At 18.2% G+C, this 516,906-nt stretch overlaps 148 protein-coding genes and 1 non-coding gene across 149 annotated transcripts; 73 read left to right on the top strand and 76 right to left on the bottom strand.

Moving 5' to 3' along the window:
* Nucleotides 1-2,830: 2,830 nt before the first annotated feature.
* On the top strand, nt 2,831-11,869 carry PRELSG_0717400 (regulator of chromosome condensation, putative; the record flags this gene model as incomplete). Its single annotated transcript, XM_028675870.1, has 1 exon — nt 2,831-11,869. One exon carries the CDS (start codon nt 2,831-2,833, stop codon nt 11,867-11,869), a length of 9,039 nt encoding a protein of 3,012 aa, XP_028532416.1.
* Nucleotides 11,870-13,088: 1,219 nt separating this feature from the next.
* On the top strand, nt 13,089-16,135 carry PRELSG_0717300 (TLD domain-containing protein; the record flags this gene model as incomplete). The annotated part of the gene is made up of 2 exons (XM_028675869.1): nt 13,089-13,208; nt 13,499-16,135. 2 exons carry the CDS (start codon nt 13,089-13,091, stop codon nt 16,133-16,135), a joined length of 2,757 nt encoding a protein of 918 aa, XP_028532415.1.
* Nucleotides 16,136-16,696: 561 nt separating this feature from the next.
* PRELSG_0717200 (pyridoxal 5'-phosphate dependent enzyme class III, putative) lies at nt 16,697-17,425 on the bottom strand (the record flags this gene model as incomplete). The annotated part of the gene is made up of 1 exon (XM_028675868.1): nt 16,697-17,425. One exon carries the CDS (start codon nt 17,423-17,425, stop codon nt 16,697-16,699), a length of 729 nt encoding a protein of 242 aa, XP_028532414.1.
* A 683-nt stretch (nt 17,426-18,108) lies between these two features.
* PRELSG_0717100 (dolichyl-diphosphooligosaccharide--protein glycosyltransferase, putative) lies at nt 18,109-19,500 on the bottom strand (the record flags this gene model as incomplete). Its single annotated transcript, XM_028675866.1, has 1 exon — nt 18,109-19,500. The coding sequence occupies one exon, from the start codon at nt 19,498-19,500 to the stop codon at nt 18,109-18,111; it is 1,392 nt and encodes a 463-aa protein (XP_028532413.1).
* Nucleotides 19,501-20,340: 840 nt separating this feature from the next.
* PRELSG_0717000 (sugar transporter, putative) lies at nt 20,341-21,741 on the bottom strand (the record flags this gene model as incomplete). Its single annotated transcript, XM_028675865.1, has 1 exon — nt 20,341-21,741. The coding sequence occupies one exon, from the start codon at nt 21,739-21,741 to the stop codon at nt 20,341-20,343; it is 1,401 nt and encodes a 466-aa protein (XP_028532412.1).
* A 786-nt stretch (nt 21,742-22,527) lies between these two features.
* PDI9 (protein disulfide isomerase, putative) lies at nt 22,528-24,298 on the bottom strand (the record flags this gene model as incomplete). Its single annotated transcript, XM_028675864.1, has 3 exons — nt 22,528-22,634; nt 22,753-23,266; nt 23,393-24,298. The coding sequence occupies 3 exons, from the start codon at nt 24,296-24,298 to the stop codon at nt 22,528-22,530; spliced, it is 1,527 nt and encodes a 508-aa protein (XP_028532411.1).
* Nucleotides 24,299-25,955: 1,657 nt separating this feature from the next.
* Nucleotides 25,956-26,936, bottom strand: TrxL1 (thioredoxin-like protein 1, putative; the record flags this gene model as incomplete). The annotated part of the gene is made up of 3 exons (XM_028675863.1): nt 25,956-26,318; nt 26,582-26,727; nt 26,822-26,936. 3 exons carry the CDS (start codon nt 26,934-26,936, stop codon nt 25,956-25,958), a joined length of 624 nt encoding a protein of 207 aa, XP_028532410.1.
* A 2,450-nt stretch (nt 26,937-29,386) lies between these two features.
* On the top strand, nt 29,387-30,439 carry PRELSG_0716700 (PPPDE peptidase, putative; the record flags this gene model as incomplete). Its single annotated transcript, XM_028675862.1, has 2 exons — nt 29,387-29,453; nt 29,769-30,439. 2 exons carry the CDS (start codon nt 29,387-29,389, stop codon nt 30,437-30,439), a joined length of 738 nt encoding a protein of 245 aa, XP_028532409.1.
* A 1,177-nt stretch (nt 30,440-31,616) lies between these two features.
* Nucleotides 31,617-33,773, bottom strand: PRELSG_0716600 (DnaJ protein, putative; the record flags this gene model as incomplete). Its single annotated transcript, XM_028675861.1, has 5 exons — nt 31,617-32,279; nt 32,489-32,607; nt 32,736-32,853; nt 32,959-33,113; nt 33,683-33,773. The coding sequence occupies 5 exons, from the start codon at nt 33,771-33,773 to the stop codon at nt 31,617-31,619; spliced, it is 1,146 nt and encodes a 381-aa protein (XP_028532408.1).
* A 2,724-nt stretch (nt 33,774-36,497) lies between these two features.
* NAPS (nucleosome assembly protein, putative) lies at nt 36,498-37,976 on the top strand (the record flags this gene model as incomplete). The annotated part of the gene is made up of 3 exons (XM_028675860.1): nt 36,498-36,553; nt 36,858-36,910; nt 37,258-37,976. 3 exons carry the CDS (start codon nt 36,498-36,500, stop codon nt 37,974-37,976), a joined length of 828 nt encoding a protein of 275 aa, XP_028532407.1.
* Nucleotides 37,977-38,383: 407 nt separating this feature from the next.
* On the bottom strand, nt 38,384-41,347 carry gammaGCS (gamma-glutamylcysteine synthetase, putative; the record flags this gene model as incomplete). The annotated part of the gene is made up of 1 exon (XM_028675859.1): nt 38,384-41,347. One exon carries the CDS (start codon nt 41,345-41,347, stop codon nt 38,384-38,386), a length of 2,964 nt encoding a protein of 987 aa, XP_028532406.1.
* Nucleotides 41,348-43,634: 2,287 nt separating this feature from the next.
* PRELSG_0716300 (dihydrouridine synthase, putative) lies at nt 43,635-45,104 on the top strand (the record flags this gene model as incomplete). The annotated part of the gene is made up of 1 exon (XM_028675858.1): nt 43,635-45,104. One exon carries the CDS (start codon nt 43,635-43,637, stop codon nt 45,102-45,104), a length of 1,470 nt encoding a protein of 489 aa, XP_028532405.1.
* A 413-nt stretch (nt 45,105-45,517) lies between these two features.
* On the bottom strand, nt 45,518-47,641 carry PRELSG_0716200 (conserved Plasmodium protein, unknown function; the record flags this gene model as incomplete). Its single annotated transcript, XM_028675857.1, has 4 exons — nt 45,518-45,581; nt 45,741-45,820; nt 45,999-46,107; nt 46,464-47,641. 4 exons carry the CDS (start codon nt 47,639-47,641, stop codon nt 45,518-45,520), a joined length of 1,431 nt encoding a protein of 476 aa, XP_028532404.1.
* Nucleotides 47,642-50,455: 2,814 nt separating this feature from the next.
* On the bottom strand, nt 50,456-52,294 carry RECQ1 (ATP-dependent DNA helicase Q1, putative; the record flags this gene model as incomplete). The annotated part of the gene is made up of 1 exon (XM_028675855.1): nt 50,456-52,294. One exon carries the CDS (start codon nt 52,292-52,294, stop codon nt 50,456-50,458), a length of 1,839 nt encoding a protein of 612 aa, XP_028532403.1.
* A 2,380-nt stretch (nt 52,295-54,674) lies between these two features.
* On the bottom strand, nt 54,675-55,361 carry PRELSG_0716000. The gene has a single exon (XR_003699260.1).
* Nucleotides 55,362-57,196: 1,835 nt separating this feature from the next.
* On the bottom strand, nt 57,197-62,696 carry PRELSG_0715900 (conserved Plasmodium protein, unknown function; the record flags this gene model as incomplete). The annotated part of the gene is made up of 5 exons (XM_028675854.1): nt 57,197-57,649; nt 57,766-59,772; nt 59,912-60,010; nt 60,222-60,798; nt 61,114-62,696. The coding sequence occupies 5 exons, from the start codon at nt 62,694-62,696 to the stop codon at nt 57,197-57,199; spliced, it is 4,719 nt and encodes a 1,572-aa protein (XP_028532402.1).
* Nucleotides 62,697-64,258: 1,562 nt separating this feature from the next.
* PRELSG_0715800 (eukaryotic translation initiation factor 3 subunit 5, putative) lies at nt 64,259-65,312 on the top strand (the record flags this gene model as incomplete). The annotated part of the gene is made up of 2 exons (XM_028675853.1): nt 64,259-64,516; nt 64,608-65,312. 2 exons carry the CDS (start codon nt 64,259-64,261, stop codon nt 65,310-65,312), a joined length of 963 nt encoding a protein of 320 aa, XP_028532401.1.
* A 994-nt stretch (nt 65,313-66,306) lies between these two features.
* On the top strand, nt 66,307-68,091 carry PRELSG_0715700 (50S ribosomal protein L3, apicoplast, putative; the record flags this gene model as incomplete). Its single annotated transcript, XM_028675852.1, has 5 exons — nt 66,307-66,406; nt 66,508-66,569; nt 66,677-66,793; nt 66,900-67,270; nt 67,791-68,091. The coding sequence occupies 5 exons, from the start codon at nt 66,307-66,309 to the stop codon at nt 68,089-68,091; spliced, it is 951 nt and encodes a 316-aa protein (XP_028532400.1).
* Nucleotides 68,092-68,129: 38 nt separating this feature from the next.
* PRELSG_0715600 (cytochrome b5-like heme/steroid binding protein, putative) lies at nt 68,130-69,345 on the bottom strand (the record flags this gene model as incomplete). Its single annotated transcript, XM_028675851.1, has 6 exons — nt 68,130-68,149; nt 68,433-68,537; nt 68,695-68,785; nt 69,003-69,088; nt 69,171-69,258; nt 69,337-69,345. The coding sequence occupies 6 exons, from the start codon at nt 69,343-69,345 to the stop codon at nt 68,130-68,132; spliced, it is 399 nt and encodes a 132-aa protein (XP_028532399.1).
* A 2,594-nt stretch (nt 69,346-71,939) lies between these two features.
* GAP50 (glideosome-associated protein 50, putative) lies at nt 71,940-73,127 on the top strand (the record flags this gene model as incomplete). Its single annotated transcript, XM_028675850.1, has 1 exon — nt 71,940-73,127. One exon carries the CDS (start codon nt 71,940-71,942, stop codon nt 73,125-73,127), a length of 1,188 nt encoding a protein of 395 aa, XP_028532398.1.
* A 1,644-nt stretch (nt 73,128-74,771) lies between these two features.
* HSP70-2 (heat shock protein 70, putative) lies at nt 74,772-77,084 on the bottom strand (the record flags this gene model as incomplete). Its single annotated transcript, XM_028675849.1, has 2 exons — nt 74,772-76,654; nt 77,009-77,084. The coding sequence occupies 2 exons, from the start codon at nt 77,082-77,084 to the stop codon at nt 74,772-74,774; spliced, it is 1,959 nt and encodes a 652-aa protein (XP_028532397.1).
* Nucleotides 77,085-78,682: 1,598 nt separating this feature from the next.
* On the bottom strand, nt 78,683-79,987 carry PRELSG_0715300 (conserved Plasmodium protein, unknown function; the record flags this gene model as incomplete). The annotated part of the gene is made up of 1 exon (XM_028675848.1): nt 78,683-79,987. One exon carries the CDS (start codon nt 79,985-79,987, stop codon nt 78,683-78,685), a length of 1,305 nt encoding a protein of 434 aa, XP_028532396.1.
* Nucleotides 79,988-80,631: 644 nt separating this feature from the next.
* Nucleotides 80,632-81,642, bottom strand: PRELSG_0715200 (XPA binding protein 1, putative; the record flags this gene model as incomplete). Its single annotated transcript, XM_028675847.1, has 1 exon — nt 80,632-81,642. One exon carries the CDS (start codon nt 81,640-81,642, stop codon nt 80,632-80,634), a length of 1,011 nt encoding a protein of 336 aa, XP_028532395.1.
* Nucleotides 81,643-82,659: 1,017 nt separating this feature from the next.
* On the top strand, nt 82,660-85,215 carry PRP43 (pre-mRNA-splicing factor ATP-dependent RNA helicase PRP43, putative; the record flags this gene model as incomplete). The annotated part of the gene is made up of 1 exon (XM_028675846.1): nt 82,660-85,215. The coding sequence occupies one exon, from the start codon at nt 82,660-82,662 to the stop codon at nt 85,213-85,215; it is 2,556 nt and encodes an 851-aa protein (XP_028532394.1).
* Nucleotides 85,216-85,781: 566 nt separating this feature from the next.
* On the bottom strand, nt 85,782-87,713 carry PRELSG_0715000 (conserved Plasmodium protein, unknown function; the record flags this gene model as incomplete). The annotated part of the gene is made up of 1 exon (XM_028675844.1): nt 85,782-87,713. The coding sequence occupies one exon, from the start codon at nt 87,711-87,713 to the stop codon at nt 85,782-85,784; it is 1,932 nt and encodes a 643-aa protein (XP_028532393.1).
* Nucleotides 87,714-90,417: 2,704 nt separating this feature from the next.
* Nucleotides 90,418-95,178, bottom strand: PRELSG_0714900 (conserved Plasmodium protein, unknown function; the record flags this gene model as incomplete). The annotated part of the gene is made up of 1 exon (XM_028675843.1): nt 90,418-95,178. One exon carries the CDS (start codon nt 95,176-95,178, stop codon nt 90,418-90,420), a length of 4,761 nt encoding a protein of 1,586 aa, XP_028532392.1.
* A 1,541-nt stretch (nt 95,179-96,719) lies between these two features.
* Nucleotides 96,720-97,739, bottom strand: PRELSG_0714800 (conserved Plasmodium protein, unknown function; the record flags this gene model as incomplete). Its single annotated transcript, XM_028675842.1, has 1 exon — nt 96,720-97,739. One exon carries the CDS (start codon nt 97,737-97,739, stop codon nt 96,720-96,722), a length of 1,020 nt encoding a protein of 339 aa, XP_028532391.1.
* Nucleotides 97,740-99,175: 1,436 nt separating this feature from the next.
* On the bottom strand, nt 99,176-100,287 carry PRELSG_0714700 (conserved Plasmodium protein, unknown function; the record flags this gene model as incomplete). The annotated part of the gene is made up of 2 exons (XM_028675841.1): nt 99,176-99,594; nt 99,753-100,287. 2 exons carry the CDS (start codon nt 100,285-100,287, stop codon nt 99,176-99,178), a joined length of 954 nt encoding a protein of 317 aa, XP_028532390.1.
* Nucleotides 100,288-101,113: 826 nt separating this feature from the next.
* OGG1 (N-glycosylase/DNA lyase, putative) lies at nt 101,114-103,030 on the top strand (the record flags this gene model as incomplete). Its single annotated transcript, XM_028675840.1, has 1 exon — nt 101,114-103,030. The coding sequence occupies one exon, from the start codon at nt 101,114-101,116 to the stop codon at nt 103,028-103,030; it is 1,917 nt and encodes a 638-aa protein (XP_028532389.1).
* A 1,191-nt stretch (nt 103,031-104,221) lies between these two features.
* Nucleotides 104,222-109,264, top strand: PRELSG_0714500 (conserved Plasmodium protein, unknown function; the record flags this gene model as incomplete). Its single annotated transcript, XM_028675839.1, has 1 exon — nt 104,222-109,264. The coding sequence occupies one exon, from the start codon at nt 104,222-104,224 to the stop codon at nt 109,262-109,264; it is 5,043 nt and encodes a 1,680-aa protein (XP_028532388.1).
* A 249-nt stretch (nt 109,265-109,513) lies between these two features.
* PRELSG_0714400 (conserved Plasmodium protein, unknown function) lies at nt 109,514-110,272 on the bottom strand (the record flags this gene model as incomplete). Its single annotated transcript, XM_028675838.1, has 1 exon — nt 109,514-110,272. The coding sequence occupies one exon, from the start codon at nt 110,270-110,272 to the stop codon at nt 109,514-109,516; it is 759 nt and encodes a 252-aa protein (XP_028532387.1).
* Nucleotides 110,273-111,136: 864 nt separating this feature from the next.
* Nucleotides 111,137-111,286, bottom strand: PRELSG_0714300 (conserved Plasmodium protein, unknown function; the record flags this gene model as incomplete). Its single annotated transcript, XM_028675837.1, has 1 exon — nt 111,137-111,286. The coding sequence occupies one exon, from the start codon at nt 111,284-111,286 to the stop codon at nt 111,137-111,139; it is 150 nt and encodes a 49-aa protein (XP_028532386.1).
* Nucleotides 111,287-114,863: 3,577 nt separating this feature from the next.
* HoMu (RNA-binding protein musashi, putative) lies at nt 114,864-115,865 on the top strand (the record flags this gene model as incomplete). Its single annotated transcript, XM_028675836.1, has 1 exon — nt 114,864-115,865. One exon carries the CDS (start codon nt 114,864-114,866, stop codon nt 115,863-115,865), a length of 1,002 nt encoding a protein of 333 aa, XP_028532385.1.
* A 2,129-nt stretch (nt 115,866-117,994) lies between these two features.
* Nucleotides 117,995-118,639, top strand: PRELSG_0714100 (methyltransferase, putative; the record flags this gene model as incomplete). The annotated part of the gene is made up of 1 exon (XM_028675835.1): nt 117,995-118,639. The coding sequence occupies one exon, from the start codon at nt 117,995-117,997 to the stop codon at nt 118,637-118,639; it is 645 nt and encodes a 214-aa protein (XP_028532384.1).
* Nucleotides 118,640-122,273: 3,634 nt separating this feature from the next.
* On the top strand, nt 122,274-123,926 carry UFD1 (ubiquitin fusion degradation protein 1, putative; the record flags this gene model as incomplete). Its single annotated transcript, XM_028675833.1, has 9 exons — nt 122,274-122,322; nt 122,444-122,589; nt 122,673-122,778; nt 122,846-122,913; nt 123,040-123,169; nt 123,262-123,355; nt 123,472-123,574; nt 123,656-123,767; nt 123,844-123,926. 9 exons carry the CDS (start codon nt 122,274-122,276, stop codon nt 123,924-123,926), a joined length of 891 nt encoding a protein of 296 aa, XP_028532383.1.
* A 665-nt stretch (nt 123,927-124,591) lies between these two features.
* On the bottom strand, nt 124,592-129,931 carry PRELSG_0713900 (conserved Plasmodium protein, unknown function; the record flags this gene model as incomplete). Its single annotated transcript, XM_028675832.1, has 1 exon — nt 124,592-129,931. The coding sequence occupies one exon, from the start codon at nt 129,929-129,931 to the stop codon at nt 124,592-124,594; it is 5,340 nt and encodes a 1,779-aa protein (XP_028532382.1).
* A 1,700-nt stretch (nt 129,932-131,631) lies between these two features.
* On the top strand, nt 131,632-133,107 carry PRELSG_0713800 (conserved Plasmodium protein, unknown function; the record flags this gene model as incomplete). The annotated part of the gene is made up of 7 exons (XM_028675831.1): nt 131,632-131,730; nt 131,825-131,929; nt 132,099-132,188; nt 132,316-132,512; nt 132,582-132,671; nt 132,740-132,867; nt 132,971-133,107. The coding sequence occupies 7 exons, from the start codon at nt 131,632-131,634 to the stop codon at nt 133,105-133,107; spliced, it is 846 nt and encodes a 281-aa protein (XP_028532381.1).
* A 523-nt stretch (nt 133,108-133,630) lies between these two features.
* PRELSG_0713700 (conserved Plasmodium protein, unknown function) lies at nt 133,631-136,942 on the bottom strand (the record flags this gene model as incomplete). Its single annotated transcript, XM_028675830.1, has 2 exons — nt 133,631-136,639; nt 136,784-136,942. 2 exons carry the CDS (start codon nt 136,940-136,942, stop codon nt 133,631-133,633), a joined length of 3,168 nt encoding a protein of 1,055 aa, XP_028532380.1.
* Nucleotides 136,943-137,438: 496 nt separating this feature from the next.
* On the bottom strand, nt 137,439-138,372 carry TRX3 (thioredoxin 3, putative; the record flags this gene model as incomplete). Its single annotated transcript, XM_028675829.1, has 5 exons — nt 137,439-137,501; nt 137,616-137,759; nt 137,835-137,975; nt 138,073-138,125; nt 138,246-138,372. 5 exons carry the CDS (start codon nt 138,370-138,372, stop codon nt 137,439-137,441), a joined length of 528 nt encoding a protein of 175 aa, XP_028532379.1.
* A 2,224-nt stretch (nt 138,373-140,596) lies between these two features.
* PRELSG_0713500 (sugar transporter, putative) lies at nt 140,597-144,551 on the top strand (the record flags this gene model as incomplete). Its single annotated transcript, XM_028675828.1, has 4 exons — nt 140,597-143,933; nt 144,021-144,180; nt 144,305-144,374; nt 144,492-144,551. 4 exons carry the CDS (start codon nt 140,597-140,599, stop codon nt 144,549-144,551), a joined length of 3,627 nt encoding a protein of 1,208 aa, XP_028532378.1.
* A 603-nt stretch (nt 144,552-145,154) lies between these two features.
* PRELSG_0713400 (conserved Plasmodium protein, unknown function) lies at nt 145,155-145,604 on the bottom strand (the record flags this gene model as incomplete). Its single annotated transcript, XM_028675827.1, has 1 exon — nt 145,155-145,604. The coding sequence occupies one exon, from the start codon at nt 145,602-145,604 to the stop codon at nt 145,155-145,157; it is 450 nt and encodes a 149-aa protein (XP_028532377.1).
* Nucleotides 145,605-146,510: 906 nt separating this feature from the next.
* On the bottom strand, nt 146,511-147,164 carry PRELSG_0713300 (glycolipid transfer protein, putative; the record flags this gene model as incomplete). Its single annotated transcript, XM_028675826.1, has 1 exon — nt 146,511-147,164. One exon carries the CDS (start codon nt 147,162-147,164, stop codon nt 146,511-146,513), a length of 654 nt encoding a protein of 217 aa, XP_028532376.1.
* Nucleotides 147,165-148,635: 1,471 nt separating this feature from the next.
* On the top strand, nt 148,636-149,444 carry PRELSG_0713200 (conserved Plasmodium protein, unknown function; the record flags this gene model as incomplete). The annotated part of the gene is made up of 2 exons (XM_028675825.1): nt 148,636-148,735; nt 148,972-149,444. The coding sequence occupies 2 exons, from the start codon at nt 148,636-148,638 to the stop codon at nt 149,442-149,444; spliced, it is 573 nt and encodes a 190-aa protein (XP_028532375.1).
* A 645-nt stretch (nt 149,445-150,089) lies between these two features.
* Nucleotides 150,090-150,713, bottom strand: PRELSG_0713100 (conserved Plasmodium protein, unknown function; the record flags this gene model as incomplete). Its single annotated transcript, XM_028675824.1, has 1 exon — nt 150,090-150,713. One exon carries the CDS (start codon nt 150,711-150,713, stop codon nt 150,090-150,092), a length of 624 nt encoding a protein of 207 aa, XP_028532374.1.
* Nucleotides 150,714-151,386: 673 nt separating this feature from the next.
* PRELSG_0713000 (conserved Plasmodium protein, unknown function) lies at nt 151,387-153,288 on the bottom strand (the record flags this gene model as incomplete). The annotated part of the gene is made up of 1 exon (XM_028675822.1): nt 151,387-153,288. One exon carries the CDS (start codon nt 153,286-153,288, stop codon nt 151,387-151,389), a length of 1,902 nt encoding a protein of 633 aa, XP_028532373.1.
* Nucleotides 153,289-155,416: 2,128 nt separating this feature from the next.
* PFK9 (6-phosphofructokinase, putative) lies at nt 155,417-159,604 on the top strand (the record flags this gene model as incomplete). The annotated part of the gene is made up of 1 exon (XM_028675821.1): nt 155,417-159,604. One exon carries the CDS (start codon nt 155,417-155,419, stop codon nt 159,602-159,604), a length of 4,188 nt encoding a protein of 1,395 aa, XP_028532372.1.
* A 1,345-nt stretch (nt 159,605-160,949) lies between these two features.
* On the top strand, nt 160,950-163,004 carry PRELSG_0712800 (conserved Plasmodium protein, unknown function; the record flags this gene model as incomplete). Its single annotated transcript, XM_028675820.1, has 1 exon — nt 160,950-163,004. One exon carries the CDS (start codon nt 160,950-160,952, stop codon nt 163,002-163,004), a length of 2,055 nt encoding a protein of 684 aa, XP_028532371.1.
* Nucleotides 163,005-163,278: 274 nt separating this feature from the next.
* PRELSG_0712700 (conserved Plasmodium protein, unknown function) lies at nt 163,279-164,145 on the bottom strand (the record flags this gene model as incomplete). Its single annotated transcript, XM_028675819.1, has 1 exon — nt 163,279-164,145. The coding sequence occupies one exon, from the start codon at nt 164,143-164,145 to the stop codon at nt 163,279-163,281; it is 867 nt and encodes a 288-aa protein (XP_028532370.1).
* Nucleotides 164,146-165,631: 1,486 nt separating this feature from the next.
* Nucleotides 165,632-166,373, top strand: UBC9 (SUMO-conjugating enzyme UBC9, putative; the record flags this gene model as incomplete). The annotated part of the gene is made up of 4 exons (XM_028675818.1): nt 165,632-165,778; nt 165,871-165,991; nt 166,063-166,145; nt 166,245-166,373. The coding sequence occupies 4 exons, from the start codon at nt 165,632-165,634 to the stop codon at nt 166,371-166,373; spliced, it is 480 nt and encodes a 159-aa protein (XP_028532369.1).
* Nucleotides 166,374-167,843: 1,470 nt separating this feature from the next.
* On the top strand, nt 167,844-169,433 carry NDH2 (type II NADH:ubiquinone oxidoreductase, putative; the record flags this gene model as incomplete). Its single annotated transcript, XM_028675817.1, has 1 exon — nt 167,844-169,433. One exon carries the CDS (start codon nt 167,844-167,846, stop codon nt 169,431-169,433), a length of 1,590 nt encoding a protein of 529 aa, XP_028532368.1.
* Nucleotides 169,434-170,316: 883 nt separating this feature from the next.
* PRELSG_0712400 (BSD-domain protein, putative) lies at nt 170,317-173,076 on the bottom strand (the record flags this gene model as incomplete). Its single annotated transcript, XM_028675816.1, has 1 exon — nt 170,317-173,076. The coding sequence occupies one exon, from the start codon at nt 173,074-173,076 to the stop codon at nt 170,317-170,319; it is 2,760 nt and encodes a 919-aa protein (XP_028532367.1).
* Nucleotides 173,077-174,734: 1,658 nt separating this feature from the next.
* On the top strand, nt 174,735-175,361 carry PRELSG_0712300 (GINS complex subunit Psf3, putative; the record flags this gene model as incomplete). Its single annotated transcript, XM_028675815.1, has 1 exon — nt 174,735-175,361. The coding sequence occupies one exon, from the start codon at nt 174,735-174,737 to the stop codon at nt 175,359-175,361; it is 627 nt and encodes a 208-aa protein (XP_028532366.1).
* Nucleotides 175,362-176,615: 1,254 nt separating this feature from the next.
* Nucleotides 176,616-178,106, bottom strand: PRELSG_0712200 (transporter, putative; the record flags this gene model as incomplete). The annotated part of the gene is made up of 1 exon (XM_028675814.1): nt 176,616-178,106. One exon carries the CDS (start codon nt 178,104-178,106, stop codon nt 176,616-176,618), a length of 1,491 nt encoding a protein of 496 aa, XP_028532365.1.
* A 1,214-nt stretch (nt 178,107-179,320) lies between these two features.
* Nucleotides 179,321-179,766, bottom strand: PRELSG_0712100 (zinc binding protein, putative; the record flags this gene model as incomplete). The annotated part of the gene is made up of 2 exons (XM_028675813.1): nt 179,321-179,543; nt 179,654-179,766. The coding sequence occupies 2 exons, from the start codon at nt 179,764-179,766 to the stop codon at nt 179,321-179,323; spliced, it is 336 nt and encodes a 111-aa protein (XP_028532364.1).
* Nucleotides 179,767-180,863: 1,097 nt separating this feature from the next.
* On the top strand, nt 180,864-185,649 carry PRELSG_0712000 (conserved Plasmodium protein, unknown function; the record flags this gene model as incomplete). The annotated part of the gene is made up of 2 exons (XM_028675811.1): nt 180,864-182,858; nt 182,980-185,649. The coding sequence occupies 2 exons, from the start codon at nt 180,864-180,866 to the stop codon at nt 185,647-185,649; spliced, it is 4,665 nt and encodes a 1,554-aa protein (XP_028532363.1).
* Nucleotides 185,650-186,281: 632 nt separating this feature from the next.
* On the bottom strand, nt 186,282-188,538 carry PRELSG_0711900 (conserved Plasmodium protein, unknown function; the record flags this gene model as incomplete). Its single annotated transcript, XM_028675810.1, has 6 exons — nt 186,282-186,501; nt 186,723-186,883; nt 187,546-187,635; nt 187,930-188,043; nt 188,175-188,287; nt 188,487-188,538. The coding sequence occupies 6 exons, from the start codon at nt 188,536-188,538 to the stop codon at nt 186,282-186,284; spliced, it is 750 nt and encodes a 249-aa protein (XP_028532362.1).
* A 2,852-nt stretch (nt 188,539-191,390) lies between these two features.
* Nucleotides 191,391-193,606, top strand: PRELSG_0711800 (met-10+ like protein, putative; the record flags this gene model as incomplete). Its single annotated transcript, XM_028675809.1, has 2 exons — nt 191,391-193,427; nt 193,535-193,606. The coding sequence occupies 2 exons, from the start codon at nt 191,391-191,393 to the stop codon at nt 193,604-193,606; spliced, it is 2,109 nt and encodes a 702-aa protein (XP_028532361.1).
* Nucleotides 193,607-193,865: 259 nt separating this feature from the next.
* PRELSG_0711700 (hypothetical protein) lies at nt 193,866-194,870 on the bottom strand (the record flags this gene model as incomplete). The annotated part of the gene is made up of 1 exon (XM_028675808.1): nt 193,866-194,870. One exon carries the CDS (start codon nt 194,868-194,870, stop codon nt 193,866-193,868), a length of 1,005 nt encoding a protein of 334 aa, XP_028532360.1.
* A 1,884-nt stretch (nt 194,871-196,754) lies between these two features.
* On the top strand, nt 196,755-198,450 carry PRELSG_0711600 (phospholipid or glycerol acyltransferase, putative; the record flags this gene model as incomplete). The annotated part of the gene is made up of 4 exons (XM_028675807.1): nt 196,755-197,090; nt 197,205-197,262; nt 197,496-198,070; nt 198,160-198,450. 4 exons carry the CDS (start codon nt 196,755-196,757, stop codon nt 198,448-198,450), a joined length of 1,260 nt encoding a protein of 419 aa, XP_028532359.1.
* A 4,273-nt stretch (nt 198,451-202,723) lies between these two features.
* PRELSG_0711500 (conserved Plasmodium protein, unknown function) lies at nt 202,724-205,792 on the top strand (the record flags this gene model as incomplete). Its single annotated transcript, XM_028675806.1, has 1 exon — nt 202,724-205,792. The coding sequence occupies one exon, from the start codon at nt 202,724-202,726 to the stop codon at nt 205,790-205,792; it is 3,069 nt and encodes a 1,022-aa protein (XP_028532358.1).
* A 1,116-nt stretch (nt 205,793-206,908) lies between these two features.
* PRELSG_0711400 (pseudouridylate synthase, putative) lies at nt 206,909-209,203 on the bottom strand (the record flags this gene model as incomplete). Its single annotated transcript, XM_028675805.1, has 1 exon — nt 206,909-209,203. One exon carries the CDS (start codon nt 209,201-209,203, stop codon nt 206,909-206,911), a length of 2,295 nt encoding a protein of 764 aa, XP_028532357.1.
* A 533-nt stretch (nt 209,204-209,736) lies between these two features.
* On the top strand, nt 209,737-212,458 carry PRELSG_0711300 (arginine--tRNA ligase, putative; the record flags this gene model as incomplete). Its single annotated transcript, XM_028675804.1, has 2 exons — nt 209,737-210,981; nt 211,073-212,458. The coding sequence occupies 2 exons, from the start codon at nt 209,737-209,739 to the stop codon at nt 212,456-212,458; spliced, it is 2,631 nt and encodes an 876-aa protein (XP_028532356.1).
* Nucleotides 212,459-213,049: 591 nt separating this feature from the next.
* Nucleotides 213,050-213,576, bottom strand: PRELSG_0711200 (conserved Plasmodium protein, unknown function; the record flags this gene model as incomplete). Its single annotated transcript, XM_028675803.1, has 2 exons — nt 213,050-213,138; nt 213,456-213,576. 2 exons carry the CDS (start codon nt 213,574-213,576, stop codon nt 213,050-213,052), a joined length of 210 nt encoding a protein of 69 aa, XP_028532355.1.
* Nucleotides 213,577-215,146: 1,570 nt separating this feature from the next.
* On the bottom strand, nt 215,147-216,898 carry PRELSG_0711100 (conserved Plasmodium protein, unknown function; the record flags this gene model as incomplete). Its single annotated transcript, XM_028675802.1, has 1 exon — nt 215,147-216,898. The coding sequence occupies one exon, from the start codon at nt 216,896-216,898 to the stop codon at nt 215,147-215,149; it is 1,752 nt and encodes a 583-aa protein (XP_028532354.1).
* Nucleotides 216,899-217,436: 538 nt separating this feature from the next.
* On the bottom strand, nt 217,437-220,562 carry PRELSG_0711000 (conserved Plasmodium protein, unknown function; the record flags this gene model as incomplete). The annotated part of the gene is made up of 1 exon (XM_028675800.1): nt 217,437-220,562. One exon carries the CDS (start codon nt 220,560-220,562, stop codon nt 217,437-217,439), a length of 3,126 nt encoding a protein of 1,041 aa, XP_028532353.1.
* A 570-nt stretch (nt 220,563-221,132) lies between these two features.
* PRELSG_0710900 (protease, putative) lies at nt 221,133-222,590 on the top strand (the record flags this gene model as incomplete). The annotated part of the gene is made up of 3 exons (XM_028675799.1): nt 221,133-221,772; nt 221,861-221,949; nt 222,030-222,590. The coding sequence occupies 3 exons, from the start codon at nt 221,133-221,135 to the stop codon at nt 222,588-222,590; spliced, it is 1,290 nt and encodes a 429-aa protein (XP_028532352.1).
* A 615-nt stretch (nt 222,591-223,205) lies between these two features.
* On the top strand, nt 223,206-223,871 carry PRELSG_0710800 (conserved Plasmodium protein, unknown function; the record flags this gene model as incomplete). Its single annotated transcript, XM_028675798.1, has 2 exons — nt 223,206-223,433; nt 223,572-223,871. 2 exons carry the CDS (start codon nt 223,206-223,208, stop codon nt 223,869-223,871), a joined length of 528 nt encoding a protein of 175 aa, XP_028532351.1.
* Nucleotides 223,872-225,080: 1,209 nt separating this feature from the next.
* On the top strand, nt 225,081-227,091 carry PRELSG_0710700 (conserved Plasmodium protein, unknown function; the record flags this gene model as incomplete). The annotated part of the gene is made up of 2 exons (XM_028675797.1): nt 225,081-225,624; nt 225,890-227,091. The coding sequence occupies 2 exons, from the start codon at nt 225,081-225,083 to the stop codon at nt 227,089-227,091; spliced, it is 1,746 nt and encodes a 581-aa protein (XP_028532350.1).
* Nucleotides 227,092-227,985: 894 nt separating this feature from the next.
* EF-1beta (elongation factor 1-beta, putative) lies at nt 227,986-228,801 on the bottom strand (the record flags this gene model as incomplete). Its single annotated transcript, XM_028675796.1, has 1 exon — nt 227,986-228,801. One exon carries the CDS (start codon nt 228,799-228,801, stop codon nt 227,986-227,988), a length of 816 nt encoding a protein of 271 aa, XP_028532349.1.
* A 1,834-nt stretch (nt 228,802-230,635) lies between these two features.
* PRELSG_0710500 (hypothetical protein) lies at nt 230,636-233,482 on the top strand (the record flags this gene model as incomplete). Its single annotated transcript, XM_028675795.1, has 1 exon — nt 230,636-233,482. The coding sequence occupies one exon, from the start codon at nt 230,636-230,638 to the stop codon at nt 233,480-233,482; it is 2,847 nt and encodes a 948-aa protein (XP_028532348.1).
* Nucleotides 233,483-233,923: 441 nt separating this feature from the next.
* Nucleotides 233,924-236,332, top strand: PRELSG_0710400 (conserved Plasmodium protein, unknown function; the record flags this gene model as incomplete). Its single annotated transcript, XM_028675794.1, has 1 exon — nt 233,924-236,332. One exon carries the CDS (start codon nt 233,924-233,926, stop codon nt 236,330-236,332), a length of 2,409 nt encoding a protein of 802 aa, XP_028532347.1.
* A 532-nt stretch (nt 236,333-236,864) lies between these two features.
* Nucleotides 236,865-237,869, top strand: PRELSG_0710300 (conserved Plasmodium protein, unknown function; the record flags this gene model as incomplete). The annotated part of the gene is made up of 5 exons (XM_028675793.1): nt 236,865-236,931; nt 237,026-237,088; nt 237,182-237,232; nt 237,407-237,484; nt 237,673-237,869. The coding sequence occupies 5 exons, from the start codon at nt 236,865-236,867 to the stop codon at nt 237,867-237,869; spliced, it is 456 nt and encodes a 151-aa protein (XP_028532346.1).
* Nucleotides 237,870-238,389: 520 nt separating this feature from the next.
* On the bottom strand, nt 238,390-239,530 carry RPN8 (26S proteasome regulatory subunit RPN8, putative; the record flags this gene model as incomplete). The annotated part of the gene is made up of 2 exons (XM_028675792.1): nt 238,390-238,892; nt 239,011-239,530. 2 exons carry the CDS (start codon nt 239,528-239,530, stop codon nt 238,390-238,392), a joined length of 1,023 nt encoding a protein of 340 aa, XP_028532345.1.
* A 1,473-nt stretch (nt 239,531-241,003) lies between these two features.
* On the top strand, nt 241,004-242,776 carry GCD10 (tRNA (adenine(58)-N(1))-methyltransferase non-catalytic subunit TRM6, putative; the record flags this gene model as incomplete). Its single annotated transcript, XM_028675791.1, has 1 exon — nt 241,004-242,776. One exon carries the CDS (start codon nt 241,004-241,006, stop codon nt 242,774-242,776), a length of 1,773 nt encoding a protein of 590 aa, XP_028532344.1.
* Nucleotides 242,777-242,965: 189 nt separating this feature from the next.
* PRELSG_0710000 (conserved Plasmodium protein, unknown function) lies at nt 242,966-243,220 on the bottom strand (the record flags this gene model as incomplete). The annotated part of the gene is made up of 1 exon (XM_028675789.1): nt 242,966-243,220. One exon carries the CDS (start codon nt 243,218-243,220, stop codon nt 242,966-242,968), a length of 255 nt encoding a protein of 84 aa, XP_028532343.1.
* Nucleotides 243,221-243,854: 634 nt separating this feature from the next.
* On the bottom strand, nt 243,855-247,429 carry PRELSG_0709900 (conserved Plasmodium protein, unknown function; the record flags this gene model as incomplete). Its single annotated transcript, XM_028675788.1, has 2 exons — nt 243,855-244,913; nt 245,087-247,429. The coding sequence occupies 2 exons, from the start codon at nt 247,427-247,429 to the stop codon at nt 243,855-243,857; spliced, it is 3,402 nt and encodes a 1,133-aa protein (XP_028532342.1).
* Nucleotides 247,430-248,136: 707 nt separating this feature from the next.
* Nucleotides 248,137-249,944, bottom strand: PRELSG_0709800 (conserved Plasmodium protein, unknown function; the record flags this gene model as incomplete). Its single annotated transcript, XM_028675787.1, has 7 exons — nt 248,137-248,181; nt 248,370-248,432; nt 248,548-248,620; nt 248,753-248,795; nt 248,871-248,930; nt 249,030-249,579; nt 249,867-249,944. The coding sequence occupies 7 exons, from the start codon at nt 249,942-249,944 to the stop codon at nt 248,137-248,139; spliced, it is 912 nt and encodes a 303-aa protein (XP_028532341.1).
* Nucleotides 249,945-251,632: 1,688 nt separating this feature from the next.
* Nucleotides 251,633-253,076, top strand: PRELSG_0709700 (alkaline phosphatase, putative; the record flags this gene model as incomplete). The annotated part of the gene is made up of 2 exons (XM_028675786.1): nt 251,633-252,358; nt 252,465-253,076. The coding sequence occupies 2 exons, from the start codon at nt 251,633-251,635 to the stop codon at nt 253,074-253,076; spliced, it is 1,338 nt and encodes a 445-aa protein (XP_028532340.1).
* A 1,080-nt stretch (nt 253,077-254,156) lies between these two features.
* On the top strand, nt 254,157-255,428 carry PRELSG_0709600 (conserved Plasmodium protein, unknown function; the record flags this gene model as incomplete). Its single annotated transcript, XM_028675785.1, has 1 exon — nt 254,157-255,428. The coding sequence occupies one exon, from the start codon at nt 254,157-254,159 to the stop codon at nt 255,426-255,428; it is 1,272 nt and encodes a 423-aa protein (XP_028532339.1).
* A 1,312-nt stretch (nt 255,429-256,740) lies between these two features.
* Nucleotides 256,741-258,288, top strand: PRELSG_0709500 (conserved Plasmodium protein, unknown function; the record flags this gene model as incomplete). Its single annotated transcript, XM_028675784.1, has 1 exon — nt 256,741-258,288. The coding sequence occupies one exon, from the start codon at nt 256,741-256,743 to the stop codon at nt 258,286-258,288; it is 1,548 nt and encodes a 515-aa protein (XP_028532338.1).
* Nucleotides 258,289-259,208: 920 nt separating this feature from the next.
* PRELSG_0709400 (conserved Plasmodium protein, unknown function) lies at nt 259,209-263,414 on the top strand (the record flags this gene model as incomplete). Its single annotated transcript, XM_028675783.1, has 1 exon — nt 259,209-263,414. The coding sequence occupies one exon, from the start codon at nt 259,209-259,211 to the stop codon at nt 263,412-263,414; it is 4,206 nt and encodes a 1,401-aa protein (XP_028532337.1).
* Nucleotides 263,415-264,160: 746 nt separating this feature from the next.
* ICP (falstatin) lies at nt 264,161-266,853 on the top strand (the record flags this gene model as incomplete). The annotated part of the gene is made up of 2 exons (XM_028675782.1): nt 264,161-264,227; nt 264,755-266,853. 2 exons carry the CDS (start codon nt 264,161-264,163, stop codon nt 266,851-266,853), a joined length of 2,166 nt encoding a protein of 721 aa, XP_028532336.1.
* Nucleotides 266,854-267,965: 1,112 nt separating this feature from the next.
* Nucleotides 267,966-268,727, top strand: PRELSG_0709200 (conserved Plasmodium protein, unknown function; the record flags this gene model as incomplete). Its single annotated transcript, XM_028675781.1, has 1 exon — nt 267,966-268,727. One exon carries the CDS (start codon nt 267,966-267,968, stop codon nt 268,725-268,727), a length of 762 nt encoding a protein of 253 aa, XP_028532335.1.
* Nucleotides 268,728-269,069: 342 nt separating this feature from the next.
* PRELSG_0709100 (GTP-binding protein, putative) lies at nt 269,070-271,613 on the bottom strand (the record flags this gene model as incomplete). Its single annotated transcript, XM_028675780.1, has 1 exon — nt 269,070-271,613. The coding sequence occupies one exon, from the start codon at nt 271,611-271,613 to the stop codon at nt 269,070-269,072; it is 2,544 nt and encodes an 847-aa protein (XP_028532334.1).
* A 481-nt stretch (nt 271,614-272,094) lies between these two features.
* PRELSG_0709000 (conserved Plasmodium protein, unknown function) lies at nt 272,095-273,306 on the bottom strand (the record flags this gene model as incomplete). Its single annotated transcript, XM_028675777.1, has 1 exon — nt 272,095-273,306. The coding sequence occupies one exon, from the start codon at nt 273,304-273,306 to the stop codon at nt 272,095-272,097; it is 1,212 nt and encodes a 403-aa protein (XP_028532333.1).
* Nucleotides 273,307-274,999: 1,693 nt separating this feature from the next.
* PRELSG_0708900 (conserved Plasmodium protein, unknown function) lies at nt 275,000-276,376 on the top strand (the record flags this gene model as incomplete). Its single annotated transcript, XM_028675776.1, has 5 exons — nt 275,000-275,201; nt 275,648-275,795; nt 275,895-275,934; nt 276,058-276,153; nt 276,224-276,376. The coding sequence occupies 5 exons, from the start codon at nt 275,000-275,002 to the stop codon at nt 276,374-276,376; spliced, it is 639 nt and encodes a 212-aa protein (XP_028532332.1).
* Nucleotides 276,377-277,744: 1,368 nt separating this feature from the next.
* On the top strand, nt 277,745-281,161 carry PRELSG_0708800 (conserved Plasmodium protein, unknown function; the record flags this gene model as incomplete). Its single annotated transcript, XM_028675775.1, has 2 exons — nt 277,745-277,802; nt 277,896-281,161. The coding sequence occupies 2 exons, from the start codon at nt 277,745-277,747 to the stop codon at nt 281,159-281,161; spliced, it is 3,324 nt and encodes a 1,107-aa protein (XP_028532331.1).
* Nucleotides 281,162-283,239: 2,078 nt separating this feature from the next.
* CRMP1 (cysteine repeat modular protein 1, putative) lies at nt 283,240-292,523 on the bottom strand (the record flags this gene model as incomplete). Its single annotated transcript, XM_028675774.1, has 2 exons — nt 283,240-283,691; nt 283,916-292,523. The coding sequence occupies 2 exons, from the start codon at nt 292,521-292,523 to the stop codon at nt 283,240-283,242; spliced, it is 9,060 nt and encodes a 3,019-aa protein (XP_028532330.1).
* A 1,440-nt stretch (nt 292,524-293,963) lies between these two features.
* PRELSG_0708600 (conserved Plasmodium protein, unknown function) lies at nt 293,964-294,578 on the bottom strand (the record flags this gene model as incomplete). Its single annotated transcript, XM_028675773.1, has 1 exon — nt 293,964-294,578. One exon carries the CDS (start codon nt 294,576-294,578, stop codon nt 293,964-293,966), a length of 615 nt encoding a protein of 204 aa, XP_028532329.1.
* A 2,000-nt stretch (nt 294,579-296,578) lies between these two features.
* PRELSG_0708500 (conserved Plasmodium protein, unknown function) lies at nt 296,579-299,805 on the bottom strand (the record flags this gene model as incomplete). The annotated part of the gene is made up of 2 exons (XM_028675772.1): nt 296,579-297,141; nt 297,288-299,805. 2 exons carry the CDS (start codon nt 299,803-299,805, stop codon nt 296,579-296,581), a joined length of 3,081 nt encoding a protein of 1,026 aa, XP_028532328.1.
* A 1,981-nt stretch (nt 299,806-301,786) lies between these two features.
* On the bottom strand, nt 301,787-303,985 carry PRELSG_0708400 (phosphatidylinositol N-acetylglucosaminyltransferase, putative; the record flags this gene model as incomplete). The annotated part of the gene is made up of 13 exons (XM_028675771.1): nt 301,787-301,832; nt 301,916-301,975; nt 302,198-302,307; nt 302,383-302,422; nt 302,551-302,579; nt 302,677-302,773; nt 302,884-302,932; nt 303,024-303,093; nt 303,183-303,232; nt 303,321-303,397; nt 303,482-303,605; nt 303,696-303,789; nt 303,947-303,985. The coding sequence occupies 13 exons, from the start codon at nt 303,983-303,985 to the stop codon at nt 301,787-301,789; spliced, it is 885 nt and encodes a 294-aa protein (XP_028532327.1).
* Nucleotides 303,986-306,278: 2,293 nt separating this feature from the next.
* On the top strand, nt 306,279-308,007 carry PRELSG_0708300 (DNA primase large subunit, putative; the record flags this gene model as incomplete). Its single annotated transcript, XM_028675770.1, has 2 exons — nt 306,279-307,852; nt 307,962-308,007. 2 exons carry the CDS (start codon nt 306,279-306,281, stop codon nt 308,005-308,007), a joined length of 1,620 nt encoding a protein of 539 aa, XP_028532326.1.
* A 317-nt stretch (nt 308,008-308,324) lies between these two features.
* NBP35 (cytosolic Fe-S cluster assembly factor NBP35, putative) lies at nt 308,325-309,584 on the bottom strand (the record flags this gene model as incomplete). The annotated part of the gene is made up of 1 exon (XM_028675769.1): nt 308,325-309,584. The coding sequence occupies one exon, from the start codon at nt 309,582-309,584 to the stop codon at nt 308,325-308,327; it is 1,260 nt and encodes a 419-aa protein (XP_028532325.1).
* Nucleotides 309,585-310,564: 980 nt separating this feature from the next.
* ALP5a (actin-like protein, putative) lies at nt 310,565-312,181 on the bottom strand (the record flags this gene model as incomplete). Its single annotated transcript, XM_028675768.1, has 1 exon — nt 310,565-312,181. One exon carries the CDS (start codon nt 312,179-312,181, stop codon nt 310,565-310,567), a length of 1,617 nt encoding a protein of 538 aa, XP_028532324.1.
* Nucleotides 312,182-312,763: 582 nt separating this feature from the next.
* On the bottom strand, nt 312,764-314,109 carry YKT6.1 (SNARE protein, putative; the record flags this gene model as incomplete). Its single annotated transcript, XM_028675766.1, has 7 exons — nt 312,764-312,831; nt 312,977-313,061; nt 313,227-313,283; nt 313,384-313,513; nt 313,637-313,749; nt 313,813-313,882; nt 314,033-314,109. The coding sequence occupies 7 exons, from the start codon at nt 314,107-314,109 to the stop codon at nt 312,764-312,766; spliced, it is 600 nt and encodes a 199-aa protein (XP_028532323.1).
* Nucleotides 314,110-315,230: 1,121 nt separating this feature from the next.
* On the top strand, nt 315,231-319,586 carry PRELSG_0707900 (DNA repair protein REV1, putative; the record flags this gene model as incomplete). Its single annotated transcript, XM_028675765.1, has 1 exon — nt 315,231-319,586. The coding sequence occupies one exon, from the start codon at nt 315,231-315,233 to the stop codon at nt 319,584-319,586; it is 4,356 nt and encodes a 1,451-aa protein (XP_028532322.1).
* Nucleotides 319,587-320,605: 1,019 nt separating this feature from the next.
* PRELSG_0707800 (selenide water dikinase, putative) lies at nt 320,606-323,878 on the top strand (the record flags this gene model as incomplete). The annotated part of the gene is made up of 1 exon (XM_028675764.1): nt 320,606-323,878. The coding sequence occupies one exon, from the start codon at nt 320,606-320,608 to the stop codon at nt 323,876-323,878; it is 3,273 nt and encodes a 1,090-aa protein (XP_028532321.1).
* A 746-nt stretch (nt 323,879-324,624) lies between these two features.
* On the bottom strand, nt 324,625-325,902 carry PRELSG_0707700 (conserved Plasmodium protein, unknown function; the record flags this gene model as incomplete). The annotated part of the gene is made up of 1 exon (XM_028675763.1): nt 324,625-325,902. One exon carries the CDS (start codon nt 325,900-325,902, stop codon nt 324,625-324,627), a length of 1,278 nt encoding a protein of 425 aa, XP_028532320.1.
* Nucleotides 325,903-327,912: 2,010 nt separating this feature from the next.
* PRELSG_0707600 (conserved Plasmodium protein, unknown function) lies at nt 327,913-334,584 on the bottom strand (the record flags this gene model as incomplete). The annotated part of the gene is made up of 1 exon (XM_028675762.1): nt 327,913-334,584. One exon carries the CDS (start codon nt 334,582-334,584, stop codon nt 327,913-327,915), a length of 6,672 nt encoding a protein of 2,223 aa, XP_028532319.1.
* Nucleotides 334,585-336,441: 1,857 nt separating this feature from the next.
* Nucleotides 336,442-340,862, top strand: PRELSG_0707500 (Ran-binding protein, putative; the record flags this gene model as incomplete). The annotated part of the gene is made up of 6 exons (XM_028675761.1): nt 336,442-336,494; nt 336,930-340,119; nt 340,228-340,306; nt 340,419-340,542; nt 340,626-340,689; nt 340,803-340,862. 6 exons carry the CDS (start codon nt 336,442-336,444, stop codon nt 340,860-340,862), a joined length of 3,570 nt encoding a protein of 1,189 aa, XP_028532318.1.
* A 1,119-nt stretch (nt 340,863-341,981) lies between these two features.
* SET4 (SET domain protein, putative) lies at nt 341,982-345,188 on the top strand (the record flags this gene model as incomplete). The annotated part of the gene is made up of 1 exon (XM_028675760.1): nt 341,982-345,188. The coding sequence occupies one exon, from the start codon at nt 341,982-341,984 to the stop codon at nt 345,186-345,188; it is 3,207 nt and encodes a 1,068-aa protein (XP_028532317.1).
* A 428-nt stretch (nt 345,189-345,616) lies between these two features.
* Nucleotides 345,617-349,588, bottom strand: PRELSG_0707300 (helicase with Zn-finger motif, putative; the record flags this gene model as incomplete). Its single annotated transcript, XM_028675759.1, has 1 exon — nt 345,617-349,588. The coding sequence occupies one exon, from the start codon at nt 349,586-349,588 to the stop codon at nt 345,617-345,619; it is 3,972 nt and encodes a 1,323-aa protein (XP_028532316.1).
* An 868-nt stretch (nt 349,589-350,456) lies between these two features.
* On the bottom strand, nt 350,457-350,994 carry SNRPD3 (small nuclear ribonucleoprotein Sm D3, putative; the record flags this gene model as incomplete). The annotated part of the gene is made up of 3 exons (XM_028675758.1): nt 350,457-350,630; nt 350,749-350,829; nt 350,899-350,994. 3 exons carry the CDS (start codon nt 350,992-350,994, stop codon nt 350,457-350,459), a joined length of 351 nt encoding a protein of 116 aa, XP_028532315.1.
* A 1,926-nt stretch (nt 350,995-352,920) lies between these two features.
* PRELSG_0707100 (FHA domain protein, putative) lies at nt 352,921-356,496 on the bottom strand (the record flags this gene model as incomplete). Its single annotated transcript, XM_028675757.1, has 1 exon — nt 352,921-356,496. One exon carries the CDS (start codon nt 356,494-356,496, stop codon nt 352,921-352,923), a length of 3,576 nt encoding a protein of 1,191 aa, XP_028532314.1.
* A 3,062-nt stretch (nt 356,497-359,558) lies between these two features.
* PRELSG_0707000 (conserved Plasmodium protein, unknown function) lies at nt 359,559-361,445 on the top strand (the record flags this gene model as incomplete). The annotated part of the gene is made up of 3 exons (XM_028675755.1): nt 359,559-359,655; nt 359,748-359,894; nt 360,037-361,445. The coding sequence occupies 3 exons, from the start codon at nt 359,559-359,561 to the stop codon at nt 361,443-361,445; spliced, it is 1,653 nt and encodes a 550-aa protein (XP_028532313.1).
* Nucleotides 361,446-362,812: 1,367 nt separating this feature from the next.
* On the bottom strand, nt 362,813-364,087 carry SPM1 (subpellicular microtubule protein 1, putative; the record flags this gene model as incomplete). The annotated part of the gene is made up of 1 exon (XM_028675754.1): nt 362,813-364,087. One exon carries the CDS (start codon nt 364,085-364,087, stop codon nt 362,813-362,815), a length of 1,275 nt encoding a protein of 424 aa, XP_028532312.1.
* A 2,131-nt stretch (nt 364,088-366,218) lies between these two features.
* Nucleotides 366,219-369,905, bottom strand: PRELSG_0706800 (exoribonuclease, putative; the record flags this gene model as incomplete). Its single annotated transcript, XM_028675753.1, has 1 exon — nt 366,219-369,905. One exon carries the CDS (start codon nt 369,903-369,905, stop codon nt 366,219-366,221), a length of 3,687 nt encoding a protein of 1,228 aa, XP_028532311.1.
* A 1,626-nt stretch (nt 369,906-371,531) lies between these two features.
* Nucleotides 371,532-372,607, top strand: ARP (apoptosis-related protein, putative; the record flags this gene model as incomplete). The annotated part of the gene is made up of 7 exons (XM_028675752.1): nt 371,532-371,597; nt 371,682-371,719; nt 371,818-371,882; nt 371,972-372,033; nt 372,231-372,293; nt 372,368-372,400; nt 372,548-372,607. The coding sequence occupies 7 exons, from the start codon at nt 371,532-371,534 to the stop codon at nt 372,605-372,607; spliced, it is 387 nt and encodes a 128-aa protein (XP_028532310.1).
* Nucleotides 372,608-373,225: 618 nt separating this feature from the next.
* POFUT2 (GDP-fucose protein O-fucosyltransferase 2, putative) lies at nt 373,226-374,794 on the top strand (the record flags this gene model as incomplete). The annotated part of the gene is made up of 2 exons (XM_028675751.1): nt 373,226-373,414; nt 373,568-374,794. 2 exons carry the CDS (start codon nt 373,226-373,228, stop codon nt 374,792-374,794), a joined length of 1,416 nt encoding a protein of 471 aa, XP_028532309.1.
* An 830-nt stretch (nt 374,795-375,624) lies between these two features.
* PRELSG_0706500 (conserved Plasmodium protein, unknown function) lies at nt 375,625-377,421 on the bottom strand (the record flags this gene model as incomplete). Its single annotated transcript, XM_028675750.1, has 1 exon — nt 375,625-377,421. One exon carries the CDS (start codon nt 377,419-377,421, stop codon nt 375,625-375,627), a length of 1,797 nt encoding a protein of 598 aa, XP_028532308.1.
* A 1,763-nt stretch (nt 377,422-379,184) lies between these two features.
* On the top strand, nt 379,185-382,004 carry PRELSG_0706400 (conserved Plasmodium protein, unknown function; the record flags this gene model as incomplete). Its single annotated transcript, XM_028675749.1, has 5 exons — nt 379,185-381,112; nt 381,188-381,283; nt 381,395-381,491; nt 381,612-381,769; nt 381,872-382,004. 5 exons carry the CDS (start codon nt 379,185-379,187, stop codon nt 382,002-382,004), a joined length of 2,412 nt encoding a protein of 803 aa, XP_028532307.1.
* A 1,061-nt stretch (nt 382,005-383,065) lies between these two features.
* PRELSG_0706300 (conserved Plasmodium protein, unknown function) lies at nt 383,066-385,350 on the top strand (the record flags this gene model as incomplete). The annotated part of the gene is made up of 2 exons (XM_028675748.1): nt 383,066-383,225; nt 383,342-385,350. The coding sequence occupies 2 exons, from the start codon at nt 383,066-383,068 to the stop codon at nt 385,348-385,350; spliced, it is 2,169 nt and encodes a 722-aa protein (XP_028532306.1).
* An 86-nt stretch (nt 385,351-385,436) lies between these two features.
* Nucleotides 385,437-387,081, bottom strand: PRELSG_0706200 (transporter, putative; the record flags this gene model as incomplete). Its single annotated transcript, XM_028675747.1, has 2 exons — nt 385,437-385,528; nt 385,665-387,081. The coding sequence occupies 2 exons, from the start codon at nt 387,079-387,081 to the stop codon at nt 385,437-385,439; spliced, it is 1,509 nt and encodes a 502-aa protein (XP_028532305.1).
* Nucleotides 387,082-387,610: 529 nt separating this feature from the next.
* On the top strand, nt 387,611-389,511 carry PRELSG_0706100 (tRNA pseudouridine synthase, putative; the record flags this gene model as incomplete). Its single annotated transcript, XM_028675746.1, has 8 exons — nt 387,611-387,667; nt 388,008-388,099; nt 388,223-388,417; nt 388,514-388,601; nt 388,706-388,764; nt 388,861-388,948; nt 389,069-389,169; nt 389,307-389,511. 8 exons carry the CDS (start codon nt 387,611-387,613, stop codon nt 389,509-389,511), a joined length of 885 nt encoding a protein of 294 aa, XP_028532304.1.
* Nucleotides 389,512-390,258: 747 nt separating this feature from the next.
* Nucleotides 390,259-392,109, top strand: PRELSG_0706000 (ribosomal RNA methyltransferase, putative; the record flags this gene model as incomplete). Its single annotated transcript, XM_028675744.1, has 1 exon — nt 390,259-392,109. The coding sequence occupies one exon, from the start codon at nt 390,259-390,261 to the stop codon at nt 392,107-392,109; it is 1,851 nt and encodes a 616-aa protein (XP_028532303.1).
* Nucleotides 392,110-392,487: 378 nt separating this feature from the next.
* PRELSG_0705900 (cytochrome c2, putative) lies at nt 392,488-393,263 on the bottom strand (the record flags this gene model as incomplete). Its single annotated transcript, XM_028675743.1, has 2 exons — nt 392,488-392,769; nt 393,099-393,263. 2 exons carry the CDS (start codon nt 393,261-393,263, stop codon nt 392,488-392,490), a joined length of 447 nt encoding a protein of 148 aa, XP_028532302.1.
* Nucleotides 393,264-393,858: 595 nt separating this feature from the next.
* PRELSG_0705800 (conserved Plasmodium protein, unknown function) lies at nt 393,859-401,499 on the top strand (the record flags this gene model as incomplete). The annotated part of the gene is made up of 18 exons (XM_028675742.1): nt 393,859-393,957; nt 394,046-394,150; nt 394,232-394,439; nt 394,556-394,632; nt 394,709-394,819; nt 394,906-394,948; nt 395,014-395,142; nt 395,226-395,308; nt 395,410-395,522; nt 395,631-395,677; nt 395,766-395,866; nt 396,029-396,123; nt 396,200-396,354; nt 396,531-396,628; nt 396,711-396,905; nt 397,048-399,272; nt 399,414-400,029; nt 400,216-401,499. 18 exons carry the CDS (start codon nt 393,859-393,861, stop codon nt 401,497-401,499), a joined length of 5,784 nt encoding a protein of 1,927 aa, XP_028532301.1.
* A 4,124-nt stretch (nt 401,500-405,623) lies between these two features.
* Nucleotides 405,624-407,381, top strand: PRELSG_0705700 (conserved Plasmodium membrane protein, unknown function; the record flags this gene model as incomplete). Its single annotated transcript, XM_028675741.1, has 8 exons — nt 405,624-405,633; nt 405,785-405,949; nt 406,139-406,352; nt 406,522-406,687; nt 406,757-406,819; nt 406,920-407,045; nt 407,122-407,193; nt 407,283-407,381. 8 exons carry the CDS (start codon nt 405,624-405,626, stop codon nt 407,379-407,381), a joined length of 915 nt encoding a protein of 304 aa, XP_028532300.1.
* Nucleotides 407,382-408,101: 720 nt separating this feature from the next.
* On the bottom strand, nt 408,102-412,759 carry PRELSG_0705600 (conserved Plasmodium protein, unknown function; the record flags this gene model as incomplete). The annotated part of the gene is made up of 5 exons (XM_028675740.1): nt 408,102-408,188; nt 408,272-408,345; nt 408,435-408,588; nt 408,735-412,291; nt 412,408-412,759. The coding sequence occupies 5 exons, from the start codon at nt 412,757-412,759 to the stop codon at nt 408,102-408,104; spliced, it is 4,224 nt and encodes a 1,407-aa protein (XP_028532299.1).
* A 2,251-nt stretch (nt 412,760-415,010) lies between these two features.
* PRELSG_0705500 (conserved Plasmodium membrane protein, unknown function) lies at nt 415,011-417,013 on the top strand (the record flags this gene model as incomplete). Its single annotated transcript, XM_028675739.1, has 3 exons — nt 415,011-416,360; nt 416,506-416,580; nt 416,891-417,013. 3 exons carry the CDS (start codon nt 415,011-415,013, stop codon nt 417,011-417,013), a joined length of 1,548 nt encoding a protein of 515 aa, XP_028532298.1.
* Nucleotides 417,014-418,736: 1,723 nt separating this feature from the next.
* On the top strand, nt 418,737-420,334 carry PRELSG_0705400 (P1 nuclease, putative; the record flags this gene model as incomplete). Its single annotated transcript, XM_028675738.1, has 3 exons — nt 418,737-419,718; nt 420,071-420,162; nt 420,236-420,334. The coding sequence occupies 3 exons, from the start codon at nt 418,737-418,739 to the stop codon at nt 420,332-420,334; spliced, it is 1,173 nt and encodes a 390-aa protein (XP_028532297.1).
* A 958-nt stretch (nt 420,335-421,292) lies between these two features.
* Nucleotides 421,293-422,164, top strand: PDF (peptide deformylase, putative; the record flags this gene model as incomplete). The annotated part of the gene is made up of 2 exons (XM_028675737.1): nt 421,293-421,544; nt 421,709-422,164. The coding sequence occupies 2 exons, from the start codon at nt 421,293-421,295 to the stop codon at nt 422,162-422,164; spliced, it is 708 nt and encodes a 235-aa protein (XP_028532296.1).
* A 508-nt stretch (nt 422,165-422,672) lies between these two features.
* On the bottom strand, nt 422,673-423,146 carry PRELSG_0705200 (apicoplast ribosomal protein L35 precursor, putative; the record flags this gene model as incomplete). Its single annotated transcript, XM_028675736.1, has 1 exon — nt 422,673-423,146. One exon carries the CDS (start codon nt 423,144-423,146, stop codon nt 422,673-422,675), a length of 474 nt encoding a protein of 157 aa, XP_028532295.1.
* A 1,636-nt stretch (nt 423,147-424,782) lies between these two features.
* On the top strand, nt 424,783-425,613 carry PRELSG_0705100 (subunit of proteaseome activator complex, putative; the record flags this gene model as incomplete). The annotated part of the gene is made up of 1 exon (XM_028675735.1): nt 424,783-425,613. One exon carries the CDS (start codon nt 424,783-424,785, stop codon nt 425,611-425,613), a length of 831 nt encoding a protein of 276 aa, XP_028532294.1.
* A 1,056-nt stretch (nt 425,614-426,669) lies between these two features.
* PRELSG_0705000 (translation initiation factor SUI1, putative) lies at nt 426,670-429,477 on the bottom strand (the record flags this gene model as incomplete). The annotated part of the gene is made up of 2 exons (XM_028675733.1): nt 426,670-429,073; nt 429,416-429,477. The coding sequence occupies 2 exons, from the start codon at nt 429,475-429,477 to the stop codon at nt 426,670-426,672; spliced, it is 2,466 nt and encodes an 821-aa protein (XP_028532293.1).
* A 2,732-nt stretch (nt 429,478-432,209) lies between these two features.
* Nucleotides 432,210-433,142, top strand: PRELSG_0704900 (conserved Plasmodium protein, unknown function; the record flags this gene model as incomplete). The annotated part of the gene is made up of 6 exons (XM_028675732.1): nt 432,210-432,269; nt 432,368-432,473; nt 432,558-432,655; nt 432,742-432,837; nt 432,922-433,017; nt 433,104-433,142. The coding sequence occupies 6 exons, from the start codon at nt 432,210-432,212 to the stop codon at nt 433,140-433,142; spliced, it is 495 nt and encodes a 164-aa protein (XP_028532292.1).
* Nucleotides 433,143-434,536: 1,394 nt separating this feature from the next.
* ClpY (ATP-dependent protease ATPase subunit ClpY, putative) lies at nt 434,537-436,930 on the top strand (the record flags this gene model as incomplete). The annotated part of the gene is made up of 1 exon (XM_028675731.1): nt 434,537-436,930. The coding sequence occupies one exon, from the start codon at nt 434,537-434,539 to the stop codon at nt 436,928-436,930; it is 2,394 nt and encodes a 797-aa protein (XP_028532291.1).
* Nucleotides 436,931-438,150: 1,220 nt separating this feature from the next.
* On the top strand, nt 438,151-438,918 carry PRELSG_0704700 (conserved Plasmodium protein, unknown function; the record flags this gene model as incomplete). The annotated part of the gene is made up of 1 exon (XM_028675730.1): nt 438,151-438,918. One exon carries the CDS (start codon nt 438,151-438,153, stop codon nt 438,916-438,918), a length of 768 nt encoding a protein of 255 aa, XP_028532290.1.
* Nucleotides 438,919-439,796: 878 nt separating this feature from the next.
* On the bottom strand, nt 439,797-442,766 carry PRELSG_0704600 (GTPase-activating protein, putative; the record flags this gene model as incomplete). Its single annotated transcript, XM_028675729.1, has 1 exon — nt 439,797-442,766. The coding sequence occupies one exon, from the start codon at nt 442,764-442,766 to the stop codon at nt 439,797-439,799; it is 2,970 nt and encodes a 989-aa protein (XP_028532289.1).
* Nucleotides 442,767-445,315: 2,549 nt separating this feature from the next.
* PRELSG_0704500 (conserved Plasmodium protein, unknown function) lies at nt 445,316-449,575 on the top strand (the record flags this gene model as incomplete). The annotated part of the gene is made up of 1 exon (XM_028675728.1): nt 445,316-449,575. One exon carries the CDS (start codon nt 445,316-445,318, stop codon nt 449,573-449,575), a length of 4,260 nt encoding a protein of 1,419 aa, XP_028532288.1.
* Nucleotides 449,576-449,860: 285 nt separating this feature from the next.
* Nucleotides 449,861-450,292, bottom strand: PRELSG_0704400 (conserved Plasmodium protein, unknown function; the record flags this gene model as incomplete). The annotated part of the gene is made up of 2 exons (XM_028675727.1): nt 449,861-449,966; nt 450,162-450,292. 2 exons carry the CDS (start codon nt 450,290-450,292, stop codon nt 449,861-449,863), a joined length of 237 nt encoding a protein of 78 aa, XP_028532287.1.
* Nucleotides 450,293-451,041: 749 nt separating this feature from the next.
* Nucleotides 451,042-451,779, bottom strand: PRELSG_0704300 (tubulin-specific chaperone, putative; the record flags this gene model as incomplete). Its single annotated transcript, XM_028675726.1, has 1 exon — nt 451,042-451,779. The coding sequence occupies one exon, from the start codon at nt 451,777-451,779 to the stop codon at nt 451,042-451,044; it is 738 nt and encodes a 245-aa protein (XP_028532286.1).
* Nucleotides 451,780-452,634: 855 nt separating this feature from the next.
* PRELSG_0704200 (conserved Plasmodium protein, unknown function) lies at nt 452,635-452,946 on the bottom strand (the record flags this gene model as incomplete). Its single annotated transcript, XM_028675725.1, has 1 exon — nt 452,635-452,946. One exon carries the CDS (start codon nt 452,944-452,946, stop codon nt 452,635-452,637), a length of 312 nt encoding a protein of 103 aa, XP_028532285.1.
* A 436-nt stretch (nt 452,947-453,382) lies between these two features.
* Nucleotides 453,383-455,302, top strand: PRELSG_0704100 (hypothetical protein; the record flags this gene model as incomplete). The annotated part of the gene is made up of 1 exon (XM_028675724.1): nt 453,383-455,302. The coding sequence occupies one exon, from the start codon at nt 453,383-453,385 to the stop codon at nt 455,300-455,302; it is 1,920 nt and encodes a 639-aa protein (XP_028532284.1).
* Nucleotides 455,303-455,735: 433 nt separating this feature from the next.
* LRR9 (leucine-rich repeat protein, putative) lies at nt 455,736-456,725 on the top strand (the record flags this gene model as incomplete). Its single annotated transcript, XM_028675722.1, has 1 exon — nt 455,736-456,725. The coding sequence occupies one exon, from the start codon at nt 455,736-455,738 to the stop codon at nt 456,723-456,725; it is 990 nt and encodes a 329-aa protein (XP_028532283.1).
* Nucleotides 456,726-460,726: 4,001 nt separating this feature from the next.
* PRELSG_0703900 (zinc finger protein, putative) lies at nt 460,727-462,241 on the top strand (the record flags this gene model as incomplete). Its single annotated transcript, XM_028675721.1, has 1 exon — nt 460,727-462,241. One exon carries the CDS (start codon nt 460,727-460,729, stop codon nt 462,239-462,241), a length of 1,515 nt encoding a protein of 504 aa, XP_028532282.1.
* An 807-nt stretch (nt 462,242-463,048) lies between these two features.
* On the bottom strand, nt 463,049-464,182 carry PRELSG_0703800 (arginase, putative; the record flags this gene model as incomplete). Its single annotated transcript, XM_028675720.1, has 1 exon — nt 463,049-464,182. One exon carries the CDS (start codon nt 464,180-464,182, stop codon nt 463,049-463,051), a length of 1,134 nt encoding a protein of 377 aa, XP_028532281.1.
* A 4,209-nt stretch (nt 464,183-468,391) lies between these two features.
* Nucleotides 468,392-470,428, top strand: PRELSG_0703700 (dynein light intermediate chain 2, cytosolic, putative; the record flags this gene model as incomplete). The annotated part of the gene is made up of 1 exon (XM_028675719.1): nt 468,392-470,428. One exon carries the CDS (start codon nt 468,392-468,394, stop codon nt 470,426-470,428), a length of 2,037 nt encoding a protein of 678 aa, XP_028532280.1.
* A 752-nt stretch (nt 470,429-471,180) lies between these two features.
* On the bottom strand, nt 471,181-472,410 carry PRELSG_0703600 (Maf-like protein, putative; the record flags this gene model as incomplete). Its single annotated transcript, XM_028675718.1, has 1 exon — nt 471,181-472,410. The coding sequence occupies one exon, from the start codon at nt 472,408-472,410 to the stop codon at nt 471,181-471,183; it is 1,230 nt and encodes a 409-aa protein (XP_028532279.1).
* A 1,269-nt stretch (nt 472,411-473,679) lies between these two features.
* On the top strand, nt 473,680-475,122 carry PRELSG_0703500 (conserved Plasmodium protein, unknown function; the record flags this gene model as incomplete). The annotated part of the gene is made up of 1 exon (XM_028675717.1): nt 473,680-475,122. The coding sequence occupies one exon, from the start codon at nt 473,680-473,682 to the stop codon at nt 475,120-475,122; it is 1,443 nt and encodes a 480-aa protein (XP_028532278.1).
* Nucleotides 475,123-475,504: 382 nt separating this feature from the next.
* On the top strand, nt 475,505-477,016 carry PRELSG_0703450 (NECAP-like protein, putative; the record flags this gene model as incomplete). The annotated part of the gene is made up of 8 exons (XM_028675716.1): nt 475,505-475,584; nt 475,731-475,822; nt 475,933-475,989; nt 476,153-476,212; nt 476,349-476,436; nt 476,537-476,595; nt 476,761-476,806; nt 476,971-477,016. 8 exons carry the CDS (start codon nt 475,505-475,507, stop codon nt 477,014-477,016), a joined length of 528 nt encoding a protein of 175 aa, XP_028532277.1.
* Nucleotides 477,017-477,106: 90 nt separating this feature from the next.
* On the bottom strand, nt 477,107-478,497 carry VPS46 (vacuolar protein sorting-associated protein 46, putative; the record flags this gene model as incomplete). The annotated part of the gene is made up of 7 exons (XM_028675715.1): nt 477,107-477,157; nt 477,384-477,467; nt 477,577-477,645; nt 477,782-477,895; nt 478,018-478,132; nt 478,269-478,360; nt 478,447-478,497. 7 exons carry the CDS (start codon nt 478,495-478,497, stop codon nt 477,107-477,109), a joined length of 576 nt encoding a protein of 191 aa, XP_028532276.1.
* A 687-nt stretch (nt 478,498-479,184) lies between these two features.
* Nucleotides 479,185-484,268, top strand: RNaseII (exoribonuclease II, putative; the record flags this gene model as incomplete). The annotated part of the gene is made up of 2 exons (XM_028675714.1): nt 479,185-481,589; nt 481,697-484,268. 2 exons carry the CDS (start codon nt 479,185-479,187, stop codon nt 484,266-484,268), a joined length of 4,977 nt encoding a protein of 1,658 aa, XP_028532275.1.
* Nucleotides 484,269-485,309: 1,041 nt separating this feature from the next.
* Nucleotides 485,310-491,195, bottom strand: PRELSG_0703200 (conserved Plasmodium protein, unknown function; the record flags this gene model as incomplete). The annotated part of the gene is made up of 1 exon (XM_028675713.1): nt 485,310-491,195. One exon carries the CDS (start codon nt 491,193-491,195, stop codon nt 485,310-485,312), a length of 5,886 nt encoding a protein of 1,961 aa, XP_028532274.1.
* Nucleotides 491,196-494,570: 3,375 nt separating this feature from the next.
* On the top strand, nt 494,571-497,654 carry SEC27 (beta subunit of coatomer complex, putative; the record flags this gene model as incomplete). Its single annotated transcript, XM_028675711.1, has 1 exon — nt 494,571-497,654. The coding sequence occupies one exon, from the start codon at nt 494,571-494,573 to the stop codon at nt 497,652-497,654; it is 3,084 nt and encodes a 1,027-aa protein (XP_028532273.1).
* Nucleotides 497,655-498,577: 923 nt separating this feature from the next.
* On the bottom strand, nt 498,578-503,357 carry PRELSG_0703000 (conserved Plasmodium protein, unknown function; the record flags this gene model as incomplete). The annotated part of the gene is made up of 3 exons (XM_028675710.1): nt 498,578-498,640; nt 498,724-498,792; nt 498,906-503,357. 3 exons carry the CDS (start codon nt 503,355-503,357, stop codon nt 498,578-498,580), a joined length of 4,584 nt encoding a protein of 1,527 aa, XP_028532272.1.
* A 2,486-nt stretch (nt 503,358-505,843) lies between these two features.
* ATG3 (autophagy-related protein 3, putative) lies at nt 505,844-508,215 on the top strand (the record flags this gene model as incomplete). Its single annotated transcript, XM_028675709.1, has 12 exons — nt 505,844-505,946; nt 506,358-506,427; nt 506,499-506,619; nt 506,744-506,813; nt 506,962-507,008; nt 507,094-507,159; nt 507,258-507,318; nt 507,417-507,505; nt 507,582-507,653; nt 507,794-507,846; nt 507,956-508,015; nt 508,113-508,215. 12 exons carry the CDS (start codon nt 505,844-505,846, stop codon nt 508,213-508,215), a joined length of 915 nt encoding a protein of 304 aa, XP_028532271.1.
* Nucleotides 508,216-510,081: 1,866 nt separating this feature from the next.
* PRELSG_0702800 (conserved Plasmodium protein, unknown function) lies at nt 510,082-513,801 on the bottom strand (the record flags this gene model as incomplete). Its single annotated transcript, XM_028675708.1, has 2 exons — nt 510,082-510,575; nt 510,939-513,801. 2 exons carry the CDS (start codon nt 513,799-513,801, stop codon nt 510,082-510,084), a joined length of 3,357 nt encoding a protein of 1,118 aa, XP_028532270.1.
* Nucleotides 513,802-515,379: 1,578 nt separating this feature from the next.
* On the bottom strand, nt 515,380-516,093 carry PRELSG_0702700 (conserved Plasmodium protein, unknown function; the record flags this gene model as incomplete). The annotated part of the gene is made up of 1 exon (XM_028675707.1): nt 515,380-516,093. The coding sequence occupies one exon, from the start codon at nt 516,091-516,093 to the stop codon at nt 515,380-515,382; it is 714 nt and encodes a 237-aa protein (XP_028532269.1).
* Nucleotides 516,094-516,906: the final 813 nt, after the last annotated feature.

Here is a 516,906-nt window from a genome sequence, read left to right as displayed (position 1 = left end):
ATGTATGTAATGTAATTTTATTTTCTCTTCAATTTTTTAAGCATGCAAAAAATGTTAGCATTTATTTTATTGAAATATTACCATTCTTCTAAGTGTTATATATAAAATAAAAAACAAAATAAACTTATATTAGTATATTTTATAAAACTTTCTTTTATATTAAGAAAGTTCCCTATTTTGTTTAAATTTTATATATTTAGATTAAAAAATATTTATTTAATAATAAATTATCATTCATTTGAAAATTTTAAATAAATATAATTAAAAAAAATCTAAAAATATACATTCAAAAAATTTTCACAGATTAAGAATTAAGAAACATTAAAAAATTATTCACATTCCACATTTGGTTTCTTTGAATATGTAAAAATATATGGAAATTTTTTAAATTACCTAGTTGTTAAAAATACTTGCAATACCAATAAATTATGCTATTTATGTGGTATCGTGAATTTTACTTCTTTTGTGATTATTTCTGTTATATTTAAAAAACATTTTTTTTCAGTGTAAACCAATTTTAGAATGATATTTTAAGCAATTTTTAATATTTTTTATTAATTTTTGTTAAGGCAAAAAAAAAAAAATTTATATTAAATAGAGTCGCAATGTAATGTAATTTTATTTTTTCTTTATATACATTAATTTTGTTCTATCCTTGAAAAAATAAAAACAGAATTTGTTAGAATAAAAAAATACATAAAACAATTTTAAACTTAAAATAATTATATCAAGATAAATTATAAAGAAATTACAAAAGCATAAATCATATATTACATAATTATAAAATTTTTTTTTTTTTTTTCATTGAAAGAATATTTTTTTCTTATTAGCAACTTTGTAATTAAAATACTTAAAAGGCATATTTTACTTAAAAAATTAATGAATTTATATTTACTTTTTAAAATAAAAATAACTAGATGAATGATACTGAACGATATTTAAGTTTTGTTAAACAATATAATAAATAAAAAATTATTCTAGTATTTAAGGCATTTCTTTCTTTCTTTTTTTATATACTCAAAAATTTCATATAAAAAGATATAATTTCTAATAATGAATAATACAAAGCAATATAAAGAATTTTCATCACCATTTAAATAAAAGATTCATTGTTTTTCAATAATTTAAAGTTATTTATAAATATATCAGTATACCTCTTATAACAAATTTTTAGACAAATGAAAAAAAAAAAAAAAAATTAATTTTTCATAAATAAATATTCATTATATAATGAAGTACTAATATTTATTATTTTCCTCATATTTGTCTTTTTTTTTTTTTATTTCAAAATTAGCATTTTTGAATAAATAACTAAAAAAAAATTATATATTGTAAGTTTTATATTTTAAAAAGGATAGATCAAAGAAATAACTATTTTTTAATTATTAACATTCTAGTATTTTTTTTCTTTTTATACTTTTATTTAGTGCGCTATTTTTATTATTACAAAAACAATTTTTTTTTTTTTTAAAGATCATATTTTTTTTTAGAAGTAAACAATTTTTAAAATAATTTGTATAATTTATTAGTCGTGCATATATGTATTTAAATTTTTTTTTTATTCATGCCAAAAAAAATAAAAACTAAAATTATTAAATATTAAGGAATATATTAGTTGTACCTAAAAAAAAAAATACTAATCTATTTTTTTTTTTATTATTTTTTTTTGTTAAAATAAACTAATATTTAAAAAAAAAAAGAAAAAGGAAATAATATCATCATGTTTTTGTCTTTGTTTTGAATTTTTTATACAATAAGTTGAAAAGAAAGTAAAATTATTTCATTTAATTTCTTATTTTTTTTTGATACCGTACATTGTTATAACCTTAAGAATATACTTGAAAAAATCTTTATAATAAATTTGTTAATATATAAAATTTTCTATTCTTATAATATTGTTCTCTTTTATTAAATTCTTTCCTTTTTTTTTTTCTTTATCTTTGTTGTATTGTTTTGTTTTGTTTTGTTTTGTTTTGTATATTTCATAAACTATTTTTTTTTTTATATTTAAAAAGATAAATTTGATTTTATTTTTTTAATTTTTAAAAATATATATAAAATATTTTATATTTACAAGAATAGTTTTTTGATTTTTACATTTATTAAAAAGAATTTCAAAGGAATGAAATTAAAATACTATAAGAAAATGAAAAAATAAAAAAAAATAAAAATTTAAAGTATCTTTATTAATTTCTTAGGATATTTTTTTTTTTTTGTAGTTTTTCGCACATAATATTTCTTATATATATTTATGGATGTACTATTCTTCTTTTTTTTTTTTTTTACATATTAAATTATTATTTATTTTATCTAATTTTTTTTTAATATGAAATATTTTATTTGATTAAATATGTTTGTGTTTTTAAAGAACTAGACAAGTTTTTTTTTTTTATAAATATGTTATTAAATAGAAAAAAATAAAGGTTGTATTATATTATAATCTCTTTTTTGGTACATTTGCATTTTTTTTTTCTTTTTAATAACTATAAAATACGTGTTTGTATATATTTTCTTATATTATTTTTTTTTTAATTTAAATTATAGTATAAATTTTATGTAACATATTTAGATATATTTCAATTGAAATATATTATTATATTTTCTTTTTTTTGTATTTTTTTTTTTCTTTTCTTTTCTTTTTGGTAATTTTTTATTCATTATTGTTCTATTATCTTTTTTCAACATTTTATTTTATTTTTTTTTAGTATTATTTTTTATTTTGTTTTAATTTGAATTGATTTGTCAATTATTATATTTTTTTTTTTTTGTTGTTGATACGTAAATTTTAATTTATAGATATGAAAAAAGTATTTTAAAAAAAAGAAAAAAGATGATGTCTAATGAAAAATGTGGTAGTAAGATTCATGTATTTGTTATAAACAATGTTAATAGTATTGAAAAAGAGAAAAAAGACATAGATAAAGAAGAAAACAAAAAGGAAATAGAGAAAAATATTGAGGTAAATGATGATGAAAATAAAAGTGATGATACAATTAATTCTAATGAAAATAATTTAAATAGAAAAAAAGAGGAAATTATTACACATAAAATATATTATCCTCAAGTAAAAATAGTGAAAGTAAGTTGTGGAAAATCAATAATTGGCTTTTTATCTATTGTTGGTAAAATATATTGTTGGCATTTAAATAATTTTAATGATTTTGATAAAAATGTGCCTTATTTACTAGTAGATAACTTATTAAAAAATAAAACAATACATGATGTGAGCAGTGGATATCATCATATCGCTTTTATTTCAAAAGATGGAGAATTATTTACTTATGGAGATAATACGTATGGGCAATTAGGTAATAATATAATCAATAAAGATGATTATATAGAAGATGTTGATAAAGAAAAATGTAGCAATATAAATAACTATAAAATAAAGAATAAAAAAAAATATAAAGTATATAAAGTGGATGTACAAAATGATATTGTTAAATGTGTTTATTGTTCTGAAAAGTATACATTATATTTAACTATTGATGGTTTATTATATGGTTTTGGTTTAATAAATGAACATTTTATTAAAGGAAAAATGAATAAAAATAAAATAGGGAAAATTTTAACGAAGCCTCATCATATACATACAAACAATATAGCTTTTAAAAAAATTTCTATTGGTATAAATTTTATTCTAGCTATAAATTTTAATAATTTTATATATTCGTGGGGAGAAAATAATAATGGTGTTTTGGGGCATAGTAATTGTATTGATTCTTATGAACCTAAGAAAATTGAAAATTTGATTAATGTAATATTTATTAGTGCTGGTAAAGTAAGTTTATGTAAAACAATAGATGAAGAAATATATATTTGGGGAGGTAATTATGGTAATAAACCTAATTTAATTAAAAATAAATTTGATGATATGCATATAAATAATAATTTTATTATTGGATTATGTGGGAAAAAAAATATATGGGTAAAAAATATTGATAATTTTTCTCATGGTTATTATATTAATAATTTAAAAATAAACTTATTATGTTCATATGATAATTTAATTATAGGAGTAGAAAATTACGAAGAAGAAAATGATTTAAATGGAAAAACAAGTATTATACAACATAAAAGTAAACAAAATTGCAATAATTTAAATACTCCAGTGGGAATTACGGAAAATGGAGTAAATATAAGAAATAATCCAATAGATATTGTAAATAATTACATATCATTATCCAATGAAAATAATAATAGTAATAATATCAACAATAATATGAATAATAACAACATTAATAATAATAACAATAATAGTAATAATGGCAATGACAAAAACAACAATAATAATAATAATAACAATAATAGTAGTAATGACAACAACAACAACAGCAACAACAATAATAATAATAATAATAGTATTAATGATTTATCAGAAAATAATAAAAGAGCAATGAATGATAATTTGAATATGAATGATGGTAAACATCATGCCTATAAAGATAGTATTAATATAAATGATTTAAATTGTATAAAAAATAATATTGTTTTAAGTAATGCTAATATTAATGAATATAATGATGAGTGCAATAATACAAATGATAATAAAGGAGAAAAAATATTTAATGAAAATAATAAAGATATTTACAATATTGAAAATAATAAGAAACTTGAAAGTGAATATGATTCTGCATATAAAGGAGTATTTTGTGATACAGAAACGGATTTTTTTAATGAAAAAAAAGACTCCAAGTTACCTATAAATAATAGTGAATGGGAAAAAAAAAATATGAAAAATTTTTTATTGAATGATAATTTTAACAGAAATTCGAAAAGAATACCATTGAAAGAAGAATTAAATAGAAATGGAGAATTGAATATGCAATATCCTTCCATAATAAACAATAGTGATCTTAGTGAAGAAAAAAAAAAAATTTATATAAAAGAAATGGGAAAAGATATTACTAATATAAATTGTGTTAATAACATTCAAAGTAACAATAATAACAAAAATGATCTAAATAATTCTTCTTTAGAATGTATAGATAACAAAAAGTATAGTACGAATTATGATACAACATGTAAAGAAAGTATAGCTATGGAACGTAAAAGTAATCAAAACAATAAAATTTATGCAAATTGTTCTTATGAAATAAATGAAGATCAAAATAAAAAAGAAAATGAAAATAGTTATTTAAGAAATGTTGAGTCAAATATAAAAAATGATTATTATAATGAAATAGAAATAAATGATAAATATATGGAAAGCTTAGAAGATAATTTAAGAGATAATTATGAGAGAAAACATGAGATGGAAATGGAAGATGAATATTACGATGACGAATATGAAGATGATAATAATTTTTATGATGAAAATGATTTTAATAGTTTAAGTCATAGAAATATAATTATTATTAATAAAAAAGTAACTGAAAAAGATCAATTTAATTTAAAATCCTCTTTAAAGAAATGTTCCAGTAGTGAAGGAATAAAAAAATCTGTGTCTTTTTCAAATTATGTATATGATTTGGCAAAAAATAATTACGAATTAATAAATTTAAATTCAAACGATGAAGTTAGTTTATCAGAAGCAGAGAAAGAAAATAGAAAATTCTCTTATGATTATGATATAAATGAATTTTCTAATAATTGTCATTATAAGATTCATAACAGTAGTGATGAGGATAAGACAATTTTTAATATAAATAAAAATCAAAGTAATTTAAAGGAAAGAGTAGATGAGGGAAAAATATCATTAAATGATTTTCAAAATAATCCTATTAAGGATCCTATTTTTACTGATAAATTAAATGATGGTACTAGTTTTCAAGAAAGAACTAATGAATATATAAAAGAACATAAATTATGTAGTAAAAATATAAACATTGTTGAAAAGGATTTAATAGGCCATAAGCACGATTTATTAAATGATATATCAACAGATCCCGAGGAAAATTATCCTTCATATAAAGATAAATTGGAAGGAGAAAAAGAAAATAAAAGCACGGGGACTCATAGAAAAGTTGGCAATATTGATAATTTAGTAAGTAACAATTCAAATGAATTTCTTGATTTGTGTAACTTAAAAGATAATGATAAAGGAACTATAAATAAATTAAGTAATGAAAGATTAAAAAGTGAATGTGTTCATAATAATGATAAATCTAAATATAAAATGGCTGATCAAGAAAAAGAACACGATTTAGAGTATATAAAAGAAAATAATAATTCCTATTTAAATACAGAAGAAACACATATGGTTGATATAAATTTAGATAAAAATATAACGAAAATTGAAAAAAATGATAATATATATTCTGAAAGTTGCATAACTACTGATACAAAATCCTTATTAAAGGAATGTCAAAAAAGTAGCATATATAATTATAGGGATAGTAGTTCATATGAATGTCATAAAAATGATAATATAAATAAGAATTATACAAATAATAAGATAAGTGATACTAAGAAAAATGCAAATAATAGTTATAACGTTGATGTTTTATCTGGAGTAGAATGTCCTGATAATATTCCTTCTTATCCTATGAATAAAAAGGAGAATATACATTTTTTAAACAACAAAAAGTACTATAATTGCAAAACTGAAAATTCTCATTTAAATATAAATTCTAATAATAATATAAAAAAGGGGTTAGATGAATTTAATTTTTTTTGTAATAATAATAATTCTTTCGATAATGACTTTGCACATAACTCAATAAATTGTGTTAATATAGAAGAAAAGGAGAAAGAAAATTTAAAAAAAAATGAAAAGGAATGTGATGAAATAAATAACAAAAAAAGATCCAATGATGATACAATGAATATGAAACTTTGTAATAAAGAATTAAATAATGAAAAACAACATAATGATAGAAATAATGAAAAATATTATAATGAAGGAAATTTTGAAAATTATTTTAGTGAAGTACATAAAGAAAATGAGCATGGGAAAATGGGAATTTATGAAAATACATATTGTAAGGATACAAATGAAGAAATAAAGTATGTTGAAGAGAGAAAAAAAATAAAGAATAATGTAAAAAAAAAATCTAATAATATTTTAACAAGTAAAGTAAATGCAACAAAAATAAGTAAATTAAAGTCTAAGATAGTAAATACAGTAGATGCAAATGATAGTAATAGTTATGTATCTCATGAGAATAATAAAATGAAACTTGTTAAGAATAATAAAAAAGATGTGAATGAATATAGAGACAAAAATAAGAGCGATTACTTTGAATATATATTTCTAAGAAAATTAAAGAGAAATTTAAAAAAAAATAAAGAATGTAATTATTATGAAATGAGAAAAATAAAAAATGTTTTAGGTTTCATTAATAACGAAGTAATCAATATGAATAAGAAGTTAAAATTAAAATCAACTATAAATAAAAAAATGAAAAATAACATAAATAAAATGCAAAATTTTTGTAAAATCTTAAAAAAAAATGACAAGGATTCGAAACTAGATAAAGCAGCAATAATAGCAAAAGAAAAAAATAGGAAATATTTAAAAAAAGAAATTAGCAATTTAAGTTGTAAAAGTAGACAAATAAAGTATAATAGTGGAAAAATAAATAAATCCAAATTAACTTTTAATGAAAACAAAACTTTTATTACTACTGCTACTACAACTAATAACAATAACAGTAATATTTTACAACACCTAGAAGGAGAAATATATAATAAACAAGAGGATAATGAGAAGGAATTTAAAAATACCAATATAAATAGAAATGCATTAATTAGTAAAAAAAAGGAAACCTTAACATTAGATCATAACAAGGAAAAAAAGATTAAAGCATTACTTGCTATGGATAACAAATCAGATAATAATAATGGTATTATTAAACAAAATAATTTGAAGAGAAATTTAAGTGAAGGTAATATAACAAAATTAAGGGCTTCTAATATAGGAAAGAAAAGGAGTTTAAGTAATAAAGAACGAATTATGAATAACAAAAATATGGCAAATGATACAAAAAAATATATTTGCGTAAAAAATGATAAAAATAAATCAGAGAAAAAAAAAAATGATTATCAAAATAAACAAATGTTTATGTCATGTTTAAGTGTGAATACGTTAAATAAGAATTATGTAGATTGTAATAATAAAAATGAATGTAGTGAAAAAAAAATTGTATCGAATATAAAAAGAAATGTATCCGCATGTAATATATCAGATATTAGTAATAATAAAAATTATTTTTTGAACAATTATTCTAAATTAAAAAAAAGTGATTATTTTTCTGATTCTGATAAAATACCAAATACTTCTATTTATTCAAACAGTTATAAGTCAAATAATATTAGTAATTATGATTACAGAAATTTATATGATGCATATAGTAGTTGTAATGATATATTAGAAATGGAGAAGCAAAAATTTAGAATAAATCCTTTATCATTTCAAGAAGTTAAAAACTTAAAGAAAGACGAATTAACAATTTCATCTATTTCAAATATAGCTAGTAAAGAAGGAAAAAGTGCTTCTTCAACATATACTAGCAATAATAATATTAAAATATGTACACATGAAGATATTTCTAATGAAGAAAATGCAAATAAAAGTAATCAAAATTTTCACATGAATTATTCAGAAGATACATTTAATGTTTATGGGGGAAAGTTTAAAGCCTTTAATTCTGTTAAATTAAAAAATAAGGATAATAATGAATATAATAAAGTACAATATGATAATTATGATAAAGAATATAGTAGTGAATGCGATGATGAAAAATATGAAATGAATCATATATGTAATAGATTATTAAAAAAAAAAAGAAAAAAACTTTTAAATGAAAAAAAATTAAAACAGTTAAAGGATATTACTGAAAATAATACAACGGATCACTCCATGAAATTGGACAAAGAAAATAATTTAAAAAAAGATAATAATAATTTGTATGATAATAAATTTAAAACATATGAAGTACATAAAAATAATGAAAAATATCCAATAAATAGAAATTCTAGCATAAATAATAAGAAAAAATCTAGTGATATTAAAAAAGTAAGTAAAAAAGGAAATGAAGCATTATATATTTATGATGTAAATCGTAGTAAACAAAATATTTTTTTTAATAGGATGCCACAAAAAAAATATATATTATCTTCTAATAATAACAATAACAAGGAAAAAAATTTTGAAAATTCAATAATTCAAAGTAAGGAGTATAATAAAAATGAAAAATTTGGAAACAATGATAAGATGAAAAAAATAGAAAATAAGAAATGTAATGAAAACGAAAATAAAATTGTAGGAAAAGTTCTTTTAGATAAAAAGAAAAATAATAAAAGTATACTATTGAAAAAGTTACAAAATAAAATAAGTTGTATGAAGGATGATATAATAAATGAGAAAATTAAAGAAAAAAAAAACTTAAAGATACATGATAAAAATTCAGATTATTCAGATAACATTAATTATAATGAGACTAAAAATATAATGAATATTCCGAATAATGAAAGCGAAAATGCAAATGATGAAAGTTGTAAATATTATTTATTAAACGTAAAAGAAAAATTAAAGAATAATTTAAAAAAAAGAAGGCATAAAAAATATGTTAATAAAATTTATAAAACTATGAAATATATTTTTAATGAATATAATGCCATGAAAAAAGAAAAAGAGGATGCTAATAAAAGAAATGACTACTTAAAATTCTTATTAGAAAGTACAGTAGCAAAGACTAATGAAATGCTAAGAATAAATAAAAATTCTTTTCAGTTATATATAGATAAAATGCAGAAGGAAAATTTGATTTTAAAAAATGAATTAGATGAAGAATCTTATCAGCATCATTATGATTTGCAACAATTAGTTAATAAATTAACCAATATGGAAAAAATAAAAGATTATATTATTTGTCAGAATGAAGAATATAACAAAAAAATAGTAATATTAGCTGTAGAGTACGATAAATTAGAAAAAAAAAAAAATGAATTACATAAAATCGTTGATAAGTACAAATTAAATCTAGAAAAAGAAAAAAAAAAAAAAAAGTATATTTTAAGAAAAATAGAAGATTCTCTTAGAGTATGGGAAACAGATTACAATGAGTTAAAAGAAAAATATAATTCTATAAAAAATAATAATGATGAACTTATAAAAAATAATGAAGAATTAAAGCAAGAAACACTTAAATTAAAAGAAGAATTATACAATAAGGATGTTATCATCAACAAAAAAATTGAAAAAATTAATAATCTAAATATGAATTATGTTTCATTAAAAAATGATTATAAAAATAATGTAAGTGATAACATGTACACCAATAAGACATATGACGATCTTTTGTCTAAATATGAAATAATGGAGGAGTTCTTTAAAAAAAATACAGAAAAATTAGAGAAGGAACTATTGGAAAAAGAAAAACAAATTCAAACTTTCGAAAAAGAGAAAAAAGATATTCAAGATAAATATTTGGATATTTCAAAAAATGTAACTACATTAAAAAATAAATTAAAAAATTTGAAAAATTACAAATGTAATGGTAGTTCATTAGAAATATTTTTAGAAAGTTCAATTGATATTATTTTTAAAAACTTAGATAATGTAGAAGAGCTTAAGGTAAATGAAAATTTAAAAAATAAAATTATTAATAATATAAAAAGCTTCATGACTAATGAAAATTTTCTTAAAATGTATAATAGTCATAACAGTAATTTAAATATTAATAGTAATGTCAATAGTAATAACATAGATAATAGTACAACTAACTATATTAATAATGAAAGTGATATTGAATCAAATAATAATGTAAAAAACCTAAATGAAAAAAATTTAAATATTTTTAATATTCAGAATAAATTTATGAAAAATAAAAAAATTAAAAAAACAGTAGTAGAAGAAATGAAGCAAATTCTATATTTATTAGAAAAAAAGAAAAATTATAAATATGAAGAAAAAATAGATGAATTACAATCAGAAAAATATGTAGATGATACAGTAGAATTATTGAAAAATAATACAATTAATAATAAAAATACAATTACAAAAAAGGCACATGAAAGAACACCTAGTGAAAGTAATGGCATTATAGATGAAAAAAAAAAAAAGAAAAAAAAAAATAATATTAATCACAAAGAAAAAGTATTTAACTACGATAATGAACAAGTAACATATCTTAGAAATAAAATTAACGAGTTAACTGAGTTAAATAAAAAAAATAAAATAAAAATAATAGATGAAAAAATTCACAAAATAAAAGAAAATTTTGAAAATAACTGGCAAATAATAGGAATATGTGAAGATGAAGATACAGAGAAAAAAAAAGATGATGACAATAATAAAAGTGAAATAAATAAAGAATTAAACAAAATAAACAATAAACCCACTTTTCAAAATTCTAAAAAAAGATATATAAAAACAAAGATTAAAAACTTACAAAAGAATAATATAAATGAACTTTTAGAAAATTATTCAAAGAATAATACAATAGTAGGAAATACAATAAATGATTTATTGGATCGGAATACACAAGGTGAGAAATATAATGATTTTAAAAATAATATAATAAAAAGTACACACAAAGAAAATGAAGATAATAAAAATATATCAAAAAAAAATGCACAATTAAAGGAAATTATAAGCAATGATTTTTCTTCATTACAAAATGAAGTTTTAACAAACAAAAAAGAACATTTAGGAAGAATGGCAAAGATAAATGATATGGTTCAGGAAAAAAGTATCAATAATGATATGAAAATTCTTTTAAATGGTACAAAAAAAATAAATTCAAATAATTTAAAAGGTCAAGGTGTAAATAAAAATTCCAAAAAAAAAAAATCATTTAATGCTATTTTAGATAAGATTTTTGATACACCAATAGATCATTCATCTATTAATGAAAATATGTTAAATATTCAGAATTTAATTGAGAGTAATATTAAAAACATTTTCAACACTCAAGATTATTAAAATTATCCTATTAAAAAATTAATATATATTTATATTATATATAGAAAATAAAAATAAAATATAATACAAATATTTTTTAAAAACAATTTTTATCTTTTTTTTTTTTTTTTTTTTTCTTTTATGTGTATTCCATAATAAAAGTAAATTTTTAATAAATAAAAATTATTAATTTTGTTTTTCCTTTTTTTTTTTTACCTCTTGTTTCACAGTTTAAAATAAAAATAAAAGGTTTTGTTTTAATACTTTTTAAAAACTGCATTATGTATATTTTTATTGTAATAAACTTTTGTAATTTTTAAAAATATTACATATATATATATATATATATATATATATATATATATATATATATATATATATATATATATATATTTAAAATTTTTTTAACGGAATTTTTTTTTTTTTTTTCTTACACACAAGGTGAATCAAGATTCTTTTTAATTATATGTGTATAATATATTTTTTTTTAAATAATTAATATATTTATTTGAGCTTAAAAAATTCCATGGCCATCTTCTTTTTCCTTTTAATATAAAAAGATTATAATTTTTTTTGCATTTTTCTTTCATTCGCCAATTGCATTTTGAAACATTAAAATGCTATGGTAATTTCACATATAAAAAATTATTTGTATTTCTTAATAACTTTTAACTTTTTTTTTTTTTTTTTTTTCACTTTTCTTTTAGTCTTCAGATCATTAAAATTATATGCTGTTAATTTTTTTTTTTTTCTTTAAGTTATAAAAACAGCATAATCGATAAAAATTCATATGAAAGTATTTTTTTTTTTTTTTTTATTACAACAATTTCATTTGGATAACATAAAAAAAAAAATTTTTTTTTATAATTTTATAATTACACTTATATTTTTTCTTCTAAATATATTTGGATACATTAGTTCCAATAGAAATATTAGTTTAAAATTTTTTTAATAATTTATTTTTGAAAGCACAATTATAAATAAAATAAGACATCTTTAAAAATATACTTATATACATACAAAAATTTAAAAGAATTTTTTTTTTGTTTTAGGATTAACTCAATATTTTTCGTCTCTTTACATTTTTTTCTTTTTTTTTTTTTTTTTGTTTAAAGTGTCCTGGTATAGCGTTAAATGTTCATGTATAGTGGTTTTCTTGTGAAAACGAAGAAATCAATTTTTTATCTTTTATTAATATTAAAAGAATTTTCCAAAAAAAAAATATAGAAAAATGTAATAAATGAAAATGGAAATAATGGGTGAAAGTCAAATTAATGATAAAATAAAAGTTTTAAATGTTTTTCAGAATGAAGAGATAGTAGAAAATACGGAAAAACAACAAATTTCTAATAAATTTGAAGTATGAATAAATAATTAATTAATAATATAAATTAAATTTTTTTATCAATAAAATACCAATTTTTATTACGTATTTATGTTTTTTTTTTTTTTACTATGAAAATAATTTTGTGAAAAATCTTTTCGAAATATTCTAATAGTTATATCAATATAAAATACATTAGTTCTATTTACTATTTATTTTTAAAATAATGTTGTGTAGTTATTTAACATATATATATATATTAATATATTTTAATAATATTATCAATATTATACATAAATTTTTTATTTTTTTTTATTTTGTCATAGTTTGAAAAAGGAATAATACGTAATGCAATAGTTTCAACAAATACAAGTAAATTTTCAAAATTGAATGAAAAAGAAAGAGATAAAAAAAATTGTATTATATTTCGTGAGCAATGTGAATACTGTTTAGCGAATTACTCAATAAGTGGAAACTTAATTTTAACAAAAGAATCCTTATTATTTGAACCAGATTTAAGAGATAAAAATGTTATTATTAATGGATTTGGTACATATCAAATATTTATTGATTTGTATGATATTTACGAATGTGCTCACATTGTAGTACCGACTAAAGATACTTATTTATGTAATAATGAAGAAACATGTGGATTTATTCAAGTTTTATTAAAAAGTATATATAACAGAATATGTGATGATTCAGGGAATAAAAAAAATAGTGGTAATATTAATCCTAATAATGATAGTAACAGTAATAATACTAATAATGAAGTTAGTAAACAAAAAAGTATATCATACTATAAATATATAAGCAAAAGTTTATCTTTCGTTTATAATCTGGCCCATCCATTAGTTCAAAACGCATCATTTAAAGATTTTAAAAATGACAAAAGTAAAAAAAGTGACTCAGCAGATTCATCTACTGGCATGTCAAAAATAAGTGAAAAAAATGAAAATGAAGAAAATGCATTAACAAAAAAAAAAAAAAATAGTTTCATTAATTTTGATATATATTCAAATTGTAATATTATAGATCATTTACATGATAGTGATTTAAAAATTTATCAAAAAATTAATGAAACAAATTATAGTAATGTTTCTTCATCTCACCCAATTATAACATATAAAAACAATTTAAATTTAGTTAATTCTGATTCCTCTTGTAAAGAAGATAACTCTAGTAATAATGGAAAAAAAAAAAATAATTTATATAATTTAACAGAAGATGGGAAGTTGGAAAATGGATTTACACAAAATGAATTATTAAAAAATGATAATGAAGAAAAAATAGTACAGAGAAATGAAGACCATCTTGAACATGATATAAATGATAAATATAATTTAAACAAAAGTGAAAATAATGAAAGTATAAATAGGACTAATTTAGAAGAAAAAAAAAATTATACATTAAAAGATATATCATTGAAGAATGATAATATAATTCAAAATGATAAAAACAATTTAGATAAAATAGAAAAAGAAGAAAAACTCTCTTCGCATGAAATAAAAAACTCTATTTCTAATAATAATAATAGAAATAAAATTTCTTCTGATATACATAATAATGATTCAGATAATAATACAAATAATATTTCTAATGACTCGTTAAATGATGATAATAGTTTAAAAGAAAATTTGAAGAACAAATTGGGAACAGATATAGAAAACGAAATAAATAAGAGATCACATAAAAAATATGAAGAAAAAAGTTTTATATTATTTAGGTTTTTTAATAATAATAAAGCATATGAAACAACAACTAAAATAATTAAGGAAATTGATGAAGTTAGAAAAACTGAAAATAAAATAAAAAAGACAATAACTTCAGTACCATTTACATCTAATGAGCTATTAAGATGTATTATTGAGCAATCTTTAAAAACTAATGAATCAAAAAAAGTAGAAAAGTCTAGTTCATTAAATGATAATAAAGATCAAAAATATCAAGTAATAGTTCCAAAATTAGAGTATATTAATGGTTCAGTCAAATTATTAAATAAACAAATGACTAAACAGATAAACTATTATTTACCACCAACATTAAGTATTAAGATATGGAAATTAGCATTCTGTTCAAGTATTCACGGAGTATCATTTAAAACATTATATAGAAGTGTTTATAATAAAGGAAGTGTAATTTTATTAATATATGATATGGATAATGTATTGTTTGGATATTTTTTAGATAAATTACATTGTGATAATTGCTATTATGGTTCTGGAGAAAACTTTTTATTTACTTTCAAAAATTCTGATGATAAAAAAAAAGAAAATAATAATAACATTACAAATAATATTAATAAAGAATATATAAAGGATTCATATAATTATCCCATTGATGTTGCTTCAGAAAAGACCTTTGAAAAAATAGAAAAAAATGATTTTTCTATAGAAAAAAATAATAACACGAATAGACAAGATAATGATTCTGAAAATAAAAATTTATATGTTAAATTAACTGGTCACTTAGAAAATAATCTGAAAGAATCAATTAAACAATATCCTAATCAAGAATTTAACTCTAGTTCTAATAATTATTTAAATACATCGGATGCTCATATAACTAAAGAATCTAAAAAAATTTCCAATCATAGTACAAATTGTACTAATGAAGAAATTATTAATTCAATTAGCCAAATAAATAATTATAATTATGATAAAAATATTTCTATTACTGAAAATTATGCATTAAATGAAAATAATAGCAATACTAATTGTACTAACGATAATATTAATACTTCCATACAAGTATATACATGGACAACTAAAAATAACTATTTTGTTTATTCTGACGAAAAATCAATTATGGTTGGAGGTGGAGATAATTACGCACTAGTTATTAACGAAGATTTATGCAAAGGGCAAACAAATAGAAGTAATACATATGATAATGATTTGTTAACATATGATGAAGAGTTTGAAATTCAATTTTTGCAATTATGGATTTTTGAAGATTATTAAAATCAAATGAAAAAGAAAAAAAAGAAAAAACAATAAATAGGATTTTTTTTTTTTTATTATATATATACATATATATAATAATGTTTATTACAATTTTTGTTATAACTTACACACATTAATTATTATATGAATTCCCATTTTTAAGCGTAACTTTTATAGCATTTGTATAATTCCGAATTCTCTTATGATAATTAAAAAAAAAAAAAATTTTTTTTTTTTTTTGTTTTTTATATATATGCAACTTTTGTGACTTTCAATATTATTTATATTTATTATTATTTATTTTATTTTATTTTATTTTTTTTTAATTTTAAGTTTATACTAATGAACATAAACGATTAATTTATTAATTCTTAAATATTTATAAATTAAAAAGAAAAAAAAATGAAAGCCTACTGTAATGGAAAATTAAAAATAATTACAATGTTTAATATTATAAAACATATATATATATATATATTTTTATTTTAAAGAAAAAAATAATTTCAACTATATACGTAATAAATTTTTTATAAAACTGATATAAAAGTGAAAAAATAGAAATTAAATGAAAAAAAAAAATTATTTGAAAATGGCTCTTCCAATTCTTAATTGAGTTGTTTGGTGCTTAATAGCTAATTCTAAATCATCTGACATTCCCATACTCATATGAAACTTTTTATTCTGAAAGTAATTATTTATAATTTGATTATTTAAAAGTCTATTTTTAATATTATTTAAAATAATAAATGAATTTTCTCTTTTACTTATTTCCAATGATGATATAGTCATTAATCCTTTAAATATTAAGAAATTACAATTTTGAATTATATATAAAACAGTGTTTTCAATTTCTTCATAATTATCATACATGATTCCAGTTTTATTTTCATCATCAGTAGTTTTAATTTGTATTAAAACGCGAATTTTTTTTAAATTATCGCTAGTCTTTAAATCATCTTCATTCATAATTTTTAAATAGTTATTTAATAGAATTGCTTTCTTTTGTTTATCTATTGTTTCTATCATATATAAATTTTTAACTTTTAAAATATTTTTGCATTTATTTGATTGTAAATTACCTATGAAATGCCATTTTATTGAATTAGGTAACTGTTCAGATTTTTCTATTAATGAATCAAGATAATTTTCTCCAAAGTGATATTTTTTATCATAAGAATGAATATCATTTATTTCAGTATTCCCTATATATTTTGTTACTATTAATATTTTTGGTGTATTAATAGAACATTGCTCAGATATTTTTTTTACTTTATTTTCTATATTTTTTAAATTATTTATGTATTTCATGAGTAAATATATTTAATATAAAACACAAAAACATGAGGAATAAATACAACACTATCGTAGATATATGCGTAGTCTTTAATAATAAAAAGCAAAATTTGAAAAGTTTAACAATTTTTTAATAATAATAATCTTAATATTTCATATCTTATTTATTTTTTATGAAAGTGTAATAAATTAATGATGAATTTACACTGCAATTTTTTTATTTTTTTATTAAATCAAAAAATATATATATATATTATAATACAAAATGTGTATATATTTATTTGCGATTTTTATTATACATTTTTATTGAAATTTATAACGGAATTAATGAATTTATTAGTATTACTTAAAATATTTATATTTAGATACTATATGAAAAATTTTCAAAATTTAAATTATTATTGACTCTAAAATACCAAACTTAATTTTTATTAATTTAAATCTTTTAATATATATAATAAAAGATTCATAAATGAGAAAAATTAAAAATATATATTTAAAAAAAAAAAAAAATGGAAAAATTAAAAAAAGTAAGATCTATTAAAAATAAAAAAAATAATAAAAAAAGATAAAGAAGGGAACAATGTGTTCATTAAATAATATAACAAAGCATATAATGTAACCAATAATAAATTAAAAATAGTGAAATATATAATTATAGTTTAAGAAAAAAATAAGAATGATATTTATAATTAAAATTAATTTTTTTTTTTTTTTTCTTTATTGTGTTCAGAATTGTCAAATAACAGTATCAATGTGAATAAAAATAAGCAAACCAATGACAAATATATATAAAAATAAAACGGGTAATTTTTAAAATTTACCTTTTTATTTTTATCATAATGTAATAAATTTCTTACAGGCAAAAAGTATTCTAAGTTTAAAATGTTATATCCCTTTCTTAAGTAGTATATTTGTAATTTATAAATACCATGTTCACTAGGTAACTTAAAGTTTTTAAAATATGTAGGATTTTGTATATCTCTATAGCTATCTAAAAAATTTCTAGCTTTTACATTGATTTTAATTAGCTGATATTGAATGTCATTTCTTTTAAAAGGAGCCCAATAATTTTTTTTTAATTCGTAAAAATCTATAGACATATGAATGTAATCATTTATGAAAAAAGTAGAATTTTCTTTAAATGTTCTTTTATATAATTTAAAATTATTATAACGAATTATACCACTTTTTTTAAAATTCCACTGAATTAGATCATATGTAAAATTTTTATTTTCTTTATTTAAATCAAAATAAAAATCTGAAAATATTTCAGATGAGGAAGAAAAAATTAAGCGAAAGTTATTTTCTAGTTGAATAGAAGATATTAATAATAGTTCAACTCCTTGCTTTTTTTCTTTTATAATGCTGTTGTCTTTTCCATACAATAAACATGTTTTTGTGCAAGTTAAAACTTCCAGATAATATTTGTTTTTCAATGAAACTGAGTGAGCTGTTCCTTTAAATAAAATTTTGTATTTATTATATACTATTGGAGTGTTTTGTATTATTTCATTTGTATAAAAAGACTTTTGTAATTTTTCATTATTTGTGTTTTCTTTTAAAAAAATATTATCAAAAACGTCATTAACATACGAATAATTCCCATAAACATTTATGTTTAATTCATTTAAAAAGTGAATAGAATTTTTTCCTACAACGCTATTTAAACTAAAAAAAATGTGCTTTTTTTTTTCTATAAATAATTTTACATAATTAATTTTTAATTGTGCAACAACGTCATCATTTAAAATATCTAATATGATTATCAATCCATCGTATATAGAAGAATCTATTCTATTGAAAATTATGTTATCAGTAGTATTTCTAATAATTATAATATTTTTTATATGATTTTTCTCATTATTTAATAAATTTAAAAAATTCTTATGAGTTTCTGTAATGTTAATTATATCTGTTATTAATAATAATTTTTTTTCATGATATTTTTTTATTTTGTTTTTTATTATACCTTCAATGGATTTTTTATTATAATTAACAATTTCTAGCTTTTTCTTTTCACATAAATATCTTTTTGTTATAACAAAAAAAAATGTCAGAAAAAAAAATATTTTTATTATTTCTTTCATGGTTATTCAGTGAAAAAAAAAAAAAAATTACATTTTAACAATATGAATTAAAATTAGGAAATATGAAAAATAACACATTATTACATGAAAGACAATCACAAACCAAATTATTAAAAAAAGAAAAAAATTAATATATATTACACAACTTAATAATAGAATCAATAATTAAGTTTTATATTATAATACTTCATTTTGTTATATATCATTTTTTTTTAGATAAAAAATAATTTTCCAAAAATGTATTTTTTATCAATAAAATTTTAAATTTTTATTAAAAAATAATTACAAAAAAAAATAAAATAAAATAACATTAAAAAAATAAAAATGATAAAATAATGAACTTAAAGTTATTCTTATAATGCAGCATATAAAACATAATGAAAATTAAAAAAAAAAAAAGTGAAAAAGTATATTAAACCATAGAAAATATATTAAAAATAATTATAAAGTTAAATCAAACTTTTATATAAAAAAGAAAAAAAAAATAAGTCTATGAGGTAAAATAAAAATAAATTAAAATGTTATATTTTACAAAAGAAAAACTTTAAAACAATGAAATAATAAATTAAATAAATTCATTCAAAAAGTATTGTTTTATTGTTTAAAAGAGGTATACGTAAAATAGAAAATAAAAAAGCAAATGTCAAATTGATATTATTAAAAATTATGCTAAATATATAAATGAATTTTTTTTTTTTTTATAATAAAATTACATAATTTAATTGAAATTTTTTTTTCATTTCTTAAATTCCTTTTTGATACAAATTTTATGAAAAGTTATGATTTTCCATACTTAGAAATCCAAATTCATCATTTATATATATATATAGGTACAATTTTTTATTGTCTTTGGGAGCTTTTTCTAGCAACAAGTTCTTCATCTTCTTTATAGAAGGAATTGAAACATATAATAGATACAATAGATGATACTAAGAATATAATAAATAAATAGGCGTAATCAAGTTTGTTAGCAAATTCAAACAACACCGATATTATAAATGCACCTATAAAAAGAGAATAATATGAACAAAATGCTCCTACAACTTTACATTCTTTTGGAAACATTTCAAAAACATGAGTCCATATCATATGTCCAAATCCTAGTGATAGACCAATGAAATAAGTAGCAAAAGATGTAGTTATAATAATTTGATTAAAAAGATTATCTAAAGATGAAAAGTAAGCACCTACTATTCCAGCGCATGCTAAAGCTTGTGTTACCAATCCAGTAATTAATAAATCCTTTTTTTGAAAATGTTCTGCTAACACTGTAGATATTATTGTAGAAATTACATACAGTAGAATAAATCCTACCGATATAAATGTGTTTAACATTGTAGATGAAAATATTCTATAAAATAAGAATATTTTTGTAAAAAATAAAGAATAGCCATTAAATGAATACAAATAGCATAAAAAGCTTCCTGAAAGAGAGGCTTTTCTTAATTTTTTGTTTTTTAGAAAATCAATAACTGATATGTCATTATTTATTAATGTTATATCCTTGGTGGTAGGATGCATATGATATTCTTTTTTTTCATCAAATTCTCTCGCATTGATTTTTGTTTTTAATTTATCAAATTTATCATAATTTTTCGTTGCATATAAATGTAATGGAGTATCTAATTTAAATACAAAATGTAAAAGTATTAAAGATATTAAACTAAATATCAGTGGTAAACATAGATGTATCTTATATAATATTTTTAGAACCAAGTCTGTTGTTTGTGGATTTTCAAATTTTATATTTTCATAACAAGCACCAAATATATAACTAATCAATATTCCAATAGCAAAAAAGGTTTGAATATAGAACCCGTAAAAATTCTGATATATTTTTGGAGAATATTCCAATACATAAAAACAAACAATAACAACTGCGCATCCAATAGCTAACCCAAAGAATGCTTGGGAAAATAAAAATATAATAATATGAGGTGTAGTATAAATTGTTAATAAGCTTCCAATCATAAATAAATAATGAATTGTTATGATAAATTTTCTTCTGTCTGTATTTTTAAAAAATAAAGAAATAAAACAGCCAAAGAAGGAACTCATATATAATATAAAATAAAAAGTTGTAAAATACCATTTTTCTTTATCACATCCTCTATATCCTGCTGGACATAATTTAAAATCTTCTACTATCATTTTTCTAGCTAAATTTGTCGATGACAAACATAAGCCGCAATTTATTACGGCTAAACAAGCATTGTTAACAACTTTAGTTAAATATAGCATTTTAATGAAACAAAAAAATAAAAATAAAATAAAATAAAATAATAAAAATAAAAATAAAAATTAATAAAAGAAAATTAAAAATAAGAAATAAAGTGTGCTACAATATAATAAAATTAAAATTTAGTATGAATATATATACATTGTATGCTTTTATAAAAAGTTGAAGTATTAACTTGTTTTTGTGTAAAAATTATATTAAGGGATTTTATTGTTCTATCAATTTTTTTTCTTTTTTTTAAATTAAACACACATGCCTGTGTAAACTAAAAAAAAAAATCTACAGTTGCATTTTACATATTTATATTGTTTTTATGGTATATGGATTTTTCTTGTGTTATTTAAGCATTGAATAAAATAAAACTTAAAAAAATAATATAAAATGTTATAAACATGTTCATGCATTAAAAATTTATTAATATATGAAATAATATAAAAATAAGACAATATAAATTTCAGTATATATATAAGTTTAAGCTTTTGTAATAACATTAAAACAGCAAGTAGAACAGCAAAAACAACAAAAGGAGATCAATTGTTATTAAATTAAATTTTAATAATGCATGTATTTTGAGTGAACTATTTTTTTTTTTTTTCAAAATTTAATGTAAAAATTACAGATATAAGCATGTGCAATAAAAATCAGTTTGCAGTTATTTGTAATTAAAATTGTCTTTTTCATAATTTAAATATATATCAAATTTATTTCCTGCTTAGCACTTTGGAAACTTTAATATTCATCAAATAAAAATATATATATATCAACATGAAAAAAAATATAATAACGCTCTATAAATCTTCTTCTACATCTTCTAACATTTCATCAACCATGTCAATTAAAGTATCTAACTTGACAGGAAATAGCAAAACTTTTCTTCTTTTTAATTTATTTTCTCCTACAGAAAAAAATAAAATAAAATAATTAAATATATGAAACAATTTATGTTAATATTTATAAAAACATAAATATATAAATATGAAAAAAAAATATAATTATATATATATAAATGTAACCATTTGGATAAATGGCTAAGCTTGGGAAAAATTCAATGGATTCATCAATCATGTCATTTAATTTTGCATCCATTGTTGCAACTAAAACATTTTTATATTTGTGTTCTAAGTGAAAATAATTAGACACATTTTCCCAAAAAGATAATATTGGTTTACATTCTTTGCATCCTTGAACATGATAAAAAAGCAAAATAATTCTTTGAGGATCAAAGACAAAAGATTCAAAATTATTTGTACATATTTTTTGATAATGTTGTTGTTGTCTTCTTTTCACAGGTTTCTCAGATATTCTGTATTGAGTAATTTTGTTATTATAAAAATCCTCAATAAATTTTTCTACAATCTCGGATTTTATATCTTCATTAATCTTCTTAATGAATTTTTTTGGTCTGAGCAACTGATATACAGCATCAAATGATGCGTTCCTATAATCTAAGATACATATTAAATTTATATCGTGTTCTACTTGAAACAATTCAGATCTTTCTTCACTTTTAGGAAATACAAATTTAATCTATAAAATAGAAATTTATGTATATATATTTTTTTATTTTACAATAAAAAAAAAATAATATGTAGCATTTTTATTAAATGAATAGTGATGAATGTAATATCTATATATATGCAGAAACTTTCTTACTTCAGGATGATTTTTTATAACATTGTATAATTCTGCATATATAGAATCTGAATAATCTCCTATATGACTAAAAATATAAAAATAAATATCATTATTTATTGGTTTAATTACTTTTCTACTATAATCAATAATAATTGGAAATTGATCCATATAATCTTTAGTAAATTTATGTATTTGATCAGAAATCCAAACATTATTATCTGGTCTATATACATCCTTATATTTAATTAAATCATTAGGGATAGTAGATCCTGGTCCATTAAAAATTTCTATTTTTTCTTCTTTTTCAACATATGCTAAGCCAACAGATAAATTAGGTATTTTATGAGTTTCGCCAAAATGAAAAAATTTATGAGCATTATCAGAATTCTTAACAGCAAATGCAATAATGCTAGCATATCCTTTTTTTTTTTGTAATTCAACATATTTTTCCACATTGCTTATGTTCATAACTTCAATAGATGGTACTGGTAACAATCTAAACCATTCTAATATATTGTTTTTTGTATACTTCTTAATAAATGTATATCCTTTTTCTGGATCAAAATCTCTAAATGTTAAAATTTTAGGTACAATTTTTATTTCAAAGTTATCAGCCGTTTTTGGAAGTGCTAATGTATCAACATATACAAAAACTACTTCATCACCTGGTAACTCATTTGATGCATCAACAAATTCTTTATATACATTTTTACATTTTAATTCTTTATCGTTACAAAACAAAGCAATCACATTTTGAGAATGTTGGCTATAAATTTGCAGCTCAACATCGTGAGTTAAATGTTTTATATTTTTTCTCTCTTCTTCACTTATTTCATCCCATATTACGGATTGAATATATTGAAAATTGATATAAAAAAAATACAAAAAAAATAAATAAAAAGAATAATTTAATTTTACTATCATTTTTGTGTAATTCTAAATATTATTAAATAGTTTTATAGTTACAAATTAACAAACAATTTTAGTTATATATATATTTCAAGATGTGGGTCGGTGTTACATATATATTTTTTATAATTTAATGAATATAAAAAAAAAACATTAATTACAAAAGAATATTTCTTTATTAAATTAATATGTTTTTGAAGTGTTAATCATATATGATTACAAAAAAAAAAAAAAAAAATCAAATACATAAATTTTATATGTTACATTAGCATACTTCTCTAAGATATAACTTAAAATTAGAATTATTTTGAGGGAAAAAAAAATATAATAATAAAAAAAAAAAAAAAAATATATATATATATATATATTTTAATTTGAATATATTTTTTTATTCTTTCCTATATTTATTGGAAAAAAATGTTACGATTTTAAATGCTTCATAAAAGTGGAACATATATTTTTTATTTAAAGCTAGTTTAAAATTATTTTTCCATTTTTTTTTAACAGTTCTTAATATATTATTTCACGTAGTGTAATTTTTGATAAATATATATTTTTTTATAATTTGTAATATATATAAGTGAAATATACTAGATTCACGAAAAATTTATTCATTTTCTGTGATTTTTATCTTTTTATTATTGTGGAAAAAGGTACAATATGCTAGAATTGTGTATAATTTATTTTTATCATTTTTTTTTTATGTTTTAAAAACTTTTAGTGTTATTTTTTAGGCATTTAAATAAAAAAAGGAGATAAATTAGAAATAAATATATTCTAATAAATATATTTTCAATAATTTTTTCCATTATTATTTCTTCCTATACTATAACACATTTTAAAGGAATTTTCGTATTTTTAAAGAAATAATGATAAATATTAACAGAGTTTAAATAAATAAATGGAAGTTTTATTTTCTCTAATACATGGTTTTAACTAATATAAACATAAAGAAATTTAATTTTTAAGTGACATATTATTTATGAATTCTTTTTCATTTTATTTCATTTCTAATAATTTTGTCAGCTAAATGATTTATACTTTGTGAGAATTTTCATAGCAAAAGGCTTAAAATTATCTAAATTATAAAGGTCTAAAATAATTTTTTAATTTCCATTTCTTTATATATAAAATTTCTTTTTATTATTATTATTTTCTATTATATTTAAAAGTATTTTCATTTTAATTTCTCTATTTTCTTTTTTTTTTCTTTCATATATATATTCCGAAGTATACAACTTTCAAAATGATTTTTTTTTTCTTTACAGTATTTTAATTAATATATAGGTGTTTACTTATAGTTTAATTAGTATATTTCACAAATCAATAAAGAATAAATAAAAAAAAATAAAATTAAAAATGAATCCAAATACATAAAGATTAAAAATAATAAAAGTACAAAAAATATGTCTATGAAAAGAAAAAAAATTAGTAATAATAATAGTAATTAAAATGGCAAAAATATAATATATAAAGTTAATGCAAAGTAAAATAAAATTTAAATATAATTTATAGTTTTCCTTTTTTTCTGACTAAAATTTATCTAAAATTGACATTCATATTCCATATATCTATTATTAAATATGTATAGTATTAATTAATCTAAAGGAAGATTTATAAAATTAAAATTTTTTTTCTTTTTATTAACATTTGAGTACCTATAATTGAACGTCTAAATCGTATTTCTTTTATTTAAAGTATAAATATTATTTCTGTAATCCCATCTTAAAAGACCTTTTTCACCTTCATCTCTGCCACTGCTAATGTGTAAAAGTTGGGCTTCTCTTCCATCACTACCGATAACAATTAAGCAGGGGACATCACTTCTAGGTCCTGATCCATATAGAGGAACTTCATGATAGTTCATGACTCTAAAATGATTTTTCAATATATCTGTTAATGGGTCATCTATATCAATGTATAACCAAGGCATATGTTTTTTATGGTCTTCGAATGATTTTCTATTAGAGTCAATACTTACAAAAATAATTTCTATTTTTTGATTTGATCCTCCTTCATTTATGGTTTTATAGAACTAAAAATAATTGAAAATGAATAAAAATATTTTACAATAAATAAAGCATATATTTTTGAAAAAAATAAGATAGAATAAAGGTTAATAATAACCATTGACTTTTGTAGAATAAATTAATGAAACAATTATATATATCTATATACTGGAACACGAATATATTATTTGAAGATATTATTTTTCTTTGTATATAATTTAAAAAAATTCTAATAAAAAATAAATTATGTTTATATGAGCATGCATAAAAATAGACAAAAAGAGGTAACCTGTTGTAAGAATGGTAAAAACGATCTACATTTGGGATCATCTCCATTTGAAAAAAATAAAGCAACGGATTTTCCAATCAAGTGCTTTTCGCTTACTACGGTGTCATTGATATTTTTTAATGATCCTTCTGGAAAAAGTACAAGATCTATAAAAAGAAGAAATATAATTATAAAATTCCACTAAAATTTATATATTTAAAAATTATCAATTAGATAAAATTATTAAAAAAAAGTGTCTACCCATATCAGTATAATCAATAGGCATATTTATAGATCCAATATTATTTATATCTACATTTTCTGATGTTCTTCTTTTTTCTGCTTGATAGGGAGAGTTGAAATTAACACATGCCATTTTAAAGATATATGAACAAAATATTAAAAGGTTTAAAATACAAAAAAAATAAAAAAATTAAATTTCCGTACACAAAATGAAAAAAAAAAAAATATAGTCTTTAAAAAGTATGAATTTATGTAAAGGAGAAAAATAATATCGTATACAATATTTTTTTTTTTTGAAATAAAGTTATAAATATATATTTAAAATTTCATGTTTCAAAAATAAAATAATATTGTTTTTATTTTATTTTTACAACTATTTTTTTTTTTTTTTTCTTATGTGTATATTTAAGAATTTCAGCTTGTTAACCATTTAAAAATTAACGTTCATAAATAACTTTTTATATAATTAGGTCGCTTTATATTTTCTATATGCAATCATATGAAACTTTTTTTTTTTTTATACTAGCCATATTAATAAAATTATATAATAATAGGATCAATACATTTTATATTAATGAAATGAACAATTCATCATATATAATTCTCTAATTTTTAGAAAAGAGATGTTTTATGTAATATTAAATTTGGAGGTGTGCAAATTTAAAAATTTACTTTTATATATAAGTATTCAAAAGTGAACCATAAAAAATTATATAAAAGTTTTTAATAATTTTTTACATGATTAAATTAAAAAAAAAATATATTTTATACATATGTTTTTTCACATGGAGAGCTGCAAATTATAGGATGCTTTAAGAACAGTTTATGAAATAAAAAATTTATTGTGTTTTATCCTTGTTAAAAGAACAACATTTTGTGTTTTAATTTCAATTATAAATCTTAAAAATAAAAAGAACAAATAGCAGCATAGGAAAAATAATTCTCTATTTTTTTTTAGTGAAAATTAAAAATTATTGTAATTTTATAATGAAATATATAAGTTATCATCTGATATCACTTAATTTTTTTGCAACAAAAAATATGGATAAAAACATTATAGAATCCACTTTTTCTATCAAATTATAAAAAAAAAAAATAAATATTTTTAACAAAAATATTAAATATGTCATTTTAATAAAAAAAAAAGGAATAACATATGTGTATTCTATTTTAGTACTTTAAAATGTTGCACCACATTTTTATCAAAAAAAAATTTTGTAGTATAAATAATATAATTTTTTTTTTAAGTTTTCTTAATGAGAAATAAGTATATAAAGTACTCTCCTTGTTTTATATAATGCAAAAAAACATGATGAAGTAATTTACGAATATTTATATATGATTCCTATATCATATATTTCGTTTTTATCATTTCTCTTTTTTTTATTATTAGACTATCTTTTTTAAGGAACATGAAGGTAGTGTTTAATTATAGACTAAATATAGAACTTATAAGTTCATACAAAAATGTTTTAAGAAAATTTTTCTCTTTTAATTTTATCTTATTTTTACTGAGGCAAATAATTATTGACTCTTAATCATTAACACTCAAAATAACTTTTAGGATTATTATGTTTCAGTTAAAAAAAATTTTGATTTTAATAATACTTTTTATTTAAATCATGATTTAAATATTTTTACATATTACAATGCAATCGTTTTTTCGTAACTTAATATAAAAAAAAATGAGTTCTCAAAATTTCATAATATTTTTTTTTATAATATTAATTCTCCAATATTTTCTACAACATAATTTAAATTAATATATATAATTTATAGAAAATATATCAGAATTTAAAAAAAAATATAGTATTAAATGATTTCGTATGTTTATATATATTTACAGAAAATATTAACAAAAAAAATAATAGCAAATGAACTTAAAGAGAATTTCCTATTTTACAATTGCATGTGTGTAAAATTTTTTTTCATAATATTTACTATAAGTTAGGAAAATATATTAAAATTAATAAATAAAGACATAACATTTTTTTTCCAATATAAAAATTGCATTTAAAGAGAAAAAATTATAAAAAAAGATAATTTACTTTTTAAATAAGGTAATATTTATAAGTATATATATATATATATATATAGTATATATCATGTAATATTTTTTCATGTATATAATAAAAAATAAAAATTTAATTATATGTAATATAAAATATAGTAACAATACTTATATAACCAGTTATTATAAGTAAAAAATATAAATTTTTTTTTTTTTTTTTTAACCATTCTATTTTACTTAGAAAAAGTCTATTTAGCTAGTAAATAAATACCAGAACATAAAAAAAAAAAAAAAAATGAAAGGAGGGGAAAAAAATAATTGGATTAAGATAAATTAAAAACTCATATAATGACAAATTTTTTTTTTTAATTTGTTCTTCAAATTTGGATATTTTATTAATACTTTCAAATAGAGAGTATATAAATTTTGAGTAATAAGAACTATAATCCTTTTTAATTTTTTTTTTTTTTTTTTTAAAATTTTATTTACATTGCTAAAATAATAAATTATATTATATTATATATTTTAAAGAAATATAATATATAAAAATAATTTTATGTTTCTCATAATAAATGAATATCTTTTTACATACCTACACCTTAAACGTTCCTTTTTTTTTGAAAAATGTTCGTCACACAGGTAAATATTTAAAACTATAATTTTTTCCAACGTAAAGAAAATCCTTTTTATTTTTATATAAAAAAAAAAAAAAGAAATGCACAAATATATGATTTTATTAAAATATTATTTTTGATAAATTGTTTGAATTTTGTGTTATTTATTTATAGTAGTTGAAATAAAAATGCGTATAATAGATTAGTGTGTTTTTTTGTTCATTAATAGTATACACATATGAATATTATTGACCTGATTGTATTTTCCCAGGATTAAATATATTCTTAATATATTATATAAATACTTATATATATAAATATTTATATATATTTTTTAAAGGAATTGAGGTGTTTGGTAAAGAATACACATTTTCAATGAATGGAATAACAACATGTAAACCAAAAAAATCAACAATAGGGAAATATTCCAAAAGTTATGAATTATCTTATATGCAGTTAACTTATTCACAATTTTCAGAAATTTTAAATGCTCTTGGAAAAATATACAGACCAAATACATATAATTTTATTTACAAAAATTGTAATCATTTTTGTGATGATTTATTTGAATTAATTAGTGGAAAAAGATTATTTTATAGATTTATGTTTTATTCCAGATTGGGAAAATTAGTTGGAAATTTTAAAAATGTTGCATTATGCGGTTACATTAATACTATGGAATTTTCAAGGAATGATAAAACTCTCTATGTATATGCTTTAAGCTTATCTAAATCAATACTAAAAAGAAATAAAGAACTTAAAAATAATGAAGGAATATGGTATATTAAAGACAAAAATTATAATTATTATAATTGTGATAGTATCTTTCGTATTGTTCCACATTCAAATTATGAAAATACTTCTTGTAATAAACAAAAATCAAATTACAAAAAGGTACTTGTAAATGAAACAATAAAATGCTTAAAGGATGAAGCAACCAAATATACTGACCAACTTCAATTAAAAAGTATATATTCATTTAGCACAACTGGGGCATTTTCATCAACATGAGTATATACATAAAACTGGAAATATTTAATTATAAAATTAAATATCATAAATTTATAAAAATATTTCAAAATATAAGTAGAAGAAATATATTAAATAGATAAAAGATATACATTTATTATAAGATTAAAAAAAAAATTATTATGTTTTTTATATCTTTATAAAAAGATACATATATACACTTAAAATTTTAAATAAAATATAAAATATATTGTTAAATAAGTTCTAAAATTAATATTTAAAACAAGAATATTGCTATTTTGTTCTTGCTTCTCTTCATTATTTTATCTTTTTTTTTCTTAAAAAGAAATTAAGGAAATATTTTTTTGTGTTATTTTTTCCTTATAAAGAGTCATCTACCTTATTTAGATAGCATACACTTATGCATAATTTATTTTATATCTATTGATATATATTATAATATATATTGATTATTTCTAAATTTTAGTTATACATATAATTATATAATTTAAAATGACTCCATTTAGAGATAAAGGGCATGAAAGTTCCTATTTTTTATTTTGTAAATTTAATCACAATTTTATTTTTATTTATTATTTTTATATACTTAAATATAATATATTTTAATTCATTTTAAGGCTATAATGCTTACCTCTTTTTTTTTTTTTTTTTAATTCTAAAAATAAACTTATGCATATGCATTGGACAATTTATACAAAACAGGTAGTGACTTTAAATATTATTTAGTGTCATATATATATATATATATATATATAGGCACAATTTCTAATACAAAGTGGAAAAAAAAAAAAAATTACAATTTTTGAAAATAATTATTATAAGAATTTTATTTTATCATTAAAGTGCTGGAAAGAGTATAGTTGTAAATAAGAAAAAAAAAAAAAAAAATATAAATTTACAAATAAAGAAATTTCACTTTTTTTGTTATTTTAAATAATTATTTATTTTAAAACCATAAACAAAAAACTAAGGGAACAGTTAAATTTATATATATATTTTTAAATAAAAAATGTAAATGAAATAATAATGAAATTAAATGACATTTAATAATATTAAATATTTTTTCACTTTATATATTTTTTAAAAATATGTCTTATTTATTGTGAAATATATTTGAAATAATATTAATTATTCATAATTACTTTTAAAAATGTTCATTTATTTAAAATATATAAAAAAAGTGAAATTTTTTTTTTTTTCACTTTGATGTTAACCATATATAAACGAATATAATTCCAAATATCATTTGCAGAGAGAAAAATTCGAACCACGATTTTTTTTTATTTTTATCTTTAGAGTTTTCGTTTTTCATCAATTCAAAGCATTTTTCCAATAAATTCATTTGTTGTGAATCAAGGGTTAATGAAAATCTTTGCACATTATCCAATAATTTTGAGTTAATGTTTTCATCTTTTGAATTTTTTTTCCCTTTATTTTCTGTATCAAATTTATTTGCATTTTCTAAAGTTTCATTTTCTGTTTTTGGTTCATCTCTTAAATTTAATATATGTGATACTTCATTTTTTCTTATTTGCTGTAATTTTGAAACCACATCAGTACCATGCTTTTTTAAATAATTTGTTGATTCAATAATATCATTAGATCTTTCTACAATGATTCTATTGGTTGATAAAATAGAGCGCATTAAAAAAATCATTGTAGCATTCTTGTCAGTATAAATGTAAGCAGATGCACATATACTAATAAAAAATACGGTGGGAAATAGCATCCTAAGTAATTTTATTTTTTCATATGGTAACAGATACCCCAAAAATGGAAGCCAATCAAATGTTGTGTCGTCTTCTATAAATCGGAATTGTAACTCAAAACAAAAGCTAGCTATATTGTATACTAAGAATATCTTGAAAAATAAAAATATATAGATATATATAAATTATGGGTTTTATAATTCATATAAACTAATAAGAATAACAATATAAATGCTTGTTTTTATTAATAATAAAACTTATAAATACGTGTTTTTAATAATAAATTTTTTTTTAATAAAAAGTTGATAAAAAATATCGTTTTAAGATTTTTTTTTTAATTTATAGTTGAATGCTATTATACCTGTCTTGAGAATTCTAATTTTTTTGGATACGATAAAAAATATCCTATAATAAAAAACATAGTATGCTGAACTAATGAAAGACATATTAATAAGGTTGCAGTATTATCATCTATTTCTCCTGCATTTACAAAAGAAAGAAAAAAAAAAATTAGCGTGGCATATCTAGTAAAAGGGCTATTAATATATACAGAATGACAATATGATCTAAATATGAGTTAAATAAATTACATATATAAATTTTCGTACCATTTTTGTAATCCCCAAATCTATTATAATTACTTCTTCTGATATCATCTGCCAAAATATCATAAGCTAATTTTAATTTTATAAATGAAGAATCTGCGTATTCATCAGGATTTTTATCCTGAAAAGTAAAATTAAATAATATAAACATAAATTTATATATTTTTATAATTTAACTTATTTTTTAATATATTTTTTTTTTTTTTAAATAATTTTTTAATCTAACAGGATGATAAACTTTAGCTGCTTGTCTATATGCTGTTTGTATTTCTTGCTTTGTTGCATTTGGTGTTACACTTAAATATGTGTAATAATTTTCTCTATTCCATGGTATTCCCTTATATAATAAAAAAGACAAAATTAATATATAGATGGCATATTCTAATGAAAAAAAAAAAAATTTTAAATGTTATTTTTTTTTAATATTAATACAAATACATATGTACTAATAAAACAATATATATTTGTATAGATTAAAAATGCATATGAATAGTTATATTTTTTAAATTTGAATTATTAAAATATTAAATATTTTTATAAATACAATAATATATTCCCTTATGTAAAAAAAAAAATAAATTATTTTCAAGATCTTATAAAAATACAAAATAATAAATACATATTTTATTTTGAGAAATAAATAAAAAAATTTATATATATCCTTTCAAATAGATAATTAAAAGGTAAAGAAAATTACATTAAAAAAAAAAAAAAAATAGCGATAAAAAAAAAGGTTATCTAATATTTAATTACACATTAATACAATAGTTTAATTTGCCGATTTGTACATTCAATTTTAAAGTAATAAATGTAAAATTTATTCTCAAAAAAAATAATGATACAAAAAAGATATAAAAAGTAATATATATACAGAAATTTATTTTTAAAAATAGCATATGAAAGATATATGAAGATATAAAAAATCTACAAATATATATCGATATTCTAACTTAATTTATGAAGAAATTTTAATTTATCACTATTGACTAATGAAACGCCCAAAGCAGCTATAATAACTTGAAAAATTATATCGTTTAACATTTCTAAGAGTAAATAAATTTTCTGCAATAAGTATATTTTAGTAACTAAAACTTTTTTATATTTTTTTCAAATTCAATAGTTAATTTATTTTAATTTTTCTGTCATTATGCAAATTACATAAAGTAATTTTGTATTTTTTAAAAATATAAAAAAAATAAATTTTGTTGATTCTTTTATCTTGTATATATATATATATATATATATATATATATATATATATATATATATATAATGTATATATATGTATATATATACTTATTTTTTTTTTTTTTTTAATTTTTTTTCCTCGTAAATTTTGCATGTTCTTATATGGTTGTACAATTATTTTTATTTTTTTACTATGTAAAATAAAAGTTGAATTTTTCTGATAACATGAATATAAAAGTATATTATAAAATAAAACAAATCAATATTTACAATTATAATAATATAAATAGTAGTAGAAAAAACATTTTAAAGGAGATGAAGTAATTTTTTTATTATATTATCTATGAAGAATTACTAAGCATTTTAATATTTAAAGAGTAATAAAAAAAAACAGGAAGGAAAAAGAAGATATGAAAAAAAAAGTTGAAATAATAATATATAAAACTCCAAAGAAACATTTAAAAATAACTATTAAAGATATATAATAAAAACCAATTTTAATTTACCTATGTTCTTTGTTTGCAGTTCAAAAATTCTAGCAATAAAAATATAGCGAATCATAAAATATCACAAAAAACATAATTTTTAATTTGACCTTTTTGTATGTCATTTTCGTAACTTATATTTTTTTTTGTAATAAGTTTTTATTTCTGTAGAATTTTTTTTAGAAATTATTACATATATTATTTATCGAAGTATTATAGATGCCGATAAATGATTAAAAAGAAATATGACCAAAATATAATAATACCATGACATAAAATTTACATTATTTTTAGACTTAGTAGTAGCACTTGAACTTTATTTTACTATTAATTTTCTCTAAGATACAGCAGTATAAATGTGCTTATTTCACTTTTACTTTAAAATTAAATAAATACGAACTAATTAATGAAATATTATTTAAGAGAACTTGAAACTTTTATAATGTATTTTTTACTTATTACAGAAAAATCATTTTATTTATATTATATGTAAAGATTATTATATGGGTAAAAAAAATATATATGAAATTAAAAAAAGTTTTTGCAATCTTTATAGCAATCAAATACTTTTTAAAATGAAATGCATAATGACAATTATACTCCGTCATATGAAAATATATTGTATACAAACATTTCCATATTTAAATAATTTAATTTAATATATTTATGGTATTGGCATACAAACTTTGATATTCTTCTTTTATTTAAAATTTTTCTTTAATTTTAAAATAAGACGCCAGCTAAAGAAAAAAATAAGAAATTTTTTTTTTTTTTTTTGCTATAATACAAAAATTAGCTATTTGAAATTTCTTGATAAGTAGATGGAGAAAAAGAGAGAAATTTTTAATGCTATATAATATACATAACATAAAAAAAAAATTAATTTCCTTTTTACAAACTTATATTTTAATATTAAAATATATATTTACAAATAACAAAAATTTCATATTATAAAAGAATATATATATATATATATATATATAACTATTTAAAGTTTGAAGAGTATTTTTTAAATGAAAAATTTAATAAACCTTTTTGTAATTTATGCATCTTCATATTGTGTGTGTATTAAGAAAAAAAAAAAAGAAAAAGAAAAAGATAATTATTTGTAAATTCTTTTAGAATGCCAATAGAAAGTTTATAAAGTTAAGAATTACTATATAAAGAGATATTGAAATAAGAAAAATAATTGCATTAACCTTTGTAAAATTATTTTATAATAGATATATATATTTTTCTTTATTTTTAGCAGTTTGAATATTTATAATAATTTTATATATAAATTAAAATAATATTTCTGGTAGAAAATACATTTATTAGCAAGAATTAACTAAAATAAAAAAATTTTAAATAAAGTTTCTATTTTATTTTTAATTATAAAACAACATTTTTATTTAAATTATGCATATCATTAATACATAATAAAGAAAAAAAATAAATTAAAAATAAAATATATAAAAAAATAAAATATATTTATCAGAATTTTAGTAGAGATTTTCGTTTGGCAGATATTTTGAAGCATAAACAAATTTATCATACCAAATCGATAAATAAAAAAAAAAGATAAAAAATAATTAATTTTTGTTATTATATTAAAAAATTAAAAGAAAATATGAAATATAGATTAAAAAAATTATAAGTATTTCTATTTATAAAAAATGTATAAATAAAAAACACCGTATACATGCAAAATAAATAAAATAAAAATTAATATAATTTATACTAATGCAAAATAGTACATAAAGAACTCTATTTTTTTTTAAATTCATAAAAAATATATGCACTATAATTTTTTTTTTTAATATATTATTTTATTATGCTGCTATATATTTATGCATATAATTAATATTACTAATTTTATTTTAATTTTTATTATAGCTTTTTTTTTTTTTATAATATTTTTGAATATATAATTATATAAATTTATTTTTTATTATTTTTTGATCAATGAATCATTGCTTTTATATCTAATAAAATTAAAAAAAAAAATTTCTCTTTTTTTTTTTAAATATAATAATTTAAAGATCATTGTAATTAACGCATTTTTAAAAATTTTTCATATTTTAATCTTATAAATACAAAATAATTAAAAATGAAAAGAGATCGCTCAGAAAATTCAGCTGAAAATACAACAGATCCCAAACATACGTAAGATAGATTATCTTTAAGAATATAAAATATATGTATTTAGTTTAAAGTTTGTACATGTCAATATTTTGAAGTGAACTTAAAAGTTTATTGTTTTTATTTTGTAATATGAATTTATTTGGAATTTTAAATAAATATAAAGAATCATAAAAAAAAAGCAAATCTAAATTAGTATATACTAACATATATGTGTAATTATATTTTATATATAAATATATATACATATATATTCGTTTACATATCCATACACATATGTACAGATACAGTTATATTTAACTATATTTTTTTTACAACTTTTGTACAGTAAAATTGACAATGATGATCCATTGGTACCATTTATGAAAGATTTTGAAGATAGTAATAATTTATAAAAGAGAAAAAAAAATAATTACTGAAATAGAATTATTCGTAAAATAAACATTGCATATAGTATTTTATTATAAATTTTTATTAATATTAATTACTACTAGTATATATATATATATTTGATAAATATATGCTTATAAAATTTTATATTATTAAATGATTAATAGTAATTTATGAAACAAAATAAAAAAAGAAAAAAGAAAAAAAAACATATAAACTCATAAGAATTAAATATATTCATATTTTTAAAAAGAGAGATAATAAAAAATGAAGTATATATATATATATATATATTAAAAAAATATATTTTTTCCTTTTTCTTTTTTTTTTTTGATTAGTTCAAAAAGATATCGAACAGCTAGATATAAAATGTGCACATGAACAGATGAATATACAGAAACAATATGATGAAAAAAAAAAACCTTTGTTTGAAAAAAGAGAAGAAATTATTGAAAAAGTTCCAGGTTTTTGGGCTAACACATTAAGAAAACATCCAGCATTAAGTGATATAGTACCTGAAGATATTGAAATTTTAAAACATTTAATCAAATTAGATTTAAAAGATAATATGGATAATAATGGTTCATATAAAATAACATTTATTTTTGATGAAAAAGCAAAAGAATTTATGGAGCCATTAACGTTAGTTAAACATGTGACTTTTGATAATAACCAAGAAAAAGTCGTTGAATGTACACGCATTAAATGGAAAGAAGGAAAGAATCCTATTGCAGCAGTAACAAATAATAGATCAGACTTAGATAATGAAATACCTAAGTGGTCAATATTTGAATGGTTTACAACTGAGGAACTACAGGATAAACCTGATTTAGGAGAATTAATAAGAAGAGAAATATGGCATAACCCTTTATCATATTATTTAGGCATTGATGAATTTGAAGATTTTGAAGAAGATTTTGATGAAGAATTTGATGATGATGATGAAGATGAAGATGAGGATGATGATGATGAGGAGGAAAAAGATGATGATGACGAGGATAAAGATGATGGAGATGGTGATGAAGATGATGGGAAAGATGATGATAATGATGATTAAAAAGAATAATAATAAATAAAAATAAAAGAAAAAAAAAAAAAAGAAAGAAAATTAAAAGAAGATAATAAATTTTTTTTTTCATTTTACTTATGTTTACATATTATATATGCGTTTTATGCGCATAAAATTTTTTAGGATTTAAGAAATTCATATTTATTCCACTTAATTTTTTATTGAAAAATTAAATTTTAAAAAGAAAAAAAAATTTTTTTTATTTTCAAGAAATTACATAAAATTAAATTAAAAAAAAAAAATAATAAAATAAATATAGTGTATTTTTAATGGCTTTTTTACACAATGTTTTATTTATTATTTTAAATATTATAAATAACAAATATATTTTGCAATGAATAAAAACGCTACAATAAATTATTATTGTACAAAATAGGTGAATATAAAAAAAAAAATTATGCACTTAATTGATATAATTTTTTTCCAAACTCCAATGTAATATCTGTTGATTCTTCATAATTTGTACGTTTTGTGCACGTGTAATAATCTTGATCTTGCTTAATAGCTTCACTAAGAAGTAAATATTGCGTATAATCTTCTCCCGATATAAATTTATATGCCAGAGAGTTAACATATTGGCTTTCGTTTATTTGCCTTAAATCGCTCTTAATTCTTTCTTTGTATGGATCAACAAAAACTCCTAATAATTCTTGTGGGATTATCAATCCCTTTCCTATATCCGCTATTAATTTGCATACATCGTAATTTATTTTACTATTGATATAAGAATTTTTTTCATAAGATGGATGATTCAAAATAAAATTTCTTAAGTAAGCGGCACCTGTAGATATTTTTCCATTACATCTCAATTTTATAAATTCAATGTATTCATCTATTTTATTTTTTGCAGATTGACTTAATACTCCTTCTTTAAATTTTCTCTCAATATAATTTGAGCACAAAAAGAAAATTCCATTCTGTTCATTAAAAAAAATGTCATATATACTTTTTTCTTCAATTTCATTATCTGTTGTATAATAATTTAAATTTTTGCGAAAATAAAATTTTTCCTTTATGATGGCATCTCTGTTAGCTGATCTATACAAATTTTCTTCTAATAAGGACATAGGGATGTATAAATTTAATCTTTCTTCTAAGATAAATTTTGACAAAACCATAATTAAAGTAACAACAGAAGAATTTTCAAAATCAGTAATTTGAATATCTGGTGTTCTAAATTCTACCCTCCATCCTATAGAACTTGGTCCATTAAAATGATTATCAAGGATTGGTGGGGGTTTAAATCTAACACTATTCCAGTTAGTACTTTGAAAATTTTCAAAATGCTGATGTGAAGACAATACTTTCTCTTCATAATCTTCTAAAAAATCAAAATTATCACTTAAATAAATACTATGCATATTGCTTTCCCTATTATTATTCATAGAATTATTATTAGTATTTTTCTCTTTATTCACATATATGTTACTATTATAAAACTCTTCAATTTCTTTTTCAATGGATAGAATATCATTTTCGTTATATGAGCCTTTAAATACAACAATTGGATCTCTAACAAAAAGAGATGATATATGTCTAGCTAAATTATCATCAACATTTTCTTTTCTTAATTTTTCATAAACATTTTTATCGAGAACTACATCAATGTCATTATAAAAATAATAATTGTCTTTTAAAGGTAATTCATTGGATATATATAATGATATTCCTGAATATCTTGGTTTTGATATGTAAGACAACTCTTCCTCTGTTCTACAATCAACACTGTTTGAAATGACTCTCCATCTCGTATCAGTTTCTGTGAGAAATCCTCCTAAATATGGTGTAGAAGCAGTTAAAGCTAAAAAAAGGGGTGCAATAACAGCTAGTTGGTCATATAAATATCTTGCATCATCTATAGTTGGAAAAGACATAGTTAATTGTTGGCAACACATGCTCATTCCAAAAAACATAGCATCTAGATATACATAATCTTTAATTGGATTTTTTGATTTTTCAGAGTATTCTTCAATAAATTTTCTATCGTAAACATATATATAATCTTTTTCATCGTCCATATTACTAAATAAGCTATTTTTTATGACTGTATCAATTAAGTTTTCTTCGTTATTTTTTAAGTGTTTAGTATTATCTTCTTCTGCTGCCCTATTATATTCATGAGGCATGCTATTACTTTGATTATCTACACAAATTATATTTTTAGGCGTATTCATTTTTTGTTCATTATTATTAGCATTTTTTATATTATTCATTGACTTATTCCAAATTAAATGATCATCTAAGATATATTTTTTTTTTATTTTCTTAAAAAGTCTTTTATCACTTTTATCAAGTGATAAATCCCAATGTTTCAAATGTTCCGTATATATATCTTTATATATAGGATTAAAAGAAATAATTTTTGTTCCCCTCCTTGCTCTAATATTTTTTGTTAGAGTAATATATCTAGCATGTGGACTAATTACCATATCAGAGATTAAACAACTATTACTATATTGTCTTGTATTTTCTGGTTTAAATAATTCGCATTCAAATGGTAAATTTCCTTTTATTGTATTCATAAACATATCATGTTCGTTTTCTTTTCCTTCTTCTTTTTCATTTCTGTGTTGCTTTACTCCCCCTCCTATTTCTGCCCCATCCTCATAATAAATGTCATGCAATAAAAGTTCATCACTCTTTTGAAATGTTATATCTGAGTTTACGAAATTGATAGATTTAATTTCTTCCATTTCATTTGTAATAGTATCCACAACCGAATTTTTGTCTTCATTAAAAGAAATGACATGCTTTGTACATTCAATATAATTTTTTTCAGTCTTTTTTGAATTGAGACTTTCTACAACTGGTGCTTCTATAGATTCTACTTTATGTTTTTCACTTTTTCTTTTATTATTTTCATAATTTGTCCTTTTAGCCATAAGAAGGCTATTATCTAAAAGCACATTTGGAAAACATGGTAAAGTAATTGCTCTAACACCATTTATTGTACTTAAAACATTATTTAATTTGCTTCTTCTTATTCTCATGCAATCTTCAACAAATGATGAAGAATTAATATCAAATTTAAAAGGAACAGATGGAGTCCCCTCAACAGTAAACGAAGAATATTCAGGGGTCCAATGAGATCCATACTGGCAATCTGTAACACTTTCTAAATTCATCATTTCATCAATTAAATCTGACGCACATAAAAGTGCAGAGGATTCTTTTAAAGTTTCATCATTTTTTATAATAATATATTCTATTTCATCACCAAACATTATATTTTTATCTACTCTATCTTTGTTACATTTGTATATATGAACAAATTGCAAAAGACCGTATAATCGTATTAAAGATTTTACATGCTGAACTTCTTCCCAACTTAATGGCGTTCCAATTTTGAGGAATCCCATCTTTTTTTTTGTTTTCTTTTAAAAATATAAATCATGAATATTCCAAAATAATTTTTTTTTTTTTTGTCATTCTATGTATTTATATCTTTGTAGTTTTAAAATCTTTTTTATTTCAACGAATCTTAATTCTTTTAATATATCTTTTTATTTTGATAAATTTGATTATATTTTTTTTTTTTTTTTTAACCTTTTTTTATAAAGGTTATTTAATTTTGTTATTTTTAATATTTTTATAGATCTTATGGTTCTTTTGAATATTTTTAAATTTTTATGACTTTTTTTTTTTTTTAGTAAGAAAAAAATACAAATTTAATCTTTGCTTATTAAAATATATTTCGTAAAAATAATGTGCAAATACCTTATAAATGAAAAAATATTAGTTGTAAATAGAATTTAATATATTAATAATAATAAATAGAGAGTAATAAACTTTAATAATTTTATCATATTAATTATAAATACTATGAAAAAAATTAACTTTGATTTTGTAATGTCATTAATGAGAGAGTGTATTCATATAATTTCAAAGTACCATGGAGCTGTGTATAATTCAATTAATACTTTTTTTGATATCTTGGAAATTATACGAAAATTTAGCTGAATATATAAATAAAATGATGCACATTATTTTACATAATAAATTTAAAAAAAAATAAAATAAAATAAATGTAATTTAAAAAAATATACAAAAAATTTTATAAGAAGCATAGAATCAAAAGCATTTGTACTTATTTAACAAGCAAACAAGTTTTTTCTTTAATTAGATATCCATACATAAAAAAAGAGTATATATATATAGTACATTATATATTTTTTGGATTATATCAATTTGTACATAGAAAAAAAATATATACTTCAAGATAGCTTATTACTATAAAAAAAAAGAACATACCTATAAAGCAAAATATATTTTAAAATTAAAAAAAAAAAAAAAAAATTTATTTATAAAATATTTGAGAAAATTTTTTTTTAATGAAAATCTTTCATATTTTATATAGGGTTATAAAATCCCAATAAACATATTTTAAAAATGCCATGCATAATAAATATTTTTATTTGGATATGTAATAATTACTCAATATAAAAAAAAAAAAATTTTACATTTATATGAAAAAATTTATGTCATTTAAATTTAAGAATCACATTAAAAAACCAATAAAATAATGTATGTTACTTTCGAAAAAAAAAAAAAAGTGTATTTTTTTTTTTTTTTTATGTGATTTGCACTGTAATACTTTATGTATTTTGAGCTTTTTTTACAAGGATTTATCTTCCAATTTTTGAAATAATATTGCTTTTTGGTTTTTTTTTTTCATAATTTTTAATTTTCAATTTTCAATTTTTAATTAATTTTTTTTTATTTTATCTGGATATAAATTAAAGCAAAGAAAATATAATTTTTTTAATTAAAAAGTGATTATTAGCTAAAATTAAAAATGAAATACAAAGGATATAGTAATATATAATTAAAATTTAACTTTTTAAAAAGATTAAATGATAAAATATATTTTTTATTATATTTAAACTTCAAATGTGTTTAGATTCTATTTTAACTTTATGAATTTCAGTCTCCTTAAATTTTGATCTAAAGTTATGAACAGTAGGCATTATAATTTACTTTTTAAATCTTTTTACTTCTATAACAATGAGAACATAAATATATTGAAAAATGGTAAATATTACAAAAATGTAGTATTTAAATAGTTAAAAATGTCTTTTTATTTTAAAAAATAATGTATTTATACCTTTTATTATAAGTGTTTCCTTATTAATATAAGATTTAATGAAAAAATATTTAAAAAAACTGGAATAAATATAGGATGGAAAAGTTAAGAAAAATCATTATAATTTTTTATTTTTAATTTTGATAAAAAAAAAAAATATATGTTATTCCATAAATGTAAATAAAAAATCTTATATATAATAATACCAAAACAAAGGGGAAGTATAATACTTACAAAAAGATACAAAGAATTGAGGAAAAAAAAATTTCAATATCTTTAATTTTACAAATTAAATAAAATATATGCTATTATATTTTTCTGAAACAATTTTTTTTTAAATCTATATGAAATTCTCTTTTTAATATAAAATTACATTAGTTCTTATATTTTCTTTTTTTTTGTAATTTCTAAAATTAATTTAAAAAATCATGAATTCTTTTTTTTAAATTGTTTCGTACATTACTTCTAATGCATATCTTGAGAAAAATAAAACAAATTTAAAAAAACAAAAAAAAGATGAATATTTTATGAAATTTTATTTTTTATTTTTTTTTTAAATTTTAATGCAAATAAAACTGATAGGTTTCATCATATGTATGTATGTTTTATTATTTAAAAATCATGGTAAAACAGAATTTAAAAGAAAAACATATACTCTTGTAAGAGTATATATAGAAAAGGTTAAATTACATAAAAAAAAAAAATTATGGTTAAATAAATCAAAAAAATATTTATATTGTTTTAATAAAGGTACTAGCCACATAAAAATAAAAAATAAAATCAAAATGTCAATATTAGCAGAAAATAATGCAAGGGAAATGTTCAGTTCATGTGAAAATATATTTAAATTTGAAAGTATAAGCGCTTCTTTAAATTCTACTTATTGGGAAAATAAAAATGAAGCAACACCTTTTATACAAGTAGCTCCTATGATTAATGTAACTAATAGGCATTTTCGTGCCCTTGTAAGAACTGTTACCAAAAAAGCTCAATTGTGGACTGAAATGATAGTTGATAATACTTTATTATATAATTTAAATAATTTAGAAGAGCATTTGGGTTTCAACTGTAATGAACATCCTATCGTTTGTCAACTGGGAGGATGTGACACAACTTCTATGTCCGAAGCAGCTATTTTAGTTGAACAAGCAGGGTATGATGAAATAAATATAAATGTTGGATGCCCAAGTACAAAAGTAGCTAACAAAGGAGCATTTGGTGCTTATTTAATGAAAAAACCAGAACATGTAAGAAACATTGTTCATGAAATTAAAAAAAAAGTTCAAATTCCTGTAACAGTTAAGATAAGAACAGGTGTTGATGAATATGACACCTTTTCATTTTTAAAATCTTTTATTGAAACGGTTTCGTCAGCAGGATGTAATCATTTTATTGTCCATGCTAGAAAAGCATGGTTAAAAGGTTTAGACCCAAAAAAGAATAGAAAAATACCACCATTAGAATATAAAAAAGTATATGATTTATGTAAGCTTTATCCTAATTTAAAATTTACCTTAAATGGAGGTGTAAAGACTATAGAAGAAGCTATAGCTTTATTAAATGGGTATATGCCATATAATAATGATTTAAATCAAAATAATTACATTTTGGTTGAAAATTATGGTGTTAATCCACTAAATGGTGTTATGATAGGTAGAGCATGTATGGAAAATATTACTATTTTATCCCAAACAGATAAATTAATTTATAATGAGAAAATTCCAAATACAGCATATAGTAGAAGAACCGTATTAGATGCATATAAATCATATTTAGAAGAAAACTCCATTTTTTATAATGTCGCTAGTGCATTTGAGTTATTAAAGCCAATTTTAGGCATACTAAAAGGCATGCCTGGTCATAGACTATTTAGGAACAAATTGGACATATATATAAGAAATTATGCATCTACGCTTAATTGCTCTGAAATTTTAGAAAAGGCTATAGTCGATGTTGATCAAATTGCTCCAGGATGTTTAGATTTGCCTTTGAATGATTTAAAAATGCAACAAGAATACATAAAAAATTATTAAATAATTTATTGCACAAAAAACATGATTTGTATATATATATTTTTAATCCATTAATAATATTTTTTTTTAATTTTAAATATAAGCAATGGAGTTATTTTAAAAGTGATTTTAATTAATTATATTTTTAGACTTTACATTTCTTTTCCTTTATGAACATATATATATATTTATGCTATAATTTATACTTATTTTTCATAATAAATTCATTATTCTTTTTAGCTAAGTTATTAATTTTTTTTTAAATTATTGTTTTTATTTTTATTGTTTTAAATTTATTTATTGATTTTCCTATTTTAAAATGAAGTTAATAACATAATTGAAAATTTTTTTTTTTAAGATTTTAATTTTAATTATATAAAATAGTTATTCTCACATTTAAGTATATATTTCAGAGAATGTGATTTTAAATATTCTTAATTTTGATTGACGGACGTTAAAATTTGTTCTAATTCTGTAACTATTTCATTTTGTAGAGATCTACAAAAAATAATAATTTTTATATATTAAATTTATGGTAAAATCTTTTTTATTTTTTAATTCATACAATTATTGTAATGTCTTAACTATGCTAAATAGATTTATTTTAATTATTATAATAATACATACACATAATATATACATATAATATATTGTTACTTGTTTTTATTTAATTTTGAAGCAATGGAATTTTCTCCTTCAATTAGGGCATCTAAAACTATTTTTAACATCTCAGAACACTAAAATATTAAAAAAAAAAAAAGATTATTAGAATTAATAATATATATATATATATATATATTTGTTTTTTTTGTATTATTAATTAAAATTATTCTTAAAGAGATATTAAGAAAAAAAGATCAAGTAATTGTGATTTCTTTTTATTGTTTGTTCATTATTTTTTAAAAAAATTCTTACTTGCTTGTTATTATCTATGCATGAATTTAATAATGTTATTATTTCGTTTTTATGATTGTTCAAAATAGAGTGTACCATATCAATTTTTTCTTCAATAGGTGTCAAAGGACTGAATTTTAAAAATTATAAAACATATAATAATGCTGTTATAATGATTAGGAGATACTATAAAATATGCATGTTTAAATATAGTACAAAATTTATTTTGATATAAATCATGGAAATTACAATATCTACATAAAAAACAATCATGATCATTATATGAAAATATATATAATAATGAAATTTAACAGAGTATTATCAAATATATATAATTAAAATAAATGCCAATTACTATGTAAAGACTAAATATAAATAAACAATAACAATTATAATTATTTTTTTTTAAATCTAGTAATTAGATTTTAATAAAAATATAATTTATATTTTTAATTATTATTAGTTATATAATAAATATGTCTAAACCTTATATTGTAAGCATTTTCACAAAATAAATTAGGAGGATCTAACTTAAATGGAATTTCCATATTCATTAATTCTTTTGTATTCATACGATGTAGACTTTTTAAATTATCTGCATTTAATAACTCATCTGTTGTAATAATTTGTTTTTTTATAATTATATCTGCTCTTTTAACTAGATCATTTTTTTTCAATTTTAGATTATTTATAGAATTTGAATTTTTAATATTACTATTATCATTATATGTTTTATTTATTTTTAAGTTCCTATCTAATATATTATTTGAATACTTTTTCCTTAATTCCATACTCGTATTATTTTTATTTGATAGAAGAAAATTTTCATTTGTATTATTATTTAAATATGCTTTATTGCCATGTAACTTATTATCATTAACAGTTATTTTGGATGAAAATTTTAATTTTTCATCATCAAAATCTTCATTTTTATTTTTATTGAAATTTGTTGATTTTTTTTCATTCAAATTATTATTATTCACAAATTTTTTAGAAAAATTTTTCGGTTCTGTTTTAATAATATTTTTTATTAATGTTTTGTTTTCAGTTAAATTTATATTTTTATTAGGATCTCTATATAAAGATACTATTTTGTTTTTTTCAAAAATTTTTACCGAAGGTGCTTTAACACTTTTATTATATGAGTTGGCATGACTATAATTGCCTTTCGTTAAATATTTTGAATTTTTTTTATTATTATCTGAATGGTTTATATCTACTTTAGTATTTATGGAACTTTTAGATTTTTTTAATTCCTTAATGTCATTTTTAGAAATTTTAATTGTACTTTGTTTGCTAATGTTATCCTTACTGCATTTATCAATAGATAATTTATCATCATTTGAACTTTGTTCTTTTAATGAAAATTTTTCCATATTTTCTTTTGCACCGTTAGAAAAAATGCTAAATTCTTTTGAATTATTTGATTTTACTTTGCATATATTTTTAGATTTAGTGAAAAATTTAAATTTTCTGAAATTAAATATAGAGGTGCTCTCAGTATTAATAGGACTAGAAACGTCATGTTGAGATGCATCATTTTTATTACCCGTTTTGATTATTGATGCAACTTTCTCTTTCCAATCTTTGTTTCTTTTCTTATTTGAGTTATTTAATTTATATTTAAGTAAGGTTTCCCTTTCAGATATATCTTCATTTTTCATTTGGATATGAATTTTTTATTCTATAAATTTATTCTTATTCTTAAAAGCGTTGTCTTATTTTAAGAAATACTTCTTGTAGATAATAATGTAAAATTATCATAGAAATAATATTCAAATAAATTTCATATATATTTCTATAAAATGAATAAGAAATAAATGAATTTTCATTTTAATAAAAATCTATTTACTTAGAAAATCACAAAAAAAAAGAAAAAAAAAAAAATTAGTAAGAATATTATTAAGGAGAAAACTATAAATTGTTCAAAAAGAGACCATTATTTTATTGAAACAAAAAAAAAAAAAAAAAAAATAGAATAAATGATTATATGAAAAGAAATAAAATGTGAAACAAAAAATTAAAAGAATTAAATACAGAGAATATTACATCAAAAACACTAAAAAAAAGTAAATAAAAAAAAATGAATTCAATTGTTTAAAATTTTTATTTTAAATTAAAATATAAGAAAAAAAAAAATTTGAATTTGAAGCAAATGCTGAGTGATAACATATATAAATCCATTTAATATATTTTTTTAAAAGTTAAGAATATGACACATCTATAATAAATTTACTTATTAATCATAAATAAGAAAAGAAAAAAATGAAAAAAATAATAAAAAATGTTTTAAGAAATATCATGGAATTTTTGACTTATTTCTTTTTAATCATATTTGTATTTATAATTAAAAGAATACGTAAAGGAACAACATTTCATTATACTAACAGCTTTCTTCTTTTTTTTGTTAGATGAGATCTGTTCACAAAAATGAAATATTAACTAAATTTTTTTATATTTTTTATATGAATCGCTTGTATTTAAAGAGAATTTTTTGCTTAAAATTTTTTATTTTTATTCATTAATAAAATGTGGTATTTTTAGTTTTACGTAATATTTAACACAATAATTTAATTTTTTTTTATGAAATAAATTTATTAAATATTTTCGTTGTAAAAAGAAATGTGTGCAGAACCACCTTTCTTTGTAGCAAATTTTTTTTTTTAAAAACAGCGATAACATTTTATTTTCTGTGATCAAAATTAATAATAAGAATTATTAATATTTTTAATAACTAAAAAAAAAATATTTAAAAAGAAACTATTATTTTAATATTTTTATTTATTCATATAATATAGTATTTACTTTTTATATTTCATATATTAATATCACATTTTTTGTAGAATCATAATATTTTCATTTTAAAAAAAAAATGTGTGCAAAGTCTCCCTTTCTTGGGATAGTTACTTTTCTCTTTTTTTTTTTTAAACACATATAGCTATTTTATCAAAGTAAATAAAAATTAAAAAAAAAAATATAAAAAATTAAGTTTTAATGATAATTTTTTCAATGAATGAACAAAAATGTTCAGAGAAAAAGTAATCTTTTAATTGAATTACGTGACGTATTAAAAAAATTTATTAAATTAATGCAAAAATACATAAAAATATATAAAAAAACATTAGATATACAATATTTTATTTTATATGTTTAAAAAGAGGTACTGAATTAAAAGTTTCTCATTACATGCTTTATATCCCGTTTTTTTTTTTTTTGTAAAGTATCAAATTAATAAAGGAAAATATATTGCTGAATATATTATTTTAGCATCTATATAATTTTTAAGTGTTATAAACTGTTTTTTAATTTTATGAAATTCTAGAAGTAAAGGTTTCCAAATAAAGTTTTGTATTATGTTTTTTTATTAAAAACAAAGGGTAATAAATTACTATAATCAGAAAAGTATAAATAAATTTTTCTATTTTAAGAAAAAAATACATAAATGATGCATAATTTTTATTTATAAAAGAATTATTCTAATATTAACAAATAATTATAATAATTAAATATATTTTTCTCTTTATAAATTTATTCATATAATTTTCTCTATAATAAGACTATTCTAAATAGTATTTAACATTGTGAAAAATATATTAAAAAAAAAGTAAAATTAGTACTTTTAAATTTTTTATATAATACTACAAAATATTGCATTTTCTCTTTAGTCGAGATAAAAAAAAAAGTGAATATTTAATATTTTCTATACTATTTATTTTTTTTACAACTCTTTTGTATGTAAAAATAAAAGGATTTATATATGTGTTATGGTGAATTAAAAATTTATGTAACATTGAACTTATATATATCATATTCATTATGATAAAGAAAGTGATATAAAATTATAAGGTGTACAAAATATCTAAAAATTAAAAAGGATTGTGTATTTTAATAAACAATTTCTTTACTCATTAAAAAAAAAAAATAATTATAAAATTTTTTTTATTGAGACTTTCATTTTTGTTTTCTAATTTATAGTTTTAAAAATTAAATTAGAATTTTTTCTTAAGAATTATTACGAAACATAGATTTAGTTTTCATAATACTGATAAGATTAGAGCTTTTTTTAGGAATTAAATAGTTATTTTATTATTCCGTTATGTTTTATACCCTAGAGAACAAAAAGCATATATGCTTGTTTATTTTTTTTATGTAGACCTAAATAATTTACTGCGACAAAATATTTTTCACAGAAAAAAAAAAGGTAAAAATGCACAGACATGTATTAAGAATATTAACATTTATATTTATAAAAAAATTGTGTATTTATATGCATATAAAAAAATTTAATATATATACAATACAAAAAAATACAGAAGATATCATAATTGAAATTATTTTATTTCTATTTTTTAAGCTATCGTACAAATCTTTGATTTCAAATAAAATGCACAAATTTATTTATTAAAAAAAAAAAAAAAATCATTTTTTAATAAAGTTGATAACTATATTTAAGGAATTTATAAATGATTATACTTTTTTTATAACTTCCTAGGGACTTTAAAAGATGATAATGTATGTTTCTTTTTTATATTTACACAATGGGGATTTGCATTATTTATATTTGTTAGATTCACTCTTGTTTCTTTTTTCTGATTTTTTTCCATCAATTCTTCTCTTCTCTCTAATTCTTTCATTACTTCAACTATTCCTTTATTTCTAATTTCCTTTGGGATTATTGATGAAGCACTTTGAAACGGAACACATCCCTTAATTTTTTTGTTACTTAATTTATAATAACATAATTCTTGATCAACTTCGGAATTTGAATCATCGCTTAATTTATGCTTTTTTTCATTAATATCTGAATACTTTTTTATATTATTATAACTGTTGTAATTATTGTGTGGTTCAAAATTCCAATTTTTCTGTTCATATAACTTCATTACTTCTTGAATTTTATTTTTAGATCCTTTTGTGTCGAAACAAAAGGAACAACAATAATTTTCATCATTTTTTATATTTTTATCTATATTATTCATAGTTTTTAAATTATTAAAAGAGTTATAATTTTCTCCAAAATGGCTTAGAATTTGGGATCTTATACATTTTTCATTTATGCACAAGTTATGAACACATTCCAAATTGTATATTTCTTTTTCAAATTTTTTTTCTATATTAATATCTAACATATCTAAATCTCCATAGCTTCTTTTTATTATGTATGCTAAATTTTCTAAATCTTCTTTTGAATAATACAAATAACAAAAAGATATATTTCCGTTTCTTCCAGATCTACCTGACTCTTGATAATAATTTTCTATAGATTTAGGTAAATTAAAGTGAATAATAAAAGAAACGTCTTTTCTATCTATTCCCATACCAAATGCTATTGTCGCTACTAAAATATTAACTTTACCATTTAACCATTTCTCCTGAGTCTTTTTTCTTGCATTGTTTGTTAAACCAGCATGATAACTTAAGGCTTGTAGTCCCTTTTCTCTTAAATATTTTGAAATTTCGTCGCATGTGCTTCTTTTAAAACAATATACAATTCCAATTTTGTCAGCATTTCTTTTTTCTTTAATAATGTCACAAACACTTTTTTTTTTTTCTATTTTTAATAAATCGCTGTATACAATAACATATTTTAAATTAGGTCTGTTAAATGAAGTTCTAATAATTCTAAGACTATTATTTTCTTCCTTATTTAAATTTAAATTAAGTATAATATCCTTTTCTACATATCTTGTAGCTGTAGCTGTACAACTATAAATTCTAACAAATGGGCACATATTTAGTAATTTATTTAAATTTCTATAACATTTTCTGAAATCACATCCCCATGTGCTAATACAATGGACTTCATCTATAGAGATTAGACTAATCCTTTGATTTAAATAAAGTTCTTTTAATAAAGAAATAAAATATTCGCTTGTAGCAGTCTCAGGAGTAATATATAATATTTTTATTTCATTTATATCATGATCTTTTAAAAGAGTTATTATTCTTTCATTTTCTTTTTTATTTAGTGAACTATTAATTGTTTCTGCCACAATGTTCTTTTTTTTTAAAGATTTTATTTGATCTTGAATTAAAGATATTAAAGGGCTTATAACAATACTTATACCTTCAATAATCAGTGGCATAATTTGATATATTAGCGATTTTCCTCCTCCTGTTGGCATTATGTTTAAAACATGTTGAAAATTTTTAATTGCATTTAAGCATTCCATTTGTTTTGGTTTAAATTCTGTAATGGAAAAGTAATCTTTTAATATACTAGTTGCTTTTTCTATATCTATTCTTGAATATTTATTTTTATATACATCCAGGAGGTTATTACATGATACATAGTTTTCATTTTCGCTGATTTCCATATTTATTTCTTTTGTAATGTTTGCATTGCTATTTAGTTCTTTTTAATTTTTTTATAATAAATAAAACTTTACATTGCTATATTTTTAAAAAATTTTCAAAACTCTATTATTTTATTTTCACGTAATATTTCAAAATTTTGACTCGAAAAAAAAAAAAATATATCTTTCATTATACACACAATTAAAGTTTATTTTTAAAATTGAAATGAAAAAAAAAAAAAAACAAATTATATCATATTTAACTATATATAAAAAAATAACGCTTACAGCACATCATATCTTATTAAAGAAAAATTAATTATAAAGTAAATCAACAAAAAAGACTAGTTTTGTAGCTTTTTCTTTTTTGCAAGTCAAAAAAAAAAAAAATTAGTAAAACTTGCATGATATTTTGAACATTATAAATTAGTAAGTGTAAATGTATATTCTTTGTAAAAATTTTAAAAGAAGTTCATTAAACAAAAAATAACTGATACTAAAATAATAGCTTTTTTTTTTTTTTTTTTTAAATTAATTACATTTATTTAATATACAACTTAAGTTTTAAGTAATTAATGATATAAAATTAAAAATGACTTTTATGTTATTAGACCTTTTTTACATAATAATAGAATTAATAATTTATCTTGAGAAAAGTATAAATTGATTCTATCTCCTGTTATTTAGCAAAAAGGACTTAAATATTTTTTTTGAGAAGTACTACTTATATGAATTGTTCTTGAAGTTCTAATTATTTAAACTGTATACAAAAAACTTCGAAATACCTCCATTTTATTTTAAAGATGAAATATGTGCTGTCAATAGAACAAAAAAAAAAAATAGAAAATTTATTTTCCTATCTAGTAAAAAGAAACATCACTTAATTTTTCAAAAATTCTTTAAAAAATATATTTCAAAGTTATTTTGGTTTAATACTTAAAGTATTAAAAAAGTTAAAAAAAAAAAAAGAATGTATGCAGCAAAATAAAATGTTAAAAAATAAAAAAACAGTAATAACAACAAGACTTAAAAAAAAAAATATATAGCATGTTATAATATTAAAAAGAAATTCTCCATATAAAAATAAGTACTTCCTAGAAATTAAATCAATAATGCAACCCTAAATTAATATTATTTCCTTGGTAAATGTGTTTTTATAAAAGTTTTACTTTAAAAAAAAATTAAAAAATTACAAAAAAAAAATTTATATCTTATTTTTTTAATTAATTTTACTTCATATAAAATCTTAATCATAATAAAAATTTCTTCCTCCCTTAAGATAGTAAATCCTTATGTAGCCTATAAAAAAAATGTATCTTTGATCATTGTCTAAAATAAAAAAGTATATTCTTATTTTCTATATTAAAGAAATAAATCCATATTTATTTTCTAGTGTAAATAATAAATAAAGAAAAATATCCCTATTTATTTTACAGTATAAATAAGGAAATATATCCCCTTATTTATTTTCTAGTATAAATAAAGAAATAAATCTTTATTTACTTTCTAGTATAAATAAAAAAATAAATCTTTATTTACTTTCTAGCATAAATAAAGAAATAAATCTTTATTTACTTTCTAGTATAAATAAAGAAATAAATCTTTATTTACTTTCTAGTATAAATAAAGAAATAAATCTTTATTTACTTTCTAGTATAAATAAAGAAATAAATCTTTATTTACTTTCTAGTATAAATAAAGAAATATATCTTTATTTATTTTCTAATATAAATAAAGAAATATATCCTTATTTATTTTCTAGTATAAATAAAGAAATATATCCCTATTTATTTTCTAGTTTAAATAAAGAAATATATCCCTATTTATTTTCTAGTATAAATAAAGAAATATATCCTTATTTATTTTCTAGTATAAATAAAGAAATATATCCTTATTTATTTTCTAGTATAAATAAAGAAATATATTCCTATTTATTTTCTAGTATAAATAAAGAAATATATCCTTATTTATTTTCTAGTATAAATAAAGAAATAAATCTTTATTTATTTTCTAGTATAAATAAAGAAATAAATCTTTATTTATTTTCTAGTATAAATAAAGAAATATATCCTTATATATATTTCATAATTAGAAATACATTAACTGCTACTAGACTATCATGGTAATAATCCTTTAAGCTTCATAAGGAAAAAGAAACGTTAAAGATTTATTTATTTTTAAGAATAAATAAATATTTTAACATCTTTTTCTTTATTAACCTGAAACCCATTTTTAAATGATGTGCATTTATTCTAAAGAAAAATTTTTTTTAGAACTTTTTTTAGGCAGAACGAATCTCGATAACTTTTTGGAATGAAAAAGCATCTTAGCCTTTTGTTCTCTATCGCATTCATGTATGGAATGAAACAACCTGTTATTGTATTCACGCAGAGTTAACTGCACCATGAAACTAAAACATTTTTTATTTTTACAGTAACTTTTTAATGTAACTTTTATAAAAAATGCCGATAGATTCCAGCCATCATAAAAAGAGAACTGTATTGAATAAATTAAATACAATTTTCTTTCTTACTTCGAAAAAATACATTATATATAATAATATATTAATTCTCCGTGTGTATTCTTTTTCATTAAATTTTTCTTATGTTTTTTTTTAACTTATTTATTCATATATTATTATGCATGAATAAATAAGTTAAAAAAAAACATGAGAAACTTATGAAAAAGATACAGCTCTATCTCCTGGCTGACTTGAGAGATAAAATAGCGCAACATTGGGTAGACTGATTGAAGTATATGGATCTTTCTGTAGTATTTGTAAAAAAAAAAAATACTAAAAAAAGTTAATTTTCCAGATTTTTTTTTTACATATGCAGAAAGAAAATGAGCTTAAATTGATAGCGCTGTTGCTAACTTCCGCCCTTTTCCAATATACGACCTCATGTTCGTGTTTAATTACTACAAAAAAATTAGAAGATCAAACCATATGCTATTGTTTTCTTTCCTCTAATTTTCTTATAATCGTAATTATTCAGGTACTTATGAGAAAAAAATCAGCTACTAAATGGGTTCAGGGTGAGAATCTCTTCCCATGCTTATTTAGGATTTCCATGATCATTTTTTCTTTTTTTTTTTTTTTTGTTGTATTCTAAAAAGAATACTTTTCCAAAAAAAAACTTAAGAAAAATAGAACTACATCCTAGTATAAAAACAAAAATCCCCAAAAAAAAAAATTTTGTAAAGAAAATCAAAGTAATGAAATGTAAAAAAAGGAAAAAAATTGTTTAAAGAATAAATTACACACAAAAGTAAAATTAAAATACTCAAAAACAATGATACATAAGATAAATTTTCATAATAAAATGACTTTTTTAAAAATAAAAAAAAGGAATGTAAAAAAGATATAATATTAAAAAAAAAAAAAAAATATATTTTTTAATTTTTAATTTTAAATTATTTTAATTTAATTTTTTTTTTTTTATATTTTTTTTTTTTTGGTTTTTCATGGGGCAAAAATTCGTAAAAAATTATCACTAATTGAGTATTTTTGCATGCATATATAAAAAAATATATATATATATATACATACATAAATATTTTAATTTTAATAATTACATTATGAGAATAATTTTTATTTTACTTTATTTTATATTTTTTTTTTTTATTAAAAAGAAGAAATAATATTTTATTTACGTATATGCATTTGCATACTTTTAATTTTTACTAATGTATACACATATATGATGCATTATGCCAATGTAATACTAATTTTTTTTAACAAAAAATTAAATTTTTCCTTTGATTATTCATATTAAAATATTAAATATGAAATATAGGTTCATTCTCCAAATCCCAAAAAAGAAAAAAAAATGCATAAATACATATTTTACATAATCTTTTTATTTTTAAATAGTATTCCATGTATGGTATCTTCTATTATTATAAAGATGTTCATACATTACTTATATAAATTTCCATCTTATAAGAGAAAAACTCAGTTATGTAAAACTCTGAGTAATAGATATGTATTTTTTTTTTTTTTTTATTTTAATAAACATATTCTTTAATTAATGATTAATTATAATATTAAAGAGGTTTTTTTTATAAAAAATAATCTTAAATTTTTTCTGTTTTGTTTAAAATTTTCAGAATTAAATTTATGTTTATGAATTCCGTAAATTTATAGAATATGATTAATGGGTATTAGTCCATTTACAATTTATCTAAAAAAATATATACTTATAGAAATATAGTATTATGCTCTTTAGTAAATGAAAAAAAAAAAAATTGTATGGTGATAATTAATTATCATAGTTTTAATATATTACCGGAATATTATTTTTATTATAAAAAGATAATACATTAAAAGTAATATGAATTATACTGTTCGAAAATATATCTCTTTGTTATCAAAAAAAAAGATAAGCTAAATAAAAATTTATATAACCAAATTTTTAGTTAGGAATATTGTAAAATTCCTTTTGAAAGTAAAAATATTCATGTATAGAAATATAAGACAATATTATATTTATTTATAATATAAATATGATAAAGTTTTTATTTAAAAACTTAACCTTTTTTTTATAATTTTTTAAATTAATAATAAATAAACATAGTAAAATAATTTATTTTATAAAATTTTAAACAAAATTATGAATTAAAAAGTTATTAAAAAATGTTTTATTCTCTTTTTAATACATTTATCATAAAGTAAAATAATTTAAAAAAAATAGAATAAAATACTAATTTAAATCTAAGTCAAATTGTTATCACAAAAATTGAATGAAAAATTAACATTAAATTATTTTATTTTTTATTTTTTTTTCCAGAAAATATATTATCCTTCAAAAAATAAGATTCCAACCTTTATTCCCTTTAAAATTAATAGTTTATTTTATTTTCATACTAATTTTATTACTTTTTTTTTTTCTTCTTTCTTTTTTCCTTTTATTCTGTAATAACTTAAAATGTTTTTGTTCTTTCATTTTGGAAAAACTTTATTTTGATAAACAAATATAAAAAATATAAAAGTAATAGAAGAGTAACAACAATTAAAATTATAAAATTAAAACATGCAATAATTGATATGTCATTAAACATATCAACCTCTAAAACTTTTACAAAGAGACTTGGTATGTATTTTATTAAATTTTGATAAAGATATGAAATAGTCTCATTTTTAGAAAAGGATACTACGTATTCTATATATGTAAAGCGAGCAAAATATGAATAGAATCCATTATTTAAAGCAGAAGTAGAATCAGTTAATTGATTTAAAAAATTATTAAATACTTCAATTGGTGTTGGTTCATTAGGATCAATTCTCTGATATATTATTATAGTCACTTTTATTCCATTTTTCATCTTTTTTATAGGTTTAACATAAATTCTTGATTTTAAATCAGGTTCTATAATCTAATAAAAAAGAAAAAAAAAGAATCATAATGGAATTTTTAAATTACTTCAATTACTATATGATAATTTATTCTAAAACTATATATATGAATATTAATTTTTTCTTTTTTATTTACATAATTAACAGAGGCTTTAATATATTCAGACATAGATCCAAAAACATTAGTATAAAATTTTTCTTTTTTCGATGCATTATCTTCATCATTTGAAGATTCATTTTCAAAGTTATTAAAAACAAACAAACCTATTTCTATTCCTTTTAAAGGATGCAAGCAAGTTTTTAATACCCTAACATATGGAAAAGGACATAAACATATATATCTGTTTTTTGCAAGTACACAATACCCTGGACTCTCACAGGTATCATCGTGTAGCATACATTCATTATTTTTTTCGCATAAAGAACTCATAGGATTCCTTGAATATCCATCAATGCATACACATTTACCATCTATGCATTCTTCATTTTCATAGCAAAATTTTTTGCTTTGTTCACAATAAGGATACAGGCATTTATTATTAGTCTTCTTTGATAATATGCTACAAAAACATAAAACTCTTCCATTAATTTCAAAGGCATGGTTTTCAGTGCACTGAATTTTTTCATTATACTTTTTTGTTATGGTATTATATGTTACGTATTTTTTATCAAACTGCTTAATAAAAGCACCAGAAATAGTAATATGATAATTTTTTTTTACTTCATCATAATCTTGAAATCTATAAGAAATAATATTAATTGGAGTATATGGATTCCCTAATATAAAATACTCATTCAATATTCCTTCCTTTATGTCATATTCATTATTTTTTGAGTAGTCTAATATATCTATCCTTTTGCTTAAAGGCAAAATTAATAACAAATTTCTTTTACTAACATTAACCATCGTTCCACTTATTTTAGCAGTAACTACTAAGTTACTTATTTTGTCTCTAACTGATATAAAATGAGCAAATGCATAATTTATACATATTTTTGCACTTTTTTTATAGAAATTTCTATTTTTAAGCATATTATTTAAAATTAATGGTATATCATATTCGTCACAATGTTCATAGGGCTTTATAAAAATAAGAGGACTAACCACATAAAAAATTAAATCAGGTGAAGAAGACAATAAATATAAATATGTTAATATTATTCTGGACTTATGAAATAAACATAAATTCTCTTTTTCAAAATTTATATCCTTACAAATATTTATCATTTTTTCATGTTGAAAATGTTTTGTTTTATATGATATATCCAAAGGATCATTAAAAAAATTATAATTTAACATTTTTTCATATAATTCATGATTTCTTTTTTTCATTTTTTCCATGAAGTTATACCTTAACTGTAAATATTCACTTACAACAAAATCACTTTTAGGTTGATTTATCATATTTTTATCACACAAGCATGTATCATTTTTTACATGAAAATAATTAATTAGGTTATCATTATTATTTAAATTGCTACTCTCATTATATGTTTTTAACATGTTTAATTTATAATTTTTTAAATTATTCAAATTATAAATTTTTAAAGAATAAGTAATCATGTTGGAGAAGTAATATTTTTCATATAAATCATATTTATTAAATAAAAGTATACATTCAGGCTCATATTGTTCAAAAGCATAAAGCTTACCATTCCAGAAAGTGTAATATTTTGTTATATTATAAGCATAATTTTTTATAAATATGTTTTTAAAAATTCTGTATACATAAATTCTCTTCAGTTTTTCATCCAACTCTCCTACTATAAAAACAACTGATGCCATAAATGTAACCAGAATTATTCCTAAAGTATATTCATTGGTTGATCTTATTGTCATATGAAAATCACCAAAATATTTTTTTTCAAATTTTTTCAAAAATATAGAAGAAAAATCATTAATATTGCATTTACGTGGGCATCCATATTTTAAATAAATATTATCATCATCATAAATATCATAATTAAATTTGGTATCTATTTCTAAACTTTTATTTTGCTCTATTTCATTTTTTCTTAAACACAAAGTACCAAGTTTATCTCCAGATAGATAAGCTAATATTATGGCATGATGAACATTTAAATGACGTAATTCATAAATAAGTTGTATATAAATAGAATTTTCTTTATCTAGACAAAACATCTTAATAAAAAAAAAATAAAATAAATAAATAAATTTATTTGTATAAATATATTTTTTTTTGTAGTTATTGTAATTTATTTAATTTTTAAATGTATGTGAGTATATATATAATAATTATTAATTTTTTCTTTTTTTTTACATCATTTCCAAAATAAAGAATAATTATAAGATATTTAATCAAATTCTTGTCTTCATTGAAAGGAATCAAATTATTCATTTCATCAAGTACTAATTTAACCTATATTATGATATGTAAAGAAATATAAAATATAAAATGAAATATTTTTAATTAGTCTTTTTATTTTATAAAAACATTAAAAAGAAAAAATAACCAATAAAAATATCAAAAAAAAAATGTTTATTATAAAATTAGGAACAAAAGCAAAATATAATGAAAATTAAAAGTCTTATATATATTTTATATAATCTATAGAAATTTTTTTTTTTACTAATTCTATTAAAATTTTTTGACTTTCTTTGAATAAATCATTCAGATCTGTATACTCATAAAAATATTCATGTAAATCTAGAAAATTAATTAAAAAGCTATACAATTGAAAGTTATAACAATTAAAACTATACAACATATCATAATGTGATCTTAAAATTACAATTTTTAGCAACTTTGAAATATGCCTACCTCCGCAGTCAAATAATGCCTTGAATAATTTTGACAGAATATTTTGAAATTTTACATAATTATCAGATGGTATTATAAATACCTCATATACATCCATTCTTTGTATTTTCTTTTTATCGGTTAAATTAGTAATTTCTTTTTTTGTAATTTTTTTAAAAAAAGTTTTATGGTTTATCAATTCCTCATTTGTAAAATTACTAATCATATTTAGAAGAATTGCTTCAAAATTTATATTTTTATGTAAACTATAATTTTTTAATGGATTATATCTTGCAAATATTACATATTTAAAAATATTATGACTTAAGCATAGTAGATATATATTAGAGATCATCTTGTTTTCTATGGTTATGACATCATACTTTTTATTAGAATAAGTAATACTCCTATTTTATAAAAAGAAAAAATAGCTTTTTGAAAATAATAATTTGTATTGATAAATATATAATATATATATATATTTTAAAGGATTATGGCATATTAATAAATAAAATAAGAAATTATAATATATATATATACAAATGTAATAATTCATAACTAAAATATGTAATTTAAATAATATATATATATATATATATATATATATATATATATATATATGTTATTTAAAATGGTATCGATAATTAAAAAAATAAAATTAGAAAAAAATCTTTAAATATTGCTTTCTTTAAAATATTTTTTCTTTTTCTTTTTATTATTACTTTTTAAAGTATTTAAAAATTTTATTCATAGTTTTGACATATAATATCTTATTTCTCCTAATCCACCCGATTATATTATCCTTTAAAAAAAAATGTGTAAACTCTGAAAAGTATGAATGAGAAATTAAGAAAAAAAAAGGAACACTTAATTTCATAGGATCACCAAAACCTCTAATATCATCAATTAGAAATAGATGCATTTCGTTATTATAATATAAAGCTTTTATCAGAAATACTATGTTGTCTGCATTTGTTGACATATATTCATTTTTTATTTCTTTGTACTTTGCAATTATATTATGATTCTTTATGTATGCATTTGAAGGATCATCACTCAAAATATTAGAACAAAAATTTAATTTATTTAAAAACTTGATCTCATAGTTAGCTATTAAAATAAATACATTATTATTCTGCAAATATTCTTTGTTATTTAAATCTAAAGTAATAGATATAAAATCATTTACTTTTCTCTTTTTGTAGATTTTATCAAATGAAAAATATCTAAATTCATCATATGTTCCGCTGTAGTTATTTAGGTGAGATAGTATTTTTAAATTAGTAAATGAGCTAGCAAAGATAATATTTGACCAAATTTTTTTTTTATTTATATCTTCTTTTAAAAAATTGCAGTCCTTACTGTCTAAAATGAGATTTTTTAATTTTTCTAAATCAAAAATATTTTTATTATCGAATAATGTAAGATCTTTTTTATCATAATTACTTTCTTTTGCTTTTAAATGCATGAAAAAATCATCTACCATTTTTTCATTAAAGGAATTTCTATTTTGAAAATTTATACTTTCAATACTTGTATTATAGGGCTTACTTTTTCGTATTTCATCATAGGTATAATGTATCCTATTTTCTTTTAAAAAATTTTGCAATATTAAATTTTCATCACTATAGAGTAAATTTGTTTCTTCCAAATTAGTATTCCTTTGTGAATTTGATTCTTCATAGACCCATTTTTTTTTTTTATTTTCATTATTATTTTTTAACATTTCATTGTGTTTTGAGATTACAATATCACCGTTCTTGAACCCTTTATTATTGGATACTTCATATAATGTGCTTCTACTTTTATCTAAATTATAATTAATATCAATAATATTTTTATAATAGTTTTTATATTCAGTTTCACTGGAATTTTTATAAATAAATGTATATCCATATATGCTTAGTAAATTCATTTCATCAAGAAAAAAACAACTTATACATGATCCGATAGCTAAATTTGGTGTTATGTTTGTTTTAATAAAAGATTCTTTACTTTTTTTATAGGATAAATAAAAATCTTCATCAAATTTAAATGTAGAATTAAAAGAAAATGTAAAGGTATTTTGAGGATCACATTGACTATCATGTTCATAATATATTAAATTATTATATTCTTTTTTTACACATATTACCCTGTTATTTTTTTCAGATGTGTTAACAAGGTATTCATATTTTTTATCATATGATATAGATACACTAGAATTATTAGATTGCAATTCTATTTTATCTATAGAGTTATAATTATTATAATTATTTACTAATGTTATTTCAATTAATAAAATAATAAAAATTATAACTGTCATTCTTATGCATTTAATAAAAACTTTTCATGTTGAAGGGGTTATGTATTCTATATTTTTTTTAATAGAAAAAAAAAAAAAAATAAATAAAAACCAATAGATCACCAAAGAAAAAAACTACATGGCATTTTATTTTTATTTAAAAAAAAAAAAGTAAATAAATATATTAAAATTACTAATGTAATTAAATTTTTTTTCTATAATTATTTCCATATTTTTAATTAGTTCTATATTTAAAAAAAAAAAAAATAAAATAAAAATAACTGAATTTGTATTTTAATCATTAATTTAAATACATTATAAACTATATTTATTATATTAAATCATTATATTAAGATTTTATTTTATTTTATTTTTTTTTTTCATTTGTACGTTTTTTTTTTTTTTTTTAAGAAATAGACAGATATAATCATAAGAAGAAAGGAACAGAGAATTAGAATAAAGATTTTTTTATTATTATTTTCTAAATTAATTTTTTAAAGGAAAAACTATATTGTAAAAAATATATACTACTAAAGAAATAATAAAATGATAATAATAATAAAAACTGATGAATTAAAAACTTCATTATATGGATTTCCATATTTAAATATTTAGAAAATAAGCTTAATAATATACATAGAAAAATAGAATATATTTAAAAGAAAATACTAAAACGACTGTTTCAATTATTTTATTTTTTATTTTACATACTTAAAAATTAATTCTATAAATAAAAAGATGTTTTAATAATAAGAAAAACACTATATATATTTTTTTCTTTTGAATTATACAAATTTAAAATTGAATTTTTATTTGAACTTTTTTTAACATTTATATTTGCTTTTAAATTTATTTGTATTTATTTTTATAATTATATATATATATATATATATATATATATATATATATATATATATATATATATATTATTGATACATGTGTTTTTTTTATATATTTTATTGTTCATATATAAATATATATATTTTACATATTCATGAATAAACTTTGCAATGGAGGAGGTGAAGTTTTTTCTATACTGTAACTTTAAAAAAAAAAATTTAGTGTACCTTTAATTCAGCAATTCCTTTTTTATAATAAAAAACTAAATAAAAGAATTTTCTTTTAACATTGATATAATGTTTCAAAAAATATAATAAATTTTTTTTTAAATTATCACAAATTTTAGTTGATGCTTATTAATACATTGAAAAAATTTTATCAGATTAAATTTTTTTTTTTTTTTCTTTTAATTAGTTTTACTAAGTATATTTATATACATAAGCAAAATTGTAAATATATAATTTTTTTTTATTTTTTACAATTTTTTTATTTTTAATGATTTCTTAATTTTTTTAAAGTTATGTTTATAATAAAAATATGATTTTGTAAAATACATAATTATGTAATTTTTTTTTTTTTTTTAATATTGTAAAACATAATTTTTTTTTATATATAAATATTTATTGTATAATAATATTATTCTTTTTTTATATAATTAATTAAAAGAAAAATTGTTAGTATATAAAGTATTACTATTAAATATATATATATATATATATTTTGAACGAAAAGGAGAAAAAAAAATGAGTGTGAATCGTTATAATTTTAAAACATTAAGTGGTTTATTTAAGGATAAAGTACCACAGCATTTTGATATATTACCACATACGAGTATTAAATGTGTTATTCATCCTTCTGTTATTTTTACCATCTTAGATGCATATATAAGAAGAGATGAAGATCAAACTCATGTTATTGGAACCTTAATGGGATCAATTATTGATACTAATTTAATTGAAATTTCAGATTGTTTTGTTGATAAACATTCATTAAATGAAGGGGTATATATAAATTACATAAATATAACATATTTTTATAAAATATATAGCATATATATATATATAAATTATAATTGAATATAATTTTTTTTAGGGTTTTTTACAAATTATTAAAGATCATCATGAAACTATGTATGAATTAAAACAAAAAATTCGTCCAAGAGATCAAGTAGTTGGATGGTTTTGTTCGGGTTCTGAATTGTCAGAATTATCATGTGCTGTACATGGATGGTTCAAAGAACATAATTCAATTTCAAAATTTTATCCTCATTCACCGTTAAATGAACCAATTCACTTATTAGTTGATGCAGCATTAGAAAGTGGTTTTTTAAATATTAAAGCTTTTGTACAACTACCTATCTCCTTAGTTAAAGAATACTTTGTTCATTTCCATGAGATTCAAATAGAATTATTACCTTGTAATGTAGAAAGGGCTGAAGTTTTACAATATAAAGATAAATTAACGTTAAGCAAAGACAAAGATAATAATAATATTGCTAATAATTCTGAAAATGCTATAAGTGATATGAACGAAATTTCATTAAAAAAGTTATTAATTATGTTAAAACAATGTAAATCATATGTTCAGGATGTTGTAGACAAAAAAAAAAAAGGAAATTTAAGTGTTGGTAGATATTTACATAAAGTTTTATCAAATGATACGTTCTTATCATTAGAAAAATTTGATTCATTAAATGAAAATATTTTACAAGATAATTTAATGATTTCTTATTTATCTAATCTAGCTAATTTGCAATTTTTAATTGCTGAAAAGTTAAATGCTTCATCATTACAGTAAAAAAAAAAATTATGAATATGTTAAATCATCTATAAAAAAAACCTTTTTTTTTAAATTAAAATATAAATTATAAATTAATTTTTTTAAATTCATAATTTTTTTTTTTCTATGATTTTATTTTTTTTTAAATAAATCATTTTAATATTTCTTTTTTTTTTTTTTTTCTTTGATTTTACACAAAGATATATTTTTTTTATTTAAACATAAATTATTATTTCTTTTTATATTTTTCATTTAATAAGTTAGAAATTAATGTAACAAAAGCTTTAATTACTTTTTTTTTTATAAGCAAAAATAAACTCATTTTGACTTAATTATATATTTCTTTGTCTCATTTTTGTTTTTCTTCAAAAATCTTTTCATGCTCTTTTATATAAATATAAAATTTTAACTTATTTTATCTTATTTATTATGAAATTTTGTTAAGGGAGAGGGGGGAACAAATTAAGTATATAGGAAATTTTAACTTATTTCTCAATATTTTTTTTAATGGTAAAGTCAAATTTCAAAAAAAAAAAATATATTTCATCGAAATTATATATCTTTGTAATGAACATGTAAATAAAAGCGTTAAAAGAATTACAAAAAACAAAAATATTTTTCTTTTATAAATATTTAATTCTACTTTTTTTTTTAATAAAACTTTTCTATTTTAAACTATTTCAAAAATTATATATTTTTATTTATTATTATTTTCTTAAATTAGAAGCATTAAAATATGTATGCGCAAAATTAATGCATTGTGATATTTTGTAATATAAGTTATTATGAATCTATGAGATATTGAAATTTTTTTTTTTTTTTTTTTAAATTATACATTTAATTGTTTGTAATTTTCTAGTTTTTAATTTATTAGGTATATATTTTATCTTATTTGAATAAAAAAAAAAAAAAAAATGCTTACGCCATGAAAAAATCTATACTCATAAATTCTTTATAGATATACTATAATATATAGCTATATAATAAATTTATGTAGAAATGAAAATATATAATGCATTGGCACTTTATAAACGTAATTTTTATTTTTTCCACATTTTTTCAATGCTCATATAACTATAAAATTTTAAGTAATTTTAACTGCTCGGAAAAAAGTAATAACCTTGTTTTTACAAATAGTTTTTCTTTTTTTTTTTGTTATTTTATACTGTTTTAGTTATTTAAAGTGAATTTTTTTTTTTTTTTAAATTTATAGATTTTTTTGATAAAAATGGAAATTATCTAAGGTATTACAATGGGATAAATAAAGAAAAAAACGTAATAGAAATTATTTTTTTTTATTTAAAAAATGAAGATACCTTTTCTTCTTTTTAATTTTTTTAAAAAATATAAGATAATTATGTATATTTTCATAATAATTACAGATTAAAAGTAGAAGAAGCTTTCAATTTAATATGATAAAAAAAGTAGTTATTGCAAGAGATCCATTTGATCCTCAAGAACATTTAAAGGATATTCCATATAAGGATGAATTAGACAGAGTAAGAAAAAAAAACATATATGTTCTATTACTATTTAAATGAATTAATTAATAAATATATATTATATGAATAAATTATTGTATAAATAAAATTCATTATAACTTAGATACAAATAAGAGGGAAAAAAATAGAGATGCGTTCAATATTTTCACCTAATGGCCAATTAATGCCTGCTACTCTAATTGAAATAATGCCAAATGTTATATATAGATTTTTGGATTTTGGAAAAGCGGCTATAGCATATGGTAAACCATTGGATGAAAGTAGATGGATTTTGAAACCCGAATTAGGTCAGATCTCAAAAGTTGGTTGTAATTTTAAAAATACTTGCAGCTTAATATTAACTCCTCCTCAAAACTTTGTCCTTGGACAAATAATTGACGTTTCGTATTTATATAATTACAAATATGTAAATGTTAGAGGATTGACAAAAGGAAAAGGATTTTGTGGAGTTATTAAAAGATGGGGATTTCATAGGTAATATATATGTTACATATTAGAAAATTATTAAATTAAATTTTTATTATCATATAGTAATTAATACAATATAAAAAAATATATATATATAAAAGCATAAAAAAAATTGTTTTATCCAAAAAAAATAATATAAAAACTTAAATTTTAAATATATATATCATCTTAACAAATTATACAATATTAATATAAATTTATAATAATAATGAAATATTTAAATTGATGTAAATATTTTAATTTATGATTTATACTAATTATATAATATTTTGATGTATGTAAATTCTTTAATTTATATTAATAATGCAATATTTTAATATATACAAATGCTTTATACTAATAATGTTATATTTATCCATATATGAGTACTTTAATTAATAAAAAATAATATAAATTTTTAAATAATTAAAAAAAATTATAACTTATTTTATATTTTAATAAATAAATGCATAATTATAAATAACAATAGCGAAGTATTCTGATAAAGATAAAAATATTGTTCACTTTTATATTTTTTTTTTTTTAGAGGTCCAATGACTCATGGAAGTTCTCATCATCGTAAACCAGGATCAATTGGAGCATCTACTCATATTGGAAGAGTTTTAAAAGGTAAAAAAATGCCAGGAAAAGATGGAAATAAATTTAGGACTATGATTAATTTAAAATTATTAGGTTTGAATTTAGAGAGGAATGAAATATTAGTAAGTGGTTGTATTCCTGGTAATAGAAACTCTTATGTAACAGTAACTGCTACAAAAGACAACAAAGTTTCAAAATATAAATACATACTTGATTTATTATATGAACAAGAAAAAAATGTAAATTAATATTACCATATTTTTTATGCTTATATATATATGCTTTATTATTTATCCTTGACGTATCCTAAAAAGTTAAAATAATAATACACATTATATTGAAATTAGTGTAAATCTAAATTAAAATGTAATACAATATATTGAATAGAAGAAGTAACATGAATCATTTCTATGTTGGTTTTATTCTTTTAAAGAAGGAAAATTAATTTTTTAATGCATAAATTTATTATAATTAAGATAAATAAAAGCAATTATATTTTAATAATAAAATAATTTTTTTTAGTAATATACTATATTTTTTTTTTCCTTTTTTTTTTTTTTTTTGTTATAAATTAAACAAAATTTTATACCAATAAATGTATGTTTTAAAATTTCCTCAACATTAACCCATGGATGAAATTTTAGAACAAATTCAGTAATGTCCTTACCTGATTCATTTAGCAAAATCTTTTTTCCTATAATAAAAATTGTAAATTATTACATAAGAAAAAAAAAATGAATGAGTTATATAATTTCATTTATGTTTTTAAATTAATCTATTTTATATAAAATGAAATATATTATTAAATAAAATTTTTCTATTTTACGTGGTTTAAATGTTATATTATTTACCTCCAGGATGATGTTTCAGATATAAAGTTATATCATATACCTTATTTTTATATATTATCCATGCATCATCTTCTTTATTATGTTCTGCTACCTGTGAAGTAGGTATATAAAAATAAGAAAACAGTTGAAAAAAAGATATATTTTAAATATAATAGAAAAATTAATATATACTGCATATAAAAAAAAGTAATATTATAGAAAAAATATACATAATAAAATGAATTTATTCTAAATATTCTATAATATTTTATATTAAAAAAAAAAATTAAGTTAAACTCTTTACAATAAAATTTATATATTAAATATACCTCTTCTTTTGTTAAATATCTTATTTTTTTGTTATATTTATATTTAAGACTTTCTGATAAGGTCATATATAACATTTGATTTGCTCCTGAAATAATTATGAACATTAATCAAAATGAAACTAGAAAGAATTAAAAATTAAAAAATAGCAAAAAAAAATAATATATTACCATATGGAGTTTTTGGTTTTACATTTAATAATTTATCATTTTTTGCCACCACATTTATAGGCTTAATTTTGTTTTCCTCTTTTTTTTCCTAGTTTAAGATAGATATACATATATAGAGAAAGATAAATACTTTAAAAAATACAGTATGCATATTTTGTTTTCTTACTTCAGGCATTTTAGCTTGCTATAGAAAAAATATTTGAATAAACAATTTTCTTTTTGAATAAAATAATATTTTCAATACATTAACCTCTATATTTTGTAAGTTCTATTATTTAAAAAATTCATAACTTTTTTATGAAAAAATTTCTACTAAAGATAGATGTACAATTGTTGTTATATATCTTCAATGAATCAACATATATATATATATTTATGTATACTTGTATGTGCAATTCAGTGCCTGAATGACGTAATTGATGCATCCTTTAATTTGCATTTTTTTTTTTTTTTTTTTTTTCAGTCATTAATTATAAAATTATGTTATTTTTACATTCTTTTACCAGTTTATAATTTTTCAAACCTCTGCATACTTTTAATGTAAAAAGTATATTAAAAAAAAAAGAATATGCTATATTTTTAATATATTTTTTTCATGTATCTCACTTTAAAATATAAAATATTTAAAAGTTTTAATTATTGCAATGAATATTCCTCAATTTTAATTTTTTAATGAAGATCTATATTTTTAAAGGAAATCATTGCATTCTTTTTTCATATGAAAAGTTAGAATTCTTTTTAAAATATATATTCTTTTTTAAAATCCAATAGATGTTCAAATCAAATGTGATTTAGTACAGCATTGTATAATTGCATTTATCAAAATTATATTATTTTTATGGAGAGTAATTTACAAGTAATTTCATTTTGAAACCCCACCAGGACTATATGAATTAAATATTATTAAAAGAATTTATTAAATTTCAATAAAATGTAAACACTTGTAATTATTAAATAATTTTACTGTATTTTATATACAAAGAAATATTTAATGGTATATGAAATAATAATGAGGATAACACTTAAAAGTGAAAGGTTATAAAAGGAGACAATAAAGTTCTCTTTACATTTCATTAAACTTACTAATTTGTGTATACTTTTTGAAAAACTTTATTAAAATTTATATAAAGAAATATCCCTTAAAAGTGAAAAATAATATCTTCATTATTAATAAGAAACTTAAATAATATTAAAATTGGCGCTTTAAAATTAATTATTAAGAAATATATACAAAAGAAAATAAAATGCCGTTTAAATAGAATTTTAAGTATTGCTAGTAAAATTTTAAATTACACTTATATATATTAATATGTGGTTTCTTTTATTTTTTTTTTTTATTTTTCTTTTACTGATTTTCTATATAAATTAAAAGTATTTTTTCATTTGTAAATAACATGTATAAAAAAGAAAATGTAAAAATCATAATCGAAATTATACATTAGGATTTATATTAGTTAATAAAAAACAATTTAGAAGTCTCATTTTGAATATAAAAAAAAAAAAATATATATTTATAAATTTATATAAATATATATATATATATATGTTCAAATTTTCCTTTATTGTTCCTAATTTATACAAATTTTAAAGAAAAAATTAATATATTTTTTTTGTCTATATTTAGAAAATGTAAAATTACAAAAACACTATAAAAAATTTACATTGTTTCTTATCTTTTAGTTATTTTATCTTACAAATACAAGGAATTTTTAATTTTATTATTTATTTTTATTTTTAATTTTCTGTCGATATTTTATAGTGTTTTTTATACTAAATTTATAGTATTCATTATAGTGCACTATAATTCCCTTTAAGCGTAATTTTTTTTTTTCCTTACTATTTTATTCTTTGAAATTGTGGAGTAAAAATATTTTTTAAAATATAGTAAATGAAAAAAAAAAATCTTTTGAAAAAAAAATAAAGCAAAGCAGTAAGAATAAAAATAAAAAAATCTCTAATAGATTCTTTTTTTTTTTATTTTATATTAATTTTCTGCGAGATAATGTAAACTTTTATAATGGAATTATTCCAAAATAATTCATATCTTTATCAGCGTAAGCATTATATATAATATTTCTTATTAATCACATATATAAAATAGAAAATTTTTGTGCGTTTGGGGCATTTATGTGTGTGAAGTAAATTATTAAAAAAAATTAATAAGGAAAATTAGATTAATTGATAAATATATTCAATAAAAATATTTAAATAATATAAAAAACATATATATATTATATATATATAATTACTTGTATATATACATAATATATGTATACATATTATGTATATATTACTTGTATATATGTATATATATATATATTATATTTAAAAAAAAAAAAAAAAAAATAGTGTTGCAATTGAATTCATATTTATTAATAATATATTGTTATTTTTACTATATTTGTTATTAATTTTTTTTTTTTTCTATTTTGTGTGTACAATTTCGTTTACTTGAAATATGCATTTTTTTTTTTGAATGCTAAAAATTAGTGTGAACGGGAATTTATTGTTCCATATATTAATATTAGGTTATTTCTTGATAAATACACTATCATAAATTAAAAAAAATAATTTCCACATTTTAATTATTTTATTTTATTTTATTTTATTTTATTTATTTATTTATTTATTTATTTATTTATTTTATTTTATTTTATTTTACTTTTTTTTTTTGGTATAATTAATACATAAAATATTTCTTTATAATATCATCATATATATTTATTTTATTTTTTTTATATTTTTTTTTTTATTTTTAATTCACAAAATATGAATGTTTGTAAAACAGTGTTCAATGTTTTTTTTGTCTTGTTCTTTATAACCATTTACCAAATACAATGTCAATTACGTTTTGCATCCTTGGGTGATTGGGGAAAAGAATCAAAATCTCAATTATTAAATGCAAAATATCTAAAACAATATATTAAAAATGAACGAGTAACATTTATAGTAAGCCCAGGTTCTAATTTTTTAGATGGTGTAAAAGGATTAAATGATCCTGCATGGAAAAGTTTATATGAAGACGTATATGCAGAAGAAAATGGAAGTATGTATATGCCCTTCTTTACAGTATTAGGATCACGTGACTGGGCAGGTAATTATAACTCCGAAGTATTAAAAGGACAAGGGATATATGTAGAAAAAGACGGACAAACCACTATTGAAAAAGAAGAAGATGCAACTGAATATCCTAAATGGATTATCCCAAATTATTGGTATCACTACTTTACACATTTTACTGTTTCAACAGGCCCATCAATAGTTAAAACTGGTCATAAAGATATGGCTTCAGCTTTTATTTTTATTGATACATGGATCTTATCAGCAAATTTTCCTTATAAAAATATTCACGAAAGAGCATGGGATGATCTGAAATCTCAATTATCTGTAGCAAAAAAAATTGCTGATTTCATAATTGTAATAGGCGATCAGCCAATTTATTCTTCTGGATCATCAAGAGGAAATTCCTATTTAGCATATTACTTATTACCATTATTAAAAGATGCTCAAGTAGATTTATATATTGCTGGTCATGACAATAATATGGAAGTGATAGAGGATGATGATATTGCACACATAACATGTGGATCAGGTGCTGTGGCAAGTGGAAAACCAGCTATTAAATCATCTAATTCTGTCTTTTTTAGTAATGATATAGGTTTTTGTTTACATGAATTAACTAACAATGGCATTGTTACAAAATTTATTAGTAGTAAAAAAGGTGATGTTATTTATACACATAAAACTAATTTAAAAACAAAAAGAGGTCTTGATAAATTAAATTCTTTACAATATGTTTCCTCTTTACCAAAGGTTGAATTAATAGATATTCCTGCAAGTGGCCCTATGGGAAATAAAGATACCTTTGTTAAAATTGTTGGTACTGTTGGTTTACTTATAGGTTCATTAATTATTTTTATTGGTGCATCATCATTTCTATCAAAAAATATGAAATGATTTTAATTCTTTATTTTATTTTATTTTATTTTTTTGAAAAATTTTGTGAATGAATATATTTTATAAACATTAAAGCATTACATAATTTATAATTTTTTTTTATATTTAAATTATATATGAATTCAAGATAATTGTATATATATATATAGAGAGAGAGTTTTGAAGTAAACAGATACACAAATAAAATACATTTATATATTTAAGGTTATTAATAGTTTAAATAAAACATTTCTTCAGATTTATTAAAGTTGGTGTATATATATATATTTTTTTTATGTATTACTTGTTTTTATTTTAGTATAATTTTTATAAAAAAAAAAATTATTGTATTTATTTTATTTTTTAGTTTTTTTTTTTTTTTTTTTAAATATTTAGAACTACAATGAAAAAAATGTAAAAATTTTTATTTTTTTATTTTTTTTTTAATCATAAAATGAAAATGCCAAAAAGTATACATACATTTTTATATTTTTTATAATTATGCAATTATATAAATATACATAAATTTAAATATTCAAAATGCTGTTAAATGCTTATAATGTGTTACAACTGAAGCAAGATTAAAATGCAAAAAAAATTTCTATTTTTAAATAATAGAAATATTTTTAGAATTTTAATATATGAAGATATCTTTTTCTTCAAAAGTAAAGGGTTACATTAAAAAAAAAATAACTAATAATAACAAATTTCTTAAAAGTGTTTATAGTTCTATTAATAATAAGGTATATTTGACTTAAAGTCACAACGCATAAACAAAACATCTTATCAATGCTTCCGAATACTTAATTCTTCTATGTAAATTTTACACATTTGCATTTCTCGTTTATTTTCTATTTTAATAAGTTTATTTATTATATATAATCAGACTAAAGGTATTTAAATGAATAATATATTTTTAAACAAGCAGTTTATAATTATATAATAAAAATAATTAAAGTTAACTTTACAGTGGATCAAAAAGTACAAATACACTCTAAGTATTTTTTTTACTAAAAAGGAAAGATTAATTAAATATGAAATTTTAATTTAAAAAGAAAAATTATCAATTTAATAATTTTATTTATAAAAAGGAAAGCACTTGTTATCTATGTTTATATGAAATAAAAGTAGACACTGTGAAAGTGCTTATTAGATTTGTAATAATTTTAGAAGTATTATTATTTTTAATTTATATACATTTTACTTCTTGTATTTGAAAAGTCTACTAATATTTTGTAACTTTGATTTCTTTTCAAAGAATAATTTAATTATTTTAATTTTATGCAGTATCTATATATATATAATTTAAAAAATTGATAAATATATAAAAAAAATTAAAATGAAATATTATTATATATCCTTATTTTTGTTCTTTTCATTTACTTCTCATGTACATACATTACAATGATATTGCAACTGCAAAATTACTTAATTTTTTTTATGTATTATTTCTTTTTCTTTTTTGAAATTATCATAAAATTTTAATAGAAAATCTCTCGATAAATCAAAAAAAAAAAAAATGTTATATAGAAAAAAGAAACATATAAATTTTCATTTATTTATTCATACAAGAGAAATTTTATAATAAAATTATTTATTTACTTTAAATAATTATATTTTATATATTCCATTATATAAAAAAAAAAAAAAATAGATATATAAAAATTATAACTCATCACTTTCAATATCTTCATCTGCGTTTGGTGGGGGTGAACCTGCACCAGGTTGACCGTAAAGTTTTACAATAATTGGCTGGCAAATAGCTTCTACATCTTTCAATTTTTGTTTTAGTGACTCTGTATCTGCTTCTGAATTGTTATTTAACCAATCTTCTGCTTCCTTAACGGCATTCATAATTGTATCTTTATCTTCTTTATCAATTTTATCTGCTAGTTTATCTTTATCTTCAACTGTTGCTTTCATACTTTGAATGTAATTATCCAAATTATTTTTAGCTTCAATTCTCTCTCTTAAATTTTTATCTTCATCTGCAAATTTCTCTGCATCATTAATCATCTTTTCTATTTGTTCTTTAGATAATCTACCTTTATCATTAGTAATAGTAATACCTTTGCTTTTTCCTGTTCCTTTATCTTCTGCTTCTACATGTAATATACCATTTTTATCGACAGTAAATGTAACCTCAATTTTTGGTACACCTCTTTGAGCTGGAGGAATACCAGACAATTCAAACTTTCCTAAAAGATGGTTATCTTTTGTTAAAGCTCTTTCTCCTTCAAAAACTTGGATTAATACAGCTGGTTGATTGTCTTGGTATGTAGAAAATGTTTGAGATTTTTTAGTTGGTATAACAGTGTTTCTTTTAATAAGTTGTGTCATAACACCACCAACAGTTTCTATACCTAAGGTTAATGGAGTAACATCTAATAATACAACATCATGTAAGTCTTCACCTAAAATTATACCTGCTTGTATAGCAGCACCATATGCTACAGCTTCGTCGGGATTAATACCTCTATTTGGTTCTTTTCCATTAAAAAATTCTTTAATTATTTGCTGAATTTTTGGGATACGTGTTGAACCACCTACTAAAACTATTTCATCAATTTTACTTTTCTCATATTTAGCGTCTTCTAAAACTTTCTTAACTGGTTCCAATGTTTCTTTAAATAAGTCATCATTTAATTCTTCAAATTTTGCTCTTGTTAAAGTTTCTGAAAAATTATGCCCTTCAATAATATCTTCAATTTCAATTTGGGTTGAATGGACAACAGATAAATTTCTTTTGGCTATTTCGACTTCTTTTCTTAATTTTTGAATAGCTCTTTTATCACTTCTAAGATCAATATTATTTTTTTTTTTAAAAATTTTAATGAAGTGATCCATGACTCTTTGATCAAAATCTTCTCCTCCTAAATGAGTATTTCCTGCTGTAGCATAAACTTCAAAAACACCATTATCTATAACAAGGATTGAAACATCAAATGTACCACCACCTAAATCATATACTAAAATACTTGTTTCTTCTTTTTTATCTAATCCATATGCTAAAGCAGCAGCCGTTGGTTCGTTTATTATACGAACTATATTTAAACCAGCAATTGTGCCAGCATCTTTTGTAGCCTGTCTCTGAGCATCATTGAAATATGCAGGTACTGTGACGACTGCATTTTTTACTGGCTTACCTAAGAAAGATTGAGCAATTTCTTTCATTTTTTCTAACACCATTGCACTAATCTGTTCAGGAGCAAAAGTTGTATCCTTATCTTTAACTTTAACTTTAATATTTGGTTTTCCTTCTTTGTTCACTATTTCATAAGGTAACAAACTTCTATCTTTAACTACTTCTTTATCATCAAATTTTCTACCTATTAATCTTTTCACATCAAAGACAGTTTGTGTTGGATGTAAAGTAGCTTCTAACTTAGCAGCTTCACCAACTTTTCTTTCTCCATCAACAAATGATACATAGGATGGAGTAATTCTATTTCCTAACTCATTATTTATTATTTCCACTCTTCCATTTTTGAATACACCAACACAACTATAAGTAGTACCTAAATCAATTCCTATAACTGGCCCTTCGACTAAAAAAAAAAAAACAAAAAAAATTATAATAATAAATTAGGTGAAATACATTAAAAACTAATTAAATATACATAAAAGTTTATGAAAAGAAAAAAAAATTATGTGTAAAATAAAATAAGTAAAAAAAAAGAAAAGAAATGGGTATATGTAAACATATATAAATATAAAACTTAAAAGTCCATATATAAAAGTGCGTGCATATTTATATATATATTATTTTTAAATGTATCATATATTTTAAACTATTTTTTTTTTTTAAATAAAATAAAAATATACTTTTAAACATATATATTTTATTATCATTTTTTTTTCATTAAAAACATATGTAATAAATAAAAACATATTTTACGTACTAGCATCATCTTTGGCTTGTATAAATTTTAACAAAGAAATAGTAAATATTGTTAAATATAAGTTGAATTTTCCCATTTTTATATTATTTAGTATTTACAAACAAATAAATTAAAAAAATTAAAAAATTTTAATTAATTTAAATGAAATGAAAAATTCTAAAATCTTTTTTAAAAAAAAAATTTTAATTTTTCAATTTTTTTTTTTAAGAAATATTTAATTTTACATTAAAATATTTTTTTATTTTTATTTTTATTTTTATTTTTATATTTTTTTTTTTTTAAGGCAGTTGCTGTATTTTTTTTTAAATAAATTGTGTTTTATTTTATTTTTTATTTTTATTTTTTTTATTTTTTATTTTTACTTTTTTTACTTTTTATTTTTATTTTTTTTATACTTTATTTTTTTTTTTAATATATATTTGTCCTTTTCTTTTTTTATCATATTATTTTATAAAAACTAAAATTTTTTTTTCCGATTTCCTTACACTTGATACGAAATACATATTTTTTTGAGGTTTCAATAAAATATGCACAATACTAATTACAACCGATATTTCTGGGCATATGATACTTATCGCATTTCTTTCTTTTGCCTATTTCTTATTTTTATTTAATTTTTTGTTTTTTTTAATTTATAACCTAATTATGTAACTAAAAATGCACAAAAAAAAAAAATAATTGCATGTTAAATTATATTAAAGAAAAATAAAATATAATAAAAAGAATAAAAAATAAATAATACGTAAAACACGATGTGTATCTTCAACTAAGTATTTGGCTAAACACTATTCAAAAAAAAAAAAAAAATAAATAAAAAAATATATATACATACACAATATATAGTATTAATATAAAATAAAAGTATTATTAAAAAATAATTAAAAAAACTAGAATAATAGAATAGTTTGACTTATACATAAAAATAAAAAATCTTCCATATATAGTATGAAGAAATATATAATTTCACAAGATATTAATAATAAATTTTCAAACTTTCACATTAATACAAAAGTTATTACTAAAATAAAATAAAATAAAATTTATTTTTTTTTTGATAAATTAATATAAAAAAAGGTTTATTTTACTCTTTTTTTTTTTTTTTGCTAATTTATCTAAAGAGTTATATTAATAAATTAATAAACTTTTTTATTTAAAATTTTTTGTATATCAAAGAATTATATAAAAATATACTCTATGAATTTTTTTGCAAAAATTTTTCAATTTTCTTAAATAAGATTAACATCTTTTGAAAAAAAATATGTTGGACAATAAATAAAAGAAAAAATTATTTCAAAAAAAAAAAAATTGTCTGAAGTAAAAAATAGTAAAACTTTGTAATAAAAAAAAATATAACTAAAAAGTCATTTCACTTAAAAATTTCACTTAGTATAAATTACCAAAAAAAATGGTTTGTATAAAGTATTAGATTTTAGTTCAAATATATGTCTGCTTAACTTAAATAATACACTTTATTAGTTTTATAGGGAATTAAAAAGACTAATAATTAAAATTACTTATTTTGTAATAATAATAATAAGTATAATTTAACAATTGGAATAATAACAGTATTATATTTAGAACTAATACAAACCCATATACATATCATAAGAAAAAATGCATTTAAAATATTAATAATTTAAGCTAAAAAGAAAAAAATAAACTACTCTAAATGTTTTATTGATTTAATTCAATAATTAAATATTGATAAAAAAAATTTTTTTTTTTTTTATCTAAATCATTATTAATATTTAAATAAAAACTGTTTTGTTCATTTATTTTTTTTATATCAATTTCATTGTCACTAAAATTATAAATGGAGTTAGAAGAAATTTCTATATCTTCAATAAATGATTGAACATTCTTTCCATTTTTTATTTTGTCATTTATTTTTTCTTTATTAATTAGATAATATTCCTCTTTATCAGAAATATATCCCATATTAAATTCATTATTTTGTTCTTTTATTATATTATTCAAATTTTTTTCATTATTTATATTTTTGCATAACTTACTATAATTCATATTAATATTAAAGAAATCTAAATTTTCAAATGATTTATTATTAAATATGTAATGATATTTTTTTTCTTTTAGCAAAATTTTATAGATATAAAGGTAAAAGTTATCACTAATTAAATTTTCATCAATATAAATGATGTTATAACAGTTATAAGATAAATTAGTTTGATCTATTATATTGATAAAATATTTTACATTAGTTTTCAAAATAATAATATTGTTATATATACTTACTTCACAAGGTGATATATAAGAAGTATTTGGAATAATAAGAGAAAAATTATTATTTTTATAAAAATATTCTAATATATATAAAATATCAACACTATTATTTGTTCTACTCATTATGCACAATAAAAAGAAACTTAATAATAAATTCTTCATTTCACTCTTTAAATTTTTATTTAATAATTTAAATAATAAGTATAAGATAGTCTCAAATCCTAAACTCCCATTATATATACTCTTATTAAATGAAAATACATCTCTTGTAACATCTTTAATACACTGTTTTATATCAGGATAAAAACTTTTGTTTTTTATTTTTCGTAGAATTTTTAAAAATAAATATTTATTTTTTAGTAAATTCTGTTTATATATATGTAAGGATTTTTCTTCTGAAACATTTTCTATTGTCTCATTTTTATTTTTAAAGCTAATATTTAAGCATTCTAAAATAGTTTTTAGTATTTCGGGATCATATAATTTTTTTTTTAATTTTAGTAAAAAAATTAAATTATTTATAATACTTAATTGTATTTTTTCTAAATTAATTTCAGCTTTTTTGTATTCATTTTTTATGTTAAAAATTGAAAAATAATTCACAATATTTTCATCAGACAAAATACAACAACTATCATTTTTTTTTAGGCTTATATGCAAAAAATCTTCACTTTTATGTTCCTCATTAAACTCATTTTCTATATCATTTAAATCTGCTACCAATTTTTCAATATTCATATTGTTAAATTCTTAAAAAAAAAAAAATAAGAAAAATATTTAAAATGCTAAAAATATGTATAAAAATATTAGTTCTTGTATTATTCGTTTGTATAAAAAAAATATTTAAAAAAAAAAATTTGTACGAAAAAAAATAAAAATAAAAATTTAACTTTCATAATTGATAAAAAAATCATTCTATTTTTTTCTCTCATTATAAGTAAGAAATAAATAATTAAATTAATAACTGATATACTTTAAAAATATAAAAAAATTAAAGATAATAAAAAAAAAAAAAAAGATAAAAAGAAAATTTTTTCATATTGTTATAATTAGTGTATTTCATTATAATTTTTTTTTTTTTTTTTTTTTTTGCTTTAAAAACTATAATTATATATGTATCTTTTAAATGTTTCCTCACAATTATTATTTTTCGAATAAATTGGTTTATGTAATTTTCATACTGTACTAATTCTTAAATCTTTAGCTATTTTTTACTTTTCTCTTTTAATAAAATTTTTATTTTGATTTAAAAACAATTAAAATTTTATTCTTTTATCATTATATAAATTATTCTTTTTAATATAAATAATTGTATTCTTTTATATATTTATAACTGTTTTTTTAACTTCCTTTTATTTTATCTATTTTTTATGTAGGTTTTTTTACTCATGTTCATTTTCTCTATTTAAGGATTTAACAATTTCACTATCAGAAACATCAATTATTTTTTCTTGAATATCATCACAATCGTATTCAATTGATTCTACGTAAGTATCAAACAGACTATATTCTGAGTATATTGAACTAAACCTAAACCCATTAGCTCCGTCAATTATTTTTAATAATTTAAGAACACTATATTTGTCTTGTATATCTAATAAGGCAAAATTTATTAAGTTATAATCTTCCACCGTTTCACATATATATTCATTTAATTTTAAAAATTTCTTTGAATACTTGTTATAATTTTTTTTTGTATTCTTTATATTAGCATCATTTAAATTATTTTTTATATTAGAAACAAAATCATCATCTGAATCAGAAGAAGAGTAATTTTGGTATTTTGCATATAGCATTAGTTGATTTAGATTTTGAGCTTCTACATAATAACTTATAGGAAAATTCAAATCATTTTTAAAATATTTTAAAAGATCTATCTTAGAAAAAACATTAACATGTGGTAATTCTAAATGTATTTGACTACATAATGATAAAAGTAAAGAACTAATGTATTTATAATTATCTGAGCACAAAGTACTATCAACAATATGAACTGATGCTAATCTACAGTTTAATTTACTTAACTTATGAACAATGTTTTTTAAAGCATCATTGTGTGTATATAATTCTACTTGTCCTGGAGTATCAATAATTAAATAGCAATCCTTATTTGCTTTTAATTTTTCTTCTAGCCAATCAAAGTTAGCAAGCAAATATTCCATACAATAAATTAGGGTTCCATTGGGTCCTAATTCTAAATCTGAAAATACCTTATCTATATCAACTAACTCACTTATATTTATATCACCTTTGTATATATCATTTTCAATAAATGGATCTAAATTTATTATAAGTGTTTTTCTATTTATCTGTTTTAATATATGGTCCACTCCAGCTACATAAGTTGATTTTCCTGATCCAGGTGGTCCAATTACTAATTGACCATACCACATTCTTTTTGAAAAAAAAAAATATTAACAAGTTATAATTTTTAAGTTATTATCCCTTATTTGTAATAAATTATATACATAAATTCATTACACATATTAAAAAAAAAAATGATATAAAATAAAATAAAATAACAAAAAGGTTTTAATATTGAATATATCACAAATTAGTATTCTTAATCTTTTTTTTCTATGAGAATAATGGGATTATTAGGAAAAATAATTCCCATTTCATGTATTTTTTTATCGTTCAAACATAATTAAATAAAAAATATCTCTTTTAAAAAGAAAAAAAATAAAATAAATTAAATTAATATATTTTTTACACAAAATTTTATAAATATATATATATTTTTTTTTTTTATTTTAATATTATTATTATACAGATTCTATAGTTTACATATAAAATTTTATAAGAATGAATTTTTTATAAAATGGAAATAGTAAAAATTGAAATTAAAATATTTACAAAAAATATACATAAATTAAAACTATATATATCTAACCTGCTTTATATTTTTGTTTTTACATAAAATTTTTTTCAGTTATTAATGTGATAACATTTTTAAAAATCATAAGAATAAAATTTGCTTTTTATAAACATCTTTTCAGCACTAGGATATAATAAAAAATAAGAATTAAATTAAAATATATACATAATTATATTTTTATTAATTAACAAAAAAAAAAAATTTTCATACATACAAATATATTTAAAAAAAGTATATATTAAATTATGAGATTTTTCATTTTTAAAAATAAAAACAAATTATATGATTTTATATATATATTTTTTTTTCTTTTTAAAGGACTTTAAACAAAAATAAATTAAAATTTTTTTATTATTTTTTAGTAAAAACTTATATTTTAAATTGATTTTAAAAATTTAAAGAAAAAAAAATGACTTTATACTTATAATAAAAATACTACAATATTGACAGTTCATCAATGGATTCGTATATCTTAACATCATATTTTATATATATATAATTTAGTAAATGTTTATATATACTTAAAAAAAAAATGAGTGAAATAGAAAATAAAACTGAAAAACATTTGGAGAAAAAAAACATATCTAAAAATTCATTAAATGTAAATGAAAATTCAAAAAAAAAAAGAACAAATATCTTAAATGAGGAAAATAAAAAAAAAGTTAAAATAAATAATGGAGTTGAAGACAATGAATCAGAATTCTTTATTGAAAAACAAAGCAAAGTTAATGATTTTAATTATAGTAAGAATAATACAACAGTAAGTAATAGCATTGATGATTCAAATAAAAACATAAAAGATAAATATTTAAGTAGTGATGATAATAACAAGGATAATTATAAGAATAAAAGTAAAAATAAAAAGAATGCTAATTCTGATAATATGAATTATAATAATAATAGTACTATTAATAATGGTTGTACTCATAATAATAGTAACAATGCTAGTAGTTATAATAATTATAATAAAAATAATAAAGAATGTGACAAAAAAATAATAGATGAAATTAACATGATAAATGGAATTAAAGAAAAGGAAAGTAATACAAATGAAGATTTACTAATAAATAAATTAACAAATAAAAGATATAGTTCAAGATATTTTGAATTATTAGAAGAGAAAAAGAAGTTACCAGCATGGAACGCTAAAAAGAATTTCTTAAAATTATTTAAGAAAAATGATATTTTAATTATCGTTGGTGATACAGGAAGTGGGAAAACAACCCAAATTTCTCAATTTGTATTAGAATCTAAATTTTCAGAAAAAAAGTCAATAGCTGTGACTCAACCAAGAAGGGTAGCAGCTATGAGTGTAGCTACAAGAGTATCCGAAGAGTTAGACGTAGAACTAGGAACATATGTTGGATATACAATTAGGTTTGAAGATAGATCTAGTAGTAAAACTATAATAAAATATCTAACGGATGGAATGCTATTAAGAGAATCAATGAGTGATCCTATGCTGAAAAGATATAATACTATAATATTAGATGAAGCGCATGAAAGAACATTAGCTACAGATATTTTATTTGGTGTTATCAAAAATATTCTAGAAAAAAGAAATGATTTAAAATTAATAGTTATGTCTGCAACATTAGATGCAGAAAAATTTCAAAATTTTTTTAATGGATCCAAAATTCTGAACATACCAGGTAGATTGTTTCCTGTAGAAATATTTTATACTCTTCAAGCAGAGAAAGATTATATAAAAGTAGTGATAAGAACAGTTTATGATATTCATGTGAACGAAGAAGAAGGAGATATTTTGGTTTTTTTAACAGGTGAAGAGGAAATAGAAATGACTAAAAAAGAAATTGAAAAGGTAGTATCTAGAAATGTGAATGTAGGTCAATTGGTGGTATTACCCTTATATTCTTCCTTGCCATCGGCACAACAACAAAAAATTTTCGAACCTGCACCAAAACCTAGATTTAAAGGAGATAAAATGGGAAGAAAATGTATACTTGCAACTAACATAGCTGAAACATCCATAACTATTGATGGAATTGTTTATGTCATTGATCCAGGTTTTTCAAAGCAAAAAGTGTATAATCCAAGAGCTAGAATAGAATCTTTATTAATTGCACCAATATCAAAAGCTTCAGCTCAACAAAGAGCTGGAAGAGCAGGAAGAACAAAACCAGGAAAGTGCTTTCGATTATATACTGAAAAATGTTATGAACAAACTTTGCCTGAACAAACATATCCAGAAATATTACGATCTAATTTAGGGTCTGTTGTATTAAATCTAAAGAAATTAGGAATAGATGATTTAGTTCATTTTGATTTTATGGATCCTCCAGCACCTGAAACTTTAATGAGAGCACTAGAACAGTTGAATTATTTAGGAGCATTAGACGATGAAGGAGATTTAACTGATAAGGGGCATTTAATGTCAGAATTTCCTGTAGATCCTCAACTAGCTAAAGTATTAATTGAATCTCCTAATTATTTTTGTTCTAGTGAAATACTAAGTATTGCTGCCATGCTATCTGTTCCTAATTGCTTTTTAAGACCAAAAGTAAAGGGTAAAGAGGCAGATGAAATGAAAACAAGATTTTCTCATTTAGATGGTGATCATTTAACTTTACTTAATGTGTTTCATGCATATGTAAAACACTCTTTAGTTGATGTCAATTCATCAAAAAAATTTTGCTATGAATACTTTTTAAATCATAGAGCTATGACATCTGCCCAAAATGTTAGAAATCAATTATTAAGAATTATGGAAAGGTTAAATTTAAAAATTATATCCATTAACCCTTCTAGCCCAGAGTATTATGTAAATATTAGAAAAGCATTATTAAGTGGATTTTACCAGCAGGTGGCATATAAAACAAGTAAAGGCTATTATATAACTGTTAAAGATATTCAAATTGTTACACTACATCCTTCTACTTTTTTTCAAGTAAATCCTGAATGGGTTATATATCATGAACTTTTATTAACAACCAAAAATTTTATAAGGACTGTAACTAAAATAGAAGGGAAATGGCTACTTGAAATAGCTTATAATTATTATGCCTTAGAAGATCTTCAAAATAGTGAAGCAAAAAATGAACTTAAAATGTTACTTAAAAAGAAATAGCATGAAAGAAAGGATATAAAATAAAATATCACACAGTATATATGTTGCTGTTCATTTTTTAAATAGTTAAATTATTAAAAGTATAAAAAAAATTTTATTATTACTTATGTAAAAAAAGTAGACAAAAAAAAAAAAAAAATTATGTATGATTCGAAATACCATAAATGAAAATACTTATTAATGTTTTTTTTTTAAATATTTCTTTAATATTTTTTATTTCTTTTAAAAAAATTATATACAAGTATATATGAAATTAAACTATTATAATGAAATTTGTTTAACAAATGTTACATAGGAAAAAAAAAGAGTATAATAATATAAAATAAATTTAAAAATATATATATATATATATATATTTATTTATTTAAATACAAATACTTAATGTTTTTTTTTTTAAATATGCTTATAATAGGATGCCACAATATATATATGTAAATTTTTTTTAATATTAATAAATACTCGTTCTTTAAGTAAACATATATGTATGAACAAACATATTATTTATAAAAATAGGTTATAATTTTATTTAATATTATAAAGTAAAAATACAAAATTTCTTCTTATTTTTAAACTGTTTGTGCCCATTTCTTAGCTAAAGCAATACATTCATTTAAAAATTTTGTCATATCTTCTTTGTTTTCACTGGCTAGAGTTGCATTTAATTGAGATTGATTAATAAAAGGTGCATTTTTAAATGAGGATAATAACTTTTTTATTATATTTTTATTACTTAATTTATGTAATGTTATATTAATAGAATTCCAATTAATCATAGTATTACCTCTTTCAGCTATTAATTGAATTCCTATATAATATTTTGTAGAGGAAGCAATTTCTAATGGTTGTACATAATCAACCCTAGCTTCTATTGACTGATTTAAATTCTTTATATTTACATTTTGTTCTTTTTTATATGATAAAAAAGAATCATCGGGGACTAAATTCATTGGTTCGTTTCCATATATTGGTCTATGTACATATAATATAACTTTTTTAATTACTCCTAGTTGTACTGGGCACTTAATATCTACCAGTATAGTTCCTATTTTTTGATCTACACATTTTAAATCAAATTTGGGATAAAATGCTTGTGTTGGATAATATTGAGGTAAAGCTCCATTATTTGAACTATTTGTGCCATTTTGATTATTTTGATTAGAATTTATTTTGTCACTTGTTTCATTTTGATTAATATCTATTCCAATTAAAGATAAGTAAGGAGCAAGAGGACCAACTTCTAAATTTTTTAAAACTTTTGTTTTAAATTCTTGCTGGCAACCTAAAATGGCTAATGATGCTTCTTTAAAAGCCGATTCTGCCTTTTTTTTCCATTCTTTATCTGGTTCTTTATCTGGATGTAATATATGCTTTAATCTTTTTCCAAAACTTTTTAACTGTTCTTCACTTATAACTCTGGGGTTTATACCTAGTATATAAAAAGAATGTTTTTTAGGAGAATTTTTATCAAACCAGGTATACTCATTATATCTGTCTATTATAAATTGTACTGCTTTTCTTTTATCTTCTAACTTTTTTGATAATTCCATTTCTTGTTGTAATTTTCTTTGAATTTCTGCGTCATAGCTACTTTTTAATCTTTCTAATTTTTCCTTTGCAAATAATAAATCTTTATCTTGTGTCATTTTTTCACTCAATAATAAAACTACATCTGAATAAACTTTCTCTACTTTTTCATTATCAGCTTCTATATCTAAATTTAATAAAGAATTTAAACTATCATACTCTGACTTGTTCAAAATATTTTTGTACCAAAAATTTTGCTTATACACTAGGGATACTGTTACGGATTCTATTACTTTTAGTTTCTCCCACATTTCATCAATATGATCATGCATTCTTTTTTTATTTTTTTTTTCATTTGTTTCATCAAGAAAATCCTCTTTATTAAAAATATTTTTTCCTATGTTCAAAATATTTTTTATTTTTTCAAAACGATCTTTAACATGCTCAGTGTCAATACCATTTTTTAATTTTAAGATGTTTTTAACAATAAATAAAAAATCATCAAAATTAGTTTCACTAAAATTCTCATCTATATTGCTAATATCTTTTAGAAGTTCTTCTATATAGTTTTTTGATATTATACTGATAAAAGAATTGTTATCATTATTAGTGCTTATATACGTATCCTCAAAATTACCCTTCCTCTTTTTACTAAATACATCATTTTCCTGATTTACATAATTTAATTTCAAATTATTATCTTTTTCAAATAAATTAGGATTGTTAAGAAGCAATTCATCGATGAAACTTACCAGAGATTTCAAAAAAGTATCGAAATTTTCTTTACTTAATAATAGATTAGCCTTTTTAATTATTGAATATATAAAACCAAAAGACTTATATATGCAAAATAAATCTTCCACTGTTTTTTTATACATCAATTCTTCATCGTTTAACTCATCAATAAAATTTTCATAATATATTTTTTTTAATTCAGTTTCATTAATTGTACTTAAGTCCTCATTAACTACCATTTTAAATAAAATACGTTATCATATTAAAAGGTATAAAAGCATTTCACTTAAATATTCTTTTTAATATTTTAAAAAAAATATCAAATAAATTTTTTAATAAAATTAAAAACTTTTTTAATAGAAAAAAAAAAAAAATAAAAATAAAAATAAAAATTAAATAAAATTAGAGAATATTTAAAATAAATTTATCTTCTATTTTTTATAAAATTATAATTTATAAAAGTAAACTAAACAAAGATGCTATTTTATAATATATTTTGTTTATGTCCTTTTATAAAAATATATACACATTAGCAATGAAATTTTTTTTTTTCACATATTAAATTAATAGCATATTTATTTATTTTCTACTTTTTTCATATCTAAGACTTCATAATTTTTTTTTTATTTCTTTTTATTAAAAAATATATTGTATAGTTATTTATATCTGCATTTCTTTTATTAATCACTTATATAAAATTTTATCATTATATTTAAGCATTAGAAACAATTACTAAAAAAAAAAAGATAAATTAAGAATATATAAAATTTAACTATAATTTTTTATTAATATCAAACAAAAATACTTATATTTTATACATTCAAATATTAAAATCTTATTTTTATGAACATTTATAAATTTTATAAACAAATTTTTCCATAATTATTTTTTTTCCTTATTTTTTTATTATATTAATATAATGTGATGTTATCAAATAAAAATAGACATAATTTATCACAACTATAAAATATGTTAAATATATTTTTTTTAAAATAAACTTTTTATGTGAAAGAAGAAATATAGTATTTTTGGTATAATTTTTATTTATTATACATAAGAGCAACATTAAATTAAATATATAAATTCATAAAATAAATTAATCGAAGTAATTATAAAAAAATGGTAATGATTTAAATAATAGTTTTTAGTAATTGAGATAACTATTGCATTCATAGCATTTGTAATTTTAGAGTATGAGAAAAATAAATATAGAGGAATAAAAAAAGAAAAAATATTATGTTTTAAATATTTTGTCTAATTAATTTTATTATATTCAGTACTACTTATTATAATATAAAAAAAGAAATTGTATTATATATTTTTTTTTTTTTATATTTAAAAATTTTAATTCTATAAAACAGTTAAAAATGAAAATTATAGAGAATTATAATATATTTAAATTATGAAAAAAAGGAATGCATGCTTATATTATTATAGAAGGTATTTCTTTTTGAAAAATTATATTTACATTCAAAAAATTACTTATAAAAATATTTATAATTTACAATTTCATTAATTATAATTGTTTTTTACATTTTTACTCTTTTATAATATTTTACGAAATCTTTATTTTATTATAAATTAAGCAAATTATCATAGCAAATATATCATAAAGAACATCTATTAAAAGATTTCTTTATATAAGTGAAACAAATAAAATATGAATATAATAAAATATAAAATAATATATTTATTTATAACGTAAAAAGAAAAGAAAAAAAAAAAAAAGAAAAAAATATTATAATATAGTATAGTATAAATTTTATATCTATTTAAATTCGAATAGAAAACTATTAAAAGCATAAATAAAAATATGATTAATCTGAAAAAAATATATTACTTTTAAAAAATATTATTTTAAAAAAAAATAAAGTTTATAAAAATCGGTTTTTTAATCTCATTAAAAGCATTATGAATAAAAAAAAATAACAAAATAATTATTAAAAAATGTAAATGTCTATAATATAGTGTTAAAATAAGTTTAAAATTATATTTATAAAAATTAATTACTCAAAATTTCATGTAAAAACTACTAAAAAAGAAGTTAAATGCATTAAGAGCTTTCATAATAGTTTTTATAAATAAAATTATAATACTAAAAATTTTTTTGTTTAAACTTCACTACAAATACTATTTTTATGTATAATTAGTTCTAATATATCAAAATGTGTATATTATTTTTTTTTTTTGGAAATTAAAGGATAATAAAAAAAAATCTTAACACAATTACCTATAATTATTATTAGTATAATTGTAATATCAATAATTGATTTGTACAAATTTCTATTTTATGTTGTAATAATTTTTTAACTTTGATTTAATAAATTAGGAATCAAATATATTTTTTTGTAAAAATAATTCTTCCAAAATGATTAATTAGTATATTTATTTTCTATATATAATGAAACAGCAATTTTTATTTTTTTTAAATTATGTTAATAACTTAAATATTGTCTAAAATAATTTCATTTTACTATGTACGTATTTTTAATTTTTTTTTTTTCCTTATTAAGATTGTGCCAGTAATACTAATAATTATTAGGTATTCACAACAAAATGCATAAGTTACTTTATACTAGTAAATATTTATATACCTATTTTGTGAATATCACTATTTTATTCATAAATAAAATTAATGCCTTATAGTATTCTTAATATCTCTCTTATTAAATACTAATTTTTGGAATTTTAATATTCTTAAAAAATTTTATTTTATATACAATAATTTATTATTTTTTTGCTTCTTAATAAAGCATCAAATTTTATGTAAAAATACTATTATAATGTAGCAATTCATTCCATTCTTTTTTTTTTTTAATTTTAATATATCCTTAATTATAATTAAAAGAATATAATTGAAAATAAATGAGTAAATAATATTCCACATCATTATTTTTATAATTCATAAAATATCTTTATTATCTTTTATTTAAACTAATTTTTCTAAGAATAAATTTTAAAATACTCAATATTATTATTACTTTCCTGGAATTCCATTGATTTGGTTTTAGAAAACTTTATTTCATTATCTGATATAAGAGTATCATAAGAAATATGCTTATTGGCATCTGAAAGTTTATCATCACTAAAAGAGTAATACATATTTTTATTAATTTTCTCCATTGAAGGTAAATTTTTAAAAAAGCTCTTGTACTTGCTCATTTCCAAAAAATCCTTTTCACTATCCAAGAGGAAGTCATATAGAATTTGTATTATTCCATTGTTCTTTTGATACATTTCTGAATTATCGAAATTTTGTTTTTTACTAAATTTGTTGTAAAGATGTTTTTTTTTGACATAGAAGTTTAAAAGTTTAGAAAACTTATATATATTCATATTATCTAAGAAGTCTTTAACTAATGTATTGTCATTACTATGAATTTGGTTTATTAATGATAATTCTTGATGGTATTTTTTCAAAATACTATAATATTCATTTGGTTTTTTTAATATCTGTTCATTTTTCTTTAAGATAATAACATTTAAATAATCATTTAACTCTTGTAATTCTTTTGTTTCATCAATATTATAAAAGTTGTTTTTCTTATTTAGTACTTTTTCGTCGTTATTACAGCACATTAATTTTGCTTTATCTACACAATTTACAGGATTTTTATTGTTATTTTCTTCGGTAAAAAATTTTTCTTTGTTCCTTTTTTCATTAAATCTCTCCTTTTTTAGTAACAAAAAAGCTTCTTCTGAATACTTATCATCGTTATATTTAGATATGTTACTATATGAATATGAATTTTTTCCAAAAGATGTACTCAAAAATGAAAAAACGCATTCATCTAATTTTTCTTTTATTTTTTTTATTGGTATCAAAATTTCTATATCAAATGATTCATTTTTTTCTTTTAATATTTTTTCATTAATTTTTTCCAACATTTCTTTAGTTTCATTCATTATATTTTTCTCGTTTTCTCCAAATAAAAAAATAGCATTATTTATTTTATATATATAATTTAACTTGTCTAAATATCTAATTAATAATGTTAAATTATTTACTTTATCATGATTTTCCAATTGTAACTTTAAAATATTTTTCTTCAACTTTTTCATTAAAATATGGATATCTACAAAATTATTATTTTTTTTTTCATTAATATCCCTTACCTTATTTTCTTCAAGATCAAAATTATTTTTAACATTTATTTTTCTACTTTCGCTACTAGAAACAATATTTATTTCTTTTAAATCAATTTTATTGTATTTATCTTCATTTAATATATTACCTATTTTTAATTCTATATTTTCTTCATTTCCAGAATTCATTATTTTGTGTTTATTACTTTCATTTCTTCCTTTTTTAAAAAAGGCATTTGTTTTTTTTTCATAAAATGATGAAGGATGATATCCCCGTAAGTTTTGCATATCTGAAAACTCTGTGTTTAAATTATTCAATACATTTATTTCTCTTTTTACAGGAATTACATTAGTTAAGTTACCTTGAATTTCTACTTTATCCATTAAAGTAAAATCTTCATCTGAAAATAATGTTGAATAAAAAAAGTATTTTCCTCCGAGTTTTTTTTCGTCTATCGAACACAACAATCCTGACATTTTAAGTAATTCTATAAAATATATTTTTATAATGGCCAATTCAAATTTTGAAATATCAACTATATTCGGGAAATCTAATATATAGTATCTAATTTTTTCTATTATTTCACTTATTAATTTTAATATTTTTTCTATTTTTACCGAGCAAGTATTTAGTTTATATTTTTCAATTAAATAAATTATGCAAAGAATAAAAAGCTTAACTTCCAACGTATGTTCATTGCCATTTCTTCTCTTTATAGAAATATTTAACATATTCTTTAATTTGTTGGAATAAAATACTATAGAATTTAATATATAACTTACATGATTTTCAAAAGTCCTTTTATTGTTAATAATAGAACGCTGCTGTAGCAAATTTTCGTGAAATAATAAGTTATTATTATCCTTTGAATTTCTTTTTTTTGATAAAACTTCTTTAATTAAATTTGTGTTCCCTATATTTTTATTCAATAACTTTTCATTAAAGAATGAATCATAACTTTTGCTTTTAATATATTTTTTTTTAATTTCTTTACAATAAAAATCATATTTTTCATATTCAGGAAATTTTAAATTTTTTAACAACATTTCGTTTAAATTGCTACTCGTTTTTAGAATACCTTTTTTATTTTTTTTATCATCTAAATTATACGTATATAAACTTTTTTTTTTATCATTCAATATGACAGCTACTCTTTGTAAAATCATTAAAGTATCAGCATCATCCTTTTTATGAAATTTTTTTTTATCTTTATATTGAAGTAATGAAAGTTTGTTATCTCCAATTAATAATGAATTATTATTAATATTATTTTCTATGTCACTTAATTTCCTTTTATATTCTACTAAACTTATATTATTTAGAGGGTTAAAATGTGTATAATTTTTAACTTGCTCTTGTGAAATATTAAAAAATTTTGAGTCTATGTATTTTAATTTTCTGATGATATTACTTTTAATTTTATCATTGTAATTACATTTCTTATTCTGATTGTTCACATTTGTATGTGTAATTTCTATTTTACCAAAAGTAGAACGTTCATCTTTAGAATTAATAAAGTTTTCTTTAAAATTAATAAATTCTGAATTTTTATGTTTAAAATTAATTACTTTACATGAAGAATCATTTTTTTTATTATTGAAATTTAAGCCGCTCACATTACTCATAGCATTTTTTATAAGCAATTTATTAATACACGAATTCTCCATATTGCTTCCTTTAATCCCTACATTTGAATTCATTCGGCATATATTACTTAATTTTTGTTTAATAAATTTTTTATTAATATTATACATATTTATATTATCAACTTCTACATTTTTTATGCTTTTTGGCATTAAATTGTGCATTTTATCAATCTCTTCTATGCCATAACTTTTTATTTTATCTTTGCATCTTTTGGAATTTTCATCATCACATTTCTCTATATTCAAATAGCTATTTTTCTTTTTACGACTACTATACCTTGAATTATTGTCTCCATTAGATGCATTAAATTGTGATAACTTCCTACTGCCAATATCTAATGTTTTTGATGAAATATCTTTGTACATTTTAACTCTTACTAACTTTTTAGTATAAATGCTAGAGCATGGAATACTAAAATTATTTATCTTTTTTTTCTTTCCATTTATATAATGCCCCACTATTTTATTTTTTTTTTTTTTTTTTTTATTACGAAAAGCATTTTTTTGGAGGTTATTATTAGTTCTATATTTAACATACCTCGACTTTAATGATTTCTTTTTTTTTAATTCTAACTTATTTTTATTAGAAATTTTTTTTTTTAACTTAAATTTTTTTGTTTTTTTCATTTTTCTACGAATTTTAGATTTTTTAATTGTGATGAATTTTTTTTTTTTTTTTATCGTTTGACTAAAATTATCTACAAGTAAAGGTCTTTCTCTTGTCTTTAATTCAGACAAAGATGTTATTGAGTAGTTATTATTTTGATTATTTTTTTCACTAATGAATGCCCCATTTGAAAGCGTTAAATTGACGTCATTATCAAAGTTAAGTAATTCTACATTTAAATTTATTCGTTTTATTTTGTTTCTTTTGTTTCTTTTGTTTATTGATGAACATGATGAGTTAATTTCATTTTTGGAGTATTCATTAAAAGATGAAGAAGAATTTTTCAAAACTTGTTCTGATTTTTTATCTTCATTTTTGCCATTATCAGTGTGAAGTAATGTTTTATATTTATTTAATATTATTTTATTATGTGTATCGTTTTTTTTTTCTTTGAAAGCACAAATATTGCCACCTTTTATGAGATTATAAATACGTGCTTCCTCATTAATGGTATTTTTTTTCTTATTGACATGATTTTCTTTTTCTTCAAATATTTTTTTATTACTCATTTTATTATTTTTTAAGTATTCATTTTTTCCAGTTTTTATACTGTTTAGGTTTTCAAATGATTTTGGTTTTAGTATATTCTCTAACTTTTTATTGTTTATATATTTTTTATTTACATAGCTATTAGGCATATATGACTTTACATTTTCATTAGCATTTGAAATTCCTAGTTTTATTGTTTCATTTTCTTGATATATATTACTATGATCTTTTTCTGTTACGTTATTAGGAATTTTTCTTCCATTATGAATGAATGAGACATTTTGGTTAAAATAACTATTTTTTTTTATGACTTGAACTGGGTTTTCAGGTGAATATACAAGGTTTCTAATTTTATTTTTATTAGATGGTCTTCTATAAATGTCTTTATATTCCTTTTTGAATTCACTCGTTAATTTTAAGGATTCATTAGTATCTTTATGTTTAATTTGATTTTTATCACTAAAGCTATCTTTGCATAAAAAATTATTATCATTACTTTTTTGTTCTAATTTATCAGTGTTTGAAATAATATCTGCAGTTGTGCATGCTTCTTCTCTAAGAAAATCATTATATTTTTTATTAAAATTAAATGAATCCACTTGATTTATATTGCAACAATATTTTGTTATATTGTTCAAGATTCTACAAGAATTTTTTTTTTTCTTATCATAATTTATATCCTTATGGCGTTCTTTATATATTTGTTGGAAAGCTGCGATGTCAGTTTCCATATCAATATTTGGATTCTCATTAGTGTCTATGTTGCTTGCCGGAAGTGAAAACTCATTTTTTTGCATAAACTCCATGTTGTGCATTTATTTTTATTAACATATATATTTTATTTTGTATTATCAAACTTCCAACAAAATCTTTTTCAACGTCTTTATCCTTTCTATTAAATTTTCAGTTAGTACAAATATTTAGTGAATTATAAATCAACTGTTTTTCTTTTTTTAAAAACTGAATTATCTAATACAATTTATAATATATAGGATTTTTTGTTCAATATTATTTAAAGAAGAAAGTTCATATATATAGGTTTTAAAAATAGTTAAAAAGTATCTTAAAAATAACATTTTATATAGAAACACAACTTTATCTCTTTATAGTACTTGGATATACTAATGTTTTGTAATATTTTATTTGTATTTCCTTAAGTATTTGAAATTAAAAAAAGCATTTATTACTTTTTTTGAAGTTATACAATAAAAAAATTTGAACTTTTCCAAATAATTATATAAATAATGCGTATGAAAATTTATTAAAGAAAAAGTTATTCAAAACTTTTTTAATTTAAAGACATATGCACATATATGTAAATGAAAAAAATTTCAAAGAATAAATTGAAAATTTAATGTGATCTAAATTTTTATTATTTTTTTTTTTTTTACACATTAATATTAACATACCTATTTCTTTGAATTAAAGTTTTATTAACCATTCATAAAAAACAGCTATTTGTTTTTTTTTTTTTTTTTGTTAATATATTAATAATATATTAAAACAAAAAAAAGTTGTAAATTAAATGTATATGTAAAAGTGTAAAGTATTTTTACTACAAATAAATGCTATATCGCTAGCAGATTATCTCTAAAACGGTTTCTCATCTTCAGTTAAAAAGAATTAACTCAAAAAAAAAAAAAAATGTAAGAATGCGTTAATCATTTAACACATATATTATTTTAAAAAAATTTTTTATAATTTCACATTTTTTTTTTTTTGTTATTCTGATTAGACTAAAAATTTGATTATTCATAATATAAATGAATGAAGTCTGAGAAACAATTGAATGCATAATTTTTAAAATATATATAAATATTATAATTTTATAAATAAAAATTTTAAAATAAATATGCATTATTCAATTCCTATAATTTTTTTTAAATTTAAGAAATATATTAATAAAAAATTGAAATGAAATTTTCTTTCATCTTGTTCCTTGTTAAACATTTTAGTAACTTATAACATTTCCATTAATACAAATACATATTCAAGAATTAATTCTACATAAGAAAAATTATAATTTTCTTCACATTTACTAAAGAAAAAAGCTTTTTTAATTATATATACCTTTGCACAAATTATTAATAGAATAAAAGGTGCATTTTTATTCTTTATTTTCACTTTTTAACATAATAGCAAATTCTCTCGTAAATTTCATTGAAAAATATAAAAGTATTCATGCTAAGAAAATATAATATATAAAAGAATACTTCTGAAAAAAAAGGATATTATAACAATATTATTTGTTCCAAAAATTAATGTAGCATTACTATTCTATATATATACAAATTTAATCTGGAAATTTTCTGAATAAATAGCTAAATTTATTAATATTAAAAATGAAAATTAAAAGTTAGCTCCATGGAGTTAAAGGGCGCAAAATTTGTAATATGAAAATTTCAGAATTATCTGTTGACTGATAAAATAATCCATCAAATTGAGTTGTATACTTAATAAAATAAAAAAAAAACATAAGAAGAAAGAATGTTACGTTACTACCTATTGTAAATATTTGAGCATACTTATATAAATCACTAGTTTGAATGTCTTTGTCATAAAATTCTTCAACCTTTGTTGGAGTATTTTCTAGGCAACCTTCCATTTTCATGCCTTTTGCTTTTTCCGAAGCATGCTGATCATTTCTTAATTCTCTATATGCTATACAAACTCTTAAATTATTAAAGTTGCATTGTTTATAGCTCTCTTTTCTAAAATCTGGAATAAATATAAAATAATTATGATTTTTTAAGTAACTTAGGTCATTACACTTACGGATATAACTTATATTCGTATTTCCTCCATGTTCCATCATCGTATTTGTGCACGATGTTCTTCTCCCTTCAAAAATTCTGCAATTGTTTACTACAAGTGTGCCTGTAATATTTAAACGCCTCTTACACCATAAGTTTGGGGTAACATAAAGAGTAATTAAATTAAATATATTTATTACAAACCAAAAAACAAAAAGGATTGCTAATCCCCAAGGGAACCATTTAGCAGTACATCCAATTCTTTTAATACATTCTCCTAATGACATAAAATCATTAATTGTAAAATTTGAAAATATTGAACATATTCTGGATAAAAAAAAAGCTAAAATACTTATGAAACTTGTTAAAACAAGAAAAATTAATAAATCTGTTAACATAAAATTAATATTTGCATATTCACACGAATAATTTATAAAAAAATTGAAAGACTTGATAAATTGTTGAAATATTAAGGTGAATATAATATTAAAAGCAGCAATGATTGTTAAACAATTATAATAAAAACTAGCTCTCCAACTATGCCTTCTATAATTCCAGTTGATGTAAAATTCATTGATCATTTTAGCTATACGCCCAGGTTTTTTACTTTTCCTATTATCCATTTTTTTAAAATAACAAATAAGTATAAAGAGAATGAAGTTATTTAACAAATTTCATCTTTTTTTTTTTTTTTGTTTCAATTTTTAGTAATTTAATACAAAAAATAAGGTACATATATTTGAATACCCCTTTTTACTTAAATTTTTTATTTATATTTAAATAATTCTAATTTCTCCTTGTAATTTATTAATTTGGCATCTCATTATATTTTAATTTTTTTTTTTCTTTGTATTATATATTAGAATTTACTATACTATCATTATTTTGATTTTCTAATTTAAGAATTCTTAAAAATATAATTTCTTATTATAAATATATTTTTTTAATTCTTTATTTATTGAAAAATTAATTTATTATTTACATTTAAATTTTTTTTTTTTAAATTCATAAAAGCAAAAAATTTAAGTAAAATAAAAAAATAGTTTAAAAATATGACAGAGAATAATGGGATATATAAAAATATATATATGCTTCCTTTTTTTTTTTTTATAAGATTATCGCAAAAATTGTATTAGAAATAGAATAAATCTAAAAAGTGGAATATAATATATTCACTTAATATTCTAACAAAAAAATAATTCAAAAATAAATTACTTAGGGCTATAACTTATATTTTCAATGCAACAAAAAAATAAAATAAAATAATATATTAGTGCATATTCGTGCATAAATAAGCTCGATTTCATTTACATAAATATATAATTTTTGTGTGTATCTTATTTAACATATTTTTTTAAATTCTAAAAATGTAAATATATGTATATATTTTAAACATACTAAAGAGAAATTTTTATTTATATGGCAATATTAATGAGATCAATATATAACTTTTTTTTTGATTTTTTATCATTAAATGCATAGGAAAGATAAAAAATTTTATAAAAATCATAATTTTATATTAATCTTAAAATCCTTTAAATGAAAATACATGAGAAAAAATCATTATGTTTTAATTAATTATATTTCTTCTATATATTTTTTTTTAAAGTATCTCCTTAATATTGATAAACCAAATATGTGTTTTAAAGACATGAAAGTAAAATTTATAGTATTAAAGAATAAATATAATAAAAAGAATTAATAAACATTTTAATATAAAAAAAATTATATTAAATAAAATGTAGTCTTTAAAATGATTAAATACTTTTTAAAAATTTATTTAATTTTCTAAGTTTTAAAAAGTAAAAAGAAGTTTAATCAATTACAAAAATAAAAATAAAATGTGATTTGAATTAAATACAAATAAAATAGCTAAAAATAATATAAAGTATATGATATATAAAAATAAAATAATAGAATATTTTAATTTTCTCAAATGCTCATATTAATTTAAAAAAGAAAATAAAATATATAAAATGAAAAAAGTATTTTTTATTACAAAAAAAAATACATTTAAATTGTATAAAAAAAAAATATTTCAAATAAGATATATATATTATTATCTCCATACATCTAAAAGGCGGGTAAATTTTAAAAATAAATTTAATCTTTCTTCATTCATAATAAAAGATGAATCTATAGGTGTATTGACTTTTATAACAACAATAAGTGTAAATAATGTTATAGTAGTAACTAACCAAAATAAAATAAATGACACGGAAAATAGATAAAAATCACTTTTATGGTCAGAATCTTCTAAAAAGTATTGTTCTCTTAAATCAACTGTATTACCAGAACAGTTTGGAAAAGATTCCCAAGAACTTTGTTTATTTTTTATAAAATCAACAAAAAAATCGCATAATTTTTTATCTTTCAAGGAGCATACTAAATTAGGAGAGGAACGAACCAAAAATAGAAAACTCTGTACTTTTAATATGTTAAAATCATTACAACTTTCTTTTTTTCTTAAAACGATAACTTCTTTAGTAATTTCACACCCTTTGATAAAAAAAAAAAAATTTATACATAAAACTGTATCATAATATCTCTATAAATTTTATGTAATTATAAGATTTTATTATTCAAAGAAATGTATATATATATATATATATATGTATATTAAAATGTTAGTATACCTGTAGCTCTGTTTTTAACTAAAAGGCAATTATTTAAAGCATCCATTCCATACATATTATACTTTAAACTACACCATCCATTAGGGCTAGAAAAAATTGTAATAGTATTAATTATTAGGAAAAAAAACCAAGACATATATATTAAAGACAAAATCCATGAGATATATTTTATTAAGAATCCTACGACAGTGTAGTAAATCCCTAAATTGAAAAATTCATTATTAGTGAAGTTCGAATATAAATATGTTAAACGAGAAAAGAAAAAATTAATGAATCCCATTAAAATAATAAATATTAATACTGCCATGTAGATTCTTTGTACTGATGCAATTTTAGAAGAGCTACAAGAATGGTTACTAAACCTTTCACTTGATATCAAAAGTTTAACGATTAATGTATACACTATACCAAATACTAATAATATGTAAAAAATACTAAAAAAAAAGCTATATCTCCAAACGAATTTTTTTTTTTTCCAGTTAGACACGATGTACTTATTTTCAATAAAAGAATTCAATCTTTCTAAATACAACATTTTTTTTTTTTATTTTAAAAAAGGAAAAGAAAAGAAAAATACACATATAGTAAAAAATATTGCCATAAATTTAATCACAAACTTACTGATTTTTTTTTTTGAAAAAATAAGAATCTATGATAATAATACTGTAAATAAGCATATAGAATTTAAATACAAGGATATTATTACTGACAATTTAAAAAAAAGGGAAAATAATGAAATAAAATAAAATAGCAATATCAGGTACTATATATCTTTAATTACATATCGTATTAATAACTAAAAATGACATCATTATATATATAGATATTCTAAATAAAATAATTTGCAAATAACTAAAAAGAAAATTTTTTTATTTTATTTTATTCTTTTATAAAAATTAAAAAGTAAAATTATAATGTTTTTCATTATATATCTACATAGCAAAGACACTATTATGATTTTTAAATGAAAATTAAGTTTATGGATCATAAATATTAATTCTTTGTTTCTTTCATTTTCATTAACTATATTATATCAAAAAAAAATTTTAGCAAAAAAAAAAAAAAATATGGTGCTTCGTATTTTTATAAAAAAATTACTCTAAAAAATATTTAACCACGCAGAAATGAAAAAGATTGTATATATTTATATAAAAATAATATAATGATCTGCCTAAATAGTTCAAAATTTAGAAAAAATTAAATATAAAAGTATATATATATGTGTTTTTAATAGATATATACTTTTAAAATTTTTTTAAAATATGTATATTTTTAAATAGCATTTTTTTTTTTCTATAAAAATTTCACATTTTTTTAAATCATGGAATTTCTATAATAAATTAATTCCTTTTTATATGATAATGAAAATTTATCATATTTTTTTGATTTTAGCAATAAATTATATATATATTTGCAAATATATTAACAAAAATAATCAAAAAACATTAAATAAAATAAGTAGTACCCATGAAAAGAAATACAATTTAAAAATTGAAAAAATGACGAAAAAAAATTCCTTTAAAATTAAAAAAGAAAATATTATGAATAGAAAAATTTTAAACCCCCAAATTAATAGCTATACATTTTTAAATAATATTAAAATTGCTAAAAAAAATAAATTAGTTAAGATTAGTGATAATAATTTACTGAAAAGGAAGATAAAAGAAGAGGAGATATATACATTTCAAGAAAAAAACAATGAAGCAAAAAATGTATATGAATCAAAAGACTTATACTATGTAATAAAAAATTATGAAAAAAATTGGTATACCTTAAATGTTACTAAAAACGATTTACAGTTAATGTACTGTTTCCTGATAGGACAGGAATTTTGTTTTAGTGAAGTTGAATGCAACACGTACATTGGATTAATAAATAATAAAATATTTTTATTTAAAGAAACGGAAAATAATATTTTGTATCAATGCCTATATGATAATAAAATTAATTTACTTAGGAAAAGAATTAATATGAAAACATTAAACCATTTCAATAATGACAGAGATAATAAATATGAAAAGGAACTGCAAGATTTTTTTAATTTACAATTTCCTTTAGAAAAAAATATAGAAACATGGAAAAAAAAAGATAAAAGGATGAATGAAATATCTGATAAAATAAGGGGGCTAAGAATATTAAAAGCAGATCCAATTGAATCTTTTTTCGCTTTTATATGTTCAACTAATAATAATATACCAAGAATAACATTGATGATTGATTGCTTGAGAAGGCGTTATGGAATATTTCTTGCTACAGTAATTTTTCAAAATAATGATATAATTATAAAGACTAGAAAAGAAATGGAATACAAAAATGGTAAGATTGAAATAAATTCAGATGTAAAAAAAATATATTACGAAAATATAAAAATAAAAAAAGAGAATTATGAGAATTTAAAGAAAAATATGGAGACAGAGAATGATAAAAATATAAATAAGCATATTACAAATTATAGCTATAAAAGCATAAAAGAAAATGTTAAAACTGAAAATGATGAACATATAAATATAAACATAAAAAAAAATAGTTGCAAAAGTATAAAAAAAAATATAGAAATAGAAAGTGATAAATATATAAAGAATGATGTGCAAAGTGGGAAAGATGAATTTGTATACGATGATAATAAAATATTTTATGAAAATATAAAAAAAAAAATAAAAGAAGAAAGAAAAATGAAAATTTTTGACTTTTACGAATTTCCCAAAATCGAAATTTTATCTAAATTAAAAGAAGAAGATTTAAGAAGTTTAGGATTTGGTTACAGAAGTAACTATGTTATAGAAAGTGCAAAAATGTTAACAAAAATGGGAAATGAGAAATGGATAGAAGATTTAAGAAAAGAAGAAAAAACTAAAAATTGCATAGATAAATTAATGAAATTTCCTGGTATAGGCTTAAAAGTAGCTAACTGTATTTGCCTTTTTGGGTTAAATAAATTTGATTGTATACCCATAGATACTCATATTTATGATATTATTTATAAATATTATAATAACTTAATAGAAAATATAGATAAAAATGATTTACATGTAAATAAAAACACAAAAGAAAAAGCAAATAATATACAAATAAAAAATCCACAAATTTTAAATAATGTAAATAAAAATAATAAAAAAAATTGTTTACAAAATGTAAAACAAAAAAAAAAAGCTTTAACGAAATCATTATATATAAAATTATTTACAAAACTCAAAAATATATTTGGCCCTAATTGTGGATGGGCACAAACAATTCTTTTTGTATCTGAATTAAAAAAATTTGACCATTTATTTGAATGAAAATATATGAGTATATATATATATTGATACTAATTAAAATTATAAACGAAGTAACATAGAAATTATAATTTTTTTTTTTTTTAATTGTTATATATTAAAAAAAAAAAAGAAAATTTTCTAAAATTGTCTAATAAAATAAATTTTATTACCAAAATTAATCCAAAATATAAAAAAAAATTTTATGCATTTATTTTACGTATTTTATTATTTTTAAATTTTTTGTGTTTAATTTTTAAATATATTTAAAAGTGTCTATTTTAAAATATAAAATAATTTTCTTAAATTTTTCGTTAATTTTTAAACAACTAAATATTTTTAAATGAGTTTGAAAAAAATATATCTATATGTATTTTTAGTATTTAAATTTTTTTTTTTTAAATTACACACAAAATGTTACATGAAAATTTTATACTTATACCTATCTTTTGAATATTTTTTTCTTTATTTTTGTTTAAAAAAATTTATATATATATAAGTAAACCTTTATTATTTTCTTTTGCTTTTACAAATATTTTGGCAAAATATTTTCCAAAAAAAAAAAAAAAAAATTGATAATATATAATAAAATGTTATTCATAAAATAAATTAAAATTTTTATTAAATACAAAAAAAATGCGTATGCCTCATTCGAATCTTTAATTTTTTTTAGCATACCAAATACGTTTTATTCATAATTTCAATATTTTTTAATAAAACTGATCCTGATTATTTTATATATTTTTGTATATAAAATATTTATACAGTTATATTTCTTAGTGCTAAAGAAAACTATAGAAATATTTTTGTATCCCTTGTTTTATTTTAAAAAGTATTCATAAAATAATTTAAAAATATATATTTACAGCTTTTTCATTTAAACTTTTTTTATGTTATTTATATAAAGTAATTTTTTATTTTAATAAAATTTTGTTTTTAATTTATAATTTTTTTTTTTTTTTACGAAATTTTTAAATATACAATTTTTTTTATCTTTTTATTAAAGCTTGTATGTTTTAATATATTTGTTGAATATGACAATTATTGGAAAAACGATAAAAAATTATCTTAGGTAAATATGTGTGTGTTGATTTGTAATATGTATATATATATATATATATATATATATATATATATATTTTTTTTTCTTTGAATTTTCCTTTATTTTTTTTTTTTTATGAAATTTTTGTTCATACTTTTTAGCTAATTAGAATAATGAAATCCTATAGGCTTAAAAAAACTAATGAAAAAAAAGAGGATGAAAATGTAAAAGATATCAGTGATAATATATCAAATTTAATGAGTTTAAAAATTAGAAATGAAAATATACACATAAAAAATATTATAAGAACAATACATTATGTTTATATAAATAAATATGATAGTGAAACAGGTTTTTCTTATATTAAAGACATACTAAAAAACATTATTAAAGGTAATGTGTATGATATTGAATATAAAAAGTATATAAATAAAAATTGTATATATGAATTATGTTCTAGAATACTTTTAAATATCATAAAAACTAATGTTAAAGATGATAATTTTAATAAAATAGTAGAATTTTTGTTTGATATATTATATTATTGTGATGTAATAATAAGTGAAAAGAAAAATATAAAAAGTACCAATATAGATAGTAATATTAATCAAGAATATGAGTTAATCACCAAATTGTGGAATAGATTATTAGACAATATATTTATTAAAGATAGGAAACAAAGAATTAATTTATGTAAAGTTATAAGAGCTTTAGTTAGAAAAGCATGTGCACTACAAATTGATGTTTCTAACAAATTATGTAAAAAACATGCTAACATATTCTTATCTTTATTAAATGACAAAGATCATAATATTAGAGTTTTATGTTTAATCATATTAGAACCATTTCAAGACTTCAATACTAAGGGAAGTTATCTGAAATGTTTTGACGATTCTCACTACCTTGTAAGGATAAATGCAATAAAAAACATTTCAATAAATATAGAAGATAACAATTATGAGCATTTAGTAATTTTGAAAAACTTTTTAATTAGAATAAATGATATAAATCATAATGTAAGAATAAGTGTATATGAAAAATTAAAAAATTATTATTTTTACATTCCATCTGATATGAAGTTCGAGTTATTATTATGTGGATTAAACGATAAAGAAAAATCAGTACGTGAAAGTTGTTACAGTATGATTATACATTGGGTACAATTATTTGATGATAAAATAGAAAATTTATTGTTACATTTAATAAATAATGACATAGATAATGATATAATAGTAGAACAAATATGTAAGATTCATTTAAATAATGTAAGAAAAGGTAATATAAAAAGTAATACTATAGAGGTAGATGAAGATAGAGAGGTTTTTGAAAATAATAACTCTGAAGAAAAAAATTTGACTGGTAATAATGATGATAGCCCATATAATGAAACTTGGTTTAATTATTGTATAAATAATTTATTTTCATTAAATGCAGCAGAATTGTATATTCTTCGGGTATATGTTCAAAATTTCTCTGATGAACAAGAGAAAGAGAAAATTGATGCATTACAAGTAATTAATACTATATATTATTATCTGAGTTTGAGTAAATTTAATGAAAAGCTATATTATAATAGAAAAAATTATATTAACTGTGTTGAAAATAATGAAGGTGATCAAGCAGATAACCAAAATTTGTTTTGTTCTTGCGGAAAGAATAAATTGGATATAAAAATATTGGAAGAAAATAGAAAAAAAAAATTTATTGAAACCTCTATTTTTGATGATACATATTGTGACAAATGCATTTATTATACAACTAAAAAAAATGAATCGTATAGCAATAACAATGATAAAAATGAAACAGAAGATAATAATAATGGGGATTCTAGTATTCAAGAAAATGTATTAATAAATGAAGATAATATAAATGAAAATTATAATTATATTTGTAACATAAAAAATTTATTATTGATATGTAAATATTTAGATATAATAGAAATATATCAAGTAGAAAAAATTCTAAAATGTTGTACAACAATTTTATTAACAGGACCGTTAAGAGAAGTTATTATAAAATGCATGCTAAATAATACGGGAGTAAATTACTACAAATTGCAAAAGGGACATATTACGTGCGCATATTGGTTAAGTAATAGTTATATATATGCATGCTTAGAGTTATTAAGACAAATGATTTATATAAAAAATAAAAATAGTGATATAAATGAAATAGAAATTAACTTAACTAATCAAATATTAAGTATAATATCTGAAATAAAAGAACCATTTGATAATACAGAAAATGAAAATCCATTTTTAAGCAATAATATTAATTTAATAGAGGATGAAAAAAAATTAAGTAAAAACATATCTAAAAATGAAAATGTTGAAAAAAATACATTAACATTCATATTTAATAATATATTGAATGTTGAAAATGACACTATCTTTGATATAATAAGAAAAAAAAATTTAAATACTTTATCTATTGAGCATTTATTAATATTATGCAAAAAAATGCAACATAAATTAGATGTAACTGAAGCGAAAATTAAAGACTTAACAGAAATGGGGAAGGAAAAGGAAAATGAAAAAAATGAAGCAGAAAGTAATGCAATATCAGAAAAAGAAAAGACGGCAGAGACAAATGAGAAAAATGATATTAATGCATTTCACGAACAGATTAGGATGCATACGCAAATTTTTTTAAAGCAAATAACGATGTTAAGTTTATTGAGATTAGAATTAAAAAGAAGATGGTTAAGAATTTTATTTATATTGGAGTGCTTTTTATGCAAAAGTAAATCTCACTGTTCTTTTGATTCGGCCCTTCGTGAATTTCCGAATGAGTTATTATTGCCTGCTTTAAATTTTTGTTGTTCTATTATGCCAGATTGGGATGATAAAGAAATAGAAGATCAGTTTTATGATATTATTGTTTCTAAATGCTTAGGAAATTGGTGCATGTTTATAAGTAATGATGAAGAATTAAAGAAGCAAATATATGCATATAAAACAGCTATTGCTGATACATGTGATGTATTAAATAACTGTTTATTAAACATTGAAAAAATTCATTCTAATATTTATCCAAATATATATAATAAGGCCAATATTGATATAATGATTCAAACAGACAAAATAATAAATAAAAATACAACATGCGAAGAAGAAAATAAAAAAGCAAATATTGATGAAGATATTAGTAATAATTATATATTTTATGAATATAATCCTCCAAATGAGCATTTATTAAATTATTTCTCCGTTAATCAAGATGCTTGGTATGAATATAAAGAGTTATTAGAAAAGCTAGAAATAAATTCTTTAAGATGTGAAATATATATATGTGTATTAGGAGATTTATTAATGACTCATCCGCATTTAAATAACGATGAATTAATTATAGATGCTGTAGAAAATTTATGGAATTATTTAAATGGAGTAGTAAATACAAGTAAATATATTCAATCTATTTGCTTAAGAGTTTATTGCAAATTATTGTTAACGGAATATTTAGGAAATCATATTCATAAGTTATCTAATGAAGAGTTATTTAGTTTAATGAAATCATCGTCTCATAAATTAAGAGCATTATTTGAAATGTGCTTTTTAATGTCTCCATCTACCTACAACTGTGTTCAAGACTTTAAAAAAATTAGTACTTTTAATATTACGAATATTAATTCACATGATAAGATATTTTTATTTTCTATTTTTTCTATGTATCCATCAATGAGTGAAACTAATTTGTTAATTTTTCATTATACTTTTGAAGAAGTGATTTTAAAAACATGTGAAGGAGTTTTAAAATATAAGCTAAAGACTATCAATTTTACAAATATTCTCACATTTATGATTTTTACTTTATTACATAAAGCCAATATCAACTTTTTAGTTGCTAATTTTGCAAAGTATATAAAATGGATTCTTCTAATTATCATAGAAAAAGGTATAGCGTTAACTAATAGATCTAACATAATAGAATTGATATATAAAGTAATTCAAATATATCTCTTTCATGATCTCAGTGATGTTAATAGTTTAGAAAAAAAGAGAAATTACGAAATGAAAGAAGTTAAGAAGAGAGGAAGAAAAAGAAAAATTAATCCATTAGAAGATAAAATTGAAAAAAAAGAAACAGAAAAAGATATTGAAAGGGAATTTGAAAAAGAAATGGAAAAAGAGATGGAGAAGGAAATGGATAAAGAAAAAGATGAAAATGAAAATGAAAAAGATCAAGAAAAAGAGAAAAAAAATTATACTATATGCTTTAAGAGTGTCCAAGCTAATGTAAACACTACTATTAAAGATTTAAAAAGTTTTTTTGTGCTAGTTAATTTTTGTATGCATTCTTCTGATATCATTCGATCAAAAAATGAAATAAAGTATTGTGAAATTGTTAAAGAACACATTGAAAAAAAAATTGAGGAAATTAAAAATTATTTTATTAAAAAAAATTTAATTGTAACTGAAAATAATGAAAATAAAATAGAAAATGAAGAAAATAAAAATAATCATAATTTATTAAATTTAAAACAAATTGATTCATTAACAGAAGATTCGATTTATCAAGAAATTATTGAAGATTATGCAAATTATATAGGAAAATTGACTTCAAGAGATTTTTCTTATCCAATAATACCACGAAGTTTAGATCATATTAATGAAGATGAAATGTCCAAACAAGAAATATTGGATCAAATTAATAATACATGCATATCTGATGAGAACAAAGATGAAAATTCTCAGAAGATAGTTAAAAAGAGAGGAAGAAAAAAAAAAAATTCCAATATAAAAAATGAAATGGTTAATGAATATGTTGAGAAAGATAAGGAAATAAAAATAATGAATGAAAAAGATGATAATAAAAATAGCCAAGACAGTAAGATCATTAGTGAAAATAATCCCGTTATAAATAATACTGAAAATCAAATACAAAATGAAAAAGGACAGTTAACATACAAAAATGGAAATAAAGAAGATATAAAAGATACAGAAAAAAAAAGCGAAAATTATCATAACATGATTAATGTTAAAAATAATATTAAAAATAAGTTTACTGAATTAAATTTGAGTTCAAGTGAAGATACACAAAATAGCGATGGCAGTTCTAGCTTAAATGATTATGAAAGTATGAAAAACTGTACTGATTTAAATGATGGTAGTAGTAGTTATAGTAGTTTTAATAGCAATGATTCGACTGCAATGGCATTTAAAAGATTAAATAAGTTAAAAAGAACTAGTTATTCAAGTGTTGTTTCAAAATTTTAAATTTTATTGATTTTATAATCCTTTTTATTTTATTTTATTTTTTTTTTTTTTGGCTTTAAGTATATATTATTTCAAATAAAATAGTTTTTTAAATTAAAAATATATATGTAGACATTTATTTTAATTTATAAGTATTTATAAAAAAAAAATCAAGGATAAATAAAAACTTTAATAATATATATAAATTTTTTTTAAACTATATATATATATATATACGTATATAAATTTTTGAGATCCTTTTTTTTTAAATCAGTTATCTATTGTTTTCATAATTTGATCAATAACTTGAATAATTACTGGGTCATTTACATAATGGGACAAATATGATATTTTATCATTCGATGATATAAACTGATTAAAAACTGAACGAACATACTTATTTTTTAGCAATAACTTTAATTCTAAATCTTCTTTTAGCTTAAGTTTTTGCTCTTCTGTTAGAATATTGTCTTCTGTGTAATCTTCATTTGATTCATAAATATTATTGTTATTTAAAGCATAAAAGTTATTATTTGTACTATTATTATTATCATAATTATTTGCATTTTTTGTTTCATTTAATTTATTTTTTTTTTTCTTTAAGCATTCCTTTTTATTATGTTTATTAAAACATTGTAATGAGCAATAATATTCATAGCAACAAGTAAATTTATATTTTTTTTCATTTTTTAAACATATAATACATAAGTCTTCATTTTTTTTAACTTTTTTATTATTAAAAATGGAATCATTATAAACTTTTCTTTTCTTAAAAATTGAATTTTTATTAATAATTTTATCTAACTCTTTTTCATTTTTTAAAGTGCTATTATTATTTATGGATGAAAAATATTCTTTTTCCTTGTCTTTTTCTATATCTTCATCAGATAAATAAAAATTATCTTCAAAATTATTAAAAGGCCTTTCCACATTTAAGCAATTAGCATCATTATAACTCATAATATTATCATCAAAATTACTTCCATAATTTTCTATATCGTAGCTATAGTTATATTCATATTCATCCATATCGTCTTTTTTCCTACAGTTTCATATATATATAAATATGTTAAAAGATAAACAAAAAAAGATTTATTTTATTATCATTAACTTCATATATCATAAGAAAATAAAAGTGTAACTTTCACATGAATATATGATAGAAAAGTTAAGAAAAAAAATAAGGGAAAAAATTATTTCTAATAAATAATCTGTTTAAAAAGAACATTGAAAATTGATTTATTTAAACTGAAAAAATAATCTTCATAAAAAATTTACAAAAACAAAACTTTAAAAAAAAAGTATATTCCAATTAAATTAAAAGGAAAAGAAAAAGTAATTTATTTTTAATTGAAGTAATATAAATAAATTTTATAAAAAAAAATATAATAGTGCTAAAGAAATTTTAAATAGGAAATAAATTATAATTTAAAAAAATTTTAAACTTATTCTGACAAAATGATTCAAGTTTTTTTTTTTTTTATTTAATATTTTAAATGAAATTTTTTTTTTTTAATTCATGTTTCATTTTAAAACAAAATCAATAAAAAATATGTTATAAAAAAAAATATAAATATGTAAATATATTTTGATCTATAAAATTAATAACATTTTTAAAAATTATAATTAAATTAGTTAAATCTCATGAAAAAATCAAATCTAGGATAAAAATTTTTTTGTTATATAAATTTTTTATATTATTTTAAATGAAAAAATTATATATACATTTTAACTTAATTCCTCAGTGAATATTCTTTTTTATTATTGTATTTCAATTTTATAAAAAAATAAAGCATCCTATGTTTTTGATATAATAAGTTATTAAATTATGTATTATAATATTTATGAAAAATAAAATTGTCATATTCTGTTTATAACTAATCCCTTTTATCTTCATTCATTTTTTTTATTGAATACATCAATTACCATTGGAACAGTTCTTATTACAAAAATAATACCAGCCAAGATTCTTATTTTATACTTTAGTTCATTTAGTAAGATATCTTTGGGAGATTCTTCGTTTTCACTATTTAACAAAAACATTTTTACAATTTTTTAAAAGAAAAAAATATTATTAAAATAAAAAAATATATATAAAAAATAAATTTTAAAATTAAATGTTTAAAAAAAAAGAATTAAAAAAATATCATTATAAATTGTATAATTTTTTTTTTTCAAATTATATATATTAAAAAAATAAAATTACTAATCTTATATAAAAAAGAAAATATCTTAATAATTTTTTTTTTTTTTAATTAAAATTGTTTTACAAAAATATCCGATATATTATTTTCAGAGAAAAAAAAATCTATCTATATATATATATATATATTATATGAAAATAGTTTTTTTATTTTATTATTTTATTAAATATATACATATAAATTTTTAATATATTTTTTAAATTTAAAGAATTTTTTTTTTGTTTCTTCATAAATACATATGAAGATATGAAAAAAAAAGATGTATAAACGTTAAAATATCAAAAAAAAATTTTGAATATACTTCTCTATATAAAAAAGTTAAAATATATTCTCATATATATTTCTTAAATGCATTTGAATGTTTCTTATAATTTATATTTCCCAGAAAAGTTAGAAGCTACTTTTTTTTAAAATACAAAAATAACTATAATTATTATCTACATATGTACTTATACATGTATTTATTTTTTTCTCTATGTAAATACTGTTAAAACTTCTTTTATAAAAAGGCTTAAACATATTAAGCACATTCACAAAATATTGGTTATTCATTTTATGTATCCTCAACATTGTCAAGCAAATATTGTTGTATATAATATTATTATTATTATATTTCTATTATTTTACTAAAATTTATTTAAAAAATAAATTTAATAAAATTTTTTACATGGTTATATCATTTATATTTCGTAAGTGCTTTTTTAAAGAAAAATTATTTATTATATTTCTCTGTTCAATTGCAAAAAAGCTTATCTATGTTTTAATATTTTTTTAAAATCCAAATAAATATTTCTCTTGTTCAATATTATTTTATTAAAATCTTATAATAAGTGTATTCTACTGAAAACAATGAATATATGATTAAATAAAAGCAAAAGATATTTTCAATAGTAAAATTTAAAAATATAAGACAATTTTAATTTTTTTTTTTTAATTTTTAAATAATATTCCTTAATAAGATATTAAAATTTTTAAATTACTATAAATTTATAAAATACCTATGCTTCTTAAATTTAGCATGCTCACTTTTAACATAGATCATAAAACTAATTGATAATAAAAAAAAAAATTTCCTATATATATGTGTATATTATTTTATTTTATTTTATTTTTTTTATCTTTTAACAATTTTGAATTGTAATTTTTTTATTCATTTTTATTTTTATCATTTGCTTGTTATAGGATAAAAAAAAAGAGCTTTTTTTTCTTTTCTTTTTTTTTGACACTTTTCTATTTTAAAATAAAATAGCACACACAAAAAAAAAAAAAAAAAAAAAATTACACTAAGCTTTCCACATATTTTACGTATAATTTTTCTTTTAAGTTCTAATTTGAAATTTATTTACACACATAAATACAAATATGTGTTGCGATCATTGAAAATTATTTTTATATTTAACATAAAAAGTTCGAATAATATGTGCATCCTCTATTTTTTTTAAAAGTTTTTTTTTAAAAGAAAAAAGCTTACGAAAATAAAAAAATTCTAAATATTTTTTTTTAAGAATTATGTTTATTTTTTATCTACTTGTTTTTAAACTAAAAAAATTTGCAAGTTATTTATTTGTTTACAAATATATAATTAGATACTCCTAAGAAATTATTCATAGTTTAAAATTTTAAACTCTTTCAAAAAAATAAAAATATTTAGGTCAGATTTTATCTTAAATTTTTTTTTTTAAATATCTAAAAGATGTTTAATTCTTTAGTTTAAATAAAAAAATAAACTTCTAAATGGAAGGCTTGATAAAAATTACAAATATAGCAAACTAAACCATTTATTTCTGGTTTTCTTCTTTAGCATTTCACAAATATAAATTTCAATACACTTATTTTTTAAAAGAAAAGAAAAAAAATTATAAAAATAAATAAACTAATATATAAATATATACATAAATATATATATATATATACACATAGAATATAAGCATAAATTAGTATATAATTTAAAAAATAACTAATTTAAAATAATATTATATATTTTTTAGTAATAAGTAGGATCCTAATTTATTATTTTTCTTTTTTTTTTTTTTATGCGTGAAATACGTATATATTATTTTTTTTTTAAATTATATACAAAGCTTAAAAAAAAAAATTGGTCCGCATGCACCAATCTTCTTTTTTTTTTTTTTTTTTACGTAAAAAAATTTTTTAGCAGTAATGTTGTGAATAAATATTATTTATGCGCTAAATTTTTATTACTATAATATTATCAATACCTTCTTACTATTATACTATATTTGATATATATTTATAATTTTTTTTTTTTTTTTAATATTAATTTTATTAATATATTTAGTAATAATTTTAAAAAAATCCAATAAGTAAAAAATGTAAATTTTTTTTTTTTTTTTGACTAATTTTCTATTTAAAAATTTTTTTTAACTAAAAATGTACTGAGGGTAATATTAGAAAATTGTAGATATATATAATTTTTTATTTGTAATCAAGGAATAATAATTTTTAAGTTAATATATAAACTGAAAAAAAAAAAAAAAAAGTCAAAGCATGCAACTGCTATTAAAAAGAAAAAAGTAAAAACATGCAACTGCATATATATTGAAAAAAAAAAAAAAAAAAATTATGAATTTACAACATATGTTACCTTTTTAAATACTTCATTTTCCATATTTTTAACTTATTTTGTTATTGTAAAAAATGTTTAGAGTTTTATAAATTATAAAAAAATGAAATGAAAGCTTATTAATTCTTTTTTGTATAAGAATTTTCTAAATTAACTGAACTATTTTCTATTTATTTCTTATATTTCTTTTCATTTTATTCCTTTTCTTTTCATTTTATATCTTTTCGTTTCTTTTTTTTTCCCCCTTTTTTCTTTTTTTTTTCTTTAAATTTTATTATAGAAACATTTTTAATACTGAAAAGAAAAAATAATAATATTTTTTTAAAACTTTTTTTATTATATATATATATATAATATATATATATATATATATATATATATATATATATATATATATACATTTATATATACATACGTAAATGTATTTTTTTATTATTTTCTTTTATTAGTTTTTTTATAAAAATAATGAAAGAATTATTCTATAAAACATATTTACCCGTATATAATATATATGTATATGTATATATGTATATATATATATATATGTATTAATAACTATATATATAAATTATTAATTTAGTTCCTTTTTTTTTTTTTTTTTGACATTTTAATTTTTAATTAATTTACTATTCAAAATTTTGATAATCTACATTAATATAATATGAATTAAATAATTTAGAATAAAAGGGAAAGCAAACAAGAATTAAAAAGAAACCAATGTAAATTATTAAAACTTTTCCGTAATTTTATTTTATTATATTATTTTTATTTAATACATTTTTTTTTTTTTTTGTACCTTTTTTTTTTAATATTCAAATAAAATTATTAAAAAATGACGTCTGAAGAAAATATTAATTATAATTCAAATCGTTCAAATACAAGTTCATCACAGGATAAAAAAAGTATTGAAGAACAAAATTCGGACGATAAGTCAGTAAAGGATGATGAATCAGAAGCAGAAAAACTTAGAAGATTAATTGCACCATTATCAAAAGAACAATTAATAGATATTTTGGCAACATCAGCTATAATTCACCAAGATATACGTGATAAATGTAATGAAGCTGTTGCTTCATCTCCTTCAACTAGGAGATTAATGGTTCGTAATATCCCATTCAGTACACGTGATGAACAATTCTTGAAATATTTTGAAACTTTTGGGGAGATAGAAGATGGAATAATTGTTAGGGAAAAAGAAGGAAGATCTAAAGGTTATGGCTTTGTTACTTTTAAATATGTTGATTCTGTCCAAAATTGCTTAAAAAGTAGCCATACATTAGACAATAAAGAATTACAAGTTCGATTAGTAGCCGATCCTTTCACAGATCATTATCAAAATAAATTATTTGTTCGTAATTTGTCACAAAAAACCAATGTGGGAACATTGCGTTCAATTTTTGAAAAATACGGAAAACTGGAAGAATGCGTAATAATACATGACAATGAAGGAAAATCAAAAGGATATGGTTTTTTAACGTTTTCTTCTCCCAAAGAAGCTTTTAAAGTAATGCAACAACCTGAGCGCATCATTGATAATAGAGTAGTGTTTTTACATTTTGCAGTTTCACAAAACTATAAAAAATATCAAAATAATCAAAATTATGTAAAAAAACATCAAAATTACAATTATTTTCAAAAAAATAACATAAATAATCGTAATAATTTTGTTAGAAGAACTCCTATATATCATCATGAAAATGAAACACCAAATACTTTTAATTATCCAGTATCATTTGTCCCCAATATATATACTAATGTACCACATGGCTATCAAATTAATTATCCAGGTAATTTAGATTCTTTTAATGCTTTCTATAATAATCCACGGTATTAAATTTTTTTACTCAGAATCAATTAATTATATAAATAATTTTATTTAGTTATTATTTTATAACATTTTACTTAATTTTATTTCATGTTTTTTTTTTTTTTTTTAAATTAATTTTACTTCACATTTATTTTTTTAAAAATGTGCGCACTTTTTTTTTTAAATTATGCGTGCATAACTTTTTATTTTGTCTATTTTATTCTTATTAATATACCTCTAAATTTTATTATATATTTTTTTTTTTTTTGTAAAAAATTCCACATATATATAATAAATAACATTATTAAAAAAAATCACGTTTTTTTATAAATATTATTTTAGGTTAAAAGTACAATAAAAAATGAAACAATTTTGATGCATATAAAAAATTATATAAATATATAATATATATATTTATATTTATATAATTTATGCATATGTATATGTGGCATTTTTTGATCCACTTACAATATTGTTTAACACATTTACAAGCTTACATATATTTATAATTTAATATAAAATACATTTTCATATAAATGTTAAAATGAATATTTAAAGACCAAATATGTTTATATTTAAAAAAAAAACATGAAGTTTTCTATTTTCATGCCATTTTTTTTCTTTTTTATCATTGATTAAAAATGTAAATTATTTTAATTTTATTTTTTATTGAGATAATTTAAATGCAATAATTATATTTTTAAATAACCGAAAAAAAAAAAATAATAAAATTTTTATTTTTTGATAATTTATTTAAATTTAAAAAATTGCATTTGTTAATTTATAATAATACATATATATATATATATATATATACCTAGTTTATTCTTTTTTTAAACTTATATTTAAATATTCTTAATAAAACTTATATGCATGTCTATTTTTTTTTTTTCTTTTTTTATTTTCTATTAAGATTTATAAATATTGTAAAAAAATCAAAAAATTTGTATATTTTTATATTAAAATAAAAAAAAAGAATTTTTAGATTAATTAAAAATATATATAAATTCTTTACTTAAAGAGAGATGTTTAATATTTATTTTTATTTTGTCAGCATTATATTAATTATTCTTGTTGATAATATAATAAAAAAGACTAAAAAGGCAAATTTTTTAACCCTTAAAACAAAAAATAATTATTTTTTGTTTAGAAATTATATTTTTTAAAGGAATATTTAATCATTTGTAGTTAAAATTTATAATTTTTATATAAATGAATTTTTTTTTTTTTTACATTTTTAAAAATGTATTTCCGTTATATATAAGCCTTTCGTTTTTATATAAAAACTTTTTTTTTTTATTTATAAGGTTTAATGTATATATATTTATAAAGTTTTAATTTCGTAAAATTAATACATCTACTTTTCTATATTTTCACAATGATCCTTAAGAAAAATGAACTATACATTAAAATAAAAAAAAAATTTGTATATATAGTGTAATAATGAAGTATGAAATGATGTGTAAAAATATAAATTAATAAAAAATAAGAAAAATGGAATTTTTCTTACAAACATATAAAAATTGTATAAAAAAACCTTAAACGCGTGCTGTTTATTCATAGATATGACAAATTTTTTTATGAATTTTTAAAGTGGAAAATATATACAGTCAAATAAAATTTCTTTTTTTTGCTTGTCTACAAAAAACAGTATTTTAAGAACAACAATTGATAACATGAAGTAAAAAAATAAAAAGTTTGTGCATCATTTCTTGTTAAGCTACGATTTTATAATAAATATTTTATCAATTAAACTCTTACCATTTAAAAGTGTGTATACTTACTATTAATTTCTTAATATGAAACAAAGAAAACAAATTTTTTCCTTTTTTACAATTGTTTTTATTTTTAATTTCGTAAATAGAATAATATATAAAATTATTTTACAACTTTTTATTTTTTCAAATTTTACAAAAGAATAAATTATTTATTAAAAAAATATATGTAAAATTTCAAAAAAAAAAAAGATATTCTTTTTTTAACATGCTTCTTTTAAATAAAATAATAAGTAGGTTAAATGTACGCTAAGAAAGAAAAAAAAAAAAAAAGAATATTAAAAGATGAATAAATAAAAAAAAAAAAAGTATACATGAAAAAGAATATTGTTTAAAAAAACATAAAATAGATGTTAAATTATTTATTAAAGAAAAAAAAAAATGTCAGAACTGCACAAGTTAAGTTACTGGGAAGAAATATATAGAAATGAAAAAAAAAATTATGAAGAATCAAGCATTGAATTAGGAGAATGGTTTGAAGAAAATTGTGACAAAATAATAAACTGGATTGAAACTAATTTCAAAGAACAAAAAAATATAACAGTTCTTGATATTGGATGTGGGAATGGATTATTTTTACATAAATTATATGAAAAAGGATTTTTTAATTTACACGGTTTGGATTTTTCAAAAACTGCCATAGAAATAGCTCAAAAGCTATTTAATGGGACAAATATACATTTAGAAGTTTTAGATATATGTAACATTGAAAAAGAGATACATAAATCAAAATTAAATAAAAATTATAATTTATTAAATGATAAGGGAACATTTGACATATTTTTTATGAATAAAAAAGAAAATGAATACTTTAAACAAGTTTCTTTTTTCTTACAAATTAATACTGTTTTTTGTATTACTTCATGTAACGCTTGTAAAGAGGAAATATTGCAAATTATTAATAATTTTAATGAAAATAATTCTAAATTTAAACTATCATTAATTGATGAAATATTATATGAAACCATATCATTCTCAGGAAAGACTGGTCAAATCATCACTACTTTAATTTTTAGATGCCTATAATTTTTTTTTTTTTTTGGCAATGTTTAATTCATTAGAATTCTTTACATATTTTTAATAATAAAATACATAGAGTAATGTTTTCTTTTTAAAAAAATTTTATATAAACATGTTAAAAATAATAATGAATTATATATAACTGTTTCTATTTATGAGTTAACAAAATACAAAACTACACAATTAAATAAAAAAAAAAATGAAATATTTTTATAAAAGTCGAAAAATTATTAATTTGGAAAAAATATATAATTTAGAAAATCAAAACTAAAAAAGTAAAAATACATTTAAAAAAAGATTGTATATATATTTATCTCTTCTTAAATTTGTATTATAAAAATTAATTTTATCTGATAAATTTTTCATTGTTATTCAAATAAATTTAATTTGAAATAAAAAGAATTTTTTAAATCTAGAAAAATAAAATAAAATAAAATAATAATAAATTAAGCATTCTTTAATGAGATTAATGAATTTATTGTCTATAAACTTTTTACTATATATTACAATTTATTTTTTTCTTTTTTCCTTTTCTATGAGTTTTACTGAATTTTTTATCATAATATTATTAGAAAACTATAGAATTTTTCTATAACTTTTTTTACAGAATTTAAAATAAATTATGTAGAATAAATTAAAAGTATTATTCCATTTTTGTTTTGATAACTATCTTTTTATGATTCCCAGAAATTATCAATTATTCTTATTGTTACGATAATGTATATATTTTTGCATTAATTTTCTTTATACTATGCTTGTACTGTATATGTATATATATATTTTGTCATTTAGCATATATATTTTTCTTTAATCCTTTTTTATATATTATACACATACGAAATCTCTATATACTTAATAAAGTTATTTTTAATATTTTTTTATAAAATTACAAATAAACCTATTTTAGTATTATTAATATATTTTAATTTTTTTCAGAATTTTTGTAGCATAATTTTTTTGTGGCATTTTGAAATTGTTTATATAAATATTCTTTAACTCTTTAGCATCATTTAATACATAAAAAGAGTTATTTTTATGTACTTGATTAATCCCACATTCTTTTTTTTTTTGTAAATTCATAAGAAATATTTTAAATGATCAAATATACATATAGACTTAAGAAATCTATATGATATATTTTCATGTAATCTTAGTTACATATTTAACTTATATAACAAATATTCATATATTTATTGTTGGATATATACCTTTTTTATTAATGAACAATTAAAAATTTTAAGTGTGCAATTTACATTTAAATGGAACAATAGAGTTAAAAATATATTTTCTATAATCACAAAAAAATAATTAAAATCTAAAAGGAATATATATATATATTTAGAGAGAGTAGTTAATTTTTACAATTACATATATTTAACTATATTATTTTTTTTAAATGATATAAAACTTTGTCAAACTTTATTTGATTGTTGTACTTTTATTAGTTTTATTATAGAAACATTTATTTTAAAAAAATTAAAAAAAAATGATGTGATGATTTCCTTTATTGCTAAATAATCAGAATTATTGTAAAGTTGTACTAAATTGCTACATTCAGTGATATTAAATTTTTTATTTTTTTGATAATTATAAAAATTTATCATATAATTGCAGTTGTGCTGATTGTAAAAATGATAATAATTTCCTATTAAATTATATGAATTTAATTTTTTCCATTAGCATTTTTTGTAATTATTTTTACTATAAGAAGATTTATAATTTTTCACCATAAATAATACCCTTTTTATTATATGCGTAATTATTATTGCATATTTTGCTAGTGCTTTATATATTTTCAGCTTTAATACGATGATTTTGTGTCCTCATACAACTTTTATTTTATCTTTATTCTTATCTTTTATAAATAAAAAATACTCACTTTTTTTAATTTACATTTTTTAAAATTGTATTCATTTCTATTCTATAAAACTCATTATGCCAATATAATTTTCCTTTTTACTTTTTTTTTTTAAATTCTTTAATTTTTTCTTTGAATATTTCATATATTTATTAAATACATTTCATATAAAAATTATTAATTCTTTTTTCTAAACTTGTTTCATCAATGTTAATATTTTTTTATTATCACTATTATAAATTGCAATTTTATTTTGTCTTCACATATATATAAATTCATAATATAACTAAAATTTGGTGTTATATATTGAAGTAAAGATTATAATATAGTTCATATTAATTCTTTCATTATTTAAGGCATTATTATAAATTTTATCATTATTTATGCTTCTTTTAACATACCTTTTTCTATTTCTAATATTATAGTTGATACTTCTTACTTTTTTCATATTCTCTAAGTTATTATTCATATATCTTTTTATCATTGTTAATTAATATTATTGACGAGTTGATAAAACTAACACTATGGGCATTTAAGTTTTTATTTAAATGATTTTTTGTAAATTTTAAAATTTTTAAACTATATTCAACATAAATTTCTATAGTATCATTTTTATTTACTAATTTAAATAAAATATAACTCTTTTTTCTATGTATAAACTTTCATCTCATTTATTATATAATGTTATTTTTTATATTTTTTTTTTATTTTTTTAAAAATTGTCTTATTTTATTAACATGTAATTTACTTATTTTAGCTTTTGAATTTGTAAATTATTTGTTTATCTCTATATATATAGATATATGTTTTTATGCTTTTTCTAATTTGCTTAATTGGAATATTTGCTTCTTTGTGAAATTAAAAGTTATATTTTAAATATGGAATTTTTGAGTTACCGAATTTTTAATATTTGAAATATATAATTTTTTTTCCCCTCTTTTTTTTTTAAATAAATTTCTATATATTTTTTTGCTTTTTAATTCCCGTTTTGTAATTCATTTTTGAATTTTTAAAATATACTAGAATTTAAACAATTTTAGTATCCATATAACATTTTACAATGAAAAAAACTAAGAAATATATAAAAAATTTACTAAAGAAAAATATTTCATAATATAAAGTGAAATATAATACATTGTACAGTGTGTTTTAAAATATATTTTATGCAAATTATACTAAGGAATTTTATAAATCTTAAAACATTATAAGAAATATGAACTACAATAAAAAGCTAAAATGAAAAAAAAAAAAATGTTAAAAAAATTTTTTTTTTTATACTTGAAATTAATTTATTTTAACTATATTTTCATAAACATTAGGTGTTATTTGTTGAATAGATAGTAGTTAAAAGTATAATAATTATAAAACACTAAAAGGAAACTATATACAAAAAAAAAATTTAAGTGCTTAAATTATATTGAAATTGATAATATGTAAAATTAAAATAAATACGGAGTGCTTTTATTTTTTATTTCCTTTTATGAATTTAAAATACATGTTCCTTTCGTATTCATTTTTTATTTTATCATATTTCACAAAAAAAAAAGTTGATTTAAAATTTTTTTTTTTTGAAGTATTATTTTAGTAGAACACTAACGAATATATTTTTTTTTCTTTTAAATTATTGCATCTATTTCTTTTTTTTTTTTTTCATATCTAGTTACTCATTAAATTAAAACAATTCTATAAAAATTCCTTTAAATATTATATTTCAACACAATGAAACTATTTTAAAAAAAGAGGGAATAAAAAAAAAAGTGGCAAAATATACAATAATATAAGATGGTTAAAATTATCTTAAGTATTCTTTTAATAATTTTATTTACACTCAGTATTTATTAGAAAAAAAAAATAAAATAGAATAAAAAAAAGATATATCATAAAAAAATTTACTTAAAATATTTTTATTTTTTTCTAAAATTTAATATTTAAAAAAAATTTTTTTTTTTTAGTAGACATTAGTATTTACTCAAAATATGTAACAAAGAATAATATTTCGTATTTCTTAACAAACAAAAGAACTATTAAAAAAAAGCAATATTCAAATATCTTAACTAAAATAAAAAATTACACGATTAAAGCTGCCTATAAAACTAAAGTTAAAATTAAAATTTAAGAAATGTATCAAAATTAATTTTTTATTATTTTATAAAATATTTTTTATTGTTTTTTAATTTATAGCTTTTAACATATCTAAATGATATAAATAATTTAAATTTGGGAAATGGTAAAAATGAATTTTATTTAATTGCTTTACCACTTAGTGATAAATTTAACCCTTTTATTGGTATTTTAATGTATATATATATTAAGTTTTATTTTATTATATTTTTTTTTAATTCTAATTGATTTAGGTACATTTTGTCATAATAATATACAGTACAGTGATAAAGCATCTTTGCCAATATTTATATATGATATAGTACTAATACATGAAAATTAACTAATTAAATGTGTATTATGTAATTGATTTCATCTTTATTTTTATTATATTTTAATTTTATTTATTTTATTATTTTATTTTATTTATTTTTTTTTTTTTTTGTAGCTTTTAAATAAGCATATTGAAGTTCCATGGAATTTTGTTATTGAAAAAGTGAACATAAAAAAGCCTATATATTATAAAAATGTTTGTATGACTAGTATAAACGAGTTTTGTAAATATAAAAATATTAATAGTACGTAATTGCAACTATACAAAAATTTTATTTTATATTATGAAAACTTTATTTTTTTTTTTTTTTATTTAATTTCATTTTTTTTTTTTTAGAGCTAGACAGAGTTTTTATCAATGTTCTTGATTTCAAATCAAAAAAGAATTTTATTTTTTTGCCATCATGGATTATGAAAACTTTAAACTTAAAGTATGGAAAAAATTATAATAAGAATAATATCTTATTTTTAAAATATTTAAAATGTATTTATTATTTATTATGTTTTATTTTCCATGTTTTTTACTTTTTTTTTTTTTTTTTTTCAGTTGCTTTGATATAGTAAGACTTAGATTTGTAAAATTAGAAACTTGTTTTAGCGTCGTTTTGCAACCACATGATAAAAAGTTTTTTGAATTAAGAGAACCAAAAGTTAGATAAAAAAAAAAATTTAGAAAATTAAAAATTATTATTATTCTATTGTACATTTTTTTTTATATATTTTTTTAATAGAAAATATTGGAAGAAAAACTAAGATATTATTCTTGTCTAACAAAAAACAGTACCATATGCATAAATCATGATAATTTTGTATATTATTTTGATGTAATTAGAATTGACTCAGGTTTAAATTAAAAATTATATAATAATTTAAAAAATTTAAATAAATGTGTATATATAATATATTTCTTTTTTTATAGAAAATAAAAAAAATGTTGAAGTAGCCTCCATTCAAGATACAAATGTAATTTTTGATTTTGTTAAGGAAAAATATGAAAAATGAAAAGTAATTTTAATATTTATACTTTTGAAAGCTATATTTTTTTATAATAAATTTATTTTATTAATTTTTTTTTTTTTTCCTTTTTTCTTCAATTTATAAGAATTTATTTTTTTTATTAATTTTTTGAGTTTATTTTGGTTTAAAATATTTTAACATATTAAGTTTTATGGCATATTTAAAAAAAAAAAAAGTTAATCTTTCAATTTTTATTTACATTATAAAAATAAAGACTTATTAGATAAAAAAGAAAGAAAAAGAAAAAAAATCAAGTCAAATCAAAAAAAAGAAGAAACAAAAAAGTAAAGATAAAAAAATAAAAATAAAATGATTAATAAACAAAATAAACGAAACAAAAGCTTTTAATAAATTTTAAAATATTAAAATAATTATGATATATATAGATAAAAAGGATTAATAAAAGAAAAAAAAATAAAAAAATAAAATAAAATAAAATACTATTTAATTGTCTTATAATTAATATAGTAATAATGAATAAAAAAAAAAAAAAAAAAAAACATAGAATCATACGAGAAAATAAGAAATATTCTTATAGATGAGTTAAAAAAAAAAAAAAAAAAAAGACGAATACAGGAACAAAAAAAAAACTTTAGAATTTATTATTTAATAAGAGAAAAAGAAAAAAAAAAATTATTAAAAGGAAGCTCTTAATAACATATATTACAGGTTATTTGCTTTTTCTTTAAACAGTTAAAATGATAGACATGATTACAGAAAAAAAATATAATAATATTATTTTTAATTTTTTTTTTATTGAAGTAGTAGCGGTCAATATATATGTTATTTAAGCATAAAGAGCAAAAAGATGAAATTTTTGAGATAAAAGGATTGCTATACATTTGATCATATAAATAATAATTAGGAGGAATATTTTTCTGGATATGATATATTTTTTCATTATTTTTAACATGCTGATCGTTTCTAAAATAAGATGTTAACATACATGATTCCTTTGTATCTTCATTTAAAAAATAATAATCATTTATATCTATTAAGTTTAATTCATACCTTTTTAATTCTTTTTTTTCTTTTCCATTATATATTGTATAACCTTTTCTTTTTATTTCACTTAAGAAATTAAATATGCTTTTTTTTTTATTTCTTAAGATTTTATTATAATTTTCGTATAATTCATTTTTATATAATAGTTCTTCTAGTAAAGATATTAATGTTAGATAATTCATTTCATAATTTATATTATGAATAAAATAATTCTTTATAACTATTTCTTTATTTAAATATTGATTTTCCTCATTTTTTTTACGTATATCATTATTATTTTTTTTGAATATCTGCCTATTTTCACTACTTAAATATATATTTATTTTTTTTTTTTTTCTCTTTTTTTCCAAATATAATTGATACATAATCTCTTTATCTAGAATATTACAATTTACATTTTTAATTATATATTTTTCTAAATTATTATTCATCTTATAAATCATTTCATTATTTTTACTTGTTTCAGCATGAAAAATATTATGAATTGCATATTTTGTTATTTCATTATTTTCAATTTTTTTATTTTTATCTTTCTTCATCTTTACAAAAGTATCATTATGGTGAATCTTATTTCTCTTTCTTGAAAAGTATACATTTTCTCGGAAACAGTAAACATCATCTTGTAATTTATGTATCTTACATTTTCTTTTTAAACTAAATTTTTTTTTCCTAAGAATTATACTTCTGTACTTCTTAATTTCTTTATTTTCGTCAATATAACAAAAATATTCATCTTTTATGAAAAGGCTATTGTTTTTTTTTATTTCTTGTTCTTTAAAAAAATTTTTATCAAACAATTTTTTATTTAAATTTTTTTTTTGGAGGTTATTGTAGGAAATAACGTGATTCCCTGCATCTAAATAATCCTTTACTTTTTTTCTGATATCTTCATCAATATTTAAATTATGATAATTCATAATCAAAAATATTTGTAAATAATTGCTCAACTTAAGATAAATTTTTATTGCCCTATTTACATAACCAAATTTTAAATAAATAAATGCTTTTAAATTAAGAAAAAAATTTAGTTTGTTTTTATAATTAATTGATTCTTCTTTTATCATATTAAATAATTCCACCAATTTTTTTTTTTTAACATACTCATTTAATAGATATTTATACAATAATATAACATTTTCATTTTTAAAAAAATTAATATATGATTTGCTATCAAAAGTTCTTTTCAAATTGTGATTCTTTATAAAGTTCCTATTATATATATTAGTTAAAGAATAAGTTTCAATTAAATTATTTTCTTTTTCATTAACACATTTATCCTTTTTATATATTTTACACATTATCTTATTTTCACTATTACTATTTTCAGTAATAATATTACCGTTTTCTTCTAAATAATTATCATTTTCACAAATTGTTACTCTTTTATTATTTGTTCGATCACTATTATTACAATAGCTATTTTTATTTCCTAGAAAACTATAACTAGCAAATAAATAATTAAAAAATGATATAAAAAATAAAATTTTTTTAAAACTAATATATTTATAATATACCCTTAAAAAATTTATTAACAACAATGGTTCAAAAATAAACATTAAATATAAAATTAAATTAATATATATGATTACATATTTTATATCTTTTATTTCCCTTAAAAAATTATATAAAAAAAAAGGTTTTTTTTTTAGTTTTTTTACAATTTGATGGGGATCAAAAAAATATTCACATTTATTTTCCTTCTTTATAATCAACAATCTAATTGTCTTTTTAATGTTTAACTTACATAACTTCATAATATTTTTATTTATAATTTTTTTAAATAATTTTAAATCACACTGTTTTAAATAAATAAAGACCTTTTCATTTTTCATATTCAATAATATTTTTAATATTTCTGCCTTTTTTATGTTATCATACTCTTTTTTAAAAAAAGAACAGTTGTATAAACTACCATTGATCATATCATTACTTCTAAAATTGTTATTACTACATGCCATTTCATTTTGAAATTTTTTTTCTTCATTTATAACTATTTCTTTTTTCTCAAATTTCCTTTTTTGTTCATTTCTAAATATTTCTATTTTCTCAAATTCCTTTTCATTTTTAAATTCTTCAAATTTTTTATTTTTTTTTTTTTCGTTATATGAATTTCTCTCTATATTAATATATGTTTTTTCACTACAAGTATAAATCATATTTTTAGAAATTTTGTTTTTATTAATATATTCATGATGAAAAAGGATGTTTCCACAATATTCCTTTTCAGATAATTTTGTTTTTTTTGAACACTCGTTCTGATTTAAAAAATTTCCGATGGCTTCAATTTTTTTACATTTTTCATTCCTTTCATTAAATAAAATTAAATTATTTTTATTGTAAATATTAAATGGACATATATTAAATTTAAAATATATATCTAACAAAATATCTAAAAGAATTTTTTTTTCTGTTTCATTCTTTTTAAAAGATATATCAGAAGGGCTGTTTTTTTTTTTTTCTTTATGTAAAGTAAAATGAAATGAATTATAAGTAGTTCTTAATTTTTTATTTATAAATTCAAAATCATCTTTTAACAAAAATATTATATTTTTGCATAACAAATGAGCATTTAAATCACTATCAGAAGAAGTTTCATAAATATTTTTAAAATGATAAACATTAGTGCATAATAGAAAAACTAAAAATTTATTAAATAATTTTTTAGTAATAAAAAAGGAAAATTTTTTTTTCCTTTTTGTTTCTTTTTGCACACGAAGAATTTTTTTTTTTTTTTTATTTTTTCTTAATTTTGCTTTTGTTTTTTCTTTTAATTTATTTTCATATATTTTATGAATCAAATGAAATAAATATATAATACTTTTTATTTTTTTTTTTTTTCTTTTTCTTATTCTATATCTTATTTTGTAATACATTGTTTTTGTACCTTTTTCTTTTTTTTTTAATCTTGTATAAAATAATGAAAGAATATAAACTTTTTTATGAAGAAACAATATTTTTATTATATCGTATATAACTTTTCTTTTATTATGAAAACGTTTATGCAAAATAAGAAATATTTTTGTAGCAAGAAAATATTTTTTAAATTTAAAAAAAGAGCAAATTAACAGTAATCCGATATCAGTTAATTCTTTCTTATTTGTATTCTTTTTTAAATTATTTAAAATAACCAAAATATTTTTGCTATTTCTTTTATTTTCTAATATAAGTTCAAAAAAAGATTCTTTGATATTTTTGGGTCGAAATTGTAGAAATGTGTTGTAACCATATATATATAAAGAAACATCATTAAAATAATTTTTTTTTTTTTCTACTGAGTCATTACAAATATTTTTACTAAATGAAGTATATTGGAATATTCTCAAATAATTAATATAATTTTTAAAGTAAGTATAATTTTCATTACCATTATAGATATTATTAGTAGTATCATTATTATAATTACAAATAATATTATTCATATTTATATAATTTTTTTTTTTTATCTTAATAGTATTTCTATATATTAAAGAATTCTTATTTGTTAGAATTTGATGTTCTAAAAAGCAGTTCCTTATTTTTAGTTTTCCCTCATTTTCCTTAAATACTTTTACATTAAAAATTATTGCTGATATAAAAAATTCTTCTTCATTATAATTATTATTATCATGAAAAGCACATAAGCTTATTATGTAATTATCTAAATAAAAATTGCTTAGAACACTTACCTTTTCTATTCCGTTTATTTTCTCTATTTTTATAATTTTAATATTTTTTTCTTTAGCAATTATGTACACACCTTTCTGAGTTGCACATGTATGAATCAAAAATAAATTCTTTTCTTTTTTTTTATTACAAAGTAAATGGTTATATTCGCTCTCTGTACTATCACATTCTAGTTTACCTTTATGTAATTCACCATGTATAAGTTCATTTTTGTAATATTCACGTGTATTATCAATTGAACTTATTCTTTTATCAGTAAATGTTATATCATTATTACATTTTCCTTCTTTTTCTTTTATTTTTCTATTGATATATGGTTGATTTATTTGAACTAATGAGTCTATTTTTAAATCATTATATGAATCTAGGAAAATCTGAGCCACTTTAGTTTTATCAAAAAAATTAATAACAAAAATGGAACATTCAGTACAAATAAAAATATAGCAATGATACCAATAAAAATTTAATATATTTTGTTCTTTAAATATGATTGTGCTATTTATGTGAAATTCATAAATATATAAAATAGAAACTGCTTTATTTGATGATAATATGCAAATATTATTATTATGATAACTATCAAAAAAAGGGTTAATTATACAGCTGTTCAAATATTTTATATTATAATGGAATATTTTATTACATACAAAAGCTTTTATAAAAGATTGCTCTCTTTTATTTAAATTTATATACTTTTCTTCATCAAAATAATATGATTCTCCAAACTTATTTTGATATGCATTACAATTTTCATTTTTTGAATCAAAAAAAAAATTATTATTATTTTCTTTTAAATCATTTCTTATATTTAAGTAAATAAGATATAAGTTATGCAAATTATCCATGAAACACATAGCATTTTCTTTTTTATTCATCGATATGTTTTTAATTGTAGAATTACTAATTTTTTTGTTCAGAATAATATTTAAATATTTATCAAAAATACTAATAATTCCATTTGACCAACCAATTAAAGAAATATGTTCAAAAATGTACATACTTGTAATGAAACAATCGTTAAATAAATTATTTATAAATATTCTCACGTTATTTACATTAACTTCATTTATATTTATATTGTTACCATTGTTATTATCATTGTTATTTTTATAATTTTTAGAATTATCCATTAAAACTTTTTTTAAATTTATATATTGATAACAATTTTTCATTTTGTTATATTTATCATAATTTAGGAACTTTTTTATATTTAAACATCTATGAGTATATATATTTTTTTTTTTTTTACAACTCTTCATATGTAAATCCTTATAACACTCCTGTTTTGATAATGAGTAAAAACAATTTTGCAATTTAGTCATTTTTTTTTTTTTATATATATGAATGCATTTACAATATTAATTTCCTGAAAGCTCTACTATTTTTTATGCATTTAATATACATTTCGTTTTTATTATTAATTAGATTTCTCTTTTATCATACACTTTATTTATTCATCTTTGTTAAAAAAAAAAAAAAAATTGAACACATTTATATATACCAGCTGATTTATTATTTTTAATAATATATATTTTTTTTTTTTTTTTCATATTCATTTATAAATATATCTCTTATATGCACGTTTTTGTTTCTTTGTTTTCCATTTTGTTTAGTAACTATAAATTAGCTTTATATATTCAACTATATAATGAAATGAATATAGTTAAGATATTTACTTAAAATGTCTTATTATTTATTTTAATTAAACTTATATATATCGTTCATTTCAAAAGAATAATTTTATTTTGTTTAATTTTACCTAATTTCAAGTGATTTTATTAATTTTAATTTATTTCCATTTAATTATATTTCAAATAATTTGGCTTTATATTGCATTTCTTTTGATTTAATTTGAAATCATTATATATATATGTAATAAAACCATATGTTTTATTTTATTTTGTTTTTATTGTAATCTTATTATTGTATTTTATTTTATTTTAATTTCATCTTATTAATTTATATTTTTACTGTATTTTTTTTTTTTTTTTTTTATTTTTATTATTTCAAATTATTAGAAATATTATGTTTTGAACTTTTTTAATGAAAATGCATGTATATTTTATTTGTCTTTACAAAATTATATATTTATTATTTCTCTTTTTTTTATTATTTTTTTGTAGATGCATAAATTAAAATAAAGAAAATTTTAGAATCAAGATTTATATTTTTTTTTTAATGAATTTCCATTATATTTAAAGCATTTCATTATTTTATTTTATTTTTTTTTCATTTTTAATATAAAAAATAATTATTACATTTCATTTTTATTAACATTTTATTAAAATTTTTAATTTATTTATCATATATACATTATTAATTAAAAATAAAATTAATCTCTTTCTTTCAATGTAACTTTTCTCTGATACATTAAAAAATAACAAGTCTTACTTTTTTCTACATTTATCTGCATTTAAATTCATTAAAATAAATAACTTTTTTTTTAATATTAAAATATTAAAACATTACAGAAAAAAAAAAAAAATAAAATAAATAAATAAATAAAAATAAAACGAATAATTAAATTTCATATTATTACACAATAATTCATAAAAATAAGAATCTATTTTTTTTCAGTTGTAAAATTTCCAAATTTGACAAATTTACAACACACAACAAAAAAAAAAAAAAAAAATGTAATTCTTAATTTTATTTTAATGTTTTAAAATTATTTTTTATATCTTTTTTTTTAAACAGAAAAATTTTTTTATCAACATTAATTTTGTTTTTGCATTTAAAAATCTGTTGTTTTTTATCAAAATGATTAATAATCAAATAATTTTACTTTATGATTTTAAAATAAATTTTCGAAAAAAGAAAATAAGAAAAATTTCTGTATAATTATGAATTCACATATAATATAGAATGTACCAAAGGCAAAGATCTTAATTTTTTTTTTCTTTCTGCTTTTTGAATATTGATAAAAAAAAAAAATATGCTGAAAAATAGTTTTATTTTTTTAATTTTAATTTTTTTTATTTTTTCCCCCCACCTAAATATACACATATTTGTATAAAAATAAATGGATCCATATAAATTTAATAGTTGGATAAGAATTTTAATATCATTTTGTTCATCTGGTGTTTATATTTTAGTTTCTTTAATGTTACCTTTATTTGTGGTAATTTTTTCTTTTTATAAAAAAAAAAATAAGAATTTTTATATTTTTTTTTATTAATTTCAGCATTATGTATACATATTCATTTTTTTTTTAGGTAACACTAAGTTTTGAAGCTAGATATGGAATATTTTTTATAGACCCTTATAATGAAAATAAATTTTTAAGATGGGATGAATATGAAAATAAAATATGTAAAAAGGTAATAGAAAAAAAAAAGAGAAAAGACTCTTAATAAATGTAAAAAATATTTTATATATATTTGAGGATATATTCAAATTATTTAATATATATATATATATATATATATATATTAAGTTTATTATTTAAGTAAATTTTAATTATTCGTCTTATGCTACCTTATTTTTTAGGAAGCAGATGATCCAAGTGAACCAGAACTTGAAAAAAAGAAAAAATTATTATGCCATTCTTTAAATTTTTTTAAACAATATTTTTTAATAGTAAAATATATTTAATATGAGTTTGCGATAATTCAATTCTATCTTGAACATGAATTTTACTTATTATATATTTTATTATAAACTATATAATTTTTTTTTTTTTGTTGTTGTATTTTATTTCAATCAGATTTTTATAGTAGTTTTGATAAATTTAATTATAGTAAAAGGTATGCTCATATATACTCACTTTAGAGAACATCCAGAAACGTTTGCAGAAAAGCATGTAAAGTTTTGCAATAAATTAATTATTTTAATTACATGCTTATCATTAATTAATTCTGCCTTAATTATTATTCCTGCCTTTCTTTTTAATAAAGAAAAAGAGTAATAACTGTTGCTTAAAATAATTGATTTAATAAATTTCTATTAACATTTTTTTTTTTTTTTTTTTAGATTCGGAGAAAAATATTATTTACACCCTGGATTTTATATATTACTGTCTGATTTTTTATCACATTTTGCCATTACAATTTTTTTACAGAGGTAAAGTAAAAATTACAATTTATTTTGATAAATATATTTTCATAAATATTTATTTTTTTTTCTTTTAGAGACAAGATAATATTAAGAAGTGTTTGTGAATTGGAGCTTTTACCCTGGGAGAAAAAACATAAGTTACCGGTTTATAACGTTGATTTTAATGATAATTTAATTAGTCCTAATGAAATAACAAATTATCGTAAAAAAAAAAATAAAATTATTTATATATAAAAAAAAAAATTTTATTTTTTTTTTTATCATTTACTTATCTCACATATTTCTTATATGTTTTATATTAACAGTTCATAGAATATTTCAAGCAGATCATATAAATGAGGAACAACTAAAAAACTATTTTAGAACAGATAATTATGAGGAAATTTATTATATCATTATGAATAATATAAAAAACCAAAACCAAATGATGAACATTTATTGATATTTAATTTACTAAAAAAAGAATAATGCAACTCATTTCAATTATAAATAAAAAATTTGGCCATTCGGGATATCTAATGAGAAATATTTTCTCATTTATTACTTTATATATTTGTTATATAATAATTTATTAAAATGATGTATTCTTTTTTTTTTCATTATAACATAAATTATATTTAATAAACTTTGATAATTAAAATTTTTCTTTAAAATAAGAATGAAGAATTATTTGTTTGAAAAATCTATATAATCTTTAAAAATTGATTTTTAAAAAATTTATTACATTTTCAAGATTTTTAATTTTTTTAAAATGATTATAAAAAAATGTAAAAAAATAAACAATTTATATGCAAACAGAAAATTATTTTCTAAATATCATTAGCAAAAAGTTTATCTTATATATTTTTAAAAACAAAAAAAAAAAAAATGTATAACTTCAATTGACAAAAAAAAAAAAAAAAAAGTGTATATATAAAATTTTTATAAAATATATGGTATTTATATATTTTTCTTGAATTTTTTTTTTATATTTTAGAAAAATCGATACATAAATATTTTATTATATTATTATATTGTATAAAAGGAATGTTGTCGTTTTGATTTTGATATGGTAAAAAACTTTTAATGGGTGAATTAAGTTTTATATGATAAATATTTTTATTTTTATATGATACAATATCGTCTATATATAACTTAAAATTTTCTAAATTAACAAATGGTAATTTATAGTTATCTATTAGATTTGTTAAATCTATGTTTGTTTTTTTTTGTTTTTGTAATTCAGATAGAAATATTGGTTGCTTAAAATAAAAAGACATAAAACTTTTTTTTTTCCATTTTTTTAGAATATAATTTGTATATTCATTAAAATAATGGTTTTTCATTTTATCATTTGTATAAATATATAGAGGTTTTTGAACACTTTTTAAATTGGTAACACATCTTACATAGATATTGCTATAATAAATTTTTTTCTCATTATTTTTTACTTCGTTTTCATTTAAATTTTCTTTTATTTTGTTATTTTTAAGTAAATTTTTAATATCACTTTTTTTTATATTACTTCTACTATTTTGTTTGCTTTCTTTTTTTTTTCCTTTATCTTCTTCAATTTCATTAGCCAAAATATGTTCCCCTTTTTCCAAGTCATAAATATAAGTATTCATATATATATCTTTTTCATAGGGTATACTATCTTTGTCTATTAATTTTAAATCTTTTTTATAATTTTCAAATAAATTTAAATTTACATTTTTTTTTTTAATTTTATCATTATAATACTGTTCATTCATAGATATATATTTGTCCTCCTTATTAACATTTTCATTACTAACTAAAACAATAATATCACTATTTTTATCAAATATAATATTATTATAAACATATAATATTTCTCTATTAATATAAACTAGATTGTCATCATTTATATTATAGTTGTCTATAATAATATTATGATTTAAATTTTCATATTTATAAAAATGATCTGATAATTTATCAATATAATAATATATATTAAATAATTTATTGCTCCTAGCTAAACTTCCTAAGATATAATAATAATCATCATACATATTATAATTACATATGTATAAGCATTTCTCCTTTTCCCATTTTTTAATTATTTCAATATCTATGTTGTTTAATTTATTAAAAATTCTTTTTATATATGACATAGCTTTACTCGGTTTGTCATTTTTCTCATTTTTTTCTGTAAATTCCGAGTTATCTATGCTATCAAAATTATCTCCGTTAGTATCAGAAATTTTGTTTTGCTTCTTAAGATTGTTATAGTTATCTTCTGAAAAATAAGAGTTACTTTTTTTTATTTTTACTGTTTTATTTGGTATAAAAATATTAAAGTTTTTCTCTTCATTTTTGTTTTCATTCCCTTCTATATATTTTAATGAATTTTTATAATGATATATTTTGGGAAGAATAATCAAAGGTTTTTCATTTTTCTTTTTTTTTAAAATTTCTTTTATTATTTCAATTTGTAAAAAGCTAAAATGACCATTTTCTACATTTTGCTTATTATAGCCAATGTTGGCTCCATCTAATATACATGTATATGAACCTTTTTCAAAAAGTTTATTCATTTCATTTGATTCGAAACCCTTTTTTTTATATTTATTACTATTTTCCTCTGTTTCCGTATCTTCATGATTCTTTTTTTTTTCTTCGTTTTCATATTTATTTTTTTCCTTTTCATTTTTTCTATTTATTTGTTCTTCATTTAATGCACTCGTTAAATCATTATTTTTTCCCTCTTTTTCTTCATCGATATCATTAGATCCATTCAATATAGAAAAAAAATGTTTTATCTTAAAAATTTCTTTATTATTGAAAAGATGAGTAATTAAAATGATATTAACAATTACAATTATAATATGTTTTAATGAAAGGAAATAAGTGTTAATATTTTCTTTACAGTTTTTACAGTTATAAGAATTTTTAATATTTTCAGTTAATTTTATAAAAGGTAATTTTTTTGTAATTTTATGAACATGATAATATATATTTCTTCTTTCTTCTTCATCGAAAGTCTCTTCATATTTTTTTATATTTATATTCACTGATTCATAATTACTTTTATATAATTCAAGAATATATCTTAATTGTTCAATTAAGATATCTTTAAGAAAATTTTTTTCTTTTTTTTCATATTCTTCTTCTATATTACTTTTTTTGTTTTTAATTAATTTGTTTTCATAATTTATGCTTAAAGTATCTTTTAAAATATCATCATTTTCCTTTTTACTTATTATATATAATATGTTCTCATAAACATAATTAATGAGTTTTAAAATGTAAATTAGTTTAATTTTAATTTTATTGTCATTCATATGTTTAAATATATCAATCAATAAATAATTATTCAAAATATATATTGTATCTTCTTCTTCTAGTTTAATATCATATTTGTTTAAATTTTTTTTATAATTTTCAAAATGAGTGTAATCTATATTTTTTATTAAAATGTCCCTTTTATTGTTTACATTTATATGATCAATATTATTACCATCCTCTTCTACTTTATAACCTTTTATATTATCATATATTAAATTTACTGAATCTCCTTTTTTTTGATACGTTTTACTATTTATTATATTTTTACGATAACTTTTATCAAAAGAAAGATCTAAAATATATGTTAAAATGTATTTATAAAACCTTTCTCTTATTGTTATCTTTTTTTCTATCATTTTATTTATTGTTAATAAATACTCATATATATAATTATTTGAAATATAATAATTGCAAATAGCTAAATATGAGTTTTCTTGCATTTCTATGTTATGAAATTTCATTTTCTGAATAATTTCTATCATATTATTAATATCATTATATCTACTGCATAAATTTAATACATTTCCACAAATGGTACTCATTTTCTTTGATAATTTTTTATCCTTTGAATGATTGATTAATAAATCATCTAGTTTTGCAAGAGATTTCTTCACATTTTGTTCTTTTAAACTATTACCAATGTCTAAAAGAATTTTTTTGTTTTCTCTTAGTTTGCTCTTTCTTATCTATAAAAATGAAGTAGGCAAGATAAATTGCAAAAAATTAATAAGAGTAACAAATTATAAAGCATTAATAGATGAAAAAAAAAAAAAAAAAGGTTTATTAATGAATAAAATAATGCTATGAATATTATTTATATATAAACTTACACTATCATTTTCTTTCAAAGCATTCAGAATGAATGGCTTCTTTTTAATAGAAAAAGAATAAATGAAATGAAATGAATACTGAGTATATAATAATATAAGTAATAATATTTCTAAAATGAATTTTTTTTTTAAGTCATTTTCTTTTTCTTTCGTAAGCATTTTATTATCTACTCATTTTTCTACTTTTATTTTTTTTTTTTATTTACTAAATACAAAAAAAAAAAAAAGGTTAAAAAAGTATTTGCATAAAAATAAAGCTATGTAGAAATATATATATTAGCTAAGTTATTAAATATATTATTTTCATTCTTGTATTAAATTTAAAAAAAAAAATTATAAAATTTTTTATGATGCAACTATTTAATATTAAAAATTTGCATTAAAAAAATATATATACATAATTATCTTGAATTAAAACATATATATACAAATATATATATATTAAACTATTTTTAAATTTCAAAAATAAAGAAAAAAAAAAAAAATTAAAAAAAAATTGTAGTGAGAATAAAAAAATATATTAGTATCATAATATAAAACATATAAGCATATAAAAATTGTAAATTACAAATTATAAAGAAAAAAAAAATTAAAGGAGTAACAAAATAAAAAAAAAATATATAAATGATCTACTATTTTATTTTATTTTTCTTTATTATTTTGACAAGCAGTATTTTTTAAAAGCTTTTTCTATCTCTTTTTGATTTCCTCCTTCAATCTACATAAGAAAAAAAAAAGAAATATTTTTAAAATAATTCATAACTGAATATCCTTTAATGAAAAATAATATTTTTTTCTAAAATTAATTCTCTCATAAAATAAAATAAAATACTCGATAAGTTTTTATCCATTCATTATTTAATAAAAAATAAAATTCAAAAGTGGGTAATGCGTTAATTATATGTGATTCTTTTAACTTTTTATGAATATCAACATCAATATCAACAAGTGTTACGTCAAAAGAATTTTTTTGATTCTAACAAATAATAATTATAAGAAATTAATTATAAAAAAAAATTAAAAAATTCCATGAATATTTTTTTATTTTTACTTTGAAATATTCTTTTATATTGATACAGGGCTTACACCACGTACTACCAAATTTCAAAACTACTGATAAGTTTTTAGTTAATGAAAATATCTCTTTTAAACATTCGTTTTTTTGTAATTCAATATACCTACCTTCTTCATACTTATAAAATGAATATATATATATAGTTTTAATATTTTTCACAAATTTAATTAATTTATTTTTTTTTATTTATTATAATTGTTATTTTTATTTATACTTTTTTATTTTCTTTTTTTAACTGTAAAATACTTTCAATTTCGTTGTCTATTTCTAAAATAAGGTAAAGAAAAAAAGTTAAAATAAAAATTGTAATTCATAAAAAATAAAAAAATAAAATAAAAATACATATATATATATATATATATATACATACATCTTAAAAATTACCACTATTACTCGGAAAATATCGAGAAAATAATTTTTTTATATGAGAAGAAAAATAATTGATAATAAATAATACTAGTATTCCAATTTGAAATAATGAAAAACATACAGAACCAATACAAATTAAAGCCATGTTGATTATCAATAAAATTTAATTTCAAAATAAAGTATTGAAAATATTTTAGTATGAAGCGTTTATTTCAATATTTTTTAAATAAAAGATTTTATAATATTATATATATACTTTATATTGAAATATTACTTTTTTTTTTTTTTTTTTTTTTATCACATAAATAGTTCATTTATTGCATATTTAGTAAAAAAAATCTTCATTTTCTTTTTTTTTTATAATTATGCTAACTTTTAAGAATTCATATATATATTTCTTTTTTTTAACATTTTTTTATATTGTTTTTTAATATTCATTTTAAAAATTGCACATTTATGATATAAATATTTTAAGTAACACAATACACTTAAATAGGTTAATTTTTTTAAAATTTAAAAATATTAAACTATATTTTTTAAATAATATATTCAATAATTTTTAATTTAAAAGTTGCTTAAAATATATATATATAAGTATATATTATTTAAATATATTATAATAAAGAAATATAAAAATTTTTTTTTTTCCTAATATCCCTTTTATTCAATGTAAAGTTTTTAAAAATATATTATTCTGTTATTCTAAAAATTCAATTATTATTGTAAAATTATAATAATAAATAGTGTAATTTCAAAAAAATTTCTAAATAATTTTAATTTTACCAAAAAGTACATAATATATACTATATAATATATATATAGAAAGTACAAACAATTGAGAGCTATTGCTTATTTTAGTTTATTAATTGTTTCGTTATATAAATTAATGATTAGATTATACATTTATAATTTATTGATATTTTTTTAAAATTGTATACAACATAGAACAGTTTTTTGTCTTTTTAAATAAATATATTAGTTTCCTCTATTTTTTTTTTTTCTTTTTTTATATTTAATAAAAAATTAATGCAAAAAACTGTTTTACTTATATTTTAATATTTTTTAAGAAATCATTTTTATTTTGAAATATTCCATACCAATAAGTTATAAACTCTTATTTAAGTAATAATGTTAATTACAAGTATTATTATAATTAAAAAGAAATATATATTAATACATAGTAATTTTTCTATTTTTATATTAAATTTATAATTGTATGAAATAGTATTTTTATGAAGAAAATATGTATATATTAGAAAAATAGTTATAATAATAAAAAATAATTAAAGATAATAAATAATTTCTATTAAATAAAAATAACAAATTGTTACAACATTTAATAACAATTATAATTATAATTATAAAATGCTATAGATAAGAAACAAAAAAAAAAAAAAATTAAATAGAATAATATTAAAAATAAATTAAAAATATAAATATTGCAATTATTTTTTAATAAATATATATATCTGCGTCTTATATTTTTTTTTTTCTAAATTTACAAAATTTTATCGATAACAATGTGCACCTACAAAACAAAAAAAAAAAAAAAATGAACAAAAAAGGGGAAAAAAGAAAAAGATATTATGAAAATTAAAAAAAGGAGTTAAAATTAAAAAAAAAAAATATATATAAATTTTTATTATATTAGCGTGCAACCGTACGCGTGTGTGTACTTAGATTAAAAAAAAAGTATATGGATATTTAATAAACGCATACACATGTAATTTAATATTTTTTAAAAGATGAATGTATATATATAAAGTACTAATAAATATATTTTTTTTATTGTAAAAAATAACTAGTTTTTCTTTAGATGCAAATAAAATGAAAAAATAAAAAATAAAAAAAATGAAAAAAAAAAAAAAAAGGAAGATAATATAAGAATGATATTTACACATTTCTCTGAAATTAATGGGAAACTAATTAATGTATTCATTTATTAATGTTCCTATTATGAAATCATTTTATAATAAAAAAAGAGTAGATCAAAGTTATAAATATAAGCAACTATTTCATTCTTAATCTTGTTATTTGCAACCGAAGAATGAAATAATTTTATATTATTTATTTATATCATTTATATTATTTATATTATTTATTTATTATTATTTATTTATTTAATAGTACGATTATGCTTAAACAAATATATATTTAAATAAATATGATTTACATGTAAATTTTAAAAATATATCTTTTTAGACATGAAGAGAAATATAATTAAATAAGGGATATAATTAAAAGAAAATTTTCTATTTATACTTTCTTTTTCTTTACCATTTTTTTTTTTCTTTTCATAAGAAAAGGTAAAAAAAAAAAGAATAAACAATAAAAAATATAAAATTTTACATTTAAATCATTTTCTATAAATGGATGAAGATATAAAATTGATTAAAAAAAATGATAATACATACAATAATAATTATCTGAATAAAAAAATTAATGAAATGGAGAAAAATAATTATAATAATGGAAAAGATTTAATAAATCAGTTAAATAACTCTAATATATCATTAATGAGTAATTGCAGCAATGAAAATAATGAATCGAGTTTTTCTATAAAAAATACAAAATGTGGAATAAAAGAACAAAACAGAAAAATGGTAAATGAAAAACAAATTATTATTAATACTTCTCTTTCAAATAATATAAATTGTAAAACTTCTTTAAAAAAAAACACTATATTTAATGTTGAAAAAAATAAAAATAATAAAAACATAGTATATTCTTCATTAAATACAAATAATAAAAACTCAGAATATTCTTCTGATTTAGAAAGAATTAGTTATGATAAGAATAATAATTCAGGTACCGTAAGTTTAGGTAATTATACCATTTGTGAAGGTTATGATAAAGATTTAGTAAAAACTTCTATGCATATTAATAGAGATAATTCGTCTTTAAAAAATTGTAACAAAAAAAATATTTCAAGTGGTTTAATTAATTTAGATAAAATTCAAAGTGTTAGGTATAACAATAATAATAAACATAATAGTCATAATAATAATAATAATAAACATAATAATCCTAATAATAATCATAATCATAATAATTACAATTTAATGAATAATAAAAATAATAGCAATAATAATATATGTTACGGTACTTTAACTGATAATTTAAGTAATTACTATCCACTTTCAGATTATAGAAAAAATAAAAATGATTTTAATTTCATACATACAAAAAATAAGGTAAATAATGATAAATATTTCATAATAAATAGCAAAAACTATTATGATAACAAGTTATATAATCAATCTGCTAATAAACAAGATATATTTATAAAATTAAACAATAATATAGAGAATTTCAGAGATAGTAATATAAAAAAAAATATAGTTATGCATGGGAGAACAAAAAGTAAAAATAATAGAAATGATTATTGTTGGAAAATTATGAACGAACTTGAAAATAAAAAATTTAATATAAATTATGATAATATAGACAATATAAATTATAATAAAAATCACAATACTCCTATCAAGAGTAATTTATATCATATTAATAATAATGATTCACATAACAAAGATAATATAAATTATATTAAAAACTATGATATTAATTATAATAAATTTAATACTCCTTATATCACTAATAGCAACAGTAACATAGCCATTGCAAAATACAGAAATAATTATAATATAATATATAAACAGGATGCCTTAAATTATAATAAAGACAACATTACTTATAAAAAAAAAAATGTATATAATGATCAAAATATAGATAACGTTCAAAAAAACATTAATTACAACAGTTTTAAGAATAATTTAAATATATTAAAAAAAAACGAGGACAACAATAATTTCGTTATGGATAAAAAAAAGGAACAAATAAATTTACATTCAAAAAACGATTACAAAATAAAAGATAAAAAACTAAATGAACTTAACATATGTTACAAACAAGAAAGTGGAAATGAAAGTAACTTTAGTGATCCAATAAAAAGTGATCTTTTTAAAACAACCCAGTATGATGAATTAGATAAGACTAATATAATAAAAATAATACCTAATAATAATAATAATAACTTGGAAGAAAAGAAAAAAGGAGAAAATGTAGAAAATGAAAATTCAAATAATATAAAAAGTATAGATGATTTACATAATTTTCTTAATGCAGTTAATGAATATGAGTCTTTAAATAAGAAAAAGGTAAAAACAGTTTATATACAAGACGATGCAAACATGCCTAGAAAATGTAAAATAAATTATTATCAAAAAAGAGGAAGTTTTAATTATAGTGGTTTATTAACATCAATGGTGTCATCTATTCTTACACAACAAAATGACATAAAAATAGAAGAAAGCAAATGTTTCGATTCTTCATGGAATGATAATAAATATGAATATACATTGTTACATCAAATTGTAGAAACTGAAAAAAAAGACAAAATTGTATCAAATAAAATGGAAGATCTCCAGGAAAAAAGTTCCTTTGACAAATTACTATATTTAACATTAACTTTAATGATATGTATATCAATATTATGTAATTATGATCACGGTGCTATACCTGTTACATTAGAAGAGATTCAAAAAGACTTTCCTCTAAGTTATATTGAGCAATCTTTATTAGGAAGTTTAGTTTATTTTGGATTAATAATTGGAACGATAATTGCTAGTGTTCTTTTTGAATTATTATCAGCAAAATTATTAGTGACAATTAGTATAATTTTATTATCCATATCATTATATATATTTAGTCACGCAAATTGTATCGCATTTATGTATATTTCGAGATTTGTTAATGGATTATGTCAAGCCATTCCTGTTGTTTATCTCCCTGTATGGGTAGATCAATTTTCACCTGACGAAAAGGCAACTCAATGGATGTCTTATATTCAGCTAGCATCTATTGGAGGAACTGTATTTGGTTATTTTTTAGGTGGTATTTTATCAAATAATAATAATTCTCACCATCAAAATGATTCCATTTTTTCTAATTTATCCTTATTTACTACATGGAGGTCTCCTTTTTTAATTCAAGCATTTTTATTATTACCTATTTTTTTAATTATGATTTTTGTTCCATCTGATAAAATTAATATAACTTCGAGTAATAGTGATGTTGATAAATCCAACGAAAATAACAGTGGAGAATATATATATGATAAAGAGTCATCACATAATAATCAAAGCAGCAAGATGGATTATTCATTTAAAAATATTTCAAATTTTACGGATAAACAAAAATATAAAAGAAGCAGATCATTATATGAATCAAAAAATAGTACAGTACGTATGAATTTCAATAGATCAGCTACTTATATAATGGGGAAAAAAACTAATGTTCTTAAAAAGACATTTAAAGAAGTGAAAAAATTATTAAAAAATAGATTATATATAATCATAACTTTAGGCATGAGCAATTTATACTTTGTTGTAACTGGTATACAATTTTGGATAACTGAATATATGTCTGTAGTTTTATTAACAGAGAAGATAAAAATTGTTACTGTATCTACATTATGTTTTTTAACATCTCCCACATCAGGTGTTTGGTTTGGTGGATTTGTTTGTGATTTATTTGGTGGATATAAAAATACAAATTATTCTAAAACTATTAAGGTTGCTACTGCTTTTGCTATTTCTGCTTGTATTTTTGGAATTTTATCTGCTCATTTAAATAATTTCATCTTGTTTTCAATTTCCTTATGGTTATGTTTATTTACTGGTTCAGCTCTAGTACCAGTGGCTGTTGGTAATAGAAAAAAAAAATAAATAAATTATATTTTATTACTTATTTATTCGTTCTATTTTATTATATTTTTTTTTTTTTTTTTTGAAGGAATGCTTTTATCTTGTGTTGATAATCATCAGAAAAGTTTGTCATCTGCTGTTTCACAAGTTATATATAACGTTTTTGGTTGGTTTTCAGCTCCTTTACTATCTGGTATCATTATGGATATAATGCACAAATACACTAATGATAATCGACTAGCTTTAAAGTATACATAAAATAATATATATATATATATATATTTAGAGATGACTTTAATAAATAAAAATATAGATATAATTCTCATATAATGAAATATTGTAATTTAAAAAAAATTTTTTTTTTATATGTAGAACTGGTTTTACTATGATTCTGTATTCGAGTTCTATAGGTTTTCTTTTATTATTATATGCAAATTTTTTGGTAAAAATTGAAAATTCATTATTTGCATGTGTTTTTAATTATTATATTCTTGACCATTTATTTTATTTTTATTATTTTACTTTATATTATTATTTATTTTTTTTTTTCCTTGTATAGGATTTTTCTGACAAAAAAGAAAACGACGAGTTATTAGAATTAGAAGAGCCACTGAAGTAAAAAAATAAATTCTTTCATTGAATAAAAATATATAATTTTTACCAAACTATAAAATTAATATACATATTTGTTTGTTTTTTTATTGATTACATAACCATATATTTTAGTTGTCTTTTTTTTTTTTTTTTTTTCTAATATTTTTAATATTTTTTTTTACATACTACACAATTTTGATTATTTTTATTTTATAACATAATAGGATTAATTATTTCAATTAATTTTTATTATAATTATTAAAGATTTGTCTTTTTTTTTTTTAAGTGATATATATATATAACATGAATATGAAGTTCATTTTAAATATTTTACTTATTTTATCTTTTTTTTATTTTATATTTTTATTATTTCTATTTATATTTTACTCTTGATAATCAATGAAAATTATCATTTTTCATATTAATATAAGGTATAAAAGCCCAAAAATGAAAAAAAAAAAAAGAAAAAATATAGTTTATTTTTTAAGTATAATTAAAAAGTTAATTTTATTAAAAATAATACTAGTTTTTTTTAAACTCCAAATAATTTTTTTTCTAAATGTTTATTAAATATGAAGAGGTTATATTTAAAAAAAAAAAAATAAATAAATAAAAAGTGGAAATGCACTTATTTCAAATTTATCATTGATAAACAAACTAATAACTCACCTATGGACGTATCTTCTCCATTCTTATTTTTATTTAAATTTTTATTTGAGGTAGTAGTATTATCTTCCAGATCATTTATGCGGTCATTTATATTTTCATATTTATTGAAATCAATATTTTTATTTAATTTTTGTTTTTCTAAATTGTTTATTACTTTGCTTTGGTAGGGTTCGTAAAAATTTCTTCTATCTTTATTATGAATAATTTCTCCTTTTTCCGTTATCCTTTTTTTTAAGTTTTTTCTTCTAGGTTCGTAATTAAATATTTCTTTTTCTTCTTCTTCATTAATTATACTTATTAAAGCAGAAAGAGCTGAATTTTTATCTATATCATTTTTACTAGGAATTTTTGATAAGAATAATGGATGTAATTCCCATTCGTCATTTTTGTTATCTTTTTCAGCGTCCATTTTTTTTATTAACAAATCATTTTTTTTTTAAGAAATTTTTCCTTTTTTTTTAAATTTTATTATCACATTTTAATATTTTTATCTTTCCTTTGCCCTTATTTTTAAAAAATTGTACTAAAGTTAATTTCTTTTTTTTTTTAAATTTTCATGTTCTTTTTTTAAAATTTTTTTTTATTTATTCAATTTTTTTTTTTTTTTTTAATTTATTAATTAGTTACTTATTGATGTTTGTCTGCTTTATTAAAACATTAATAAATTAACTATTGTTAAAAAATATATTTTAATTTGTCAATGTACTACTACTACTGCAATTTTTTTTTAAATTGTTGTATTTTATAATTTTCATTTTTAATTTCATATTTTTTATATATATTTTCTTTAATTTAAATTTTTAAAGTATATATTTATATAGTAATCATAATATAAAAAAAAAAAAAAAAAAATTAATGAAAATCTGTATTAATTTTTTTTTTTTTTTTTAAATGATTTGTTTCCAAGAGAAGTTATGTAAAATTGCTGCGAGTATTTTAGTTTTATTTTTATTATAATAAAACTTTATTGTAATACCTCTTTAATATTTATTTTCATAAAGACAGTAAATTTTATATATATTAAAATATATTTTAATTATTATATATATGTATTCAAAAAGTCTCTATTTTAATTTTAAAACAGGGTAAATAATTTTCATTTACAAGGTTGCTTAGAATATTTTTAATTAAACAAATAAAGATAAAAACAAACAAAAAAAAAAAATGATTATAGTGGTAATATTACAAAATATATTAATTAAAATTAAGTGAAATGATAAAAATGAAAAGAAAAAAAAAAAAAATTAAAAATAATAAATAAACAAATGAATACTGAAATATTAGTTATTATTATTCCTTAATTTTTTGCTTTTTTTTAAACTTTGTCCTCAAAGTTACAGTTATATTTTTCTATGGTTTTTGAAATATCATTAATTAATGGTTTCGTTATTAAAATAAATTTTTGAATAACAAGTTTTGCTTCCTCATTTGATTCAAAACCAAGTTTTTTAGTTAAATTTTCTCTTGATGGAGATAATTTGATTCCCAATTTAACTAAATTAATAGTTACGTAGTTATGATAACTTTTTAGTACTTCTTCATATGCTTCTTGAGCACATATACTTAATTTAGAAGAAAATTTTGTTACATAACATTTTTCAAGAAAAACAATAATAAATTCCAAAGCTCTTTTCATCCACAAAAAATTAATTATTCCATTGTCCATATCTTTTTTTAATTTATCTAAACTTTCATACTTTTTTAAATTATATGAATACATTTTTGAAACATATTTTGTTTCTTCAGGAACTTTTTCAATAGCTTTTTGAACTCTAAGGGAAGAATTTTTTAAATCCTTTTTTAGAGTATCACCTAAAAAACCATTACCAAATATTTTATTATATATTGGGTATACAGCATTAGATAATTCACATAGTTTTAAAACTAAAATTTCGTTTTCTTCTCTACATTCTAATGTTTTTTTTTCTATTTCTTTCATAAAAAGTTTTCCTTCCAATACATTATTCATTTTATAAAACAAAATTGAGAATATTAAAAAATTTCACATATGTTATTATTAAAAATTTTTTATAAAATGAATAAAAAAAAACAAAAATGTAATAAAATATACATATATATGTTATTTCAAATAAATAAAAAATTAAAGTAATAAAAAAAAAAAAGAAATGCTGTAAATGTCTAACACAAGATAATCAATTTGAGATGACTTTATCAAACAAAATTGAAATATATATTAAAATAAAATATTAGGAATTTTCATTTTATTAGTTAAAAAAAATATAAATAAATCAATGTCTAGAGAGAAATCTAACAAAACAATAAAATAAAATTTGTATAATAATTTTGTTTATTTTTTATAAAGCATATATAATACAAAGATGAAAAATATGCATTTTAAAAAAATTAGTTCTATCATAATTAGGAAAAATGATGAAAAGAAAAAATGTTAATATTTTTAATTTAAGACTTTTTGTAGACATAAAAAAAAAAAAAACTATCTTAAATATACTAACAAATATGTGCGTAAATAATATATTTTATTACCCTTTTTTTTTTTTTTTTTTTTTTTTGAAACCAAAACAACTTAATTTTATGCACATACAGAACAAAAACAATAAAGAAAAGAAAATTATATATATATACATATTTATATAACATCGTAGATTTCTAAAATTAGCTTTATGAAAAAATTTTCTTATTAAAAGGAATTTAATATCTTAAAATTCAAAAGAAAAAAAAAAAAATTTAATAATATTAAATTCATTGTATAATAATAAAAAAAAAAAAAAGAAATATTAAATAACAAAATTTTCTAATGTGATTGTTTAAATATCTGGTCATTCAACTCATGAAAAGTATAAACAAGTTTATGCAAATATTGTTTAAAATGTTATAACAGAAAATGTATAAAAATTTAAGTAGTGAAAATTTTTTATTCACAATTTTTTTTTTTTTTTCTAATCTTATCAAACTTATATGAAATTATCATTCTTATGTTTTTATCACTTTATAAAAATTCATACATTTTCAGTTTTTTTTTTTTTTTATGCATATGAAATATTATTTCTTAATAAGATTGCTTGAATTTATATAAATTTCTTTGCAGTTTTTCTCATAATTTAAAAAAAAAAATCATTTATTAAAAAAATAAAAAAAAAATAAAAACTGAATAGTAGATTTATTTTTTATTATATTTATCACATAATTAACAAATAAATAACATTTTTGTTATTTTCTTATTTTTTAATATAGTTTTTATGTTTATATAAATAAAAAAAAAGAAAAAGATTTGAAATATAAAAGTTATAAATAATAATATGAACTTAACAATTTTAAATTGACGTATATATATATATATATATATATATATATATATATATATATATATATATATTTATATATATTTTTTTTTTTATTAAATTCTTTTATAAACTTTTTATTATACCCTTTTTTGTATCAATTTTAAACAAATTAAAAAAATGATATTTAGAAGTGTTCAGTTTTTATCTAATAAAGTGTGTGATGTTTTAGTATCATTTGGTGTTCGTCAAAATAAAACAACATTTATATCTCATCCAGGTATAAAAACTAATTAAAAAAAAAAATTTATATTAATAATTTTATTCTTTAAATTGTATTTTCCCATTAATTAGCATTCATTTACTTACACCTATAATATAACAAATGAAATGCTAAGATGAGCAATGGCTTTTCATATATTATTATAAAAATTATATATATTTTTTATATATTTTATAATTTTATTATTATTTTAAAAAGATTTTTAATTTCTTTTTTTTTTTTTTTATCTAAAGGTGTAATGGTTGTTTCTCAATTATTAGAAATGAAATTAATAACAAGACCTAGAGCAAAATTAACTCAAGAAAATGTAAATGCAATGGTTGAATTTGATTATGAATTAGCAAAAAAAGCACAAATAGCTGTTAATAATAACTTGCCTATAAATTTTTTTGATTTGGAATATATTGATAGACCGGATTATCTAAAACTACTTCTTGAAGAAAAGGAAATTCTAGAAAAAGCAAGGGAAGATGTACTAAAAAGAGAAAAAGGAAACTACAAAATGCCAGATATACTTAAAAATTATAAAAGAGTTGAAATACCTAGAAATTGGAGACAAGAATTAGAAATTGATGAGAAAATTTTAAATGAGCAACCCGGTTTGAAAGAAAATATCGAATTACAAAAAATTATGCATAATTACATTCAAAATAAATTTAAAAATAAGAAAGTTGAAGAATCTCCAAAAAAGCAAATAAAAAATTAAATTTGTTAGAGATATAAAATTAAATTTATTAATTTATCTTTTTTTTTTTTAATATGTCATATTTTGGTTTATTATTTCTTCTAATAATTTTTTATAAGCTGAGTTATATTCTTTAATAGGAAACAAAAAAAAAAAGAATAAAATAAGTTACAATAAATAAAAAAATTGAAACATATTTTATAGAAAATAATTTTTTATATAAATAATAAAATGTATCTTTAACGCAAATATTTCATGTTTTATTTTTCTTCCTTTATATATTTTTTTTTTTTTTTTGGTGTATGTAATTTAATCGAAGAATGTTTATATTTTTTTGTATTAATAAAATTTTTTAAAGAAAACAAATAAGTTAATATATAAACATAATTTGAAAAAAAAAAAAAAAAATAATAATAATATAAAATAATATAAAAATGATTAAAAAAGACATACATAAAATAAACAAAATCCTTAAAATTAATCAATATAATTTTTGTCTACAAAAAAGTATATTATTTTATAAAAATAAAATAAAAAGGATTTATATATATACTATTAATTTAACTAAAGGATTTTTGTGTTTTAAAAAAAAAAAAAAAACATATATTTAATTTATTGGACAAACATTATTGTAAATAAAATAATCGTTTCTAAATATAATTCTAGTCATGATATAGATTCTATTTTTTTTTTTTTTTTTATAATATTTTTAGCAAATTCAAGAGGATTTTGTAAATAATTATTAGAATTAATTATTTTATCATATTCATTCACAATATCATCTTTCTTTTTTTTGAAATTACTATTTTTCTTAGTGTTCATTTTTGAATTTCCTTTATGCACATTATTTTTATTTTCAATAAGCTTCAGGTATTTTTCATCATTTGTATTTAAAGAGAAATCTTTATTATTTTTATTTGATGAATTTAATAAAGCTTCATTTGCTTTAATAAGGGCTCTTTTTTTTATTAGTTTTTCTATGAGACTATTTTTTTTTAATTTATAATTTAACTTTTTTATTTTCTTTCTACTTACTGTTTTTTTTTTTGATTCTTCTATTTCTTTATTTTCCCTTTTATATTTTTCAATGTCATCATTTTTTTCTAAATATTTATTGTATATTTTAATAAAATTTTCAGCAGCATTATTTTCTTTAGTACTACTTTCTAATTGATGTTCGGCCTTCTTTTTTAATTCTTCATTTTTCTTTTGTTTAATAGCTATTTTTTCTGATTCATCATAAGGGTTGTTTATTCTGTATTTTCTCCTTTCTCTTGTTATTTTTAACATTATAATTTATAAAATAAAAATAATTAATATATATATGTATCTTCTTTCATATAATTCCAGTAATAATTTTAATAAATTGAAAAAAATTATCAATTCTTATTTATACTTTTGAGTATATATATATATATAAATTTTTTTTTTTTTTTTTTTTGTTAAAATTGATAATTATAACATTTAAAAAAAAATTGATTAAAAAATGTTAATATTAAAGAAATAAAAAAAATAAAATAAAATAAAAATAATGAATTTAATAAAATATTAATTTAAATTTAAAATTCATTTAATATTAATTAAAAAGAATGTATAAAGGATTATTGTCAAATTTAATAAATAATGTTAAAACTATGGTCTTATAATAAACTGAACTAATTCATAACAAAAACATTTTGATATTTTTTTTTGTAAAAAATATATGTTGTAATATAGTAAAAATAAAGGAACTTTTAAAAAAAAGAAAAGAACTAAATATTTTGCTAAAATAGAAAAAAAGGAATTATGTACGATTAAGAATTTAAAAACTGTGGTTTACATAATAAAAAAAAAAAAAATAAAATATATTAAAATTTTAAATAATAGCAAAGATATAAAAATATATTTAATCTAAAATAATTTTAATAACATAATAAGAGTATAAAAATAATTATTCATAAAAAATATATTTTCACAAAAAAAATTAAATCCATGAAGTAGACAAAGAATTTTCTATTTTTATAAAATCATTGTTAATAGGATCACAAAATTGTAACTGATATAATTCTAAACATAAATTATTATTTTTTGGAAACTTTTTGTTTGTATTATATTTGTGATAATCATTATCATCAATTGAATTCTTAGTTTCATTTATAAAATAATTATTTAAATTTAGTTTCACTTTTTCATTTACATTATTTAAAGAATTATCATCAGGTATAGTAAAAGCATTTTTATTTAGTTTATATTTATCTAATAAATTATCATTATATTTTTTATTATAATCTTTTATTTTTTCATCAGAAAATATATGTGAATTATCACTATACTTATCTTCAAAAATACTTGAATTTATATGTAAATTATTATTTTCCTTTATTAATATTAGCTCATTAATAATATCATTTTTAAAATTATTTTTATAGAATATATTATCATTTATTATAGGTGTACTTGTTTCACTAAAAAAGAACCTTATAAGATCAGGTTTATGGTTATTTAACAAGATAAATTCAATCAAAAAAATATTATCAAAGTTTTCAAGATTGTAGTTTATACTCTTTTCATTATTTAAAAATATATTTTTTTCTAAATATTTTTTATAATTTTTTATTTTATAGATCATTGAAAATTTTAATGAATTTTTACTTATTTCTTTATCAAAAAAAAAGAAATTTCCCTCATTAAAAAATAGAGATAATGGAAATAGTATTCTTTTTTTTGAATTGTATAAATGCTTTAAATTTAGGTTATATATATTGTCGCAAATTTTTAATTCCTTTTCACTTTTTTTATGTGTACTATTGTAGAAGATCATAATTTCTTGATCCTTTTGTTCTTCAAACTCTTCAATAATGTTTTTCCCTCTTTTTAAATATGAAAAATCATTTATAACATTATTAAAAATATAACTAAAAAAATTAGTAAGACTTTTTATAGGTTGACTTTTCTTTAAATATGCATTAATAAAATAATCATTATTTTCTTTTTCTGTGTCAATGCCAGATTTCCTTTCCATTTTGGATGTACTTTCTCTTTTATCATTTTCTAAAAGAAAACTTAGTTTTTCATTCAATTTCTCAATTTCTAAGTTAGTTATATTATACCAGTAACTTGAAGAATAAGAATTATTATCAAAAAAATTATAAAATGGAAACATTTCACTCACTTCTTTTTGCGCCAATAACGAACTAATGTTTGATAAGTACACCTTTTTGCAAATTTGCCTATCATTAATTTTATTAACATATTTATTTTGATTGAATTTATTTTCCAAAGGTTTTAAATTTTCTTTTGCATTTTCTTCTTTCTTGTAATCATTTCGTTTATTATGAATAAAAACAAAAGGATTATTTATTAAACATCTATATTTCCTTATTAATTTATTTTCATCAATCATTTGTAAAAATTTTTTATAAATATAATAATCCCGGCAACATATTACTAGTCCACTCATATAAATGGGTAACTTATAAGGAAAATAAATATCCGTTTTTGTTTCACATTTTAATATAGATTCTAAATAATATTTTTCTATAAATTTATTATGTAAAATTCTTTTATAATCATTTACATTTTCCTTATCTTTAGCTTTTGAATTACTTTCATTTAAATTGAAATTAAAATTATTATAAAAATATGATGATGAATTAGTGAATAAAAATGTATTTTTTTCAGAATTGCTTAGGTTTTTTAAAACATTTATGTATTTAGTATCTTCATTTTTATTTTCTTCTTTATTATAATCTTCTGAACATTTGGAAAATTTTATATCTCTAATTACTTTTTTCTTTTTTAAAGTCCAGTTAACAGGTTTATTGATAACAAAAAAATTATCATTTAAGGTCCGGTAAATTAATTTTATTTCTTTATTATTTTTCATTTAAAATTTAACCTTATAAACCATTCTTGTAACATACAATAATATTATAAAAATAATAAATTAGTTTATTTATCTTTTTCTCTTTTAATTGTATACTTTAAAAAAAAAAAAAAAAAATAAAAATAAAACAAAATATAAAGTTAATAAAAAAAAAATATATATAATAAAATTTATATATAGTAATTTTTTCTTAAGTTTTAGTGTTATTTTATAAAAATAATATTTTATCATACAATATTATGATAATGATTTTTTTTATTTTTTTTATTTTCTCATTATAAAGGACATAAAATGTTTTAACGTTAATATATAATTATATAACTAAAAATAGAAGATACTTAATTTTGCTATAAATAAGAATATAATAACTACCAGAAAAGTTATAAATATATGATGTAATCAGTAACAATAATGACATTACTTTGTAAACAAAAATAAAATTTTTTTTTTAATATTGTCATGTAATTAGTAACTAAACATTTCTAAAAGAAATATTTTTTACAGGAATTTCACTTCTAAGAAAACTAAATTAGCTTAAAATATTCACCTTTAAAAATTAAAGAAATTTAAAATTTATTATTTTCTATAAAATTTATGTGTATTTTCATAAAATAAGTTTTACACCGTTTTGTAAAAATTAAATTACCTTTTATAATATTACATATATTTATATGAAAAAATAAGATAGATTATTATGTAAATCTGAGTAAAAATAAAGAACTGAAACTTCTACTAATTATGAAATTTAAAGAATTTCCATATATTATAAATGTCTATTTTTCATTTTATTATATTATGAATATCATTCCCTAGTACTATGTGATATAATTTTTTTCTAATTTTTTAGAGAAAGGATAAAACTTTTTAAGTTTTAAACTTTAAGGAATGATTCAATAAAAAAAAAAAAAAAGATAAAGTGACATCATTAAAATATAGTGATATTATTAAATCTAAAATTAAATTAGCTTTTTTTTGAGATATGCAATTCATACACAAAGGTATATAAAACGCTACAAATTTCCTAAGTTTTATAACTACTGATTTTATTATTTTAATTAATGTATTTTATATTTTCTTTTCTAAAAGTTTATATATATAATTCTTCAAAAGTATAAAATCTTCAAAAAATAATCCTTAATATCTTTTTTCTTTTATTTTGGACAAATTTTCCGTAAATACTTTTATTTCTTCTATATTTTTACATTTCTCTTTTTTTTTTTTTTATGTTATTATTTTTATTTCTTTTTCTTTTCTTTTTTTTTTTATTATATTTTCTCCTTTATTTATATATTTATATATATATTGAAATAATTTTTTTTTTATATTTAAGCCTGTATATTTCATTACTACAATAATAATAAATATATGTATTATTACATATATTAAGAAAAAACCGTATATATAATTTGAAAGATATGATTGTTAAAATTTTATAAAAATATAATATACTTTAATATATAATTCTATATATTTGAAAGGGATTTTTGTTTGTAAAAATACATATATTAATACACCTTTATGGAATTATATACATGTAATTCAAATTTTTTTTTTTTTAAATATGGAAATAAATTTTTATTTATATAACAATATTTAAACATATTAATATATGCATATATATTATATATGTTTATACATGTATATTAATATAAATATAAATATATAAATATAAATATAAACATAAATATAAATATAAATATAAATATATATATATATATATAAATTTTTTTTTTTTTTTGAAGTACAATTTTTTTTTTTTATGAATAATTACGTTTTACATTATGTTTTAATAAAATTAATACCTGAAAATATATAAATATATTTCTTCTCTTTCATTTTTTTTTTTTTAAATTATATATAATACAGTAATTTGTATGTGTAAAGATCTAATAAATTAATATTTTTTAATATAAAAAGTCATTGATTATTGTACACACATACAGATGCTTTTTTTATAATTATATATTAAAAATAGCTATATTCATATTTGAAGAAATATACATTTGAATATAAAAGCATAAACATATATAAATTAAAAAAAAAAAAAAATAAATAAACGAACTATATATATAGAGGGAAAGAGAAAATTTTTTTAATTTAAATAGTTTAGAAAAAAAAGTGAAGCAGTATGAATAACTTTAATGTGGATATTAATGAAAATAAAAAGCCAACTGTGGATTCATTAGTAAAAACTATGTCTGTAATATTGAGAGACAATAAATGCAATTTTAATTTAGAAGAAAATGAAGAACAGAGAGATCATGAACAAAAAGAAAATAATAATCAAGACAGTAAAATGATAAATTGCTTGATGGAGAAGTTAACAACAAAAAAATTTTTAGAAGAAAAGGAAACAAAAAATAGCTTCTATTTAGTAGATAATGAAAATATGAAAATAAAAAAATTAAAAGAACATGGGCACTCTGCATCATTAAATGATGATTTGAGTCCATTACAATATGAACGAATAAAATATATTCCAACATTACCAAAGGCATTATCGTGCGAATATCAAATATTAGAAGAAAATCATGGTGATGATTTTATTAATAAAACTGATTATGAAGAGGTAAAAAAATATTTAAAAAATCTAGATAATTTACCAATGTTAAATGTAAAAGAAACAAATAATAGTGAATTATTTAAAGGAGGTAATATATTAAAAATAGGAATCATATTATCAGGAGGCCCAGCACCAGGTGGTCATAATGTTATAGCAGGAATTTATGACTATATAAGAAGGTATAATGAACAATCTCAAGTCATTGGATTTTTAGGAGGAATAGATGGTTTATATAGTAAAAATTACGCTATAATTACTGACAAAATGATGAATCGTTTTAGAAATTTAGGTGGTTTCAATATGCTTTGGTCAGGTAGGGGGAAAGTAAAAAACAAAGATGATTTAATTGCTATTGAAAATATAGTTTCTAAATTAAAGTTAAATGGTTTAGTAATTATTGGTGGGGATGGTTCTAATAGCAATGCTGCTTTAATAGCGGAATATTTCTGTGAGAGAAAAATCCCTATCTCCGTTATAGGAGTACCAAAAACTATTGATGGTGATTTAAAAAGTGAAGCTATTGAAATTAGTTTTGGGTTTGATACAGCTACAAAAACATATTCTGAGGTTATAGGAAATTTATGCACAGATGTAAAAACGGGTCATAATGTATATCATGTTGTTAGGGTAATGGGAAGATCAGCATCTCACGTAGTTTTAGAATGCGCTCTACAAACAAGACCTAATATAGTTTTAATTGGTGAAGAAGTAGAACAACAAAATTTATCTCTTAAAGATATAGTTAAAAATATTGTTAATATTATTTTAAAAAGAAGATCTTTGAATAAAAATTACGGGGTTATACTAATACCGGAAGGGCTAATAGAATTTGTTCCAGAAATGAAAGTTTTAATTAGCGAATTAAGTGTAATTTCAAAAGAAGGCCCATTTGATCCTTCTAAATTAAAAAAATCCAGAGAAATATGGGATTTTTTACCTAGTATCATTAGAGAACAATTGTTGATGGATAGGGAATCTACTGGTTATATTCAAGTAGGAAAAATTGCCACAGAAAGATTAATAATAGTCCTTGTAGAATCAGAACTAGCCAAAATGAATGATAAAAATATGAATATTCAATTCATGTCTCATTATTTAGGTTACGAGGGTAGATGCGCTATTCCATCGAATTTTGATTGTAATTATTGTTATGCTCTTGGATATAATGCAGCATTATTAATAGACCATAAAAAAACAGGATATATGTCTATAATACAAAATCTATATGATGTATATAGTAATTGGGTACCCGCAGCTATTCCATTTTTAAGAATTATGCATGTTAACAAAGATAACACAGGCAAAGTATTTCCAGCAGTTAAAAGATATTTAGTAGATTTAAATAGCCCTTTATTTAATGTGTTAAAAGAAGTAAGAAGAATGTGGTCTCTTTATGATTTATATAGATCACCAGGGCCTATTCAATTTAATGGTAGTTTAAGTGATTCACGTTGCTATACAGTAAAAGTTCCTACAAAAGATACTTTACTATGTAGAAATTCTGATGATTTGCAATTAATTATAAACTTAGCTAATAAAAATAACAAAGAAAACAACAATAATTCATCAGAAAATGAATTGATAGATGGAGATATAAAATCAAATACTTCATCCAATTTAAAGAAAAAAAAAGATAACCTAAACAACGAAGGAATTTCTAATGATATGAGCGTAAGTGCAACGTATGATAGTCAGTTGAATATATCTATTAATGAAAAGAGAGATTCATTAAATAATGTAGAAAGGGATAGTGAACTTAACATTAGTCCTGATGAAGTAAATAAAGATTTTTATGCATTACAGTGTTCTAATTATAAGTCATTAGGCTGTATGTCGGAATTACAAACTTCAAGGTTATATAATAAATTGGAGTTACCAGAGTTGTGTTCTGATTTAAAAGCAAAAGTAAGAGCAGGAAAGCAGTATATATCTAATGATCCATATACACAAAAGCAAATTTTGTCGAATTATCCTCATATGTCTTATGAAAATAAATTTCAAATTCAAGAAATATTCCATGATAAATATGCAACTCCTATATCCTTTGAAATAAAAATAGGAATAGTATTTTTATCGAGACAAGCTCCAGGTGCAATGAATGTGTTATGCGGTCTGTACAGGCGTTTAAAATTATTAAAGGGTGTATGTATTGCTTTTTATGGTCTATATGGATTATTAAATAATAAATATATAATAATAGATGATGATAATATAGCCAAGCATTTAAATCAAGGTGGTTTAGAATTAACAGGTAATTCTCCTGAACATTCCTTATTTGATAAAGAGAATAGAAATAAGGTATGTGAAACAGTAACTAAATTGCAATTAAATGGTTTGGTTATGCCTGGTTCTAATATTACTATAACAGAGGCAGCATTATTATCTGAATATTTTTTAGAAAAAAAAATCCCAACTTCTGTTGTTGGTATTCCTTTAACTGGTTCTAATAATTTAATTCATGAATTAATTGAAACTTGTGTTGGTTTTGATAGTAGTACTAAAGTTTATGCATCATTAATAGGAAATGTATTAACAGATGCTGTAAGTATGCCTAAATATTGGCATTTTATTCGTTTAATGGGCCGATCTCCATCTCATGAAGTACTAGAATGCGCCTTACAGACCCATCCAAATATGGTTATAATATCAGAGGAATATGGAGCAGCTGATAAAACATTATGGAGAGTTGTTCAGGATATTGCTGATGTAGTTTGCGCAAGAGCAGAAATAGGAAAAAATTATGGTACTATACTAATACCTGATGCATTACTTATGCATTTACCACATATGAAAATATTATTGTCAGAAATTAGTGATATATTAAATGAGGCATCAGAAAAAGGACAATTAGCTGAAGCTAGAAATGAGTTGGTAAATTTATCAAGTACACAAAATGGGGAATCATCTATATGGGTTCATAAGTTAACACCATGGAGTTTAGCATTATTAAAAACATTTCCTCAGTTTATAATTAAAGAATTATTACAAGTAGATTTAAGATCTATGCGTTTTGAGACTCTAGAAACAGAACAATTATTATTACAAATGGTTAAAGAAGAGTTACAACAGAGAAAACAAAAAGGAAAATATTCAGGTAGTTTTATGGGATTAACTCATTTTTTTGGATATCAAGGTCGTTCTTCTTTACCTTCTGAATTTGATTGCAAGCTAGCTTATTCATATGGTCACGCAGCATCTATTGTAATTGAAAGTGGTTTAACTGGATATATTGTTTCTATAAGGGGATTATGTGGTAAGGTAAAAGATTGGAAGCTTTTTGCTATTCCTTTTATTTCTTTAATGAAAATATTACCTAGAGGCCAAGAAAATAAATATCTAAAAAGTGCTTATAAAGGTGACTTACCTGTTATACCTAGTGCCCCAGTTGATTTAAATGGAAAAGCATACAGAAGTTTAAAGATTGCTTTACAAAAATGGCAAATGGAAGATCGTTTTTGTAATCCTGGACCTATACAATTTGAAGGAAATGCATCTAATTATTATAACCGAATTTTATTTGAGGAGCAGTCAGAATATTTTGAGATGTTAAGATATGTTGAATGCTATGCAAATATCTTAAAAGACACTTGTCGTTTTGGAGTTTCAGCTGATTACTTAAAAAATGTTTTTGTACAATTATGTGGTATGCTAGTACTAGCTTATAAACCAAATGATATCTTGTCAAATATGCCCTACATTGGCAGTATTGAGGATTATTATGATTGGGAAAATCAAAGAAAAAGAATGAACTAACTTGTATACATTAAAAAAAAAAAAAAAAGAAAATTGTATCCTCCTAAATATATATTAATATATATGTTCCTTCATATATCTATTCATATAAATGTGTTTATTCATAATTGAGATAATAAAGTTATATTTATACATATTTCTATTTTCATAATTATTTATATGAAAAATTTAGGATAAGAAATGAAAAGTATAAATAAATATGACTATAACATGTATACAATTTATTTTTTTAGCATTTATAGGAACCGTTTTGTTTTTTGAAATATATAAAAGTTTGTATAATGTAAACATAAATTTTTATTTAAAAATAAATTAATAATAAAAGAAAATTCATACACGTGCTTTGATCATTAATATACATATATAAAGAAGACAATGGTTAAATTGAAGAACTATTTGCTTTCTTAGAACAAATATATAATTTAATTTTAATTATTTGGAATTCATTAAATAGTATTGTCAACTTATGAATGAAAGATGGCATTATGATTTTAAATCTTTGTTTATATTGATTTGATTTTATTTTTTTATTTTATGTTCATATTTAAAACACACAAAAAAAAAAAAAAAAAAAAAGGAAAGTATGTAATGATATATAATATAATACATTTTTAATTATGTGATTTTTGTAAGATACTCTTATTTTTAAGAATGAATATATATATAAATATTTTATAATTTAATTCATATATATATGGATTTCATTTTCCTCTTAATTTTTTTCCATTTCAAGTTTGTTTTAATGTTTTTAAAAAAATTTTATATTATATTCAATAACTTTTCAGTGTATATAAATATTAAAATATATATTTAATCTTCTGTATATTTATATTTTTAAATATATTAAAGCATCTCTATGTATTCATATATAAATAAAAATATAAATGGGTATAACATATTATTTTATTTTTTTATAAATCTATATATATATTCTTTAAGAAATTTTTAAGTTTTTGAACTTGATATGTATTTATATACAAAGAAATTTTTAACAGTGAAATTTCAACATATGCTTCTTGCAAGTATTTTAAATTATATAAATAAAAGAAAAAAAAAAATTATATTATTAATTTTTATTTTAGAAAATATTTATTTCTTCAAGAAAATTTAAAACAAAAAATTAGAAAAAAAAAATAAAAAATCATGTTATTTTGTTATAGAAAAAAGGTATTACATGTTCATAGAAAAAAATTAATATATATATATAAAATATAATTTTTTATGAGATAATAACATAAATGTAATAAAAATAAGTTTTATATATATATATATATATATGTAAAATAATATAAACAACACTTTTTTAAATATGAAAGCATAAAAAAGCAAAAGTACATGTTTAATTATGTTAAGACCAAGATATAAAATACTTAAATTAATAGATAAAAAAGTAAATAATATTTTGGTTTTCTCAATAGATAAAAGAGATGTTTCATATGATACATTAGCTGGTATCCCGTGGATGAGTCATAGTAGAATTACCAAAATTTTTGAAAGAGTTTCTGATGAAGGTCCATTTGACAAAATTACATGGGAGAGATTAAGTGAAAGAACAAGTAAAATTTGTAATAGTTTTGATATAAAAGAAATAGGGAGAATATTATATTCTTATTCTAAAGTAAAATATAGGGATGCTAAAATAATTTATAAACTTACAGAAAAAATAAAAAATGAAGAAATACACAAAATTGATCTATTAGGATGTGCCCATATTTGTCACGCATTAAATAACCTAAATTATTTTGATAAGAGATTGTTTGAATTAATATTTTCTAAAGTAATGAAATTAGAGATAAATAATAATTCATTTCCTGTTATAATAACTCTAAATGCTTACACAAAACACTGTAATGATTATTTATTTCGAGAAATGGCTATGCAATTGTTAATTTTTTTTTTAAAAAATTTTGATAAATATAAAAGTTCATGCTCACCCCAAGGTTTAACTATGTTGTTAAATTCATTTTCTCAAGTAATCAAGCCATCACCTGACTTTTTGAAAAATCAAAATGAACAATTAAAAAAAATATGCATAGACGAAAATAAAAAATTAGATAATTCTTTTTTTAGAAAAAAAGGAAATATAATTAATATAATTCATGAAAATAAAAAAAATATTAATGAAAGTAATTTAGAAAAATATATGTGCGATAACTCAGGTGAAGAGGAAAACTATAAAAACGATGTAAATAATCATATCGAAATAGAAAAAAAAAATAAAACTAATGTAAGTATATTTAGTGAAAGAAAGAAAGGTAAAATAGATGAAAATAAATTTGATGATGACATAAATAATCATATATATAATGAAAGTAAAATTATTGAAAATGATACTGAAGAGAGTAATGACAAATTTTTAAAAAAATCAATTGATGAAAATTTTAAAATTATTCCTGAAGATATAGAAAAAAAAAAAAAAAATACAGAGGCTAATAAAGACGACATATTGAAAAGCTTAAATATAGTAAAGGAATATGATGAAGAAATAATTATTAAAAATAATAAAGAATTATTAAATAAATTTTTCTTAATGTTATTATTACAAATTACAAAAAATATTGGGAAAATGAATACACAATCTTTATCATTAATCATTAATTCGTGTTCTAGAATTTCTTTTGAAATTCCTAGTGAATTTTTAAAAATAATTAATGAAGAAGCAAATAAAAAAATTCAATTTGCAACAATTAGGCATTTATCTCTAATAATAGATGGATATATAAAATTAAATATTAAAAACCCTATATTTTTATCAAATATTTTGAAAGAAATTGAAAAAAAAGTACTTTCGTGTGATGAGCAACAATTATGTTTTATACTAAGTAGTATGGTAAAATTAAACAATAAAAATGAAAATTTAATAAAAAATTTAAATGCTAAATTTATTTTAAATATAAGAAAAATGAATATATCAACATTATGTAATATTTTATATTATTACACTAAATTGAAAGTTTTTAATGAAGACATATTTAACTTATATCAAATATATTTAAAAAAATTAATTGATAAAGCTAGTTTGCATCATTTATCCCTATCATCATATGTATTTTCTAAAAATAAAATTAACAATGAAATTGTATCTTTAATATTAAATAAAGCAGTAGAAATATTAAAAAACAAAATTACATATAATGAGAAAACTGTTAAAGATATTTTAATTTTAATTAATAGCTTTAGTGAATTAAATATATATTCGGAAATGTTAGCAAAACACTTATATTTTATTATTCATATAAACGAAATGAAAATTGATGATTCTAATCGAAAATGTAAATTAGAGAAATTTATAAGCAGCATTAATTGGTTAAATGAAGAAACACATAATAAAATTATAAATAAAAATATTTATTTATCACTAAAAACATTATCTATATATAAAGATTATATTCAAAAATAAAAAGAAAAAACGAAAAAACTATAAGAATAATAAATCTTATTATATTACATATATATCAGTAAAATCACATATCAATATATATATATATATATATATATATATATATATATATATATATATAGTTATATATTGTTATATGATATTTTTATTTTAAAATGTTTGAAATATTATTATGTAAAAATAAATCCATATAAAATTTTTTAAGTTAAATAGAAATATTTAAGATAATTCATAAAAATATATTTTTTACCTTTATTTAAATTTTTTTTTTAAATTAAAAAATAATATTATTGTTTATTTCTTCTTCATATTTGTAGTTATTTAGAGGTGGTATAATTAAAAAAAAAAAAAGTTTTTGTATATTCTGATCAGATATATCAGGATATTCATCCTGCTTCCAATATGTTGCATTTTTAATTAAGTTATATGTCTGTATTTTTTTATTAACAAAGTAAAGATCTTCGATTTCCTTTATATTATGTTCATTATTATGTAACATTGCTAAATATGTTTTTGTTTTAAAAAAGGAGTAAGTAACATTATTACCAATAAATAATCTTCCTCTAAAATGAACTAATAATTTTTGAAAGTTTTTTTTTTTTTGTTCAGAAATTTTTAAATAATTTAATTTTTCTATTTCTTTTTTAATTTTAATTTTTTTATTTATATTTAAGAAGTCGTCTTTTTCTTCTAAGTTACGCTTATTTGAGTGAATACGTTTGTTAGTATTTTGAACATTTTCAGAATAAATATCGTAATAATCATAATTATAAGTATACTCTGTAATTATATCTTTATTATCCTCACTTATATATGGTAAAAAGTATATATCTGAATTTATTTTTCCACTTTTTTTTATATGAAATGAGAAAATATTTGTTTCTAAATCAAAATTTATCTTTTCTTCATTTGTATATTTATCAATTATGTTATTATGATTATTTCCTTCTTTATTATATAAATATTCAGTGTTTTCACTTTTAATATTTAATTCTTCCTTTTCATTTTTCTCATTATTTCTAATTAAATGTGAAGTTGCTATTTTTTCAATTATTTCTGGTAACTTATCATCTTTATTTTTTAAAATGTTAAGTAAGAGTTTTTCTTCTTCTTTAGTATCTTCACTGAAAAAAGAATTCATTTTAGTATTAAATTATCTAATTATTTTTATTTTATTTTTTTTTAATTTTTTATTTAAAGATATATTAAAGTTGTAATATATATACATAAACTAAAGATATCCCATTCTTTGTTTATAATGTATAATAATTAAAAGATATATTATTTAAAAGAATTAAAAAATACATATATATATATATATCTATTTATAATTTATTTACTCAATTTTTTTTTTTTTATTCTATAAATGATAAATTTTATATATTGCACATATTACTTTTTATATTGTTATAAAAAATTATTAAAATATATTATATTTGTCTTATTTATTATCTTATATGTAATATAAAAATAGAACATATTAAAAAGAAATATATATATATTTATATATATATAGACAATGAATTTTTCTTCAAATAGATTATGCCATAAAAAATTAATAATTAATTACTCTGCTTATATTTTATTTATTTTTTTTTTCACAAATTATAAAATATATATATATAATTATTTTTAATAAATCAGATTTTAAAATTATTCATCTTACCCAAAAAAAAAAAGAAATTTAATTTAAAAATAAAAAAAAATATATACAATTTGGAATAATATCTTCTTTTTAGTATAGAAAATTTTTCTTTTAAATAACAAAAAATAAAAAAATAATTAAAAAGGATAAAATTTATTATTTATTCTTCTCTAAAACTTTTTTTTTTCTGTATTTTCTGTGCAAATAATTTTTATATCTTTAAATTTATGTGAATTTTGCTGTAACATATATTGTGTAAAATATATATATGTTTTATCTGTTCATTTCGTTTATTCAAATTTTTTCTTTTTTATAGAAGTTTTGAGAAATTATCGTAAAATTTCAAAAGAAATATGAAAAAAAAAAAAAAGAGAAGAAAGAAATGTACAAATTTATAGATATTTAAGAAGGAAAAAAAAAAAAAAATACATATGCAATTTTTATATATAAAATTTTTTATTTTTACGATAAATAGTAGTAATGAATTTTCTTTTTTTTCAAAGTATCACATTTTTTGAATTAATTTTTTTTTTTTTTTTTTATTTTGATTTGAACATTCTAATAAGAATAAATATATAAAACTATGTTTTAATTTCATTATTATTATTATTATTATATATATACATTTTTATAAATAAATTTAAAAGAGAATAAATATTGTAAATTTTACAATTAAAAATTTTTTTTTGTTTTTTTTTTTTATATACTTATAAAGAATCATTTGATATAAAATTTTAAATAATATAAAAAAGATCGTATATTTCTCAAAAGTAAACTGTGCATTTTATAAAAAAAATAAAAAGAAATAAAAAAAAGCAATTAACAAAAAAAATCCAAATTATCAATTATAAAAGAAAAGAATAAAAAGAGAAATAATACATAGAAGCAAAATTTTATTATTTAAAAAAAGAAAATAATTATAATTAGAAAAGAAGAAATATATAACTATAAAGAGGAAAAAACAAAATTTCTATGATAAGAAATGTCTATTGCTAAGAAAAGATTAGCTCAAGAGAGAGCAGAATGGAGAAAAGACCATCCTGCTGGGTTCTCAGCCAAATATAGTCCTATGAGTGATGGTAAAGGTTTAGATATAATGAAATGGATATGTAAAATACCAGGAAAAAAGGTATATACATAAAATAGTTTCGCATTAAGTAATTTTATGTTTAATAACTATTTTCATTATTCCAAACGTATATATATATTTTTTGTATATAGGGAGGTTTATGGGAAGGTGGAGAATACCCTTTAACGATGGAATTTACAGAAGATTACCCAAGCAAACCACCTAAATGTAAATTTACTACTGTGCTTTTTCATCCTAACATATATCCATCAGGTAAAAATGAAATAGTTTTTTTGAATTTGTTATATTTATTATGATACATTTATTATTATTATTATTATTAGGAACAGTATGTTTATCAATATTAAATGAAGATGAAGATTGGAAACCATCAATAACAATTAAACAAATTCTTTTAGGAATTCAAGTAATTGCTTCATCTTTTTATTATATTTTTTTTATAATAAAATATAAATTTATTAAATATCATTTTTTTTTTTTTTTATTATTATTTTTTTTTTTATAGGATTTATTAGATAACCCCAACCCCAATTCACCTGCTCAAGCAGAACCTTTTCTTTTATATCAACAAGACAGAGAATCTTATGAAAAAAAAGTGAAAAAGCAGGCATTAGAATTTAGACCAAAGGATTAATTATAGGATTCAAAGAAAAAATAACATAGTATAACGCAATGAAAAATGATATTTTAAATAACAAATGAATTAAGAAAAATATAACTACATTATAAAAAATATCATAAGAAAAAAATTAATAAAAAATTAAATTATTTGTATTTAAAGAAAGTATATAAAGAATTTCCAAAATATATAAAAAAAATACCTTTATATATTTTTATTCGTATAGTTAACATTATAATATTATAGTAATTATATAACTATATACATATTTACATATTTTCTATTGTATTATTTTTGTAAGTAATATGTATTATCTTTTTTTCATTTTTTAATTGTGATTCATATTTTATTTTTTACTTTTATTTTCATTTCCTTCATTCCCTTTTTTTTTTTTATATGTTTACATGAAAAATATATATATATATATATATATATATATAGATTACATTTTTTATATCTTTTTTCTTTCATCTGTATTATTTTTAAAAAAATATGGCAATATTATGTCTTTTAATTTATGATAACTTATAAAAATTAATATAAATTTTTATATTTACATATTAATCTATTTTGTAAAGAAGATAAATATACATATACATATATGTATATTTCACAAATATACACTTACTAAAAAAAAAGAAAATCTAAAATTAAATAATTTTTAATTTTAATGAATGATTTTTAGTACATTTATGTATTTTTTTCTCTCTTTTTTTTTTCTTTTTATTACTATTTTTAACTTTGTTTTTTAATAAAAATTTAAAAAAAAAATTTTTTAAATGTAAAAAAAATTGTTTGGAGGTGAAACTAAAAAAATTTAATTAAATTATTTTTAAATATTTGTAATAATGCTGTAGTACGCTCGGTTGATATATATAGAAGGATAAAAGAGAAAAAAGAGAAATGTATATATAGTTACAATTTTTATATTTAAAACAAGTTAGTAAAAATTACATAATATTTTGTTTCATTTACATTCATAAAAAGTAAATTTCTTATAAGTTTTTGTATCATCTTAATAGCAGAAGTTATGCACCTTTTATGTGATATATTTTTAAGAAAAAGAGTTTAGATAAAATTTTTTTTTTTTTTTTTTTTTGTTATATAAATTAATCTTTTACTTCTTTATTTCTTATTTATTTTATCTTATTTTATTTTTTTTCTCTTTTTTATACTACTTCTTTTTTATAAATTTAAAAACCTTTTTCCCTATTTTTTATGGGAACATAAACTTTATTTTTTACAGATAATTCTTAAAAATGCTTTATGTATTTTATTTTTTTTATAATTTTTAAAATGTTTTTTCATAGTTAATATATATATGTTTTGTATTCAATTTTCTTTATTATATAAGTTTTAAAAAAATCCTAATATATATATATATGTACTAGGTTTGCTTCAACAATATTTTGTAAATTTTAACATTTGCATAGCATATACTTTATTTTATTTCTTTTTTTCCCTTTTTTTTGTATATCTCAAAAAATGTTAGTAAAAAATGGAAAAAATGGAATTAGTAATTTAATAAGAAAAATAAGAAGTGTTCAAGAAAATAAATGGAATAATGAAATAAAAAAAATTAATAATAAGAATAGAGAAAAGGTAGTCATTTTAGGTTCTGGATGGGGTGGAATACATTTTTTAATAAATATTGATTTTAAAAAATACGATGTAACTTTAGTTTCTCCTAGAAATTATTTTACTTTTACTCCTTTATTACCTTGTTTATGTAGTGGTACACTAAGCGTAAATGTATGCACAGAAAGTATTAGAAACTTTTTAAAAAAAAATGGATCAGTTGGTAATTACTTACAATTAAAGTGTACTGATATTATTTATAAAGATAATTACATAAAATGCAAAGATAATGACAATAATGAAATGAAGATAAATTATGATTATCTAATAATAGCTGTAGGTGCAAAAACTAATTCATTTAATATTAAAGGAGTAGATAAATTTGCTTTTTATGTTAAAGATGTAGATGATGCTTTGAGAATAAGAAGAACATTTTTAGAAAATTTAGAAAAATGCTCATTACCTAATACGTCAAATGAAATGAAGAAAAAACTTCTTCATGTTGTAGTTGTAGGAGGAGGGCCAACTGGAGTAGAAGTAGCAGCAGAATTTGCTGATTTTATTAACAAAGAAGTTAAAAAAAATTATGAAGATATTTTTAATTTTATATCTATTAGTATTATTGAAGGAGGAAATAATTTACTTCCTACTTTCACTAAAAATATTTCTGATTTCACAAAATATAATTTTCGAAATTTAAATGTAAATGTGCTTACTAATTATTATGTAACGGAAGTGAATGAAAATGATTTCTACATTCAGTCAAGTATTGATAAAAATGATAAAAAGAATTTTCCTTACGGAATTCTTATTTGGGCTAGTGGATTAGCACAAACTCCTCTTGTTAATGATTTCTTAAAAAAAATACCTCAACAAATTAATAACAAAATATTAAACGTAGATTCTCAGCTAAGGGTTATTGGAGTTGAACATAATAATATTTATGCAATTGGAGATTGTAAAAAAATTCATCCATTACAATTGCATGATTACACAAGCGAAATTATTGATTCTTTAAATTTCTCAAAGTTAACATCTGATACATTAAAATCAAAGGCAGACGAATTATCGGAGGTATTTCCTCAAGTAAGTAAACTTAAATGGGATTATGAAAAAAATAAAAAAGGAGAAATGAATGAACAAGAATTCCATGAATATTTATGTCAAATAGATAAAAATTACAAGTCTCCAGCACCTACGGCTCAAAATGCTAAACAAGAAGCTTATTATTTATCAAATGTATTTAATAATTTTCTAACAAGAGATAATAAATTAATTGTACCATCTTTTATAGAAAAATGGAAAGGATCTTTAGCTTATATAGGAAATCATCAAGTAGTTGCACATCTCCCCTTTTATGAAATTACAGGAGGAATTTTTTCTTTTACTTTTTGGAGAGCTGTTTATATTCAATTATTAATAACTTGGAAATCAAGATTTTCATTTTTTTTTGATTGCATTAGAACAAAATTTTATGGAAGACCATTTATTAAATAATAATTAAAAAAAAAAAAAATAAAAAATAATAATAATAAAATACAAACTAAAAAATTACGTGTCCAAATAGAAAATTTTAACTTTGATTTTATTATATAAATTTATTTAATATTGTGTGAAAAAAATATATTTTATATATACTCATTTCTTTTTTTTTATATTTAAACAAAATAGTTTAAATTTAATTCTAATTTTTATGAAACTGAAAATTTAAATTTATTAAAATACACAAATATATATATATATATATATATATATATTTATAATATAAAGCAGAAACTGTAGTAAATAATAGAACAAATAAATAAGGCATTAAAAGAAGACATTTGTAAGTAGGAAAAGAAAAAAATAAAATATCTCAATAAAAATGTAAAATAAGAAACTTAAATATAAATTAAAATAAAATATATAATGAAATTTTTTTTTTTTTTATTATATTTCAATTATGTTATTTATCTTTTTCGTCAAAATTATTGTGAGTTTATAAAAATATAAGTATATATATATTGCTTTTAGAGGAGGAAAAAAAAAAAAAAGAATAATACAAACATAACTTAATAATATATTATATATTTCATTTAAAAAATACAAAAGATATATATAAAATATTTTACTTTAAATCAAAAAAATTTACATACATATATACAATATAAAAAAAAAAGGAGAGATAGTTTATAAAATTATATAAAAAAAATATTAAAATTAATTATATATGATAATGACAATAAAAAAAAGGGGGGAAAAAAAATATACGTGTACATATGTATGTAATAAAATAGATATATATGATTATATTCATATGTACTTATTTGATAAGCTTTACAAATTCAATAAAAACAAAATTTGTTTCTTATACTTATCTTCATACCTTTAAGAATGATTTTCATGTATTTAAAAGATCTTTTTCAAATTGCTCCAATTCTTCTACATTAAATTTGCTCGAATTAAAATCAAACTCCAAATCATCCCCAAAATTTATTTCATCTATATTTATATCACTTGATTTTAAAAAATTATCTGAGTCATATTTTCCCTTATTAGCTGATAAATTTATTAAATCATCTACATTAAAATTTACATTTTCTTTTGTTTCTTCAATATTTCTGAAATTAGTGGAGTTATTCAAATTATCAAAATAAAAATCTTCTTTCAAGTAATTTTCTGTCTTTAATGGTTCTATTAATGTGATATCATTATCATTAATAGAAAGTTCTTTTTGTTTTACATTTATTTTTTCATTTATTACATTATTAGATGCATCAAAACTATTATCTGGTAACATAGAATCATTATACTCCTTTAAGAAATATTTGTCATTTGAATGATTTTCATTAGTATTAAGGAGACCTTGATTATTTATTAAAAGGGTATTTACTTTGCTCATATTAGTATTGCTTTTTTTTCTTTCATCATCATTCTTATTAGCCGTAATATTTATATTGTTAATCTTATTGAGAATATTACATGATTGTGTATTACTATTTTCTTTTAATTCAAAATTATTTATATCATTTTTTATAATAATACATTCAGACTCGAAACAGTTTTCGTTATTTTTAAATTCCTTGAATGTTTTATTATCATTCATATTGTTGTGAAATGATTTATTTTCTCTATATACATCTTCCGGCATGTTCTTATTTGTACTTTTATTACTTTTCTCATATTCTTTTTCTGATTTTATTCCTTTCTTTTCATTCAAATCATAACTTTTTATTTCCATATTTACATTATCTTTATTATTAGATGTAACTACATTTTCTATTTCATTTTTTGTAGTATTTTTATAATCATTTTTAATTTCCTTATGTTGATGATTTTCTATTACAATATTTTCATTTGTACAACTAATGAAATTGAGAATATTATTATTTTCTTTATCCTGACTATTTACATTAGGATCATTAGAAGTTTTGCCATTCCATTCATAAGTAGAATAGATATTAGTTTTTACTTCATTTGAGTCGATATCAGAAGATAAAAATCCACATGAATTATTTTGATCGTCATTTTTGTACTCTTTTTTATTAGATTGTTTAATTTCCTCCAATAATTTTAAATTGTATTCTGAAATGCTTAACGATGAATCCATTTTGTTGTTCTTCTCATTCAAACTAATGTTATCACATTTTCCTTTTATAGGAATATTTTCATTTTTCTTCACATTTTCTTCTATATTTTTCTCAGAAATAATAAAATTTTCATATAACATATTGTCATAATTTTTTTTTTCATCAGAAGAAAATGAAGTGTACTCTTTTTTATCATAGTGATCAGTATTATTCAAAAACTTGGAAAAATTATTTGACTTTTCTCTTAAATTTAAATATATATCATTATCCATATAAATATTTAAACCATTTATTTCTGCTTTTTTTACGTAATTTTCTTCATCAACCGATGTAGATACATGCTTACCTGAAATGTGATTATTTTCTCTTAATTCCTTTACATTATTCTTTAAATTATTTTTCAATGTAATATCAGCATTATTATCTCTTTCATTAAAATTAAAACAGTCTTCTTTGATTTTTCTATTTTCTGAATAACTTAATTTATCTAAACTGCTTAAACTGTCTATATTAATGTCATTATTTACTTTGCATATGTTATTTTTTTTTTTCACATTGTTTATGTCATTTTCAATTTTAAAATTTTGCTTATTTATTTCATCTTCAAAATTTAAGGAATTTTCCTTTCTGAAATTGTTTGTATTATTTACTTCATTCATATTATTTAATTTATCTTCTATCTTAAAACTATTTAAATTATTCTTATTTTCTGATATATTTCTTATATGTTCGTACTTCAAATTATTCACTGCATTTTCATTTATTAAATGGTCATTTTTTTGATATTCTGGTTTACTTTTTAAGCTACTTGATGGATATTCAGAATCATAGCTCATTAAAATATTCTTTTTATTTTCATAAATTTCATCGGCAATTTCATTATATATTATATCTATATTAAAAAAATATGATTTCCAAAAATCCATCTCAGACATATATGATGGAACTAAAAAACTTTTAGTAGTTATTAAATTTTCATCTTCTTGCATAATTTTTTCGCTTTGTTCTTTTTTTTTGATCCAATTAAAATTATAATTTTCTAAAATATTAGTATTCAAAATTCTATTCCTGTCTAAATTTAATTTTAATATTTTTTCATAAACTTCATTATTTAAATTATTATCAGGTAAATTTATAGGAAACCCTTCTTCAAATTTCTTTCTGTATATTTTGGAAATCATAATGTCTGCTTTTTTCCATGGTACAATTTTTGACAAATACAATTTTTTTTTATCTGTATCATCATTATTTAAATTATTTAAATTATTTAATTTATCTTTATATATATCACCAACCATTTTTTTTATATTATTAAATCCATTTATAAATTTATTATTATAATATTGTAATTCATAGAAATCCTTATTTAGGTATTTATTATTTATTAAGTTTAATTTCTCATGTATACTACCTTTCAATGCTTTATCCGAATCATTTTCATTTAATTTATAATCTTTGTTCTTTCCATTATCTTTTGATGTATTATTTATATTCAATTCTTGAAAAGTGTTATTTAAATCCTCTGCTTTTTTTTTTATCTGATCACTAACCTCTTTCCATAAGGAATACATGTTTTAAAAAAGAATTTTATCACCTCCTTTGTTTAAAAAAAAAAAAATTTAACAAAAAATGAATATATATATGGATGTATTAAACAAAAAGAATAATTCTTTTTTTACTTTTAAAATTGTTTATGTAGAAAATTATTGTTCTTGATTATTATAAATATTTATTAAATTTATTAATACAGGTTTTTCGCACTGGCATGCTTTAAATGGGGAATTAATTTATTTATATCTTTAATTATATATTTTCAAATATATAAAAATGAAAAACAAAAAAAAAATATAAAAGTTTTGTAAATATTTTATACAAAATTTAGGACTAAAATAATAATCTCTTTTTTATATCTATTTTCATAAACTAAAAATTATTTTCATCAAATTAAAAAAAAAATAGTAAAAGGGAAAAGGAAAAGAAAAAGAAAAAGAAAAAGAAAAAGAAAAAGAAAAAGAAAAAGAAAAAGAAAAAGAAAAAGAAAAAGAAAAAGAAAAAGAAAAAAAAGAAAAAGAAAAAGAAAAAGAAAAAGAAAGAGAAAAAGAAAAAGGAAAAGAAAAAGAAAAATATAAAAAAAAAGAAAATGAAAATGAAAAAAAAAAAGGAAAAGGAGAAAGGGAAAAAGGAAATGGAAATAGAAAAAAAAATAAAATAAAGGAAAAAAAAAAGAAAAAAAGACAAAAAATACTTAATTATAACAAATATTTATTATAGTATTGTTTATTAAATAAAAATATTAATATTTTTTTAATAAAAAATCTTATTAAAAAGTTTTAATTTGTTTAAATGTTAGAAGAAAGATAAAACTTAAGATTTATGCTTTAAAATATATTTATATATATATATAATTTATTCTTGACTTTTTTTTTTTTATTCTAATATACTTCACAAGAAAAAAATAGAACATTGAATTAGCCTAAAATGTATTTTTTATATTAAATTTTTTTTTAATCTTCATAATTAATTTTAATAAAAAAATGCATTTTTACTTTTATTCTTTCAAGGAAAAAAGGATTCTAGAAAATTTGATAAATTTTTTTTTAACATATTGGTGTTATTTTTAAAATTGTAACTTAGATTTTTTATAAGTTTTTCTAATTTTTGTTTTTAAATTTTGTACATACATTAAATAAACTAATACTATGCTTATATTTAACAAGTTAATTTTTTAAGTGCATTAATATATACTAAGGTAAATATATATATTTACTATATAAGTTAAAATGTTTAATGAATTTAAGATTTCTTATATATGCTATAAAAATTTAAATATATTCAATTATTATAAGAATTTTTTTGATATATTAATAAATGCATATTCTTTTGAATAAATTAATAATATATGTAAACTGAATATATATATATATATATATTTTTTTTTTTTATTTGGATCTTTATATTTTTTAGCCCATCAAAGGTTTATATATATATATATTTATATATAAAACCAAATAATTTAATTTTATTTTTAGAAGAATAAAAATAATTTTAAAACATGTTTAACAAAATGAAATGCATATAAAATAAAATTAATTAAAATTTAAAAAATTTAAAATAATTCTTTGTAAATTGTGTTTAACTGGATACCTAGAAGAACGTTTTTTTATGTATTTTTTTACATGAAAAGTGATATATAAATATATATATATATATATATATATATTATATAAAAATGAATGAAGAAATAATTAAAAATATAAAATTAAATAATAATTTTTTAGAATTTGAAGAAATTATAAAAGATATAAATACACCATTTAATTTTATTGATTTAGTAGAAATTCCTTGTATACCCATAGTAGATTTATATGGATTGTCACTATTAAATAATGAAGCATATTTAGAATATAAAAGTGGTTTGAGAGAAGATAAATTGAATGCAGATGATGAAATAAAATTAACTTTATTTTTTGCTGTAAAATTATATAAAAAAAATATTATACGAATTAAATTTCCTTCTTATTATGATATTATTGAAACACTAAAATTTGATCCAGTATCCGTTACAATTGGATTATTTAACCAATTTTATTTTGAAACGGCATATGAATTATGTAACTTGTTGCCAGTTAATGAATGGCCATCATCAAACTTTTACAACATATTGAGAAAAGCAGAAAAAACGAGAATACATTTTCTTATTAATAACAAAACAAAACTTAATTCTTATTTTTTAGAAGGCTTAACAAATAAAGAAAAAAAAATTTACAAATATTTTCTTGAAGGAACATCTAAGGAAAGAGAAATGTTAAATAAAGAAACAACATTATTCTATTTTTATGAAAAAGACAAATGTTAAAAATGACAAAAACTAAATAATTACGATTCAATCCACTCAGTATAAATTATATAAAATAATTTATTTATAATATTCAATTAAGGATTTGTTGATTATTAAACTATTTTTACAAAATTTGAAGAACTATTTATTGGGGAAAAAAAAAAAAAAAAAATTAGCTTTAAATAGTAAGTTTTAACTTTTTTTTTTTTATTTATTTTTTAAATTGTATATTTATTTATTTACTTTTTTTTTTTGCTTTTTTTTTTTATTAATCTTTTTTTTTCTTTTTCCTTTTTTTTGTAAATAATGTTTTATTAAACATTTTTTATATATAATGTAATTATTTCTTTTAAAAATTAATTTTTTTTTTTTTTTTGTTAAGTTTTAAAATGAACAATAATGAACATATTTAAAAAAAAAATTAGAATTGCTGTTACTAGTATGTACAAATTTAACTATTATATCAAAAATTTATGGAGAATTCTATGAATTTTTTTTTTTCTTTTTCCTTTTTTTTTAATTATGTAGACACATTAATCCTCATAAAAAATTGGAAAATATGTTATATAAGTTTTAAGTTTTTTATTTTTTTAAACTTTAGCAATTTATTTATAAAAATATAAATAATAAAAAATCTAATTAATAAAGAATATATTAGTAAAGCAACTGTTTAAATATATTCCTAAATTCTGAGTATAAAAAAAAAAAAATAAAACTAATGAAAATTGTGCATTATCATATTTTTTTAATTATCAAATTAAGTACAATGATTTAATATATAATATCATTATAAATGAATACTTAAAAAAAAAAAAAAAAGAAAGTTATTAAAAAGAAATATATTAATGAAAATTAATTTTAACTATTAAAATTAAAGAAAATAATAATAATTAAAAATAATAATACTAATCCAAAATATTAACATGAAGAAAGATAATTTAATAAAAAGAATGAATCCTATTAAAATAAAATAAAATAAAATAGATAAATAAAGTAAATAAAAATTGTTAATATAAACTGTAGTAAATTAAATCGTTAAAAAGTGTAATTCGTTATACTTTATAACAATGTAATATAAAAAGGGAGATGATAAAAGAATAATAAAAAAATGAAAGCACAGAAAAAAAACACATAATCTGTAACAAATTTATATAAAATAAAATTTTCACTGAAAAATTACACAAATTTAACATAAATTGAGAAATAAAGCAAAAAATATGCGCTTATACATTTTTAAAAATATTTTTTTAAAATAAAAAAAAAATTTCAATTTTAATTTTGTTGACTTATTTCTTTTTTTCCATTATTAAGTTCATTTTCCTTTATTCTTTCTGATATTTTTAAATATATGCAACACATTAAAGCAACAAGCCCAAAAATTATCAATCCGATAGTTACAGGAACTTGTTTTCTTTCCCCTAAATAAACATATACTACATTAGTTAAATAAGTTAAATAAAAATTAACAACTAAACACAATGCACTAATAGCAAACATTAATCCACATAACTTTCCAAAATGCTCCTTTGGGTATTTTTCGTTCACATAACAGTAAAAACATGAAAAAGCAAAAGATATAAAAAGGAAAAACAAAAAAATTGATAAAATCCTAAGATATACACTACTAAATAATACAAAAACATATGTTAATAATATGAACAAATTATTTATTAGTATTCCATAAACTGAACCAAATTTTCCTGATATAAAACCAAAAAATGGAGAAGGAAGAAAAGATAAAACAGTCAATAAAGAAAATATAGTTGTAAGATCATGATTTCCCCAAATAAAAAAAGATCTATTTGTTTTAATAAAATAATCAAATCTTATCATATTAGAACTACATATAAATACAACTAATAAATATTCCCATTTTTGTGGATGATTCCATAATTTTCTTAACTTTTCTCCAAATGTTTCATTTTCTTCTTTTTTATTTTTTTTTTCTACACTTTCTAAACTTTCCATTTTGTTTAATACACCTACATGATTTTTATTGTCAGTAATAGAAGATCCTGTTGCTCCTTCGTTATTTAGTTGTTTATCTTTTTGTTTCCCAGGCATAATCAAAATTCCAACCATCAAAGAAAACAGTATGCATGTGCTAATATAAAAAATGCATAAAACATAAAATTCATCATCCTTAAAATTAAAAGTATAGAAAAATGTATATTTTAAAACTAAACCAATAGCAAAACCGGTTGATCTTGCTGATCCCAATATACCAAATATAAGAGATTCCTTACTAGGAAAAAACTTGGATATTTTTAAAAGTGGGATAAAAGATAAATCTGCTGATACACCAAGTAAAAAAAAAAACACATACCATATATATGATATTTTAAAAATAATTAATGACATAAAAGCAGTTGTTAAAATTGCTTGACCAAGCAAAAAACATGCCTTTTCTCCAAATGTGTCTAAAATGTACCCACTTAATGAAGATAAAAAGAAATGAACAAAAAAAGATAAGGTAAATAAATTATTTATAGCTGCATCTCTATTCCCACATGAATTATAAGTAATGCCGGCATCAACACGAAATATTTGAACATCATCTTCTGGAGTGCACAACTCGCTAAATGCTCCCGTTTTATAAATTATAGGTTGCCAACCACTAAACCCACCATGAACAAATGTAGCAATTGAAGCAACAACAGAATATAAGACCAAACCAACCCACCTATTTATTTTTAATTTATTAACTATCCCTTCTTCACTTACTTCAGATATATGAACTTTCTTAGTTTCAGTAGAATCCATTTTTATTAAGTCACTAAAATATGTATATGATGTATATATATAACTTAAGTTTTTCGAAAAGAAAAAAGCATTTTGCTTTCTATTCTTTTTATATATTTATACATATATATAATAATATTTTATTACATAAATGCATGCTCTACTTTATTCACATAAATTAATAAAAAAAATATATAAAATATTTAATAATCTGCACGTTTATTCACTTTATTAATATATTTAAAAAAAAAAATTATGAAAACTACTTTTATAAAAATGAATATATAATCTATTTTTTATTTTAACAATAATTAATAATGCAAGTATTATTTTTATTTCTTTTTATTTTTTTTAAAAAAAAAAGAATTTTATTATGGTACTTTGACAATTAATTTTAAGTACTATTGTATTAATAAAAAAAAAAAAAATTATTTTGCTTTTAATTTTTATTTTTATTTTATTTTTTTTTATTATATTTTATTTTATTTTATTTTATTTTTTTTTTTTTTGTGTAAATAATAATATATTATTTTATTTTTTATAATTGATACTTTTGAGCTTTTATTTTTATTCATAATTTATTATATCAAAGAAAAAAAAAATCAACACATTAACAGTTTTTATATATTTCTTATTTGAAGTACAAGTAAAATTAAAATGTCCTTTTAGCATGTATTTTTTTTTTTTTTTTTTCAAAATTTAACTAAATAAAACAAAAAAAATTCTTTTAAGATTATTTTAAAAAAAAAAAAATCAGAAAAAAACTTTGGAGAAAAATAAATTTTTCAGAGGAGAGCAACTTTTTTCATTTACTCAGAAATATGTCAATCTTTCATTGAAGAACTATTTATTAATAATAATGTACATAATTAATAAAAGAATAATTTTTTTTTTTTTAATATTTGATCTTTTTGTGATCACTAAAATTATCTCAAGAAATGTGAGAATGAATAATTTTTTTTTTTATAAATATTTGTCTAAAACCAAAATTTGACTAAAAAATAATCTAAGTTTGCTTTAAGCGAATTTTATTTTTTTTTTATTATTTCATTTTAAATATTTTCTTTTATGGAGTTATTAAATTTTTGATATGTTAATATCTAAATATAATATGCATTTTCCATCTTTTTTATGTTTTCTCTCCTTGATATGTTAAATGCTTCTTCTCCTTTTAAAAATTAAAATTATTCAAATAATAATAAAATATACTACAAATTAAAATTTTTTTTTTTTGTTTAACTGGAAGTATTATCAATAATTGATTTTTCCTCTAAGTTATTAAAAGATTCCAATTCTTCATTAAAATAAATTTCATTACATCCTTTTTTATTAACGTCTAGACACTTATCTACCCATTCACTATATACATCAATACATTCATCTAAATTAGTTATTTGATTTACATATTTTACTCCACATTTTAAACAATTTAATTCACCTATTCCTTTTGATCTATGCCTAAAAAAAAAAAGGTAAAAAATAAAAGAGATTTCGTATAATAATGCTTTGTTTTTATAATCATATAGAAAAAACAAAAAATTATTTTAAATACTTTTTTTTTTTATTACATTTTTATATCAATTGATTTCTTATAACTACAAAAAGGGCAATTAAACTGCGTTTCCAGTTTTATTGGTTTTTTTTTTTTTGGTTTAATTTTTCTAACTTTACTTCTACCCATTTCCCATTAATCTTTTAATTATGAGTTTTTATATATATATTATCTCTGAAAACAAATAAATTCTATTATCTTCAAATAATTTTATAAGAGAAATAAATAAAACATTATAAAAAAGAAGTTAAATATTTATAAAATTAAAAAAAAAAAACAAAAAATATCCTTAATTAAAAGCGGGTTACGGTTGCTTTAAAAACTAAATATATACATATATATATATATATATAAATTAAAATATATATCAAAACAATTAAAACAAACAAAATATAAAGTTTTTATAATATTACGATTACATAAAATAATTTTTTTTTTTTTTTGTTTTTAATTTTTTTTTTAAATAAAAACCAAAAAAAAAAAAAAAAATCATTCCATAATAATTGCCATTATAATTAAGGGAAAAAAATAATATTAAATGAGATAATAATTTTTTTTGAAATATATCATATTAAAAAATTTATAAATAATTAAAGAAAAAAAAATAAAATAATTTTATTTTTATTTTGAATTATAATAAACATGAATCTATTAAAATATTATTCAAAAACATCTATTCGAAGATATGAAAAAAAAAGTCGAGACATTAATGAAACAATATACTTATTTTGTAAATTTAAAAATATTAATGAAAAAAGAATTGCAAAATAACAATTAATTAAAGATAAGTTTTCTTACATATCAAATAAAGAAAAAAAAATTAAAAATTGTTTTTTAATAATAGAAATTCCTTTTTTCTTTTTAAATAATTGTTCTAAAATTTTTTTTGAGCAAAAAAAAAAATTAAAAGTTTGTATTTCATTTTTTTTTTTTTTACTTAAAGTGTAATATTTAGATATATATAAATGTTTTTTTAAAATTATTTATAGAATTATTATCTTCTTAATAGTTATTCAAAAAAAAAAACATTTTTTCTGTCTATTTCATAATTTTTTTTTAAAAAACTTATCCTTTTAATTTTTTCATCATTAAAATCATATAAATATTTTATTTTTTTTTTTATAAATTTAATAACTCCACACTTAATTTCATTTCCTCTTTTTTGGAATAATATATTGTAATCCTTAAATTTAAAAATTATGCAATGAATTTAATTTCTTTTACTAATGAGTAAAAATGATAATGATAATTTAAATAATTTCTTGACAAATAGAATAAATAAAGAAATAAAACAAGACTTAAAAGCTAATACAGAAGTGAACATAAATAATATCATTAACTTGGATAGTAAAAGAGAAAAAGAAAATGATATCTTAGAAATATATTCTTCTATTAATGGTAATAATAAAAATGATATTAATGAAAATAATGAAAAGGATGAAAAAAGTAACATAGATAGTCAAAGCAATAGTAATCAGCTATTTCATTTGACAGATGATGAAAAAAAAAAGAATACAAATGACAGTTTAATAAATTCATGTAAGGAAGAAAATGAAATTATCAGTATTGAATTAAATAAAGAAAAAGTAAATATAAAAACTTCTCAAGATATGTTTAAAAGCAATATTAATTTAATAAATGAAAAGTTACATACATGTTTAAAACATAGCACTAACACTTCTTCTACTGCTAATATCAATCAAAATAATAACAACGATATTTTTAATAGTACTAGTTACATTAACAATAGTAATAATGCTAATGATGAAAATAACAATAATGATAATGATTCTAATAGACAAAATAATTATAGTGATATCTATCTTAATACATCAAATAAAAAAAAAATACAACTGAATGTAAGTGTTTTAAAAAATAGTGAAAATGAAAATTATATGAATAATATCAATTCCTCTAATTTTGTTTTAGATATAGATTTATTATCTGACAAAAATGATATAACAAAATTATATCATGAAAATACATACAAAAGTAACAATAAAGATTTTTCAAAAATAGTAAATAGTTTCAATGAGTTCGAATCTTATAAGTTAAATGATTCTAATTCAAATTTATACTATTTGAACAAGGAAGATAACAGTACATTTTCTTTTATTAATACAATAAATAATTTTAAAAATGAATTTGAAAGTAAGAATAAAAATATTTTTGAATCCGTTAGCAAAAAAGGATTGATGCTTATTTTAACTATACAAGAAGTTTTTATAAACAAAACTAAAAAAATTTTATGTAACAAGTGCAATGGTGAACTCTATTCTTTTAATAATATTAATAATGTTTTTAAAGATATACTAAAGCTAAAAATAGAAAAACAAACAAACGAAATATATATGACTAATTTTTTACAAAGACTAAAGAAGGATTTTGTAAAAAACAATTTGCTTTTGAAAGAAAAAATAAATGAAAAAAATATGGTTATAAATAATTTAAATGAAGAAAAAAAAACTTTTAATGATATAATAAGGAAATATGAAGATAATATAATTAAAATGAAAAATGATCAAGAATTAAAAATTTCTCGGTTTAAAATAAATATTCAAAATAGCCTCTTGAATTTCACTGATTTTGTTTTCCAATTGTTATTTAAAATTTATTCATTATTTTGCGAAAAAAATGATAAATTACAATTTTTAATAAATCGATTAAAGCATATACAACTAAGTGAAAAAAAAATAGATGAAAAAAAAAAAAAAAATAAGATCAGTACTAATAATAATGATGATTATAGTATTAAATCAAAAAAAATAAGGAAAAAAAATAAAGAAAACTATACGTCTTCTTCCTCATGGAATTCTTCAAAAGAATTTTTTTCGGAAAAAAGTAAAAGTTCAGAAAATTCTAGTATGTATTTGTCGAATGAATTATGCTATTCTGATTTAACACATATGAATACAAATAATCTTTTAAACAAAAAGAAAATAAATAAATTTAAAAATAAAAGAGTAAAAGCAAAAAATCTCAATCACATATTAATGAAAAGAAGTGTATTAAACGAAAATAAAATGTATTCGAATAGCTCTGATGTTAATGAAGAAAGTAATTTAAATCATGTAAAGAATATAAACAAAGATTCTGTTAAAAAAATAAGTTTTTTACAGAAAACTAATGCAGAATTAATTAAAAAATTAAAAAAATATAAAAAAAAATATTTGGAAGAAGTAAAAAAAAACAAAACATTAAAATTTCTTCTTACTAATAAGGTAATGATAAGAAGATAAAAAAAGAGAATTATTTATTTTATATAAAAACAAAGCATTTTCAATTAAAATATATATACATTCACATACATACATACATACATACATACATTTTTTAATATAGGAAGAGGAAATTGAACAAGTCCAAAACAGCTTAAAAAATGAGTTAGAAAAGAAGGAAATTTTTTATGAAAATAAAGAAAAAAAAAATATAAAAGAAATAAATGAACTTAGAAGTCTAATAGAAAATCATGAATTAAGCAATAAGAATTTAATGAACAAAAATAAAGAGTATAATGAATTAAATGATGATTTAAAAAAAAAATTAGATTTCAAATTATCTATTGAGAAAGAATTAAATAATAAATTATATGAATTTAATATTATATTTGAAAAAGAAAGAGAAAAAAATAGCTTTTTATTATCAGAAAATATAAAATTAAAAAATGTAATTCTTCAATTTAATAATATTCACAAATATTCTAATGTGGATTACTTTAAAAATAAAGATTTTGTAAAATACAATTTTAATAATTTATATGAAAATAATGAACACAATTTATACAATGATGAGGAAAATATTTATAAAGTCACTTCTAAAGGATATTTTAGAAATAACGAAAATAAAAATGTATATGATAATTTTGATTATAAGAATTATTACAAATTAAATGAAAAAATTTATAAAGAAAATTATTTAAATTACCCCAATAGAATGTATGATGAAAAGGAAAAAAGTAAAATACGTAAAAGTTCTTTAGTTCATAATAAAAATAAATATCATTATGATCACAGGAAAAAAATGTATGATACATTTTTCAATAATAATTATGTAGACTATTATAAAAATGATTATAATAACGCTTACAGGAATTTTAAATTATATTCATCATGTTATAGTGATAATTCAGTTGATGTAAGGATGAAAAAAAGGAAAAATAGATTAAATTCAATAGAGAAGAAAATTGATATCAACTATAATAACGAAGAAGAAAAGAGAAAAAGAAAAATTAAAGAGAAAGAACAGGAAAAGGAAAAAGGAAAAAAAAAAGAAAAAGAAAAAGAGAAAAAAAAAATAGAAAAAGAAACTATATCAAATCAAATAAAAAATGATATCTTAAATTTCGATGAAAACAATTATAAGAAAATAATAAATAATATAACTAAAGAAGAAAAAGAAATAGAAAAAATAAAAGAGGAAGATTTATATTCAATATTTATGCAAAACTGGAAGGAATCAAATATAGATAATAATGATTACTCATTAGTTTCATCTAACTCATTTATAAGTAATTTAAATGAGAGTGGGGTTTTTATTAATAACAATAGTAATGAAGTGGAAAACTTAGAAAATAATAAAAGTGAGAATTTGTGTAAAAGTAGGAATAAAATAGAAAAAATGAATAAGCAGGACAATGAAAGTACTAAATTAAATTATGGCATCAAATGTTCAGAAAAAAAAAGTGAGTATTTGAATAATAATGCTAACAATAAAGATATAAATAGAAATAATTTTAAATATGAATTAAATGAGTATGAAAATTTTGCAAAGAATGGTAATGAAGAAATAGCCAATGCAGATTTAGGAAATAGTAATAAAAATGAAGTTATAAAGAAAAAAGATATAAATTTTGAAGAAGAAAAAAATATTTTTAATTTAAGAAATGAAAATGGTTATAATAGAAACAGTAGTAATAATCACATAAATAATTTGAATGATAATATAAATAATAATGAGGAAAAAAATCAAGCTATAGAGGATCAGGAAAATGAAATTTTAATGACTTATGAAACTTATAAAAAAAATAAAGAAAAATTTATGTATGCAACTTTAAAAATGAAGAGTAATGAGCATGAAAATAAAAATAAACTTATGAAAAATAGAAAAAATGTATTATTATCTGATATTTTAAATAAAGAGGGAAATATTAATAATTACAAAAAAGATGAGGAAATAGATAATGAGAACCTAGAAAATTTTCAAAACATAGAAAATAATATTAACGATTTAAGAGAAAGTACAATTTATACTGCTTATCACATGAATCATTGCAACGATATAAGTTTAAATAACAGTATTCATGAAATATATAAATCTTTAATACATGATTATGATAATAAAAATTTAAATTTTTTTCAAACATCTAAAAGTATCATTGATCCTACTAAAAAAAATAGTAATGTAGTATGTAATAATGGTGCAGATAACAGTAACAAGGATGAATTCTGTAACTATGAAAATACAACTAAATTAGAAAAAAATAAAATTAATAATGTATTTGAGAATAATACAGTTTTTAAAGAAGGTAATTACACATTAGAAGAGAATTTTAAAAATGATCTTGCTTTAGTTGAAGAAAACAACAAAGACAAGATTGAAAATGATAAGTGTTGTCAAAATAATATTTTAAATGATTTAAATAATAAAAAGGAATTTAAAAATACGTATCCTAAAAAACAAAAGTTACATTCAATTAATTATGATGTAGAACCAATTATTAATACCATAGACACTTTAAATGATCAAAGTAATAACTATTTTAAAAATTTTCAACATCCAAGTACCAAAATAAGTTTTAAAAATGAATATAACATTGAAGTGAAAAATAACTCTTTGCAGAATAATGATAGTCAGCAAAACGAAAAAAATTATACTAATACACATAATTTTTTAAACATGGAGCAAAGTAAAGTATGTGCAACTGCTCAAAAAAAAGAAATAAGCGAAAATAAACAAAAAAAAAAAAATTCTGGAGACAGAGGTGTCTTAAGTAGAATATTAAGAAAAATATAATTTACAGTATATATATTGTAAATAGTTTTTATACTTTTAATTATATTTTAAAATATAAAATTTTTTTTTAATTATTTTTTGTAATTTTTTTAATATTATTTAATAATTTTCAATATTAGTATGTTTTAATATTTTTAAAATTCTAACAAATAAAAAAAATATATATGTATAAATGAGATCTTTTTGAAATTTCGCTTTCATATTTTATTTTTTAATATATATTACGTACATAAAATATAAATGTACATTTTATAAAATTAAGTTTTTTTAAACCTATATTTTATAATAATAATTGTATTTTTTATCATTTATTAAAATTATTAAAAAAAAAATAGAGCTCATAATTCTTATTTATTGAAACATTTCTTAATTTCATTTAGAAAATTATAAAAATATATTCATAAAATAAAATGAAAATAAAATGTTTTTTCTAATATAAATAATTGCTTATTTTTTTGGATAATTTTTTTTCAATATAATAATTTTGTAGAAATTAGAAAAATTTAGTTGAAAATTATAATACATTATAAAATTAGTATGTATAAAAAAAAAAAAAAAAAAAAAAAAAAAAAAAATAAAAAATGAAAATAATTTCATTTTATTATTTTAAAAAATTACACAATATTTATATTTTAAGAATGCTTTGATATAAGTACTTTAAATTCTTCGTATAAATCTGAATTACTTTCTCCAAATATTGCTTGAGCTTTTTTTAGTGTTTCTTCTCTTTTTTGTTGATGATTATTAAGTTTTTTTATATTACTTAAAAATTGATTAAATTGTTCGTAAGTTAAACGACTTCTAGCATTGCGAAAAAAAGCTCTACCATCTGAATTTTTTTCATTTAAAGATCTATTTAAAAAATATTAAAATTATTTAAAGTTTTATAAAAAAAAAAAATAACAAATAAAAATATCTCATATAAAACTATGTTTCATTTTTATTCATTTTTAAAACAGCAATTAAGAAAAGAAAAAAAAAAAAGATATTCATAAATAATTTATATTTTTAAAAAATTATATAAAAAAAATGTAAAAAAAAAATATAAAAATTATTTCTTCTTTTGAAATTACACATTTCCTAAATAAGGTGTGTTAAAATTCCCATTGATAATATTTTGTGTATCAGAATTAACTATTTTATTTATTATACTTTGACAAGCATCTTCGTTTCCATTAATTTCTAGCATAGTTCTCGGTGCTGTTGTTTGTAACATATCATCGGCAGAATAATACTAAAAAAAAAAAAAAAATAAAAAAAATGAATATAAAGAAAATAAATATATATATATATATATATAAGATCCAATTTGAATATAATTTTTATGAAAATAGATATACATAAATATTTTATAACAAAGATATATATAAATGTAAAATAAATTTAATTATCTTAGAATTGTTGTAAACATATAATAATTTAGAATAATACATGAAATTTATTCAATTATTTCTAATTTTTTATATATAATTTTTTAATAATATTAAGAAAAAAATATATTTTTTTCTTATTAAGTTCTATTCTTTTAATAACTATCAAATATCTTATAAAAGAAACAATTTTATTAAGCATGTAAATTCTAATTATATACTTATATGTACAAATACAAAATAAAAATGTAAAAGTATTATATATTTGTATGCTGAGAAAAATAGTGCAACATAAAGTTACAGGACTATATATATATATATATATATATATATATATATATATATATATATATTTATTTATTTATTTATTTATTTATTTATTTATTTATTTATTTATTTCCCATTATAAAAAAAAAAAAAAAAAAAAAAAGAAAGTAATAAAACTAAAATATATTAATTATCCTCAAACGAAAAATGAAAAGCAAAAAAAATTATATAATAAATATACACATGTTTTTTATATTACTTTATGTGCATCCTCTACTTCATGCTCTTCTTGAATAGAATTAAGAACCGCTTTTTTTAGATTTTCTAATCTATCAATATCTCTATTCAACTAAAAATATAAAAAACATATATAAAACATTTTTGTATAAAATTAAAAAATATTGTTTGTTAATTTATCATCTACATAGAATCATTCATAAAATATAAATAAAAAGAAAGTCTTTTTATAAATTGATTTTTTTCCATTATCCATTTTTTTTTTCTAATTTATAGCACAAGCATTTTAATTATATAATAATTATATATTTACAATGATTTTATGATATTTTTTTCAATATTTTTAGATAGTCATTTATTTAAATGTATTCTATTTTTTATCTATGGAATTTTTTAAAGTTTTTACTTTTTTAATAGTGTTAATTAATTGTTTGTTTTCATCGGCTAGTTGATTTCCTCTTTGTGTTGCTTCTATCAATTGAACCTCAAGATTACTGTATTTTTTTTGAATTGATGATAACTAAAAATATGATAAGACAAGTATATTATGATTATTTATAAAAAGAAAATTACAGAAATGTTAAAATATAATTCAATATTTTATAAAGTATAATTAAAAAATGACAATATCAAAATGAAAATAGATAGAACCTGATCCTGTTTTTCTGTTAACTGTCCTTTTAATGATCTTATTTCTGCTTCTTGTGAGTTAACTCTTGTCTTATATGCATTTGTTACTATTTTAAAACCTAATGCTAATTGCTCTAAAAAAAGAATAAAGAAAAAAAAAAATTAAATATATAAATAAAATTTATTTTTATATATATTATTTAATTGAGAAAAATATGTTAATGTATTAAATAGAAGAATAATAAAAAAAAGTATTTAAGTGACTTTTATTGAATAAAAATGGTATATATTTTTTTTTTATAATAATTATAATGAAAAAAAAAAATAATTAACCATCTGCATCTGAAGGTAGCCAACTTAAATCTGTAACACCAGCGTTTGACATTTTCAATTTACTTTATCAAATAATTTAAAAAAAAATAAAAATAGAATAGATGATTCTAGAAAAATATATACAAAATAATATTATTTTCACAATATAAAAAAGAAAAAATTACAACCAAAAAAGAATTAATAGCAAAAAAATATTTGAACAACTACAAAAAGAATTATTAAAATAATACATAAAATAATACTTTATATAAATAAAAAAAAGACAAAATATTTTTATATTTTAGTTGTTCTAAAAAAAAAAAATTATACTTCAACAAAATTATAGAATATCTCAAGGTATATATTTGACAATTTTTGTAACAAAAAATAATATATATGTGTGTATGTATATAAAAATATAAGTAAATATATATATATATATAATAATAATAATAAATGAATACTTATTTAAATTATTTTCAGTTTGTGCACTAATAATTACTAAATATTAGTACATTAAAAAAAAAAAAAAACAAAAAACAAAAACCAAAAAATAAAAAATAACAAAAACAAATAAAAAAAATATAAAAAAATTAATAGACTAATAATATCTTCTCCTGACCTTAGGTTTTTTTTTTTTCTTTTATTTATTGCAGATAATTTTCATGAATTTGTTTATATAAATAATAAAATAAAATAATTATGCTATTCATTTAAATTTCATTATTTTATTTATTTATTTTTTTTTTTATTGTTTCATATGAAATCTGTGTGTGTACTTAAATATTCACATTTTTAGTAAAAAATAATGTTAAAAAAATACTAAAACATACACAAAAAATAGTAATTCATAAATAATAGTATAAAGTGAAATGCTTTTTTAAAAGTTAAAAAACTTATAAAAACTAAATTTTTTGTATTAATGATTAGGAAAGTATGTTGTATTTCTTAAAAAAACGAATATGCTATAATAGTGCTACGTATTTATAGAAGAGAATTAACTAATTATTTTTATTCTACAAGCAAATATATAATTCATTAAAATATGTATATATATATATATACATATTTATTATTTTTAAAATTTCAATAATAAAGTAGAATTAATATTTAATAAATCAAAACTAAAAAATAATAAGTTGAAATTTATAATTTTCATATAGAAGAAAAATTCATGAAGCACTTTAAATACAAATAAAAATATTTGTAAAAATTTGTATATAGTACATTTATAATTATTCAAAAATTTACATAAGGTAAATTTAATTTCGTATCTTCCTTTATTTTTTATTTTTTTAAAATAATACTTTAGAAAAAAAAATATAAATATAATTTATAAGATGCATATAGATTCCTTTTTAATATCTATTATATTATATTTAGTTTTCAATTTAGTTTATTCTATTTATATTCTTATATTTTCTCTGTATATATCTAGTGAATTTAAATTTCATTTCTATAAATTAATAGTAAGATAAATATAAATATTTATTCACATACTACGGTGCACTTAATATGCAGAAATTATTTTTATGAAATAAATAGAATTACTAAGTTGAAATAAAAGAAAATACTATTCCCTCTTTGGTTATGTATATACTTATTAGATACAATAGTAATATTTTTAATATATAAAATTATTGCATATGATGAGAATTCTGATTATTACGATAGAAAAAATAAAAAAATATTGTTTTTTGAAGTAATAAGCTATATTAATAGTAAAATATTTTATATATATATATATATGTATACATGAAAAAATTATGGTATTTTTTAAATGTATTATTATATATTAATTTTCCCTTTAATATTCATAAAATATATAGAAAAGTGCTTCTGTATTTCTTATTTCATATATATCATCTTTAATAAAATATATTTGCGAATGAAGAATTTCATTGTACCTTATTTTTCACTTATACTTTATTAATCCTATAAAATTCTGATTTTTCTTTGTATAATTTTTATTATACATAGAAAAAATTATTTTAGTTTATTTTCATAAAATCTTATTATGTGTATGAAACAAAATAAAAGTATTTTAAAGGAAAATTTTTCTTTTAAAAAAATATATATTCTACATAAAAATATTTTCATACGTCTATATGTTATGCACATACATTTGTATGTGTATCGTTTTATTTTATTTTTTTTTTTTTTTGGAGTAAAAATATTTCTACAACTTCAATAATTAATATAATTCTATAGAAATTATTTTAATATGAAATAACTCACTTTCTGTTTTTTATTTAATAAAAAAAAAAAAGGAAATTAAATATTAACTTTAATTGAATGCACATATAAAACTGAATAAAATTGTTATATAAAAATATTCTAATATCATAAAAAAAGAAATAATAATTATCATGGGACCGTCAAAAATATACAAATTTCTATATATAAAAAATTTATAAAAAGTAATAAAAGAATCATTAAAATAAAGCTATTAAAACTTCCATTTTATTTTATGAAGAAATAAAATAAATATAAGAAATTCATATAGCTATTTTAATAAAATTATATAAATTTTAAATTTAGAAGAAATCTCACAAAATTTTTTATTTTCTTTTTTTAATATAGTAATTTAAATTAATTTTTATATTCCTCTATTAAGATAAAAATATGTTCGTAATTAATTATAATTTATTTTTCAAATTCTTCATTCTATATTTTAATTTTTAAATAAAACAAAAAAAAAAATGTTTAATTAAATTTTATATAAACTGTTTCATTTCAATTGTATTTTTTTCTTATTTGATATCTTTAATTTATGCATTAGCTCTTTTTATATTTATTAATTCACATTATATATATATATTATTTATTTAATTGTTTTTTCTGGTAAATTTTGATCTGGTTCTTTTTTTTTTTTTACAGTTGTTCAAGTTAGTTTTATTTTGTATTAGTTTTAAAATATGTTTAATGTTTTTAAAAAATTTTTTTTTATTGTATCTTTTGTATTATAATTATGCTTTTTTAATAAAAACAAATAAGAATATATATACATTTCAAAGTATGAGTTCCTTAAATATACAAAATCTAAATGATGTAAAAGAAAAGTTGAAGTATGAAAAAAAGGCTTATTGCTTATTGTTAAATAAATATAAAGTAAATAAAATACTAAAAAATAAATATGCAAAATTTTGGTTATTAGATATATATAAATTTCCATCTGTTTTAAATTTTAAAGAATATAAAGATTCTTTTCTTGAAGAAAATGAAAATATTTTAAGTTATATTTATAATTATTTAGGAGATTTAAAAAGAAATAATCAAAATTTGCAAATCAATGATATTAATAAGAAAAGTACTAACTCTTATAATTCCGATGAAAATAAGTCAAATAATAATGAAGATGATTATAGATTAATACCTTTAAATGATTATTTTAATAAAATTGTTGAGGAATTAATAAAATATGATAAATGCATTACCCTTGAAAGTATAAATAAAATATTTACAGAAAATTTGTCTATTGAAAATGAATATAATGCTAATAATTTAGAAAGTGATATTTATAATTTAAGTGATGAAGAAATAATCAATAAAAAAAAAAATTTAGAAAATATATATAATACAAATAAATTAGAATATATAAAAGAATTATTTACATTGATAAAAAATGAAAATATAAAATTAAAACTAGTAACATTATATTTTGGTTATGATAATATGAATACATCAGAAGTTTTAAAAAAAATATTTCCTTCTATAAATGAAATAATTCATAAATTTGAAATAATAGGACATATAGCACATTTAAATTTTTGTGACAAATTAAAAGATTGTAAAAAGTTAATTGCTGAAATAATTTTAGATAAAAATAAAAGCATTAAAACTGTAATAAATAAAAAAGATATTTTAAATAATGTACATAGGACATTTAATATTGAACTTTTAGCTGGTGAAGAAAATTATATTACAGAATTAAAAGAAAATAATATTAAAGTAAAATTAAATTATGAATTAGTATATTGGAACTCTAAATTAAAAAAAGAAAGGGATCGAATATTTAATTTAGTTGATAATAATTCTATTGTTATTGATGTTTTTGGAGGAGTTGGTATATTTAGTTTATTATTAAGTAAAAAAAATTGTCTATGCTTTTCAAATGATATTAATGAACACGCTTATGGTTATATGAATATAAATATAAAGTTAAATAAAAAAAAGAATATACTAACTTATAATTTAGAAGGAAGAAAATTCCTTGAAAATTTATTTAATTTAAACATTTTCTCAAAAAACACTACTCTATTAACAATGTTTATTGATAAACAAAATATGAATAACATATCAATCGATTTTATAAATAACAAAAATCAAAATACTGTAGATGAAAAAAAAAAAAAAAAAAGTCATTTAGATAAAAACAATAAGAAAAACATTGAAATAAATTATTTATCTAATAGTAATAAAAATACAAATATTTTAAATGATAAAAAAACAAAAGAAAACCTTAACAATAATGATAGGAATAATAATATTGGTGAATATAATTTAAATAATAAGTATACAAATGAAAATAATATAATGAATAATTATATATGTAATGATAATTTTAAATCAATTATAACATCAGATATAAATAATACATACAATAATTGCAAAAAAATGAACTTTGAGAGTAAGGAAGATTTATGCAATATATTTGAAAATAAATATAAAAATCATAAAATTTCTGATGAAAATACAGATGATATTAAAAATCAAGAATTATTTAAAATAGATATAAATTTAAATATTTATAATGATATCCATATATTAATGAATTTGCCAAAAACAGCATTAGAATTTCTTGATGTTTTCAAGAATTTAAAAAAAAAGGAAAATGAAGAAATAAGAAATATTTTTATTCATTGTTATTACTTTTCGAAACCTGAATTCTTTTATGAATATGCAGAAAAAAATATTTTATTGCATCTACAATATAAACCAAAAGAAATGAAAATCACCGAAGTAAAATTATTATAATTATATTTTGAACATATTAAACAATTTATATCTTAAATTTGTAAATGATTAAATTTATATATATATACTTTTTTTTTTCTTTTTTTTCTCAGATTAGAAAAGTGTCTCCTAGTAAATCAATGTATGTTGTAGAATTTAATTTAAAAGATTTATTTACAATATAAAAATGTATTTTAAAATAAAAAAGATAAAAGAATAACCAGAAAAATGAATTGTTAATTTTTTTTTTTTTTTAACATTTATATAATAGAATAACATATGTATATACACTTAAAACATTATAGAGTAATAAAAAAAATATTTATAATTGCTTCTTTTACTTAATGAAAAAAAAAGAAAAAGTTAATACTAGTATAAAATCATAATTAATATTTAGACTTCTCAATTTTTTTTTTTTGTTTTCTGAACATTTTATTATATTTTTTAAATTCTCCACATGTAGATAATTACTTTTTGTATTAGATTGGTACTTATTTCTTTAGCTATATTGTTATTTCTACATATATCTAAATAATCTAATACTTTAAAATTTAATAGAAAATTACAATATTCATTAAACGTACACACATATTTATATGTGTTTGTATCTTTTAATAATTCTATTTTTTTATATATTTTAAATAGATCACAAATATAAGATTCTATTTCATTTTTATGTGATGTTATATTTTCTTTATTGAACTTTTCATACACACAATTATGCATTTTTTCATAATTTAATCCTTCATTATTATTTAAAGGATGTGCATTTTTCTTTAAAGGTTTTTCATTATTTATATTTGCTGCTGCAAATAAATTTGTTTTTTTTTTCTCTTTTAAATCTCTATTGTCAACTAAAATTTTTAAATTATCATAAATATCTCTTAGATCTACTAGCATTTTTTCTATATCTTCTTTTTTTTCATTATTAAAAATAGCGAAAGGTTTAGCTTTCTCTTCTATTATGGTAGTTTGTGCAATATTATTTTCATATAAATTCTTATTTTTTATATTTATTTTTTTTTTTTTTTCATTTGATATACTATAGACTAGTTTCCTCTTTTTTTTTTTAGCTTTTTTACTTACATTAAAGTCTAATATATATCTAAAATTATAATATGTTAAATTATTATGAAATAATTTTTGCTTCATTTTTTTTAAAAATTTATTTTTCCTTTTAAAAAGAAATTTCTTCTCATATTTTAGATTATCATTCTCTTTATTATCAGTCAAATTATTTGTTTTTTTACTTAAATTCTTCGAAATATCTCCTTTATTTTTGCGAGAGTTTATATAATATTTTTTTTTGCAGATATTATTATTATTATTGAATTTATGCATATATTTATTTTTTGAATAAAATGAAAATAAAATTATAAAAATTAAAAATGAAAAACATACTGCGTTTGTAAAATTAAAAGAAAAAACCTGCACTATCAAATGAATCATTTTTTTACCTTTTATAAATAAAATTACCTAATTATTGTATTGTTTATAAAAAATTTTGAAAAAATAACATAAATTAGTACTAGTATTAAATAAAATGAAAAATGTCTAATATTATCATATCTTTATTTAACAAAAATAAAGGCTTCATCTTTATACCAGATAAGTGAAATTAAAATGTTTTTCTAGATTATTAGAAAAAAATATATGCACTTCTAAGGTTACTTCATAATGTAATTCAAGAAAAAAAAATTAAATGAAGATCTAATAAAAATTGAGATAAATATTTTAATTCTAGAATTAAAACGAAAAAAAATATGTATATATTTTTTTTTTTTTATGTGGATTTTTTTTTTTTTTTTTTGTAATATATTAAATTAAAATAAAAATATGCACTCATAGAGTTGTTAAAATAATATATGAAGACAAAAAAAAAAAAATTTCTAATATTCGTAAATTAAAAAAATAGAAATTTCATAGACAAAAAATATTTTTTCAATGTGTTCAATTCCTATGATAAAATAAAAAGTTATACAATAAAAAAATAAATTTTTATTTATATTTATCTTTTATGTCATAATAAATGCTTAAAGTAATTAAAAAGAAATGGTTTGCATAGCACGTTCGGATAATTATGCTATCTAAAAAAAAAGATAGGAAGATGTATGCTTTTACACATTTTTGTTTCCCTCATTAAAATACTTTAAAAAATTTTTAGTTTCAACAAATATTTATAAAATATTTTTAAACTGTAAAATATCCACTTAATTTTATATATATATATGTATATAATACTTTTTAACTTTATTTTTCTTTAACCATTAAAGGTAGAAAAAATAAAAGAAAATTAATAAGAGTTTTAATTATTTTTATTTATATGATTTTATCATATATATTTATATTTTTTTAATACACCTTTATTATTTATGATTACAAATATATTTCACTCAAAAATAATTATATAAAAATGGCAAACACACATTGCACATGCATATATATATTTATATAAAGGAAAAAAAATATATCTATTTATATATTTAAAAATAAGTCAAATTATTCTATTTATATTATTTGTTTTTTATGGAAATGTATTCCTTATATTTATGTAATTTAAAATAATTTTTTTTAAACATATATAAAAAAAGGAATAGTAGATATACATATGCACAGCAAATATTTAGAAATAGATAGAAAAAGAATTATCATTTTTTTCTTATAGTTATAATTGTAATATTTTGTTAAATTTTTTTTTGTCCTAGTTCTTTATCATATAGGTACGAATATATTTATTTTCAAGAAATTTTTTCAAAATATTTTTGTGAAAAAAATAATTTTTACAGAAGGAAATAAGATTTTTCATTACAGAAATATGAGTTATAATAAATATATATTATTAAAACATTAGTATGGGGGGGGTAAAAAACAAAGATCATCAAATATATATATTTTTGTATCTTTTTTTCCTTATTTTTCCTTTTTTCTTGCATTTTCTTAAAAATTATAATTAAAAATAGTTTTTCTTATCTTTTTTTATTAATCTAAAGTGTTTAAAAATAGACTGTTAATATAATTATAAAATTATATCAATAAAATGGGAGTATAATGCGTTTATATAAAAATATATAGCCTTTTTTTTTTTTTTTTTTACATATTTTTTACAGCTTTTTAATTTTGTAATATATTATTTTTTTTTTTTAGCTTTTTTTTTTTTTTTTTTTGATTTTTTTTTATATATCATATAATTAAATATAATGTAAAGTTAAGATTAAAAAAGTAAAATTGTCTGATAAATTATTAAATTTATACATATAAAACCTTATTCATGTAAAGTAAGATAATCCAAAATTAAAAAAAAAATTAAGAAAAAGGAATAAAAAAGGAAATAAAATGATTAGGAAATTTGAGTACCATATAGTATCACATATTATATTTGCTCTTCATGTGAAATTATTTATGAATAAAATATTCTTTAAAAAATGGATATGGGATTTTTATCATATATATTTTTGTACGATAATAATTTATTTAACCCTCCTAATTTTGTATGCAACTAGAGTTTATTATAACTTAAAAAAATTGGATCTGAAATATTTCCCAGTAGAGAGTATTTCATCATGTAAAAATTATACAAACAAAAAAAATATACATCCTTATACAGCTTTCGAACGGAATGATCTTATCCACATGAAATATAGAAACCTACTTTATGGAGTTATTTTTGTGGTTATATAGGAAAAAAAAAAACGAAAAACGAAAAACGAAAAACAAATAAAGGAGTAATATTCTTTATTTAATTCTTCAAAAAAAAATTTTGTCATTATTTTTTTTTATGATCAGGCAACATGGAAACTAGTAGCAGTATTCATTGTCTCTGTAACTAATTTATCATTTTGTGGTATATAATAAAGATACATAATATATATAATATATATATATATTTACTACAATGTATATATGCAATGTTCTGTTTAATTTTTTATAATTAAATTATATAGAATAAGCATATATTTATATATCTAATTTTTAATCACTCTAAGTATTTATTTTTATAATTATACATATATAAGTAATTTAAAATTTTTAATTCAATTTTTTTTTTTTCTTTTTTTTATAAATTTTAATATAAAGTTATAATTTCTTTTATTTTGAGAAATACTGATGAAAATGAAGATAATTCTATTTTAGAAATTTATCTAAAATTCTTAAAAATGGTTTGCAGACTTTCTTTGTGGATTTTCGGTATAAACAAAATAGAAAGTCACTATTTATGTGATAACGAATGGCCAAAGAATATAGTATCAAATCATGTATCTGCGTTAGATCCTTTTTATTTTATAAGTGAACATGCTTGTAGTTTTGTTGCAAAAAAATCGTTAAGAAAAGATAGGTTTATAGGAGCTAGTGTTCTAGCTTTAAAATGTGTACTTGTTTATAGAGAAAAATCAGAAGATAGGAAAAAGGCATTAGAAAGTATTAAAGAAAGACAGTTACTAGTAAATGATAAAAAAAACAATTATCCATCATTTGTTATTTTTTCTGAAGGAACTACTTCAAATGGAATGCAATTAATTGAACAGAAAAAGGGAGCCTTTTTTTCTTTGCTTCCAATAACACCAGTTTTATTGATTTATGACTATGATCTTTTTAATCCATCTTATGACATTCTTCCTTTTACTTGGTGGATATTTTTATCTGCGGCAAATGTAATGAAAAAAATATAAAATATTATTCTAAATTTTTCTTTTTTCTTTATTCAATGAATATATTTTTTTTCTATCTTTTTTTTTTTTAGTACCAAAGTATGGAATTGAGAACTTATTGGTTACCAAAAGTTTATCCTCCAGATAAACCAGAACATGCTAACTTAACAGAAGAAGAAAAAATAAACATATTTCATGATGAGGTATCTAAAATAATGTTTAAAAATATGAAGAAATACAACAGCAAAGCCCCCCAAGATATAGACGATTATAATGATTGGCCAGGATCATTGAGATTAAAAGTGGAATATTTTCAAAACGCTTTGGGTAAAGTAGCAACTAAACAATTAAATAAAGAAAAAAATTTAAGTGAAAAATCATAATTTTTAAGGTTCTACTTAATATTTCTTTATTTGATTTTTTTTTTCTTTTTTATGCTTATTTTGAATTTTAATATTTTTAAAATCTCTTTTAATTAAAATAATAATGTTTTAGTCATTGTTTAAAATAAAAAAACGGAATAGTTTTTCATTTAAAAATTTTTTTTTTTTCTTTTCATTTTTTTCATTTGTTAAATATATTTGTCTATTAATTTTTTTATATTTTAAATATTTACATTAATTTTAATATGTATAATTTTTTTTTTTTTTTGGCATTAATTTTTTGTTCATGTTTATACACATATATCTTCTTTATATGTATCTATTCATAATAAATAATAATAAAAAAAAAAAATAATTATATTAAAAGATATATCATATTAAAAAATATATATATATATATACATATATATACATTATTAATAATTAAATTTTTTTCAATATTTTAATATATATTAGATTCAATTGTAAAATAAGTTTTTTTTTTTTCTTTTTTTTTTATAAAACTAAAAACTATTCAATTTATATTGCACATAATTGCAAATTAAATATATATGCTTTTTAATATATAAAAATAAATTATCAGTTTTTTACATGTATAGTATTTAATTTTATGTAAATGCAAATAAGATAACGATTTATTTTTTTCTTGTTAATTCATTTTTTATATATATATTAAAAGTTAGCCAATGATTTTTACTTGTGATATCTATAATGTAGTTTTAAAAAAGCATATGCTATATTTTATATAACTTTTTTTTATATTTTTAATTATGTAAACTAAATAACATACAAAAAAAAAAAAACTTTATACTTTCATTATATACTCATATTATTGTATTTATATACAAATGTAAAAATATAGTATACTTTAAAAAATATTGAAAATGATTATATTGGCAAGATTTTATATGATGGAAAACAGTTCGTTTGTTTCCATCGGCGAATTTTTGTAGAAAAACATTAATCATAAAAATTATTATTGAATGAATGTGAATTTTTTTTTTTTTTTTTTAAACTTAGTGCTTTATTTATATAAGTTATATGCAATTTAAATATTTTTCATTCTTTAAATTTGTTTACATTTTTTTACAATTTTACACCCTTTAATTTTTTTTTAAGTTTTTTAAAGTTAATTTTCTAAAATATTTATTTCCTTATAGTTTAAATTGAATAGTAATTTAGAATATATTAAGGTATTCAATTATATATGGAAAGTAACTTTTTAAATCATTTAAATTTTTTTGAAGAACTTTTGTTTAATGGCTTAAAGATCTTCTAGTAAATTAGTTGTAGATTTTAAATGCAAAGTTTTAAAAAATTTTATAAGGAACCAAAAAATTATAACAAAATTTCAAATATATTTATATGCTCCTAAACAATTACATTCACACAAATAATTTTTAAGTATAAGAGAAATATAAAAATGCCTTAAAATTTTTATTTTAGTTGATATTATAATGAATACAAGAAATGCGCATTTAATCCCAGTACATAAAATCATAAACTTAATATCAAATTTCGTAAGAAGCAATGAGTATTTATTTAATAAAAAAAAAAAAATACAAATTATTCATAAATACTTATAGGAAAAAAAAAATTGTAGCTTATATTATTTTGCTATTAATTATTGAATTAAATATAAAAAAAAAAAGAATTAATCCATCTTAATTTCACAAGAGAATATGCAAGTAATTCATTGATATTTCATGTAAAAAATAAAAGATTCTTAATAAAAAGAGGAAATAGAAATGAATGAGATAACTAAAGTATATATATACTAATTAATATATAAATATAAATGAATTATCAAATATGGTAAGAATAAGTCTTGCAGATATAATATTTATAACTTTAAGTTTATTAATGTTACAGTAATTAATTTTTTGTTTCTTTTAAATAAAATTGATTAAATATATATATTAATTAATTTAATGTATGCTAAATAATGTTTTTAAGTTATTAATAAGAGATAAAATGAGTTCATCGAAAAACTCAAAAAGTAATACTCCTTTAACATTAAAAAATAAGTTTAAAGAAAAATTTTAAAATCTTCATTGGAGTTGTAATGAAGATTTTATAAAGTATACATATTTTTTTTCATTTATATTGAGAAAAATTAATAATTTTCTTAGAAAGAGAAGCATAGATGCTAAAAAATATAAAAAATATTTAATTTGAATGGATAATATCTCCAAAATTTTATACATATTTACTACCTTAGAGATGTGATGCTACTTCCTTTTTTATTTTTATAATTAAATATATATAAAATAAAAATGTCTATCTTTAATTTTGTAACTAGGAAGAATAAATAAAAAAATATATAAGTTAAAATTTTCATTATATCCTTCTCCTTTGAAATAAAAGTTTTATTTCATTAAGTTCATTTTATTTTACCGAAAATAAATAATTTTAATAATTAATATTTATAATAATTATTCAATTGTAAATAATTCTTATTTGTTAATTAGATGAGTAAAAAAATGCAAATTAAAATACAATGAGAAATAAATAAATAATTATTAGATTTTTATCTTTATTAATTGTATAAATTTTCATTTTATAAATATATGAAAATTCTAAAGATCTATGATTTTTTAAGGCATTCCTTTTTAAACAATTTTTTCCAAATTATCATTGAAGAAATATCATTTATATTGTTAACAAGACTTTGTTTTTTTTTTTTAAATAGTTTATTTATCTTTTACTAACTATATTTTTTTACGTCAGAAAAATTAATATATAAATATAATAAAATTTTATAAAACATTAAAAGAAGATTATTAATTGGATCTAATATATTTATAAATGCATATAATGCATTTATATATGATATATCCTAATATAAAAATCTCAGAATCACGTAAAATAAAATTTTACGGATTTTTTTTTTTCCCTTTTTCCCCCTTATCACATAAGAATTTAAATTACAGAAAAAAGGATAGAGAAAAAAAATTTTCATTTTTGTCGTTCCTTAAATTATCCTATTTTCAATTTTGTACTTTAATATTTTTCTTTACATATATTCTACTTTATTATTTTTTTTGAAAAAATATTTTAAGAATCCATAAAAAAAAAAACTGTATTTACCTTGGATATTTTTATATACGCATGTGCAATAAACTCCCAATGTGTGCATTAACAAATGGCATTTTAACTGCACAATTTTGAAAAAAAAACTAAAATTACATAAAAAAAAAAAAAAATTGTAATCTTTTATGTACATTTTTTATTTGTTGTTTTAAAAATATTTAGTTATAAATAAAAAAAAATTAGCATCTCTATTAAGGTACTCTTATGTTTTCATAAAAAATCTTAATAATTTTAATTCGCATATATTTTTTTATAATAATAATTTATTTTAAAATTAAGGTATATAATAAAAGATTATTTTGTTAATCAATATTGACAAAAAATTTGCAAAAAATGTATAAATAACACTATTTACTTAGATCTAAAGGTATATATTTATATTACTTTAATTATTTTATATAAGACATAAATTATTATTATGTTTTACAACAACATAAGGGATTTGTTATGCATTTGTAACTTAAAGAGAGAAAACATTATTTTGAAACACAACTTTTTATAAATTACCAAAATAAAAAATATAAATCTAAATTAATTATTTTAATAAAAATTATATCTATATTTAAAAAAATTAAAAAAAAAAAAATTATTTTAACAATTATTTTAATATTAAAAATTACTCCTGCAATATTTTTTTGGAAAATATTATTTACATTAATTTCTATATAAATTAAACATTATTTTTTTATTCTTTTATTAAAAATTACATTAAATATTATTTAAATAGTGATTTATTTTTAATAAAATAATTTATAATTTTATATTGAGTAGATTTACTTTTATATTATTTATATCCTTTTATTCATCATATATATAAACTTTAAATAAATGAAAAGTTCGATTTTGTCTTCTAAAAATCATATATTTATATATACACTACCTTTTTGTCCATATTTTAATTTAAATTTTATAATTGTTTAAATTTCTATTTAAAAAGATGTTATTTTATTAATTCATAAAATAACTATAACAGTGTTGGATATTTTACATATATAACATTGGAAATTAAATATATTTTTATATTTTAAGTTTTTAATAATTATACTACAAATAAATATTTTGTTTGAAAAAGACAGTAAATACTGAAAATTACATAGTTTTCCTTAACTGAATTAAATATTAAAAATAATTGTGTTAATTCAACAGAAGTCATTTTTTTTTCTTTTTGTAAAAAAAAAAAATGAGTAAAGAAGTGCTATTAGCTTTATTACAAAATGTAACTACTCAGTTAAATGATGAAATAATGGAAATAACAGAAGATATTAATTACCTGAAAAATAAACAGAAGATAACTAAAAATAAAAGAATATGTGATATTGTAAAAAGAAATTATCATAAAAGAAAAAAAAGAAAATATGAAGAATTAAATGAGTTTTTTTCAAAGTATATAAAATTTTTATTAGATAAAAGAAAAGATTACATTGAAAGTTCAACAACACAAAACTTAGAAGGTGATCAATACATAAAAAAATTAATGGAAAATATAAATAAAACAAATATTAGTGAAGAAGAAAATGTAAAAAATCTAAAAGATATGTATCAAAAAAGAAATATATTAAAAGATATTTTGCGTTTAATTAAATCAAATGATATAAAAAATTTAAATTATGAAAATTCGCAAAACATATTATCTGATCTAATATTAAAAATAAAAGATATAAGTGAGATTAATGGGGAACACTGTAACAAAATAGCCAACAAAAAAAAAAGTAAATCAGAGATAAATAAAATAAAAAATGAAAAAAGAATAAATAACATAGGAAAACAAATTTTAAATTATCTAAATCGAAATGATGAAACCTTCTCACAAATGGATGAGTCTTCAACTGCACCTCCAGCATCATCACGTACATGTTCAAATAGTGAAAAAGCAAGTGATAATGAACAAACAAATAAATCAAAAAACTTAAAGAAAGAAGATTTTGCTAATGAAGTAAAGAACATGTTATTAGAGAATAAAGAAGAAAAAAAAAGCCTTGCTTATTTTAATAATAGTATACAAAATGAAAATACAAAAATATTAGAAAAAAGAAATTCATCTTATTCAAATCATCAATTTCAGCATAAATCAAACAATAAAATTTTTTTAAACTATAAATCAAAAAAAAATGACTTTGATAAATTATTAAATAAGTTCAATCTAACAAAAAAGAGTTTTAGCAATACAGAAACAAAACTAAAAGTCTCATTTTTAGAAAATAAAGAATTAAATAAAGGTAATATATCCCTTGCTATGAAAAATAAACAAATAAATAATAGTTCTTCACTAAATAGTAATATTATAACAAGATCAAATAATTTTTTGAAAACATACATGACCAATAGTCAAAGTAGCAACTTAAATAATAATTCAAAGGCACCAATTAATTATCTTTCATCATCTATAAATGGATATAGTAGAAATGTTCATAATAAAAGAGATAATGAAAAGAAAGGTGAAAAAGAAAGAAAATATCCTTCAAATTCTTCTAGTTCTTTTTCTTCTTCTTCCAATTTCAAATATAAAAAATCTAGATCCAATTCTAATAATTCATATGGAAGAAAAAAATATATATTTAAAATTAATAAAAATGGTAAAGGAGTTTTTTCAGTTGATAGAGAAGAGAAATTATCAAAAAATATATATGATTTTGAAATAATATATAATGATTCTGATTCTAATGAATCTGATAGACTCATCAGCGCAGAAGATAAAAATAAGAAAATATTACATTTTACATTTGTAGAAAGTGGTAAAAAAATACATGAAGTAAAAAATTTGTATATTTCAAATGATGAACTGATTAAAAATCTTCATTTTTATAATAATAATAATAATAATAATTCCTCCGATATAAAAAATAAATACAGAGATTATAATGGAAATGAAAGTTCCCATAAAGAAGAAAAAGATATGAATGTTTTAGAAGATAAAATAAAAAATTTAAAAGAGGAAAATTTTAGAAGAAAATATGAGATAACTAGAATTATAGATGATATAAAATACAAAAAGTTGCATATAAATGAAGAAGAATCTTATAGTGTTGAATTCGTAGAAACGAATAGATTAAGAGGGCTATATCTCCAATTGCTTGAAAGGCAAAATGAATTAGAAAGAGATAGAAATTTTTATAAAAAAGAATTAGAAAAGCTACAAAATGATATAAAAAATAGCACATTACCTATTTCTGAGTTCTTTAAGGAAGAAAAGAAAATTTTTTTAGAAAGAGAAAAAGAATTCTATAAAAATGAAAAAAATTACTTAAAGAAAAAAAATGAATTAAAGAAAACTATCATTGAACTTCAAAGTGAACTAGATTTAACTCAAGAGAGACTAATTAAGGAAAAAGAACTAAATGAAAGTCTGAATAATATAATAAAAGAGCATAAAGATATTTTAGATAAAAGTAAAATTGAACAAACAAATTTAGATGATGCAAATGAAACTAAATTAAAGATATTAAATGACGAATGTGAACGATTCAAGAAAACTATTGAAGAGGGGAAAAAAGAAAAGGATAAATTATGTGAAGAGATTGGTATGCATTTAAATAAAATTGAAAAAATGAATGAAGAATTAACTCATTTAAAACAGGATGATTCATTTGATAAATTTCGAAAAATTGTTTTAGAAAAAGTTAATAAAACAGATGGTGATATTAAAAATTTGGCACAATTACTTGAATTACTTACAAAAGAATTAGAAAATAAAACAATTAAAGAAAATTTAATTAGTAAACAAATAATAGAAGTGGAACAAAAATATTTAAAAAATAAAAAATTATTGAGTATGTCAAAAAAAAAACTTAAAAAAAAGAAAAAGAAAATAGACAATATGAATGAGGAAATTTCATACTTAATTAAAAAAAATAGAAACTTAATAAAAACAATAAGACACTTAAAATTGCAAAATTCTGATTTAACTATTACAGAAAAAAGAGGCAAAGAAGATTCCATTTTTAAAGATGAAGAAAAAAAAAAAAAAAATGATAATTTAATTTATCATAAAACATATAATAATAAAATTAAAAGTAATGACACTAGTGCAAATATTGCTCACTTTTTATCTAAAAATAGAAAAGGACAATTAAAAAATAATAAGAGGTTCGCAAGTTTTTCAGATGAAAGTTCCTTATTTTTATTTAACGCAAATATAAAAAAAGGGCATTCTTTTGAAGAATCAAGTAATAATGTAAGAGAACCAAAGCATTTATCAAAATTTCATAAAAATTGTAAATATAAAATACGTCTGGAGCAATATGAAAATTGAAGCTTTAACAAAAAGAAATGGTATAAAAATTACATACAACGTATTTAATGATTCACATAAAAATAAAATAATAATAAAAACAATATAAAAAAAAATTAAATATAAAGCCTAAAAATTTTCAAATATAGCATATGTTTAATCACACATTATTTTTATCAATTATATTTTTCATTTTCTTAATGTTATTTTTTATTTAATTATTTTATATATCAATTTAATGATTTCATTTATCTATTTAATTTCTACTTGTCAAATTAATTATTTTATTTGTTTCTTTAGTTACTTTACATATCTATTTTTTTTACTTATTTCATTATTCTATTTTTTTTTTGTACAAATAATATATATTATTAGTTGTCATCATATTAATTAGAAGATAGTGCTTATAAGTAATATTTTATACTTTTAATTTTTATTTTATATTTTGTATTATTTTGTTTTATATTATTAAACTTTTTATTTGTTTTAAAAGGTACTATTTTATTTAAAATTACTTTTTTTTTATTTCTTCTCTACCAAATGAAAACATATACAATAATTTTTTAAATTAAATTTAATTCAAAATTGTATTTTTTTTTTTTTTTGTCTTCAGTAATAATGAAACTATTTATTTTATAATTAAAAATCTTAAAATATATGCATATTATGAAAAAAAAAAGATATATAGATTAAATGATATCTTTGTTTCAATCAATAAAAGAATATTGTTATGTATTTAAAAAAAAAAAAATTAGTGTATATAATAAAAAATATGTTCTTGGCTATTAATTTTATTTTTGGAAATAAAAGAATAATTAAATATATATATATATATATATATGTTTAACAGAAAATTTAATATATATCAAATAAGAGTAAGAAATAAAAAAAAAAAAAAGTGAAATAAAATAAAATAAAATGACAACATTTTCATAATTTTAAAGTAATAGACTTACCAAAAAGGTTGTTTAAAAATTTTAATATCTTTTCATAAAAATAAAAAGTAAAATAAGAAAATTGGTATTGTGTTACTTTTTAGAAGCCATATTTAAAAAAAAAAATTAATTATATATATAATTGTTTTATTTTATATTTCGATTTTCAATTTATTTAATCGATTAATATTAAGAAATAATTCTATGATAAATTTCCATATATCAGGAATGTCAAAATATTCTTCGGTATATAAAATAAATAACACCATTTAGGTAGAAGAGTAAAAACATCAATCATGTTCTCCCATGTATATCTGAAAGAATGCAGAAATATTCCTGAGCTATGATAAGTAACGTTACTAATATTTTTAAAAAAATATTTATTTATATATTCTTCATTATATTCACTATTTAAATTTATATTTTCGTCGTAAAGCCAATTAAAGGACTTATTTAAAAATGGAATAAGAGGAAAATATTCATATTTTTCAGATAATGTTAAATTTTTATTAATTTCATGTTCTCTATTATATTCTTCATAAGTTTTATTATCGTTAGTATCAGCATCGAAATATAAATAATTGGATTTCTTAATATATTCTTCTTCAAATTTTCTATTGTAATGTGAATCATTAGATATAGGGAATGATAAACTATTTAAATGAGCTCTTATTTGATGGGTTCTTCCCGTTATTGGTTGACACAATATAATTGATTCATTAATCTGAGAATTATATGATAAAAACATAAATCTAGTAATACTTGGTTTTAGAGAATATTCACAAAAATCTTTATAATTGGAGTTTGTATATTTTGTAAAAACATATTTTAATAATTTCTTACTTTCACAATACATATATCCAAAATCTATGACAAAATATTTATGATACATTTCTAATTTATTAGTTTCATCATTAGATGTGTTTTGAAAACTAATATCATCAAAAAAACTTTCTTCTTCATATTTACTTACATCAAAACAATCTTTTAAGTCATTATTATTCTCTTTTATACAGTCTATTAATTTATTTATATTTACTTCTCTTTGAAAATCTTGTTTTTTGTAATTGTTTTCATACAAAAATATATCATTTTTAAAAGAATCACCATCATTATATTTTAAAGAGCTATCATTTTTGCAATTATTGCAATATTGCTCCATCAAATCATTTAAATTTATACTTGAAATATTATTTATGACCTTGTTTTCATCTAAAAGTTTTCTAATTAGTTTTCTAAAGTCTCCATCAACTCTTGCTATATATGTTTTTTTAATTTTATTATTTGATAAATTTTCAGAAAAAGATGTAGAAAATTCTTTATTTTTTCCAAAAAGAACAATACCTGAAGTTAATTTATCTAATCTATGAAGTGTATAAATATATAAGTTCTCGTTATTTTTATTATCTACCTTTTCAATGTTATTTACATTTTTAATTTTTTTATTTAATTTCTTATTAATTTTATTATATATTTTCTTATCCATTTCATCATCTAATGTGCTTTCTTTTTCATAATTTAATTCCTCTTTTTTGTTATTTAAATTATTACTAAATAAATTTTTTATTTCACTTTCAGATGAGTAGTCATTTAAAATACTAGTCTGTTTATCTTTTATATATTTCAAATAATCCAAATGATCATTTGCATTTTTGTTAGAATCTAAATCTTTAGAAAATGGTTTGTTTAATTCATTGATATTATTTTCTTCATTTAACCAGTTTTGCTTTTTTTTTTTTATCTTATTTTCTAAATTAATAGTATGATTATCTTCTTTATAAATTTCATTTTCTTGTTGATTGCATAAAGTCATGTTTTTTTCTTCGAATTTTTCTGTAGAATTGCTACTCTGTGAATTGGAATTTTCACTTTTTGTTTGAGTTTCAGGGTTATACTGAAAATTTGCTTTTTTAAAATTGAAATTTATTTTTATAACATCTTCTAATTTATCAATTTTTGAATTATTTAAAATTTGATTTTTTGACATAGCCATATAATTCTGTATAATTCTTAGAAGTGAATTATACTGATAGAAACCAACAGGATGGGTAGGTAAACTTGATGGCTTATATACACAAATAAAATTTTCATCTTCATATAAAATTATAATTTTACTACATAAAACAGGTTTTTCAAATAATAATAATTTATGCTCAATAAAATCATTATTTTTAATGATATAATCACTTGAAATATTTTCATTATTTACTTTTATATATCCTTTTTTTATTGATTCTAAAAAGTAATTCATGTCATAAGCACAAAACTCGGATGCTAAGACTTCTGATATTTTTTTGCCTATCCATCTTTTTTTGGAAAATAATTTATATGTATAAATATAGGGTGTCACAAAACGTAATTTATTTTTTATAAAATATTTTGGCTGAAAGTTCTTATCTACAACATTTAAACCACTTGTATCAGGTACAGTTATTTTCATAACTTTAAAGGATTTTATTATATTTGTTAATAATATTAAAATTATCAAATATAACATTATATTTTTCTCATTTTTTTTTTTTCTATTACTATTCACTTCAATAATATAAAAGAGAAAAAATGAATTAAATAAAATATATAAATTTTCTCAGAATACTAAAAAAAAAGAAAAAATGAATATAAAATATTTAGTAGATAAAAAAATACAAAATATATACAATAAATATATTAATGTATATATATATATATATATATATATATATATATATATATTATTTATTAAAAATTAAAGAAATTTAAAATGTTTAAGTTCTATTACATATGTAAATATAATATTATTAATATTTCTATATTTTAAAATGATATTGCAGAATATGTTCTCTTCTTTTTTTTTTTTCATTGGAAAGCTTATGATAAATTAAAATAATATGTAATTTTTTTTTTTTTTAAGGAATAATTTTTTTTATTTATAATTTTTTTAGGTATAAACAGAATTAATTGTTTAGTAAAAATTACAACAATATTTGATGAATAAAAAAAGTAAAATAAAATAATTGTAAAAAAATATGAAATACATAAATATAATGGATAATGCTTAGAGTTGCTCTTATAATAATCGTTTACTGCTTTTATTTGAAATTGTTTGAATTCAAGAAGATTACTAAAAATAGTGCCAATAATTTTTTTTTTTTGATTCACAAAAGAATATACAACGTAAATGTATTATTTAAAAATAGTCAAAAAAAAAGTAGTGAAAAATTGGTAAAGCAAAATTTGTATAACCTAAAAGATGATAACATTTACACCTTTTTAAATAAGGAAATAAATAATATAGGAAAAAAAATAGTAGAGGATAGTACCTTTAGTTTACCTAAATATTGCTTTTTAGAAGAAAATAAAATTTATGACAATTTTGAATACCAAACTAGTATAATAGTATTTTTAGAAAATTATATTAAAATTAAAAAGGACATTAGAAAAGATGTTATCGAATATTTAAAAAGAAAGTGCCTGGATGTAATAGAAATGCTCCATTTATCATCTAATGGAATTTTAAATATAAAATTAAGAGATAAATATATTTTTGAAAAATTCTTTACCTTCTATAAATTACATTTAACAAAAGATAATTCAGAAAAAAAAAAAAAGAAAAAAGAAAAAGAGCCAATAAAGAAAAATGTAGTTTTGTTAGACTTTTGTGGTGTAAATATGGGAAAATATATGCATTTAGGACATTTAAAATCACTATTTCTTGGTTATGCATTAAGTAATGTTTTTAAATTTTTTAATTATTCTGTTAAAAAAAGAAGCCACATAGGAGATTGGAATGTAAACATAGCATTAATTATAACTTTTTTAATTTTATTTTATAATAATATAAATTTAGATTTATTTAATTCTAACTTAAATGAATTAAAAGGTAATGGGAAAATGTTTGAAACAAATGATAAAGTTAAAGAAACAGATGAAAACATTAATATTTCATTTTCGTATAATCTTAGTAACAATGAAGAAAAAGAAGAAAATATATTTAATAACAGTGTAGGTAAAAAAAAAACAAAAAAAATAGAAAATGATGGAATTATTCAGCATTGGTTAGGAATTGTAAATGATACAAGAGAACAACTGTTTTATAATAATTACAAATATTTTGATACAGAAAAGTTTTCTCATATAAGTTTACATAAAATTGAATATATATATAAATTATCAAAAAAGATTTATTCTATATCCGACTTATTTAAAAAATATACCAAAATTAGTTTAAAATTAATGTACAAAAATGATAAAAAAATTATAAATATATGGAATATCATATGTAGTAATACAAAAAAGGTATATATATTTTTATAGATTTTTATTAATTGCATTAATTTTTTTTTTTTGCAATATCCATAAATTTATATGCATATTCTATTTTCTATAGGAAAATAAAGAAATATTCAAGAAGTTTAACATAAAAAAATTAATAGAAAAGGGGGAACGTTTTTATGTTAAATATGTTCCGAAAATTTTACAAAAAATGAAAGATGCAAATATCCTTTTTGAATTTAAAAATAAATTTTGTGTTCTTTTAAAAAAAAAAGTAATAGGCAACAAAAATAATAGTAATAATAGTAGCAAAAATATTTTAAGTAGTAATGATGAATATTATGATATTATTAAGATAAGTGATGAAATCAATGAGTACATTAAAAAAAAGGATATTGATTTTTTGAAGAAAAAATTTACCATATTAACTTTAAAAAATGATGTTGCTTATACGTATGCCGCTATTGATTTATCTGCTTTATATTATAGAGTGAATTTTGAAAAAGCGAATAAAATTATTTATGTAGTTGATGAAAATCAAAGAAAACATTTCATGCAAGTTTTTTCTATAGGAAAATATATAAACTTGCTTTCTAACAATAATGAATGTATATGCCTTAATTATGGTTATGTCTTGAATGAAAAAAAAAAAAAAATTCAAACAAAAGATATTTCAAATAATATTTTTGTTAAGGATATATTAAAGATTTATAAATCTACTAATGAAAATGCTAGTACAAAATATAAGTGTAATTCTCAGAAATATTATATGCAAAAATATTATGAAGAGTTAATTAGGTCATCAATAATTTATTCTTATATTAGCGTTAAGAATTGTAAACGCCAATTAATAAATAATATTATTAAAGAATTTCATTCAGAGTATATTTATATAATTGAAAAGTATAATGAAATTCTTTTATCATTAGGAAAATTAAAAAATTATGATTACTCATTTATATTTAAAAAAAAATTTAATATAGAAATTAATTTAAAAAAATTAATACTAGATATTATAAAATTTAACTATATAATAGAAGAAGTAGTTCATAGCTATAACATTGAAAAATTATGCTCATATTTATTTAATTTGACACAAAAAATTTATAATTTAATTCAGAAAGGCTTCATAAAAAATATAAACTCTGTATTAGGAGAAAAAAATTTTGATAAATTTATAGAAATATTAAATTACGAAAAAGGAGAAAGTATAATTAATTTAGACGATAATAATAACAAAAATAATTTAGAAAAAAAAAGGGAAGTCTTGAGAAATTTGGATAAAATCAAAAAGTCTGACTTTTTTTTAAAATATATTAAAAATTTTGAACATTCTTATAACGATGATGAAAACAAATATTTTCCAAAGGAAAAAGAATCAGAAAAAATGGAAACTTATATTTTAAATAGAATTCTTGAATTAATTATTATGAAATCATATTTATTTATAGTATCCAAAATATTTAATATTATAAATCTTCGCTTAATAAATTTTTATTAGAAGTCTTAGAAAACCAATATATTTTAATTCATAGCTTACTATTTTCATCTTTTTAATAATTTATAACTAATTTTAATTTTTTTTTCTTTTTTTTCTTAACTATATGGAATCCTTTATATAAAAATAACTTGTTTAAAACTTTTATTCTTTATTCACATATTAAATTAGATTATAAAATGTTAATTTTTTAATTATGTGAAAAATAAATAGGCTTAAAATGTAATAAAATAAGTGTACATGTTAAAATAAAAAAAATATATCATAAAACACAAAAAAAAAAAAAAAAAAAATATAACAAAAAAATATCAATTTATAATAAAATTATATTAAAAGGAACAAAATAATAACTAATAATAATGAAAGCAATGTTTAAAATAAAGTTGGGTAATTAATTCCTTAATTTTAAACTTAAAAATTACACTAAGGATCCCCTTTTCAAATATAGTTATTATTAATATATGTCATTTTAAAGTTTATTTTATTAAATTACTCTTAGAAATTATGAAAGTAAGAATTTTTAATTGTTATAAAAAACATAAAAAACACAATTTTTACAAATTATAAATATTATTAATTTTTATCTTTTATAATTTAAGCTCCTTTTTTTGGAATAGCTTTTGGAACTATTTTAGGTATAGCTTTAACGGGTGGTGGCTTTACATCTAATTCCTTACGAGCAACTGTGAAATAAAAACGCAAAATGAAGGAACTTCATGCATATTATTTGTTAATAGATTAAAAAGAAAAAATATATAATATAATATAATATAATATAATATAATGTAATATAATATAATATAAAGCTTTATTTTTTTTTTCATTTTAAGATATGGATAAATTTCATTCTAGACATATGAATATATGTATATATGTTTTATTTAGAAAATATTATTTTTTTACTATTTTTTATAACAAAAATAATGATATCAAATTTTATATTTTTTTTTTTTCATGAACATATAGAAAATTCTTTTTCTTTTTCATTTTTATTAAGAACCTATAGAAGATTGGGTGGTTTCGTTTTTTTTCTCTTCTGCTTTATTTTCTTCATTTTTTCTTTCTACATTAGTTAATTCACGAACTTTAGGTTCATTTGCTTTTGACTGCGTGCATCCCATTTCTGATTAAAAAAAAATGATACAACATTAAAAATACATGCGTTAAAATGTGAATAATATAAATTATTAATCTTTTATACTAGAAATAAAATGAAACTAGTAATATATTTTTTTTTTCTTTTCCTTTTTTGTATAAAAATATTAATAATAATAAAAATAGTAATAATTTTCAAAAAAAATTAAAAAAAAAAATGATACTTTAAAAGAGATTGTAAAAGGTTAAGGAAAATAAATGACAAGAGATAAATTGTAACTATTAAAGCTTTTCAAATTAAAAAAACAAAAATAAAGAAAATTTAAAATATTTTTTTATGTATATTGGGAAAAATTAATATCAAATGTAATTTAAAATTTATTTTTTTATTTTATTTTATTTTTTTTTTTTTTTGTTGTATGATGTGCGTACTATAAGAAATTCGCCAGTGTGATTTTTTAAATGTAGATTAACGGTTTTTATATTAACCATTAATTTAAAAAAAAAAAATAAAAAATACACATTACATTTACATAAATGCTTAAAATATAGCTAGAAACTACTTAATTTTAAATAATATGAACAGTACATATAGGTAAATAAACTTTTTATATAATATAAATTTAATACAGATATTGATCTTTTCTCTTACACATCTTTTTCATGGACTATAGTGGTGCACATGCAATGTCATTTTTATTTATTGTTATTACTAAAGTGAAAAGCTAGTTTTTTCTCATTCTTTTTATCTCTTTAGTTGTATCACTTTTAATTTTTTTTGCTTTTTTTTTTTTTGACTTCTGCTGTAAACTTTTTTTTTAATTTTTTTTTTCTCTATATACTATATATTTTTTGAAAAATGAATTTTAAATTACAAAAATAAGAGATAAAAATTTGAAATGATCTATTCTTTTTAAGCAGAAGCTGGAATTACATTTACAAAAATGTGATTTTCTTTTTAATAAAAATTTAATATCTATCAAATCTATGAAAAATTATTAAAAATTTCAGGCATTTTGTTTCTCCCTTCAGTAAATTTTAAAAAAATTAAAATACATAAAAAAAAATTAGGTAAAATATATACAATTTAAGGTGACAATAAATTTTTATGTGTGTGTACACTGCATTTATTTATTTATTTTTTTTATTTGTAACTGAGCCTTTTTTTAATATATTCAATGAAAAAAAAAAACTTAATCTATATAGTAATAGAACTTAAGTTTAAAGTTTCCACAATTTAACATAAAAAAAAAAAAAAAAAAAGCAAATTTAAAAATAATATTAAAATAACAGAGTTTATATTTCTAAGATCATATTTTTAAAATTTAGATTTTATATTTAAAATACAATATTTCTTAATATATCTTGGACACATTTTTATGAATACATAAATTTTTATTTTAAAAAAAATTAGTTTCATGTATGTAAAATCTCTAATTGAAATATAAACTTATTTATATGTACAGATATTTTAAACATTTATTATATGATACTTTTTATGTATTTTATTTTTGTATTTTAAAAGATTACAACATATTTCTTATATCATATTTTACATTTGTAAAGTTGATTATATTTTTTTTACTAAAAATTGTATCATTTCCCTTTTCTTTCTTTTAAAATCTTTCTCATAATTTTCTTTGATTTCTTTTTACTAACTTCTTGAAATTTTGTTTCTGTTATATTTAATTTTATGTTTTTATTTAAAAAGCTATAATCTGTGTCTTTGTCATAATTAAAATTATGCCAAAAAAAGGACCAAGCATTATCTCCATTCTTCTTATATCCATTAAAATCTAGTAATTCATCAGAATTTCTTTTAATAGGAACAAAAAATGGGTAAATGTCATTTTTGTATTTTCTATGAGATAACTTCATTTTTACTTGGAGAAAATTGTTTTTATATATACAATTTATGTCACTTAGATCCACATAAGAAAATGGCCTGAAGGCCCTTTGAATTCTTGTATATTCATAAGATTTATCTCTTTTTTGCCTATTTTTAAAATTTTTACATTCCCATTCTTGAACCATTAAATTTTTTTTTGTATTAATTAGAACAATAGGGGGCATAGGCTCATTTTTATTAAATTTAGTATCCATATTTTCATTAGTGGTGTAGGTATATGTATACTTTTTTAAATTATAATTGTTCAGTTTGTTATATGTATTATTATACGAATTAACATGTTCACACTCTATTTCGGTATCGTCATTAATGTTTTTAGGAACATTTTCAATTTCATATGAGGATAAATCATAAGAAAAATTTCTGTTTTTTATTTCTTTAAATTTTTCATAATATTTTGAAATGTCAAAATCATTATAAAATTTTTCTATATTATCTATAAGTATAAGGGTATCATCAATTCTAATATCTGGTAGCCACATCTGTATAACAAAATAAACGTCCTCCTCTAAATATTTATCTGTTTTTTTATCAACCATATATAATTTTTTAATTACTTCATTTTTTTCCTCATCATCCATATCTGTGTTAGAGGTGTTTTTTTTTGATTCATCTTTATTTTTTGTTTCACTACTTTGCTTTATAATATTACCTTTGACATCTATAATTTCATTTGTTTCTTGAAACCTTTTTATATCTTCTCTTACTTTTTCAATTACTTTTTTATTTATAAGTTTTTCTTTTTCATCAATACTTTTTATATCTTTTAATAATTGTAAGTTAACTTCATTTACATTTTCAAAAATTCTTTGTAATTTTTTTTCATCAGCTTTGTATGTTCTTTCATAAACATCAACTTTAGGAGTATTTCCAACTTGAGAAATATAATCTCTTTTTTTATTTATATAATTAAAAACATTATCACCTGATTTTTCATCTTCTTCATCATTTGTATTTTTGTTAATATTACTAGTATTACTATTTTCCTCTGAAACACCAAATGAATTCAATTTATCACCTGCATTATTTATATCTGTGTTACTTATATTTGTATTTCCTGTATAATAATTTTCTATATCATTAAGTTCCTCTATATTTAACGAATTTATTTCATTTTCAACTAAATTGTTTTCGTTTTTATTGTAAATACTTTCTCTTATGTAATAAACGTTTGTTCTGCCAAACATAGCTACATCTTTAGGTACGTTTATTCCACTTCTTTCAAAATAAACTCTTTTTCTTCTTTGGATTCCATTATATTTTTTTGTATTTTTAAAATAAAGAAAAAATAATTTATCACAATTCAAGCTCTTAAAATTTATTTTATTAGATGAAATTTTGTTCAATTGGGCGCATTTTTTTTTTATATTTATATTATTTACAATGATTTTATTTAAAAAAAACAGAAATATACAAAAAAAAAATTGAAAATATATCATATTTTCATTTTAAAAAATATAAGAATATATAATTAAAATAAAATAAAACTATAATATAAAATATATATTTTAACGATAAAATGTCTTCATTTTTACATAAAAATGCTAATAAATTTCACCATATGAATATATACAAATATACAATTTTTAAATAATATAGAAAAAAAAAAAAAAAAAAAAGATTAAATAAAACAATTTATATAATTTAAAATTGAAAATTACACATACTCTAATATGTAATTAATTTCATGTGGAATCATTTCCGTGAAAAAAAAAAGTAATGAAGAATAATTAAAAATATTTAAAATATAACATAATTTTTTTAATTTAGAGAAATGAAAAAGTTATTGTAATTTATATTTGAAATAGCAAATAAAAAATTTATTATTTAAGAAATAAATGCTTTTTTTCTTTTTTTTTTCTTTGATAAAATATATAAAGAAAAAACTTGATTAAATAAAAAGTATAACAATAATAAAATTATATAGAAAAAAATAAAATAGAATAAAATAAACAAATAAAAAATTATTGAATAAATTTAATTTTTTATTTCCTGATACGATAAAAATTGTTTGATGTAACAAATACTTTTTAAAATATCATCACTCGTAATGCTAAAACTTAATTCATTTTCGTTAATATGCTCATTTAAATATAATTCAAAAGATGATTGCATATTTGGATCTTGATCATTTTTCATAATGAAACTATAAGAAATAGAATGATAAAGTAATAAAAATTGTTTATAATTTTTTATTTTAAATTTTTTGCATACATTGATAAGATAATTCACGTCCGATTGAATTTGTAAAATAATATTTTTATTTATATTATTTACATTTTTTATATAAAAAACGTATTTTTCTGATAAATGGTAAAACAATTGTTGTAACACATATTCATTTTTATTTTCATAAAATATTTCAATGTATGTGAAAATAGTTTCTACTATTAAGCAAATATTTTCTTCAGGATCAAAATTTTCTATTTTTTCATTATCATTTATAGATATAATTTTTGAAATATATTTGATTAAATAATCATATAGGGGAATTAAAGAAAAATATATAATATTTTTTAAAATTGTATTTTTTATTTCGTTTAATTTACTTAAAGAGGACTTAAAAAGATGTTTGCCACACTCTTCATTTTCTATATCTAAATTTATATCAGGAGAATTATCTGGAACTATTTTAATCATTTTAATGGCTTGTATGTTTGAAGAATTTTCTTCCTTTTTTTTTTTAATTTCATTTTCTTCAGAAAGAGTGAATTTATTTTTTTCAGAATCTATATCTTTTGAAGAACTTTCATTTTTTAGTGTTCTTATGTTTTGGGCATTTATTAATTTTTCTGAAAAATCTCCATTAAAGAAAAAATTATGTATGTATGAAATATTTGCCTCAATTTCAGATGGATACTTTTCTTTTTGTAAATAAAATTTTGATATGTAATTAAAAATATTATTACTTTTGAAATGATTGTATGTTTTTTCAAAAATAAAAGAACTAAAATGTTCATATTCTTTTATTATATCATTAAATATATTTAATAACTTTGTGAATATTATAATTATATTTTTTATAAAATCAATAACCTTATTAGATACATTAAATTCTTCTTTTAATTGTAAAGATTCATTAATTTTTATTTGATCCTTTTTTTTTGTAGCAATTTCACTTTTTATTATTTTTATTTCTTCTTTTATATTATATATAATTTCGTATAGAAAATTATACATATTTATGAAAAGGAAAAGAAATTCTGTATCATGATTACATATAAAAGAAAAAAAAATAACAAATCGAAAAAAATGAGAGTTAAATATTTCCTTATTATCTACCTCATAATATTTTTTTTCTATCGCATTTTTAATATCCCTTTGTATATCAACAAAAAACATCAACAATTTATCTTCTAATATGAAATTATTCCTATCAAAATTGCTCACTTTTAAATTTATATTTTCAAAATATTCCATATCAAAATGTTGAACTATTGTAACATTAATTAAATATTCATTAATTATAACTTTATTTATAAAAGTAGATTCTCTCAATATCTTTTCAAATAAATTTTTTTTTGAAATAAAAAAGGAAGAATTAGATAAAATATTTAAACTTATTTTTAAAGAATCCATTATTTTAAATATAAAATTTTTTCTTTTATTTACAATAGTCTTATCATTTTTATTAGAGAAATCTAAATTTTTTATAAAATCACTATTTTCAATATAATTACAAACAACATATATACTTTCCTTATATAAGTAAACAAAATAATCTTCTATATAACTAAAATCTTCATTTATATTATTATCTTCATATTCTACATAGTCGTTAACTTTCTGCTTATTTAATTCATTTTCGTTTTCATTAAATATTTCACTTGTTTCTACTTCTGCAACAGAAGATTCAGCTAACTCCTTTCTATTTAGTAAGGAATATGAATATTTACAAGATGTATTAGAAAATTTGTTTAAATTTCTTTCACTTTTATTATTTACTATATATATAACATTAAAAAATATTTTTTCTATAATATTTTTTCTTTCCTCTATAAACGTAGTAAAATACTGATAAAAATTAATAATGCTATTGTATATAAACGAATCGTTTTCAGAGTGAACAAATTTGAGAAATGTTTTTTTAAAATTTATAATTATGAATTCTATAATTTTTTTTATAATTTCATTAATTAAATATTCATTGTTGTATGTCTTTATATTTGTGAATTTCAAATATGTTTTAAATAATATAGTATATGCTTTTAATATTTCATTGGAATCAATGTTTGTTTTATCAAAAATATATGAATATAGGATATCATTTAATAAAGAGAAAAAATCGTCAAAGAATTTATTCGAGTATAACGATACATCAATTGATGAGTATTCTTTAAAATATGTAATAATTTGTTCATTTTCATTTATATATATTAAGTTTTTAAGTAACGTAAAAGCGTTTTTCATTTTATCATCAATATCTAATTTCATACTTTTTGTTTTTGAAAATAATTCATTTATATCTTTTTTCAGCGTAGGAAAAACTTTTAGGAACAACAAACCCTTTTTTATATTTTCTAATTTTGTTTTTGCTTCAATACTTTTTATTAATGAATTTTCAAACTTTAAATTATTTTTCCTTTCATATTCTTTAAATTCATCATCATCATCCTTTTTCTCATTTTCATGAGTTTTCTCGTCTTTAATTTCATCTTCATTAATTTTTTCGTCTTCAATCTCATCTTCATCATTCCCTTCATTTTTTTTATTTTCTTCAATTTTTCCCTTTCTTACGTTAATCATCTCTTCTTGACTTTTTTTTTTTTTCTCTTTCAATTTACATAAATTATTCTTTTTATCCAAATTTGTTATATTTTCACTTCTTTTGTTTGTTATATTTATATTAATCAACTTTTCGTTCATTGTATCAGTGTAACACCTCATTTGATGAATCTTTTCTTTATAATTTTCTATTTCCCCTCTTATGTTATTGTTCACATAATGTTTTTGTTCCTGGATTTCATTTTTTAAACTTTTTACACTTTTTAATATTTCATTTTCATCATTTTCTTTTATTAATGTTCCAAAATAACTGTTTAAAAAAATTTCAGAATTACATTCACTTTTTTCTATTTCTTTTAAGACAAAGTTTTTATCCATATACATTAAACTTCATAAAAAATATGTAAAATAATAAAAATATGAATATTACATAAAATTAACATATAATTAGTAGTATTAAATCTATATTTAATCTTTTTTTTTTTTATCCAAAAATTTTAATGTTCAATAAAATTAAAAAATACATGTATAAAAATATTTTTTATATTAAGAAGTTTAAAACATTTAGTATTAATTCTATTTATTAAAAAAAAAAATTCATCAAAATTTTTTTCCTTTTGGTTAATATGTTTACCTTTTCATTTTATTCATTTTTTTTTTTTTTAAGGGTAAAATATAATATATATAAATATTTATTACAAAAATAATATATGTAAATAAAATAAATATATATATTTTTTAATTTGTTATCAATTTCTATAATATTTTCTTATCATTTTTAAAACTTGAGAATACTTTTATATTTTTTCTTATTATCTTCCCATTTTATTGATTTTATGTATATGTATATATATATTTTTTCTTTATAAAATACTTTATTTTTTATTCTTATTAAAAATGAAAGAAAAAAAAGAAGAGATTAAACAAAAAAATGTTAAAAATTAAAAGATGATGTTTAAATTTTTTTATTTTAATATATTTTTATGGTTGTATATAGAGAGTTATAATATTAAAAAAACACAAATAAGCATAAATAGATATGGAATAGTAAATAGAAATGTTGCAAATTATAATGTATTGAAAAAGAAGAAATTTTACAATTACAACAAAGTAAAAATTTATTCGTCTAAAGAAAAAGATTCAGTAAATAGAAGATATCAAAATATACTAAGGAAATATATTTTTAATTTTTATAAAAAAAATTCGTTACTTTTTATAAAAAGTTTAGAATACATAAAAAATATATTTAGAAAAACTAAAAATATATTATTTAAAAATTCATTACAAAAACAAATCCTCATTTCTGTGTGCTTTTTTTTTTTACATTTCTATCTTCTTTCTAAACATTTTCTTATTCTCCTTCCATATCAGCTAATACCAAATCATTCAAATATCTTTATGAGTCTTGATTTTAATAATACACTTTTTATTTTAGCATCTTTATATTTTCTAAAAGATATTAAAAAAAACATAGAAAAATTTAGACAGAAATTGAACTTTAATAGATTTAAGCTAGAATTGCAGGAAAATAAAAAAAAAAATATTTTATCTATATCAGTTCTTTTAATTGCATCATACATTTTGTCAGGTAAAAAAAAAAAAAAAAAAATACATTTCAAACGCATATATACATATATATAATATATATATATATATTCTCTTTTTTTTTTTTTTAGGATACATATCCTTATATACAGAGAATATTTTAAGTTTTTTAAAAGTTTTTAAGTTTTCGGTTTCAGAAAATATAAAAAAATCATTACAAGTTATAAAAAAAAAAAAATGCATATGTACTTATATGGTATGTGTATATATTTTTTTCTTTTTTTTCTTTTTTTTTTATAGATACTAAGCGGCCACTTTATGTGGGTAGCATGCAGTATAATAATAATTCGGAAATTGTTGTATCCTTATTTTAAACAAAAAAAAAGCAATTTGAATTTTCTATACAGAGAAAGTTGGTCTTTTAAAGTAATATATGGTTACATGTTTTCGCATTTTATTTTTAATATAGTAGATGTTTTAAATAACATAATTTTAAATTATTTTAACAATGATGAAGTATATTCTGATAATAGTATTGATGAAATTGTAAATGAAAGAGAATTAATATCAACAATTTTGTGTATAATTAGCCCTTGTTTTAGTGCACCTTTTTTTGAAGAATATATATATAGGTTTTTTGTTCTTAAAAGTTTGAATTTATTTATGAACATACATTATTCTGTTATATTTTCATCTTTATTTTTTGCAATTCATCACCTTAATGTCTTTAATTTACTACCTTTATTCTTTTTATCTTTTTTTTGGTCATATATATATATATATACAGATAATATACTTGTTACCATGCTTATTCATTCTTTTTGGAATTTATATGTATTTTTAACTTCTTTATATAATTAATCATTTTTAATCAATTTTAATTTTTTTTTTTTTTTTATTTAAAATTTAAATTTTTAATTCTCTATAAAATAAACTTCAATTTTTTAAAAAATATTTAGTTTGAAGTCTTTTTTATCTTTTATTTTAAATTCAATTAAAAATGTTTAAAAGGTAACTAAAAAATTTTCATATATTTCTATAATAACGTGAAATACTATAAAAAAAAAATACTGTAATTTTAAATAATTCTACAATAAATGTTGCTTTGATTAAAAAAAAAAAAAATGTGAATGAACATATGAAAAAATAAATATATGTAAAAGTTCGTATGTTAATTGGTAAAAAAAAAAAAAAATTAAATAAATAGAATTAAAATTACTATTATTATTCTTAATTTAATTAATTGAAAAACAAGATTTAAATCATTTTGCAATAAAATAGCATATTTTATTTTTAAAGGTTTATAGAGCACTCCATTTTTATGATATTAAAGAAAAATAATATTTACTATAAAAAAATTAGTGATAAAAAGTAATTAAAGATTGATATATTTTTAATTTTTTTTTTCTTTAATAAATGTAAAATTTTGGAAATAAGCTATAAATTTTATTATAAAAAAATAAAATAATAATAAAAATGATGAACATAAACAAAATTATTCAATCAGGTCAAATAAATAATATTTTGACGAGAATTAAGTTAAATAACTCATTGGAAAATAATTATTTTTTTAATTTAAAAAAATATGTATCTGTTCTAGTCAATGAGTTAAGAAGTGGTAATATATTTCTGCATAATGATAAATATTGTGAAGTAACAGAACAAAGGCAAATTAAACAAGGAAGATTAGCTACCACAAATATGGTGAAAATATATATATTTTTTATATTTTTTTGTGCATATATTTTATTGTTTATTTATTTTGTCATATATATATATATATATATATATATATTATACATATTTATTTATCCTTTTTTTTTTCATTTTTTATTCTATCAGATTTCTTATATTGATTTAAGTACATTGAAAAGTGCATCAACAAAATTTGCCTGCCAAGCAAAAGTAGAAAAAATTGAACCTGTAAAAATGAATGTAAAAATTCAGTATACTGATAAACAAAAAAATATAGTTGTGTGTTTAGATGAAAATTATGAAGATATAGAGATTCCTCTAAATATTTTTGGAATTTCAGAAGAATATTTAGAGCCAGGTTTACAAGTAAGTGTTTTTAAACATGAAGAGAAAATTATTAAAGTTAATTTGCCCTCTTCCTTATTAGCAACCTTAAGGAAAAAGTAATTCTTCCTTAACTTCTGTTTTCATAATTTATGTTTTTTTCTCAATAGAATAAACTTTTATTGCATTTTTTTTTTAGTATTTTATGAATTTTTTTTTAAAAAAAATTTTATTAAACTATTTATGAAATTTAAAAAACGTTCAACTCCACATATTTTACAGAGAAGTATAAAAAGTAAATAGAAATTATTAACTTAAATATTAACTAAAAATTCTCTGTTTTCTTATATAAAAAATGGAATATATTAGCTACTGTATATAAAGAAATAATATATATAGATTATATAAATTTACTTTTATATTTAAATATTAAATTACTTATTCCAGTGATGAACTAATATAAATATTATATATATTTAAAATATTTAAGATTATATTAATAGAAATAATAACAGTTGATAAAATGAATTTTTAAATTATGTTATTATGTAAATTTCTCTTTTTTTTTTTTAATCTTTATTTTTTGTCTGAATTAGATATATTGAAAAAATAAAAAAAAATTTTAAAGAAAATTAAAAATATAATAAAACATATTTTTATGTGAAAATAATGTATAAATTTTTTAATGATTATGAAGTTATTCACATAAAGTTACAACTTTTTATTTTATAAACACACATAATTCTTTTACTATTATTTTTATTTTATGAAATATACATTTACTTATAATATTTTTTATTTAAATATGTGTTTTGCATTCGAAGTTATAACGATAATTAATTTAATAAATATATGATAAAAAAAAAATTATTTTTTTTTTGACAGAAGAAAAATAAAACTCTCGTATAATAATTCTTTTTTTAATATGGGTAATTATAGAAAAAAAAAACTTAACACATTACACTCATAAAATTAAAAAAAAAAAAAAAAAAAAAAAAAAAAAAAAAATTTTAAATTAAAAAAAAAACACGAAAAAAAAAAAAAAAAGATATAATTAAATAATTTGAGTTAAATATATTACAAGTTTCTTCAAAAAAAAAAAAAGAAATGATTAATATATGTATGTAATATTTAAGTGTTCATAATTTAAAAATAAGATTTAATCAAAAAAGAAAAAATAACATTTTGATAAAAGGCTATAATAATAAATGATTGATTATATATTTTTTCTTTTATGTAAATTTAAGTTCAGTTATAACTTATTTGTTCCTAATGAAATTTTAATATTTACTTTTAATAATTCAAACTCAAGGGGCAAAATATGTAAAAATTATGCGAAGATATTTATCTGAACACGTAAGAAAAATTAATGTCTATAATTTAAGTAACACTAAGAACTGGAAGATGATACCACATATAAATGAACAAAGGATTTTAAAAAGAAGTAATTCAGTTATATCAGATAAATATGTTAATGATGTAATTAAAAGAGAAAATGAAGAAGAAAAAAAAAACAATAATGTAAATGATAGTATTTGTTCAAATTCTCCAAAAGAAACAAAAAATGAATTTAGTTATAATATAATATCAAATGAAATGTATAAAAAAAAGTATGATAGAATACTATTAATAGAAAAATATACTAAATATGATAATTTAAAAAAACAAGGTTTTAAAGATGATTACATTTTTAAAAATTTTTTTAGAATATATATATCTCACTTTACTCACACTCTAATAGTAAATAATATAATTAATATATTAAGAACAAAATATAAATCTCATGTTTCTATATTAAAAGCTTATAAAAAAAATATAGAAAATATTTTTATAAGTAGTTCTAGCGTTTTTTCTCCCGATGCCATATTTAGTGTTGGTAAGTTTTGTAATTTGATAATTTCTATTTTTTTTAAAACATCTATCTACCTATACACTTATAAATATATGCTATTTTATTCCATTTTAGTTTGAGATATTAACATATATTTATTTTGGTTTTCTTACAAATATAATTATGTGCTCATATATATATATATATATATATATATATATATATATTCTTATAAACAATAGTTCATTTTTATATAAATGTAATAATATATAATTATGTAAATTTATTTATGTTCTATTTTTTTATTAAGGTGGAGATGGAACATATTTGGAATCAGCCCATATAATAGCCAATAAATATATAATAGATGAAAATACAAATAGAAAAGATAAAAGAATTGAATTAATAGGAATAAATAGTGATCCTAAAGGATCTGAAGGAAAGTTATGCTTAGATTATTTAAATTATGAATATGGTGATGGAATTAACTATAATTATGAATCATTTGATCAATTTGAAAAAATGCACAACAAAAAGAAGAAAAAAGTCAATATTATATTTACTGATGTTTCCAATTTTATCAACAAATCAAAAGAAAGAGAGAAAAAAAAAATGACAAATAACAAAGACGAAATAGCAAAGAAAGAAGAGAAAAGTTTTGAACATGTAAGTACAATAGATAATATTATACGGAATCATAGCTTGTGTTATGGTGAATTACCAGAAGAAAATTCTGCTTTAAAAAATGAAGATAATTTTCACTATAATCTTAAAAATAAAAATGATAGTACAGATACACAACATAATAAAAATAGTACTTTCTTACATAATAATATCCATTATTTCTCAACTGATATATCAGAGAAACCTGATAATTTAATAATCAGTGTTGAAGAATATGCGAAACAAACCTTAAAAAATTTTTTTGAAACAGATAAATACAAAAAAATATATAGGAAATATATAACTGTCTTAATCAAAAAATCTGATGAAGTGAAAACATATAAAAGTATTAATGAGGTATATGTGTATGAAGCCGTAAAAAATAATATTTGTACATATATAAATATTGATAATAAAATTCTTAAAAAACTAAAAAGTACAGCTTTATTAATAACAAGTGGAACTGGATCCACTGCATGGGCATATAATGTAAATAAAATAGATAAGAAAAAAATGAAAAATATAATTGAAGAATTTTTAAATGCACAAAGTGATACCGTAAAAAAAAATATAAAAAATATAAACTTTGATTTATTTTCAGAATATATTAACAGTTCTATTTGTTTTCATCCAAGTAGCAAATACATGAAATGTATAGTAAAAGAGCCTATAGAAAACAATGTTTATGATTCAACTGATCACATATATACTTGTAATTATATTAATATAAAAACATGTACTAGTAATACTATTGTTTATATAGACGGTATATATAACATTAAAATTCAACCAAATGACTCTATTATACTATATATAAAAGAAGACGATTTTATTATAAGTTATAAATAGAATAAATTTTTTTATTTTGTCTTTTGTAAATGTAATTTAAAATAATTTTTTTTTACTTTATTTTTTTCTTATTTTCCTTAATATTCGCTTCTTACATTTGATATCTTTTTAAAAATAAAATACATTTTTTTTTATTTTATATTAATTGAACATATTTTTAATTTTGTCTTCATTTAATATTATATATCTTATTCTTATATATATATATATTAATTTGATATTGACATTTTAATAAAAATTGAAAATATATACTAAAGAACATATATCTTTTTTCTTTTTCTTTTTCTTTTTTTTCTTTTTTTTATTGTCAATATTTAAATAAATGTTACAATTAATATTTAATTAATAACATAATGTTTCATATTTTTATTTTATATTATAATTAAAAAAAACATTTTTTTTCGTTATTTAAGAATAATGATATAATTAAAAAAAAATAAATAAATAAAATTCTATTTATTTCTTTATTAAGTGGAGCATTATTAATTTAAAAGATATTGAGAGCAAATATAAATTTCAAAAAATTCTTATGCTTATATTTAGGAAATTCATATAAAGGAATTAAAAGTATAACATGATTCGTATTATTATTTTATTTATTCTTATTTTTTTTTTTAATAAATATAAGCAACTCGTGCTAAATAAAATATTTGTATTATAATTAAAGTTGAAGCTATAAGCCTGAACAAAAATTGCATATAATATATACAATAATATTAAATCTTAAATTTAAAATTGTAGAAAAAATAAAATAAAATATATATGTAACAATTATATCTTTTTTTTTTAGTTTTCGTATATACAATTGGTAAAATTATAATTCCTCGTATACTTTATCAACAATATAGAATTTATACTTAGTTTTAAAAATACATACATCACTGTTTTATTAATTTATAATTTGTTAAATGATACAATCTCTGCTGATTGAACTAAAAAGTCTAAATCATCTTCAACTTCAATATCTTCAACTTCTTCACTTCTTTCATCATCTTCATCATTCTCCTCATCTAACCCTAATATCAATGTTCTTTTTTTTCTATCTTCTTCACTATCTAAATCAATATTCTCTATTTTTTCTATTAAATCGTTTGTGTTAACAAAATCATCGTAAATGATACATGACATTTGAAGTTTATATAAACCAAAAGCAACTGGAATTTTTTTTACTTCCTCTCCCCATTTTATATTTTCGTCAACAATCTTCTGTTTCACAAGTTTGGAAATTTTTGATATATCTGTATCAATTGATTTGGGCTTTATCTCGATAATTAATATTGACCTGTGTTTATCTTTTTCTTTTTGTTGCTTTTTTTTAAGTTCCTCTTCTTTTTGCTTTTTTTTTTCTAATAAAATATTCTTATCATCGTCATTATTATCACCAAAAAGATCTATATCATTATCAACATCATCATCATCATCCATTTTTTTTTCATTAATTTTTTTTTCTGGTACATTACTTTTTTTTGCATTTTCATTGCCCTTATATTGATTAAAAATACGAACTGGCAAGGAATTAATGTGCTTATACCAACGATATAAATGTGGATACTTTTCTTTATTTATTACAGTTGTAATTTGATTAAATATTTTTATATCCATAGCACTTAGCATATAATTTTGATAGTATGAGTGATCAGCAAAAAAATTATTTAATTTGCTGTAATCATTTTCTCCTTGAATGTTTAATAAACTTGCATTATTTGCCATTTTGTAAAAAATTAAATATAATGTAAATAAAATATATTTGTTAAAAAACAGTAAAATATATATTAAAATGAAATAAATATCAAAAAAAGAAAAAAAAAGAAAAATTACATATTTTTGTTTATCTATAGATAAAAAACCTGATTTTATTTTTTTAAAATAAAAATAAACATCACAAAGATGAAATATAATTTTACATATTTATAAATTATAACTGTATATTTATTTTTTTTCTTTCAAAAAAAAAAAAAAAGTGTATTTCTGTGCATGCTTATTTTTTTTTTTTTTTTTTTGAAAGAAAAAGTTAAAAAAAGGAATCAAGATACATAAAAATACTAATTACTTTTAATCTAAATTGCAATTTTTTGTTTAATTTCCTCAATTTAATCTTAGTTTAATTTTTTTTTTATACTTATTTTACATTTTATTTATTAGTAGTTTAATTTTTTTTTTTTTTGATTTTAATTTTTCATTTTTTTCAGTATTTTCTTATTAACATATTTTTTTCCTCAATTTTTTATAAAAAATTATCCTAATGATTAAAATAAAAATTAAAGTAAAAAAGTATAACAAAATAAATAGTTTCTCATCTTTATGATATTCTATATAAATTAAGAATTGAATCTTTTTTTTTTTCTTTTTAATCATAGTTGTAATACTATAACATATCAGAAAAAATTATTTCTACATTTTAAAATTATTATTATATTACATAGAAGAGAAATTTTCAAAATTTCTATTTTTCTTGGATATAATGATACATATGTATTTTTTATTTTAAGAAAAAGAGAAAAAAGATAAATACATTACTTTTTAAATATAATAAAAGGAATTTTAAGGTAATATATATTTCAATATTATTATTTCTTGAATTATTTACACTAATTGGAATTTATTTTTTAAAAATTATTAGAAATAAAACATTCTAATTTAACAAAGAATATAATTATACTTTCCGAAAATTTTGTATATTTATAATTTTTTTTTTTTTCTTTCTTAATTTATATTTATAAAGCAACAAAAGAACTATTATAGATATTATATAAATGGAAAAAAGTAGAAAATTTATTTTAAAGAGCACATTACATGATTAAATAGGCATAATATTTAAAAAAAAAATATAAAATGAAAAGGAGATTAGATGCCAAAAGTATTTGTGTTGCTGTTATTATAGGAATGTGCAGTGGATTTTACATTTTTTATCCAATTATAAATAGTATGAATGAAAATATTAATAATATAAAAGCAAGGAATGAAAAACCTGCAAAATAGTATTCCCATTTTATATTATTATATTTCATTTTTTTTTTTTTTTCGTTTTTTCTTGACTTCATTTTTATTTTATTAAATTTTAATTTCTGTAAATATTATTTAATTTATAAATATTTAAATAAAAGTTAAAATAACAAATTTATTTATTTAATTAAAATTAAAAAAAAATAATGACAATTTTTCCCATTTCATTTGAATTTTTTACACATATATATATATATATAAGATTTTTATGGAAGAAAACAAAATAAAAAAGAATTAAAATCAGAATGAACAGTGTAAAAATTAAAAAAAAAAAAAAGACAATTTAAATAAGTGCTATAAAAATGGAAAAGAGAATTGATTTGATATGTGTTATTTACATATAGAAGTATTTATATATATATATATATATATATATATATATATATATATATATATATATGTTATGTAAATATACTTTAATATATTTTTTTTTAAAGACATTTTTTAATCATTAAAAATGAAAAGATTGAACAATGGAAAAATATATTAATTACAAAAATTTTAATATTAAATTTTGGTTATAAAAAAAAAAAAAATTGAAATGATGGAAAATAATATTGATGAAATTATAAAATTTTCAAATGGGAAAATTGATTTTTTTATATTACAGGATAATGCATGCTTTGAAAAATATTCTACGAATAATCTTTATGATGAATATTCCATAAAAAATGTTTTTTTAAAAAAAAAAAAAGAATTTTACAAAAGAAATAAAAAAAAAATAGAAAACTTAGATTATTATATTAAAGAGTATAAGAAATTTAATAAAAGGAAAAAGCTGCAGTTGAAGAAAAAAAAAAATGTAAATGCCCATGAAAATTTAAAGGAAGATTTTTATAAAAATGGAAGTTTATTTGAAAATAATGAAAATAGTGAAGAATTAAAAGACAATTTTAGTGAAAATAAAAGTAATGAGTTTTCTGACGGTTCATATATATATAAAAGTGATGCAAGTGTTTCATACAGTTATGATAATCTTTTAAACTGGAAATATTGTTGTTTTAATTCATTTGATATTAATATATGTTACAATTCATTAAATAATATATCTGAAGAAAGTAAAGATATTTTTAATATAGAAGAATTTAATAAAGAAAAAATAAATACTTTAAAAAATATATATTCAGAATATAATTCCTTAAATACAGCATATGGTGTATTTTTTTATACAATTAACTACTGTATAATTCTTGCTTTAGAATGTAATAGAACAGATTTACTAAGAAACAAAATGAAGAATTTTCAAATTCTTTATAAATTTGAAAATATTGAAAAACATATTCTTTTAAAAAATTATTTAAAAGAAATGAATATTTTAAATAACTCAGATGTATATTTAATATGGAAATATGCCAATTTATTCTCTAGTTACTCATTTATTGATGAAAATAATTTTTTTCAAAAAAATAAAACAAAAAAATTTTTTGAAGAAAGTTTCTCAAGGTATCAAAATTTCGAGAAAAGGATAAAACCACAAAAAATATATTTTGAAAATAATTCTAATGTAGAAATTGAAAATGAAAATGTAAAAAATATAAAGAGTAATGAGAAAGATATAAAAAAAAAAAATACGATACATAAATATGAAAGAATATCATTTCCTAAAAGAAATTTAGAAGTTATCTATCTTAACAATAAACAAATTTTAAAAAATATTTTTTCCTTTTCTCCTCAATTATATTTAGATAATTTAGATTATATATATATTGAAGAAGTAGGTGATATACGAAAAAGAAATAATGGTTTTATTAAGTATGATAAAAAATTAAAAAAAATTAAAACTCTTCTAAGTAGTAGTGAGAATAACTATACCTTCGTCGATGATTCATATGAAAATTACCTTTATTTCAGAGAAATTATTTATAATTTGAAATCTTTAAATTTACATTATAATAATAATAATAAAAAATATAAGAAGAAATTGTTAGGCGATTATAAATTTATTTATAAAAAAATTAGCTCAGATTATATAAAAAAGGAAAACTACTATGGAGAAAAGAAAAATAAAAAAAATATATTTTTATTTTTTAATAAAGAATTAGCTTATTATCCCTCTTTATTTTATGATGAAAACTATTCATATCATTTTAAAGGGTTTTCTTACATAGGTGAAGATTATGGTTATCATGAATATCAAAATTACTACATTGACAATATTGAAAATAAAATATATTGCATTCTCCCTTTAGCATATGACTGTACTTTTATATCAATAAAAAACGAACCATTATGTTTAGTGAGAGGATATAGAAATAAATTTTCTTTTTACTTTCCTTATGATTATAAAAAAAATGAGGTAACTCATCTCCAAATTTTTGAAAAATCAAATGAAAAGAATGAAGAACATAATAAAAAAGAAATTGATAAAGAAATGCATGTTGATAATAAGTTAAATAATATATATTCTCTTACGTATAACTACTTTGATGATAGTATTATAGCATGTTCAAAAGATTGTATTTTTATTTTTAATATAGAAGACCCTATATTCAAAAAAAAGATTATTCTTCTGGACAAAGATAAAAAAAAAATTGGAAAAATTACTTCTATTTGTTTGATTCATTATTATGAACAGCTTAAAGATAATAATAATGATAAAGAACAAATAAATTTATCAAAAAATGATGAATTATGTTATAATACGATAAATGAAACGAAAATGGAAAATAATAAAATATATAGTAAAAATATAGGGAGAATAAGCAAAGAAAAATTCTTATCTAAAGAACATTTTCATTGTAAAACTATGATAAAAAAGTATTTAAGTAAATATGAGAAAAAAAAAAAAAATATTTTTTGCGTTGGAACAAAAAAAGGAATAATTTATGTGTATAATGAAAAAGAGGAAATGCTAGATGAAAATAAAAATAATTATATTATAAGTAACACAAGTTTTGTAACATTAAAAAATTCTTCAGTAATACAAATTAAGTATTGTGATAAAAATATTATAATATCAAGTTCATTAAATGATGTATACATAAGAGTATTTAATATAAACGCAAAACATGAAACCGCAAAATTTTATAGAGAAAATAGAGATAACCAAAAATATTTTTTTGATATATTAAAGGATTTTCTTTTTACTGGAGATTTATATGGGAATATTTTAATTTATAACTTAAAAAGTAAAAATATTGTTTTCAAAAAAAATTTAACATATTCTCCTATCATTTGTGTAAGTATCAATAAATTACTTCCATTAATGTTACTAACAACTTCATACAATTTTTCTCACAGTATATCTAATTATATATATAAAAAAAATAAAAAGAGAATTATTTATGATGCTTACAAAAAAAAAGGAATACAAAGAGCATCTAAATCAATCTTTATCACTTCTATGAGTTTATGGTATATTTATGAGTTATATAATTTATATTCATAAAAAAAAAAAAAAAAAAAAAAGTGAATATAAAAATTACTATTTTTAATTTTTAAAAAATAAGATATTTTCTTAACTATTTCTTTAAGAATTTTTTTTTTCATAATTTTTATGGAATTTTATATATATATATTTTTTTTTTTTTTTTCTTTAAATATACTTGTAGAATTTTTTTAAAAAAATATTTTAATACATTTTTTTTTTTTTTCTTGAATTAATATTTTTTGTTCTTTAAAAATTTTTAGTCATAACACTTTTTTGTTTTTCAATGTTTTATATATAATGCTTTTTTTTTTTCTTTTTTTTTTCTTTTACACAATACTAAATTTATAATTCTAACAAAGAGAAAAATTAATGCTAAAATCCTATTATACGATATAAAAATATAGAAAAATATTTATTTCTGAAGGAAGGAAAAAAAAAGAAGTGATAAATAAACAAAATATGTTTTATAACTATTTTATTAATTCACCAAAATTCTGTTATAATCAGATATATTATAAAAGAAGTATAAATAATAAAAAATTATTTTTAAAAAATAAGAAAAATCTTCTGGAGTATATAAAGGAAAATGATACCATAAGGAATCTTAATACTAATCATCAACAAAAAAATAAAGAACTTAACGGAATATCTTTTGTCCTTCGTAAGTTCAGTCGTATTTTAAAACAAAAGAATAATTTCCTTAAAAGAATAAATATAAATTCTTTCAAGAATATCTTTATTTATAATAATTTAAAAAGAAGAAAAAAAATATTTTTATTTAAAGTATATAAAAAACCTCAAAAGTATTTTAATTTTTCCAAAAATTATTTCATAAATGAAAAAAACAAACTAATATACAAAAAACTATATAGATGCGGAAATTATTTAAATGTGAACAATAAAAACAATAATGTTTTAAAAGAAAATCATTCTAATGAAAAATTTTCAAAAGAAAACAACACACTTAACACAACTAAAAATTACTTAAATGAAAATGACAAGAACAGTAAAAATACTGAAGATGTTTATGCTACTTCAGATGACATGAATAGTATTTTTAATGAAAATATTTTAGTAGAAAACAATAAAAATTTCCAAAATAATGATTTAAATGAAAAATTAAATAATAATATCATTAATTCATGTATGTCTAAAAGCAATGGAGAATATGATCCTAATAAATTTTTAAATATGCTATATTTTTTAATTGAAAAAAAAACAGATATAAATGAGTATATAGAAGAAGAAATGAATAGAATAATGGCATATTTTATAAAAGAATGTAAAGATATTAAAATGATATTTTTATTATTGCATACAATGAATAAATTAGTATGTATAAATAATTTAATTAAGATGCTACATACTAATATATATAAACTTGAAGATTCTGAATTGTTATCAATAATACTACGTATTTTAATTAATTCAAATCACCAAAATAAAAATCTGTTATTTTTTATCTTAAACAAATTAAAAGAAAACATAAACTTAAGTACTTGTTCAACATTAACAATAAGTAATGCATTTTATAGTTACTCAACAATGTATAAAAGAAATTTAATTAACTTAGAAGAAATTCCTTTACAACAATTAATTCAAATAATTTCTAATTACTACAGCTCATTTTCCTACATTCAACTTCTTGAAATTCTTGATGTTTTTCAAAATTTTAAATTTTCTAAAAAAAATTCAGATAAAACTTTATACAAAGGTGTAGCAAATTTATTTTTTAATATAGGTAATTATTTTATTAATAAAGATATAATCAAATTGTTAAATTTTAAAAATATTAAAGAACTTATGTATTCTTATGCGAAAAATAAAATGTATCATGAAAAATTATTTTTATATTTATATCCAACTTTATTAAAATTTATAAGAAAACATAACCATGATCTGATAAAAAATAAGTTTGATATTTTTTTAAATAATGAAAATTTCGATAAAAATGATATGAATGAAAAATTAAGAAATAAGATAAAACCAGATGACAGTATTCAAAATGAAAAAAAAAAAAGAGATATAAAAAATGATTTCTTTGATGATAAAAATAACATATTAAATAAAAATTACGAATTAATAATTGATGCTAGTAAAAATGTCACTGATATTTTGTATTCTTTCAGCAAGTTTAATATGTATATAGATGAATTATATAATGAAGCTTTACTGTTTTTGCAAAATTTTTATAAATATATTGATTGCTCCAATTTGTCTCAATGCTTAATATCACTGACAAAAATAAACTGTAACATATCATTACTTTTATCTAAAATTCACTATGATAAATTTAACATAAATTCTAATTATAATCATTTTTTTAAATATGCTAGCTGTATTGATTTAATGAATTTTCTACTATCTTTTAGTAGAAATTTATATTTTGAAAAAGATGTATATAACATACTTTCTGAGTTATTATTAAAAGGAAAAATTTATTCATTAGAAGCCTCCGATTTAATTAACATTATTCACGCTTATAGTAAAATTTATTATATTGATAAAAAGTTATTTTTAACTGTTGATAATATTATTTGCTCTAGACTTGATAACAATGATAATTATTTAACAACAGAACTAGCTATTAAATATTTAAATGCAAGTGCTAAATTGTCTTATAAAAATGAAAAAATTATTTATAAAATAATAGAAATAATACATAAAAATAATTTTGCTAATATAAAAATATTTGATTTATTTAAAGTTTTAAAAAGTGTTAAAAAACTAAATTTATCCTTTGAAAGCTTAGAATCTCACATTAAAATGATTGCACCCAATTTTACTTTTGATTTTTCTAATTATACTAACTACTACTATAAATCTACCAAGGATATTCATATGAGGAAAAAAAAATGGATTTGGTAAATAGTTATCTCAATAATATTATATATGAACATTTCTTAATGAGAATATATTTTAATATTCAAATAAAAAATATAGTCTTTAAAAGAAAAAAATTCAAAAAGTGTTTATAGGGAAAAAAAATTAATACATGCGATCATAAAATTTGTATATATTTTTAAATAATTTTTTTTTTATTATGTATGTATTTATAAACAATTTTTTTTTTTTTTTTTTTTTTTATTACATTTATGTATTACGTAAAAATTAAAAATCAAAAATTTAATTGTAATCAAATAGAAATTTTGCAATTGTTTTGGTTTAAAATAACACATAAATATTATAATTTAAAAAAAAAAAATATTTTAATCAAAAAAAGAATTCTCTAATTTTTAATTTTTTATATATTTTTTCTAATAAATTTTTTTTTAAAAGTTTTAATGTATATCTTTTTTCTTTAAATGAAAAAAACATTTCATTATACGTAAAAATTAAAATCTTAAATATTAATAATATAATTAATTGAAAAAATAATTTTATGTAAAATAACATAAATATGGCAAAAGGACTCAGATCAAAAGTTAAAAGGAGATTTAGAACAATAAAAAGGATTCATGTAAATGGTAATATCATATATATATATATATATGTTTTCATTAAAATTAACATATAGAAAACTTTTCATATTCCTGTACAATTTTTTGTTTTTTAATACAGAAGTTATAGAAAAACCTAATCTTAAAAAATTAAACAACAGAATAAAATCAATGCTAAATAATAGTTAGAACAATAAACTATATAAATACATATTAATAAAATATCATATATATGTATATATATATATATTTTTTTTTTTTCTAATATTTAATATAGAAAATATATATGAAGATTTAATTAAACCACCAAATAAATTTTTACATCCAGGTAAAGAATACTATATTAATATATATATAATTATTTATATAATTATTTATTTATATAATAATTAAAGCTTATATAAATACTTAAAAGGAATGACACAAATAAAATATATATAAACATCAATACAAAAAAAAAAAAAAAAATATTATAATACCTTATGTACCCTTTCATTTATAGATAATGAAAGAGCTATAATACCTCAATATAAAACAACAGAAAAAATTGATTTTAGGTCAGAGGCTTTACCATTATCAGGTATGTAATTTATATATTTAATTTTTGTTCTTTCTAAATATATTTTTTATTTCATTTTTGATGATACAGTCAAATTTCAAAAAAAAAAAAATTTAACGAATTGATTTACATTTAATATTAAGAAATAATACCTTCTTTTTAATTATTATATATTTACAAATATATTTATGTATATTTTTTTAATATAGGTTTGGTAACTATTGGAAACAGAAGAAAATACAGCTTAAATGAAAAAATTGAATTAAAAAATGAATTGGGAAATAATCCTAATTTTTATGACAATATAGAAGTTAGTAAAATGATTAATGATATGCACAAGAAATCAAAAGAAGTCATGAAAAAAATTAATAAAAAGGAAGATAAAGATAAAAAAAGAGAATTTTAATTAATTATTTATTTTTTTGAAGAACACTTTAATTATTAATACCTTTACATCCTTGTAATTTATATATTTGCTAATATATTTATTAATTTGTTTATGTTTTTATTAATATATTTTTAATTTTTTTTTAAATAAATTTTACAAATTTAAAAAAAAAAAAAAAAAAACTATTTATGTACATAAGTATTTATCATGAAATTTAAAATTTTTTTTATTTTTTATTTATTTTTATGTAACATAAAAAATTTTACTTTTTTACATTTAAAAAATCTAAAATATATTTAACTTTATTTCTTAAGTTTTTTTTTATTATTTAGGAAAAGTATTTTTAATGTAGTAATAATTGTATAAAAATGTTAGAAAATAATAAAAGTTATCGTTCATCATTCTTACAATATAGTATTAAAGAATAATTCCTTTGATTTTTAAAGTTAATTTGAAATTAATTTTTCCTATTTCTTTTAAATAGCTATATTTTATACTTCATTAAAAAATGAATGCTTTAAATATTTTTATATTTTTATTACTTTGTAATTGAATCCTCTTTTGATTCTTTTTCTTTATGCTTTTTTTTTCCTTTTTCCTTATCCTTTTCTTTGTCTTTTTCTTTTTCTTTTTCTTTTTCCTTCTCATTTTCTAAAAGTTTTTTTTTTTCTGAATTGATTTTATTTTCAATTTTGTTGTTAATAAGATTATGAAGAGCTATAACCGATCTAGTTATGCTTCCTATGTAAATATTTAGCATTAAATCATTATTCTTAACCATGAATGCTTCAATTAATTCAGCATTTTCTATATCTGGTAATACACTAAAGATGTTTTGCAAATTATATAATATTTTTATATTCATTTCTATATTTCCATTTAAAATATCATTTAAATAAGATGAAATTTCGTATAATTTAGATATTAGACTTTTTAAGGAAGAGAGTTTATCACCAACTTTAGTTGCTAAAGTTGACGTAGAAACACTTTTTAATTCTTTTAATAGAAATTCAACACCTACTTCTTCAGCCTCAAAAGCACCTATTTACAAAAAAATGAATAAATATATAAACGTAAAATAATTTACATAGATCTAGCTATGAATATATTAAAGATAATTATTTTTAGGTATCTATTTTTTTTTTTTTTTTTTTTTTACCTATAGTAACAGGGATATGTATAAACGTTTTTCTAAATTTATTGTCGTGTATAGCTTTTTCAATAGCTACATATGCATTAACAGGAAATATACTTTGATCTGTGTGAACATTAACAAGTAAGAAAATGGGAGCATGATGATATTTATAAAAAATTTCATTTATAAAAATATCATTTGGCTTAATATTGGACCCTGTTGTATACCATCCTACTATTTTTTCTCTAGTATTTATTTTTCTAATCATATTAAATAAATTTTCATTGTAATTATCATCAATATAAAAAATATTTATATCTTTTATATCTTCTTCAAATGGTAATGCATAACTATTTGTTATATGCACAACACCATCAATTTTTTCTCCTAGTATAGTTCCTAAAACTCTCTTCTTTGTATTACTTGCAATACGATTATAATGATCAACAACTGATAATAAAACTATTGGATGCACAACAACATGCTTATTTAAATATATACGTTCTAATACATTTCTATTTTTTTCAAATATATCATTTTCCATTTTTATTTATTAGTTTTGCATGTATATACATTAACTATAGTATATGAGATAATTAATATTCATAAGGAATTAGAAAGAAAAAAATTTTATATATTTATATGTTTATAATTAATATATATTTATTCATATATATATACACTTTACGCATATGATTAATAAGTAACTCTTAAAAAGAAATTAAATAAAAATAAATGATAAATATATTTTTATTTTATTAAAAAATAAATATAAATATGTTTATTTCTATGAAAGTTTATATACATATTATAAATTTTGAGAAACATAAATATGATTGAATATATATAAAAATAATAAAATACAATTAAATGAAATGTGTTAAAAAAAAAAAAAAAAAAAAAAATCACAAAATTTACCCCTCTTAAAGTATAAAATTACAAAATTTGAAATAAATTAAAAATAAAAAAAAAAAAAAAAAAATACAAAACTTATTGTGATATAAAGGAAAAAAAAAAAAAAATATACATAAATTGCGCAATTGAAAAATGCTAAATAAGTTTATATTTTATATGTTTTTAATTAGTCGATAATTATGATGAACTACTAATTTAAAAGTATTATAGTTAAATCATATTTTATAGGAATAATTAAAACTTTAAAAATATCTAAATGAATTAAACCAAACTTAAATGAAAATTTTAACTATTTCTCAAATTAGAAAAAAAAAAATTTATTTTAAATGAATGATAAATAAATTATATAAAATGTTATGGAGTATAGGAACTTAAAAAAATAGACTTCATATTAACCATCAAAAAAAAAGAAAAAATACTAGTAATGAAAAAACAAAAAACTGTTTTTATTAAAAAGAAATCTTTGTATTAGGATTTATTAAACTAGCACTGTAGATGAATACCTTTTATAATTCGTTATATTCTATGTAACTTTAGTTGAAAAGTTAAAAAACGAATGTATATTTTTTCTTTTTTTTTTAAGAAATGTTTATTTAATAGATTTGTAGATATTAAAATAAAACTCTTTGATTCTTTCATAGTTTGAATAATTGCTAAGTTTTCAGTAATTATAAAAAAGCAACAATCTGTAATTATTTCAAAATTTATATTAGTATGTATTCATAACTTTTTTTGTAAATTATATATTTAAATATAGAATTTTTCAATAAAAAATTAAAAAAAAAAAAAAATTAAATAAAAAAAAATTTTAGTAGAAAATATTTTATAATTTTCATTAAAAATTTTTATATACTTCAGTATTACATATTATTTTTTTTTTTATTTAATATTAATATTTTAATTTTATTTTATATTTTTTTTCAATTTATTATATTTCATTTTTATTTTTAAATATGTTAATATGAAATTTAATGTTGTTAAAAAAAATAATGTAATAATAAGCATTAAAAGTCTTCATATATATTCTTAGAGAATAATATATAAATATATACATAAAAAAAAAAAAAAAAGAGATTTATAGAAAAATAAAAAGTGATTAATAATGATAATAAAAAAGCATGATTTTGTTATAATAGATGATGGATTAAGATATAGGTTACATAAAATTGTAGATACAAAAATTAAAATAAAAAAAAAATATATAAATTTATTATTTTTGGTTAATAAAAAGTATGGATCAACATTCACTTTTATTAATAATAAATGGGTTAGAAGTAAGAAAAGAAATTCTAAGTTAGATATAGATTACTATACTGATATACAGGGAACAAATAAAGATATTTTTGATAACAATAATTCTCAAAAATTAACAGAAGAAGATATTGCTGAATTAAAAAAAATGAATTATGAAAATCCATATGAAATTATTCAAAAATTAATTAATAATTCGTCAACATTTAAAGAAAAAACAGTAATTTCTAAGTTTAAATATGTAGAAAAAAAATTGAAAAGGCATTTATGCCAATTTACAGTATATGAATGCACCATTGCAAATTTAGCTAATTTTTATTATAAATATTTTCCTGAAAAAATTAGTTATATAAGAATTGATTACTTATCTAATATACTTTTTCATTTAAATAAAAATTTTTGTTTAAATAAAAATTTATATAACAAGGAAAACAAAATGCATACACAAAAAGAAAATTCTATACTTTTTTCATGTGAATCCAATAATAATGAAGAGAAATATTTATATAATGATGCATCTTTTAGTCATAATATATTAATTTATGATGACTCACATGGATTATTAACTAGTGTATTAAATATTTATTATAGTTATAGTGTAAATATTTTTTCATTAATTTACAAAAATACCTGTAACTCTATTATACCTAGTTTTGGTATTAAAAAAAATACAAATATTGTAAAAATTAATATTTTAAATTCTCCAATAAATTCCAAATCTAATGATTGTATCTACATGGATACTAATTATGATTTTGTTTTTAACTTTGAAAATAATATGAATTCTAAAGAAAAAGAAAATATTAAAAATGAAAATCATAATAAAATCAGTAGTGAAAATGGCCAGTTATGCGAAACTGATAAATCTTTGATGAAAAATGAAAAAGAAAATCATCATTTTTTAAATTCACACAATAGTAACAATTTGGAAGAAAAACACAAAGATAAAGATACCAATAAAAATGATATAAATAATAGTGAATATGGTAATCAAAATAATCCTGGAAATAAAAGTTATAATGAAGAAAAAAATAATTGTGATAGTAAAGATAATAATGAAAGTAGCATTGGTAATGATGCTAAAGATGAAAATAAATTTCAAATTGAAAAAAATATGTGTGATCGTATATTTAAAGAAAATGTAAAAAAAAGAAAAATAACCACTCATAATGATAGTTATAATAAAGAAATAATTAATTGTAATAAAAACAAGAATAATGAAAATGATATTAATATAAAAAATGAACTTATAAAAAACAACGAGATAAAAAAAAATCTATTACATGATATTTGTCAGAAAAAGGCAGAAGCTTTTGTAATAATTTTGTCAAGTGAATTTATTGATAACACTAAGACAGATGTGAATTTATTAATAGAAACTTTAATTAATGTATCTTTAAAATATTTAAAAAATGATAGTAAAATAATTATTCATACAGATGATTTAAATTTATCAAATATTATTATGCAATTTTTAATTAATACAAATTCATTTATAAATATTAAATTAAATGAATACATATTGAGAGAACAACAAGTTATAAAAAGACGAACTCATCCAATAATCAAAAACTCAAAATTGGCTGACGGTTTTTTATTAACAGCTTTAAAAATACAAAATTAATATAATTAAAGAAAAAAAAAGAAATATACATTTTAACATTTAAAATAAACATCTATTTGTAGAAATAGTTTGTTTAATTTTTATTCTTATTTGTTATTTTTGTTTTTATATAAAATAAAAATTTGTTAAATTTTTTTTTTCTTTTTAATTTGCATACAAAAAAAAAAAATTTTTTAAATTTCTCAGTATTTAATATATATTATGTTGTCCTTTAGATGATTTGAATTTATTTTTCCTCTCCTTTGAAATTGAAACTTTATCCATTTTTTTCTTTTTTTCTTCCAATTTTTTTTTTTTTAATTCTATTTCTTCTTTTTTCTTCTCATAAAAACTCTTTAAGCTTTCAGGTATTTTAACAGTACCAAACTTTTCATGTGCAATTATTTTCTCAAAACTTTTTTTATTTGTATTAATTATTCTTAAGTATCTTAAGTAATTTACCATTTTATTAAGAATGTTATATACAAATGTAATTTTTAAAAATATATTTAAAAAGTATAAAAATTAATTTCAAAAAATATTACAGAATGCATTTACAAAACTCTTAAGTATCACTATTTTCAAATGAAAAAATAAGAAAAAAACTTTTTTTTTTGTTTTTTACAGTTATTTTTATTTTTATTAGACATAAAAAAAAAAAAATATGCAGAGAATTTTTTTAAAGTTTATATGCAAATAAATTTGAATAACTAAAAATTAAATAAAGAAAAAAAATGTTTCATAAAAAAAAATTATAAAAAAAAAATTTATTTTAAAATTCAAACAATTTTATTTATTATAATTTCTTTATAAATTTTCGTAATAAAATTTTATAAAATCCAAATGGTAATAAAAACTATGATATTACTTTGAAAATTTGTTATTAAAAAATTTTTTTAAAAAGGAAATAAATTTTTAAATATACTTAAAAAAAAAAATTAATTATATATATAATAAATGTAGCATTAAAATTTTTTTTTTTTTTTTTATAATGAATTGTATAATAAATATATACATAAATGATTAAATAATTTTCACATGTATGAAGAATGAATAATTAGGAAAATTGGTATTCAAATTAAAGTTATATAAATCCATCTTATTTTGAAAAATTTCCAGGAAAATTATTTATTAAACTTAAATCTGAACTTGTTAGAAAATTCAAATTAGTAACGGAATTATCATTAAGATTTATTAGACTATTATCAAATAAATGTGCCTTATTACTTTTTGAAAAATCTACAGTACTATTTAAATCACTTAAACTTAAGTCTTCGTCTTTCCTATTAATGTCTACTGTTTTTTTGTAGTTTATTTTTAACTTTTTTTTAATATTTTTAAAAAATATCCTGCAGTTCTTGTTATTTATATCTTCATCACTTGAGTTTTCTATCTTTTTATCTATATCTTTGAAACTATTTATTTGCGTACTTTCATCTACGTAATATTCGCTTGTGCTAGCCAAGAGACTATTTGAGCTTATATTATTTGATGTAGTTTCATAATCTTTCTTTTTGAAATGTGTATAAATTTCCTTTTTTTTATTTGTATTATTATTACTATCTCTATTTTGAACATTAGTATATTTAAAATTGGTATCATTTATATTCTCATAGTAAGATAGATGAAATTTACTTTTATATATATTCTTATTTAAATTGTTAGGATTTAAATTGTAGGTAGCTGTGTAAAAACGTTCAAGTAATGTAGAGTTTTTTATATCATCATTGATTCTGTCTGAAAAATTCTTTGAAAAATTCTTCGAAAATTTATTTATTCTAGAACATTTTAAAAAATCTAACAAGGAATCTGATTTTGATCTCAGTAGACATTTTTGAAATATTTCATCTTTTTCTTTTAATATCTTGTTTTTATAAAATATAGTAAAATCGTCAGTACCATATAATTTAGGTTTTCCAAAACAAAAATTATTAAAAAAATTTTTTGATTTATATTTTTTCGTTTTTAAAATTTTAAAAAAATTCAACTTATCATTTTCTTCATCTTCCTTAACTTTTTTCAAATTTATGCTCTTTTTTTTTAGTTCATTAAAAAATTGCATAGATATTTCTTTTTTTTTTTTATTTAAAATTGTTTCTAATAAAGATAAAGAATAAATTTTGATATTGATATACTTTCTTAATTCTCTTTTTTCTACCTAAAAAAATAAAATAAAGTAAAATAAACGAGAAAAATATATAATTACATATATTTCCATAATATTTACCTTTTTTATAAATATTTTATATGGTTTATTGAATCGTAGTAATATCTAACACATAAACTATGTATTTTAAAAGTATAAAAAATATTATAAGTTTTTTTTATTACATGTTTTCTACTTAATAATCCTATAATTAAAAAGAATTTTGAAAATTGCTTATACATATATTTTTTTAAAAACAAAGACAGTAAAATAACAAAAAACTTCAAATATTTTTTTTTTCTTTTTTTGTCATTTAAATCCACATCATTAAAACTATCAATTAATGTATTATTTAATACTTTATTTTTATATAAATTTTTCGTAAAGTTGAAATCTTTATGTATCATTTTTTTATCCTTCGTTTGTTCTTTTTTATCAAAAATATTTGGATTTAATATTTTTGCTTCATTTTCCTCTTTATTCAAAATATTCGAATAAGGTTGTTCCATTTTTATTTTTTCTTTATCTAGATTATTTAATAATATATTTTCCTCTTTGTTATAATCCTTATTGTTTTTTAAAATTTCTTGTACAGATAAAAACTTTTTTTCTTTATTAAAATCCAATTTATAATTCTCTTCTATATTATTCATAGCCAATAAATTTTCTTTATTTTTAAAAATTGGTATAACCTTCTCCCATACTTTATTATATTTTTTAAAAATTGGTCTATTATTTTTTAAAAAAGAGTTTTTAAAAAAAACAAAATAAGTATTAACTTTATGCAAAAAAAGTTGATTTAATGAATTAGTTGATAAAATAATTGTATCCATTTTTTTATAACTTGTTAAATATTTATTAGAACGTTTTAAAGTATTGTGTATATTTTGATTGTCGTTTAAAATATTTGTGTAGTTTTTTTTTTTTATATAATCAGAGGAAGAATTATTAGAAAACTTAGAAAAGTTATTTTTTAAATTATCTTCAATGCTTGTATGATTCTTTTCTTTTTTAATAGAATTATCTATTTTATTTACTTCATATTTATAAGAAAAATTTTCTAACTCTTTATGGCTATAAACTCTTTTTTCTTCATAATCATTATACTGTTTTCTTGTATCCTTATAAAATTTTTTTTCTTTTTCTATATTACAATATTTTTTATTTTCTTTATTATAATATTTTTTTTCTATCTGTCCAGGAACGTTGTAATACTTATTCTCTTTGTCTGTACAGTAAGTATTATAATATTTATTCTCGTCACTATTATGATTATTATAATATTTGTTGTGTTCGTCTTTATTTGTTTTTCTTATATCATTATTATAAGATTTATTTTCTTCATCACAATAATTATATTTTTTATCTTCATCGTAATAATTATATTTTTTTTCTTCATCACAATAATTATATTTTTTGTTTTTATCATAATAATTATATTTTTTTTCTGCATCGTAAACGTCATATTTACTTTCTTTGTTATAATGATTTAATTTTTCCTCATTATAATGATTATATTTTTTTTCAATATAACGATTATATTTTTCTTCATTATAATGATTATATTTTTCTTCATCATAATGATTATATTTTTTTTTTTTATCATATTGGTAATCATCTTCACCATAATGAATATATTGTCTTTTTTCATCACAATGCTTTAACTTTTTTTCATCGTAATTATTATACTTTTCTTCATAATTGTATATTTCTTCATCATAATGACAACCTCTATTTTCTGCTGTATTGCAATAATAACTTTTCTTTTCTTTTTCGTTACAATTATATATCAACTTACCTTTATTAAAATAAATATTTTTTTTTTCTCTATCACAGTTGAATTCCTTATAAATTTGTTCTTTCTCTTTGCTATTGTGAATATTTTTTTCATCATGTTGAACGAAAGAATCACTTAAATAAGAAATTCCAATAAAATTATTTTTGTTATATAAATTAACATATTTATTTTTCATTTTATCTTCTAAATCTTTCATGTTTATATTATTTTTCAAAAAATTTTTATCATTATTATTACCTTTATTCTTCTCATAATTACCATTCTTGTCCCACTGAATGTTAATATCTAAATTGATATTCAAGTTTTTATTTTCTTTCTCTTCATTTTGGTTATTTAAAATAATATAATTGTTTAATTTATTTTCTTCGATATCTTCTTTTATAATTCTACTATATACTTCTGAGCTATAATTTCTTCTATTTTCTTTTCCATTTTTCTCATTAATCTTTTTTTTATTTAAATATATAGTTATATTTTTTTCTATACCATCATTTTTTAAATTCATTTCTGATCTTGTTTTTGTGTCAGAAAATTTACTAAAACTTTTTTTATCTTTTTCTTTAATTGATTTTTCTTTTTCATATATTTTTTTTTTGTACACACTTTTAGAATTTTTTCCATTTTTTTCTTTTACATTATCTACAGAATATATGTCTTTTAAATCATTTAAAGAAATTATTTTCTTTTCGCAATTTTTGTTTCTCCTATGAATCCACCTAATAGTCGACATTGTATAAAAACATGAAAAAAAAATTTCAAAAAGTATTAATAAGTACAAAAATTATAACTTTTCATTAATTCATAAAAATATAGATATATATATATAAAATAAAATAAATTTTATATTTTGCATATCTTTTTTTCTTTTTTTTTTTTAATCAATAGTTAAAATAAATCCAATATTCTTATAAGTATATATTCATATAAAATATTTATGTTTTTTTTTAAATTTTTTCTGTAAATATTTTAATATTCCACAAAAAAATATGTCTTTTTTTGAAAAAAAAAAAAAAAAAAAAAATAAAAGTAAGTACGATATTAGTATTATTTTGCAACAAATGTATATATTTAAAATAATATTTTTTATGTATTTATTTTCATTAAACAAGATGTAATTGTAAAGCAATGTATATATAAATAAGAAAAATTACACAATGTATATATATTGATATATTTCTTTTTCTCCCTTTATACTTCAAAATAGTATATAAAATAAGTTTCAAAATATTTTAATAATTAAATAAATAACATATAATAAATATTATCTATAATTAAAAAAAAATGAAAATATATATATTGTTTAAAAGATAAATACATTTTTTAGTTTTAATACTATTAAAAAAAAAAAAAAAACAGTAATATATATATATACAAGTTTTTTTTTCTCTTTTTCCTTAAGGGTAAAATAATTTTGTCTTTAAACTTTATTTCTTCTTATTACATAATTCCAAATCTAATTGCTCTAGCTTTTAATTTTTCACTCTATGTTTAAATAAAGGAATAATAATTTTTACAATATAAAATATTAATATAAAAGGGAAAATAAATGATATTTGTAATTATATATATCACTATATAAAAATAATAAAGTCATTTAAAAACATTTCCCCCAAAAAAGAAAAAGGCATAAATAAAAAACTCATAGATAAAAAATAAAATTTTATTATTACTTCTTTCATTATCCCAAATCTTTCTGCTCTTCTCTTCTTTGTTTCTACATCATTCAATTTAGTCTAATTAGAAATAAATAAATAAATAAATAAATAAATAGTAATATATATTGAACCTAAATAAAATGAATTATATGTTTCATAAGAAAAAAAAAAATAAATTAAATAATTAAATAACCATGTTTAATCCAAAGCGCTCTGCTCTTTTTCTTTTATTCTCTTCTTCCATTTTATGAGTGACAATACTAAATCTATAAGAAAAAAAAAAATATTAAAAAATTGAAAAAACCTTTAAAATAGAAAAAAACTTAATAATAATAAAATTTTTTTTATATTATATAAAATTTAGATTTTTTATTCTTTATTTTGTTTTAATTAATAACCTTTTAGCTCTAGATTCAAGAGCTTCATCTGTGGAAACACAACCTATGACAAAAAAAAAAAAAAAAAAAAGGTATATTCAAAAAAAATATATAATCTTTTAATCAATTATATATTTACCAAATCTTTTTCTTCTTAATTCTCTCTTTTTTTCTTCTGTCATATAAATGTCTTTTTCATCTTTACATAAAAAAAAAAAATATATAATATTAAAGCAATAATAAATAAAATAATATTTCAAATAGTTTTAAAGTTGAAATTTTTTCCTATTATCCCAACCTTTTGTTGCTATATTTTTTTCTAATGTATTTTTATTGGATAAAGATAGTTCAGAAAATGTTATTTGTGGAATTACAATTTTACTTTTTCTATCATCATTATTATTATTTAAAAAATTATTCTTTTCTTCTTTAATGTCTTTTATATTTTTAGATACATTAATTTTTTCATTATTTTTTAATTTATCATTTTCATAATATTTAGAATTTTCTCCATTATTAGTCATTAAGATATTTTTTATATAATCATTCATTTTTTTTAAGTTTCCTTTATTTAATTCTTCCTTATTATTTATTGAGATAGATTTTTTTTTATTTTCTTTATCTTCTTTTACTCCAGTATAAGATTCTATATTATTTTTATTTTTTTCTAATTCTTCTTTTGTCGAGGATTTAATATTTATTTCATTAATATTATTTTTTTTATCCTCCTTTTTTTCTACTGATAATTCAATATTCTCACTATTATTATTTTTTTTATCTAGTATATATGATGAAGGTTTTAAATTATCCTTTTGTTCATATTTTAATAATCTTTCTAATAATTCATTCTATATAATATATATAAAAATAAATATATATATAGCAATATAAAAAAATGAATACACTAAATATATATTGCATAAATTATATTTACTACAGCATTGTGCTTTTTATTTTTTCCTTTTCCTTTTTTTTATTTTATTATTTTTTTTTTTATTATTTATTTTTGTATATATAAATCTGAAATATTTACTTTTTTTTTATACATAAATATATCAATTCATTTATTTTAATTATTATTAAATAATATTATTTACATATATATATATATATGTAAATAAATTTTTTTTTATACTTTTTTTCCATGAGATGGTAATCCTCTTTTGGCTAATAAATCTTTTAATTCCGAGCACTTTAAATTTTGATAATTCATTTTTTTTCTTTTTTTTTTTGTTTTGGAAGGTTTATAAAATTTTCTTTTTATTACTTTTCAGATTAATATTGGCTTCATTAAAACATTATACTTTTGTGTTTTTCATATATATATGAACACCTTTTTCTCAAAAATATTCATTTAAATTATAAAAATAAAAACAAATTATAGGACGTATATATATATATATATATATATAAATGAAGATGGAAAAGAAAAAAAATAATAATACAATGAAAAAATTACTTTAAAAAAATAAATAAAATTTTTTTTCTTAGGAATGTGGATTAAATAAAAGTATTATGATCATATGAAAAATAGTTTAACATTTTCTTATCAAAAATACATTATAAAAAATGCACTTTTAAAATAAGCTTTATATTTCAAAAAAAAAAAAAAATTTGGGAACTAAATTTTTAATCATTTTAAGTTTATCGTTTTCTATTATTGCATAAATATAAGATTAATTTTTTTAAGTATATTTTATTAAAATATATAAAAAAAGAAAACTCTCATTTCTTTATAAGAATTAATTTTTTGTTTATCATATTTTTCATAGGATGAAAAATTAAAAATTGACCATAAATATACAATGCTATTGATAAAAAATGTTCAAAATGTATTACATATATTTAAAATAAGAATTTACACATTTTATTCTATAATTAATGCAAAAAAAAAAAAAAAAAAAAAATTATTTCTACTAATAATAGAAGAAAAAAGTCTTTTATATAGAGTATGCACACTATTTTATCATAAAATAATAATTATATTATTTTTTTTATAAATAAAATAATCGAATACTTTTTATAGATTGTTTGTAACAAAACAATTATTTTAAAGAAAAATAATAATAATTGAATAAATATTTATATATATATTATTCAAAAGCAATTGATGTAATTTGTTTTATTGTATATTTGAATACATATTTTTTATTTTATTTTATTTTTTTTTTGTTTCTATTAAAAAAAAATAAATCAATATTTGTTTTAATTAAAATTTATTTCTCTCTTTTTTTTAAAGAACTTTTAATTTTATTATAATTATTATGATTCCAATTTAGTGAATTTTTTCAAAATTTCATATATGTCTAGAGACAACTATAAATGTATGATTTTTTTGAGAGGATCTTTTTATAAGGATTCTTATTCCTGTACATTTTTATTGTGATATTAATTTTTTGCTTTTATACTTTTGTATATTTTTATTTTAATAGCTTAATTTATATTTTTTTATATTTTTTATTTAACGCGATATTTTTAATTTTACAAGTGTGATGACATTCTATGTATGATATTATTTCATATATATGATTTTATTTTATATATTTTTTATATGAAGAATGCTACTATGTATAAGGTAGCATGACATTCTTAGCATTTTCTTATATTTTTTTATATATTCATATATTCGCGCTATTTTATCTACTATACAACATTCTTATGTAAATATATAACAATTAATTCCAGTTTTTATATTATCTTCTAATTCTAATGATCTATTTCTCTTTCTTTTTTTTATTATCCATTTATATTGTTAACTAAATGTAACTATTTTATTTCTGAAGCATTTAATGTTTTTCTTTTTTCTATAGTTTTAGATTTAACTTTAAATATTAAAGACATAATATTTACATTAACGAAATTTATTTTATTTTTCTTTACGTTTCTTTATTTGTTTGGAGAATGAAAACGAGTATAAAAATAATTTTTACACTTTTTATTTTTATAAAATATGTTAACAGCCAAGCAGACCATATTATTCATGAAAAATTAACAAAATTCGTTTTTTTAAGTTGCAATTCTCAGAAATCAAAAAAAAATGAAAAACTATTGAAATCAATAGAGAAAATTAAACCTCAACTTATGTTGTGGATAGGAGATTATTTTTACTCTGATTGTAGTGAGTTAAAGTGTTTAGATGAAGCATATGATTATATAAAAAAAGATCCGTTTTATTTAAGATTAAAAGAAAAGTTTATTATTGATGGTATATATGATGATCACGATTATAACAAAAACAATGGGGATAGATTGTATAAGTATAAAAAGGAAAGTAAGAAAAAATATTTAGATTATTTAAATGTAGACAAAAATGACGTAAGATATAAAAGAAATGGAGCATATGTATCCAAATTATATATTGACCCCGTAAATGAAAAAAATCAAGTAAAAATAATTATCTTAGATACAAGATATAATAAAGATCCTTATCCCTTTTATGCTCCTGATTCATACAATGATTTTTTTATGTGTATATTTGTTTCTTTTTTTGCCCGTTTTCATTCATCTATATTTGGATTACACTGCAATAGTAAAAATGACATTTTAGGAAATGAGCAATGGGAATGGTTAGAAAAAGAACTAACTAATTCGGATGCTCGGGCTCATATTATTATTTCATCTACACATGTAAAATAAATTAAAAAAATTTTTTTTTTTTTGCACATTACATATATTAGGCATATTCTCATATTTATTAACTATTATTCTCTTTTTTTTTTTTTTTTTATATCAGATTTTTTCTAATCATATAGTGAATGAGAATTGGGGTTTAATGCCTTACTCTCTGAGGCGATTAAAAGAGTTAATAAAAAAAACAAAGCCAAAAGGTTTAATTTTTTTAAGTGGTGATGTACATTTTAGTAGCATAATTGGAAATGAAGATAACATAGTAGAAGTAACAAGCAGCGGTGTAAATCAAGAAAATATTTTTAGTTATATAAATAAATATTTTGTTTATTTTTTTTCAAGTATTATAAATAAAAGAAGTGCTTTTGAATTAAAGAATATATATGCCTTTAATAATTTTGGTACAGTTAATATAGATTATATAAATGAAAATGAAATAAAAATTAAAACTTCTGTTAACGATTCTGGTGGTAATGAAGTTTTAGTAGCCAATCAAGTCTTTAATAATAAAAAAAATATATATGAAAAGTCAGATAAACTTCACGTAATTAATGATGAATTTGGTACTTTCATATGTAAAGGAAAAGTAAAAATATTTTTACATATTATTGTTTATATTCTATTTTTATTGTGGTTTGCTCAAATAATTTTTATTTTATATAAATTATTTGGAATTCACAAAGGTGCAAAAGTTGATAAAAAGAAAAAAACTCAATAATTCTGTTAAAAATAACATACATACAATTATACACTTTTATTTATTTACTTTTTTTTTTTTTTTTAATGGATATATGTGAAATTATAAAAGAACATCTTCATTGTTATTTTATATATATATATATATTATTATTTAAATACATTTTTTTAAAGACATATTTTTCATTTATATGCACTTATAAATATTAATAAATATTATGTTAAAATATGTCATTTACAATATTTTATAGATAATCGTTCTTTTATTTTATTAGCTATCATTTGGTAAAACATTAAAATTATAAATATTTACACTAACTTTTTTTTTTTACCATTTTTCCATACTTATGTTTAAGTATACTTTGTACAAGTAGAATATTATATAATTATTAAAGATTATAAATAATAAATATAAGAAACAATATTATGCTTATATACGCATGTTTTTATTGTATTTCAACAAAAAGGTTATAAATAAAAATGTATTAAATAATAGTAGCAATTAACAATAATAAGTAATATAAATAAATGTTGTCTTTTATAATAATAATATGGATATAATAATAACAATTAATTTATATATATATTTATATATCACATTTCATTTATCCTTTTTTTTAATATAAATGTAAGGAATACATTTTTGTACTAAAGTATGTTTTAAACATTTTCAAAAAAAATTTTTTATTTATATAATTGACGTTATTTTATTAATTTAACAAAGACAAAAAAAAAAAAAAAAAAAAAAATTATCTCAATATTTTTGGTAGATGAAAAAATGAAAAAGTAAATGCTTGGTTTTCTGTAATTTCAAGAAACTTATAATTTTGTTGTCTCTTTTGTATTTTTCTTAATTTAAAAAAAATTTGAGTACTGTAATTCATAATTTTTTTTTTTTATCTTGCATTTGCTGTTGTAATGTTAAATTTTATAATTTTTTAAAAATCTTTTTTTTGTTATATTAATTTCTATAGTTCAAAAAAAAATTTTTTTTTTTTTTGTCTATTGTAAACTAGGTAAATTTCATATTATATTATTATATTTTTTTTTTTTTTTTGTTTAATTTGAAAGATAAGAAACTGTTGGGAAATATTTTAAGAAAATGATTATAATTTTAAGTTTGATTACTTTTCTGTTTAACTTAAGATCAGTTTACAATCTTGAAGAGTCGTTTTTTAATAATAATTTTAATATTTCTAATTATTTTACTGGATATCATGTCAAAATAGATGATTTAAAAATAAGTGAGAGTTATTTATTTAAGCAACCAGGTAATATAAATATAGAATTGGCTTTATCAGCATTAAAAGGAATAGATTATGAAAATCAACATAAAAACATAATGGAAGATAAAAAAAAAGTAGAAATTAATCATTGGAACAAAATAACTAAAAAAGATTTTTTTAATAAAAACAAAGAAGAAAATTTAATTAAAGGAATGCCTGAACCTTTTAGTATAAATAACATTACAGATAATATAAGAAATATAAAATTTTATTTTAACAATGATAATTTAGAAAATATGGAAATTATTTATAAAGGAAAATACATACCGAAAATATATAATAATATTTTTTTAATATTTGTAATATCATTTATGTATTTATTTTGTATTAAAATATTATTCCAAGGATATGTCAATGGGAAGAATATTGCTAAAAATTTTATACCAAAAATATCTACTTTATTCACCTTTTTTGTAATATTAAAAATTATGCTATTAGTTATTCCCCCTTTCTTATGTGCTTCTCTTAGCATAATTGTAACTTTCTATTTCTATTCGATATCAATGAATCCATGTGAGAATTTTTATTTTCTTAAAAACTCGAAAATAAAAAAAGAACCAATTGGATGGATACTTATTGTTTATTCGCAGTCTGTTTTAATTGGGAATATTATATATCATTTATTATTTACTCCAAAAGTGTTAAAACTATTAATAATGTATATACAAAATTATTTTCTATTATATTTGACTTGTTTAGTTGTTTTATTGCTCATAGCATCCCTTATATTTTTTTTAATGATAAGCAGTATATTTCCAGCAAAAAAAGCTCAGAATTTTGTTTTCTCATTTACATCATCCTATCTAATTGTATCTTGTTACACTTATTTTTATAATTTCTTTATATTAAAATTTTTAAACGATACTAATATTTTTCAAATAGAACCAATTATGTTTTTCTCTTATACACCTAAATTTGTATTTAATAAACAAAATATTATTGCTTTGCTTATGCTTCTTATAATGACTATTTTGTCATTAGTATTGCCAAAATGGTTAAGGCAAAGTAACCCTTTAGGAAAAAAAAAGAAAAATACGGATAAAGCAACAGAAAATAAACATGACATTTTTTTTAATTATTTTTCTTAGTATTTTTTTACTTTTTAACACTTATCATATTAAATATATGATATTGTTTACCTATTTAAAAAATGGAAAAAAGTAAAAAATGGCATTAACAATAAGATATGGTTATTTTTAAATTACAATAAGTTTTTAATTCACTATTATTAACTTTTTTTTTTTTTTGTTTCAATTGAGTTTTTTCATATAATATATAATTTTATTTTTTTCTAAATTGTGTATGCATATATCAATATTTTTTTTTTTTTTTTATATAATGTTAAATTTCATTTTTAGTTATATCCATGCTTAAAAATAAATTTAAACAATTTTAATTCTCAAAAATGAGAAAAATTAAATAAAATCAACAAATGTACATATTAAAAATAAAATAAAATAATATAATATAATATAATAATATAAATTAAAAATGAAAAAGAATAAGAGAAAGTCCAGTATTGTATTTATAAAATATTATAAACTAAAAATTATAGAAAATTTTTTATTTTTCCTAAAAAAACAACTTTAACTTTTTTAAATTTTAAATTGAAATTTCTTTTATTGCAAGTTACTATATATATGTTGTAAAAAAAAAAAAATTCCTATATTTTTTATTTTTAAATTCTTTATAAAAACATATTTTTATTATTAATAATTAAAATCAATAGATGAACAGAAAAATGTATTTGTATTTAATTGATATTTATTGGGTCTATACATGTAAAATAGAATAAGAATCTATATAAAATATATATATATACATAATTAAATTTTATAATTTTTTTTGAAATTAAATGTTCAAATAAGTTTTTTTTTTTAATGTATATAATATATATATATATATTTTAATATAATATATTATACGTATCATAACTAACTAAATAACAAAAAAAAAAAAAAAACTTAATTTTTGATAATAAATTACTACAAATATATTAATGAAACATAAAAATGTTTTTTAATATATATAAAACCACTTAAGTTTTTTTTTTTAGGTTATTGTAACAAAATAGAAAAACTATTTTTATTTTATTGTTGTTTTTATTATTTTTTACTTAATATATTAAATTTTTTTATAAATAATCATTTAGTCTAATTTTTTTTATTTTTATTTTATTAATAGTCTTCTAATTATTTAATTTAATGTAATTTGTTTATTCATCTCCCAATAGTTAATTTTTTATTTCCTTATATGTAATATAAATAAAAAAATTATTTTATAGTAATTCATAATATAATGTATAAAAAATATATCCTTAAAAATAAATAATATGTATATGAAGAGTTTAAGGATGTTATAATAAAAAAATATTTATAAAATATTTTATTATTTAATAAAATGAAGAAAACATGTGAAGTATGTAAAAATAAAATATTTAATTATGTTTGCCCATCTTGTGAAATAGTCTATTGCAGTCTTGAATGCTATAAAAACCATAATTATAAATGTGTAAGTAATTTTTTAGAAAATCAAGTTAATGAAAATATAAAAAATAATGAAATAACTGAATTTGATAAAAAAGAATTTAAGTTTAAGCTAAAAAAATTTTATGAAGAAAATTCTCAAAATGATTTTTTAGAATATAAAAACACAAACAAATGCAAAAATAGTAAAGAATTAAAAGAAAAAAAAAAAGAATATTACTATGGGAATAATTATAAAGAAAATGAATATGATGAAGAAGAAGAACAAGATGAAGATGAAGAAGAACAAGATGAGGATGAAGAAGAAGAACAAGATGAGGATGAAGAAGAAGAACAAGATGAAGATGAAGAAGAAGAACAAGATGAAGATGAAGAAGAACAAGGTGAGGATGAAGAAGAAGAAGAACAAGAAGAACAAGAACAAGATGAAGATGAAGTAGAACAAGATGAGGATGAAGAAGAAGAGCAAGAACAAGAAGAAGAACAAGATGAGGGTGAAGAAGAAAAACAAGAAGAGGAAGAAGATAATCAAGAAAAAGGAGGAGAAAGAAAAGAAAAAGAAAATGATGATGATAATTGTAATAAAAGAAAAAAATATGAAGGTAATAAAAATACAAATAGTAAAAATAATAAAGTAATAAATAATTCAAATTATATGAAAAAATGGTTCATAAGTAAAAAAAGATATAAAGTATTAACTGAATTAGCACTAAAAGACGAATTAAAATTAGAGAATTTAAATAAAATAGAAAAAAAACAATTTTTTTCTTTTTTAAAAAATAATGATGTGAGTCAGTATTTAGATAAATATGAACCATGGTGGCTTAATTGTGTTATAAAAAAAATGCAAATTCCTGATCATATATGTTGTAATAAAAATGTGAATAAAAATGTTATTTTTATAATTATTGAGATATTATATTCTTATTGTTATTTACTACGTATATATAACAAGTACATTAGTAACAAAGAATTCTGCTATTCTTTACTTTATTTAGCAAATTCATTAAATAGGTTTTATTTACCAGAATCAAATATTTTAAATACAATTAGTAATTTATTTCAAAGAATACTTGAAAATGATGATTTAGCAAGAGAGAAAAATGTATTATATAATGTTATAACTGATGTAACAAAAATATTAGATTTAAAAGAATTACTTCTTAGGTGCTTATATGAAACTAAAAAATTTTTTAAAAAAGAAATTGAAAAAATTAATACTAAGAAGGATCAGCTAAGTAATAATTTAAATAATACAAAAAAACTTGCTGGAGCTTTGCAAGAACAAAAGCTTTTTATATATGTTAATAAAAAAATAAAATTTTTATATAGCTATTCAAATTATCATTATGAAAATTTCAATGACATAAAAAATCAGTTATCTAAATTTTATAATGAACAAAAGAATTTTGTCAAATCAAATGATAAAAGAGAAATTATTTTAAGTAAAGAAACTATCTAACAAAAAATTATAAAATTAAAAATAAAAAAAAATAATTAAGATATTATTTAAAGAATATTATTTTTATTCACATTTTATATCTACATTTTATCGCTTTCATCAATTATACTTTCTTAATTTAAACTTTTTTAACATTTTTATTTGTTTATGTATATATTTACATTTTTAGTATTATTATATATCCATTTATATATTTGTTTCCTTTTATATTTCCTTTAAAAACAGTATAATTCATTAAAAAAGATAATAGCTTTTATTTTGCTATACTCTAATTTTATGTATTCTGCTTTATATAAAAAAGGATATTTTAACTTTTCAAAAAATTACAAATATATATTAACAACAAAAAAAAAAGAAAAATTTAATAATTTGTGCTTCATGTCATTACTTTAAATTTTATAAATAAAAAAATAAAATTAATTATATAAGCACTGGAAAAATAATTTCATTAGACTGTTGTACTTGCGTAATATGTTGAAAAATAAGAATTTTCTTATATTTCTACATTTATTTATGTAAAATTAATAAATGAAGAATTAAAACATACACATATGTAAAATATTACATCTAATTTAAACTATGATATTTAAAATAAAATATTGACTGCAAAATATTTTGTTGAAATTCAATGAATTTATTTTCACTTCATTTATTTTATATATATATTTTTTTTTATTTTGAGTTATTTTTTTTTTTTCTTTACTAAATTTTTTTTCTTTTTTCCTTTTATTGATTTTTGTTTTTTTTTTTTTTTTGTTTTTTTATCCTTTTTAATTTAATCTTTTTTTTTTTTTTAGATTTAACTTTTTCTTCCATATATATATATCTTTGCTCTTTATCATTATTTAATATTTTTTTAACAATAATACACTTGTTTTTTCTTTTAATATATATCTATATTTTTTTTTTTAAACATTAAAATGATAATAAATGAAGATGAATATAACGAAAAAATAAGAGTCACTTCTAATTGTTGGTTAAGTAAATATAAAATAAATAGTTTTGCTAAGAAAAAAAAAAATTCAAATTATAAGAATGTAGGAAATTATCCTAACTTCAATATATGTTCTACTTCTGTTGCTTTGCCAATTATAAAGTTAAAAAATGATTTGGATTGTATAAGTGAAAATAAGAAAATAAATAGATTAAGAGAGAAAAAAAGTAAAGAGAAGATACAAGAAATAAATTTTAAAAATGAAGATGAAATTTCTTCTATTCTACTAAGAAGTAAAGCCTTTAATGAAACTTGGAATTTATTAAATAATTTTATGAACTGTTTTATTTATAATTACTTAAGTGATATGATTGAAAAAGAAATAAATTTTTTAAATAATAATTTATGTTTTAAAGATGATAAATTGTCGTTATTGATTATAAAAACGCAAAGTTGCTCTTTTGTAAATATGTTGCAATATAGAATTATTTCTCGAAAATTAAAAAAATTAAATAATTGTGATCCAAAAGAAATAAAAGAAAAAAATATTTTAGAAGATGATATATTAAATTATAAAAATTCAAATAACCAATTAAAATCCTTTAGACTACTAAAAAAAGAAAAATATATTATATCTTGCATAATAAATGTTTATTCAAACGATACAATAGAAGGAATAATTAGTAGGATTATTAAAAAAATTAATTCTAATGCTTTTATGAAAATGGACAAAAACAATTTAAATGACTCATTTAATAAAATATTAAAAAAAAAAAATTGCGTTTTAATTATTTTTATGAATAACTATTTGAAATTAAAAGCAGCTACCTTTACTGGGCTTTTGTTGTATTTGACACATCTAAAAGAACTAAATTCAGTAAATATTAGTGTTATTATAACTAATAATTGCTTATTATCTGCACTAAATAATTTAGATTATTTTATTAAAAAAAACTTTCATGTTAATATTTGTAACTTATATTTAAATTATTATAATTTAATAGAAAATATTATATTTTTCCCTATTTTTAATAATATTTTATTTAAGATAAAAGAATATAGCTCTTTAATAGATCACATATTTTTTGGTAATCATGATTTTAGTTTTCTAAAGTTAAAATATTTTTTTTATTTGTTTGTACGAGATTTTTATGACAAAAAAATGTTATCTTTTTTAAACATTCCTTTAATTTATTTTAATATTAGCAATGAAATAACAACAAAATCAAATAAAAAAGATGACTATACTAATAGTTTCGATGAATTTAAATTTAACATAATTGAATCTTATGATTTAATTGATGTGCAAAATATTCATGAGAAATTTATTCTTTTGCTATATGCAAGTAATTTTTATGAGAAGCATATTAATCATTTAAAATATAAAAGCAGTTATCACTATTTATATATTGTAAATCAAAAAGATAAGAAAAAAAGTGAGAAAAATATGAAAAAGAACAACGAAAATAATAATAACAGAAATAATTCACCATTGTTACTAAAAAGGAAAAGAGAAAATAATCAAAGTGCTAATACCACTAGTAAATCAAATGATCATATAACAAATTTTGAAAAAGAAAGTATAATGAAAAAGAAAAATGATAAAATAAGAAATTGTGATAAGGAAGAAATAGAAGAAAAAGAAGAAAAATATATTGAAAATAGATGTAAAAAAAAAAAAAAAATGACTTTAAAATATTCAGATACATTCTTTGAAGAAAACGCTGATGTTCTAAACAAAAGAATCCTCAGTAAAAGAAAAAAAGAAAATGAGTTTCTTTTTAATTGTATAAAAAATTTTAATTTCATGAAGTATGAATATGAACAATACTATTCTAATAATAGTAGTTTAAATAAAAAAATCATTAATAGTAAGACGGAAAATAATAATAATAATTATTATGATGATGATGAAAAGAGTGAGTTAAGTAAGCATATGAAAAATAATAATGAAAAAGAATGCATAGTAAATGAAACTAATATAAATGAATTATTTTTTCAAGCAAAAAATGATAGTATCAAAAAAAAATTAAAAATTAATGGAAACTTCAAAAACTATTATCTTCAGAATTATTCCATAAGTTATTTATCGGAAGGCTTATCACCAATAAACAGGCTAGTTAATAGAGACTTTATGGAAAATTGTAACATACTAAAGCAATATACAATAAATAATTTATCAATTCATATGAAATATGAACATAATTTTGATTCTTTTAAAATTCTTAAGAAAGAATGGAATAATAATGAATATAAGAAAATACATAAATATGAACAAATGGTTTCAAGCATAGAAATATACCTTAATAAAGAAGAAAAAAAAAGAAAAAGAAACAAAAAATATATAAACATGGAAGAAGATATTACAGAACATAAAAAGAATGAAGAAGAAAACACAAAAAAAATGTTATTACTATATTTGCATAAATGTTTAATTATATCTATTAGTAAAAAAATGATCGATTTTTTATATAAAAAGAAAAAATATAACATATGTCTTGCAATTATTAATATAATCTTAAAAAACATACCAACTTATTCATCATTAAGAAGAAGAATAAAATTTTTAAAAGAGTTATATAAAAAATATGAACAAAAATTTTATATAAAAACATTGGAAGACCTCCAAAAAGCGAATGAAGAAATTGAAAAAGAGCTAAAACAAACTTTGAACACAATATGTGATATCCTTATAAATCTTTATATTAAAAAAATTAATTTATTAAAAAAAATATTAGATGATATTTATGATTTTTTAAAAAATATTTCATATGTTAATAAATTAGAAAGTTATGTTAACCAAAATAATTCATTAAATATGTCTATTTTTTTTGAAAAATTAAATCATTTAATCACTTTTATTAGTTTTTACATTGATTTAAAAAAAAAAAAAGGAAATAATTTTGATGAAATAAAAAGCAATGTAAGTTTTTTAAATCAAGAAAATCTTATTATAAACAATGAATCAAATAAAATAAGTTCTTATTTTCACAATAATCGTATTTGTGAAACACCAAAAAAAAAAAATTTCACAAATAATTTTAATATCAATAATGAACAAATAAAATCAAAAAAAAATCAAATAAATAACAATATATATAATGATGAAGTAACAGAAAAAATTTCCAATATAAAAAATGAGGAATGTCATTCAAAACACATGCTAAATGATTTTATCAGCCCTGATATATGTAATCAAAAATATAATGCAAATGGCATTAACCTAAATTTAGAAGAAAAAAAACAAAAGAAATGTAGCACAGAAAAATATTTTAACAATTTCAATGATTCTAGTATTGACTTAAATATTCTTGAATTACTTCTCGTTTTCTTTTGTGAATATTTTTATTTTCTTTTATTTCCATGCATATTTCTGTTACCATTAGCAAGTGAATGCATAACACATTATCATGGTTCAGAATTTTTTGATATCTTTAATATTAACTTGCAAATGAAATTGTTACACATTCTTTATTACAATAAATTGGATATTAAAAATATAAACAATTCTAATATTTTTTTAAATCACAACTTTCATCAAATCAAAAATACTATAAAAATTTGCGATAACACAGATAAAGGTAGCATAAATAATACTGTCAATAAAGCAAGTGAAATGCTTCCTTTTGATAACATAGAAAATAAATCTAAAATTGAAGATGTTGTAATTATATTTAAAATAATGGAGAATATGAAAGCAAAATATATAAATGGATGTAATATGTTTCTTGAATACATTAATATAAAATTAAATTCAAATTATAATGAGAACAATAAAAAGGAATCGGTATGTGGAGAGACTTTTCAAGAATTATTTTATCAATTTATTATAGCAGTCATGTCTCTTTTTTATTTTATGAAAATGATTTATATCCCATCATCTTTTGTAAAAAGTAAAAATGAATTAGAAGTATCAACAAATTACGATGAGAATTATACAAATATTGATAAGAAAAATAGTATTCAGAAAAATCTTGCTGAAGAAAAAATAAAAGGTGTAGAAGTAGATTCAGAAAAAATATCTGATGGAAAAAAGTTAACTAAGAATAGCTTTTCAGTAAGTGAAGAACCAATATCGTCCTTTGATAATGAAAAATGTAAAGAATATTTTAAATATAAAAATTATATTTTAGATAAGTTATGCCATATTAATATAAAAAAATTAATATTTGGAAAAAATTATGTTTTCTGATACCCATTTTAATCTTTTTTTTTTTTTTTTTCCCCCCTTAAATATTTGTAAATTAAACACATGCACACACTATACATATATTATTAAATGTGAAAGACAGAAAATTTACTAACTATAATACATAAGATCATTTTAGTTGCAAGATAACTAAATTTTAAAAATTGATGGGCATATTCCAGAAAAATAATATGTAATAAAAAAAAAAAAAACGACATAAAAAAATATAGTGCATTTGAAGAAAGAGGAAGTTGTAGAAATTTTATAAACTATATTATAGATATTTATTTTTTCTTTCAATTTGTTATTCATAACAAAAAAAAGAAAAAAAAAAAAGAAATTTAACGAATATGCCAGTTGTTTTCTTTTTTTTTTTTACACAACACATGAATTGTAAAAAAAAAAAAAAAAAGATGACCGATTCATACACATGCATATTTATTTTTTTTTTCTTCTTAAATTTTATATTTTATGAAAAAAACATTTTCTTTAAATTATTCTACAAATATAACTTAAAAAACTATGTACTTATAACAGGCTTTAATAAAATCTATGATGCATGTGAATCCCTTAATTTTTTTAATGAAATATTTAAAAAAATTAAAATTAAATAGTTAAATATGTTAATATTTTTTTTTTTTTATTTTTTTTTTATTTTTTTTTTTTTTTCAAGTGAAAACTTATGATTCATTTTTCATTTTTTTTTTATAAACAATTTTTTTTTTTTTAAATAATATATCGTTTTCAATATGAAGATTTTAAGCTTTATTTATCTTTTCATTTTTTCGTCTATTTGCTATATATCTGAAGGATCAGGTGAAAATATATAAAAAAATTTTAAAAAGAAAAGAAAAAATATATGTATACAAAGCATAATTAACAATTTAATTTATATGTTATCAAAAATAATTTTTTGAAAAAATTAAAAAGAATGATTTGAAATTTATTATTTTCTATGACACATTTTTATTTTATATTAAAATTATTATATATATATTTACTTAAACTTTCGATTACTTTTAATTAATTTTTCTGTTTTATTACAAATGTATATTTTTTCTTTTTAACTTTTTTTTTTTATGATACCTATTTTTTCTTGCTATTTTATTTTCAATATTCTTATTTATTGTTGCATCATTTTAATTGTGATTTCATTTTTATTATTTTAATTTCGATTAATTTTTTTTTTATCTTTTTTATATATTATTATTTTATTTTATAATATTTTACAAACAATTTTGATCATAATTTAAGTATATATATTATTAATTTATTTTATAACATTTTACAAATTTGATCATAATTGTAGTATATATATATATATTATTTTTTTTTTATTTCAGATAATACTGCCTACTCTTTTGAGGTAATAGATAGGTCCAACTGGATGAATATCGCAAAAAGAATTTTTGAGAGTACAAGCGCACAAAGCTTCACAGTATTACCATATAATTTTATAAATGATCCAAATAAGAGTAATAAGGACAATAACTCTATGTTATTAATTAGAAAAAGATTAAAAAATTCTTCAGGCTCAAGCACAAATATAGATTATAATATTCCATCTAAATTTGTTCCATCAACTGAACATAAGCCATCAGACAATAATACTCCATCTAAATTTGTTCCATCAACTGAACATAAGCCATCAGGCAATAATACTCCATCTAAATTTGTTCCATCAACTGAACATAAGCCATCAGGCAATAATACTCCATCTAAGTTTGTTCCATCAACTGAACATAAGCCATCAGACAACAATACTCCATCTAAATTTATTCCATCAACTGATTACAGGCCATCAGGTAATAATAATCCACCCAGATTTATTCCATCAACTGAATACAGGCCATCAGAAAATAATTACCCACCTAGATTTATTCCATCAACTGAATACAGGCCATCAGGAAATAATAATCCATCCAGGTTTATTCCATCAACTGAATACAGGCCATCAGGAAATAATAATATATCCAGACTTATTCCATCAACTGAATATAGGCCATCTAGATTTATTCAATCATCAAATTTTAATCCTTCAACTAGTGATAAATATCCCACTTTAAAGCAGTTCACGGGTTGTAATAATTTATCTTCAAATCCTAGTTCAAATTGTTATTTTCCACACGCAGTCAATTCTCCATGTTGTAATAGATATACAAAAGAAGAAAGTAATACTAATCCAAACAAACACACAAGTAATATTCCCAGACATAACCAGAATCCATCTACTTCCCAAGAACAACATAATATTCCTTCTATCCCCAATAGTAACTACCCACATCCAAATAGTCACGATCAACAACATATTCCTAAGTTAAAATTAAACGAAAAAACTAATTTAGAGAATAACAATATGCATCCATCAACAAATAGCAATGATAATAAAGAAGGAAATCATGAAAAATGGAATACAAACGTTTCTAAGGAATACTTACCAACTAACCTTCCCGATATGTTTTTGGATGATTCTCATGTGAAAGTTGATGATAATGAAAGCGAAGAACCATGTAATATTGCAATAATGTTAGGAAATATTATACATAAAGCAAATGAGCAAATAATAAAATTACAAATGAATGCAGGTCAGGTATTGTGTATAGATTTAGAATCTATTTCTGGTAACGGATATATATGGGCATTGTTAGGTGTTCATAAAGAATTACCCAAGGTTACTCCTGAAACATTTCCCACAAAAAGAGTTACAGAATCATACTACTCCAGTGACATTTCAGTCACCCATCCAGAAGTATATGAACCAAAAATAGAGAATAAGGATACAAAAATACCTCATATAAGTTTTCAAGATGAAATTTCTTTTAATAATCAATATGATAAAACAAATGCAAACGCAGAATCAGATGCAGAAGAGGCAAAGAATATAAGAGAAGGTTTAAAAAAATTTGTAGAAGTGAAGGAAGAAGAAATTGCAGAAAAGCATGCAGAAGAAAAGATAGAAAGAATTATCGAAGGAACTAATAAAAACAATAGAGAAGCCAATAGAGAAACTTCTCAACCTATGAGATATATAAATATAAGAGGAAATACTAGAGTTAATGATAATGAAGACAATAAATCAGATGAAGATAAGAAAGATGAAGATAAAAAAGATGAAGATAAAAAAGATGAAGATAAAAAAGATGAAGATAAAAAAGATGAAGATAAAAAAGATGATAAAGATAATAAAGATAAAAAAGATATAGATGACAAAAATAAAGATGATGATAAAAAAGACAAAGATGAAAAGAAAGATAAAGATAATAAAGACGATAAAGTAAAACCATATACTGGAGAAAGAGACATGGTGGGATATGGTACTATTTTAAAAAGTAAAATAAAACCACATAAAGCAGGAGAATTTTTCGTTGTTTATGCTTATTATAGGCCATTTGAACCCGCTGTAGAAACAAATGTAAGAATTGTTCATTTAATAGTATCTTAAAATACAGAATTAAAAAAAAAAAAAACAGAGAAAACAAAAAAAAATCAAAAAAAAAAATTTTTTTACGTATTCAATATACCTACATAACCGCATTCAAGTGTTCATTAAAGCACAAACTTTTTAAAAGAATTTATTAATTAAAATGTATTCTATTATAATTATTTATATAAATATATTTTTATAATTATACCGTTTAATACATATTCGGAAGTAAAAAGTAAATGTCTTTTCTAATTTTAAAATTTTTTTGTATTATCAATATACTAATTCCTATTTTCTTTTTTCCTTGTTTTTATATGTCTTTATAGACATTTTATTTTTTATAATTATTACACTATTTTTTCATTGATTTTTTCTTAATTATTTGTTTGTTAATTCTATGTTACAAAATGAAACATGGATAATATGCAAGATAGCTTTTTGCTACCTTACTTTTTTTTTCTTTTAAAATGATAAATTTTTTATTTTTTTATAAATCTGAGAACTTTCTTTTCTAACTTTTCCACAAATGAGAACATAGATTTTTAAAAAAATATTATAAAATAAAAATAAATAAATAATAAAACCTGAAATCATTTTAAATCGAAGAATAGTTAGAATGATACTAAAAATAATGAAGTGAACTTATTTCAGAAGGTTAAAAATTACTTTTTTTCTGATGTAACCATTAAACAGTAATGCCTTTATATTTTAAAGTAAAAATATAGAAAGTTGGAATTTAATAAATAAAAATAAATTATAAAGTATATAAATACTTGATTTTCATAAATATTATAATAAAACTTAAGTTCATTTTCATTACTTTTCGAAGTATTCAAATAAAATGTACTTATATTTTAGAAAAAATAAATTTTTTCTTTATATAGAGATAACCAATGTACTATTTTTTTTAAATTACAATTGCTGTAAATAATTTTATTGTATTTATAACTTTACATCTTTATTCTATGAAAAAAAAAAAACCGAAAAAAAGATAAAAAATAAAAAAAAAAAAAAAAGAAAAAAACTGCAAGATTAAAAAAAAAAAATAATAAAAAATAAATGTAAGATAATTTAATATATTTTCTTAATGTTTTTTAATAATGTTTACACTTCATTAAATAAATTAAAAAATGGAAGCAGCAAAAACATATGTACCTCTTATAATTGGTTCTTATGGTTTAAGTTTAAGTTCATATTTAATATACAATAATAAGAAAAAAAATAAATGGAAAAAAATAGATGGTTATATTGATAATATAACATTGAAATATACACATAGCTTTTTACAAGAAGCATTTTACCTAAATGTTAAATATTATTTCCATTTAAATAATGAAAGAAATGAAAATAATAAAGAATATAAAATACATGTTAGTATCTTTAAAAATAAATCCTCTAACAATATTGTAATAAATGATTATATACAAAATATTTATGATCAAGTTAGCAAAGAAAAAAATATATGTATTTCATATAACCCAAATAATGTTAATGAATCAGAACCTTTAATATATATTCATGAAAATGACATTATCTCAAAATATAAATTTTTTAATAAAATAAAAAGTAAGTTAATTAGTATAAAAATGTATTTCAGTAAAAACTCCAATGTAAATAATGCAGAAAACATTTTAAATAACGAAAAAGAGATAGAAGAAAAAAATAAAACAGAAAAACTATATGAAAATGATAATAAAACTTTGAATTTAGATATAAATAAGAACTTTAAGCTTTCAAAACATAAAAAGAAATTAATAAATTCATATGATATAAATAATATATTTCCGATTTATATTTTTTCTTGTAGTATGTTTTTAGTTTTATCTTTTTTTTTAAAAAAAAGAATTATTTCTGTTAGTAAAGAGTTGTCACAAAAAAAAAATATTAAGTAAATTAAAATATATTTCATATGTAAAAAAACTATATAAAATAAAAAAGAATTTTTTTTTTTCTACTTTTTTGTTTTGAAAAAAAAAAAAAAGAGTTTCTTTATTACCCTTTTTAAAGCTAGATTATATAAATAAAATTTATTACAATCCTTTTTTTTTTTAATAATTTTTTTTATGAATTTTTATTTTTTAAAAATTATGCTTTAATTATTACATATATTTTTATTACGCTTATCTTTTTTAATGTCTTATTAAATATTATTTCTTTTTTTTTCATTCATTCTTATTTATTTTTTTTTTTTTATTTTTATTTATTTCACTATGAATAAAAAAAAACTTCTTTTATTAGTTTTTTATATCAAATAACTTAGTAAAAAGATTTGGTGGTAATTTTACCTTACCTATATTAAACATTTTTTTCTTTCCTTCATTTTGTTTTTCAATTAATTTTCTTCTTCTTGTAATATCTCCACCGTAACATTTTTCCGTGACATTTTTTTTTAGTGGTTTTATTTTTTCAGAAACAAAAATTTTGGATTCTATCGCCGCTTGAATAACAATAAGAAATTGATGAGGATCAACTAGATTTTTTATTTTTAGAACAAGGTTTCTTGATTTTTCATAATAATTTAGCTTGTGAGAAATGAATGATAAGGAATCAATACATTTTTTATTTATATATATATTAATTTTATATAAATCGCTTTTTTTATATATAATAAAATTTTCGTAACTCATAGAGCCATATCCTTTTGTGCATGATTTTATTTCATCTAAAAAGTTAACTAGTATTTCAGATAAAGGCATTTCAAATAAAAAAATAATTTGATCATTAATAATTTCTTTTTTAATGAAAATACCTCTTCTTTTAAAACATTCATTAATTATATACTTTTGATAAATATCTGGTGTAACAATATTTGTTTTTACATATGGCTCATATATAGAGTCAACATAATTTTTTTTAGGTATATCATTTACATTGCTTGTCATAAAAAACATTTCATTAGAAATTATATCCTTTTTATCAATGTTAATATTTTTTATATCAAAACTTTTATCTATTAATTTTTCTTTTAACTTTTTATCTATATATTTATCTTTTAACTTTACTAAATAATTGACAGATGGAGCTGTAATTATTGTTTCAACATTATACTCTCTTTTTATTCTTTCTTGAATTATATTCAAATGTAGCAGTCCATTAAACCCACACTTAAACCCTTTACCCAATGTTTCACAAATGTCTTTTTTAAAAGAAAAGGATGCATCATTTAATTTTAATTTATTCAATGACATTTCCAGTTCACTAGCTTTTTTATCATTTACGCTATATATATTGCAATAAACTGATGGATATAAAACATCTATTTTCGTTGCTGCAATTTTTTTAATATTGATTTCCCTTTCATCTTTAATACTTTTATATGATTCTTTGTTTGATACACTTTCCATTTCATCATTAATTGCTTTGCATGTTTTTATTTTACAATCATTTGCTTTTTTTTCAATGTTTTTTGATTCACTTGCACTTGTTTCATAATCATGATTTTTACAACATTCACTTTCTTCACTGCAATTATTAAAAACTTTTTCTTTATTTTCTTCTTGAAAATATGTATCAAAATGATATTTTTTTAAGTCTAAAACGAGTTCTTTCTGTGAATTAATTTTTATTATATCCTTATTAACTATTGTTTCACTAATTTGAATATCATCGCAATTCCTTATATTTGAACAAACGTAAGCAATATCACCTTGTCTAATTATGTCAGTTGACTTCATTTCTGGTACAAAATAGCCAATATCTTGGATTATATAAGATTTTTCACTATTTATAAAAAAAATTTCTGTTCTTTTTTTTAAAAATCCATTTAAAACTTTAATAATTAATACTACTCCTTTATACTGATGATAAAATGAATCAAATACAATCCCTCTAAAAAACATATTCGATTTAATTGTAGGAAATGGAATATCAGTAATTATTTTTTGAAATAAGTTTTCTATTTCATAACCATATTTAGCAGAAATTTTTAAAATTTCTTCACTTTTAAAATTAAACTTTTTTATTAAGTCATCTTTTATTTTTTCATATAAGCATGTACTTAAATCAATTTTATTTATTACAGGTATTACTTTTATATTGTATTTTTTCAATTCAAAAAAAATATTAAGAGTTTGTGATTGAATCCCTTTACAACCATCAATTAACAGAATGGCTCCTTCACAAGCATTTAATGATCTTTTAACTTCATGATAAAAATCAAAATGCCCTGGTGTATCTATTAAATTAAAAATATAATTTTTATAATTCATTCTTACTGCCTTCAATTTAATAGTTATACCTCTTTCTCGTTCTAAAGACATCATATCTAAAAACTGATTTTTCATTTTTTTTTTTTTAATAGTATTTGTTAATTCTAAAAATCTATCGGCTAATGTTGATTTTCCACTATCAATATGAGCTAAAATACAAAAATTTCGAATATACTTTTGACTAACATTTTCTACATTTATATTACCATCAAAATTTTTGTTATTTTTTCCTCTCTCATTTTCTTCGTCTTTTTTGAATTCATTCGAATAATTATTTAATTTTTTATTTCTCTCTTTCTTATATTTAGATAACCAAAAATTTTTAATATAATATAAAATTATTTGATTTTTGAATTCATTATTTTTATCTGGTTTTTTTATATACCCTTTGTTTCTCCATATTTTAAAAATTTTTTTTTTTTTGTATATTTTTCTTTTTTTTAAATTACTAAAATTATTGTATAGTTTTGTTATATTCCATTTACTTTCACATATACATTTAAAATTATATAAAAAAACAAGAAATATAAAAATACTCAATTTTTTTTTATTAGCTGAAATGAAAATCATTAAAACAATTTATACAAAATTTATTTCTATCTTATCTAGAATAACAAAAAAATACATTCTAATAATTTATATTTATTATTTTATTTTATACAATCTCAATTTTTGTTTTATTTTTTTCTTTTCTTCATATTTTTAACTGTTAATAATCAGGAACATTCTGAATAACAAAATATATATATTTTAAAACATTTAGTAATTCAAAATATAAAAAAAATACAAGATATTTTAAAAATATATTTATATAAAATGTAACATAATACGAAAAAATTTAATTTCTAAAAAAAAATTTCCTATTTTAAAAAAAAAAAGTAAAGCAATATGAAAAGCAATAATTAAATGAAAAAATTTTACTTTAAAAATTAATAAATAAAAAAAAAAAAGGATAATTAAAATAGATATATTTTACTTTAAAAAAAAAAAAAAATAAAACATTAAAATTTCAAAATTATAATATTATTTAAGAAAAAAAAAATTAAAAATATCAATTAAGAGCAGCCTGTAAATTAACCGATAAATTATGAAAAGTATGATAATTATTGAAGTCATCTGATTTTTGATTTAATATAATCGAATAAATATTTTCCCATACTTTTTTATGTTTTTTTTTTTTTTTTATTATAGACTGTAAATTATTTAATTCACTCTTTTTGTATTTATTTTTATTTTGCCAATATTGCTTCATAGCCTTTGATATTTTATTCTTTGTATCTTCTGAAGTTGATCTTACATTAGCATTTTTTCTTCTCATAAAATATTTTCGCTGCCCTTCCAATGTTTTTAATTTATAATTTTCATCATATTTCCACTTATTTTTTACTGCTTCAGAAATTTTTTTATTATGTTCAATTCCTCTTTTTCTAAAAGAATTTATCATTTTTTTTCTAAACTCTGAATTTTTCCATTTTTCTCTCATAATTGATTTAAGTTTTTCTCTCATATTTTTTTTAGATTCTTCAGATAATATTCTTTTTTTTTTTTTTTTATTTTCTTTTAAGGAATTTTCATTTATATCATTTTCCTGAATACATATATTATTTTTGTTAACAGATATACTATTTTGTTCTTTTATATTATATATATTATCACATTTATCGTTATTATCACTAATAATTGAATTTTCATTTATAAAACCATTAGACAATGCCAGCAAATGATATTCTTTCTTTTTATTTCCATTTCTATTAATTTTCTTTAAAAATATATTCCTATTATTTATAATATTATTTGAAATTTTATCTATCGTAAAATGATCAATTTTTGTCATGTAGTATTTAAGGTTATTTGCATATTTATTATTTAATAAAATTTTAACTTTATCTAATAAAAATATATTTCTTTTATTTACATGATTTATAATTCTATATTTTTTTGCATCTGATCTTAAATACTTGAACATTCCTCTTCTATTATAGCTTTCATGATATCTTACTTTTGATAGATAAACTTCATTTTCATTTGAAATTTTTTTTTTTATATTATCTTTATGAGTATACTTGTATTTAAATCTATTAAAAATTTTTATTGGTATTATATTATTACTAGTGTAATATACTTTATTCATAGAATTGTAACTTAAATATTTGGTGCTTTTTGTTATACAATCAAATATTAACTTGTTTTCACTCAAAATTATATTAAAAATTAAAATTAACAGAATATAAAACAATGAAATTTTATTATTTTTAATATACATGTGATGAAAGAAAAAAAGGAATAAGAAAACAAAAAAAAAAAAAAAAAACTTAAGATTAAAAAGCAAAAACAAATAAAAGATAATAAAATTAGTGTATTCCAAGTATTTATTTTCTTACATTTAATAAAAGCCTAAAATAGTAAACAATTTTTTTTTGTTTTTTCAGAATTTAAAACAAGTAAAAATCCTCATTAAAAATTTCTTTCATATCTTTGTATATTTCTTTATTCTAAAAGTGTCTTTATGTAATTTTATACTTTTAACTTTAAATATTTCATTTTAAGGTAATGAAATATAACTCTTAATTTTTAACTTCAGCCTTGTTCTACTATTTTTGTTCTTATTATTTTTACTTTTTTTTTTTTTTCAAAATTTTTATAATAAAAAATTAAATGTTTTCATATATTTTTTGCGAGTTAAATTTTTACATTTTAAAAGATATATATAAGGATAATTCCATTATAAAAAAAATATTGGAAAATATACAATATTTTATTTAATCAAATATTATTTTAAAATTTTGTTATGCATATATCTTCACCTCTTTTTAGTTTTGTATTTATCACTCATTCATTCATATAAATATAATACATAATAAAGTTACAGTATCATCATTTTAATATAAATTTATCAATTATAAATATTTATAAACATATAAGTATCCCCCTTATTTTTTTTTTTTTTTCTAAAAAAATTAAAATATTATATTCTGAATGATAAAAAATAATTGTAAATAATTGTATTTAAATACAAAATTATTATGGAATTTATAAAATTTAAAGGTATATAAATTATATTTAAAACAATTTTTTTTTTGAGTTTTTTTTCTGTCAAAATATATTTTTTATTTTTTTCTTCATAGCATGTAATTATATATATATATATAACTGGAATATTACCAAAAATGAATTCTAGAAAATTTGGTTAATATTTAAAAATAAAAAAAATAAAAGATATGAAAATTCATAATTCTGATTTAATCTTATAATACATAATAATACTTTTATTAAAAAAATAAGAAAGCATAATACTTCTATATGTATATTCACATTATATTTATTTTTTTTATACTTAATTCTGTTTAATTTTCCTATAAACATATTCTAATTTTGAAAAAAGACCATTTTTATTTAATATTAAAATAATATTCCGAAGTACAATATAAGCAAAAATGTAAAGGACTATTTTTTATTTACATTTATAATTTTATGTAATCTTAAAAAACTATACTCCGTACAAGTTATATCTATATCTGTTCTGGTTTATTATTTGGTTTAAGTTTAATTTTTGCCGTTACACACATATTTCTTATTACAAGCTCAAAAAAAAAAAAAAAAAAAAGTAATAAAATAATAAATGAAATAATTATTTATTTAAATGAATAAAAAAAAGCAATGATTTAAAATTTTTTTTCAATGATATAAAGATAAATGATTAAGTTAATAAGACATAAATTTCAATAAAAAGATAAACAGAAAAAAATAACACTTTATATATATATTATATGTATATATAATTCTTATATCTGCTATCAAGCAAAATAAGCTTAAATCAAAATTTTTGTTTTTTTTATTTATACTTTATACTTTTTTGTTATATTTTTTTTTTTTTTTCATTGTAAAACATTTTTGTTGTCTTACCATTAAAAAAAAAGAAAAATTCCCAATTATATTTTTTATTTATATATTTTAAAATGGGTGATACAGCTGCTAATTTAAGCGTAGAAAAAAGATACGATCACTTAAAATTATTTTTTAGTAACATCGCTGGTTTAATTTTTGAATTAAAAGACTTAATGAAAGTTCATGAAATTTTAATTTATAAAGCAAAATTAGAAAGTAGTGAAAAAGGAAATTTTAAAAAATATCAAGAAGAACTTACCGCATTAAAGCAAAGTAATACAAAAATATATAAAAAAAAAAATTATTTGAAGAAATCTTAAGAAAAAAGAAAAAGAAAATTTTATTAAGAAATATGTTGTAAATTTTTATTCATTCAAAAAAAAGAAAAAATATAAGACAATTTTTAATTTTACTTATTTATTAGCTAAGAGAAATAAATGTTTTTTTAGAATAAATTTTTACTTTTTAAGTGTTTTTTACTTATAATTAAAAAAATAATACCTTTTCATATAATCATAAACTATATATGAATTTAATCAACTATTATTCTTTAATTAAATATAACATAGAATAAAAAACAAAATAATAAGATACATAAAAAAAATTATTGCATATATAATAAAATTATATACAAATACATATATGAAGAATTCATGATTGAGAATAAAAGATAATATAAAACACATATTATAAAAAGAAAAAAAAAATTGTTTTTATAGAATTTGAAATAATAAAAAAAGAAAACGATAAAATGGAGAGCCAATTAAAATATTATAAATCTATTAATGATTCTATAAATTCTCAAATTAATCATTCATCAGATAACATAAAAAAAATGAAATCAAATATAATCTTAGAAGAACAAAAGTAAAATAATAAGACATAAACTCTTTATTTTATTTTATTTTGTTTCTTTCATTGTCTTTTTAAAAATAAAAATTTTATTAATATTTGCATTTTTTTAAGGAAAGTAGAAATGAAAAAATATATAAATGATCTAAAATGCGTAAGAAAAAAATAATAAAATTTGAAGATTATATTACATATAATTATTTTAATGTAGTATACTTTAAAAATATTAATAAATTATTATTTATATATTCTTTTTTTTTTTTTCTTTTTAATAAAGAAATATTGTAAAGCTTTAAAACAAAAGCAAATACTAGACGATAACTTTCTACATTTGACAAAAGAAAACAAAGAATCCTACAAGGAAAATAAAGAAGTAAAATAAAAAAGTAAATATATATAGTTCTTTGTTATAGAATATAAACGAAAATATATTTATTTTTTAGATTAATAATTTATTTAAAGAATTAGAGACTAAAATTGAATCTACTACTTTTCATAATGAAAACGAGAATGTAAAAGACAAGTATGTAAATAAAATTTTCTTTTTACTCATTTTGATTTTAAAAAAACTTAATATATATTTCTTTCTAATTTAAAATTCCTTGTTTTGTATTATTTTTTTTGTTGCAAAACTATGATTACATATATATCTAAAGTTTAGATAACAAAAATATTTTTAAAATTATATGTTAAATTGTTAATATTCATATATAACTATATTTTTTTTTTTTAATCTACCTCATAATTTAATGCCTAATAATTGTTTTCTAATATTTTAGGGGAGTTAATTGATAAGATTTATATGGTATTGTATAGAATAACAGTATTACAAAAAAGAAAAAAAAAATTGTAAAATTCTACTCTTGTAGAAAAATCTAAAATTTTGTTATATATTTATTTATCTTTTTTGTATTTTTACTAATATTACATATTTATTTATTTGTATTTTTTTTTTTTTTTTAGAAAAATTTTGAATATATAAATGTGAAATAATGAAAAAGCAAAAAAATCTTTAAAATGAACAAATTTTGAGAAAATATGAATATCATAAAAATGGAAAAGCAATATAAATAAAAGGAAATAATAATTTTTTTTTAAAATTTTTTTTTTCATATTGAAATTAATATATCTCCACAAGAATATCTTTATTTTTAGAATTAACAAAAATGAAATATGTATCTTCATAAATGCTCATTAAGAAATCACTATAAAAATAGTGATTTTTTTTTTTTTTTTTTTGTCATTTTTTTTTTTTTTTTTGTTCTTGTTTTATATAATATATATTATTACTAGAATATTTGAAAATTTTATTATATCTTTTTTTAAATAATTTATGTTTTTATTATTTATAAAATAGACTTCAAGAACATTTTTAATGCTTTAAATTATAAATTCTTTTTTTTATTATATTTTTTTAATTATTATTATTTCTTCTATCTTAAAAATAATTCTTTGTTTTATAACTTAAAATTTTAAATTTTTTCCACTTATTTTTTTTTCATAATTTTTATATATCAAAAAATCATTGAATCTATATAAAGAAGTAAAAAAAAATAGCAGTCTATAAAAAAAAATAAGGAATCAATATATTATTATTTTTTTTATTATTAAGAAAAAATTTTATTATATTGTGAATAATTTTATTAAATTTTTATTCAGTTTTTATATTTGTGAGTAATAATATCCACTACAAATTTTTGTTAAAAAAAAAAAAAAAAGTAAAATAAAGATAGATAATACTTTTTCATAAAAATTATAAAAATATGCTTTTATCAAATTATTTTTAAAAAAAAATACATATCATATAGACTGTTGATTTATTTTATTAGTACTTATATTTTATTTATTTTTGATGAAACTTCTTTTTTTTTAAGATATACAACTTTTTATTAATTCATTTATATTTTTCTGAATAAATATATTTCTTTTATAAATGTGAATGTATACACATTTTTTTTTATAATATGAATGAGGAAAAGGAATACGTAAACTTATCTGATTTTCTTTATATGAATATAAAAGGTTTTTTTATTTTAAAGAATAAACAGAGAATTATTAACAAAATGTGTATTTTTACAAATCCTTTTACATATATATAATGAAAACTTTTTGTAGGTATAGATGAAGATGAAATTAAAATAAAAGATTTTTCATATGAAAAATATGTCTGTGCCCTTGAAATAGGAGATAGTAAATTAGATTTCGGAATAAAACCACATAAAAGGATATCTATAAAGGAATGTGAAGAAAAAAATTATATAAATAAGGAACTAGAATACAATGATATAATTGTTATAATGGATCATTTATTACTACAACAAGTGAAATTGCTTAATGGTAACCATCCATTTTTAACAGTATTAAGTTGTTATTATCTGCACAATTCTAGTGTTATCAATTGCAGTGATAGATATTTTTTTGAAAGAATATTTTTTAGATGGTTAACTTCTTTTTCTTGTGATAAAATGTATATTGACATTTTTATAAATGATAATAAAGAATTTATAAAGTATATGAAAGATAATAATTTATACAAGGATGAAATTTTTCAAAAAGAATCAATGTTTTCAAATAAAAATGAATATAATAACTCAATGTATGAAGAAGCTTACTTAAAAAAAAATATTTTTTTTTTTTTTGAACTTTTTCTAATTTTTTATTCATGTAATTTAGAGATAATTGATTATATTATAACAAAAAGCAGTATGATACATAGAGAAGATTACAAATGCGGAATACTTAAGATAACTGATTCATTAATCCATCGATGTAGAACGAACAGAAAATATATTTTAAAAAGTTTATTCATTATAAAAAGATGTTTCGTTAAATTTCTTGCAAAATTCAAAGAAAAAAAAAACAGAAATAAATTAATATATTCCATTTTTAATAGAATCAAATTTATTATATATTTTACATATATTTTAAATAAGATAACTTTCGAATTTTGTGATAGTGACATTGATAGTATAAAAGAAAATTGCATACAACTATTAAACTGTATTCAAGATATAAATAAAGAGTTAAACTGTAAAATTGTAAAATACGACAAAGAAATCATAAAAAAATACTTTAATAAATATCTATTGATGCATAAAATTGATCATGTATCCAAACATATTACTAAAATGAGTATAGATGAATCTTATTGCTTTTATAAAAATATTATGCTTGATATCAAGTATATTGGAGAATATTTTAAATTTATTAATGTGAAATCGAGTTTTTTTGATGTTAAAAACATTATTCATTATATAAAATATTATTCTAATAGTAATAATATTTTAACAAAATGCATATCATTAATGTGCTTAAAACAAATAATTAACAAAGAAAAAAAAATATTTTATGATATGGAGAGAGAATTAATGTTAAAACAAGAAATTGATTCCGAATGTTTTATTAATAATATACAAAATACACCAGAAAATAATAAAGTTATTTACAATAAATTGGTAGATAGAATTTATAATTATAATAAAGAAAATAATGAAAAAGATGATAATGAGATAAATGATGTTAGTATTAAAAATTTTGACAAAATTGAAAAAAACAATCAAAGTGATAGTTATGCAAAAGAAGGTTATTATTACTACTCTCTCTTTTTAAATATCTATAAAAAAAAAGGAAAAAGTTTCTCTTATCATAGAATTTTAAATAGTAATCTATATAATAATATAAAAGAAAATTTATTTGTTAATTTTTTTTTATTTTTATTTTTAAATGAATCATATATAATAATGGATGAAATAGATAAAGATAAAACAAATATCTACGTAAAAAATATAATTTTTAATGATTTGAGTTATTTTGGTTTTTCAACTCACTTGCTTACCTTATTTATGAATTTCGTTCATTTTCCAGAAACTTTTTTTATTACATTAGAATACATATTTAAAATAGATGTAGGATTGATTTATTATAATACACAAGAAAAAAAATATTTTTTTAAAAAAAAAATATTTTCTACTATAGAAATTAGTAAACTTAGACGTAAATTACACTTAAATTTTCCATATCTGATAAGTTACATTCGAAAAGAATCTTCAATTGTAGAATTATACAACGAACTAGAAAAGTTTATTGATGAATATATATTTGATCATGACGATGAGAGCATTCTTTCTAAAAGTGAAAGTAGCAATGAGGATAAAAATAAGAAGGATAAAGATAATAATAACGATAAAGACGGTTACAGCAATAATAGTGATACTAATTGTAATAATGATAATAATAATAATATTTTTAGAAACGATAGTAAATATAATAATTTAGTTGACGTCACAAAGAAAAGAATGAAACTCCTAATACTATGTAAAATTTTTAATTTATTTTTTCAATATCTTGAAATTGTTATAAAAAAAATTATAAATTTTTCTTTTTTATTGCCATCAAGGGAACATTCAAAAATAAATAAATTATATACAGAAATGCGTATATTATATATTTTAATGAAAATTCTAATATATAATTTAAAATTATATAATATGAATAATGAAATAGAGAGCATAAAGAATTATTATAACTGTATTTTGCAAACAGTAATAATTGACTATAATTGTTTAAGTTTATTTATAAACTTACCATCAGATCAGGAATACTCTTTTACCTATTATGTAACATCACTATGCTATAAAGAGTTATCAGCTATATTATTGAAAAATACAAAATTAAATTATACAGAAGAATTCAGCAAATATATTTATTCCCTGTTCTATTATATATTATATCTCTATTCAGAATTTCTTATGATATACTTTATTTATGTTTCATACACAAATATAAATTCACAACAATTAGAGAAAGATTCTTTTGAAATGAAATATAATGTATGGAATTACTGTCACGATGATTCCTCCAAAATTGACTTTTATAATTATCAGATGAATAAATCATTACTAATTAATTTTCTTATCTCGAAAACTTTGAAAATTAATTATTCTCATAATGAATTTAATATAGGTGTTAAAAAAAAAATAAAAAATCTAAATGAAATAAAAGAAAAATATCTTAGTACTAAAAATCTCATTAATAAGTATTCCAACCTAATAAAAATTAATAATTCTATAAAATATAAATTTCTTATATTTGAAAAATCATATTCTGATTTAGATATAAATGCTTATTTTAGGGAATGTATAAATGAAATTACTAAATATATAAAAAAAGTTACTAACTATAAATATGATAAGTTGACTTTTATTAATATATTTTTAAAGTCTTGTGAATATAATCTAAATAAATCATATAAGAATATTCCTCCTCTTTGTATTGAAAATAATTCTGTTTTTATAAATCCTGATTATGAAGTAGTAAAAAATCATTCATTTTTTTTAAGCGTTAGAAAAAAAAAAAAAAATAAAATAAATAAAATAAAATAAAATAAAATAAAAAGTATATTCTATATGAAAAATGTTGAGGCACTTTTCTTGTTTCTTTCTAATACCATCCTTCTTTTATTGGCATAATGTTTTTAAACATTTCTAAGTTATATAATAAGTCATGTCAACAATGATATATTTATCTAAAAATCTTAAAAGAAAAGTTAGATTTTGTAACTATTTATTATATTTATTTGTATATATATTTTAATGCTTAAAATTAATTTTTAATAAATAAAGTTCATATTAAGAACTTTACTAAGTATGTGAATATGTCTCAAAAGCAATTTATATATTTTTAAAATGAATAAAACTTAAAAATTTTAAATAGCACATATAATGGGGAAAAAAAAAATGAAAGAAAATACTTAACAGACTTATTCAAATGTATTATATATTTTTATACAACATTGATTAAAAAGAGTGGAAATTTGTATTTCTGAATAGATATAAAATAATTTGAATTTATTTTATTTTCATAATTAATAAGAATATATATATTTTTTTTTTTTATTAATCCTTTCATTATCATTTTTATGTTCCCATTTATTCTATTTTTTTTTCATTTTTATCACAATTTTACTTTGTAAAACATATAATTATCCCATTTTATATATATATATATATATATATTTCTTGACAATACAATGATTCTATTAAATATAAAATTTGTATTCATTATGTTTTATGTGCTGATTTTTTTTTTAAAACATAACTTAAAATTAGGATACCTTTATTTTGAATTATAAAAATTATTTTTGTAAATTATCATTCTTAATTTCTAATATATATAATTTTTTTTTTCTAAAAATATATTCTTTCTTATATATTTTATTACTGTTATTATCGTTAAACAAAATTCCCAAGCATTTTTTCATATATTTTTATACTCTACATGAGTTATTTAATAAGTATCTTATTTTTTCGTGGCTTTTCTTTGAATTATTATTATTAGAAGAGTGTAAAAAATAGTCAAAAATTAAATCATAATGTATTTATAATTTGACTAAATCTAAAATCATATAATGTTATATATCATCAAACATATTGCTCTAACAAAAGTGCTAAATATTCTATTTATTTCATTCATAAAATTAAAATTATAATAAAAAATTTTTATTTTTATTTTATTTTATGATATTTGTGACTCATATATCATATATATTAATTAAAATGCAATTTTATATAGTTTTCCTTCATAATTATTTTCTTATTACTATTTGTATCATTTTTGAGAATGACAGCTTGTATTTTCTGTAACGTTCAAAATAAACTTATTTTTCAAAGTAAATTCCTTTTTTTTTTTTTTTCTGACTATATTGCTAGATAATTAAAATTAGTCTAAAATTTTATGTATAAAAAAAAAATAAAAAAAATGAAATATATTAAATATATGATGGGAAACATACTTTGCGACATTTATTAGTGATCCTTATAGTTAACTATTTATTCCTAGTATTCTTACTTATATTAAGACAATCTAGTTATTATTATATTTCATTCCTTACACAATAATTAAGAATACAAAAATAAATTAAATGATAAAAAAATATCACAAAGGTTAAAAAAATTTAGTTATAAAAATATTTTACTATTTGTAAGATTAAATATTTTTATCTTTAAAAAAATAAATTATTTTCTTTTGCATTTATCGTATATATAATATTATGTTGATTCTTGAAACAACATAAATCTTATTTTTTTTTTTTTTTAAATATGTAATAGAAATAAAGAAAAATAAAAAAAAAATAAAATAAAATAATAACGTGAATACAAAAATTAGCAGAAAAAAAAAAAAAAAAGTTAAAATAGACATATATGAACGTAAAATATGATATAAATTAAAATATTTTGTTCTTATTAAAAAATAATAAACATTATGTAAAATTTAATAAAAAGTTGCACCATTTTTTTAGTATAAGTAAAGTATTCCATTTTTCTTTTCTTTTCTTTTTTTTCATTGAAGTGTTATGGGTATAAGTTTTTAGACATTTTCATTTTTTCTTCTTTGTTTTATAGTATATACCTAGCTTTTATTATTTTTTTACAATTTAAATGTTGTGATCAACATGTTATTTTCAAGTAAATCTTGATAAAGAAATATCATCATCTAAATCAGTAAATACACTTTCGTTTGCTGAATCTTTTTCATAATCCTTTTTATTTATGTTAATATATTCATGTTTTAATTGTTCAATTATTTTAGAAAGATCTTTAAATTCTTTATATAATAGTGGTATTTTTTCTTTTATCTCATCTATTTTTAAATCTCCTTCATTAGTTTTTATATTACCATCATTAATGCTTTGGCATTTTTTTAACTTTTCATTTAATTTCCTCAATTTCCGCCTTTCATATTTTTTTTCTAATTTTTTATATATTTTGAACATGTAGAAACAGGAAGGTAAACTACTAAAATATTTTAACTTCAATTCTATGAGAATAAAATAAAATTCTGACAACGCAATTTTTTTATTTAATAGATCATCACTGAAAAAAGAAAATAATTTTTCTTTTTGTTTCATGGAAACTAAAAAAAAGAATTAAAAAGAAAAAATATTAATATATGTATAATTTAAAAGAAGAAAGACATATATATATATGTATATGTATACATGCTTAGTAAATCTTAAGTATTTAAAAAATATATTTCTTTTTTTAATATGATATATTTATAATATATACAAAAAAAAAAAAACAATATATTTAATTTTAATGAATATTAAAAAAAAAAAAATTTATATTTAAGATTACTATATTGATTTTTTTTTTTTTTTTTTTTATCCTCATTTTTTTTGTTGTCATTGGAATCATTTAGTTCCATTTCATCACAAAACGATAAAGGGACTTGAAAAACATCTGAATTTTCTTTAGATAAATTGAAATTAGATTTAAAATTTTTATAAGAAATTAATTCACTCTCTTCTAGCTTTTTATTTTCATTATATTTCTCTTTTCTTTCTAATGACCACTGAATAAGGTGATCAAAATTTTGTTCTTCATTTAACGATTCAAATATTTTTTCTTTCTGATCTAGGTTATCTATTAAATTTTCTATATTGATAGATATTTTAAATAAAAACTCAAAGAACATATCAGAAATATAAATTAAGGTGACATTTTTTAAAAATATATCAAATAATTCTTTATAAATTTCTATAGCAAACATTCTACATTCTTTATTTATGTTTCCATATACAGAAACATTAGTGCTCTTTAAAAAAGAACAAAAATGCATTCTTTGATTTTGTGTAGAATCTTCAAACAACAAATCATTATCATCATCCTGCTGATTACTTATTTTGTAATTTTTAGAAATATATTTACTTTTTGTATCTATTCCTTTGTTCGTACTAGGTATTTGTTGAATTGCTTTGCTTTCTTCATTTACTTCATCCGAATGGTTTTTTAATTGCATATATCCTTTTTTTCTCTTATAAAAATGAGATAAACTTTTAAAAATTCCTTGAAATGATTTAGCGAAATTTTCCATTTTTTTTTTTTTTTTTATAACACATTCTGGAAGAATAATAGCAATTCTTTTAGAATTTTTATCATAATAAATTAAAGGCTCTTGTTTTTTTTTTTTTTCTACAATATCTCCTAATAATTTGGCATAGGAACCAATAATCGGTACATTATAGCACGTCTTTTTTCTTCTTATATTTTCCACACATTCATAAAATAAGCAAAATAACAATTTTACACTAAAAATAATGTGAAGCATGGCCAAGAAAAATAAAATAATGAAATTTAGTAACTCTTTTAAATTCATTGATAATAAAACAGAAATTATAATAATGGTAGAAACCCATATGTATAAACTAAAGTTTTCTAATTTATTTAAAGTGAAGAAATTTCTTTTATCAAATGGTTGGAAAATAAAGTGAACACATAAAGAGAATACAGCCACAAAAGTAATAAGCAATAATCTTGATGCATTAGTTTCGTCTGATGGAAATATAATTACTGTTGTAATAAATAGTACACTTATTTTACGAATAAAAACGATAGCTTCCCAGTACCATCTATTATGTAAATAGCCATTATGTAAAAATCCATATTTTATACGAACATTTTCATGAAATAAATTGTGTCTATTTATATATAGAACGAAAAAAGAAAACAAAGGTATTCCTACAGACCACATAATTGTTCCCGATAATCCTAACATAAAAAACTTGAAATATTCTGTATTCAAATTACATTGGACACTACTAGCTCTGCTTAATATATATTTTCCAGAATTGTTACTATATTTAATATAAGAACAGTCAAATAATTGAAACATTCTTAAAGATGTTTTTGCATGTATAATAAATAAAAAAGTCACATATACAGGAATCATATCTTCAAAAAAAATTAATATCCTATCCATTATGGTATAATGCTCTAACTTTATATACCTCAATATCATTATAAATCTTTCTTTTGAATATGACTTTTCTAAAGAATTAGCTAAAAAGAATATTTTTTCTTTTTTAGCTATTCTCAATAAATCCAATCTATTTGCAATTACCTTTTTTTTTATGAGTCTATACAATTTCAGTATGATAAATAAAATTATAGTTAATGATATAATTAAAAGAACTGGAATAAGAAAAAATATTAAACTTGTATAAAAGAAAGAATCGCTATAGCTCAAATTAAAATAATGCCTTAGCAAACAATCCACACTTACAATTTTTCTATTTTCACCTCTATGTATTAAATTATTTATTTTTTTATAAAAATCAAGAACGAATGTTGGCAATAGCAAATTATTTTCCTTTAAAACTGTAATAACTAACATACAAGAAATATAATTAACGGCAATCTTAATTACTATAGAATGAATGGATCTTCTATAAAAACCAGAGGATATGTTTAAATAGGATATAATTATAATAATAAAGCAAAAAGTAACATAAATTATAAATAAAAGGATAATGTTAATAGTATTATTAGGGCATTTCACACATAAAGACCTCATAAAGCTGTTTGTATATCCTTGAGTACATTCAACGCATAAATAATTATTCATAGTATAATGACACTTGTTTTTTTCTAAGCATGCCCCATTTATAGGACACTTAATAAACTTCCATTCGCTAGCATCAACAAAGCTGATTACACTTTCATCTAAAAAATATCCCTTTTTCGATTCAGGCTTTACATGATCTTCTTTAGTAATAATAATATTCTCAATATCCAATTGAGCCCTCTTCATGGTACTTTCATATAATCCACCCTTACATGTAGCTCCTTCTAAACATTCCAAACAATTTTCATTACTATAAAAAAAACCTTCTTTACAAAAACAATGAGTAGGATAAATAGACCCTTCAAAACTGGTAGATTTGGGAGGGCAAGAAACACAAAATGCTTCATCTCCAACATAATTTTTAAATGTCCCTTCTTTACATGGTTTACATATTTTTATAGATTTAGAGAAATCTTTTGATTCTAAATAATATCCTTTAGCACATTTACAATCATCAAAAGTATAAGAAGAATCTACACCTAAAGGAATTACTGTATTTTTTTGGCATTTTATGATTTTTTGATATTTTGCATATATAATATTTTTATGGTCTTTATGAAAAAAATTTTTTAAAATATTTTTTAAATCTTCATTATTTTTTTTCTCATTTAAAGATTCCAGGTTTTTTTTACTTGATAGTCTTATTCTTTCACTGTAGTTTTGAATGGTAGATAATGTTTTACTAGAACTATATAAATCAAAAGGATTTCCATTTTTAAAATCATATTTTATATTAAAATCTGAAATTTTTTCATCATATTTATCAATAATAGAATTAATAAAAGCATTTTTATTTGTACCTTTAAATTCAGAGATATTTTTTCTAATATCATTTATTATTTCATTATGCATATCTTCAGTTATTATATATATTTTTTCTCCTGCACAATAAAAATTACTAAAAGAGCATGGCTTACAGGTTTGTTGATCTAAATAATATCCCGGATTACACAAACAAAAAAAAACATCGGATTTATTGAAAGATTCCAATGTACTAGAATTTTTAGGGCATGGATCACATGGTTCATTTGATATAACTGATTTATAGGTTGAGGGAGGGCATTTAATACACAATAATAGTTTATTAGAATCAAAATGGTTTTCATTTTTTTTTTTATTTACAAAATTATTATTCCTTTTAGAAGCAATATAATTTTTAAAATTTTTTATATTTTTCTTATTCGGCTCATTTGCAAATTTTTTAAAGGAAGATAAAAGCCTTTTTTCATTTTCTTTAAATGATTGATTATTAAGCAATTTATTTATATACATATTTGGAGCATAACCGAAATTGCATTCGCAATTTCTTAGTTCATGTAGTCCTTTCTTAATGTTTCCAGAATTATTTGGACATTTTTGGGGTTTCATAAATTTATTTTTTAAACTTTTTTCTGGGCAGTAATATCCTATTGGACATTCTTCGCATTCCTTCTTGGTTACATTATAATAATACCCTTTATTACATATACATTCATCAATTGATTTTGCCCCCACTATCAAAGTGATACTATTTAAAGGGCAAGATTTTCCCAAATCATTGGATATAGTATCTTTATAAAAATTTAAGGGTACTGGCTTACAGTGTTCATCTAAGTTGTAAGATTCTTGAGAATTTTTAATATATCCTTCTACACATAAGCAATTTTTGAAAGAGGCGTTCTTTTCATATGGTGGTATAGTAATAGAATTATTAGGGCAAATTACTGCATCACCTGTATACTGAACTAAATCATTTTTAGGAAAGCTGCCAACACAAAAATGATTAGGTAAGCATTTTGAGCAACCTTCATTCAATTTTTTATAATACCCACTATAGCACGAATCGCATTTTTTTATGCTAGTAGAACCATATGCTTTGCTTGTAGAATTTTTTGGGCATTTTTCACATGGTTTAAAAGATATAGTGTCCTTATAATATCCTATATTACATTCCATACAAATATGCTGAGGGTTTATTTGATGTTGTAAATAATGATATTTATTAAAAAAAAGTTTGTAGTAATGTCCATCTCTAGATCCTTTTATTTTCCTTCTGTTCATATCAATTGGTTCATATCCCTTTTTACAAAAGCAGCTATTCATAGATACAGAATTGGTTGTGCTATCAGGAATTGTTTTATTATATGGTGGACATTTTTGTATTCCTACTAAGCTTCCTGGGCAAAAATAATCAGGCAAACATTTTTGGCAAAACTCTAAGCCTGAAGAATTATAACTTAAATAATATCCTGCATTACATAAACATCTAATTTCTAATTCACTTTTTGCTCCTGTGATAAACGAAGTAGAATTTTCTTTGCAGCCATTTCCTTGACAAAGCTCATTTGATACAGTATTTTTATATTTTCCTTTAGGACAAGGAGAACAAATATAATTACTAGGATTATTTGGATTTTTTACGTATTCATATCCCAAATCACATAAGCATTCGTTTTTATTTGTTGCTATTTCTAATGAAGTGGTTTTATTTTCTTCACAAGGTACACATCTTGTAAAATATATTATATTTTTTTTTATTTCTTTTAAATTATTATAATATCCTCTCTCGCATGGATGGCATCCATTATTTTTATAATATTTTCCTGAATCACATATTATATTAAAAGTAACATAGGTTTCATATATTTGAAATAACCCATACATTATCACTTTCAACTTTACATTCATACTTTTGATTTTATTGAAATGAATTTGAATTATTCCACTTTTTTTATAAATGATAATATTCTGATCTTGTAAATCATTGTCATATTGTATACTGAAATGTTTAATTTGCCGTTTATCCCCTTTAATAATAGGTTTTAATTCAATATTTTTATTATATATATACCATTCTTTTGGCTTATAAATTACTACTGTTCTACTTGAATTTTCATGGACAAAAGAACATATAGCATAGTTCTCCTCTTCCTTAGTCACAAAGAAGTTTATAAAATTTTTATCCACAAAAAAATAACTAAAAATATAATTAATATTATAATGGGATAAATCCTCATTTTTTATAAACTTATAATATTCAATTGTTTTTTCAATTCTATCAGTTGAATAAATATGTAATTTGTTAGATTCTTTAAAAGATACGTAGATAATATATTCGTTTAACTTACTTATTACTGTTATGTCATTTGGAGTTTCTAGTAGTACTTCTTTATCATGTTCTATGTATATATATATATATTTCATTAGTATCGTTGCTGCACTTTTTTTTTTTTTTGGAGGTGATGATGATCTTTTTAACTGTCTACTTTTATTATGCTTATCTCTATGCGTAGAATAAACACTTCTAGATTTTAACGTACTTATACTTTTTTTTTCAGTAGCATTATAGTTATTTAAATTATTAGTAGAATCAGTGTATAAATTGTTTTCTTCGAAAATACTTGACGTTAATGAACTAAAAGATGGACTTTGAAAATTAAAATATAAACTAAACCATAAAATTTGATGATATCTATATAAAATAAAACACATTATATTTGTCATATCTAAACATTGAACTTTTATAGGTTTAGAATCTACATGCTTTTCTTTTTCTTTAATAATATGAACTTCTTCTAAATCACTGTCTAATATGGCAAGCTCACTGTATTTAAATAGTAATAAAAAATAAGGTTTATTATTATGAGAAAATTTTTCTATACTCACTACTCCTTGTAATCCTAAATAATATTCTTCTTTTATCAAGTTAAGTTTAAAAAAATTATCTGTATTATACTTCTTGATAGTGCGATTTCTTTTACTAAAAATGTAAAAGTTGAGAGATATTACAGATTCTGAAATGATCACAAAATCAGCGAAGGCAAAACTTGGTGAATTTATCTGATATTTTATTAAAAAAAAAGGAGTTAGAACATTGGTTGAAATGAACCATAATGATATATAATTATCACTTTCATGAGCCCATGTAGATAATATTTTTGCTTTGTGATAACTACTTAATAACTCTCTAAGGTAAAAAAAATTTGAAATAAAGTTATAATATATACCGCTTAAGTATGTATTATGTATATTTGTTGGAATACTGTAAACTTCAAAATAATGTGCAAATTCTTTAAATGATACAGAAAAGAAATCTGAAAAATTAACTAAGGATACAGCACTTGGATGTTTAAATTGATCATCTCTTTCACATAAGTAATTTACTGGTCCTTTTATGTCGATGCCTTTAACTAAAATATAAAACAACCCATTATCATTAGGAGAAAAACTCATATTTCTCCCATAAACTTTAAAATAATTCTTAATATGATTATACGGATATAAAGAATAATATTTTTTTATCCTACTTATGTTAGTTTCTTCTGACGTATGCAGAATTCTTTCATTTGATAAAAGGGGATCATCAATTTCACAACTATCATCACTAAATGAAAAATAATGAAAACCTCTATAACTAGGAAATCTTTTTATATATGTAAAGTTATCATAATATGATTTATCATTTTTCAAAAGATATTTAGCTTCTGAAGAGTTTCCATAATTATATATTATTTTTCCAGCATAATAAAATGATTTATAACCATTTAAATTATATTTTATACAAATTAAATTATTTCCATCTTTTAAATTAGTCAGTCTTTGAGAAGAAATATAACTAAGATTATCAATAGTTAATAAGTATGAAACGTTTCTTTTGATTAAAGTTTCTAATTTTAAAGCTTTATCAGAATATCCATAGATAAAAGAAACCTTTTTTGAAGAATTCAATGGAGGATACACTTTTTGTATTTTTTTATTAATATCTGTATTTAATAAATCACTTAATTCATCTTGATAATTATACATAAGAAATAAAGAGTTGCATTCATATGAATAATTCCCACTAGAAATGTATGTTTCGCTTCTAAGACTATCACCATTTATATTAAGAGTGAAATACTTATTTTTATCTATATGGAACACATTACTATTTTTCCCAAAAAATGAATTAGAATATATAAAAGTTCCAACTTTTTTTTTATAAGTGTTTGGTGTGCAACTAATATTTATATCAGAATAATAATCTTTATAGCACGCACAAATAGATAAATTATTGAAAGAAATATATTTATAATCAAATTGAAAATATTTAAAAGTAATTGTTAGTGCAATTTCGCCATCTACTTCATGGTAAATATAATTTGTTTTTTCATATACAATATTTTTATTTGGATTATTAGTATCGGTGAATGGTGTATTGCAATTGTTCCTCATGAACATTATACGAAAATCAGATACATTTTTCATTGTTATATCAAAAGTAGAAATCGATTTTTCTGAGTAAATAATATCATTCAAAATTGTGTCTTTTTTTGGTGTACAAAATTCCCTCACAACAAAACCCCCCTTTTTAACAAAACAGTAAATAGTCTCTAAACTTTCAGGATTTCGACAATAATTGTGCCCATAATGCGTACCCAATAATTCTGATACATTTAAAAAATTCCAATGTATACATTTTCTTTGAGTAATAGACATATCTTGACACCCTACATATGATTCTCCATTTCCTTCTATATGTTCATTGCAAGAATTTTGTATAATAGAATAAAAATAAAGGTTGTTACCCACACCATAATCATCTACATTGTTACAAGTATCTTTAAAATAACCCCAGCATGACGTTATTTCTTTATTATTATTATAGCAATACTTACCTGATTTCTTAAAGTCTAATAAATCGTATGGAATACAATATCCTTTTCTATTATTATATCTAAATACTTTATTTTTTCCGCAACCGTTATTTAATTTTCTCTGAAGACGTGAGGAAACGCAAGTTAAAATTTTTTTATTATCAATAAAGGATTGTGGAATAATCTTTTGTAAATTTTTTGGATATCCATAACATTCCGAAATAGAGCCACAATTATTTAAGCATGTACCGGAATATATCGTTTTATCTATATCTGTCTCCTTAACACATAAGCATTTGGTATACATTCCTATACAACGTGCCACGTAAGGATAGCAATACTGATCAATTAGAATTTGTAAAGAACTATATAAATTGACTTTTGACTTAGAAAAATGAGGTTGTATAAAGGAATTAATAAAATTTCTCTTAAATCTTTTTTTTCTATTTATTTTTTTCAATTCTCCACTTTTATTTTTTACAATAAATATATTTTCATTACTAAGATTTTTTAATCTACTTAAATGTTTATTATTAAATCTATTTTTATAGAATTTTACCTCGTTAATCTTAAAAGGTTTTTCTTTTTGCTTAAAAATATATTTATTTTCTTCATATCTCATGTAATTCTTCTTAAAAAAATTTATATTATTTTTCTCATTCTTATATTTTAATATACTAAAGGACAAAACAATTATGAATATATTCTTATAATTTATAGACATTTTATTGGTAAATAATAAAATATATTCATTTTAATAATAATCACTATTTCATTTTATCTTTCTTTTTTTTTTTTTCCCTCTTCCCAATTAAAAATTTAAAATAAGAACAATTTAAAAGAAAAGAAAAAAAAAAAAAATAGACAAATCTATAACAGAGCGTGCTCTTTTGACTTGTAGAACTAAAAATTTATTGAATTTATTTAAAATAATTTTGTATTAATATTATAAAATTAAACAATTAAAAATTATATATATATATTTTTCTTTTATATATAATTATTTCATCTCTTTTTTTGTTTCATCATTTGAAGGCAAAAAAAGAAAAATGAAATGTTAACAAAAAAAAAGCAAAATATACTGTAGATTATCTTTAAGTCTTTTTTTTTTTCTACCTCAAAAGAACTGCATGCAACAACAGTAGACAACTTTTTTTAAAAAAATGTTTAAAATTAAAATGGGGAATTGAAAAAAATAAAATTTGTTCCATAATTATATATATATATTTTTTTAAAACGGAGTATTTTAACCTTAATTATAAATTATAATTAAAATTAAGATATTGTTTTCATATTTTTCCTTTTTTAACAAAAATTCATATTAAGAGAAAAAAAAAAAAAAAAAAAGTAATCATTTATTTTAATTTTATATAGTCACCTATTTTACCAAAGTAAATAATGTTTATGTAGTTTAATTTCATCCTTAAATTTCACTAGAAATAAAATAAAAAAAAAAAACTGTTTTGTTCTTTATATGAACTAATATATCAAAATGAAAAAATGTATAAAAGGGAGCATGCAAAAAAATGTGTAAAATATTTTGAAAAAGATATTAATCTTAATTGTAGAAATACTAAAAGCATAAAAATAAATAGTTTAAGTATTAAAAGGAAAAAATTTTCTTAGAAAATATGAAATAAATTGTACATACTATTCCAGTAATAAATTTTTTTCTTTCTTGTTATTTCTACTTATTAATAATTATTTTTTCTTATTTTAAAAAAAATAATTTTAGTATTAATAAAAAAAAAAAAAAATATACGTTTATATCTATTTTTTTTTATTATAATTTTATTTATATACGTATTTTTTTTAACAAATAAAATTTAAAAACATGGTAGTAAATGTTTACAAAAAATTAATACAAAAAAAAAGAAAAAAAAAATATATATATATACTGTATAAATAAAAAAGGAAAAAACCTTTAAATAATAATATTTAACACTTTCCATTATTATTATTAATGAACAAAAATTTATAAAACAAAAAATAGCTATTATTTTTCAATATTTTACCTAAAATTATGAAGGCAAACAAACTATATATATAGAATATTTTAAAATAAATGCCAAATATGATAAATGAAAAATACTATATCACTTTAATTTTTATATGTTATATTTGCTTAATCTATTGAATGATTTATTCTTTTTTCCAATGATCTTTAATTTAAATAATTTTCATTCTTATTTTCATTTTCGGTTTTATTATTATCCTCACTTTTAATATCGTCCTGATTTTCATTATTACTTTCATTTGTATTTCCATTTCGTTCTTTACATATACTTAATAAATTATTAACAAATTTGGAAGAAAGAGAAAAGTAACTTTGAGGTTTTTGTAAGACTAGTTCATTGTTATTTTTCGTTATTACAATATTTTTACTACATATATGATATATTTTTTGAACATTTTGATTTTGATTATTCAAAGCACTATATATATCTTCAATATAAGAATATGCTCTGTTTTCTTCATATATAACATTATTAAAAACTTCTATATATTTTTCTATTTCTTTTATATATTCTTTAATATACTTCAAGGTGTCTATTAAAATTACATTTGGTCTAGTTGATCTTAGATGCACAATATCTTTTATTTTCTGTAGTCGTTCATTTATATTATTACACAATTCTTCGCATTTTGAAGAACAATTTATATTGAAGTTATTAAAATTTTCATTTTTTTTTTCGTAATCACTTTTATTTACTAATGTATTTTCACATAAAGTTTTTAAATTTTCATTAATTAATTTGTGACATATTTTATCGGCCATTTTTATTATTATTATAATATTATATACCTTTTATTTTAGAAAAATTGACAACTAATTTTTCCGGATTTCTTATATATATAAAAAAAGAAAAAACAAATATCTTATTATATTTTAGAATGGAAACTTTACTGAAGAATAATGTATTAATTTCTTTAATACTTGATAAAAATAGATTCAATTTTTTATTAAAAAATAATACAATTCTTAAATTATTATAAATAAAAGAAAAGGCTTTTATTTTTGTAACAATCTTCTTAAGTAAATTATATTAAATTTTTATAATTATAAATAAGATCCGTTTATTTTCTTGATTTACATATTAATTCATTTCCTATTTTCTTTGTTTAAATATTTATTAATAATATTTATATCCCTTTGCTCTATATGTTATTTTATGTATTATTTTAAAATTATACTTAAAAATATAAAAAGCTACTGAATAAAGAAAAAAAAATGAAAAAAGATATGTTGCATATTACAGCTATAACACAATTTATCTGATATATTTAATTAAATTTTATATATGTTTAAAAATTTACTTTTAAATACATTTTTCTTGAAATTTTTGGAGAATATTTTTTATTTATTATACAATACAGATGTTCATGTTATATATATAATGTAATTTTTAAATGGTTAAATTTAAATAAAAGAAAGAAACAATCATAAAACCTTGTGCAACAAGCATATTTATTAAAAAAATAATATTAAACATAGAATCTTAAAAATTTTTATAATGTTAAAATTTCTAAATTATTAAAAAAAAAAAAAATACCTTTTTTTTTTCACTTATATTTTTTAAATTTTACAAAAAAAAATATAAAAAGATATTATACATAAATATTATCCTTTAATATATAAATACTTTGTAAAAGATAAAATAAAAAATAAAAAAAAAGTAAAAAATATTCAAAAATTTTATTTTATTCTACTTAATGTATTCCCGAAAAATTAAAAATATAAAAAAATTATTACATAAAGTAAATTTTTAATTTTTACAATATTATATAAAAATAATAAAATATTTTTAAAATATTATAAAAAAAAATTTTAAATGCAATTTTTACTTACATTAATAAAAATTTGTTCTGATATATAATATATATATGCAAATGTATATAATTATTTAACACAATGAATTAAAATTTTTAATAATAATTTTGTAATATATTTCTATAAAATTTATTAATATAAAAAAAATAAGACATTAATATACCTTTTTTATATAAATAAATGTATATATAATATAAATAATAATTGATAAAACTCTATGAAATGATTAAAAAAAAAGCCTTCATGAAATATGCAAATTAATTTAAATAAAATAAAATAATATAAAATACAAGGGTGTATCTACATTTCTAAAAAAATGCAATCAAAATTGTTTGCATATTTTTTAAAAAAACATTGTAAATGCTATTAATTACAAAAAAAAAAAAAAAAAAAATAATAAAATAACAAAAAAATAAATTAAAATAAAAAATTCATGAATTTATGAAATATTATAGGTTGGCATACTTGTAAATATATATATATATGAGTTTTTTCTTTTGTTGATATAAGCATTTTCATAGACTGATGTTTTTTATATTGCTGTATAAATTATTTATTATATATAACTATAATCTTACATAAAAAATAAAATAATAAATACAATAATATTTTTTGATAAATATAATATTTTCATATTGTAGACAGAAAAAATAACACAAAAATGAAAATAAAAATTAGTTATAATTGAATATTATAGAATTAATTCAACAGAAATTGAAAAATTAACAAAAAAATATATTGGTATAAATATATATATACAGAAGTTTATAATAAAAACTAAATAAAATATATTAATCAAAATGGAATATTATTAAATTTTTATATTTTTTAAATTTTTCATAAAAATTATTGATTATAGATTAAACGTTTTAATTACATATGCATAAACGAAATAATTTTATATAATTATTTTTTCTTCATTATATTATAATTTTTTTAAAATTAAATTATTCATTATTTTCTTGATCATTATAACTTTCGAGACTTATTGAATCTATTAGTTTTGTGTTACGTTTACTTTTCAAAAATTTTTTAATTTGATCATCTAGCCAAACATAAAATTCTGAATTTTTTTTTAAGAAGTCAGAATATATATGTTCATAATTTTTACAAGATTTAATAATATTTTCATACATATTTTTAACAATTTTTTTAATGAAATATGTAACCATTTTAATAGGTGTATATTTAAATTCATTTTCGAAGTGTAAAAATAATTCAAGAACTGTTGAATTTCCATTGTTTAATGGATATAATAAAAAACACAAGTCAGCTGCTTTTTGTCTGTCTATTTTCGGTATAGGATCAGGTAATCTATAATTAAAGAATGTCACTTCTTTATAACTTTTTTGGGATTTTGTTGGAACATCATTAACTTTTATTATTTCCTCATATTTATTTATTTTTATTTTTTCACATATATTTTCATAAAATAAAATATCTTTGTCAAGTTCTGGAGGAGCTTTGCAACATAATATAATACATCCTAATTCTTCTAAAGAATTAGCACCTATAAATAATTGAAATAAAAAATATATGAAAATTTTAATAGTTAATATTTATTTATGTTAAATAAATGTCAATTAAATAATTTAATGATAAATCATTCTTCAAAATATTAATTTATATATGTATATTTGTATTTATTTATTTTACCTAAGCAATACATTAAAGATTCTTTTTTTCCAATAATTGGATATTCATATAACTGAGTAATAATTGAGCTTGCTCTTGATAAATGCTTTATTTTTTTTGCTGATGTTAAAAAAGGAGCCCAATTTATACTTAATTCTGTTTCATTTAAAATAGATAATATTCTATTAACTTCATATGGCAATTTAGCTCTAACATGTACAGAAATATTATTCTCATTATCTACTCTATGCCACATATCAAGATATTTTTCGTTTTCCTTTATCCATCCTTCTTTGTTTTGTTTTGCTTTTCTAAAATTCTTGAATCTTTTGGAATATTTTTGTATTATCTTTACCATATGACGTTGATTGTTATTTTTTATATTTATATTTTGGTGATCTATGCTTTGTTCGTTCTCCAAAGTGTTGCTAGTTATAATATTGGATGTAATGTATTGCTGATGATATATTTTATCTATAATAACTTTATTATCTCTATTATTATTATTATTGTTTATGCTATTATTCATATTTTCATTATTATTATTATTATTACTACTACTATTATTAATATTAATATTTTCATTACTATTATTACTAATATTTTCATTACTATGATTGCTATTATTATTATTATTAATATTTTCATTACTATAATTGCCATTATTATTAATATTATTATTATTATTATTATTATTATTACTACTACTATTATTAAAATTAATATTTTCATTACTATTATTACTAATATTTTCATTACTATAATTGCCATTATTATTAATATTTTCATTACTATGACTATTATTATTATTATTATTTATATTGCTATTTATTTTAGATACATTTCCACTTCCTGGCAAGCTAAAACATTTTATTGACTTCCAAGGTATACCCAAATCAGAATTAGCACAAGAATATAAAGTTTTTGGATTCATATTATCCTCGTAGTATTTTGATATATTATTATTTTCATTTGGGTCACTAACGGTATCTGAGGCCATGCTATTCATTGTATCTATAGAAAAATAATAACAATAATGATTTAATATACTTGACATTTCATTTAAACGAAAAAAATTTAAAAAATAAAGAATAATATTAACTTTTAAATTGTTAATATTATATTTAATATTTTTGTCCATGCAGTTTTCATCATAATATTTTAATAATTTTTCTACAACATCCTTTTCATTTGATTTTTTAAAATAGTTAATATAATATTCTGTGTATTTTTTTACATGATCAATTAGTTTTTGTGCTCTAAAAATTCTTTCGTCAGAAATATATTCGTCAATTTTTTGAGAAAAATTTTGAATTTGAATAAATACAACATTTTTATCAATGTTAGCAAGATAATTTATTTTGTTATTTATTTCTTTTGTTAATAATGATGGCATATCTAAGTTGCTTATATTATCATAGTAAGTAGTTAAATTCCCATTACTATTTCTTTTCTCTTCATTTTCACTATTTTCATCTCTTAAAATTTTACTGATGCTTTCTTTTTTAAAATTTCCTTCATTTTTTGTATTATCCCCTGTTACCATTTCATTAATAGTATCATAATCATTTGTTTTAGCAAAAGGCATGTCCATTAAGGAATTTTCATAATTTTCAGTAGTGCTATTATTTATTTTTATGTTTTCTAAATTAATATATTTTTTTTTATACTCAGAACATTTATTATTGTCAGACTCATTGAAGCATATAATACTATCCTTTTTACTTACATCTGTTGAATTCCCTGGAGAATTTATATGCCCCCATTCAAGATATAATTCATTTTTACAAAATAAATCATTTGTTTTAGAATTATTTGAATCTATCGTTAATTCTGATTTAAGTGTCTCATCATTTATAGATTCTTGGTTACTGTTACAATTAAAAAACTGACAAAAATTATTAAATAGGAGATGTATATCACAAGTATACACTTTTTTTTTTAAATTTTCCTCAAAAATTGTTGTTTTACTATCATTTTTTATATAATCATAATTACATTCATCATGATACTCTCCATGAATTTTATAATCAGGATTATTACAGTAATCTTCATATTTATTATTTGAACTTATATCACCACTTTTTATGCAACCTTTTTTTTTTTTTTCTTTATATTTATTAATCGAATACGTTCTTTTTTCATTTTGTAAATTTCTTCTTTTCCTAACATTTTTACTAATATTTTTTTTAAACTCACTTTTTTCATTCATCTTTTTAAGGTTTTTTTTTTTTTTTTGCATATTGTTGGGATATTCTAATTTTATTTCATTTAAAGTAGGTGTACTACTACTATGTGCTGGAACCTCAAAAAAATTTTTTTTTATTAAATTAAAATTTTCGTAATTCATTATACATTTTTCAATTTCATAATAATTTTTTTTATTCCAGTAGGGAGTTTCACTTCTATTAATCCTGATATTTGTGTAATTCTCAAAATTTTTTTCTTTATTAATTTTCTCTTTTCTCGACTCATATGTTACAATTTTTTTTTTCCTTTTACTAGTTTCTCTTCTGTTAGAAAGCTGACTCAAACTCATTGTAACTTTTTTTTATTGCTTTATCTTATTTTATTTTATTTTTTCTTAAATTTATTTTTTTCTTAATATAGATTTTAATTTTTTTTTTTTTTTTTGTTCTCTTTTATTATTATTAATACTTTTTTTTTTTTTCTTATTATTAGGAATTTGTTATATAGCTCATCAGCATATTGCTTGAATGCATGCAATTCTATTTTTTTTTTAGGCTATAGATAAAATATTCATTAAAAATAGATTGTTTATTTAAGGTCTAATAGTTATTTAATTTTATCATATAATCACATTGATTCCTATTTTGTAATTTTTCTTTTTTTTTTTCATCTCAAAAAAAAATATGTAGAATAATATAAATTTTGCAAAAGTATAAAATTTGTTTATACTATAAAAAAAAATGTTGATTTTTAATGTGTTTGTGAATTTTTTTTTTTTTTTAATCTGTTAGCTGTATACTGCTCTTTGACTATAATCATTAAATAAATTTTGAAATTATTAAATAATAATTTTGTTTTGGTATTATTAACATGTATATAAAATTAGAATGGTTATATTTCTTTTACACTTAATCTAGAGATTATTTTTTTCTTTTTTTTCCATCAATTTTTAAAATTATAAATTCTGAACCAATATAAATTTTCTATTTTTTTTTGAAATTTCCTAGTTACCATAAGTTAAGAATGATTAAATTCTATTCCTTGTTTTTATGGTTTCACATCAAATATTAAAAAAATAAAATTCAATTAAATATAACAAAGTAGAATATAAAATATTATAAATTTTTTCTGATAATTGTTAGAGTAAAAAATTAAAAAAAAATTATGTGCATGAAACTTGAAGTATTCTAATTATAATTTTTTTGTATTTTATATCTATAAAAAAAGAAAAAAGAAAATAGAAAAATAAAAGTATAGCATTTTAATTATAATTTATAAATAAAATTATAAAATTACATTAATAAATTATTTTTTATTTTCTTTTACTTTGTACTACTTAGTATAGGTAAACCTTTATATATATATATATAAAACTATATTTAATCAATTTTTATTTCATATATAAATAAAATACAATAATTATAAAAAAAAATTAATTTTATTTTGTGTTAAATCTTAAAAATAAAATTTTTAATGATAGAAGATAATTTTTTAAAATAACATTAAAATAGGAAAAAATAAATTAAAGATAATGAAATTATTTTTAAAAAAAAAGTACTGTGTACGCTTTAAAATAAGTATTAATTTTTTTTTTTTTCTAGTTTCTATAACCATTTTTATATAGAAAGAAAAAAAAATATATATATTATAATGAAAAATTAATGTTAATCTATAAAAATAGTTATTTTTCCTGGAAGTTTTCTCATTCTTATTTTTTTAGGGGTTACTTTCATTATTGTCTTAAATTGGTTATTTATATGGAATAAAATAACTATTATTTTACTTTATATATACATTTTTTTTAATTATAGACGAATATGAAGGACATATTCCTACTAATATAGATAAGTGTATAAAAAATGTAAACTATTTTTTTATTATTTTTTTTCTATTTTTCATGCACAAAACATTAGAAAAAAAAAAAAAGAGAGAAATCAATCTTGTGTAGAAATAAGATATATTTTAAAAATTTTGGTATTTATTTTATATTAGAATAAGATATGAATAATTTCAACTTATGTGATGTTCTTATTTTCATATTAAGAAAAAAAAAAAAAAATAGTATTTTAAAATTAATGTGTTAAGTAGTAATATATTTTATATATATATATATATATATATATATACATGAATAAATACATTAAATATTTTTATATATTCTCATTATTTTTTTTTTATGGAGTTAGCATATGAATAGATAAAAAAAATTTTAATTTGAAAAAAATCTATAAAAAAGTTTCGTAAAGGAAAAATTCTAAGAAACATTATCACTTGAAATTAATATAATTCTTAAAATTTGATGTAATTTAAAATTTTTAATGATGACTGTACTATCTTGAAGGTATATTACATATATCCCATGGTCCTTCTAATTTACTAAAAAGAAAAAATTCCAAACATGTTTATAAATAATATAAAAAAGATAGACTTTATTTTTTGTTTTATATATTTATTCTTACGTTTTTAATCTATGCTTTTCAACAAAAAAAGCAGGGACAATTAAAAGTACAAAAATATGCCTAAGACAAAAATATATGTATATTTATATATATAATAGAAATATTTGTCTGAATTATAATTTAAGTGAAGCATAACACTTTAAATAATATAAAGAAAAAAATAATAGATAAGTAATAAAATTATGAATTAAAAGTAATATAATATAAAGATATATTATAAATATGATACAAAAAAATGTAATTCAAAATAATTTTTAAACGCTCAAAAGCTATAAAGCGTACCCAACTAAGTTTATGTAAAAAAAAGTAATAGAAATATTTATTATTGACAAAGATAAAATTAGGAACAAAATTGGGAATAAAATATAATTATAATAACTAATGTTCTTTAGCTGAATTATAAAAAAATTATAAATTATATATTTTTTTCTTTTTTTTTCTTTTTTTTTTTCTTTTTTTTTTTTTACGGCTATAGTTTGAACTATAAAAGGAGAATAAAAAAAAAGACTAAAAACAGAGAAATAAAAAAGGATAAAAATATATTTTTATATTATATATTATTATCTCATATAAAAAAGAGAGAAATTTCTTATTATATTTTCTTTTAAATAAAACAATGTGTAATTTTAACTTACATTGAAGACAGAAATAGAAAAGAAAAAACCTAAAATGAAATAAAAAAAAAAAATAAATAATAAATAATTTTTATATTGTAATTTATAATTTTTTTTATTTTAAATTTAATTATGACAAAAATTAACTTGTAGGATTGAAGATAGGCGAGAGCCCAATATAACACTTGCAATAACAACACAGCTTAAAGATGTTGCATCAAATATATCTATATTTTTATTTTTCCTAATTTAAAAAAAAAATCATAGAAAAAAATATAAAGCTTAAAATGAAAATTTTAAAGTTATATAAAAGTTCATATTTAAATATATATAAATAATGATTAATATTATTACTCAAAAATAAAACCATAATTGTGAAACATTAGGTGAATCAAGAGAAGTACTAGTAAGTTTAAGTAAGAAAAAAAAAAAATTATTATATATTATATTTTATAAAAATAATATTAAAAAAAAAAAAAAAGGAATTTAATTACATATGGACACCAAATAAACTGTATCATCACTGTGAGTCTGAGTTAAAGTAATTAACACAGGAGATAGAATCTTTAAAAAATAGAAAAAATAAATATATATATTTATAAAATACTTGTAATAACATAATATGAAAAAAAAAAAAAAAAAAATTTATTAACCCATATAATTCCAATGGTAATTATTGTATCTAAAATATTTTTTAAGGAACCTAAAAAAATGAATAATCCAATTTTTTTTTAAAATAAATAATAAAAACGCTCATAAATAAATATTTATTATTCTTATTTTTTAATTACTATTTAATGACCTATGGGTTTCATAAATTATTATTTCTTTTAGTATTATAGTGATAATACTGATTGCGCTTACAAATCTATTATAAAATTTTTTTTTTTTAATTTGTTAAATTATTTTATTTTATTTTAATTGTACGTTAATTTTTTTAGAAATATCATACTTATATGTTATTATATTTTTATCTATGTAATAATATGCTATTAAAAGAAACAATACAAGTATTATTTGGTGATTTACACATAACATTCTATGGCACACATAGGAATATTTATATTTTATCTCAACTAATAAAAAATAATAAAACAAAATTTAATTTATTGTATACATTTTACTGTTTAATATTTGTTTTTTTTAATAATGTAAATTTTATTTACAATTTGTTAAAAGAGAACTCAGAAAACTTCTATGTACATAATTATCTTCATAGCCCAGATCTTCATATAATATTTTTTTCCATTTTTTTTTTTTCTTTAAAAAAAAGCATTTATATAATATATATATAAATATACAATAATTATGAATTACAGTTAGGTTTAAAAAAAGAAAAAAATATATTTTTTATTCTTTTTTTATATTCAAAAGATATATATATACAATTTTAATTTTTTTTAAGAATAGTTGTTACAATTTCACTTTTAGGTGTTGCATTTTTTATATGATCCATCAATATATTTACAAAAAATTACCCATAAAATATTGTTTACAAAAAAAAATATATATATATATATATATATAACTTTGTTTTTACGTAATAGAGTTAAATATAATACAAAGAAAAATTTAAAATAAAAGTAGTTGATTTAACTTAAATATAATGATTAAGGAGAGAAAAATATGTGAAATATCATTTATTTATTTTTTCTAAATATTAAAAATGAATCAATTATAATTAAAAAAAAAAAAAAAATTATGTAAATTTAAATTTCATAAAATAATTTTTTTTTAATTTAAAAATGTCTTTTTTTTTTTGTTAAAAATAGATGTAATTTAAAATCATTTAAATAAATTTTGTTTTAAAGAGAAAACATCACATAAAAGGTAAAATTTTCACATATTTTTTTTTTTCAAAATTTTTGGCATGAAAGTACTGATAATTAAAGTTGATAATAAATGTATAACTTTTTATTTTTTGTCTTTTTATAAAAAAAAAAAAAAATATGTATAAAGAATTAATTTTCTATATATATACATTTTATTAATATTTATTTTTCTTCTGATGAAATAATTTATAAATTCATATAAATGAATGATAGTTGCAATGCTTTTATAAAATATAATTCTTATATTTTAAAAATATAAAATTCTAACTTTTTTTTTTTTGTTTTATATATTTTTTATAAACATATATTTAAGAGATTTCTGATTATTTCCATTTATAAATTATATGCATTCTTCTTGATATATGTATTTTTATTATTATATACAATTAAAATAAGATTATGTATAGGTATATATAAGTAAAAAGATATTAAAAATTGTCAACGAATATTAAAAAGTACTAAGATATATTAACAAAAAAAAGTCACAAATAACATTCCTTGAATATAATGTTCTCTATTATGTATACGTTTTATATTTTTTTTTACAAAAAATTAATTTATTTATAATTATATATGTAATTTTATCAAATATTTGTTTCTTAAAATTTGGGACATTTTATTACTTTTCTTTTTATATATATTTTATGTTATTATTCTTTTAATCTTTAATACAACAGGACAAAATTCTTATAGGATTATTTAAGACAAAATTATAAAAAATTTAACTCTAAATTTATGTAGATTATTACAAAATTATTAAATCTATACAAACAAACTATTTTTAGGATTTCAATATCAACTATTGGTAGCTACACGAAGTATGCATATGTAACAAGCATGAAAAGAAGAAATGAAAGTAAATTCATTAATATAATAAGAAAAAATGATATTTATCAAGATAAAAGAAAATAAAAATATTATGTAGTGTTTTAAAAAAAAAATATATTATAATTTGATGGAATACATTAATTTTTTTTAAGAAAGTTCTTAAATTTTTTCTACTAATTAAAAAATATTTCAATTGCAATTATAAAATTTAATTAGATTATTTTGTATTTATTTGTGTTTTTGTGAAAAAACATTATTTAAAAACTTGATTTTTTATGTACTTTTTTAGTATCCATACATCTAAATAAGAATTTAAAAAAAAATTATATACATAATGAGTTCTTATTTTTTATAAAATAATTTAAATATTTTTTAGACATTTTTAAAATGAAATAGAAATGAACGAGAAAAAGAAAAAATTTATTTATGTAAAATGAAAAAAAAAAAAGGTATAAATAATGACGTAACTCTTTTTTTTATGTTTATTTTTTTTTTCTTTCTTCTTTTTTATCCAATATATTTTTTTTTTAAATAATTGTCACATTCGAATATTTTCTCTTTTTCTTCTTTTCTTCAATATTTTTTTTTTTTTTTGAGACATATTGTAATTTTTTTTCATTTATAACTTTTTGCTTTATTTAAAAATTCATTTTTTAAAAAAATTATCACAATAAAATTTCTAATTCACCATGAAAAATAATAATAGATGCAAATGAAATAGTAATATAAATGGAAATGAAAATCTCATGCTTTGTATACCTTTTATGTAAATTTCATTTATATAGTATTTAATATATATAAATTTTTTTTTTTTTTTTTTTTTAATTCAGAAAAAAATCTCCATTTTACTTTTTAGCTTAAGGGCTTGTGTTAAAATTTATTTTTAAAAATATTTCTATATAAAATTTATTATTTTTTTTTTTTTTTTTAGAAGAGAAAATAATGAGAAAGGTGTAAATATAATGCTTTTTGAAGTATAATTATATAAATATTATATAAAAGAATAAAAATATATATATATATATATATATTTATGATAAATATTTATTAGTAAAATAAGACTGATTCATAAAAAAGAAAAAAAAAAAAATGATAGTAAGAAAAAGATCAATCAATGGTATACCAGTTGAGAAAGGAAAGTTACATGAAAAAAAACTTCAAAACATCACAATTAAGAATTATGAAATAAATAATGATTACAATAAAACAACTTTTTTTGATTATTATAGCTGTATATATCCATTTAATATGCCCATAAGCTTATACAAATATCCCCCCATTTTTGGATACTGTAGCTTAAGCGATTTTCAAGAAATAAGTGCAAAAAGGTTAGCTTTACTTCAATTTTTAGATACTTGTACAATAACTGCAGATGATGAAAGAGATCAATTTAATAACCAAAAAAAAAATGATAAAAATTATTCATTGAATAATTCTTTAGAGAATAAAAGCAAAATAATAAGGCAAAAAATTTATGAATATAAATTTGGTATACAATCAATGAAAAATTATAATAAGGAAGAAATGGAAAATATTATAATGACTGATTTATTATCTCATTATATTTTAAGGATTGCATTTTCTAAAGATAAAGAAAAACAACAATGGTTTTTGAAGCAAGAATTAAAATTATTTTCTTTTAGATTAAATGAATTAAAAAATATAAATGTTCTTAATTCACAGAATATAAGTGAAAGTGAAAGAGGTTTAATTCATTTATTAAAAAGAGAAAACCTAAATTATGAATTCATTTCAAAACCTCCAGTTACATATGGAAATAAGAACGAAGAATGGGATAAGTATACATCATTTATTCAAAATAAAGATATTATTGAAAAATTATTTAAGATTCCGTTTTACCCTGATTCATACTTTTTGGTAAAAGATCACAAAGTGTGTGTTGAAAAATCAATAGCTTATGTTCCTGATATTTATTTGGATGCTATATTGATGTCTCAGTTCAAATTAAATATTAAAGAATCATTTAAATATTTAGAGAGAAATGAAAAAATGCTTTTAAATATACAAAATGATGTTAGAATATCTCCCTTTTTATCAGCATTACCAAAAGCTTATGTAGCTAAAGATTTTAGACAAAATTATGAACATACAGAAGATACCAGATTAAATCCTCAAAATTTATATAATGTATACAAACAATCCTTTCCCCCTTGTATGCGTAGAATATTTGTTAATTATATTAAAGAAAAACATTTAAAACATTGGGGAAGACAGCAATTATGGTTATTTTTAAAAGGAGCAGGAATGACACTTGAAGAAAATATTCAAACTAATAGATCTATATGGATACAATCTGATAAATTTGATAAAGAGCATAGATATAATATACGTTATATGTATGGAAAAGAAGGAAAAAAAACTGATTTTAGTCCATACAACTGTTCAAAAATAATAAATAATTTTCCTGTTCCATCTGGTAGTGATACACATGGCTGCCCTTTTAAAAATTTTGATGAATCACATTTAAGAAGTCTTCTTTTCTTTTTTGGATTAAGTGAAGAGCAAATCAAATCAATTATGCCATTTAAAAAAAATAATGAGTATCAGCTAGCTTGTGTAAAATTTTTTATGGAAACTCATCCAGGTTCTGCTGGTGATGGAGTAGGAAATCATCCAAATTCTTATTATGTTGAGAGCAGAAAGTAAAAAAAATAAAAATAAATAAAAACATTTATATATATATATTTTTTTCCTAAATTTCTACATACAATTACATAATTATTATCATTATTTCATTTATAATTTTTTTAGATATTACAAATTAAAAGCATCTACAGAAAAAACACCAAGTTATTAAGGAAAGAATATTTATTTAGAAAAAAAAAAAGTTATAAGATTATTTCATTTAAAGAATTAAATAAATACCTTTTTGCTTAATAATAAATTTATATAAATATTTAAAATTTTTTTTTTTTTTTTTTTGTACTTGTATATTTAAAAGTTAAAATTGGCATAAAATAGTCTTTCCTTTAAAAAAGCTATTGAAAATATGTTTTTCTTTTTTTTTTAATGATATATATATATAAATCAACACATTTATTGTTTTTCAAGTAGATACTGTATTTTTTAAGATGTCGAAAAATATTAATTTTCTTATCATTTTAAAAAATATGATTACTTATCTTTTTCTTCAATACATAAATTGATTTCATTTAATAATTCATTTAACATTTGAACTTTTGGTAAATTTTCCTTCATACAACTTGAAGTATTAAATTTATTTGATATTTCGTCATCATTGCATTTTTTCTCTTCTTTGTTTTCCTTTAATGAAGAGTTTTCATTATTTTCATTTAACTGTTGTGTGCATTTTTTGAGAATTTTTTCAATAAAAAACTTGCATAAAAAAAATATTTCTTTAGATGATGAACTAAATGGATCCAAATCACAGCAACCTAAACCTTTTTGGCATGCCTCAATGAGATTTGGATGAAAAGTTACTCTTCCTGAATATGGCACATTCATTTCTGAACACATATTTTCAACTGTGTAGTTTGATATAAAAATAGATTGATACATATTTTCTACAATACCTAGAATTGGAATATTAGTTTTTTTACAGAATTCTATTTCCTTCTTAACATCACATATAGAGAGAATATGAGGGGTTGTAACAATCAAACAACCATCTAAATTTTCTTTTAAGTAAGAACAAATAGTCAAATGTTCATCACTAGTTCCTGGTGGAGTATCAATAATTAAAAAGTCTAAATTCTTCCAGTAAACATCACACAAAAATTGTTTAATTAAACCATTTTTTTTGGGGCCTCTCCATATTACAGGGTCATCAAAGTTCGGTAATAAGTAACCAACAGACATGATAGATAAATTATTTTTATAAATTGGTATCCATCCATTCATGCTGTAATTCACATCACTATTTACTGTTTTTGTTAAAATGGGAATAGAAGGTCCACATATATCAATATCTAATAATCCAACATCATAATTTAAATAAGATAATGCAAAAGCAATTTGAGCAGCAACAGTAGACTTTCCTACACCACCTTTACCAGATAATATCAAAATTTTACACTTGACATTTTTTAAGTTTTCTTTCACATCATTGAAAATTCGATTTTTTTCTTTTTCTTTTTCTTTCTTCAATTCGGGATCATTGCATATATTCCTATTGGGACAACCTTCACATATTTTAGACTTTCCTGCATTTTCACTATCAACACCTGGACATTCTTCTGGGATAGTGTTTGCAGGGCTTTTTTTATTTTTTATTTTTACTTTCTTTAACCTCTTAATTCCATAATTCAAATATTCTAATAACTTTCTTCTTTCAATTAAAGCATAACTCAAGGCTAATCCTGCAAATGATCCAAAGAAAAATGTAATTAAATCCTTTTTCGTGTATACATACATATATATAAAATTGAAAAGAATTTTAATTTTTATATTCAAGAAACCATACAGTGTTATCTTATTCAATTTAAAAGAATTAAAAAAGAGAAATTAAAAATATTTATTGTTATATTTAAGTAATTGTTTATTAATTTAAATTTGAAGAAAAAAAAAAAAAAATTATTTTAAATTTTCATAAGGAAGCTGACAGTAATTATATTTAATCGAATTATATAAAATTATTATATATTTTTAAATAAAATAATGTAGCTACAATTATATTTCTTTTGTAGAAATAGTTAAATTTAATTAGTTTTGAATAGAGACATATTTTATATTAAAATTTTTCTTTTTTCTTCTCTTTTATCCTTTTTTTTTTTAATTATTTATACATAAGTTTTATTTCTACTTACTGTTCAGTAATTTTTTTATAATATATGCTAATATTATTTTAATCCACAGTTCTAAAAACAATTAGTTAGCACTAAAATAAACAAGATATAATAAAATAAAATATTAGCTATATTTTTAAATATTTTATTATTTTTTAATTAATAACTTATAAAAATGTTTTATAAAAAACACTTTTTTTTTTTTAAACGAGTAATTCTATATAATAAAATATGAATAAAATTCTTCATATATTTTGGATTAATTTTATTTTAATAGATAAAAAAAGTAAATAAATAAAATAATAATATAAATACATTACGGAAATGTAATAAAAAAGTTAGAAAAAAATAAAAAAAAAATTTTTTTCTTTTTTTGAAGATAGAATAAAAAAATTATGAAAAGTAAGAAAATTAAAAAAAATCAATACTTTAAGACGTTTTGTGAATTATATAATTTAACAAGGAAAAAAAAAATTACACAAAGTGTATGTGCATATATACACGTTTATATGATTTTAATTAGGTATTAGAAACCAGCAAACAAGTTATTTATTACAAAATTTTTCATTTTAAACATAATTATCATATTTATTTTTTTTTAAATAAAAGTTAATATAATAATTTTCCTTGTAAACTAAATTTGGCTAAAATATTTTCCCCATATTCTTCATAATCTTGTTTTGTTATATTATAATTATAATAATTAAAAAGCTCTAAAAAATAATGAGATCCTGCATAAATGGAGTATTTTTGTAAAAGTTTCCTTTTTAAAACATGTACATTAATTATTGTTTTATTATAAAAATTCTGATTATTAATTAAGTCGTATAATTCATTTTCTAATCTTTCTCTGAACCCTCTTATGATACTAGAACCACCAGTAATATAAATATTGTTAAACAATTCCTTTCTATAATCTATTGGACATTTTTGAATTGTATTATAAATTACTTTAGGTAATGTATTTTGCATAAAAAGAAAATTAAAATTAAGATCATATTTATGTAAATTTTTATAGGATTCTGTTTTTAAATAATTATCTAAAGAATATTGAGAGAAAAATATTTCCGTTGAATTCACAGCAGACTCAAATATTTTATTAAAACTTAGTTCAAAGGAGCTTATTAAATAATTTTTGGGATTTCTATTGTAGAGTAGAGATAAATATCCACATTCTTCTCTATTTTTTGGAGTAAATACTCTTTTTTCTTTTGCAATTTTTGCTATATCCATCGATAAATCTTTTTGATATAGTTCCGTCTTTTTCATTTCATCAAATATTTGGTTATCTATATCATATCCCCCTATATAATATATGTGAGTTAGATCGGGTAAGGGTATTCCGTTTATTATAGGTGTACAAGAAGTTTTAGTGCTACCAATGTTAACAATAACAGCTGTAAAATTAAAGAGATTTAATCTTTTTAGTTTAGATATACATTCATTGGAATATTCTTCTTTGGGAAGGTTCTTTTTGATTTCAGTTTTGATCCCTTTTTTTTCATTTGATTGCTCTATTTTCATTTCATTACATATAATATTTTTTTCTTCTTTATTGATTGCCCCACTGTTTATGGAGCTAAATGTTTCGTTATTTCTATTATCCTCTTTATAAAATAAAATTCCTTCTTTTTCTTTTTTTAATTCTTCCAATATTATTAGGGAAGATACAAAGGAAGGTTCTTTAAATGCAACACTATGAACTTGAAATGATTCAAATAAAATACCTCCAATTGTAGCAAAATCGCTTATACTATTTCTACTAGAAAAAGGAATAAACATGTCTTTATTTTTTAAATTTATTTTATATATATTACTAAAACAGTAATAAATGGATTCTTCTAAAATATCGTAATTTTTATATGGAGGATACAAATAACCTATTTCTTTCCATGGTTCAATGATTTCGATTTGAGGAAGTCTTAAACTTTGTAATTTATAATCGAATTTATTTACTAAACCAAACTTAAAAGAATAATTATTCAAAGTTAATAGTAATATATTATTTTCTATGCGCAAGAAGTTATTTAATTTTAATATATCACTGCACGTTGTGTTTGAAAAGCTACTAAAACTTAGTCTATTATTTATTTTTTTTTTTTCACTAGATGGAAGTGAATTATCTAAATTAACATGTAACCCTATAGGGTTGTTTAATTTCATATATAAATTTTTTGTTACTGGACTGTAATTTTTTATTTTATTTTCATTTTCTTCAATATCCATTTTTTTTTTTTTTTTAAATGTTTATATTTTTATTTTTATATCTTTTAATTTATCTAATTTTTTACATTTCTTTTTCATATTTCAGTACTTTTTGTTATATCTAATTTTGTCTTACATTAATTTTTCTGTTATTCCTTTTTTTTTTTTCTTTTTTTGTCTGTCTTATTATAAAATTTATTTTTTTATATTTTTTCTTTAATATTTATATTTCTTTATTAATTTTTTAATTATCTTTTTTTATTTTAAATATAAATTTCTTATGAATTTCATCTTATATTACTTATTCTATTTAGCATATTTTTCTTTTTATTTTTTTTATTTTTTATTGAGAAAATAATGCTTGTATTAATAAGGTATTCTTTTTTATATTAATAAACAAATAAAAATATATGATAATATTGAATATGGCATAAAATAAAACTTCATATTTAAAAATATTAGAATTCATCTCAGAATTTTTTTTATTAATAAAAATTTTTAAATAAAAGTTGAAATAAAATGACATGAAAAAATACACTTACATATATAATTAGCAATAAATATAAATGGAACATAACTAAAAAAAAAAAAAAAAAAAAATATTTACATCATTCTACAGCATTGTTTTTTTTTGAGTTTTTTACTCTGCTTAAATAAATGTTTAGTAGAAGCTAAAAAAAAATATATAAAAAAAATAATGTTACTCATATACTAATAAAAAAGATAGTAAAATATAATAATAATAAAATAAACACATAATAAAACAAATATATTATTATGTAAATTAACAAATATATAACGAAATAAAAAAATTACTTGATAAATCTTTGCTTTTATCAACAAGAACGTCCAAATTGTCCCTATTCTTTATAAGGGAATCCATTGATATTCTAACCTTTTCCTTAAAAAAAATAAAAGAAAAATTGCATTAAGGAAGTGCTTTTATAAAAAATTAAAAATAGAATCTTATTCAAAATTTTTTTTTTTCTTTTCATTAGTTTATATAGTATCAAAATTATTTTAAAAAAAATTTATAAGTAGTTAAATTATTATTTAGGAATTTTACTATGTTTTCATTAATTTTTATATTAGTTTGAGTTATGGCATCACAGCTTAAGGGATCCTAAATTATGAAAAAATATAAAATAAAACATATAAATATATATATTTATGTTGTTAATTTATATTTTTTCCCTGCTCATAATTTTTTTTATGTGATATACCTTATATTTTTCTAAATATGTATTTAAATTAAAAGAAATTTTATTATCTTGCTTTATTTCTATCCATTCACTTTTAGGTATATTATTTATGAAGTCCCTATATATTTCATTTATCATATAAAAAGCTATTCTATAAAGAAAAAAAGTAAATGCACATATTTGTATAAAGCAAATAAAAATACTATATATAAAATTACATAAATATTAATAAAAATATACAAAAAAAAAGAAAAAAAAAAAAAAATAATAAAACCTTTCAGGGTAATTATCCGATGTTATGACTACTGGACAAATATTATCAAAATACTTAAATGCAAAAACTGTGGTATTTTCATGAGTTATAATTTCTTTTGTATTATATTCTATCTAATTAAAAAAAAAAAAAATTAAATATATAAAAAAAAAAAAAAAAGATAGATTTTTACAAACCCTTGAAGGTATAGTTCTAGCTACAAAAAAAGCTCCTTCTTTAAATGCCTTTTTTTTAATAAATGAATAGCTACAAAATATTAAATATATATTTAATGAAATTTATTTTAATATATTTAGTTAAAAATTATAAATGAATAAATTGCAATTATAAACTTCTTTTTTGAAGGTATCATTTTAAATATTAATTCATTAAATATATTTTTATTTTTTTTCTAACGAGTTTAAGTCTGTTGCATTACAAAGAAATATAACATCATCTATATGTTTGGTTAAAATAATTGCTAACAATTTCATCTTTATTTAATAAAAAATGTAAAAGTATCTTCTTAAACAAAAGATAGTGCAAATTGTTAATATGTAGAATAAGTGTAATGAAAACATAAATTTTATATTTCTAAAAAATGAAAATTAATTTACATGTTTCTAATTGTAAATTTAAATGCACACAAAAAAAAAAAAAATAAAATAAAACAAAATAATAATATAATTATAAAATGCTTTAATTTTAAAAACATATCAAAAAGTTTAAAAAAAATAATATATATATATATATATATATATTAGAATAAGTCGAAAAAGGAAAAAAATTATATATATTTTTTTTAATTTTATCAAACACAGTAAAAATTTTGGTTATATAAAATTCCTTTTAAACTAATTTAAAAATATTGAAAATTCCTATTTACAATGAAGGATCCAAATATTACTAAAAAAATGCAATATGTTTTACTACCACAAATAAAAAAAAATAAAACAAAATAAATAAAAGCAATAAAATAAAAAAAAAAAATTAACGTTTTAAATTAAATAAAACCAAGATATCTTTCTTTACTGAAAACTTACCTATTTCATAAATTTTTTATTATAAATTAATTATAAAATTATAGTTCCTATATATATTTTTTCTGCTTTTATTTATAACTTTTATATACATGTATATATACCTATATATGCATTATATTTTTGTACAATTTAATTTAATCTACAATTTCTTTTCATTTTTTATAAAAAGTTTTATTGAAAAAAAAAAAAAAAAATTTCGTATTTATTAATAAAATTTTAATTAAACTAGTAAATTAGAAAGCAATAATTATTATATTTTTTTTTTATTCATCAAATAATCTTTTAAGTTTGGGCTATTTTTTCTACGTTTAAAATTTTTTAAAATTTCTAAGGTGAAAAATTTATTTTTATTTGAAATTAATATAATTTTTATCAAATGATAAAATAAAAATTACAAGTATTATTATGGATTATTTAGTTTTAGTTTTAGCTTAAGTTTTTGTTTTTTTGTTTTTTTGTTTTTTTGTTTGTTTTTTTTTCTTTATTCTTTTTTTATAAGAATATAATGAAATATTATAAAAAATTTAAATTACATGAATTTTTTTTTTCTTTAAAGTGTGCATATTTTTAAAATGGACGTTGAATATGGAGGTTCAAGAAGTTTTGAAAAATATATTGGAAATAAAGAAGAAAAAATCCCTTTATCTTATAATAAAAAATACGATGCAGAAATAAAAGAAAGTTATGAAAATTTTAAAAAGGGACCATTATTATTCATGAATTGTAATTTTTATATTGATGATTTAGTAAGCTTATATTCTCTTTTTAATTCATCTGAAAATCTTAGTATTCCAAATACAATACCTGATAATGAAAGAAACTATCACATGAGTTGTAATAACATGATAAACTCCTATACTGTGAATAGTCCAATTAAATCAGAATTTTCTTACGAAAACACAATTAATAACTTAAATGTAACTGAAAAAGAAATGAATAAAACACCAAAAAAAAGTGAATATTATATCATTAATGAAATAGATACAGATAATACTTTTGATAGCTTTATGAAAAGTTATCAAAGTATTTCTACCTGTAAGCCAAGTGTGTATAATTCTTACATTAATAAAAAGGAAAAGTTAGAAATATTAATATTACAAAATGGAGGAATAATACATAACACGTTAACAAGTAAAGTGACTCATATAATTAGTAATAATATTGCATTAGGATCAAAGAAATATTCAGATTATAAAAAATCAGTTAAACAATCAAAAATTTTTATAGTAACAGATAAATATATATTCGATTGTGTTATCTCTAAAAGTCGTTTACCTGAACAACTTTACTTACCTCCGTTATTACGTTATAATTGCCATCAAATAACTGAATATTTTTCATTTAAAAAAAAACCAAAAAAAAATAATCAAAATAATAAATCTCCTTTAGACTATTCTACAAATAACAATAGCTTAACTCACATTAATATTAAGAGAACATTGAATAGTGCTTATAACGATGAAAATAATGTTTACAATAATGTAAGCAATGTTAATGGAGATAATATAAATAATAAAATTATTATTGGTAATAATTTAGGCAACAATAGTGCTAGTAATTTAGAGAAGTTTTCTATTACACAAAATGAAAGTATAATTGCAATCAGCAAAGAAAATAAAATTGTAAAAAACTATTATACTCAGGATAGACAGATGGCTATATTAAATATGCAAATGGATTATGAAAATTTAAAAAAATATATAATATCTAATTCATGTGAATATTTTGAAAAGTTATACAAATTCTATTTAGAAAAAGAGTTAAAAGAAAATATTTTTTCCGAAAAATCTAATTTGTATATAAATGAAAAAAGTTTTGATGAATTTTCAAGAAAATATAGAATATTAAATCATCTAAGTGAAAATGAAATAAAATGGATTAAAGGAAAAAGTAAACTAAATATAAACATAAGAAATGTATGGGAAAATGACATAATTCATTTTTTTTTTGATATGGTTTTAAAGAAAAAGAAAGGTGAAAATAAAAATATATCAGTTGTCAATAAAAATGGAATAAAGGAAAATGATGAAAACAAATATGTTGAAAAAGAAAGATATGAAGTAAAAAAAGATAAAAATAGTAATGTTAATAATGAACATGATGCATCCGATAAAATAATAGATAGTATTAGTGGTTATTTTTATAATTCAAGGTTATCTATTTTGGGAAATTGGAATTATATAACTAAAGAACTTTTTAATTTTGAGGAAATAAAAAAAAGTGATAATAGAAAATTTGTTTATTTATATATTGATTTTGATAATTATTTTTTAAATGCAAGCATAAAAAATAATAATTCAATAAATTATGAAAAAGATGTAAACAATGAAATTTTATGCGTATGCCATAGTTTAAAGAAAGAAGAAAGTTATGGAATTATAAGTTCAACTAATTATTGGGGAAAAAAAAATAAAATTTATAAAGGTATGTTAAAAAGGGATGCAACAAAATTGCACAAAAATATTCATTTTATAAAGTATGATTTTAGTAATATATTAAAATGTAGTTACTTGTTTTTATTAGTGTTAATAAATTATTCAAAAAATGTCAAAATTTTATCAGTAGATGAATCAATAGTTCAATTATTTTATGAAAAAGAAGAAGATATTTTTTTAATTTCTAAAAGAATTTCAGATGATATTTATAATTTAACAAAATTAAATGTATCCATAGGAATTTCAGGTAATTTAAGTTTGTCAAGGAAAGCTTTAAAATTTTGCAAAAAGCGTTTTTTATTTTTCGATTTTTATCATCATTTTAATATATTTTTAAGAAAACATATTGACATAAAAAAAGAGGAAAAAGCAAAAGAAAATTTCGAGTATGAATTCTTAAAAAAAATACCTTTAGAAAATAACATAATAAATAAAAGTAGTGAAGAAAAAATAGGAATAGAAAATAATATGAAACATTTACAAGGCTCAAAAATCGAAATAAATGAAGAAGTAAATATAAATAGTGATGAGTATGCAAGTATATTGAATAATGTGCATATTGAAAATTTATTCAACGAATATCTTACTTTTGAAGAAAAAAGAAAAGAATTATTAGAAGTTATAAATAAGAGAAATAAATACAACGAAGATGATGAAAATAATTATTTTTTAGATATTATGAAAGAAAAAAGAGAAAAAAATGTTGAATTTACTTTTAGTAAATTTATGCAAATAAATAGGGAAAACTTAGAATATATTACGAATACATTTTTTGAAAAAGTAGAACATCCTATCAGTAAATATTTCTTTTTTTATAAAGAGAACGATTATTATTTAAATATTTTAAAAAAATTTAATTATTTAAATGGGAAATTTATTTATTTTAATATTTATTACATTCCATCTGATGCATCTTCAAATAATACAATTGAAAATTATAAAAATAAAAAAGAATCAGAAAATTTAGATGAAAAAAAGAGTATAAGCATTAGTGTTAATTATGGAGTACGATTTCAAAAAATAAATGATTTTTATTATCTTATTTATTTTATGACAAAACAATTATATTTACGATTAAAAATAAAAAATTTGAAAGCAAATAGTTTAAGTGTGAATTTTTTTATGAAAGATGAAAATGAAAATGTAAATCCTCTTAAGTACCTAGGAAGAGGTAAATTTATTAAGATAAATAGTAAAATTAAGTTAAATTATTATACAGATTTTTTTTTTGTATTTTTTTTTAAAGTTATATACAATTTTGATCTTCTTTCAAATAAATTAAGCGAGTTAAGAGGAGTTCAAATTATTTGTTCGGATATAGTAAATGATAAATATAATATAAATAAAAAAAGTATTTTATATTACTTCGATGCAAAAAATAAAAATTGTAATTTAAAAGAGCAAGGAAATGATGGAAAAAGTAAAGAGAATAAGAATTCATTGAATGTAATAGAAAAGAAAAAAGAAGAAAATAATAAAATAATTTCAGGAGCTTGTAAAAAAGAAAGGAGCCTAACGAAAATGACAAAAGAAAAAAAAATAGGAACGGGAAAGAAAACCAATCAAATTAATACCATTAAAAGAAAAAGTAAAAAAAATAAAATAGCAATGAACAAAAAACTAGTTAATAATAAAGAAAGAAAGAATATCAGCATTGATCCCAATGAAAATGAAAAAAATTATTTTAGTCACATTACATATAAAAAAAGTATCTTAAGATATTTCATAAATGATTCAAGAAAAATAAATATAAAAAATATATTAATAAATAAACCAATTTATTTTTCTTCTAAAAAATCTAAAAAAAGAAATTTAAAAAAAAATTACTCTAGTCTAAACAGAAATACTGCTATGTTAAAAAAAATAAAGGTTACAAAAAATTGTAAAATTTTTGATTTTTTTCCAAATATTTTAAAAAAAAAGAATAAAAATAGCATTTATTCTGATGAGATGAAAAAATTGAATGAAAATAATTTAATAGTTCAAACAAACATATTTGATAGCATAATTAATAAGAGAGTAAAAATGGAAAATAATATCAAAGAAGTAGGATGCTGTTATTTATGCTACAAAGAAATATATGAAACTGTGAAAGATAAACAAAACATACATAATAATATTAATTGCAGAGAATGTGCAAATAATATATTCTGCTATAATTATGTTAGCAACAATTTATATTTAATTAATCAAAAAAATGAAAAATTCAATTTTTATATATACATAAAAAAAATTGTTTCTTCTTACATTTTTTATTTTAATAGTATATTTGAAAATCATAATTGCGATAAAAAATTGAGAGACCAATACTATTTACATAAATTCATTTTAAATATTCTGGATAATTTATGTGAAACGTTACATAATAAAAGATTCATTGATGTTTTACACAATTTTTTAAAAGTTTTTAAATATGTTTGGTGTTTAAATAAAAATTCGTTTCCTCCTTTATTTCAAAACATACTAACTAAATATAATATGTATCAAATTTAATTTTAAAATACTTTTTTATTTTTTTATTCTTTCTTACTAAACTTATGTATTAATAATATTTTTTCATTTTACATTATCTTCATTAATTTTCCATATCATTTTTTTTGTAATTTTTATCTTTTTCAAATTTTTTTTTTTTTTTTGTTCAATATTCAAATATTTTATATACAAGTGAAATTATATTTATTTGTTTCATTAGAAGAAATAATTTCTTGAAATTCAAAATATTGTTTTCATTATTTAAAAAAAAAAAAAAAGAAAAAAAAATTTTAATAAATTTAAATATAAGATCAATTTTTTTTTTTATTTATGCTAAGGTAATTTTAAAATTTTGTTTAAAGATTAATTCTTTTATCATTTTATCAAAAAAAAAAAAAAAAATTCGTATCTTAAGAAATATACGAGATTATGTAATTTAGAGCAAATTAATTTTACACCTGTTATAACTTAGATAAAAAAAGGAAAAAAAAAAGTCTAATATTCACTTTATGTGCAGATGCTTATTTTAAAGTATGTATTTTTATTTTACATTATTTTTTTAAATTAAATTTTATTATTTTAATTGGATGTTCAACTAATATATTAATAGTATATAAAAATTTGTATATTATTTTTTTTTATTTTTCTAAATTATTATAATTAAAAACAATAAGATATATTAATTGTATATTCTAATTTTGTGTTTTGTTGATTTTTTCTTCTTTATTATTCTCTCTTTTTAAATTAAATATAATTTAATTTTCGATAGTAAATATTCTTTTTTTTTTTTTTTTCGTGAGTTAAATTTTTTTTTTTTTTTACGTATCATTTCTTTTATTTGTATTCAAACTTAAATTTTTACTTTTCATCTTTTATACTTTAATATTATTAAGTTATAATTTATTGTTTTTTCTTTTATAATTTCCATTTGTTTAATACATTTAAATATTTATTTAATTATTTTTATTTTTATTTTATTTCATTTTATTTCTTCTTATTTATTTATTTTTTTGTTCTTTTTTTTATCATTGTTTTTAAGTATGAGGATATGTAAACAGATAGATCCAGTGATTGATATAGTTATAGTTGGTTTTGGTAATAGAAGTAAAAGGCTTATTGATTTGTTTTTGCAAAAAAATGAATTAAAAGGTGTTAATATCATTATAATTTGCAAAGATAATTTTGTATTTCTAAATAAATATGTACAGTGTGTTGAGTTATGCATAGATAGTTATATTGATATATATAAATATTGCAAAGAAAGAAATATACTTTTTATTAATGAAAAAGTTAAGCATATTGATTCACATGAGAAAAGTATTTATTTTACTTCTGATCGTAATAATTTAAAGTATGATTTTTTATTATGTGATTTTGATTATAAAAGTTCTTATTTATTAAATAGTGACTTTACCCATATGAATATATATCCATTCAGGAATAAAAATTTATTTTTCTATTATACTCATATTATGTATTTGTCTTTAATTAAATCACAAAAAAACAAAATAACTGATATAGATTTATATTATAAATGGAAGAGTTTCTTTTTAAAAAATATAATTGTTGAAAAATTTTATAATTTTTACTCATATAGTGATAGATATGTGGATATAATTTTTGATATATATAGGTTTTTTAATGTAAGCTCGAGTGACAAAAAAAGTAATGAAATAGAAAATAATATTTTTCGTTGCTTAAAAGAGAATTCATTGATTGATGATATTATAAAAAATGACGATACAAATGCTTTAAAAAAAGAAAATCATAAAAGCAAGAATTGCTTTAATTTAATATTACTAAGTGATAATAATGATTTAGGAAAGGATCTATATCATGAAGTTTTTGAAAATTTACATAAAATATCAATATCTTCTAAAATTGTATATGTTTATATAAATGATACGGATATAAACAATATTAAATTTTGTGAAAATTATTTAATAATTAATAAAGTAATAGAAGTAAATAAAATAAGCGATGAAAAAGTATTAAAATGCTTAGATAAGAATGGAGAAATTATCACAATTAATTTTGATGAATGTATTAATATAACTGACTTACATTATCCATCTTACTTTTATAAATCTAATTACAAAATAGAAAGTAATAAGTCCATTAACAAATTTTGTCAATATGAGAATAATGATAGTTTATATTTTTTAAATCAAATAAAGAATTACGATGATCACACAATATGTGAGACTATTTATTTAAATATATATAATAATATTCATAAAAATAAATGTATTAGTATAGAAGAAGTAAAAAAAAAGAAATATATAAATACAAAACATTTCTGTAATTCAATGAATTATTCAAAAAATATGTTTAATCATATATTAAAATATTTTTATTATAAAGCATTATATATTATAAGGACGGTATTTCAATATATATGTAATAATAAATTTATAGAAAAAAAAGTACAAATGTTAAGTAATAAAAGAAAGGCATTGGAATATTATATAAGAAACAACAAAAAAAAAAATTATAAAGATTTTTCTGTTCATTTATTTATAAATGTAATTTTATTTATATATAATAAGGTTTTGATTTATTTTCTTCTTTTTAAAAATAAATTTGTTGATAAAAATGAACACGAAACTTATTTAAAAAAAAATAACAATACAAGTAACAACAATAGTAACACAAATGAATTACCAAAATATATGTATGACTTATATAAAAATGAATATGAAAATAGATTGATTATTAAAAAGAAAACTTCATATAAAATCATTAAAAAAAAAAACAATGCAGATGATAGTTCTGATGAAAGCATAATTATAGAAAATAATAATATAGAAGATAAAAATGTAATGAGTTCATTAAGCACTAAAAAAGTACATTTGCATATAAAAGAAAGTATTGAAAAAATAATTAATAGGAACACATGTGGAGGATGTGGATCAAAAGTTCCTTCAAATATTTTGTCAAATTCTTTGAAATCTTTAGATATTTTTAATTCACCGAATGTTTATTTAGGAGTGGAAGGTTGTGATGATTGTTGCATATTTGTTCACAGTAAATCAAAAAGGGGAGAGTTCAGCCCTGCTCTAGTTCAAACTATCGATTTTTTTAAATCCTTTATAGATGACGAATATATATTGGGAGAAATAATAGCTATACATTGTTTATCTGATATATATAGTATGGGGGGAACAGGTATTTGTGCTTTATGTGTTTTAATTGTAAAAGATAATATAGAAAAGAAGTTACAACAAAGACTTGAAAATATTTTAACAGGATGTTGCCAAAAGTTAAAAGAAGAAAAATGTGTATTAAGTGGAGGTCATACATGTGCAGGAAATGAAAATTACGTTGGTTTAGCGGTTACAGGAAAAATAAAAAGAAATATGAATAAAAAAAATGATTACACTGATTATAATGAAAATAAAAATGGTAAAACTCAAGGAATAAACAACATATGTCATAATAGTAATGATAATATAAGTAATAATGAAGGTACATGCGATATAAATGAGGACATCAATATATTTAAAAAACATAAAATGTTAGAGAATAATTACTTATTTTTACCTAAAGGAAATAGAAATGTAAAAAGTGGAGATATCATAATTACAACGAAAATGTTTGGATTTGGTTTTATTATGGCTGCTCATATATATAAAAAAGCAAAAGCTAGATGGATTTATAATTGTCTTGATGAAATGTTAATATCAAATAGAAAAAGTGGATTATATTTTTTAAAGAATAATATAAAAGCATGTACAGATATAACTGGATTTGGTATATTGGGGCATTTAAACGAGATGATTAAATGTTCAAGAAAAGAATTTTATTTACATAATAAAATAGGTAATAAATTGAATACATATTTTTCCAACGATGAAGTATCAAATATAGATTATGAACATCAAATGAATGATAATTTTATGGAAAATAATAAAAATAACATGTATCTAAATTTCATTGGTGCAAAAATAAACCTAAATAATATAAATATAGCTGAGGGAGTAAAGGAATGTATTGAAAACAATATATACTCTTCAATGTTTAAAAAAAATCATTATTTATGTAATAGTATAATAAATTTAGATAAAGCTTTATTAAATAGCAATTACGGAATTTTATTTGATCCTCAAACAAGTGGAGGTCTAATGGCTATTGTTGACAGAAATTGTGCGAATCAAATTTTACAAGATTTAAAAAATATGGGTTATAAAAATTCTTCAATTATAGGAGAAATAATAAATGTGCAGTATGAAAAATTTAAAAACATTTCCTTAAATCAAATATCGTTAAATGACTATTTAGATACAACTAACTCTATATATATTGAATGCTAAAAATATAATTAACTTAAAAAAATAAATTTTTACTCTTGTTTTCTCTTATTTATTTATCTACTATCTCTAATGTTATTACTTTTTACTTATTTATTATATAATTACTTAATAATTATTTATTTAATTATTATCATATTATGCTCCAGTTTAATATGTATTTATTTTATTTTATTGAAATAAATTACTTTTTTTAGAAAAAAAGGTTTTAGTTTCATAATTTATTTGAAAAAAAAATCTAACCAAAAAAAAAAAAAAAAAAAAAAAAAAAAAAAAAAAAAAAAAAAAAAAAATACACATATAATATAAACAAAAAAAATTATTCTTTCATTAGAAAAATTAAAGGTACTGATATACTAAAAATTAAACAATTAAATGAAAACACATCTATGAATTAAAAAAAAAAATTATATAAATTAATATATGAAAAAAGAAAAAATTAGAAGTGAAAACATATAAGAATACAATATATTATATAAGTTTAGTTATTATTTCCAAACACTATTTTATTTTATTTTTTTAAATACAATCATAATAAAACAACATTTGCAAGAAAAAAGAAAAAAAATAAATAAATAAAAAATTAAAATTTATAAAATTATAACATATGAAACTAATTTTATATATCACTTAAAATGAAATAATATTTTAATATTTAAATGGGAAACTTGCCAAAAATTATATGTGTAGTAATATAACATTTATGTTTGTAATTTTTTTTTTTGATAGTTGAAAATACATTTTTTGAATTAAATTGATTCGTACTGATCTAAGTTTAACTCTTTTTTCAGTTTTTCTTCAATTTCATTTTTTCTGTTTAAAAGTTGCAATTTTTTCATTTTTACTTTTAAAATATTCATTTTGACAATAACACATAAATATGTTAAAGAAAAAATAAGAGGAAGAAATACAATAACAAAAATAATTAAAAGAATTAATATTACAGAATCGGTTGTATTAATATAGAAATGTACATTTTTTAATTCCATACCTTCAAAATCATTTTCGTCTGAATATAGACAAATTAAATAATTTTCATTAGTTTGTAAATCATCATTTTTTATGAATGGAATATAATATTTATTTGGAATATTATCTGAAAAACTATATTGGACAGAATTGTATGATGATACACTTTTACTTTTTTTTTTTATTTTATTTAAAGCGCCTGATCCTAAGATTCCGTAATCCCAAAAAGGTGGGCATTTTCTTCCTTTAGAATCTTCTCTTGGAAAACCAATAAATACCACTCTATTATATAAAGTAATATAATCCCCATTAACAAAAATATTGTATTCCCAATTACTTGTTAAAAAAGACTTTGTGTATATTATATCATAATCATCAATATTTTTTTGAACATTTAATGGATAAGAATTAAAAGTGACTTTTCCTAAATATGAAGGTGATTCATCAATGGATTTATAACACAAATGCAAATCTAAGTTATGTTTTTGTTCTTTAGATTTATTTTTATTATTAGTAAAATATTTTAAAGTATTCTCAGTGCTAACAACTACGGGAATATTAAATAAAGAAAATAATTTCTCAATATAAGTTTGTGATATTTCTATATATAAAAACATATTTTTTATAGAAAAATTGTTTTCATTATAACATTCTATATGAACTGTTGGAGAAGAAAATATATCATTTGGGCATTTCAATTCTTTACTGATTAATAATTGATTTTTATATAAAAAAGCTATACATATCATTTTTATTTTGTCTTTTGGATAATCTGACCAATCCCCTTTTATTTTTAAAAAACTTTTTTTTTTCGGTAAAAATAAAATTTTATCTTCTTTCTTATCTTTTTCTATCTTAACAGATATAATAAGATCTTGTAATATTGGTTTTCCTACATGTTTATATAAGTATTTTTTATCAATTTTATTATAAGAATCATAATACTTTATTTTTGTTAAATCTTGAGGATATTTTATTTTCTCATAATCTTCATTTAAACAATAAAATAAATTAAGATAAAATATTACTATATATAGGAAAAAAGAAAAGAAAAACATACTAAATAACAATTATCATTAGATTTTCTTGTAAATAAAAATTATAACAGAATTAAAAAAAAAAAAATAAAATAAAATAAAAATCGAAGTAAAAATTAAGATAAAAATGAAAATGACAGTTATAAAAAAAATAAGAATAAAAAAAAAAAGAAAATAAAAATAAATATAAAAATAAAAACAAAGCATTAACTATAATGTTTAAACGTTAAAAATAATTATATTTTTAAGTTTTAAATAATAGAAAATTATACAATATAATTTCTTATTTTTTATTTGTAAGAATTTTGACAAAAAAAAAATTTAATATTTCAAATTTTATTTAATATCATTTTTCTTTTAGTAAAAAATAAAATAAAAACAAATAAAATATATTAACAAATTTCATTTTTACTTAATTTTTTTAACATTGCATTATGGTATTATCTTTTTTGTTATTTATTTGCCATTCGACTTTTATAATATTATCTAAATTTCTTATGAAAATTATTTATCGTATTAACAAATTTAGGTATATATAAAGCAAAATTTTTAACGTTGGACAAATATATAAAAAAAATCTTATAGAATTATTTGTATTAAAACATAAAGTATTACAATTTTAACTATAATTTTTTTTGAAGGTACTGTTTTAAAAAAATTAAAAACAAATAAATTCCAATATAAATGCGATATATCATAATTTTAATATAAAATTTTATAAAAATATTATTTCATAAAAGAGTATATTACAAGATATTTTAATATATTATGTTTTAAACATCCTTGTTACCTAACTTATTTTTTATTTTTTTTTTGTATATTCATACAAATTGACAAATAAAAAGTTAACTAGAAAAAAAAATGATGTAGATTAAACATTTATTTTTACATTTTTTTCCATAAACATATATATGAAAATAACATTTACACCTTCGTTTTTTTTAATAAGATATTTATAATTTTACTATTTTTTTATCTTTAAAAACTTAGTATTTAAAAAAAAAAAAAAGAAATTTCAGTATATTTTTCCTATTTACTTTCAAAACATATATATATATAATATATACAAGAAAATATAGACTACAAAAAAAAAAAAAGAAAAAAAAAGGTAGTAAGTTAAATATTATAAATATATATGTAAATAAAAGATGAAATGAAAAAAAAGAGAAAATGCATATACATAAATGTAATATAGTATTTATTTAATTTAGAAATATAATGTTAATATTAAAAATTTTTAATATTAATCGTAATATTTCTTTCTGTTTACATCTATATATAAAAATTTTATTTACTTAACATATATAAATGTAATAAAAGTTAACATTAAAATGAGTAATTGACAAAAAAAAAAAAAAAAAAGAAATAGATTAAAAAAGTTCTTGACAAATATTATATAAAATTAATATAAGCAAATATTTACAACGATTTGTTTTTAATTAAATATCATATTATAATATATTTCTTGTAATACTTTATAGAAGCTATTCTCTATGCTTACATTAATTTTTCTTAAAAATGCTAAGAGGCTCATCTTATCTTTCTTTGAATTTTTTCAAATCTATATAATATTCTTAATATAAGTAGAAGGAAAAAATTTTGTATTAATATATAAAAGTTTTTATTCTAATAAATAATTTTTATTAGAAAAATTAAAATTATTCCTAATGAAATTTTCATTATTAATGTTATTATTTTTCTTTTCTCTATTTGAAATATTAAAATTTTATAATTTTATAATTATAAAAAAATATATATCCTTCAACTGTCTTATTTTATAAATTGTGAAATTTTAGTAGTAATCTAGATTACTGTGTTTATTATTTTTCTTAATTATGATAATTCATATTATAGCATTACACACTTTTTTTCCTAAATTGAAAAAAAATTATTTTTATATTCATACATTTATTATATTTTTTTATTATTCTCTCAAACAAATGTTCTTAATGCAAATATATAAGAATTTTTAAAAAAGGTTATTATTCCTTATATTCTCATATTTCTCATTCTTTTTTTTATTGATAAGAATCAAAAGAGCTTTTCATCATTAAGAAAATTTTTAAAAATACATTTTTTTTCATTTCTAGAATGGCGTAATACATATAAAATATTCTTGTCCTCCATTATATTAGTATCTGGCATAAAAATTTGAAACACTTTTAAAAACTCTTGCTCATAAGTAGTTAACCCAATAGATAAACAGTCACAATACATATTTAATGAATCTTTTCTTAATTTATATTCATCTAATGCCAATAAATCAAAACTATTATTACATTTTATGTCATAATTACCTACTGCATTAATTTCATTTAGCAAAAATTTATGATGCAATAATTCAGATAATAATTTCAGATCATCTTTTGTTAATTTTTTATTTTTTTTTATTTTCCTTTTTATTTTTTCTATTTTTCTTTTTCTTTTCTTCCCTAGAAGTTTATATTTTATATTTTCTTCGAAATCACAGTAATCATAAATATACTGATTATTTTCATTTAACATATCCTTTAAAAAAATATCTTTTCCTTTTTTATTTCCAAAATTGTTATACACACTTTTATTTATTTCTTCATTTTCCGTATAATAATTATCCTCATAATGATCATTTTTTAAATTTTTATTTTCGAAATCTTGTTTACAAATATATTTTTCTTTATCATATTCATATTTCTTTGAACTTAAAATATTTGTTTCTTTATTTTCATATTCATATACCTTTCCAATTTTATCATAATGTTTTTCATCAGTATAATAATTTTCATTAGTGATAGTTCTATTATAAATATTTTGATTTTTTATATTATATATATTTTCTGTCATTTTTTTCTTTTCTATTTGTTCTTTCTTATTCTCTATCTTTGATTCTCCTTTTTTTTGATAGTGCCCTTCTTCATCAATTTCTATTATTTCTTCATATATTTTATCCAGTTCTTCTTGATATTCTCTCTCTTTTTCTTTTTCTTCTTCTTCAACTTTTATTATTTCTTTTTCTTCATCTTCTTGTATATTATATTTTGCTTCTTTTCTTTTCTCTTTTTTTATTCTCTGTTCTTTATATTCCTCTTTATATTCCATTTCTTGCTTTTCTTTTTTTATTCCTCCTACTATTTTATCTTTAAATTTTTGTTTTTTTGGCTGCATATCTTTATAATCTTCTTCATCATCATCATCTTCTGCTTCTTCTTCTTCTTCCTCTTCTTCATCTTCACATTCTTCTTCATCTTCATCTTCATCTTCGTCTTCGTCTTCGTCTTCTTCTTCATCTTCATCTTCATCTTCTTCTTCATCCTCATCTTCTTCATATCCATCATCATATTCTTGCTGTTCTTCTATTTCTATTACTTCATTCATTTGTTCCCATTCTTGATCTTTTTGATATCCTTGTTCTCCAATTTCTATTATTTCTTCATTTGTTTCCTGTTCTTCATATTCCTCCCTTCCTTCTTCTAGATGTTCTTTCTTTTCATAATGTTTTTCTAATTCGTTAATTCGATGTTGTTCTTCTTCAATTTCTATTACTTCTTTATTCATATATCTTTCTTCCTCTTCATAATCTTCATCATAGTCACCGCAATCATCGGTTTCTTCATCATTATTCTTACTTAGATCTTCATTTTCCTCGTTATATTTTTTTTTAAATCCATTTTCCTGATTATCTTTCCCTTTTTCTTGTTCTTCAATTTCTATTACTTTTGCTTCTTTATTCACTTCCTTTTTCTCATAATAATTTTCCTGCTTTTTTTTTTTTTCTATTTCTTCCATCTTATTTTTTTCATTTTCAGAAATATTTGTAATAGATTCATCTATAACATAAACGATTTTTCCATTTATTATTTCCATTTTTTCTTTAAAGTTTTTATTAAAAAATTTTTTTTTACCTTTTTTATTCAAAACGATTTGTGTTTTTTTTTTTGGATCTTTTTCAGAACTATATGATTTTTTTTTTATTAAAGTTGTTTTATCATTAAAATAATTTATTTCATTTTCATTATTATATTTCTCTCTTATTTTTTTTTTTTTTTCCTCTTCAATATTTTTTGTTTCGAAATTATTTTTTTTATTTATCTGTATTTCTTTCTCTACTTTTTCCTCTATACAATATTGATCGCTTCGTAAATAATAAGTATCTTTTTTTTTTTTTTCTTTTGTTTTATCTAACCTTTCTTTAGAATTATTAAGAACAATGTTCTTATCATCACAATTGAGAAGTTTTTTATTTTGGTTTTTACCTTTATTCTTATTTTTTTTTTTTTTAAATACTTCTACGAAATAAACATTTTTGGAATGCTTTTCAAAAAGAAAATTTTTAATATATTCTTTATTTTCTGCTGAATGAATTTTTTCTTCATGTAGATAGTTTACACACATTTTAGTATTATATATATTGTAAGTTGATTTATCTGAGTATAAATCATAAATATAAGAATTTTTTTTTTTTTTAATTTCATCCTCGCTATCATATTCACTCTCAATTTCATTTTCATTTTCTCCTCTACTTAACTTTTCCATTATGCAATTAATTGTATATTTTCTTCTTTCTAATTCTAATATGTTACTAATTATGCCTTCGTCCTTATTTTCTAATTCTATTGTACCAGTAATTATATTTTCATCATCCTTAATTTTTTCAAATTCAATTTTATTATATATTTCACTTCCATTTTCGCTTTCGTTAATTTTCTCCAAATTAATTTTTTTACAAATTATATTTTCAATTTCATTTATTTTTTCTAATTCAGTTTTATTACAAATAGTGTCTTCATTATCATTGTCATTTTTATTTTTTTTCTCTGAATCGCATTTATTATTTATTACATCTTCATTTTCGTTTATTTCTTCTAATTTACTTTTATTACTCAATACATTTTCGGCTTCATTTTTTTTTTCTAATTCATCTCTATTATAAATATTATTTTCATAATCATTTTCTTTTTTTTTTTCCTTTTCCTTTTCCTTTTCCCTTTCCTTTTTCTTTTCATTTTCATGTTTATAAAAAATTTTTTTTTGATTCCTATTTTTATTTTCTTTTCCTACTAAATTATTAATAATATTTTCATTTATGTCTTCATTTGAATATTTATATTTATTTGATAATTCGATTGTATTGCTAGAAATATTTTCGTTTATTTTTTCTGAAGTAAGATTATTAATATTTATGCGTTCTCCATCTAAATCAATAATACTATTAATATTTTTTTCATTCTTCTTTTCTAGTTCTACGTCATTATAAATTACATATTTATTTTCATATACTTTATCTACATCTATTATATAGTTAATAATTTTTTCTTTATTTTTTTCTGAAGATAATGTTTTGTTATTTATGTTTTCTTTTTCATTATATAAGTTTATTACAGTATTTTTATTTTTTATATTATCATTTTTTTTTTCTAGTTCTACCTTATTATAAATTACACAATTTTTTTCATACAATTCATCTAAATCAATTATATTATTAATAATTTTTTTACTTTTATTCCCTAGATGTACCTTATTATAAATTATATATTTATTTTCATGCATTTTATCTAAATCAATTACATTATTAAAAATTTTCCCATGTTTTTTTTCTAATTCCATTTTGCTTCTAATTGTTTTTTTATTTTCTTTTTGTATTAGATTATTTGTTTTATTTTGACTATTTAGATTCTTAATTTTATTAAATTTATCAAAGCTATTTTGGTTAGGAACAGGAATATACAAATTATTATTTTGAATACTAGTGTTATTATTTTGTTGAAAATAATGATTTGATAAATTGGATCTAGGGTTATCAATTATTTTTTTTCCATTATTTGTTCCACTAATAATTTTTTTATTTATTTCATTTTTTCTGACTATTTCAATTTTTTCACTTACACTTAATTTATGCTTATTCCCCCAATTTTCTGCATTAAATGTACTAGAATAATTAAATTCATTTAATTCATTTTTTAAATTATTTTGATCTCCTTCATTTTTTTTATTAGAATAATATATAATATTTTTATTTGAATTTTCCTGTTTAAATTCATTAGCATTTAATGTTACAAAGTTATTAAAAATTTTCATATTTTGAGATAAATTTCTTGATGTATTATTATTTGTTTCTTCTAACTTTATATCTAAATAATTTTTATTTATTTTGCTTTCATAACTTTCACTTCCTATGTTTTCATCATTTTTAATAAAATTATTATTTCCTTTTTCATAAAGTTCTTGGGCATTTTGCTTACTTATATTGTGCAAATTGTTGAATGTCATGTTTTTATCATTTATTATATTTAATATATTTTCATTACTTTTTATTTCATCTAATACATTCCCACTTAAATTATTTTCATTACAATCAATATGAAAATTACTATTATTATTATTATTATAATTAAAATTTTCCTTAAAATTTGCAATATTAAAGTGTTCATATCTAGAAATTGCAACTAATACATCATCGTTTTCATTGTCTTTAAATACGTTTTTTACTATTTTTGCTTTTTTAATGTTATTATTACTCGAATTATAACACAAACACTTCTTTTCGTTAACAATTTTCAAATTTTTTTCTTTATTATAATTAAACAATGATTTCTCATTATGAAACATTTTATAATTGAAATTAACATATCTTTTATTAATTTTACACATTTCACCATAATGATTTTTAAAAAATTGTTTTTTAATAGTCAATTTACTTACATATGGATTATATCTCTTGTTTTTACTACGCACATATTCTTTTGTATAATTAAAGTTATTATATCTATTCCTATGAAATTTATTTAATCCCTTATTAAACAAATAATTTTTCTTAAACGAATAATTAAAGTTGTTAACTTTATGAATGTTTATTTTACTATTACTACTATCATAACTTAACTTATTATAAAAATAATTTCTTTTTATGTAGAACTTATTATCATTTTCTGTTACATTTTTATTTAACAAGCAATTTTCCATGAGAAAATTATTTGTTAGTAGAATACTGCTAATATTATCATTTATACATTTTTTTTTTTTTTTTTGCAATTTATGTACTGTCGAATAATAATTTGGTATATTTCCTTTAATACAAGGAACATGAGAAGAATTGCTATTATTTATATAATTTTTATTAAAAAAATATTTTTGATGATTAGTTAGTTTTTTGTCATTTAGATAATCATTCATATAAAAGCTGCTTTTATGTAAAGGATTAGTGCATATCCTTTTATCTTCGGTATCTGGATTTCTGTTCAAGTTTATATATTTTTCTTTATTAGTCAAAATACTACACTTTTTTTGAATAGTATTTATTTCAGAGTCATCGTATATATCTTCATTTATATTATCTAAATCAGCAATGTATTGACGATTTTTGGTTGGGTTATCGTTCTTTTTATTTTCCTTAGGAATGTTTTCATTATTTATTTTTTTTGTATGTGCAAGCGTATCTTTATTTGTTAACGAATCATTATTGGTACATTTATTATTTAATTCATATTTACACTTATCTTCAATAATTGAGTAATTGTCAAAGTTTACAGTTCCATCTAAGATATTACATATTAAATGAGGATATTTATCTACTGCTTTTTTTAGCTTAATATTATCGCAATTACTTTTCATATTATCATAATTAATTTGTGTGTTATCAAAATTACCTTTTGCTCCATATGTAGAATTGCAAGAATTTATGTTTCCATTTGGTTTATTAAAATTTAGAGTAATATTATCGTTCTGTACATTTTTTTTTTTACAGTTCACATCTTCTTCATCCTTATCATTTGATATTCCTACTGGCATTTTAGAGAAATAATTTTTTAATAAAAATTTTTCATAATAAAATACTTTATCATCATAAAGATTTTTTTCAATACTTTTATTTTTCATTTTTCCATCTTCATATACATTTTCCTCTTCATCAACTTGTTCCCTTTCTACAATTTCTCCTTCATCCCCTTTTTCTTCCACTTCATCTTCCTCTATTTTTTCCTCTTTCTGGTTATCTAGTTCCCTTTCTGTATCTTCATTTCCTTTTTTATCATCTCTCTCTTTCTTCTGTGGTTTATTTATTTTATCTTTATTCTTAATATTTTCTGAATTTCTATCTTTTTTTTTTTTTTCATTTTCAATATTCTCTTTTTTATTTTTATATAAGTTAACATTTTCTTTTCTTTTCATATGTTTAGTATTTCTAACTAAATATGTATCGTTGTAATTGTGACTGTTTTCTACTTTATAATTTTCTTTTATAATTTTTTGATTTTTAAAATTTCTATTTTTAGAAGATCTATTATTTTCTACATTATTAAAACTATGTTTACATTTACCGTTTTGATAATCTTCATTTTTAAGTATTTTTTCATTATATTTTTTATTTTTTTCATTACTTAAGCACTCTATAGAGAGAGAAGAATTTTCACTTGAAAAGTAGTCATTATCCAAAAATTTGTTGCTATTTTTTTTACAATCTTCAAGTGGATTTTCATAAAATGATTTCAGTGATTTATAAAAGTTTTTAGTATAATCATAAAACTTCTCAGTTTCCTTAAATAATTCATTTTGCTTTGAAATGTTTTGATTTGAGGCAACTTTATTCTTATTTGATGATTTCTTATTTGCTGCTGACTTATCACATGAATTCATATCATCATTAATATTTCTATTTGTATATTTCGAATAAAAAGATCCAAAAAAGTTGAAGTTGTTTTTGGTTACTTCAGTTTTAGGAGAATTATACATAATTTTTAAGTAATTGTTTAAAAAAAAAAAAAAAAGATTGACAACGAAACAATATACTTTTATATTTTTATTTTATTTTTTTTTTTTTGTTTGTTTATAAAAATTGTTTTTCATCATTTTTATTTATTTATCTATTATATATTTCATTTTAATTTATTGAAATGTATGTATAATATAAGCAAACATATATTTAAAGATATAATACAAATATAACGGTTTACCTTTAGATTCGTATACAAAAAAATATATTTTGAAAATTATTTTTAATAAAATATATTTATATATATATATATATATATATATATATATATATATATATATATATATATATGTATATATATATTTATAATATCATTTTACTTTTTTCTCCTATAAATTCATAATTATTCAAATAAACACAAATATATAAATTAATTTAATATTGTATTTCATATAGTTTATGTATATATTCTTTCTAATACATATGGTTTTTTAAAATTGAATATATGACATTATAAAAAATAAATAATTAAAAAGATAAATAAATAAATAAATAGATAAATAACTAGATAAATAAATAAAACAATAATAATAGTTAAGAAAATAGTAATATTTCTTTAGAAATAATCAGACTAATGCATTTTTTAGTTACACATTTTTAGCCTCTTAATTGCAATCATAAAATTAATAAATTTATTATATTTAGCTTGATTCAAATAAAAAAAAAAAAAAAATAGAAAAACTTAGAAAAGTGTCATTGATTTAATAAATTTTGTATGATAATTTAATACTGATGCTAAAAATAATAGCATTAGTGTAATTTTTATGTAAGCATAACAATTTAAAAATATTTGAAAATTTTTATTTATTTAAAAATAAAATTAAAAAATATGTATGTATATTAAAAATGTTTAAAATTCTACAAATTTATTGATATAATACAATAATAATGCTACTATAAAAAAAAAAAAAATTAAAAAAAAATATATTTTAAATTTATTTTTTTTTTTAATTTTTGATATATAAATAGTGACAAAAAAAAATTTCTTATTCGTTGTATTTTCTCTTAAAAAAAATAGATTCCCGTAAACACAAAAAATTAAAAAAATATTTTAACGTATTTTTTACTAATATAATATTACATATTCATATATATATATGTATAAACTTTTATAAATGAGTATTTGTATTTTATAATAATCCTAGGATAAATAATATTTTTTTTTTTTTAATAATTAAAAAAAACAGATACGCACACGAAGATATTTTTATTTTATGTGTTAATATATATTTTTTTTTTATAATTACAGAAAATAGTATTTATCGAATATTTTGGTAGATCTTTATATATATATTTTTTCTTTTACATTATATAAATTTTACGTTACTTTTTGAAATTAAAAGTTCCATTAATTTTTATTAATTTTTTAATTATATTTTAAATTAAAATAATTTTTAAAAAAAATAATTTCATACTAATGTATGAAAAAAAAGAAAAAAGCGATAAACAAAAAGGATAAATAAATAATAACATTTATATTATAAAGGAAAAATTATAAAAAACAGTGTATAATATAAAAATAGTTTCTTTATATATATATATATATATATATATATATATATATATATATATATATGAATCGAAATATTCAGAAAAATTTTAAATATTATCATATATCTTAAAATATTTAAATGAAAATGTTGATAAATTAAAAGATAATAAAAATTTTCATTTATATGTGCAAATGTATACACATATTTTTATATTATATAATTAAAATCTATTTTTTTTTTAAGGCATAACTGAATATAACCATTTATTTATATTTTCTTTTTCTTTTTTTCCTAAATATAAAACTTCAATAATTTTAATTGAAAATGAGTGAATCTGAGTTACAACAACTACAAGTTCTTTGTGAAGCTATGTATTGGTAAATAAAAAAAAAGAAATGAAAAAAAAAAGATAAAATAAAAAGGAATGAAGTAGAACAATAAAAAATATAAGAAAATAAAATGATATATTCGAATAAAAAGGAAAAAAGTGAAAAAGAAGAGAAAAAATGCAATGAGATGGATATAAGAAAATGAAATAAAATAAAAAATAAAAATATAATATAATATAATAAAAAATAGAATAGAATAATAAAAAGAAATAAAATATAAATAAAACGGAAAATTAAAAAAAATAAAAACAAAAAAATTATAATGAATAAAACAATATGATGTATTGGAAGATATATATATTTTTTAAACATATTAATGAATATATGTAAATATTATATACATTATGTTATATATTAATATTTAAATATAAAATATACATTTCCATTATATATATATATATATATTTTTTTTTTAATATGTAGCGGTAACAAGGAAGAGCAAAATCAAGCACACACAATTTTGCTTCCTTTAGTTAACAATGTAGGAAATGTAAGTAAATTAAAAAATATATTAGGAAGTACAAATCATGTTCATACTTTAATATTTACAACCTCTGGTCTTCTTCAATTAATTACAAATGAGTGGAATAAAATAGAACAAAAAGAAAAAGATGAATTAAAAGAATTCGTAATATCTTATTTATATAATAAAGGAGTAGATTTATTAAATTTATCAACAAATATTTTAGGCAATTTTGTTAGATTATATGTTCGTATTGTAAAATTGTCATGGTTAGAAAATACAAATTATGCTCTTATAACAAAGCAGGTAGAGTATTTTCTAAATTCTATAACTAGTCATTGGATTATTGGTTTATATATTTACGCTGAATTAATTGAAGATATGCATCCCCAATGTGGAGTAAATTCTGCAAAAAGTCGAAGATGCGCAATATCCTTTAGAGATTATGTTTTAAAAGATATTTTTAAAGTTGGTATTGAAACATTAGAAGAATTTGTAAAAGGTAGTATAAGAATAGAATTAAGAATTGAAGAAAATAGATTATTAATCAAAGTATTAGAACTAATTTACAATAGTTTATCTTTTGATTTCATGGGTACTATGATAAATGATGAAAGCTCAGATGAAAATATTTCTTTAATGATACCTCAATCTTGGGATATATTTAACGAGAAAAATATTCCCAAATTATTTTTTGATATGTATGAGATATGCATGTCAGAAGAAGAAGATATAAGAAATTGTTGTGGAAAATATTGCTTAAGATCATTAATATTACTTGGAAGTTTAAGAAAAACTTTTTTTTCAAATGAAAAACAAAAAATACGTTATATGAATGAATTTTTAAGTGGAATTAATAAAATTATTGAAAAAAAAATTGGCTTATATGATGAAGATTGTTTCCATGAATTATGTAGATTAATTGGTAAAATAGACACAAGTGTTAGGTTACAAGAATTAAGCACTTATTCTAATTTTCTCACATGGTGTCACAATATATATTTATTTACAATGGATGGAATGAAAAATTGGAAATATTTGTGTAATAGCAAGCATTATTTATTAGGCATATGGAGTAATATGCTAAATATAATTCCTGCAAAAGTTATAAAAGAAATTAATAATAGAACTGATGAGAAAGAATTGCTCAAAGATGTTTTAAGTAATAAAAATATTTTTGTGAAAAAAAATAGTATCTCTAATAACTTTAATAGTAATGATATAGATAACAAGTATTTAATTATTTGCGATTACATTTACGATATAACTATTGTTTTTATAAATAGTAGATTAGAATTAGCTAAGTATATATGTGAAAAAGGAGAAAATTGTGATATAGAAAACCCTTTATATAATGATGTGCTAAGAAGTGAACAGTTGGAATTGATATCTAATTTATCTAAATTACAATATAATTTTATTGGTGCAAAATTATTGTCTATTTTTTATGAATTAAAAAATAGTCATGAAAATAATCTTATTAGTAAGTCAATATTTATTGAGCAAACTACATGGCTAGTATTTATTATTGCTTCTATAATTTCAAGTAGCGCTGTTTCTAATATGAAAAGCGTCAATTGCAACAATTTTAAAATAAATTCGGAATTATGTTTTTTAGTTTTTTCATTAATGGATCAAACAAATAAATCAATGGAAGTTTTTGAATATTTAGAATTTGCTTATTTAAATTGTTTAGAATTATTTAAAAAAGTTTACATTAGCGGAAAAAAAAACAATAATTTTTTAAAAGAGATGAAGTCTGTTGCCCTAAAAATTATATCTGATAATTCCTCTTATTCTAATAATAATAATAATAATCCTTTGCAATTATCAAGCATTAATAATTTTAATAATTCTTCATTTAATAATAATAATACTAATTTATCTTTTCCATCTACAAATACAAATAATGCAACTAATATGTTAAACAACAATATGAATAGCTTTGTTTCTTCTTCTTTAATTAGCAATCAAAATGATGAAGAAAGCAATGACCCTTTAATAGAATTAATTATTAGCAAAATATTATTTAACCTAAATAATAGAGTAGAATATGAACAAATAATTAAAAGAAGCTTAGATTTGTTCCATGATCTAGTTTCAGGAATGAATATTATATGCTTAGAAGATAAAACACCTAAATTAATTGTATTCGCAAGGCTACTTTTAAAGAATGAAAAAATATTAAAACTGTTACATAATAGAAATAGTAAATTTTTAGAGATTTCTAAATATTATAAATATAGAACTAATTATTATTTAATATTAACAAAATTGTTATTCATGGAGCAAAATTTAATGTCTTCATCTTTTGAAAAATATATATCTCCAATTAATAACTTGTTAGAATGTATTAAGAGAGAAATCAATATAAATGGAAAGGATATAATTTTAAAAAATAATGAAATTAAATTAACATTTATTGGTGCTTTAAGAGATTTAAGAGGTATATGCATGGCTTGTAATAATGTAGAAACTTATAATATGTTTTTCAATTTCTTTATAAACAGCCATCCATTAGAAGATAATCAGATGAATATACTAACATCTCTAGTTGACGTAATATGGGATTCTTATGAGATTTGTGTTCCTTTTCTTAAATTTATGTGTGAATTTGTATATAACAAATCTCAAAGAATAACCTTTCCTAAATCCTCTCCTAATGGAATTTTATTATTTAAAGTGGTTTCCAACATATTAATTATAATTTCTAACAATTTATTACAAAAAGAAAAATTTTTAGATATATACAAAGAGAAATATAAAATAATATCTCTTTTATTAAATATGTTTAATAACTGTTTAAATGGTGATTTTGTTAATTTTGCTATTTTTGATTTATATAATGATGATATATTAAACAACTCTTTAAATTTAGCGTTAAACATGTGTTTAGTTATTCCTACTAATGATTTGTTATCTTATATCAAACATTTAAAACCTTATTTTTCATTCTTAGATTTAGTTACCAAAAATTTTTTTCAAAGAATTTTAAATTTAGAATTTGAACTTATAGCTGACATTATTCATAATGTAAAAGAAGGATTATGCTCTTTTGATTACACAGTATCAATGACATGCTGCTCTATTTTGGATAATATAGTTACATATATTTTTACGAATAGAAAGAGTTCTACTGAACAAGGACAAGTAAAATACATAAAAAAAAAAAAAAGTTATTTTCAGTATTAATAATAGTATATACATGCATAAACACAAATTTTGATACATATTTAATATTTTTTTTTTTTTTTGTAGATAATAAAAAATTTTTTGGAAAGTCAGCCACAAGCTCTTAAAGAAGTACTAAATTTAATGTTTCATTTAATATTAGGAGGTTAAAAAAAGAAAAATTAAAAAAAATATTTACATTAAATTAAAATAAGATCCTTCTTTTTCTTTGAATTTCTTGTATATATATGCAAATATATACTTTTTATTTTTAATAGGTGATTTTGGTAGTACATGGAGTATGTCTCAACCATTATTAGGGTTAATCTTGCTAGATGCTCAAGGGTATTTCAAAATTCAAGAGCAATTAATTTCTCAACAAAGTGAAGAAAAAAAACAAAAGTAATAAAAGTTAAAATGGAAAAAAAATTAAGAAAAAGAAAAAAAAAATTTATATAAATTTTTTTTTTTTATTATTATTTTAGATTAAGACACAGTTTTTGTAAATTGATGGATCATATTGAATCAAATTTAGCTCCAAGCAATAGAGTAAAAAATATTTCATAGTTTTTTTGTTTTTTTTTTTTTAAATTGTATTTATTATAAATATATATACATATATATTCAATTATTTCAATTCTTTATATTTTATTTTTTATTAGGAAAATTTTACAAGAAATCTTTATACATTTGCTCAAGAAATAAGAAACATTTTAATTTAAAAAAAAAAAAAAGAGCTGATTGAAATAATATTAAGAATTTTTAATATATCTGTTTTTCTTTTCATCTTAATAATCTTTTAAATTTACATCTAATTTTTATTTTTGTTTCAAAATTTTACTTTTTTTTTTTTTTTTTTTTTGATATTTTACATTTATATCTGTATTCTGTTCACTAAAAAATAAAAAATAAGAAAGAATAAATTTTTTTTTTAAATTAAGAAAAAATATACACGAGTTGTAAATTTTATGTTCCTTTTAATATTTAGTTTAATTTTTTTTACTTTTTTTTTTTATTTTTTCTATTTCTATATCTCTTAAGTATCAATTTATAATAATAATTAATATTAAATAGATAATTTATTATTTCAATTTTGTCTTTTTGATATATTGAAGATTAGAAAGTTTTCAATTTTTAGAAAAATTCAAAAATAGAAAAAAGAAAAAAAAAGTGGGCATTGTTTTTATTGATTAAAGAAATATAAAAGTACAAATTTTATAGTTGATAAAATATAATCTATTCTTTTTTTTTTTTAATAATTTTGTTATTTTGGTACAAGAATAAAAAAAAAGCAAATTTGGACTTATAATTACATAAATAATTTTTCAAAAAATATATTGAAATTTTCTTTTTTCTAATTTGATGTTATGATTATAGTAGCATTATTAATTAAAAATATTATCACCTTTTTTTTTTTTATAAAAATGTGAAACATTGAGATTATATTATCTATTTTCCACTTAAGGTTCTTATAAGATACCTATAGGAAAAAAAAAAAAAAGAAATGAAAATAAATAAAAATTAGCATCTAAACAAAATAAAAATGAACTAATATATATATATTATAATATATAAATTACTTTATATAATTGATTTCTTACGAAAGTTTTTTCCATATAAAAAAAGAAGATATAATAAATGAGCACTTAAAATGCATAAATATAAAAAATTAAAAAAAAATAAAATATATATAAAATAGTATATAAAAAAATAAAATAAATTAAAATCTTATTAGCTTATAGATTTATATATTGTTATTCTTAATTTTGTGTCTTTTTTTTCGTTTGAGATTAAAATTAATATTAGAAAAAATAAAAAAAAAAAAAAAAAATATTATAAAAATGTCTAAATTAAGTAAAATATTAGAAAATAAAAAAGAAATAGGTTTTTGTTCTCGTGTCATCAAAGTACAAGGTAAAGATGAAAATGAAAATAAGGATAAAGGGCAAAAGACTAAAATGTGGTTAGATTATTTCAATGATATTGTATCAGATGATCTAAAGGTTTTAATTAACATTGAAAACAGATTAAAAGTTAATAAATATTTAAACTTAAAAAAAAATATAGAATTATCAAAGTTAATAAAAAAAAAAAATTTTAATGTTTTATTTGGCAATCCTTTTGATTTTAATTTAGAAAAATTTTTTCAGAATCAGAAAAAAAATACTAATTTAAAAATTAAAAGAAGTATTTCTTCATGTGAATCAAGAAAAAAAAATACAATTTCTTTTGATGATTTAATGTGGAATAACAAATTAAAAAAATATATCAATTTAAATGAATTACAATTAATTAGTAATATCCAAACACATTCAAAAAATTATGATAGAAATAAATCTTGCTTAAATTCATATGATCGTAAATTAAATTTTGAAAAAGATATTCATGATATTCAAACGGAGCAAATCCATTCAAACCAAATTAAGTACAACAATATAAAATTAAAGAATCCTAAATTTGGAAATAAAAATGAATATGAAAGAAACATCTCTTGCTTTTTAATGAAAAGCAATGCTAATAAAAGTGAAAATAATTTCATAAAAAAAAAAAAGAAAAGTGAATTTAATCTTGATAAAAATGAAATTATATCTGAGTCATATGATATAAGTGGAATAGAAGAGAGAATAAAAAATGAAATTTTAGCTCATTCAGAATATATTAAGAATAAAATAATGAGACAAACACACGAAAAATTTTTATTAATTCAAGATGAAAAAAGCGGAAAAGTTAAAATTGTTGCTAATAGAAAAATTGAAATAGGAGAAGTTATTTTCATTGAAGAGTATTTATTAGAAACTTCTATTATGTTTAATGATTTATGGAATACTTTCAATAATTTAGACGATGAACAGAAAAAAAAATTAGATGAAATTAGTCAACTTATGAATATGGAAAGAATATATAAAAGAAAAAAAAGTGAAAGCATTTTAAAGCATATGTGTGATATTCATAATAATACTAGTTATTGTACAAATGAAAGGGATATTAATCTTAATTTGAAAAATGAAAATTACAGTGAAGATTATTACAAAAAGAATCTCATAAAATATAAAGAATGCTATAAAAATGTAACACAAGATAATTTTTTTAAAAGTAAGGAATATTCTGAAAATAATGATGTGAAAAATAGAAATGGAGAATTTTCCAATGATAGTTTTATAAATAATTTGATAAAATTCGAAATATTTACTGATATACTTAAAAATTCCTTTATTTCATGTAGTAATAGAAATAAAGTAGTGCTTTTTAAAAATGCCTCTTTTTTAAATCACAGTTGCTTTCCGAATGCGAGTCACTGTTTTATAGATAACAATAAAATATGTTTATTAGCAATGAGAACAATAAATATGTATGATGAAATTACAATTTCATTTATCAATGAATTGTATTCTTCAATTGAGTATAGAAAAAGAAAATTGAAGGATATAAAAAGCATGAGTTGCTCTTGTAATCGCTGTTTACAAATAATAGATGAAGAAAGAAATATACTATGTGGTGTATGTAAATATTCCTATGTTAGTAAAAAACTTGATGAAGAATATATAAGAATAATGGAAAAAGAAAAAGAAAATCCAACGAGAGAACAAAATATAAATAAAATTGCACATATAAAAGTATTTGATGTGACAAAAAAAAAATCAAATGACTTCATTTCTAATATAAATAATGAATTAAATAATTTAGAATGTTTAAATAAAAATTATCATATTAAAAATACTATAAATAAAAGTGTAAATGATCATACTATATTAAATAAAGATATATTTATTAATAGTTGCAAGGACCCAACTCATAAATATATAATGTATGAAAATTTAAATAGTAATAATAAATTTCATAATAAGTCAAATAATAGTAATCAAGGGTATGAAAATATAAATGATAACACAAGTACTACTAACTATGAGAAAATGAAAAACCCTCAATTTAAACGTTTTTCAGAATCTTGTTTTGATTCAAATACTTCTAAAGGCTTAAATGGACTGCAAGGAATTTGTGGTTATAACAATATGACAAAGAATAATATATATAGGGAAAAAATTAATGAAAAAAATACAGAAAATTTGGTAAATGATTATAATACAAGAAATTTTTTCTTTTCACAATTTAATGATAGTACAAATGAAATTGAAAATTATACAAATAAAAATAATGAAGTAGAAGAAAAAAAAAATTGTGACAAAATATTTAATTGTTTAAATTCAACATTATCATTAAGAAATAATTTTAAAAATCCTTTATATTCCTCCATAAAAAAAAAAAATTCATATGATAAAGTAAAATCAGAAGAATATTTAATAAATAAAGGAATAAATGAAAAACTATTGCATATTTCAATTTTGGAGAGAAATGCAAATTTAGATACTAATTTAGTTAATATATTAAGTATAAAAAGTGTAAGAGAAAAAATAGGGTATTGTAAATTTCATATTAGTGGAAAGTGGGTATGTGATACTTGTAATGATATTACCTTAAATTACGGTGTGCCATTAGATAGTGAAAGTTCCTTTATAAAGGAATATAAAATTATAAAAGAAAAAATAAATAGTAATATGTTTGATATTGAAAGTGTCATAAATAACATAGAAAAATCATTATTATATATAGTGGGAATTCTAGGAGAAAAACATTGGCTATATGCATCATTTAATTATATTGTAGCAGATTTATGTTTTTCACTTTATAACTTTAATTCACTAAATAAAAAATATTTATTAAAAAGTTTTAATTCATTTCATAATTTTTTGAATTTTATTCAAATTAAATGCCCCCAAGCAGTTTATACTGATTTGGTTCCTTTAGTTTTAAAGTTTTTAATAATTTGTATATATACAAGTAATTATAAATTATTTTGTGAATTTGCTAATTCAGGATTCTTAGAATTAATAAAACATAAGTACGGTTCATGGGACGTTTCTTATATATCATTGCTTTATTCTTTTAGGATATGTTCTGAAAAAATTAATAATGTTTTAAAAAGTAGAAAAGCCCTTTTAACGTTAGCTGAATTAGCCAAGATAAATATGCAAAGAAATCATTTTTATTAGAAAAGAAAACTTATTATCATTACATAAAAAATAAAAAACAAGAAGAAAAGGCATACATATATTTTATATAAACAATGTGTCTCAAAAAATAAATATATATGTTTTTTTTTTTTTTTTTTTGCAGTCATTTTTTTATATTCTTTTTTTAACATTTTATTTACGATTTTTGTTTTGCATTTACTGTTTTTATAAAATCATTGCTAATATATAATTTATTTTTAAATGAGACTAATTTGATTTATTATATAAAAGTAAAAAAGTATTATCTAATAAAATTAAATATATATAATATAAAAGCATAAACTTAAAAATTAAAAGCAAAAATGACAAAATATGTAGAAAAAAAAAAAAAAATAAGATTATTTAAACTTATGTTTAGTAAAAAAAAGAAAAAATACATAAAATAAATTAAATTATGGATTATATAATTACTGTAAATATAATGATGTAGCAAAAATAATATCCCTTCTTAGAAGGTTTGATGTTTCTTCAACTTTTTGTGCTAATTCAATATTGCCGAGATATAAAAGTGCTATTTTAACTTTTCTGCACAAATCATCTAAACGTAAAATAGATCTAACTATTAGACCTTCTTCTAATTCCGTTTGTTCTAACAATTCAGCAAAAGATACCCCAAGAGCCCATTTATAGGCAATAAACATTATTTTGAAATTACATAATTTCCAGTGTTCTTCTGAACTTACTCTTAGGCGAATTATCTTATAAAATTCTTCAAATTTGCTATGTATATTTGTTAAAGCTGCTTTGACATCTTGCAAATTCACAGTTAAATCGGGTGATTCTTCAACTTTCTTTTCAGGTGCAACAAAGCATGATAAAACAGCTGCTATTTCCGGTGGATTTAGCTTATTTAAAAGATTCTCAAAAATAACTTGTGTCAATGTAATTTCATCAGTTAAAGTAATATAGCTTGCTATTTTTCCTTTTATTGTTAAATTGTTTTGATCATCAATAAATGAAAAATGCCTTAAGACATTAAGTTTTCCTTCCATATCTTCGTATAGGTTTAAAGATTTTGCATTTATATTTTTCTCTATATTTTCAATGTCATTCAAGCAATCATTTTTTTTACATACTAATTCATAATGTTTTTCTTTTAAATTGCAATTGTAACACTTCGACTTTTTCAAGCTTTCTAAATAATCTGTTTGATTAATTAAAACAGAATAAAATTCACATTTAAGTGCTTTTAGAACCTTTGTTAGAACAATTGGTTCAAAATTTTCTTTTTCTATCAACCTGTCAAGTTCAAGGGTATATAGTAATAAATTTTTGGGGTTATTTAGGACAGATGTTGTTTTAACGTTTGATAATTTTATTACAGTATTAGTTATAAGAGAAATATTTTCAATACATATATTTGAACACAAAACGAAATGTTTTTTATTCATATCAGTGTTAAAAAAAGAATGATGTATAATTTTTATATCATTTTTATTTTTTCTTTTAGAAAAAATATTTTTATAGTTTTCATACAAGTTTATATTTTCTGATATAATATTTGAGTGGTTTGCGTTGTTATTTGACTTATTTTTATTTTTGGAGTTGTTATCATTGTTATTTTTTTCCTTGTCAGAATCATTCATTTGTAACAGCAAATCTTCATGAGTCATATAGTCTGGCAAAATAAATAAAAAAAAAAATCTCTCATTTGATTCATTCTGTTCATTATCATTTTGAAAAAATATGCTGTTTTGAGCAAAATCTACTTTATCATTTTTTTTATTGCTATTTTTATCACATCCCATATATATAGCATAAACGGAACTATGAAGAATGCCAATATTATTTAATAACATTACCCTTCCAATAACAAAGCAATTACTATTCTTCATATTAAATAATTTTCTATGTAAATCTATACCAATATGTTTCAATTTATAATCAATTTGCACATAATTTTCTATAGGAGGAGTTTCTTCTCCATTTACATAAATACATTCAACTTCTTTTATATTTTGCAGCAACTTTTTTTTTCTTTTTAAGTCTTTTTTAAATAATGGAATTTGTAAAGCTCTACAACTTTCTAAAAATGAACTAAATAACATTTTTTCTATATTAATTTGCTTGTTTATTAACAACTTTAAAATCATATTATAAGTTACTTTAAATTTACTTTTTAAACTAACAGCTTTCTGCATCATCATTTCTGTTAGTTGTACTTGATCAGGAATATTATCGCAACAAAAAATATATACATAACCATATTTATCTGATGATCTTCTACCGGCTCTTCCAGACATTTGAGTATACTCTGATGATGTTAATATTCTTTTCTTTACATGATCATGTTTATATATAGATGTAAAAACAACTGATTTTGTTGGCATATTAATACCCATAGCAAATGTTTCAGTTGCGAAAAGTACTTTTATTAAACCTTTTGAAAAAAGAATTTCTACAATTTCTTTTAAAATTGGTAATAGTCCACTGTGGTGTATTCCTATTCCTTTTTCTAATAATTTACTTAAATTTTTGATTTGATTTAACTCTCTGTCTTGTGTGCATAGTTTTGATATAGATTCTTTAATAAACAAGTGCACTTTTGATTTTTCTTTATTATTCAGAAAATTTAAATGAGGCATACATTTCGCGTAAGTTTCACATTTAACTCTTGAGAAACAAAATAAAACAACAGGAAGTTTATTATCTTGTTCTAACTTTTTAATTAGTGTTTGCAATTTTTGTATTTCTGTTTTCATATTTGCTTCATTAAAAAATGTTTTTTGTTTTCTTTTTTGTTTACAATATTCATAATATCCTTTCACATTATCATTCTCATTTTTATTTTGAATAACATTGTTTTTAGGATCATAGTTGCTTTTTTTTTTGTACTGCAACTGTTTTTGATTTTTATTTGCTTCTTCTTTTTCTCTTATTTTAATGTATATTTCTTTAAATGAAGAAGAATAAAATTTATTTTTTTCATCCATTATTAAAAAAATTGAATCATATGCATATATATAATGTAATAAGGGAACTGGTCTTTTTTTCGTGGATATTGAGATTACTTCTTTTTTTTTTGTAAAACCTACCCAATCTGCAAATTCTAAATAATTTGGAACAGTTGCACTTAATAGTAAAATTTGGACATGATCTGGTAGCATAATAATGGACTCTTCCCATATGACACCTCTATCTTCATCATTAACGTAATGGACTTCGTCAAAAATAACACAGTGAATATTGTTGATAATATTATCATTTAAATATAATAAATTTCTTAAAATTTCAGTAGTCATAATTATACAATTAGCATTTACATTCATCTTTACATCTCCTGTAATTATTCCTACATTTTTAAATATATTTTTGAATTCATTATATTTCTGATTACTTAATGCTTTAATAGGGCTTGTGTATATAGCTTTTTTTTGCAGTTTTATGGATAATGCTATTGCATGTTCAGCTATCAAAGTTTTACCAGCTGATGTATGAGCAGCAACAAAAACATGTTTAAAATTGTTTAAATGATTAATTGACCTTTTTTGAAAATCGTCTAATTCAAAATCATATTTCAGTAACAAATCATCTTTACAAAAATTGGAAACATCAGAATAATTGTCTTCTATTACCCATTTTTTTCTAATATATTTTACTTTGGCTTTTTCTTCATTTCTTTTTATATTGATTTCATCCATTAATTTTAAATTTTCTTTATTTAAATTATCTTCCTCACTTAATTTTAAATTCTCTTCATCATTTAATTTATTTGATTCATAATTACACTCTTCTAATTTTGTATAATTTTCGTTACATAAATTTATTTCGTTTAATTTATCTGTTATTATTTCTTCATTTACTTTATTATTATTAGATTCACTTATGTCTAGATTTTTCATTTCATTAATTATTTTTGAACTATGATTTGGTGGATTTACGTAATCAAAAGAATTAGAATGCTTAAAATTAAAATTTTCATTCATGATTAGCTTTTCATTACATGGAGTTTCATCATTTATCGCCACACCAGTGTCACAATAATTTAATAAAGAATCATTAAAAATAAAATCATTAACATCATAATTTTGTAAAATATTACTAATAGAAAAATTATCAGATAAATCATTTCTATCATTCAATAACTCTTTTACATTAAAATTGAATCCTTCATTTATAGTATTAAATGTACCATTAATAAGCATATCATTTTCTTTCATATTTTCTCTTTTTTCAAAAGTATTTTCATTGTTATATTTAATATCGTAACTATAAAACTCATTATTTTCTTCATTTATTTTGTTCTTTTTTTTTTCTTCGTCATCTTCATCTTCATCTTCATCATCATCTTCTTCTTCTTCTTCTTCCTCTTCTTCTTCATCTTCTATATCCTCATCAGAAGTCCAAAAGTCTGATAAGTTGGAATATATATATGCCATGGTAATAAATAAAAATATAAAATATATAAAAATATAAAAAAAATTTAAGTGATTAACAAATAATTTATTTCTGCTATTATCATTAAAATTTCACATATACATATACATATATTTCTTTAATTGATTATTAAATAAAAAAAATTGAATTAAATTGAATTATATTTTCTTTTTTTTAAATGGTATACTCTTAAGGCTTTTTTTTTTTTTTTTTTTTTTTGATATTTAGTCTCTTATATATATGAAAAAAAAAAGGAATTACGAGAAGAAATGTCAAAATATTGCATAAAACAAAAAATTGATTTTTTTTTTTTTGATTTTTAAATGTAATTTCATTTTCATAAAAATCAAGATAAATATATTTTGTAAATGTTTTCTTAAAAAAAACGTCAATATTTGTATGAATAAGTGTTACCTAGTCTTAATAAAAGATATGGAATTTATTTAATAAAGAAATATATATCTGCCTTTTTTTTTTAAATTATTTACCGTAATGTTACCTGCATCAATATATTTTTTTTATAATAACAAAAAGATTGTAATAAGATATTACAAAAAGATTATTAGGCCCTACTTTATGTACACTTAAAAATGAAATATAATATATAGGCGTAAAACGAATATTTTTAATTCATATTATTTTAAAAGACAAAGAACAAAAAACTCATTTTGTTAACAAATTTTATGAAGAAATCTATTAATAATTTTTTTTTTCTTAATGAAAAAAACATTTTTTTTTATTTTTAATTCTAGTTATGTAAATGTTTTTAATATAAAATTTTTAAATACAATGGAAAAAAGGAAAAAAAAAAATTAAGGCAAATAAAAATAAAAAAAATATACACATATATATATATGTATAATTTATTAATCATGCTTTTATATCTTTATTTTTTGAAGCTATTCTTGCATGAACTTCCATAGCTCTTCTAATTGTTGCAAAATTTGTTTTAGTTTTTGATTTATTTATTTTAAATATGGGTGCGTATCTTAACATATCAGGAAAAATCATAAAACATACACTACCACCTCTTATATAAACTTGCTATAAAAAAAAAAATATATATAATATTAATTTTATATATTGCAAAATATATATAATATCTTTTTATTTAAATATATATTAACTTTTCATATGTTAAATTTTTTTATCCATTTCTTACTTCTAATAAGATTTGTTTTCCATCCTTTTTAACTACTGAAACATTTTCAAGCAAGCAATTCATGTTATCTTCTGCAAATAACTAATAAATAAAAAATTTTATGTAAAAATATTATAAAAAAATATATATGTAAATATTTTAATGTATTACTAATGTTCCTCTATACAAAATTCCAGATTTTGTTTCAACTGAAATAGTATGACCTATTCCTTCATGTAATAATTTTATAGGTACACCAACTGACATCTTTATATATATATATATTTTTTTTTTTTTTTTAATACATCAACTTAAAAAAAATAGAAGTGATTTATTTTTTTTTTTATTATTATTTCATTAATAAAATAGTTCTTAAGAATTTAAAAAAAAAAAAATGTTGCTTTTTCAAAAAGTTCCCATAATTTAAAAATAATTGTTATTTCTAAAATATGATATATATGAATTCCATGAAATATATTTAAATTTTATATACTAAATTAAAAAAATATATTTTTAATTCATGTTTAAAATTAAAAAAAAAAAAGAAAATTATATAATATTGGAGCATATAATAAAATTTATTTTTTTATTTTTCTTTTGTAAATAAAATACATAAATAATAATGATCTAAAAAAATGTTTTTTAGTAAGATGAAAAAAAAAAAAAAAACAATAATTTTGAAAAATTAATATTTTTTACTATTTTTCTCTCTAAGTTGTACACAATGCATTATTGTTATTATTCTTGCGGTTATTTTTATAAAAATAATTTATTGAACTATTTTCTCAATGCATTTGTATATTCTAATTTTTTATATTAGAAAGACTCCGTAAAATTATATCTATTAATAAATTATTAAAGAGAAAAATTAAAAATATAAATGTAATATGTCACATTTTTAACTTAAGTGAAAATCCTTTAAAGAATGTTAATTTTAAAATTAAGAAGAAAAGGAAAAGATTATAAAAGTTTTATTTTTATGTGAAGTATTTTAAGTGCTAAAAAAAATGAAAAAAAATTATATCGTAATACAAAATAAAACTCATTTTTTCTCATTAAATAGAAAATTAAAAATATCTTAAATATATAAATGTAAAAAAATATAAATTCATTACATAAAAACCAACAAAAAAAAAAAAAAAAAATCAAGATTTTATGAAACATCAAATATATTGAAATATGAGCTTATTAAGACTTCATATATTTTTTTTTTTATTTAAAATAAAAAAAAAAACATAATTCTTCTAATAAATATTTTACTTTAAAAGGTGTGCGAAAACAATTTTTAACGAAAAAATAAAATAGATAAAAACTATCTAAAATTAAAGAAATTAAAAAAAAAATATATATATATATATATATATGAACAATTATTATTAATTTAATCTATATTTATACCTAATATCATCATTTATATATTTCACTTGCATTTCGCACATAAAAAAAAAAAAAAGATAAAATTTTTTCTCGTATAGGCGGCTTGTATGCTTGGTAATTAAATAATTTTATTATTACAAAATAAAAATAATAAAATAAATAGTATTAAAACTCATACATTCGTATTTGTTCGTACTTACATAATATTATTAGTTTATATGTTAAAAATTATGAGTATTAATTATTTACATAAAATTATTTCAAACATTTTCAATGAATCACCTTTTTGTTTAGTTATATATTGTTTTGTTTATTTTATTTTATTTTACTTTTCTTATTTATTTAATTTTTATTATTTTGTCCACTATTTCATTTAAATTATTTTTTTTTCTTTTTTAAATTAAAAAATAATATTAATCCCTTTATGAATTTACACAAAAATTATTATTTCATTTATATAAATGAAAATTTCTCTATATATATATTATAATATTAAAGATTATTTATATTTTTAAAATAATTAAATAACATAAAAATTATTGCTCATATTTTTTCAGAGTTAAAATATATTTAAGATGAAAATAGCTTTTTTTCTATTTTTCTTTTTTATAATATTTGAAATAGGAACTATACTTTTAATATTTTTTTTATAAATGAATAGTGATATTTTAAAGCATGATAGTTTTATTGAGAAACTTCATATATAACGTTTTAAATATTGCAAAACGGAAATTGCATTTTAGCGTACTTGTATTTTTAGTTTTAATAAACACACATTAATAATAAATCAAAGATAACATCAAAAAATTCAATCAATTAATTTTCTATATTATTATTATTCATATTTCCATCATTTATTGTATTATTTGTATTATTACTTTCATAATTATTTGAATTCTTCAAAATGTTCACATCATTATTACGAGTTGTCAAAATATTATTAATAGTAATATTTTCGTCATCATTACTACTATTTATGCTTATATTAATGTCACTACTATTGTTAAGAGCATCTTCATTGCTATCATTATTTTGATTGTTAATCTTGCTATTTGCATTATTACTTTTCATATTATTACTATTATTGTTATTATTACTACTACTGTTACTATAGCTATTATTACTATTGATATTAATATTATTATTACTAATACTATTACTATTATTGCTATCATTATTTACATTATTATTATTATTATCATTAGCACTATTATTATCATTATTATCATTAACATTGTCATTATTATTATTAATACTTTCATTATTATTATTATTATTATTAACACTATTATTATTATTATTAACACTATTATTATTATTATTATTATTAACACTATTATTATTATTAACACTATTATTATTATTATTATTTGAAGAATCATATCTGTTATTAGCATTAATATTCAAATTGTCATTTTGATTCTGATTATTTACGTTTTCTGTAGAACTAATATTATCATTTCCGTTATTATTTAAAATGTGGTTATTTACACATTCAATAATTTGATTAATATTTTCATAATTAGATAATTCGTTATTAATTCTATTATATTCAAAATTATTATTTGTTAATTGCATATTATTATCCATTAATAATTTTGAGGAAAAGTTATCAAGAGTACTTACATCTTCATCTTTTGTTTTTGATAATTTTAAGCATATTGGTAAAAACATCCAGTTTTTTCTCTTCATGTACACATACATAACAGTTCTACCTATTTGCAAAGCAATAAATTTATTTCTTCTTATATTAAAAAAAACAGGTTTTCTTATTTGAATTAATGTCCCAAATTTACTTTTGCAATCTTCTATATAAAAATTTCCATTATGAAATTTAATCATTGCATGAAATCTCGATACAGAAATATCATTAACACGAACATCACTATCATGCCCCCTTCCCATTCGAACATATTTGGTATTTGCTAAACTGACAATATAAAAACCTTTATTTCTATCATTAATTAATTCAATAATTATATATGGTAATTCAGGTTTTGGTATCTCATATAATTCTAAATATTTATTTTGTACATATATATATGTTGGATACGGAAATTTACATAATTCACAATTTAATTGTTTCCAAAAAAAAGAATAAGAAGAACATTCATTTCTTACATTTAATCTTCCTCTCATCCAGGTTCTTAAACAGTTTAAATGAACGTACTTCATTGAACCTTTACATTTGCAAGGTGAAATTAAAGGATTATTTACATCGTCATATTCACATAAGCATATTCTACAATTATATAAACTTGAAATGGAAAAACCTTTTTTACAATGAATAAAAAAGTCTTTCGAATTATTCAGCATTTCTCCTTTTTCTTTATTTTTAAATTCTACATTTTCATAATTATTTATCCTTTTAGTCCCTTTTGAGGAACAATTATTATTATTATTATTGTTTTTTTTATTAATGCTATTACTTCTTAATAAATTTATACTATTAAAAAAATCGTTTCTTAACTTTCCATTTTCTTCATTATCATATATATTTTTCTTATCATTCAGATTCATCTTCTCATCATAATGGTCACAACAATGATTTCTTAATTCCCTATTATTTATATCTTTCACAATAAACTCTTTATTATTATTTCCATTATTACTATTAAAATTATTATTCATAACATTATTATTATTATTATCTGTTAAATTTACATAATTAATATGAATAGGTGAATTTTCTAAATAATTCGTGCTATTGTTTTTATCCTGTAAATTTGTTTCATATAATTTTTTATTTTTATATGTTTGATCATCATGATCTCCTTTATCATTTTTAATACTTTTTGAATTTAAAGAAATTTCTTTTATTTCTATGTCATCATTTTTCATATTTAATGATATGTTCTTATCATGGCAACATCTATTGTTTTTGTGATTACTTTCATTTAAGTAAGATGATTTTATTTCATCTTTATTCAAACCTTTTTCTTTCAATGAACTTGATATTACAAAATCATCCAATATATTATTATAACTATTGTCTGAAACCATTATTTCATCTTTTTTTTTTTTAATTTTATTATTTTCCTCAATATGCCTTTTATGTTCATTGCACTTATTCTTTATGGAGTTATTACTAATATTTAGATTACTATCGTTATGATTATTAATAGGAATGATAATATTATTATTACGGTTATTTGAATTTATATTATATTCATTATCTCCATTATTGCTTAATTTGATATTATTATTATTATCAAAATTTCCGTTATCATTAGATGAACTTATTTCCTTTTCATTTACATTAAATTTAATTGGAGTTAAGTTTTTACATGAATCGTTTGAATTCATTAAATTTCTATATAAATTACTAATTTCATTTTCTTTCATCATAATATAATTTTTATCCATGTTGTTTCTATCATTTGAATCTTCAAAACCATTCATATTATTATTTGTTTCATTACTGTAATTATTATATATATTCTTAATATTATAACTATTTAAATGAAGGTTACTATCTATATTTGAACATTTCGGATAAATATCATTTAATGTGTTATTTTTAAATGAAAATGTGTCACCTATATAAGAATTATTGACTGCATTATTATTATTATTATTATTATTATTAGTTATATTTGAAGATAAAATGTTTAAGGAGTTCTTTTTTATATAAATTCTATTATTGTCACTATTATTTTTATAACCAGAATCATTAGTATTATTACTATTATTTATTGTGCCACAATGGATGCATATATCTTCTGATAAATTGTTATCAAAATTAACATTTCCATTGATTCTATTAATATAATTATTAACAATAATATTTTTTTCAATTAAATTATTTCCTGTAAAATGTTCAGTTTCAGGAGCAACTGTTTCACATTCATCATCATCAAAAGGAGACATAGATTTATTATATTCCTTTTCTTGTTGAATATTAGTTATAATTTTTTTTATTTTTAATTTAACTCTTCCTAATTTGATTACATCATCTTCATGCAACACTGAACTTTTATTTTTTAAGTATTTAACAATTACCCAAAAATTATTCATATCATTATCCGCCATATTATTTTCATTTGATTCATTTATTTTGGTATCACTATTATTTGTATCATCATATATATTTTCAATACAAGGGATTAATTGATAGTTATTGTTTATATATTTTATTTTACATATTAACTTTAAGTTAGTATTATTTAACATAATCTTGCTTATTTCTTCTTCATTTTTTATTTCAACATTTATATCATCTTTTAAAATATAATAAAAATTATATAAACATTTTATTTTAAAACATTTTTTATAAAAATTTTCACTTTCATAATCAAATAATCCATGACTATTATTTATCCATGTATAACAATTAACATTAATTATATAATTTTTTGTCTTTGCACTTCTGTTTTTCTTACCATTTATCATTCTTATCAATTACGGTAATATCTTATATGGTAATTAAGCATTAAATAAAACAAAAAAAAAATATATATATATATATATATATATATATATACATATACATAGAAAGTAAACATTGAAAGAAATTAATATAAAAAATACGGTAAAATAAAGAAAAATAAAAGCATAAATAAAAATAAAAATAAAAATCGAAAATATATTTAAAAAAAACTAAAATTTAATTTAATGCTAAATTTTTATTATAAAATATAAATCAAAATATGTATAAAATAAATAAAAATGGACAAAAAATATATAAAAATAAAATAAAAAAAAGAAATATCTTCTTTTTTTTTTTTTTAAATGTACTTCATTTATTTTTCTTATTTTACTTTATACTTATAAATAAAAAATATACATTTTTAGATAAATGCGTATCGATAATTCTTTGTAGAATTATTTAAATGTTAAACATAAAATTTTAAATATTACATAAAACTACAAAAATGTAATTTATACATATATATATTGGAATTAAAAGAATACCTTATTATATTTTAACTTAATACTTATTTTATTAAAATTTTTTAGTTATATTGTTCTCAATTTTCCCTATTAAATTATTTTTTTATTTATATGATAAATACTGTGATGTTAAGCGTGTGTGTGCATGATATACATATATCTTTTTCTTTTTCCAATTTATCTGCTCTTATAATATTCCAATTTTTATTTTATTATAGGATTATACACAAGTTAAATGTCTTATGAAAATGAACAATACATAAAAAAAAAAAAATAAAATAAATTGATTAAATAAATAATATGAAATAATTTTATAATACATATAAAAATTATAAATGTTTAAGCAATAAAAAAAGAAACTAAAATATCCAAAAACTCTTTGCACATAAAAAACAATTTTACAATCAAATTAAATTGTTCTATTTTTTACATTTATTAATTCATGCACAAAATATACATATACATATATACATGTATATATATATATGGAATAGTATTAAATATTTTTGATATGAAAAAGTATTTTTCTTTTTATTAATATAAAAAAACGTATAAGAATATAATGATAAATTTTGAAAATAAAAAAAAAAATTGAAAGTATAAAAAGTTAGTTTCTTATATTTATAGTAGATATTTCATCTTTTATTTTTATAGAAATGCAAGCATTTAATACAGAATGTAGAATTCAAAAAAAAAAATTAAAAAAAGACTTAATCTTTTATACAAAAAAATGTAATTTCACAAACATAGTATATATATATATAATATACATGTGAATAAATGAAAGTTCAAGTGAAAAAAATAGAAAGCTATTTTTATCAGATCAAAACATTTTTTTTTTATTTATGCCTACTATGAGCAATATTTTTCAAAAGTATAAATATGTATATATAAATCTGTATAATAAAAAAAAAAAAATTTATTTTAAATGAATTTTTTTTTTTATAGAAAATACATAAATATAAATACGTCCCATATTAAAATTGAATGAGTTAAAAATTTTTTTTTCTTTTAAACAATGTTTTATAAAAAAAAGGAAAAATTAATAAAATTTTTGCAAAATCCAATATTTACAAATTTTTATTAAAAAATTAAAGGTTAATAAAAAATTTTTTTTATAAAAATGAACTTTATGCAATTATGAGATAAACCAAAAAAATGTTCCTATAAAAAAATATAGAAAAGTTTTAACTTGTACATAATTTCTTTTTTGTACAATTAAAAAAAACAGATATAAGAGCAAAAAATTAGAAAAGGAAATTTTTACTAGTAAAATGATCTTAAAAAATATAAGAAAAATATGAAATTAAATTATGTAATGTTCTTAATTTTTATGTTTTAATTCTTATAGTAATGTACAATGCTATTTCAAAATAAGAAAAAAAAAAATTTGAATGCACTATATATTTGAAAAATTAGAGAAAGAACTATATGATACGTTCTTTTAATTCAAAAAAAATATATTAAGAGTACTTAATTTATAAAAAAAAAGTATATATTTTTAAGAAATGAGTTTTTTTAATCTTTGTTTTATTATATATATAAAACATTATAAATTTTTTGTCGCAACAATTGCTCATAATTATATAAGGAAATGAACATAAATTTCTAAAAATTAAAAATACAAATTAAGAATATTAGCAATATATACTATATAGCATTAAAAAGATAAAGATTAACTGTTGTATAAAAAATATAAAATGAAACATATAACCAAATTTTTTAAAAAGAGAATTTTTTTTCTTTTTTTTTTTTTGTAATAAATATATAAGGGTATATAGAATATTTTTTCTGGTTCCACGTATGTATATATATTGAGTATTGTATTTTATTTATATATCACCAAAAACATTTATTTCACTCTATACAATAAATAATTTAACTTTTTCTTTATATATTTTATATGGCATATATAAAAAACTTTTTATTTTTATTTTTATTTAAAATAATAAGGCTATTATTGAACAATGAAATATCGTTTAAAATTTTTTAGATCTTTGTTCAAAAATTTAATAAATTTTTTATTTAAAAAAAAAAAGTCATAAATGAAATATGTCTTACTAGCTAGGTCACATTTTCTAATCTTTAACATATATAAACATTTTTTTTTCAAAGATTTTCTCTTTATAATATATTTAATTTTTATTAAAAAGAATTATTCATTATGAAATATATATATATAAATATAAATAGTTAAAAAAAATTGTCTATTAAAGAATATTCAAAGGAATAAAATACAATGAAAAAATTATTGTTCATATGAAAGTTACAAAATATTTTTTTTATTTTAATTTTTTGTTTCAACTTTTTATATAAATTATTTTTTCATTTTTCCCTATTCGAATTAAAAATTACTAAAAAAATTTATTTTAAAATTATGGATATTATAAAAAATTATTTTATAAATTTTTCTAAAATAAGGAAAATAGAGAATATATTTTAAGTGCAAATAATTTTGCACCTTTATTTTTTTCAGTGCTTCCATTATTTTATTTTATTTTATTTTATTTATTTTAAATTGAAAAACGTTAATAAGTTATTAATAATTACATAAAATAAAGATGAATGAAAAACTTATTCTTATATTGAAATTATTTTTCTTTTTTAACATTACAAATTTTATTGAAGGTAATTTAATTATTTCAGCCGAAAAAAGTGGTAACAATTTAAAAAAAAGAAAGAAATTCATAATTTTCCCTGAAAATTAAAAATTAAGTTTATATATGTGTAATTTTTTTGTTTTTTTTAAGAAAGTGATTATATTTCTTTAGATGCGAATAATATAAATGATTTCATTGATATCAAGGAAAATAAACTTTTATTTAATTTAACATGTAAAACTTCAAACGCATTAAGTAATATTAAGGATAGCTTTTTAAACATATTATATTCTATAGGTATACTATACAAGTGATAATTATATTTAAAAATCTCTTTATTAGTATTTTTCTTTTGAATATTGAAGTGTTTTTTTATTAATATTACTTTTTTAAAATTATATTTACCCTAATATATATATTCTAATAATTTTCTTTCTAGATGTATTTGATGCATTTAGACTTGAAGATTTTAATTCTGATGATGTGGAGAAGATTGAAAAGGAAATTGAAAAGACGTGGGACAAAGAAAATAAAGAGTTTCTTTTTGAAACTAAAAAGTTAATACAGAAGTATAAAGACAATGACGTATTTATTTTACAAATTGGTTTAAATAGTGTATCCTCCTTAATTCTTAACAAACATGAAAATGTAATATTTATAGAAGAAAATAAGAATATTTGCAAAAAATACTTTCTTCATAAATCTAACAGGTGCTTATTGCTCTTGAAAGGAATGGAATTTTATTGTAAAAATAAAAACCAATCTACTGAAAATTATTATAACGATGTATATGAGACATTAGATCTAATTACGAAGATATATCAAAATAAAAACAATCAAACAATAGATATTATTATTATAAGCCATAAATATCCAGTAGCTTTACTTTATTATGTATATCCATATTTAGATTCATCGACACTTGTTATTTTAATGGATAACTTAAATCATAAAATGAAAACAGCCATTTTTGAGTACTATAATTTTGTTGGAGAAGCTGAATTCACAAAAAGTTTTGAAAAACAATATTTTAATAAATATAATACAAAAGACAAAGATGAAAACGAGCATGAGGGAGAAGATTACAAACTAAATGAAGACATATACATTTATAATAAAATGAAAAAATCTCCATTTTATATTGTTACATTACATCCTAAAGTGTTACTCAATCCACCAGAAAAGTATTATGAAAATTTTATTTCTGACGAATATACTTCATCATATGAGACAGAAATAACTCGTTTAATAAATGATATAAAAAAAATTCTAGTATCAAATAAAAAATTTTATGATAAGCATAAAATAGAAGTTTCTAATTACTTTACTATTATAAATGACTTTGAATTTGATGATGATAGCAATCATTTAAAAGAGGAAATAACAAATATATTAACTTTAATAATTAATGCATTTACAAATGTTAATGGCATAGATGAAAATAATTATGAATTTGCTTTACTTAAGTTAAAAAATATATTTGAAATTATGCTATTATACGTTTATGAAAATTCAAAGTTCAAAGCTCTTTTTAAGCCTTTAATTGATTTTTTTAATTTATATATAAATAAAAATGATCATAATTACATTATATATCAACATCTCGTCTATGGATTAATTCAAAGTTCATTTGAAGTGGAATCATATGAATTAAAAGAATTACTATTTCTCAATATCCTACGAGATGTATCAAAAAAAATTAGCAAATTATCAATCAATGAAGTCATTGATTTAGTTATTAAACTAAATATGATTCTTAAAAAACTTAGGTCAAGGGAAGATATTCAGCATGTAAAGGAGTATGCTAAAAGGTATTTTAACGTGGATTATATTAATAACGAGTTATAATTAATGTGCTTCTTACTATAATATATTTTTTTATTTAAATCTTAAAATTATTAATAAAATTAAAAAAGAAAACAATAGAAAATCATATATAATGATATATTTCTATTTTATAGAATATTCTCAATATACATTTCACTAAAATTTCTATAAGTATCATACCGATTATCTTTTACTAAAAATTTTAGTCTATTTTTAATTTAATTTCTTTTTTCTCTCTCTATATATTTTATTTAATATATATAGTTTTAATGAAACATAAGAAATTATATTTTTTATATGATATGATATGATATAAATATATAACAAATACGATAAAATTAAGTTTATATATTTTTTTTTTATTATAAATATACTTATAAAATGTATTTATGTATCTACATTTCTATAGCTTATATGTTTAATAAATATAAAATTTTAAGGTAAATGCATATATTTGAAAAAGTATTTTTTATTTTCTTTCTTTGAACAAATAAAAATTGAAAAAAATGTCTTCTAGCAAATATACTGAAAAATAAAAAAAAAGATAACTTCAAAAAGTGTTCTTAAGTTTTTTATTTAATTTTAAGATTTTTAATTTTTCTTAATGTATCTAATTATATAAATTTTCTTTTTTAGGGATATAAAAAAATAAAAAAATTTAAATTCTAGCAAATGATAATTAAATAAATTATACTTTTTTAAATGAATAAAGATATTTTATATAAAAATAAACAATTTAAATGTATGCCTACAACATATTAACCATATATAGAAATATACAATTCATTTTTTGTATATTTTAACGAATATAATTTATATAAAAATCATAGGAACACAAAATATGTGTCATTAAATAAATATGTAATTTAAAAAAAAAATTAACAAAAAAAAAAAAAAAAAAAAGAAAATATATATTCTATAAATAAAAAAAATATTTGATTTATAATGAAAATACATATATTTAAGTGTAAAACAAATTAAAACAACAAATTCAAAAAAAAAAAAAAAAAAAATCATTGAAGAAAGCTAAAATGATTCACATAATTTATATATCTATTTATTTTCTTTTTAATTTATACATAATAAATTAAATTATTTTACTTATCTGCATATTTACATAATATTTTTTAAATAATAGAAGAATTCAAATATGCATAACACGGGGTTAAGAAATCAAGGAGGTTCAAATAAAATTGTGCAATCGCATAAATAATACAATTTACAATTTATTTAAACTCACAACCATGAAAGACAAAAAATATAAAATTAATTTTATAGAAATGATAAATAAAAGAATATTTACTATTTAAAGAGAAACAATTTAATTTTATTCTATGTATAAATAATTTATTTTTGTAAATAAAAAAAACGTTAATTTCAATTAAAGCTTAATACCATGTTTTAGTTTCAGGATCCCAAAATACATGTTGAGATGGATAAGTTGGTGCAGGATATTGTGGTAATAAAGTAACTGGACAAACAGGAACAATTTTTCTTGTGTATTCACTTCTATAACTACTTTCTCCTTCAAATGCCAGTGGTTTCACTAATTTAGCTTCTTGTTTTGGTGGTAAAACTGGTAATGGTTTAGGTCCAAATTCACTTCTATAATTAGTTTCTCCTTCAAACGGTAATGATTTAGGTGGTTTCTGTTCTATTCTTGGTGGTAAAACGGGCAATGGTTTTGGTCCAAATTCACTTCTATAATTACTTTCACCTTCAAACGGTAATGATTTGGGTGGCTTTTGTTCTATTCTTGGCGGTAAAACGGGCAATGGTTTTGGCCCAAATTCACTTCTATAATTACTTTCACCTTCAAACGGTAATGATTTAACTAACTTAGTTTCTGATCTTGGTGGTAAAACTGGTAATGGTTTAGGTCCAAATTCACTTCTATAATTAGTTTCTCCTTCAAACGGTAATGATTTGGGTGGTTTCTGTTCTACTCTTGGTGGCAAAACAGGCAATGGTTTTGGCCCAAATTCACTTCTATAATTACTTTCACCTTCAAATGGCAATGATTTGGGTGGTTTTTGTTCTATTCTTGGAGGTAGAGTGGGTAGTGGTTTTGGTCCAAATTCACTTCTATAGTTACTTTCACCTTCAAACGGTAATGATTTAACTAATTTAGTTTCTGATCTTGGTGGTAACTGAGGCAATGGTTTAGGTCCAAATTCGCTTCTATAATTAGTTTCTCCTTCAAACGGTAATGATTTAGGTGGTTTCTGTTCTACTCTTGGTGGTAAAACGGGTAATGGTTTTGGTCCAAATTCACTTCTATAATTACTTTCACCTTCAAATGGTAATGATTTAGGTGGCTTTTGTTCTACTCTTGGTGGTAGAGTGGGTAGTGGTTTGGGACCAAATTCAATTCTATAATTACTCTCACCTTCAAACGGTCGTGGTCTTATTATTTTAGGACATCTGTGAAAACCACATGTACATATTTCATCTACGCATAAACCATATTTTTTTGAGGGAGAATCTTTTCTTCTTTGTTCACTATTTTTATCTAAAGATAATCTTCTATGTTCATATGAACCTGGTTCATTTTTTATATTATAATCTCTCATATATTGTGAATAATTAGAATCATTATTATTTTGCTTTTCATCTACAAAAAAATTAAATTGTACCTTTGGTTTCTCTGCAGCTATCTCCATTATTATTATTATTCTTTTTATTTCTTATTACAAATAATTAAAAAAATATGAGATAATAATTCCAATAGAAATTGATCAATAATAATGTATATTAAAATATTTTATTAAAATATATTTTTATAAATAAGATTTAAAATAGAGAAAAAAAAGAGAAAATTGTATTGCCTTATATTGTAAAGAGCAAATTAATGTTTAAATAGTATTAAATTAGAAGAAAAAAAAAGTTTTCTTATATATAATAATTTATGGAACAAAAAAAAAAAAAAAAAATAAAATAAAGAGCTATATTAATAAGGAAATTAAAATAAAATCTCACAATGTTTATATATTAATATAAATACATTTATTTCTTACAATATTTTTGTAAAATACTTTAATGCATAAAAAAATTTATATATATATATTTATATATATATTTGTGAACACTCGACTAATTAACTTACTAAACAAATATTAACGTTAAAAATGGGCAACATACTTTATGCATTATATTTGTATATACTTATATATGCATAAATATTTGCGTGCACTTTTCTATATGTTGTGTGTGTATATATTTAAAATAAAAAAAATAAAATAAAATAAAATAAAAAATAAAATAAAATAAAATAAAATAAAATAAAAAATATGTAAAATTAAAATTGTGTTCATCTAAAATAATGACTTGTTAATAAAAAAAAAAGAAAGAATTGTAACTTCAGTAATATTTTTTTTTTCATGAATAAAACAAAATATTTCCAGTGTCACAAAATTAGAAGCATTTAGTTAAAACCTATAGATACTAAAGCTAATGAATTTCTTTTTATTTATATCAACAATGTAAAATATTGGATCCAATAAATGTGGCCAATTTTTTTTTTATTTTCCTCTCGACCTTCATTATTTTAATGTAAAAAAATAGAATTATTGTTTCAAAGAATATTTAGTGCAAGTGTATAAAAAATCAGAATTTTTTTCCTGTTTTTTTTCCTTCTTTACATATTTGACTTTACTATTCCGTAAGTCACACATTTTTTTTTTAATTGGCTTCTTAAAGTACACACTTTTAATTTTTTTTCATAATTTACAATATAAAAATTACATTAAGATGGTTTGTTACTAATTTCTTAATATAATAAAAGAATTTGCATACTTTTGAATAATTTTGTATTTCAAACTTGAAATATAATTAATATCCTTTTTCTAAAATATGAAATCCCCTTAAATGTTTTTGCATAGAAAAATCTTTAATTCTTAGAGATATTATATAAATTAGAAGCTCCATTTATAACATTTTTTATACCATTTTAAAATAGTAACAGTAAATTTCACAATTAATTCATATGCATAGATTTAAAATTAGGAACTTTATTTTTCCTACTTTCTTAATAATTAAAATATAGGAATTTATAATTTAAAATTTTTCTTTTAACTAAAAGAGCTTACGTATTTTTTTTTTTTTTTTATTTATAAAAATACATATTATGTTTATACATTTAATTATTGGGTTATCTTAAAATGAGAATAAAATTATTTATTTATTTTTCTCCCATGAAATCTTACCAAAAAATAAATTTTCAATTGATGAAGTATTTTATTTTTTTAATGAGAACATATGTCTAAACTATAATTATTATAAATAATTTTATTAAATAATGTTCTTTTTATATAGATAAATGAGTTTATAAAAAACTAAATAAAAAATGTGGCTTATATATTTCTCTTTAAAAATACCAAAACTGTTTATAATGGAATCGTTTTTCAAGAATTTTTTTTTTTTTAATATACAAATGTAACACAAAAAAAAAAAAAAAAAAAAAAAAAAAAGACAATTTAGTTTAAAACATAAAGATAAAATTCATAATTACTTGAAGTTTAAAAAAACAATTGGATTATAATATTATTTATACAAATAACTTTTATTAATAACTAATTCCACAATTTTGTGGAAAAAAATGAATGCAAGACACTTTATGTAATCAAAATTTAAAAATGAAAAAGTAAAATAAAAATTATTAATATCAAAACTAATTTATGTTTAATGTTTTCTTAATAAAAAAAAAAGTTTCTTTTATTATTCCTCTTTGTAGTTTTAACATATATATACACATACAAATGATTTATTTAAAATAAAGGTGTTTTAACAATTCATTTAATATTCCTTATTTTTATAGGGTACTGATCTGCCATCATATGTTGTTCTTTTATTCATACCAATTGAGTTCTTCATGTTTTTAAAGGAATCATTTCTAAAATTATTTCTCTCGTTATTATAATTTTTATTATTATTATTATTATGATAATTTACACTTGAATTATAATAATTATTTGAAAAAGGTTTTTCGCTTTTCTTTATATAATTATTATTATGAGTATTGTATGAAATTTTATATGGAGATTCATAGTTTGCACCACTATCTTTGTTATATAAATTTTTTTGATTCACATAATTGTGATAATTATTATCTTTTTTATTGTCATACATATAAGTAGAGCTATTTTTTGGTAGTTTGTATATGCTTGAATTTCTATGAGGTGCAGGAAAATTCTCATTATAATTTAAATTTTGATAGTTTTTATTATGATGATGATAGTTTTTTTGAATGTTCATATATGAACTGAAATTTACATTGTGATAATTATGCATGTGCTCCTTATTCTTATTATTATAATTCTGATTATTGTTCGTCATATTGTCATTTAAATACATGTTTGAATTATAATGTTTGTAGTTTATAATTATACTATTTAAATTATTAGCCTTTGAAAAGGAATATATTTGAGGATGATTAGCGCTTAAACTATTTAAAATCATTCTTCTAGCAGCTGATGCATTAAATCTAAGTTTCCTTTCTTCATTATTTATATCAAGTACATTTAAAACCTTTTTTGGATTTATATGATTTGGTAAAAGTGATGATGTATGTTTTTTAAATTCTGGTTGTATAAAGAAAGCACTATTACAAGTTGTAGAGAAATGTGAGGAAAATCTAAATATCTCTTTAAGAATATTTACATCGCTTTCTTCATGCTTGCAGTTCAAATAACCAAATAAATTAACATCTTTCTTAGTATTTATTGGAACTACAATATTCATATTTTTAAAAAAATCATCATAAGAAGAACTATTGTGTATATTTTTTTTTTGTTTTGTACCTACTTCCTTACTAATAGTATTATCCATTTGCTCAATATTCATTTTTTTATTATTTTCTATATTTTTCACTATTTTTCCCTCTAGTTTCTCATTTTCTTTAATTTTTTTTAAATATTTTTTTATTGATTTTGTTATTTGCTTGGATAAAGGATGTGTAGAATCCATATATATTTTATTTAATCCTCTTCTATTTCTTTTTTTTTCTTCGTCTGTTAATAAATCGTGAAGTGGCCTAGCATGTTTAATTATTCTATCTTTATCGACAAATGGAAGCAAAATAACCCACTGGTATTTATACTTTTTTCCATTTTCTTCTTCTTTAAAAGCTTTAGGATAAAAATCAATAATAGGTGATTCATGATGAAGCATTAGATGTCTATAGACTTTTGGTAAGCAATGGCTTGAATGGGATGGCAAAACGCACAACAATTGCTCGAAAGGTAACAAGGGTTCATCTTTTTCAAAATTAAAACTTATATCGTCAATAATTAAATCAGATGATAAGGGAGCATAATAATATGGATAATACCAATGCCACATAGGGCATGATTGAAAATAATAGGCTAATACCCAAGCTAATCCTTCAATATATTTATAAACAACATTTTTAACAAATCCATCTATATAATCAGTTTCATCTAAGTGAAATTTAGATTTATAATATTTTAATCTTATCACTTCAGGGTTTTCATCACAGCCTAATTCTACATCATCTTTTGGATTTTCACATTCATTTGCTTTTTTTATAGCTTCTTTTAATAATAAATTAAATTCATTAATATCATTTAATTTTTTACTTTCATCATAGTCTACGTTACATATTATCTTATTTTTATCAGGATTCTGGACAGTGCTCATTTTACTACTATATTCATTAATATTTTCCTTGTTATCACTTTTATAATAAATATTACTGCTATTTGCTTTTGCCTCTATTTTATTTTCTTTATTATTATTCTCTTTTACTTCATTTATATTGCAATTTACAGTTTGTTCATCTGCTATCTGTTCAGAAATATTGGATGGAGGTCGGACAAGAAAGTTTATACTTTTTTCCCCTTTTTTGTCTTTGTACCTAATATTTCTTATTGGTTGCATGCTTTGAATTTTTGATTCATATAGCATTTTTTTAGAAATAATGCTGCGTGTTGAGGGTTGTTCTAAGGAATTTTGTTCTAGATTACTTTCTTTGGTATAACTACAAAAGTTATTTGTATTTATACAACTATTCTCATCAGAATTAATATTTGTTTTGTTGCTTATAGAATTCTTGTTTTTTTCTTCTTCAATGCATTTTACTCTTTTCAGTGAATCTTTCTGTAACTCTCTTTTTTCTCTTTTTTTTTTGAAGTCATATTGTGAAATAAAAGTCTCTCTTTCAACTTCCGCAATAAAAGATACATATTTAAAAAATGATTTTAAATTTAAAGTACCTTCGTTAATTAAATAGTCACCCAGTGTAGGTAAAACTTTTTGATATAACAAAACTAGTTGGTCAATACTTCCTCCTGCTATAGATATTGATGGTAAATGAGGAAGGAAATCATTTCCACAAAAAAAACAAATGAATATAAAGTCATCAATGCATCTTTCCATATTAAATGAAGAATCAAAAAATAGATCCTTCGACAAATATTCTCTTAATATAGTTAAATCTAATATTTGTAGTTCATTCCAATTTTGATAGTTAAGAGATGATGTATTACTTATATTTACATTGGCATAATTAGGATCATTATATTTATTACATGTCTTTTTTATAGGATTCATAAATTGACTACAAAAATATGCATCTTCTTTATTTTTTAGCATTCCTACATATTCCTTTTTCTTTTCTTTTTCTTCACCTTTTGGGTCCAAATCAATAATTTCTCTCAGAATGTAAAAGTATGGTTCATGACTAGCTAAAGAAAGCATAATCAAATCAGCATCCATTCCATGTATAACATGCCTAGTGTTAGGATCATACCCTTTTTGTGCTCTTTGAGATTTTATAAAATTAAAAATTTTATGTTCTCCTTCCCCACAAACATTAGAATCAGAAAATATTACAACAATTTTTTTCCATTTTTCATCATTTGTTATCTTATGTTCAATAAAATATTTTAAGGCAATAGATAATTCATGCATAAATTGAGTCCCTGGGGTTATTACGTTACTATCCCAATAAGAAGACTCTTCTGGAACCATTCTATTTTCTGAAACAAATTTTTCTTTTAATTCCATATATGCCTTTTTTTCAATTTCTGAGCATAAAATTGATTTGAACCTTCTGCTTCTTTGCTGATTCATTTTTGCTTTGGGAGCAACACCATCAATTGCCATATATAAAAGATTCCTTGGTTCAATAACATCAAATAGTCTTTCCACATATAAAAATACATTAAGAAATATTTCTTCATTGCTTTTTGCTCTTTTACTATTATCACTGTGAGAACATAAATGAATAATACCATTCATATCTAAATATAAATTATCGAAGTACCCATTAATATTATCCGAACAGTGTAATTCATCTGTATTATTAACATAATCTCCTAAATCATGAACTTTAAAAAACTCACCATCTTGTTCTATTTTTGTTCTTCTTAAATATACATCACTATCTCTTGATTCATAAACAGATTTAACTATTTTTGGATATCTAGTAACCAACCATCTATAAAAAGTTGGAACTCCCATATTTTTTCTTTTTTTGAATTTTTTTTTTTTTGTTAATGAATTTTTGTAACTTTATATTTTATATATATGCTTTGGTATAAAGTTTTTATTATATGATTTTATTAAAGATCTTTTACTATTTTCTACAAATTCTTTTCTAAAAGTTTTCTTAATATTATAAACTTTTAAAAACGATATTTTTTATTTTTATTTTATTTTTTTGTAAAAGTATCTATGCAGTGTTTTAATTTATTTTGTTTATATATTAATTCAAAAAAATAAACTTTGTTCTATAATTATTCGCGAATTTTTTTGAAGTTATTTTTCTTTATTTTAAATATATCACATATATGTGTATATGTATATATATATATATTTAAATAATTTTTTTGCATATCTTAGTTATATCTTGCTTTTCTTTTTATAGTTCCATTTTCTTCATTACTGAAATATTTATGCAATAAATTATTCATTTATCTTGGTGTGTCACATTTATATATATGTGTTCTCAAGAATATTTAAACTGATTATTAAAACTAAAAATTAAAAAAAATAAAATAATAATATGTTAACATATTTTATAATAAGATAGTTTTATAATTGATTTTTTTTTTTTTTTTTAAATATAAATGTTTTGCTTCTAATGGAGAATAAAAAGATAGCTTCCAAATCTTATAAATATATATATATACATATAAAAATAAAAATAATTCTTAAGATATTTTTCTTAAAAATACATTTACAAAACCACATAATTATAAAAAAGATATGTATAAAAAATAAGTTATTACTCTACAACTTAGATAACTTTTTTTTATCATAATTTTTTTTCAAGAGTTAAAAAATACCAGCAAGAAACTGTATGCCTGTTAATAATGCTATAAGCTTTTTTGTCAAACAATTTCGTCCAATAAAATAAAATCTTCACTAGTTTACTTTTTATATTAAAATTTAATATTATCGATTAATTTTATTATGATATGTTGAATACATTTTTCTTTTTTATTATTATGAAAAAATGTATTTGGTTTTAAGTTAAAAAAATTAAGCCTAAATATATTTAAATAATAGTTAATATAAAAAAAAAAGTTTCATTTTTTTAATTTACTAAAATTTAATTCAACTTATAACTTTGTTAAATATATGTATTTTTTTTCTTAATAAAAAAATAATTTATTTTAATGAAAATAAATTTTTATTTATATTTTACTTGATTTATCTCATTTTATTCTATCCTATATTATATATATAAGCTTTGTTTTATTTTATTTCATTTAATTTTTTTTTATTCATAAAAATTTCATAAAAATTTTTTTTTTTTTTTAAGCAAATAATTTTATTTAATCAATGACACGCATAATTAAAAAGAATTAGGAATATAAAAAGTTTAAGTAAAATATTACAAAAAAAAAAAAAATTTAAGAGTTTTAATAAATTTTTTTATTTCATCTGAACGTTAAAATTGGAATATTCTAATAAGCCAAGGAAGTGAAAAAAAATAAAATAAAATAATATAGTTTTCATACGAAAGTAATATTATAATTTTTTATATGTTAAAACAAGTAGCATATTATCTTATATAAAAATAATTTAACAATTTAGTATTAAATTATTTATATATAATCTTTTTATTTGTTATATTTAGTAATGAATATTGAAAAGGCTGAAATAAACTCCAAATTAATAGAGCTTTCTAAGCAAAATTTAGAAGATGTAAAATTTATATTTAAGCTTATATAAATATCTTTATAGTAATTCATTCATTTCTTAAATATTTTCCTTTTATAATTTTTACAGAAAAGTAAAAAAGAATTAGAGCTCAAGCAAAAACATGAGTAAAAAATATTTTAGATAAATTTTAAGAAAATTGTGATATGAAATTTAAATATATAAATAATAAATATTCAATTTTTTTTTAATTTTATGAAAATAGGGAATTATTAGAACAAAGAAGAATTATATTAAAATCGTTGTTAACTCCAGAAGCTCATGCAAGATGTATCAATATATTTTTAAAAAAAGAAAAGAAAAGAAAAAATATATTTGCATAATAATACTATTAACTTTTTTTTTTTTTTATTATAAAGTGTCTAGGATTGCCATTGTAAAAGAAGAAAAAGCTAGAAAAATAGAAGATATAATTATAAGAGTAATTAAAAAATGAAAAATAAAAGTTTTATTTTTTTCATTATTATTGTAAATTATACCTAAATTTATATATTTTTGCTGTTATTATTAAAATTATTAAACAAATATTTCACTAACATGAATGATATTAAAAAATACATATACAAAAAAATATATAATTGGAATATTTTAAATTAATTTATATCCCCTTTTTTGTAGAATAGTCAAATGGGCTTATTATATAAAAAAATTGATGATGATCAATTAATTAAAATTATAGAGGTTTATATAATAAATGTATTAAAAAAAAAAATTAATAATAAAAAAAGTCATATTTTTTTTATTTTTTTTTATAGCAAATCAGTGAAAAAATCTATAAGAAAGAACCTGTAATTGAAGTATGTTGTTAAAAATAATTTAAGATAGAATATGGATAAATAAAGTTTTTTTTATTTTTTAAGAGATTCATTATTTGATTAATTTTTATATTTCTAATATTATTATTATTATATATATATAACTTATTTTATTTTTAGATTAGAAGAAGAAAACAATTTGATGATGACGATGATTTTAACGAAGAAGATTACATTTAAAATACAAATTAAGGAAAAATAAAAAAAAAAATAAAAAAAGGAATAAATAAAATTAAATAAAATAATTTAGATAAAAGAATTTGTTTTAATTTTCTGATATATAAATAGAATACAGTATATATATGAAATATAAATTATGTTTTTTATGTTTTTTTGTTATATTTAAGAAAAAAAATTTCCTTAAAAATATCTCTAATTTTTTGACAATGTTTTTTCTTTTTTTATAAAAATAAACTTTTAATTAGTACATAAATTTTTAAAATATTTCAATAAAAAATTTTATTCTAATTCATTTTTGTTTCTTTATATATATATATAATATTTAAGTTAATTTATTCTCGTTTAATACTATTAAACTTGCAGAAGTAAAAAAAAAAATTTAGGTAATTTAAAAATTATAATTGCTACACTTTTTTTTTTTTTTTTTTTTAAATTTCACAACAAAATAATTTTGATAATATTTTGCATAAAATTAGAATATTTTATTTTAAAATTTATTTTACAATTTTTCTAATAAAATAATATTTTACGTAGAAAAAAAAAATAACAAATAGATATACACACACATTATTTTTATTTTATGCAATCTTGTTCCTTTGATTTTTATGAAATGCTATAATGAAAATTGTAATATTCATATTATTTGTATTTCACTCTACAATTTTCGAAACATTGACTAACAATATATATTCTAATTTTTCTTATTCTATTTGTCATAAAAATGATGTATATTTAGGTGATAATTTTTATTTTCTTAAGAAAAAGAAATTTGTTTTATACGATGTAAATATAGGTGAAGGCTTTAATGTATACTTAAAAAGATAAAAATGAACAAATATATATATATATATAGTTTGAATAATAAAAAAAAAGTAAAATTTTTTTTTATAAATGATAATTTTTCTTTAAATTATTATTGTTAATTAACTTTTATATTCTTTTTTTTATTTATTATTATAGTTACAAAAAGAAATTTTATATAGAGTATCATTAATAATATATTACTTAAATAAAAAAGACAAAAATAATATATATTATTTAGTTTTGCCACCTTGGTGTTATTTAACTCATTGGAATAATAAGTCGCATAAAAAAATAAAGTGGGATTTCTTTTTTAATACTAAAATTATTCAAAATGTAATACCCGTAATAGAATTTTCAGATTATAGCAAATTAAATGGTGATAATACTGATTTTATTATTTCATTTAAGTTTAGGTTCAATAATGTTTTACCAAACAAGGGAAGCTTTGATATTTTAAATTTTGACAAATGCCATATTAATGGTTTTAATTTTAAAAAAAATTGCAAAACATGTGAAAATAAATATTCAGTTACTTATTCAGGAAACTGTACAAATATTAAAGCTAAAAATAGTGAATGTTATGAACATAATTTGATTACTAGTTCGTTTGCTAGTGATATTATATATAACTTGTTCTTTTATGATATAAATTCTGTTTTAATAAAACAAGGATCAAACATACTTGTTCCTTTTGTTAACGACTTGTTTGAAAATAATCTTGAAGATATTTTGTTATTCAGTGAAGATTTGATACATGAAGGAAATAACTATATAAAAGAAATATTAAAAACTAGTAATTATTTAAGTGCTCATTTAAGATATACCGATTTTAGAAATATTTCTAATTATGATATTCCACCAATTAATATTTCTATTTTTAAACTCTTATATATTATGTTTATAAATGAGAATGACAAAATTTTTATTACTACTGACGAAAAAAAAGAAGTTCAAAAAATAATTAATACAGAATTTGTTGAATTTAAGAATTATTTTTATTTTTATGAAAATAAAAATTATCACGAAGGAAAAGTTGCTATAATTGATCAGTGGATTTGTATTAATTCAAAAGTTTTTGTTGGAAATATTTTTTCAAGATATAGCCTACATATAAAATGGGAGAGATATTTAATAAATAATATATACGATGAAAATAACTTAGATTTGTGTGGATATGATATTAACAATAATAAACAATTAAGAAAAAATTATAAAAAAATTAAAGATATATATAATAAAAAAGCTTTAATGAAGTTGAAACATATATATAATAATTTTTCAGAAAAAGATAAGAAATATATAAACATTTTATGTTTTGATTCTTCTACGCATTTTCCTAAAAATATAAGTATATATAGACTAAAATATATTAACAATTTATAGTATATATATATATATATTAAAATATAATTACAACTTTTTTATAAAATGTAAAAATATTAATTGATAAATATTAATTTTTTTAACAAATAAAAATAATCTTAAAATAATATATTGTTTAAAACTAAAAGAAGAATATTTAAAATGAATTTCTTCTTAATTATTTTTCATAAATTTTTATTATTGTTTTTTCATTGTCAAAAAAAAAAGGAGAAAAAGAAAAAAAATGAAGGATAAAAAAAAAATAAAATTAATGTACTATATACATATGCTTAAAACAAAAAAATTATTATCATAATAATAATAATTTTTAATAAAAATATAGAATAAAGAAAAACTTACTAAAAATAAAAGTAAAAATGTAGCAATAACAAAAAAAAAAAAACAAAGTAATAATAATAAAAACATAGTAAATATTTATGTGTAACTAATATAATGAAAAGTTCTCATTTATGATAATAAATATTAAAAAAAATAAATTATTTTAATTTTTCAATAATTAGAAAATAAAATAATAAAAAAAAAAAAAAAAAAACATAAAAAGACAAAATTTTTAAGAAATTTTTTTTAAAAAATCCTATTTATTTTTATCTTAGACTTAATTTAAAATAAATTTAGGTCAATTTTTATTTTCATGAGATAAACCAGAATAAATTCTTTAAAATTTTCCATTTCTTTTTTTTTTTTTTCCTATTAATTATAATTAACGCTTGTTACATTATTTATATGTTTTTATTGTCTTTTCATGAAAATTTAAGTTGCTTTTTGAAAATGAAATATTTATCATTTATAAAAAATTTTAAATATTATGTTTCACTTTAATTTCCATAACATTAACTAATAGAGAAATATTTTTCGCAATGATTCATCTTATCTTTTATTTTAGTACTATCATTTTTAAAAGAATTATTTTCATGAATATTTTCAAGATTAGTTAAATTAGATAAATACTTAAATTCATTTATCTTGTGATTATTATTCTTATCATTAACTGATTTTGAAGCATTACTAAAACATTGTACTTCTTGAATACCATCTTTGCATCTTTGTTGCTCATAAATATTTTCTGTGTTAGTTATTTTTTTTTGTAAAATTTGGTTACATACAATTTTTTCGTTATCTTTAACTTTTATAATATCCTTATTTTTTGAATCAAATATATCTTTTAAAATTTCAGAAAAAATAAAATTTTCGTATATTTCATTCATAACACGATCACAGTAATATATTGATTCATATTTGCATAATGTATATATTTGCCTAAGAAAAAAATAAATAGTGTTTAATTTACATAGAAACAAAGTATATAAGAAAAAAAAAAAATTGACTAGAAATACGAATAAGATATAATATATTCCTTTATAATTTAATATATTTAGTAAATTTAGTTTAGATAATTCATAAGATGATGCTAATGGAATTACATTATTATAATAATAAACTGAAATTAAAACATAAAAATTTAATATTAAATTAATAAATAAATTAATTAAATATGGGAAGAAATAAAAAAAAAACTTTATATAATTTATTTTTGTTTGACATTTTTGTAACATTAATGAGTGAATATAATTATATTTATATTTCATATGTATATTTATGTCATAAATATTAGAATAAATAGAATTTCCATAAATATTATAAATGCTTTTTCTATTATCATTAGAATATTTGTACATTTTATCAGTAGTTATATAATTTAATTTTTTATAAAAATCCTCATTTTTCATATTTATTACTGTCGAATATTTTTTACTCAATATATTTTCATTTTTTTTATAAGTATTATCTAATTCATATGAATGTCCATCTTTATATATATTAGGAGTATCCTCATTTTTTATGAATGTTTCATAATTGTGATTTGTATATGTATCTTCATATTCACAGTTTTCTTTATTTATATATTTAAATATATTAGTAAATTTATTAAATATATTATCAGCATATAACAATATAATATTATCAAAGTTGTTATCTAAATTATAAAATATTTTCTTGCATCCTTCAATTAATATTTCAGTATTCCTATATATTTCTTTGTTTTTTTCTTTTATATAAGTATTGTATAATGATTGTATAATTATTAAGCACATAACATTAATATGATGTGCTAAAATTTTATAAGAACAAAATAACAAATAAATATTTAGAATGCTATAAGTAAGAACATAAAAAGTAAAAAAAACATGAAAATTTATTTCATAGAAAAAATAATTATTATAAGCAATGGGAATTTTAATTAATGTTTGTAATCGAAATAATAAAAATACATTTAATAATAAAAAAAATAAATATACTAAGAAAAATAAATTTCTTTTTCTACTTGTATAAATAAAAAACAAATTTCCATTTTGTTTCTTTTCGTACTTAACTATATACTTTAGATTGTTGTATATTTCATAAAAATGAATATAATTAGAAAACGGAGAATGATCAAATAAATTATTTTTTATGTTGTATAATTCATTCAAAAGAAGTTCCTTATTGATATTTAGTTCTTCATTGTATATACCTTTTTTTTCTATATCATTATCACTAAATTTTTTATTTCCTTCAGTATATTTTCTTTCCATATTATTTTGAATTTTTTTCACATAATTTTTTGATTTGTTAAAAAGCATATCCATTTTTTAACTGTGACTTTTTTTTTTTTTTTTTTTAATTTTCTTTTTAACTTTTATGTGTTTATAAAAAAAAAAAAAGATTTCGAATATATATATGTTCTTTCTTTTTTTGTTCTTTATTTTTTCCCCATCTTTTTATTTTTTATTTGTTCTGTTCTTTTTGCTTATTTTTTTTTAATATGAAGTAGTAAAAAAAGGTAACTTAATTCTATTTTATTTATGTTCAAAGTAAAAGACTTGTATTTATTTTATTTATTTTTTTATTCCTATTTCCAATATTAAGTACATTAATTACGCAAATTTCTGAAAATTAGGAAATAGAAATATAAAATATAAGTATACACTATAAATATTGTTGTAAGTATATGAAAATATCAAATAAATTTTTTTTTTTTTTTTTAAATTTAAAAAGAATAAATACACAAATAAAAATTAACTTTTAAAAAAAAAAAAAGAATGATAACAAAATAAATATATTAATTAGTATAGAATTTTGTTTTTATAAAAATTTAATCACGCACTTTTATATATATGTTTTTACATGTGCTTAACTATTATATATTTAAATATATATTTAAAAACGTTGAAAGTGTGTAAAAAGAAAAAAAAAAGAAAAAGAATTACACAAAAAAATTGGTAATTCATAAAAGCTACATCATCAACCGAATAAATATAAAAAAAAATAAATTAAACGACTCTTAAATAACGTTATGAAACAATTGCATTTTACATTGAAAAATTAATAAAATCCATACATTTTTTTTCAATAAATTTGTAATATTAAAAGTATTGTATATTTCATTTTAATACTAAAAGAAGAAATCCTAATTTAAAAAATTTTAATAAATACACAAACTAATAATAAACCATTATTTTATACTTTTTTTTTTTTTTTTTTTCAATCATAGTCATACACCTATCATTAAAAATCGATTAAGATAATTTTTTAATATTTTCATTAGAAAAGGAAACATAAAGTATATGCATAACCCAATTATAATAAAAAGAGGTTTTTAAAAAATATACTTTTAATGCTTTAAAGAATAATAAAAATACAATAAATTCTAAAAATATTAAAGTTACAAATGGATTTTTTCACTATTCCTCGTCTTTTTTTTTTTTCTTTTTTTTTTTTAAATTATAAAATTATTAATATTCTTTTATATAATGGATCTCTGAAAACATAACTATAGTCTTCAATTAAAAGGCTATAAAGTTAACAACCTGAACAGATAAATAATATTTTTTCTAAAATAAAAGTATATAAATATATTGATTAAAATATGTTTTTATTAAAATTTTTTACGAAAAAATATAAATGAATTTTATGTATGTACATAAATTATCATATCAAATATATTTATTGAAGCATATACACATGATATGAAAAATAAAAATATGGGCATAATAAACTTATAAAAAGTGTATAAATAAATATAAATTGTGTTTTTGTATAATTTTATTATTAATACACAAATGACCATATTTTCTTTTTGGTATCAATTTTGTTACTATACAAGATATGCCCAACATATCTACAAGAATAAAACAAATTAATATAATTAAAAAATATATATAAATATATATACAGAATAAACAAAAACAAATTATGATTTAAGTTTAGCAAGAAAATATTATCTTTAAATTTTTTTAATTTTTTCTTTAATACTATATAAATATATATATTTCGAAACTAAAAATTTGATTCCTAATAAAATATTTAAAAATATAATTTGTTTCATTCAAAAACAAAAAAAGAAAAAAAAATGTCCAAAATATCCCATTTTATAAAAAAATATAATAGTAAGGAAAATGAAAAAATAACAGAAAGAGAATTAAATGATAATTTAGAAATAGATATATACAGCTTAATAAATGAAGATAGTTGCTATTCATCTGATAATAGTTATGATAGTTATGTTGAAAAAAGTTTAAATAATCCCATTTCATTAAATATAAATAATTTAACAATTAATGAAAAAAAAATAAATAAAAAAGATGAAAGTTGTATAAATTTTTCAAATAAAATAAATGAACATTCTAATAATAATTTAAGTGAAATATGTGAAAATAATAATGATTCTACGAGTGAAAAAAATGAAAATTATGACTCTCCAAATGAAAAGAATAAGCTGTTAAATGATTTTCTTCATGAAATAAATGAATATGATGATGATCCTCCAAATAAAATAAATGAGCAACTTATTGATAATTCAAGTAAAACGAATATTAGTAATATAATATTATCAAAAAAATCTCATATATTTCATAGTATTAAAATATTAGTTCCCAAATTTAATGAAGCAAATATGCTGAACAGTTCAGACAAAATATTATGTTTAGATTTAAATGATGATTCCCAATATAAATATATTAAAAGAGAGAATGAAAAGATTGATACAGATAATGAGAACAAATGTATGAAAAAGACCATTAATAGTTCTATTGAGGGAGTTGAAAATAATGAAATAACAAATGAATTATTATATATTAATAATGAAAATGTAAATAATATAAAGTCCTTTGAAAAAATTGAGAAAGATATTACGAAAGAAAATATTTTAAATAATATATATAAAAATTTTATAATATATGAAAATAAAATAAAAAAAATTGAGAAAAAAAAAAAAAAAAAAAAAATCTTAAATGACAAAAATCAAATATTATTTGTTCAAAACAAATTACACAGAGATATTAGAATTCAAAAGTATATCTTTATCTCAGAACTATATAATGATATATTAGAAAGCATTAATTATTTTAATGAATTAAAAGTTAGAAAAGCTTATTATTGTTTAAGAGAGGCTTTTACAAAGTATTTTTGTAATAAGAAGCTAAAGAGTTTTATTGAAAATGTATTTATCAGTGAAATATTATATAGATACAAAATTATCAAAAAAATAGAAATAATATTTAATCTAGATGCAAAAAATACATGTGAAGATTTTATTAATTATTCAGTAATTTCAAAGAGGGTGTGCAGGAATTTTGTGTTCGATTTTTTAATTGATTTAAAAGATGTAAATGGGAAAGTATGCTTCATGAAATATATAAATTGTTTAAGTAAACATAACAGTAATATAAAGAATATTAAATCGAGTTCTACTGAAATTAAGGATGATTCATTATTAAAAAATGCTTATTCCAATAAAAGTTTTGAAAATTTCACAACAATAAGTAGTGAAACATTCAGTGAAAATGAAAATAAGAAAAAAGAAAAAGAAAAAAAAAAGAAAAATATTTTAAAAAAAAAAAAAAAAAGAATAAATATTCCTAATAAATCTATATGTAACAAATATATTGATTTTACACATTTCAATGTAGCATTTGATGAAAACGATAATGAGGTTTACTATTTTATAGCAAAAAAAGAATTTAGTAATTTAAAAAAAATTGCTTCAATTAGTAATATTAAGAAAAAACTCTGTAATGAAAATGGAAATGAACGAAGAAATAAAGAAGAAAATAAAATGAATCAATATAAATTTTTATTTAAAAGTGAAGAAAGATGTGCTAAAAATGAAAATTTAGAGAATAACGTATTATATCAAAATGAAGAAAAAAGTGACATAAATACAATTATTTATTTTTATATTAATTTATTAATCCCTTCAAATTTTATATATGTTATTGCTTCAATGACTGAAGTTACTTTATTTAAATCATGGATGCCGTTTTATTCTTTTCCTTTTAAGTAATATACAATCATTTATTATTATTATTATTTTTATTTTTTTTTATATATATAATATAATTTTTTTAAACTAAGGTTTGGAATTAGTGAATGTGAAACATTAAAAGAAAGGGGATTAATAGACAAAATGGTTTACACAAAAATAGCTATGCCATGGATTATAAAAGATAGGTCAGTACTTCAATTCTTTTTTATTTTATCTAATTCAATACTACTATGTTATTTGTTTATATTTTTAGCATTAACTTTTTATATTATACTTATGGTTTTCTTCTTTAATAGGTACTTATTAATGGATGTATGGTTATGTGAAGATTTTCAGTTTTCAAAAGGAATATTTTTATATGCTTCCAACTTCCCTAAAAATTCTGAGATTTCTGTATTATCACATTGCATTATTTTACTCATATTTGTTTATTAACCTTATTATGTTCATTTTTATTATTATCTCTATTATCGCCATATATATATGCTTTTTTTTTTCTTTTTTTTTTTTTAGAAAAATTTTGTTATTAATAGAGATAATTGTATGGAAATAGAAATGACTATTCATGCATTTATCTCCCCTAAAACAACTGAAGAAACAAATGTAAAATGCTATGTTGAAATATCTCCTAATGCGAATCTTAATCAAACCTTCGTTTCTTTTTTAACAAAGTCATTAATCATTTCTTTTTATATTTTAATTTTTTAAATGCCATATCATTCACATAATTAATATAATGTGTTTTTATATATTTATAGGGTTTTTATAAAAAGTTGTATTTCTCATTTTATTAAAGCATGTAAGGAATTCGAAATTAATGAAGAATATAATAATCAGATGAAGAAAAATAACTTTTTTTATGACAAATTAAGAAGGGCAGCATATGAATATAAAATATATGAATAATATAATATGTACATATTTTTACAGCATAAAAAATTGTCATAATATAAGATTTTTATTAGTTACATATAATAGGGATATCTTAATGTTTTTTTCATCTTTTTTTAATAAAATTTTATCGAAAAATTCTGAAAGTATTTTTAAGAATTCAAGCTTCCCATATGAGTTACACCGTTTTCATTACATTTAGTTGCATTACCTCATATAGAATTTAATTTTATTACTAATTTTTATTGTTTTAACTAATTTTTTTAATTTAATATACAATATGAAATATGTTTCTTCTTAAAAGAAAAGAAAAAAAAAATTTTTTTTTATTATTCTTGTTTTAAATTTTATTACTTTTTATAAATTATAAAATTTTTTTTCCCATCCCCTCAACAAATAAAAATATTTTAAAAACAATTTTAAATATTTTTATTAAAGTTATTTGTTTTTTTATTATATCTTTATTAATTTATAATTATATTCAAAATACTTTTTTGGATAACACTAAAAAAATATAATAAGTAGAATGCTCAAAATTTTGTGATTTTAATGTTGTATATATTATGGAATTTTTTATTTATAGTTATCGATAAAATAAAATAATAGGAAGTTAATAATATATATATATATATACAAGTTATAATTATTAATATATTAAAAAAATATATTATTAATCTACATTTGCCTTTTCTTCTGAGATAACATATTATAAATTTTTAAATTTATGTATCTTTTTTTTTTTTTTTAGCTTTTGCAAGGATAAAATTTTAATTTTTTCTTGAAAAAAGAAAAAAAATAATAAATGCATATTATATAAAAATAATTTTGTCTATATTATTTTTTATCAAAATTAAAGGATATAAAAATTAAAACATTTGTATATTATATTTTATATATTTATTTATTTCTTATATTTAACACATAAATTTAGTTATTAATCATACTTCTTAAAAATAGAAGTATTGCATTTAAAAAAAGTGTTAAATATAAAAAATTTTAATTTTTTTTGTATTTTATTTATTCTTCTTTATTTTATTGGTACACTTTTTATGCTTTTTTTTTTTTTGTAATGGAATATGTTTAAATTTTCTCCTTATATTCCATATATATATAAATGTTCAAAAATACAAACTTTGAAAAAATTTTATTACGAAATAAAAAACAAAAATTATATTGACTTAATTAATTTTTCTAAAGGGTTGTATCTTTATTTGTGTAACTATTCTCATAAATATGGTAATTATAAAAATAATAAAATGACTTTTTTTTTTTTTTTTTCAATAGTTTACAGAAATAAAATTATAATATATATACATAAATAATATATATACATTAAATAACTTATTTTTCAGACGAAATATTAACAAATTTTACCAAAATATTATATAGAGATATAGCAAAAAATCAGTTAGTAAGATGTGATAAAAAGGATTTATGCCTTTTAATGCTTTTATATATAAAATGTAAAAAATTATGTAAAAAATTTGTTCTTGAAAAAAAAGTAATTAATTACTTAATTTCTTCTATTGAAGAAAATTTAGGTGATTTTGATGAAGAAGATCTTTCAACAGTTTTAACTTTTTTAAATTGCACAAATAATTATAAATTATACTCAGACAAAAATGCAGAAAAAAATAAAGTAAATGCAAAGATTACAAAACAAATAATTAAGAGGAGTATTCATTACTTACATAATTTTAATCAAATGAAAAATTTGTGTATATTATATAGTTACCTATGTAGAGAAAACATAAGTGTTCAATTACATAATAAAATTTTAAAACATATTTTTAGTGGATTAGACAAATGCGAAGATACAGATTTAACTAATATCGTTTTTAATTTTTATTATATCAACAGTTTTTTTTTCAAAAACTTTTTAAATAAAATATGCGAATATTTTATTTCTTATGAAAGTAAGGTTGAAATAGAAAATAAAAAGAAATCTTATGAAATAAAAGAGAATGTAATAAACACAATTAATAATCACGAAAAAAATGAAAAGAACTATGAGAAGGAAAGTAAACTAAATATATACAGATTAAAGAAAAAAGAACCAAATAACATTATCGAAAATTACAATAATTTTAAGGAATTTTTTGATATTAAATTTGTTATAGGGAAAAGTGGAAGTAGTTTGAAGGATAAAAATTTAAATATAAGTTATTATAACTTATTTAATATTTATAACTGTAATATATTTGTATATAGATTTATAAATAAGTATAATGAAATATTTGAAAAAAAAAAAATAAAAAAACTTGCTGATCAGTGCAATTTTGTTGATAATATTTGGAAAAATTGTAGGATGTTATTTTGTTTTTACACTTATTTTAAATATTATATAAATAGAACAAATTATCAAATAGATATAGATAGTATAAAAGATGTTATAATAAATAATTATAATTTTAATAAAATGAAATTATATGATAACATTTTTACACCTAATAATGTAAAAATATTTATGTATATATATAAAAATGGAATAAATTATCATCATTATTATTTTAATGGATGTAGAGAATTTCTAAATAAATATGCATTAGACATTCTCCAAAAAAATTTAAAAAAAGAAAAAGAAAACGACACAACTAAGTTAATAAATAATGAATATATTAACATTTTATTAAATGTTTTAAATCAGATGAATATACACAATGATAACATTTATAATTTAATAATGGATAATTTTAAAATAAATCAAAATTATTCCTTAAAGACAACTATATTATTACTACAATTTTCTTTTTCTCATGCATGTAATTATGATTATCAAATTCTTTATAAACATGTAATTAAAATAATAGATGATCATATAGTATGTGATCATAATTTTTTCCCTAATAATTATGGATACTTTTTCTTTCCACCTTTTATTTTTAATAATAAAATATATACATTATATATAAAATCATTTTTAAAATGTTGCTTATATTATTTAAAAAAAAAAGAAAATATACAAAGTTACAAATTAAATGATGAATTGTTATATTTTGGTTTATGTTACAATATATTATTATATCAAGAGAAAAACAAATTATTTTTAAAGTTTTTTAAATTAAATGATTTACGAAAAATTTATGAATTTCTTCACAAATTTGAAAAAATAACAAAAAAAAATTCTTCGTATATAAATAATACAAAAACAAAAAAATTAAACATATATTATTTTTTTCTTCAAAAGAATAGCATTAAAAATTTATTAGAATATATTGAAATATCTTTTAGTCAAACTGAAAATATGCATATAAATTTTTTTAATTTCTTTAATCTACATAAAAATTATTCCTATATATATATAAATTATAATAAGCATTACTACATTCCATCAATAGTCCCATCGATAATAATTCAATAGTAAAATATATTCTTTTTTTTTTTTTTTCTTTTTTGTTTATCTCTTCTTTAATTTCTTCCTTTCTTTCCTTTTTTTTTCTTTTTTTTTTAATTATTTTGTAACTTTCTCATAGAAAATTCGTAAGAAAACCAAGTAATAGATGTGGCTGGTATAGTTTTTAATAAATTTACATAAATACCTAAATAAACAAATAAATAAACAAAATTTTTAATTTATTAACAAAGAGAAAATAATAATAAAAATAATAATATACAAAAGGTAAAAAAAAAAAAAATGCAGAATAGTATAAAAAAAAAAAAAAAACTATAAATTACCTCTATATAAAGATTTAAATCCATATTTTTTAATGTTATATAAAATAAAACTACATGATTTTATTTTTTTTCTTTCATTATTCAGGTAATTACTTGCTATTTCATTATTCAAAGTTTGCATTCTGGTTCTTAATACTAAAAAAGGATAACTAACTAACTGTGCTATAAAAGAACTTGTTATTCCGAAAAATAAAAAAGATAAACAATTCACATTTTTTATACGATAATTACAATAAGAACATGATGTTTTATTCATAATATCTTCTTTTTTATTTTGATAATTTGTATTATTCCATTTTTGTGTTGAATCTTTTCTTATATTATCAAAATTTCCTACACTTTTTAAGGTATCATTTTTATAATTATTATTATGTGTCTGAAAGTAATTTTCATTTTTAATATCTAAAGAAAATTCATTTTTTTTTTTACAAGTATTTTTGAGACAATAATTTGAATGAATATAATTTTTATATAATGAAAAAAAAAGATATTTTAAATAATCATATATACTCATATTACAACCAGAGAAAAGAATAACACCATATATATGCATTGATAAACCATTATAGAAATTTCTACATCTTTCATTTTTATAGATATTATAAAAACATTTAATAATTCCATTATCATCATTTTTATTAGAAACAATTAATCTAGTTTTCACTATTTCAAGTGGGTAAATAAATAAGGCAGCTATTACACCACTTGAACTTCCTATTAAAAAACGAATAAAAAAAGGGATATTGATATTCTCTTCATAACTAACACAGCTATTTGTTTTGTTATAATAATTATAAACATTCAATTTCATAAATTCATAAGAATACATTTTTATAGACAATTCGGGAATTATTTTAACAATGTTAACACAATTTCCCCTAAAAAAACCACAGAACACACCATCTTTTTTTATAATTTTAAAAATTTCTGAAATAGGTAAATTATTAGTTATTTGCATTATATACTTTACTCTATCTAACGGTGCTGTAATTGTTCGAGATATGATTCCAGCAAAAGCTGAACTTATTAAACTATTTATAGCATTTGTTTTATCTATAAAAATATCAAATTCTTTTAAAATTTTCTTGTTATTAATATTGCATTCATTTTTATAATTCATTTTTTTTTTTTGTTCATTTGTTTCATAAATACTGCAATAATTTTCATTGCTTATAGCATTTCTCATTATATTAGCATCTTCCTTATTTATACTTTTATTTTCATTAGAATCAAAATTATATTTACATTCTTTTATTATGTTGTTTTTTGAAAGGTAATCATAAAAATCATTTTCATTTTCATTTATATCTATTTTTTTTAATTTTTTTATATCTACTTTTTCATTTACAATCTTATTAATAGAATGATCATATTTGTTTAAATTTTCACTAATGTTTTCTTTTATAACAGTCTTCATATTTTAAAATATTTTCATTCATTTCTATCTATTCTCATATATATATATATATATATATATATATATATTTTTTTTTTTTAAATTGATAAGATTTATACGATTTATATATTTATATTTTATTATTTTTTTTTTTCTTCACTTGAAGTTTATTTTCTATTAAATTATTTCCAATAAACATATTTTTTTATTTATTTCACATTGAATTTTAAGAAACATAAAACATGCTATATATAATGTCATTTTTTATATGTTGCACTTGATATATTTTTATATTTTTTTATTCATATTTTTTTTTTTTTTGAATACTCTTAATTTTTAATATTTGGTTTCATCATACATCTTTTACAAATTTTTTATAATTTTTTTTTTTTTTTTGAAGTATTTATATTTTTATTTATTTATTATTTAATTATATATTTATATATATTTTTTTCTTTTTTCTTTTCTTTAAATGTAATTAAAAAGGTTATTTTTTTAAATAGATCTAATAGAACTTACAATAAAACTAAAGTAATTAGAATAATAAAAGATGAAAGAAACGCATAACTTCATAATTTTTTTCTCATATATAGGAATGGAATTTAATGTACGATAATATTCGTTTTTTATATATTAACTTCTGTTTATATATATATATATATATATCATTTTTTTTCTTTTTTATTTATATGCTTTAAGATTGAAAAATTATTTTTTATATTTATACAACAATATTTTTGTTTTGTTTTATATGTATTTTTTATGGTTATGTTCTTTGTTGGAGTTATTTTTTATTTATTATAAATTTATTATTTATTTCATAAATATATATATATTTTTTCCCTATTAATATGTTTTTGTATTTTAATATATTTTTTAATTGTGATATAATAAGATTTGCATTGATGTTTATTTTTGTTTTTATAAAAAAAAAAAAAAAATCACAGGGTTCGGCATATCAAAAAGATAATAAAAATACAATAGAAAATAAACTGATAGAAAATCTATATAATTTAAAATTAATTTCTAATAAAATTGAGTAAAATATTTTATATTTATTTTAATTTTTTTTATATCTTTTATTTTTTTTTCATTTCTTATTTTTACTTAAAAGTAATTAAACTAAAAATTTTTGTCTTTATCTTTTTTTTTTTTAATTAAGCTCTTTTTCAAGAGTATCAAGAACAGACAAAGGAGTTTCTGCTCGTATAAATGCATTAACAATAAGATTAAAAATAAAATACCAAAATATGTCTATACTAGACATTAAAAAAGTATATGTTAAAGAATTAAATAAAAAACTAAAAAATATACAAATTATTGATATTCAAGATGTTCCTAATACTTTTGATGCTCGGTAAAAATATAATTATATATATAAGATTCTTCTATATAACAATAAACTAAAAGTCTTTTTTTTTTATTTTTTTCTAATTCATAATTTTATTTTTAGTTTAAATTGCATACAAAGAACATATGTTTACTTTTTTGTCAACAAAAATTATAATTTAGAAAAAATGAATGAAGCATCTAAATTATTTGTATAAATAAAATAATCTTTTATTTATTTTCTCATTGATATATATATATATATATATATATATGCTTTATTTTTTCGTTTATTCTATTTTATAATTATTATCAGTTAGGAGAACATGATTTTTCAAATTTTTGCAAAAAAAGAAAAAATAATACGTCCTTTAAGTAAACATATAAAAGCATTGAAACTACTTTATTTTTTTCTACATATATTATATATATACGTATATCAAAATTATCACTCTTTTTTATTTTAAATAGGAGAACAGTGTTAAAGTTTGAAATTAAAAATATTGATAACAATTTTTTTTATTTTAAAATTAAAGGTATTTCGTTTTTATATAACCAAGTAAACGAAAAAATAAAGTAAAATAAATAAATGTTCACTAGATTAAAAATTTATGAAATTAATTTTATTACTAAAGTGTATAGCACAACATTACGTAATCTTTTAATTTTTTTACATTAGATAAGACATATGGTTTCTATCCTCTTTTTAGTTGGTAAAGGATTAATGGAAAAAAATGATATTATTAGTATGTTGAAAAACATTCCCATGAAAAATAAAAAGTAATTGGAATTGTTCTATTAAATATGCATATTTTTTGATTCATTGTTTCTTTTATTTCAATTTTTATTTATTTTTATCTATATATTTAGTTTTTTTTTCTTTTTTCTTTTTAATTTTCTCTCTTTTTTTTTTTTAGTTATAAAATAGCTGATGAAAATGGTTTATTATTATATTCCTTTAAATTTAGTGATTTTAATTTTAATATAAATATTAATAACCGCATATTTTCTAATGTGATGAATAAATACATTCAAAATACTATACTTTTAATTTCACTATGTTATCCTTTAAAAATGAAAAAACCTAATGATGATTTTTTTGAAAATATAGATGATTCTTAGCATAAAAAAAAAAAGGTTATAGTGGTATTTATTTTTGATATTTGAATTATTTTCATTTTTTTTTTTTTTATATTTTTATGATTTTTATTAAACAATTTAAGCATAATTTGATTTTAAGTTATATTTTATTTTTAAAACCTTTTTTCTTAATTTTTGATTTTAATGTTTTTTTTATACAATTCAAAATAAACTCATTTTGTTTTATTTAAAATTTTTTAGTTATAAATTACTATATTAAAAAAAAAAAATAAAATAAAACAAACAAGTATACTATATTTAATAAGAAAAAGAAAAATTTTTTTTTTTTAATTTTTCTTCTCTTTTTGTAATATCTAGAGAAGAATGAAATAGCATTATTATTAAAACTATAACAATAAAAAGAAAAAAAACTATATTTTTATTCTCTCTCTCTCTCTCTATATATATATATGTAAAATAATTAAATATGATTCATTGAAGTTTTTATAATTCATTTATATAATGTAAAAATTAGTTATATTTTACTATGTAATTGTAAAATGAATAAACTCTGGGAATAAAAGATTACCATCTATTTATTTATGTTTTTAATTTTATTTATTGACTATATAGTATATGTCTACCCTTTTGTTTTTATATGTTTGTTTATTTTTGTTCATGATAAAATAATTAACAAAAGAAGAAAAAACATACAAAATGCAATAATTTATAGTTAAAAATACTTAATAAAATATTAAATGATTTAAAAAAAAAAAAAAAAAAAGAAAAATGGGAAAGTTAAGTAAAGATAGAAGAGACATTTATTACCGAAAAGCAAAAGAAAATGGTTATAGAGCTAGAAGCTCTTATAAGCTAATTCAGATAAATGAAAAGTTCGAAATTTTTAAATTATTTGATCCAAATATGTATAATAAAAATGAAAATGCTTTAATTAATATATATAATGAAAATTTTTGTTACAACATTGTTGATTTATGTGCTGCCCCAGGTAGTTGGTCACAAGTTCTTAAAAATATTTGTTTATACAATTATTATCAAATTTTGTATTTTATAAATAAAAAGAATTATGATAGTAATGAAGAAAAATTAAGACATCTAGAAAATAAGGAATTTATAGAAAATTTTTCATTATATATTAACAACAATGACACATTAGAAAGTAAAATAAGTAATCTAAAGAAAGATAAATCAATAAAAGAGCCTAAAATTATAGCAGTTGATTTGCAAGAAATAGGTAATATGAATTATGTACATATTATACAAGGAGACATTACAAAAATGTCAACCATAGATAAAATTTTAAAATGTATGAATAGTAAAGATGAAATGAACAACGAAGAAAGTATTAAATGTGAATATGATAACAATAAATCCCTAAATAATAAAATTTTAAATAAAACAACGACACCAAATAGCTTCTCCTATGCAAACACAGTTGTTTGTGATGGTGCTCCAGATATAACAGGTATGAATGATATAGATGAATTTATTCAATCCCAATTAATTTTATCTAGTTTAAAGGTTTGTTGTTCTATTTTAAAAATAGGGGGAAACTTTATTAGTAAAATTTTTAGAGGAGAACATACAGGATTATTAGTTTTACATTTAAACAAATTTTTCGAAAAAATTTACATATGTAAACCTCAGAGTAGCAGAAATAAAAGTTTAGAAGCTTTTCTTGTTTGTCTTAATTTTTCTCTACCACTATCTAATATTATTGCTTTAAGTGACCATAACAAGAAAAAGAGTTTTAATAACAAAAATTTTACTCATGAGCAAATTAGAAAAATGCATACACTATTTATTACTAAGAAAGACGATGAAAAAAAAATTAATAATTCAAAAGATGATAAAAAGAAAAATACTAAAGGAAATTCAGAAATGTATGATGAAAAGGATAATCAAAGAAATAAGTATAAAAAAGATGAAAACGAAGATGAAGATGATAATGAAGATGAAAATAAATATGAGGATGAGGACGAGGATGAAGATAAGGATGAATATGAATGTGAATATGAAGGTGAAATTGGAGATATAATTGAAAGTGAAGATGAAGATGAAGATGAAGATGAAGGTGAAAATGAAAATAATGATTTAATAACTAGAGAATTTAGAAAAAATAAAAATGAAGATAGTGAAAAAGGAAATACAGAAATAAAAATAAGAGATGAAAATAAAAATAAAGAAAATTATGACAAATATAATGTAATATATGATAAATTTACTATAAATAATGAAGCATCATGCGCAAATAGTACTAAAGGAATTGAAAAAAATGAAAACATGCCAAGCATCACAGAATTAGAAGTAGATGAAGATACAGTTAACATATTAGGGAATAAAAATATTGATATATTTAATTTTTATTGTTCTGACAGCGATGAAGAAATAAAGTATTTTAATTCAGAAGACGAAGAAATTGTTAATGACTATATTGCATCGGAAAATTTTATGAATAATAAATTATTTTCATTTGTTACTACAAAAAATTATTACGATTCTGATAAATCATATTTACTACCTCAAAATTATATAAGACATGAACCACAGTTGATGCCATTAAAGCCTCCATATTTATTATCATTACAAAAAAAAAGGCAAGAAACAAAAAAATTGTAACTTTACGGATAAATTGCAAATATGTAATTTTTTGTTTTTACTTGTATAAGAATTAAAAATCAGAATAAAGAATAGAAATAAAAAAGAAATATTTTGTGATAAAATAACTAACTATTAATGTTTATTAAAAGAAATAATGATATTTATTTAAATATATAGAAAATATAAATTAATATAAATCGTTTTTTTTTTTTTTTAAATTAGAATTTATAAATGAAATTATGAAGAATTAATTATATCTTGAATTCGAATTTTTCCTTCATGATAATATCTTAGAAAATTTTTTTTTTTTATAATAGATTTGTACGTAAAATACTATTTCTTTAATTATATATATATATATATATATATATATATATATTTATTTATTTATTTTTATCATTGTTGTTTTTCATTATCTCTTGCTTTATTTATCCAATCTATATGACACATATATTTTATGAACCAAATTAAATCAACCTTATCTTGTAAATTATTAATTCCTTTAAAATTCATATGAATGTTTCCTTCTATAAACATATTAGGGTTTTGTAAGTATCTCATTAAATTTATATCATTCCAAACAATTCCTGAATTTTTTAATAAATCTGATGCTCTATACAAACTATTTTTATATAATCCCGCAGTTCTTCCATACAACCCATATAAATTTGGTCCAATCTGATAAAAAAAAAAAATAAATAAATTAAAAGTAATATTTTAAAACTTTTTATATTTTTTTATTTAAAGTAAAATTATATAATAAAATAGGATGCAAATCTACATTTTCCTTTAAATATTTTTTTTTTTATGTTAATATAATAATATTACACATAAAAAGTTATGTATTATTTTGTATATTCAAGAATATGAAAAAAAAAAAATTAAAAAGAATAAATTTTTTTGAGTAATTTTTTTTCTTTTTTTTTAATATATAAAATATTAATTAGGACTTTTTTTAATTATATATTTAGTATTATCTTAATTGTTCATTTTCTTTCCCATTTTACCATTGAAGTTCCTTGATTTATTTCGTTATTTTTACTAATAGAATGACATTGTTGACAATATTTTTTAAATAATTTATAACCTCTAAAACAATCACCAGAAGGTAAAATAAAATCATCTGGTATATTGTCATTGCCATATAATTTAACTCTCCCAGCAGCACTCATGATCTTATAATGTTGACATATTCGAAAGATTACACAATTTCAAAATTATCTTTTTTTTTTTTTTTTTTCCTTTTTATGAAAAAAAAAAATGTATTAGTAATAAGGATGTGCTAAAATTAATAAAAAATATTGTATTTGTTAATATAATTTTATTATATATGCATATATTTTTTTGTATGCTTACACTTTTCTTTTTATTTTTATATGCTATACATCTAGCTCAAGTTTATTTAACACTTATGGAGATTAAAGATATGTATGCTATAGTTTTACACACACAAATATATATATATATTTATAGCTGTATATAAAATAAATTGAAAATGTGCATACTTTTTTTAGCAATAATAAAAGTGCATTAAAGTGCAATTATTCATATGTATTTAATATATACCAATATATCTGAGATTTAAGCATATTTATATTGAAAAATATAATAATGATTCTAGATGTTACATATTGAAATGATTTAAAAAAAAAATTTATTGAAATCAACAAAGAAAAATATAAAACAGAGAAATAGAACGAAAACATAAAATATTCCTTAAAAATTCTTAACAAATGAAGAATTGTTGTTATTCAATAAAAAGAAAAAATGCCTACAAGCGGCCTTAAATTCAAATTTCACTTTGCTCTCAAAATAAAATTAAAATCTTTGCATTTTTCATGCAAAGGTTTCAGTAACATACCAACAGTATTAAGAAATACAAATATAACGAAAATATTTTTTGAAATAAACTATTTTAAAATTAATAACTATTTAATGTTTCCAATTTTTTCAGTTAAAAGTAAAAGTTTTTTATGAAGAAGAAGATGAAGACAAAATATCCAAAACACCAGAAAGAGTTCAAATAATTGAAATGATAAATAATGATTACAATATAATGGTACTAAATACATTTCAAACAAGCCCTTTTTAAATTACCAATTTTTACATTAATTATGTTTTACTGTATAATTTTCCATAGTTTAAAGATAATATAAATAAAGATTTTTATTTACCAATAGTTTGTATAAATGGAAAATGTCCCAAATTTATAAATATTATTTGTAACAATCAAAAAAAAACAGACATTGGATTAAAATTATATTTAAGTAAATATTATAGCTTTTTAAAATATTATAGCTCATATAAAATATACAAAGCATATAAATACAACAACAATAACGTAAAAGGTTAAATATAAAAAATAATATAGATTAAAAACTCTTATAAAAGTTTCGTAAAACTATTATTTCAAGTATTATTAATTCTATTTTTATTTTATTATTTTTTTTTTATGATTTGTTAGGTCATGTTGAATTAGCAATAGATTTAATTAGTTGTGAAAATCCTTATGATTATTTTGGAAAAAATAAAGAAAAAATGGTAAGACAAAATTATTTTTAAATATATATTTTTTTAACAAATTTAAATAAATATATAACTAAAAAAAAAATTTTAGGAACAAAAAGATTACTATATTTTAGCAACTAAAGTATCAGTTAGCAAATTAAAGAAAGAAATGATTATATTTAAAACTGACAAAGATATTGATATGCATATGGAATCTTTTGTAATTTATCAAACAAAAAATAAACTAGAAAAAATCCTTTTTTTTTTTATAAATATATATATGTATTAAACACTTTTTATTTTTAGAAAATGATTCAGAAGAATGGTATTAAAGAAATTCCTTTATCAAGTAATAATAAAGAATAAAAATTTCTATAATTTCAAGTTAAATAAAATTTTCCTGTTAATTTTCAGATAAGAAAAACCTACTTAATTTGTTTTCTTCTTCTAAAAATGCTTATGAGAAAATGCCAATTCCTCTAATACCTTCTTCCAATTTATTTGATATTCTTCTCTTAGAAATATTTCCTCAATATAGACAAAGTAAAATAAAAAAAGAATATATATATACATAATATAATAAATAATAAATTGGATATATTTGATATATTTTTTAATAGATTTAGAAAAACCATACTGGCTCAAAATTGTTAATGATGCTTATGATTTATACTTATGCAATCATTTTCAATATTACAACATGGATAAAGTACATAAGAAAAATATTTCTAATTATTGCTTTTTTCTTTTTTTTTTTGTTTGAATAAAAACAGACTTATTAAAAAAAAAAAAAAAACCAATTATTTGTAGGAAAATCACATGTATGCGGAAATAAAAGCGTGTGCTCTATTTTTTTACTTAGAAAGTATATTTGTTAAAATAGCATCAAACTTTGCTAAAAATGTAATAATTCAAGAATATACGTAAGAAAAAAAAAAAAAATTAAAAAATATGTAAAAAATTAAAAAGCAAAATTTGAAATAATAAAAAAAACATAAAATTATACTTTTTTTATTAAACTGTTTTATTAGGAAGTACACTTCTTTTAGATATGTTGATAAACTATTTTCTAAGAAAAGTAAACATATTTAAAAATAATAATTTTAAAAATATAATTATGTGATTTAATTATTTTATATATAAAATTTTTTTCTAATATTATAAAGGCAAATTACAACACAAAATAGCATTTAATCATAATTTTCAATATGAAAAAATAATAGGAAATAATCCATTAGAAATTTTTAAGCTTTTTAAAAATGATGAAGTAAAATAAAATCTATCTATATTTATGTAGATATAATTTTCTTTAATTTTTATTTCTTATTTTTTTTTAAATTGTCTATCACTTCCAAAAATTTTATTTTAATATTTTCTCATTAAAAATTTATTCTTTTTTATGTTATTACCTATTCATATATTTTACTAGGTGTATGTAACAAAAGACACTGATATTATTAGAGAAGGATTAATTGGAATTTTAATATTTGGAGATGATAAGACGGATGTAGATAGTGCTTATAAGTAATAAAACATAAAATTATGAATAAAATAAGAAATTTTTAAATATCTGCTAAAAAAATTTTTTTTTATCTTTTAGAAAATATAATAGTGAAATAAAAGCCCAACAATGGATAAACAAAGGAATAGCTCAAGTTAAAATTGAAAATTTGAAGGAATTGAAAAAAAAACTCAAACATAATATAAATAATGAAAAGATATCTTTATCTAAACTATCTTTTAATTTAAGCACTAGTAATTATTTAAAAAAAAAAATTATATATAATAGTTGAGAATTAATCTATATTTAATTTTTTATTTTTTATTGTATTAATTGTTCTATTTAATTAATTAAAAAATCAATAAATAAAAAAAAGGAATACTATAAATTATATAAATATTTATGTATTTTAATATTTTTTGTTATATAGTTGTGTCATATAAAGGATTTAAAATGTATGTCATACCATCTCCAATTTTTCCTTTAATTGTAACTAAATTAAATAAAATTGAAGGAATTTTAAAATATGTAAGAATATATATAGTTTAAAAAATAAAAAAATATTAATGATTTTTTAATACTTTTTGAATTATTTATACTGAAATTTTAGGAATTGAAATTATTAGAAAAAGTTATTCCTACATATGGGCTATTCAAACAGGATCACTGCAAAAATGCATTTTTTATACAATACGATACACAAAATAATTATGTCTTTTATAATATTAACTCTATGATGAATAAATCAAATAAGGATAATTTTTCATTTTTTGATAAATCTAAAAAAGAATATTACGACAATGAGGTAAAAAAATATAGTTTTAACAAAAAAATAAAAAAAAAGTTATATCTTTAAATATCAATTTTTTTTGTTCCCTCTTTTTTTTTCTTTATCCCTCCTTTTTTTAATAAAATCTTTTTACAAAATAAGAACTTAATATTTATAGGAGAAAGGTGACGATTTTTATCCAGTAAAATCATTTTATTCCAACTTTCTAAAGAAATGTAATAATATTAACCTTTACGAAGAAGTTAATGAATATGATGAAAAAAAAAATAATTATTATAAGTTAATGGATATTCATTTACAGAAGGTTGTAAGAGATATAGAAAGTTTATCGTTTCATGTTCCTTTTGATAGTATATCTTTAAAAACATTTCTACATAGTAGAGGATTAAAAATGAAGCATTTGGGAAGAATGCTGAAATTTGTAACATTTAAATGGCTATATAACATGATTTATAATGAAATATTAATTCGTTGTATTAAAAATTTCATATTTTTTTGCATACGAGAAATATGCATATTCTATAAAAAAAATATAAATAACTATTTATTCAATGAGTTTCAGAAATATGGTAATAAATTCAAAAAGCAAAAGTCCATTATTTTGAATAATTTAAAATCAATAAATAAAAAAGATAGTTTTAATGAAAACAAAGATGAAGAGGAAATAGAAGAAAACATGATAAATTCTTCTGATGAAAGTAGTGAAAAATTGAAGGATTCAGAAAACTATGCATCATACAGTAGTAGTTCAAGATATTCGATAAAATCAACACAAATTTACTTACCAAATGACAATATTCAGAAAATGTATTTATGTTCAAAACAAAAAGCTTTAAAAACATTTTTAAATATATCTAAAATACTTAAAAATAAAATGATTCTAGAAAATCATTTAGATTGCAACTTTTCCTTGTCCTCAAAGCTTCTGAATTTTTATCGTTTTAAAAAATATACCAATACTGAAATGTACAGTTTAAAAAAATTAGATAATAAGGAAATACTTTTAGATAATTTAAATCTAATTAAAAAGAAATATAAAGGAAATATAACAATTATTGATATGTTTATAATAAATGTTTTTAATTTAATATTAACACAAAACTATTATACAGAAAATATATTGTTAGAAGTAAAAAAATTATGTGTGAAATTGTTTAATATTAAAAATTTCAGTCCTATAGAATTGCATCATAATTATATATATGAAAATTTGCAGAAATGCTTGGGTATTCTTTTTTTTCCATCTTTATTAGAATATGATGAAAAAATAAAAAAAGCAAATAGAAAATTCGAATTACATCATTTAAAAGCATATAGTATCAGGATAAAAAGATCTATTAATATTATGTATATTGATTTACCAATTTATAAATATATTAAAAAGCCAGAAAATATTAATCTAGATATAAATAATGAGAATAAACAAATTTTATCACATTCGATTTTCTTTACAATGATGTATCATCATAATCTTAATATAAGCAATAAAATTTATACAGAACAATTAATAGTGCATGAAAAAAAAAACAATAGAAAAAAAAAAAAAAAAAACGATAAACATGAGATGGATAATGAAGAAAAAGAATATGAAAATATAAAAGTATATAATAGTTATAATAATGGATACAAAAAACTTAAGAGTTTAAATAAAATTTTTAATTCAGATAATTATGATAAATTCAATGAATCATTATTTCTAAATGAAAAAAACAATAATTGGCCATATGACATAAAGTTAAATTCCTTATTAGCATCAAAAGATAGTATTACATTGTATAATGATACAAGCTATCTTACTTTTTACGGTTTACTAAATATAATAGCTATTGGAATCAAATTTAATTTTTTTAAAAGTTCATTAAAAATATCTAATTATGTTTTTAGGTATATTTCTGAAAATAATGTCATTTCTGTTCATATTCGTATTATGTGGTTATCTATGTATGTATTTAAAAATTATTACTCAAAATATCTTTCAAAAAAAACAGATATAGATGCAATTAAAAATAAGTTATTTATAAATTATTTTTATACAAATCAATCATATGAAGACAGTAATTCTAATAGTTTTTATGATGATAATGATGTACTTAGAGAAAATTGTATAAATGAACATTTAACTACTACCAAAAGGAGTATTTTTAATGACGAAATTAGTCAAAATAATGATTTAGATGAAAATTTAAATGATTCTTATAATAAAGAATGTGAAAAACGTACCAATTATAATTCTGATTATAAAGATAGTAATGAAGATAATTTTTTTCATTTTGGAAAAATAGATGTGTATAAAAAAACATATGAAATTTGTTCAAATATTTTAAATAATTATTTTAACTTTTTTCATCCTTTCTATTTAGATTTTTATCTGTCTTTAGCTTGGTATGATTTTAGATATAAATATAAATATATATATAATATACATTAAGGAAATTTTATATATTTAGGATTCATTATTGTATTAATTTCTTAAATAAAAAATAATATTTATAATATTTTTATGTTTATCTTTATCAATTTCAGGTATAATAAAAGCGTTAAAAAATATAGAGAGTTTTTGTTTCTTTTGAGAGCTACTATTTTATTACAAATAAATATGAGCTTAAAGAATTATAATGATAAAAAATTTGAGAATATAAATATAAACGATGATTTTGACAATATTGTTTTTTCTAAACTTTATAGAAATAAAAATAATAATGAAAATTGTATATTAGAAGAAAAAAATAAAAATGAATCCTATTTTTTTCTAAATGATATATGTTATCCTCATGAAAATTTATTTTTATATGACAATATTAAATTACTACCAAAAAATAATTCTTTTTATAACATTAGGTTGGCTTGCATATTACATTATTTTGCAAATTCTCTGTTTTATTACTATAATACTAATAGAATTATAAGAAAATATAAAAGTAGTAATTTTGTTTTGAATAGTTCCTTTTATTGTATTAAAGTTTTAGAAAGTGTAAAGAATATATTTCAATTTTTTAATACAAAAAATATATATATGGCAAAAGTTTCATTAGACTTGTCCTTAATGACCTTAAAAATATTGTTTTCAGAAAAAGGATCAAAAATAAATAAAAATAAAATGATGGAATATGCTTTAATAAATGCTAAACATGCAGAAGAGGTTTTTCTATATATATAATTATTTTTTTATAAAGAAAAAAAAAAATGAAATTTTATATTTTTTTATTTTTAAAAATTTTATATTATTTTCCTTCCTTCCTTCTCTCTCTCTCTCTCTCTCTCTCTATATATATATATATATATATATATATATATATATAAATTCATTTATTACTTTTTTTTTTAGATTTTTAGTCACAACTTTGGGATAAATCATATTGATACATTATATTGCAATTATGTTTTGGGTTTAATTTACATGTATTTAAATAATAAAAGTTGTATATATAGATTGGAAGAAGTATATTATTATTTAATGAACTATAATTATATATATCACGATAAAAATATTATAAATGAAATTTTTTGGTATTTTCCTGAAAGTATAGTAACATTAAAATGTGTCGATGGTAGAGGGATTTTAGATATAGATAAAATAAAATGTCATTTATTCAGTGTATACATAAATACTTTTATTCCTTTTAGATACTTAAAGAAAATTATGAAGATATTATTGCTACTTTATTCTACTGAATTATACAAGAATAAAAAAAATGCTGAGGCTTTAAAGTTGCCAACTGATTTATATGATTCTAATTTATATTCTTATGAGCAGATTCTTGTGTATATAAAGACTTATAAATATATTTTAGATAAAAAAGAGTTATTTTCTCAAATTTGTGAATATAACGAATTGTTAAAAAATAACAAAAATATAATAAAGAATAAGTTCAAAAAAATAAAAGGAAAGGAAATTTATCCATATACACAAAATACTAATGTAATAAATTATAATTTTTATGATAACTATAATTTTGCATTAGGAAATTTTATTAAGAATACTCCAAATTATGAAAATAAAAATTTTGGTGATATTTTTTTTGTAAATAAAAAGAGCATTGATTTTATTTTAGAAAATGAAAATCAAAATTTTAAAAAATATAAAAGTGTTACAGCATATTACCTAAAAAAATTAATAGACAATGTTGAACATAAAGTAAAATTGTTATATGACGAGGAAAAATATTTATTTGATGCAAGAGGATACTCCAATATAAAAAATAACAATATGCATTTAAAAATGATGAAATGTATTAAGTTAAAAAAATTAAATAGGAATGCTTATATACATAGTTTAGTTAAAAATAAAAGTAAAAATATGATATTTGATACAAGCACAATTGATAGTGTGTCAATTTTTAATTCAAACGAAAGCGAGCATAGCGACTCTAGTAATTCTTATAATTATTCTGATAGTTCAGTAGCATCTTCTGTTAATAGGAATAAATCTAAAAAAAATATTGATAATAAGAAATTTTCAAGTAAATTTTTTAAGTTTAATAATGAAAAAGCATTAAAAGGAAAAAATGTATTAATATACAACAATGATATATATATTTTTATGAGCATACTTTATTATTTTTTAAATTATAAAACTTTTGAAAGAATTTACACACAAACGAAAAAATAGCAAAACCTTAATTTCTTAAAATAAAAAATACATATATATAATCTTTCCATAAATAATTCGATAAAATATGATTTGATAATATTATTTATAAAGAAAAAAAAAGGGCAGCATTTTAAATATGACAAAAATAATTTTAAAAGAAATAAATATTTTTTTACATTAAAAATAATTTATGTCACTAAGTATCTTTTTTTACTTTAATAATTATAAATACATAATAAAAAAAAATGGCTTTAAAATATGACAAATGAAAAAATAATTTATATATATATATATTAAAATTAAACGTAAAATATTAATAGATTTATATTTGTAAATTTAAATTTGATAGTAGTACAATTCTGAATAAGAACTATGTAAAAAATAAGTAACTTTTAATTACAAAAATATTATTACACTTTAATTGTAACTTTTAGAACAATCCTTACATTATTCTTTTAATATAATGAAGAAGGAAATAAAAATATAAATCAAAATATTTATTATATTAAAGATGTAATGGATTAAATAATTTGATATAAAATTAAAAATATTATTTTTTTTTTTTAAATTTTAAGATATATTTTTACGATATATTTTATATAATTTTTTTTTTCTCAAATATTATAAATTATTAGTACTACTTTGATATAATTATAGGATGCCCCTTACTATTTAGTTTATTAACTTATTTTTATAAATTTTTATAATTTATTTCTTTTTTTGAACTATATATGAAGATGTTTCTATCTTTTTCTTTACATCTTCACAAGTATAATTATTATTAATTTTTATTTCTTACTTTTAGTTTTATTTTTATTTCTAATTTTTTAGTCTTATTTTTATTCTAATTTGTTTTTGTTTTTTTTTTATTTATTAATTTGTGCATTATTTGTAGAAATATTCTATTGAATTATAAAAACTAATTTTTCATTAAATGTAGTCCTACAATTCATATTTTTATTATAAAAAAGTATATTTAACATATCACTAATACTATCCATTAATAGAGTACTTTTTTGGTAATATTGAGGTATTCCATTTTCTTGAATTTATCCCTCTTTTTTTTGTTTTTGTTTTTGTTTTTGTTTTTGATTTTGATTTTTTTTCTATTTCGCTATATTGGATTAATATATACTAAATAATTTTCTCCTTACACTTTTCCAGATTTATAGAAAAAGCTGTATTTTTACTTCATAACTATTGTAACGGATTTAGGACATTTCTCAAATATATTATTGTAGACATTAAGTTCTTTATTATATTTCTCATAAGTATTCTTAAAATAAATGTAGTATTATTTTCTGGTTAAATAAACTTTATTAAACACACTATTTTTATATTAATTACATGAAGATGAAGAACTGATATTTCGATTTATAATCTTAACTAAGATCAGAATAATATATATATGTTTACTACCGAAAAAATACTATGAATCAATATTAAATTTATTCTCAAAATACATAGTTTCATCATAAGTATTTTTGTCATTTTCATCAGATATTTTTATTTCTTTGTCAAAAATGTTTTCTTAATAATCATAATTAAAATTATTTTTTTCATTTAAAGAATTATTATAGTTACACTTATTAATATCACTACTTTTTGATTGTCCATATAATTTCTTAGATCCTGGATTAGTGCTTAAATTATTCTTTATTAAAACTTGCTTTATGTGAATTTCTTTTTTTTTCTTCTACATTTATCCAATACATCATTTTCTCTTTTTTTTTTCCTTTGTATAGTACACTTCAAAATTACATGTATCTTTTATTTCTTCTAAAATTATTTTTATTTTTTTTGTATCTTTCTTTAATTTTTTACTCCTTGATATATTTCTTGCACTGATAACTTTATTTAAATTAAAAAATTTTTTGAATCACATAAAGATTCCTTAGAAAAAATTTTATCTACGGTAAAAAAAAAGGAAAACAAGAAAATTTTTATTTTAATTTTTTTTTTTTAAATATAATTAATTATATAAATAAGTTAATAAATGTTTAAAAATTCAAAATAGTTCACCATTATAAAGAATATATAAGAATGATATTTCTTTTTCTTGGTAAATGCTTGCATTTTAACGGGAGGTTAGTACTTATAAATGGTATAAATACAAAACTATATTTTAATTAAATTATTTTATTATTATTTTCTTTTTTTTATTTAATAAGTATATGCAATTGCACATAAATATTTACTTATTTCAATTAATAAACGATTTAATTATTAGTAAAAAAATAAATAAACATTTCTACACATAAAAATTACACAAAGTATCAAAAAAATAATAATAAAGTATCTGCAACCAAAAATTGCAAGAAATTGTACATTCAACAAAAATTAAAACATTGTAATATATATTATTAATTATAATAAAAATATTAAAAAAGACATGAAAAGAATATAATTCTTTACATTTATAATAGATAATTTTTAATATTCATAACACAAAAATTAAACCGTTTCTTACATTACCCTAATAAATAGTTCTTAGAAAATTAAAAATATATAATAAATTTATACACATGATTTTTTTTTTTTTATTGTAATAAACTTTTATTAATTGATCTAAATTAATTTCTTTTAATTTTATCTTAATTTTTAAAAAATGTATTATTATATAAATAGTTCTATTTTTAAAGGATATTTCTATAAGTTTTAGCAGAACATTCTAGTGTTAAGACATGTTACATGTTGCAATAGTACACAAGCAAATTTTTTAAATAATATTTTTATAATTAATTTCTTTTATATATTATTTTAGTTAGATATATAAGCAGACTAATAAATTTAGTCAAAATTTAATTTTTTTTTTTAATTACTTTGAATCATTAAATATTTGAAATTTTGCATATTATTTAATATTAGAAAATTAACTTTTTTTTTTTTTTTCGCCATTAAGTTTATATTTGCTTATATTCAATTTTATTTATGTGTGTAAAAATGAACATAAAAGAAACTTCTAAGAAAAATAAAAAATAAAACATATATATGTGTATTATAAAATCCCTTAAAAAAATAAAATTATTATGGTATTTATACAAGTTAAATTTTAAAAAATTTAAGAATTATAAGAAAAATTTTAACTGATATATGTTAAAATTTTGTAAAAATAAAAATGTAAAATATAAAATTATGTTATTAAAAAATAAGTAAAAATATGTAACCTTAATTCTTTTTAGATGTAAAGAAAACAAGAGCAATAAAATAAATTAAATTTTAACCCGAAAAAAAAGAAAAAAATAGAACTATTTTTATCATATGTTTGTTTTATTCCTTTTCATATTTTTATTTTAATAATATAATTTTAACCTATATATAAAAGTTTTATATTATGGTGTTAATTTAATTTGTACATCTCTCCCTCTGTATGTAACAATATAAAAAATTCAAAAAAATATAGATAAAAATAAAAGGAATATAAAGGATTTGCTAATGTAATTTATAAATAGAGAATAGTTTGGATCTTATTTTCAATTTTTTTTTTTTTTATATAATTTATTATTTATTGTTTACAACTATAAAATCTAGCAAATAGAAAATAAAACAATATTAAGACTAATTTCTGAAATCTTTATTATAGTATAATTTCTGTTAATTCTTTTTATAGGAATATATACTTTTATTTTCATTTCTATATATGTGTGCAAATATCAATGAAAAAAAAAAAATAAAATAAAATTTTTTGAAAATATTATATTTAATAAATAAAAAAATACAAAATAACAATTTTTTTTTTTCTTATTTTTTATTGAAATTAAATTTTCTTTAAATAATACTTAAATAATAAAAGATAAGGCTTTTTTTTTTTTTTTAAGTTATTGTTAATTATATGTCAAAAAAAAAAAAAAAAAAAAAAAATATAACACAATTTATATAAAATTTTTAAAAATGCTAAACAGATTTATTGTAATATACAGGAATTCTTTTTTCTTTTTGTTTTATTAAATTTTTTTTTTTTTTTTCTAAGGGCAAATATTGTATAAGGCATATGTATATATATATATATATATGAAAAAAGAAAAACTATTAGTGATAAAAATTATGTTGTAATGATAAATTAATCGTAAAGTCAAACTATTGCTCTTTTTATTTTTTTTTTTTTTCTTAATTGAAATTTGTTTATTAACCTTATTCTCCTAATGACTATCGGTATCAAAATTAAAAAAAGCTATAAAAATGAAAAAATTTAGAATTATAAAAGTTTTTAATAAATATAATAGTAAATGATATGCTTTTAATTCTTTCAAAAGTAATGCTTTATTTATATAAAATATATAAATATTTCTTTTCTTTTTTTTAGGTATTTATTTACTAATTTTATTAATTTTCTTTTATATTTATCTAAGTTGTCTGCTATATAAACTTTTAATTCGAAACAAAAAAATTTCTCCAATTGCCTCCGCCAATTTGACGGGGGAAAAGACGAGGCTTTTTTTGTTTAACTTTTTCTTTTTCTGCCATATAAGTAATTTTAAAAAATGAAATGAATCAAAATAAAATTAAGAAAAATTTCTATTATACTTATTTTATATATATATATATATATATATATATATATATGAAAATATTACTATTATTATTATAATAATTATTATTATTAATATTTATTTTATTTTATCTTTTTTTGTATTAATATTTATTATTATTTTTTTAGGCAGAATTATATCTTTAATAATATTAACATTTTTAGACATAAAATATAATTCAATTGATTATAATACGTTATTGTTATTTCCCAATTTTTATTTTTATTTAATTTTACTTAAAACATTTCCAACTTATTTTTTTTTATCATCTTTTACAATAATAATTGTATTTTGGTCACAAGTTTACTATGCATCTATACTAGTATCATTTCCTTATTTGCAGTAATTTTCATTATCAATAAAATATAAAATAACATAAAGAAATTATTTGATACATATATATATATATATATATATATATATATATATATATATATATATATATATATATATATATATATATAATTTATTTTGTTATTTTACTAATTAATTTTTTTATTTCAAATGATAGGCCATTATATATTTTTTTAAATATCTTAGTATATACAATAAACATAGTCTTAGCTAGTTTAACCTTTTTCATGAAGACTTTTACTGATTATATTTATTATAATTATATTTTAGAATCAATTATAGATTATTTAATAGCAATAGGTTTCATTTATTATGGGATTAAGGTTTGTAAAAATAAAAAATAAAATTATATTTTTAAATAATTATATTAATATAATTTTATTAATTTAAAGGTAACGAAAAAGCTGAAGGAAAAGAGCAAAGGGATTTCAAGAAAAAAAAGCATTATAAGAAGAGTAACTAAAATTTTACAAAAAATAAAATTTTTTTAAATTTTATTATTAAAATGTATATGTATATTTAGTATATAAAAAATAAAATTTTTTATTAATATAGATACTGTCTCTATCTGTTATACTTTTCATAATTTTATCATTAAAAGGATTATATTCTTTCTGGTGCTTTTTTAGTGATTCAAATTTTTATAATTCATATCTAGACTTACCCACATCAGATGCTATAGTAATATGAATAAATAATAAATGAAATTATATTATTTTTTATATTTTTTATCCATTTTTTTTTTTTTTTTTTGTAGATATATTTTATATCAGAATGTATCCCTTCTTTGCTAATCATTTCTACTTTTCAACCAAATAAAGAAAAAAACGTATAAAAAAATAATATGGTGTTTAAATAAAATTAAAAAAATATTTAATTAAATAATGACAAAAAAAAATTTTTTTTTTTCTTATTCAGACATTAAACATTCAATACACTACTCCGTTGTGTTCTGAAACATTTGATCCATATAATTTTGAATTAAAAAAAAAAAAAAAAAGCCAAAATAAACGATAAATAAAAGTTATATATATATATATATATTAATTTTAAATAATTTCATATGTTCTAGAGAATATTTAAATAAATGTATTATTAAAAAAGTAAAGATAAAAATTTTTTATAATAGAAATTTTATATAATTTTTATTTTCCATTTCTTATATATGTTTTTTATAGTTTTCTTTTTGAATTTTTAAAAATTATATAAATAATTTATAAAATACTTTAATATTATATTATTTGAAAAGACATAATTTTATTGCTCTTAATGTTAAAAAAAAAAATTAAAAATTAAAAATGAATAATATTATTCATAAAAACAAATATAAAATATTTCTACTTTTTTAAAACTGTTTATTTATTTTTTATGTTAGGAAAAATTATTTTTCAGTGTATTTTTTTTTTTTCTAATATTAAAAATTAAAGTATATATTTATATAAATGTTTAATGATTTTTCTTTTTAGGAATTATTAAACTTTTGAAAAGAAAAATTATGTAAAATAATAATTTAGAATAGAATAGACAAAATTTATTAAAAAAAAAAAAAAAAGATTATCTTGTTAACATTTTACAAATGAGAATTTTTTAAAACATAGAAATTAATGTTTGGAAATTAGACAATACTTTAAAAAAAATTTTTTTTTTATGATTATTAAAAATGTAAAGGAGGCAACAGAAATAATCAAATTTTGTTAATTGGTATATATATATATACAAAAAATAATTTTTTTTTTTTTATTTATTATATCCTTTTTGCTCCTTATAACTATGTGTATGTAGAATTATACACATATCTGGCTCACAATTTGCAATAATAGAATTCTATAAAGAAAAAGAAAAAAATACACATATTTTTAATATATTATTCAATAAAAATTTTTTAATTTTTTCTTTTTTTTTTTAACATATAAAATTTGAATTTTAAGTTTAAAACTATTTGGATTAGGGAAATAGGATTCTAAGTTAGAACATTTCAAAACTATAAAAAAATAAAGAATTAAAAAGAATGTAAGAGTTATGCTAATACATTTTTTTTTTTTTTCTCTCTTTTCAAAATATTATTATTACCACATAAATTATTTAAATTACTTAAATTATTTTTATATTTCAAAATATTATTTCTATGTTTTTTTTTAGAATAACCATATTTTACTTTTAATGAAGTTATATTTAATTTTTTATCTTTTTTTGTAAATATATAGAAAAAGCTTTTAGATATAGCCTGAAGAAATTAAGAAAAAAATATGAGTACAATAAAAATATGAGTATTAAAGTACTACATATTCTTTTACATTATATTTTATCTATAAATATTTTAAATATTTATTTATTTTGTTATTTATTTATTTATTTTTTTTTTATTCTTACTATAATATTTAATACGTCTAAAGGATACAAATTAATCTTTAATGACTTCCTTTGAATTAACACAAAGTTGTGTTCTGATTGATAATATTTAGTTATATTTATAAAAGAATATTTATCACATGTGCAAATATAAAAAGGATAAATTTTTGAATTATTTTTAAAAACAAAGTCATCAAAATATGAAAAGTTTTGAACTGAATTATTTTTTTTACTATTTTTTGGAAGAGTAAAATAGTTAAATTTATTGATTGGAATATTTAAAATTGATATATTATAAAGAGAAGATAAATTTTTGTTATATGCAAAGGATTTAAAAATTTGAATTAACTTAATTCTGATTTTATTTAAGCTTAAGTAAAATTTATGAGCTTTTATATAATTATTATGTAAATATTCATCAAAATGATTAAAATTGATTTTATAACCTTTGATAAAATGATAATTTTTTAATATTTCAATATTTTTATAATTTGAAAATGTTTCTTTATAATGAGGAAAACTTTCAAAATAAATATTTTTTGAAATAAAAAGTAATAACTCCATGAAAAATAAGAAGATATTTAAATGTTTATGTAATTGAAAAAAAGATTGAAATTTTTCTAAACAATAAATTATATCATCATGAAGTTTTGATATTTGATCATTGCAATATTTTTTTAAGATAATATTTACATTATTAGATAATGTTTTGCATATATTAACAATATTAAAAAGATTATTTAAATTATCGTTTACATTTTGAAGAAATGTTTTTTCATAAAATTGTAAAATTAGTTGAAAATTAGTCATACAACTTTCTAATTCTTTATCACTTAATTCTTGTAGTAGTAGCAAAATATTTATAGGGCATTTCTTTTCTTTATACATTATATAAATATCTTTAATGAGTGAATTATATATTTCTTCATTACTTAGTTTAATGTTCTTCTTTGGTATTTCATAATTTAGTTCGAAGTTTTCAAAACTATTAAGCATATCTTTCTTTAATAAATCTTTACATGAATCACATATATTTTCACCATTTTTTATAATAAAAATACGACTCTTTAAAAAATTTTCTTCCGATGCATTTTCAGAAAGTTGTATATTTTTTTCTAAATATGTATTCAACGAATTTTCAGTTTTATCGTTATTTTTATTTTCATCTTTTATGAAGACTTTGGTAATTTTTTTTTCTTTTGTTTTTTTATCTATTATATCATTGTTCATTTTCATCTCATTGCTGCTGTTTCCATTTTTAAAAGTGATTTTGATATTATTGTCATTATGTATTTCTTTTTTTTCATTACTATTGTAACTTTTAACATTTTTTAAGTTGTAAAAAGGCATACACGTTTTATTTTTATTATTTACATATTTTTTTTTCCCATTAATTTTTATAATATCACAATCAAATGTGTTATTAGTATAGTTATTGTGTTTTTTTATACATAAATTATTTAACTTTTTGCAGTTTAACTTCTCTGTACTATTCATTTTTATACTTTTTTTTAGTTCATTTTGTTGTACTTCATCTCTTTTTATATTGATTAATTTACGTTTAGACACTTTACTATTGTTTTTTGTTATTATGTTATTTTTTTCTTCTTTTATATCATTTTCTTTTTTACTAGTAGGAGGACTTGCAGTTATGTTTTTATTAAAATTATTATTAATTTTTTGATTATTTGATATATCGATTTTTTCTTTACAACCTAAATAACTATCTATCTGATATATTTCACTTTCAAATTTTTCTATTTTATTATTTTGTAAATTTTCATTAAAAAATTTATTCTTAGAACACGAGCAACAAACTATTTTATCTTCTATCATTTTTCTCATTATATCATAATAATGTGCGAAATCATGCTTTTCATTTTCTTTAAAAAATAAATTATATAAATTTTCATCAAAATTTTCTTTTCTATTTTTTACATACTTAGAAAAATATATTATTTCCCTATCTTTGTAATAAAACTTTTTAAAATTATCATCTAATTGTAATATATTTTCGTATATTTTATATAATTTTTTATAATCATCAAATTTTGTATAGATAGATGACATTTTTTCATATAAATTATAAATATTCTGAATAATGTTATAAGAGTAAAGTAAGTATAACATAATTTTTTCTACTGATTTGCACTCCTTATCAATACAACTTATTTTCTGTATTCCTAGAAAACATAATTTACATTTAGAAGATTGAAAATTATCCATCTTTTTTCTATTTTTGTATATTCTAATTAAATCAAATTTTTTTTTTTTTTTTTTTTTTTCATTTCTTTTTTCATTTGTTTTGAAATCTAAACTAGAAAAACTTATATATTTTTCTTTAATGTTTATATAATAATTAATCAGAATATAATGTTGATCATTAGATACATAAGACTGCTTGATATCAATAATTATATCGTTAAAAATTCTTTTAATTATATCATCTCTTATATTTAAATGAAAATAAGATAAATCATTTGTTTTATTTTGTTTATGTAAAAATATTTGATCCATTTTATTTTTATATCTATTAATAGAAGTATTTAACTTGTAAGTTTTATTCTTATAATAGCATTTACTTAACTTATAAAATTGTAGGTAATGACTCTTCCTTTTACATTTTTTTAAAAAATTTTCTTTAAAACAGTAAATTATGTTATTTTTTAACTCTTTGTAGGAATTGATATTTTTATAAAAGTGCTCTAATATATTATATTTATAAATTATTATTTTTAAATTAATAGAGCACAAAATATTAAATGCTACATCTAGACTATAGATAATGTGCAAATTATCATAAAAATTATAATCATAAAAACAATTGGTACTTTCAATAAACTTATTTTTACTTTCTTTTTCTATGCTTATCCAGTATATATCAACTATTTCAAGGCAAAACTTTTCATATTCTATATTGTAATTTTTTTTTCTTTTTCCTTTTTTTTCCAAATCTTGCATCATAAAAAAATCATTTAAATTATTTTCAAATGAAAATTCAGAAAGTGATGAACAACTAGAATTCAACTCATCATTTGCAGAAAATTCCATATTTTTGTTGTTACCTTTGCTGTTTTTACAATTTTCATTAATATTATTTTCCTTATTTATATTATTGTCTATATTGCTATTAAAATAGTTATTTTTAGAACTTGAAAGTAAGGTTTCTAAATTTTTTTTGTCAATTACTTCAACAATTTTTGTTTTATTATTATTTTTTGTAGTAATACTTTCATGCACATTCTTTTTTTTTTTATAATTATTTTTGTAATTATTTTTATCTATTTTTTTCACAATTCCAATTTTATTGAACGCTTTTTTTTTTTTATTTATTTTTCTAAAATTAAATGTAGAAGACAATGTATATTTCATAGAATTTAATTCATATTTTGATTTATCTTTATGTATCTTATTATTGCTATTAAAATATGTAAGTATCGTATTTTGTTTTTTTAATATTTTATCAACTTTAAATATTTTATTTATATTTTGATTAATCATTTTGTCTTTTTCTTCAAACAATATTTGATCACGAGTGTTGCTGCTTATTGCTTCCTTTTTTTTTCTTTTTATAAAATCTAAGAAAAAATGATATAAAAATATAATTTTTTTTATATATGATAATAAGAATAAATATAAGGTTTTGTATTTTTTTGTTATTTTATTTTATTTTTATTTTTTTTTTTTTTTTTACTTTGAAATTCATTTTTATTTCTTATTTTTTTAGGCTTATATAATGAATGCATTGTTTCATTTTTATGTATGATATTTCCCTTCATGTCTAGGATATACATACTACCACTTTTGCTAGTCGCACAAATATATTTATTATTATAATTTATGTAAACTTTATTAATTTCATCTAGGATTGTTTTTCTAAATATTTTTTGCATCTGATTATTTGTACTAAATAATTCTAAATTATAATTGTTTTCATAAAATGTAATAATACATATGTAGTTATAATCGTTACTTATAGTAGCAAATATCATATTTGCTCTATGTAGCCTCCTACAATTAATTACATTTTCATTAGCTTTATCCATTTTAGTTGCAATGAAAACAAAAAAGAAAAAAAAAATTTTAGGAAAAATGCATTCAATAATTCAAAACAATATATTTTTAATATATCTAAAATTTACATGTTTTTGAGTTATTATATATTTATATCAGACATAATAGCAAGAAAAAAAAAAAAGGAAAAAAAAAAAAAAATTTTCACTGAAAATTAAACAAATCAATAACAGAAACAACGTTTCTTGAAGGTTGCAAAAAATTACATTTTAATATTTTAAGATAAAAAAAAAAAACCCTTTTTTTCATAATCATTTTATCATATTATTATAAGAATAAATTATTTTATCTAAAAAATGTAAATTTTTTAAATATTACTTTTTTTCTTTTTGAAAAATTTATATATTTATTATTCCAAAAAAAAAAAAAAAAAAATGTATGCTATAATTTATATTTTTTAAAATAAGAATAATTCATATACATATAAACATACATATGTATTATATCCCATCTTCAATTTTATAATTAAAATTTTAATTCTTTTATTATATAATATATATGATTAAATAATTTTATATATTTATGTATATTTTTATTCATTTATTTTTTTTTTGTATAAGTAGACAACATTTATACGTTATGTTTTTGAGAAGTTACATAAAAAATGAAGTAAAATTACAAAATAGTCTTATATAAGGATTAATCAAATTTATTAAAAAAAAAAAAATAATAATAATAAAATATGAATATATATGTATTTTTTTATTTGTAAATTATTTTATTTTTTTTTTTTAACAAAATTAAATTTTTCATATATTTTATTTTTCAATCATGATTCATATATATATATTTCTTTTTAAAATATAATATTATGTAAAATTACATATGTTAAAATATATATTATATTAAATATCTTTAAATCAAAAATATATGTAATAACTTAAAAAGTCATTTTGTCTTTCATAAATGCTTATGAAAAAAAAAATAGTTGAAACTTTTCTAATATAAAATTTGATTATTTCATAAAAAATAAGGGATTATAGAAATTTGCATTGGGGTTAAAAACATATAATTCTACTGTAATATTATTAAATATGTAATAAAATAACATGATAGTAAAATGAAATATAACATGTAAAAAGAAAAATAAATAAAGAATATATAATTTTTTATTATATATTTTTAAAGATTAGTTCATATGATAACACAAAACAATATAGATAAAATTCTTTGTTTTTGAAGAATTTATAAAATATATTTTAAGCACATTATATAAATATATAATGTATTTTAAAAGTATTAAAATATAATTTAATGAAGTGTATTAAATACACAAAGTATTATATAAAAAAGAAAATAAAATTCAACTTTGAAACATGATAAATAATATATTTTTTTAAATTTGGGAATGGAATTTTTTTTTAATTTTTTTTTGTTTGTCATACTTTATTAATTAAATTATTTATTTTATTAATTTTTTTTTTTAAATATATGAAATAGTATTAAATTCTAAATTACTTTATCATTTTAAAAATATGTATCTTTAAAAAAATCGTCTAAAACTATGAGCACATTCAAGTATATATATATATATATAACTAAAAATTTAAACATTAAAATTATGTAAAAAAAAGGTAATCATTATAAGTAAAAAGGCTAAGATTATATAATGTTTCTTAAAAAAAAAAAAAATTGATTGAAAATTAAATATATTTAATGCAAAAGCAAAATATAAAAAAATTATTTTAATAAATGTGCATTATATTTTCGTGGTTATTTTACTCTAAAAGAAAATATAAATGCATAAAAAAATAAAAAAAATATAAGGATGAAAATTTAAAAAAAAAATATTGCAATGCTATTAAAATATATCACATATAAATATTTAAAAGAAAAGATTTTTTAATTAAAAATATACATATTTAAAATAAAATATTTCATCTGTTAATTTTTTTTTTTAAGATGTATGCTGAAACAAATATTTTTTTTTAGGAATTATTTAGATAAATGCAATTTATCTATGTGTAAATTTTTCTTTTTTAGCATATTTTAATATAAAAGAAAAAAAAAATATGAAAAATTAAAATGTAAAAAACGTAATGCTTATAAATTTTATTTTTTAAGTTGATAAGTGAAGGATATCTGAACACACTATCATTTCATTAAGCAATTACATTTTTAAAATGATAAATTAAAAGGAAAAATAAGAAATAAAATAGTAAGTGAAGTAATATGAGAAAATTATAATATAAATGAAATGAAGATTTGAAAAAAATAAAAAAGATGAAAATAAATACACTTTTAGTATTAGTATTAATCTTAACAGTTGCCAGTGAACAAACAAAGACAATAAGTAAAATCAAATTTAAAAAGTATAAAGTAAAAAATTTCATAAGTATTAATAATAAAAATAAAAAATATATATATCTAAAAAAGAAACACGTAAAAAAGTATGTAACTTATTTTAGTAAAAATGATATCATATTTAAAATAAAACAGATAATTACGAGGAATGATTGTTTAGTTATGCCTCTAAATATTATATTAAATTTGAGTAATATATTTTTTTTTATGTTTTCTTTGAATTATTATAATTTAATAAATAAAAATCATAGAAATGCATTATTAGAAATTACTGATAATATAAACTCTAAAATTTTCCTATTTAACACAATAAATGATACAATAAAAAATATACCAAATAATTTTTCGTCTTTTTTAAAAATTTTCTTTTTTTCTATTACTCAATTTTTTTCACAAATTTTTATTTCTCATTTAGCATCTACCTTTTTTTATTCACATAATAATGAACAAGAAAGTGAAGGAAAAAAAAACAAAAATATGCTTTGTGATAAATTAGAAAACTTAAAAGATAAAAATGATATTGCATATACAGAAAAAGATGACGTAAAATTAAGTGAAAATGATAAAAAGAAAGATAATGAAAGCAATGAAATAAGTTCAAATAAAAAAAAAGATTTATATTCCCATTTTTTAAAAGAACAAATTAGTAGAGAAAATGAAATAGATCACTTAAATTATAAGGAAATTAATGAAATAAATAATAATATAAAAAGTGAAAATTTTAAAAATATTTATAATGAAAACATAAGGAATACTATTTTAAAATATATGTGTGTATTAAATCACACAGGATTTATACCTATGTTTATATTTAATCAAATTTTAAAAAAATTAAATTTTCTAGATAACGATGTGAATGTTTTAACTAACTTTTATGTTCTAATTAACGGGTTTATATCAAAGGTTTATGTTAATATATTTCTTAAAAAAAATAAATTAATAATTAATGAAAAAAAAAAAGTTTATTCACTAAAATTAATTTTTTTTAATTCATACACTTATTTTATTATTATTTCATTATTTTTGAAATTTTTCAATACGGCTAATTTTATTTATGAAAAATCAATAAAGCAAATACTATTAACTTTTAACAATATATTAATACCTTCTATTCTTATTATTATTTCAAACATTATATATGAAGGAATAGTAGAGAAATCATCTTTTTATATTAAAGATTTAATATTTATTTTCAATAATAAATATCTCTTATATCCATTTTTCTTCTTTGGCTTATTTTATATAAATAATCATTATCGATTTTTTCATGTAAAAAAAAAGAAAATTAACATAAATTTACCCTTATTTATATAATTTTAAAAAAGATTTTATAATATACATAAAAAAATATCAATGATTTATGAAAATATAATTAATAAAACAAAAATAATTTCTTTTTTTTTTCTTTTTTTAGATAAAAACAAGTTTACAACTCTTTCTTCTAATCCAATCAATGACTCCTCCTAATTACAACATTTTCTTTTTAAACGTAAGAGAAAAAAAAAAAATATATATGGATATAGTTAATATTAAAGATAAATATAATATATATGAAAAGTAAAAAAGCTTTATCATCATAATAATATATATAATTAAAATTTTCAATTTATATATGTATTCTTAAATATACTTATATATATATATAGTTTATATTTTACATAAATATTTTTTATGAAATTTTTTTCTTTTTTTTTTCTTAAATGTATTTATATTCCTTTATATTTAAATAACATTATTTTATTTATTAATTTTTCAATACAAGTAATATTATTTTTCTATATTGTTATTATTATTTTTAGAAGAAATTGGGAGATTTCAAAGATATAAAGAAAATATTAAGCTTTTCTTATTCTATATACCTCATTCCTTTATATTTTTATTCTTTAATATTATATAAATATTTTAAAAATAAGAATATATAAAATTTGAAGTCTTTTATTAATAAATAATTATATGTAATCTAGAACTTGTGTAAAAGTAAAATATAATTTAAAAGAAAATTAATGCTAATACAAAATATCAATATGGATATATTCTATTTTCTTATTTAATATCTTTATACAGAGAAATTTGTTTTCTGTAATATTTTTTTTTTTTACTAAAATATAAACGTTGTTTCAATATTATTAGATTCTACAAAAAAAAAAAAAGGAATACAGTTGTGAAAATAGATAAAAAGTATCTTAAGACACAATAAACGCGTTTGATACTAATTTGTTATTATATATATAATTAATAATGAACTTTTATTTTTATCCTATTTTAATAAAGCATAAAATTGTTATATATTTATTTCTTATTCTTTTATTGAAAAAAGATTAGACATATGTCTATACATTAATATACAATTTATGTTATGTATATAAAATATATAAAGATGTATTATATTTTATTAAAGCACAACTTTTTAAATAATAGAATGAAGACTTCAAAATATTACAAAACACTTAAAAAATAATAAATACATTATTTGTATGCACTTAAATGCATAAAAAAATTGAGAGATAAAGCAGAATAATAAAAAAGTATGTATATATATAAATCAATTAGCTATATTTAGATTATGCTAGTATGCTATAATATTTTTAACTTTTAGATAACTTCTATTTTAAAAAAATAATAGAATAAAAAAAAAAAAAAAAGCCTAAATATATTATTCATTTTAAAAAAGAAATTATATTAAAAATAAAAAATTAAATAACGAAAAATATATATATTTTTATGTTAAATAAAAAATATGTAAATACAGGAGTATTTAATCTATATATGAGTATATCAATGATGAAAAATGTCCTAATATTTTTTTAATTACTACATATAAAAAAAAAAGAAATTTAAAAAAATATTTTTTTTTCTTATAATTTTGGTTATTTTTGCACAACTTAGTTTTGGTAGCTTACTTATGTACAAGGCCTTGTATATTTCATAATTTATTTTTTTTTAAAAAAAAAAATATAATAAAAGAAAAAAAAAAATCATGATACCATTTTCTATATTAAAATACACGATAAATTACTGACAACATTAATTTTTTGTTTATTAAATAATGTAAAATAAAAAATACAAACTTTTTAATTATTATCTTTTTCTTTTTACAATTTGAAATATATGAGTAAAAATACATATAAATGGAACTTTATGAGAAACAAAATTGCACATCATAAATTGCAAAATTTAAGTTTAATTATTTTTTCATTTAAAAAGAAGAAAAATTTTACTATATAAAAAGAGATACGAAATTGTTATAAAAATACAAATTATTAATATAAATTCATAAATGAATTTATAAAAAATTTAAGTGTTCATTACCAAAAAAAAAAAAAAATAAAATAAAATAAAGCAAAGGAAATATGCATGAAACCATGATTAGCATTGAGATGATTATATATATATATAAAGCAAGTAAATATTAAAATAAAATTACAACACTTTTTAATTTTGTCTTGTATTAAGTAATAATATTAAAGTACTAAAAAAAAATTTTTTGCATGCATATATATGTAATAGTTTAAAAAATTTACATTTTCTTTTAATTTATTTGTATTTATAATAGGTATTTCACTTAATAATTTTTATATACACATTTTTTGTTCATAAATTTTTTTGTATATAAATAAATATACATATAAAATAAAGAATAATAAGATGATTATAAAAAAAAAATGGTGTATAAAGATATTTTTATTTGTAATTAGTATTTTGTGTAAAAAAAACAAGTTTTTCATAAAAGGTTTTAACAATGAAGGACATGAAGCAATAGGTATGGTAGCTATGTCTGGATTAAAAAGTGAACAATTGTATGAGTTAAAAAAATTGTTAAGTGGAAAAGATTTAGTTGATTTAGGTAAATGGGGTCATTTAGTTCATGAGAAAATAAAACAAGCAGAATCGATGCATTTTAATTTACAATATAATGATTGCAAAAACATAAAATTTACTTGTGAAGATAAAAATGGATTGTGTTTAATTAATTCTATTAAATATTTTTATAATAAATTATTATTACCTCCTGGTTCAGATCCTAATAATGACATAACATTTAAATATCCTCGTAAAATTACATTCACTGATTCAGATTCATTAAAATATCTTGTTACTTTAATAAGTGATATGCATCAACCACTCAGAATATCTTTTCTTAATGATAATGGTGGCAAAAATATTAATGTAACTTTTTATGACAGTAAATCAGAAAAAGTGAAAAGCGATTTATTTAAATATTTGGAAAATGAAATTATAAATAAAATGATTCAAAAATATCAATCATCTTGGTATAGTGGATGGACTCATGTAAATAGAATTTTTAATGATCATAAAAAAGATGAAGATTTATTTAAAAAAAATGGAATAGATGTTATATATATTTGGGCTAAGGAGATTGTGAGTGATTTTTGTTCGGAATTTTATATGGATAATTCTATTGCAAATTATATGACACTTAAAGAAGAAAAATTTTGTTTTGATACAACTAAAGAATTAGAAATTTCCTATGAAATGGAATTTCTACTTGAAAGATTAATAAGAAATAATATTTTAAGAGCAGGTTCAAGAATATCTATTCTGTTAAATCATATTTTTGCAAAAAAAAAATTCTCCAATTTTAGAAAAAAATCAGAATTTGATAGAGGTATATATATTCCTTAACATTGTTTATGACTACATATATATATGTTTTTAAAAAATTGAAATATTTATTTATGTATTTAAATTTGCATATATAAAAAATATATTTATAATTTTATTATAAAAAAAAAATATATATAAAGTAATTAAATGAATATACATAAGTATATATAAAATAATACCTTATTAAAAAAATATAAAAATAAATAATACCCCTTTTGATCACTTATTTTATTTGAAATATTTATTCATTTTTATTATATACATTTATATTTAATGAATTAGTAAAATCCTTTTATTTAAGAATGTGAAATTTATTAATTGTCTTATGTTAATATTTTTTTTTTTCTTTTTAGTCGAATTTGAAGAATTAAACAGATTTAAAACCGAATCAATATATAAAAATAATGCAATATATATAAATTTATTGATAATTCTTGTTATACTGGTTAGAAATATAAAAGAGAAAAAATAGAATAAAATTTATAATTGCAATTTTTTTTTTTTTTTTTTTTTTGTAGTTTACAATTTTTTATTTCAATTTCATAATGAATAGAAGAAATAAAATGAGATTACCCAGTAAAATCAATGAATCTGAATTGCAAGAAAAATGTAATTGAAAATTTTAAGAAAAAAAATTAAGTAAATTGTTAGAATAATAAGGAAAATTATGATATTATCAATTTTTCTTTTTCTGAACTATATAAAATTCACATAAACTTATAAAAATTTGTTTGATATCATTATTAGAAGAATATTTTATTTTAAAAATATATTCTGCTTATTTAATATCTTTTATTTCTTTTATTTATTTATAGCTTTGTTTTGTGTTGTTTTTTTTTTTTTTATACACATTATTAATTTCATCCTTAAAAACTATGAAATGTTCTTTTTTTGTTTATATAGTAAAATAATAGTAATTATTTTCACTTTTTTCTGTTTTAATATATATAATTTTTTTTTTTTTTCTTTTTTTTATGCTTAATAACAAATGTAAAATAAGAAACAATAAAAATATTTGTTTTCTTAAAATAAGCATTAACATAAAAAAATGTTTTAATTGCATAAACATTTTACTAAAATTTTAAAAATTTGAATATATATTTGTAATTTACATAAAAATATAGTTTTAACCTATTAAATTTTATATAACAACATTTATAAGGGCTTATCAAAAAAAAGAAATAATAAAAAATAAATAAAATGTAAAAATAGCATTAATTAAAAAAATTAATATATAGTATTTCTTTTTTTCTTTTTTCTTTTTCTTTTTCCTTTTTTTTTTTTAATTATTTATTTTTATATTTATTTCATTCTTGTTCAATATAGCAAGTTATATATTTTCTTAATCTAGTTTTATTAAATTTTTTATAAGCTATAGAAAAAAAAAAAAAAAATTCACGCATACTATGAAAAATTTAAATTGAATAATTGAAAAATATAATAAAAAATGAAACTATTTTTTTTTTTTTTTTTTTTTAAATATTAATAATTATAAAATAGTGTAAGTTATAAATACATTACATGTATTTTTTTTCTTTTATAAATATATTATGGAAAAGTAGAAAGCTTTTTGTAATGGATATATTAAAATATTATTTAATATTAATATTAATAGAACACTATTTTACAACATCTTTAGAGTATATAATTAATAAAAAAGTGAATTTTTACATAAAATACTATAAAACAAATAATACTAGCAAGAAAAAAAATGTAATAATTCAGTTAACAAGGGAAAATGATAAAGAAATAAAAATTGTTAAATATCCAAATCCAATACTAAGAAAAAAATGTGAAGAAGTTGTTAATTTTGATGAAAATTTAAAAGTAAAAAAAAGAAAAAGGAACATATAAGATGTGAACTACATTAATAATTAAATAACGATAAATGAAAAAATAATTCTTATTAATAAATATTAATTCAAAAAATTACATAGGATATTTATTGCATATTATAAATATTTTTTTTTTTTTTCCTCTTATTTTAATAGAATACTATTAGAAGTATGTTTAATATTATGTATGAAAATAAAGGAATCGGTTTATCAGCACCTCAAGTAAATATAAGTAAAAGAATTATAGTATGGAATGCACTATATGAAAAAAGAAAAGCTGAAAATGAGAGAATTTTTATTAATCCAAGTATAGTTGAACAAAGTTTAATTAAAACAAAAGCAGTTGAAGGGTGCTTATCGTTCCCAAATATTGAAGGAAAGATAGAAAGACCAAGCATAGTTTCAATTAGCTATTTTGATTTAAATGGAAACAAGCATTTAAAAATTTTAAAAGGAATACATTCTAGAATATTTCAACATGAATATGATCATTTAAATGGCATCTTATTTATTGATAGGATGACTCAAAGTGAAAAAAAAAAAATTAAAGCAAAGTTAAATCAACTAATACATGAATATAAAAACATTTATTCTGAAACTCCAGCTATTTAATAATTATTCTATCTTTCCTTTATTAACTTTTTTTTTTTTTTTTTTTCTTTTTTTGTAAACTTTGAACTATGTCTTTTTTCATAAAATAAATATGCATATAAAATTACCTTTCTTGCTGAATACTATTATGAATATAGTATTTTTTATCATAATTTTAATATGTGCAAAATAAATTTATTTATTTATTCTTTTTTTAAGTATCACTTAAAATAATTGAATATAAAATTATACTTTTTTATATTCTTTTTTTCATATAAACTTTTTTTTAATCACTTTATATGTTTATATAATTTAAAAAAAAAAAAATAAAATAAAATAATAAGATTAAAAAAAATTATACAACACTGGGTATATAAATGACCATATTTTTAATATAGATAAATGTGTATGTATGTATATATATATAATAAATTAAACAAAAAAACAAAAAGAAAAACTCAAATGAAAAAAAATTTACAAAAAAATGTAATTTTGAAATAAAAAAATAGAATATATATAAAATGGAGTGCTATTTAAAAATAACACTTTTATATTTTTTTGCTATTCTTCCAGAAGCTATTGTAGTTCTTTTCCTTAATGAAGATTTATTAGATGAAGTTTTTTTTCTTAACATATGATTTCTACCAGCTTTTTTTCTAATTAGTTTTCCATTTTTTGTTATTTTAAATCGTTTAGCTATTGATTTATTTGTTTTCGGCTTGATATTAGTTATTCCACGAACATATAATTTGAAATTATTCATATTTTTTATAAAATTAATATTCATTTTTATAAATAGGAATTTATATAATTTTCTTTGTTTTTTTTCTTTTTTTTCTGAATATTTGTTTTTTAAAAAATATATATAGTTAATTTTTCTTTTTATATTATCATTCACTTTATTCAAGTACAATTCTTTATTTATTACATTGATGTTTTTTTTTTCATCTGAAAAATCTAGGGAAAAAATAAATAATATCAATTTAAATAAGAAATACTTCATAATTTTTTATAACCATTAATAAACATCTTTATTTCTTGTATAAAAAAAAATAATTTATTATTAAAAAATTATGAAATTCTTATTCATTCTCTTAAATTTATTAATATATATTAAATGAAAAAGAAAAAAAAAAAAAGGAATATAAAGCGCTTTCATTTATTTATAATTATCTTTTCTTTCTTTTCTTTTTGTTTTAATGCTAAACATTAATGCAACTTTTAAGAACTCATTTTATTTATTTTTTTTTTTTTTAAAATAGGTTACTAATTATCTTAATGAAAAAAGGATATTGAATTTTAATTAATTCATTCTTAAAAATAGAGTAATTTATAAACTTAAATATCTTTTTATAAATATGAATAAAATATTTATCCTTTTAATAGATTCAAATAATACTAAAAAAAAAAAGTGTTTCTTATATCTTAGTACGTCTGCATACAAAAATATATATGTACATCTATTGTATATATTTTTATAATTAACACAAAAGAAAAATAAAAAAATAAAAAGTTAATGTAACAAAATATCTTATATATGAAATTCTATTTTTTAAATAGTTAATGTATTTAAAAAAAAAAAATGTATAAGCAGTGTCGATATAAATATAAATTTAGTAAAATTCAAAAGTAAAAAAAAGAAAGGAAGTTCATGAATAACATTTTTATAAATAATAAAACATGTATTAAAAAAAAAAAAAAATTAAGTTTTACTAAGCAATGTACATTTTTTTTTAAATTAAAAAATTTTTAAAAAATATATATATTATATGTTCTTTAATATTTTATATATAAATATAAGAACAATTAACATTTTTTTTTATAAATAAAATTTTGTATTTTTAAAAGTAAAAATTTCATATTATATAATTTACATACATTAACTAAAAAAAAAGAAAAGTTATTCACTTAAAATTTAAATACAATAGGATACAAATTAAGTTTGTGTTCATTTAATCTATTTTTTTTTTTCTTCTATTTTTAGATAAATATATTTTCTTAATTCAACGAAAAGATAAATTTATATAAACACATAAAAAAAAATATACTTTTATACAGAGAATAATTTTTAAAAAAAAATTAAAAATTTTAGATAATTTTATGTATATTCTTTTAATATAATTTTTTTATATAAAAAGTAAAATATAGATATATATCTGAATTTATACAAGAACATAAAATTATATTTTTACTGATAATTTTTTAGAGGTATTACAGATTTAATTCAATTGGATTTATAAAATAATAATTATATATTTGTTATAGATAAAAAAAAAAATTTAATGGATTAATCATTTCTTTTTTTTTAATTAATAAAATTGTTTATTTTAAAATAAATTTAAAGAAAATAACATAAAATATGTCATAAGAAAAAAAAAAAAAAAACAAAAAATTAAAAAATAAAAAAGAGAAAAAAAATAAAAAATATATGTATGTATTTGAAATATAAATAATTAAGAAATGACATTTAATATAACCATGAATAATTGCATATATATGATATAAATATATGTGAATAAAATATATTTGAATAAATAGTGAAACAGATAAACATATACAGGTTAAAAATTTTAAAATATTATTATATATATATATATATAAATATATGTGCATATAAAAAAAATATAACATTTATTGAAATGGAAGGTTTGTTAAATAAAATAGACAAAATAGAACCAAGTGATCCGATAATAAGAGAAGAGTATAATAAATTTAAATATGATGTTACTAAACAAGCTATAGATTCATTAAAAGATAGAATACCTAAAAGAATAATTTATTTTAACAATTTAGTAAATGTGAATTCAGAACCAGGAACTATATTAGATACAAAAGATTTAGATAGTAATTCATATAAATATAAAGTAAATCGTATAGAAGAAAATGTTAGAAAAAAACATAAAGTAAATGATTTAGATGATAGAGAGAAAAAGAAAGATACATTAGATTATAATATGAAAAATTATGTTAATCATGAAGAAAAAAAAATTGTAATTGATGAAAAAGTTTTGTATACTCATTACGTACCTTCTCATAAACAGATATATTCTGAATTGGAAAAAATAAAAGCATATGCATCTGAATTAATAGAAATAATTGGAAATATTAAGCTTTGGATACAATTAAATGTTCCTAGAATAGAAGATGGTAATAATTTTGGAGTAGGTATACAAGAAGAAGCAATTCAAGAATTAGCTAGAGTAGAAGAAAGTGCTTTTAATTTATATGATGCCATTGTAAAATATTATATGGAAAGAGCAAAACTATCAACAAAAGTTATAAAATATCCCAATGTCTATGATTATCAAGAAGCTATTAGAGAGTTAGACGAAAAGGAATGGATTCATATTAAAATTACTATCATAGATATGAGGAATAATTATATTATGCTTTATGATTTATTATATAAAAATTGGGAGAAGGTTGTCAAACCAAAAAATGAAGATGCGCATCATAGAATGACATTTTAAATATATATAAATATAATTGAGGAAAATAGGTTTAAAAAAAAGAAAATTTCTAGAAATATATATATATGGAGTAACAAAAAGATTAATATATTTTCAGAGAATTTATGTACATAAATTGAAATGATTAAAACTAAGTATTATTATGATAGTTTATACAGATATACAAAATTCATTAAATTTTATGAAGTTAAAAATTTTTAATAAATATAATTAATATATTAAATATATATAAAAACGTGTTAAATGTTTTTTTATTTCCTTTTTTTTAATTGGTTACTTTTGTCATTTCTTTTGAAATTAATATTTTTATCGCAATTACTATTTACTATAATATTTTCTTTATGCTTCTTTAAATAAGCCATATATTTATTCTTATGTATTTTTATTTTATAATTTGTTAGCTATATATATATATTATATAAGTTTTATATGAATTATTTTGCGATTATAAATATAAGAAAAAATACATGATTTATTATTTATATTTACAGCTTTGATTTTTTTTTTTTTTTAATAAAGCAAAAAAGACATACAAAAAGAATAATTATTAAAGTAGATAAAAAGAGATAAATTTTAGTAGCGTTTTTAAAAAAAATAAAAACATATATATATATGTATATGCTATTGGTTAAAGAATATACAAAGAAATATGTTTTCATACAAAGCAATGAAAGTTTAATTATTAAAATATAACATTTTTATAAACAAAAAAAATTATATTTTGAAGGATTTCAAAATTAGTTTTAGTTAAGATTTCTATAATTGTATATGAATAAAAAGCTTGTAATAAGCATATTTTAATTATTATTATTTCAAAAAGAAATATAATAATGTGTCTGTATTCATTTTTTTTTTTTTTTTTTTATTTTTAATTGAATATATAAAAATAAAAAAGTTAATTCATTTTTTCTTTATTATAATTGTTCTCCTTAATTTTCCAATGTTTTTTAAGCTATTTTTAAAAAAATATCATTTTATTTTTTATGCAATATACATTTTTTTTTTTTTTAATTAAATATTAATTAGCTCCTTAAATACAAAAAAATGTCATTAATTTTACATTTTTGAGTTTAACACTATATATTTTTTTGGAAGATAATAATTATTTACTAAAATTTTATATATTTGATTGACTACATTACCCTGAACTAATACTTCTTCTTTTTTTGTTGATGGAGAAATTGAAATAGTACAAGAGCATGCTAGTTGCTTTTGCAAATATTCAGAAAATTTATTAAGATCCAAATGAAATAAATATAGATTTGTTATATGAGTTACGAATTTTTTACCTTTCATTCTTGCAACAGAATAAATATGAATAGAAGGACATATTCCTTTTATTATTTTGATAGGTTCAATATCAAAGTTTGCATAAGGTTTAATTATTGAATAACATGGTTGTTGAGTTGAAATAAACTGATTTAAAATTGTTTCATATGGTAATCTATCAACCTTATCATCAATAGATAGAGATAAACGCAACGTTTCATTTAAATTTATTAGATGCATATCTTTCTTATCTTGCAAATTTTCTAATTTAATATATGATTTAAATATATCTTTTAATTGAATTATATTAAAATAAGAATTCTTTTCTGTTTTAACATCTACATATCTAAATATATTCAACGTTTTACTTGTAGGCATATAAAATTCTAATACTTGAGCACCTTTATTAATTAAATCAGTCTTGGGATTTTCATTTTCATTTTTATTTTCATCCTCATTCTCATTATTTTTTTTTTTTGCATTCATAGGTGTAGGTTTATATGAAGTTAATAAGGGATTCTCTTTACATATATTTACTATAGATACAATATTTCTTTTTTCTTTAACTTTTATTAATTTTAATTTCACACAGTTCTGAATAAACTTTATTAACTTTTTGTAACTTGATTTTTTTACATCTAATGTTATATAAATTTCATTTTTCTTTATTTTTTCTATATCTTCATAAGATACGTTACATTTATGTAATTCTTCTAAGAACTTTTCATTTTTATGAATATATGTGCATTCTTTAGTCATTCTACTATAAATACCAGAAACATCAAGTGGTAAATTATCATCATTTAAGTAATACAGAACTTCTAAAAACAAATATAATAACAATAAATCTTGATGTTCACAATTTAATTCAAACATGTTTTTACTTATTTCTGTTCTAGTAGATATCTCTTCTTCTGCTATATCTTTAAATCTATTTTTAATGAATTTTTTTTTTTCGTATGTACCATTGGCATCATGCTCAATTTCTGAATCATCACTTCTCTTTTCTAACTCCTCTTGTTCTATGTCTTTATAACCTTTATTTATATGCTGAGTTTTCTTTATTTTATCACAATTATCAAGACCATTTTTAGATGATTTCTCTTCTTTTTGATTAATATCTTTTTCGCAATATTCATGACTGTTTAAATCTTTTTTCATATATTCATAATTTATTTCATCTAATTCATTTAAATCTACATTTTTTTCTGTTTCACCAAAATCAATATCATATTCCTTTTTATCATTTCCTTCTTCCAAATTATTTGTTTTACTTACTTTTCTTACTTTTTCAGCACACATTTTTTGTTCTTTTTCTTTATTATTATCATAGTTTAAGCAATAAGATATATTTTTTGCTTCGTTATTTTTTTCTATTAATACTTTAAAGTGCTTATAAAAATTTTCTAAATATTTTTCGTTTGATACACTTTTACATTTTATTTTCTCTTCCCTTATTTTTCCTACATTATTTTTACCATTAAATTTTTGAGAACTATTTTCTTTTTCTTGTTCTGTATCAGTATCACTTCCCCATCCAAAATAGTCGTTTTTATTTTCTTTTTTCTGCACTATTTTCTTTTCTTTTTTTTCTTTTTTTTCTTTTTTTTCTTTTTTTCCTCTATTTTCGTCATAAATTTTAAAGTCACTGAAATTGTCTACTATATCTTCAACGGAATCAATAACTTTATTTTTAAAGCTTTTATCTGGTACAATTTGTGAACCAAGTTTCCATAATTCATCATTAAATATATGAATTAATTTTAGACATTTTCCTTTTAAATTGTACAATTCTTTGTTATTTTTATATTCGATCAAGCATTGTCCTACAGCGAAAATGTAGGGATTGTTAAAAACTCTAACGCCCCATACATTCCCATCTTTGAGTTTTTCTAAATTATCAATTTCTTTACATATACCTGGAATCATTAAATCTGCACCTCTTAATAAATATTCTGATGCAGGTGGATATATTACAAAACATGGAATTAAATTTGGAAACCTCCATAATGTATAAACAGTTGGATATATAACATTATTAATACAAAACAAAACTGGAATATTTTTAGATAAATATACTATTATTTTTGTATTTTGTATCTTACAAACACTCGTATCTTCTTTACATAAAATTTCATCTATATCTTCTTCTTTTTCTATAAAAAATGTACTCTTTACATTTAAAACTAGCCTTCAAAAAAAAAAAAAATGATGAACAGTTAAGATTATTTTTTTTTCACTTATAAAATGTATTAATAATCATATAAATTACTTTTATTTTTCAATTTTATAAATATGAAAATTTTTTAATATTTTATTTTAAACTTGTATTTTTTATTACATATTTTTACTATTAATATTTTAATTCAATTTTCCATGTCTTATATGTTTGTATTTTAACATAATTTTTAATTTTAATTTTTATTTTTATTTATTATTATTATTATTTTTATATTATTATTTATACTCAATTTTTATTCTTCTTGTTAATTTTTTTTAAGTAACAATTTTTTATTAACATTTGTAAACTTACTTTTTTCTATCTTTGTTACCAAGAAAATTTTTGTTTGTTAATGTTATTTTATTTTTGAACATCTTTCTTTTATTCCCACAAAAATAATATTTTTAAAATGCTAAGATAATGAACAGTATTTTGAAAATTTTTAGCTCTATAGGCATAATTATCATAAAATATTACAATAAAACTTTGTTAATAGAAAACAAAAAAAAAAAAAAAAAATGAAATACAAAAATATTTATATAAATTAAAATTATTTTAATTTCTTTTTTACAAATTAGAAAATAATCTTCGGTATGATTAAAAAAAAAAATTAATCAAAAGGAGGATACATTTTGTAATACATTTTTTTCTTTTTTTTTTTTTATAATTTATCAAAAAAAAAGGTGTTAAATAAAATTAAATTTTAACATAAAAATTTATTTGTTTCATCATTATGTTTTTAGTAATATATAAAAAGCAGTTTTAGGTAACGAAAAAAAAATTACATAAATATATAAATGTTATATGCTATTAAAAAAAAATAATGAAAAATAGATGCAATAGAAGTTTTTACTAATGTATTCCATTTTTAATATATACATAAAACCGTACTATAGTAAAAATTAAGAAAACAATTAATAATAAAAAAAAAAAGTAAAGCACATTATATAATTTTTATAATTTAGAAATGTTTTTAAAAATATTAAATGTTAAATAATAATTTATTATCTGATTATATTTTTATTATTATTATTTTTATGTGGCAAATTATAAAAGAATAAAAAAAATACATACCTATATATTAAAATTTATTCAAGAAAATATGAAAAAAAATACCTTTGATTCATATTTTAGTACTTTTTTATATTCTATGAGAAGTAAATAATTCTTAAAATTCAAAAAAAATATATTTTTTCCTTATTATATAAAAGATCTTAGAAAAAAGCAAAATATAAAAAAAACCTTTGAGGTGTATTGCACTTTTTTTTATATATTACTTTTTATAGATGACTTTTATAAACAATATTTATCTATCTATATATAATATATATAAGGATAAGTAACTTTTTTTCAATATAAAAAAGGATTTTTTTTTTGAAAGAACATTGAAAGAACAAGGATTTAGATAAAAATAAAGTAGATATTTTCTTGATTTTTTTATAGCACTTAAATATCATTTTAAATTTTATTTTTTATTGCCAAAATTCAATATTCTAGTGTATATGCAATAGGAAAATTGCATGTCTTTTATTTTATTCTTTCAACTACTATAAAAAATACTTAAAAAAAAATATTTATATAGTATTTTTGAAGATCTACAATAGTTTTAAGTATTTATTTTTTCATTTAATTCTTTAAAAGATTAGTAATTATTTTTGTATATATAAAAAATTATACTTCTACATAATTATATTTGAAAATTATCTATATATTTATTTTTTATCTTAATAAAAATATCATATATTTTTACTTTTACTGTATATTAATCATTTAAAATTAAAAAATAGTTTTACGTTAATTGTTATTGAATTGTTCGTATTCATCTAAATATTTCTTAATTTCTTTTTTTTTTTTTGTGTGCGTTCAAGTGTGTAATATGTGCATAAAGATTATTTAAAAAATGAAAATAAAAAAAATAAATTTAAAATAAAAATTAGTGCACAATATTTTTACTCTTTTCTACATAGAAGAAAAAAAAAATTTGTAAGAAATATTTCTATGATAGATTAAATAAATTAGAAAACATTTTCAGATAAAATATATATGTGTTTACATATTTGCATTTATATATATATACAACTTATTGAGCTTTTCTATATTTTATAATTAATGAAAAGAAAAAGTAAAATAAGGATAATGGAAAAATGTTTATTCCATTTTATAAATACTATTTTGTATACTTTTCATTTATGTTAGAATCATATATTTTTGTTTTTTATTTTTTATAATTGTACAAATTTTCTCTATATAATTTTTGTTTAAATAAATTATTATTTTTACTTTTATTGGGATATAAAATTGTATATTTATAAATGTGTTTAAGAAATAAAAACACAATATATTAGTGTTCTTTTGCAATTTATGAAAAAAAAATTAATCTCTCAGATATAAAAAATTAAAATTTATTAATTTACTGATTAATTTAAAAACTATTTTTATAAGATACTAAACTTTTGTTAAAAAAATATTTTAAATATACAGAAAAAGGTAAAAAGTCACTCTTGAAAAATAAATAGCAAATACTAATATACATATATATATATATATATGGAAAGAAATAATAATAAAAAAGAAAATATAAAAGATAATTTCATATTGTTTTTATTTTTATTATTAATTTTTTTTTTTTATTTCTATAAAAAATTCATAGATTACAATATATTATATAAATTTTTAAAACTCTTCATTGAATTATTAAGTTGATAAAATATCTATAACTTTATATAAATAATTGAATTTTTTAAAACATGTTAAAAAAAGATAAAATAAATGAATAAACTATTGCTTTATATATTTATTTTAATATTTTTAATGATAATTTAAGAATTATAAAATTATTTTTAGTAGTAATGTGTATATATAAAGTTGAATATTGAAATGTCTAATTTATATAATTGAATTTTTAATTAGAAAAATATTAAATATTAATAAAAAAAAGGAAAATTCTTTATCTTTGTATTTATATAAATAAAATTCTCTCTCTCTCTCTCTCTCTCTCTCTCTCTATATATATATATATATATATATATATATATATATATATATATATATATATGTATGTATTTTAATAACTAAATAATATAATTAATTTTTTTTTACTATTTAGATGTCGACTAAAAATTATTCAAGAAAAGCGATTTCAAAGCTTCTAAATTGTATATCAGAGGTATTTTTTTGATATTAAATTTTTAATTAAAAAAAAAATAAATATTACTTTTATTGAGATACTCTGAAACTATATTTTAATTAATTTTATTTTTTAAGGAGATTGATAAGCAACAACCAAAAAATGTTATTCATTTTATGGTAGATTTTTTATGTAAAAATTATGCTTCACACTTAAAAGGTTTTGCTCATGTATGGAATGTAGGTAATTTATTAAAAAAATATTTTTTTTCTTTCCTGTATATTTATATTTGAATGTCTTTTTTTTTTTTTTTTTTTGTAGATGCAGAATTAGAAAAAGAAAAAAAATTAGTTATAGAATTTTTTAAGAGTCAAAAATTAACAACCGAAATAGCTAAGCATTTTATCAATGTTGGTTTTGATAGTGTAAGTGTAAATGTTTATTTTGAAGAGGAAGTGATAAAATAAAATATATCAAAATTAATTTTTTTTTTTCTTTTTTTTTAAATTAGATGGAATCATTATTATATTTAAATGTACATATATTAGATGATATAGAACAATTTAATCAAGTACACTGGCTACCTGGACATAAAATAAGATTACAAGTTTGATTAAATTTATATTATATTTCGTTTTATTTATTTTATTTTATTTTTTGATTATGTTTTTTTTATTTTATTTTACTTTAGCAAATGTTTTCTAATATTGATGAAAATGTTAAAATGTTCTATAAGGAATACGAAAAGGATGATTTACAAAATAGTATAACCTATAGTTGTATGCATGTAAGGAGAAAATAATAATAAAATGTAATATTTTTAATTTATTATTCTTAGAATATAAAAAAATATTTATATTTTTTTTTTTATAGCAACCCATTAATTATTATAAAGTTCCAACTTTTCAGTAATTTTCAATTGGAAATTAAAAAAAAATTTCAAATTACGAGTAAAATAACACATAATTTTTTTTTCTTCTCTTAAAATTATTCGTACCATTTGATCAATGACATATATATATTGTAAATGATAAAATAATTCCCTATTTTTTAATTTTTTTTTTTTTTTTTTACATTCTTCCATTTTTATGATATTAAAAATTTATATATATTTAAATAGTGCTTTTTTTTTTAATTCCTTTTTTAATAAATATGGAAACTTTTTTTAGAACATAGTTTATACAAAAAAAAAATATATAACATTAAAAAAAGATACTATTTTAAGAAATAAAAAAATAAGAAAGGTGCTACTTATACATACTATTTAAATGATTTTATATAAAGTTAATAAGAATTATTATTATTAAATTTAAAAATATAGAAGCATGATAAAAATAGTGAATATAAAAATGAATATACATATATATGTGCATATAAAAAAAAAAAATTGCAAATATATAAAAGTTTATTAATACATTTCTTAGAAATTTGTTGAATATTTTTTGAAGATTATATAAAAACAATGTTTTAATAAGAATCAATATAATTTCTTTTATTATACAATAAATAGAAAATTTATAACATGCTAATATTAAAATAAACTTCATTTAAATTTCTTATAATAATTATATATCTAGCTTTGAATAAAGCGATAATTGTAAAAAACACGGAATACCATTTTTCTTGAATTCGTATATTTTTACTAAAAAAATATATTTCTTTTATGTAATGTTGAAAATAAAATTACTGCAAAGATGCCTTTTTGCTATTTAAATGAATAAAAAAAAAAAAAAATTAATAATATAAAGTGTAATTTTTTAAAATTATGGAAAAAAAATTATTAAATAATATATTTTTCTATTCATTGGTATTTAAATGGCATCTTAATTTTTCCTATTAAAAAAAATTTTATAAAATTTTTATAATATAAAATATTACGCATTAAGTATGCAGAAATATTTTATGTTTAATGTGCAGAAATATAAAATAGTTTTTTCTAAAAAAAAAAAAATACAAAAGCCGGAAGAAATATTGTTAAAATCTCACAAGAATATGAATTATAATATTCATAACAACAAATTAAAAAAAAAAAAAGAAAAAAGAAAAAAAAAATTATCAAATAAATTTTTGTAATTAATTTTTTTTTATAAAAATTTTTATGAATATTTTTTTATTGTTGTAATATAAATATGCCTTGACTTTTTATAAAAAATATATATTTTTTTAATTTTTTCATTTATTAAAAATAAAGTTTTTATTACTTTACATTTTTTTTTTTTTTAATATTTTTTTATACATTTTTCTATTAAATTAGTCATAAAGTATATCACTTTTATATATTTTTTTTTCTCTTATAATTTTGAAGAATGAAAAATTTTGATACTCGTAAATTTATTAAGTTATTTAGTATTTTAAATAAAAAGAAAAAATATCCTTATTTTAACTTAAGATATTTAAAAAATATAAAAAATGGAAAAGTAGGTTACGATATAATGTCAAATTACATAAATGCCAATAAAGGAAAAATATTAAATGATACAATAAAGTATAGATATGAAAATGTTTTGACAAAGTTAATTACAAATATTAATGAATTCAATAAATCAATAAATAAAATAGATAATGAAAACATGATATTTCCTCGTAATAACATAGGACATAAAAATAATTTTGGTATTAATAAAAAAAATCATGATTTATTAATTCAAATAACTTATAAAAATAGTGAAAATACAAATATGATCAAAAATAGTAATAAAAAAAATGATATTAAAAATGATAATAATAAGAATTCCAAATTAATGATTATGGAAAATTATAATAAAAAAAAAGTAAAAAATAAACCTGATAAATTTTTAAATAAAGATGAACTAAAAAAAGTTTGCTCTTTTGAAAAAAAAAAAAAATATACACTAAATGAATATAAAGAAGGAAAAACAGATAAGACTGATGATCAAGGAGAAAAATATGGAAATATTTTAAAAGAGGTAAATCATGATAATTTAAATTTAGAAAACAAAACAAATGAATATGAGAAAGAAACTTTAAATAATATTAATAATAACAACAATATTAAAAATGAGGAAATAAATAATTTAGGAACAAGTGAAGTAAATTATAACGAAGAAATTTCTTTATGTAATGAAAACGTAAATGATAATGTGAATTGCTCGAAGGTAAAGATAACTAAAGAAAATATAATAAATATAGATGAAATAAAAAAGGAATCAAAAAAAGGGAAAAACCCCAAAAAATTACTTGTTGAAGAAGATAATATAGGAAGTAATGAAAAAAATTTAAAAGAAAATATGATTAATGAAGAGAATATTAAAGAAATAAATGAAAAAGAAGAATTAAAAACTAAAAAACAAGATAATACTAAAAAAGGAAGTGATAATACTATCAATTTTCAGATGAAAAATTTAAAATCCAATAAAAAGTGTTTATATCCTCACGAAATTGTGGAGTATTTAAATAAATATATTATAGGACAAACTGAAGCAAAGAAGGTTGTAGCAAATGCATTAAGACAAAGATGGAGAAGAATTCAAGTAGACGAAGATATGAAAAAAGATATAATTCCCAAAAACATTTTAATGATTGGCCCAACTGGTGTAGGAAAAACAGAAATTGCTAGAAGAATTTCTATGTTTGTTGATGCTCCATTTATAAAAGTAGAGGCCACTAAGTTTACTGAAGTTGGTTTTCATGGTAAAGATGTAGATCAAATTATAAAAGATTTAGTGGAGATAGCAGTAAAAAGGCAGAAAACAAAATTTGAAATAGAGATAAGAGAACAAGCTGAAGAAACTGTAGAAAATATTATTTTATATTCTTTGTTAGGAAATATAAAAGAAGAAGAAAAAAATATATGGAGACAATATTTAAGAGATGGTTCATTAGATGATAAAGTTATAAGTATAGATATACCAAATTATATAAATAATAATATTTTTTCCAATGATTCTGTAGAGAATGCTGTAAAAGAAGCCTTAAGTAACCATCAAAATATAAAAAGTGTAAAAATTATACATCAAAATATAAATAAACAAAGTGATAAAAAAACAATGACTATAAGAGAAGCTAAGCAAAAGTTATTGCAATTAGAAATTGATTCTTCCATGAATCAAGAAATTATTTTAAAAACAGCTATTAACTCAGTTGAAGAAGAAGGAATTGTCTTTATTGATGAAATTGATAAAATATGTTCTAAATCAAACTCTTCATATAATGGTCCAGATGCAAGTGCAGAAGGAGTTCAAAGAGATTTATTACCATTAATTGAGGGATGTGTAATAAATACCAAATATGGAAATATTAATACTAATTATATTTTATTCATTGCTTCGGGAGCATTTCAAAGAGTCAAACCCAATGACATGCTAAATGAATTACAAGGAAGATTACCTGTCCATGTTACTTTATCTAGCTTAACTATTAAGGATTTTATTGAAATATTGACAAAAACTCATAATAATTTAATACAACAAAATATAGCTTTGTTAAAGACAGAAGGAATTGATTTGCAATTTACTGAAGATGCCATTGAAACTATTGCAAATGCAGCACATGACATGAACTTTTATGTTGAAAATATTGGGGTACGTAGATTGCACACTATTATCGAAAAAATAATGGAAGATATCAATTATGATGTATATAACTATGTGAATCAAACTGTAGTTATTGATAAAGAGAAAGTGAAGAAATCATTAGAAGGATTTATAAAGCAGTATGACTTAAAAAAATATATTATTTGAATTAGATAGTAATACTTTTGGGGGGGGAAGAATGTTTAAACTAAAAATAAATTTATGTGAACAAATACATTTGATTATATTTTTTATGAAGTGTAACATTTTTCAGTGTTTTTCCATATATTTTTATTTATTATTTACATTTATATTGTTTTATGTAAATAAGTATATATACATATACAAATATATATATATATATATTTATTTTCTTTTATTGGCATATTCATGTTTTCTATATTATAGTTCTATTTTTTAACGGTACAGTTCTTTTTTTTCATTACTTTTTTTTTTTAAGAAACAGAGGTTTATAGGATACCATAATTCTTTTTCTTTTTCTTTGTATATATCTATATATATGTTATAAAATTAAACTAAAACTTTTTTTTATTTATTATAATGTAACAACAAATTTGTTGAAGTTTATTTTATTGCTATATAATATATATATTTTTTTTTAATTAAAATTTTGGAGATTCTAAAAATAATTTTAATGATTCATTTTTTATCTTAAATTGTTTTAAAAAAAATTAAATTGATATATCATTAAGAAATTATAAATTTTATTTCATTCTTATATAATAATGTAGAATAATTTGTTTATTTAATTTAATATTATATAATAAAGATAAAAAGAAGTACAAAATAAGATCGACTAATTCATTTTGAAAAATAAAAAAAAAATTTTCCTATAAAATAAGACAATTATAAAATTTTATTTAATAAAATATATTTATATTAAAAGAGTAAATTTAAAATTATGTATGTATTAAGTATTGATTAAAAAATTTATTTAATAAAAATTCTTATAATATTGAAAAAAAGGGTATATAGAAAATGAATAAAACAGTAAAGTAATAAATATATTTAAAATTCTCTCATTTATTTGTATTTTCTCTTAAAATATACTAGTCTATTTTATTTTAGAGGAGTAAATATACATATACAGAAAAAAAAAAAAAAAATTAATTTTTTATTACATTCTAAAAAGCAGAGATGGAATAATATTTAACAAAATTTAAAAAAAAAAAGTATAAAAAACAATTATAAAATTAAAAAAAAATTAAAATGTGATTTTTATATTAAAAAATAGATATAAATATATATATAAATTTATATATTAAAATATATGAATTAAAATAAGAACAAAGGGTTAATATGGAATAATATTTATAATGCTATAACCGTAAACTATAGATAAATAAAAAGAATAAAAAAAAAAAAATATGACTGAAGATAATATTGATAATGATAAAATTGAAGGAGCCACTCATAGGCTTATTTTAAAATTAAAAAATGAAAGATTGAATGAGGAAATATTAAAAAAAACAATAAATGAATATAAACAAACAATTGAAATAGTTTCCAAATTAACAAAAAAGTTAAATCACAAAGTTATTATTCCATTTTCTAGGATTGCTTTTTATGAAGGACAAATAAAATATACTAATAATATTTACCAAAATATCGGTTGTAATACATATTGTGAGAGAACAGCTGAAAATGCACATGATTTTCTTAAAAATAGGCTAGATTTTTATGAAAAAAAATATAAAATAATATCAGATTCTATAACTAGATTAACAAAAGAAATTGAACTCGCTTTAGAACTTGATCATACTTCAAAAATTGAAAAAAATAAAGATAATTTAAATAATATTTTTTTAAGGCCTGATGGATTTTTAGAAATAAGGGAGGAATATCATAGTAGTGATGAAGATTCAAAGAACCAAAAAAAAAGTGATAAAGAAAAAAATATTATTCAAGAAAAGATTACTGATAATGAAAATATTATTGTAAAAGATGAAAACATTAAAAGATATAATAATGAAATGACAAATATGGAGCAAATTAATTCAAAAAAGGATAAGCATCAAGAGAAAGAAAAAATGAATTTAAATAAAATAAGTAATAAATCTTTAAATGTTAACGAACAGGGCTTACTTAATATAAAAGAAAACTATACTAGTAGTAGCAGTAATTATGAAGAATAACTTATACTTGTTTATTTTTCTTTTTATAGTTATAAAAATTTGGTAAAAACAACTCAAAGTTTCATTCACTTTAGTTTTTTTTTATATTATATACTTCAGTTTTTAATTCATTTAATTGAAACCTTCGTTTTTTAAATGAAATTTAAACTATTTTTTTTCATTAACTTGAAAAATTAATAATAAAATTTTTACAAAAAGTTAAACAACATACATACTTTCTTACATTTTTATATCATAGTCTATACATTATAGAATTTATTTTCTTATGATATAAACTAAAAAAAAGTATATACTTAAAATATTGAAAAAAAATTAAAATATATTAATTTTTTATTGTGTAATAAGATGAAATTATTTAGTATATAATATATTAATAATTTATTTATTTTTTTTTTTTTTCTAAGACTTAAAACAAACTAAAATTTCAAAATTTTATAAAATAAAAAAAAAAAAAAATACAAAAACAGAAAAAATAAAATAAAAAAATTTAGTTTAAAAAGACATATTTAAAAAAAAAAAAAAGGGAGGAAAAAAAAATGATGATATCAAAATAAATTTAAAAAAAATGAATTTAAAAGAGGAAAAAAAAAGATTAAGTAAAAATTACATATAATGTTAATTACGTAAATTATGAGAAAAATATGTATTTATGAAAAAGGAGAATACAATCACATAAAAAAAAAGAAAAATTTTTTTTGCATTCAAAATTTTTTATGATAATGTAAAAAACTCATATATCATTCATGCAATTATTACTGTTCATAAAAAAAAAAAAAAGAAAAATAAGCAATAGCAAAATTTAATTAAATTTCACTTTACATATATACACATTATTTATTTTATTTTATTTTATTTTTTTTTTTTGATTATGGTATATATCAAAATGTACTATCATCTAACTTATCATTTCCCTTAAATTTATTTTTATTTAAATTTATATTATCTAATTCATAATCCATATTATTTTTATTGAAATGATAATATTTATTTATTGTAGATACATCAAACCAATTATTATCTTTTGCATATGAATGAATTAAGTTAAAAAATCCAAAATTGTTTTCATTATTATTTTTTTGTTCATTTTCATCATAATTAATGTACTGAGAAATATTTAAAATATTCTCCTTGTCTTTTTGTTCTATTTTTTTTGCAGGTTCATTTTTTTTTTTCTTATTTTTATATTCTTTAAATTTATATATTTCTTGTTTCTCTTTCTCATTTAATTCTTGTTCATATTTATTCATCTTTATTTTTATTACACTTTCAGATTTTTTTTCTTCTTGAAAATTATTATCTTTAAACTGCTTATCAAAATAATAAGCATGTCTTTTTAAATTGCTAAAACTTTTTCTCTGCTTTGTATCTCTCATAAAATTAGTATCAGTAAAATTATTTTGATTCGTTAAATAAGAATTCTTACTATCTGATGTATCTTGTTTATAAAAATTGAGATTATCTAGTGAATTAATATTAATATATTTTTTTTGATAAGAATCTAAAAAAGAATCACTTTTATATAAATGATCACTAGCATCATGATGATGATCATACTGTGGAATGTCTGTTGTTATTATCTTAGAATTACATGAATCTTCACTTAGAGAATTATTGAAATGCGATGAATTAAGAGTGTTCATATTGTTTTTCCTATTGTTATTTTCATAAAAAGAATTCCCTATAAAATTTTGATTATCTTTATTATTATAATTAATATTATTATCGTTACAATTTTTGTTATTCTTAAATGTGTTAACATGCGCATCATTATTAAGATTTAAATTTATCTTTTTTTTTAAATCATTTTTATCAATGTTATTAATATTATGATTGTCATTGTTATTGACGAAATTATCACTTGAAGAATTCAATTTACTACTTTGAGTCATCTTTTTATTATAATTATTATTAGTCCATTTATTATTGTTGGGGTTATTTTTTTCTCTTTTTTGATTATCACGTTTTTTTCTATTCATATTAATAGGACTCTTAATTTCATTAGAAGAATTTCTAAAAAGCATAATTCCACTATTGCTACTATTTTTACTAGAAGGAGTATTTTCATTTTTGATATTTTTTTCATTGCTACTTAAAATTTTATAATAAAAAGTATTTACATTATGTTCTCTTAAATTTTTAGCATGCTTTTTTTCTTTATATTCACAATTGGTAGTTGGTTTTAGCTCTTCTTCACTTTTTTTCTTTAATAAATTATTGGAGAAAAAATTTAGTAATGGAACCCCATCTAATACAACAAAATTATTATCTTCTGAATTGCTCATATAATTTTCTTCCATATTTTTAATATTATTCATGTCATTTTTAACATGATTAAAATGATAATTAGTAATGTTTTCAATAGCATATTTACATTGACTATTAAAAAGAATATTATCTTTTTCAATATTATCAAAAAGGAACTTGAGTTCTTCATTTAATACAATGGATTCTGACTTTTTTATAAGTAATTTAGCAATTAAAATATCATCATTGCTTTCATTATATTTCAGTGATTTTAATAATTTTAATATTTTTTCAAATTTGTGTTTCATTAAGTAGCTTTTTAATATTTTCAGTAAAGCGATAGAAATAATTATAATCATTTTTATACTTGTGCTAAATAAAAAATCCCATATCACAATTACACTTTTAATAGGTAAGCTAGCAATAAATAATGTAAGCATCCACTGATGCAAATACACAGGAGGAAATACTTCTTCTTTATTGAAATGTTCTACTAAATCAGGAATTTCATTTTGTAAAATTTTTTCAAAGACATAAATATATTTATTTAACAATGGAAATTTCTCCTTGTAAAATTCTTTTAAATGATAATTATTCATTAAACTAACTAAAACACAAAATGTTTCTAATTCATTAAAATTACTAACTATTAGTAATAATCCAACTAAAAAATTCATACCTTGACAATACCCAACTGCTGGCTCGTAGTTAGAGTAAGCGTTTAAAATTCTATATAATTGTTGTTGTGCATATTTATCAAATATTAGTAATTCAGGAAAAGTTCTAGATATATCAATTAAAATTAAATTAGTATAACATGATTTTTTTTTGGACAAATAATAATATTTTTTTTGAAACTTACTTATTAAACATTTTGCATTGGTTATTTGAAACCAAATTTTCCATCTATATTTTTGAGGTATACCTCTTTTTACTCTTCTTAAATAAGTTGTTTTATGAATTTTAATAAACCATGTAATATCTCTATTTATCATAGATGACCATTTTTCCAAAATCCTTATATTATTTTTTTCTCCACATGATAATAATTCGTTTGTGTAATGCTTACGTAAACCAATAGTTGGATCATATATTTTTTTTTGTGTTTCTTCCCAATCTTCTAAAAATTTTGTTTCTTCATCAATATCTAAACAAGATGAATTACCAAATGAATTGTATTTTGCATCATTCACTGATTCTTGTTTAGAATAATTTTTATTCAAGCATTCATTATATATTTCCTTTTTTTTATAATGAATTTCTTCTTTTTTATTATTTATATCACCATTTTCTTTTTTATTATATATATCATTATATATATTGGGACTGTTATTGCCTTTTAAAAAGTTCACATTATTTTTTAAATAATTATTATTATTTGAAGAATCTTCTTTATTCTTACCTGAAAAAAATTCATTTAACCGAAATGACTCAAATATACTTTTCACATCATTATTATTATTTTTAGAATTTATTACATTAATTTCATTTTCATTTCTTTTATTGAAGTGTTTTTTACTTTTATTCATTATTTCAACTTTTTCATTTTTCTCTTTTTTATTTTTGTTAATACAATCTAGCTCCACTGACTTCAATTCGCCCATATTACAAGGAATGGTAGTATATCAAATACATATATATATATATATATTATTAAATGAAAATAGCATAAACTAGTAAAATAAAATAATAAAAGTAATAATAATAATAAAAATAATAGTTATAACTAAAATCGTAATAATTATAATAATAATAAATAAATAAAGCTCTATATATGATATCTTTGTATTTTCATATTTATATCTAAAAGAAATACAATTAATAAAACACAGTATCTAATTTTTTTTACAAAATTAAATATTATTATTATTATTATGATATGTATTTATTTCAAAATTGACTCAAAAAAAAAAAAAAAAAAAATACAATAAAAATAGCGGCTTTTAAATGTATTTATAATAAATGAATACTCTATGTTATTCATTTTGTATTTTTTTTTTTGTTTTTTTTTTTTTATTTCCTTTTTTTCCTTACAAATTAATTCATAAAATAGTGAAAATGCTATTATAATTTCATTTTAATTATATAATGAAAAACTATGAAAATAATGATTAAAAAAAATTTTAATATACTAACAAATTTATTCAAAGCCTTTTTTTTTTATGTACATTATTTTTAATTTTTTCATTTGGTTATTAAAAGAAAAAAAAAAAAGAAATTTTGTATAAAAAAATAAATGTATGTCGTAAAAATAAATCTTACAGAATTTTATTATACACATTTAACATATATAAGAAATAATATAACTATTTTACTCTTTTTGCTCCTTTTTTATTCTTTTCTTTTTTTTTTTCGTTTTTCTTTTTGTTTTTCATTTTGTTTTTCTTTTTGTTTTGTTTTGTATACTTAAAGATGCAATTGTTCTTTTTAATTTTTTATTTTAGTTTATTTTGCTTATTTAAATGTAATTCCACATTTTTTCTTCATATGGTTTACATCATAGATTTAATTTTTTTATTTTTTATTTTTTTTTTTATGCACTTTTTGCACACAAATGAGTAATAAATTATTTTAATATTTTTCTTAATTTTTCTTAGTTATTTTTATATCATAAATTTATTATAATTTCGTGCCTTTTTTATTTTTTTTGTTATTTTTTATTTTTTCTCCCATGAATAAATATTAAATGCACAAGAAGTATATCCAAGTCATAAACTTTTAATTGATCGATCATGTTTGCATATATATTTTTTAAAAGTATTTGTTAAAATGAAATAAAAGTAACGGATTATATAAGAAGACTTATTGTACATCTTATAAACTTATCACTTTTTTATATATTTTAATTATATATATATACACAAGCCAAACACCTTTTATATTAAAAAAGATAATATAAACAAACATATATGCTTTTTTTTCAATAAGCTTAAAATAATGGTAGTTTTATCTTTAAAGCAGTTGGTTCTTATTAAAAAAAAATGGATATCCATATATAATAAATGAATTCGTATGAATATTCTTTTAAGGAAAAATATAATTTTTAAAAAATATGTAGAATACTATTAAGAACATTTGATAAAATAATAAAAAATATATATAAAAATATAACCATGAAATTATATCTGTGTTTTCCTTTTTGTGAAATATACATATTTAAACGTAATTTTTACCACATATATATAAATATATATGTAAACTATATTTTATAATTATCAAATATGTATTTCCTTTTTAAAAAAGTTAATATTATTAAATATTTTTATCAATATTCTTATAAATTAAAAAAAAAAAAAATTATAAATATTTATATTTTTCTATATATTTTTGTAGAATTTAATAATTTAAAAAAATTGTGAAATAAAAAATCAAATATTCCCTCTAATTTTAAGTAAATATCTTTTTATACAAAAATATATTTAAAAAAGAATTTTAAATAAAAATTGTATTCTCCAAAAATAATATATATATATAAGAAAAGAATCATAGAAATATGGTATTTTGTTGTAACGAAAAATAATTGTTCGTAATTAAAAATAAGAACATAAAAATGTTAGTGCCAAATATTTATCTGCATATTCATTAAATGTATTCCCGAGATATATAATTCCATTAACAATTTGAAAAAAATAATAAAATATTTTAGTTTTCAAAGAATTTTCATAGGGGATCTTAACAAAAAAGAGGAAGAAAAGTATTTATGAAGTATATAATAAAATGTTTAGTTTTTCATATGTATTAATAATAAAAAAAATAAAATAAAATAAATAATTGGTTAAATATTTAAAATTTTGTTAATTTTTTTTTTTTTGAAATTATAACAGTCTCTTTCAAAACTTTTTATTTTTTTTTTTTCTCTAAATTTAATAAATGAAAAAAAAATAAAATAAGAAAAATAAAAATGTAAATAATATTACTTAAAAGAGTCAGATACATAATTTTTTTTTAATTTTTTATTAGTACATCTATTTTTTTTATTTTTCTTTTCAATTTTTTTTGAAATGTACTAAAATTTTTTATAATTTTTTTCTTTTACATTTCCTTAAAAAAATATATTTACTTCTATATATATTTATCTAAACACAACAGAAAATAATAGACATGAACAATTTGTAAAAAGAAAAAAAGGTAATAAATCACAATCAATATTAATATGGACATATGTTTAGAAGATGTGTTAAGAAATGGAGAATGCGATAATTTAGAGAAAATATTAATGCAATTTTTTTCTGATAATATTCCATTAAGCTTTGAAATAATAGAACTGAAAAAAAAGAAGAAATATTTTGAAGCATTGACACAACTGAAAAACAATAAGTATACATTAATTAATGAGTGTTTTTTTATTTTATCTAATATTATTTCTTCCATTTTAAAAGGATACTTGAAAATAGAAAATATTAATAAGAATAAAAGATACTATCTAATTTATATATGGTTTGTTCCATTATGTGAAAGAAAAGAGAAAAAAAGATATAACATCAATTTTTTGATAAATAATAATATCAATACTATACAAAAAAAAAGAAATAAAAATAAAAAAAGTTTTTTTTCTGGCATATATTTTAGTGAATGGATTATAATAGTGCTTAACAGAGTTTTTCGTTCCTTAATTTTACAAAATGTTAACATTCCTTTAGAGAATTGGTCTTTTATAATTGATTTAATGAAGTTTATATACATAGATCAAAGTATTATAATAAAGTATTTACAAAATATAAACATATTACACGATTTTAATTATTTAGAAAACACTTCTAGAAATAAAAAGGATACATTTCAAAATAAAATTTTTAATTATAGCAATTTCAACAAAGCTTTAGAAAATTATTATGAAGACATTAATAAAATAACAAAAGCTTATTTTTCTTTTCCTTTTTTATTATTTAAATGCATAACAAAAGGATTAAAAAGTAATGATGAAAAAAGAAATTTATATATTTATAATCATGTTATTCCTCAAGAACTCAATGAAAAAGGTTTTTATAAAAATATAGTTCAATTATGTGCTTTTAGTTGGCTTTCCTCAAGAGAATTTAATATAAATTATGAAAAAGTTATTAATTTAACTAAAAAAATTATAAATTTGAATATGTGTAATTCATTTTGCTCTACCCTATTATATATATTTCTACAATATGAAGTAAGTTTTATGGAAAAGAGTACATGCTATGATAAAGAGAAAAAAGAAATAAATAAAGACAACGAAATAAGTAAGGATAATAATAAAAATAAAAAGAATATAGTATATTCAAAAGATGAAATGAAATTAAATTTACTAATTAATTTAAATTTTATTATGGAAAATATATTCTATTATCTACATTTACATTGCACCCAAAATGAAGATAAAATATTTTTATCATGTGTGATGAAAAAATTATTACCATTTATTAATATTATTGAAAACAATAATATGTTATATATATGCTTATTTAATAAAAATGTCAATGTCATTTTAAATATAATTATTAATATCGTTCTTCTATATGAATGGAATTCATATTTTTTGGAAACTTTTTTTAATCCATTTTCAAAGAATTGCTTACCTGTATGCTATGTTATCGCTATCATTGACGTAATAAATAATTTAATTAGCCGTAAATCAATTTTATTTATATCAATTTTTAAAAAAAATTATAAGAAAAAAAAGATAATTCATTCAGCTTCAATTAAAAATGAAAAGAGAAGTTATTTTGAAATAACTAATGAATTAGAAAACGAGTTTTTAAATGAAAATGAGAATGATATGGATGAATATAGCATAGAAATATTATCAGCAAAGTTTTTAAAAGAAATATTTTTCTATATTTTAAATATTTTCTCTGATGATGAACAAGAAGAAACAGAAAAAGTTTTTATTTCTATTGTTTTAAGTAAATTATTATATACATTTGGTAAACATATTAAAAATATAAATAAAAAAATTGCAAAAAATTTATATAATTTTGAAATGTTATCAAAGGAGGAACTTTTTATATACAACATAAATATATATAACATAAACATATTTGAAAATATTTCTAATAGAATACAGAATTTATTTAAATGTAGTGACGAAGTATCTTTACACTGTGGACAAATATTGGCAGAATATTTTAGTTACTATGTTAATAATCAATCATTTAAAGAAAAAAAAAAAAAAAAATCTATACATAAGAAAAATGAGTCTGAGAATAGTGATGAATGCAATAAATTAATTTTTCCAAATTTACATCATCCAATAGATTACTTACCAAAACAAATTTTGTCTTTTAAAGTAATTAAACAAAAAAAATTTATGTACTTAGATGATTTGATTTTAATAAAAAATATAAAAAAAAAATTTAAAATAAAAGAATATTCTCTTAAAAAAATAAAATCAATGCTAAATATTGATAATAATAAAGAAAAATCAGATAACAATAAACTAGATAAACAAGAAGAACAATTTACACAACATTTAATAAATATATACAAAGAAGAGAAAAAAGAAACAACCAAAAGTCAGAAAATTAAATGTGAATATAAAAAAGGAGATGATGGTTTAGACAAGAAAAATGTTAATGAAAATGATGAAATGAATGATGAAGTAAATGATGATGAACATGATGAAGTGGATGATGAAGTAAATGATGATGAACATGATGAAATGAGTGATGAAGTGAATGATGATGAAAATGATGAAATGAATGATGAAGTAAATGATGATGAAGTGAATGATGAAGTAAATGATGATAGATATGAAGATGAAATAGGGGCTGAAGAAAGCATATTTAGTAAAAATCAATTTGAAAAACGTGAATTTGAAGGTGAATTTAAAAAACAAAAAGATAAAGAAAAAGAAGATAAAAATGAAATTAATAATGAGGATGTAAGTAATATTATTTTAAATAAATGTAATATATATAAGAAAAAGAAAATAATAAAGAATAATTTAATGGTACAAAACGCTAGTAATATAATAGAAAATGATTTATATGATCTTGAAGAAAAAGAATTTTTAGTAAAATTAGAAAGAGAAAATGAATTTTATTTAGACATTGATATCAATAAATATATGTATATAGACCCATCGGAAGATTTATTTGAATGTTTAAATAGATTAAAGGAAAGAGCAAATTACATTGAAAAAAATGATGAAGATACTAATAATGATGTTTTAAAATTAAATGAAAAAAAAGAAAATTACGAAGAGGAAACTTTTCGAATATGCCAGACTGTAATTTTCTTACCACGTTTAATTAAGAAATGTGACATATTATCTTATATTGGTTCAAATATATATGAAGTTCTATTATCATTAAACAATTTATCTATTATAAATAAAGGAAAGGATTATTTCTTAACCTATAAATTATTTAATATGGTTTTATTGTGTATTAATTCACCTGATAATATAAGTAAATTTGTTTTTAATAATATTTACTCTAATTTTTATTCCAATATTCAAAAAATGTTTATGTTGTTATCACTTCAATTTACAGCTTTATATTTATCAAACAACATTAAGCTTAATGAAATATTCGAGCATATAAAAAATCTTATGAAAGATATGAATTTTTCAAAAAGAATAATGAAAAACAAACATTTTTTAAATGAAGAACGTGATTTAACACATTTTTCGGAAAATTTTTATAATGAATTTGAAAACTTTTTCAATGGAAATTGCTCTTATAAGAACGTAGATAAAATAATAATAAAAAACAATCATTATGAAAATAAAAATAAAAGTTTAACTAACAGTAAATATCAATTGAATAATAAAATACAATCAAATGATAATAATATAATTTATGATGTAGAAGAACAAAATGATTCCATTATATCTGAAAAAGATATATCAGATGATTTACTAAGAGATGAAAGTTCATTAGAAAAGTATGAAGAAAAAAAAATTGCCACAAAAAAACACAATGAAAATACTAAAACATTGCACGATAAGAACATCAATAAAAAAAAAAAGATAAACAATTTTTTAAAAGTATGCGATTTCTTTTTTAGTAGTATATATACAAAATTATTTTGTCTTAGCACAAAAAAAGAAATGATAAACTTAGATTATGATGAATATAAAATAAAAAAGTTTTACTCATCTGATTCTTCTTTAATATTATATTTAATTTCTTCGTATACTTTATTTTTTAATTGTTCAAGTAATTCATATTTATACATAGATGATGTCATAGTTGATGGATTTACTATAGGCAACTTTTTTATTCAAAACAAAAATTTCCTTGTGAGAAGAGTAGCTTTCAAATTATTATTTCATATGATTCATTTTATATTTAGAAAAAAAAAGTTTTATATTTTAGAAAATGAAAATTACGCTAATGTAATTAATTATATATCAAAAAAAATAGATATAGAAAAAGATCTTTTATCTTTGCAGTATATGAGAGAACTGCTGCATTATCATAAAATCATAAATTAAAAAAAAAAAAAAAGTAAAAAAAATATTATTTCAAGCACCTACATTTTAATATTTGTGTTTGTATATGATTTTAAATATTTTCTTTTAGAATATTTTAATTAATGTCTTATGTACAATTCTACAGTATTATTTACTTTTATTTAAATCGTTAATTATTAAAATCATTATCTTTAATAGTTCATTTAGATAAATATATTTCAATACTTTATTCTATTTTTTGTTATTTTGTCTTATAAAAAAGAATTTCACGTATATAACTATATTTATTTTTTATCATGAATAATCTTATTTAACCGTTATGTTTTTCTTTTTTAGTATCAATGAACATAATAATTCTAATTCATCTAGATTCATCTGTTTTAAATAAGAATCATCAAATTCCTTTAAAAATCTGTGAAAAAAAAAAAAAAATTAAGAAATAATTTTTATTACATTAAATTAAAAAAATATCATTTAATATTGATTAATATATATAATAATATATATTTCATGCATATTTATATATATTAGTATGTTTAAATGCTTGATATAATAAGTGAATAAATATATTAATCTGCTAATTTTCTTTCTGTCATTTTGTACTAACTTTTCCGCATCTTTTTGATTTAAAGCATTTTCATTTACATATTTTTTTAATAAATCAGGAAATTTCTTATCACTATTAGTATAATCTTTTAAATCTTGAAGAAGTATATTTTTTGGTTCATTATCACTCATTTTGTTTATAAAGACAAAAATAAAAATTGTAATTTCTTATATTTTTATAAAAAAATTTTTTTTTAATATAAAAAAGAATTGTATATTTTTGTACAAAAAAAGAAAAAAGAAAAAAAAAAAAAACTTAATATTTCTAATTACAAAAAAATAATAAATTCAAAATTTTTTAAATTTTAAAATATTGTATATTATATTTGGTGATAAAATATTTTTTTTTTTTTTTTTTGAGATTAAAAAAACTCAAATTTTTTTATATAGTTGAAAAAATAAATACATTCGTACATGTATATTTTTTTAATAAATAAACTTTTATTTCATTTAATTTTTTTTGTTAAAGTTTGTAAATTCAAGAAAAAAAATAAAAAAAATTTTAAATGTAGAAAACTAAAAACTTTTAAATAATGCGTATTTCATATAAAATATTAATTTTTTTTTAACAAAAAAAAGAATTTGTAATTTTGTAGAAAAACATAAAAATAATTCAAAATATAAAAAATTCCTATAGAGTGAATTATAATAATATAAAAAAAAAAAAAAGAAAATGAATATATTAATAAAACAAAATGAAAAAGTTATGGATGCATAAAAAGAAAGTATTATTAATATTTAAAAAAAATTAAGTTTATTTTTACATAATATCGATAATATAGATTATGATCAATAATTTTTATTTTATACATATATATATTTATAGTTTTTTTATGTTTTATATTGAGTATGGTTATCAATGCAATGAATATATATATTTTTTAAAATTCTTCTAAATTCATTATATCAAAAGGAGGAAAATCTCCCATTTCAACTGAATTAATGTTTCCTATATAACCATATTTATCTCCTTTGCATTCGAATAAAAATTCATTATGATAAAAGCCATTTGAATTACCTAGGGGTTCATCTAAGTCAACTCCAACAAAAAATTCACTGTTATTTTTTAAGTTTCCAACAAATTTTAGTGTTCCTCTTCTATCTCCCATTTTAACTCTACATCTATTCCCAATTTTATATAATTCATGATCATATATATTATGTGCATTTTGATTATTATCATTTAATTTAATATTTTCTTCTTTTTTTTTTTCTCTTAATTTTCTTAGAAAAGTTCTCATACTATCTTGCCTTTTATTATAATCTTCTTCTTTAATTTGATATTTTAAGTGTTTTAATTTTTCTAAATTTTCTTCATCATCAATATTATATAAATCATTGGTAAATGTTTTGCTCTTTTCTTGTATGTAAATAATATAACTGTCTTTAACATTATAATCATTTAAACATAATTTATCATTATTTAAAAAGACTTGAGTTTTTTCAATATTTAATTCATCATATGCATATAAATTCATATTATCATAAGGTGTTCCTGTGTGTGTATATATTTTTTTTTTTATATTTTCAATTTTGTCAAATTTATTTAATTTGATTTCTGTCCATTTTTTATTCTTATATAAATTGTGAACTAAATCTACTTTAATATAATCATTCATGTTCGTAAAAATAAAAAAATATTATTTCTTTTTATATGTGAATATTATTTTACTCTTTAATATATAAAAAAACTTTAAAAACCTGCATATAATGCTGCATATATATATATGTTTTCCTGTATATATATATTGTGTTATTGAGTTTAATCACTATAAATTATATTTGAATTAAATTTATTTTATGAAATATTTATAAAAATAAAAAGTTTTTTTTTTTAAAACTTTTTCAATGTATGATATTTATTTTAATAATTTATTTAGAATATTTTTATAAAAAGATAATATAGAAATTCGTTATAACAATTTTATTATTTTGGTATTTAAACTATCTGAAAAATTATATATGTATATATATATTAATTTTACAATAAATTTTTACTTTTTACTAAATTTTATTTCCTTACATTTTATATACTTTATTCATTTTTTATTTTAATTTGTTTATTTTATTTTATTTTTTTACATGAATAAAAATATTCATTTATATTTATATAAGAAATAATTATTCTATTTAAAATAGAAAATCAAGAATTATCAATAAATGAGTAAAATTAGAGGCTATAATTATTTTTTATTCTTTTTTTATTCTCATAATAACTATTTTAGTTTATAAAATTTTAATATTATAATTAATTATTTTCATTATAATTCATTTATATTATTGTTAATAGTGCTATTAATATTGTAGAAATATAATGAATTATAAATTCTCATATTCCATTAAACTTAATCTTTTTTTTTGAAAAGAAACTTTATGTAAATTTGTTCAAAAAATTCTTTTTTAAAAAACACTCTGCTTTAAATGTAATATTTTAATTATTTTGTTATTTATTTATTTATTTTAATGAAATATAATCATAAATTTGAGTTTAGTTTACATTTAATTTTTTGCATAATAAACTTTTTAAATGATATAGGACAGTATGTATTAAAGACTTGTTCAATACAATCAAATTTTTTTTCTCCAATTAAATTTTGATTCAATACTTCAAAAAAATCACAATGAAATTTAATATAAAGATTTAAATTGTTTTCTTTTAAATTTGAAAAATTATCCTCAATTTCATCTATTTTAATATGTATACAAAATGTATTTTCATTTATATATTCAAATTTTTCATAAAAATGTTTATACTCTTTTTCAATAATTTTTAATTCTTCATTCATTCTACACAACTTTTGGATTAACTTGTAATATTTTTTAGAAAAAAAAAAAATAAAAATAAAAAAATATCCTTAATAATATTATAAATTACTAATATAATTTCTGTAAATACTGTGTTAAGTGATTTATTATTATTTTATTTATTTTTTTTTTTTTTATTATAACAAGTTTTTTTTTAATTTTACTAATATTTTCAAATTTTTTTTTTTTTTAATATATAAAAATTAGGTTTAGTTACATTTATGAGCAACATTTCTCTTTTATTACAATGAAATAAAAAAATAAAAAAATGTTTTTAATCTTTTAAATTGCATAAATTTTATTTTTGCTTAATTGTATTTATCTAATTATTTTTTATTTTCATTTTTTCAAGATGCAACTAATAAAGCAGAAATAAATAAAGTTAAAATTTTTTTTCTATTTTAAATTTTATTAGATATGCATTTTTCAAAATATATTTCCCCAACAAAAATTACACAAAATAAATATTTTTATTCTAAATTTAGTAATTTCATTAAAAAGAACTTTTATATTTTCAAAAAAAAAGTCTTAAAAGAGAATTTGAAAAATAAGTTATTTTTTAAAAAAAATAATGAAAATAACTTACAAGAAAAAAATATTATAGAAACAAAAAGTTTTTTAAATGATTTATTAAGTTACAACAATTCAACTCGTTTAAAATCAAATGATAAAAGCAATAACTTAAAATTCCAAAATTTCCATTTAAGTGAACAGCTTATAATTTATAATATAATTTTAAAAAATAATTTAATAGAAAATATAGAAATAGAAATATTATTCAAAAAAAATAATATTACAGTAAATGAAATTGAGAACTTTTATTACCTTGAAATTTTTTACAAAAGATTAAAAAGCAATAAAATAGAAAATAAATTAATAAATTTATACAGGAGTAAAATTAATAATATATATAGTAATTTGTTATTTTATCACTTCAATCAAAAAGGGAATAATTTTTTGCTACATAATAATATCTATAAGCAATTTTCTCATGTTCTTTACTTTATTATTCATGAAATATTAAACATTAACATTTTATTATTTAAAAAAAAAATTACAAAATCAGAATATGTAAAAAAAAAATTTTATAAAGTAAGTGAAACAGAAAAGCTCATTCAAAATTATATATTTAAATTATTGAACAATTTTTTTATAAATAACTTTCTATTATTGTTTAGAAATCCATCTAATAATTTAACTAAACATAATGAAGGTACATTTTTAAAAAGAGACAGCATAACTAAAAACAGAAAATACTTTGAAAAAAATGAAAACAGAATTAATGAGAAACAACTATTTTATATTAATAAATTGAACAAAAACAAAATAAAATTAGATCTAAGTAAAAGTAACAAAAATAATACTTATGATTTTAGAAGAACCATAGAGTATTCTTATAAGTATGCTAACAAAAAGGTAAAAAAAAAAAACTGTTTTAAATTTAAATTAGATTTTAAAAAAAAACATCATTGTCTATGTAAGCAAAGATCCAATATTCAAATATTTGAAGATTTTAATATTCTAAAATTGAATAGTATATTTTTAAAAGCAAAAAATGGAAATAACAGCGATCTATTAAAAATTACATTTAAAGAATTTCTTATTATACTATCAAGAAAGCGTAAAGATAGAAAAAATTTCCTATCATCTATAATAAAATGCTATGCACATTTTTTTACTTTTAGTGATATATTTATTGTTGATAAAGAAAATGTAAATAAATTTTTTTTTTTTTTTTATTACCATTCTTTAAATAGTGGTTATACTATTTTTTTCCATAATAGGACTAATATAAATATGTCAAAAAAAAACAGTATAGAAAAAAAAAGAAAAGGAAAAATAAAATCATTTAATTATAATACTATTACAAATTTTTTAAAAAGGAAAAAATTGAAAAAAAAAAAAAAAAACCAGTATTTTATTAATTTAAATAATAACAAATTAAAAAATAACAGTTCTGATAATTACATACTTTTATTTTTATATGATTTGATCTTTAATATGAATTTCCATTTTAATAATTATTTAAAATATAAATACAGTATTAAGAATATTGATAAAAAGTATGCGATTTTAAATAAAAAAGTAAAAAATAAAGTTAAAAAAGGGAGAATAATTTTATTTACAAACGACAAAAAGATGCAGTCAATGTGTTTTAAAATAAACGTATTTTATCAAAATTGTTGCGTAGAAGAGAACAATAAAAATAAAAATAGTGCTAAGTTATATGTTTTTAGTGATAACTTCTTAAATAGAAAGAAAAATGATAAACAAAAGAATAAGAAAGCAACAGATAGCTATGAATTGTATGCTTTCTCGAAAACTTTTCATTTTTAATAGCATTTTTTTTTTTTTATTATTTATAATCAAGCACTTAGATTTTTATAAAACTACATGAAATAATTTAATAAAATTATATAAATTTATCTCCTTTTTTTTATACATATTTTTTTGTTTTTGTTGCATTTGCACTAATTTAATTTGATATTTTTAATTATTCTATAACTTTTAATCATTTTTAAAATTAAAAAAAAAAGAGAGATTTATATTTTTTTCTTTTTTTTTCCTTATTTCTGTATTTTTTGCATTTAAATATTTTTTTTTTTTAATATCATTTAAAATTTTTATGTAATTTCCATTAAACTTATTAGATAATTAAATAGTTCCTTGTTTTAAATCTTGTTAATATTAATACATATATATATGTATAATTAAATTTGTTTAATATAGAATTATACCTGTTATCTTTATTAATTGTACAATTTTAAAAATGGATGAAAACTTAACCACTAAAAACTACAATGAAGAAGATGAAAATAATAGTAGAGTATTCATATTTTTCGAAAGACAGTATGATATAGATAATGGCATAAATATAATATTAAACTTTAAAAAATTAAAACTAAATAATGAACAGAACTTTTTAGAAATAATCAATTTAAATAAAAACAATATAATAAGAGATATTATAAAAATTAAAAAAAAGTTAGAAGTGATCAGCAATTCAATAAATAACCATAACAATAAAAAGGAATTAAATATTCAATGGGAGTTAGATTTATCATTTAACTATTTTAAAATAATTTCAATTGATAGTATTTTGTCCATTTTAATTGAACAAAATATAATAAATGAAAAAGAAAATATTTTTTACGTAAATAATTTAAAAACACTAAACTTAAGAAAAAATTGTTTGAAAAAATTTCCGTATATTTGTAATTATAAATTAAATAATTTAACGAATTTATGCTTATCTCATAATGACATTAATGATATCACAACAATAAATAACGAAAATAACCTTTTAAATAATAACTGTTTAACAGAAAAAATAAATTATGATAATAATAAAGGTGTTTTAAATGAAATAATTCCAAATTTGAAAAATATTTATTTGCAAAATAACAAAATTGAATCATTTTCTTTTATAAAATATTTATTTAATCACCATAAAGAAATTATAAATATAAACATCAGTTTCAATAAAATAAAATATCTATGTCACCTCCCTTTTTTAAAAAGTTTAAAATATTTGGATATTTCATTTAACGCTTTATTATGTTGCAACATTGAGGATACTGAGTATAAAAACATAACAAAGGAGCTTGAGAATTCCTGTAAGAAAGAAAATAATGATCTATACAAAAATGACAGCGATTTTACATCTTATCATTTTTTATTAACATTTAAAAATTATTTTCCTAATTTAAAAAATATAAATACAAAAAATAATCATTTATATAACTTGAATACAATATAAAAAAAAAAAATTCTTTATTTTTCCTTTTAAATTTCTTTTTTTAAATTTTTATCTATCTATATATATATATTTTATATACATAAAATATGCTGAATTATTTGATTAAATTTGGACTATTATAACTTAAACACCTTTCTCGCAAAAGCAACCTATTTAAAAATTTAAAGGAAAAATGATAAACAATTAAATTTTTTTTTTTCCTGAAAAATATAATTTCATATTGTTAATTTTTCTTTTTTCTTTTTAATGGCATTTTTTTTATTTATTGCTCAATTCTTCATTTTTGTTTTTTTTAAACTTCTTAATTTTGATCTAAACACTAATTTTTTTTTTTTAAAAGTCGAATAATTAGTGGAAACAAAACTATTTCTAGTAAAAACAGTGAAGAAAAATGTAAGTTTATAAGAATAATTTAATATTTTTTAAAAATTTCAAAATAAAAAATTTTCTTTTAATTTCTTAATAAGCATTTTATATAATATATTTGTATGCCTTTTTTATATATATATACATATTCATACTTTTACATTTTTTCTGTAAATATCCCATATTTATTAATAATAAAATTTAAAATAAAAAAAAAAAGATAGATATATATATATAAAACTACATAAAATGCATCTATACAAAATTCACAAACTGTAGGTGGATCAACAAATATGAATCATAAATTGATACATTTAATGTTGCAATTTTTTTAATTTTACTTAAATATATTTTTTTTTTTTATTGTTTTAATATTAAGATCGATTATAAAATTATATATATAACCTAGAAAACTCAAAAAAAAAAAATAAAAAATGCAAAAAAATATAATTAAAATAAGTTGCATGCAAACAAATATAGGACCTTTTTTGATTTTTCTTTTTTCATTGTTACTTCATTTTAATATACATCTATTTCTATATATATATATATATTGTTGCTTCATTACATATATATACATGTAAATATATATTTATATATATATATATATATATATATATATATATATATATATATATATATATACAGATAAATAAATATATCCATTTAAATTTTTAAAAAAATAAATATTTGGAAACATATATATATAAATAATCATGCACTAAAATATAAATTTGGCTATACAAATTATATATTTATAAATTCATTGAAACTATATATTTTATGTTTGCTTTTACTTCTTCCTTTTTATATTAAAAAAAAAATTATATATTAAATTAAAAAAAAGGCGAAAAATTGATAGATGCAAAATGAAAAAAAAGGATAAAAAAAAAAAGTTATTGTAGCTTAGGAGTAATTTTGATTCATGCAATTTCTTAGAAGCTTTTTTACTCATTGATGCATTCACTTCGAATTATACCTGTATTCATATATATATATATATATATATATAAATTAATGCTAATTGATTTTACAATTAATAAAAATATATAGCAAGAGATGAAAACAGCTAAAAAAAAGGAGAAAAAAATAAATTATTATAATATATATATAATTTATAAAAATATAGATACATACATATGTTTAACCAAGAAGTTGAGTAATGAATTTTTCAGAAACTTGCATTTGACAAAGCCAAAAAAATAACTTTTTATATTTGTCACTGAAACGAATGCAAAAAAAAAGAAAAAAAAAAAATTTATTTTAAAAAAAAAAAAAAAAAAAAAAAAGAATAACTCGCTACACCATTTTTTTTTTTAACAATGTCACTTTTTTTTTGAGTTTTAAAAATTTTTTTTATCATTTTTATATTTCATATAAAAATATATTTTTTTAAAAAAATATTTTTTTTCATAAAAATACTTTTTTTTTTATGAATATATTTTTTTATATAAATTTCTTATATCTTTTGACTTTTTTTTTATAATAAATATTTATTTTTTATTATTAATATTTTCAATTAGTTTATATAATAGTATTATTATATTCATTAATTTTTTCTTTAATAATTTTTAATAGTTAATTTTTTGTGTCGAAAGATTTTTTTCAAATTAAAGTAGTAGGAGAAAAAGAAATTATATATGCGTACATATAAACATACATACATATTTATATATATTTATATTTATATATATATTATTATATGGAACTTGTTCTTGTATATATAAAATAAAAAAAAAAATAAAATAAAAATAAAACAAATAAAAAAAAAATATTCTAGTGAAGATATTCAGGAAATGTACTTTGAGGAAATATTTGTTTTAAAAGAAAATAAAAATTTTAGTATTTAAATGTGTATATTTATACATATATATATTTATATATATATATATATATATATATTTCTTTTTTTCTTATATTTTTAGTTTATAGTTTAATTTTAATTTTTTATCATATTAAATGAATGTTTAGATTTATAATCGTTTTCTTTTTTTTTTTTTTTGATGTGACAGAACTATTACTATATATATTGTCATTTTATAAAAATATTATATTTATTATTTTTTTTTATTATAATATATATGTATGAAAATATATCTTTTATGTTATTTTTTAAAAATAACCAAAATAGAATATTAAAATTATATATACATATGCCCATATGCATATATAAGCATTTAGAGATATATATATAGAATTTTAATTGTTTAAATAGAAATAAAATTATTATTTAATTTTTTTTTTTTTATAATAATTATTCTTTTTTTTTTTTTTTTAAAGTATATTAAATAATAATTTTATTTAATTTTAAATTCTGTATATAGATTTGTAATTATATTTTAAGTTTGCTCATATATTTTTTTTTATTATTAGTTTTATTAAGAAAATAATCTGTTTAAAAAAAGAAAATATTCAATAATGTTGGCATAATATATATAGATAATAGTGCTGAGAAATAAAATTTATATAATTATAATATTTTATAATTTATTTTTTCAAATTTGTAAAAATATTAGGAATCATTAAAAAGTAATTAAATGCATATTAAAAATATTTTTTTTTAAATAAAATAATAATAAAAATTATATATTTCAAGCAATTATTTATGTATATATTCTGTATTATATTTAAAATTTTTTTTTTAATTGTATTATATTACATTATATGTATATATATAAATTATTTGTAATTTCTTAATTATATTATTATTATTTTTTTTTTTTTTTAATAATTTATAACAGGATTTAATATAATTTAAATTGATATTTAGTTTTTATTAATAAAATTGTTATTAAATTGTCATTATTATTAATTTTTTTTTTTTAATTATTTGTTAATTTTTTTTATTAGATAAATATGAAAAATATTCAACTAATGCTTTATGCATCTGAAATATGTTATAATATATTTATAAAAATTATTACAATTTTTCCTTTTTTTATTCCATTTTATATTTTTTTATCATACATAATTTAATTTTTTTATATATTTATTTTTATGATTGTATACACATATATTATTAAATAATAAGACTAATAGATGTAATATTGAAGGAAGAAAAACAGAAAAAAAAAAAAAAAAAAAAAACATAACAATAACACAGAATTTGTGAATACAAATTTTTAGTAAGCTTTTTCTCTTTTTTTTTCTTTAATTTTTTACTCTATAAAAAAAAAAAAAATATATTTTTATATATAAAAAATTTAATGTGAAAGTTTATCATTTTAAAACATTTTCATAGCAATTTTTTTTTCTTTAAAGATATATATGTTTATATTAGGTTTTTTTTATTTTATAAATATTTATGTATGGTAGCATAGATTTATATATTTACATATATATATATATATATATATATATATATATATATATATATATATAATTTTTTTTTTTATTATTATTTCAGCAAATATTTAATTATGTAATATTTGACTTTTTTTTTTTTTTTTTTGAATATATAAAATTAACTGTTTCTTTTATAAATAATATATATAAATTTTATAAATATTTTTTTTTATAACTGTTTTATATCTATTTTTTATATCATAAATATATAATTTTTTTATAAATCGGAATTTTTAAAAAAAAATTAAAAAACATATATTTTTTTTTCAATATTCTATATAATCTACATGATGAATACTAAAAAGAATTTTGCAAAATTTTTGGAAAAAAAAATGTTTATTAATGTTCCAAAAGACAAAATGAGTGAAGAGTTTAGGAATATAAGAAAAGAAGAAAATTTAAGTAATGTTGTAAATACAAGTGAAAGAAGAATTTTATTTTATAAAACAAAAATATGTCCATGGTATATTAAAGGGAAATGTGAAAGAAGAAAAACTTGTCTTTATGCTCATGCCCAAAATGAATTAAGAGAACTTCCAAATTTATGCAAAACTAGTTTGTGTCCAAAATTAAAAATAAATGAATTATGTAACGATAAAAAATGTAAATATGCACATACTAATATTGAATTAAGAGCTACAGAAAATTTATATAAAACTGCTTTATGTGAAAGTTTTCTTAAGGGGAAATGTTTCTCTGGTCAATTCTGTAGATATGCTCATGGGCATAACGAGTTAAGAGAAAATCCAATGGAAATAACAGATAAAAATATTATTATTGGTACTAGTAAAAATAAAAACGATAAATTAGATTTCGAAAAAAAGAAAAACGTTAGTAATAATAATAACAATAATAGTGGTGATATTTGCAAAAGAAACGAGACATATTGCATTTTTCCAAAAAAGAAGGAACTGTATTTTAGTAAACTTAACACTTTAACAGAAGACGATGGTGTTTATGATATAACTGAAACAATGGATACTCAAGTATTGAATGATAGTACAACAGAAAATTCATATGAATGTAACAAAAAGGCAGAATTTGTTTTTAAAAATGGTAATAATAATAATAATTTGCCATCACCTCTAGAAGCTTTTATGAAGCAAGATGAAAACTCGAAGTTTAATGAAGAACAATTTTTAAATGATAATTTAAATGTTTTAGGTTTTTTAGAAGAACACAATAATGTAGAAAAAATTGGAAAGACTAATAATGCAATTAATGAAATTAATAGTAATTCAAATAATTTTTATAATAATATGGATGTGAATTTTTTGAGAAAAAATAAAGATATAAGTAATAGTACTTCATCAATGATGAATTTTAGTATTGGTTCCCATGGAAAAGTTGACATGAACACTCACAATAATTTAGAAGACAATTATTATAATTTTAATGCTAATAATATAGATAAATTAAATTACGAAGACATATTTTTTAGTGATAATTCTTTTACAACAATAAATAGTAATGGAAATAGAACTCAGACTTTAAACAATTACATGATAAATGAATCAATTAATGGTAATGTGGGAGGAGTAGATCACATAAATAATCATAGAAATGTTAATCCAAATAATAGTAGAAACGATAATATTACAAATAATAAAGATATGGATAACTATGTTGGATGGGATAATTTTTCTTTATTTGGAAAAACGAAAACATTAATACCTGAAAACGATTATTTCAAAATATTTAATTATGGTATATGCAATAATGTTGATAACAAAATATATGATAATTGCAAGGTTTATAAAAATCAAATAGACAATAAAGTTGATAAATCTTTGTTTATTCTTTAAAAACGCTATAAAAAAAAAAAAAATTAAAAAAAAAAAAGAAAAATAATAAGTATATGAAAATGAACCAAAAAAAAAAAATTTTAAATAAAAAAATAATTTTTATAAAATATAGTAAAATTATATTAATTAAAAATAATTAAATTTTTAATAAAATTAAAATTAAAATTAATTGTGATCATTATTAAAAAACAGAAAAAATATATAAACTATATATTAAATGCAATAAATAAAAACATTAAAAAAATTATATATGGAAATATATTTATATAATTATATATTTAAACATATATGTGTTGTGTATACATAAAACTTTATTATTTTATTTTTTTAATTATGTTTTTAAAAGTACATTTTTTAAGTTTTTTTTAATTAATATTTGTTTTCATTGAATTATATAAATATGTGGTAAAAAAAAAAAAAAAGAAAAATTGTAATAATGAGAATTTATTATATTTTTAATGTGTTTCAAATTTTTTTTTAATTAACCTAAATTTCAAAGAAAAAAAATAACAAAAACATTTTGAATATAAAATTATATAGAAAAAAAAAAAAAAAAGATGAAAAATATTTTGAATATAAAATTAAATTATATATGATATAAAAAAAAAAAATAAATAAAATAAAAATAAAAAATTTGACGTCATTTTAAACGGTTACGTTAAATTTAAAGAAATTTTTGCTTTTTATAATGTAGTAAATATAATTTTTAACTGAATTATTAAAATATTGTAAGAACCTTTGGAAGAATAAAAAAACGTGATTTAAAAAATTTTCATTTAGAAAATATCTTCTACAAAATTTTTTTTTTTATACAATATCATACCCTAAGATTCTGGCAATTAATTCAAGACATAATTTTCCTGTTTTTGTTGCACTTTTCGAAATGGGTAATGAGTCACCATGAAATTTTTTTTCTTGTTCATCTAATAATGGATCATATTCTACTAAATCCATTGATACAACTCTTTTTGTGTCAGCCAGAATTTTCATTAATAAATTTATTTCTCTATAAGTTAACCCTCCTTTTGCAATTGTTCCAGTTCCAGGTGCAAAAATATTATCAACACTATCAATATCTAATGATATATGTATTGGACATTTTTCACTTGGATCAATTCTCTTTAAAGCGTTGGATATCGTATTATATATCCCATTTTGTTCAACATCAAATATAGTGTAGTAATTAATATTATATTTTTTTAAAATAATTTTTTCGTACATATCAATATCTCTTATCCCTATCATAGCTAAATTTTCTGCTTTCAAATAAGTCAAAGTTTCCGACCACTCAAAATATGGGACCTTCTTTTTGAAAAGCCCTAATGAATGAGCTAAAGGCATACCATGATAATTTCCCGAAGGAGATGTTTCAGGAGTGTTAATATCTCCATGGGCATCTATCCAAATAACCTTTAGATCCTTATAAATGTGTAATGAACTCAAAACACTAGCAAAAGCTATACTATGATCACCTCCGATATTTAATACAAAGTTTTTTTTTTTTAATTCATTACTCATAACATGAAATAGTCTTTCATTAAACCTTCCAATTAATTCTACGTTTTTTATATTATTATAATAATCATTCCCCAAGTATTTTTTATTCATATGCTCATCAATAATATCATTATATCCATTCAAAATTTCTTTTGAAGCATGTTTTTTGTTTATTGTATTATTCATTTTTGTATTTTCTTCTTCCTCTTTACTTTTATTTTTTGTAGTATTTGTTTCTATATTTCCTATATCTTCATAATTCCATCCCATAAACTTTATCACATTATGCAGACCTAATTTTCTTAAATCATCACATGCCAACTTTACTCCTTCCAAGGATTGCCCAGCCCCCAGTGGAGAACCAATTATGGAGACATTTTTTTTTACATAAAGATGTTCCTTTTCTTTGAAGGTTTGTATATAATTTTCAATAGTCTCAAGCATTTTTCATTAATTCTTTTAGAAATAATATTTTCCAAATATGCAATATTATAAAAAAAAAATTAAAATAGTGTATTAAAAGATTGAATCAAACAAAACTCATTAAAATTCAAAAGAATTTATATGAAATAAAAAATTGACAAAAATAAAAAAACAAACAAGAAGGTAAACAAAATAATTTAAATGATATAAAAAAATAAAGAAAAAAAAATTAATATTAAATAAGAATACATATATATATTTTCAAAAATATAATAATATTAAAAAAAAGTATAGAAATACTTATATGATGTTGATATGTATGCAAATATATTTAAGGTTCATATTTCTTAAAAAAAAAAGTACATATGGAAGCTAAAATAAGTACACACATAAAAGCATAAATTGGTATGAATACATTTTTTTTTTTAAATATTAAATAATTTTTGAAATCCTTAAGTATTTATATCCCTTTTTATTTATCTCCAAATATTTTTTTAATAAAAATTATAATAGATGTTATTACATTATTCATGAAATAATAAAAAAAAAAATTCTATATCCTTTAATTAAAGTTATAATTTTATTATTTGAGCATTTCTATAAAAAATAAATTTATAAAACAATATTTCCTTAAAAAAGTATCTATATAAACTAATTGTATTATTAATACTCACATTTAGTTTTTAAAGCATAATCATAGAATAAACAAAAATATTATATTATGTAAAAGAAAATATTATATACAAAGCTTGTTAAAAATAATATATATATAAAATTTTAAATAAGAAATTTTTTCAAAAGAATATATCTATATATATTCTTTATTTCTGTCAACTTCAAATGAAAATTTAAAATTTATGTATTATAGTATTTTTTTTTTCTTTTTTTTTTTTAGTTTTAAATAAATTCATAAATATGCTTAAGAAAGTTTAATATATTTGAAATAAAAGGAAAATAAATAATTCATTTTAATTTTTTTTAAATTTAATAATTATAATTCAATACCTTTTTAATTAAAAGAACTAGAATAAGTATCTTTAAAATAGGATTTTTTTTTATTATATTTTTATATTTCTTTAAAACTTTTAGAGAAAAGATACGATTTATATAAATATTAGCAGCATTAATATATGTAAATAATGAAAAATGCACAAAATTTTGCAATAAAATAATATATATCAAAGAAAAAAAAAAAAAATTTAACATATAATATTTTTGCAATATTATAAAAATATAGAAATACTTAAAACTTTACTAAAAAAATTCTTTACATTAAAATGTTTTTTTACCTAATATAAATCTTCTTAAGCATAAAATTCATTTATAATTTGAGAAAAATGAAATTTAGGTATTTTTAATTTAAATCAGTATAATTAATATTATAAAATTATGTTATATTGCATGGAAATTTCTTGAAAAATGTTACTAGAATTCTTTAAATTTTGGTTTTACGTTATACTATTTCCGATTTACTTAAAAAAATAAAAAGAAAAATTTAGTGCATTATATAGTGTTTACTGGTAAAAACATAAGCAAAAAATTTTAAATAAAATTTTTAAAATTATTTTTTTTTCTTTTTGATATATTTGTTGATATAATTTATTATTGATCTTCTAATAGATTAATTCAGGCTAATTTTTTATATCTTAAATTTTTTTTTTTTATTTCTATGCTGATTTTTTATCCTTACTTTTTGTTCATTTCTTCTATTTCCTCTTTCCAAATTAATGTTTTCATAAATTTTAAGTAAGAATCTAAATATTATCAATAAAAAATATTTCATTTTTAAATTCATATAACTAAATGAAATGAAATTCTTTTCAGGAATATGATTTTATGAACATTAAATCATTTTACAAATTCATGTATATAATAATATTAATTTATTATTTTATGATTTATTTTAAATAGTAACGATTAAAAATAATAAAAATAATGAGTTTTCCGTTAGAAGCTTCTTTGTTGACTATAAAGAAAAATAAATTTCTAAATTTTCGATACAAAAATAAATAAAAATTTGTACTTACTATATAAAAGAAAAAAGAAAATATAATACCCTATTATTTGCAAATAATTATTTTTAAAAAAATGAAAAGATAATTTATAAAAAAAAATTTTTTTTAAATATTATCTTTTAGAATATTAGAGAGATACATTTATATTACATCTAAAAAATATATAACATTTCAGTTTTAATATAAATTACTATATATAATTTGAATTCTTTATCATATTTTAAAAGATATAATTACTTAAGAATCAAAAGTCTTTGTTAGTTTACACTTTTTGAATTTTATTGTTTTTTTTTTTTTTTATGCAATTCTTTTTTTCATTTCTATAAATTTATATATGTAATTTTATAAGGTGCTCTCCTTAGGTTAAATGGTAATTGATCACTCTCTTTAGCATATTAAGAAACTTTTATTTTATTTATTTATTTTTTATTTAAATAGTTAAAATTATAATTTATATATTATAAAAAATTTTAAAATGTGATAACATATGTTTCACTATAAATTATTATAAATATATAAAATTATTTATAATTTATTTTTTTCTATATTGAATATATTTTAATCATTCTTATTTATATATGATCATATAGATAATCTAAATAATATTTTAATTTTTTTTTCTTTTATTATTAAAACTATAATGGAAAAAAAAAGAGAAATTGTAATTATTTTTAGAAGAAACTTCTTGTTGTGTGGTATTAAAAAGGGTTTATAATTTTAAAAGAATAATAGATTAACAAAATAATTTATTCCACATATTCATTAATTTTATCATTTTAATTTTTTTACTCTTTTTTTATAAATATATAAGAAATATTAATAATTTTAGTTAATGATTTTTATGATATATATAATGATACATTATTATATAAATTTGTTCTTTTTTCTGAGCGTTCTGCGATAAATGGGTCTCTATATTAAACACTTTTTTTTTTATCCATTAAAATCTATTTTTTTCATTTTAGCAAATTATAAAAAAAAAAAAAAAAATAATAATAATAATAATATTAATAATAATATTAATAATAATAATAATAATAATAATAATAATAATAATAATAATAATAACAATAATAATAATAGTAATAGTAATAGTAATAATAAGAAGAAATAATAATAGTTAAAAGATCTTAAAAAATTTTAGAGACTTGTTTTGTGACTTAAATGGTGCACATAAATTAGAACAAATTGTTTGGAGAAAATCTTAAATCTTTTATATATTATTTAACTAGATTATTATTGATCTTTTATGTTAAAAAAAAAAAAAAATAAGATGAAAGAAAACAAAGCAATAAATTATAATATGAAAAAAAAAGAAACTTAATATATATATATAGAATGATATATTTTTTATTTTATTTTGTTTTTTTTCTTTATGCTTTATGTTCTTGAGCTAACATATTTATATATAAGGAAATTTAAAAATAAAAATGTGTGCATTCATTTTTTTATTTTATTGTATTTTTTTTTTTTATAACATATATTATTGCAAGTTATTTATATACATTTTTTTATAAAAAAATAATCATTATATTAATCTAAATATATTTTTATTTCTTTTTTAAAAATATTTTAGTTCATATTTTATTTTAAAGAGAAGCTACAAATAAATAGACCATATAATTTTTTATTAAAAAAAAAGTGTAAACAAATAAAACAGCTCATATTCTATAATTCGCATTTGTTTTTATTTTTTATTAATAAACTTGTTAGCCCTTTTTTTTTTTCACCTTTATTATTTTTTTATTATTTTTGTATATATTTATTTAATAAAATGTAAGAGTTTACTAATCAGATACAATTATTAATATTTTTTTTTTTTTTTTTTTTGAAATGAAGCAAAGTTTTCCTTTAAAAATTAAATTATATATTATATATTTAATTATTTCATTATTTAAAATTTTTTTTACTTTTTTGTTATTTAAATATATACTTATTTTTTAATGGGTATTTTATTTTGTTAGTACAAATATGCTGAACTAAATTTTCACATAATTTTTTTTTATATATTAGAAATACATTTGTAGTTTTTATTTTGTTCTGAAAAAATATTTTTATTTAAAAACATTTTATATTTTTTTTATTTTTCATATAATTAAAAAAAAAAAAAAAAAACTTTTGTTAAAAAAAAACAAATGACTAAAGAAATTTTTTTATATGTATCTCTTATATATATGTATTTTTAATATAACAAGGCTATTAAAAAATAAAAAGAATGAAAAGAGAAAATAATAGTTCGTCAAAAGCAACGATTAACAATTTAAAAAAAAACAGAACTACAGAAAAGCATGTTAATTCAAAAGTGAATACAAAGGTTCCTGTATCATTTAAAGAAAAATTACAAATAAAAAAAAAAGACAGTATAACTTACAATAAAGGCAACACTAGCATAACAAAGGAGAATAGTTCAAATTCTTCAGAATATATAAAAGTATGTGGTGAAGAAAAAGACAATGAAAATATCTTAAAAATGGAAAAAAAAAGTGAAGAAATTGATATAAATGGGAATATTGAATTCACAAATAAAGAAGATAGCAATAATGATAGTAATGTAATAGTTAATGATAATCATGATGATAAAAATATTTATAAAGAAGATGAAATAGAAAAATATAGAGAACTAAACAAAAATAAAGAAGAAGAAATAGAAGAAAAAATAGTCAATAAAAAAGAGATGCTCAATGAAAAAATAAAAAATTATGAAAATATATATAAAATGGAAAGTTTAGTAGAAAATTATAAAGAAAAAAATGAAGATAAAAAAGAAGAAAATGAAAATGAGAAAGTAAAAAGAAAAACTGAATATGCAGGATATACTGGTAATGAAATAAAAGGTGAAGATGAAAAAAATGATGAGAATAAAAATGAAAATGAATATGAAGAAGATGATGATGAAGATGAAGATGAAGATGAAGATGAAAATGGAGAAGAAAAACAAAAAAAAAAAATAGGAAATGATAAATCTTATGAAAAAAGTAGTATATATCAAAGTATATTAAAAAAATTGAATATAGAGAAAAATGAAGAATTAGAAAATAGTCATATTATAATATTTGGTAATAAAGATGTAGGAAAGTCTTCCTTAATTCAATCATTACAATATGTATCTATGCAAGGAGATATAAATAATGAAGAATTGTATCAGAATGAAAATCGAGTATTACCACTAGATTATGCTTGTTTAAATGTTAGAAATTTAGAAGAAAACAGTAAAATAAAAGATATAAAAGGAAATAGCCATATATGGGTACTGCAACATTCTTCTTATATTAGTTCATTAATTAAACATATGAAAAAATTTAAAAATATAAAAAATATAATTATTTTAATGTGTACTGATTTATATAAGCCGTATAATATTATATCTGATTTAAATCATTGGATAGAATCTTTATATGTTTTATTTGAAGAATTGCATTCTTATTACGATTTAGAAGTATTTAATGAATTAAAAGGAAAATTAGAAAATTATATATATAATTATAAAAAACATATATTTGAAAAAAAAAATAAAAATAAAAATGATACTTTTGATTTAGATAAAAAGAGCTTAGTCAAAATCAATTTAGCTTTTCCTATATTTTTTATTATTTGTAAATCAGATGGTTATGAAATTTTAAACAATCGAACTTATCAAGGGTACATTGACGTAATCATTTCTTATTTGCGTAATTTAGCTATAACTTATCAAGCATCTATTATATTTTGCAATACTGTAAATAAAAAAGAACCAAAGAATATAGATATTTTATATAAATACATAATGCATAGAATTTATGATTTTCCTTTTAATGAAAACCCTATATTAGATAAATATGAAAAAATATTCATACCATCAGGATATGACGATATAGAATTAATAAATGAATCAATTAAAAATACTTTTGTTGAAAATTTTAGTAAACCTTATGACTCTATTATTATTAAACCAATTTCAAATAAAAGTATTGTTGAGCATAGCCAAAACATTGTTCAAGATGTTTATTTTAATGATTTTTTAGCGAGTATAGCTTATGATATAACCACTAATGAAACGAATGATAAAAAGGAAGCTGATGAAGAAAAATTAAAAAATTCAGTAATTTTTAATGAAAATAGCAAAATTAAAGAAGAAAATAATCAGAAAAGTTTAAATAAAGAAAAAAATGATCAATCTCTGCACAGTTTTTTTCAAAGTCTTTTAGCAAAAGGAAGATCAAAATCCCCAAGTGCTCCAAATATATCATCATTACCTTTGGAAAAAAAACTTTAAATTCAAAAATACACACATATAGTTATATATATGTATTCAAAATAATGAAATAAGAAAAACAATAAATTTTATGCAGTTATCTATTTATATTATAGAAAAAAAAAAGTAAATATTTAACATTAAAAATTATATAACAGAAAATACCTACAATTTGTTTACATATTATATTATTATTTTTTTTATGTTATTTTTTTATTTTTTTTTTTTTTAATTAATTTTTTCTTTTTTCTTTTTAATTAATCATTATTTATTTATTTATTTTTTTTTTTTTTTTGTTATTTAATTTTTTTAGTTTTTCCTTATTTTTTTGAAATAATATATACATAGTATATATATTTATTTATTTTGTTACATTTTGATTTTTATTAAAATGAATATGGTCATTATTAAATGGAAGAAATGTACTTTATTGAGTACTTAAACTTTTCTTTTTTTTTATTGGTATTTTTACATATAGAGTTATAATTAACAAAATATACATTTATATATATATACTTAGAAAAAATATAATAAATAAAATATTTTTTATATAAATATACGAGAAGACTATATTTAAAATATATATATATTAAAAAAAAGTACAACATAAATTATTATAAAATGTAAAAGGTACAATTTTGAGAGAAAAAAAAAATATATACTATGAAATAAAAAGAAAAAAAATAAAATACATAATATGAAGTAAAAAATAAAAAGAAGGGAAAAAAAAAAATGAACAAATTATATAAAACAAAAATAACTATATCAAAATTCTATAAGAAATTAACCAAGTGAAATAAAAGATTTATTGATAAGCCAAAAATACTATCAATATTTCCTTTTATTTCATTTATATATTTATGCATAAAAGTATTTTCTATTTTTAATGCACCAGCACAAAAATATATAGATAAATCTTCCAATATTTTATTTATAATGTTATCATTCATATCACATATTTTTATAACGGATTCATCAATTCCAGTTATAATTCTTTCAGTTTTAAAATCAATTAATGTAATACAACTATAGCTAAAGCATTTGTTATTGTTATATGATTTAAGAAAATCATATGCCTCTTTTTCATCCTTTGGTTTTTCATATATTTTATTATTACAGTAGATTACTTCATCACCTACTAATAATAGTAGTCTCTTGTTTTTGCTCAACTCCAAAATTCTATTTCTTAATTTTGTGTTATTTTTAATTATATTCAATAATTTCAATCCTTTTGCTATAGAAATATTTGATGTTAATGTAAAAGGATCATGACTTTTTCTGCATCCAATTTTTTTTTCATCAATTTTTATATGAATGGATAAAAAATTTAAATTGCTTTTTTTTAAAATATATTTCCTTGAGTTAGATGTAGAACCAAGAATAAAAAAATAATCATCTAAATCGTTCAAGTTTTTTATGTTAAGAGAATTTGAAGCTTGCATATTTGACATATAATTTTTTATATATCTATCACAAATGTCACATTCATCATTTTTTTCGTCATAACATAAGTATAATACATTTTTTTTTCTATTATTATGCACATTTATGTTTTCATTTAAGCATTTCATTATTTTCATTTTATTTAAATTATTATATTCTTCGTAAATACATGTATTCTTATTTTCTTCTATCTCATTTTTATATAATTCATTTGATGAGTTTATAGATATATTTTTTTTTTTATCATCATTATGAATAGAGTTATTTGAAATATGGCTACTCTCTTTTTCTTCACTTTCTTCGTTATTTACTATATATTTATATAAGTTTTCATCCATTAAATTATTTACTTTTATTATTTTATGCCTAATATTTTTGTTATACACACGAGAAGTTAAATTAGAAATAATTTCATCATCAATTTCTAATTCAAATTCATTATATAATTGATTTTCAATATTTAAATTCTCCTCATCTTTTAAAACATTTCCATTACTTAATTCATTTTTTGTATTTAATATATTATTTTCTTTATATTCTCCAAAATTGAATTTATTCATTTTTTTAATTCTCTTTTTTTTGTTATTATTATTTCTTATTATAATTTCTCACGTTAACTTTTTTTTTTTCTTTATTTTAATGAGTTTCTACTTTATCCAATATTTAATCTTATTCTTTTTTATTTTATAACCTATTTTTATGACTTAATTTCCTTGTATTTATTTTTATTGTTTTTTTTTTTTTGGGGTTTTGATAAATTTCATCAAATATTACATTACTATAGCTTATTTAATATCAGGATATGTTTAATAATTCTACGATTATAAATATAAGAAAAAATTTTTATTTTTCTTAACATATATTTTTTTTATTAGAAGGATTTAATTATGTCTAAATTTTGCTCATGAAAAAAAAAAAAAAAATAATTGTAAAAAGGAGACATATATAGAATAACTAAAAATGTTAAAAGTAATATATATATATATATATATATTCATATGAAATTAGATAAAAGATTAGAATGACTTATATTTAAAAATATAGTAGATTCATATAATTAAAAATAGACTTAAAAAAAGATATTTAGAAAATTAAAAAATCTTGAACTTTATATTTTTAAATGTTTAGAAATATATAGTTAAGATATTATTTTTTAAGTAATAAATATGTAAAAATCTATAAAAAAAAAAGAAAAAAAAATGAGATAAATAAAAGAAACTAAATGGTTTTAAATAAAAATTTAATAATAAAATACATCTTATTAATAATTAAAATATTTAAATAAATCCATTAAGAGAAAACGTAAATTATTAAGAACTATAAAAAAAAACCAATTAAAAGCATAACTTTTTTTTTTATTTTGGAATTTTGTGTTGAAGAAACTATGAAATCTTATAATTCATTTTGAACGAAAAAAATAAAAAAAAAAAAAAAGCATGTAAACAAAATATTACAAATTGAATTATTTACATAAATAAATCTATATATATTTGGTTTATCAATAAAAAAATTCATAAAACTAATATATTTTGTAATATACATAAAATATTTTTATTCTTTTTATCTTAAAAAGGACATTTTTTTTTTTTTTAATATTACTATATGAAAATTATTTTATTTCTTTTTATCTTTTTTAATTGTTAACTATGTTTATTATAACAATATTAATGATGAATTAAGTTTATATTCTTGATGTGTAACAATAAATTGTATATATATTTTAATTACAATATTATGGACCTATGTTTAATTTACAATATACAAAAAATATAATTTATTTGTAATTTTTTACAAAAATATACTTTTTCTTATTGTCACTAATTCTAATTATGAATAAGAAATTTTTATTTATTTTGATTTTTTTATTAAGGAATATAGCAAAAAAAATTGAGAGTAAATTATTTTTTAATGAAAAAAAATTATTTTTTCCTGGAAATTTTACAAAAAAAAGGAACTTAACTTATTATTTTATAAAAAGAAATAAAGATGATAATAAAAAAAAAGAATTACAAAATGTCTACAAATTAAATAATGGAATTTCTCTACTAAATGAAAAATTTAAGAGCGCTAAAGAAAAGATATTTTTATATTTTAAAAAAAATAAAAATATTATTGAAAAGTTAAAAGATCTAAATGAAAAAAAAAGTACATGGTTTTTTACTGGATATGCTAAAAATATATTTAATTATAATTCTTCTTATAATGTTATTGGGCTCGAAGAAATAAAAGAAATTGATCATAAGAATTTAATTTTAAGGAATAAAATTGATTTAAATGAAGTTTCTAAGAAATATAATAATGTAGAGAAACAAAATAATTTTTTGATAATTAATGGTTACGAAGTAAAAAAGTATGTAATTTTTTATAAAAATGATGATAATAGTTCTGGAGAAAATTTTATTATGTGCAATTATAATTACTTCATTTTTTATTTATTAGACAAAGTAAATAGTAAATTTTATATTTTAATAAATAATTTAAGTGATGAAAATATTATTTATGAAGTAAAAGAATTAAATAAAAAGGATTTTTCTGATTTTTTCTACAAATTAAATAATAAAATTGATTTAAATACAATAAATATCATTTCTTTAAGTAATAAAAATATTTTACAAGATTTTACAAATGATGGATATAGAAGTGAATCTGTATATGATAGCTATACAGATAAATTTAAATTTCACTTAAAGAAAATTTGTTCCTTATCAAATAAATCTAATATATTTTTAAAAGATAACATTAGTACCGAAAATTTTAAATCAAGAAACACTTTAATTTATAGCAAAAAAAATTTTATCCTTCAGGAGAAAACTTATTTTCAGTATTTAAAGAATTTTTTTATTAATAATGAAAAAGACAATGATTTATTTGAGATAATTTTTAAAAATAACAATGCTTATAAACTATATGTTCAAAATAATATAAATGATAATTCTTATTATATTTTAAAAAACACAAAAATTAGCAAAAAAAAATTAAATCAATTGTACAAATTATTAACAAATTATCACTATAAAAACAAAAAGAGCAAAGATCAATTTTTTACATATGCCAAGGTATTATTTAGTATATATAAAAGAGAATTTGAAAAAGAAAAAGAAAAACAAAAAAATAAAGAAAATAATTATACCAAAAGTATTTATATAAGTATTGGTGCAAAAGAATATTTAATTGATAAAGATGCTTCAATTCTAAGAAAAAAGGGTGAAATTTTATTATTTAGTTTAGCCAAACAATTTTTGAATAATTTAATTTCATGCATAAATATATAAAATTATATTTTCCCTTTAAAAATAAGATAATATATAACAATATTTTCAACACAATTTTTTTATTATTTTTTATAGATATATTTATTTAAATAGACAAATAGATATATATGATAATGTGGTTTTTTATATCTTCCTTTATGTGTTGGAAAAACCTTCATATATATTTTTTTAAAAAGTAATTTAATTTTTCATATTTATTTGTTAACTTTTTGTTTTATTTTATTTTTTTTTTTTTTTATTTTCATTTTTTATTTTGTTTTAGAAAATAAAATGAAAATTTTCATTTATCTTTTTATTTATTTGTGATTTAAAGTGCATAAATTGTGCATATGCATATATTATATACTTTTTAATAAAAAAGAAAAAAAAATGAGATTATAAAATGTGCGAACTTTTTTTATTATTTAAACATCAAAAAATTGACGTTTTTAAAATCCCTCCTAGACCTTTTGAAGGACATAGGTTAAGGAGAAACAATCTACAAACAAAAACATACAACTAATTCTTTTTTCCTACAATTCAATTTTAAAAAAATATCGTGTATATATATATTCTTTTATATCTTTTATTTTATAATATTTAAAGTAAAAAAAGTTTTTATTATTTAGAGCAGAATATTGGAAAGAAAAAATATGGGAAGGTTTCATTGTTCTGTATATAAAAAATAATGAAATTCTTTTAAAATTAGTTGATGAAAATGGTTATTTCAAATATATACCATATATTAAACTTAGAAAGAAAATTAAAATAAGTTATTCAAATTCACTTTTTATAAAAAAAAAAAAAAAATTTAATTTTTTGTTCTTATAGAAATATTATTTGCTCAATGCATTGTCCCATATAATTATGAAGTTGTTGTAGAAAAAGGTAAAGAAACAAAAAGCGCATAAAAATATACTTTATATATTTATTTGTATATAGATTTATTTTTAAATGATTAAATATTATAGATATAATTTAAATAGAAATTTTATAAATTGTTTTATTAAACTAATTATATCTATCAATTTTAATTGTTATTTTTTCTTAGCTATAGATAGCTCAAGATATTTTTCCATTAGAGTTGAAAATACTAATGATAAAAATGAAAGTATTAAAAAAATACGAAAAAAAAAGACAATAAAGAAAATACATATATATATATGTATTTTAAAATTATTTTATCTTTATTATTTAAAAGTAAATTCAAATAAAAAAAAAAATAAAAAATTTTTTTTTTTTTTAAGTCATGTATTCTTTTATAGGAATATACTTTGAGGAGAGAACAGTGGCATTTAATTTCATTTGTACAATTAATGATTTTTATAGGTTTAAGTAATAAAATTAAAAAAAGATGAATAATAAATAAATTATATATTTTATGAATGAGAAAATTACTAATTATTGACAAATATTAATATTCTAAATTATGCAGAATTTTTAATAGGAAATCCAATTCATTTGAACAAAAAAAATTACATAAATTAAATGAAGGTAATATATAATGTTTAATTTTTTATATATTTTCAAATTGTTTTTTAAAAAAGTAATATAAAATTATCTTATATTCTTATCACTTTACTATTATTATGATTATTATTAATTATTATTATTTTATGTATTTATTTTATTTTATTTTATTTTTTTTTGTATTTCAAGGAGAGAAAATAACATTAAAAATAAAAGGATTAAACGTTAAAGAGAGGTTAGATTATCCTTTTTAATTTTATAAAATTAAAAAAAAATATATATAGTTTTAAAAGTTTTTATACTTTTCAAATAATAAAAAAATATGATATAATAAAATAAGAAAATAATTTATGTCTAAAAATAATTTTATATTTTATTTTACTTTATTTTTACTTATAGAACAAAAAAAAATGAAAAGAATCTTGATCTAGAATCTCCAAAATAAATGTTTTGAAGCATGAAGAAATAATAATAATAATAAAAATAAGAATAAAATAACAAATAAATATGTATAAAATATATCAACACTTTTATATTATTTTAAATTTTTTATTCTTTCACTCATATTAGATATTTCTTTTAAGTGCTATAAAGAAAAAAGAAAAATTTATATATTATGTATTCACAACATCAACTATTTTTTAAAGTATACTAACTGTATATATATAATTTCATTTTACTTTTTTAATTACATATATATGTATTTTAGATTTTTTTTTTTTTATTTTAAAAACAATTGTAAATTTTCATTAATAATTTTAAGGTAAATATTTACTTTTTTTTTTTTTTTTTGAAACTTTCAATTCTCTTACCTTATCAATAGCATTAACAGGGCCTAATTGTCCATCTAATTTAATAGCATGTTCTTCAGCAATTTTTGATATTAACTCATCAATCTATTAAAAAAAAATAAAGCAAAAAAATAAAAAATAGAATAAAAAAATAAGTAAATTGAACTTGATGAAATATTCTTTTACTATTTTTTTTTTTTATTTATGTTATTACTTCTTCAGTTGGAGCGCTAATAGCAGCAGATGTCTGAACAGTATCGTTTATTAAATCCGAACTAATACTCTATAAAAAGTTAATATATAAAAATACATTTATAAAAACATAAGTATATATAAAGGTATGGGACTATTAACAAATTTAATTATTTTTTTTCTTTATATATATATATATATTTTTTTTTTGGCCTTATTGATAGTACAATTTCATCAAAAATGTTTTCTAATTTAGTAACATCATTTCCTATTTTAAGTGCATTTGTCTCTGAATTTATTTTCTGTATTAATGGAATCATTGTACTAACATCTTTAACTAGCTGCAAAAATTTAATATATGAATAAGAATAAACAATATATATATATATATATTTATATAAAATAACTACATCTAATAATATTTTTATTTAATTTTTTTATTTTAAAATAGTTGTATATTAACCGATGAGCATCTATAAGCGCTCTCTAATCTTGATACAAGCACGTCAATTTTGTTACTTAAATTCAAATAATTAATTTTTTCATTTTTTTTTCTTATGCATTTTTCTGCATACAACCTAAAAAAAAACATAAAATATTATTATGCATTATAAAGGATATTTCTAAAAAATAATATTATAAAAGAAAAGATTCAACAAATACTTTGTTCTATTTAATCAAATTACTCATAAAATTATAGTTATTTTATCTTACCTTGCTATATCAATTTTCCCTGATTGTATTGCTTTTTTTACGTCTGATATTAACTTCTTTTCTTCCAATTCAGATCTATTAGATAATTTTTCCTAAAATTAAAACAGTTTAAGATAAAAAAAAAAAAATAAAATACACAAAAAAAATTAATTTTTCCATTTTTTTAATAAATTTTTACTAATTCTTTTGTTTTCAACTTCAAACGAAAAATATGATCTTCTGTAGACATTTTATTACCCATCGTTATTAAAAAAAATAAAAATAGAGAAAACTGTTTAAAATCACATTAAATGTTTAAAGAAATAACTAAAAAAAATCGATTTAATCTAAATGAAAGAATTTTTAACATTTTTTTTTATATGAAAATTTATTGTAAAAAATTTTCCATTGAATTTTTTTTTTTCTTTTTTTAAATATTTAATTTTTAAAGTAAAAGAATATTAAAAAATTTCTTTATGGAAAAAAATTGTTAGATTTTTATACATATACAAGGTGTAAAAAAAAAAAACTGAAATGTAAAATAAAAAAAAATATTAATCTAAAAAAAAAAAAAGAGATTATCCACTTTAAAATAGAACAGATTTTTGCTTGAAAAAAGAAAAATAAAGCATTTATAATTTAAATATTAATTTTTAAGTGTATTATTTTTTTTTTTTTTAAATATTTTTAATTTTGTTTTATATATTTATATACATAATCTTATTTTTCATTTAAAAAAAAATTTATTTTTTAAATTTTACTATATTTTTAAAAAATATATTTTAAATTTTATGTAAACATATATATGGGTATATTTACCTAAATATATATAAATTTAAAATTAAAAGAAAAAGAATTAAAGTAAAATTATGTAATTATATTATAAAAAGAAAATGAAATATTAATGATAAATTTATGAGAGAATAATAAATATAACATGTTTTTTTTTAATAATATCAGAAGATATTGTTTTTATACGAAAATATATAATAATATTAAAATTATAAGAAGACTTAGATTAGAAAAAGAGAATAAAGAGAAAACGGAAAATCATGAAGAATCTTTGAGTATAAATATAATTGAAACAAATAAGAATACCAATTTACAATATACTATTAATAAAGACGAAAAACATTTTTATGAAGAAATTTTTAATAAAATAAAACAAAAAGGTATAAACAATAATGCAAAGAATGTTGTTATAGCAAATATCAGTGATGAAATAAAATTAAATAAGAATTCTATTAATAGTATTGTATTCGGAAAAGAAAATAGAGAAGAAAAATTAAAAAAAAACTATTTTATTAAAAAGGATAATGAAAAAAAAGTAGATTATGATTATGCTTTTCAAAAAGACAACGAATATCAAGAAAAAAAAATAAAGGAAGAAGTAAATGAAGAAAAATATAAGTATTTTAAAGAACAAAATGATTCTTTAAAAAAAGATAAAAATAAAAATAATTACAATAAAATTGCAAAAAATGAAAAATATTTGAAGGAAAAAAATAAATATTTAAAAAGAAAAGATATGTATTTAAAAGTGAAAGATGAGCATATAAAAAAAAATAGAATTTTAAAAAAAGATGAAAAATCAAATAGCTATATAAAAAATGAAATTTTTAAAAACACATTTATAAAAAAGAAAAAAGAAGAAGAAAAAAAGAAAGAAGAAGAAGAAGAAGAAGAAGAAGAAGAAGAAGAAGAAGAAGAAGAAGAGGAAGAAGAAGAAGAAGAAGAAGATGAAAAAAAAGAAAAAGAAAAAGAAAAAGAAAAAAATTTAATTGATAAAAATAAGGATAATTTTAACAGTGTTGATGAAAATAATATTTATAATAAAAACTCTATAATAAACATACATGATTTAAATAATAAAAAAAAATTAATTAAAAACATAGAAAAAGATAAAAAACGTTATGGTGATTATTCAGATGAATTAAAAAACTTCAATATAGGAAATAATAAGATTTCACATATTAATAATGAAATAGTTGATAAAAATTATATACTTGTTGAATATGAAAAATATTGGGATAATGAAAAAATAGACAATTTACTGCAGTTACAGAAAACAACAAAAGACTTAAAAAATAAATTGTTTAAAGGAGTTTTATATGTTTCTCCTTTTGATACTAGCAAATGTTTTGTTGTAAATGAAGAATCATCACCTTCTTCTAAAAGTAGTTTTTATTTTGTGTACGGTTATATTAGTAGGAATAGAGCATTAAATAACGATATAGTTTATGCATATACAGCTAGAAGAAAAATTAGACAAGTTGAAAGTAAGGAAAATGAAAATGAAGCATTAAATAAACATATAAACGAAAATGAAGATGAAAATGAAAAATTCTGTCGAGTTGTTAATATTGTTGAAAGAAGAAATTTAGAAATTGTTGGTATTTTGAACTATTTAAATGTTAAAGAAAAAATAAATAACAATTTTGGAAAGAAAGAAAAAACAAATAAATTGAAAAATGTAAATTGTATTTATAGTAAAAATTATTATAGTGAAATTAAAAACAATAATAATGAAAAAATAAATAAAATAAATGAAAATTTTGTTAAAAAGGATGATATAATAGTATTAAAAAAAGAAAAAGAATTAACAAAAACTGAAAATGAGAATGAGAATGAATATTTTTTTGCAAAAATACAACCTAACGATCCTAGGCTTCCTTGTTTTATATATAACTCTTCAAATTCTATAATAAATAAAATATTATATCATATAAAGAAAAAAAAGATAAATTTATGTGTTTTAGTGAAATTTAAGGAATGGAAACAAAATGAAATTAATCCTTTAGGAAACATTAGTAAAATATTAGGAAATGAAAAAAATTTTTTTGGTATTATATATTTACTATTACACTTCTATAAAATTAATTTTCATATATATAATGAAAGTGATATGCTCTATTTAAATTCAAGAATAACAGTAAATGAAAGAATTATTAGTAATTTTATTAAACGTAAAAAGAATGCATTATTGCTAGATAATAGAAACAAGAAAATTGTAGATAATATTGAGCAATATGACAAAAAAATAGATTATTTAAAAAATATTCAAGAAAAAAATAAAAGTTTAGAAAAATATATGATAAAATGCTTTTTAAAAAATAGGGACATAATAACACATTTAGATATATTTACAATTGACCCCCTAAATGCAAAAGATTTAGATGATGCCTTGTCTATTGAATTTATTAAGAATAAAAATAATTTAACAAGTAAATTTCAATATAAAATAGGAATACATATTTCTGATGTTTCATTTTTTGTTTCCCCTAATTCTTACTATGATAATATAGCATCAAAAATTTGCAACACAATATATATGGATTTCTTGTAAGTAGTTTTTATACATACTTTAAAATTGAAAAAATTATATTTTTACATTTATCATTTTTATTTTTCTATTTATTTTTATTTTAATTTTTTTTTTTTTTTTTTAGAGTTATTCATATGCTACCATCCATCTTAAGTGAAGAAATTTGCTCATTGAATACAAAAAGTGAAAAACTTTCTTTTTCTATTTTCTTTTACTTAGACGATATAAGTAACCCGTATAATTTAACTGAAAATGGAAATTTAGAGAATGTAGAAATAAAGAAATGCTTAATTAAAAGCCACTATAAATTAAATTATGACATTGTTGAAGATTTTCTTGATGATATTTATTTTAAGATAAAACAAAATAATGAAACTGTTAAAGAACAAGAAGAGAAACTATTAATTAATGGTCATTTACATTTAAATCATTTTGTTAATGACTTTCAAGAACTTTGTAAAAAGTATAACCTGTCAATTAAAATAGGAAGCGATATATTTAGATTATATTTATTATCAAAAATGCTGAAAGAAAAAACGAGAAGAAAAAATATTTATCAAAAATATTCTTTATTATTTTCTTTTAATAATACAAATAATAAGAATGATGAAAAAAAAGTCATTCCTATGAGCATAGAAGAAATAACAAAGGAATATATGCTATCTTCAAGTACTACAAAAATATCTCTTGAAAAATTTCTAGAAAGCGAAAAATACAAAAATTTATTAAATGAAACAAATATTAGAAATGTGAATATGGAAACATTCGATTATAAAAAAAAAAGTCATATGTTAATCGAAGAAATGATGATTTTAACCAACTTCTTAGTGGCTAATAAAATTTCTTATAATAACACATTAGGTATATTAAGAGTTCACCAAGATACAAGTGAAGAAATAAAGAAGAACTTTTTAAAAATAATTGACTATAATACTTATAATAAGATTAACAACATTATTAATATAAATGAAAATAGTATTAATGATATTCTTTTAGTATGTGAAAAAATATTAAATGAAAATCAATTGTTATGCCTTCATTATAATATTCTAAAATACTATAAAGAGGCTATTTACATTCCTACAGAGGAAAATAAAAATAATTCTGATCATTTTGGTTTACTGTTAAATAAATATATTCATTTTACATCTCCTATAAGAAGATATATTGATATTGTTATTCATAGAATTTTAAACAACATTATTGAAAATGAAAAGATATGTTATAATTATGAAGAGTTAAAGAAAATATGTGATCATTGCAATTATCAAAAGAGAAAAACAGACGAAGCTCAAATTCATATGAAAAATTTCTTTTTAAATAAATATTTAGTATACTTAAATGATTTGTATAAATGTACATTAAAAAAAAAGAAGAAAACAAAATTAAAGAATGAAGTACATAAATTAAATGAAGAGGACCAAACAATTAATAAAAAGGAAAACAAAATATGCAAAAATGAAAAAATCGAAATGAGTACAGGAAAAATAAAAATACTTAATAAAAATGAAAAGTGTGATATACATAAAAATGTAATATGCGAAAAAAAAGAGAAAAAAATAGAGAAAACAAATTATTTAATAAATAATAAGAATATAAAAACAGAAAATTGTAAACCAGTTAAAAAATACTTTTACTTAAATAGAGGAAGTGTATGTTTTTTAACTGAAGCTTATATTCAAGAAATAATTATTACAAAAAGTATAAAAGAAAACATCTGTCTTAATATATTAAAAGATAACTACATATATGTGAATGAAAATGAATGTACTGATATAAATAATATTATTTACACTTGCTTTACATTGGATTCTTCTAAAAGCATTCATATAACGGACAACTTAGTAGATAGTAGGAATATTAATTATAATGATATACGTTTGTTTAGTGATATAGATAAAAGTGATTACAAAAATTTGAATAATAATAACGAAGAAAATTTTAAATCAAAACTTAAAAAAAATTCTAATGAGAATGGTAAACTAAAAAATGCAATTGTTTTTTACGTACCATTACTGGAAACAGAAAAATCAATGAGTGATAATCTATTAAATTTGCAATTTGAATTTATTTTATTATCTTATAATGAATGCACATTTATTTATAATATAGCAAAAGACATATTATATAAAATAAATATGAATTATTACAATATAAATGAAACTTTTGAAAATTATTTATCATATGAAAAGGAAAAAAATGAAGATTTAAATTCAGAACATGAGAAAAAAATGAATGAATATCTTTGTAATATTTTTAAAATTATAAATGAATTGAAATTAGAAGTAAAATACAAAATATTAGAATTAGAACATAAAAAAAAATTTCAAAAAATTTATGATGATTTATATATTCACGATGTTTTTATCAAAAAAAACAAAGATGCTCATGAACAGGATATGTTTAAAGAAAATATAAATAATGAAAATATAAATGAAGAAAATATTTTAGTAGATACAAATGAAGATATAAGTGAAAAAGGTATAAATGAAAAAGACTTAGATGAAGAATATTTAAATGAACATATAAATGATTATATTATAAACAAAAATAATCAAAATTATTTTAAAGAATATATATATGATAAAAATATGAAATATAAATACTGTAATAAATATGAAAAAGTTAGCAGATTTCAAAAAATTAAAATTTTTATTATACCAGGTTCTCAAATGTGGACATTGAGTCTTTTTTAAAATATATATATATTTTCAACTTATTTTAAATAAATTTTATAAATTAAGTATTAAAGTAAAAAAAAATTTCCTTTTATATATATTTGCCAATATTATAATATTTTATTTATAATTGTATCTTTTATTTTATTAATATTCTTACTTTGTTATTTTATTTATTTATTTATTTTATTTTATTTTTTTTTTTTTATGTGTACTATTATTTATCTTTTTTATGATTTTAATTAAAATATTATAAATATGTGATTATAACATAATTATAATCATTTGAGTATTTTTAATTTTCTTTTAGTACATTTAATTTATAATTTTAAAATTAATATATTTTTATGATTTAATCTATACCTTATAAATTATGTCTTTTTTTATATTTTAATTTGGAATTTTTTATTTTCTTTAAAAATATTTAAATTTTTTTTTTTTTTAATTTTAACTCTATATATATTATTTATTCAAATAATTTAAAATAAATTTTCTATAAAATAAAGAATAAAAATAATAATAAAAAAAAAAAAAAAAATGATATGCATATGCATAATCTTATTAATATATATATAATTTTTTTTTTTCCTGGCTTAAAATTACAAAAAAAGAAAACAGAAAAAATTGTATATACTTTTACATAATTTAGGCTTTATAAAAAAAATATTTTTTACTAGGATTACATAAAAAAAGGAAGAAAAAGAAGAAAAATCAAAAACATATTAAAGAACACTTAAAAAAAAAAAAAAACTACAATACTCAAACTTAATAGTTTTTTAATTTAAATAAATATATTAAATGAAATGAATTATGTAATTAATTCAAACTATGCAAAATATATTTAAAACAAGGATTGGCCAAAAAAAAAAAAAATGTATTTATTAGAAAAAATTGTGTACATAAAAAAATTAAAATATGTGAAATAATTATGCATACAAAATTGAAAAAAAATAAAATGATAAAATATATATCATATATGAAGACTATACTATTAAAAGTTTAAATATATATATATATATTTACAGAATTTGATGAGTATAAAAGGTTATTGTGTTACAATTATTTTTCAGAATTAAAGTGTTTTTTTAGTCTTAAATCAATTTTAATAGCATAATGATCTGACATAGTAACAAAATTAACATTATTTATTTTCATGCACAAGGAATAACAACAATTAAAATTTTTTAAATTTTTATAGGAATCAACCATTACTAGCGGTTCATTAAATAATATTTTTGCACTTTTAATATAATAATATTTTAAAATTTTTAGGTCACTATAATCTTTAAAATTAAGTGATTCATCAATACTTACCTTATTATTAAGTGATTTGTTCAAACAGCCAGAACATTCTTTATCATCATCACTATTACTAATAGATCCATGAGTTAATATATCTTCCTTTTTTACTTTATTTTCATCATTTTGTCTATTTTTAATATTTTCTTCATATTCAATATTTTCTTTACTGTGTTTATTACTTTTTACTTTTTTATAATTAATAGGTGGGAAAAATATATAATCGCATCTTAAACCGTTGCATCTAGAATGGGGCCCAATTACATTGAGGGGATTTAAAGGATCCCATGTAAATTCATCACTAGAAGTTTTTTCTTCTTTTTGCATATATAAACTTTTACTATTTATGAAATTTTTATTTTTATAAAAGCTATTTCGGTATATTCCTCTTTTTAAAATGCTGCATTTTTTTTCTTTATAAGAATTACTCTCTTTTCTTTTATTTTTTTTGTTACTTGTTTCTTCTATATTTTTTTCTTTCTTTTTATTTTCTTTAAGAAAGTCCTCATCTACTTTTTCTTTTTTTCTAAATATATATCTTCTTTTTTTTTCTTTTTTCTTCATTGAAAAATATTCACTTTTTCTAAAAAAACCTTCTTTTACTTTACTATTTTTTGACTCAATATAAATGTCTTCTTTCATAAAATCATTTTCTATATTAAGGTTACTTTCCTCTTTTTTTAACATAAAATCACATTCTTCACTCAATCCATTTTTATAAATATTTTTACCAATATGAAATTCTTTTTTTTGTGTATTTTTTGTTTTATACTTCGAATTTTTAATGGATTCAGTGAAAGATTTTTTAAATACCTCTTGATTCTTATGATCACACCCCTTTTTAACATCCCAAAATTCTTCTTGATTAGAATTTTTTCTGTTATATTCTTTTAAATTATTATTTAAAATTTTATTATAATCATCATTACTTAATTTATTTGAATAATTAATTTCTTGAAAAATAGTATTTTTATTTTCTTTCGTATCTTCTAGAAAACTATTATATTTTCTTTCATTAGTAGTATATGATTCTTTATCTTCATTTTTTCTTTCACTATATTTTTGTTCATCCTTAATTTCTAATATTTTTTCATTTTTATTATCATACTGTTCATAATTTCTCAAAATATTATATAAAAATTTTTTTTTCATTTGTTTTATTTTTTTTGATAATTTATTCATTATATTTTTTTTATTATTATCTAAATTAACAAATGCATCTTTTTTGTTGTCTTCTATCTCATTGGTTAAATTAATTTCTCTTTTTTCTGTTTTCTTTTTTACAAGTTTTAATAAAAATAAATTGAAAAACCTTTTTTTTTTTTTTACTTCTTTTGCATACTCATAATTTATATTCGTATTATTCAATTCTTTTTGATCATCATTGCATAAAAACATTTTACAATAACTCATACTTTTTTGTAACTTTAAAGAGTTACTAGTAATAATATTGCTTTTAGCAATATGTATGTTTGTAACATTATTATAATCAGAATTTTCTATAAATTCATTATTGTTCTTTCTATTTGTTTCAATAAATATCATATCATCTTTTAAGTTACAACTTAAATTCTTTTTAACTTCATTTTTAATATATATTTTACTGTGTAATGTATCATTACTCTTATTTTTATTTTTTATATGATCATTGTCTTTATTCTTATAAGTTTCTTCTTTTTCTAATTCTGTCTCATAATATGTTTTGCTATTTGTATTATTTGAAGTACGTGAACTCCTATCACTTACATCAATTTCATCATCGTCATACAAATCAGTATAAGAATGATTACTCTCACTTGACATATCACTTGAATATAAATTATTATCGTTATCATTTTCCTGAATGCTTTTTAAAACATTATCTTTCATGTAATTTTCTAAATTTTTGTAATTATTCATATCATTTGAAATTTGCTTTTCCTTATTGAACAAATTAAGTTTAGTGTAAATACCATTTTTCTTAAATCTATCCTCATATTTCATAACATCACATGTAGAACAACTTTCTAATTTATTTTGTATTAGGATATTTTGATTCTCTGGGTTAATAATTGAGGAATTAAGACTTTCTTCATTTATTATATTTCTATGATCATTTGTCTTGTTATAATTATATATATTACCCAAATTATGATAACTGTTTATATCAGTAGAGTTATTTTTATTGATTATGTAATTAAAGAAATAATTTTGTTTTCTTTTTGATTTTACAATTAGGTATTTATTTTTTTTATTTACATTATTTGTATTATCTGAAATGAAGCAACTGGAAGCATTATTATTCTTAGAAAAATCATAATGGAAAATACTGGAAGAGTTACTATAATTATTTTCTTTAAATAAGATATTTTCGTTATTTATATAGTAACTTTTATTATTTTCATAACTTTCACTATTATATTTTTTGTGATTTTTCTTTAGATTTGTAATATTCTTATTCTTTAAAATTATTTTTTTGTTACTAAAATAGTAAAAGGAAATTTTTTTTTTCCTTAACATTTTTTTTGTTGTTATTTTTTTATTAAAATATAACTTCATATTTAACGAAGAAGAATCGTTTTTACAATGCTTCAATTTTTTATAATAAAATATAGAGTAACTACTATTATACCTTTTATTGTATAAGAAATTTCTATTTTTCCTTATGTGATTTATTTCTTCATTATTACAAACAGTGTTTGATTTATTTGTATAAGTTTCTGCATTATTAGTTTCTATATCCTTTTTTGTGTACATGAAATTAGAAGGGCAATAAAAATTACTTTTTTCAAAAATATATTTATCAGTTTTCATATGTTGTTTATTTTTAAGATAGCATTCGGAATTTTTACAATGATCACATAAAATTTTACTTGAACTTGTATAAAAAACCCCACTACTATTTTTATTATTACTATTTCTTTTACCTTGGGAGGAAAAATAGAAACAGTTATTGTTAGCACCCTCATCTGTTTTGCTATCTTTGCTATCTTTGCTATCTTTCATTAACATTTCATGGTAGATACTTTTTTTATTCTGAGAATCAATATGATTATCAGTTTTTATGAAAAAATTATAATGTGAATCTTTATTATCATTGGAAAATAATTCACTATATGAATTATAAATATTGGGAGAAATGCATCCTCTATTTTGCCTTTGCAATTGTGATGATAAAGTTTGTTCTATCAATTGTTTTGTTTTCTTTTTTTTAACATTTCTTGCATATAACCATGCATCTTTCCATCCTCTATTAATAAAAGAAGAATAATTATTTGGGCACAAATTTGGTGCTGCATTTAAATCTCCAATAATTATTGGAATTGTATTTCTTTTTTCGGCATTTCTAGCTATTTTCATAATTTGTTTTATTTCAAAATCTCTTACTTTTTCAATATATTTAGATTCAGTATCTGCTGCACCACTAGCTAAATGCATATTAACTAAAGTAACATAACTAAAAAAGGGAACATCAATTATTACTTCTAAAAAACCTTTAGTCCCAAATAAATTTTCTAAATAAGTCACATGTTCAAAACTATGAAAGTAAGAATAAATAATTGGATATTTACTAAAAACTAATAAACCATGGTGTAAAGCAAAATATTTTTTTTTTTTGTAGTTATGTTCTTTTTTATTATTCTTTCTGTTTATATTATTACAATTTTCATTATTATTAAATTTTACTTTAAATATATCACTACAATAATTATCTCTTGCACAAAATGGATAATTAGGTTTTAAATTATTTTTAAGATATTCTACGTGTTTTTCATCATATACCTCTTGTAAAGCTATTATATCTGCATTAGTTTTCTTTAAAGCAAATGGAATATGTAAAAGCCTGTTAGAAATAAATGGAGGATTTTGATATATGCATATCCCAAATATTTTATATTCTAATAAACCTGTATTAAATGACATTAAGGAAAGGTTTTTTAATAAATTATTCATCATTTTAAATTTTTTTTTTTTTTTATCAGAATCTCCATTATTTTTGCATTTTTCATCGTCATTACTATAATTACTTATATTATTTTTATCATTAATATTATTTGTAATGTTATTATTATCATTATTATTATTATTATCATCATCATCATCATCGTTATTATTATTATCATTATTATTATTATTATTATTATTATTATTATTATTATTATTATTATTATTATTATTATTATTATTATTATTATTATTATTACTATCATTATTACCACAATAATTATTATTATTATTGTTTTTTCCTTCTATATAATATTTATGTTCTTTATTGGTATCTCCATTTTGATCTTCCATATCACTCTTGTTAGTTTCATTGTTCTCAATATTTATACAATATTTATGTTTTTTATCATATTCTCTGTTTTTATTATTCATGTTACCTTCACCTACTTTATCAATATAACCATTTTTAATAATTTTGTTCTTTATTAAAAACTCTTTATTTTTAATTTTTTTTTCATGCTTATCATTTTTGTTTTTTTTTTTTTTATTTTTTTTAGTTATAAAATGTTTTACTATATTTATAACACTCTCTAAAGATAATTTTGCAAAATGATGAAAAATTTCTTGGTCATATATACTCTTTTTTTTTTTTTTTTTTAAAATTGATTCAAAATGAAATTCTTTTTTCTTTTTCTTGGGTTTATTATCAATCCAATATTTCTGATAAAAATAAAATTTGTAATATTTTTTATGTATTTTTTTTAAATAATTTTTGTAAAAGCTATAAAATTTAAAATCAATTGAATATTTTTTAATTAATACAAAAAATAAATGAGTCAAATCATTTATTTTATAGTAATAATGCATATAATAATAAAAAAAGAATTTTTTTTTAATATGCACATAAAAATTAATCACATTTAAAAAAAAAATAACTTTAAATACGTTTACCATATATAATCTCCTTTTAACTAATAAATTTTCTTCTATACAAAAAAAATTTCCTTTTTTATAAAATATATATATATTTTTTCTAATGAGAATATTTAAAACTTTACATATTTTACTAGTATTATGTAATATCTTGAATTTTAAATTATTATATTTTGTGGAGAAATTGTTATCATTTTTTACATTATTTTCTTCTTTATAAAAATGTGTATTTTTAATTCTTGAAATTTTACATTCTTTAAAGGAATACAATATTAAAATATCTATATTTTTATTATTTTTATTTTTTATTTTTTCCACATTTATGTTATTGTATTTTAATTGAATATTATTATTCCCTATTTTTTTTATATACTTAAAATATAAAACACTTTTTATAATATTAATTTTTTTAATTATGTCATCATAAATGGAAAAATTGAAATTGTAGAAATTACAAAAAAAATTTATTATCTTAATACAATATAAAAAATTTATATATTTTTCAACGTTTAAAAGGATGTTAACAAATAGCTTAATAATAACTTGTAAAACTAAATGTTCGTTATTTAAAGAACCATTTTCCACTAAATAATAAGAATTACTTTTTTGTAAATTTTCATTCAATAATTTAAAAAAATATGTTTTAATATGATTCTTAGTTTTTCCTTCTGTGTTATTTTTAAAAAATTCTAAAGCTGCATATTTTTTTTCATCACTCTTACTAATATTGTTACTTACATTTATATAATTCCAAAATATTAAGCTTTCCTTAACATCAATTTTCATTATTTTTTCAATTATTTCTATATCATCATATATTAATTCTATACATGTTCAAATAATATAATTATTATTATTATTGTTATTTTAATGATACCCAATAATATACAACAATTTAATTTATTACTTAAAAATATTATTTACTATGTAAAGAAAAAATAAAAAAAAAAAAAAAAAACAAAAAAAAAGAGAATTATTCAAAAATTTTTAAATTGGGATATATGAAAATTTATATTCATAAGTAGATAAAAAAAAAAGCATATGATATTAAAAATTAATTAGCTTACTAATTTGTTTTTGTTTTTTGCACCAAAGAAAAAGAAAAAAAAAAGGAAAAGGAAAAGGAAAAGGAAAAGGAAAAGGAAAAGGAAAAGAAAAAGAAAAAGAAAAAGAAAAAGAAAAAGAAAAAGAAAAAGAAAAAGAAAAAGAAAAAGGAAATAAAAACATATTTAATATAGATATTGGTACAATTTATAGCAGTACATTTAATTTTTTTTTGACTTATCTTTTTTTTTTTTTTTTGTGGTTAAATATATAAAAAAAAAAAAATTTACGATAAATGAAAATTCCAAATTACGTTTCTAAGTAAAATTAAAAAGTGCATGAACACAAAATTAGTTTATTTCATTTCTTTATATATTCTTATCCCCTGCACATATGTATATATTTATTTTCTTTAATATTACAACTATTTATGATTTTTTTGGAATTATTTCAATTATTTTTGTTATATATCTCATTTTTTTTTTTTTTTATGTAATTATGTAAAATTATCTAGTGATTATCACAAAACACCTCTTTTAAATTATTAGAATTAATGTAATAAATATTAATTGAATAATGCAGTCATTTATTTTATATAATGGAAATGTTCCATTTTCATTATTGGAACATTTTTTTGAAATTAATTCTCATATGTTTTATTAATTAATCATATATTTAAATTAGGAATAATATAGAAAATAATCATTTATCATATTTTTTATTTTTATTTCTTAAAATAATCATAAAAAATAATTACAAAAAAGATAAAACTATAAAAGTTTAAATCTGTTTATAATTTTATTCTATATCTTTTGGAGAATTGCTTTATTTTTATAAATATTTTAACTGTGTCTGGTTTTTTTCATTGAAACGGCAAAATGTTATATCTATATTTGCAAATTTTTTTTCTTTTTTAAAATAAAAAATTTACTTTTTTTAATTTACTTATTAGTTACTTATGTATATATTTTTTTTTTTTAACAAAATTATATTTCTTAATAATGGAAATTTTTTTTTATATATTAAAATTTTAAGAAATATATGAAAAAAAAAATTTTAAATAATAGAAGAATTTAGAAATACTCAAAACAAGATACAAAAAATACTTTAATAAATTTATAATTATCATATAGCCTTTTTTTTTTTTTTTTTCTAAGTGTGCAGAATATATATTTAAAATTGCTTCAAACAAAAATCAATACAACATTACTGATTTTAATTTTTACCTAGAATTGAAAATATTCTAATTTTTCATTGCATTTTCAAATTAAATCTTTTGTATATTCCCAAGAAAATATAAAATATTTATAGTTTTATATTTAGTTTTTTAATAAATTATTTTTTTTTTTATGAGAAAGCTAATACAAATATATAATAAATTGTTATTTTTAATGATTTATTATTTTTATTTTTTCCCTTTTATTTGTTCTTCATATGTTTTAATATGTTTCTTAAATTTTTTAAAGCAATTTTTACAAGGTGATCCACTAATACAATTGATTTTATACTTTATAAGAAAGAATATATTTCACTATTGAAGAAAAAAATATAAGAATGTTTTATCTTGGTTCAGAAATATCAATAAAATACTTCTATATTTTTAAGTTATAAATGGATTTCTTTCTTGTATAATAATTTCTTATTTATTACTTTAAAGTTACTAATACCTTATAACAAAATTAAATTTACATGAGTTGTATTAAAGATATTATATATTCATATTTTAAAAAATATTTAAAACTTAATGTTATTTTAAATTAAATTTTCTAAATGTACATTTCACTTTTGAAAATAAGAGTTACTAAACAAATAACCCAGAAAAAAAAAATAATGCATTTGAATATAATTGTTACTTTTGAAATTTAGAGAAAATAACGTTTTTGTTTTTGCTTTTTTTTTTTCTTTTTTAATTGCAAGAAAAGATAGTTAAATGTGTATGCATATGAACATACTTTTTTTTTAAAACATTTAATTTTATTATTTTATAGATTTATTTTAACGAAAAGTTATTTAAAATTTATAAAAATAAACTGTACACTTATTTAAAGTATCACTATATAAATAATAATAATTCATTATAGCGACTTGTTATTTTATCTTTTTGCTTTTATATTATTTTTATTTTTTAAAAGTATCTGTTACTAAGTTAATTTAATTAAATAAAAAAAAGTAAAACACAAGTTTTAATATTATGTAAGCACAAAGAATCTAAAAAGAGAAAAAAAAAAAAAAATCAGAAAAAATTTAATAAAAAACTATTAATACATAAAATTAAATTAACACTTTTGAATATAAAGAATTGTATAATCTTTTGTAATGACAAAAAATTAAAATGTTATATATATATGTGTATATATAAATTAAAAATAATGATACACTTCTAATTTTATTTACAATTATTACAATCTTATATATAATAAATAAAATAAAACGATAAATATTCAGTTTAAAAGTTTAGTGTAGATTGATTAATTGTTTGCCACTGTTTGAAAATTATTTTAATAGGATCATATTTATATTTTTTTTAAATAAAAGGATAAAATCATAATTTTTTTTTAAATAAAATGAAATAATAATGTATATCAATGCATTGTGTATAATTAAAAAAAAATGTTTAATATATAAATTTTCTAATGATATTTATTTATATAAATTTTTTTTTTTTCTTATTTTAAAATAAAATTTATATTTAAAACACTATTTCTATTTAATTTTTTATATGACCTACATAAATTATGCATTTTAAAAAAAAAAAAAAAATTTGAAATATTTTACAATCCTTTTATTTTATTGTTATTATTTTATTTTATTTAATTTCCTTTCATTACTTTTTTTTTTTTTTTTTATCTATTAATAAATAATATTAAAAAAAAAAAAAAAAGATAAATTTTTATCATACATAATTATTAAAAAAAAAAAGCATTATGTAAATTTTTTTTTTTTTTTTGTTACTTTATATACATTATTACCCATATTAATATAATTATTTATTAGTACTTATGTATATTACAATTCCTATTTTATATTAGTATCATTTCATATTTTATAAATATTTTGCATTAATAATATTGTATATTATTTATTTTTGATTGTTTTTTTTTACTAATAAGCTATACTATGCCACTAAATTTAGATATAAAGAAAAAATTAAATTCACGAATTGGTAAAGTGAAATGTGTTGATATTCACGAAACAGAAACGTGGATACTTGCAGCTTTATATAATGGGAAGCTAATTATATTTGATTATGCTAATCAGAACACGATTAAGAATATTGAGATATCATTATTCCCATTAAGATGTGCTAAGTTTATTGAAAAGAAACAATGGATAATATGTGCTGGTGATGATATGACTGTAAGGGTATATAATTATAATACTTTTGAAAAAATAAAAACATTTGAAGATCATACTGATTATATAAGATATATTGAAGTTCATCAAACTCTTCCTTACATTTTAACAAGTTCAGATGATATGACTATAAAATTATATGATTATGAAAATAATTTTGAAAAACTATGCTCTTTTGAAAACCATATCCATTATGTTATGATGTGTAAATTTAATCCTAAAGATACCTATATATTTGCATCAGCATCTTTAGATAAAACTATCAAAATATGGGGGGTTCAAAATAATACATATGTAGTTACAAAACCACATTTTACCTTAACGGGTCATACAAAAGGGGTTAATTGTATTGACTATTCATCTTGTGGAGAAACTTCTTATATAATAAGTGGAAGTGACGATAAAACAATACGTATATGGGATTATCATACCAAACAGTGTATTCAAGTATTATCTGGTCACACACAAAATATATCATGCTTGATATATCATAGCAACTTACCAATAATTATTTCATCTTCAGAAGATTGTAATGTTAAAATATGGAATAGTTCCATGTTTAAATTAGAGACCACATTAAATTATAACATGGACAGGTGCTGGTCATTGTGTGCAAAAAAGACAAAAAATGATTTATGTATAGGTTATGATGAAGGTCTAGTAGTTATACAAATTGGATCGGATAAGCCTATTTTTACAATGTTTAAAAATAAGATAATTTACATAAAGAATACTGAAATATACATTATAAATTTGCAAAATGTAAGTGATGACTATAATGATGGTGATATATATAAAGTAAATAAAAAAGAATTAGGAAACTGTGATTTTTATCCAACAAATGTTTCTTTTCACCCAAGTGGAAGATTTATTTGTGTAAATGGTCATCATGAATTTAACATTTATACATCTCAAGTATTAAGAAATAAAGCCTATGGTAAAAGTTCCTTTTTTGTTTGGTCATATAATGGAGATTATGCAATAAAAGAAGAAACTAATAAAATTAATATTTATAAAGATTTTACTTCTTCTCATTCTTTTCAAACCCCTTATACAATCACCCAGTTATTTGGTGGACATTTACTAGGAGTTAAATCAAATAATTTCATATGCTTTTATGATTGGAATGATTACAACCTTATCCAAAAAATAGATATCAATGTGAAAAATGTATACTGGAATGAATCAGGTACTTATGTGGCTTTATCTACAGAAGATACTATTTATATTTTAAGTTATTCTAATTCAGATGTAAATTCTATGAAAAGTAATCTAAATAAAAATAATGATAATAGTAATGTTAATGAAAACAATACAAAAAGTGTAGAAGTAGAAGAAAACTGTTTTGAACTAGAAAACGAAATCAACGAATCTATAGAAAGTGGAATTTGGATATATGATAGTTTTTTATATATTTCTAATAATTTAAGGTTGTATATATACACAAAAAAATTTATTGATATATATGCATATATTGATAAATATTTATACATATGCGGATATGTATATGAGTATGATAGAATTTTTTTACTTGATAAAAATTATAATTTTTATAGTTTTTATTTGCCTATTACTTATTTACAATATCAAAAATACATCATGAATAAAGATTTCATTTCAGCTGATATGGTAATAAAAAAAATTCCTGAATCTTTATTCAATAAATTAAGTTTGTTTTTAGAAAAAATGGGTTATAAAAACAAAGCATTAAATATTTGCACTGATCCAGAAAAGAAATTTGAACTAGCTTTATCTATAGGAAATTTACAATTATGCGTAGATATAATAAAAGAATTGGAAAAAAAAGAAAATAATTCTTTTATACAAAATAAATATAAAAGTTTAGGAGATACTGCTTTAGTGTATAATGATATACCTATGGCCATATATTGTTATAAAAAAACTAACGATTTTTCATCATTATTAATAATTTTATCAACGTTAGGAGATAAAATAGGGATTGAAGAATTGGGTGTTATGTGCTTAAATAATCAAAAATATAATATTGCATTTATATGTTATTTTCTATTGCATAAAATAAACAAGTGTATAAATATTTTATTACACAATAATAATTTTGCATATGCAGCATTTTTCTCAAGAGCATATAAACCTTCTTTATTACCGATGGTTTTGGTAAAATGGAAAGATCATTTAAAAAAAATGAATCCTAATATGCCTACTTTATTATTAACACCTGATGAAAATCCAGAATATTTTCCTGATTATGAAAAAGCAGTTCAATGTGAATTGATCTTTGACAAAATAAAAACTTTAGGAAGTACAAAAAATTATAATACTTTAAAAAAATTAATTGATTTAAATATAATTGAAGAAATTAAAGAAATAGGTTATGAAAAAGTAGAAGATATTTTCCTTAACCAATTTAATGAAGAATTAGAAAAAGATGTTCAAGATTTTGATACAAAATATAGCTTGGATATAAAACAAATGAATGAAAATAAGTTTATTTCACAAAGTTCATTAGAAGAAAATATCGATAATAAATATGTTGGACACAAAGTAGAGTTAGGTGCTAATAATACAGATTCTTCAATAAATAATTTGTATGATGTAAATTATAATGATAAATTTCCTAAAAAGGAGGATCAGGATCATGCTAATAGCTTTGACATGATTAATTCAAATGATAAAAATAATCCATTTTTCAATGAATCCAATGAGATTAATGAAATAAATAAGAAAGTAGATTATTCATATTCCTCACAAATTAGTAATGATGAAAAAATACAATCAGAAGAAAGTAAAGAAAAATTAAATCAGAATTATATAAACTCAAATGAAATTTTTGATATAACAGAAAATAATTATATGGAAGATGTTTAAATAAAAAAAAAAAAAAAAAAAGAAAACCATAAAAAGGGGATATAAAAAAAAAATAATAGTACAATGATACATTTTAAGTCAAAATAAATAAAAATTATAAGAAAATAAATCAAAGAATATGTAGCTTTTAATATGTGAAGATTATTTAAAGAATATATATATTCTTAGATCTTTAACTTTTTTATTTTATTGGTTTTTTTTTTTTTTTTTTTTTTTTTTTAAGTGAATGTCTATTAATATTGAATATATTGAATTATATATATATATATATAAATTTTTCAATGTAGAAACTTGAGTAAATATATTTGTTTTTTTTTATTAAACTTTTTTCTTTTTTTCTTTTTTTTTTCATAATTTAATTATTTTCTTATATAAAAACAAATATTAATTTTTTGTTTATTTTTTTGTATTTTGAAAAATGTTTTAAATCTGTTGTTTGTGAGAATGTTACTTTTCATTTAAATTTCTATTATATCATACTATAAATATTTTTTTCGAAGTTTTTTCTTTAATTATAAATATAATTACACTTACAAAAATATCTTTTAAACATTTCTATATTAAAAATTTAATTTATTGTTTAAATTTTATAAAGTATTACGAAATTTAGGGTGCTAAAACATAAAAAATTAAAAATAAAAAAGTGATAAATAAAAAGACATACATATGCATGTTTAAACAAAATAATCACAATCATAAAAGTAAGAATTTTTATTTTATTTTATTTTTTCTCTTCTTATAACAAAAAAACATGAATTAAAGATAAAAAAATAAAAATTCTATAATTAATATACAAGCGTAAACGTTCATTTATAAAAAAAAAATATAAAAAAAAAAAATAAAACATTTCTTAAAGTTATAAAAAATAGATAACAAAAAAAAACTTTATTAATTTTTATTATTTTTTTTTTTTAATTTTATTTTTAAGAATTTAAATTTGATTTATTCCAATTTTTTAATTCTTCTTCAAGTGATGATAAAGCTTCCTATAAAAAAAAAAGGGGAAAAAAAAAAAGAAATTATAAAAGCTCTTTAAATTAAATCTGTAATATTATAAAAAAAAACTTACGTTAATATATTGTGGACCTTTTAACATTTTTTCTACAACATTTGGTTTATTCATTAATAAATTAGCTAACTATTAAAATAAAAAAAAAATAAAATACACATATTAGTTGTACAAATAATTATAAATGAGTAATAAAAAAACAATTGTTGCTATTTAATTTTTTTTTTTTTTTTTATTATTACATCTGTATTTTTTAATAAAATTTTTTGAATGTCCTCATCAAATTTTTTAATAAATTCATCAAAAGATTCATTTAATTTACTATTTGAACAAAAAGTGGAATTCTTAGTAGTATTAGGTACACCGTTTATGTTATTAACAACCTGTTCTTTGTATTCGTTTGTTGTATTGTAAGGAGGAAATAATATTGGAGGGATAATATTTGGTGAAGATGGTAAGTTAGAAATAATTGGAATAAATGGTAATTTCAATTCATCTAAATTTGGTGGATTAAATAATTCAGGTAAAGGTAAAATATTAAAATTATTATTTAAATTATTTATATCACTTAGATTATTCAAATTATTTGTATTACTTATATTATTTAAAGTATTTATGCCATTTTTATTACATTTTTCATTAACAGATTCTGTATTTCTTAGATTGCTACATGAATTGTTCAATTCAAAAAGTGAATTATTGCATATCTTCATTCTTTCTGAGTTATTTTTTTCTACGTCTGATATATTGTTATTTAAATAAATATGCACGGTTTCTGATTTATTATAAATGAAATTTATAATTAAATCATTTTTTATTACTTCAATATCATCATAAATTTTCAAAGGGTAATAATTATCTGTTACGGCTATTTCATAAGTTACTTTTATCTTTTCAAGATTTTTAAAGTTTTTAAATATTTCGTTCAAAGAATTATCCAACATTTCTTTAGTATTTAAAAAATTATTATTTGATTTCATATTTACATTATTAAATTCAGCAATTTTTTGTTCACTGAATTGGCTATAATTGTTAACTTTATTTTCCAAATATATTTTTTTATTATTTTTTTCGTTTTCTTCCCTATTACTTTCAGAAATATCTTTTAAATTGCTACTAATATTTTTAAAATCTGTAGAATTTAATCTATAGCATTCTTTATTTAAAAAATGATCTGAAGTATTTATATTATTTCCAAAGTTATAATAACCTGTTTTAATATTATCTTCATGCAATTCCTGATTTTTCACTTTAATTGAATTATCATTAACATCGTATACATTCTTATCAATTAATTTATTTAGTTCTAAGCTAGGATTATTTAAATTAGAATTATATAAACTGGTGGAATCATTGCCATATACACTCATAACATGTTCACTTTTATTTCCTTTGACTTCCTTCAAGTTTCTAAGATTGTTTTCATTGGTATTATAAAATAAATTATTGTCAGTAGAATTTTTATCAATATTATTTAAACATGTTCCCTTTTCTTCAGTTTCTATTATATTAGAGTCAACCTTTTTTTTTATAAAGTCAGGTGGACTATTAATATGAGTTACATCATTAATTTCTACTTGTTCTCTTGTATTTTTATCCAATGAATTAGATAAACTATTATTAGAATACATGTTACTATAAAAATTATTATAATTTATATTTTTTTCATTTGCATTTATTATGTCATTTGGAGAATTATTATATATATTTTGGATATTGTTTTTGCTGTTTTCTTTTAAAATTGTGTTATTATTAAAAAATAAACTATTTTCTTTATTTTGCAACGTATTTTGATAATTTAATGCATTTAAAGGGTTGTTATACATACTTAAGCTTACATCGTTTTGTATATAATTTGAATATTCACTTGAATTATACGTACTATAAGTATTATTATTAATAGAAATGTTATTTTTATTACAATCACCGATTTTTTTAGTGATACTTTCTATCTCTATTTGATTAATTCCATTTATATCATTCTGATTATTAGAATAGTATTCAAATGGATCTTTAAAGGAATTTTTGTCATTTAATTTATTTGTTTCTTGTAAATTATCGTTTTCATATGATTTATTATAAGAATATTTATCTGATTTTTTGTTAATAAACTTCATTTGATCATGAATTTTATCTCTTGTAAAATTGTAATTATTTTCATCTGAATTATTTTTTGTTGTATATTCATTTTTATTTACAGAAAAGCTGTTGAAATTTTCATTTGATGTTTTTTTTAAAATATTGTTAGGTGTTATAATATCTGATTTTATTTTGCAGTTGCCCGAATTTATAATCTTATCATGAATATTATAATATATAGAATTGGATAAAATATGCTTATTTAAATAATCAATGTTATTTACATTCTTAATATTAGAAGGATTATTATTTATTTCATTTGCTTTATAATTATTATCATTATCATTTTTATTTTTTATGTTATTTATATTATGACTAATTGAATTACTAAAATAATTACTATTCATAGGATCTACATCGTATGTGTTATATTTATTTAAATATACATGAGAATCTATTAAATTTTCTTTATCTCTTATATTTCCTTGTGATTGTATATTTCTATTTAAATTATGATGAAGCAAAATATTTTTATAGGATTCATTTGCAAGTTCATTTGGACTTTTATTTTTTATATTATTATCAATAGTATAATTTTCCTTTATTTTATATTTATCAAAAGGTGCAAAATTGTTTGAAGTTCTATTCATGACATTAATATTACAATTGTAATTTTGTATATTACTTTTTATATCATTAAAATTATTATTTATACCAGCTATATCATTTATTTTTATCTTTTTGTTTAACGTATTATCAAAATCTAGCTTAGAGATATTCTTTATATCAGCTAATAAATTATCATTTTTACTATTTTCTGAATTATTTTTTAATGCACTAAATCTTTTTATTTTGCCTTCAATTTTAGCTTTTTTATATTCTAAATGCCTTTTTTTTTTTTTCTCATATTCTTCATTTAAGGTATCTATTATTTCTAACATAATATTTTTACTTTCAGTAGATTTAGTTGAATTTTTATTTTTAGATTTTTCTTTATTTTCATCTATTAATTTTTTATCATTTCTCATAATGCTTTTTGAATAATTGGATGATAATTGAACATTATTTGTAACATCTTCAATATTTTTGAGTATGTTTGTATTATTAGTTTTGTTATTATTATTACTTGTATTATTATCATTAACAATATTTTTAAGAATAACCTCATTCTTACTTTTTCTTTCCATATAAATGCCGTTTGTTCCATTTTTACTATGTTTCTCTAAATTATTTTCAATTTTTTCAATTTTGTTTTCGATTTGGGTTATTACATTTTTGTTCATACTTTTATCTACTTGTTCTCCATTTTTACTATTTAGCGTTTTATCCCTTATTAATTTCCATTTATTTATTAATTCCTTAGCGATATTTATAGCTGTTTCATCATTAGTTCTATAATCCATGCCATTTTGCTCATCTAATTTATTTCTTGCAATAAAATTAATTGGAATTCCAATTAATGTACTTTTTAAGTGATCAATTGTTATATTTAATTTTTTCAAAAAATTCAAAATGTGAATTATTAAAACAACATTTTTTTTTATAAGCTTGCTTTTAGCTATTCTCTGTAAAATACACTTAATACATAGAATCCCGTTTTGTTCTGAGAATGTTTCATATATATTAATTTGACAAACTAAAAGAAAATTGAAATAATGTTTTAATTTTGCATAACTATTTTCATTTTTTATTAGTGTAACAAATTTTGCCATATATTCCTTTTGCTTTAAATTTTCGATATTATTTTCTAATAAGTTTAAAATTGTATTTTTGCAATTTAAACTTAAATTTTTTTCTTTTTCTTCTTTTTCATTTTTCTTACCTTCTTTTAATGAATTTTCATATTTCTTTTTCATATATTTTAAATAAATAATAATTTTACTTTTGTTATTTTTAAAAAATGGATGAATAGAATATAATGAATTTAATAAATTTATATGTAGTGGCTTATATTCAAATAAACATGTTATAATTTTTAACTTATTTGCAAAATACCAATTATCTAAAATTTTTACTTCATCTGAAGTTAATCCATCAATTTTATTTGAAGAATTGAAGTTGTCAACTATATTCAACGTATTTTTTAATTCTAGAATTATTTGTTTATTGTCTTTTTCAGGTTTTTGATTATCATTAACATTATTCTCTCTTTCTTTGACAACCATTTCGCTTTTTTCAGTACTATCGTTTTTTGTTGAAATGTCTTCATCTGCATCATTATATTTATTATCTAACTTTTCTTGTAATTCATTTTCTACTAATTTTTTTTTTTTTTTTAGTTTTTCCTTATTTTTTTTTTTTCCTATTACATGATTTATAGATTGTGCTTTATTATACATATTAATATATTCGTTGGATTTACTTTTTGAGTTCATGCTCGATGATGAATTTTCAACTTTTAATATATTATTTTTTTGTTCATTTATTATTTTACTTTTTTTTGCGATATTATTTTTATCAGTTATATTTTTCTTTTCAACTGAAACGCTTAAATCTTTATTTTCATTTAATCTCAAATGCTTAACATTATTTTTTAAATTTCTGTTTCCAGTATTTTTTTTTGTCTCATTTTTTGATATTTCATTAGCATTCTTTTCCTTTAAAAAATTTTCCATCTCTTTTATTTTTTACATTTCAAATGTTTTTTTTTTTTTTTTTGTTTATTTTATTTTTTTCTTTAAATTTATATTTTTTTATTTTGTTACGTTTAAAAAATAGGGAAAATTGATGCAAAAAAAAAATATATCATTAATTTTTTTTTATACAACCAAAAATTAAAAATAAAAATTAAATTATAAATATCTTACGTATCATATTTCAATTTAGACAAAATTAATAGATAAGTAATAGGTATAAAAAATCATGAAACAAAATTTCATTTATAAATATACATATATATATTCTATTAATAAACATTAAAAAAAATATTATTTATCTTAAAAGACTTGTTAATAATTAGCTAAATCCTAAAAAAAAATTTTCTTTATGTTTTATTATAATATATTTTTTATTAACATTTTTATGTAATTTTATGTATTTATTCAAAAAAAAGAAATATAACCCTCGATGAAATTATATCTAAATGAAAAAAAAAAAAAAAAAGAAATTTTATGAAAAAAGAATAAAAAAGGTATTCAACTTATGCCTTTATAAAAAATATATTTATTTTTTAAACTATATTTCACTAAAATATTATATAAAATAATTTTAATTTTTTCTATTATTTTTATTCATTTAAAGGAATTCAATTTTCATTTGATAATAACAAAATTTAAAAAAACAAAGATAAAATAATTTCTTCTAATATTTCTGATATATTTTTTTTTTTTAATCTGTCATCTCATAAATACTTTTTTCTTATTAAAAAAACCAAATATATATCTCATTTCTCATAAATATTCTTCAAATTTTCATTTTTCTTTTTTTTTTTCGGTAAGTCGTTTACTCTCTTTTTGTTTGTTATGTTTATTTTTTTTTTTTTTCTGTATTAAGTAGTAATAATTTTTCTTAGTTTTGTATTTTAGCTGAGAATAACCAATTATATATAAAAATTTTATTTCATTATTTTATTTATATTTTTTTTAAAGTTATTAAATAAAACACAACTTTTTTGTTATCTTCATACCTATTTATTTTTATATTTTTTATTTTCTCTTTATTTTTTATACAATAACGACAATAAATTTTACATGTTAAATTTAATAATTTTATAAAAATTTGTTTTTCTAAACTTAAGTAGCTTAAGCTTTTCTCTACATATGATAATCTATTTAAATTATTGAATGTCCTTAATTTTTTTTTTTTTTTAAAATGAAGCATAAAAAGAAATTAAAACAAAATAATATAAATAAAATATTAATAATTAAATGATAAAAATAAAATGATGTATATAACATATAAAATATAACATGATATAATTAAAAAAAAATAAAAAAGCAATAATAAAATGAATTAAGGTACATTGAATGAAAAAAAATTTTAATAGTATAAAAAAAAAAAAATCCAAATAATACAAAAATATATAAATATATACTAACATGCGCACAAAATATGCATAAATTAAAGAATGTACTTTTTTTTTTTTTTTTTTTTTATCAATAATCATGAAAATTTACATTTTTTTAAGAATATTATATGAATTTTTTCTTTTTTCTTTTTTCTTTTTTGAAACATCTAAAAATAGGATTTATATTTTTTATTATATAGAATTACATGAAACAAATTTACTATATAGAAGAAAAAAAAATATATATATGTTTCTTATTTTTTCAATAGCAAACACCAATAATTGAAAATAAAAAATAAGAAAAATTTCATAAAATTGTTTATGAAAAATGTTTGAAAAGCAAAAATACAGAAATAAAAAAAATAAGGATGAAAAACCAAAAGAATAAAAAAAGGGAAATATAAAGAATACTGAAAAAACTAATTTTGTTTATAAAAAAAAGAATATCTTTTAACTTTTATTCTAAAAAAGAAAATTGAATATTTCAATTTTGAAAATAAAATATTTTGTAGTTTATATTTATTTTAAAAAAAACTTTTTTTTTTAATTTTTACTTTTAAGTCTGTTTTTTATTCAATTTTATAAAATCATATATATATATATATATATATATATATATAAATATATACATGTATAAATAAAGTTATTTCAAAATAAAATAGTAATTAAAATTTGGAACAAAATAGAAAGAAATTTAATTAAAATTATTATTCTTATATGATAAGAAAAAAAAAAATTATAAAAAAACATATATAAATTGCTATATAATATATTCTTAAAAAGGATATAATATATTTTCAATTGGTGAAACATGTTTTACTGTTTTAAAAATATCTAACTAAAAACAGAAGAATTAAAAGGTTATAAAAAGAGATAATTCTTGTTGGAATATTTGTTTTTAAATATTTGTAGGAATATATGACATTATTTTGTATGTAGTAACACATTATTTATTTATTTATTGTCAAAAGAAATAAGAAAAAAAAAAAAAATAAAATAAAATACTCATTTATTTCCTTATAATTTGTTTTTTGTAAATTTCTTTTATTCTTTCCTTATAATTGAAATCGAACATAGAAAGTTTATTAAACTGAAATGAGTGATCAATTAAATGTAAAGCATAAGATAGCAGATACTTATAGAAAATTATATTCGTATTTTAAGCCTATTTCAAGTACTTCTTCATTTATTAAAAATGGTAAAAAATTATTTTAATTTATATGTTTTATAAAATATTTATGCTTCCATTTATAATGGGATATATGCTAAAAAATTTATATTTCATTATTGAAATAAAAAGGAAAATATATTCCTTAAATAAAAATATTAATATTTTTAGAATAAAAAGACAAATAAATATTTGAAAAAATAACATTTTCTTATATTATATTAGAAAATGTATATACATACATATAAAATGTATATAAGCGATCCTGTATGTGTAGAAAGAAAAAAATACTAGAAAAAAAAGAATAATATGATAATATATTTAATAAGTTTTAAAAAAATTAAAAATAAATAAATATAATATTAGAAGTTAAATAATTAACATATTATTTTAATTTTTTTTTTCTTTCTTCGTTCATTATAAATATATTAATATTTTTAGGAACATTAACACCAACAGAATTTGTTGATGCAGGAGATTTTTTAGTTCATAAGTTTAAAACATGGGAATGGTAAAAAAAAAAAAATGTAATATTCAAACAATTAAATATATAAAGATATTTTTATATATATTTTCTACAAGGCAAGAAGCAGACATAGATAGAGCTGTTTCTTATTTACCAGAAGGAAAACAATTTTTGATTACTAGAAACGTTCCTTGTAAACAAAGATTAAAAGACTTAAATCATATTATGAATGATTTAGTAATATTGAGAATAAAAGAGAAATTGAAAAAGAAAAAAATAGATTTTAATTATAATTCATTACATGAAAAATATAAACATTCTATCAAATCCTATCTATATATACATCTATTTTTATTTTAAGAAAATTGTAGAAAATGAATGGATACATCCTAGTTATGAAGAAGACAATAATGCTACAGATATAAATGAATGTAATGTATAAAGATAAAATTAAATATATATTTAAAAAAACATACTTTTTTTTTTTTTTTTTTAAATAAAAAGAAAGTATACAATATTTATTTCTCTATTTTTTTATATGAAAAATATATTTAAATTTCGAGCATTTTTTTTTTTTAGACTTATATAATGTACCTTTATGTGCAAGTAAATCAAGAGAAGAAAAAGTAAAAAAATTTTTAAAATAAAAAAAAAAGAAAAAAATGTAAAGAAAACATATATATGGTATAAATTTTTAAAAAAATTTTATAGCACTATGATAATGATGACGATGCTATTGATATAAATAATTTCGACATAGAAGATAGTATTTTAAAAGTTAAAAAGAAAAAAGGAAATATTTAAAGAAGAAACTTTTATACATTATAATCCTTTTTTTAAATGAATATATAACTTTTTTTTTTTTTTTGATACAGGAAAATGATCCTGCGTCTGTTGATAATTCAAGTCACTATTTTAGAAATATACAAAATGGCAGTAAAAATAGTAAACATAATTTTTTAGATAAATAAATTTTTTTATTATATAAAGATAAATTTATATTATTTAATTATTTTTATTTTATTTTTCTATAGATACTATGAAAATACGTACATATGATGTTAGTATAACTTACGATAAATATTATCAAACTCCTCGGATATGGCTATTTGGATATAATGAAGTAAATTTTCTTTCATTTTATATAATTTTTAACTAAATTTCTAATTTTTTTTTTCTTTAAATATATATATATATAGAATGGAAATCCTTTAAATTCTGAAGAAATTTTTGAAGACGTTTTGGCAGACTATAGTTACAAAACAGTCACTGTTAAAATTAAAGATAAACATTTTATAAATTATTTCTAAATTATAATTTTAATTATCAAATATTATATATTTTTTATTACTATATTATTTAATTTGTTCATATCTATAGATATATATTTCTTTTTCTTTTTTTTTTCCAGTATGATCCACACCCATGTACAGGAGTTATGACTGCGTCTATTCATCCATGCAGGTAATTTATTATACATAATAAATTAAAAAATTCATTTTAATATAAGAATTTTATTTTTTTTAAAAATGTGTTATATATATAAAATTTCTTTTTTTTTTTTAATGTGTAGACATGCGGATGCTATGTTGAAAATTATAAAAAATTGGATAAACGATGGAAAAGAACCTAGGTATAAAAAAGAAAAAAAAGGAAAGAAAAAATAATATAAAAATTGATTTTTAAAAAAAAAAATTATTAAAAAAACAATTTTATTATTATTTTTTAAGACACGATTTATATCTATTATTTCTACTGAAATTTATTTCTGGAGTAATACCATCTATTGAATACGATTTTACAGCAGATATAGAAATACCAAGGGATAATTAAAAATAACAGAAAAAAGTTTTAAATATATATTTATATATATATATACTTACGAAAAATGAAAATAACATTTTACTTTTAAAAGTAAATTTATGAACCATTAAAAAAAATATATATTTTTTTTCGCATATTTAAGAACACTTATTTGAAATTTCAAAACATTTAAATGCTTATCTAATATATATACCCTTTTTTTGTTTTGTTTTATTAGATAATTTATAAAATTTATACTGTGTTAACACTTTAGTATTTATTAAATTGTTTTATCACATTCTTTTTATAATTAAATATATATTTATACCTATATATCTATTTATATATTCTATGTAAATATTTTTTTTTAATACATTTTTTTAATTTTTAACTTTTTTTTTTTATTTTTAATATAAAATGAATTTTCTACTATTCATATTTCAGAAGAGAAAAAATTGTATTTTCATAATATAAAGTAAAATTTCTTATACTAATATTTTTAAAAAAAAATTTTTATATAAATGTGTTAAAATATTCAGAAGAAAATCTTTTAATTTGCACTATGTATATTTATAGATGTAATATATCCAAAGCAGACACTTGTATGGAAAAAAAAAAAAATAAGAAATAAAACTTTATTTTCTAAAAGTTTATAGAATTCTTATTGAATAAATTTTATAATATTATTAATAATATGAAGTTTTTTATTATGTGTTACAAAAATATTTTACACATATTATTTCCTCACCATATTACACCTATTAACAACTTTAGAATTAAGAACATTACATGAAATTTTAATTTTTTAATATTCATAAAATATTATTCTTATGCAATATTTTCTTTTGTTCTTAATATATGTACATATAGCTTTTCATACAAAATTATATATGTCTCTATATATATGTAAGCAAGCGTAATTTATTTATGAATATTTTTATAATTATTTTCATTTTGCCATCGTATACATAATTATATATAAATATTAATATAATATATACTATATATTTATTTATAATTTTATGAATATTTAAATTGGCAAATTATAAAGTAAATAAATTTTTTAGAAAATTTCAGAAAAATATAATCCTTTAAATTTCTTCTTTTTTTTTTTTTTATATTTTTCATAATGAATAAATAAAGTATATATTATTTAATAAAAAAATAATTATTAATAAATAATTAATTTTTTGTCTATAAGAGACTTTTTCTTTTATAGTAGTTATTAGAATGTAAATTTTATGTAAGTTCGTGATTTATAATAGGAATTTGTTTTAAATATGCCTTTTTAATTTTTTTACATTTTATATAGAATAATAATAAAAATAAACTAAAACAAGTTATGAGAATAAAAGTGAACATAGAAAAATAAATTAAAAAGAAAAATTATGAATTTAACCTTTTTTCACTTTTTTTTTAAATTTCTTGAAATTTAAAATGAGAAAAAATGGAAAATTATAAACTTTCTAAAATATTAAAGTCTTTACTTTTTTCATATATTATAAAAATAAACAATAAAAAATTATTTTGATAATGAATTTTTCTTTTCTTTTTTCTTAATTTTATCATGATTTTTTTTAAGTTACTAAATAGAAAAAACGAAGTATGTTATTATATGAACAATGGTTTCATTTTCTCTTAGATAAGTAGAAAGCTTTATATAACATAAAATGGTAGATAAATTATATTATTAAATAAATTGGTTTCCACATCAGTATGTGTTAAATTATATAATGAAAAAAAAAAAAAACTAAGTTTCCTTTAATTGGTGGTTGAATAAATAAATACATCTTAAGTTATATTAACTATTTTTATTTTACTGTCTCTTTTTATTTTTATTATTTTTATTTTTTTAATTATCTAATTTATAATTATTTATAAAGCTATATATTAAAGCTATTGAAATAATTCTTTTAACATATTTAAATCAAATGCGTCATCATTATTAAAAAATTCTTTTTTTGTAAAAATTTGAAAAATTCTTTTGAACTCATTTAGATCCATTGTTTCTCCATATTTTTTTAATATATACATAAAATCGTTAAAAGATATATATTTTTTATTATTTTTCTTTTTGTAATAATTCATTATTTCTATTATTAGTTGTTCAGAATTAATTTTTTCTTCTGTTGCAAAGTTAAAATATGTATATATAAATGCATTAATATTAAAGTATATATTTTTGCATTCTTTAGTTATATCTATTTCACTTTCTTCAAATTCATTTTCTAATTTTTTTTTTTTTTTTATAGCTAAATCATTTTGATTCATTTCATTCTTGTCTATTTCTTTTTCTTTTAATACATCATCTTGGTAATTCAATGCTGTATCCTTCTTAAATTCATTTAATATTTTTTCATCAAAATTATTATTATAATTTTCCTTTTTATCTATAAAAATAAATAAATCAAGGAATTTAAAATTATTTATCTTTAAAGAAAAAATTCTTCTATAATTTATCATAATAAAATAATAATAGAATGATCATATCCTTTTTTTCTTTCTTATTTTATATTAATTATACAAATATATATATATATATTTCTTTAATTAAAAAATAGAAATAACCTTTTTTAAAGTATTATATTATTAAATTTCTTAAAATTTTAAAATCCTTTTTTTAAATAGAAGTACTAAATTATTTAATTTACTAATTATAAATATTATATAGACTTATGTAAAAGAAAAATAAACTACTAAAACTTTTTTATAAATATATATTTTTATTGTTATTACTTTTTTTTTTTTTTTACCTTTATTTTCATTTAATTGTGTAAAAAATATATTTTGAAGAAGAATATCATCATTTGAATTATAATTTACTAGCTTAATATCGTCGATTGAAACTATTTCATTTACTATAGCATTTTGCTCTTTTAATAACTTCAAAACATATTCGTAGTAAAAGTAATACTCTTGTATAATATTTTGTATTTCGAATTTCGATAAGAAAATATTGAGAGAAGCAAAAATATATTCAATAGATAAAATATTTAGCAATTTTTTTATCTCATGTTTTTCTTTCTTTTTTTTATACTTTTTTTTTTGAATTTCACAATAATAAAAAGAATCAGTAATTTGTTTATATATTTTGCTTTTTCTTCCTCCTATTTGATCAATAAAAGTTTCTAAAGTATTATTTTGGTTTTCTATATTTTTCTTTAATATTTCAATATTAATATTATAATAGAATATTTTATTATTACTTAATATAAAAATTTTGTTATTTTTTGTAACAACATTTTTTATATTTCCGCTACATATAATTCCACCTATATACCTAAAACAATTTGCGTCTATTGGACTTTGAGTAAATACAATCATTTTTTCATTCAAAACAAATAAAAATATATTTTTTTTATTAAAATCATCTTTAATTTTTTTATTTAATATATTTTCACTCTTATCACAATTTTGTAAATTTCCTTTGCAATTAAAATAATTTATTAGAGGTATAAATGCTTGTACCTTTTTCTGTTTAAATGGTAAATGAACTGTTTTAATTATTTTTTTCTTCTCTAAATCAAAGAATCGAATTTTAGAAGCATCATTGCAAATACATAATATTTGTCTATTATAAAAATATAAATTGCTAGTGAAGCATGTAGGTGTATGAATTTGTTCAATATTGAGATATGAAATTACAACAGTATTATGCTGAAAATCGTAATGATGAAAAATTATATATCTATTATCTGTTATTGCTATAATGATGTATACATAATATTTATCTACCTCTTTTACTATATTTAGATCATTAAAAATAATATTATTATTGTTAACAATTTTATAAGCATACTTCCAATCATATATATTCTCGTTATCATTTTTATAAATTATTATATTTCCATTATTAGAAGAACAAACCAATATTTTATCATCTTCACTAAAATATAAATACTTTATTTCATATTTCATATCCTTACTACTAAAAAAAATTTCATAACTATTAGAATTTATCAAATGAATGAATCCGCATTTGCAACCAACACATACTATATCTCCATTATTGCTAAAAGTCATAGTAATTATTTCTTTTGATTTTAAATCAATCATTGTAATTTTTTCATTTTTATCGAAATCAAAAATTTCAATTAATCCATCCTTATTTCCAATATATATAATATTTTCATTATTTACAGGATTTATGCATATACAATTTATGCAAGTACTATGAAAATGAAGAATTGTTTTATTATTATTACTATTTTTTTTTAATGTATTTTCTGTCAAAATTTCGATATTGTTATTTTTATTAATATAACTGGAGCATTTTGATTCTATATTTGCTGTAGTATCTTCTTTAAAAATATCAATATCATCTTTTTTAAGAATATTATCACTTTTATCTTTTTTTATAACTGTATTATTATCATTAATATATTTTTCTTTATTTCCAAAAAATTTATTTTGAAAACTATATGGATAAATTTGCTTAATTATATTTTTTTCAGTAAATAAAATGAAAGAATTCCATAAAAAAAAATCTTTTTCAAAATCAGAGAATTCAAAAGATATAGATTTTATTGCTCCTATTTGATTATTTTCAAACCATGCATAGCATTTCAGTTCTTTATCAAAAATTTGTACACTACCATCTCCTAGTCCTATAATGATAAAATTACCATAACTTAAAACAATGTTAATTGATATATTTTTTCTAATTTCTAATGATTTTTGATATTCTCTTTGCTTAATATTATTCTTAGTTTTATTTATAAAAATAGTACTATAATCCCATGCAATTAAGAAACCATTTGCTGTCCCTGTTAATAATGTTGTAGAATTTTCTACAAATGATGTCTCAGTGAATATGAACTTCTCATTTATTTTACTACTTTTATACAAAGAAGGACTATAATGACTTATAATTCTATTTTTTTTATCAAAATTATAAATGTATAATTTTGAAAAACTATTAGTAATTATCTCATAGTTTTTATTAAATCTAATTTTATTTTGTTTATCTTTTCCATATATTTTATCAGTACATACAATATTGTTTTCTCCACCACTAACATCAAAGATAATAAGCTCTTGAAAATACACATTATTATTTAGTTTATCTTTATTTTTATTTGATTTTTCTTCTAACACTTTATCATTTGATTTGAAATATATTTTTTCTTCTGTTAAAGCACATATATATCTATTATCAAAACTTATATCTACGCATTCAAACCCTATATTATCATTTCTATTTTCATTAATATTTTCCTTGCATATGTCTTTTTTAACATCTTCATATAAACTTCTATTTAAATCATCTTCTTTTTTTTTATCACATAATGAACTATTGAAACAAAACTTTTTTAGAGGAATTAATGTATTATTACTTATTTTCCATAGAAGAATAAAAGAATTTATTCCTTTATCACAAGAAATAAGAAATTCATTATTGTAACTTCTAATTATTTGAGATATCTGATTAAAATGACCTCTAAATAATACTTGTTTTTTTTCATCAAGCAAAACAATGTTATTATCTGAACTATAAATAATATTTATTTTCTCTTTTTCTTTTTTTTTTATAACATGTACACTACTTAATGATTCATTAATTCCATAGCAAAACTTTAAATTTATTGGTTCGTCCAAATCATTTTTGATATTCATATTTTATGAACTGAATTTTATTTGTTTTCAAATAAAAAATATAACAATAAAAAATTATTATATTAAAAAGATAACTAATAACTTATAACAGAAATAATTCTAGAGAAAATAATTTATAATATATCAATAGGAATAATTCATGATAATAATAGAATTACTAATATTAATCGTATTAATAAAAATAATAATTATTTATTGGCAAATTGGTAATAATAAGTTATCATAATAATTACGAAAACAATAGTAATAACAATTCTAAATTATTCTAAAAATAATAAAGGAAATCTCAATATAAATAAGATAGGAATAGTTAAAACTAATTTAAATTAATAGACAAATGATACAAATTCCACGATATAAAAGTAATAATTGTATAGATAATTTTTATTTAAATGATAAATTATTATAAATTAGATATATATATATATATTTTAAACCATCACAAAAAAATAATAAAATAATAAATAATTTTCTTATTTATTAATTTAAGGAGTAAAATCAAAAAGATATTAAATTTTTTAAATCAAAATATATTTTGTCTATATAAAGAAAAATAAAAAGAAATATACTAGTATGCCACAATTAATGTAGCTTTTTTTTTTTTTTTTTTTCTCCAAATTATGTAAATAATAACATATTAGTAAAAAATAAAAAACAATGAAAAGAATAAAATAAAAAAAATAAATGTACACACAAACTTAAAGTATTTATGGTAAAAAATGTATACATATATATATATATATATATATATATTTTTTTTTTCTATATTTGACAAATATTATTAGTTTTTTTAATTTTTAATAAACCTAAATAATTTATTTTACACTGCATTTCTTTATAATATTTCAAAACTTCTGTATATTCTTGTGTTTTTATAATTTTCATCTTAAATATAAAAGTTACCAGATTTTTTTTTTTATTTGTTTTCAATTATGAACAATTTTAGATATTTAGAAGTAAATTAATTAATGGTATAATTGTTTTAAAAATGATAAAAAACTGAGAAACATTTTAAAAATTTAGTTTTTTAAATAATATTTTAAGACAAAATTTAAAAAGTTATGAATTAATAATACTCCAGCCTATGATGATTTTATTAGAAATGCTAATAAAATAATTAATATAACTAAAAATATATACACCCTATATGCATTAGTATATTTTATTATTATAATAAATAGCGATTTAAATAGAAAAAATTAGTTTGTTTTTCATATTAAAAAAAATATCATTCTTTAAATTTATAAAGTATTATTCACGTAATAAAAAGACAATTACACAAAAAAAAAAGAAAAATAGTAAATATTAATAAAAACAAAATAGCTACAAAAAAAAAATAAAAATAAAACAAAACAAATAAAAAAATAGTAACATATATATATATATATATTACTTATAAGAAAAATTTATTATAGCTATAAAAAATGAAATGAAAATTATAAACAAAATGGTGAGGGTTCATTAAAAAAAAAAAAATCTTTTAATTTATATAAATAAAAAAGGTATTTATTCGAAAAGATACTTTTTTTTTTTTTTTTTCGCTCTCTCTTTCCCTCTATATATATAATGTATATGCATTTATTTTTTTTCTAAAAAATCAGAAATTCTATATGGTTGCCCGATAAAGGGAATAAAATCGTTCTGTGAAGAAGGTGAATTTTGGTTATTATCTTCATGAAATGTACCATAATGATAATTATGAAATAATAAATCATTTTGATTACAATTTAATGTATATTTATATAACTGCCAACTGATATAAGAACCAATAAAATATAAAAATATCCCTATTATTATTATAAATAATTCTATATATATTTTCCATGCATATATTTTTTTCTGAACAGGCAATAACTTAAAAAAATTTTTTATATATTCATATTTCTTTTGCATATTTTGAGGAGATTCATAACTTTTTTTTTCATCAAACATATAATGTAAGGAAGTAGAAAAAAACTGAAGAAAAATATTATCAATATTTATTATTTTCCAATAATATTTCGGGTCTAGCCATTTGAATCTATTTTTGCCAGTACATTTAAACAATAACCATATAAAATCACTAATACCACATATCATATTAACAACAGTAAAGCAAAAATACTTAAAAGTTAAATAAGAACAAAAGCAATCAATTCCAATAAAAAAAACTACTAAATGAGCAATAAATAAAAATGGACGAGGTGTAAATAGCTGCAATACCGCCAAAATTAAATGTAAAATAAGACACAACCTATATATTCTTATACATCTTTTTACATCAAACATATATTTATTACCTGATTCATACATTATATATTTATATAAAGACAAAAAAAAAAAAAAAAAAATGATAAAAAAATGATGTAAAAATATATAGGAGAATAAAAGGAAAATAAAAGAACTGCATGTCTTTAAGAAATTAGAAAAAGCAATTACTTATAAATTTTTCTTTTTTACTAATTGTATTCACATGTAATTGTGTAGTAAATATACAAAATATAAAATGAATCATAAGAAAAAAAAAAGTATCTTTTTATTTTATATTATAACTATGTAAAAGATATACAAAATAAAAAGATTTATAAAAAAAAAAGTATTGTCTTTTTATTTTATATAGTATATATATAATACAAAAAAAAAAAAAAAAAAAAACAAATGAATACAAATTTGTATTGGCATACATTAAAAATTCATATTTATTTTTTTATTAAAAAATGAATAGAAAAAAAGATTAAATATTCAATTGATTAATTTATCAATTAATTATTTTAAATTTAATTCAATGATAATTAAAATAATTAAATGCATAAGAATAATATATGAATAGTCCTTTTTAGTAATCAAAAATTGTTTAAGTATATATAAAACAAAAATAAAGAAGGTGCATTTGATATCTAATAAAAGCAAAAAAAAAAAACAGAAATAAAAAATTAACAATATGCATATATAAAGTGAAATAATAAAGAATAAACATACATACAGTATTATAATAGCAAACAAGAAAGGAATACAAAAAAAAATAAAAATAAAATAGAGAAATACAAAATAAAATAACAAAAAATAAAGAAATACAAAAAAAAAAAAAAAAAAAAAAAAAAAAAAAAAAAAAAAAAAAAAAAAAAT

The sequence above is a fragment of the Plasmodium relictum genome (assembly GCF_900005765.1).
Source record: "Plasmodium relictum strain SGS1 genome assembly, chromosome: 7".
Lineage (NCBI taxonomy): Eukaryota > Apicomplexa > Aconoidasida > Haemosporida > Plasmodiidae > Plasmodium > Plasmodium relictum.
This window is presented reverse-complemented; position numbering and strand designations above follow the sequence as displayed.